At 46.3% G+C, this 554,618-nt stretch overlaps 10 protein-coding genes across 15 annotated transcripts; 5 read left to right on the top strand and 5 right to left on the bottom strand.

The window, feature by feature from the left end:
* Positions 1–5,641: 5,641 nt before the first annotated feature.
* RUVBL1 (RuvB like AAA ATPase 1) lies at positions 5,642–22,179 on the top strand. The gene is made up of 11 exons (XM_033071908.1): positions 5,642–5,884; positions 6,588–6,674; positions 7,298–7,430; positions 11,273–11,424; positions 12,678–12,767; positions 13,596–13,745; positions 14,965–15,028; positions 16,146–16,344; positions 18,136–18,238; positions 21,217–21,308; positions 21,591–22,179. The coding sequence occupies exons 1-11, from the start codon at positions 5,744–5,746 to the stop codon at positions 21,748–21,750; spliced, it is 1,371 nt and encodes a 456-aa protein (XP_032927799.1). The 5' UTR covers positions 5,642–5,743; the 3' UTR covers positions 21,751–22,179.
* Positions 22,180–41,094: 18,915 nt separating this feature from the next.
* SEC61A1 (SEC61 translocon subunit alpha 1) lies at positions 41,095–53,140 on the bottom strand. Its single transcript, XM_033071878.2, has 12 exons — positions 53,011–53,140; positions 51,744–51,811; positions 51,023–51,088; positions 50,856–50,934; positions 49,938–50,069; positions 48,537–48,646; positions 48,185–48,338; positions 47,213–47,373; positions 46,362–46,559; positions 45,871–46,062; positions 44,211–44,287; positions 41,095–43,424 (listed from the first exon to the last, which is right to left on the bottom strand). The coding sequence occupies exons 1-12, from the start codon at positions 53,138–53,140 to the stop codon at positions 43,238–43,240; spliced, it is 1,554 nt and encodes a 517-aa protein (XP_032927769.2). The 3' UTR covers positions 41,095–43,237.
* A 19,050-nt stretch (positions 53,141–72,190) lies between these two features.
* KBTBD12 (kelch repeat and BTB domain containing 12) lies at positions 72,191–101,642 on the bottom strand. The gene is made up of 5 exons (XM_033071414.1): positions 100,514–101,642; positions 99,322–99,592; positions 96,044–96,194; positions 84,597–84,794; positions 72,191–72,508 (listed from the first exon to the last, which is right to left on the bottom strand). Exons 1-5 carry the CDS (start codon positions 101,581–101,583, stop codon positions 72,339–72,341), a joined length of 1,860 nt encoding a protein of 619 aa, XP_032927305.1. The 5' UTR covers positions 101,584–101,642; the 3' UTR covers positions 72,191–72,338.
* A 22,180-nt stretch (positions 101,643–123,822) lies between these two features.
* Positions 123,823–185,762, top strand: MGLL (monoglyceride lipase). 2 transcript variants are annotated; one of them, XM_033071416.2, is made up of 8 exons: positions 123,823–124,074; positions 125,151–125,289; positions 144,463–144,569; positions 169,376–169,512; positions 171,017–171,127; positions 175,101–175,190; positions 180,872–181,087; positions 182,053–185,762. In XM_033071416.2, the coding sequence occupies exons 2-8, from the start codon at positions 125,165–125,167 to the stop codon at positions 182,176–182,178; spliced, it is 912 nt and encodes a 303-aa protein (XP_032927307.1). In that variant the 5' UTR covers positions 123,823–124,074; positions 125,151–125,164; the 3' UTR covers positions 182,179–185,762. The 2 variants fall into 2 exon arrangements, with proteins under 2 accessions (XP_032927307.1, XP_032927306.1); XM_033071415.1 differs by having other exon boundaries at positions 123,981–124,562.
* Positions 185,763–191,290: 5,528 nt separating this feature from the next.
* Positions 191,291–218,255, bottom strand: ABTB1 (ankyrin repeat and BTB domain containing 1). Its single transcript, XM_033071625.2, has 12 exons — positions 218,100–218,255; positions 216,702–216,764; positions 215,576–215,631; positions 214,417–214,561; positions 212,326–212,485; positions 211,415–211,460; positions 210,298–210,414; positions 205,547–205,662; positions 200,299–200,397; positions 199,572–199,739; positions 196,516–196,716; positions 191,291–194,769 (listed from the first exon to the last, which is right to left on the bottom strand). Exons 1-12 carry the CDS (start codon positions 218,153–218,155, stop codon positions 194,563–194,565), a joined length of 1,434 nt encoding a protein of 477 aa, XP_032927516.1. The 5' UTR covers positions 218,156–218,255; the 3' UTR covers positions 191,291–194,562.
* A 1,416-nt stretch (positions 218,256–219,671) lies between these two features.
* PODXL2 (podocalyxin like 2) lies at positions 219,672–251,485 on the bottom strand. The gene is made up of 8 exons (XM_033071563.1): positions 251,380–251,485; positions 241,168–241,461; positions 231,258–232,144; positions 230,199–230,273; positions 227,120–227,276; positions 226,183–226,244; positions 224,347–224,526; positions 219,672–224,010 (listed from the first exon to the last, which is right to left on the bottom strand). The coding sequence occupies exons 1-8, from the start codon at positions 251,429–251,431 to the stop codon at positions 223,801–223,803; spliced, it is 1,917 nt and encodes a 638-aa protein (XP_032927454.1). The 5' UTR covers positions 251,432–251,485; the 3' UTR covers positions 219,672–223,800.
* Positions 251,486–260,773: 9,288 nt separating this feature from the next.
* On the bottom strand, positions 260,774–272,499 carry MCM2 (minichromosome maintenance complex component 2). The gene is made up of 16 exons (XM_033071989.2): positions 272,463–272,499; positions 271,856–272,043; positions 271,161–271,336; positions 270,302–270,565; positions 269,086–269,305; positions 268,635–268,842; positions 267,828–267,962; positions 267,488–267,679; positions 266,769–266,862; positions 266,016–266,266; positions 265,661–265,787; positions 265,339–265,451; positions 264,973–265,215; positions 264,034–264,216; positions 262,693–262,848; positions 260,774–261,809 (listed from the first exon to the last, which is right to left on the bottom strand). The coding sequence occupies exons 1-16, from the start codon at positions 272,466–272,468 to the stop codon at positions 261,699–261,701; spliced, it is 2,667 nt and encodes an 888-aa protein (XP_032927880.1). The 5' UTR covers positions 272,469–272,499; the 3' UTR covers positions 260,774–261,698.
* A 4,121-nt stretch (positions 272,500–276,620) lies between these two features.
* Positions 276,621–293,903, top strand: TPRA1 (transmembrane protein adipocyte associated 1). Of its 3 annotated transcripts, none has more exons than XM_033071751.2 (11): positions 276,621–276,751; positions 280,315–280,517; positions 280,667–280,799; positions 283,681–283,767; positions 285,340–285,412; positions 286,375–286,454; positions 287,545–287,655; positions 288,077–288,137; positions 289,166–289,268; positions 289,876–289,956; positions 291,022–293,903. In XM_033071751.2, the coding sequence occupies exons 2-11, from the start codon at positions 280,327–280,329 to the stop codon at positions 291,254–291,256; spliced, it is 1,155 nt and encodes a 384-aa protein (XP_032927642.1). In that variant the 5' UTR covers positions 276,621–276,751; positions 280,315–280,326; the 3' UTR covers positions 291,257–293,903. The 3 variants fall into 3 exon arrangements, with proteins under 3 accessions (XP_032927642.1, XP_032927645.1, XP_032927644.1); XM_033071754.2 differs by having other exon boundaries at positions 276,621–276,767; XM_033071753.2 differs by having other exon boundaries at positions 276,621–276,787.
* A 1,460-nt stretch (positions 293,904–295,363) lies between these two features.
* On the top strand, positions 295,364–404,417 carry CHCHD6 (coiled-coil-helix-coiled-coil-helix domain containing 6). Of its 2 annotated transcripts, XM_033071906.2 has the most exons (9): positions 295,366–295,543; positions 297,598–297,727; positions 298,625–298,679; positions 299,916–300,042; positions 327,194–327,214; positions 332,561–332,644; positions 352,641–352,711; positions 367,921–368,056; positions 403,891–404,417. In XM_033071906.2, exons 1-9 carry the CDS (start codon positions 295,454–295,456, stop codon positions 403,912–403,914), a joined length of 738 nt encoding a protein of 245 aa, XP_032927797.1. In that variant the 5' UTR covers positions 295,366–295,453; the 3' UTR covers positions 403,915–404,417. The 2 variants fall into 2 exon arrangements, with proteins under 2 accessions (XP_032927798.1, XP_032927797.1); XM_033071907.2 differs by lacking the exon at positions 327,194–327,214 and having other exon boundaries at positions 295,364–295,543.
* Positions 404,418–428,006: 23,589 nt separating this feature from the next.
* Positions 428,007–542,731, top strand: PLXNA1 (plexin A1). 2 transcript variants are annotated; one of them, XM_033071262.2, is made up of 32 exons: positions 428,007–428,131; positions 441,800–443,146; positions 449,170–449,352; positions 477,101–477,241; positions 479,301–479,401; positions 479,843–479,966; positions 482,062–482,215; positions 482,888–482,987; positions 491,944–492,058; positions 496,607–496,807; positions 504,921–505,017; positions 505,260–505,450; positions 508,970–509,121; positions 509,433–509,550; positions 509,895–510,031; positions 510,574–510,741; positions 511,617–511,710; positions 512,189–512,428; positions 512,585–512,728; positions 513,424–513,658; positions 515,002–515,144; positions 517,562–517,818; positions 521,633–521,699; positions 526,239–526,385; positions 527,230–527,389; positions 527,941–528,044; positions 528,475–528,571; positions 529,227–529,417; positions 530,073–530,242; positions 531,887–532,099; positions 535,054–535,204; positions 538,483–542,731. In XM_033071262.2, the coding sequence occupies exons 2-32, from the start codon at positions 441,944–441,946 to the stop codon at positions 538,576–538,578; spliced, it is 5,694 nt and encodes a 1,897-aa protein (XP_032927153.1). In that variant the 5' UTR covers positions 428,007–428,131; positions 441,800–441,943; the 3' UTR covers positions 538,579–542,731. The 2 variants fall into 2 exon arrangements, with proteins under 2 accessions (XP_032927153.1, XP_032927154.1); XM_033071263.2 differs by lacking the exon at positions 428,007–428,131 and adding an exon at positions 429,902–430,255.
* Positions 542,732–554,618: the final 11,887 nt, after the last annotated feature.

Here is a 554,618-nt window from a genome sequence, read left to right as displayed (position 1 = left end):
ATGCTGCTTTAAAAGTCATATCCTCAATGAATTAAGAATCCGAGATTATTAAGAGTGATGAACAGATCTGGTAACGACTGCTACCACCACCAAAACAAACAAGAAGAGGTAGATGAATGCTGGAGATGCCTGATGGCGTTTCAGAAGCTAAGGGCATGATTCCTTCAGTGATTTAGGTCACTTCACTTTACTGATAACCCAGGGAGCTAAATGCTCTACAGGATAAAGCTTAACACGTGTGCTCAGCATTTCAATGGTGACTAAGGAGCCCAAAGTACCTCTTGAAATGATTACAGCTCTTTACAAGCCAAGAAACCAAGTCTGTGTCATGGACTTCCCGCAGGTGTCAAAGTAGACTAGACTTGTTCTATATTCTGGTTTTTCTCTTTGAGAGCAGTACTGTTGCTTTTCTGCTTACTCTGTGCAGTAATACATATTGCTCATCTGAATAACTAATGAATGAGCCTGAAGTATAAAATGACTTGCCTAAGGCTACTATCAACATCATGGATTTGGTTTTTAGGCTTTGGCTCCAGGCTTTTTCTTACAAAGAAATCTGCTTTATATACCAACACTTTCAATATAAAAGAGTTTGGTTTAAAGCTGGATGCAAATCACTCCTCCTTCCCAAACACATGGAAGTCAAGATGACAGAATCAATGACTCAAATGAAAAAGGGGGGGGAAATGCATTTCTTCCTAGCACTCAGTGCTATTTGAGACAACTGTCTCCCTAAAGGAAAGATGTGAACTCACAAGGAATACTGAGCTAGCCTAGCTAATGAGCTTCTTGAGCAGAATAGTTCAGCCTGATGGAATCTCTGTCATGGGAGCCAAATTAAGCATAATGTCACTTTTCAGAGCAAGTTCCCAGGCTTTCAATAGTTTCCTGTTAAATTATAAGGCTCACATACACTTAGTTGTACTCAATCTGTTACACCAATATGCACTTGCAAAGGCAAGGGAAAGTTTACATCAATTCCCGTAAGGCCCAAAAAAGTTAGAATCCACACAGATATTTCTGTATCATATAACCTACCCTTTACTTCTTCTCTTTTAGCATTATTAGGTGAGTTCAGAAGGAAGAGGAGGGAAAAGCTCTGATTCTCAACCAGAAGAGGTAGTATCCAGAAGTCCTCCCAAAACATCTAAAATAACAGAGCTATTTTGCAACAAGCCTTGACAATGTAGAAAGGTCTACAACTTTCTACAACTCTTAAGAAAACTGGCAGTGAGGTCAAGGAGGTCCCATTTCTATACTTACAGTGTTAAGAGGGCACAGCAGGGCTCACGTGAGATCAGTTTTGATCTGCCAGCTTAACAATGACATGCATTTTGCTCTGCCAGAATTTAGAGGGATACTGGATAGAACTTATGGGATGAAAAAAATATAATTCTTTCTGTTGGGGATAGCTAAGGAAGGAAGATTAAAAGCCACAGGAAAGTGGATTTCATTGCACTCCTCACATAACAATAGTGGCCCCTCTTTTACTCCTGAGTGACCTGCAAGAAGGAGGAGTATCAGGTAAAAATGGAGATTTGGTTTTCTCCCTTTAGACACAGAAGAGATTTGCAGCTTTCTAGATAGGGTAGCAGTTGTTCTTCTGTAGAGGGAAGGAAAAAAACTCAATGCCTACAGCTTTGTTGTTACCACTGAGATCATACCTCTGTCTCCAGAGTTTAAAAGCCTGTGGATCTGATTTTGCCACATATCACTTGAGGAAACATTAGAGTGCACATAGTACTTGTGAAATGAATAACTTCAATCACCAATATCAAAGAAGAGATCTGATAAAGACAGACATGAGCACTTTGATTCGGCATTTAGAAAGGCCCATTCTGTTAGCTTACAAAGTTTTAGAATTAATTACAAATTTGGAAATTAAGGTGTGGCATTCAGTAGGACACATCACTCCTATGGCTTTGAAGAGTAGAAAAATAATCAGCTTCTTCTGCAGGGAACAAAACAAGACATGACCACTATCCCCCCACTCCCTACTCCTACATGAAGGTAAGAGGGAGAGGGAAACCTGGCAAAATGAGAGAATCCCAACTTCCCCAGACTTTTCTATATCCCTCATAAAATTTGTAGCCTTTAGCTGTTTTCCTTGTTTTCCCCTAAATAAACCGTTCTCCATCCCAGTTGTTCTCTACTTACAGAATTTCTTCCTTAAAACATGTTCACTTTAATGCTAAAGTTTATGGACTCATGGGAGAAAGGGCAGGAAGTCAGACTTTTGGGATAGGGTAAAAATGTAAAGGTCATTCACACACTCACACACACATACTCTCTCTCACTCCAAAAATAATACACTATTTGACAGTTTCAGGATTCAGCATGTCCCACTGAAATTTGAAAGCTTATGTGAAACTAGGCTACGTCCTGTAACCTCAAACATTTAGTCTAGGAAAACAGCTCTCAAGTCTCCAGCTCCCACATCGGGTATCGCATGACGTCTGTGCCAAATAGAAGACCTCAAACCAGGGGGCAAAAGAAACGTTGGTAAAATGAGTTGATTAAACCTGGGGAATAACAGTTCAGACTCTTAGTGACAGGTATTATTTTTTCTGGTTAGCTGGCTAGTGAAATATTAAATTATACTCAAAGCATCCATAGAATGAGCTGGGCAGAATGGTTGCACAAGCTACTTACGTTCCATCTGGTGGCCTGGACAAAGGAGGAAGAAGATTCATGCTTTGCAATTGAATTATTTTATCCTCCCTCTCTACTACAATAAGTAACTAAAAAAAAAAATCACAGAAAATAATGTAAAAGTTGAGATTTTCTATTTCCTCACACTGATGCATCACAAGACACCAGCTATAAAAGATGATATACAATATAGAAGTTTAGTTCTAAACTTTGCAGTAGTTCCCACTTGTACTCTGCTCTTCCAGGGGAATAAACAATTAATCCTGTGTGGTCTAAAGGATTATTGTTTATTTTCCCTCATCTGAATATCCTCTTTTGCCCCTCTTTAACTGCAACCTCAGGACAACACTCAAAGAACATATGGAATGAATAAAACAATACAATGAAAAATGCCAAACCTGGCACAGCTAACGAGTACCTGTGAGCAAATAAGTGGGAGAAGCCAGGCTTACATTTATGCAGCAAACTATTTTTCACTTTTATTTCTATTGAGATATCCTCTTCTACTATAAACACAAACCCAAATAATTTTAATCACATTTTTTGCAGGTCAGTATTAAAATTGTACCTTCATTATGGCAGCAGATTTTATTTACTGAACAGCAATAGTCACTAGCAGACAGAAGTTTTAGGCTCTAAATTCTGAGACATCTTATTGCTGTTGACAAACAATTAACACACTGTTTTTAACCCACTTTAAGCAAGAAAAATCCCTAATCAGTATTTCCAAAGATAAAGAACCTTATGTACCACCTAATTTTTATAGACATAGAATACTTCTATCCTTCCTCCAAGTTAGAGTGAAGATTAACAACAATTTTCTATTCCTACCATCTACATTCCTTTATATTGAATTTCACCAAAAATAAATAAGCAAATATTATTAAATAGACTTTGAAATGCCATAATCTCAAAAACAGGTCTTGTTGCAACATCAAACAAGATAACATGGACCATATGGACAGGTTTCAGTCTAAGTTAACAAATTATTATGTATTTCACCCTTTTAAAAAGAAGGGTCATACCTAGCCTGAACCTCTTGATAGCAACATCACTGCCTCCAGAGCTCTAACCAGACTTGCTAATTATTCTTCCAGAACTGGCAGAAACTTGAACTCTGACCAGACTTACCCACAGCACTTGCGGCAGTTTAATGCACTGGAGAAATCAAAGTTGTATATTTGCTCTTTTACAAAGGAAAAAGTCTGCAGCTCAGTACTTATTAGGTGTTTGTATTCTGCGACTAATATGACCCTGAGAGGATGTAGAGTCTAATGGCATACACACTTTTCTAATTATTTAAAGAATAGCTCATATTTGTTAGTCAAAAATTCTTAGCTGAGCAGTTGTATAGCAGGATACCCTTACAAAGGTGTGGAACCACACATGTGTGCAATTATATTGTAATTATAATTTTAAACTAGAGTATGTAAATATAAACTGACAGAACAATTAACAGAAAAAGAAAGCAACAATAAGCAAAGTCTTCTCTTTGCCAAATTACATTTATAACAAAACTAATAGAAGCTCTTGAACAAAGAAGGAATGAATAGCATGTATACGGTTCATTGGGCTTTTGCAAATTGTACCATAACTCCCATCCTCCCTAAAACTGCTCTCTGAGTTTGTGCTGGCACGGGACTGCTTTTGCAATTCCCCTGGCAGCACACAGGACAGCCAAGATAGCACCAGACATCAGTCCTGCCTCATACCACAATAATCCACTGGCTTTAAACATTGCAGACACAGCCTTGGCTTTATAATCACAGAAAATTACATATCCATGGGAAGAGTTCCCTGTCTTTTTGTGGGACAGATCACAATATCTACAAACAAAGAGAACTCACAGGAACAGCAGATTCCCAGATCCCATCTAAATTTCACTGTGAGTGCTCTCCATATTAAGCTTTTAAACCTCTCACAGAAAGTGCAGCAGAGTTACCCCAAAGCACTTTTAGGAGCTGTAAGAGCCAAGAAGCTGTAGCAGCACAGACTTGATGAAACACGGATCTTTCTGCGAGGCCGTGGAACGACCTGCTGAGAAGCTGGAGTGTTTTTTACCCATTTCAATTGCTCAAAGCTCATAAGGAATACATGCTGTAGGTGCAGCACATGCCACAGCCTCAAATTCTTAGAGGAAGGCTTTCAAGATGCGGAATAGAATTACTCTGTAGTTTCACTGAACACAAAACTAGCGAGCAACACCGAGCAGGTCAGAGATCACCCCAGCTTTCCTTGGCAGGGGAGTTGGACTAGGTGGCTTCCAGTGATCCCTTCCAACCTCAACGATTCTGTGAATCTTTGACAAAGTTTAAGGAAACACCCTTGGAAAGTCTCAGCTGATTTTTGTGAGCTAAAGTTTTTGATAAGGCTCGGAGTTGCTGGCGGACTGTCAGCGGCTGTGGGCGGGCAAGCGCCCAGACACAGGGCCGGGGACAGCCAGGACTCCCCAGCCCCGGCAGCGGGACAAACGCTGGCTCCAGCGCCAAATAGGATTGTAGAAAGGGACAGGAACGGGACAGGAACGGGACAGGAAAGGGACAGGAAGAAAGCGCGCGCTTATGGTGCTCCAGGGCCAAAAAACCTGCGAGCAATAACGAGCTGCTTCCCCCTCCATGAGGGCTCCGCTCGCTTCTCCTCAAATCGCCCTTGCCGATTCACAGAATCGCGGAACCACTTAAGTTGGAAAAGACCTCCGAGATCACAGAGTCCAGCCCATGACGGGTCACCACCTTCTCAACCAGACGCTGGCAGCGGTTGCCACGTCCAGTGTTTCCCTGGGAACTGCAGGGACCGTGACTGCGCCCCCTCCCTCCTCCCCGGCCCTACTCCTCCGCAGCGCCCGCGCCCGCCCGGACCGGCCGCGCGCGCCGCACGCGGAAACGGGCGGGCGGACCCTAAAAGCCTGCGCCCCTGCGGCTGACGGGCAGGCGCGGCGGCCAATCAGCGTTCAGAGCGCCGCGGCGGGGACCAATGGCGGGGCGGGGGCGGGGCGCGCCGGCGCGCGCTGGGAGCCCCGGTAACGCGCGGGCCGCGTGCGAGGAGCGCGGGGCGGCCGGGCCGGAGCTGCCCTGTCCCGTCCCGTCCCGCCATGAAGATCGAGGAGGTGAAGAGCACCTCCAAGACCCAGCGCATCGCCGCCCACAGCCATGTCAAGGGGCTGGGGCTGGACGAGAGCGGCGCCGCCAAGCCGGCGGGGGCCGGGCTGGTGGGGCAGGAGAATGCGCGGGAGGTGAGCGCGGGGCCGGGCCGGGCCGTGTGGCGAGTCCCCGGCAGCAGTGGGAGCCGTGCCTGGGCTGCTCCGTGTCGCTGCTGCCGTGCGAGACGCGATGGGAGCGGGCGGGGCTGGACTGGCCCTGCTCCTGCTTCGCACGAGGGTGGTGTCGGGCTCCCGGGTGTCACGGGCAGTGGAACCCACCAAAAGCCGGCACATTTGGTGCACGTAGGGATTGGAGCATCCCTTTCAGTGCGGTGGCCGGATAAAAGATTCATAGAACCACAGATTGGTTTGGTTTGGAAGGAGCCTTCGGATCATCTCTGGTTCCAAGCCCGCTGCCGGGGGCAGGGACGCGTTCCCTGGGGCAGCTGCTCAGTCCCGTCCAGCCTGGCGGTGACACAAGGTGTGCAGAGATTGCGGCTCTGGCAGCCAACATTAATGTCCTGCTTTGCTTTCAGACCTCTGTACATGCGGCTGGGAGAGCGAAAAGGAGTCAGAGCTCACGGATTGACTTTTGTTCTCTGTGGTTTCCATTGTCTGTGTCAGATAAAATGATTGCAGAAAGTACCTTTTTCTGATTTTGTCTTTATTTTTGTGTGCATGAAATTGAAATTTTTACTTTTTGTAAAACCTATTATTTCTAAACACTTTTATGTTGGAACAAAATATACTGTAGCAATACTTCTGTTAACACTATAAATACTTATTTGATTTCTAGGCATGTGGGGTAATAGTGGAGCTAATCAAAAGCAAAAAAATGGCTGGCAGAGCAGTGCTGTTGGCAGGACCTCCTGGAACCGGCAAGGTATTATTTTTCTATTTTACGAAATATAAAGTATTTCCAAATCTATTTTAATTTGTTGTCAAAATAGTTTTAGGGTAGTGATTACAAAATTTTTTCATATACCAGATTTTTTTTTCAGTCAATGTATTGATGTAGTTTTTTACTTTATTTTTTTACTTTTGCTATGTAATCAGTACTGGCAGTACCCAGTGGTGTGTTCAGAATCTTTAATGTGAAACCAGCTCTTGTAGGTTACTAAACAAATCAGTAACAAAGGGTGTGAAAAAGTTCTAGAAGTTACTTTTATATTAAAAGCCAGAATAGTTTCTACTTGGTTTAATTTTTTTCCCCCCTTGCTATGTAAGACTTTTTGCATCTATATCAGCTGTCAAATTCAAATGCCCAGTATTGTGTTTTCAGGGTTTTTTTAAAAGTCTTTGGCTAAGGTCACCTGTGTTGGAGGAGGGTTGTTATGTGTGAGAAATGTATGTCAGATGGAATAGTCTTACCATTAAATTAATAATTGTATAGAAAGTAATACAATGAGGAAAGTTAACTTTGTTCAGAAAGAATTGTTTCTTAATTCTCTTCAAAATTAATGTCTGGGTTTTGTATTTGATTTTGTTGTTTTTTTTCGTTTAAAGACTGCTTTGGCTTTAGCCATTGCTCAGGAACTGGGAAGCAAAGTTCCCTTTTGTCCTATGGTTGGAAGTGAGGTTTATTCCACTGAGATCAAGAAGACAGAAGTTCTAATGGAAAACTTCCGACGTGCAATTGGTAAGTTTCAGAAAAAGGAGAATTCAGTATTTGCATGATACTTACTTTTATTTTTCCCAGTCATCTAAAAAGGAAAAACTTTTCTGTGGTCAAGATGTTTTCAGATTTTTGTATGCTTATTTTCTTCAGTGCTGATCCTAATTTAGTGACTCTCTTTCACACTTAGTGGAGTCAGATTTTCTGTTTACAAACTGTACTTTAATTATTGTATTTTTGTTTATACGTCACCAAATTCTTCTGTCATCTTCCACCTTCACTTCTCTGTTTTACCTGTGACTGAATAAAGCTGAAAGAAAAAATATTTTTTAGTTTCTTACATTACCAGAAATTCTTGTAGACAGAAAAATGTTTTTTGTTTTAGTGATTTCACCCTACTAAACAAACAGTCTTAATCAGGGGCTCCCAAACTGGCAGCTTTAGCCTGACTTACTGTTCCAGTGAGCACAGGGAAAGATGCCAACTAAATAAACACTTTAACTTAATGTCTTCCTCAATTCTACAGTGCATTTACAAGTTTGATGTAAATTGGCTTAATTTGCAGCGCAGCCTCAGTGACTATCTAAAATCTCTTACACAACTGCTGCTGACAGCTGATAAATGCAGGTAGAAGTGGCCCTTGTTTGTGTGAGCATTGGCTAAAGAGAGCCCAGTTGATTTTAGTCCTGAACACATGAACAGTAGTTTTCCTATTTCAGCACCATGTTTCCTCTTGGACTTCATCTGGCAGCAGCAGTCTGTCAATTCTTCAGTGAAACAAAAGTATTCCATTGACTTTTCTAAGAAAGCAACTTTCAGTAGTTTCTGGTATTCTGGTTACCATGAAACTGGCAGGGCCTGGGGGAGGGAAGCCTCAGTAGTCTGCAAAATTTCCTTGATGTGATGAAGTTCCCTGTCAGAGATTTGGAAACCTGAACCAAGAGGTGAAACTTGTGCCATCCATGTTGTCAGTTGTAGAGACAGCAGATGTTTAACAGCCAGTTACATTGTTAGTTCCCTGCATTCCCTGAATGTCAACAGAGAGACACTTCTAAACAAATATTAGTGTTAATGAAAGATGGAACTTCTTTTATTCCTTTCTGTTGAATTCCTTGTCACATTTTTGTAACACAGCCTTTATTGAGTATTTTAATGGATGTAAAAAAGTATTCTCTGAATTATTTTAGAGGACTAGTAAACCACCATTTCTTGTAACATAACACTTTCCAGTTGGGTTTTAATCTCAGGTAGTTTTTAACTTCTCTGCTTGGTAAAGAAATACTATACAAGGGTGCCTTTTTTTAAAAAAGATTGTATGCAGTGTAGTTGGGTCTGGGTGCAAGGAAAGCTTCAGCTCACATGTCCATTGGCACTTAAATTATTCATTCAGCTTTTATTGAGTTTTGTTTGTGTGTCTCCTTGGTAGCAGATTCTGTGTACATCATATTTGTTATATCAGGTACTTTGCTTTCAAGGAGTTTAGCCACGTGAATTTTTAAAAATTATCAGATATATTAACATTACATTTTTTACTTAATGGTTGGGGTTTTTTCTTTGGAAGTCTAGACGGAGTCTAACTGGTTTGGACCCATCACTTTGTAAGAAAGAAGGAGTTACTCTGAGTTTACAGAACTTTAATTGTTGGGAGTCTTTTAGTAACAGACTTGACATAGTCTCATGGCCAGGTAGGGATGAGGTAGAACAGTAGAGAGGTTATAATATTTAGGAAACATAGAAGGACAGAGTGGAAAATGAGGACATCAAATTGTTGTATGGGTTAAAAGAAATTTAACCTGAGAGAGATTAATCCAGTATAGAGCTCATTAGCAGCTGGTGAGGATGATGATAGCAGCTAATTTTAAGAGCTCAGTTGCAGTAAAAAATATCTGCTGCATTTGCCACTTCCTTGTGTTGCCAAATTGTACCTGCCAATGAGTCAAGCAAGCAGTTTAGCTCCATGGAGTGCTGTTGAACCAAAACATGAAATAGCCCACAATTGCTTCCTTGGATTTATGTCTGATTTGGAAGTAGATCTCTCCAAGGCTCTTCTGAGAATGAAGTTCATAGTTGATACATACACATTCCTTTGAAATCAAGGGATAATCAGCAGCAATTACCTTTGTTGAGGTCATGTTCATCTGTAAATATTTTCTACAGACACATCTCTAAAAGCACATTAGTCTGGATTAGAGGAAGGCTTCTGAAGCAAATCCCTGGGTCTGCCCTCACTGACTTGGCTTTGCCTTGTGTTGTAAAACAGAATGAGCACATGAACTGGATTCTTTCCAGGTGAAACAGAACTGGAAGATTCATTGCATGCTTCAGCAGCATACAAATCATACCCCAAACACAAACAGGTTGCTATGTTTTCAGAGCAGACTAGAGCTTTTGCTGGAAGTTTAAAAGCAAAACAAAGAGAGCAAACAAACCTGGTCGTGTTTGTGGCCAGAGCAGTTTCAGTGTGCGCATTCCCACATTGCTTCACACTCGTTGCCTATGAGCCAGTGTGATGCAGCCTTGTCTAAGTCAGTTTTATAACTCAGGGATTCATTAATTTCTGTCTGGTGTTTTAGCATACCTGAAAAAACATTTTAAAAATTACTGAAATTAAATTTGTACATAACTTTTTATGTCATCTTAAGTAAGAGAAAGCAAACATTTCTTACCAAGGATTTGTCACGTTATTCACAGTTATGCTGTTTCTCGTATTTCAGATCCTGAGTTTGGGCCCAGTAGAGGGAGACACACTCGTATTTGTCAGTTCTTTATAGCCCCTATCAGCAGCTCAAAATTACTGGTGAAGTGTCTGATCTATTTCAAAGCAAAATGAAAAGTTATGGAACAAGGAAAGGTTTATAAAGTCACAATCCCCTCAGACTGGGCAGGATGACTTCCTTGTATCTTGTTACAGCCCATTCATTATTTTTGGTATGGCATGTGTGTCTCATAAAATACTTTATGGAGTTTCTTCAGATGTGGATTCTTTGAACTTCTGTGTAGTTAGAACATACATAATTGTAGTGGTGGTGGTGATGATAGTGGGTTTGCTTTGAAACTGCCTGTAAATCTGCCTGTAAATCTCTTCAGCTCTATATTATTTATCAATTTAAAATAACCCAGAATAGAAGCTAGCCAGATATTCTGATGATTATTTGGCTGTCTGAAAAGTAACAAAATGAGGACATAATTTTGAGCTGTTTTGAAATAGTCTTAAATTTGCATTGTAGCAGTTTCTGTGAAATTTTATCTAGCTCACCTTTTGCTATTAACTTGAAACATATTTGAAATTATACACTAGCCCTTTAGTAAGTTGATGTTCTAGCACAATACCTGTTTATCCATTTATGTTACATTTTTACTCTAAAAAAATAAAGTTGCTAAAATGTAGAGTTTTTTACAAAGTTAGGGTTTTTTCTTCTATCTTTTTGTTAACTTCTCAGGGCTTTTTTGATGGTTCAAAAATTGTGTAAAATTCATTGTTATATTAATGTCCCTAGTTTCAGAAGCTGGTCTGTGTTTCTGGCTTTAGCATAGGGAACAAATCAAGCAAATTCCCTCTTTGTGGAAGGGAAAAGAAACAGCATCCTAACACTTGCTTCAAGAATGAATTATAATGAATAGAAGAAAATAATTTCTAAAAGTTTAATAAACTTCTTAACAGATCAGCACTTGGGCTGAGCTTTCATTCTGATGCACAGGATGATTATTCTCACTTAATATTGAAGAAGAGAACAATAATTCACCTTTCTGCCCTTAAAACATTACAATGGAATATAATGCACCCTAATAATATGTTACATTTTTTTGGCAGTAAAGCAGCAGACTCCTGAGTGTATACTGAAACTATTTTAAACAATCCCTTGCAGGGTTGAGGATTAAAGAGACCAAGGAAGTTTATGAAGGAGAAGTCACAGAACTAACACCCTGTGAAACTGAGAATCCTATGGGGGGATATGGCAAAACCATCAGCCATGTAATTATAGGACTCAAAACTGCAAAAGGAACCAAACAGTTGAAGGTATGTGTCAGAGTCTCAGGAATTTCTGTAAGCATTTTGGGTTTGTAGCTTCTATTTTTAGCACTTCTTACTTCTATTTCAAGCTCTTGATCCCCACCTCTGTCAGGTGAGGCTGCCAGGAGCCTGCTTTCTTTGGGTAGACAACTTTATCCTCACTCTTAATCTGCCTGATGAAGAATATTTAGATACTGGTCTTGTGTCCTACTAATTGAAATAGGAGATAAACCCATCATTACTTGGTTAGCAGCTGCTGTTATTTCTCTGTTTGGCAGCACACACCTGAATGTCTTCAGAGAGTTCAAAATGAGTTTTAGTAGGAAGGGATCCTGATGCAGTTTTGTAGATCACAAACACCGCAAAAAATGGGTTGAGTTGGCAATCTGAACTTTGTTCTGTCTCAGTCTGTGATACACTCTGACCCTGGCTATAAATGTTCATGGTAATAAACATATGAGAAAGGCCTTGTTTGGTTTTGCTTTCCTGATAGTCAGGAACCAAATTTTTGAGGATGGCTTGGGAAATATTGCCTGTTTAAATATAAATTATTCTTTCTGTCACATCTTTTCTTTCTACATGGGATGTCATGCTTTAGTGAGTATTTGATAGAGAACTGGAAATTGAGCTGGTGTGTTGCCAGCTCAGGCCCACTTTTCTTTTGTTTTCTTGTCTCCATTCAATTTCCCTGTCAGACTTGGAGAGAACTAAAAGCTGTCTCTGTTGTTCAGTATCATCTTTCATTTGTTCACTCTGAAAACAAGGAAATGAAGAGCAAAAGTGAATAAACATGTACCAAGAGAAACAAAGGCATCTAATATATTCCATACCCACTCTCCCTCACAGAGCTCCACAGAGGATAAGGACTCAAGAAATCAAGGAACATAATTCAATGCTATAGCCAGATTTTTTATAAAAGTTTTCCCAGAAAGCTAGAGAACTTCTGTTTCTTAGGTGTAAATACATTGTCACATTACTCAGAGGTATGTTTTGTAGCTGGTACCATTATGTTTCTGGCACTGTCATTTCTTTTGGATAGCAGATTTTTTTGTAAGACAGTAAATTCTGTGCCTCTTGCAGATTTATTCACTATCCCTACTCCAAATGTTACAGCTTTATAAAATCCTAGAGGCATTGTCAGGGTGAGTTGCAGTTTAATTTTGTCTGATGGGAGTGAGCTTCAAACTGAATTTCTTTACCTTGATTACCATAAGAATGTGGAGCTGCTTTGATCAGCTGTGCTGTTTGCTTGTCTCCAGCTGGACCCGAGCATTTTTGAAAGCTTGCAGAAGGAGCGAGTGGAAACTGGTGACGTTATTTATATTGAAGCAAACAGTGGAGCTGTCAAGGTAAGAGAAAAGTTCTCTACTTTTATGCAGGTGAATGTTTTTTGCAGACCTTTCTCTGCCTTTGTCAGAAGGCTCTCTGATTTATTAACCTTAACTGACATCATATGGTTACATGGAAATTTTAAAAAAAGCCCAGTGCTTTCCTTATCTGGAGAGAAAAGTCTCTTTTGCACCCAAAGTATGTGGTAATCTGGTTCACAATTAAGGTCATCTGGCAAGGAAGCTATCACTGATTCTGTCTGGATGAGTTTTCTTTTCTGTAAGATCAAGGCATCTCTAAGGGAAGAGGGGAAGAACCAAACAACTTTAGTCATTTTCAGGCTGACATGTGCAGCATATTTAATCTTTCTTTTATCGCTCTAATATTTTCTCCATAAGATATATACATGTAGAGGGAATGCTGCATTAGTTAGCATTCTTTTCATATCTGATTTAGAAAGTAGTGTATAGTGATCCTTGCTGTTTAATGGATGAGCATAATATTTTCTATCATATAATAAATCACCCACCTACAAAGGAGGTTCTCCCAATCTCTGGTTAATCTGCTGGATTTGTCCTTTAGCAAGAATTGCTTAGGGTAAAAGAAGGGGAGAGAGGAATGGAATATTCTTGCCACTGAAAATATCAGGTGCTTTTTAACAGAGTTTTTGAGCTTTGATCAGTAGATAGGATATGCCTGTTGCTAAGCAGGGAGTGGGATGTCTGAATTGTCAGCTGAAGCTTGTCAGAACTGGAATTGTGAACTAACCCTGTTATCGAATTCATGTCACTCAAGGTTTTGGCACTGAAATTAATTCTATACCTGGGTTTCTCTCTGCTGTTCCTCAGAGGCAGGGCAGGTGTGATATCTATGCTACGGAATTTGACCTTGAAGCTGAAGAGTATGTTCCCTTGCCAAAGGGTGATGTGCACAAGAAAAAGGAAATTATTCAGGATGTCACCCTGCATGACTTGGATGTGGCAAATGCTCGACCTCAGGTATCTGACTTCACAGATGAAGTCTTTACAGAAAAATTATTTGACATAGATGTGATGTTACCAGAATAATTGAGATGTAGGAAGCTGAGCTAACTCACTCACCCTCAAAGATCCCACTGTAGGAAAAGCAGTAGGTGTTACACCTTGAAGGCCAGTCTAGCTCTGGCTAGAGTCAGCATAACATTCCTAGCACTACAGTGAACAGTCTGGGAGTTGTAGAACAGCTTCCACCCAGGTATTTGGGATCCACCACCTTCACAGTTAATGCATAATCTACACCCTCCTCTTTCCCTCCACCACTGTGCCCCATCACTTGCACAAGAGCATTGTGCCTCTGACCAGAAAAAGAGATTATTGCTTTCTGTGTAGAAGGAAAGCTGCTGCAGGTGTGAGGTAGCAGCAGCCAGACCTGCATTGTTTCATTTACTGGAGATTCTGAATGCAGATTAATATATTCTGCTCTGTGTTTATGGTTTCACAACCATAAAATGGAAACTGCAAGAGCTGTTATAAAAGGTGTCTTGTTGACTGCTGTGGGTTCTGTTGATGTTCTTGCTTATTTCAGAAATGTTTCACAGCCACTTGTAAAACTTCTTTGGGAATTTCAGTAGAGCTCTGCATGTATTGCAGCAAAAAAGCCCAGGAAATAGAAGAATTACTCCTTGCCATGTCTTAACATAAATCCACTCTTGAGGGAGTTCTATCTGTGTCAAGAACAGAAGTCAGTGGCATGTTTAAAGGCTGGAATCCCTACAGTGAAACAATACAGCTCTTGTAACTTACTCAGTTTCAAAATAAACCTCCTTATATACAAAAAAAATAATTTCTTTGATAAAAATCATGGTATTAAAAAGTCATAAAATTTAGAATAATTCTTCCTGTATTGACAGGCTGAACATCTACTGTGCATGCAGGCAATCCAAGTTTCTGTGTTCACTGACAATTTCATTCCTAAGAGTTCCTCTGTGGCAGTTTTTTCAAGAGAGGATATCTCATTTTGATTGTTTATGCTCTCCAGATGAGCAAGGATGAAGGGGTAGCTAGGTGATTATGTTTAAAATACTCCTGTGGTAAGGTGACCTAAACTTTGACAGATTATCAAAGACTGCTGATATAAATACCTAGTTAACTGTAAGAAACAACTTTAACCAATTTCTGATCTAAAGTTGCCAAACTTTCTACATGACCTCAAAGCTGATGTGTCACTTTCTTTTCCTAGGGAGGACAAGACATCCTTTCTATGATGGGACAGTTGATGAAACCTAAGAAAACTGAAATTACTGGTACGAAACCTGTATGGTATTTTGAGATTTTATAATCTGTGTGTTTTCCAGTTAAAAATGATTAAAAATAGAGTTATTATATTTAAATGAATGCCTTCATAGTGCATATTCATAAGTACTCAGATTTCAAAAATCAGTGATACAGTTGCTAGAATTGCAATGGCTGGAGACAGTACAAGTTACTGGTTCATGCATGTAGTGGTAAAATGTATACAGTGCTCTGCACCCATCTTCCTGGGGAGAGCTCAGAATGCCAGCACCCATCCCACAACATTCCTGCCACAGTGTGAGGTCAGGCTTTCAACAAAGACCCAAACTGAACAGCAGTAATACACAAATTCTGAAAAATGATGTAGCAATCCTACTGAATTTTGGTGGAGCAGAAGAATGGCACCTCTGTAACAGCTGTGTAAGGACCTGATGCTCCATAAGCACTGCTGCTCTTCCTGCCTACAGGTCTTTGGAGAAAACAGCATCCACAGACAGATCTGCTCTCCTTTTTGCTTTGAAAGAAATAGTGCTTCACTAAGTTCCTATCTAAATTTAAACCAAAATCTGTTTCAATACCTAACTGAATGGTTGTCTTTTGAAGTATTTTGTCTGTCCCAGAAGTTTCTTTGCTTATTCTAATACCAGATATATTGATGTAACACCTGGCATAGCTTTGAGAGCAGTAGGTTCACAGAAATTTATTTACATAACTTATAAAGTATAGCCTTTTTAAAAAGTTTTTTGTTAAACACAACTTCTTTGCTGAAATAGAGCAGCAAGATTTCATTCTTTCTGTGGTGTGCTTTTCAGCCATGCTTGGAAACTTGAGTAAGTTTTGTGTTTTAAAGAGAGGTTTGACTTGGCTTCTCCACCCCTTACCAAACTTCACAGACCTACAACAATCAATTTTTCACGTGTGTATTTCAGTTAGTAATACTCTGTTGAACACATACCTCCCAACATAGTATGAAATGTCTCAAAATTTTAGTGTCACAGATAGTTTTCCTTGTGGCAGTAAGATACCAAACTATGGAAAAGTTCAAGGAGAATTTTCCTTGCTTCAAGCCTCACCCTCTGACCTATAGTTCACTAGCAGAAAAACCAACCAGTTTCTTTTTGTTCTCAGACAAACTTCGAGGAGAGATAAATAAGGTGGTGAACAAATACATAGATCAAGGCATTGCAGAGCTGGTGCCAGGTGTGCTCTTTGTGGATGAGGTTCACATGCTGGATATTGAGTGTTTCACATACCTGCACCGAGCACTGGAATCTTCTATTTCCCCCATTGTCATCTTTGCTTCCAACCGAGGAAACTGCATTATCAGGTATGATGTCTAAACTTGAATTTTCCAGTTTGCATTGGTCCATAGACCTTGGGATTAGCTGTGTCAGTAGAGGTACAAGCTTTTGTCTCTGATACTGATAGCTGTGATAATCCTCTGCATGAGTTGCAGGCTGCATTGGTGCTCAAGAACTGCTCATGAGCTTCATGATGGGACAAGCATTTAACACCAGGCTGACTGGAATTCCTCCTTTCCCCTAACACATCCCTCCACCTCTAACAGTTTCTGAATTTTTTGCTTCCTGGGTGATCTGTGACAGTTACCATTCTCATTGTATACCTCAATACATCTGTTGCCTGCACATTAGGGACATCAAAAGCACCAGGGCTACAAACCTCTAATACCATTGTTTCCTGCTGCTGGATTATTTTCCTGCTTGCTGTCCTAATTCCATCAGACTTCAACTTCTTGTTCTTACTGGTAAAGTGTGTCACAGTTCAGCCTCTCCCTTTTCCTGCTGTTTGTCAGGCTTTTTGTGATTCTTCAGTCTTGCTAACCAACTTGTTTTTCATCTCCATTTCACTTTGTGCATTCACTTTGATATTTTGCACCCACAAAATGCATTCTTTGCATGCTCAGTAAAAGTGCTCTCCTCTTTCAGAGTCTTCTGTAAGTTCTACTACTAGTTTGTGGTCTAGGTCTAATTATGTCTAAACAAGCTGTCATTAGTAATGATTGCTACTCTTTGAATTGTTTTAATTCAGCTGTATAACCAGCTTTTCCTTTCCCTTATAGTGGCTCATCTGGTATTAATTTTTCTCTGTTTGCATTGCTTAGAAGTGAGAATAAGCCCTTCAAAAATGTTTAAGATGGGCATCACCACACTCTCTTTGCAAAGATATAAAAAGGCTGTCTTGTAAAGGAAGTAGAGATCTGTCAGCATGGGTTCACTGCAGATCCTGTTATGAAAAAGCTGTGATTTAAGAAAGGAAATTTTCCATATAATAGTGGCATCTAATATTGAAGAACCATGGCCAGAGCTGCAGTACCTGAATACTAGCCCTGAACTTAAAAGTGTAATTCTTTACCAGCACTTCACTGGTTTTACTGCAATCTGTGTAATTCTCATAAATTAAATCTGGGTATCTTTCGACTTCACAGCAAATTACAGTGGTCTTGGGAAACCAAGAGTACATGTGTCTGCAGGCTTTGCTGTTGGGTGTTGTATGTCAAGCAAAATGGTTGGGGATCCACATCCTGCCCTGTCCTGCATACAGAGACATAAACTTCTCACTTTGCTGGATTGCAAGCATGGAATGTAAACCACTGAAGTATTCACTGGAGGGATGGGGGAAAGAATAGCTTGCTCAGCAACAGGGGATGTTCTCCAAATGGTGATAGTATATATAATTTCTGCTGATACTGCTAAACAGCTTAGAATGATTTGTTCCTTGCTGGAAGATACCTTGGAGCATTAGATATGGCTGTATTGTGAGATACAATGCAAGAAAGCACCTCTCACTATGTCTGAGAGGTATTTGAGAGCTCCAGCAATAGTGTTTGTTTCCTGGGGCTGTCTAGAATGAACCTTAGACCAGAATGTTTCCTGTCTCTGACCCAGGGGGTGTGTGTCTCTGTGGACACACCATTGTAAACTAGTGTAGTCACTTTTTACTGATTTTAACCAAAATGTTTCCTGTCTCTGACCCAGAGGTAGTGTGTCTCTGTGGACACACCATTGTAAACTAGTGTAGTCACTTTTTACTGATTTTAACCAAACCAATGTACTGAACTCCCAGTAGTGTCTGATTTTCTGTTTGGTTTCTCCTCTAGAGGCACAGAGGATATTGTGTCCCCTCATGGAATTCCACTGGACCTGCTGGATCGAGTAATGATTATCCGAACCATGCTCTACACACCCCAGGAAATGAAGCAGGTATGCACAGGATTTGAAAGAACTTTTAACAAGTCCCCAAAGCTGTGCACAGCTCTGCCTCTTCTGTTACTGTAGAGATATTTGACTCTGTGGCCACCAGGGCTTCTGCCAGAAAGCTCCCTGCTTGTTAAAAGCCTGCTTCTCTAGGAGTCAATACAGTGAGCTGGTTAAAGCTGTGCATGCAGCTTCTCTGACTCCCAGCTACTGAGGAATTGCTAAGCACATGTGGAGCTGAAAATGGCACCTCACTTTCAGGAAGGCATGAATTGTTAGCTGAAGCAATCTCTTGCACAGATGTACTTTCCACCGTTTGCAGATTTCGGCAGGTAGTGCTTTTTTGGTTGGTATAAGATGAAGTGTCACATCATGGGATCTTTAGTCCCAGACCTCAGGCTTTTCCCTCACATGAGACATCAGGGGGATTGAGGAATACAACCTCATGTGCTGCATTTTTGCCTTTATGCCCTGTACTGTGGCTTTAACCTACAGGGGCTGTCTCCTGAAACGGGGAGAATTTTTGTGCTCTTAGTCAAGTTTGGAAATGTAAGCACAGAAAATGTTTCAGATATCCTTCCAAGTGCCTGGGAGTTTTCCTGTGGGGCCATCACAATATTTTGTATTGATTATAATGCTTGGTGCCATTATGATGCATTGGGTCAAAGATCCCCCCTCATTAGCCTCTCAATGCTGGGAAGTGGCACAATGCAGAAGGCATTAGGGTTTACCATGTCAATTCTTTGTATTATTTAAGAGATAGTGTCAGTGGAGGAGAGGTTGTCACCAGATAATGGTCTCCTGCTGCTGGATAAGTGCCAAGGTGGACACATTTATCGAATTTAAACATAGAGGCAAAGCTTCGTTTCACTTGGTTTGAGGAGCTTTTCATTGATGCTGCCCTGAGCTGTTCTCAGGATGATTTTTTTTTTTGCACCTAAAGGACACTTTGAAGCATTGTGGTGTAGATTGCAGTAAAAGCAGCCCAGTGATTTAACAATACAATTAGGTTTACTCTCTATATAAAACAAATTTTTATGTTACTCAGCCTGGGGGAATTAAAGACAGTCTGGATTTCCCTGTAGTGTAAGTGAATTCTGTGTAGTTAGTGCTGTATCACCGTGCAGGTAAGACACTTTCTGAATGCTGGTGTTCTGAAGAGCTGGGTAAGTGCTGTGATTTCCACCCTCTCCAGGGCTGAAGGAAAGGAAGTGTTCACAGTAGCATTTCCTAAAGCTAAAAACAGAGTCCAGACATTTGGCCCCATAAATCATGTTCCCACAGTTCCCTTAAGTTAAGGCTTTTGAATGGCAACTTCTCATGGGAGAAGAGGAGGAGCTATTACACTTAATTTTGGCTTCTAAGTACACTTGGGGTATAAAACAAACCATATGTAAGTTAGTTCTCTATTTTTGCTCTCATTTGTCTTTTATGTTAGGAAGAAGTTTCTGCTGATGATGTTTCTGTGTGAGACTCTTTGCCTTCACAATTGATTCCTTTATCAGCACAGAATCTGGTCATGTATCTACTGAAAGTTTGTTCATAACCTGTTAAAAATATTTTTTTTCTGTGTGTTGATAAAGTAGAAATCCCATTGTGAAGTACTGCTGTGACAAGACACACAGTAACCTTAGTGCAACCAGAATAGGAAAAAATTCACTTTTTATACTTATTCTAGTCAGGTGGTGTTGTAATCAAACTTCTTTGTATATGTGCCTGCTGTTGGATATTAGAGGTTATAACTGAGGTGTTTGTTCCTAATGTATTTCCCCTGATAAACACTTGTTTTCCTATTCCATAGTAAATGCATATGTAAACAAGTGGTGGATTAATGACTTGGGCCCTAGGCCTTCAGTAATGTTCTACCAGGTTGCTAGATAAAAACTTACTTTAGAAAACATTGTTAAAGATGTGGCATTCAATAGTTGTTTGTAGCAGAGGAAGATCAAAGTAGCAGTGTTTGAATGAAGGCAAGGGGATGTCTAGATGATGCACAGGTAAAAAAATCTTCAACCTGAAATTGCAGTTGGTAGCAGCACTGCCAATATTCAGTGCACATACCTTAGCACCAACTTTCTGCCATTTCAAGCCCCTCTCTTACTCTGCTCCCAGCCCTGGCTCCCCGAGCGCATTTTTATGGCTTTAATTTAAGCGAGTGCTTCTTGATATCTTGTTTACAAAGCTGCCAAAGTGAAAAATACCTGTATTATATGAGGCTTGCAGTTCCAGAGTTATCTCTGCACTACAACACAACATCATTATCCAGTCTGCCCCTTATCACTCAGCTGGTAATACAGACTACCGAGAGACTTGTGCCACTTTTGTTACAGCTTTATATGCTCAGGCTTATTGGTGATATCTTCCTCTCCAACTTTGTGAAGATCTTCAAACTGGTACAAGCCTGAGACTGTTCTGGAAAGATTAGATTCTTCTTAGTGATTTTTTTTTTCTTCTTGAAGGAATGGGTGAATCATAGAAAGTAACTTTTTGATTTATTTTACCATCTTGTCAGTTGAATAAAAAGTATGTTGTGAGCTGCTAAGGAAAGGGTGTAGCTTTCTGTAGGGCTTTTTGGAGGGCTCTGTTGTACAGCATCAGTGCAGAATTCAGTAACTGGTGTGGCTATCCACAAGCCTCCAGCTGCCATTAACTTCTAACATACTCTTGTATAAGTTCACTTATTCTGCTCCTTATTAGTAGGTAGGCTTTGCTAACCATGCAGAGTTACCATGAAGGGTTAGCAGTCCAGATGTGTTACTTTGCCTTCCTTTTGTGATAATAGTTTTTTTAACATTATATTTGCCTGTTCAAGGAACTAGAATTCTAAAAATTCTGGTTTAGTGATGAGTTACACCAGGGTAACTCTCCACACCATCTTGTTTTGTAGCATGTGTCATCTCTAAACTGACAGTTTACAGATACTGAGTTAAGTAATTTAGCATGTTAATTGTTTGGGCACATGTCTCTCCCACTATTCCCAACAGATCACAAAACTCCGTGCTCAGACAGAAGGGATTAATATCAGTGAAGAAGCTCTAAACCACTTAGGGGAAATTGGTACCAAGACAACCCTAAGGTAAGTTGGGCACAGTTTTCCATTCAGCATGACTGGGTCTAAACCCACTCACTGTAGGAAGTGAGAAAAACCTCTCCTTTACATGGTCTGTTAACAATCATTAATAAGAGAGTGGTTATGCTCCTCTTTTCTTCTTTAAAGAATGTGTGTGCTGGAGTGCTTGCTGACTTCTTCATACTGCTGGTAGAGCTGTGTTTCCTAGCAAATATCCCACTTCTCTGTATCATCAGTTCCCTGGATGCACTGAATTGTAATTACTCATCTGCCTCTGTTTGATCACAGGTATGCTGTGCAGTTGCTGACCCCAGCTAACCTGCTTGCCAAGATTAATGGGAAAGACAGCATTGAGAAAGAGCATATTGAAGAAATAAATGAACTTTTCTATGATGCTAAATCCTCAGCAAAAATCTTGGCTGATCAACAGGAGAAGTACATGAAATGAAAAGCTTATCATGGTAGATGCTTTGAAGTAGCTTTAACCCTTAGCCAGGGCTGGCTTAGTTATTGAATGAGAAATGTTAATGGTTTGTCTCTTTTGGGACTGAAGAATATTTAAATGTTGGACTGCTTTGTCAGGCCAGAATTAACTATTGAGTGTTCCTATTTCATTATCAAGAGTAAGATGCTCCATGGTTTGTGTGTAACATCTTAGTCTCCCTTTTATCAGTATATGTGAAATTAGTAGCTCTTGACCCATCAGTTTTGTCTTTAGATTTCGTTACAGAAGAGCTCCAGCTGAAGTTGATGCTTAAGAACAGTCTATTTTCTTTATGAACCTTGTTTTAAAATAGTTTCCTTTTACAGATGAGAACTTCTTGGTTTTGAATTGAAGTTTGTCTGAAGTGCTTTATAATAAAACATGTCAAGAATATTGCAAGTCTGTGTGTGTTCACTGTGGGTGCTGACCTAAGAAACAGTCAAAATAAATTTGAAGCAACACATCCAAATATGAGTGAAATGGATCTGCAACACCAAAGTAGATTCCAGCAAAGAGAAAGATAGATTAGGACCTTTTAAAAGTGTTTACTTTTTTGTAGGGTTTGGGTTTTATTTTCTGAAGACTTCCTTAGAGAATGCAGAAATACCTAACAGTTATCTTAGCCCTATTTAAAGCCTTCCCCTCAACGTAACTTGAATTTTTCGTGGGTTTTCCTAAAGCAGATTAAATAAAAATTGGTTTCCATCATTATTAGCTATTTTTTGCACTATCTCCAGTTTCTTGATCACTCAGAATCAGGAAAAATTTTCAACCTAGAACTGAAATCCTGTTCTGCACAGACTTCAGATGAACTTCAGCTTAGTCTCATGTTCACAGTGTGCTTCCTTGTTTTGTGAAGCATGGATACCTGAGTGCTTCACAGCAATTCGAGGTTAAATGATTAACAATTTAAATCCTTCTAACACTGAAATACAAATCGCTGTAACCATGCAAATTGATGTATTGGAGAAAAAAATGTAGAAGCCTTATTAAGTGACTAACATCACATTCCTTATTAGAATTTTAGGGATTTAAAGCTCTCTATGTATACTACTTAAATAAGCATTTATTGGGGTAGGGTGGGAAAAAATAGTAATTTAACACAGGAAGCTGATTTAAATGTCCTTTTTAGCATCTGCAAAGTGAAGAGGATGAGTTTTCAATTAGTACTTTTTAACTCATCAAAAATTTTAGTCTGTATTCCTGAATGAGAGTGTCTCACAAATACCAAACATACTCAGCCTTCCATGAATCTTTCACAGTAAATCTGTGGTTCCTCTTGTGGGGAGAATCTCAGTAATGGCAAATTAGGCACACAGGAAATTGCCTTTGGTGGGGAGGGGGGGGTTGTTGTGTTGTTTTGTTCTTAAAGGTGAAATCTACCTCTGTTACTCATTTTGCTTTCCTAAGAGGTTTTCTTCTGGACTTTGTGGTAGTTAAAGAAGCTAAAATTATCACAAAGCATGATACACACATTTGTATAAAATAATTTACATGGGTTAATGGATACATATCAAATACAACAAAGCTCCCTTGTTAAGTCAGGGAATTCTGCCTTCTAAAACATGCAGGAGCTCAGTCATCATCTCCTTGGGGAAGGAGTCCTACTGCTAAAAATCTGTCCTCACCCCTTTATGCTCTAGAGGCTTGTCTCTTCCTTGTGCTGAAGTGCTGTTAGTGGGAATTGCTAATGATTTTTCAGCTCCAGTAACTGTGGAGTGGACAGCAGAGACTGCTGGGGAGAAAAAAACAGAGCTGGAAGGAAGCTGGGTGGTTTGGATTAAATAATGTTTTGATCACATTCTACCATCTCAGTCATGTAAAAACCTGTCCTGTTCTTCAAAGTAAAATTCAGTACTGTTGTCAGCCAGCCCTAATTAGCTTTTGTACTTTAAATAATCTATCTACTCATTTCTCTACATCTGCAAATAAACAATAGTGACAGATAGATTTAATGAATGATTTTTGGTTTATCTGTGAATATTTTTGGCCAAGGAGCATTCCTGCTTTCAAACCTAAAAATCCACTCTCTTACTACCTCCAAAAATAAAGATTGCAATTACACCATAATTTTCACAGTGCTTCTAAAATGTCTTTTTACTGTGGCTGGATGGCACGTTCTGTTTTATGGCAGCATAGAAAGAGACACAGTGAATTAAGCTGCTGCATGATCAAAACTGAACCTTTTTTTTCTGTTGCAGTTTGAAAGTCCTTTTTGGCAATGATGAATGTAGTTATTTAAGAATATAAGTACCATTTTTCTTAGAGTTTTCTGAAATATCTAACTGATCAATTTAGAAAGAAGTTTGAATAAGCCCTAAATAGTTCTGAATGCCAGAGCAGTTCAAAGGCCCAATCAACATTTGATGGCATTGGCTTTTTAGTGATAAATTTGTCTCTGTTCACTCGGCAGTAAAAGACCTGGGGCAGTGAAGGGTGGGACCTCCTGGAATACTGAAATCTTAAGGCCACTGTTGCCACTTAGCACCAGCAGGAAGGGGAAGAAATTCTTGTTTCTACTTTAGCAAGCCAGTCATTTCTTTGCTTACAAAATGTTCTTTATAAAAATTCTAGCTCTGTAAAGCTGGGGAGACATACCTGTTCTCACAAGAGTAAAACCAGTGATTCTCTGTAAAACTCCAGCTGGGTAGCCTGGCAGACCTCAGATACAAGCAAAGACCTGGGAAGAAGTGAACTGTGTGCCACACACTGCAAATAAACAGCTCCATCCGACCCTGGTTTCACAGCAGGCTTCATGACTGATGGTGCCTGTCACTGGAGACTGACTGCAGGTACAAGTGTGCTTTAGGAACAAAACAAGATCTCAAAATACACACAGGGGGAAAGCAGCAGCAATCAAACTAAATCAGTTTTTCCAAACCTTGAGCAATTTAAAAAAAAAAAAAAAAAATCATTACATCATCATGTAAGACCATCCTTACATCTGCCAAGTCTGTGGCAGAGCAGTGGCTGGTCCCAAAGAATCCCCAGGAAGGAGCAAAGACCTTTCCAATGCACAGAACTTGGTGCAGTGTGCTCAGGAGGGGCTGCTGTTACCTACAGGTTTTGCTCCTACAAGGGCTCCATTTCCCCTTCTGCACCTTTGTGTTTTCACAGCAAACAAGCCCCAGCCCTGCAGGACCTGTCCCCACGGTGCCACCACTCTGATGGCCATTAAGTGCCTAGGGAAGATGAAGAGCTGTGCTACAAAAGGAAAATCCTTCCACTCTAAATGGTGAGCCAATGTTTATCTAGCCTATTAAGTGACGTCCAGCTGACTTACTGGTGTCAAAGCTTTGCCCATGAAAAAAAGTCTTTCATATTACTGATAAAAATAGTTCTGTTGAAAGAATCACTGCACTATATACAATAGGTGCTGCTGAAAGATCTTCAGAAAATGTGGAAATACTTCTGACACACAGCTGCCCCTTGAAGGAGGAAGGCACAGGCAGCAAGGAACATTCCCACCAAATAAGTTTGGTTATTAATATTAAACGTGAAAGAACAAACTATTATTTTAATTCTTTTCTTCCTATTTTCCACAAAGGTTGCACTTGATGCATTAATCTTCTCAGCGAAGTTTTTACGACCGATTGCCTACACACTATGAGAAGTTTCTCCATCCATTACTTGCAGGGAAACGGGTCCTGCTGTATAGGAAAATATTTGTTACATCTTATCAGGGTGACACATAATCTAACAACAATTACAGCAAGCCCATATTTTGTACTATTTCGTTTTCAACGTGAAAAATAGTTCTAATATTAAACCTGGGGTGGGTGGGGGTTATAGTAACCAGTTGAATATTATAAGCTGTGATTTCCTTTTGGTGTGGAGCAATGCTCTGAGACAGTGGATGCACATAAATCCAGTGTACCTTCCTGCTATGCAGATGCCATTTCAGGTCTGGTAGCACCTGAAAGTTGATTCCTCCTGTTTATACACACTGAGGGCAGAAATTGCCATGTCTTTAGTTTTCATGTGGCCAAAAGCTTCCAAAACACAATTAACCTTTATGACAAAAACAGGAGATAGTCTGAAAGCTGACCCAGCCAGGAAACTACCGCTGTCAAGAAAACTTAAGACTATACCTGAAAACTTCCCATCTCAAAAATTGGTCCAGATGCCCTCAGTGGAAAAAAAAGTTGATTTCCTTCTTGCATTGGCTTTTACCATTTGAAATTGGGGCACCCACAAACAGCGCCAGGCTGAATGCAGCAGCTGAAAGCATGGTAAGAGTTTTGCTGTGGGTCAGCAGGCACAAGACACAGGTACAGCCTTACCTCAGGCTGCAGGATGGGCAGAGGATGGGCTGGTGTTACACCAGTGACCTGTCCTGCACCCTACAGGGCCAGCAGAACATTAATTTGGGAAACCCTTCCTCTGTACCCACGCCTGCTCACACAGCTGGGGTGTGAGATACATCAGTGTTCCTCAGGGTGGGAAACACTTTACAGAGGTGAAGACGATGATGCTTTTTATTTCTTTTGGCAGAAGATACCCTGGTATTCAAGAGTCATTACCAGCAAGAGTTTATTTTAAACTCCACTGTTCTCATCCAGCCTCACAATGCCCTGAAGCAAACAGGAGCTTTTCCTGCCTAACGTTTTGGTATCTTTAGAATGAATGAACCAGTGCCATGCTCTGCTCCAGCTCTGGGAGCTGGGTATGAACACACTTTGGGCTTTCAGTTCACAATTTGTATCTCTTCTGCCAATTAATGGCTTGGAGCCTGTGCATCCACACACATTTTTAATTGTGCATGTCCAAGTGAGTCATTGACACCAGCAAAGCAGCAGTGCTGGCATCCTGGGAGTTACAGCCATAAAATCTATTTAGTGGCAACATTTTGATAAAGTGAGCAGGCCAGGGAAAGAACAGACTTTTTTTCCTTTTAAACAAAAAAATTAAAAATGAATTTATTTTTATTACAAAACATTGTAAACAACCTTCACTTGGGATTTTATTTTGGGTGGCAATTAAGGATTTCCAAGCAGAGGAGGACATAACACTCACTCGACCTTGTAACTGAGCAGCCTGCACGGCAGTGCTGGGCTCCCAGCCCTGCTCTCCAAACCTGGCACCAGCCTCCCCCAGCTCTGCCACTGCCCATCCCCACTGGAGCACAGCCCTGTGACTCTGCCAGGGGAGCTTGTGGTGCTTTTCTGGTGTAAAATCAGGCAAACAAGGGTAAGAGGAGAGATTTAACACGTTTCAGATTGGAAACCAGGCATAGAAAGAGGAGCAGGGACAGCAAAGAACACGCTCACATCTGCAGCTGATACTTGCTTTCTTTGCCAAATAGAGTTCAAATTCCTGAGTCTGCAATGAAAAGTGGGAAAATGGCACAACTTGTGGTTTTACTGCCAGCTCGACATGGCCTCTGATCCCACAGCCTCGTGCAGATCCTGGCTCCTGTGGGAAGGTGGAATCCACAGGGGTTGTTGGAGGCAGCTGCCATGAAAACAACATCCAGGCTGAGTTCAAGCAGCACAGGAGGGAGTCAGTAAGGACTCCTGGGCTTTGGGAGCACAGTGGTGCCAAGGCCATCAGGTCTGCCCTCATCCAGCCTTGGGCAGAGCCCCTGGCAGAGGCTGCTGCCATGCAAGCTCCCCACAGCAAAAGTCATTTGCCCATTCAGGACATTTGTTAAGCAAGTGTCAGCAAGGAGGAAAGCAGCATTCCCAGCACACACCTGATCCCCTAGAAATGGAACACTGTCCCTGCAATTGTCACCCCACAGTGCACTGAACTCCCCTGGCCACAGCAAGCTCTGCCTTACAGGGTGCTCAGCACACTTGGTGAGTTCTGGGTCAAAAATTCATCCCCTTGGTGCCTGCTTTGCTGTTTTCTGCCATGAGGTAGCATTCCCCCTCAAAAACAATGGTGGTAACCTTCAGGGATGAAGCACTTGTGCAAGGGACAAAACAGATTTTGCTTTCAGACAGTGAGCCCATCTGAAGCCACTGCTGCAGTGCAGAACAGCAAGACCAGCACTGCCAGATCACACAGACCACAAACCACTCTGGATTCACTTGTGCAAGTGGAGACATTGCCCAAGGACTGCAGCAACTGCCCACAAAACCCCAGCACTCAACCACAGAGCCCCCACATGCACCCACTGTGCCCCTGCAGAGGCTGCTCCACCTGTCAGAGCTGCCAGCCCCCAGAGCTGCAGGGTCCTGTGGCACACATCTCACCCCAGGTGTGCTCAGGTAACTGAACTGAGCTCCAGAGCATTGCAACAAAGATGAAGTTAAGCAGAAAGTTTTAAAAAACTGTCCAGTAACCTTGTATATGTCCTGAAAGGGACATCGATTGTTCAGTTTTCAAAATCATCTTAGTTAGAGGTCCCTGCTCTTACAGCTCCAGGCCATGGGCTGCAGAAAAAGTTCCCAGACAAAAGCATTATTTACTCATTTTAGCATCAGCACTGGAGAGTATATATGAAGAGTTCATCCTTTTAAGCATCCTCTGAAAGCTCCTGGATGAACACAGCAAACCCAGTGTGCAGGACCCGTTTCCCCTCCTGGGAGTCCTTGATGAGATCTGCATGGAGCCCAGAGTTCTGCTTCCCTGCATGAGCTGTGCTTATCCATTCTGGGTCCAACACTTCTGTGTGCATGAGGGAAACATTCCCCAAGGACTGCTTTCACCACCATCGTTACAGCATTTACCCCAGCCATACGGTTCACACACCCACCAAGCACTGCCTGCAGAAGTTATCTGCTTCCATGGACAAGGCAGGAAGTAAACTCCACTGAAGTTTTGGAGACCATATAGAACAAACTATATCTTTTGGAGATGCTGCCTAACCCTCCCTGCTTTCCTGCTGATCCTGTGGGATTTGAGACTGTGGACCACAGAGACCAGCACTCCTGATTTTACAGACAACCTGTTTGATACAGATCTTCATATAATCCCCACTATTATTAGGATAGAAACAAAACCAGATGCAGATTAGCAAATCATTTGTAGGGACAAGAGAGCACAGAATGAGAGAACCGACTGCCAAATGCTAATGCTAAAGAATTCAAGCCCGGGGGCTTCATACCAGGGAGGGACTGACAACTGCAGAGCAGAGCTGGGCAGCCTGAAGAGCTGCTAAAAACCACAGGAGATAACTGTGTTTGAGGACATTGCTGCTTATCCCTTGGATTAAAATGGACCTGTTCCCTAAACACAACAACATGAGCTCCCTCAGTGCCTCTCGCAGATTGGGCACCTGCTGCTCTCCCAGCCCCCAGAACAGGGCAGACAGTGTCTGTTTTACATCTGGGATGGAATATACTCCCACACAGCCCCCCAGCTGCCTCCCCCAACACGATTGCTCGGAGGGGCTGATGGGTGTGCAGTGCTGGGCACCTGCACTGGGATCCAGGGCACAGAACAGGGGCAGTGGCTGCAGGCAGCACAACACTGCAGCCTGGTCTGTAATCAGGGCTTCAGGAGCCTTTGGGCTATTGCACCAGCAACCCCAAGGGCATGTGAGCCAGGGGCAGCCACACTGCAGCCTGGGGACAAGGGCATCCTGCCCTGGAAGGCAGAACTGCTCTGGGGAAATGAGGCACTTTCTGCACAGTGCTGCTGCTGACGGCACTGGGGGTTGAGTCTGGCTGAAGCCAAAGCATGGACCAGAGTGAGATCAGAATAGGGCCCAGCTGCAGGGAAAGTCACAGCAGCCTCACATTTCTTCCTGCAGGCTGCAGAGGTGAGGAGAGATCCCTGCCCAGCATAAATTCACACACACTGGAGTCATTCCAGTTTATCCCAAGGACTCCCAGCACCTGGGGCTACTTGCCAGCCCTCGCCCCATGACCAGCTCTGCCATGCAGGAGGATGGTGGCTTTCCAAATTGCTCCTGTTCAAGGCTGGGCCAGGGATCCCTCTCCCTTCAGAGGGGGCTCTGAAGCACTGAAGGCCAGGGAACACAACAGCAGCTTCTAAAGCACTGCTGGCTCCCCGCTGGAGCACAGGCACCTCAAGCAGCCAGCATCACCTCCAACTTCACTTTTAGATTAATGTTCCTCCAAACTTTCCTTGGCTCCCCGCGCTCCCACTTTCTGTCACCCTTCTCATTACAGATGTATCTTTGCATCGAGGAAAGCGGGAGGAAAAATTGTTCTTTCAGGGTGACAGCTGAGCGAGGGCTATATTATTAAAGGTACCAATCACAGGTGCCGAGCTATCATCGCACGATGAATGCACTTGTCAGGAGCCCAGGCGGCCGGGGAGGGAGGAGAGAGGTGCTGGGACAGAGGCTCTCGCTTCCCTGCTCCTCTCCTCTCCCCCCTCTCCCTCTCCTTTAATGTTGGCCACCTCCGCTCGCCTGAACTTGGACCTTCAGCAGCGACAATTTCTCTGGCCTCGACAGCAGGATTAATTTCTCCTGCCCTCGGCGGGGCCTCCGAGTGCGGTGGAAGTCCAGCTGGCCTGCTGCTGATAAGATGTACCTTTTGATTTGTTTTGTCTTTGATTGCCTTTTCTGTCACCTACAATGGCTGGCCGCCTGGAGACCTCCACATCGCCTGACTGACGGATCTATTTATCTATAGGCTGCTCCCCGGCTTCTCCTCCCCCTCGCTCCCCTCCTCCCCAAACCACCACCTTGTACCACTGAAGTCCCAGTCTAATAGAAGCCGTGAAGGCTCATCCACCATAAAATACATCTGCCATCCTCCTTCTCTCCAAGATAAAAGCCTGTCAGTGTTACTTTCCAATTCCAGGCAGCTTGATTAATGGTGAAAAGCCACTGCAAGATCGACTTCTGGTTTTTACAAGTGCTGTCAGCCAGCCCAGGGTTATGCGAAACACACTCATAGAAAACAAAACAAAATGAGAAAAGGTTGGGTGAGGAGGGAGAAGAGGGATGGGAAGGAGGGGGCGAGGGTAACCAAATCATATTAGGCTCAAGACTAAATAAAATAGGAACCTGGAGCCATCAAATACCTGTCAGTCGGGTGCAGAAATACACTCTGCAGCTCATTGTACCAAGGCAAATTATGGCAATAATAAATCATTGTTGAAGGAAGATTGTTGATAATTTTTTTTTGGATGGTGGCATTCAATAGGGGCTCTGGGACACCTGCCACTGGGCTTGGAGCGAGAGCCAGAGCAGGTTATTAGCCTGTCACTCAGCCCTCCTCCTCACACCCCGCAGGAATCACAGGCAGTGGGACTGGAATAAAAAGTCTGGAAAGAGAGATATTAAAAAAAAAATTAATTACATAGCTGAAATACTCCTACAGGAAAAAATAAAAAAAGGGAGGGGGTCAAAAGAATTACAGCCCTCTTTGCAAGGCTCATTTTTGATAAAGAATATTTTACAGTGGCCCAGCCTTGTAGTGCTTCAATCACTCCACTTCATCTGCTATCAAGAGACAACCATCTCTAGGGTGAGATATGACTGATGGAGCAAGGTAATGCCACACTGAAAAAGTCTGGGAAAATATACAGCCCAGAAAAGAAAGTATGGAATATTCCTGAACCACTGAGGCTGGGCTTGAATGGTCAGGAGTGGGCATTCTTCAGCTCAATCCCATGACAAGCAACACCATGAAGGGTGGGGGTGGGAGTGCTGTGAGGGTGGATCTCAGCTGACCCTCAGGACCTCTCACAGCACAGAACTCTCTCTGCTATGTGGGATTATCATCCACATCCAACAGGAACCAACACCATCCTCAGATAAATCATTCACTACAACCTCTCTGCATCTGAGGTGAGTTTCCCATATGAGTTGATTAATTCCAATATTTCTTGAGTGATGAGGTTTGACTGGATCATGGGACACATTGCTTAGCAAAATAATCCCATGTCCCTGCTTTCACCAAGCCTGGGCAGGGCTCAACATCACTTTTTCCAGCCTGGAAGGTCAGGCTGATCAGCAGACACCGCCTATCCTCTACCAGTGAGAGGGAGAGCTGGGGAGCTGGCAGGGTAAATGTAATTTCAAGTGACCTCACACAGACAAACTCCTCTGTTCATTTGTAGGATCCTATCTGCCCATCACACTGGACAGAACCTCTGGCCTGGCCATGGGACCTCAGGTTATTGCCTGTTGGGACACCCAGCAGAAGACAGAACAGACTGAAGGAAAGGGTTGATAAACAAGGAGCAGACACTGCAAGAGAGGATGGCACCTGAGAGATACAAAGAAGAAGAGAACGGAAAATAAAATTCCCTGAAACAGAAGAAAGTGTGAGGAAGAAGAAAGAAAATCTATAGAATGAGGACATAAAAAGAGAAAGGCAGAAATATTCTAAGAAAGGCAAGATAAAGCACAGCCAGAGGGGAGGAATAAACCCTCTGTATAGCAGATGCAATCCCAGAGAAAGCAAGAGGAGAAGCACAAGTGAGATGGGATGTTTGAAAGAAGGTTGTGCATCACAAAAGAAGGGAAAAAGAGAGGGAGAGTAGAAAGGTGAAATGGAGAAAGCAAGAGAAAGAGGAACCCCCTGGAAATGCATCTGCGGCACCAGCCCCGCGTCACCTGGCTCTGAGCTGCCAGGTGTGGGGACACGGGGCTGTCTCTGTGCAGGACGGGCTGGCTGCCCCAGCAGGGCACAGAGCCCGGGTGCAATGTCCCCACTGTCCTTTGGGACAGCCTGGCTGTGCTGATGGGAGCCACAGCCAGCGAGGGGTGGCAGGAGGGACCAGGGGCACAGAGGGGACAGGGGAGCAGCCGGGGCTCAGTGAGTGGCAGTGGCCGGGTCAGAACCCCAAGCCCTCCCCAGGCTGCCTTTGGAGGGCAGCACAGGGAAATTTCTGCATCGGGTGAAGCTAATAAGATGAAGTCCAATAAGATGAAGTTCAGCAAGTCCAAGTGCAGCGTCCTGCATTTTGGCCACAGTAACCCCCTGCAGCATTACAGGCTGGGATGGTGTGGCTGGACAGTGCCCAGACAGAAAGGGACCTGGGGGTGCTGGTCAGCAGCTGACTGAACATGAGCCAGCAGTGAGCCCTGGTGGCCAAGGAGGCCAATGGGCCCTGGCCTGGATCAGGAATGGTGTGGCCAGCAGGAGCAGGGAGGTCATTCTTCCCTGTACTGGGCACTGGTGAGGCCACACCTCGAGTGCTGTGTCCAGTTCTGTCCCCTCAGTTCAGGGAGGATGTTGAGACACTTGAGCACGTCCAGAGGAGACAACGAGGCTGGGGAGGGGCTGAGGGAGCTGGGGCTGTTTGTCCTGGAGAAAAGGAGACTCAGGGGTGACCTTATCACTCTACAGCTCCCTGAAAGGTGGCTGTGCTCAGGTGGGGTTGGGCTCTGTCTCCAGGCAGCACTGACAGAACACAGACTCAAGCTGTGTCAAGGGAAACTCAGGGTCGGATGTTAGGGAAAAGTTTTTCATGGAAAGAGTGATAAAGTGCTGGAATGGTCTGCCAGGGAGGTGGTGGAGTCACCATCCCTGGATGTGGCACTCAGTGCCATGGCTTAGTTGAGGTGTTAGGGCATGGACTGGATTCTATGATCTTGGAGCTCTCTTCCAACCCAGTCATTCTGTGAATTCTGTAATGACTTCCTACTTCAGCTTTTCTCACCAGCCAGTTCAGCAAAGGACACACCTGGAGATCCCAGGGACACAGAGGCTCCTGTGCCCTTCTGGACACCAGTCCCCAGGGCTGGCTCTGCTTCGGCGTCGCCCATCTCTCCAGTTCCTGCCTGCCCGTGCTCTGCTTCCAAAATTCCATCCTGGCTTCCAAAATCTGCCCCACCCAGCAGAGCCAGAACTTCTGCACTGTGCTGAGCCCCTGGATCCGGCAGGTGAGACCTACCCCCACGTCCCACAACAGCAGGGTCAGGAACAGGAGGTGTCAGAAATAGGGAAGGCCTAACTGAGCAAAACAGAAAGAATTAGGAACACATGGTAACGTGTAAAAATATATTAATTTTTGGAGTGATAATGTTACTTCTATACTCCACTGCTTGAAAAGAAAGCCTTCTATAAAATGAATAAATACTTCAGTGTGAATTATTACATGTTAAAACAGGTAACTACAACTCCCATTTATTGTTGGTCAACTTTAGTGTCAGTCCTTAATATTGTACTGTCTTAACTACATTAAAAAGAATCTATATTGAAATCTCACATTGTTTTTTCCCCCAGCTAGTTCTTCAAAACCGAAGTTTTTATGTATCTGCATTATTATGTCTGGATGCAAGTCCACTTCAGAGCCATGAGGTAAAACCTTCATTTCCGTATACACATTAGCAATATTGATGACTTTTATTTACAATATCTTATTTGTTCCTACTTTAGGAATAAAAGTATTTAGTTTTTCTGCCAGTGTAAGAATCTTTGCATGAGATGCAATTTCATTTCTAACATGGTCTGTATTTTGACCATGACACAGTAGAATAAATAACAAGTATTCCAGAAATACAGCTATTTTCTGTGTGTTATCTAATTGCACCACACACCATTTTTCATCATTAGACAAGCAAAGTTTAGCTCAAAAATAACTATAGGAAATATTTCATTTTTCCTAAGAAAGCCATGGGTTTTCCTCCCATCAAAATATTTTCTCCACTCAAGAGTTGACTTCATTTAAAAAAAAAAAAGTATAAAATTCAGAACTTTTTTCTGTGATAATCTCTCTGCTCTGTGAGGCTTGAATGTCGTGAGCATTCAGACCTGGCAGAGTGTTCCTTACCAAACCAGACCATGGGAGCAGGATCTTCCTTCCTGAGCTTTGAACCTGGCTCAGAGCCCATCACATCACTGTATTCACACAGTGATTCTCATGTGCATGTGGGGAGAAAGGCAGAGGGATCTGTGGTGCCATCACACCTTCTCCCTCCCAGGGAGCTCAGCTCTGTGCCAGCCTGGTGCAGAGCAGTGGCTCAGCAGCATCACTGCCACCACAGCCCGGCTGTCTTGGGAGGCAGACAGAGATGGATGGCCAGGACTGCCTGATCAATAGACCTTTTGTCCAAGCCTTTATCACAAACAATAGGAGCTGCAACAATCCAAAATATATTTAGGTAAATACTGGGAACTAGCAATCCAAATGCTACCACAGAGGCCAAAAACAATTCCCCAGCACCACCTTTGCTGGGTCCCAAGTGGGGACTGTCAGGATCCTCAGCCCTGCTTCAGCCTGTCCATTCTTTTATTGCCCCCAATGCTCTCCAGGTCTGAGAGCTGCAGTGACCGCAGGAGTGATGTCCTCAAACTCAGTATTAATGTAAGGAACTATTGCAGCAGCTTTATTGAATGGCTCCAGCCCCTCTGGACATCTGTATTGTACAACTTGGATACAGGTGATAGGCACCTAAGATTACAGAGACTGATAACTGTATAATCCTGAAGGGTCCTAGCCCTCTGGATAGATTTTTTCAGAGGATGAATTTCCTTTGTCCAATCCAGAAGGCAGGATCTTGCCAGGACTATCCACACATATCATCACTTGTCTTCAGAAAAACCAGCCACCTTCCCTCACACAGAGCAGGCAACCCCACCCAACCCCTGCTAGGCAGCAGGAAAGTACTCATCAAATGGCATTTAAAGACCAATGGAATGCACACGTAGGAACAAGTGAGAAAATAAAAAAATTACATTTAGGAATTGCTAAGCCTTGAAGGTGGAAATACAGCAGAATAGTTTTAAATGGTAAAGTGCTCTTGCTATTGTTGTAAGACAAAAACAAATTGTGTGAAGCTCATCTCACACCCTTTGAAAGGTCACATTGGACAAGATCACAAAGCTCCTGTGCCTCATCTGATTTGGCAGCCAACAGGACAAGGCTCTGGTGCCTTCCAGCAGACAGATGTGTGTGCAGGAAGCTCTGATGCACAGGGAGGAAAGGGAAGAAAGGCACCTCTGACCTCTGCTGCTCACCTCTCTGGGCTTTCATCCTGCTCCTCAAACCCCTTGGCTCTTCCTACCCCTGGCACACGTCATTGGCAAGAGCCACATCATTCTCCTGCCAGAGATTTACAAGAGGAAGGCAAAGCTGCACTTTATTGCTGCAGTAATGGCTCTGCAGGGTAATGGAACAAATAGCATCTATTCAGATGACAGAGGCAGCTGCTGAGGGGGCTCCAGGCAGGGGAACAGAGTGCTGCCCCACGTGTTTACATTTGCAGCAGCACATTATTATGGGAAATGTGAGGTTTGGATGCCCAAGGATCACTTCCACAGAAGGACTGAAGCTCTGACATGAGAAATACCTGTTCTGTGCAAGAACCTCCCAGCACAGATCCACCTGTGGAACATAGGGGAATAAAACTGAGGATTTTACTCATGTCTTTGAAGCTGCGGGCTGGAGCCTGGGCCAAATAAAGATGTTTTTTCCTGATGTTTAGAGGGTGAAGCTTCATTATGCTCACAAAGCTGAAGCAATGTCACAGCCTGCAGGAAACTTCATTATGTCTCCAATAACACCTTCTAGAACCCAAATAGCATCAGTCACCTCTGCTTAGGTAAAAGATCTAATGGAGTTGATTTTACAGCTATTACGTTTAACAACCAAAACCATAGAGAAATGGTTTTGTCTTCTCTTATAGTAAAGTGTTAAACTTGATGAATTGCAGGCACTCAAAGCTCTGATCATCATTTAATGGATTATGCATAAAGGAAACACTCTCAGGAGAAGTAGAAATATTCTGCAAGGGTGAAATAACATCAAGACCATGATGTATCAGCAATTCTGCACGAACAAAGGAAAACATGACCATGATAGCACATGGACCACTCAATTCCCTGACCCCCATTCTCCTACAGGTATGAGCTCACTGCTCACACACTGATTTTGGATTTAGGACAGAATTAAGGGTATTATTTCATTAATTAACTGATTATAGCTATGTTTTAAAGACAACTACTTTATATACATACTTATATGAAGTTCAGTCTGCATTTGTCACTACAGAGTTAACACTTCTTCTGGTGCTTTAAGAGGCGGCAAGTAAAGAGGTGGCAGACATTGTTTGAGCCAGGACTCTTGTAATGATCAGCTGTAGGACTGGGGGCAGGTCCTGTCCTGCTCTGCAGCTTTTTTTTTTAAGTGGGAACGTTTTTTTCAGAGTGTACAATTTTTGGAACCAAAAATCTCCATTACATTGTAATTACAGCCAGTACCCGCAAAAATGAGAGCTCGCATGCAGAAGAAACAACATAAACAACAGATGGGAACCTACTTCATAAAAATGGAAACACTTTTAACTTCCTCTGCAACTACAACCCTTCTCTTTTCACATGTGATATCCCTGTCACCTTTCCAGTTTAATGGATCCTGTGAGCTTCCAGCTATCCTCTACAAAACTTAAGCAAAAATTACTCTGATGTACCTCTGTTGCAGAAAGTAGTGTCAGACTCCCTGGCTTGTGCTACTGTGTTCCATCACTAAATTAGATAAATCTTATCCCAAATGTTGGCTTGTTTCTGCCAGCCCGCACTGTTTAAGAAATGGGAAGCGCTGAGATAAGAGGCAGCTCTTTTCTACCTACTTGAGGAAATGAACACGTCCCCCCCAATAAATCTCTCCTCCTTTCAAGAGTCACTCAAAGAAAGGGGGATAGGTTAAAAAATGCTCTTCTAATAACTTTAAAATCAACAGTTTAAGTTTTATCCTCAAACATCCAAAACAAATGTGCTTAGAAAAGGAATTATTTTAACAAACACACTATACTATCTTACAAGTTTCTACATCTGCAGAACACAAAGAAAACTTTGGACAGTGCAAAGGAGACATGAGGTCAGTCTGGGATACCAAGGTTAAACAAATCATTGATTTCTATAGCACACAGGTATTCTGGGCTTGTCTGGCAGGGGAGATCCAGGCAGCTGCCTCTCTGCATTTTAATCACCATCACAACCACACAAGGCACTCACCATTTGTTGTCAGCAGTCTTCAGGATCCTGGAGCTCAAGAGCACTTCCAGATATACTGATTTTAGGTATAAGCACATCAAACCACCCCATCCCAGCTTCACGAGGGTTCATCCCCTCCCTGCTTTGGCTCCTGCAGTGCTTCTTCCCACAGTTCCTTCATGGCCTCTCACCACACCCACCAGTTACTTCCTGCAGCTGAACTCTATAATCCCAAATCCTTGTGTAAGTGGCCACAGCTGTGGTCACAGGGAGCCCTTGCTCTGCCTGCATTAGGCACAGGGAATCCCTGCAGCCCCAGGGAACCCAGCAGCAACAACAATTTCATGTTCTTGCACTGCCAAAAGATAAAGCTTTTTAAACAAAAATAAAAATCACACTCATATAGCAAAGTTAATCAGGCAGAATGTTCTGCTCACTGTTCCCTGTTCCTGTGTGTCTGGAGCTGCATTTTTCTTTCATAAATCTTCACACCACAGGCATAAAGAAGAGACACGTTAGAGCTGTAAGAACATCAGAGAGCTTCAGAAATGCTGAAGATTAAAGTGGATAATACTCGTCTGAGATTTCAGATAGCTAATATTCCCCAGCAGTGCTCACTCCACTTTTGGAACCATCCACTTTAGCCTTAATATCTAAGAAGGGGAATCTGGGATTTTTTACAGATGCCATGTATCCTGATTTTCTTCAAAGCAATATAAAAATGTGTGAAACAGCTTCTTAAAAATATGCATCCTGGCTGTTCTATTTTCCCCTCTGTTTTAAGCTCCCAGGTATTACTGTTTCTGAGAAATTGGCCCAGTCCTCTTGCTCTTCAGCAAGAAATATCTCAGAGGCAGCATCCCATCTCTGACCTTGAGAGCCCCTCTGTGATGACAGAGTGTATCATGTCTGGGCTCATTCAGTCTCCAGTCCCTGAGATACAGCTGCCAAAGGCGGTGCCAACTGTCAGGGTATTTCCTTTCTGCCAAACGCTGCCAGCTTGGCTGGAACCGTGCTGGCAATGGCCAGAGGATTGCTAGAACCTGGCCCACAGAAGAGTTTCAATTTTAGCAGATCCATCCAGGAGCATATTATAAACCAGCAGCTTAAAGTCTAGCTGACTAATTAGGTCCCCAGCTTAGGATATTGATTTTGGTTTTAAATGCTTCTTTTCTTGTCTTCTTTCCAATCCCATAGACTGTCTCAGTCTAGGCTTAAGTGGCAGAAGACAACTGCCCCTTGACACCCAGCATGCTTGACATATATTAGAAAATATTATAAATATTATAAACGATTATTTTCAGCCTTTCATTTTAAAACAATCTCAGCCCCGGCTACGGCTCCAGGAAGCACAAATGGTAAACTTTGCTCTGAACTTTTACACTGTACGGCTGTAAAAAGCATAGCAGCGAAGGTGGAGAAAGGCCAGGCACTGGGAGCAGATTTGATCCGCCTTTCCCCGGTCCCTGCCTGACTCGCAGGGTAACATTGCCCCCCGGCGGGCACAGCCTCGGAGCTGCGGGAGCCGCGAGGAGCCGCAGCCCCGGAGCTCGGCGCTGTCCCAGCCCGGCCAGGAACAGCAGGGCTGGGGCTCAGGGCTGGAACCCGGAGGGGAGCGGCGGGGAAAGGGAGGGGAATGATGGGCAAGGCACGGCAGAGGTGTCTGCAGCGTCCCTCCCTGCTCGGAGCCCTTCACCGGCGGGCACAGCCGGGCTGAGGGAAGGGAAGGGCTGGAGCACACAGGCCTGGAGCACACAGGGCTGAGGGAAGGGAAGGGCTGGAGCACACAGGCCTGGAGCACACAGGGATGGAGCACACAGGGCTGAGGGAAGGGAAGGGCCGGAGCACACAGGGCTGGAGCACACAGGGATGGAGCACACAGGGCTGAGGGAAGGGAAGGGCCGGAGCACACAGGGCTGGAGCACACAGGGATGGAGCACACAGGGCTGAGGGAAGGAAGGGCTGGAGCACACAGGGCTGCGGGAAGGAAGGGCTGCAGCACACAGGGCTGAGGAAAGGGAAGGGCTGGAGCACACAGGGCTGGAGCACGCAGGGCTGCGGGAAGGGAAGGGCTGAAGCACACAGGGATAGAGCTCGCAGGGCTGGAGCACACAGGGCTGAGGGAAGGGAAGGGCTGGAGCACACAGGGATAGAGCTCGCAGGGCTGGAGCACACAGGGCTGAGGGAAGGGACGATCGCGCAGGGCAGCAGCTCGGGGATGGCAGCGGGGCTCCTGCGGACACGGCCCCGGCCCAGCCTCAGCGAACAGTGCACACAGTCCCGGAGCATCCCGCAGCACTGCGCAAGCTGAGGGCCACCCGGAGCCTGGAACTCCTTGCAAGAGAGCACAGTCAGGAAAAGCCTTCCTGTGCCACCCTGCACCAAAAGCTGGCTGAGAAGCCTGCTCCACAAATCAGCTGTTTACACTGTGGGACTATCCCAGACTGTTATGGGTTATCGCCAGAAAAAAATCAAGGCAGCACGGTCATGAAATATTTAGAATAAAGCAACAACCTTTATACTTGCAGCCAAAAGGAATTAATTTATTTTTAAATATAAAAACCCAACAACAAGATGTCTGAGAAATTAAGAAAAAAGTCCATTGTTTGCCATCTCAAAATTACATGGAAATAGGAATAAGTGAACTAGAATAAACCAGATGATTTTTAAGGCTTCATGAATAATGACAAAAGGGACAAAAGTCAAATGCCTAGCACTTAAATGCTAAATAAGCTTTCTCATGAAACCTGCAGTGCAGAAAAGGACGTCAGGAATTTTGCACAAAACGACCCCAGCAGAAAGATGTCAGATGTTGCCCTGGTGCTGGTTGTCATCCATCTCTCTTGCATATAACTCATCACATCTACAGTGACCTCAATTATTTCTGTGATCATATGTGTGATGACAAAACATTCCCATGGCAACCAGTCATCAATGCAAGTTTCCTGATGAAAAACAAAACAGCAAGGGAGAAATCAAGCTGCTGTTTGGAGTGACTTCAAACACGACCAAAATTGTTGCTGAATCTCCTGCATCCAGTAACAGCACTTTAAGTAAATTTGCTTTCAACTACTAGGATATTTCTATTCAGGAGGAAGGCCAAATTTCCCCTAAGTTTGAAAATTCACAGGCCAAAACAATATTGGGAATATCATCAGTTTTGAGTTTTGTTGTCTCAATTATCACAAAAACTGGCACTGTATCTCTAGTGGAAAGTTTTTGTTACCTTCATGCATCATTACCCCACTCACTCTCTACTTACTTGTCTGCACCTTTAGAATTGCAATTCATAAAAGAAAAGCCCAAAGGAATGATCAAGGTTCAGTTACTTTGGCAATCCACTACTGAGGAATCTTGGAGCAAACACAAATTGTCTTTATTTCACACTGACACGCTGATCAGCTGGTGTTTTGAGGGCACCACTTTCTCAGTCTCATAAGTGGGTAACCTTATTCTACAAGTGTTACAATTGTGACAGTATGCAAGCACCAAAAGCCAAGCTCCAAAGATGTATTTTATTTCATTATAAAGCAGATTTTTTAGGCATTATTTCTTTTTGTGAACATCCACTGTATGGTCAGCAGATCCTGCTTTGAGGAAACAGCTGTTTGATAACAAAGATTTACCACTAGACCACAAAAATACAGATGCACAGAACAGGTGCTGCTTGGACAACGAAGAGCAAATGCTCTGAACTGCAACCAGTTCAAACAGATACGACCAAAAATACAAATACAGCTCCAGCCCAGCCAGAGCAGCATGCACAGAAGTGGAGTCTTTTATATCAAAACCAAGTTTGTATTGGGCTTCCTGGAAAAACAACAACAAAAAAAACATCCCCAAAGCAGAATTATATCAGAACCCTTTCCCTCTCCTTTTAATGCCACTTTTTAACTGTCCTCATTTCTCATCACAGTTGTGCTGTGGTGCACAAGTACTTTATAAAAAAAACAGAAAAATGATTGAATGTAGTGTGACATCATGGTTGACAGTGATCATTTCATGCATACTTCATCCCAATTCTTTTATTCCTTTTCCAGTCATGATCCTCATCCTGGGCATTTGACCTTCATTGATAGGTGCATCTCATTCCACATTTGCAGATTTCCCACGTGTTTGGTACCTGAGCTCAGGGTATTAACAAGAGTTTCTGGATGCCATCTGTGCTCCTTGGGCGTGTAACAGAGTCCCAGCACTCCAGCAGGAACAGTGACTCACATACTGTCTGCCCAACATGCAAAAATGCACAGAAGCATGTTGATGCAGGGTAAAAAAAAGTTCCAGCATTACAACTCCTCCTTCTGGTTTCCATGTTGTCCAATACTGATTGAGGAAAAGTGTATTTACAAGACTCATACACAGATATTTGCATTTGGTCCTAGGCACCTGATTAGTACTGACAACCTAAATTACAATGGAAAATTAAGTTTTATTCTGGTCCATTACAGCCTTAACTGTAAACTCTCCAGTGTCAAGGTGTGATCTTCAAAATAGGAATCCCAATACCTTCTGAAAGAATGTTTTCCTGTGTACCACTTAAATCCATGAGATTATAGGATAGAAAAGCCTTCTACATAAGCCCCTTAGTGGAGTTATCTGACAAGGGTCTTGTATCTAGATCTACAAAAACAGACAAGTAACATCCATTCTTTCCACTCTTTTGTGGTAATGAGACTCAAAATTCACTAGATATGAGTAATCAGATAACATCCTGATTGCTACGAGACCAGAATTCATTATCAAGGAGAGAAACTTCACTCTAGCAAAGAGCACAAGCAGGTTTATATCTAAGCAGCCATAACACTCATTCCTTTCAGCCAGCATCACAACTAGAAGTACACCCACTAAAGGCAATAAAGACTAATTAGAAGGCTTTACAAAGTCGGTTTAACCAAGTTTCAAAGTAGCAACTCTTAGGCACAGGTTCTGGCAGAATCTAGATTTACCTGAGTTTTCTGCTTGTGGAGGAGAGGTGGTGGGAAAGGACACATTCCTTTCTTACATAAAACTTGAAAACAGTCTCAAGCCAATACTCAACAGCTGATAAGGTCTAGTGTAGTAATTACAAGACAAAACATTTGGAATTAGAGATACCATTCAGTAAAAAGAAACAACTGCCTTTCAAATCTGCCATACTGAAACAAAACCCCAAACACATGAAACACCTTTTGTGCTTACAACCGTAATTATGGAACTTGAGTATCAGATGGAGAGGTTTTTTTCACCATTACTGCAAAGGAGCTGCAAAAACAAGTTAAATGGAAAAAAAATCCCTTCCAAGTATTCATTTAACAAACATTAATTAAAACCTTTAAAGGCTTCAGGTTATGAAATGTGAAAGGGGCTCAAAAATTTTTCAGGAGTCATTGAACTAAATCCAAGTCAGAAGCTGACTCTCCTAACACATAATTAAAAAAAATTTTCTTAAAAAAATTTTTTGCACATCTTCCTCATCAATTTATAAAATGCAAACAGTATGCTAGAAAAGTTTGAACGTAAGGGAATGTGCTTTGGAAACATTATTAAAATATGTGTTTCTATAGAATGACACTATCAAGTTTATGATACTTCTTTTCTCCTGACTGGCTACACTTTGAGAATGTCCCTCCTCTCTTTCTTGGGTCCATGAGAAGCTAGGTTTAGAAAAGAAGAGCTCCCATACTGCCAACTTCACTCTGTTCCTTTACAAAAATTTCAAAGTACTGATAAATGATGGTGACAGCGAGCAGAATTCCAGTTCCAGAGCCAATTGCCCCAAGGAAGTCTGCCAGCACAGAGAGGGCACCGATACAGAGCCCACCAAAGGCAGCAGCTGTGGGGATGTACCTGGAAAACACGAAATGACAATAGAAAGGGCCATTAGAGTTTGCTCAGACAGTACCAAAAAAGTCAGTAGCAGAACACTCTCTTCTCTTGCAGGTCTGCAATCAAAGGTAAGGAATATGCAATAATGCCAGTACACTGGGTAGGAAATTAAATGCTCAACCTGACTGGAGAAGAAAAAAATGCTACACTAAGAGGGGAAGTTATTACAGTCCACCATGCAATTATGCACAAATATTAAACTTATGGCTACTGGCTCTTCAAATCCTCTGTACACAACTGAAATCCAAAGTTACAATAACATTAACACAAAGGGTACATAGGTCCTACCCTGAAATCTGAAAACCTAAAGACATCAACCCTGCCCACCTCTGCACCTACGAGATTTAAGCAACTACTTGTTTCAGAAGCAAGGTCTGCATGAAACAGTACTCAAAACTAATAACACATGAAAAATTACAGTAAGAAAATACTTCTGGGTCAGTTGGAAGTAGTAAAGTACACTCAAATGCTCATTATTAGCTACTGTGAGAGGAGTAGATAAATGAAAAAATAGAACAGGAAAATAAAAGGTTCAGAATTTAAGTAAAATTCTTTAAATGCAAGGCAAAAATGAGCTGTACCATACAAGTCTTCCATTTATGAAATAATGTTCTATGTCTCATACATGTAACATCAAAACTGAAATAAAATCTGTGTTCTAGGATCTAGAAAATGGAAGTCAAAGCAAAGTTGCCATGTGTTTGCCCACAACACTTTGCCAGAACAGCCAGTGAATATGTAGCTCACCTGTTGAGTTCATGTACCATTGAAGTTTCTCTGTGGCCTCGCATTACCATTTGCTGTTCTTTCAATTGCTTGGCAACCTGTACAGAATCAAGGAATGGAACAAGTAAGTTTAGTGTCATTTACCAAGGCCATGGAATGCAGTACTGTGGGAAAACAGAAGCAAGATATTGCAGTAAATGGTGGTGGGGTTGGGCATTTTTTATACTGTTTTGGGTTTTGGATTGTGTTTTACATTATTCATCCAAGTTAAAAATAACCAGTATTTTAACTTCAGATAAATTACAGTCACAGACACTTTTCTACCTGTCAATTATACAAAGCTTTTCTGGATAATTCTAGTCCCACTGAGAAGACGAAAATTTGGATACTGGTAGGCTCATACACATAATTCAATTCATGTTTTGCCATCTACCCTTCTCCTGATGAGGGTTTTGTAGATGTTGTAAAACCATTCCCTGAAGAGTTCATTCCATTTCAGTTTCCTGCATTCAGTTGAGTCAACTATTTATTTATGGAGCCACACGAGAAACTAGACTTAGAATCCCTTCTTGGAACATTAATCTTAAACTGGATTTCTGCAGTTGCAGGGTTAGAGCAGAGCCCTGCAAACACCACTGGCAACTGTGGTAACAAACTCTAGCAGGGGAACATGAAGGTGCTCATCACTGACTCCATGCACTGAGAAAACACATTTTCAGATGAGTAAGCCTCCAGTTTTCCAGTACACCGTGAACATTTCAGTAATGATTTATCATTTTATTTCTGACCTTTTTTGCACAAACTTAAAATAATTTTACTTAGTATCAGGAAAAAGTATTAAAGCATTAAAAATTATCTGTTGGTTACTCTGAAATAAAAACCTGACTGTACATGGCAGCGCCTTCCTGCATGCCTGACAAGCAGCAAGATGCAAGTCCAAAACGAGAGAGTGCTCACACTGTTACAGTAACTGTGCAACTACTTATTTGTTTAAGAATGGATTAAACCATTCCATATGGCTGCCAAACTTCACCTCTTATCCAAAACCACACATTACAAACACATCACAATGACAGCTATTTTCCATCTTGTTTTCCAACTCCAATTTCAGGATGGTATAGTTCCTGAATGTTAAATATCCTGTAGCAAATGGAATTTTTGAGAAGCTAGCCTCAGGTACACAAATGCACTGCACTTTATTCTCCATTGTCAGTGCTCTCAAGTTAAAAATAACAACCTCTAGTTAATTTTCCCACAAAGGAAGCTCTCTGTGTCAGGAATGGCTGTCTGAACTTTACCTGCAAGTTTTTAAGTGGCAACTGCCTTGCACAAACTGCACCTGTGATGTGGCACTGAAATAGTTTCTACCTCTCCTGTTACCTTCCCTGCTCTCACACTGATCTCATGTTCCTATGTTCTAAATTTCCTAATTCCAATGAAAGCAATTTAAGTTTTGATGTTGTTTTGAAAAAGCAGTAAAGAAAACAGGAAAAAAATATCCCCATTCTGTCTTAATCTTTCCCAGCTATAAAAAGACATAGTCCCTGTTTACACAAACAATGAATATTACCAACAAGATTACCAGCAGAACAGCTTTTTCAGAAGAAAGTCAATCTTATTCTTACAACAACCCATCTGTTTTCAGCATGTAAGCTTGCATAATTTGTCATTTTAAACTTACATCTTTGGCAGAGGAGCCAGAGACTTCAATCCATGTCTTAGAGAAGAAAGCACAGGAGCCCAACATAAATACAATATAAACAACTGCATGTACAGGGTCTTCCAATACTGAAGAAAAGGACTCTGGAGGTGACAGGTAATAACAGAGTCCACCAACGGGATAAGCACGAGCAGGGCCTCCAGATGATGTGTCCTGGAAGAAGAAAGCAAGCAGTCACCAATCTTCTCACTATTTCTTAGCCATTAAGCCAAGTCTTAGAAAAGTTTGTATCACCTTTGTGTCCCTTTGCATCATTACTACTGCAGCAGCACACCCATTTACATTCACCACAGCAAGCCTCAGTGGCATTAATTCAAATAAATTAATTTAGGAGTTTCAGTGTGCATGACCACCTTTCAAAATGTGTCTTAATAGTCAGAGACCATCTCTTCCACTCCACATTTCAATGCTGCCCTCCTGAAGATGTATGCAAGATGAGAAGGAATACTCACAGACCAGGTGCCCAGCAGGCTGACCAGCAAGTTGCCACTGAAGCGGGCAGAAAGCATCTGGGAGATGACATACAAGTTTGACACCAGGGCAGACTGGAGGATAATGGGAATGTTGGAAGTGTAGAACAGCTTGATAGGGTAGGTGTTGTACTGGCCCCGGTAGCGAGCAGATTTGATGGGAAGATCCACTCTGAAGCCCTGAAAAGTTTTCAAAAGGAAGTCTCCCATTACATCTGGACGTGAACCATACCAGAAATCATAAATTGCAAGTGCAAGGCCTTGACAGCAAGAGGAGAAACCTGCAATCATTTTGCGCAAGTACAAATACTCTGCCCAGAGGGCTCTCCTCTCCATGGGAACCCTTCTGCAAAGGGTCTACAAGCCTGCATGGTTGTCTAAATGCACACCCACACACAAGAAGGTATGAAAGATTTAGACATCAGAAGAAATCTGAAGTTTTAAGAAGACTGAACAAAGCATCCAGGAAAGGAAACATTAAAACTTCCTATATTCTTCAGCAACAAACAGTAAGAGGGACACAGGCCTAAAAACATCAAAGTGTTTCCCAGTAAAAAGCAATAGCTTTTGGGTTAGACAATATCACATGCACACATGTATCTATCTGGGGTATTTTTATTTGGTTTTCTGTTTCTTTTTTCAGAGACCAAAGTAAGTCTCAAGTCCTCTGTGTGACTAGGGTAAGTGTGGAAACTGATTAAGAGAAGGCAGTGGATAATGAACATCTGGATGCTGCAGCTACAAAATAGTGTGAATATATAATTTCTTGTAGAAGGAAGTGAATTTCAGACCTGCTTCCATATAGTTTTACAATCCTCATTATTCCAACTGACCTGGAAGTAAATGACAATTGCAAAGACAAAGATGGTGGCGATCAGATTCATGAGGTTGGGAAGGTTCTGACGGTAAAAGGCCTCACGAAGAGCTCGGACTTTGTCGGTGCGAGTGGCCAGAAGATGGAACAGAGCAATGATGGCTCCCTCAAATTCCATGCCTTGGAAAGGAAAAGAAAACGTTAGGTGAGCTGTGATTATCTCCAAGCTTCAGTGTTTTGGCCCATTAAGCATACTTCTGAACCACACGATTCACAATGAGATTTCTCTGAGTCGTTTGCATCTCAAGCATGTTTTCAGGTTTTCTATACTGTCATCCTTCATATCAGCTATGTTATTTCCAAGATTTATTTTTTTTAATCCCCTCATAGTGCCAAGAAATTGAATCATAACCCAGCATGGGGTAATTTTATTGGTCTCTAGAAACATTGTCAAGCACCAAGTTCTTTCTATCCTTCTCCTGATTAAAAAAAAAAAAAAAAGTAAACTTAGAGGGAAGCATCTAGGCTTTCTAGTTGCAGTTGTGGTGAGACACAAGTTATTGCTTGGATTACAGCAAATGCCAGAACCTCACTTCTGTTTTCTACTACACAGTAGCAAACAGAATCATCTCCAGTGGAGTTTGGAGAATAAAGTCTTTAGGGCCAAGTGTAAAAAAGGCAAGGAGCAGAAAGAAACAGCTAATGTTTGGTCAGTAAGTTGGACAGCAATCATAACACAATGGTAGTCTACAACTGCTAACTTTTAATGAAGTTACTGTAAGAATTTCAAGTTCAGTAAATATCTTGTGAGATACTACAAATTGAGAAAAAAGTCTTTGTGCTTGCACTTTGCACAGCAGCATCTGCTGCATTAGCAAGATTCACCACACAGCCAAGATGACAGTGACAGCATTTGGCATTAACAGTGAAAAAAAAAGTGCTGCCTTTTTGTACAAACTATTGGTAAAGAAAACAGACTGTGCCATATTACCTCGCCCAGTGTTCACTGTGGTGGGGCTGAATGCTTTCCACACAATGGTCTCACAGATATTGGTAGCAATGAAGAGAGAGATGCCAGAACCAAGACCATATCCTTTCTGGAGCAGTTCATCCAAGAGCAGAACTATCAAACCAGCAACAAAAAGCTACAGTAAAAAAAAAAAGCATTAGTTTCATGTATTTTTCATTTTATTAAGAAAAAAAAAAATTATTAAAAGATTAGACTATATGTAAAGAAGCAGGTACACTTGGGACTTTTTACTGTGCAAGTGGGACAGCCTGTCCATAAGGCTGACCTTTTGACCCTTTCAGGAGAAGAGTAAGTAGAGAAGACTAGAATTTACCTGGATTGTGATAAGCAAGCAGATACCAGCACCCATCTCAGATGGGTCTCCGTACATTCCAGTCATTACGTACACAATAGACTGTCCAATGGTAATGATCATTCCAAACACTACAGAATAAAAAGAAAAAGTATGTATTTGTCCTGGATATTTATGGCACTAGGCAATTAGAGAAACAGAAATCACTTCTTTGCAGAGAATCTTGGTTTCAGCTGACATAGTTAATTTTCTCTGTAGTAGCTGTAGAGTGCTGTGGTTTGGATTTTCCATGAGAACAATGCTGATAATAGGCTGATGTGCTCAGCAGTGCTTACCCCAAGTCAAGGACTTCTCAGTGTCCTCTGCTCTGCCAGCCAGCAGGTGCACAAGAAGTTGGGAGGGAGCAGGACCAGGACAGCTGACCCTAAGTGGCCACAGGGATATTCCACACCACGGAATGCCAGGCTCAGCACACCAGCTGGGGGAACTGGCCAGGAGGGGCTGATCACTGCTCACGAACTGGCTGGGCATCCTCAGCAAGTGGTGAGCATTGTATTGTGCATCACTTGTGAGGTTTTATTTCTTTCTCTCCTTTTTGTTATTGTTATTATTATATTGTATCAGTTATTGAACAGTTTTTATTTCAACCCAAAAGTTTTATTACTTTTCATTCTGATTCTCCTCTCCTCCCCACAGGAGAGAGCCAGCAAGTGTCCCAGGGGATACTTAGTTGCCAGATGGGGTTAAACCACAACATTTTGGAAGGAATACATAAACCGTAAGTTGTTTAAATTCAAGAGCAAGTTAACTTTGCGGTCTGAAATCTGGCACTGAATATAGAAATACACACAGATAGTTCAGAAACAAATGCACTTAGAAGTAAGTGGGTTTGGTTACCAAAGGCTGCTTTAGATACTGAAAACTCTGAGGGTGTTTAGATATTACTGTAGCAATTTATGGTTTTTCCAGTACACATTTGAGTAAATAGTGCATAGCATCAAATAGTTACAAAACACCAATTTTTTTCTGGAAGTCATTATCAACTGACCACAGAGACCCCATCTTGATGAGAAAGACCCCTGCTTGGAGCTGCAAGGTACAGACAGCTACAACCAACACCTTAACCACTACTACTCAGATTAACACTGACCATCACAGTTCAAAAGCTGAGTCTCTACATTGCTTCACCTATCTGGGAAGATTACAGCAGCAATGCCAATTGCACCAACACTTTTCCCTTTCACACCTTTCTGAAGCTTAACAGCCAACAAGGCAGAGAGCTGTCAGTAAAAGACCAGTGAAATACAGGTATCTGCAGCACACATGACAGAAACCCACAGGTCCAACTGCACCATTCACCCCGTGGTAAATTCACACTGTTGGGGTGAGATACCCTAAACCACCACATGAGCTGTTACTCACATTTCTGGGCTCCATTGAAGAGAGCTCTGTCCTTTGGGGTGTCACCAACCTCAATTATCTTAGCACCTGCCAAGAGCTGCATGATGAGCCCTGAAGTGACAATGGGTGAAATGCCCAGCTCCATCAATGTTCCTGTAGACACAGGAAGAACAGAGAAGTTCAAAGTTAGTTTTTATTAACCTTTACATTACAATGAAGAAAATCTAAAACTCCAAATCTCCATAAATGTAAAAATTCTCAAGTATAAGAAAAGTTTGTTAGAAGTCAGTTTAATACATAGTACTCCTCAGTACCTCAAAAATATTGTGTTCACTAAAAAATACTTTAGCTGTCAAGAATAAATTTACTCTGCAGAAAACTAAGTATGATATAAACTGATAGTTCAAATTATATAGAATGATAAAGTGAACTCAGAAAACAGTCACCATTCTTAATTCATAGCTGCATTAGAAACAGAAATTTATGTAAATTATCATTAATTTTAACCTTCATACTTGCATTAGAAAGCCACTACAAGAAACTGAAATTTACATAAACTACTGTGCATTTCAATCTAAACAATTAACCCAGGAAACCACAGCACTCAAGGAATATGATTTTGAAACATGTATCTTGAAGGTTGCAACAGCAGCAATGCAGGTAACTAGGAAATGTCTCTTCCCTAACCATTTCCCTCAAAAAAAAAAAGCTCAATTTTTGTGCAAATAATAGATTGCACACAGTCAACCATAAACTCATTTTGTCCAGAAAGTTGTGCCTTTCCCAATGTCACACTGGTTTATGACTTTAAATAATATGGAAAATTATTTTTCACTCCCCACTTCAGTTTTTATATTCATTACAATGGAGCAGAATGCAAGCCCAAGACCATTTTGATTCAAGCTAAAAAAACCCACCCTCCTGAAGGTCTGGCCATACCTCTATTTGATGCCAAAATCACTCTCATCCAGTAGAAGGGATCTGCAGAGTCTGATGACATAATTCCAAACAAGGGAATCTGCATTTCCAACCAAGAGATTAAATTAGAGATTTGACAGCATGCTTTAAACATTTCAGCTCTTCCATAAAAAGGGAAGGAAACATACCTGGCAGCATACTAAGAAGATGAAGAGTGTGATAGCTGTCCATAGTACCTTTTCCTTAAACTGAATCTAAAGGGAAAAAACACAAAACCAAAAACCAACAACAGATGATAAAACTGTCAAAATAACAAGACCTAGTCCATCAAGCAAACTTTCACAGTAGCACATTTGATTTTTTTGTGGAGGGACAAAGTACAGAACATCCTAAAGAAAATAATGTTCTGTTCATCCCTTTCATCCCACATAAGACCAAGGAAAGCTACAAAGCTTTATTCAAAATTTAATCCAAACAAACAAGCTTATGTCAATGCAAGGTAATTCCAGTACTTCCACAGAAATGAGTCTTACATTTTCATGAGTAGGAGCTTATGATGAGAAAAAAAACAGTAATAGGGAGCAGCTTATCTCAGCAAATAATCTTAGAGCTTATGAAGCAAAGATTTTCAGGCTGCTGCTTTAATTTATTCTAGTTTACACTTCAATCTGAACTTCCTTCAACATCTCACCATGCACTGCTGTGACATAAATAAATCTGCTCAACTGCATTTATTCTTGTACAACCACATCCACATGAGAATGCACCACACATGCACTCCACTGAAAACAACTGTACCTAAAAGTGCCACTCTCCCATCAGGAAGAAACCCCAAATCCCACAAATGCAAACTCCAAACATTTTATATCTCACAAATAGAAACCTAGGAAGAAAATTTTATTAACCTACCTTCCGTTCTGGCTTTTGAATTTCAGGCAAGATAACACAGAATGGCTTGATCACTTCAAGAAATTTTACTGTGCAGAAATAAGTTAAAAGACAAAGTGAACACACAGATACAATGAACACTGGAAAAAGCCCAAGCTGAAGTGAATTTGGACATGTACTCTATATAATAAAATTTCTGGGGAAATTTTAGTTGGTTAGTTTGGGGTGGGGGTGTGTTTTGCATTATTAAATTCTTATTTGTTCTCATCACACAGAGATTCAGCTAATACGTTTTAAGTACAATATGGACTGGGAGCAGAATTAAAGAAAGTCAAGTGTTTCCCCATTTCACTGAGTAGGTTGACAGCACCAAAAACCTTTTGTCATTGATTTACATGAGTTTATCAACACCCTTGAACATTTACTCCATGGTAGTTTCTCCCCAGCTGGATATTAGAGAAAAAAGTGCCTTGGGTATTGTATATATATTACTTTGGAGCCATACAGCTCAAGAATTCCTACACATTTTGAGCCATACAGCTTAACAGCTCCTACCCACACAATTCAGAAGCATCAATTCAAGTTAGTCTACAGAACATCCCATGCCATGATCCCCGCCTAGCCAGAGACACATCATCATATCAGATGTCTGTCTTAAAAAAGCATATAATGAAAAAGGAACTTGCAAAGTCACAATCTGTCCCATAAGCAGAGAGGTCTGAATTTGAAGAATAGTTAATTCTAAATCAGCTTAGACAAATCTAAGGCCGCACCCGTATTTTGGACTGATTTGAAATAAGGAGAGCACAGCAGTGCAGAACTGAGATTTCTCGTGCCTTTCCACTGTTCATGGAAGGCTGCAACTTCAGCGGCAGCTCAGTAACCTGTAATACCAGCCCACAAAAGATATTTTCTTAATTTCAAACGATTATGTCTGAAAAGTTACACTGGACTACGATATTCAATTTAATGCAAATCAAGGGTCTCTAAAATCTACTAAGACGCTTTCCAAGGGATCCTGCAGATTCACAGTGTTGGGATGGCTCCGGGACGCAGCCACAGCCTGTAACTCTCCCTCACAGTGTCCCTGGAAGGGTCCTGCCCGAGCTGGCATCCCGCGGCCCCCACCCCGACACCCTCAGCCTGGCCGGGCCGCCCCGCACGGGGCACACGGCGCCGGCTCCTTCCCCGGGATGAGCTGCCACCCCGGGAACGGCGCTTTCCCGGCCAGAGGGGAGAAGCAAGAGCCCAGCGGGAGCCGCTAAAGCGGGGGGTCCCCGGTACTCACTGCCCATGGCGGCGCCGGCCGAGCAGCAGCGAGCGGCGGCGGCGGAGCAGGGACACGTCAGGCTCCGAGCGCGGCCGCCCCCTTCCGCTTCCTGCCACGCGCCGCGTCCGCCGCCGCCGCCGCCGCGCATGCGCCGGGCCCCAGCCACGCTGCCCTCCGCCTACAACTCCCATCGTGCTCTGCGGTCAGAGTGAATGATGACTTCCATGGCGGCTCGTGGCTTGCTGGGAGTTGTAGTTTTGCACGTCCCGCCATCTTGTTTTGCTATGGGACTGGCTACTGTGTCAGGTTGTGTCGAGGAACGCGTGTTTTAGCTACCAGAAAGCGTGGCGCTGGTTTAAGAGATCTCAACAGATAAATACATAAATAAGCACTTAAAATTCTTTTTCTGCTGGTGTATTTTTGAAGTGGGACGCCATAGGCCTTGCTCTGCAGTGAGAACCTCCTTACACCTGCCTCACAACACGCATCAGCCTCTAGAAAGAGCGGCTTTGGCTAAAAGCCTCAGCTGCCTGTGGCCATTCAGTAGTGGCGTGGTTCTCTGGACTCTGGTCGATGTAGATACAAGTACAGAAATACCCTGCTTACCTTACATCTCTGGAGAAATTACTCTGCTTATCTTAAGTTTTCAGATGAGACAAATCATCCTCCAGAGTGTTTATTTATTATAGCGAGAACTAAGGTGACGACTTTGGCCTAGACACCTGTATTTTGGGTGTCTGATGTCAGACAGCTCCAGGTGTCAGTGCCCCACAGTCCCTGCCTGCACTCGGCCCCGTGGAGCACACCCAGATCTAGCTGGGCTTTAATAAAATACAAAACATTGGTGAAAATGTATGAAAAACGTGAAAAATGAAAGCTTTGGGCTGCATGCCAAGGAAGTCACGGGACAGCCACACGTCACTGTGTCACCCGGCAGCGCCAGCCAGGGAAACGTGCTCACAGTGGCTGAATGTTTGAGGTGTTCTTTCCTCTCCGTGTTCTGTGTGTTTTCCAGGCCTCTGCAGGGGGAGTTATCAGCAGTCTGAAAGGGAAGGTAAACAGAAGTCAAGGGAAAGATTAAAGCAAACAGAGGTGCTAATACAGAGCAAATAAAGTCAGTGTATACACTCTATAAAATGCATGACGGCTTCACAAAATCTCCCTGGTAATTTCTGAGCACTTAGGTACACTTTGATTATTTCATCCCCACTTTTCTGAGATTAATTTAAAAGACTGGCCCTAATTCCCATGTATTTTTTTAAAATTTTTTTTATTGTTGGACTGTACTTTTGCCATTCTCCAGGCTTCTGAAACCATACATCTCATCTATGAGTTATTGAAGACATCTGCCAATGGGTGTGAGGATGTTTTAGTTCTTCTCCAGGGTTGCTCATTTCGAAACATCCAGTTTATTGAAACTGATTTTAATCCACACATTTCTAATTAGAGGAAAAGCAACTGCTTTTCAACTGACATGCTGTCTTGCAGAATTGATTTAATAGTGTTTTGACTTGGTAGTGTGGACATGGAGCTGCTTTATCAGAGCTGATTAGTGGAAAAGGGAGAGCCAGCAGTGGTTCTGTGGAGGTCTGGATAGGGAAGATCCCATTGGAGTGATCAGGGGATTGATGGTAGAAACATGCACTGAGGTGCCAGAATTTGCACAGTCACACATGCTTTTTGTGCTACTAAACTTTTGTGCCATAAGAGTAGAGAAAAATATTTAAAAGGCTGTGACTTACATGGTTCACCTGTCAGACTTCTTGTGTTCCTGTTTTTTTTGGGTTTTTAAAAAATAATTTTAGACAACAATATCATTTGGTTCTCTACTGTAAAAAAATGTATAATTACACAGAATTGTCTGCTTAGGGAGGATGAAAACTCATTGTGTCTACCTCTGTGTCTACCTCTCTATTTTGTCCATTCTGGGCCTGAACAACTTCACATTTTGGGTGAAGAAGGTACAGTCTTACAGGTGAAATGTGCCACTGAAGTTCAGTTCTAAGTAGAAAAAAATATTGATGAAAGCAAGTTTTCCTTGGATCTTACAGTGAAAAAAAGAAACTCAGGGAGGAGACAAGTTCAGCTCCTTTGTATGATCAAGTGTCACACTGCAGAAGTGAAGAGCAAAAGAAACTGAAGATACAGTTATTGGGGCATTATTTCAGTAAAGCCACGTGAGACACTGAGTCAAATTTTGGCCTGGTATGACTCCCTGACTTTGACAGTTTATCCTGGGGAGCTATTTTGGCTGCCAATTGCAGACAGTGTGACAAAAATGGAATTTTATGCACTAGGGCTGATTTTTACACTGTTTTGGAAGCACCTACTACTGCAGGAGGACTCAGTATGGAGTGGTGCCAGCTCGTACAACTGGATTGATGATGATGATGATGAAGAAGAAGAGGATAGCATGTAATTAATAAACTGCTCTTTAGAGAGCAGCAACATCTGAGAAGCAGACCTAGACTTAAAACATCTTGTTCTTTTCATGTTTTGATATTCTTCTTCAAACCAAATCAGTCTCTCTTATATAACCAAGCTAATCCTGCTTCAGAAATAAGGTAATTTAGGACCATTAAAAACATTAGTATTCATTTACTGGCACTGAAGTTTGTTAGCCAGTGTGTTCCACTGTTTCACACAGTGCAAATCTTCAGCCTTTACTGCAAAATTATATATCTCAATATACCTCTATTGCATTAGTGCAAAGCTGACATTTAATTACTGCTTTTCAAATCAAGCTTTGCTCTGTGGCAAATGACTACAGATGCTAGACTTAATTGTGCTGAATTGTACACTGATGCAAACAGCAAAGACTACATGATTGCTTCCATAGCCAGAGGTAAAAAGCAGAAAATGGGGGCAGAGAGTAAAAATGGGGAGACAAGCATAGATGAATTTGTGTCTGCCTTTAAATGGTTCCTTTTTGTTCTAGTCATTGCTTGCAGAAACCAGCTACAACCTTTCATTGAAGAAATCACATTTCTCACATCTGTAACTTGCTCACACCCTGTTCCCACACCAGTACATTCGATCAGTGTGTCAGGGAGTGCCTGTTGCACTGAGTAAAGGCCCTTCCTTCGCAGGGAGGATGAAGGAGTCCTTCCAGCTGGTGGGATCCAGAGCACCTGTAGGCTGGGATGGCCAGAGGGCATACAGAGCTATTGTTTGTACACACGTGTGAGTGCACACACACACACAGGGATGTTCACCTTGCCAAACAAGGCTAGCTCTTATTTGTAGCATCAGCCTACAAGAGGGGTCCTGGACAGCACCAGCCCTGCATGGGCTGGCTCTGTTCAGCTGCAGTGTTCGTATTCAGTTCTCTGCCAGTAGTTGTCTGTGTAACCACAAGGTGGAAGAACTGCTTTATTTATGGTGCCTTCTCAGCTTGCATGAAATGCACACAACTGTGCAGGCAAGTTTTATTACTGTCATTATTTAATTGTTATAGTACATCAATGCCCAAGGGCCACTTTCAGGACCAGAAGTCCTTGTGTTAAGTGTAATTTGATGCAGTCCACAGTCCTGCACGGAGGTTCCTGCAGACAGATCCCTGGGCCCCACATGGTGCTTCAGGAGATCACTGTGACCTCTCTGCAGAGTACAGCTATACTGGGTGTTCCCCTAAAAGATCATCCTGTGGGTAGGTAGCTCCATGAGATCCTGCTCAGATGGAGCAGCTGCATCTCCAGTGCTGTGGCAGAGTGTTCCAGGGACCAAGCACAGCTGTGACATACTTGATGTCCCCTTTGCCTGCCACCCCCACACTGTCTCTCAGACTGTTTGACAGGTGCTTGTTAGACGTCCCTAAAGATTTATTTATGCAGGTAGATGGGCTCTAGAGGTGGTAGCACGTGTGAAACAAGGTCACTAAGTGGAAGTTCATGATCTGAATGACAACTGAGCACAGACATAAGGATGACCTTCAGGAAACCCTGAGTAGACAACATTCCTAAAGTAAATTGTTTGCTACTAACCTAAAATAGACTTAGCTGCTAGCTGCTTTAAGCCAATAGCCAGGATACATTGATTTCCACAGAGCTAAAATTTCCCTTGCAGTCTGTAATCAGGAAACAATCTCCCAGCTTGCCTGAGGAGCCCAAAGCAGCTGCCAGTTACAAGTGGTGTTCCCCAGGGCTCCACACTGGGGCCAGTTCTGCTAAATACCTTCATCAAAGCTATCATCTGGTCAAGGGGGTGGAGGGCACCTTCAGGAAGTTGCAGATGACACAGAGTTTGGTGGGAATATTGATTACCAGAGAAGATACACTACAGAGGAGGCAGGCTGGACTAATGGGCCAAGGCCAGTTGCATGAGGTTCAACAATTGTGAAGTGCTGAGCCCTGCACTTGGTTGTTTCATACCTGTGCCCACTAGGAAAAAAATTCCAATTTCAATATCTAAAATGAGATATCCAAACCACTGATTAAATAGAATACATCAAAAGAAGTAAGCTTAACTTCTCCACCAGACATAAGTCCAAAATTGCAATGCACTGAAGCATTTCCAGAATCATTATCAGGACGTGAGAGGTTAACTGAATATCTTCCTAAAAATGTTTTGAGTCCTGAACTCCTGTTATGACCCACACCCCCATTTGTCAAATTTGCTCACCCAGGTGCTCCTAGAACATCATTTTATTCCGTGTATTTATGGCAGTGCTTAATAAAGTATCTAAAATACTGTACAACACTGTACCTTTAACGAGCCGTGCTCCCAGCTGGCAGCATTACAGCAGTGCTTTCTCAATAACGAGGATCCTGATTTCTGGCTCTGATAAAAAAGACCTTCTATGTAGCACACACTTTGTGTAGCACAAAGAGTCAGTGGCTAAACCCTGATCTTGTCAAAGAACAACAACAAAATGCAATAGGAGTACTGTTTCATCCTGTATCTTCACATGAAACCTCAATATTTCAAGTAGAAGCAAAAGATAATGTGTAGTTTTGCAATGAGAACAGCTCTATTGATTCAGAAAAAGCTCTGTAATAAAACTACCTTCTGTTTGCTAAACCATGCCATGAAGGGGACAAATTATGACAAATTATGGCAAAATTATACAGATCAGCCAACAAGGTCAGACAACACCACCACCAGTCCATGCAATATGGGCAGTTGAAATATGTGCAAGAAGAATGAAGTGGTTTGACACCCTTCCTTGAGGGATGCAGTGTTGGTGACTGCTGGCCACAGCAATCCAGATTGGAGTGTTAATGGCTGGTTCTCAGCTGGCAGCCTGAAAATTGTCCCTGCTCATGGTGAGCCAATGGGAGAGTATCTCAGCAAGACTAAAAGGCCTACAGCTAATAGAAGGTTAAATTCTCTCTACCATCTGAGTGCTTCCCACATATTCTCTTCCAGCTTCTTTAAGGTTTCAGAAGTCTTCAGCATGTTTTTTTTATGTTAAACCCCTCCTCCTCCCCATAGATTGGTTGTTTTTCATGCCCTACTTGTTTTTCTGTGGCTTATCTAATTAGATTCTGTAAAAAAATTATAATAGAGCTAACTAAACCGAATGTTTTCATATTTCTAGGGATTAAGAGATAACTTTTACTTATATGATCTGGTTTTTAGTCATCAAACTATTGACCTGGAACCATTGTTTAAAAAAACCCAAAACACCCAACAACAACCCTTAATGTTTGGAACATTAAGGAAAAAAAGGTGCTTGTCTTGCAGATACTGATGCCAATTTCCCTTAAGGGCCTATAGACTAGTAACCAGATACATATAGCTCTGATAATGGACTAATTTACATAAAAATCAGTGCCAGCTTGATTGTAGCATTCCCCATGTGGAAATTGGCCAAGGCTGGAAATCACCGCTATTAACCTGAGAGCCTTTACACCTTTGCAGAGACAGCTTTTGGCACAGAACCTTAATTTCATTTAGAATTTTTTTTTTAATGCTTCATATTTTTATGAAGCATTAGCAAAACTACTTTTCTTGAATGGGAATGTACCAACAGAGGAGGCTGTTTGGTTTTCAAGTCAGCAAATCTTACCTGACACTGGGCCCCTCTAGTCCAGCTGGAAAGTTCTGACAACGTGAGCTCTGGACTTCTGGATCAGCAGTTGTTTTCCAAATCGATGTTTGGATATTGAATTTGAATAACCTTATGCACACAGGGCTGTGGAGTTACGTTCCCCTCTTGCACACAAAGCTGTACTGGTGGGGTGCACACAGAGTGAGCTGAGCTCTGCCTGCATAGCTTTTTCATGCAAATCGAACCTGTAATACACTGACATTTCTACATGCAGTGATTATCATGTGCATGCTTGAAAAGAAAATGCTTTACATGTAAAATTCTGCTTTTGATCCTGGAATAGAACTGATTTCTGTTTACTTTATGGATATTTGAAACTCTTGCTGAATAATTCTGTGATTCTTTCAGTTTTGATCTCATGACAGCATCAGCTTTTAAATCCAAACTCTTTGTAAACTACCTTTTGAGCGACTGCCTCTTTCTTCCTTCTGGAATTCTGAGCAGAGGCAGAAATTCATCAAGTAAATTATCTTCCTGGCTTTAAAACCAAAGCTGAAACCCGAGCTGTTCTGTTTGGTACGTAGTGAATGGGCTTTGATTTGATTTTTATTGTATTTCATTCAAACTTTATTATAAAACATCTCCCAGGGACACTTGCATGAGAAACACTTTGCAAGTAAAACAGCATTGTATTTCCAGTCTCCCATTTTTAAAGGTTATTGTAACATTTTTGTCATGCTTGCTTACCTCCATAATAATCTACTGTATGGCAGACAGCTGCAGCAGTTAGGTCATAGAGCTAGATGTCTCTGTAGGTTTTTCTAATGGATTTTTTTTCCCCCTACTACAAAAGGGTTTCAATGTGTCATTAACCCAGTGACCAGCACTTCTGCAGTCAGACTGTGGGCTGTCCCCAGGCAGCTATATTTCCAGTGTTCTCTGACTCCAGTTTTGTCTCAGCTGATTTACTGATGTGGAATTTAGTGTAGATTTGAGATCCGTCAAAAAACTATTATGGTTTAAATTGAGCAGATGATCTTTATGGATGGTTCAACAGTGGGTTTTATGCTGATCCTAATATGTTGGTTCCTTTAGAATTTATCCACACATATTTTTCAGTAGAATGACTTTGAGCAGATGAATAATTTCAGGTTTGGATTCAGGTTGGGCATACAAAATGTTTCCTTGAGATCTCTTTCTTTGCAAAAATTGCAGTTTAAATCCAAACTAGATATAAATTACAATATATTGCTTCATTTTGTTGACTTTTGATTACTATTTATCTCTCAGTCTCAGAGAAGGCTTTTTAAAATGCTAACAGGCTTGGTTTGATCCTGCTTCTATTTCCATCATTGGCCAAAAAATCCTGCTGGGTCACATCCTCTGAGCAGACATCCCTGTGGATCTCCTAATGTACTTTATAAAATGCATCCAGTAAATCCAATAACAACAGAAATATGATTAAATACACAGTGAACACATGGCTCCAAAAAGAGCAAGTTATAGCTTCACTTTGAATTTTCACTTACAAAGATTTGCTTTCCTTGTGAAAGTAGGCTATATAAATCTTTATCAATATTTACTCAGCTCAGCTAGGGAAATAAACCAGTAACTACACCCTGATCTGTGGAATATCAGAGTAGAACAAACACATTAAAGTCCTCCTTAAATGCAAGTGGGCAGGACGCTGGCCAACTAGGAAGAGCAAGAGAATTGCTAACACGTCTGAGTTTTACAGACATGCCAAGAGGCTTAGCAGCCTTTAGTGAACATTGCTGTTACAGCAGCTTGCCTGAAATAAGAAACAAAGAAATCAGATTAAAGACTGAGCTGCTTAGGGCAGCAGCATTAGTATGGCAAATTTCCTGGGAAGAGAGCTGTGATTTTGGGCATCAGATGGCTGCTTTATGCTGCAGTGCTGGTGAATTCCTCATCCCTCCTAAAAAACACAGAACAATAACTGTCAGGAAGTTTTTATCATCTGTGAATACTGGAAAGAGGGTAGATTTCCTGTCCTGTGGTTTTGTTCATCTGCTATTTGGCATCTTTGTGTAGGAGCCCAAGAAGCCATCAGGCAGTAAGCCATTAATGCTCTGGCTATGACAAGGCTTTGGAGCATTTTCTGTCTTTGTATAGCCTTTGCCTGCGTCCCCTCTGAGCACTCCAAAGAGCTGGCTTTACAGTGGGCTGGCTCCCGAGCTGAGGTGAATGCTGGTGCATCAGGGCATGCTTTGATGAGTGAATTTTCGAGTGGCAGTGCTGGCACAAGCAGCTGCTGTGCCACACACCCCTTAGTGAGCACTTGTTCTCAGTGCCTCTGTGCTGTGCTGGTATAAGCAATTTGTAGCTTCATGGCAACATGGACTACAAAATGATCTGGCTGCAAAATGCTTTTTCAAATCTTGCAGATGAACTACAGATTGTCTTTTTTATACTCATTTAGGAGTTCTGACTGCAGCATGAGTGAATACCTTAGTTAGCTTCAGCTGAGCCTGATAATTAATGAGAGCAGTGAGCAAGTAACAGCTTGGGCTTCAGCATGGACTGTCCAAGCCAGCTAGAGATCACAGTGAATTGCTCCAACAGCTGGCACCTGCACTATTGAGTCTTCACTGCTAATCATTACATCTGCCTTGGTACATCTATTCAGCTTAAAATCACATCTCACAGCAGCAAGATGGCCATAGCTTTGCCTAAATGGAGGGGTGTTCCTGCTGACAGAAGAAGGGAGGTGGAATCAGACACCTTTAAAAGTCATTTTTCTTCTTACCCTTTTATCTTCTTGCCTTTCCCTATACACTTTACAGTGTACCTGTGGAGTATTCAAGTAGTTAATTGGGTAACACAACCTTAAAGCAAGTCATTACTGGAGGATGCTCAAGGAATAAGCAGATTAAGAACCCCTTAAGTTTTACTTAGTTTTCTTTAGTTTTCTTTAATTCAGTAGCTGAGCAAGTAGATACCACATTGATTCATCAATATTGTAAGACCCTTTTATGCATATTCTGTAGGTGACTCCTTGGTGCAGCAGGGCCTTTTAGTGGCTAGTTAAATCAGTCACAGATTTGTTACAGAGCTCCCCAGAGAGCTGAAGCTTTCCTATAAAACATGTGGTAGATCATCTAAATTCAGGTCTCAGTTACCCAGTAAATCTACTACAGTGCTGCAAACCACCTTCTCCTTTTTTTTGCTTCATTGCAACTGTGTCTAAGTGGCATATTTTATTAAATCAGATCTTCTTTGAGAAAAATGCAGTTCATTCATCCTTCTAATTACTACAGTTCAAATTTAGCCTCAATTAGTGACCTCTTGATTTGCTGAGATTAGTTCTGCCTGTGTACAAGTGAGAGTGGCTATGAGGGTATGTGTAATAAGCCCTACATTCCTTTTTCTACTTAACATATCAACAATTAGATATGTGGTGTTGCTTTCTATGAAGGAATAAACAAAATGCCCTTGATGGCTGCAAACACCCAATCTCTCCCTTCCCAAAAAGGTTCAGTTTCTGAATGCTACGGACAAACATGCAACCAAAAATCAAGGAGGTGAGAGCAGTGCAACAGTGTTATTGTTCTACCACTGTATAACATTTTCTGATATGTGGATCTCCATATAACATTACAGAGATGTGAGCCACACCAAGGCAGACCCACAAAATGAGTAGGGATGTGTTATTAGAACTGTTTCACATGGGTGAACCTGGGTGGAGAGACCAGATACCCAAAAGTAGTAAATGGAGTAATTGAACTGAAAACACACCCCAGAGGTTCAAACTTCCGAGCAGTGCTCTAGATACAAGACATGTCCCTGTGATCCTCCTCCTCATACTGGGAAGCCTGCAAAAGCCTATTGAATGGGTATTATAGCTTTTTATGTTTGGATTTAGCAGTTGTTTCAGCCACATTTGAAAGGAATGAGTCAGGAATTTGTGTATGTGGGAAGTGGTTTCCTCTCACATTACTGCATGTATGGATGAAATACATTTCCTCTACTATGAAGCTGCTGAATGGGAAAATAAAGTAGTGCAGCTGACTGGCACTTTAGTGGCTGTACTTGGACTCTGATAATGAAAAGCCAGCGGCCTTGGGAGGCTGGTTTGGATAATGCATTCCATAGAAAAGCTGGTGAAATCACTTGTATTATTATAAAGTATGACTAGAAAAGGGCAAAGTGGAAAAAAAATACCAATATTAAAACCTGATAAATTAGAGACCCAGTTCTTTAGTGAAAACTGGCCTGGCTGAAAATGCAGGAGGAAATCTGGCTTTAAGACATGAGCTCTAATGCAATAATGAAGGCGCCTCCCTCTGTGCTTCAGGCAGTTTTTGTAGCAAGCAGTGTTCAGGAATCAGAGATAATGATAATGGCTTGTGCCTGCAGTCATTGCAGCCATGGCACGCACAGTATGGGAGGCATTTAACGTCAGGCTCAGCAGCACCATGCAGCGAGGTGACAGCAGGGCTGGGAGGAATGCAGGTCACCTCCCAACCCCAGCCATAGGCACAGCATCTGCGGCGCTGCAGAGCAGGCAGGTTTCACCTGGTATGGGACTGAACAGCAGAATCTGGGCTGGGGCTAGAATCTGCCCAGAAATGAGTGTCCACAAATCCAGGGAGCTGCTGTGGTCTTGTTTTGTCCTTCAGAGCTGGTTTGATGCTGGAGTGATGGGCTTCTCTAAGGTCTGGAGCTGGCTGTTTCCAACATCTGGGAAACTGAAGGAGAAACAAGGGAGTTTAAGGACTGGTCAGATAAGTGTGCTGAGGAAGAAATGGGATGAGGGGAAGAGAAAAAGAAGAGACTTGCATAAAGCTTTTGAGAAAACTCTGAGGAGAAAACTTCTAAGGAGAGCACTACAGCCAGCAAAAAATTGGAGAAGGAAGAAGACATTGAGAACTACTAAAAGGAGTTCAGTCCCCATTTGTTCCTTAGCTCAGCAAGGAATTTAAGGATGAAAAACAATTTTTTGACTTGAAGCCCAGAATAGTTCCAATTATTTAAAGACTGCACCATTTTGACTAAAATTTTGGTCCGAACCCAAAGTGCGGCTTATAATCAGGTGCGGCTTATATATGGACAAAGAAGGAAAAGTTGCTGTTTTAGTTTGGAGGACAGGTGTCTGCTGAGAAAGGCAGGAACTTCTCTTTGAAATGGAGAATGTAAACCCCCTCCCTCCAAATTATTATAATTAACTCCTCTTACCCTTTTGCTTCACACACATCTCCTCCCTGTGGAGACTGAGAAACATCACCCCAGCAGGGCAGGGGAAGCATGAAGTCACTCCCACATCTCTCTTCTCTTTCTTTCACAGGACCTACAAGACACTGTGAAGCTTGAAAATGAATGTCAACCACACAAAAATCCCTGGCTTAAAATTTTGCAGGCATTTCAATTTTGCAGTACTAAAATTTTGCAGGGAATATTATCTGATGAAGGTTGGCAATAGAGGAGGGGACCAAACTGGAGCCAGGTACCATCAGAATCTTCCTGGTGGCTAGAAGTTTTGGCCCTGCCTGTCATTTCAGGTGCTATTTCCCTTTCTCCTTGCTTTATGCTGTCCATCAGCATTGTCTGACAGCATGATGTGGTTCATTAAAAAAGGGAGGGATCAGGTGCAAGATGAATTTTCCAAAAGATCTTCCAAACGACCGTGTGTAGAGGCACAGAACAGCTTTCTGAAACAGAGTTAATAATTCCAGTTGTTAATAATGCTCCATTCACAGCTGATGCTGTTCCCAGCACCCACAGCCAAGCTGTGCAGATCCCACTTGTTTGCAGGCAGGTTGGGAAGGAGAGAGAAGTGATTCTGAATAATATTTCATGTGACATTTGGCATTTAAGAATATTATGGCATTGTTTTAAAACACTTCATGATTTCTAAGCATTCCTGCCAGAGATTGCATGTATGAAAATGTGCTTATTTGTTTCTATAGGTTGACTTTGCACATGTGATCTCCTCAGCTTTCCAGAGCACTTTTTTTGAGCATTGGGACACACCACAGACTTCCCCAAATTAATTGTGCAAAGTGCACAATGCTTTGAAAACCAGTTCCTAAATAGATACTCGGTATCGAGCAAGAAAGGTAAGCGATTGGGAAAGCACAGGAGTTACTATTTACAGCAGCTGGATTTCAAAAAGTTTTAGCAAGTTACAAGCCCTCTTGAAAACAAGCAGGAAATATTCCACAATATTCCTTCAATTCAATTGTCATTATTAAGTTGGGGTTTTTTAATGACACGGCTTTTAGCAGCTCAGACCACCTGAAGTGGACATACCCTGGCCAGCAGGGCTGCAGAAACATGGCATGAAGGATGATCAGGGCTCAGGGAGCTTCAGGGATGTGCTTCAAAGGGCTTTTTTATTACTCTGCTCATCATCTTCAGAGCTCTGGGCACTGTGTCAGGCTCTCAGCAAGTGTGGAACGGTGGGAAAAAAAAAAAAACAAAGGACAAGGAAGAGGGAAGATTGTGTCTGTAATTGCTCACCTGTAATTACCTGCCATTGTGCGTTCTGTTCCTGCTTCTCATTAGCATAGAACCAGGAGAGTATTTAATTGCAACATGGCTCTGTCCATGGCATTATCTGCAAGCAGAGCAGATCAGCTCAGCCTTGTGGGGCTGAGGGAGAGATGAACTGCTCTGATGGAGATCAGGAGGGGCAGCAGGGCACAGCTGCTGGATCAAGAGGCAGAATACAAATCACAAGGCACCAGTCTGGGATTAAACAAGTGCTGTTCTCTCTTTTTTCCACTGATCACTTGGTGGTGGCAGAGTCCCACATCCCAGCTAGCATCCCAACATGTTCTGCACTGTGAGGCTGATTTTCCAAAGCATCCACAGCTGGCTGGGGGGACAGGGAGCTGCAGGAACCTGGATTTGGGATTGGATTTCCTGGCTGTGCCTTGCATGTCCTGTGCATGGGCATTGCAGGCATTGCACAGTGGCACTGCACAATGGCAGCAGCTGCGTGGAGAGGAGAGGAACAGAGCTGTGCTCTTGGGAGTTGTGTGAGGAGGAGTGAGGCTGAAGAATGCACTGAAATCAAGTCATGACTTGCAGCAAAAGAGGCTCTGTAGCAGTGAGATGTACCTGGCCACAACTCTGTGGATGCACATGATGGGGGATGATGTGAATTTGAGCTGCTCAAATTCAGAAGAGGAGGGAAAATTATCCAGACTTGACCTGCAGTGTGAGCTGAGCACAGGGAGAGATGCTGAAGCTGTCCCCTCCTCAGTCCCTGCTCCTGTCCCCTGGCTGGAGCCCAGCTCAGGCCCATTCCCAGGTGCAGGCTGCCCCTGGCACAGGCTGTGGGTGAGTGCAGTGTGAGCCTGCAGATCTGGCTCTGTGCTGTGGGCACTCACCTGGGTACCAAGGAATTTCAGAGCTCTCTGGCAGCACTTTTGTGCCACAAAGTGAGGAGTGGGGTTTCAAACCAATGCTCTCTGCTCTCAGCTGTCCTCTTCCCTGCAGGAAAAGGAGTTTTTATACAGCCTGGCTGGATCTGTGCTCACGAGCTGATCTGACCAGTGAGGAGGATAAAATCAACACTCTTTGGTGTGTTAGCCAGAACATCCAAGTCACCACACAGCTCTGCAGCCACCTCATCTCCTGCTCCCACTCCCACAGCCTCTGTGCTGGTGCCCTGAAACACTGCCACCAGCATTAGACATAACAGCAGGCTTAATGAGAGCGTGGCAGCCTGCCAGCATCCAAGGGGCAGAGCTGAGCTGGCTGCACTGCTTTCAAAGGGGTATTAAAAACCCAAAAACGATACACTGGGAAATAGCAGGGCAAGCTTTGTAGCCCTGATGTTGCTGTGGGTCAAGCACCTGTTTTGCCTCAGGTTCATCCCCTGGGAAGAAGAGTTGAGCAGGGGCTCTGTGGGCCCTGACCCCACTCCCAGGATGCTCCCAGGGGTGCACAGTGTGGTGTTGAGTCACATCTCCACCCTGCCCTGCTGGAGAGGGAGATGGAAAAGTGGGGTTCCCCCGCCACCATCCCTGCAGGCTGGGGTGGAGCTCAGGAATTTATTCCCTTCTGTGACAAAATGAGATGACACAATGTATTTCCATGGTTATCACAGCAGCCCATCAAGGCTCCTGGGGCAATGAATTGCCAGACAGCCGGGGGGTTTCAGTGATTTCTTTTTTTTTAGTGATGCTGTTTTAACTCAGAGAGTGTGAGCCTCCCAATGAATCACATCACAGTCAATTAGAAGTTTCCTGTCAGTCGTGACTTCTTGGATATTATTCCCAGCAGTGCAAATGCCATGCTTGGAGCCAAAATTGAGCTCAGCCAGGGAGAAACCCTCACTTGTGTAAATGAGGAGAGCCCCCCCCAGACCCCTCTGAACCTCCTCAGGACCCCTCAGGGCCCCCCAAAATCCTTCTGAACCCCCTCAGGACCCCCAGACCCCCCCTGAACCCCCTCAGGACACCTCCAGACCCCCTCAGGGGCGTACTTTGATGAGCTAGGCAGAAGATAGAGCTGCCAGGTATGTTTTATGAAAATAATCTTACTGCTGTCAGTAAAGAACTTCTAAAAAGAATGTTTTACATATGTAGATAAAATACGTAGCACATTGTGGAACACCTAAAGATGAGGTTTGAAGGTAATTCCTTAGGCAGGGTAGGGCAGCCTGTCAGGAGCCACAGCTGCACACCGTGCTGGGTTCCTCTGCTCCAGCACTGCAAACACGCAGCTCCAGCCTGGCCTGTGCCTGGCTGCAGCCAGGGGTGATGAGTGAATCACTCCATCAAACACCAGGCAGGGCACTACATGAGGCATTCACCAAGAGAGAAGGAGAGTGTATTTCTGCCTGCTTTCCATGTACATTTTTGCCATTTCCAAATATTTCCTTTGCTTTCAACCTCTATATGTCAAATGATAGTAAATTGCAAATGTGCTAGTTTCAGCTGAGCACAACTGGGGGTAAAATAGCTTTTCTTTGAAGCTGGAGCTGGAGTCCAGTTGAAAAGCTGTAGGGAGAGCTCCAGATATTTGCAAGTGAGAACTGAATTCCTGACCAGGTGATTCAAAGCATTGTGATTCATGAAACTTATTTTCAGAGAAGCTACATAATCTATTAAGAGAGCAGCCAGTGAAAGAGGCCACCCCTGTAGCTGACAGCAATTACTAGGTAAACAGTATATTAAAAGAATGTCATTATCTTCCAAATCAGCAGAAAAGCAACATAGATCTTTATGAATATACCTTAACATTAAAAAAAACATTCTAGCTTTTAAAATTTTTTTACTGATTGACACATGATCATGGAGATCAGTACACATCTCAAGTAGAGTGAAAAAAAAAGAAAACACCAAAAAACCAAAAAAACGCAAAAAGCCAGGATCAGCATCCAGGGCCAAATCCTTTTACTTCTGAACAGCCCCTAGGAAGGACCATTCATCCCACCTTGGCTCCACCACATGTTGCAACACTCTGGAGCACTTCCCATCTCTGTTGTCAGCCTCTTGTATTGATGCTCCCTCAGCCTGGAGCACATTTGGGAGTGCTGGTAGAAAAGCTGACGGCTCTGTGTGCACCAAGGCAATTTTTTGGCAAATCAAAGCTTTCTGAGTGGCAATGTGTGTCTGCTGGAACACAATACAGACACTGCCCCATAAATTTCAGTATTGCACACATGCAAAATGCGTGTGTGTTTGCATGTTGTGGGCAGGGACTGAGACACAGGCAACCAACCCCAGCAGTGCTGTGTGAGGATAAATAGTCAGATGCCTGATGGTTTCCAGTTTGACCACATGTATTAAAACAGACATGAGAGATCTGCAGGGATCTTGATGAAATCAGTTCCCTATGGACAATTTCAAAATAAAACATTAGCTGGGATTAAAAATTGAGAGTTTCAATTAACTTTTTTGTAGTATTTCATTTTTTTGCTTTATTCCTTGTGTGCAACAGGACCAGACACCATTCCAACATTTTTTTTCATGGAGGGGAACGAATGAAGTACTTCAGCACTTCAAGTGAAACTGTGGTACATGTTTTTTCATCAAAAACCCCCTACTCATTTAAAGAGGTAGCTTCCAGCACTGCTTGCATTTTAGAATTATGGATGGTGTAAATTCAGCCTTGATGAAACTCTAAGCTAACTGCTGCTCTGATAGAAAGAGGCTGCAGTAAAATATGATTTCAGTGAAACCCACACTCGGTGAAAGTTGGAGAATGCATACTGTGTAATTATTTATTTTTTTTTTTGCATCAGGTGTTGTCATAGAAGAAATTAAGACTCTTAAGGACTTTCACAGCAGTGTGAGATTACCTGTGGACATAGCAGACCTGCAGATTGTTATGCTCTCAGAGGGATGTTGGCTCAGATCTATACCTCTCAATAACTATGCTTTCTGCTTCTGCCTTCCTCAGACAAGCTACACTTTCAAATACTGCTTTGGAAATTGTAGTCATCCCAAGGGCAAGCCACGAACTGCATGGGGCCCACATAAAATTAAGAAGTTAGTGTCCCCATTCTAGCTATTTAATCCAGAATAAAAACATTCCCCTGCTTGATAAATAGTGCTAGACATTCTGACTTGGGCAGAAACAGAGGCAGACACATGAGGGTCCCCACTGGCAGCAGGAAAGGTGATGCTCAGTGCATGTGAAGGAAGGACATTTGTCCCTGCTGCATGGAAAAAAGCCTTTTAACTTCCCAGAGCAGCTCAAGCTCGCTGATTGCAAGGCCAGTATTTAAAATATATGTCATTACTCTCCTCAGTTACCAAGACAGACCTTCTCAGAGTATACACTTTCCTTCCATCCAGCTCATTAAATATCAGTCTTAAAAGCAAAACATATGAAGTGAGAAAGAAACAGCCAGCTCACTACTGAAATAAAAGTTTAATTGAAGAGTGCCAGCTGAGTTTCACATACATGGTCAAATATTACCAATGGAAGGTTGCAAATACCTCCCTTCTTCCCTTGACATACTCCAAAAAGACTCTCTTTTGGAGAGTGAAATCCAGTAACTAGCCCAGGCTTTAAACCACAAGAACTGTAAGGAATAGACCAGAGATCAGAGACCAAAGGTCAAAAAATCCCTTTAAAACAATCTTCCACAAAGGAAAAAAAAAAGATCCAAAAAACAAACAAACAAAAAAAATAAAAATAAAAGATTAAAAAAAGTAAAATCAGTAGGTACAGTAGGTACAGTTGCAGAATTTGGAGTTTGACAATGAAACTCTTAATGGATGCTCAAGAGTATTCCTTCCAGCTGCCTTAAGAGCCTTGTAGAGAAATCAAAACAAAATTACCTTTATTTCACAGTAACAACAAAGTAAAAGAGTTTCCAATATTGGGTGGTTATTGATTGGAAGAACTTTCTACTGATTTTGTTTAAAACTTATGAAAGCAGAGTTTGCCTCCTTGATCTCACACCTACAACTGCACTTGATGACCAGAGAGGTTGGGATTTTAGGAACTGGTCACTGATTTGTATTGAAGTTCATGGTTGTCACAACTCTGTTCTAGGCAGATGATAACCTACATATGAGCAATGGAAAGAAAAAGGATGGCTGAGTAATACAGAAATTATGCTAACACAAAAGTACATGATTAGGCTGGGACACACATTCTGCTTGGGAAATGTAAAGGGAGACAAGCCATTAACCGTAAGGCTCATGGATTTACTCCTTTTCTGTGTGTTTTCCTTAATTTCTTCCCCCCAAATCCCTTCTTGTCTGAGCATTCCTCAGTGTCCTACTACAATTATCAGGAAAACTTAGTGATCTTCCTTCTAACAGTTTTTACATGACATCTTAATATTCCTGCTGGATATTTATAAAATAACTAATGAAAAACAAAAGTTAGAATTGGGAAAGAGCTTTTGGATCATCCTCTCCATCTCTCTCTGCAATAAACACTGCAGTCAAAAAAGCAACAATAAAGCTGGCATTTTTGCAGCCTAAAACATGATTGAAAGAGAAAATTGAGATGCTCTAAAATACAAATCCTGGAAGTAACTATGGATAAACTGCCAGATGGACTCCCTCATTTCTTTGCCTTTTTTTTTGTTCCACTTTTGTTGCTGCTTTTGTAGTTATCAAAAGCCACTTCTTGCTGACAATGACTATTCTCATACAATATCATAGTTTAGTCTTATGTTTGCCTCTGACATTCACCATTGCAGCACGCTGTCATTTACAACTGTGGCCCAAGAGCACAATGAGATTTCCAGTTCTCTAGTGCCCAGGCAGTGACAGATACAATACAAGGTAGGCACCAGAGAACTGATGAATAGTTATTGATAATTCAAATGGGATAACAATTTTCACTTCAGCCTACTGTCTTCAAGGCCTACAAAGGCTAACACTGCATTCAGAAGCACTGTTCAAATTGTTCCTCTTCCCTGTGATTATAGCCAATTCTGCTGGTAGAGAATTAGCCTTATGTTGCTCCATTAAAGCTATTCCTATTATATAAATATTTGTTGTTTAGTACATCTCTCCTTTCCCTATAGCTGCAGTGCTGATATGCAGATAATACTGGTCTGATTTATTACTTTTCAGTTTGCATCCCCTTATTCATCTCCCAAGGGAAGCTTCCTAACTGAGCTCTAAGATCCTGGTCATACCAGGACTTTGTAATAAATGGGATTTATGTGAAAATTTAAGATTCTTCTTGTCTTTGATAGAAACTGCCTACCAACCCTACTGACTCATTTGTAACTTGCTGCCAAAGGATTCGTTTCTTGCTAGCACAGGTTCAGGACTATTAGCAAAGACTGGATGTCTTGACTGTTATGTCTGTGCTTTAGATAATGTTTGCAGGAGCTGGTGTTCTTGGCTAATGGGCCTTGGCTAATGGGATTTTGTTTCAAACAAAGGCTTTTCTACATTTTACCTTTGCATCAGTCCGTTACAGCCTGGCACTTGTTTTCCATCAGCTGACTTAATCTATTTCTTAGCTTCCTGGGTAGCTTAGTAGATCCAAGTGGGATGAACAGCAAAGGAGGGATTTCCCTGGCTATATATTTATATATGAAGTACTATGAGTTTCTGTCACATGTCTGCTGTGAGCTGAGCCCTGGGCTGCCACTGTGCCTGTGAGGCAGAGTCCCAGCAGCACAGGCTTCACCCAGCCCTGGAGCTTGCATAGCCGGATTGAAGAGCCACACACAAAGGCTGGACAGCCTTGGATTTCAACCACAGAAGTCCAGAGCACCAGTACTATCAAATTAAGCATCATCAGAGGAGCACAGCTCAAAGGCTGTTATGCCCTTAAGCGCATGTTGCCCTTTCCTCTCTGTGGGACTCTGCTGTGATCCAGAGCCAATGCGCATTTGTCTCCTCAAATTCTTCAGTCTCTGCAGAATCAGGAAGCTCTGAGAGTCACTGAACTTCTATTGGTCCACTAAATCTGGAGGAGGAGGGATAAGATCCCGTGGGTTGAGCCGAGCAACAAGGCAAACATCGTAGCTGTCGTGCATGAGCACATCGGTGGCCACCACATTCCACTGGTTCTCCCACGTGTCCAGCTCCAGGATCTCTTTGCTGATAACTTCATGACGAGCTGGAAAACAAAGGCAACAGCATCAGGGGGCAAGTCAAACAGGATCAAAAAGGTTTGGGCAGTTGTCATTATGAACCTTCTGAAAGGGGAAATAAAAAGTGATTTCTTTGGTACTATCTGTGCAAAGAGTATGTGAGTTGTCAATATACAGCAAATTAAATAGTGCAGATGGAAATCTCCACAGAGCTTTCAGTCCTCACACTCTGGGTGCCAGGTGCAGCTGCAGAGACAAAAGCATCAAGTGCTCCATCTTTGGACAAGTATGCAGGTGGCATTTTATCCTGCACTCAATTGTCAGATGCTCATCTTTTAGACACAGAGTATTGCCTCTTGTTCACAAGTATTCCTGCATGCAGTGTGTTCATTTCTTTTCCCTGACCAAGATGCAATTCTCAGGCTGCAGGAAGCACTCCAATACTGTGATTTTTCTTGGGTGCACAGTTTGGACATCCTGTGATTTAGGGAGAAATAAAGACAGAAAGAAACCCCCAAGGTTCTAAATGTACTTTAGATGTTCTGAAATGCTGAGGAATTTGTCATGGACAGGCAGGTTAGAAGAATGCCATTAAATCACAGCCAATCTCCAGACAAGAAGCTTTTTACAAAGACAAACAAAAAATGAAAGAATCACCATGAAGCAGAGAACCAGCAGTGCTATATTAAAAGTCTTACAAGACCACAAACCCTTTCTTTGCTAACGACAGTCCTGAGCTCTGCAACAATTGTTGCTCAAAGCCTAACTTGCCTAAAAATCAAACCATCTTTCATTTCTGCTCACTTTTTCTTTTAATCTTAAAGTTGCTTTCTCACAGCAAGTAACCTTAGCCTAAACTTTCCTTACTTTGAGCTGAGGACATGCATGTACTTTGCTGTCAGATGAGCCTCGGGAGAGATTTATTAAAAGCCAGGTCTCAGACTTCCAAGAACAGACACTTCACAGGTACTGGGATAAGAACCATCATAGCAAGAAACATTGAAGCTGTTTTATTGAGTCCCAAGAGACTGGTGACAGAATAAAATTTTCAGGTTCCAGAGTGAGATGCCCTTCAGCTATCCCTTATGGGAAGTATTTTTATATAAAAAAAACCCCAGCAGCAGCCCTATCTTACCTCTATCAATTGCCTCAAAAACCTCATGGTTTGGGTCCTTATGCCTAAGTGGCACTAAAGGATTGAAGATGGGAAAAAGAATGAAAGCAGAAGAGCACCCAGAGACACAAATTGTTTCTCATGTTCAAAACAGACCACGTATTTCTCCAGGGCACAGCATCTCTGGGGGTTTAGTACCCCCAAGACATGGTTTAGGTTCCATGCAAAATTGGTATTGATGTTAAAATGATGTAGTGTGGTGGGATTTAAAATACCCCTAAGGCTCCCCTAAAAGGAGGAGCTTTGGAATGTGGGGAGGTCAGATAGAAACAAGACTTCTCCTCCCAGGACCTGGCTTCCTTGCTGAGTGGATACAGGACAGTTCTGTTTTCTGCAGATCTCCACAGGCTTGCTGTCCAGGAGCTTTGAGTAAGATTTCAGGATATAGTCTCATCTGAATAGTCTTTGTTCCATTCCTTTCTGTGAAACAAGTTATGATGGTTTGCTTATTGAACCTGGGTTTATAGGAGGATAATGATACATTGGAACACTGCAGCCATTCAAGACAGAAAACAGCAAACTGCTAAAAAAGCCTTTTACATGACGGAAAAAGAGCACATAACACGTGCCAGTACCAGCAAACTCCTGTATGACCCTGCAAGAGTGAAGAGGTTTTTCCTGAGGCAAATTCAGAAACAGATCAGAGCTGTGACATAGGAGGCTCCTGTCTCTGTGTTTTTTTTATTAGATCGACTCTTTTATGCAATAAATTTTTATGCCTGGATTTTCTTTGGCATGGATGATGACAAAAATGAGACAAACAGAGGAAAAATAATCAAATGCTGGAACCAAGAGATTCTGTGAGTGATTGCAACACTTCAGAAAAAATATTCATCATTAAAACATCAAAGGCAGAGTCAGCAGCCCTTCCTTACAAGCCTTGCTGTGTTTTTTTCCTGACCCGGGTGACTCTCAACCTTTATGTCCCTTGTTTCCCTTTTCTATGGGATATTCTAACTGGTTTTGTTCCACTCTAGAAATTCTGCTTTCCAGCACATGGAGTGTTAGTTATCTCTTAACCCTTGGGAGATAAAAAGAGTGGGGTTTTTTTTAAACAAGGGAAGCAATAATTTCTCTAGTCTTATCTTGTTTAAAGGAAATTAAACAGCACCCTTCAGATGAGAAAGTTCATGTGAGGCAAAGCACTGCTCAAAATAGTCATACTTCAGAAAAAAAAATAGCTTTTTCTGTTTAAAAGAGAAATTAGTTGAAAAACTTCAGTTCTCAAACCTCACTTTTAAATTTATTTTTTCTCTTCTTTTTTCTTGGTAAGAAAACAGAAAAGGTGGTGCTTTTCAAAGAGAATAGCACCTTTGATTCCAGGCTGTATTGCTGGATTTGGGCTTTAATTCCAATGAACAGCTTGAAGGTGCAAATAATTCCTGATTCTTCTTCAGTGATTTGCCTTATTTAATTGCAATTTTTAAAAGGCAAAATCTTAGTAGCTAATTTTGCTCACAGGAGAATCATGACAAAAGAAATTGGCTGTATTACAGAGATTACTTTCTTAAAAAGCCACCCCACACAACTCTGTCCTCATGGCATTGTTCTGCCTCACCAGACAACCACCTTAGCTAGTGGAAGGATTTCACTCATTTTATTTCTACAAAACGAGGCAATGTTTTTCTGCACATTCTTGTTTAACCATGAGAAATTTTAAGAAACTTTCTCGCACTGTGTTTTCCTGCACAGGATTTAAACCACTTTATATTAGAATTATTCCAATTGTACAAACCTAACCCCAATGCAGATCCTTTTCTAGCAGTAAAACAGTGATTTATTCTTACCCAGGAAAGAGTAATGAATAAACCAGCAAAGGGATCATTAATCCCAGTGTAACTTAATCCCCACCAGAAACTCTGGTATGTTAAAAAGAGTCAGAACTCTTTTGGTACAGTTTTGCCTTCGTGATGTACAAGTGCAGACTGAAGGTTAACAATGAGCCTACAAACCCATCTCTTCTCAATGACAAGACTTAAATTACACCTGAAAATGTTTAATTTATAGATGTTAAAATGTATTTTATATATGCAAATACAGTAGTCAAAGCACAATGAGTCTGATCTTTAACTTTTATATTCTGGTCTGCAAACAAAATACTTTCCCACAATTTTCATATTATTTTTTAATTGGAATGTGCAGAAAGAAAAAGAACAAAAATATTAATTTTCAGTAAGTGATTGCCTGCAGTCCATATACACAATGATGTTTTTTCTTGGAAAGGTTTGTGATTCACTCTCAAAATATGGCCAGACTTCATTTTATGCCATAAGTTTTCTCATGCCATTTGAATCAGGATTGAACATAAATCAGGATGAACGATTCTTGGAAAGTCGCATAGTATGACTGCAGGCAACATAAATATTTGATCTGCTTTTTTATCAGGGTTTTTTTTATTATTATTTTTTATTTTTAAACCACATTCCAAATCTGATTTGTAGGCTGGGAAGGAAGGAAGAAACCGCTTTCCATATGACAATAGCATTTATAATCATTTTTGGTCTTTTTTTTGACCTTTCTTTCTCTTTCTCATTTGTAACTGAAAATTCAGGTGCAATTATTAGGTTTTGAGTTGAGAGGGTTAAAGGGAGGCAGATGTAGAAGAATTAAGCAATATGCTTAGCAGGTAGAAAATCCATACTTCATCCAGGACTACTAACCATGCAGCTATTATGTTTGTAAGCCAAGATAAATAAATTTACTCTGCTATAGCCTGCACATTGTCCAGAGGATTGAATAAATTTAAAAAAAAAAATTCTGAATTTCCATTCACTGGAGTTAATTCTGTAGCAGGTTACATTGTAGGATAATAGTTTTCAGGAATAATGCAGAAGGCAATATTTCCCAGTGAATTCCAGCTCTACTGATTACTGAGGAGTAGAAAGAGTAGAAACAGCCTTGCCTGCCCAGTGAGGATGGGGGTTATAAAAGGGTGGGCTAGCTGGCCACTGGTGGCAGTTCCAATTACAGTTAGTTACAGTTTGGGATGGAGTGTGCTGGCTGTGCTGTCAGGAGGAAGGGACATGGGGCTGTGCAAGGGACACACAAGGTAGGAAGGTGCTGTGTGAGGGGCAGACAGGGTTAGGTGGCCGGGTAAGGGACAGGCTGGGGTTAGCCAGTCATGCAGGAGGAAGAAGGGAACTTGCAGAGGGGAGAGGAGTCAGTGCTGTGTGGAGCTGCCTGTGAGGAAAGGAGGCAGAGTTGCCTGAAAGAAGTCCACAGAGAGAAGGCATGGAAAGTTTTTAATAAAGGACTGGCGATGGTGCCAGTCTAGTCCATCTTGACATAATCACTACAGGACATCTTCACACACTTCACACAGACAAGGCCACTTGTGTGAGCTCCTCCTGATTCTGGTTCTCAGGCTGATACAATATTTTTTCCTTTCCACGTTGGAGGTTCCTAATATGCTCTGTCTTTTGCCATAAATCAATTTACATAGACGGAAAAAAAAAAAGTCACCAGTTGAACTGCTGTCTGCTCTGCTCTTGTCATGGAAGAAAGCACCTGGATATCACAAAGTGCTTGCCAATTCAATGGTCCTTGAAATATTTACTCAGGTGTTTCTTTCACTTGTTTGCCCAGTTCTTGACACCAAACAGCCACCCAGAGCTGCCTTGAAGCAGTTCAGCCTCCACTGCTGGTTTGTACCTGTTTTTTCATGCCATTATCTGTACCAGAGAATGATTTCAAACATATGAGACTAGCCTCTGCTACTTATCTTCCTCACCACTAATAGCTGCTTTCATAATTACATGAGGCAGAGTTAGGTGACCTGGGAATTCATATTTGTGTTGCAATGGGATAGAAGTGCATTTAGATCATTACTACCAGATGTCCTGGCTCCTCATTTGTAGTAGGAAAAATAATAAGTTTATCAGGTCTGTGGCCTTCAAACCCATTTGTGTGTGTGAGCTGCTCCCTAACTCCACCAGCCTGGCTAGGGAGACACAGGCAGCACCCTGGTGAGGTCAAGGACATCCATCATCTGTGCCTGTGGGCAGAAGCAGGCAGAGAATACTCAGGAGAGGGGACTTGGCTGTTTAACATGCTGGCTGGCCTTCCTGATGTGAAGTACCAAGGCAGTGTATCCCACCAGACACACCCAAAGCTGGGAGGAAGGTTGGGGCTTGAATTTACCACTGTGGGAGCTTGCTGTTTTCCCAGCACCTGCATGGAGTAAGGTAAGATTCATTCTCATAGACAGGTCCTCTCTCCTCCTGATCTGCTGTGCAATTCTTCAGGACCATGGTTTCATGATCCGCCCATTCATTCACAAATTAATGGATACTAAAATAAAAACTAAATAAATTTTAAAAAAATAATATCTATATAAAGAATGGGCTGGTCTACAGAAGGGAACTTCTAATTCAGTTGCCTCAACTGTTATCTTGGGATTGACCCAGCTGCTTAAGCTCTTAAAATCTTTCCAGATTTTGCCTGCTCTTCATGGCCAAGGCCTCCTTCAGGCACAGCCTTACAAGCAGGTGATAGCAGGATCAGGGTTAAGAGGCAGTGAGTCAATGCAGTATGAACTCATATGGGTAAAAACTGCAAATCAGAGTAAGAACTATTTGGATCAGCCCATCCTGAAATACTGTTTCTAAATGCCTTACAATAGGTTCATATATAATTTATAGAAGATATAAAACATGTTTAGACTGTGTGTGCAAGCAATTTTGAACACAATAGAAGATGTCATACATGGCTACAAGCCGTGTTTCTAAACAACCTATTGACCTCTTCAGCAATTAATTAAAATGCATTAAAATATCTATTAATCATTCATTAACCCTTTATAAACAAGAAATGAGCTTCAGTAAGAAGCAGGACTGAATAGCTAATACCATGCTTCCAGAGAGTGAGAAGGTCAAATTTAGATGAGAAATGAGCAGGTGCTGCTGCCCAGCAATTCCCCTGACCTGGTTTGGCCTCATTTATGGCAGCACATTTCCAGCTAATGAGCAGGGTAGATGAGCAGCCCTCCCTGGGCAGGCAGCATTTGCAGAGGTCTCTCCCAGTGCCAGCAGCCCGTGCTGGTGCTGGGGGAGAATTTGGTGAAAGGTCAAGCTGCATTTTTTGGGGTGGACGTGGCTTGTGAGCTGCAGAGCCATGGCAGTGCCTGCAGCCCTGAGCAAAATACCAGGGCCCTGAATCAACTGTGGGCAGGAGAACTTTAATTATTCATCTGTGCACACTAAATTTTAACAGAGGGAAACAAACAGTGCTGCAGATAAGCAGCCCGGGGTTTGAACCTCTGCTTTATTTAGCTGGGAACATGGGAAGGTGCTGGAGAACCAGGTTTTGTTCCAATCTCTCAACCCCCAAGCTTCACAAGTGCAGTATTCACTGTGCCAGACTCCTTAATATGTCTATATTTAATTCCAGTAATGTTCCATAACCACTATAATAAAAAACAAGCACTAGAATGATTCTCCATCTAAATCACATAATGGAGGAGACTAAGGGGAACAACTTTTATGGGAGATTAGTCAAAATAAATAACTATTAAGCTAGTCCACTGCTAGGCGTGGGCAGTGTGGAGATAAAAACTCATTAGCTCAGCTGGAATATAGTAATTATTACACAGTTCTGCACTGCTGCAAGCAGAGCTGCTTCTATTCCAATGCATGGATTGCAGATTATGTAAATGAGGAAGAATAAATCCATGGAAAATTAATCCATGGTAAATTTTTGTTTTGGTTAGTGTTTTTTTAATAATCAAAATTAACACAGGTAATAGGACTCTGTATCACTGTCACCTATCCTGGGTAAGAGCTGCAAGCACAGAATAATTTAGATTCTTGCATGTCCATTTCATAGATATTCCTTCTCTTTTCCCTTCCTTTGGCTGTAACACTATTCAAGTGAAAAATTAATTTCTACTTGATATCAGTAAGTAAATAATGAAACTGGATTAAGCAGCTCTGGTCCCACATAAGACTAAACACTCTACAGAAATTTTCAACATGCATGGTAGGGAAGCAGGACATTTACCTCCTCTGCTCTAAGCTACATAGGAGGGGGATGGCAAAACTGCCAGAGACAGACGGTTCCACAACAAGCCCCATTACCTGATGGGATTATAAAACCTTTTAGGGGATATGTGCTGCTAGGAGCAGATCTATTAAACATTTTATAATTTGCATTGAGGTGGTTGTACACATACTTTGCACATCATCTTAAGTCACCTGGGTGACAGTATTACAGTAAAGGTGGCATTTTAATTAATGCCACGGAATCATTTCGGTTGGAAGATCCCTCTAAGATCACCAAGTCCAACCATTAACCCAGCGCTGCCAAGCTACCCCTAACTCATGTCCCTCAGTGCCACAACTGCACGGGTTTTAAACACCTCCAGGGATGGTGATTCCACCACTGACCTGGGCAGCTCATTCCAGTGCTTGACAGTGCCTTTAGTGAAGAAATTTTCCTTAATATCCAATTTAAACCTCCCTGGCATAACTTGGGGCTTCAGCCCCTCCAGCTCTGTTCCCCTTCTCTGGACACACTGCAGCCCCTCAGTGTCTTTTGTGCAGTGAGGGGCCCAAAACTGAACCCAGGATTTGAGCTGTGGCCTCAGCAGTGCCCAGGACACAGGGACAATCACTGCCCTGGTCCTGCTGGCCACACTGCTGCTGATACAGCCAGGATGCTTTGCATTTAAAAAAAAAAAAATCAACTCAGTTGATTTCAGTTTCTTTCTTTCAAATCTATGAAACAGCCAGCTGAATCAACATTTACAGCCTGAAACTAAAGCTACAATCCCCAGCCACCAAATACAGGCTACAAGTGACAGTGACAGCAGATGACATGGTCCCAACAAGCAGGCACACGCCCTTTCTTTCATTCCTCTCACCAGAAAAACACTTATAATGCTCAGAAGCAGTCAAAAAGAAAGGGAACCTGATCTGGCAGGTATTTTATAAGGGTTAATCCTGCATACCTGAAGAGCTGTTCCCCCTCCATCAGGGAGCCACACTAATGAGGCTGCTTCTGCTTGGGCACAGGCTGGTGTCAGTAGCTGTCAGCCTGTGCAGGTTGACAGGTTTTTGTTCGATGGAAAGAAAATAAAACATGTCAACAAGAATACTGTACAGTCAGGCTGCAAAGGCTGGTTTAAAAATCTACAGTTACAGCAGGAAATGTGGTAGGATTTTAGCAGAAATCTGGCTGGCTGTTGCACACTGAACCCTACTGAGTATTCGTACTAGGGGTAACATTTTCACTCTGAACTGAACTATAAACTAATGGGAAAAAAAATAAACATGTCTGATTATCTTGATGAATGCTAGAACAGTGCTAGAAAATGACAACATTCATGATGCAAGGCTTCCTGAGTTGGAGCAGGTTAATGGCACCTGTTTACCACAGTAGTTTTAGTAGAAATCGAGCTAATTTGTATAAACAACTGGCCAACAGATGAAGTTTTGCAAGTCTTGCTAAGGAGGAAATAGAGTCAAAACAAGAAGTGGGTTTTTTGGGTACTTATGACTGTAAAAACATCCAACATTCATCAGCTAGTGATAACAATGCAAAGGTCTCTCAGGTGTTTGCACCACCAAACTGCAGACACCAAGTTCCTGTGTTTGCCCCAGGTAAGCCAAGTCAGAGTCCCTCACATCCTGATTTAAACATGAGGCTTTAAGGGAAGGAGAGCTCCTCAGGGTTCTGAATTTCTTTCTGCTACTTCAGAGCAGATATAAAGCACCAAGGATCTGAATCTCCCTCTGAAGTGTCTGTGGTTCTCCATCTGCTGCAGGGAGCCTGGGGTTACCAAGGTCTCAGTGTAGGCACTGCACAGAAGTGTCTGAGCTTCAGCTGAATTAATCCCCTTTCCTCTTCCATGGCCAGCTTTGAACAAGCTTCTAACTTGAGCAAGCCTCAGCAGGACAAGCCTTACAAGCTTTACTAACATATCTCAACATTGAAAAATATTCTTTGCAGTTCAGAGGAAGCTTGAACATATTTTGTAGTTCACTCATCTTTTAGAAGGACTCCTATTGCTGCTGTCAGCTGGCCAAGCTGACTTCCCTCTCCAGTAGCTGCAGTTTTTATTCCTTTTCTCCCAGGGATGGTGTTAGGGCTGCACTATTTGTCCTCCCTTCAGGCAGACACGAACTTGTGACAGGCAATATATATGGAATGGGAATCCTGCCATTACAAAACTTCAATTGTCACATGGGACTCAGAAAAGATGGTAGCTGAGCAGTACTCATCCTTTCTTCCAAATTTAGGGCCCTTGAAGCAGTTAACAGCTGCTTTTAAGCTTTGGCTACAGCTTCTCTGGTCTCCAGCCATCCACTTAGGTCTACAGGCATTCAAGAAGGCACACGGAGCGTGACACATACCAGTAAAAAATTAACATGCAGCAATGGCTTTACTAGGTCAGCTTCCTGCTGGGTCAAGAGTGGGTATAAGCAAATGCAAAGGCAAGTGAAGGCTGAAGAGACTGGGAGAGATCTATATTATACAAGGGGTTAGTTTCAGCCCCACAGGCTAAGATTTTCATTGCAGCAGTGATTTTTCTTGTTTTCTTTTTTTTCCCCCTCTGCTGTGCTTATTCGTGAATGATCACAGCAGTCCTTTGGCATTAGCAGGCAGAAAACCCAAAGACTACAGCTGTGCTTCCAGCTTGTTCCAAGAACTCCAATTGGATGAAAATAAATTACAATGTTTTGTAAAATTGGAATATCCTCTTTCAGTCACATCCCTCACAAAAACCAAAGTGACATGCCAAGAAGCCCAAAGACCAAAATCAAATAGACACATTCTAAAATAACTATCTTATACTAAAGCAGCAGCAGCACATGCTGTTCTGTACCTTGAAGCTGCTGAGCAGCTGTAATTGTGAAAGTGATGTCCAGTCACCCTCTCCAAGCTGCCATGTGACAGTGCTAACCCTCTCTCACTCCAAAGACTACATCAGGCAGGAGCCCTTTCAACATGCAGAGAACTGTGGCCAGGGAGAGAGGCCAGGTGACATCTTCATGTTCAGCTTGTGGCCTCTGTCCATCCTTGCCTTCATGCTGGTCACTAGAAGCTGTCATTTTTGTGGCACTTTAAAAAGCCCTTTTCCTGTAGTAACTTCAGACTTACACTAAGAAGCCTGTCTTTAAGGCAGAGGTTGCCCTAAACTCCTAAACTATGTGGTTACACTTGATTTGACAGTGAGACTCTTATTTTGGCTGCCTTGTTAATAGACACCATAGCAGTATCTAACAGCACAACCACACACTATTTCTTTACTGGTGTACAGAATGCACATGTAGGGGGTGAGAATTCAGGTTGCACAGGTAACTGCAAAACTGGCATTTTCTAACTTTGACTTCTTGTTTTCCAATCTAAATAACACTATTAGAGCAGAGGAGTTCTATACATAATGATATAGATTGCAATAGTAGAGGGAGGAATCAGGACCCCATTGAGCTGGTATTATAGAAATACACAAAAGATGGCCTTTTTGAAATCCACAGGAGGACTTTCAACTTCTCCCAGAACAACCACTCTTTATACATGACTCAGTGACAGAATGTGGTGGTATTGTACAGAAAATGTTTTTATGGCTCTGAAGTTACCCTAGTCAGAAAATCTCATATTAATCTGTTAGTCATCTGGAACAAAATTGCTTCATTTTTCAGTGCTAATGATTACAGAGTCATCAAATTGTTTAGGGTGGAAAATACTTCTAAGATCATCCGGTTCAACCATTAACCCAGCACTGCTAAGCCCACCACTAAACCATGTACCTGAGTTCCTCATCTACACATCTTTTATATCCCTCCAGGGATGGTGACTCAACCACTTCCCATGATTAGCCTTTTGAAATTGTTACCCACTAACTTTAGGCTCTTTCATAATGTTGCTGAGAAAAAGACAGCTAGAATGGCACAAGGTTTGCTATGGAAACATAGTGATTTGTCATAAGCATAATTTCTCTGACATCACAGAACTTCCATCAGAGATGACATGAGAACATGCCTGCTAGGGAGCTGTCAAACAATTGTTTTCAGGAGGCAGCTTCCTCAAACAGTACCAAATGAAAGCACAAGGCAAGTTGAGAACTAGCTGATGAGAATCATCATTCTAAAATAACAGCAGCTTTAAGTTTAGAGGTTGTTATACAAGTAGAAGTGTAATGAGGAGGACATATCTCTGTGATACCATCTGACTATTCCTGGTCAACAGTGAGGCTGACATGAGATTTATTAGCAGTGGACACCTGCTATTGCTATCTGTGCTATTGCTTTCTCCTGGAAAGGAATTTGGGATGGCAACTGTGTGTAGCAGAATAATTTAAATGTGCTTGTTTTGCTATCATTTGCATTTATAATGAAAAAAATAGGTTCTGTGCACTGGAGATATAGATAAAGCTAAGCAAACTTGGAAGGAAGAAGTCTTAAAAGAAGAAAGGTGTCCATGGGGCTAGGATTATTTAAAATCACCAGATCTGGAACTTTAGTCTGTTTGTATCTCATTTCCCTACCCTGGGTACTCATTAAATACACAAGCTTTTTCAACATTGATTACAAAAGCATGTAAGTAAATAGGCAGAGTGAGATAACATGGCTAAGGACTGATGGACAGAGCCTTAATCTTCAACAAATATGCCCAAGTTCTCTAATGTCCATAAAACACTACACTCCTCATATCTGTGACTCTAAATGTAAATCCTGAATAATCTGAGGTTTTAGATTTGGACAGGTTTAGTGTGGATCAGAAACATCCTTAAATTTTTGTGTTTTGTTAAGGGAAAAAGCAAAAGTCAAACAGAACCCAATTCATATTGACATTAGGAGCTGGCAGTCCAAAGGGCAGAATCAGGTTTGTAGCTCCAGGGCATGCAGTGCCACCTGATAGGGCTGATCACTCATCAGGTCAGTCCATGTCCAGTGAAGCTGATTTTAACCACACAGAGGATGTTGGATTCATTTTAGTACCTGCTCCATGAAATCCTCCACAGAGGTACAGCTTCCCTTCCACACAGCCCGCGCTGGTAGAGTTTGTCCGTAAGGACAGGAGGGGAGAAGGCATAGGGGGTCCATCCCTCCAAAAGTCTCCATCAGGGTTATAAATCTCCACTGCATCAAGGCATTTCCGTGTCTGTCCTCTGTCATAACCAAGGCACCCAATTCCTCCTGCAAAACATACACAGGTAAAATGTAGCAGTCCCACATTCTGCTATAAAACACATTGCTGGCTCCATTTTCTGTTTACATCTTCTCATCTCCCACTCTTTCCTCTTTGCAGCTTCAGAAGTTTGTGAGAACCCAAAGCAGAAGCTACAGCACATCGTCCATAGACACCAAAGCAAGATCCTTTCTGAAGTCTCATATCAAAGGAAGGACAAGCAGAATGTCTTCAAAACACAAAGGTATTTTGTTTTGTTTTCTTCCCATATGGTAGAAATTGTCATAATTATTTGTTCTATTTGCAATGGATCAAAATCTATTTTTTTTCAAGTACTGTTGGTGAATTTGACCCTCACATGTTACCAATAATTATTTGCATTTGTTGGTTAATTTTCCTCAATAAAAGAAAAATATTATACCTATCTCTTACAGCAAATTATACCCATTTTTAAAGGCAAATCAGATTCCAGGAACAAACCCATCCAACACACAGGAGTGCCAGCTGAGTTGTTAGCAACAGCCCTACTGTTGAGCAATTAATTAGGGTGCTTGAAGTGAGTATACAGGATTGAAAGAGATCCCATTTTCCTTACTGGACAGGCTGCAGAGATACCTGAGATCCCTGTGCACACTGGAAACACTGTACCCTGACAGTACTTGGCAAACTCTGCCTTTCCAAATCCCTTCCAGTGAGCAAATCCACATTTTGAATTTACAGCCTCTGGTTCTCTGAATTAATGCGCAGGTTTTCCATCTGTGCCAATGGACACAATACTCTGTAATGAGCACTGATGGCGTTCTTTTGTGCATGTGTGTGTTTGTGACTACTTTTAAACATAAAATGAATGCAATAGGCAAGCCATTTCCACATGGAGGCTGGCATTCCACATACACGTGTAGGGCTGCTCAATTGTGCAAATCCAAAATGCATTGTAAGCATGTAATTATGCCCTTGCATATGCAAAGGGAAAGGACTGCAAGTGCAACCTGTGCTGGTTCAGCTGCTTTTAAAATATGTTGTCCCTAGTGCTGTTAAGCTGGGCTGTCAGAGAAATGAGCCCCTAGTACTCCAAGTTTTACTTGCATGTGATTTTCTATCTAGCTCTTAAAATGGGCTGTTTCTTAAATCTTTTGTTCATTCTCCAAAAGTGTTTGCAGGAGGAAGCTCCCTATAAATGGGGACTGCAATGCTCCAAATCTGCTAGCACTGTATTCCTGATCTGTATTTTAGAGTCGGGCAAAAATAAAATCAGTTAAACCTGCATCAGAGCAGCAAAATTAGAATAAAATTCAGTGTCCATTATCACCAGCAGGAAGTTTTCCTCTGGCTGAAATTAACAGTGTTTTATAATATTTTAAATTGAAAAACCTTCACCGAGTTTGGTTTTCATCTCCTTTTCCGGCACAGCGAATCTTTACTTGCCTCAGTACCCACCAGCAAGGTCTTTGCAGTTTGTACTAGATACCCCTTCGTGTGTGCTTACACGAGGCTGCAATCTGAAGGTGTTCACGATTAACACCCTCAATTAAAGCAGCATTTGCTCTGATGGGCTCCTCCTCTGATCCTCGATTCACATAAGAGAGCTGAGGTAGAGATTAACTGTGGTCATGGAATTTTGCTAATCATTTCCATGTCAAAAAGGGAAGCGTCACCCTGCTGAGTCTTTCTTATGATGGAGTCTCACTGATCTATTCCTTGGGGTATTTCAGAATTCAGACATTTATTTATTATATTGTTCTTTATGCCAGAAGCATTATCTTCTCCTGTGCAGTCTTTTCCACTACTCATTAAAGAGGTGCCACTCTTAGGACAGGACAATATTGCACTACATTTATCAAGAAAAATTATAAGAGCTAATCAAGTTTTTTAACTGATAGGGCTATTTAATTGATTGCTTATCTCATGGGGTTTCTGATTGTACAGCTTCCACTGGCAGATTCATGGACCAGTTTATGCACACCAGTTTGTGTACAGTCCAGACTGCAGTGTAACACAGACAGAGACTCTCAAGCCAGTTTTAACTGGGAACTAATAATATTAGAACTCCCCACAGACTAAACTGGCCCTTTCAAAATACAGCTTTGTGGTGCCAAAGATATTTGGCTGCTGGTTGTCAAGCTAAGTATTTTTAAATTAGCCCAGTTGTTACTGTACCCCGCTGAAGAATATGCACTCACCCAAAAGAAAAGTCTTCATGTGAAAAATGAAAGAGGTTCTTGTTCAATCAGAGAAATAAATGGTGCCAGTTAGGGAATGCATGCAGCATGTCAGAAACCAATAACTTTGCTGATTGCCTTATTATTTCAAGCAAGGAGGGGGAGGTGAACAAAATGCCCTGAACTTTTCTAGATGCATAATAGCTTTTTATTTCTTACTGTGTTTTTATTGTCATTTTCTAAATAGAGTAACTGTGGGGCAAGGTAACTTCAGAAAGAACACAAATAATCAGGTACAAAACTGACAGAGCATTCAGTGACTTTCTGCAAAAACACCTCCCAACCACTACCTGTTAATGAAGACATTCAGCTGCCAGTCCAGGGGATCCACTTCCAAACATTTTTCCTGTATAGTTATTAGAAAAGTAGTTTCCAGGATCTATTGGTACATCTTTTAAAAAATTTCAGAACTACTACATATTTTCCAGCATTTATGAAACCTTAATGGAATGGTTTAAGCAACTTATATTTAACCTCTTTTAATTCTGTCTTTATCAGACACAGTCCTGATGGTACGAAATATCTATATTTTATTTAAACCCTGCACAGCTATTTCAGCTAAATCTAATTTCATATTCAATTTACAATGGGAAAACTAAGTTCTCAGCAAATAGAAAGGAAGAAGGAAATATCAGAGGGGAATAAAATTTAATTTTCAAGCTCAGAAGAAGAGCATTCTGGAAAACAAGAAATGAACTTCAACCTCCTCTCTTAAAGCAATATTAACACTGAAAGCTTGCTAACAAAGGATCTGAGGATATCAGACTCCCTGAGCACTTTCTTTCTGTGTTCCCAGATGCAGTAGTTGAGAATTACTCCTGTGAGAAAGTATATTTTTTTCCTCTATGAAAATGGATGTCTCAGGACTCTTTCCAAATAACTGAATACAAAAATCAATAACAACAAAAAAAGTTTCACTCAAATTTAAATCAATTCACATCTACAAACAACTGGAGGAATCTCACATTAACCAGGGTATTCATCATCTGCAATATATATACCATGAGTGATTTCAAATTGGCAGAAAAAACCCCTTGCTGTGTCAGACAACTCTGGCCACTTTCTGCTCCATCACTCGAGAATCCAGACCATCCTGTCTCACTGGCTTCTTCATTCATTTTTATGAAACCATCAGGAATGCAAGTGGAGACATAGGGAACTACAGTTTAGACCACAAAGATTGTCTGTCCAAGGTTGTTTGGATAGAGCAGCTGAAAATCTGAGCTCATGCTCTGCTCCTACAGGAGCCTCTCCATAAAATGGGGGTGACATTTAGGGAGTGAAGGCAGAAGAGGGCTTAGGGGTTTGGGTCATTTGAGGGACACTCTAGTGCCAAGTGATCCATCAGCAGTGCATGGTGTACCCGAGACTGTGCCTTAAACCACCCCAAACTCTATCTGGGTCGGTAAAACACACCTGGTCACAGCCTCCTGGGAGTCCCTGCAGGTGTGCCAAGGCAGCAATGCCTATTTCCATGCCCATGGTGTGGGGAGGGTCCTTTGTTAAGCCACGCTTATGAAGAGAGCAGGTGAATTTAACCCCACCTGGTTCAGTTCTCTGCCCAAAGCTCAGTTATCTGTCCTTTGTGCAGGGAAGATGGATTTCTCATTGGGAGTTTTAAACATTTCTGTCACTACTGCATTGATCATACAAGAAGATGAAATCCCAGAACTCAGTCTTCCTTACAAATACACCCTTTCAACCCTTTAGGCTTTTTACAATTGCAGTTTTCCTAGGAGATATTTCAGATACCACTGAAGGACTAAAAAAACCCAGTGAAGCCACCTTTGTGTTCCCAACCCATTAATGCTTGAGAGCTTTCCAGATCACACTTGGATTAGCCTGCAATTAAACATACTTTCAAGGGCACTCTATAAGCAGTGGTACTAATGGACTTTAAATCTAATATGAAGCTCTCTCAGTAAAATAAATATAAAAATAAAACCCATGATCTTTATTAAGAAGTCAGGATAAAGAAGAGGAGCCTTTGATGCAAGCAGGCAAGGCAGGGCAGGTGATGTGATTAGCACATCCTCAGCATTTCAATGAGGCACAGTTCTGTGCCAGCTCTACACACTGATTGCAGCTGGCTGAAGGCAAAGCACCCAGCCTGGGCTGGGGTCACTGCCTGTCCCTTACCCCATGCTCACTGGAGAGGAGCAAATTCAATTCAGAGCCACATCAGCCTTAATAACAGCACAGCCTTCCAGCACTTGGGGGGAAGGTCTGTAAATGGTGGTGCGGTGGTAAAGAGTCACTGTCAATAATTCAGCACGTGCAAGGGCAGCAACTGCTTTAAATACCTCTGATTGTTTCTATAGGAATGAGCCTGACGTGCAGGTGAGTGACATTCCTGTTCTTCACCCATGTCACTTATACAAAGTGGGCACTGGCACAGAGGAATTGCACTCCTAAGTCTCATCCACACCGAGCTCTTATGGAATTAAATTGCCAGGCAGGCAAGTCCAACAGTGACAATTTCTTTTCCTCCAGGAAAACCACACAGACATCAGTCTAGGTTGCTCCTTGCATAGACAGGATGGTTGAACATAATAACACCTACAAGGTGGCTGGGGTGCACACAGGACAGTGCTCCATTGAGACTGACTGACCACCAGATTCACACCACGTAATTTGGTTCCCCCACCAACAGACATCTGAAATTAGACGTGCACTGTCTCTCAGACAGGGTATCAGGGAACAGCAAGAGCAGAGCTGCTTCCAAAGGAAGTTGAGCCAGGTGGTGCACCATGAGGGCACAGCTCCAGAGAACCAGGGATGGGCTATTCTGAAGGAGGCAAAAAATTGCAAACAATTGCAGGAGGCCCTACAAGCAGGTGTCAGGCAAAGGCACAGAAGGAATTGAGCCCTCAGGCCTGTGTTTAACTGATGCTCCCAGACCTTTGGGCAAAAGGGGTGGGTGGAGGCCCCAAGTGATGCTGCTCAGGATGATCAAGACTTGTTAGTGCCCTCAGGGTACTGACAGTGCTACTCTTTGTCCTACAACTGAGTCCTCAGATCACAATACCAAGCAACATGTGCTCTTAGTAGTGCCTCTTTGAATTTTTATCAAAGGAATCTGGGAAATAAGGAGAAAAAAAAGAAAAGAGAGTAACTCTTCAACAAGCAAAAGAAATCCAAGATGTGTCTCCTGTAAAGTAATTCATTAGTAAATTGGTCTCTGGAATGCACAATGGATTTAATAGTGCTAATCTCTTATATAACATTTCCCTTCATCACCAGCACTCAAGCTGGGTCTCAGCAGTTACATTTCTCTCATTCTCTGCTAAGCGTAGCTGGTGTCTCAGAGAAATGATGGAGCCATAAACCAGCCCTGGCAGGCACTTCCAAAGATGAAACCAAGGAGCACTGTCATCCTTTGCTAACCCAGAGCACAGCAGATGAGGTAATGCAGCTTGTAGAAGATATGAGGGCATAAGATTGATTAGAAGCAGGGCTGAAAAACAGATTCTTGTCTTCCTAAGCATGGTCAATGTCTCAGATTCAGATCCTTCTTTCCTCATGTCTTTTCTCACTTCCTTTGAAAATACTGAAGTGTGAACAAAGCAGTTTCAATCTCATCTATCAGACCAATTTATCTGCCTATTTTTGTTCCTCCCTGCACATGGGCACTTTGGAGGCTGTTGCACAGGTATAAAAGCTCAGAATCAAACCCATAAGCTGTTACTTGTCAGAAATCCAAAGCATATTTATAAATAGACATGTTTATTTTAAAAGGAAATGTTATTCAAATGCACAGTTAATACTCAAGCATGAAAGCTAAAATGTCTCCTTCCAGCTCCTCCTACACACACTTTCTTTTCCAGAGAGACCCCAAAGTACATATTCAAATAAGTATTCTGTGATCAAGACATTCAGCATTTAATTGAACCTCATTTAACTGTTTAAAACTTTTAAAAGAAGCTTTCAGCAAGAACCCAGGGGGGGAAAAACACCAACTTGTAAGAGGTAGGATGGCAGTCTGAGGAGGATAAACAAAAAATCTTTTGTTCCTAAATCTTCCCTAATAGGATTTCTCATTTAAGTCCTTCAATACATTATTATTTATAAAGCAGGAATTATACAGCATAAAAGCAACACATGGTTAAAGCTGTCATAATGATATAACTTCTTTTTTTTTACCAGTGACCTGTATTTCAGAGACACTGGCTCTACTGAGTGTGTTTTAACATAAATAATGAATATGGCATTCAAATGGATTCATTTGGATGAATTTTCCTAATGTGTATGTTGGCTGTGATAAGTTTTCAGAGAAGTAGCTGGAAAGGATATTTTTTTAAAGTGAGAGATTAAAATGCATGACCTTAAATAGAGCCCTCCCATCTGGTTTTCTTCCAAACGTGTCTCAATTGCCTCTGTCATTAAGAACACAATACTGCTCTTTCTTGGGCTTTCCAACGAATATAGTTATGTTCCTGGGAAAATATGGAGAGAAAGAGCTGAGACCAGTGGAGAGAGATGAATAGGAGAAAGGATTTTGAGCCTTAGGAATTGCTGTTCATTTACTTATGAGGATTATGTATGGTGTATAAATAGCTTGAGATTCTCTAGGAACATTGCACAACAAACAGATAATTATGTTGCAGGATTGCTGATTAAGACACACAGTACAGGTTCTTGAACAATGCTACTACTCAGACCAAAAACTCTGATCTATTTCTCATTTTCCTTCCATCAGTGTGACTCTAGAATAATTCCATTTAAGTCATTAGGGTTTTACATGCTGGAGCTGGCAATTAGTCTGGGGAGGGTTTTTGGACAGTGATTACATGCTCTGTGCTGTGCCAATAGGACTTTTCAGAAATTAACACTTCAAAGGCTAAGCATCAGATTCTGATCTGGGTGAGAATAAAATGATCTTGACACAACACAACTGCCATCAGCAGACTACTTACTACAGATTTACACCAACATGGATGAGAACAAAAATTAGACTTGTCTATCAAAGAGTCTGCTACTTCACCTTATTCAAAGCTAGTATTTTATAAATTCTTTCTGCTGCATATTTATGATAGAAATTGAATTTTTACATCATACACATTAAAGAGGATCAACTTTCTCTGCAATGATTTTTCATCTATGCTCAAGAGTCCCTCAATGTGCTGACACCCGTGTGAGAGATCCTGCTGGAAAGAGCTGACTACCTTACTTCATTTAAAGACTTTGTTTTCAAGACTTGTTGAAAGAAATCCCATCTCTTTGCATGACTATGTGCCCAGCCAGAACTGTCTCTTTATTTCACGTTTTTATTCCTGGGAAGCAGGGTGTGGTCCTCCAGGCATACAGAAGATGCCTTGCATTTAGCTGTTAACACGTTGCCTCCCATCCTTTCCCTCATCTGCCTCCAGCAGCCCCCAGTGGATCTCCTTAGCTGGCTGGAGACTGCAGGATGCCCGTGGAGATGATGCACCCCAAAAGGAACATGAACACTAGGAGAAGTGGGGGATACCTGTGGGAATCCAAGCAGTGCTGTTCCGTGCTTCTGAATGGCCCCTTCACTGGGTATCCCCTGACTGGGGCTGCACAGGAGCCTGTTGGATGTCTGAGTTCTGTGCACACACACTTCAGCAAGAGAAATTCCCATTAGGATTGGGGAGGGTATCAATAGCAGTAGCAGAGACTCAGCAAAAGAGTCTCTCTCATCTATAGCACAAAAGCTTAGTCACTATGGCTGAGCTATCTCTGAAACCACTATATGAGAACAACCCATGAGCTCTGATCCTCTTCAGAATGTGTCTTTTTGCACAAATCACCCTTGACAGTTTCTTTCCAGACTCTCAGAGTGCCTGACACTCCTTATGAAGCAGGTGATGTCCAAGGGATCCACAGCTTTGGGGAGCCTGCAGTGGTTTTACTACCCTCATGACAGATGCTATCCTTTGCTCTGTCACTATCAACCTCTATTCTTTCCATTCCCATTCTCCCCTGAACTTCATGATCAAGGAGCACATCAGCCAGATTAGGAACTTTTACTGCTTTCCTCTCAATGCCATGAATTGCCCATTCCCCTGGCTGGGCTTACCATCACAGTTGTGTCCAAAGGGGAACTGGACACACCTCACAGCTCAGCAGCCTGAGAACTCACAAGGTAACAAGAAGCTGGCATCCCAGAGGAGCTGTGGAATGTGGCTTTTCTGTGTGAGGTTCAATTACAGGTTATGAGTGTGAGTTTACAGCTAGGGATGAGGCTTTGTGTGCTGCCTGCAGAATAAGATGCTTCCAGCCAGAGTTCATTTGGAATTTGCTTCATCACTTTTAGAGGTCTTGCAAAATGCTTTAATCTCCCCACAGAGTTTTCAGACTGTGATGGTGGACATTTAACAACCATGTTGTCTTCTTAATGTTAACAGATAAATCTCCATTTCCACCCATACTCTTGCAGGTGCATTGAAACCAGCATACTCAAAGGCAGAATTTGTTATCAATCAATTTCGGCTCAGACTTGTCTTTCAATTAAAAAATTAGTTGTAATATTATTCAACTTCCCAAGAAAACAAGATCTATGCAGTTCTTCTGACTATATGCATGCTCTCTATCTGCATTTATATTATTTTCTCTACTTTACAAAGTTTTTGTGCCTGTTGGCAAGTTTCAACTACATTTTTGCAGATTTATGGATGCTAAAGTTCTTACAAGGTTTGTGAAAACTGGCAATGAGGAGTTTGTGAAAGCAGCCCAGACCTAGGTCAAAATGTCTTCCCTGCAGCTGATATTCCTGCTACCTGATGGTAACTCATCCATGTCTGCACTTGCTGCAGCTACACCTTGAGTGGGCAGAGCATCAGAAGGGAGGCAGGCTCAGAAATGTAATGGTAAAAATACTCAATCTTTCTCAGGAATCTGCTGCTTGGAGCAGCATGTGATCTAGTTACCCTTGCTATAATTCACAAGCAAGTTTGTTCATTACAGTGCAATTCCCCCAGATTTACACTGTTAAAACTGAGGACAAACACTGCCTTTATGAATGTTTACTTGGACTTAGTGGCAAGAGTGAAGTGTCCAATGCAGCAAACTGTTAACCCAAGCATTAAGTGCATTGGTTCCGGTTCCCTTAGGAATAGGCTCAAATCAAGACTGCCATGGGAAGGTGTGTGTAAACCAGCAAAATGATGGAGTCAGAGCAAAACCCTGTTACCACACATGTGCAGATCAGATTGTAGCAAAGATTTTCTCTCCCACATACACAGAATTATTGGTATTGGCCAGCAGGTAAGAGAGAATTCAAGTTAGTGTTCAGCTCCCTGAACACTGCAGCTACACATGCAAACCCAAGGATTTTTATTTTTTTAATTAGCAAAATTCTTCTGAAGGTCCATGAGACCATGAACTTTCCTCAATGCCATTTAAACAGGCATTTTCCAGATTTAATGCTGTGTTTTGTGTTCAATCTGTACATTTTATTACTGTAATCGCTCATATATTCTTCTTGCTCTGCGAGATTTTTGAGGAAAGAAAATGGATGCAGTTTTCCCCATTAGCCACTCCTTTTCCTTGTGCCGGTGTCAGCCTTGCTGTGAAGAAGACTGACAATTTGTTTTATCACATGCATCCCAAGGAGGCTGCTTTTTTCTGCTCCCTGACTCCCTGTGTCATCACAGCCTTCGAGGTCTTGATCTCGGAGCGCTTCTCACTGAAACACATGAATGCTGCTCTTCTCTTCCCAGCTATTCCAGCTGCTTCTGCTGCCCCATTAGAGCATCAGTGACAGTATAAATAATTATATGTATTTAACCTTTTACAGAGCACCAAGTCTCCATGTTTTCAAAGCACCTTTGAACCTGAGCAGCCAACACTCTCATTATTTAACAGTACACTGACATTTTCTATCACTAAGCTTTGAAAATAATGACACAACTTTCTGTTTGCAAAACTCACTTTTATATGTGGGCTTCTGTCACCCTTCCTCCTGGTTGTGCCTATGGGCCTCCTTCAAACCACTTATGATAAAGAAGTTTCTCTAAAAGAAGACAAACTCAGCATTAAAGCCACTTTTCTCTTCTGCTTCAAAGACACCTTTCCTGCATATCTCCCTGCAAAGTAGCTTCTGTGTTATGAGCCAGGAACAAACTCTGCTTTATCCCTGGTACATAACAACCCAGACAAAGGCAGAACACCCTGAGACAGGAGGGTGATAAGACTGTATTTTTGTGTTCACTTTGATAAGCTTGTAAGCAGGAATAATTTGAAGCAGAAGGGATTGAAATATCCTGAGGTCCTGATAGAATTGCTGCTTTCCTCATGCCTAAAGCTGCCCATGAGACACAGGTGAGTCCAAGGACATGAATCACTCACAGCCCACCTGTAGATTGACTGGATGGACTTGTTTCCCCACTTCTCCAAGAACTTTTCAGTCATATATCTACCTACAATAAGATTTTGGGGCAAAAGATTTTAGGGTAGGTAGGAGATTACTGAACTCATTTGCACAAATTGTAAAACTTTTGGTCAAAGTACTGTTTTGAAACAAAAAAAACTGAAAGAATTCAATCAAAAATTGACAAAAGGAAATACTTATATATTTTTTAAATGTACTGTGCTGAGGTAGGTGGAAGAGAAGAATTCGCTGGGTTTTACCAGGAGACATGATGTTTGGTTTGGAAAATCAAAATTTTCTTTATCCTTATGCCTTTCCTTCACGATGCTGCATATATTCCTTAGCATTTCACTGCTCACCTGTGAAATGGGGCTTCAAGGCTTCTCTACTCACCTTTTAAAATTCATTATTATTTACAGCACACACTGATACCCCAAAGAAAAGTATCTTAAAAAGTGAAGTTGCACGAATTTGTTGCACGAATCCAGAGCACCACGCATTCACATAATTTAATCTACATAAATTACAGAAGGAAGAAATAATGTGGGGAACAAACAACTTTAGAAAAATACTCTCCATTTAGTACGAGGTACTTTGTCCTACAGTACGTAACAAAGGGTGAGATATTTCACTTCACAAAGGCAAATTGGTGGAAAGAAGAAAAAGTCATGGTGCTATCTGTTAAAAATCTCTTTCCTCTTACCCAAGACATAAATCTCCCCGTTGACCACGGCTGTGCTGAAGCGGTACTTGGAGAACTTCATTGGAGCTCTCTCTGTCCATTTGTCTTGGCCTGGGTCGTACCGAAACGTTCTGTTACTTAATCGATCCGGCTCCTCGTCAGGCAGATCCATCTGCATGAAATATGACAGCCAGATAATAATACAACATTTGGAGCCCTCCACACATGTCTGCAGGCAATTAATCACAGCAGACAGCTCGGCAGATAAATAGCATAAACACATCAATTACAGCTGCAGGGGATTGTACTCCCCAGGGTTTAACAGCACCCATGGCTGCTGGCTGGGAGTCTGCTGTAGAAGGCAAAGGAATAAGAGGGTGTCTATGTCCTGCAGCAATAGAGCCAAGGATTTGGGTACTAACGATACATTCAGGGTCAGGGTTAGGGTTAAGGTTCCCAGCTCTGGAAGAACATACCCCCTTCCACAAGGCTGCTGTACGGTGCTAGTAATAACGAGGGAAAACCAGTCTGTCTTTTTTTTTCCTGCTAAATGTTGAAATCTCTTTCCACTATTACTCACACTGTACCATGAGTCTCAGTCAGGTACTTTGCTGACCTTTATATACACACATTTGTATGTATGTGTGTGTATACATATGTCTTATCCTAATAATCATTTGCATATTTATGTAGTCAGCCTAACCACAGTAATGTTGTTGTTCAACAGCTGTAACTACAATAGTTTTCATAATAAGCTCCTAACCCCCTCGCTGTATCTTTGCTGCCATAACACTTTTTATTCTCACTCCTACTCCTCTTGTTCTCTCTAATCTTCTTCCCCCTTCTCTGCCTGTCTTATACAATGCAGGGAATTCAGATGCTGTTTTCTGGGTACAACACCCTTGAATGTTAGCAGTGGGATGTGGAGGGAGGATTCTGAAATATTTTGGGATGAAAGTTTTCACATAGAGAGAGTGAGAAGGAGAGAAATACTTTGCTTGCTTGTGATGGTGTAACTTGTGTCCTTTTTTTTTGTTATTTTTCTTTCCTAAAAGACCTTTCCCACACTAATGTCATGGACAAGTTAGTAGGAGGCAAACTAGAGAGTAAATATAAAGCCCCTTGGTTATTCCCTGTAAGTGCCCGGGGCATGTTCTTTCTCCGTGGTAAGTGTGAAGCACTAATTTATTCACTGAAAGAGGGATATTTGAAAGCTGTGTATTTTCAGCACAGACTAAACATGTACTTAGGAGAAGACACCACTTGACATGCTGTAAATTCACATCCAACCTCATTTTTGTGGTAATGCTCTCCTTGGAGTGCACCCTGTTCTCTCTGTGTACAGAAAGCATAACTTCCAGCAGCCCTTCTCAGTGTCTCAGGGGTCTGAAACCTTCCTCTCAGCCTCACCAAATACTTTCTTGTGTTTTAGCAGCTGCAGTTACCAAGCCTGGAGTCACTTTGGTCACTTTGGGTTTTAACTGCGCTGGCATCAGGGGCCAGATCAATGCTGACCAGAGCAGCGCTGCTGTGAGCGAGTCCTTGCCCTCCTAAGCTGTCATTTTATGTCCTGGCTTGACTTTGTCTCGTCTTATTTCAATTACAAAGCTGGGTGGGAAGGGTATTTATCTCTGTCCTGTAATGGACACATGCATTTAGGGCACTCTGTCAATGCTGTTGTTAGTGTTTGTTCAGGATTGACAGAACATTCAGTGCTGCTCCAGCACAGGGACAGCCCCTGGCGTGGCCAGCTCATTTGCTTTCCCAGTGCAGCTGTGGTAACCCCACATATACAATCGCTGACAGGGGGAAGATAGATGGTACCAGAAGAATTCAGCACTCTGTAGTGCTGGTCTTAAAGCACTTTTTTGAGTACTTTAGCTAATTTATTCCGCTGCAGGTACGCCATAATCTTACAAAGCTGTGGGTTTTGATCAATTGCTGTTAATCTGCTCATCTCAAACCTCTTTCTATATAAACTCAGACACCCATGCATTGTTACTGATAGTACTTGTAGGCAGATATCCACTTCAGGTGGGTTTTAAAAAAATTATTGTTGGCTCAATATTCCTGACTTGCTCTTCTAAGCCACTTTTCCCTCTCACAATCTGTTCTGGAAAAAAAAGCATAACAAAGCTGGCTGTCTGACTTCAACATCTATCTTTGTTATATGACATATCTTTCAGTTCAAGTTTTTTTTACAGACAGATGGTTTCTACATCAAGTGTTTTCATATTTTTGTTCTTTACATATGAGATAGCCTTGCACAGTTGTTTCTGTATCAGAAATACTCCCTGATCTTTCTGCTGCCTCCTTGGGGACTCGCACACTCAAAATATTCAAAGAGGTGGAGGTCTTGTTAGCTGAATGCCTCTCACTTTTAAATACTCTAAACAGTAATTTATTTCAAGAGGACAGAAACCATTGAGTTGTGATGACAGTCTGAACACATTGCTATGAGGATTACAGATGCTCCACTTCATTGTCAAGTGAATGTGGGGCTTTTTCCTGAGCACTCAAATCTGAAATTCACCAAGCAATAAATAAAAGTAGGCTAGACTCTTAAAAGATATTTTGCACTGAGAGCAACTGAAGAGAGTGAGCACTGCCCTTGACATCCATGTTCCCTGTAGCTCTGTATAATTTCTGTACTGCTGAACGTGTATCTGTGGCCCTGCAGAAAATCCCTGTTAAAACTTTACATGGCTAAGCAATGCAACAGAAATAAATAAATTGATTGGGTAAAGGACTCTGTTTCCCAGATAATGCTTTGACTTTTCATTTAAAATGTAATGCAATGAAAATCAAATAAATTAACTTTAGTTAACCAAGAAAGCTTCCTGAGAAATCCAGGTGAACTTTAAATGTCATATATAAATTTGTCCCTGAAATGTACCTGTGTACATGCTTTTTGAAGACAGGGCACAGTTAAGTGTCCCTGTATGATTAAATGTCATTATTTATTATATCCAGAAAAATTAAGAGGATGGTAAATAAGGAATAGAAAGGCTGGAATCTATAATGACAAAGGAAATGTATTTTAAACTCTTGCCCACTGTCCATATCTCTGTGAATAAAGACTGCTCTTCCTGCAGCTGGTATTTACAGTGAGGATGGCATAGATGGATATTATTCTTCACCCTCTTTGGTTTTCCTACAGAACATGTTTAATCAGAGGAAGGTGAGCAACTTATTCTGTTATCACTGCTGTATTTTCCCAAGCAAGAAGCACTGTAAAACCACACAGCAGTTCTTGTTAGTGCACACAGCAAAGGAAGTAAATGGGCACAATTCTCAACCTGTGGTGTCCATCCACCCAGCACGTACAGCTGGTCCTTCACTGTCACCACCACGTGGCAGGCCAATGGCACTGGCAGAGGTGCTGTGCTTCTCCAGGTGCCTTGCTCCATGGAATACTTCTCCACACAGTTTGTGACCAGATATTGATTTTTCACTTTCATTTGCCCTCCTATCACGTAGAGGTCGTTGTGGGCAGTGCCCAGTGCGTAGAGCTCACGGAGCTGAGTGGAGCACAGGCTGTGCCAAAAGTGGTTTCCTCGCTGGTGGTATCTGTAGGAAAATCCAGAGTTGTAAATGCCCTGGTTCACACAGGTCCCATCAGCCTTTAATTGTCAGTGTTTACTCAGTACAATGACAAGAGGAGCTCTCTCCTCCACAGAGAAGTTATGAAATTGAGCCAAATGTTTGCAAGATCAAGCATTTTTAGTATGAGGAATCTTAGGTGTCCTTTTAAAAGTATTTGACCCTAATTAAGGTAAGAAGTCACTTGTTTCTGCATGTGCTGCCTAATCACAGTTTCTGCTGAAATTAGCAGGAGCAGTGAGAACTCAACACTGCTGAAAAAGCCACTTCACCTGCCTCACTATGAATTTATTTCCTCAAATTTAGGCATTTGCGTTTGAAAATGCTGTCACCATTTTAAAATGTTATCTTTAATCCAGGAAATGTCTGGTTTTCTTTAAAATGTGTGCATCTTAAAAAGATAACAGTAAAAACAGAATGAGGTTTTTGAGCTATCAATCACCATCTTTAATCTATGAAGCACTATCATCAACATTAACAGAGAAGCATGTTTTCTCTGTGTTACTGGGCTCATTGGATCATTCACTTGGCTCATTTTCCCCTGCTAATGACCTAGAAAAGAAGTATCCAAGGAAAATACTGAGATTTGGGTAAGAAGACTATAACATCTACATGCATTGATCTAATTCAGTTCATTTACTCAGAGATAACACAAAAGTAACTCCTCATTCTTTCGGAAGAGGCAACAAGATTTGGTTGCATGTATATAACTCAGAGCTACGAAAATGAGTTGAGACAAATTGATTAAAGTAGCCAAAATCTCTAAAAAGCACAAAATAAAGTAAAAAATGCTTTGTGTAATGGTCTTTTTACCTTTTTTTTGTCCCCAGGGACATTACTTTGATTTAAAATTTTTAAATACTTAGGGGATTTCTGACAGGTACACACCTATAAATTTCAATGTTCCTGGTCCTTTGTCTAGACATTTTGACGGCGCTTGCCTCGCCTGCCACAATGATGTCATTTTTCTCAGTGACAACACCAGTGCAAACACATCCTAAGCCCTCTCCATACTTGGGGGAGGAAATGAAGTAAGTCTTTCGTGTTGCAGGAGCGTAACAAAAGCTGGCATCTGCGTAGCTGCCATGCCTGGACCTGATGCCAAGGGAGTTGTTGCCGATGCAGAGCAGAAGATCTGTAGTCTCCATGCCATACCTCAGGCTGAGGGAAGGGGGGCTGGACAGCTGGATGGTCTTCAGGGCTTCCTCGAACATGTCATTGCATTCTGAATTGCACAGAATCATTGTGTTCCTTTTCCTGGCTTCCACAAGAAAAGAGGGGCTGATGAGTACCAGTCTCACTTGCTTGAGGAGCTCAACGAGGTGTTCTGAGCGTGACTGTCTGCTGTGCTTGACCCATCTAATGACGAGGTCCAGAATGCTCTCCTCCCTGGAGATATTCAGATCATCTGATTTGATGAGAGTCATCAGCTGCTGGAATTCAACCTCTAGAATTTCTTCCTGCAAGCTCACCTCAGCAAAATGCTGATACGTGTATTTCCTCGCTTGGTCACATAAATCTTCTGCCCCAATGTGGTTTGCAAAGTAGTAGATGCCCACACAGTTGGAAGCATCCATGTGGTCCATCATATACTTCTGACACATGCTGCAAACCTCTTCCATCTGCATGAAGTAGGCAGTGAGGGCCACAGCCTGCACGTTGTGGCTGGAGAGGCACAGGTCTGCGCTGTACATGTAGTGCAGGAGCACGGCCACGCTCTGGGCAGAGATGTCATGCAGCACCACCTCCCTCTGAGCACACTCTGCCAAGCCGCACGTGAACATGGCTCTGAAATAGGCACTGAAGGCAGCCAGCACCACCTTATGGCAGGGGAATTTCTCACCTTCTGCAACCAGCACCACGTCGATTATCTCTGTTGATTCTTTCATTCTCTTTACTTGCTCCAGTAAAGTCAAGCTGTGGCGCTGCTTCCTCCTCTCCTCAGCCTTGTGATCCATGGTTGATCTCCAAACTTCCTCTCTTTAAATATCCTCGGAACTCAAGGTCTTCATCAGGAATGTTTCTAGAGATAGAAACATAATATTGTCCAATAAGAACGAAATATTGGGTAAATGAATATTGCTGCAATTATCTAAAGTTAATCATCTGTATGGTGTGATACGAATCAGTAATGTATAAAAATTATGGGGAGGTCTCAGGTTCAAGACAAAATATAAGAAAAATCAACACTTCAAATGACCTTCAGTATTCAATACCTACCCCCAAGTTCTGTGATTATTTAAAGACAATTACAGACTTCCCTTTAAAGTATCTTTTTCTGTCTTCTCCCTCTTCTCCCTGATCCAGAGCTTATGAAAATTGAGCTGAGAGTGCCAATACAGTGCTGTGGGTAGAGGCAGCTTTTACCCCCAAAGACTGGTAGTGAACTGGCAGGAAGCAACTTGGTCCAACAGGCCAGATTCTTTTCTCTCTCACACCACAGCATGGATCACTGGTTTCTGCAGAAGTGCCACCAGTTTCCAAAGGAATAAGTAAAGGATTAATAAATAGAGGCCAGCCTTCAAGCTGTCCTTCTTCTCAGCAGGATGTTTATGTGCTGCAGAGTCACAGTTTAGGTTCCACTCACTGTAAGCTCAAGGGACATTTTAAATTAAATTGTAATTATTAACATACTCCCTCCAGTTTTATTTATTGGGGGGGGCGGGGGGGGGGGGAAGGAGATCAGAGGTCTCATTTCTGTTTGATTTTTGGCTTGGGGTTTTTTTTGAAGGCAGATCCTTTGATGAATTTCTGTCTTTCTGCAGAAAGTGAGGTACAGGTGTAGAATTTCAGTGGGAGAATGACATTTACCACTACTTGAGGGATACCAGTCCTTATCACAGTTTTTGGCTGTAATATGGTAATGAGACAGTTCTGTTTTAGAAATGCATTAAGCACTCATGTCATGAATCACCAGTACACGAACAAGTCCTAAAGCTGTGGTATAACCATGGTTGAAACACACTGCAAACATGCTACAAAGTGCTTAATGAGATTGTTGAAATGAGTAACATTCCTCAGCAGCTTAAATATTTGCAAAATCAAGAGTTTATATCACAGATTGAATTGGTTTCTCAAATCCTGGCAGTACAAAGAGAAGTCTTAGTTTCATTAAAGAAACCTGTATCAACATAAAAAATGAGTATATGAAATTCTTTGAAATTCCTCTAAAGATATTTTTACAAACAGTCCAGATTTTTCTACAGATTTAGATAGATAGATCTTTAAAAATATTACAGTTATTTCCCAGGTGGAAAGGAAATCTACAGCTGTATCACCAAACTCAAACCTACTCTTTTAGCTGTTCAGTTGGTTTTGGAACTACTCATCATTCTACAGGTTAGGTAGATTCCTCACTTTCAGTGCTAATTTAAATGCCAAGCAAGCTTAAAGATTGGCATTTCCTTGATTTGATCAATTCTTTCCATATTCCAAATATGGGACCAGAAGCAACAAATCTAAGAAATGAAACTAGGTTATTACCAGATTTTAAAAGTGGATTTGGAAGACTAAACATTGACATCTGGATGTGGGCCAAGCTCTGAGCTCTTCTTATGATACTTTTAAAATTCAATCAAAACAGTAAGTTTAGTACAAAAAAACCAGAGATGATATTTCAAAATTTAGATATTTTTTCTCCCTCCTTTGAAAGGTAATACTGCATATGAGAAAACGTGGGTCTTAATCCTGTATCAACTGCCTCTGGAGCAGTCTTTACAGACAGTAGAACCTTTCATGAGACAGGAAATGTTCTTTTTTTTATCCTACATGATAATTAGTTTATTGTTTTCCCCTTGTGCTATTTAATCACTTTGTAATATTTGATTTTCACTACATTTAGATAAGGGAACCTCCCTATATCTCAGAAACTGTGCTTACCATCTCAAAGACCACATTGTCTCTACCTGGCTAGCTTAAAGGAGGCCTAGATTGAGCAATGTTATCTAGTTACAATTAAGCAATATACCTTAGTTACATGGATATTATTGGTGCACTATTTTTAGTAACAATAGAAAAAGTATATAAACTTTGCTTTTTGGATCAATAAATGGCTCCTTGCAAGCAAATCATGAAGACCCTGTCCCTTCTTTTCCACCGCCGTCAGTCACCTTTTGGTTTTCTTTCCCTGTTAATTTAGCTTTCTTAAGAGCAACACTTTGTCAGTGATTACACTGCTCATTAGATTTGTGAATTTTAAAGTGCTCATACCAGTGATCAGCACATCTGGCACCACACTCTGGCAGCCTTCTCCTCTGCTCTTTCATCAGCGAGGCCTCAGCAATAGCAGTGTTGAGGCCAAACATTGCTCACGCCATTTATGTGCCACTTGAGGTGTCACCAGTGTGATGGACAAGTCCCACACCCACTGCCCAGGCAATGAAGGGCAGTGCCCATCTGCACCCAGGGCAGGAGAGCTCCTCTGCCACCTCACAGCTGCTCTGGGTGCCCTCCCCAGGAGCAGCAGCAGGATTTCCCAGCCTGGGAGCAGATAGGGTGGCCCTCTCCTCCTGGACCTGTCCATGCCCAACCATCAGCTCATGCTGTGCAGGATCATCCACCCTGGCTTCACCCACCCCCTGAAGCTGTGCAGAGCAATGCTGCTTCCCCAGGCAGAGCTGTAGGAGGAGTGTGGTTACCTCACACCTGCAAGGAGACAATATTCACTTTTCCTTGTCAGAACACACCTTCTTTGTCTCTGTGCTTTGACAGCACAGCTCCTGACTGAATTGTAATCAACAAAATCGTGCTGTTGACTTGTGTATGAGTCTGCTTTCTCCATCCTACAGCTGAGGAAACTGAAGCGAAAAGGTTAAAAAGAAAACAGGATTAAAACCCAGGGGTGAAATGCTTTCATTAACTTCAGAAATTCATCCCTTGTGCTTTAGCTGCAAACTTGTCACTTCCCTCCTGGCTTTTAGCAGCCTTTAGGTGAGGTCATTGGAAGGATATTAATATTCTCCTTTATATCACTGGAAAGACTATTAAAGGGTAATAATGAAACAGTGCTGCTTTGCTTTCCCTCTGGGTTACAGAGGGAGAAGGATGGTGCATTGATAGGAAAAGAAAAGATAAGTGTGATACAAATATAATTTGCAGCGAGACACTGCTCTGAGATTGTGTCAGAGGTTGGGTTGTCATTATAAAACTTCCAGTGCAAGGTTCAAATCCTTTATAATGTCACCAGGAGCTGAAATCAGAGTTAATGCCTCACTCAGAATTTTGGGATACTTTTTTCTTCTACTGTGAGAAATGGATTCAGGTGCAAACCTCCATTTGATGTTATTTTATTTGAGTGCTGGGCTATTAATTTTTCTCCAGTTCTTTCTGCTACTTTAATTTTTATATCAACCATTTAGTTAGTCTAATTTCACCTTTTCTTTTTTCCTTTGTGTCTTGAGCCTTCTGAATTGCCATATATACTGGTATGCATATATACTGGTTTGCAAAGCAGTAGCATGCATGAGCAGTTTAAAACATAAATAAGCACACTGCTGTGAGCTCAGCTCTCCAGCTTTTATGAGCTATCAAACTATAAATAAATGCTGTCCTCAATTCTCAGTTACACTGCAGGCTCTTTGAACCACCCTAACGCAAAGGGACTGTAAACCAGATGGAAGTAGCTCATCAGGAATTTCCACCAACCTCTGGGGGAAAAAAAAAAAGCTACCCTGTAATAAGAGACATTATTTTGTCTGTATATTTTGTCTGGGACATAGATTTTTTTTGTCTTTTCCTGAGGACTCTCCTGTTTCCATGTCATGGTGGGAGGGTGGGAGCTGCAGGACCTGGCCCAGCAGAGGTCACAGCACCCAGCGTGGGGGGAACCTCCTGCATCCTCCTCTTCCCCCTCTGCTTCTTTTATTTTTTTTCTTTTTCTTTGCCTTAATGAGGCTGCCCTGCCTTCAGCCAGCCTCCCTTCAGGTGCTGAAAGGATCAGAGTTCAATCACATCAAAGAACCAGTGCCTCTGCCTATGAATTATTTGTGCTTCCTTTGTTATCAGTAAGCTGAGAAGCAAATCTGTTAATTGTATGCATTATGACATTTGGCTGACAGCCACAGTGAGGCAGAAATCAGCACCCAGATGATAACAATGTTATAATCTCAGAGTTCAATTATGAAGGCTGTGCTGGCATTTAGGATCAAGATTTAAAACCATGCAAAAGATCCCACAGTGCTCAAAAAGGGCAAATAATAATGCTAATCTTAATGCAAGGAAAAGGTATAATAAGATATATAAAGAAAGCTTCCAATGAATTATAGATGTTCCTATAGCTATAGGATAATAGGAACCATTCTCTTAATTCTGACACCTGGAAAGATGCCAGAAGAAATTATTATGTGATTGAATTATAAGGATTTAGAGGGTAACAAGGTGATAAAAGCAGTTATGGCACCTATTTATCTAGAACAAATTGTGTCAATCCAATCTAATTTTCTTCATTCCTTTCAGGGATAATAGGGGATAAATTAGATACTTTGTCTTAAGACTACTGATATGGTCATATGTGACAAATTGTGATGAAATCCACAGACTAAATCAACATCAGTTAGGTGCCCAGATGGTTGAAAAAGCAGATTCAAATGATAGTTATTGGTGGTAAGACTGGGAAGCATCTCTAATCTGTGGCTGGAGATCTGTGCTGAAAAGGTCACTCAGAATTTCAGAGAATACTTACTTTCTTGCTTTGACTCAGATACGATTTCTTGAATTCATTTCATCTATTCTGTCCAGATAAAATATACAGACATGTGGCAGAACAATAAGTGGGAGAACAACCAATTCCTTTTTAGGAAATTTATGTTCATATGGGCATACAGGTGAGTGTCACCAAAAGATGGTTCTCTGTAACAATTATGCATTTACTGAATGGATGTGTTTCAAGTATCACTGTAGCTACCAGCAGCCAGGGTGCCTTTCTGCAAATTTTCCATATTCAGTCAGTTGCCAGTTACTTAGACAATTAGGATTTTCAGGCTTTCAAAGGCATCTAATTAAGTTAAAAGCCCAGCTCTGGCTTCAGCTTACTGGGCAATGTAGGAACTGAAGTGTCTGCATCACTTTTAAAGGTAAAATATCAGCCTTAAATAGCTTAGAGAATTCTAGAAGATTTGCCAGACGATGAGATCACCTCCTTGCTCAGCCCTCTTGTTCTCCCAGGATCAGCCTCATAGCAGGTACAGTTCAGGTGATCTGAACTGATTTATTCCTGGCAGGAAGGGAGGAATTTCAGGTCTTGAAACTACTGACACTACAAATCAAATGATGCCATTGGCCCATATAAGATAAAGTCTAATAATCCTTCTGAGAGAAATTTTAACTCTCTTTCTCCCTCCACCCCTGTGGCACCTTGTTTCTTTCTGAGAAGCCTGAGTCAAGGCACCCTGAGGTCTCACTGTATCCAAGCACAGGCCAGTTCTTGCTTGGATGTGCTGCTAGGCAGCTCCTGGGAGCTTTCTTAGCTTGTTGCAGCCTGCAGGTTGTGCAAAAGGAGGCTCTCAGTGCAGGAGACAGGCTGCTGACCTACAAGCTGCCTCTGTAGCTGTAGGCAGCTGTGGCAGTGTTGTGCTCCCCTGTGTGCATCCCTGCTGCTTCAAGCATCCCACTCCAGCACAGCCCACAGTCATCTCCACTCAGACTGCAACACACAGCCTGGCCTTTCTGCAGAAACTTCATCTTCCTTCTCATTGCATTGCTCTTAATTTAAAATAAAAATATAATGGGAATCAACAAGGTTCTCCGAGCTAGGAGAAACTTGGTACCTACCAGGGAGATTTTTTAAGCAGTCTGCAAAGCTTCAAAAACTGTGTTTGGGAACATGATTGACCATTGGAGACCTGAAGATGCTTTGATCAGTTTTCAAAGCCTTTGGGTAGTTTATGATTCTGGGAAGATTTGACAGTTTGAGCTCCATTTACTGCCAACTCAGAGGCCTAGATGTGGGATTGGATTAATATTGATCCTATCTCAGCAAATACCAGGCATATTTTTTTCTTTAAACTGTTATAGATTCATGAAAAAAATCAAAGCAGCTGGAAATGAAAGACCCTATGGGCCATCCTTTTGAATGTGCCTTCACCTCACTAATCTGGTTCAAAGCCCAGTGAAGTCAGTGAAAAGAATCCCACAATTTAAGCAGAAAATTGATGTGGCTCTGTTAACAAACAAATGCCTATGAACAAACCCCAGTCTGAGCCAATTATGTGTATTAATTGTATGAAAAGAATAGAAGCTAAAGATATGCATACCAAGCCCATTTCTTTTATAGTTCACATATGCAGATAATTTTTCTTGCATATAAAAACTAACTGAAATGGCAAAGTGCTCATTCACAGAAGGAGGATGCACAAGTTTTTTACAATGACAGATGCCAGCGGAAGGAAAATGTATTTCTAAAATGCATTTCAGTAGCTCTTTGAGCAGCCTGACAAGGGCCTTAGGGGTTTCTCTTTCTGCATTTCTCTAAATACACTGGCTAGTGTAGGAAAGGCTCACTTTCAGGAACAGTTACAACATATACATCATATAAACGGGACCGTATCACAATAAAAAGAAACATAATTTAATAACTGTGCAAACTAGGTTCTCTTTGCATTTTTACAAAAGATTGTGAACTCTAATTGCTAATATTTACATAACTCTGAAGCATGCATCCCTCTGGTGAGCAAATGCTAATATGGAAAAACTTTAATAACCCATCATTCACCAGTGAGATTACAATAAAGTGCAAATTGTAAACCCTTGTAACTCAGCTTCAGGATTCCATTAGTTACTATTTGAATCCAAACTAACCACTGAGTTTCTCCAGTTCCAATTTCAATCACTACTAAGCAGATAAGTGGGTATGGCCATATTCACAGAAAGGAAAATTCAGAACAACCCATGGCAGCAACACACCACCACCTCCAAAACAGCCCCTGCACTGACACACACATTCAATATCTCCTGAATCTGCAATCCTCACTGAACCCTCATTATTGAAAATGTTCATCCCTTTGGCAGAGATCAGTCCCAGGCACATGCAGATACCCTGATGGAAGAGGCAAGAGTTTCTCCAAGCTTCCTATCTGTAAGCAGGTCCAGATATTTGTACGTTTGTGGAATATTCAAATTTCCCCACTGAACACAGACCTCAGGCACCGAAATTTCTGCATCTGCTGGCTGATCCTGTTCCCACCCTGCTGACAAACCCCATATAGCTGCAAACAGACCTCAAGTCTGATGTTGATCAATGGTTCCTGTCCCAATTTTGTAATAAATCTCTTAAAATTCCTTTATGAACTGGACAGCAGGCACAGTAAGGAACCGAGAGGGCTCAGTTTTGGCACCAGCAGTGGTCATACAGCCTCCTCCCCTTGTTGCTGCCTTGCAGCTGGCCCTGTGTTTATGCCCCTCTGTAGCACCTTTAAGGGCTCCCCAAGACAAACATTCAGGTATCCTTGCCCACAAGTTCCCCATGCACCCAGAAACCCAAAGCAAGCTCAGCCCTGGTGATTCCACAGTGCCCATCTGTCCCAAGAGCAGCCACCCTTCCCTTTCCTGTCCCAATGGGATTGGAGTGTACCTTGTGGAGGCTGGGGGCGGCAGGGCCCGTGAGCAGAGCTTCCCACGGCAGCACAGAGCTCCTGCGACAGCCAGGGCTATAAATAGCCTTTTACTGGGCTCCCAGCTGGGATGGGGAGCTGCTCTAATGTCAGGCACAGGGCACACTGGGACACAGGCAGCAGCAGCAGTGCTGCTCTCCTTGCCCTGCCCGTGTGCTGCCGCCTGCTCCTGACAGGCACTGCGCTGGGGAGCAGCGCTCTCCTCTCTGGGGTGCTGTAGGTGACACTTCAGGAATCATGTACCCCACAGACCTTGCACAGAACAGGCATACCTCTGGGTGGCAGCTGTTCCTGGGGGCTGGAGTGGTTCCCAGCACAGGAACAGCCCCCTGCCTCTGAGGAATGGGTACCCAACCACAGCAGATGCTTTCCTTGCTTACCCTACCAAGTCATTCCCAAAACCAAGGCCACTGCCTCCATAACTGTCAGAAATTTTCCCAAACTGATCCTCCTGCCTTTCTGTGAGATTGCCAAGAGCTGGAGCTGCACATGAAAGGAGGATTGCTGACCAAATTGAAGTGTTATCTGTGTATTTTATGGCTATCATCTTGTTTGTGCTGGTGTAGATCAGAAACAGATCCACTAAATTGGTCCAGAATAGTGGGGCTGCACTGATGCACATCTTGTACTCTGAAAATTAAAGAGGACCAGAGAGGGCCATAATACACTATTTTTATTTCCACATGTTTAAGCAAATATGGAAAAAAAGTTAAAGTAGAATTTAGGGTTACAAAATTGACTAAAGTTGAGCCAATACTTTTAGTTGAGAAAGACATTAAGGGGTTTTCATAATGTTCTTTTTTAAACGGCATTAATTTATTTATTCACCATGCTAATTGGTTGATTGATGCTAATAGCTTCTGAGAAATTGAAAATGAAATGTATTTCCTTATCTAGATTTTTAGTCAGATGATTTTATTACACAGTTTTTCTAAAAGCCATAGAGGAAATGTGCAGAAATGTTCAACTGCTAACAGCAGTTTGTTGGGTTTAGAGGAAAAATTCAAGTACATTATTTTAAAAGCATATTTCATAGCATTTGTGAACAAATCTAGGAAAAAAATCTCAGTGATTAAAGTTTATTTTTGTCAGAGAATTCAATAGACCAGATTACTAAGATATATATTGTCTAAACTACCAGATTGTTCTTATTAAAAGTTCAGATTTATCTTAGAAATAAAAATACCCGATCTGATACCACAGCTCTCACAGAAGCCAAGATAGAACTGTGTGCTGATGAAATGCCACAGCTGTGATAAAAATGAGCCATATCCTGTAAATTGCCCTGTTATCCTCTAACTTGGAACAATTTATAGCATGGTGCTGGTTAACAATGGAGGATTTAGATAGTTAATTTTATTTATATTAAACCAGTCCACTACCATAATAATAATCAGGTTTCCTTTATGGGTGCATTTCTTCTGATAATTTCTATAATGAGCCTGTTTCACAGAAACAGTAACACTTTTAAGGCAAATTTCTCTTTATTGGTCATGAAATTATGAGTATTTCTCTTGCATTTCACTGAATTAACTGGGACACCCCATCATGCAGTGGGACAACGCCTGGGCAGCTCTCAGTATGTCACAAATGGAGTGTGTGCTCCCCATATTTTTGCTGGAATTAAAAGCTTTTCCTGCTATAAGCCAAGCCTGTTTTCACCTTCTTCATGTAATTAAGTCATAATCCTTTCATTCTGATATCATTATCTGTTGTCATGGTGATTTTTATTATAAAAATGAATGGCTGAGATGTGGGCGAGGACAAGTTTTTCCTGAACTTTGTTAAGCTAATACCAAAGGGAAGAGTATCTGTGATAACTCAACAAATGTGTGATCTTTTAGCACTGTGTATTTTAAAACAACGAGAAGAACTAGGCATCAGAGACAGAAAAGGCACGTTCAATGCTAATATATCAGTGTTAAGGAAATATGTGTTGAATTTATTTAGAACAGTCTGCATAACACCAGTCATACAGTACATGCTGGTGCTGCATGAGCAAAGACTAAATCTCAGCTCTTAGTGATTCACTTATTGGAAAAATAGCCCTTTCTTTAGGAGAAAGTCTCCTCAGTTTCTAAGTGAGTGTTAATCACAGTCCAGACTTTGAGAACAGCTACACAGCATTCACACTTCACCCAAAAGCAGGACACCTGTTCTGGTGGGTGGGTGCACACAAAGTGTCCACGGATGAAGCTTTGCTCTGGTTTGCCATGAGCAGGACCATGAGTAGCAGTCAGTTCTAGCTGAACTTCAGAGGAGAGCTACATCAGCTCAGTTGAGCTTTGGCAGGCATGAGGACATGGCTTTTCTTTTCTGCTACTGAAACATCCCAACCAAAGTTCTGAGCTGAACTCATCTCCTCTGTCACTCTTGCCATGGTTCAGAGTAGAACCTCCTTCTCTGCTGCAAAGCACACATTTGTGTCATTAAATGGTGACACATCATCATGGCTTGGGAGAGGAGACCCTCATGCTTGGTGACTCCATGCCCATGGGTGACTGCCCAGCATGGCCACTGCTGTTCTCAGCTCCCACCTCAGCAGCTTCTTGGGGCTTTCCTGCAGAGTGAGGCAGCCTCTGGTTTGGCAGCTGGTACCTCACATTTCTGTACTTCCCACAAGAGTATTTCTGGCGTGTCCATTCACCCATGAGCATCAGCTGAGTGTGGAGGTGCCCCCAGGCTGAGCCAATTCACCAGGCATGGCACCAGCACTGTTCATGGCCCAGCTGCTCCCTGCTCCCAGCACATCCTGCTTTGGCATCTCCTGCCTGGGCACAGAGCCCGGGTGCCTTCAGCCCTCAGGGTGGGTCTGGACCACATTACAGTGGTCACTCTACAAACCAGTTGTTGTCAGAGCCAGTAATGATGTTTTGGTTATCATGTCTGTATAAACAGCGCCAATTTGGGTACAGAGGGACAAAAACACCAGAAATACAGAGATTTCAAGTTTAATTGCATTATCTATTCTCTCATGATGGTCCAGATACAATTGATTTGGTTGGTTTTTTTCCTTGGGGTTAGTGTTGATCTTTAGAGCAAGGGCAATCTGGAGCTTGTCTGTGACCACAGGTCTGGGAGGCAGCACCCTGCAGCCCCTCTGAATTGAAATCTCTTTCTGGCTCTGTCAACTGATTCCCAGGTTGCCTGACAGATAATGTGGCATGCCAGCAACCCGCTGCTTTTCCATTTAAGTAAATGATAAAGTTGTGGTTAAATTAACACTCCAGCAGAGGTAATAAGGACCAACTCAGCAGCTGCCATGATGTATGCAAATTGCAGTTTCACACATTAGGAGCTAGATGTTGCTTAATTTGTAGGTCTTTCTGTCTTTTAAATGAAAGAACCTCCATCAAGTTGAGGCAATCTTAAAACAAAAGGCAAAAGAAACTCCCCAAATTCAACCACTCACCAGTGTTTCTAACTGAACCTACAGATCTTCTGGGGTTTCCCTCCTGAGCCCCAATAAACAGTTATTACTGAGTTACACTGCACTGCTGGGTGCTTTTAGGCAAAGTATCTGCTCATTTCCAAAGAACAGACAGCCTGATTAAGGAGGTACTGCCAGCCCTTTGGTATAAACAGAAACCTCATTTAATTTGCAGTGGTGCCACAATCCAGAGGCTCAATATCCATCAGGGCTTTTTCCTCTGGAAATGAAACTGTAACAGAGCAAAAAAGAACTGTGGCTGTGATAGCTGCCAGTTAATCAGACAGCAGGAACAGGCTGATAAGGGAGTTCCTTTTTCTCCTTTTAGATCAGTAGAGATGGGAATGGAGATGCAAAAAAGCATGTAACTGGATGGGGTTTTTTGGAAGGATTGGTCTGTACGTTAGTTTTAATGCTCCTTAATCTCTCTAAGAAAATTATGGATGTAACTGTGTTAGAGTCAAAAGATTTCCAAATGGACACCCAAACTGAGACTCAGTAAGGGAAGTGCAGAACAGGAGAACTTGGGGTTATTATGGCCACAGAAAATAGGAGTAACTAAAGTCCATCAAGGTGTGCTCTGTGAGAAGAAGAAAAATATTAAAACATTCTGAATCAAATTTTATCTGCTCAGGAATGTGCAGTCTCTGTATGGATGGCTAAAAATATACTTGAAGCTTACACAATTTTTCCAGGTTTTATTCAGGAAGGCAGAGATTTCATTGTAAAACAAATCCCATCCACATGATTTAGGGATTTGCCTATCTTTCTTGCTCTTCTGACTTACGTAGTCAGTTCTCAAAAACTATTGCTACACGTCTTTGAACGCCTTTGAGGAGATTATCCTTCCTCTGCTCTTGTCACCAACCCCTCCATGCTCTTTTCCTGATCCTGCATGTCCCCTTCTCAGCCTTCACCTCACCTAGAGATCTTTAATGACCCCTGGCATCCCATTAGCAAAGAAATAACAGGAACTTGCCCTGCCTAGCCATTATTTGGCTGGAAGTGTTGAAACAAACTCTCACAGGAAAATGCAAGATAAAAAGCTGCAATGAATTTGTGGACAATAAACACTCAGACTATAACCAAAACAAGGTGACTGAGAGTGATTCCCAGTTCCCAGAAGTGAATGCATAGTCAGGCTGGTTTCCAGCTCCCAGCAGCAGTCAGAGCCGACAGGTACCTCCTCTCCATTGCTCTTCCTTCTCAAAGGAAGCAAATCTGAGCAGTCAGCTGGGATGAGAGCTGCAGCCTGCCCTGAGCTGGGCTACTGGAGACAGGGATTGAGGGAAAAGCCCTCTTCAGATGCAGTCTTGCCAAACTTGGGTGGTTTACTGCTCAGAACACCAAAGATTTTGTCTGCTCTGACTGTCACTCAGTGCAAGCTCCTGCCACTCTCTTTGGTCTTTGTCTCTCCTTGCTGAACCTGGATAATGATGATTTCCTAGCAATCAAAGAGATTAATTAGCATTTACTAAGCTGCAGGGCCCACTTGCCAATTGTGCAAATACATGTTTGTGTATTCCAATAAATCCTGCATTTGCTGCAACCTGGGACACAATGGAATCACAAAAAAAAATTAAAAATTAGAGAAAAAAAGCATTGTTCTTCTGACAAGCAGAGGCAATAACTCTGAGAGACACAACGTACTCCCATCATGGGCATGAGGCATTTGTCCCTATAGTGGTGTGAGATGATGGTTCACACATGTCCAGTCCTGAGCTGGAGGAGGTTCCTCTCTCCCATTCCCATGCTGTCTCAAAGGTGACTGGGATTTGTGATGTAGTGCTGAAGCTTCAAGCCACATGATGAAACTCTGTACCAGAGACACACAGAGAGCCTGGACACTCTGCCCAGCCCTGGGTGTCAAGGTGACTGGGAGACAGATGGTCACAGCAGGAGCATGAAGGCAGGACCAGCAGGGCTCTACCCTCACAGCCCTCAGTCAATGGTGACATCCTGACAGGCTGGGCACCAGATATCCTCCTTCACCCCGTGATCTGAGTCACCAGGCTGCAGCTGAGTTCACCTCTGAGGCTTCTCATGAATTAGCAGGTAAAAACTTGCAAAGATCTGCAGTATCACCACCCTTTTAATTGCCCACCTACAGTTGCCATAAACATGCAGCTGATTTTGCTCAAACCTTGCAGCTGACCCATGGTGGTTTATCCTGTTAGAAAATAAACAGGAACTAGGATCCTTCAAAAAAAGTAAAATTTCTTCTATTTCTGTTCAGGAAATAAAAAAAAGGAAAAAAAAAAAGAAAAAAAAAAGAAAAAGAAAAAAAAAAAAAGATGAAGAAATGAAGCATCTTCCAAGCTACATCCCATGTGGCAATCCTCCAAACCTCTTTCCATATGTTCCTAAGTGTTGAAAGCCCAAATGTTCCCTATCTTGCTGCCAAATTCTCTGCATCAATCCAAATGGCTCTTACAATACAGTTGAATATTGTCTAGTGAAATAAATCCCCATAGATAGATTGATGATTAAAAATATATTTGATCATCAGATAGATATGAATGGCCAAAGGGTGCTGTGCTGAATGAATCATTCATGCTCACATATTTCAAAGCAGAAGGATATCTTTCTGATCTTAATGGAATTGCCCTAGAAATCCTTAATTGTTACAGAACATATTGCTGAAGAGATTTGAAACTGGGCACAGAGGAGGAGGCAGATGAGCCCCAGCAGAGCTCTGCACTGCCGGGTGCAGTGAGGGAACGTGTCAGGCTGGCTGCAGAGGGAGGCTTTGGGCTCCTACAGGCATCAGTGCATTGGTCTCAACCCTGTCTCGTTTCAGACTGAGCCCCACTAAACCAAGGCTGGGAATTTACCCTTGTTTCAAACCAAAGCATAGCTGCTGCTGTAATCCCACCCTGCAGGTGTACTAGGCAGAGGTTGGGATGGCATTGAGGCTGCATGTGTTGGTCAGTGCTTCAGTGCTCCTTGTACACATCTCGAAGCAGGGGAAGGGAAGAGAGACTCTCCAGCTTAGGAGCTGAATGTTGCAGCCTCCCATCTGCTCTCCTCTTCCTCAAAAAAAGGTCTAGGAATGATGGAGCTTCATGTAGATATCTCCATCCAGAAGTTTTCCTTCCTCTTGTGTCTGAAAGTGTGGCATCTCCAAACCTTAGTCTCCATTTTAAAACTTATTGTAACTCCAGAGAAGGCTGAGTAACGTACCCAAAAACATCAGCAAGTGAAAATAAACACGTGCTGATGTCAGAGATGGTACTGTGGGCTGTAAGCTTCCCATCTGCAGTTCAGGAATCCCCTCCAGAGGGTCTGCAGCAGGAATATGAACTGATGTCATGAGTCCACAGCAGCTGAGATGCCCCTGACTCCACAGCACAAACAAAACCACAGATACCTCTGCTACATGAGAGCCAGGACTGTAGCCAAGAAACAATGGATAACTTGTGTTGGGGAAAACAGGATGAGGTTTGGGGGGTGATCTCTCAGACACTGTGACTTTTGATGTTATTAACAGTACATGCTACTTATTTACAATAAAATGAGATGATGGCCTTGGGGATTGAGGACACACCTCTAAAGCATGTGAGGCTCTGGTAACCATCCCTTCATGTCCTGAGCTTGTCCAAGAAGCATTGCCATCTTATATAGGAGATACTTTGGGATGCTTTGTCCCATTTTTCACTGCAATGCTTCTCATCTGATCTCCTTTCCATGTACCCCTGGGTCAAATATCACATGCATTAATTCAACCTAGGAGAAAAACCAGTGAGTGCATTTTCCTGCACTAGAAGGTATAAAGTAATTGTAGCAGACACTGTAAAAATTAAATAACTGAGAAGGAACAATTATGAACCAGATGCAAACAGTAATGAGTCTGGTGCTTAGTACAGAATAGGTCACATGTGATTTCAGGGCATTAGGGCACAGCACTGAGCACAACTGGGCCTTAGTTCTGTTGGTCACTGGTGCTGCCACAGCAAAGAGCCCTCCCAGGAGCTTGCAGCGGATTTGGGATAAGGTTTCTGCAAGACATCAAGATCCTGCCTCACACCTATACCAGCATGGCAGAGTATCTGTTACAGTTCTTTTGTTGATCCATAGCATGCTTTATTTTTTTCTGCAATGTGTATTTCACACTAGTGATATTTTTTATGTTCTCTGGTACTATTCCTGCTTTGCACCAGTGTGAGCAAGAGCAGGATCAGGCCTCCAGTTAAATAACTAATGCAGCTGTTTTGCTGAACCAGCTTCCTGGCTGGGAAATGAATCCAGTCAGCTGTGGATCACAAACCCTAGTAACAGAGATTTCAAAGATTTCATACATTAATTTTTTTTCCTTAACATTTGAAGAGTGACTTTTCTTACAAAATCTGTTAGGCAGATGTTAGGAAGTAATTACTGTACATGAATCAGAATGTGCATCTTACATTGAACATGAGTGGACTGAGTAAAGAAATTGATGATAGATGAAAAGAAGCTAAAATACATCTGAGTGAAACACGTCAGAATTTGCCTCAGGATTATAAGGAGGAAGGAGCACAAGGCAAGCTCCTCTCATGAGCCACGTGTTCATTGTCTCTCCAAAGCAAGCAGCCCACTGCTTTTTTTACCAACAGCAGAACCATTGAGAGAAATTGGCCCTGGCTGGGCAGGGAGAGTCCTCATCAACACCTAACATCTAATTGCTTTCCAGGCAATTGCATCATGTCCAGTGTGGTGGACAGAACTCAAAATCACTAAACTAAATTACTCTCAAGTATCCCAAAGAATCCTGGAGCACATAGATACAGCTGATAGGACTGATCATATCAGTGAAACTCTTGCCTCCATGTATAGATTTATTGTAATTTTTATGTAAAATACAAACAATCTTCCAATTACAGTGCCAGGAGTAATAATACCAGAACAATAGGGCAGAAAGCAAAACCGTAGGGAAAATGTTGCCCTGAAGAATGCAATTGTTCAGCCTGTGGTTTTGTCCAGGCCACAATATCCCATATATTTACAAACCTGAGCAATCTTCAGTGGCTGAAAAATCTGCTGCTTCCACTGTACACAGTGCTCTGCTGGATAGATGCTGAGATGAGGTGGGAGTTAGTATTGGTATAAGTGGGTAAACAAAATCAGAGTCCATTAAGAATGGATTCTGCCCTCAGCTTGCCTCCAGCACTGAGCCCTAGTTTTCTCTGCCCTGTTTTTTCCTATGTAAAATACAAAAATCATTCTTCCTTTCTCAACTACTTTAAATTCTCAGGTTCAAAGTACTACATTAGAGCTAAATAAAATGCATCCACAACTGATAATAAAAATACTGTGTATCTTTTTCCATCACTAGCAGCTAATGCCCTTCAGAGATGGGGTTTCTGTAATTACCTTTATGTTGCAGTGTGGCTGGAACAACTGAGGCTGTAATCAAGGAAATGATTCACCTGTACAGTGAAAGCTGTCTTAAGATGCTTTTTAGGGACATAAAAAGACCTCCAGATTGTGCTCATTGTCACATGTAATTTCATTCAAAACACAAATTTCACATCAGTAACTACAGCCTTCTAAATTCCATCCCAAAGTCTATAACCTATAAACACCATAAACAGAAATGTTACAAAGGAAGCCTTTAAAATTACAAACCAGGCAGAATGTTTAATATTTGAAGTCTAATTTACAATATAAAACCTAATTTTGAGCAATGCTATGAAAGCATCAGGGTTGGGTGCATTTTAGAACAGCATTTGTCACAAAAAAAGAGCTTGAACATTTGGGTTGCCAAGGCAGAAACAAGCACCACAGACTCATTTTACCCTTATGGGGATTCATCAAGGTTGTGCAGTGCAGCTGTTGTCTCAGTAAAAGAAAGTATCGGCCCCTGGCTGAAGGAAACAGAAACATAATTATGTTATGATGAGCTGAAAAACGTGCAAAGAAAAATTGGAATGCAAAGCGTGATAAATGATGCTTTGTCAATAGCAAAGCAGCAAGAAAAGCATGTGGCACAATAAGAACCCTTCTCCAGTCAATGCTTCCAGTTCAGCTACCAAAATAAAGCCCCACTCTAACCATGGCAGGGTAGTGCTGGCTTTTGGCTGGAGCATTTAGCCCTGGTGCAATAATGCTGGTTTGTAGAGTGGGTTATGCAGTCAACCTCAGGAATAAAAATGAGAAAATAAATGGTCAGGTACTCCTCAAAACTGAGACAATAATTCCTGCTACAGAAAATTCATAGTGTCATCTTAATCTGATTTTTATGCATATTAAATTTCAAAGGTTTGGACCTTTTCCTTCAGGTTCCATTTGATTGTGTTTTCTGCCCCCAAAACCCTTTTTCTGCCAAGGTGATCAACATTTTGTGATCATTACTATGGCCATATGCAAGGAAATGCCATTCTGTAAAAAAATCCTTTAAGCTGTCTGTGCTCACATTGACAAGGGCAGGATTTCCCTTCAGGTAAACCACTGAAGTTCATTCCAGTGATGTGAATAATTCCAGAGGGAAAATTGGACTAATTATAGACCAGCACAGGAAACTTTTATTTAGAAACTGCAAAGATAAAAAGGGACAAATGCCTGAAGAAACCTCTAGATAAAGGGTGGAATGAATAAAACCAACCCAAACCAAGGCAGCTGAGGGTTTTTTGGGAGCAGCCCTTGTCCAGCAGAGCTGAGGCTGTGCCCTCTAGTGCTGGCCACCCACAGAACTGAGACACCACTGCTGAGTGCACTGCTGAGTCTGTGCACTTGCAGACCTCTGTAAAAACCTATTCATTGCCAAGGCAGAGCTAGTCTCACGCAAAAAGGCTGCTAGAATAACTCCATCAACCTCCCTCCTACGGAAAAAAGCTCTAGGGCAGAATTTCCACTCTCATTTTGAATTTCCTGCCTTTGGAAGATGCCTGCCTTTTCATACTAAGAATGTCTCAGAATCTGGTATTAATAACTTCACGGGGTTTTTAAGAAAAAAAATAATTTAAAAAACCAAACAGAAAACCAAATGAACCACCCAACAAAATATGTATTGTTTCTGTAATTAAAAACAACCAGTTCTCAAATTAGCATCTGTGTAGGATAGGTAATCTTCTATTTACCAGCTTAAAATTTTGAAATGTGTATTTTTTGTCCTGTTGAATAAAGAGCACAGGCAAGATACTAATCACTCCACTCATACAGCTTCTGTTTGCAAGTCACAGATTTGTGACTTTTCATGACATGATTAGCAAGATTTTATTACCTACAAAAAATTAGGACTATTTTTACCACTAATTATTTTTATTTACATGGTAAAATTACTTTATTATTTGACTGTAGTTTACATCTAAGGGTATTAAATCACTTGTAGCTTAATCTAATAATTTTATTCCTACTGATTGGGGAAGGTGAGGTTACTGAGGGACAACAAATCAGTGGAAGCCTGCAAACAATTTCTGAGATACTCATGTATTCCCTGTGCTTACCTTTCAATCTTTCTCCATTTCACACTAATTTGTGAGGAGGTCCATGGGGCTGTAGAATTTTGCAGAACAATCTTGAGCTACTTGTAATTCCTCCTGACATTGTTAAGATTAACCTAATCAATACAGTATTTTCCTCTAGTATTTTCTTCCTCAATCTGGTTTGCCTGACATCAAGCATCTTTTTTGGCTGCAAGACATTAAAATAGATACTTTACAGGAAAATGAGAACAGTTCAACCCAGCCCCCATTCCTGCCTCATCCCCATGCATGTCTTATTCAGGAATACCAACAGAAAAGCAAAGGCAAATTACAGAAATAGGTAAAGGTGAATGACTGGACTCTGTCTAGGGATAAATAATTAAAAAAAAAAAAAAAGAAAAAAAGAAAGAAGAAGAAGAAGAAAACAAAGAGAAGGGCAAATCCAAATTAATTACTCTAAACTGACAGCTTTAGCAACATTGGCTTCTTTGCTTTTCACTTGATTTCAATTCTTCCTCTTCATGCTTCATTTCCCATCATTTCCCACATGTTCTCCTGCTAGTGCTGTCTGTTGCTCTCTCCAGCTGCTCCCTGACTACTATAACTTCCAGTATTTTTTTGGTTTTGCAGCAGATTCTTCCATAACCACATACTCCTAATATATTTTATTATTCTGTCCTCCTCCTCTGACATTTTTTTCCTCCTTCTTGTCAGCAAAAGTTCACTTTGTGGTCCTGGTGAGCAGAATCCCAAATGGTTTAGCACACACAGCCTTTTGAAACTACTTCTCAAACAAAACCACTGCTTTAAAATTTAGGAACATGGTGTCGTCAACAAGAGCAGAAGCCTCTCATTCACTCTGTTTACCTTTGCATGCCAACAGGATGGAATCCATTAAAAATTCATTTTGGGAACAAAAGCCTAACTGCAAAGAAAGTCCTTGTTCCCTTAACCTACTATCAGAGCTACACACCAGCCTGCTGCGCTCATTCTTCTTCTCTTCTCTTCTCTTCTCTTCTCTTCTCTTCTCTTCTCTTCTCTTCTCTTCTCTTCTCTTCTCTTCTCTTCTCTTCTCTTCTCTTCTCTTCTCTTCTCTTCTCTTCTCTTCTCTTCTCTTCTCTTCTCTTCTCTTCTCTTCTCTTCTCTTCTCTTCTCTTCTCTTCTCTTCTCTTCTCTTCTCTTCTCTTCTCTTCTCTTCTCTCCTCTCCTCTCCTCTCCTCTTCCTCTTCCTCTTCCTCTTCCTCTTCTTTCTTCTTTCTCTCCACTTGCTGTGATATCAAGTTTCATCACATTCATTTACTCTGTCATTCCAGTAATTGATCCTTTTTCTAAAATTTACCTCATCTCTATATTCCTGTGCATACCTTGAGGGTCAATGGAGACACTTAAATTAAGCAGGGTTCAGCCTTTAGTAAACCAAACATCCTTTCCTACAAGGATTGAGCAATTGCTGAGTTAGTGTAAAGATTCACCAAGTGTGAATCTATTTTTTATTAGAAGTTGATTTAGCTTAAACTCTATTTCTGAAACGTATTTCACTCTACCAAGACAAGAGAAGATGTTACAGCCTCATAAATACTGCATGCTCAGGCATCCCTTTGATTTCTCACAGGGAGCCACTATGCAGTAATCGCTCTGCTGAAGCCTGGTGTATAGTCTGGGTATCAGGTACATGAATTCCCCAGACCCAATCCAGTTTTCTCTGGTGTCTTTTCATTCACAGCTTAAAATCTGCAAAATAATAAGGTAACAAGTCAACAGTTGCTCCTCATTCATTTTTATGTTGCTAACGTTGAGATGGGGTGGTGTGTATAACCCATGGGAAGAAATGCCCTCAAATTCCTGGGATCTTAGGGAAGCTGGTGAGAAGGGAAGGAGCTGTTGGTTGATTCTTCATTCCAGTGCTGTGGTGAGGATCTGGGCCTGCAGAGAGGGCAGGCTGCACCACAGTTATGCTGTCTCCAATTTTAGCTCCACTGAGGTTAACAGGGTATCAAGGGAATCATATATCTGCACTGACCAGGGCAGGCTCTCAAAGCCAGGATCTCGCCCTTGTATCCCAACAAAGGTCGTTTTCCTTGAGATGCTATTTTTATCCAGAAGTTTAAAAAGAGCTTTTTTCCTAAACTCCCTCCACCCCTCTGTGGCCCTGGGAACTCTGATATTCCCAGCACCACAGCAGGAGAGGAGCATGTTCCTGGCATCAGATTTCATGGATGGCTGTAGGGAAACAGTGAATTGTTCCTGGCAGATAAACCCTGAGTGAGGGAAGAGGCTTCTTTCCTTCTCTCTTTTCTTCTTAATCCAGTTATTATCTGATCTGTATCATTTAAATAATTCTATATGTCCTTGCTTCTACCAGCTCTGGAGCTGGGTTGTGATAGCTCTTTAATTCCACCCATTCATACTTAGATAGTAACTGGCCTAGCAAATGGTACAGCTCCAGGTACAGCTCCCAGGGCTCTGCTTAACAGCCATCTGACCTAAATCTCACTAATTATAAACAACCATAAATGTTGGTTTTATTTATTTTTTCCCAAACAACAGCAGTTACAGGAACATGTAATTTTGCTTTTGCCATTTATAACTAACACCCTCCCCAGGCATTTAACATAAATGACACTGAAAGAGTAATAAAATAAAATCTGATTTTGATTTCATTTTTATTTTTATATGGCTCATCTCTGAGGTTTTGCATTTATTGTTATTAGTGTTAGTACATATTTCTTTCCTCAGCCTTTGTTCACAGATTTGCACTTGATGAGCATGCTGCCTCACTTTAAAAATAAGGTTAATAGCTGCCTCTTCTTAGGAAGGCTTGAGACCTCTAAGCATGCCTACATTTCTAGGCATTTGTAGGCATGTAGAAATGAAAGGAGCTGATGAAATGTAAAAGGCATGAATCTGTGCTCAATAAATCCTAAGCACTTAGCAGTATTAAATGACAAAATTCTGCATTGGGTTGCCTTAAAGCTGGGGAGCTATTTTGGCTTCAGAGAACCTTGCTGTGACAATTTTTACAAGCAAGTGTCATATACCACCAAATAGATCTCACATTACAGAGTAGCAGCACATGTATTGCATATAATCTATAGTGATACAATGATTTATGTGAGTATAAATCATGTGCTGTGTTTATAAATGGCCTTTACCCTGAATGAGGGTGCAAAGCTTGGCCACTTCTCTGAAGTAGTATCTGAGCCGGTATGGCTTCAAAGCCTGAAGAGATGCACATGAGACGCGAACGCCAAGTTTGGTGCTGGTATCCCACGGAGCTGTCCGGACCGGGATGCCCAGGAGGCAGCACGGCTCCACGGTGTCCTGTCTCTGAAATTCTCTCTGAAATTCTGAGCGAGCCCCGCCCCGGGGGCCCGAGGGCTGCGGGAGCTCTCCCAGCACGGTGGCCCCTCCATCCCAGCGGGGCAGGGCTGGCCGTGCCTGCCCTCCCCTCGGCCATGCAGCCCGGGGCCACCGCGGGGCTCCCCCGCTGCCGCCCGGCCCAGCCCAGCCGAGGGTGCGGCAGCACCGCCCGCCCCTCCATCCATCTTTGCGTGCGTGCATCCTCCATCCATCCATCCATCCATCCATCCATCCATCCATCCATCCATCCATCCATCCATCCATCCATCCATCCATCCATCCATCCATCCATCCATCCATCCATCCATCCTTCCCTCCATCCAGCCGCCCCCCCGCCCGCCGCCGCCTCCCCGCTCTCCCGGAGCAGCCCGTGCGCACCGTGCGGTGGAGCCACCGCGCTTCGGCTCCGCGCCCGCCCGCGGCCCGAGGATGCGAGTGCGGGGCTGGCGACCTGGCATCGCGTCCGTGCTTGGATCCTCCCTCCTCCTTCTCCTCCTCCTTCTCCTCCTCCTCCTCCCCTCTCTCCCGCTCCCCGCCTGGCAGCGCGGGGCTGGGGAAGTTGCGCTCACACGAGAGATGGCTTCGCAGCGGGGATCGCTCTGAGAAAAGGTCTCCCCCTCCCTCGCCTCCCCCCGTCGCCGCGGCCTCCGAACTGTAAGTGGCAGGAAGGAAGTAAAGTTGCAAACAACCTGCCGCGGCAGGAACTTTGTGAGCTGCTCCAGCTGCATGTGTTCAAGGTGCCTTTGATGTACGTGCAGCAGCTTCTGGAAAGTGGACTGCAGCTTTCCCACCCGCCAGCCCTCCCTCTCCCCAACCCTTCCCAGCCTCCCCTCCCACCACCGCCACTTCAGCCCGCACACGCAATTTGTTTGAGAAGGAAAAAAAAAACCAAACAAGTGATGAACGAGAAGTGGTGAATTAGCCAAGCGACTTTCCTCCGAGAGCGAGCGAGCCGGGGAGAGGAGCCGGGGAGAGGAGCGGGGCGAACCCGCGCAGCGCCGGGAGGGACGCGCCGGGAGCCGGGGGCTGCCGGGCTCTGAACGCGGCTCCGCAGCGAGATGCGAAAAGCCTCATCTGCTTGCGCTTGACTTGCGATGCCGGCTCCTCACTAGAATGCAAACCCTTGCACAGGATGAAAACAGGTTTGTGGCACAATTCTCCTGGAAATGTTTCGCTCCCCGCCGCCGCCACCTTCCCGTGTGAGATGTCAGAGAAGATCTTAATGATGACACAGTGGCAGATACCTCTGCTGTGTACCCTCCACTGTTCTTTGGAGATGTTCCGCCAGAGATAAATCTTTTATGCAGCTGTCTTTTCATATCTGTAGCGATTGCTGCATAATTTGCTCTTGATTGCAGTTAAAATATTCTCTTTAGGATCCGTTTCACATAATGATGCAAAATAAACTCAGATGGGAGAAGTGTGGAATAGGAAGCTGTAAATGAAGTACTGACGGTGGATTGATCTTTCCCTCTTCTTGCTTCCCCCTTCTCCCCCCAGTGCTCTACCTCTAAATGTGAGTCTTTTCTAAACAACAAAAATTGCTACATTTCTCTTTTAAAGCAGTGATTTTAGGGGCTCTTTGGCTGGGGTTTTTGAAGCAGCCTCCCATCAGTGGTGCTTGCCTTACTGATTGACTTTCTAGAGTGTCTGTGGCTTCCAAGCCTATCAGCTTTTATCTTGTCTTCACTCATTTTAAAGTATGTCTTGTTTCTTCTAACACCTTGCAGGTCATTCTTCCAGAATGCCGGAGGAAAGTTCGCCAAAGCGGAGTCCTCAAAACATCCCATACAAGGATCTGCCCCATATCATCAATGCTGATGGGCAGTATCTCTTCTGCAGGTATTGGAAGCCAGCAGCATCTCCCAGGTGAGCACTTCCAAGCAAATATCCTTTCTACTATCACTAAATACGACTCTGTTAATGTAATTATTATTTACAGCTTGCCTGGCATTACAGGGCTGTGTACATGGAGCTTTACAGAGCCCCTAAGAGAGCTCTCTCTCAACTGAGAAAGTCCCTGCTGTAAAGATTGCATTCTCCAAACCTTAACTTGCTCGAGTCAGCCTTGCAGATACAAAACGTGGAGTTACTGTCATTCCATGCACAGCTGGCTTGGTTGGCTGTTCAATGTTTTCCAAGGCTCTGGCAGGTGGCTGATGCCTATCAGCAGTAAACAACTATCCCCAAACTGATAGCACAGGCAGTCAGGAGGACAGAGATACAGGCTTTGGGATGGGCACTCTCTCTGATCTTCTCAGTGTCAACAAACTTCACATCAGCAACTGAGTCCAGTTTCAATAGTAATAGTAGGACAACAGGCAGAATGTTTGACTGCATTGCTTTTTGACTGGTTTTAAATTATTTATACTTAGTAAATGATTCAGAGAGCTCTCTCACTGGCTGGCAAACTGCAATTTCAAAACTGACCTGTGTAATAAACACAGACAAAAATTCACAGAGATTTTTTTTTCTAATGTTTTTGTCATAATTTAAATAATCTCTTTAATAGCTTTCTGTGCTAGTTATGATCTGATGTGGCTCCCATAGTTATGATCTTTCTTCTTCCAGTATCTGCTGGCTTGGCATGTATTTGTGTTGCCACTAGTTATGTAGGTATCCACTTCATAAAAATCTGGATATTGTTTAATTGTTTTCCTTTTCTGCAAGCCAACAGGAAGAGCTGTGCTGATTTTATATAGCTAGAAAACAGTCACAGGAAAAAGTTGTTTGATCTGTTGAAGGGAGTTAAACTTTTTCCTGACGCCCCAACAGGTTGGACACCATCCTCTGCCCAAACCTGCAACTGCTCTGAGAGAGGGACACGGCTCCAACTTTGCTGGCCTGGGGGTTTATGCCTACAAAACTGAGGGACAATGGGAATAACATGGGGCTGGGTTAGCCCTCAGGTACTAGAGAGAGTGGGCAAGCACCAAATACACTGTCCCCAGAGGGGAGGACAGTGCAGCCACTCCACCACAGCTCCACTGCACAGGTCAGGCTGGGACAGGGGTCTGGTTCAAGATCTCCTGGTCTACAGAGCATTTTAGAGTTGCTTCTACTTGCTGCTGTTCAGAAACAAGGAAAAACAATGCTATGAAATCAAGGTTCTACAGTGAGATCAGGCTGTTTTGTATTATAATGGTAATTAAACATTAACTACCCATAACATTCATCATCCAGTTGTGCAACAGCTTTTTTTACCACATTTAATTTCTTACTAAATTAACAGTGAGGGGATGAGTCTTTGTTCCAGAAATGATAAGGAGCTGAGAGTGAAAACTTGGTGTCTAAGTCCTCTGGACAGTTAATTTTTTTTAGTGGTCTGTGCCCCAAGCAGTTAATTAAGAGTGAACTTGTCCTAGTTTTGTGACAAGAAAAGTGGATGGCATCAGTGTTGCTCATTTACAAGGAGCTCCTGAGTGTGTGTTTGCCTGTTTGTGTGTAAGGAGGGGGCGTACTGTTTATTATTAGCTCTTCATGAATTGTTATATATGAGAGGGATGGTAAGTGACTGAATAACAAGTCAGTGCCTGGATCCTGTGATCAAGAATGCTCTTGCAGTGCTTTGATAGGCAAAGAAAAAATACATTCTTTTGCCCCCTTTCACTTTACATAAGAAGCTCTGCTTTTCCTTCTTCCTATATAGAAGCTCAGCAACTTTCATCTAATTTTAAACGTTCAGCAAAACTGATCTCTATATCTGTATAGGAAGAGAAAGAGAGACACCTCAGGCGACTTTTACAGGCCTGTTACAATTTATTTCAAATACTGAAAGCAATTCTTTCAATCTTCTAACTCAATTGTTGATTCAGGTTCAAATCTTAACGCTAATGAATGATGCTATAACCGTCAAAAGGTGAGATCTTTCATTGATCCATTATGTGGCTAATCCCAGCTAGAGCTGTAGAAATACCTCTTCACTGCTGATGCCCAAAGATTATCATTGACTTGTCTTCTATTAGAATAGAACTTATCGCCCTTGATCCCTCCCCCAGGGAGGGGGGAAACCCAGGATGTCTGCCAAAGGAAATATTAAAAAGTAGCTTTAGCCTGGGCTTGAAGAGCAGACAATGGCCAGGCAGTCTCTAAAAGTGGTGATGACTGACAGACATCACCCCTTGGAGCTGGTGCTTCTTTTTTATCTCCTTAAACAGACTCATAAATGTGGATAGAAGTCTGTGGCAGATTAATATGCTATTACATATTTTAAAAATAAAACCACCAAAACCTATTTTGTCAGGAAGATGGAGAAATTTTGTGAGGCTTTATTGCTTCATGCTCACAAATACCCCGGCTCTGATCCTGTGTGGTGTTGATCTGACTGATCAGCCCATACTGGTGCACATATGGAAGCTTTGTTATAAGTGCCACTGAGGCCAAGGTTGTCCTGCCAGTGAAAGGCACCTATTGTGAGTTCCTCAGCAGGGTCTGCTTTGTTTCAGAAGGGGATTTAGGTGATTACTTCGCAGGAAGCTGACACACAAAGGCACTCAGATGTCATAATGATTAGATGGGGTAGATGGAGTAAGGAGTAATGGGACTAAGGAAGAAGAAAGACAGTGTTTTCCACTTGTCTTTCGCGTGGGAAGTCACTCCCAACGGCAGAGCTGGGGCCTGGGTGTCGTCTTCTCTTGCTGCCTGCTGGCAGCAGTGCAGGTGCAGCTTCCTGGCCAGCAGCCCTGCAAGCTGCCCAACTTGTTGAGCCAGTTCCATCTTCAAGTGTAATTAAGTGGTCTTGCTGAATGCAGCAGGGAAGAAAAAGCAGTGTATTCTGGTGTAGTTTTCATGGCTTGTGCCAGCAGCAGAATTTGTGGACCACGAAAACGGTGACTCTGTGGCACCAAGTGCTCACTGCTGAATGCAACACTTAAGATCTGAGCAAGGCATGGCATTTTCAGGACTATGTAATGTTGTTTGGAGGAATTAAATAATTTGAACCAAACAGGACTGATCTCATGCCTATAGCATGTCCCAGTAGCCAAAGAAACCCTACTTAATGAGAAAGCAGTCATTGTATAAACATAAACAACAGCTCCATGCAAGGCTTAAACCTCTGCCACCACCCTGAGCACTCCCAGACAAAATATGAGGTAACAGGAGGTGAGGAATTGAGAAACCATGTTCTGTTCCCAGCTGTCAGACAAAGCTGCTAAGAATAGAGGCTGATGAGGAAGGGGAAGGAAAGTTGGGAGGAGAAGTCGAGACATTTCCTTTGAGGCCCCTTAAAGGGCCTGGGCAACTTCAGAGGTGACCTTCTTCCTCTGTGGTCTGTATCTCTGTAGCCTTTTCTGGATGCTCCTCCATTCTTGTCACTGCCTAGATAAGCACAAGTAGATTTTTCTGGGGCACTTTTAGCCTCTCTTCTTGACCTCAAGTAAACCCTGTGAGATTTATTGATTCAGAGTAATTTTTTCAAAGGGGCTCATAGCAGCAGCTGCCACTGACTTCAGACAGAGTGATGTCCCAGTCACTTCAGGCTGGACACTCGAGACACTTGAAGCTAGAGGATGCACTTGAAAATGTCATTTCCAGACATCCATGAATCTGAGCTTCCTCAATCACCAAAGAGCAACCATCACCTGGCTAGTGAGCAAGGTGCTTGAGTGTCTCTCAGAGTGGTCTCTAGGTGGGCTTAGAGGGTTGCCAGAATCCACTGTGGTTCCCTGGCTGTGGGTCACAGAGGCATTCCTGGGCCATTGTTAATGTACACTGGAATGGGTTGGCTCGGCTTTAGACATTGTGGCCACAGTTTAGGTAAACAGAGTTGCAATTGTCTGAGTAAACAGAGCCTTTGTAAGAGTTCATTCAGTTCTACACCTGAGATGTGTTTAAAAATACAAAATTAAACAAACAAAAAGCACCCACTTCTCTATTTACTTTTTTCATTTCTTTTACTCTTTGAAGAACACCTGCCATTCTTTCTGACTTGTTAGTAATGAAAGGCCAAGCCAATAAGAAAAAACCAGATTTCTCTGTTCCCCAAAGACTTTGCAGATGTGCCTGTGGTGCAGAAATACAAACTGCTTTTATATTTGAACTGGCCCTTACATTGTAAATATTGCTTGATGGTTTTGGCATCTCATTACCAGCACTTCCATGCCATTTCCAGAAAAACAGTGCAGATCCAAGCATGAGCAAATGACAAAATTGAATTTGACTTTCAGACCTTTCCAAAGTGAATGAATAAATAAATAAATAAACCAAGGTGAAGTCAAAGCTAAAGAAATCAAGTAACTGATTATAATGGCTTTAATTATAGTGTATTGTGCTAGTCTCTAGAAATACTTAAAGCAGTTTCTAATTTAGTGTCATTCTTGAAGAACACTTTGTTTGTACTAATGAGGTCAACTTGAAATTAAAGCCAAATCTGTAGGATGCAAAGTGACTTATGTCAGCACAGTTTGCCATAGGATGAATTCAGCTCCCTCTGTTTTTCTGATCCCACTGCACACACTGCAAAGAGAAATAACAATGATCTTTGTCAAATCAACATTCCAGGCTTTGCTTGCTGTATTGCTATTGCCTGAGTTTCTAAAGCATCCCTTCTTTTCATCAGCTGTGTATGTGTTCCTTTAATGCCTCTGTTATCTTTGCTCCATGTGACTGTATTATTCACTGTGAATGGGGGCATCCTTTTATCATTCCTTATGTGGTTCCAGAGGATGGGCAAATTAGCAAACCAGCTTCGTGTAAGAGGGACTCTGACAGGCAGGGGAGCAGCTTTGGTTCTCACTGCAGATACTTCCAACAGGCTTCTTCAGTAGCATATTTTCTTTTCCATAGAACCCAAGGAAAAAGGTGAATAGCAAATGAAATAACTATTGTAATTAAACTGTCCCTTTTGCTCATTGCCTTGCTAGGATCTGTTTCTGAGCACAGGTGTACAACTTTGTGACATCAGTGTCTGGAAAAAAGGTGACTTTTGGAGTTCCCTGTTGTGAGTCTCAAAGCATTAATATTGCATCCTGATCCTGAGAGCAGCAAAAAAAGCAAAATCAGTGTTGGTTTTGTGTGCCACCTGATGAATTGGAAACAAAGCTGTCCAGTACGGTGAATATAAGAAGCAGAGATAGAAATAGGAGAAAAGTGGTCTAGAGATAGTGTTATAAAGATCATTTCTCTGCTTATTATTCTGCCCGAGACTGATGGATAAGCAAACCTGGCATCTGTAAAACAAACATTTCATTTGCCTTTAATCGGAACACAAGTGTGATGAGCAGTACTGGCTTTGTGCCATCACTCTGATGGATGCCCAAGTTGGTCACTCAGCATTTAGAGATCTACTGGTCCCTCTGAGTGTCTTTGTCCCAGGCAGACCCTCCACTGACCTCTTCTTCAGCTCATCAAACTGGGAATGCTCTGAACCAGCTATTTGTAATAGCTGAAACAGACAGCTCAGTGATCATATCAGGGTTCCAGATGCAAGAGCACTTTACTTCACTGCTATGAGGAACATATGGGTTTAGTGATAGTAATAAAAGAGCTGCACACAGTTCCTTGCTTCAGTTTCTCTAGGACTCTTAGACCATCCCTTGGGAACTCACAACAGCTCTTTTAGATCTTGTGAGTACATCTACAGGAGCTGGCTGGTACAGCTGTTCTGGCTGGAAGAGGGTATTTTTTCTAGATGTCTGTAGCAGAGGAGTTGGCCTTGCAAGTTCCCTTCAGACTGCTGTGACTTTGTCCTTTCATGAGCCAGGGTGAACATCTGATCTCTTTGTTCTTCTAGGGAAATTGCATTGTTCTAAGAGCTGTCCCTGCAGACATATTTGGCTGAGCTGCCTTCCCTAGGTCCAGGCGTGTCATTGTCCTAATGTGTTCCCACTTGAATGGAAGCCATCAGTGTCTGAAACCTCCTATTGTCCCTCATCCACGGGATGTGACACAGCCCTGATGGCTAATGGCTGATTGTTCCAGGTATCCAAGTGTTGCATCTTGCCCATGACATTCCCCAAGATATGCTTAGGCAGGTCCCTTCCCTCATCCCTCCCCAGTTATGTCCCTAACTGCACCCAGCCATCCCTGTCCTGTCCAACACAGCACAGACATTCTGACTCTGTGTCACTATGGCTCATTATCCACGACAGGAAGGAAGGAAATCAGCAAACATCAGGGTCAGTAAAGTTTTCTTTTCTTTTTTCCAAAGAGACATCATTAAAATTATATCTCCTCTAGGGTTTCCTCTTGGAGACCAATACAATTTCACTTAAGTTAACTGAAGAGAAATATTGGAACAGCAATCCCAAATTGTGACCTTGGGCTAGTTCCAACCATAAACATCTTCTAAAGCAACCAGGCCTGGGGGAGTCACTGGGTGGTGGTGGCAGGAAGGCATCCCCAAGCTGACCAGACTCACTGCCCAGACAGTGGCACCAAGGTGAGCCCTTGGAGCCAGGAAGGGAACAGCTGGTGGAAGCTGTCCTGGTGGCCACAGGCAGATTTACCTGCCTCCAGGCATGCTCCTATGGGATATCCCCATCAGCAGGGGAGGGGATGGATCTTGATCTTGGTCTTCCTCTGCTTGGGAATGTGTTTGTTCCTCTTAGGCAGATGTAGTGTGTTTGTGTCTGAAGGGATTCTCTCGTTCTGTAGCAGTTTTCAATGTCCCAGTAACACCAAACTTCATGAGTACTTCCACTGGCATGAAAGAGTCCCCCCTCCTGTGTCAGACACTGGCTCTCCAGCCAGGAACTATCTTTATTTCTGTTTGGCAGGCACTCACTTGATGATGGAAGCCTCTGAATCCTCCCATACGAGCGATGGCAAAGGCAACCAGCTAGAACTAGAGAATTTAGTGTCAGAAAACAGAAAAAAGAAGTCAATGAGGAGCAGAGAACAGGCAAAACATGGTCAAGACAGTCATTAGGCATAATGACCAGCAATTTACAGAATCAGACTTACATTTAATCCTTAGTTTTGTTTCCTCATCTACCGTTGTGTGTAGGCGTCCAGTAAAGTGATACAAACTGGAGCTGGAGTCTCTAGATGAAAGTTGGCCAGAGAAAGAAAGTTATTCCTTGAGCAGCTGGTGGTTGAACAAGGCTTGATGTTTGAAGAGAGAGCTTAAATAAAATCTACTAAGCAACAAATTAGTTGTTCTATGCTGTTCTGCTACAAGTAAATTGTCTCAGCAGCAACCATTGAAAAGAAAAAACAGGGAAAAAGGGTAACAAAATATTGACAACTGGGCTAAAGCCAAACATGCAGCAGTAACAGGGTGGTAATCATTTGCTCTGGTGTCGTGTACAGATAGGTAAGGAGAAAATGTACAAACCACTATAGATTTGGTATGCAAGAAAGATTGCTGATCTTTTTCAGACATCTGTCTGACCTGTGATAAATGTCTTGCTCTGTATGTTTTCTTTCTTCTTTACTCAACCTTGAAGCTTGCAGAGTGAGGGAATAAGACCTAAATCATTTCTTTAGAACAGAACAGAACAGAACAGAATTTGGTTTAATTTGCTGTAGATGTCAGCAGGTTAGCTGGTTCGCCAACAGACAAGATGAGCTTATTTTTATAATTTTTCAATATACTTTTAACTTTTCTGTTCAAAACTATCTCAGTGGGCCTACAAATTCGACTGTCAATTCCAGAAATCTGCAATGGTTTAATTTGCTGGGTGAAAGGAGTGACAAGGAAGCAGTAAGTAATTAAATTTCTGTAAGATAACATCTAGCTAACTTAATGGATAAGCTTTTTCTTCATTTTTTCAATTTTATGTGGGAGCTAGTCTACAATATTAGGAGCATTAAAATCTGTGTTCTGAGCAGCATTCACAACCTCATGCCATTAAAAAGACATTCAAGCAATCAGCATTCAGTAATCCTCTGTCCCTCCCCAAAAAAAGGGTGTGGAGCATATCAACCCAGGATGTCCTGAAAATGCACAGAGCATCTCTCTGACATTATTAGATGCCCACAAATTGATTAGGACAGAGAGATTTTTTAAAATTGGCTTTGTTCTTTCCAGGCTCACTGTGGCCCCACGCACATAGCACAGGGAACCCATGGTGATATCCTGGCTCTGCTGTTAAGCTCCTGCTGGATGCTTTAGAGCCAGGATTTTACTCGTGCTGTGTGCCCATCCTCGCCTCTGGCTTGCTGTGTTGCCACAGGAAAGGCTTTTTACCTCTGTGCTTCAGTTTATGTGGCATTGGGAAGAAGGGCTGATCCTTGCTTGGGATGGGGAAATGGATCAGAGTCCTGAGGCACCACTCATCTCTGCCTCGTGTGACCTCTGCAAGCAGCCTGCTTGCACCATTTGTAAAGCATGTTGGGCTTCCTGTATGATGAGTGTTGCACAAAAGCCAGCTGTTGTTATAATTTATCCTATTTATTTACTGGTCACATTTCTCAGAGCTGGGGAATGGAAAAAAACAAGCAATCAGCAGATTCACTGTGTTTACATTGCATTTCACTTTCGGTGTTTGGGGAATGCTGATTTGTTAAACACCATTCCTTCCTTTGAAGCCTGTAATTTTGCATAGTGGAAACATTGCCTTATTCTTACAAACAGGTGTATGTTTCTCCTTTGAAGCATTATTTGAGGGCTCTGCCCACCAGAAGCTTACTCCCTGCATTCTCCTCCACCAGCTCTCACTCTTTCTTTGCCAGGAGTCAAAGGAGTCCAAGCTGGCCTGGCTGCTGGGGTTAAATACTGTGGAATTGAAAGTATTTGCTCTGGATAATGTTGAGGCTTTTTTAAAATGGTCAGAAATATGTGGTACAGTGTCTGGTGAAGTGTTCCACATGAAGCACAGCATTCCTGCAGCAGAATAACAGCTTGTGGTTTAAATAAATGTTGTTATTTCTGCTCAGCTGTAGGTGTACATGTATGTTTTGGTTCAGTGACTGCCAGATACTGTAAATGAGTATTGATTTCCTTTTCTATTTTAAGCTTTTCTGCAGAAAAGACATCCCACATGCCTTTGGCTTTCTTTGCCTGTACCTAAAATGATTGCAGCCAAGGACTCATCTAACTAAATACTCTTTTTTTTTTGTTACCACCCATCTTTATCCTAGTAGTTGCACCTCAAGTAGGACAGGTCCCCATTCACATTTTGGAGCTTAAAGCTATTACATCTGGCCCTTTTTGAGGGCAAATCAACAAGGCAGTGATTAAAACTCATGGCAGGTAGATTCCTTATTTGTGTAGCACAGCAGCCCTCCCTGTGAGAGGTGAAGCTGCCTTGGTGTTAGAAATGAAATAACATTTTAGGAACCAAGCCTGCAGTAGCTAAAGCCTTTGGACACCCAGATTAGCTCAGTGCAGCCAAGAAATAACACATATTGATTTGGCAGCCATAGGCTGAAGTCTGGATCCAACTCTCAAGTCATCTGTAGATGACTTAATGGTTTAAACCTTTGCACCTCACCTGTGACTAAAATTAATTTTGGTTCAAAACATGAATAAACAAACATTTCAGCCTTTAAAGTTCCTGTTGAAGTGATCATTGTCTTAGCAGCATTCCATGTCTCATGTTTAACTGCTTACATTCAACTTTCCTTCCTACCTCAGGTCTACAGCAAACATGGAATAGTAAATTAATTGGAACATGCTGAAAGCCTTGGCAAACGCTTTGCCTGTGACATTCCTAATTTCCCAGAGGAGTAGCTGCTGATATTGATTTTGACAGAGCCTGTAAAGCCTCTTGCTGCAAAGATTCCCCTCATAGCTGGGCAAGGCTGAAGTGCAGCACTGGGACGTGCCAAGATTTCATTGGAAATTAATGTGTTTAATCTCAAAATATGTTAAAATATACATAAGCCCTTTATGATTAAGAAATAAATCCTTGAGTTTCTGTCTCTAAGTTTATGGAATAATTTCCATTTTGGAAAATCTTGCAGAAAAACTTGGCAATTTAGAGACCCACGCTACCTCTGACATCTGAACTTTTAACGAGTTCGTCAGTTAGTTAAGAATAACCAATTAAGATCTCTGCCAACAGAGAGGACTGCTGACAAAATTGGATCAGGAAGATAAAAGTGAGGACGGGCAATTGACTCTGCAGGAAGTAATCAGGAGTTGCACATTAGGAACAAAATTGCTTGGCCACAAACAGTATTATTTGGTCTAAGTATTTCAGGGAATTAAGTCTTTCTCAACCATCACCATACAACAGGAATTGCACAGTCACTGCTTTATTAAAGAGTTACAATAAAAGTATCTTGACTTCACAGAACATGTAAAGTGTCATCTCCTTTCTTGCTCCTTCTTTATTCACAACTCTCTTCCTGGAAAGTGTCCCCTGACCATGAGTGAGGGGGTGGAAATAGGTGATCTTTGAGGTCCTTTTCAACCCAAACCATTCTATGATTCCAAGCTAGTGAAGATTTGCCCACATAAGCCCCAAATACTTGGTCAAAGTACTTCAGTCATGCAGGAACAGCTCAGGAACATTCTGACCCTCTTGTGCCAGGTGTGTGCTTTTCTGCCCTGCACAGGTGCCGGGGAGCTGAGCTGAATTCTTCCTCTAACAACTCTTTAGTGCTGGTCATGAGTTGTCTGTACCATCCACTCCCTGAAATAGCAGCTTGGGACTGGGGGTGATCAGAGTCTGAGCATGGCTAGGGTCTGAACCATGGAAAAGCCCAGTTTTAACAAACATTGCTTTGGGGGGGAGATTGATTATTAAGAACCTCTGGTGCACCTGGGTTCAGACTAGAAGTGATGTCCTGCATTAAAAATACCTTGTGAAAGAATTGAGGTCAGAAGAAGTCTGCAGACTTGTCTTAGGGGACTTCAGCAAACGCCACTTAACATTTAAGATGTGGTGTTCTCTGGAGCACTCAATTATTTGTCTCAAATCACAAGCCCTCCTCAACAAATATCTGAAAATAACCAAGCAAGCAGCATGTTCCTAAGGACTTAAACATTACCATGTACTTGTGTGGATCTAACCAGGGGGAGGCTTTTATTAAATAAAATAATTTCCATCATTTGGAAGCTACAGAGGCGTATCTAAAACTCCTCACCTCAATTCATGAATACTGCTGTCTATTTCCATCTTCTGTGCTATGCCAAAAAGGGAGATTAAATTGTCAAAATGTGGCTGGGATGCCACGTAACGAGCATTCTTGCATGGCTTGAGCTCATCACTTAATGAAGCACACCTTGTTTCTTTCTAGGAAGATTCCCTTCTTTCAGGGCTGAGTTGGATTTGTCAGGCTATGAACTTACAGCAGCAATAATGACTTGTCTGACTTGTCACTGGAACAGGTTCCAATGCTCTGCATATGCCAAGACTTCAAGGGAGTTCAGTAAAAAAGAACTGGTTTTTGCACAGCTACTTTGAAACAGAGACAGACTTTTATGTAAAAAAAACCCTTTTTTGTTCAGAGAGCAGATGTAGTACTGAACTAGTGAGTAATGCTGAGTTTAAGCGATAGTGATGGTGCAGAAGAAGCTTCTTGCCTTCAACTGCAGCTTTCTCATGCTTGGAAAGGACAGTCCATCTCATTACACATTTCTATTTCCAAGGCTTTGGCTCACTAGGCAGTAGCTGCATTTTGATTTCAAGAAGAAACTGCTACACGACTGGCTAAACAGTCATTTTTGTCCCTTTGGAAATCATTAAACATTCAGTGCCAGTGAAGGGGAGGGAGAGTCTGTGAAAAGCGTTCTTGCTCTTACTCCCTGTCTCTTGGTGCTCCATTGAGAGTGGTGGCCCTGCAGCCATCACTCATCTGCAGTGGCTTTGCTTCCAAGTCAAAATGAACTTTTAATAAAACTAACCAGAAGTAGTTTATTTTTCCTGATTTCCAAGGGGATCTGTGCCAGAAACTCTCATTTCTTGGCATATCCTCCCTCCACACCCTAAAGCTAATCTAAAAAATTTGAGGGTGATTTCAGGTTGACTTGAATTTTGCAGCTGATGTCTTCTCTTTAAGCAATATTTGCACAGTTATTTTAGAGAGACACTGGCTACTTTGTGCATCTATCCCTGTAGCTCCCCTTGGGAGATATGACCTCCATTTTATCTCCCTTGTACCCCTTGTACTGAGCAAGGGCCGAAGCAGAGCAAAGCACAGGACTGGGATGTCCAGTTCCAGCATTCCTCCCAGTCAGGTCCTTGGGCAGTTCTGTCCCCCCACATCACCCCTTCCTTGGTCCTGTGTGTGTGGCAATGCCTATCCCTTGTCTTGTTGGAAACAGAAGTCATAATCCTCCTTTCAAGGCTTCTTGTGTTCTATAGAAGAGCAGCAGCCACAGGAAAGCTCAGATCCAACCCTGGGCTGCCCAGGTCTCCAGGGATCTTGTCTGTCTTGCAGGGTCAGAGCTGCAGGTCTGGCAGTCAGTTGTGCCAAGGCAAATCCCATCTCTGATATCAAAGTGGAGGAGTGTCTCCCTGGGGCAGTGCACATAACCCTAGAATCCCTCTTCCTCAGTTCTACCCAAGAAAGGGGTGGGAAGATCCAACCCATGAATTTTAAGCTACACACCAGGCATTTCACCTCTGATCTCAGCTTCATGTCCCCTAAAATATTACTTCAAAGCCTCCTTGAAACTAAATACAGCTGATCTTAAATGTTAACTTTGCAGAGACTTACCCAGAGCTATGCAGTTGCAAGGATCCAATAATTCTTTTTCTCCCACCCCCACCTGAAATTTCCTTCCGCTCTTCTCCCTGTATTAGACCACTCATGAGTTATTCTCAGCGAGGGCTTGCTTTCTGGAAAAACTGCAATAAATCAGCTTAAACTATTTCTCCACATTGTTTTGTGCTGGCTCTAGCTGGATCCTGTTGAACCTTTTGTTATGAAATATATTTGTACTAACCCGTTCTGTCTCTGCTCTGCTGATTTATGATGTCTCCACTTTCTGAGGTGGCTGAAAAACTTAGGCACGTTACTTCTTCTGGACATCATGGCAGCTCTGAAATGTCCTCCTAACTCTGTTCTTGTGAGGAATTGTGACCAGGCTTGCAGAGACATTCAAGAGGGTTGCTTACAGGAGCAGGCACAGATTTTAAGACTGACCCCTAAATCTCTATGGTGTAAGACTGCAAGATGCTGCTTAAATTAACAGCAGCCCCTTTGGAGGGGCTTGCATGGGAACCAAGCCTGAGGAAATGAGAAAGAAAGCAGGAAGCAGAGCTTGCTGAAGAGGCTTATTTTTAAATTGCCAATTTAAGATCTGGACAGGAATAAAGCTACTGATTGTACTAGTCTAGATCAAACCACATCAAACACAAATGTACAGAACCCTCAACCCCCACAAGCTCTGTATAGTCAGGCAGAAATTATGTATTGTGAGTATAGTGCAGGTTCCTTTGACATGTTCTTTCATGCATAAAGGTTTTGCAAAGTTAAACCCCAGAGATAAACTCCTCCACATTCAGATCTCTGAGGTATCCATGCTAATGCTGTGTGGTCTGTGATTTTGAGAGAAGGTTGAGAGGGACTCAGCTCCGGGCTATTGAAATTGTGATTTGCTTTTCCCCTGAACTGGGAAAAACAGTGATAGAGCTGCTAGAAAGAGGTGGCTCCCCAGAGCCTGGGCATACATGGCAAAGCTGTGGGGCAGTAGGGCAGAGGCTAAGAATGCAAAAACCTGAGCAAGAGAGCCAGAAAAGCTCCTGGGTGTAATGCCTGCTTGAACCATGGATTGGAATTGGGAGAAAAGTCATTCCCTCTTGCAGCCTCAGGGGGACATAACTCAGATGTTTCCCAGAGGCAGAAGGATGGCATGAAGGGACACACCTGACTCCATAAATATTCCTAGCTGGAGTCACTGGGCTGAACTCGTGGCTCTGTAGGTCACAAGCATGCATAGCATGAGCCAAATTGCTGTAACTTTTTGAACACATGGCCCAAGGTGTTTCAGGGTTGTCTTGGGGCACAAATCACCTCCAGAAAAAAGAATGCAAAAACTGACTCAAAAAGCAGATACAGAGACAACTCCCTTCTCAACTACAGGTGTTATTCCCAAAGCAAGGAGCTGAACAACCCTCCAGAGAAAAGATCAAATATAGTGAACAAAAAATTTATTCTTCACTACGTGTTCTTGTAAATTATTAGCTGGATTTTTTTTTTTTTTGTAATCTTTAGGCAAATACCAAGGGTAGAAAATGAGATTGACACTTAAACCTCAACAAATCTTATTATTGACAGATAGCTAATTCTCACAGTGAGGCCCATTCACCCAGCTGACACAAGAATGAACACCTTTCCATTATAATATACTTTGGAAACAAAATACACACAAAACATTTTTAACACATTAAAGATCTGGGAGCAATTATCCAGTTGCTTGTCCAAAACCATCACCAGTTTTTGGTAAATACAAGTCAACTGCTCAGCTACAAAGGAACTGATAAACCAGCTCAAACAACACAACAAAACATAATACTTAAGCCAGTCATTTTTCTGGCAGCTTAGCTGGCTCAGAGCTTTCCTGTCAGTCAGTTTTTAAAAATTACTTTAGGAATTTATTGTCTGGAATTCAAAACTGTGCAAGTCAGATGTTCTTTGTTAAAGTTGATCTGGTTCTGGTAACAACATCCATAAGACCAAATGAAAAGCACAGTTGCCTAACATAGAATAACATGGTATTATCTTAAGTTGTGAGGGCTTGATTCAGGAAATCACTTCTGGGTGTGATTAAATCAGTCCTTATTCCGGACAGCATTTATAAATCCTTCTTTAACTTCCATCCTGTACTTTGAGAGTCCTGTTGACTTTGATGTGTTGAAGAAAGTTTCCTGAGGTTAAGGCAAGTACTTATATATATTCTGAAGAGGGATGCTTTTGAATGGGGTGGAAAAGATTGCATTTTTCGTAAATGCAGTCATAGGAAGCTTGTTTTCCGTTCTTTAGTTCAGTCCTAAGGTTTTGGGTTATTTTCTGGCAATGAAAGAACATGCCTGGGGTCCCAGAGAAGTGGCTCTGCCCTCAGAGGACACAAGATGTTGAAGTCACACCATCCTGCTTGCAAACCTCTTTGTCTAGATCAGTTTCAACATGAATTTTGTTGAAAGCAAAGCAAGAACATGGGTTTTACACCCAGCAGGACCCAAGCCCTGAGTGGTGTTTCAGGCCTGCAAAATGTCACAGCACAGCAGCTTTCCGGGTGTGCTTCCAGTGTATTTTTCTTCTAAAAGCCTTGGTTTAAGAGGGCTCTTGCTCTAAGCCCAGTGCTGCAGTTTATTTTCCCTAGAATTGTTCTTCTCCAGTTGACTGTGGAATTGCATCTCTGAACAACTGTCTTGGCCCTTGACAAAAAGAAACCAGAAAAGACAGCAATAAAGAAAGTGAGAACCTTTATACCTGGTACTGCCTTTTTACCTAGAACTGCAGCCCAAAGCATGACCCTGCCCTGCAAAGCTGCTGCCCACACCAGAAATGAATTAGTGGATGTGAAGCTACAGTGAGAAATAGAGAAGGGTTGGACACAGCTAAAATAACTCTCTGACTGTGCTCAGCCTGACCTCCACAGCTCCCACGCTCCCTAAATAAAGAACAGGGCGTTTGCAAGTGCTTTGTATTACTGTGGGTGTGGCATTGTTGTGGTTTACAAGGTTTAACAGGCTGTAGCTGCAATACAGGAGGGACTGATAGCAGTCAGGGGTCACCAGCACCGTGGGATGTGAGAGCAGGGACAGGCCACAGGTGCTGTCACCTCCTCACAGAAGACAGAACTAAACACAGCCAGTAGTTGATTTCAGCAGTAAAGACAAATATTATTCTGCCTTCTTGTTGTAATAATCAACTGCATTTGTTTGCCAAGCTGTGCAGTACCAGGAGGCAGAAACCTGCAGTGGGGAGGGGGCAGGAGGAGGAGGTGATAAAGGTTATGGGAAGGGCAGGAATCTGCAAAAACCATCTGTTGCTTTTGCAAACAGCAGTCAATAAAGTGGTTTCCTTTAATAGCCGTGATTGTTGTTGCAGAGTTGGGTGAGAGCAGGAGCGTGGGCTCTGGCTCTGCCCAGCCCACACCTTGGCGTTGTGAGCTCACAGCTCTGAGCAGGAGCCCTGCCTGCCTGCCAGGAGCTGATCCTGCCAAGGCACAGCTATTGCACACCTTCAGCAGCCACTGTTCCACCTGCCAAAACCAGCCCGAGCACCCAGAATACACGAGCTTTCCCTGCCTGTGGTCGGAGGCACTGGAATTAGCAGGGATTTAGGTACAGGTCACTTTGCAGAGAGCTGTGCAGCCTGTGCACAAGGTTTTCTGATACGTGCGAACTTCCACGGATTTCTGCAAAAGCTGGAGGTGAAGAAATTTCTCCCCATTACCAGTTTGATACATGGCCAAGACACAAACATTTTATGAGCAAAATTCTCACTGAGACTGCACAGAAAGGCAGTCTGGTCCTGCAAAATCTCAAGCACTGCAGGATCCATATTAATTTTAAATTATTCTGTTGAAAGCCATCTCTGATATTCTGTTATTCCACCCATCGTGGTGAGGAAGGAGAAGACTGTGACTTAAGGGATATCTGCAGAAATGTTTACATACAGGAAAGAACTGCTGTCAGTCAATCTAATAGTTTGTTGTATTTTCCTGGCAGATTGCTGGTGAATATAAGTTATATCATGTATTTGTTACACTGACTTCAGGTATTATTTGCCGAATCTAAACTTATTTTGTAAGGGAAAATTGGAGATTAAGTGAAAGAGCCAAATCTTTGTTCAGATGATACTCATACTAATTTCAATTTTTGAAGGTTCTGTTCAATTTATGGCCCTTGTGCTTAGACCTGAAAGCTGGAGCTAAAGAGCTGTGTAGATGTGACCTAGTTTTCAGTAAATAAAACCACTCTCACTTTTTATTGAACAACAGGACAGGCGGATTTTGTTTCAGCATAACAAATTGTAAATTTTATGCTTTGTTTATAATTATTGATAGGACAAAACTTTCAAAAGTATCTAAGTCTTTCCAGCAGCTCCTGTCATCAGGCACAAACAGGAACAGGGGTCTTGTTCAGTATTTTGCAGACAAATAATAACCCAGGTCTGTTCCCTTGGTGTGCAAAGGCTGAGTTCTGTGACACCTGGCTGTTGTGTTCCAGGTGGAAGGAAAAGTCACAGGAACACCTTGCCTCTCTGAAGCTTTGGGGTTTTATATTTTCTTATTTGGTTTCACATAAAATGAGGGCTCTTACATCTGGAAGGATGCTAACAGGCAAAGCCATGGAGCTGCAACAGTGTGAATAAAAACAAAACAAGGACTTTGCTGTCGCAGGGATGAAGACCCAAGAATTTCTTGGAAGAGATCTCTTTGCCAGCTTCCCATTAGGTTTCATTCACTTAGTGCCATTTAGTGCATAAATTCAAGTAATATTTCTCTGAGGAATGAAGGGCTATGTTCAGTCAGCCAAGTTGTTCCTTAATCTCCTTGCCTAGTCAGCAGAAACAAATATAGGTCCCCTAAAGAGCTTAAATAAGACAATGAGCAAGGAAGCTGTCAAGCTTGAAGGCAGTGGGAGGAAGGGGCAGAGAGACTTAGCCTGGCGGAGTCTGTTGTGTATCAGGGTGATGGGCCCACAGGAATAAAGTTAATATTCTCCACTGAATGAGCAATGTCACAATTTCTTCAGTATTTGGAGGTGTAATAATAGATCCTGCACTCCTAAAATCAGTGTGTCTGCCAGGTGCATTGATAACTTGATGAATCAATTGATCAGGGACAATGACAAAGGAAGGAATGACTGCTCCACATGGATTGTTTTGCAACCTTCAGTGACACTAAAGAGGATTTGTAAGGCACAGCAAGTTAAATATGGTTACATGACCTAACATCACCCTTGCTAATTGGTGTTAGACAGATACCAGAGCATCTTTGCCTTGTTGCTTTTGTGTTTGCAGTGGACTCTGCACAATCCTTCTGGTCTGGATGGATGCTCGTTGAAATTATCCAGCTGAGCAAACACTTTGAAGCAGGTGCTAATTAAAGACCTAGGACAGGTGTTTCTTCATCATCCAACATGTTTTTAAAGTTTAAATATATTAAGATTTAAGCAGCTTATTGCTGTGAATACACTGTCTAAAAAAAAGTATTCAAAACCTCAATCAAGATAAAGTTGAGGAATTCCCTAGCTGTCATTGTTTTATGTTGTCAGTTCTTGTCATATTTCGCTGTTCATGTACTGAAAATGTCAAACTTGTAGCCTTCAAATGCTTTTGTGGTTGCTGATGTTGCAGTGACAAATGGTCCTTTTAAACAAACAAGTTATGTTTATGTTGCTAAAGCTGGATTTTAAAGAGTCACCTGTCAAATGCTGCAGAACTTCTGTAATCTCATTGCTACTTCTGCTATAGTTCTAGCCCAAGTCTTTGCAAAATTTGTCTAGCAGAAACTCTGGGGAGGTTCAAGTTCAGTCACTTTTCTTTGACAATATTCCAGTAAAAGTAAAGTACTATTTTAAAAAATTGAATATTGAAAGATAATTATTTGCAAAAAATAAGTGTCTATTAGACTAATTTTTTATTATCTCTGTCTCTGGCTTTCTAAGAGTCACTTTAATCATAGAAGTGATGCATCCGTTTTGGGACAGAAACTGGAATGGTAAAAATACCATAATTGGGTCAAAAGATAAAATTCCAAACTCCAGGCAAAGTGCTGGGGACCCATTCTTTGGTTGAAATTCCACCTTTGAGCGTTCTGGAGCATCAGACAATGTTTCAAGTTATAAAGTTAAGGACACTGTTGGTATTTGAATCACAGAGAGGTACCAGTCCCAAAAGAAGCAGATGGCATCACTCACGCTGGAAGAGCCTCGAGCTCCCATGCAGTTATCCAGCTCAGGGAATGATGCTGATGCCCACCTGAACTTGCAGCTGGCCTTGGTGGCTCTGTCCCATGAGCAGTTGCCTTCCCTTAATCCATCCCACAACAACCTGCTGAAGGCCAGGTCGATGGCAGGTCAGGGGGACAATGGTTTCCCCTGTATTCAAAATGCAAATTCTGCACCTGCCTGGTGTTTGTGATGCCTGCACTGCTGTTGCTGAATTGAATGCTCTGGTTTGCCTTGCAGCACTGAAGCTGTTGTGGGTTGTTTGCCAGGCTAATGGTTTATCCATTGCTGCTCCATTCAGGGCCCTGGTGTTCATTGCCCATGGTGCTGGGGAGCACTGCGGCCGCTACGATGACTTGGCACAGAAGCTGACAGGACTCAACTTGTTTGTGTTTGCCCATGACCATGGTGAGTAGTCTAAAACTGAACCTGATTTACAAGCCTGTACTGTAGTAAATGCCATTACAGCTACTCAGCAGTGAGAGAAGAGCCAATAAAATATTTATAACTAGACATAAATGAGAAAGGGATTATGTGTTGCTTTGTCAAGATCTGCATATTGAATCTGTAAAAGCTATCCCTGTTTGCTCTGAGTTTTCCTAAACCTTGCCCTTAACATTACTGATGGTGGTATTTTGACCTCACTCTAAGGGATTATTTCTCTTTCACCTGTCTCTTGGGGTTGAAGTGGTATTGTCCACTGTGGAATAGTGCCATTTCTGGAGCCATTTCTGCTGGATTCACAGTCAGTGTCCTAAGTGATCCCAGATGGGAGGCTGAAATGTCAGCATAGCTTTTACATACTGATACAATAAGACAGCAGCATCCTTGAAACTGGAGACACAAGAAGGCATCACAGGCACCTCTGAGCACATCTCCACAGTCCAGCAGAGACTGGAGCTGGCTGTGCACGCCTAGCTCTGAGGAGAAACCAGCCTGAGTGGCTGCAAGGCTGTGACAACACAGCAGCACCCCTCTGGCCCTCAGCCAGCAGGGTGGGCAGTGCTGGGCCAGGTACTCTTACCTGTCCCTGCCTCTTCCTGCTTGAAGAGCTCTGCTCTGTCCCCATGCTGCGATGGAGATGTGCTGGGCGTCACCAGGTCTCCTGCAGTGCATGGTTCAGGACATCCCAGTGACATATTTGAGCTGTCCTGGTTCTCTGGAAGCCTCCTGTCACACATCACACTTGCAACTTCATGACTTCCTTGTGCTTGGAGATCTCTGCTTTGATTTTATCATTGCAGACTACTGCTCCCTGTGACAGCCACTCTGTCAGTATCAGTAGCAGCAAAATGTATCAATGGGATTGATGGTGGCAGCAGACAAAATGCAAGGCCAAATTCTGAGCTGACAGGTTGGAGTGGGATGAGTCTTGGTGTAAATCTTTGGGCAGATTATCCACTGTAGGGAAGTGTACTGCCATTTACTTGGCTGAAGCCAAGACCCAAACCTGCCCCCAGGTTTCCTCAAAGACAGAAGTGTTTAATTTGAGTTTGAAGATCCTGAATGTATGTGAGTCATTGCACCGTTTTTCTGTGAGAGGAAAGGCAAAACCTTATTTAATCTGGGTACCAAGGCTTTCCCTTGCTCTTGCTCTTGTGACTCACTTTTGGTCACAGCGCTGCACTTGATGTGCAGAAATGACCCTATATTTTCTCAGAAAAAGATAATATCTCATCCTCAATATAGCTTGTGAGAAAAAAATAAAACTCATGTGACGTTTTTTTTAAACAATTGATCACATGCCATGTTTGAGGCTGGCTTTGCAAGGAGACCTGACCTGTGCAGAAGTATCTTACTCACCACCTAAATCTCTTTCTCCCTGTGTAGGCAGAGTGTTTCTAAGTGTTGATTCATTCATTTTGATACACTTCCTTCTGAGCTGGAGGTAGGCTAGCAGGAGTCTGCAGGAATCCCAGTAGGAAGTGTCTCCATGTCCCTCTGTTTATCTACATGGAATAAAGCTCATGGGAAGGGGAATGGACCCCGTGCTGCTCGCCCTGTGGCTGCTGTTAGCAGACCACAGCCAGCCCATACAAAAAGTTACTGAGCTCCAGGACACAGAAGCAACTTGTTCAGTCTCCATGAGCCTGTGAGGGACTGCAGTTGCTCTCTGTGCGTGCTTAACACCATGCCTCAGCTCCTCATTCCCATAAAGCTTGATAACAGTTTTGAGACATAGAGTTAGAAATAACAATAATTGAAGCAACAAATCTAGAAGAAATTATAAAACATTTTATTTATCACATGGATTTCATACAGAGAATCTTCCTCTGTTGATGGAGAAGAGTCTTTGAGGTGCATGTTCCTGTCAAGCATGTTTCGTGCTGTGTGACTATTTGCTCTCTGTTTCCTTGCATATCTTTTTCACTAGAGAAACGTAAATATTTCTTGGTGTTTTGGGTGTTGTTTTTTCTAGTAGGCTAATATTGCTGGATTAAACAGTGCAATTAGTACAAATCTGGTTTCTCAGGTCAGTTAACAATGTTGTTCTCCCTGTCAGACCTACAGTTTTGTTTGTAAATTCCGTTTTCCTGATCAGAAAAGAGGAGAGGGTGAAAAGGCACCTGAAAGCAGAACAATGGAAACAGAGTTGTGTTACACAAAGAGATGATGTAACTGAGCCTTGATTCACTGTAAGGTGGAAAGACAATTAACATCTTTTATGCTCTGTATAATAATCTTTGCACTTAAAGAGGCAACCACCAAGGATAAACTTCGATGAAATACAAATTACAGCCTGAGCTAAATGCCAGTGGGAGCTGAAGGACAGAAATGCCTCCTTTGCTAAAACTGCTCTGGTCAGACTGGGAGGTTTAATGTTTTCCTCCACTATTTTGTCTATTCCAAATCACTTCAGCAGTGTGTTCCCCTTTGTGTCCTTTCCTTTGGATATCCTTGGGTAATATCAATTATTCAATTGTATTAGCACTACAATAGCTGTCTGTTCCCTACCTCATACCGTGGCTCTTAGTCCTATGAGGTCAGTGTAGACTTCCTGACCTGGATATTTGTTCTGGTTCTGGTATTCTCATATCTCATTCTCTGGATAAAATTCCCAATACAGGTGCATTATCCATGAGATCATTAGTGCAGTTCCACAGCATGGCAGGCGTGATTTCCCAAATGACTGGGGAAGTTACCAGGGCTGTAGTATGCGTGACTTGACTGATTTATGTTGTGTCTATCCTTCAGTCAAAAGAAGGAAAAATAATTTCCATTTTTATTGCTGACTCTGTAGGAGCTCACACATGGGCTCTAAATCTTGCCAAAGGCTGCTCTGCATCAGTGTTTCCTCTTATGCAAGGCTTCACCAAAAAGGTGCTTCACAGAGTAAAAAACACTGTGCACTCCAATTTGTGCCTTAGTATTGCCCTGTGTAGGATATCTCTGGCTCACTCCTCTCAGTATATGTTCAAAATTTGAACATTTACTCTTTGGGATATTTCATTGTAATCACAAGACTGCTGGACCTCATAGATATGTATTAGAAATTTTCTGTGGTGATGGTGGAAATTGAATTCCACAAGACCTCTTAACCTTACCTTACATCTAATATTATTAAATGACTTTGGTTTACATCAACCCTGTGAAAGAAGAAAATGGAATTTCTGTGTAATACAGCATTTTTTTCCTGTGGTCTCTTATAAGGTGTTTTTAACAGGCAACTAAGTGTTTCCCATGATTTCTGGGTTTGCTTGGCATGCAGCTTCATGAAGGCAGAATTAAGGCTGCTGGGATGACCTTGCTATTTCTGCAAGTTTAGGTATTTTGAAACAATGCTGCAACTTTTCAACTTCATTTTTGTATTACTATTATTTTATTATGGCAAGATTCTGATGACAGAAGAACGAGACAAACATAATAGGTTATTGGCAACCAATTTGGGAAAGCTCTCTTAGAAAGAATACCTGCAGGGTCATCATCAAAGTGGAGCGATTTTGCAATTCTTCAGTCAGCTGCAGATTACAGCTTCTTTAGTTTTAACACAGTAATTTTAGGAATCTGTGAAGCTGAGAGCCAAGGAAAACAAGAATAAAGGCTAGAGAATGTGGCTTTGTTTCTTCATACCAAGCATTTTGAGTTGGTAAAGCACATGGTGTTCCAGCCATCCTTGTCTCTCTGCCTGTAACATCTCATTTGCTGAGATCTAATGCACTGTGGTTGCATTACGTGGCCAGAGCCCAGAAAAACCACAATATTACCTTCAAAAGTACGTGTCAACTAATAGTCAGAAACACATTTCCAAGATACAGGGACCACAAAAATATGCTCATTTTTTTCTTACACTTTTTTATCGTAGTTGAAATTAGTCCTCTTTCTCACTTGGACTTGCTCATGCTACTTATTGGTTTTATGTCTGTCTTACATGAAGATAAGGAGGATGAAATACTCAGCCCTAACCTGGTGGCAGTTCCTAGCCACCAGATTCACTTCCATCCTTCTTTCTTCAGGAGGGATAAACCTTCTGCCTGTCCTAGTACATGAGGACCTTCGACTGTTTTACCCTTTTTGAAGCTGTTGAATTTCCCACTCTTGAGTTATGTTTAATGTCAGATCAAAGCAGAGGGAAAGGTTGCAGCTCTAACAGCTTATTCACATTCCTTAGATGTTTCTAACTGAAGTTCAGCTTGCTTTGGTAGCCTGCTGTTGCTGCTGCTTTGTGAGTGGTGAGCATTTCTGATGGGTTAGCAAGTCCCTCTCAGACACCCACTGGTGCTTCTTCTCTCTGTTAATTTTCTCACTGCTTTCTCTGTTTAATGAAGGATTTATTTCTAAAATGTAGAAAATAGCTGGAGCAGATATTTTTAAATGCATCAAATATTAGCTGCTTTTGTTTTGCTTTTTTTTTCCAAGTGATTGCTATGTTGTTCTTGCAACTGTTAAAAGACCATTTTGTTGATGAGAACAGAAGGCTTTTATTTATTCATAGCACTGGGAAGGATTGGTCTACACAGAAAGATTAAAAAGAACTAAACATGGTCAAACTGGGAGGGGAAAATTACCAAGAAAGATGTCAGAATTAATGAGAACTAGAGTTATGGTAGCACTGCAAGTGTGAAGTAACAGCTCATGTACATGCAGGAATGTTCTGGACAGCAGCGTTCCCTGACATTGTGATTGGGCAGGCTTCAGGGCAGTGTCCAGAAATGGAGTCAGGAAAGCCTTGGCAAATGTTATTTGGAGCTGGTTTGCCCATGGAGCAGCACCACTGCTCCTTGGTGCTGGCTGTGGGCCCGTTAACCCCTGCAGTCTGCTCTCTGCTTCCTCTGGATGAGCCCATGGCATCGGAGCAGGGAAGGTTTGAAGGGCTTTTCTGCAGAGCTCTGGGAAAGAATGGCACTCACTGTTTGCTTTCCTCTGACAGGAGGCTTACAATGGGTTGTGGGCATTTTTCACTTTTTTCCAGCAGAGAGCTATAGATTCCTCTCAGCAGGGGACCCCAGAGGAGATGGCCCTTTGCCCTAGCACTGCCAGTGCTGTTTTATCCCTTCCCTACTCAGTACAATCCCAAACCTCTCCTTGCCTTTCCTTCTCCAGATGTGAATGTAGCAGTCAGGCTCATCTGCCTTCCAGGCAGTGGTGAGGAATGCTACCCCTGTGTGTGGCACACAGGAGCTGAAGCCACAGCATGTGATTGCAGGGTGAGGGTTCAGATACTGCAGTACACCATGGAATTCCTTAGGCAGTGAGAACACGGTGAGAACCTGGAGAAAAGTCATCCTATAAAACAAATAGCTAGTGAGAAAACTACTTGGTCTGGCTTACTTCTCTAACTCTGCTTTGGCTGTGGGGATTCTCATGAAAAGAGATGAGAAAGAGATGAGCTGGGAGACCACCCTGCAGCCACCAATGAGCTCCAGGCAAAGTGAGCCAGTTGTTTCTGACCTCCAGCTCTTCTGGAATCACTGGTCTTGTAACTCTGGATCTCAGAGTAGCAGTGACAGCTTGCTGAGGAAATCACATCATACAGTTTTAGCCTCTTTGAAATTATAGGCAAAATTATTGCTACAGCTAAGATGCAACTTTTCCCATGCACTGAACAAGCTATCTTTCAACTGGACAGTTTATTTCCCCTTGCTTTCTCCAGGTTGCTGCATGAACCTGGGCTCTTTTGGTGGTTGTGAGATGGTTCCTCCCAGAGGGACCATAGCTCATGCAGGAAAAAGTCCTCTGGATACACCTCCTATAACATAATGATGCTGAAATGTGCCCATAATTGTATTATAACAGTGTAGCCCAAGGGGAGTATCCTGTGGCACAACAGGCAGTTGTAAGCACTTTGAGATGGGCTTTATTAAATGGAGGTTTCCACATTATTCTTGTTATTTTTGAGGAGGTCATTACAGACTTCTGCAGCCTTGCCTTGCCCTGGTGAAGTGATCTCTGCAGTGACTCTGCTATTTCATTCACACTGGGATCACACTGTCCCAAATCTCTGCATGCACCACATGGCATCTTTCAGGGCAGTCAGGGTTGTTTCCATTTGAGAGGAGCAGCTACACAACAGCAAGAGCACTCTGGGTGAGACATGGAAGCACATACCTGCAATGTGCCTTGCTCCAGAGGAGGCCACAAGCCAGGACTTGGAAAGGCAAATGCAGCCTTTGTTTGGTTTGTCATGTGAAGGCAGATGAAACAGCACTGCCAGGCCAGGAAGCAGCCAGACCACAGCAAACTAAAAATAAAGAAACAGTAAGGCTCCACACAGCTGATGTGTCTGATGGAGCACACAATGCAGTAGTGTAGTATTTTACTTCAAATGTTTGGGTTAGGAAAAGTGGAGGGGATACTCAGGGGTGTTTCCTCTCTACTCCACTCAGGGGGATGAGGTTTTATTTATTTCATGGACTTCCCTGCTGATATAAAAGTGGGGAAAACATAGTCTTGCACCTGTCTTTTAGGCAAGGGAGTTTGGAAATTGTGAGGACTGTATATACCTTTAGCACAGATGCATAGAAGAAAGGGCACCTGAAATCAGACATGTACTGTCATCTACTGTGAGCTGTGAAAACTTGCCAACCACACCCAGGCTGCTCAAAGCAATCTATTTGTTTATCTGATCCTGACCAATTATTATTTTTAAGACAATTTTAATTGTGGTACAGTCAGTGATGTAAGACAGACAGGTAAGCTCCGTGCTATAACCCAGAGCTGGATGCAGGCACTGTTGGGATAGGGGAAAAGACAATGCAGATGTTTCTTCATCACTGCCCCTACATGTGATCACTGGATTATAACTAGATTATAACTAATACTAGATTAGGCTGCAGCAAAGATTGCAAAAGAATGGTTGTGGTTTCCTCAGTTACTCTGGTCCTCCCAAGTGCTCAACCATTTCCTCACTGCTTTGTATCCACCCTAGAACAAAAGGTTATTGAATAAACAACATGTCATCCAGTTGAGCGGGATCTTTGGCTCAGGCCCTGGCTGAGCTGAGCTCACTTGTCATCCAGCAGAGCTGGGTGTGAGCTCTGAGGGACGCAGAGCTGGGACACATTTCACACCAGTTGTGCCCCATCCACCTTCTGGCATGAGCCATTCTCTTTCCTCACTCCATCAGGTGCTGAGGAGAAGGTGCTGGAGCCCCAGCTCCCCTGGCTTTGTTGTAAGCCCACTTTATGAGGGAATCCCCTTTGGGGCACACTGGGATCTGAGGGCCTGGCTTTTTACTGCGAACAAAATGGGCCAGGCAACCCACCCCAGTTCTAATTATTCCCTGCTTACTAACGAGCAGGGGGAGAAATGTCAGTGGGTCATTCCATGAGACAGGACATCTTCTCAGCAGCTGCCTGTGGAGCAAAGCCTTGCTGCTGGCATTTGCGTGGGGCTGGAGCAGCAGGAGGAACAGAGAGCTCCCTTTGGAGCACAGTGCTGAGCCTGGGGCTGACAGCTCTGCCACTGCCCTGCGCTCCTCAGCCCAGCACTGCTGCCTCCTGACTGCTGACAGACAGACAGACAGCAGGACAGAAGGAGGATAGGTCATTCCTTCGGGAAACTTAAAAGGCTTTTTCTTCCCATGAGGGTTGAGTCCTTCTGTTTTGCCTTCCACAGTTCTGCCTCTCAGATGAGAGACACGCTCCATGATAAAGAGGAGTGGACCTTTGAATGTGGGTGTGGTGCTGATAATGTTGGGCCCAAGTGATAGGCATTTTGAATGAGTAGTCCCCGTAATCAGGAATAAAACATCCTCTTTTTGGACAAAGATTTCACTTTGGTGAATTTGAGAAACTAAAGGGGAAATAGCTCTGACTGAACTCAGCTCATTTCATCTTACAATCAGTTGTTTCACTCTTGTTATTTCAAGATTCTGTGCAGTTGTCATCTGTCATCTGTCTTTACCTATAAATTAATCCCTAAATCAAGGCTCAAATTCTGCTTTCACAACTGCTCATAGAAATCCAGGATAACTCTGTCACTATGTCAGAAAGGAAGTTCAAGCTGCAACTTGTAATTGCATTTCGCATTAGTGCAGAGGGTTGGCAACCTCATGTAATGTTTTCAACAGCTTGCTTGCTCTCCCATAACCAGCTCTGCGGGCTGTAGGCGTATGTCTGCATGCAAGATGCTGGAGGGTGGAAGGACAAGGACCAGATGGTTATTAGAGCTAAGACTGAGGGAACAGATCCTTTCATGTTGCCAGTTATGTCTGTTATCTGGGGCTACTGAACAGACACCAAACTCGCTTCAAACTTGCTCCTTTACTGACTTCTGTGACAGGACATTAGTTCATATCATCAGGGACTTTGACCTCAAGAAGCATCAGAGGAATCTGGATTATTTAAGGGAAAGAATAATAAATCGATGTTGTATATAATATCTGTGGACCTTTTTTGTTTAACAGTGTGGATGATGGGATGGGGAGCACTTTCAGCCAGGTTTCAGGGTGGAAATTGAGCATATGCTGGAAGGCTGCTATTCACAGGGACCTTGACATGTGGAAGAAAGGGACTGGCAGGGACCTCGTGAAGTTTCAACAAAGGCACTTGGGGAGTTCTGCATCTGTGGTGGAGTAACCCCATTCAGCATTAAAGGCTGGGCACTGAATGAATGGAAAGCAGCTCTGCAGAAAAGGACCTGGGGATCCTCGCAGACAAGCTGAACATAGGTCAACAGAGTGACCTTGTGGTGGAGAAGGCCACCCCATACTGAGCTGTATTGAAAGATTATAGCCAGCAAGCAGAGAGAAGTGATTATTCTCTTCCATTCAGCATTTTTGAGACCACATCTGAAACACTGGTTCCAATTTGCTCCCCAGAAAAATGAAAACATTGACATACTGGACCAAGGCCAGAGGAGGGCTGTCAAAACAATTAGGGTACTGCAGAACAAGATGTGCAGGGAGAGGCTGATAAAACTGGGATTATTTAGCCTTAGAAGAGAAGGAAGCTTTAAGAAGCCTTGTTTATGCTTAGAAGAGGGGATCTTGTTGCTGTCTACAAGTCCCCAGTGGGAGCATGTGGTGACAGCAGAGCCAGACTCTTGGAGGTGCCCAGTGATGGAATGAGAGGGAAGTGACACAAGTTACAGCACAAGAAATCCCAGTTATGTGCAAGGAAAAATGTTTTCACCATGAGGGCAGTCAAATGTTGGAGCAGGACCCAGGGAGGTGGGGGAATCTCTAACCTTGAAGATATTTAAAACCCAACTCAACAAGGCCCTGAAAAACCTGGCTGAATGGGAAACACTTTGTGTAGGGGCTTGAACTAGATCATCACCAGTGTCCCAGCATCAGTTATTTTTTATGAACTAAAGAGAATCCTAGCTGCTAGTATTTGGGATATTGCTTCCAAAAATAAGACATGGAGGGTTTTGAAATGGGTGGAAAAAATTACTTTCTTAAAAGCAGATTTAAATAGTACCTACAGTTAAAAACAGCTTCATCTTCAAGGAGGTGCTTTTTGACGTTTTTGCACTATGAGAAAAAGAAAGTGTGTTTATTTCCACCTTTACAGGGACAATTTTTCCATAGCAACAGCATTTCATTAATGTGCCTAGCTTTCCTATTGTTTGTCAGATGTCTAATTTGGATGAAGTTGTTTCAGAAGCTAATTACTGATGATTCCTCACCTACAAATATATCTTCATACAAGTGTGGACTTTGTCATCCTATTGAGTTATGAATGACTGTTCCAAGTTACTGAGCACCCTTTGAAAAGGGAAGGGAAAAAATATATATTTTTTATATAACTCCATTTGGATTAAAACATTATTTGGGTTCCTTCAGTACCTTTTTAGATAGATAACAGGAGTCAAAGGAGCACAGTCCAGCTCAAATTATTCCCTATTTCAGCAGTAACCTGGAGAAGAGCCTTATTAAGGGGTGTGATGTGCAAAGACAGCTCTTATTTGTACGAGCAAAGGCAAAGGACAGGCAGATTTACAAAGAGAACTAAAACATATATCCAGTCAATAAATGGCCTGAACCTGCCATTTTGTCTTCATTTTTCATGCTCTTTGTGCCCTGCCTGCATTGGAAACTGAAAATAAAATTGTTCTTGCTGAACTGAAAAGTCACAGTATCAGCGGAAATGATTCAGTAAAGCAGCAAAACTTCCAAAACTTCTGATAAGAGAATGGTTTTTCCTTATAACCTCCTTCTGAAGTCATGGCAAGGCTCGCTTAAGCTGCATGCATTTGTGTGTTTTGATCCAAACTGTGGCCCTCAGCCTATTTTTCACCAAAACTTGCCATTAACAGACTCCCTGGGCCAGGCAAACCTACCCCACTGTGTGTGTTGGCACAGTGGGAAATGCCAGGAGCTGTGCAGGGTCTGAGCATCAGCCTCCCACAGCTGCCTGTTCCTTCATGGCCAAGCTCTTCAGTTCCAGAGCTCCACTTGACAAAACCAAGATGCAGAAGCAGCCCATATACTGCTTTTCATAATTTGTAGTTCTAGTGCTCGTTGTTTATTTGCTCATTCATAAAATGTGGTATGTTGTTCCAGAGCTGGAATGTCTGATTCCAGATGGAGGATTTTCTCCCTGCTGATTTTCCTGGGAATAGCTCTATTTGTTACAGACCATGAGCAGACCTTTTAAGGAACTCTCAGAAGTCCTAAAACTAATAGACTTTTTTAAATAACAAAAGATGTAGAGACATTTTTAAAAAACAGAATGTTCTCTATCAGTGCCTTCAAACAAGTGCATATTGCAGCAACAAGCCCCAGAAGGAAAATAATCAGTGCACAATAGGAAAATTAAACCTTTGTTGATTCACATATTCAGGTTTTTTCCCTCTTCAATAAGTCCAAGTGTTGCAGAGAAACAGGTTTGGTTATTCAGTGTCTGGTGGATTTAATTTAATAGTGTTTCTCCTATTGCACTTTCATTTTGAATGTAAAAGAAGTAATTTATTTGATTAAGACATACTCCCACTAGCAGCAGGAAGACACTCCCTGTGTTATGTAGGCATTTCTTCCTGCAAACAGCATCCTTCTGTCTTCTTCACAAGTGGCCAGAGATCAGTTTTTAACCCAGTTTTGTCACCAGCAAACACTGTTGCTGCTGAGCAGGCTGTTCCAGGCTCTTGCTCCTCTGACTCTTTTAAGGTTCTCACTTTTTGTCCCAGTGTATTCCTGCCCACATTAAGGCTGTGTGCCAATGTTTTTCTCTTCTCCATCTATTAGTTGCCCACAACATGTTAGTTCAGAGCATTTCTCTTTTGGTTGTCTGTGAAGCCTGGCAGAGCATTAACATAAATTGCTGTCATTAATTGATGTGTTTCACTTCTGCACCACACATCCCATGGGCCTTTCCTGGTTCTGCTTCTCCTTTCCTCTTTGAGAATCAGCTGATCCCTGCTGAGGGATCAGGTGCCATCAGCTTTGCCTCCCTCTCCTTCGGGGTAGTGCCATCCATGAATGCCCAGCTCAGCGCTGCAGCCTCTCGTTTCTTTCACAATGCCTCTAACATAAAGCCATGTTTATAATGTGATTCTGATGTAGTTTGGGGATTTATTTCTTAATTGCTTGAGCCTTAATTGCTTCTGTGCTGCTACACACACAATGCATGCTTGCATCCTCTGAAGGCAGAAGCTAAATGCCACTAACTTCAGTAGGGCTAGGATTTGACTCAGAGGTTTTAAGGTAGTTTTTCCTATTTTAGCAAAAAATTAGCATATCTTGGACTCTTATGTTACAGAATAAAATATCAGTGTATAGGGAACTATAAAATCATAGTTGGTGCTTTGGGAAAAGGATTTGAGAATTTTAGGAAATTAACCTTGGTAATTGAAAGCCTCTGGCAATGTGATCCCCTTCACTTCTGAGGCCATTGGTAAAGTAAAGCAAAATGTCTGGTTAACCTCTGGTTCATTCTCCAACCCAGATGAGATTCTCCAGCATCCCAGTGACACTCCTCTTAGCCTTGAGCCTTCTTTAGAGTGACAAACTGAAGATTGCAAAAGGTCTCACAAAACCTAAGGCCATTTGGAAGAATTCTTACCTGAAGATCTGTGTGGACCTCACTTTGAAGTCTTCTGTGCATTCTGGCACAGAGGGAGCCATGGGGGGATTTTAGTTTCATAACGTACTAAGACATCAAATAAGAACTCATCATCCCATTTGTGTGAGTGACAGCCTGTCCTCCGACGGGAGCATGTCCTGGTCTGTGTCAGCTGTGGCCAAATTTTAGTGAAAAGGTCTGTTGCTTATATTTCTGGCTTTCATCTCACTTTAATCTGGCCTGTGTTCTGTTATATTCCAGCAGTGTTGCAGTTTTAGCTGTGGCTATCTCCTGCAGGTCGTCCTTCCCATTAGTCCTAAGATCAGTCCTGTGTGACTCAGATCAGCATGTGGCTCATTCTGTGTCACAGCAGCAGACTATGCAGGAAGGTGTTGGGAAACTGCCTCTTGGCACTGCCACAGGTTTGTCTTGGCTCTCAGGGATAACACTTCACCTCAGTAAATCTCAGGTTATTCATGAAAACATCTGAATGTGATGTTGACCCACTTCCAGAGTGCTGGCAGCTCAAAAGCCCTGAGCTCCAAGAATTCAAAACCATTACTGTGAATGGTTCTTCACAGGCTGAGAGGAAGAGTCAGCCAGTGAATAGAGCAGCTTATAATGAAACATCTCACCCACATTGAAAGGGATGAGGCAGAAAAATAAGCAAGGTTATATTGCACCTATATAGCTTTTTCTTATATCCAAATTCTAAGCACTTGCTTTCAGAACTGCTGAGGAATGGGCTGTGGATGGAAAACAAACAATCAGATGTCAGGTAATTACAAGCTGCTTGACTGGTTTGGTAGTTACACATCCTTTGGTTGAATTTATCTTCAGGATTGCACCTGGAAACTTGACCACTGCACCAACAATGCAGAAAAGTTACTGTGTCAGCCATTCTAAGTTACTCTAAGCCTGTGCTTTTCTCCACCCTTCATCAGTATTGCTCCATGAATAGAACAAACCTGTTCTAACCACAAGGTGAGATTTCCCAGAGCATTGAAACTGATGCTACAGAGCCTGTTCTGTGGCACTCAAGGGTTAATTTCTCTGAAGATACTGTCTGCAGATTCAGTTCATGGGGAGAGCTGTTATACCCACAGCATCTCTAATGCTGGGATTTATTCAGGGCTTGGCAGTACTCTCTAATCTGAGAATTCTTGTTTAGCTACAAAAATAAAATCTAAAAAAAAAAGTGCTGAATTGTAGATGGTACAAAGACTAATGCTCTCAACCCAGATCTCTTAAAATTGACGTTCTCCCTGCTACATTTATTTTCTGGTTCTGAATTTATCCAAGACAAAGCCTGCTGACAGATCCTGGCAGTTTTTCTAATGCTACAGAGTGGGCAGCCTGACCCATCACGGTGCCAAGTTCATGCTCAGCTCAGCAGAGGGCTGGGGGAAGGGAGAGGAGGCAGAGGGCACTTCTGAACTGAGCCTGCCCTGATACCATCTGCACTTTTGACTACACTCCTGTGCCCTTTCATGAACCCTGCACCTCTCCTGCCCAGATTTTGTAGACAGCTCTCCCTGAGCTGCAAATACACCCTTGCTGGCTGATTGTGAAGCAGCTCTCATAGCCCAAAACCAGCATACAGGTCATACCTTCAATAGCTCAACACTTGTATCTGTGCATTGTTTACTGAACTGTAGACCTGCCAGCCAGGATTCATTGTCTGCTGTCACCCAGCCATGGTTTGAAATGAGTAATAGAGCACAGAAAGCAATAACCTGCCTGTTTGATCCTGGCTTTTTAGTAAATATATATGTAGTGAGGAGAATTTCAGAGTTGCAGTGGGGAAAGTTACAGAGAAAAGGGTATGAAGTGGTAAAAAGCAACCAAAACAATAACTCTGAAATCCACCCCTCCCAAGAAAGGACAAGAGCTTTGCTGCAAGACGAATTTAGGAGAGCTATTTTCTGCCCTGCCACCTCCCCGTGACTTCCCCCGTGCACCATCTAAATGCCACTCAGCCATGAGCCAACTGGCAGCATTTATGCTCTGGCACACTGGGCAGGATTGACCCACCCAGGAATGCTCCCTGCCAGACCTGCTTCATCAGGAGGGTTTTTCCTTAATTGCCTTGCTCCCGGTCGGATCTGTTAGGGTTTGAGAGAGCTACAGCTCTGTGCGGATGTACCCTGCTAAAAAAAAAAATAATAAAGCAAATTAAAAAAGCCTGCCCTTATTTCAAATAATCCACCTGCTGTTCTCCCATTGAGCTTGTGCAAAGTGGGTATAAAAAGCTATCAGCTCTGGGAGAGTGGTATTTCCTTCGTGCCTTGTCAGGAACAGGGACAAATCCCATCTAATGAGGGTGGCACTGCCAGGTGGCAGCACGAAGGAGTGAAGCAAAAAGGGAAAATCTTTTTAAGTCTGTGGGAAAGCTCCCTTTGGACAGGCTGATTGAGAACTGGGAGTGCAACCCTTGGAGAGAGCTGACCCTGAATGAAGGGCCTTGAGATCTCAGGTTTGTTAATAACCTTTTGGCAGATTAACACCTTACTGGTATCCTAGAACACGAGTCACTCTTTTTAGAAACATTATTATTCATTTGCCAGTTGCTTAAAAATTATATAACCAACAATTCTGTGCCAAGATTGCTTTGGAATAGAGAAATGCTGTATTCTGGTGCCAAGAATCTCACAGACTAAACAGAACCCACTGGGAGCCCTTGCTCTAGATGGGAACTCGTGTTTATTTTAACATGTAAATAAATCAGATGAAAAATGGGTCTCTTAAATTCTTTTTGTTGTTGTTGTTATTGATGTGGGTCCCCAATGGGTGGTCTGCATGGAGAGGAACCTTTTGAAGAGAGCTTGAAAGGAAGTTGTGTCCATCTCCCAGGACATTTCATCAGCAGCATGGAGGGAGTTCTTACATGATCCAGCTTTCATCTTCTTTTCTTTGAGAGGCCTGAACTACTGTAGGCAGGGAAGAATTCAGTCTGTCTTTCTTAACAATGAAGATTAATTGATTTGATTGTTTACTCAAGCCCAGAACTACCCGAGGCACACATCTGGATTTGGCAGTGGAAGTAGCTGGTTGATGCTGGGGGGAAGGCTCCTGTCAGCCACCAGGGCAGGGTCATTCCCTTGGAGCACTCTTGGTGGCTGTGCACACTCAGGCAGGGCGAGCAGAACCATCTCTAAGCAAACAGAAGAGCAAGAAATGAATGGCCTTTGTTAAGGAAAGAAATGGAAATGTTTTCTAGTTAAACAAGCTGTCATTTAGGACTTAATAGCATGTGGTGTTGGAGAGCCAGCCCACATGCCAGGCACACTTTGGAATAAATGGGCAGGGAAGGGGAAGGAGAAGGTGCAGTTCCACTCCAGCACTGGCTTTTTCATTGAAAATCCTGACATTTTGAATTGGTGCCCCAGCTGTTTTCATACAGCTTGGATCAGAAAGTTAATGCAAGTGGATTTTCGTGCTTGTTTTCAGCTAGGGAAAGTTTGCACCCTTGTTTTTTTTTAAATTCATGGGATTAAAACAAAGAAGTCAATTATATATGTTTTAAAAGGTAAAATAAAATACCAAGGGAGATATCCCTTGGCTGCTTCCACTGAAGGTGAAACTCTAGCTGCCATTAGTGATATCTCAGGTCATACATGGAGAGCAGAAAGAAAGCTCTTCTCTGCTCCTAGATCAGCAGCATATAGGTCACATGAACTTCTGAGACCCTGGATTAACTCCAGAAAAGTCCATGCATTTTTTTCTGCATTATCTGGGCATTGATACAGGTTCTATGTCATGCCAAAATAAGTCTTTGAAGACCAACTCCATTACTAAATAAAGTCACCTCACCAATAGTTCAGGAAATTATGTGCTCCTGATGAAAGAGAGCAAAATCTCCATGCAGAACTGCAAGAATGACTGTTAAAAATTATAGTGTCTTATAAAAATTATTATAGGCCCTAAATTGAATCCCTTGGTGCTTGATTAGTTAGAGTCTGACTCCTCAGAGCCACTCTAAGTTGTGCTTCACTGATTATACATCTTACATTGTGTTGTGATCTTCATCCCATAGGAGAAGAGATTAGACAGGAATCATTTCTTTCATCAAAAGAAACTCTTTTGTAGAGGAACTGAACAGCTACTCAGCCATCCACACTGCCTTTGTGCAACATTTTCAAGCCATTCATCCCAGCAGCCTGGTAGAAAAGGATTTTTCTGCCAGCTGTCTTCTGCTTTTATGTTCTTAAGGGCTGGCTCAGGAGGTGGCACTGCAGAAGGGCCTGAGGAAGAAAGTGGAATACTGTTGTAAATGTGCTTTGTGGAGGAGGAAGTGGGCTCCATATTCCTCTTTCATGTGCCTTAGTTTCACCTGCCACACCAGGGCAGCTTCCTGATTTTGTGACAGGGATGACAAAGCTGCCCCATCCCAGGCAGTGTGGGAAGTGACTGTGGCACGTGCAGATTTTCATCCTGTCGTGGCCCCTTCATCTCACAGCACCCCAGGAGACACATCCCAGGTTTCTAGCCTGGCCACAGCGACTGCTGTTTGTAAATGCAGCTCCTTATTTTGCTACACAAACACTCTGATGGGTTTTTCAGCATGTTTGCATGAGAAACATAATGTTCCAGGAAGACTTTTAAGGAACTGCAGTTCAGAGCCAAGTTCAGCAACTGCATTAGAAATGGGCAAGTCTTCTAAAGCCAAAAGAACCATGTTTGTATCCATTAGAGAAGAATTGGCTCTTAACATTGACACAAACAGTTTGCCTTGTTGGCCAGAATTAACAACTGCTCTGATATGTACCAGGTCATTTTGTTTGTCATCTCTAGAGTACAGAAAAGATTTCAAATAGCTTTAGCAAGATGACTGGTCCTCTGCTCCTTAGCAATAAGGCACAAATAATTTTAGTATAGAAATTTGACTGTTGCTTTTTTTTTCCCCTAAGCAAGACAACAAACAATATATCTCTATGTACACTATTCTAAAAATATCTCATCTCTGCAAATGTGTCTCTGATGTGGGAGGAGAATGCTTTCAGTTTTCTGCACTCTTTGTGTGAGAGAAGTGAATAAAAACTACCCAGCAAATGCTGAAAGAAAAATTATTTTCCTAACCTTGGAAGGGAAGAAGGAAGCTGATGGACTTGTGCCTTCAGGACAAGGCTCTCTTTTGGTCAGAGAGGCAGAATCCACCTGTAACTCTTAGTTACATGCTTCATACATAAAACACCCAGGGTAAGAGGTAATTCTGGTGGGTACCATATCCAGTAGCTGTATAATGTGCCTGTGTGGGAAAACCCAGTGTGTTCCCTGCATCTCTACTGGTGCTGCTAAAGAAGGGATGCCCAGGACTACCCTGAAGTAAGGATTAGCACATGCTGAGCTGTATTTCAGGTTCTCAAAGAACATGAAAGTGGAAGCAGTGGTGAGAGAGGATCTTCTCCTTTTGGTTTCTAGTGGTTCCTATCTCATGTGAAAATAATCTTCCTGGAGAAGACCATAGGCTTGTGTCAAGCTGGTTTTTCTTCCAGTGGGAACCAGAGCAGTGGGGGAGGCTGAGAGTGCATAGCTGAGGCTCAGTCAGTGGACACTGAGACACCTCCAAGGTTTAGCTACCAAATAAGCACAGCAGCTGACCTAGATGGCAGCTTGATCAGAGTCAGGGGACATGACCTCTGTCCTGAATCCTAGGACAGCTTACCCTGCTTTCTCCTGGCTCATGTGTCTCTGTCCTGGTGCCAATGCTCCCCACAAGCAGCAAAATGAAGAGCAGGTACAGACAGAGGGCAGAAATTTCCTTGTGCCCTCTGTGCATCAGACTTGATTTGGTTGAAGAATGGAAAGAAATTGGGGAAATCAAACCAGAAAAAGGTCCTTTAGTATGATAGGTCTGTTCTGAGGGTAAGAAGGATGCTTTGTTGAGCAGGAATCTGCAGGATGATCTCTGAGATGCTTCCTCTGTGTATTTATTCTGCCAGTGGAACATTTGCTTTACATGTTAGTGACAATACTGCACAGTCTGTTGACTTTTCCAGATGTTGATTGTCCTGCTTTGAAGCTTCTTCCTGTTGTTTTAGTTGTTTATGTGTCTGAATGGTGGGTTAGATGTTCTGCTTGTTAAACAAATAATTAAACACTGAGAGCTTTGAAATCCAGTATGTTTAATTAATGAGCTCTGCTCACTTGATGAAAAAGATGTGTACTTAAATCATTACAAAACAAGTATAGTTTTTTCAGTAGTGAACTCTTATGACAATTTGAAGTGTTTACTAGTTCATTAGTAATTTTTTCATTAAACCTTAAAAAGTCACTGAGCAGAAAATCGAGGCTTCACGGAACATTTGCTGTGTTGCCTTGTGTATTGTCTCCCCCAAATTCTCCATCTATGTGCTTTCTCCAAACTCCTCCTCTCCAAATCCATGCTGCCTTATAGCCTGGGATTAGAGTTCATTATTATTTTTAAATGCTGTACCTTGAACCAAGATCTGTGGTGGTGCCCTGTGGTGCTGGTGCTGTACAAGTGCCAAAAAAAAAAGAAGCAGTCCTTGCTCAGAGGAGTTTCAGTAGAGCTCATAAATACAGGCATCAGCTGCAATGCCTTGTGACACACTTCATTAACTGCTGCACTGGCTGCTAGAGCTGAAACACTCTGGAAAACTGCTGCATCTTGTGCTTTAAGTTTTATCCCCAAATCTGAGTGCATTTTGTAAAGGGCAGAGGGGAAAGCAGAGGCAGGCAAGGGCTGCTGTCTCCCAGTCTGTGGGGTTTGGATATTCAAAGGAGCTGCTGAAGGGGTCCTTGCCCATCACACTGGCACCTCAGGAGAGGTTGGGGGTCACTGTAGAGAGGTGCCCACCTGAGCAAGCTCAGGAAGATCATGGGAGAGGGTTTTGGCTGGCACTTTACACCTTGTGCACCAGAAGAACCATCCCCACATCTGTCACTGGCATCTCCCTCCTGTGGGCTCCAGATTCAGCATCATTCCTCTGTGTGGGCCACCTGCAGAGGGAAAACATCTGTGAGAATTTTTAATTTTGTGGGTTTTTTCCCCTAAAACAGACAGCTGAACAGCAAGCAGGACACAGCTATTCTCATGTCTCTTAGCAGCAGCATGACCTGAGGTGGAGCGAGAGCAAAAAAAAGGGTGAGGTAGGCTCACCTTCCCACACATCACAGTCTCCAACACCAGTGAGAAGTCCATTCATCTCCAATTTTGGGCAGAAAATAGAGGCAGAGAACTTCAGGAATAAAACAAATCTTTCCAAAAGCTAATAAACACATAACTTCTTTTCCAGCAGCCTTTTGGGCATTTGCTTCAAATGGACCTGTCAGATTCCAACAAGCTTATTGATGAACAAGGCAAATAAGGAAGGTCTTCAACCTGAGCTTGGTTGTGGGCTCTAAAAATCCTTCCTCTGCACACCATTGTCTGTGCTGTAATGAGCTGCTGCCCACTGCTGCAGTGCCAGTGCTAAAGCAGCAAAATCACCTTTTCTGCCTACAACAGCTCTTTGGCAATTGAATCACATCATGCTCCAGCTTATTAAATCAAACACTCCAGCACCAAGCCTTGCCAATGGCCCCTCTGCCATCACTGGGACATTTCTTTCCAGTGTGGGACTCTGTGGGAGCTGCTCCTCAGTGCCTGGGAATCATTAACTTCACAGCAGTGCACTTCTCACCTTTAACCACTGAAAACTCCTGACACTCCACTGTTAGCACCATTGCAATTCAAAATCTGTCTGTGCTGAGGGAGTGGTAACCTGAATTCCTGACCTAACCACTGGCTCTGCCTGTTCCTGATTCACCTGCTTTAAAATCTTGGAGTTACACCTCTAGAGAGGAAAACAGATAGTGCTGATGAATCCTGAGGCAGGAGTCAAGCCCTGCATTCCTCCTGGCTGTTTCTACCATCAGTTGGCAAGGGAGAACATCTCATCCTGTGAGATGATCCACCAGCAGTGGTGGTGTTCTCACTGCAATAAAAATGGATCCAAACCATCCCCTTTCCCCACAAAACATCAAAATAGGTGAAAAGCCAAGATACAAATTCTTCCTGAAAAATTACTGTTCCCTAGGCAGATTTCTCCTGTCCTCTCTGTTTTATGGCTTTTCCATAATAAATAGGGGGCAAAGGCTGAAAAAACAACTTGGTGCATAATTTCTGCTTTCCCATGACTGTAAGATTTAAAGAACAGCACTGAAATTGGTGAATTTACAGCACCATAGCTGAACTCAACATTTGACCTGCATTCCCATCACGTCATTTTCCACAGCAAAATGTTCCTGCTGAAGGTCAGAGGGCAAATTCAGTCCTCACCTGAGCATTCAGGGTCAGGCTCCAGTTTTATCAGGAGGGTTGGAAAGAGAAAGAAATATGTACAGTGTGTGGCTTTTGTAAAAGTTAGTGTTTAGAACAAACCCAGTGCAGGTATCTGAGGGTGGACAGGGTGTGCTGCCCCACTCACCCAGCCCTGCAGTGCCTCCAGGGCACCCCACAGTGTGCAGGGACAGGCACAGCCACACTCTCCTCTCTGCAGAATATTCTGCTCACCTCCTTTACTGCATTTAAGGAGAGATTTCTCCAGCTCTGATGTGGCCCCACAGCCCCAAAGCACTGTGCTGGTGGAGATCCAGCCCAGGTACCCCCATCAGATTGAGTCTGCCCAACCAGCCCAGAGCTGGGCTGTTTATTTCTTCAGGCAGTTCCCATTTGGATTTCAATGAAGGGAAAGGAGTGTCGAGTTGGACTGTGCTTTTTATTTACATGATTTTCTGCATATCTCCAATCTGATCAGGATGTAACCTTCTTTGAGGCATGTGAGCTAATGTCAGCTGAAGATCCTGGCTGCTTTGGAGTGGTTTTCAAAAGCAAGCCCCAAAGCACGAGAGAATATGGGATTTGAGGAGTGGAGGCACTTGTAGAAGTGTGCATTTCCAGGGTCAGAGGATCTGTTATGCAGGCAGAGCCATACCTACATGGTTATAACAGACTGCCCAGAGACCTCACACCCTCAAATACTCCATCCCTGAACTCTCAGCTTTGCCTTCCTGTGCAGCCAGTCATTATAATTTTATCCAGAGAGATGTGTAGCTGTGGAGGATCTATAATCACAGGTGGAATCATGTCTGAAGTCATGCTTTGTGACAGACTGAGTGAGTTGTTGTTCTTGACTCCAGTGGCAGAGCTGCAGTCTGAGCATGCTCATGCTGAAAATAGAGGGAAGAATTTAATAACTGTGACATATTGGGCCAGATCATCACAGCCTTCATTCAGATTTTGTATGAGCAGAGTATGTTTTTTGCAGTGGTGTGTTTGGTTGCAAATGGATGCTTAAACCTTCTGATTCTAGATTTGCACCTTGAAAAGACATGGTTTGGATTCTTACTTTTAGAGACTCATGGAAAGGGTGCCTGCAATTCAGTCAGTACAAGAACCTGATGTGATCACTGAGCCACTGCACAAAGTGCCAGCAATGAACCACACAAGCTGGGTGTGAAACCAGTGAGATGGGAAACTGTTCAAAAGCTTTTGGATGCTGAGTGTGCTGTGGGGCTCTGTGCACTGCACCTCACACTGCCCTGCTGAAACCAGGGGCCCCTCTGGGATGCTGTGATGAGGAGCTCATGGAGCTGTGATTCTTGGGACACTTCTCTGCTGTCACCCCTGGTGTTGTGTCACTTGGTGTGGAGCAGTCTGTGGCTAGTTCCAGTTGCCAGGGGAAGGTGGCTCCCCTCCTCTTGCACCCACTGTTTTGCCACTGTGGAACCACTACAGCAGATTAATTCTCAGAAAACCCTTAGCTAATAGCTTTACATCAAGGATGAACCTGATCTTCCATTCTTGATAGCTCTAAAGGCAAAAGATCAGAGAAAAACACATCAATATTCCTGACTGTATTGATGTTTGGTTGTGCAAATATCTTTTATCTAATAGAAGGGGTCTTAGTTCCTCACCCTGAAGCTTTGTCAGCTGGGGAATTCAAACTTGCTATATACTCATTCACTAGGGGAACAGGTTTGGTTTCTTGGAGGGGAAGAATGGAAAATATTAAAATGAAAGATCATGACCTAGCAATGCCCCCTGGCTAACACTGTGCAAGGGGCAGAGAGAGTATCAAAGCAAAGACAGCAAAGCAAAGGCTTTCCTGTCCCACATGTGCAGACAAACTGCTGCTCAGGCTTTGCTCTGCCATCTGAGTGGAGAACAGGAGTTTAGTACTTAAAACCAAGGTTTAAAGGGGGGTTCATTAAGTTACTAATAAAAAAACCCAAACCCTGTAAAAATTCAGAGGAACTTGTCGCAGCATTGCCCAGGTATTTCTGGGATTCCACAATCATTACCTTGACTGTTACAAGCAGTGTCACTGTTATGTGGTGGGAGCAGGGGAAATTCTCCACACTGAGAGCCAAGGAGGTTTTCCAGACCTGCCTCTGTCTCATCCAAAAATAGACCAAAAACTCACAGTTCCAGAGCAAGGAGTCATGGCCCATTTACAGACCTGGGTTTCTGTCTCTGCTTGCTCAGCTGTCTGAGCCCTGGAGAGAAGGAGAGACTAGAAGCAAGTGAAGCAGCACTGGAGAAAAAAAACCTCAAGTGCAGAGCTCTGTTAGGGGAAACGTTCCTCTCTCTGGACTGTTCAACTCATACCAACCTGCTACATTTGGAGTTGAATAATAGGCAGATAACACATTTGAGGACCATAAAGTGAGTGGACTGGATGTGTATAAAAGTTGTAAAAAGCTCACTTTGCAACTGTAACAAAAAACAGTTTAAAGTTAATAGTTCCTCTAGTCACACACATGGTTTCACTTCTGGAGATTATCATGACTTGTATTTTAATTTGCTCTTCAATTTGTTTCTGGTCACTGATCCATGGAGGATGCTTGCTGCACCATATTTTGGCAGGAATTGGAGTGTGTGCATGGAAAGCAGAACTGGTAAAACATTATTTAAAATTGATCAGCATAACATGTATGGGTTTTTTTGGCAGCCAGCGTGGCTGATTGCAGCCTTCACTGACAAAAGACCCAGCCACAGAGACCACCTGACAGGACAAAAAAAACCAAGTGTGGGGTTCAGTTTTTCCTAGAAGAAGTTAATTTAGTCCAGCTTTTTATTAGAAGTTCTGCCTAATTTGCAAGGTGATTTTTTTGGGTGGCTTACAAGGAAGTTGAGACCTATTGATTTTCCACTGGTATGACCACTGTCAGCAGATATAAAAACCTTTGTGGCTGGGTCAGCAGTGCTTTTCTTTGCTGATCACTGGAAGGGGAACCATCCAGCATGCCAACAATTACCAGCTTCACCTTCATGCCCTAAGTTTTAGTTTTCACATTTTTCAGGTTCTGTGCTGCCTAGGTGTGTAGCTCTGAGCTTCATATTCAGTGTTAGTGAGTTCTCTTTGCAGGGTAGTTAGACAAAACAATGCTTGACACCAAGGACAAGCTTCAGGCCCAAAAAGTGTAAAAAATGAGGAACTGAAGACAGCAAACAAAGAGCATGGGACTTCATGGCCTGAAGCTGTAATTGGACAATTAACCCCAATATGTAAATGGGCCAAAATTTATAAAAGTGTGAAAACTTGTGACTGGGATCCAACTTGGTTCCATCCTGGGCATAGCCCTGGCTGGGCTCTTGTACTGCCCAAGGTGTATCCTTCTGAGGCCTTTTAATAAATACCTACTTTATTATTTTAGCTCTGTCTGGTCTCTGTGCATGTCAGCCTCCCTTAACAAGTCATTGTCCCTTTGTGTCTGTGAATGTGCCAGTGCCCACTGCAGAAGGCCTGAGGAGGCACCAGCAGGAGGGAGATGTTTAAGACCCCCTATACCCTAACCCATATGGGGGGCGAAGCGTTTCCCCTTCACAATTTTCCGTAACAACCTGCATGGAGCAAGCAAAGGGGCTGTTTCTAAATCCTGTTTGTGATAGACAGTAACATGCATGTGTGGTCAGGGGAGCATGCAAACTGCTTCCCAAAGGTGGGATTAATTTCAAGCCTTTGCAAGCTCAGAATTGCCTGGGGCTGTGTTGGTGGTGATGCTGGCTCCACCTCTGCCAGGGATGCCACTGTTCCCATGGCAACTCACCATCTCCCATTTCAATCCTCCCCTTCCCTTCCATTAGGCAAGATAATTCCCAGACACAGAGTAGGAAACAGTGTCCAGGTGTGGTGCAGTTTGCATTAACACTTGTTTAGGAGGAGGATGCCACTGGACACTTGCCCACTGCAGGTTTCCAGCCCACCCAGAGCTGCAGAGCATCATGAGAAAAAGCAAGACTGTGAAGCTTATGCACATTCAGGCCCTGGAAAAAGCATTGTCCATGCTCCATTAAGTTTATAGCAGCTGTATCTAGTCTTCAGAATCTTTCTGTTTCTTGCCAAGATGCTACACAGCGGTTACAGCTGTACAATGAGCCACCAGACCAAAAGCAAATGATCCCTGAGGCAAATCCACATTTCCCAGAATGCAGTGACCCAGGGCAAGACAGCCCTTCCTCATCCTGATATTGGAGGCTGCAAGAAGTAAATTAGTACCCTTAGTTTTTAAGAACAGACAGAAACATGAATAGAAATCCAAATTTAGAGGCCCCTTGCAAGCCCTGAACACAGGTCATGGGCAGTATGGCACTTGACAGCCCTGTGCAGTTTCCTTTGCACTTTTTCTGCTGAGAGATGACTTCAGGAGAAGGTCAAGCTAGCACAGAAATAGTCCAACAGGCTTATTTCTGCCAGGTCCTTTGTTGATTGTAACCAGTGCTTCCAGTGTCTGAGCTGTGTGCTCTCCTTTTCCCTGCAGTTGGCCATGGGCAGAGCGAGGGGGATCGCATGGTTGTCTCGGATTTCCACGTCTTCATCAGGGACAGCTTGCAGCACATTGATCTCATGAAGAAAGAGCACCCAGAGCTGCCCATTCTCATCCTGGGGCACTCCATGGTAAGCACCATCCCCTACCCCTGCCAGCAGCACCCAGGACATGTGTCATAGTCTGCTGCTGCTCATGTGGATGGCAGGAAATAACTCATTCCACAGCAGGAAAACAAAACTACAAGGGCTCTTCCCTTCCACTTCATTCACTGACTAATTTGCCAGCATGTTATAACCCCGAGATCTGCCTTGAGTAAAGACAGTCCTTAACTTTTCTACCCCCACCATGGCCCTAATTAGTGTCATTTGCAACAAGAAGCCTGCTTTTTAACACGACCATTCATTCCCTGGCTCTGTGTGAGTCTCACCAGCTCCCTGCAGCATTGGGCTTCCCCTTTCATTCTAACCAGTAACCAGGAGGTGAAGCCCTCCAAGGCTTTGTGAGCAGCATGGGGATGAAGCATGAAAATACCCTGTAGCCTCATTCTGTTAAACAACCTAACAGGAAAATGTACCAGGGATTAAGGCTGCAAAAACAAAGGCACTGATTTGGTGAACAGATCTGAAGCCTGATTCTGACAGCACGGGCCAAATCCCTTTATTCAAGCTAACAGTATTCCCACTGATGTCATTGATCTGCTCTCCCTGCCTTCCCGGAGGAGAGGAAAATGAATAAGTACTTTGGGATTCAGTCCATGCTCAGATAAATTAGTGTTCTTGCATAAGAAGGCATGGCATGCTCTGAAGGGCTCCCGTGCTCCAAAGCCACTGCAACAAGGAGCAATTTCCCAGTGAGCTCTTTGAGATGCTTCTCGCTGCTGCTCCATTTAACAAGCCCCTGGTTCTTCAGGAGGGTGGAAGTTCACCAAATATTTCCCCTGGCAACTAATCCTCTGCAAACTTTCCCAAGCAAGCCCACCGGATCCCTTCCATCTGCACCCTCACCATCAGTCCCTGTCCTCATGCCTGGCTGTCATTCAGCTCTGGGCCTTGGGCTGGGTGTTTGCTGCCAGGTGCTTGGCACAGCTCTGTGGGGCTGGAGGGGCTGGGGACACTGAGGGGGAGACTATTTAATTCCCATTAATTAGTGAAGATTTTCACGTGCCAGTGGCAGCATTGCTGTTGCCCAGGTTACCAGTGGCACAGCACGGAGCAAGCCCGGCTTCACAGCATCTTCCTGATGCAGCACAGTCTGCCAAGCTGGTAAACTCAACTGATTTTTCAAGTCCCACCTGAACTACCACTTCAGATATTTTCTTGTTACTTCTTAGTCCTGTTAAGTGAGGAGGACGCAAATCATCTCAGGGAGCTGATGGACATTGCATGGAGAGTTGAGGTCAGTGTGATGTGAGGGTTTATAGCATGAGAACAGAAACCAGATCTCTTCTCCCCGACAAAAAACAGACACTTCCAGTGCTTCTACTTGTCCAGCCTTCCTTGCTGACCACGCTGCACTCTCAGTGGGGCAGAAGTAATTGCTTGCTTGGACTAAAACTCTTCCAGTAACAGGATTACTATACAAACAAGATGTTGGCACCTGTATTAAGCTGTGGGCTGTTGTTTTGCATTGCAGGGGGGAGCCATCTCCATTCTGACAGCTAGTGAGCGACCCAGTGAGTTTTCAGGCATGCTGTTAATCTCTCCTTTAGTGGTAGCCAACCCAGAAGTCGCTACTCCCATCAAGGTAAGAGCAAACCCGCGTTGCACATGGTCACCTTGCTCTTCTGCAGCAGGAAAAGTGTTCAGACCTCTGCCTTGAAATGCAAAACCCTGCTGGGATCTGTGCCACCCAGATGCCACTCAATACTTTTCTTCTAACTGCCTCCCCCACAGTTCCACCTACTTTTCAGAGGGGAAGTGAATCCTGAACCTGTCCAGGAAAACCTGTTTAAGTAAGAGTTGGGTATTGGTGGTAGCAGACTGTGCTTTCTTCACCTCAGCCCATGGCAGCCCACACAGTGCTGTCCTTTCCCTTCCTCTCCTACAGCTTTCTTCCTGACTCATGCAGAGTCTGGTATAGTTGCAACACAGGCTGCTGGCTAAGTCAGGCCAGGGTTATTTTTGGCATTTGGGGGATGACCAATTTCTAGAACTCCTGAGTCCCAGAAATCCTTTATGAGCCTCAAAAGAGGCTTCCAGCTAAAGCATCACTGCCCTCCCTGCCCCCCATTTGGCTTGGCACCACAGCTGGTTCTTGTCCAGACCATCTCTTTTGGTTTGCATTTAGGCTTTATCCCCCTACCATTCACGCCTGCCCTCCAGAGCTGTTTCTGATCCACAATTGCATTGCCCAGTTTGCCCTTCCCCAGGGAAGTTCTGCACAGCAAGTGAGCCTCAGCTCTCTCCTTTTTGCATTTTTAAAAGAATAAACAAAATCCTAAAAGAAGCTAGAAGCAAAGGGAAGGAGCAGCTAAACCAGCAGGAAGGACAGAGCCTCTCATTCCCACAGGACTCTTTCCTTTATCCTTTCTCCTTAGAAACTTCTCCTAGGGCTAGCTTCTTGTTTTAATTTACTTCTAAGCTATTTTTCCTTTTTTTTCCTTCTGTGAGGAAGAAGACAGACTGCCTCAGCTTTCAGAATAATCCTGTCCCACTTTCTGCTGTAGCCAAAGGCATCTATGGAACTCACAAATCATTACAAGCACCAAAGAGTGCTTTCTAATCACCTCTTTTCCACTGAAAAAAATGCATTAAGACCTCTAGCCTTAAGATGCAGGACCCTGCTGAGATCTGAACCACCTGGATGCCAGTCAATATTTTCCTTCTAAGTGCTTTCCCATAGTCCTACCTAATTTTAAGAGGAGAAGTGAATCCTGAAGTCATCCAATGCAAGTAAACTTATTTAAATAGGAGTCAGAGTACCAAAGTCTGGTTTTAGGAGGCTGGATACTGATTCTTCATGGGTGAGGCTATATCTAGCATAAGTGTCCCATGAGCATCAGTGCCCCTGCTTTTTTTTACTTGGGAAAGCAAAAAAGAATAACTATCAAGTTGTTAATGACTATTAACTATTAAGAAAAAAATAATAAACAGTTTGAGAGAGACTCTTAGCCTTTTCTTTCTAATCAAGGAGAATGGAGAAAGATTGCTACAGATTTACCTTTGCTAGATGCTAAACCCTTTCTGAAACAAGGACTCACCAGTTCTGTGGGAACTAGCATTGCTGTAGTCTGGTTTGTTGCAGATCTGTACCACATGTTGCTTTATTTCCATGTAAGAAATAAATGCCATCATTTAGGTTGGAAATCCTGTTCTCTAACTGAAGTATTTTGGAGGTGTTTATACAGTCTCTTTCCTAGAAAGTTTCTCACATGCAGTATTACAAAAGCACAGTCAGTTTCTTTCTCTTTCAAATCTATTTCTACATCTCAAAACGGATAAAAAATTAATTATTCCTGAAATAGCTCTGCTCTGTCACACTCAGTTGAAATCATTTCAGGAGTTGAAGAGGTATTTGCAAGGGGAAGGACTGAAAACAAGCAGAGCATTCCTGCACAAGCCACATTCTCCCATAAAGCTGTGTGATTTTTTTTCCTCTGAGAGTCACAAAACATTTCATGGTGATTGTGCTTCTGAGGAACAAAGCCTCAGTTTTCCCTTGGAACTGGTAGGATTTCTCAGCCCTGGGCCATTTCCCAAGGACCACTGCATTCATCCCTTTGCTGGGGAGGTTTCCAGCTGAGTAAGAATTTACCTTGGCCTGAACAAACCAGGGCTCAAGACAACAATAACAGCGAGCCAGATGACACACTGGGCCCTTCAGACCCTCTTAGAAATACCTTCCCTGGCTGCTGAGCCAGCCCTGGCAGCAGCAGAAGCACAGAATATTTGCAGGCTCTGTGCAGGAAGATCAAATGCTGCTCTTTGCAGAAACAAATTTCACCAGTGCCCTATAAATCCTGTGTCCTTTGCTTCTGGTGGAAGCATCCAGTTGCAAATCCAGTAGAGTGAGAGGGATCTTGCTGCCTTCCCCCTTTTCTTCTCAACTGAGCTGGACAAAATTCAGCTCTGAATCTTTGCAGTTTCAAAGGCTGCAGAGACAGGAGTCACATAGGTGGCAAAGGGCAGAGCAGGGGTGAAAGAGCATCTCACACTACATTTCTGCTATTGAATGCTTTGCAATCAGGTGGGCAGGACAACCCCTTAGGAAATATTCCCTGGTGTTTAATCCTGTACTGACCCTCAGCCTATTGTTTAAGGACTCACTACACGACATTCTCTCTTTACCTTTTGTGTTTTCCATTTCACCTCTTGCTGATCTATTGCTTTCCAGCCTGACTGCACATCGTGTTGCTCACTGTCTTTCAGCCTGAATCTGCACCCAGTAACACTGAAAAGGACTTTTCCTAAGGTGTAATCAATCTGGAAGAAAGTACTATATTTAAACTTTTTTGTTTCTTTATTCCTTTATCCTGTCCAGTTTAGCAGAGTTGTTAGTCATCAGGTTCAGAGTCCATAATCCTGTCTAGGACATATGAAGATGCACAGCTCAAATCATCACTGCCTGGACTTAATATGAAATGAGAAAAACCCCATTCCTTCTTGGATCATCATAAGCTCATACCTGCATTGTTGTGTAGTAAAAATTAATTTTGCTGACACAATGTCATGGCCAGTGAGGGCTCAGTGTACTGGCAGTGACACTGGTTCCTACTCATACCTACCCCAAGGTACACACGTGTTCCCAAACCTGCTGTGACTCTGCACTGCTTTTCACTCCTGTATGACTTTGACTTCAACCTTGTGTTATTCCTCTAATATCATAATTAATCTATCATGTGTCATCTGTGATCTGAAGTGCCAGAGTGTGCTTCAGAAGTGATTAGGTGTCTGCAGAACAGAGGGCACAGGGGACAGCCTGCTCCCAGTGTTAGCTGTGAACACCACAGGGCCATAAACCAGGCCAATGAACACTAACTGTGAATTTTCTCACTTAAGGAGTGATCACTTAATTAAAGGCAGCTATCAAAGCTATCAAAAGATCAGAGCAGAACTCTGGTATCAACGTGCTTGTAGTGCTATTGAAATGAAAGATGTTACCCTTTCTTCCAGCAGCAGTTTCCAGCCTGGGCTGCTCAATGCTTTTGTGTGTTGTTCCCAGGAGACGTGTGAGCAATGGATTCCCTTAGCCAATGCATGCACACTTAGCTGTTGTTTATTTACAGGTTCCCTGGAGAATACACTTATCAAAACGAGTGCAGCCTAGGCAACTCTGCAAATGGCACCCAGTATCACTTGTGCACTGCAGCCTGAAATCAGAGCTGTGGCAGCAAGGAAAGGGCAATAAAACACCAAAACCCAGCCCTCTAAGAGTTGGAAATGACCTTTTCCTATGAAAGCACTGAACTGAGGCCTTTCAGAAATTAACTTAAGAATGAGGAAAAGGCACAGCACAATGAAGTTGTGCTGCTGCATGTGGACGGACAGCTGACGGCATTTCAGTCTAGCACACCCACTCCCTGCTCCCAGGAGCAGTTAAAACACTTTCCTCGTTAAGATAAATGTTTTATATATAGGACAGATCTTCCTCCAGAGTTAGCTGAGAATTCTCAACTATTTAACTCCTGTGCTGATTTCCATCAGCTCAGCATTTGGGCCTCTGTGGTCCCTCTCTTCCTCTAACTGGCTCTTTGACTTCTTCCTTTCCTCTCCCACAGGTTTTTGCAGCGAAAGTGCTCAACTTTGTGCTCCCAAACCTATCACTGGGATCAATAGATCCAAATGCAATTTCCAGGAACAAGAAAGAGGTGAGAACCTTAATGCCACTTTAAGTCACTGCACAGCTGGTATCTTGTCCTAGTCCTGCCATTTTTATTAAAAAAAAACAACTCACAAGTGTTTTGCTAAATCGGGAGGGCAGAACCTGTGCTGGTGCAGAAAGGTGACATATCTCTGAGGCCAGTGGAACTGACTGCTCACAGAAGGCTGAGGGAACCCAGCTGCTCTTCCTTGGGTACCAGAGTTGGCAGAGAGCTGCAGGTGCAGTGGGAAGCACGTGGGAGCCACGTCTTTGTCTCTGCTGCACCACCACCACTCGTTACAGCAGCAAAACCCAACTCGGGTACCGAGCACACTGCTAAAGTCAACTTTTCCACCTCTGCTCTTTGTGGTGAAAGCATGCAAAACTCTACATTCCTGGAGATTTGTTTTCCTGCTTCCAAACCAGGATCACATTGTGCCAGATGCATTCAAGCAGAGGAAAAGAGCATGCTTGAGCCAAAGTTCTCCTGGATCACACTCTGACTCTGCTACAGCCTTTCCAAACAAATGATAAATGCATGCTACACCCAAAAATAATGCTTCAAGCAGCTGTTGTAACACAGCTCCAGCCTCACCACCATTAATGTGTGTGGAACTGTCCAGGGTTGAGTTTTTCTAGTGCCACAATAGCCTGGGACTCGTCTTCCATTCACACTCACTCCTGTAATAACTGTGTCAGCCTATTCATGCCATCACTGCAGAAACAGGTGTAATTGCAACTGCTGCAACACCACCTAGGGAGGGTTTTTCCTTCTCACTGTTGTGGGAGGAGTGAAAGGAGAGTCACAAACTGTAAGGTGCTTAGGCTAGACCCAGAACTTGGTGCATTTCAGAAAGCACTTTTTTTTCTTCTTGAATTATAGAAAATAGCACTCAAGGGTGTCTCAAGCTTTGCTGGTGCAAAGTGGCCCCTTGTTCCTGTGCTCCCATGCCAGCTCACATCTCACTGACAGATGCTGTCATTTTCCCTGCATTTTCATGCACTGGTTCAGACCTTAACTAGGAATTAATAAATTGCCTTTCTCAGGGGAGGCAGCTCGACCAGCATTAGAATTGAAGCTGAAAAGATCAGAGACAAAGACAGTGCCAACATCTGTGTGAGTGCAGTGCATTAGGCCTTGGTATGTCCCACACCTTTGGCTCACCTATTCAGAAAACTGGACAGCAAAGAGTTTCCAGAACAGCCTCAAGGCCCAGGGTTGTTTCTTGGCACTACCAGAAGGGGTTTGGTTCCAATGACTTTTAGCTCACTTATCCTTGAACATAAGAACACAGAGCATAAGATTTCACTGTGTTGGAGGTGGATATAGATGCAAGGAGCTGAGGAAAAGAAGACAGGACTGGAGTGAGATCATGTACATCCGCTGATGCACCGTGTGACATATGCTCGAAAGTACCATATGAGGCTGCACAGAATAAATGCTTGGGAAGAGGGCTGACTCCAATCTAGCTGTAGAAACCTGTTCTTAATTACATTCAGCTGCCATAACTTGTTGCATGTAATTCAGAGAAAGAGTTTAAATTAGACAATTAATTCACTAAAATGACACAGAGGAAAGTTTTCACATCTACATTTGTATGTAGAGGATAAAAGCAATCAGGGCTCTGCAGGAGGAGAGGAATTGGAGAGCTGTATTCCCTACCTGAAGAGTGACCCTGCAATGAATGGGTCTTTGCCTGCTCCTGATTTGTTATGTGACACCTGAACTCTGCTGCAGCTGCCTTTAAAGGGGGTTTTAAATTTAAAACATTTAAGGATGTTTTAAATACACCTCCAAGAGCTGGATCCTCTGCTGGAAGATGCTACTGCTGCACTCAATAGCTTTGTAGGAGAAAAGTGATGATGTAGGGACATCCTGAATAATAATACATTTAGGGAAGTGTCAGAGAGCTCCTGAAATTGGCACACAGTATTGACTGAGCACTTCCGTGTTGTGGTGTGGAATCACCACAGCAACCACTGGACATACTTTATAATAATTGCTGTTGTGTTGTCTTTCTAACCACGTATTTGCTGCTGCTTTGTCTGTTCTGTGGTGCTTCAAGTCTCTAAAGCTTCCATGGAGCTCTGCTTCCTTGGAGCTCTGCTCTTTCCCTTTTCATGGAGCAAGGGAGAGCCTTTTGGAGGGATAAAGGTGTAGCTCTGCTTCATTAGAGCCTGCCTGTAATGGAGATGTCTCCAAATGAGATGCCCTGTGTGCTCTGCTGCCTTCTCTCCTATACCTGAGCACACAGCTGACATAGTAGCTGTGGGCAGTGATGTAAAGCACTTTCCTGACCCCCTTCAAACACCAGGTTTTGAGGCTCCAGGCACTTACTGAAGACAAGACAGCATTTTGGTCCTCTGGTGCCTCTAAGCACACTCCACCCTCCTTTTGGATTCAAGACGCTCATATTTAAAGCACACTATGTGCTGGAAACATCCATTATTTATATGTTACACATACACTCCTGCCAGACCAGCTTTCTATTCACTAGAAATATTTTTGGGACAACATCCAAGATTTCCTAATGAGTTTGTGTTCCCAGAAAGCTGTCTTCAGGGCGTGGGGACCGAAATACAGAATGATAGAGAGATATTTGTTTGATGTTTGCTGTATCAAACACAAGAGAGAAAAAAGAGAGCAAGAAGCAACCTTGAAAACCAGTCCTGTTATTCCAAGGAGGAATGACATCACAGTGGCAGGAATCTCTTTACCCCACTAGTCTTTGTTTGCTGCTGTTGACTTAGTGGAATGGCCCCCCTGACTTAAGCCTTGTTCTGCCAAGTCCACATGGGCTGAGGCTGCAAGAGGACGTGCAGACCTCTAAACAGGTTGATGCCATGCAGCAGCCTGATGGTTGCTTCTGTCTCAGAATTACATAAAGATAAAAAGAGCTGTTGTGAGAGACCCTGGAGAGCCTTTGCCTGACAGTGTCTGGAAGCATTCCCTGGCTCTCCTGGGATCACCTTCTGTTCTTGCCCCCTGTCTCTCAGCTTGGTGCAGCAACAACAGTGTTGGGCTTGCAGGGTTTGCAGATTGAAGCCTGAAAAATAAAAAGCCCATTCCCTGTCTTTCCTCCTTCCCCAGAGAACTGCTCCTTGGCACTCACCCCATGCACTGAGCATTAACTCTGACAAGGATTCCTGTTCATTGATTAGGAACAGGATACTGCCCCTGCAATGCTGATCATTTTGGGGTGGGACTGGGTTTGGTTTTTTTTTTTCTCCTGCCATCATCTACACAAAAATATCTGTTGGCTGCTCAATAGCTAAAAAATCTCCATTCTTTCAGACGAGAAAGAAAGAAACCCTTCAGGTCATTCTTCTAGAATTTATGGGGCTGGGGCTCTTTTACTCCCTGGGAAGGGACCTTCTGTCAATCCATCCACTCATCCCTCCTGAATTCCCCCTGCAAAATCTCTTATTTATTACATTCAATTAAAAAAACAAACAAACAAACCCACCAACTGGAACAATAAAACAATAGTAAACTCACCCATCTCAAAACTGTGTTGCATTAGCACAGTACTGTGAGATAGGTCCAGATTAGGCTGAAGTCAATTGCTAAGCAGCCAATGCAACACAGTGGTTTTGCTCAAAAAGCTGATGAAAAGTCAGCATGTTTGGCTGAGCACATCAGGGTAGAGCCAGCTGCCAACAGGAGAGTGAGCTGCACCACACCAGGTGCTTGGTGTTCTGAAAGCCAAAGCTGAACGGTTTCCACAAGCACATCCACAAGGGAACAATTTCTTCTAAACACAGAACTTCTTGCCCTGTAGGAAGGACTTTGGAGAGCAGGGAAGGTACAGCTGAAGAGTGTAGGGATGAAAGATGCAGATGGAGGTTTCTGCACCAACAAGCTGGTTGGGCTCAGGGATGGTCCATGCAGGGCCAAAAGGACTGTGAGCTGTTCAGTCTGCTTCCCAAGGCCATGAGCAGAAGCAGAGGATGTTTACCATGCCCCAATGTCTTAACCACAGTCTCATCTTTGCAGTTGCCTCTTACAAGCAGTTTTCCAGACCCTCAGCAAGGACATAGTTCTTTGAAAAGGAGATACCATGTGTAACATCCTAATATGATGAACTGTGATGATTATCTTGGTCTCCCTGCCAAAAATTACCCCTCACTTCAGAGCAGACATAATCTTGCACAGAGCCCAAAATACAGCAATGGCCTTAATCAAATCCTAGAAACACCCACCACTTCCAAGGATCCCTAAGTGAGTTCTATGACAACTTGAATTTTTCAGTCCAACTCCAACACAGAGTGGAGTGGCTGTACAGCTGTCCCTCCCTGGACCATCCTCAGTGCTATGGGTGGGACTGAATGGTGTCAGCCATTAACAGTCCCAAATTTCCCCTCACATCTTTCTCTAGCTGCATGTAGGGATAGGAACCATGGATTCCAGCAGTGGGAGATGGTGGGGACTGGAAGAAAGAAAGTGATAGGGAAAGATTTGTGAGCACCAGAGTGCCTCACTGCCACCTCCCTTTCCAGTGCTTTGTGCTCTAGCACATTGGAGATGACAACAGGGGAAACTGGCTTCAAACCCTCTGGCAAGTGAATGCATCCAGATGGGAAAGCCCCACCATGTGCTGTTCTGCCACCCTGAGAATCTCATCTCACAGGGAATTGAAGACAGAATCCACCCCTAAACCTTTCTGTCTGTACTGTCCTCCAGTGCCTGCCATGGCTGCATGTCCTTGGTGGCCTGCTGGGTCACCTCCTACCCATGGCCCCCCCAGGGCAGGCACAGGCAGAAGCAAAAGGACCACCAGTAAATGCCTTCAAGGTAGAATTTGAACAGACCTCACTGCCTGTGAGGAGAGGAGGAGACTGTTTTCAGCTAACCTATAAATAACCATCATTTCTAAAAACATCTGCCAGGGTTGGGAGAAATGGGAGGCTGTGCCAGAGACCAGCCCATAATCAAAGCATTCTGGCAAATATTGCCATAGTGGGGTCTGTGTGGGCCGTCTCCACATACAGTATACAAATATTTACTGTAGATTTGCCTGCTGCAGTATCTAGTCCTTCCTAGCAACTTTCTGCACCAGCTCTTGAGCATTTTTATTCCCTCACAATCTGGCTGAGCAAGTTATTGACTGCTTTTTTTTGCCTACCTCCTAACACCATCTTGTCTGTCACACTTTGCAGCCAGAGATGATCCCTTGGCTTTGCAGTCACAGTCACTTGTCCGTGGGTGTAGGTCATGGTCACCACCCCGAGACAGGGAAAGAGAACATTTGAGCCCTCAGCAGAGAGAATAATGGTCTGGAGAACATCAGCTTTCAAATAACCCAGTCTGAAGAACCCTCTGTAGAAGAGATATCACATTGGAATGACAGAAGGGCACAGCAGAGGAGAAAAATGCAGGCAGGTGCCCCGTGGGAATGCTCTTTGTCCAACACTGGCTGTTTCCCTGCAGGAGCTCCTTTCAAAGAGCTCTAGCTTGAATATTTTCTAGTGGTGTAAGAGAGAAACATGCAGCAAAGAGCATGCCAGGTTGTGTGAGCAGTGCTAGTAAGCCACAGGAGCTCACCTTGACTCGGATGGCTGGATGTCCTGAGAGAGCAGGGAATGGCTGTGCAAGCCAAGGGAACACTCTTCACTGCCAGGCTGATCTGCTTTTGCTCATATGCATGAAATATTGCTAATCTTAACTTACCTCTTTCTCCCTGCCAGATGGAGTCTTACACCTCTGATCCCCTGGTCTACCACGGAGGCATGAAGGTCTCCTTTGTCATCCAGCTGATGAATGCCATTGCCAGAATCGAGCGAGCCCTGCCCAAGCTGACTTTGCCCATCCTGGTGCTCCACGGCTCTTCTGACAAGCTCTGTGATATCAGGGGCTCCTATTTACTGATGGACACGGTGCAGAGTCAGGACAAAACACTCAAGGTCATCTTGCTTTCTTGGTTGTTAGGAGATGATGCTGTCAGTGCTGGCCTGAGCATGAGTGACTGAGAGGGGCAGGAGCCTGCTGACCTGCAGAGAGAGCTGATGGCTGGGGAGGCTGGGCAGGTGAAACCCCTCTCACCAGGAGTAACCCAGCCCAGCCCTCCCTGGGCTCAGCCCTCCCTGGGCTCAGCATGGGGCCTTTCACCAGCCAGGCTGGGGCAGGGCACGGTGGGCAATGCCCCTTTGCTGGCTCTGTGCCTGGAGGGTGGCTTGGGCATGAAGCAGCTTGGTGTGGAAGTAGAGCAAGGCTCAGAAGCAGGTAAAGTGTTGACCCAAAAAGCTGCTCTGAACAATGCCAGCTGCGTGAGCACCAGCCTTACCTCATGTCCCAGCGTGTAAAGGTGCAGGAAGGTCTTTCCAAAATGCTGGACAACAAAAGCCACTTCACATCTGCTCATTTCAAGAGAACCACAGCTGATTAACCAATTGTTAGCACATGAATAAACCTGAAAGAGAAACTGGGAGACCAAGGGAAAGCTTTTGTCATCAGAAAAATAACTGGATAGTCTGAGCATAAAAGGAGTAAAATTGCACAAGGCATGATGGGAACATCCCCCATTGTCCTTTACATTCCAAGGGCATGATAAGTATTTCCTCCTCCTTAGTGGGATAAGAAGCAATAAATGTATGGGGCTGGGTCATGCATTATGTTCCTGAAGGGCAGCAGGGTGCTCTGGTACCCACAGATGTCAGGCAGCAATGCCAACACCTTCCTGCTTGGGTGAGGGCCAGCACCACCAGTGGCATCTCCTCGATTTCATAACCTGGTACATCTCAGAAAAAAACTGACAAGTTGTGGGCAGGACGTGTTGGACCTGTGGGTGTTGACGAGAGGGGACTGAAGGCTGTTCTGTTCATGCAGTTTTATTTTTTCTGTGCTAATCTCTACTTCTCCCTGGTTGCAGGTGTATGAGGAAGCCTATCATGCCCTCCACAAAGAGCTGCCTGAGGTCTCTACCTCTGTCTTCACAGAAATACTGACATGGATTGGCCAGAAGGTCTCAGCAGCTGGGGAAACCAGCCATACTTAAGAGCAATTGCATTTGCAGCCCTTACTGGGTTTTTCTGGGAATAGATGTTTTTCTTACTAGAAATCTCTTGGGAAAAGATCTGACATGGAGGGATTATTGGGATATTTTACCACACACAGCATAAGGGAGGGTGGGGGGAGAGGCACAGGGTGGGGCATTATTTGCTGATATAAATGACCACTGCCCTAATCTGAAGAAGAATGGATAGTCCTGGGATGCCCCCCACCCACCAAACTTTCTCCACAGCTTCCCCTTCTCTGCTTTCACTGTGGTGGCTGGGGTGTGTTTATACTGCAATAACTATTGGTATGTACAAGAAATCAGTATCTTCCACTTCATGGTCTTGATGCCAGGTGCATCTCCTGTCCCCACCACCCAGTACCTTAAAAACCCTGGTCCTTGAGAGGAGAGCACTAACAAAGGTGCTGGGTGATGAGGAGAGGCTAGAGATGGAGTTGACAGCTCCCTGGAGGTGAAAGGCTGATTTTCAGGATCAGGCCCCTTTGGATACTACCTTTTTTAGCAGACCAGGCCAGGGGAGAGCACAGAGATGCCTCCCCCACCACCCTGCACGTCCTCTGCAAGTTTGCACTCGGGGAAAGCATGTTGAACAGTGCTTTGATTTTCATCACCTGAGCAGGATCCCAGAGGGGAGAGAAGGAAGGTGGAATCAAACCCACTTAGCACATTCAATTCCCATGCTTTTCCCCATGTCAAACCCTATCTCCTCTGCAAGATTAACTATTCTGTAAATATTCCTAGGGACAAGGGTTTTTCCTTCCTTCTTTCCTTTTTTTTTAAATCTCCTTATTTTTTCTTTTGGAATTAATCACTTGTGCTACTGAAACTGAAAAAGCAAAGTTATAAGAGAATATAGTAATATAATATATTATATATATATAGAGGTGGCTGGAAGCTGGGAAAGAATTGGGAGAAGAGTAAAGGAGTTAATCATTCCTTCTCTTGGCAAGGAACAATGTTGTCCTACCAGGATCTGGTCCTCTCACCATAACTTTACAGTCATAATCTGTTGTTTTCCTTCATCAGTTGGAAAATGTCCTGAAAACAATGCTAGAGAGAAGTGCAGAGCATCTGGTGGGTGGGGAGTAGCAGTGGGTGTCCTCATGGTCCACTGGTTTAGCAGGAGAGCCCCAGTGTGAGCAGAGATCCTGTCCAAGCTCATCCCAGTCTCCTCCTCACCAGCACTGGGGTAGGTCACTGAGGGGCTGAGCTCAGCCCTTTAGGACATGTGGGAGCTGAAGGCAGAGTGTGACCATCCACCCAAGCTCTCCCTTGCTCTGCTGGGGCATCCCCAGACCCTGCTGTACAGGTGCTGTGGAGCAGCCTGTGGTGCAGGTAAACCAGATCCTAGAGCTGCCTGAGTCTCTGCTAGCAGGAGGGTGAGAGGAAAGAGTTTAGACCCTGGATGAGAGCAGAGACATTATACTGACACAGTAAAAGCTGCGTAAGTGATGACATAGAGTGGCCAATTTACCCAGTGTGATGGCCCTCATCATGAATACACTTCTTGGCACTCTCCAAAGGGAAGGGGTTTAACCTGCACCTCTCCCTCTGGGTTTTGCAAGAAGAGAATGCAAATGTTGCACTATGAGAGAGTGGGGCATCTCCCCCAGTGACAAACCAGCCCTCACTGCCTTCCCTGGCAGCAGCAAGAAGCACTGCTGTGGTTGAGCTGCTGCCCCAGGGCTGGGTCCCTTCTCTGACAAGCAGGGGTGTCACCCACCTCTCCTCCCTTTGGAAGCAGTTCTAGCAAGGTTCAGGAAAGGGACCTCTGTGCAATAACAGAACCAGGGCTCAGCCCCATTCAGTCCCAGCAGCATGCATGAATGAAAGATGTGTGGATGCAGATTGTGTCCTTGTAGTTGCCCTAAGGGGCCCAAGTCAGGGAAGCTCTTTTATACAGGTTGATTCAGGCACTTTGGCATTTGTATTTTCTTGTCTCTAAAGAGAGGAATGAGCTGTAGCTCTCCCAGAAACGCCAGCTTTTTATTGAAATATAATTCCAGTGCAATTGGCTGTTCTCAGCAGCCCCTGCTGAACCTCTGGTGACACTTACTCTGGGAAGGAGCAATGCTTCCCATCTTCCAGCAGCCTGTCTGCAGGCAACTTCTGTTGCCTGAGCAAGCTCCCTCCTGGCCAGATGCTGCTAGAGAAAGACAGCAAGAAGAGAAACATTAGAGCAGTGATAAATCTCACCTGCTTCTCCAGCTGGAAGGGGAAGCAAGTGGGTGTGATCCAGAGGTGACAGACGTTGCGGGGGTAGTAGCAAGATGATGACTTAAGGATAGGATTTTTGAAAGCACTTTTCTTGAGGAAGTCAGGAGGAGTAAATCAATGCCCACATTCTTTACATCCTTTCCAAAGTGACAAGCACTTTGCAGGAGGGGAGAGGGAAGTGACCCTTCAGCAGAAAGGTCGGAGTCCGTTCTCTCCCTCCAACCTGGCTTCAGGCAGAGGAAAGTCCATTGTCAGTGCCTTTGCTAAAATGTGTCCTTTCACCCAAGAAACATCTGCAGTTGAACAGAACTAAAGGGAAACTAATTACATTGATCTGGGAAAGACTTGTCCTTCTGTCTATAGCTAAGCTCAGCAGTGGCACATGGCCTGGGGAGGCCGTGTTTGAAAAAAAATAATTCACAAAACCTACAAAGAACAACAACAACAAAAAAGCCAAATGACCCCAAAGCCATGGCACAGCAGCAGGTATTGCCACCCTCAGCCAGTTTTCTGAAGAGCTACCTTCTGAGGCAATGAACACAGGGAAACCTATCCAAAAGAATATCCAAAAGAAGCTGGGCACTGCCTGCTGACCCCACGGACCCCTGGGCTGGCTGCTGAGCAGAGAGGGGCCACAGCTCCTTGGCAGGTGGGGAAATGAGTGCAGAGGGAAGGAGCCAGGAACAAAGCAGCCTGGGCCAGGTGAGACACTGCTCTGCACATTTCAGCTCTCTGTGCTGCTGCTGATCCCTCTCCCTGCCTGTGAGCTCCTTTCTACTGACCCAGTTAGGTTTCACAAGCCCCGGAGGAATTCTTCTTTGGCTGACCAGATTAGCAATGAGCAGAGCAGCTGCTGAGGGAAATGTAATTACACTCTATTTCCAACTGGCAGGTACCACTTGCAGGGAGCACAGCCAGCCTTACGAATGTTGCTGTGCAGAGCCACACGAGAGTCTGCTCTGCCTTGGAGAACAGGTGGCACTCGTGACTGAGCAATAGCAACGTGTAACTAGTGTATATATCACCACCTGTAGCACTGAGAGGCCATTTCCCACTGCCTAACCCATCATGTTTTCTATTTAGCCTGTCCTTTTTATACCACTCACCTTAGCACACTGCCAGCACAAACCCCTTGGGATTACATTTCCTTTCACAAGTTATTCCTGAGGTTGTCTCTCTTGTTCTGTTGTGTTCCAGTTCAATAAAATACATTATATATATATATACATATATAAAAACATATATACATACACATGTATTTTCAGTGGAAAAATCATATACAAGTTTAGGATTCTTAAAGGAATACAATGTATATTGCAACTAATAATAAAGTTATGTTTTCTGAACAGAGTGTGTCTGAGGGCATCATTGGTGACCATTCCAAAGTGCTTCCCACACCCCAGATTAAACAGCAGTGTGGAGCTGGTGGAGGACAATCAGTAACAGGCAAACTGCTTCAACATCTAGTTCCCATGCTTTTAGAATCCCATTAAAATATGATGTTAGTCCTGAATCAAACCCAATTCCAACAGAAATTACACCTTGGCCAGGAGAAACTGCTGATTAAATCCTGCATTTTGTCCCCAGCTGTGAGTGCAGATCAGGCTGGGGAGTGGCTTTGATGCTCTCAGGCAGTGCCCAGATGCTCTAAGAGCTCCCAGTCCATCCAGAGCTGGGGATGGTGCTGTCAGAGTGCCCCACAATGCAGAAATGTCCTCCCTGCCCAGAGAGCAGGGCTGGGACAAAGAGCAGCCACGAGGTGCTCTCCTGCTCTCCTCTCCATGCACATTTCAGGACATGTCACTGGCTTGTGAGGGCTCCCCAGACACTCACACTCCAAACCACATGATGAGTGCTGCAGCAGGGGACAGACAGGACCCTGCTCTCGTGCCAGGCCTCTGGCCAGAGTCATTGGCAGCACCAGACCCAACCTGCAACCTTCATCAACTCATTTCCTCTTCCCTATGCCTCAACTAAACCAAGAGAATAGCATTTTCCTTCAGCAGCCCTGTGCAGGCTCTGTCTGATCACACCCCAGCTCACCCAAGCTCTGGCCAAGGGCTCTGATGTCCTGATAACAGAGCTGGGGCTTTTCACCAAGCCAGCAGGCACACCATGCTCATAAGGAACATCATTAGTAACAACATTTGCTTTAATTCTGGCAAGTCCACAGCTCTTTATTCTGATATTTTGGTGGTTTGTTAAGCTCATCACAGTTTTGAGGGCCACTGGAGGGCACACACCATGGTGCTGGGGACTGAGCACAGGAGGGAGGGGACAGTCCTTCACAAGGCTGGGAGCAGAGCACAAAGGAGCTTTTTTGGAAGTGCACTTCTCCCAGTGTCACCACCTGATGGCTGGCGAGCTGTCACAGCCATAGGTGGCCTTCCTGTTTTTAGCCTGTGCTCCTATTCTGATCCTGAGAGTCTGCAGGAACCCTGAAGCTTTTGCCTTTTTCCCTTCCCTCAGCCTGTGCCCAGCCTTGTGTTATCCAAGGCTGGCTCTGGGGGTAGCTACAAGGTGAGGATCAGCCAATGAATGGTAAAGCAGGAGCCAGAGCAGGACCAGGGTGAGGGGGAGAGCTCTTTTGGAGGTTTTTGCAGTCAGCCTGGCAAGGACAGCCAGCCTGCATCACCACTGGGACATAAGACAAGAGGTGTCACAGTCACAGTGCAGCAGGGACAATGCCTCTGTCAGAGTTCTGGCACCACACAGCCCAGCACCCAGGCCAGGCTCAGGCTCTGGGAGCAGGCAAAGGCTGCAGCTCCAGTGAGTGGGGAAGAATTTAAATTCAGAGCTGCTCAGCATGTAATCCCCAGTGTTTCACTCCCATTTGCTGCTGGTTAAGCAGCAGAGGAGGGAGAAGTGAGGCTGCAACCCACTGCAGAGCTGCTGCTGGGGGTGAGCAGGGACTCACACCTCTCTATCTACCGCTGTCCCTGCCCAGCTTTGGGCAGAATTTCATCACAGGAAAAGGAAGATGGAACTGAAGGGTTGTGAATGTGCCACCACACCACCAGAGACCAGCGGTGCCACTCATGCTGCAGCCTGACCACTTGCAAAAACCACTCCTGCTCACCCGGCCTCTCAGGAGTGGCGGGGAAGGCTGATCAGTCATTTACCCTTCTCTCCATATGAGCACTTCTCCTTTGCACACAGAAACAGGGCCATGCTCTCCCAGCTTATCCATCTGGGATGCTCTCTTTCTCCCTCTGATGGGGAAGCTGCTGATGTGGAGCTGCCACTGCCTTCCTGCTGCTCTCCAAACAGCTGCCTTATTAAGCAAAACTGCCACGATTGTGAGCAAACACTGCAGAACCCACACCTCCCAACAGGCACAAGCCAAACAACCAGCCTTCCCATGGCCACCACTCCTCAGGAGGGAGTGACACAGGATTAATTTCCCTTCTCTCTGGAGGAAACTCTTCAGTGTATGGAAACATTCCAGGAATTTAGATGAAAAACAATTCCTAAGAGATCAATTAAGACTTTGGATATAATTCATGATATGTGCTATCCAAAGGAAACTTGGCAAAGAAAGCTACTTGGCCTGGGGGGGAGCTGATGGGAGGGCAAGATGTCAAGCATGGAAAACACTTGTCTTCTAAGAAAACACACAGAGACAAGAATGGCAGAGGGGAAGCAATGGCAGTTCAGGGACAAAGGACAAGTGGTACCTTAGGAAGGTTCATGACCAAAGGCAGGCAAACCTCTGCCAGAGCACAGTAAACCCTGGCATGAGACAGAGCCCCAGGAAGAGCTCGGCTTTCCAGACCTCCCAAAGTCAGCAGCCTTTGTGTCAGCATCTTGTCTTCATTTACATAAAAAAACATGCAGTGACAACACCAGCAAAGCTCTCTGCAGGCTGACACAGTGAACCCTGGAGCAGATTTTTTTAGCAAATAAACAACCCAGGCTCCCCATACAGAGTGAAATTTAAAAATCAGTTTTTCCCTCTGGCTGGACTGCAGGGTCAGCCTCATGCTGAAATGACAGCAGTGAGCCATTCTCCTGCACAGGGCAGCCCTTGTCTTTGTCACATCAAAAGCTTCCAGGGTTCACCCTGTGCACTTTTAACACCAAATCCTCTCCTCCCATGCTGAGCTTATGTACCTCCCATGCTGAGGCTAGTCTGTGCCAAAACCCAGCCCTGGGGCACTCGTGTGACTGCTGAGTCCTGCATCCCCAGTAAAGGCCAGACTCTGCACAGGAGCTCCCTCACTGCAGTACCACGAGCATTGTGGTCAGCAGAGCAAGAACTGGCCCCTTGTGTGCTTCCAGACTGGAAAAGGTCACAAATTCAGGAAACAAGAAACACCATCCCCCTGCCCCCAGCAAGAGAGGGAGCAGTCACCCCAGGAGCAGCATGGCTACAGCCAGCACCTTGAACAGCTTGGAAGATGCTGTGCCCCACTGGCACTCAGAGAAGCAGCACAGCAGAAAACAACTCATCTGAAGCATTCAGAAGAGCCTTTGGAAAGGGAAGGAGATTGAATTTGCCACCAGCAAACTTCTTTTGAAAACTCCTGGATAATTTTTAGTTTTAGATCCATGGAGAAAAGGCATGGAAGGAACTCTAGAGAACAGATTGCTGGCTCCTGTTACAGAAGCAAGCTTAATAAAATTAACAGAAATATTGGTAGTTCTGCTATACTGTGCCAAGAATGTGTTAGAATAAAACCTGAGCAGACAGAAGAGATACATCAGCTTAGCCTTGATATGAAAGATCAGCCTTCATCTCCTAAAGCACATCCAGGGAGCAGCAACTAACACACCAGCTTGCCTTCCCCCAAGAGCAGCTCTCTGCACAGCCTGCCTCACACAGTTCATCCCTGTCACAGTCTTGTACAAATAGTACTGGGACGGCCCTGGCTCACAAGGAAGTTATAAAATAAAGAGGGAGGCATTTTTCCTTACTGAAGTTTTAATGACACCACAGTGCCACACAGACCAGCTTGGTTTCATCCACAGGAAAGCTACATCAAGTTCTTTTGGACCAAATCTACCCTTCCCTGAGCTCATGAACAGAAGCATCTGACCACACCACAGCACTCCCTTCACCTCCTTTTCCTAATCCAACATGCCAAAGCAACAGCCTTGCCTTCTGCCATGCCAGCAAACAGAGCAGCCAGGCTGCTGCTGTCATGAGCGAGCAAATCTCACTTTCTAATCCTGCTCTTTCCCCTTGAGCTTGCTCTGCTGGTAACAGGAGGAGGAAGAAGAAAGCTCTCACACTCATTTTCAGAACTTATTTTGGGAACTGGCAGCCAGACCCTTGGGACTGGAGCTAGTTGTTTGCATGGTACTGATTCTCTTCCAAGGTTTTCTTTAATCTGCTGAAATGCCCTTCAAAGCTTGCCCTGCACTTTTATGTTTATAAAGTGAACCACAACCAGGAAAAGCAAAGGGCATGTGCATGCTTGTCCCCTTTTCCCCAGATGCTGATCACATGTAATCTTCAAGTTCACAGCTTGACTTTGGCTTCAGGATCCACATGTCCATAGCTGCACCCAATGGGGCTGCTCCTCCCTAATTAAGTGCCCCTCTGCAGCCCTTGCCTTGATTATTGCCAATAACCCACCCCCAACTTCAAACCTAAACCTTGAAACCATTTGCAGCCTAAAAAAAGGGTTCTCTGTCCTTCTCCCTCAGCACTTCCTCAAGGCAGGCAGCAACCCCAGCAGAGCCAATACCTTATTCAAAACAGGCCCTGACTATAATACATGGTTTTGCTGGTGTGGCCTCTCAATAACTTTGTTTAGTCAAAATCTATTTTAGCTTAGAAGATAAAACAAAAAACTTCTCCTCAGCACATCCACCCCCTGTGAGCAGAGAACCAAGCCAAGCCAAGGTTTCCTGTCACCAGCTGTAGCCAGGATCACTCATCCCTGGGAGCTGAGCACAGCCACATTCCAGCTCTCAAACCCATGATGGGCTTTGCCAGGCTGCCACAGCAAGAGGAAAACAATGTCACCCTGAGCAGACGAGTCTGTCAGTGCACACTGACTGTGAACTGCTGTGTGGGAAGTGCCATCTCCAGTTTGACCATGACTGTATAACATGAACAGGTCAAACCTCTTGCAGAGGCTCATCCTTTACTCTCACAGCACAATGCTGCTCCTTGTGTGCACTGTTTTGTTGAGGCCCAAAAAGCTGATTAAGCCTTGAACTTTTCCTAGCACTCCCTTCAACAGCATTAGTCATTCAGATGTCATTAGTGTCTCCTGTCTGAAAACTGCATGTTCCTCCACAGAGCAACAGGGACAAGATGGATGCTTGTTCCCTGAATGTCAGTCATGCTCTGAAGCCAACAGACAGCTCAGCTTTACCCACAAAATTGTAGTCACCCAGGCATACAAGAAAGCAGACAAGAAAACAGGTGCCTGTGTCCTCAGAGAGGAAGGACTGCCCAGGCACTCCAGCAGAGTCCCACAGGCTTCCTACTGGAGTGCACTGAACAAGTCAGAGTAGTACAAAGGCTGAAAAATCTCCATCCTTGGATATAATGGACAGTCATCAATGACAGGGGCACAAGATGACAAGAAGAAAGGGAAAGACAACTTACCTGTTAGCCACAGCCCACAGCAATTTTCTGAGACAAACATCCCCTCCCTGACAAGCAACCATGGCAGTGAGCAACCTGTGCCATGGTGCTGCTAAAGAAAGGGAATAATCTTTGAGAAAGGAGACAGTAAAATCGAGTTAGTGCTTTACTCACCTGCTCATCAGGACTGTACACACTGCTTGGAAGCCACACAGTGCAGAGCCAGTCCTTGGCATGGGTAAGGTAAAATGAAGGAGCCCACAGAGCCCTTTCAAAACTAAAGCCATGCTGATGTTGTCAGTCAGAAACAGAGACCACGGCCAGAGCAGATCTAGTGAAATAGAACTATTTTATTGCTGCACACATGCTTACACATTTCTTCTTAAATATAATGTCCATCTAGTAAATTTTACAATCTTCTTGATTCAGCAAGTGGGTAGTAGTAAATAAAAAGGACTGAGGCAACAAAACACAGAAAAGACACTGGCAACAGAAGAAAAATCAGAAGGTTTTTATTTTGTGACAAAATTATTTGCAGCAAGAATAAAGTGAATTCAAATCTAAGTTTTGTCCTGGGTTCATCTTAATTAGAGAGCTTGCCTGCATGCTGACCATCTGCTTCTGCATGCTTTTGGATAGCCCTATTTTGCCAAAAGGGATGGGGGGAGTTAAAGGATCCCAAGTAATTGGACAATCTGACAGGCCTCACAGATGTGACCACTAAGTGCACACAGACAGATGAGGCTTTTGCTTGGAAGCCCACGTGGACTTGCACTGCTGAGGAGGCAAATCAAAAGGCCACACTGACCTTTTCTCCCACATGTACAACTGCAGCCTCACTTGCTCCACACTTAAGGGCACAGGAATGGAATTATTCAAGAGCAGCCATATGGAAAATGCCTCCCTGCACTGCTGCTCCTCCTCTGCCTTCCTCCTGCTTTGCTCACTGCTAGTGTCCATTTGCTTTAGCAGCTGAGGCATCTGCAGAGAAAAGCATTAGCACATTCCTTGATAATCCAGCTTCTGCATCTTGCTCAGTACAAACAGAAGGCAAAGGCCACGTCCTGTTCTCTGGTGGCTCCATGCAAGCCTCAAGGGCTGTCACAACCACTGCTGTGGAAAGTCAACTGCTAAGATGTCACAAGCAGAGGAGGAGAAGAGATGTGATAAACTAAACATCCTGCTAATGTTCAGTGTTATCTTCAGACATATACAGAGGACAAATATAGGGGAACTGAGCCAGCTGAGTTAAGCTGGTGGTTTCTGTAGCAGATTTTCATGAGCCTGACACTCTACTCAGCAAGAAAACAAGCAGTTCTCCTTCCACCCTTCTTTCTCCAAAATACATGGGACTTGGTATTAAAGCTTCCTCGATAGCCTTCACCTCCCCAAGTTCATGGAGATACCTTCATCAGCTGTGCTGGGCTCTTTGGTGGTCCCATCAAAGACACACTAAGCTTTGAGATGGACACAAATCACACAAGAAATGCACAGCTCCTCTCCATGTCACTGTCCCAAACAGAAACACACTCCTGCTGCTTCCTGCTTCAATGCAGCAACACACTCCTGTGGAGAGACAAATCCTCCACCCTCACCCTTAATATGCTGCAGAAAAAAACCCACAACCCTTGCACTTCTTCACAAGGGTTTTCAACAGAATTGAAACACAGGCTGCTTGAATAGCCCTGCCACCACCATCCCCTGCCTGAGAGACTTTTAATCTGCAAGACACCAGTTAAACCCAGATGACAAAGTGCACAAGCATCTAGGGTTCAATAATATCAATGAACCTCATCCCTGCTCCCCCCCACCCCAGTTTCTGTTAACTGCAACTCAGTCCTGACACATGATTTTGCCAAAGTCAGCACAGTGGCCAGTCCAGAGTCCCCTCCTCAGAACAGAGTGCAGCCTGCTTAGTGCAGGTGGTGCCCAGAGCCTGCCCATGACCTGCCAACAGCTTCAGGGCAGCAGAGGACAGGCAGTGAGGCTGCAACTCTCACTTGCTCTGGGGTATCAGTCCCTCACCTGGTGAGATTAGCAAAGAAAAACCCATCCTCCCAATACATCCACATCTGAAGCAAGCCCCTGCCAAATCCCCCATCTCCAAACCCCTTAGCCACAAGGGGCATCACCATTATTACAGAAAACAACATCCTGAAGCTGCAGGGGATCCCTGCCCAGTTCTCACATCACATAATAAAAGCACACCTGGTACAGTATATTTCAATCTCTTGCCTCAGGAAGTGACCAAAATGATTGTGTGAGGTGGTCATGGCAGCTCAGTGCCTGTGCAGGATCACCATGTGCTTCACTCAATGTCTCTTCTCCCTCCCAATGCACAGCATGGGAAAGCACACCCAGCCTGCAGCCTGGGGACACGAGCCTCTCCCAAAACACCATTCCAGAGATGGACAGCTCCAAGGGCAGCCTATCTGGCAAGGCAAGCTTTATGCAGGGTTATCACCTGCTGATTAGTGCCAAGGAGAAGCAACACCATTACCCTCATTAAGAATCCAGACAAACAACATGAGATAACCTGACCTACTGCAGAATACAGATTCAAAAACATTCATTAGTACAAACAGTGAATTTCCTGGAGAACAATGAAGCTAAAAGACTCAAGGCTGAGCAAAGCCAGAAGGTCATAGAGTGGGACAGCAGCCCTGTGAGGGACCCAAAAGGCCCCTTTCCTTTAAAAAAAAAGATTTCCAGTAACCCATCTTCCCAGACCCACCAGCAAATCAGCCTTGCCCTACCACAATGGACAAAAATAAAGGGAAAAGTGCTATTTCCAAAAAGATGTTTCTGTCCCTTCTTAAAAAGGGCTGCTCTCACTTCTCTTGTGCATTGAAAGCTACTGCTTTCTAAGAATGGAAGGCTTCTGGTCTCTACTGTATTCCCAAAGATGCTTGTTCAGAAAGCAAAGCTTTTAAATTCTGAGCACTTCAAAGCAATGAAAAGCTAGGGAAGACCTGGAAATCACTTTGTTGTTGTTGGGTTTTTTTCCCATCTAAGTATTAAAACAGCAGGTGAACACAGTGCCTTCCACATAGCCAAGTACCTTTCTGTCCCTGTTAAAGAAGCACTGCCCAGTTCTGCCAGTCTTAAAATGCTGACAGTGACAGTGCTGACCTCCTTTCCCATATACTTATTAAGACTTTAATCCAGTTTCCTTCCTCTGCTGCCGGTAATTCAACAAATATTCTGGCACGAGCCAGTTTCAGAAGTGTGTGATTGAACCACAGAATAGGATGGGTTCTAACCCCAGGCAGCAGGAAGTCCCCAGAACAGCCCCCCACCATTCCCAACAGCTCATAGTCTCCTCTCCACAGTGTATAGTACAAAGGAGCAGCTACTGACTTAGGCTGAGCTTTGGGAGATACTTCTGAAAGGAGAAACAGAAAAAACAAAGTAAAACCAAACACAAACCAGAAATGCAAATGTCCAGACACAAATAAATTAAAAAGAAACCATGCCTGAAGGTGGATGGGAAGGAGGACAAAGAATGGGAAGTGGGACGTTCAGACTCAGATGCTCTTGCAGCCTGAGCCAATGCAGTGAGGGCTGTGCAGGCTGCACAGGACAGGCAGGGTTTGCACACATCAGCACTCGAGCCCTATACTGGCCAGGAGGTTTTCTAGAGCTTCAAGTTTCTGGTTGGCTTCCTCAATGGCACTGTAAGTCTGCACATTGCTGGTGATGTGGAAGCGGATGTCATCGACCAGAGGGATGGAGTCAGTCTCCTGCCGCTCCTCCACAGCCTCTGCATTCTCCTTCACAGCAGCTGCAAACTCCTCCAGCTCCACCAGCTGCACCAGAAGGACAAGAGAACCATTAGGAAGACAACAAGAGAGGTAAAAAGATGCAAAGACCATTAGGATAATGGTCCCAGACACTGTTAAAGGATCCCACAGAAAAGAAAGGAAAGCTAGGGTACATGGAGACCCAAATCCTCCTACAGACCCCACTTGGAGATGCATCCTGCCATCCATCCAAAGGAGACAGCAATACTCCAACAATACACAGTGTCAACTGAAGGCAATCTGCACCTCCAACACTGCCCTGTAACAGCCTCTAACTAAGCATCCCTGGTTCTGGGGGCATATACACAATATTCCCCCCAAAACGCTACCCAGTAGGAACCAGGAGATGTTGACAGACATTTTTGGGCAATGCCTTCTTGCAGAGAAGCCAATGGGTGCCTGTGCCCATTTCAGACCTGGGAGCCACAAATTACTATCCTGACTTGACTCAGCCTCACCACCAGCAGCAAGGCACTTGCTCTGCTCTGCAGTCAACCTGACAGAATTGGGTCACCCATGAATGATTCTGCATCAGGTTCCCCAGGAACGTGTGGTGAGCTGAGGGGTGAGAGGCAGCTTCCATCTGTCTACACTACTGAACTGTGCCTGGGCACAGCAGGTTGCTGAGCCCTGCTCTGCTACCACACTGCCAAAATCTCTCCCTGCTGCCATCAGTGCATCTCCACAGGATGCTGGCAACCACTGATGTCTGAACATCAGCTGGGGTGGCTCTGTCTGTACCAACACCCTTAAGAAGACATACTGCCAATGCTGGGTTCAAGGACTCCCACTCAAGCTAGAGAATGAGGAATATGCAAGCAAAGCCATATCCTGATCATTACTTGGGATATTCACCATCTTTTAAATGCTTTTTCAGAAGCCAGAATCTGGGTGCATGCTGATGTGTCTGTCATTCCCACGCTATACACTGAACAAAGTAACAGCCCCAGAACCATTTCCTTAGTTGTTTTCTCAAGCCAAAAATAATTTCACACCTTTCAAGCTGCAGGTGAAAATGTTACATTCCCATGTGAACTGCACAAGCCATTTATAAAGATCTGTCTCAGCATAAAAACCCTTCATAGGCTCTAGTTTATCCTTCCATATGGCAACTTTCTCCGAGAGTCCTGAGACTAAGCTATAATCACTCAGGATACCACTTAAATCGAGCCCCATAAGGAAAACTTCAGTGTTAAATTCATTACTTCTTGCTGTTCGGCAGCAAATTATCCACTGAGCAAGTCCCTGCTATTTGATTTGTCATCCTGGAGGAAATTAGAGGTCACATTGATTTCTCCTGTCTAGAGCACTCTGCCAGGAAGAATTTCCCCCAGCAAACACCGAAAAACATTTCCTGCACAGAGCTCCCCTACACTCCCCTTTGGCTTCTTCAGGCTGCAGCCGGTGTATTCAGGCAACACCATGGCTACTCAGGCACAGGGGCTGAAAGTTCACTGAAAATCACCTGCCCCTGGTACTTGCAAGGCTTTTTGGGCAGCTTTCTCCCCCCACATTCAACAGGGATGTGCTAGCCAGGGACCAAAATCTGGCTTAGTGTGGTTAACATCAGGTATTGCCACACTCCTCCTCCTCTGTCCTAATTCACCATGTGCTTTGCTCATTTTCCAGAAGCACATCAATCCAGAGAGGATGACCATTAACCACAGACCAAAGTGCAGCCATTCAATCTGTTGTCTCTAGGGCCCAGATACACGGGCACACGTGGTCACTGCCATGGGAGAGTTTCAGTACCTTCTCAATGATCTTGGCCATGTACTCCGTGCACTGGTCCTCCAGTCGGGTCAGCTGGAACAGCTTGGCAATCCTCCAGATGCTGATGATGTTGTCTTCATCAAGGATCTGTGCCAGGGTCCTGCCACAGAGGCGCTTGAGCCCGGGCAGCAGGTACATGTCTGCCACACACAGCACGTCATAGGCGTTCTCTGGAGACAGCTGCCAGGGCAGAGGGGAGTTACTGCCCAGTCCTAAGCACACTGCTTCTCCCTGGCACACTAATGTGCTGTTTGGCCCACTACTGGACAAGTGCTGACCATGGAGAGATAGGAGCTCTGTCTTTCAGGCTGCATCTCCCACTCAGTTACCACAGAGGAATTTAAAGTGCAGCAGGGAGTTACTCAAGCTGCAGGTAACCCGTCCAGCTAAGCACAGGGCAGTGCTGAAACACCCAAGTGCACCTGGCTGCTAAAAAAATGCTCAGTGTGATATTGGCAGGTCACTTTTACCAGACATACACCCAAGAGACAAACAAAGAGGCCAGCAGGACAGAGAACTTCATCCCCACATTTTCCCTCCCATTTTATACTACTGGACTCACATTTTGTGAAAAATATGCAAAATTCTGTTAAGAGCCAGCACAACCTCCCTGGCACAGGGTGTATACTCAAGGATAGAAAACTCAACACAAAATAAACTGTAGGTGAGGCCCAACTGGGTAAGAACATTTTTTTGTACATCAAATACAAATGGAGTTCTAACATGCATTCAGAAAGGATTAAATTAATGGACCAGATGCTCAAATGTAAACTGTTGTGAATGGCCTTTAACATTTTAAGGCTCTTGGGCAAGAGAACCACCTTCTCATTTCCCTCTTGGGTACTTCCAAGTGATCTGAGGATTAAAAAAACCCCTGCAGATAAAGTTGGAGACACCACTTCCGGCTTCACTCAGCCTCTTCCCCCTGGCCAGGTAAATAATATTTTTGTCAGCCATCTGCACCTCTAACCTGGAACCAGAGTCTCTCTTTGTGCCTGCTAATGTAAATTGCGAAGAGCTCAGTTACCCACATCCATTGTAACAGTAGATCTGCAGGACACTGCATGCCCTGGCTGTGGAGGAGGGAAGGGCTCTTGAATTTAAAGACAAAGCCACACTGGTCTGGATGGAGGAATGAGAACTGGCGCAGCCTGGCCCACTCTCCTGAAAACCAGCGAGCAGCAAACACCCTGCTGTGCACGTCTATACGTGTCGTTGTTGACTCTGACAACTGCTAAGAGCTGATTTTTTCCTTCCCCCACAGCTGTCTGCACCTGTGCTTGGAGAGACAGCTACCAGCAAGTGACCCAGCTGTGTAACACCCTGTAGCAGCTGGGCAGAAGAATGCATGGTGTAGGAGAGCCATACCACAAGGGCTATGTATGCATACGGGATAACAAAGCCTTGGGATTATTAATCAAGTGCTGCTTTGTCCCTTCATAAGCTGCAGAAACCTCAGGAGCTGGAGGTGTTTGAGCCAGTAGTATTGATGGCTGCAGCTCCCAACTGCTTCATCAAGGACAAACCTGGCAAATGTTCCTCCAAGAACTGCCCTCGAGCCTACACAAGTATTCTGATCAGCAACTTGTCTTTGTGCCTGGAACCCTTTATGTCCTCTGCACACACTCTTCCCCAGTGTGACAGTGCAAACACTGTCACTACTGCATAGCAGAGAGACACCGTAAGTCCTTTGCAAGGAAAAACATGGAATTGAAAGTGCTGATACTTGGCTGGAGAAACACAGGCCAGGGAGAACACCCCACGTGTAAATGTGGAACTTGAGCTATATTCCTGTCTTCCTGACCATTTTTTCTGGTCGTGTCTTGTGACAAGTAAACTCTTTGCAGAAGCTCACATTTTGGTTGCTCAGTTTGAAACCCAAACTATACACCATTCTGCACATGAAACATATGACTAAGATCCTTTTAACTCCTACACATTGTTATGTCTGTCCTCCTGACCTAAGCCCAGACAGAGCAGCTGAGGCACCCCTTGGAAAGAAATAGCTCTTTGGGAAACATCTTTCCTGTGAGTCATCACGAGGAGGGCAGGCAGACTGGAGAAGTGCAAAGGAACAGGGTCAGGAGGACCTTCAAGTAGCTTCTTTCCCCTCTGCCTGCCCTTTCAGCAAGTGGCTGAGGGAAGAGTGCAGGCAAGTGAAGGATCAGCTCTCTGGCATACCAGTGGCAATCCTGCCCTTGCTGCCTGCCAAACACATCTCTCCTCACTGCTGCCCAGAGGTGAACAGATCAGCAGAAACAAGGTCACAGCTGTGTGCACTCTCTGTGGCACCTAATCCAGAGCACAAACACTGCTTGGGGGAAGTGACACTGGCAGGTGCAGCAGCATCTCATTCACTGCCCTGATGCCAGAATGTGTTCTGGGATCTTGCAGCAAGACCTGCTGAAAGCATTTACCAAAAAACCAAAGCAGGAAGTGAATTAAACACTGGGATTTGCTGCATCTTCCACTAGCCTGTAAAACTAAGGGGGTTAGGGCTATTTTGTCACTGCCTGTGATACTGAGCACAGCAAGGCACTGGTCTCCCAGTGGAATCTTTTGCCCATCCCAGTAATAAGTAACTGTGGAAATAACTTGCTACAAATGGAAAAGTAGGATATGATGCCAAGGGTAAATAAGCAGAATCTCTCAACCTATCCAAATCTCCAAATGTGTTCAATCTGCCATCTACTGGCAGATGCTTCCCTTATCTTTCCACAGAGCCCAGGAGGGAAAGCTGCAAAGCCCTGTATTTATCATGTCAATAAACAGCATGCAACCTAATTTCCAGATTCTTATTGTGGGATAAAAGACTAGTGATTTGCGTCCTGAACATCATGCACGTGAACTACAGCCCTGCCTGGCTAACAGCACATCCCAATATGTGGATTCCTGACACAAAAGTCAAGCAGCAGAACAGGTCAGTGAAATTTAAGAATATACACACACACACCCTGCTCCAGATTTAGAAAAATACTGCTGAAAACATCTCAGAGCTCACAAGCACTGAAGGAAGGACCAGTGGCTGGCCTCACCTCTGTATCATCACTGTAGATGTAGTAGAGGACTCGGATGAAGATGTCTTCTGAGATGTTGTGCAGAGTCACCACAGGGATGCTGGGCTGTGTCTGTAGCTCCTCACTCTCACTGAAATGATCTTCAAGGAGGGCTTTGAAATAATCACTGCGACCACAGAAAAATGCCTGGCGAGGGATGAAAAACCAAAACACTGACAAATTGCTCACTGCACCAAACCAAAGAGCACTACCAACCAGCTGCCAGAGCAGTTCCAAGATATTTCAGAAGTTCAGACCTTGTACCTTTAATTTTTCCCTACATTTTGAAGCTGTATTTCCAGTATTTTTCTAGACCTTATTCCATCCATGCCTATCCTCAGAACCACAAACACAAATGGTAAACTCAAGACATTTGAAATTAGCAAGGCAGGACCTTGAGTTGAGGTTGGATCTCAAAATTCATTCTTACTGCTGATTAAACATTCCTCTCTCCACACACTGAACTCATAAGCCAGCAGCAGCAGATTTTGCAGCTGTGAATGCTGTAGCTGAATTTATAAATTTATCTCCACACCTCTGCAAGAAAGGCAGGTTTTGCTGCTTTGTTAAATGCTTCAAAGGCAGTTTTCCAGCTGAATCAATGCTGCTTCTGCAGAGTGTATCCAGCATAGGAGGAGTGGGGGACATGAGTAGAGTAGACTCATGGCAAAGAGGGAGGAGAAGGAAGTACAGCACAAGCACATACCTTATGGCACAAGAAGTTGTAATCTTCCACCCGGAAACACACGTCAGGACAGCTGTTGAAGTTGTCGGTGCTGTCAAACGGCAACTCCCCAAATCCAACCTAGGAAAAGACACCAGAAAACCCTTCCTTTAACATTCCTGCTTTAAACATGCTCAGGATCCCAAGTTCAGATTCCTGTTTTCCCAGAAAACGCCATCCCTCTATTCCCACAGTGCAGAGCACCAGAGAGGCTCTGAACACAGATTCCAACACCAGGAAATTAAGAACTGCATTGCTTGTAAGAGATATTCCTGGTAGAAGTTACAGCTGCCTCCTTTATCTGTGGTAATTTCCTGACTCTCCATACACCTTTGGAAAGTGTTTCTCTGCCATCTAACAAGGCAGATAATCAGGTGGAGGTGAAGTTTATTTCAGTTTAGGATCAGCCTTTTACTGGGTACGTATAATAACATTACATTCATGTATACACCAGTCTGAAAAGGTTTGGCTACAATTATTGCCTCACTTGAATAATCTAACATTGCTAGAGAACATTTTAGATTTTTGATTTGATTTGCAGCCAAAGCTAGTGTTGTTGCAGTATTAATACTCAAGTGAATTATTTTAACAACACACCTCCACCCAATCCCACATGCCAACAATGACAGCACACACCAAAAAAAAAACAAACTCTGCTTGCCTTATGTTATTTTAAAGTGACACTTCCAAATATTTTCCCTTTCACCTTATTCTATACACAGTGTAATTCAATTGCAAAAAAAAAAGTTTATATTCACAGTCATGCAGCCAAGATAATCTTTGGAAACAAAAGTTTCCCCTGGTTCTTGCTTTCCATAAACATGTTCCTGAGGTCTAGGATAAGTTTATTCCTGCTGTCTTTCATCCAGGAAAATGACATCCCAAATTTGCACCCAGGAAAACCCTGGGCAGACAACAAAGATCAGACTCACAAGAGCAGACTGTCCATTTCCATCCCACCTGCCTCCAACCAGGCTTCCAGCTTTACTGAGGAGCCAGATGACTCCTCCCTGCTGAGCTAAACAAAGACACAGACTGGAACGCACTGGGTGGGAGCTCTCAGCCACTGAGGTTTCTCACAAAACATGTTCTCAGATGTGGCAAGGCACCAATCTGGCAAAAGCTCACACCACCACTGACCATGGCAATCTGGACCTAACTACCATGCTCTTTGTCCACAGCAACATTTGGCAGCTTCTGATTCCTAATCATAGGTGAAGGCCAGAGATGCAAATCATGCACAGGGCTGTTGCAGTAATGCTGGCTCTCCATAGCCCCTCTCTCCTTCAGACCTGCTCCACTGGGCAACTCCTGTTCCAGAAGAGATGCAGTAATTCAAGGAATGTTGCCCACCTAATCTATCACCTGCTTTTCATATAGCTGCAACACAAAGGGCAACAGCTGCAACACAAAGGGCACTACTTTATCACGATGAGATGAAATTGTCCCATTTGTAGGTTCCCCAGGCTGCTATTTTACTGGTAACCATGTCTCATATATCAAGGCTTTGGTGCTTGGTCCATGGTCTGCAGATCTACAGCCTCACTCTGTGGCAATGTGTTACAAACACCAGTATCATGATGCAACTGCCTGTTCTGTTTGCCTTGCTGTCCTCCCCCCTCTATGCCCACAGCTCCCATGTCCTCTCCTACAAATTCTGGCATCAATCTGAAGGCTACAGATTTGCACATCACAGGTAAAACAAACCTGGAAACAAACTGACAAGAGACCACTCTGTAGCACAGGAATTTTAACTGAGATAAACACCACATCTCCTATGTGCATCTCTTCTTTGTTCTCCTTTTATTCTCTAAAGGTAAATCTGTAAAATGAATCCATCCCTCTGGAATAGATATGGGAGTTTTATTTGTCTCAAAGTTTGTCTCCTGAATTATAAATTCCTCTGGGCTCAATATCCTGCTTCTAGCCTTGCCTGGTCCCCACTCTGCTGTGCAGGTTTACAAGGTTATTTGCAATTCCACTACAAAAGCAGGTTCATATCTTTGTTTCTCCTATTCAGCATGAAGCGGCTTTGCAGAATTTTCCCTTTTACTCCCCTTTCAAGTCTCTACTACTTCTACTCTCCTCCCTTGTCATGCTTGAGGAATCTAATCTCCTTTCCAGGATATTTCTGCAGAAAATTGGCTTATTCCTCCCAGCACCCCTATTCATACAACCTCCTTCACGGGCCTCTGTCCAGGCAAAGCACAGCTGCCAAAGTCAAGTATTCTGCCCAGGAAGCACAACTCAGTCCAGCCTACAAGGTGCAAACACATTCACAATAACTCAATCACCATATAGAAATACTCTGAATACTTTCCTTCTCCACCATCACATGTGGAACACCAAGTCTTTGCTGCTACAAATTTTCTATTAGAGCTTAAATAGAAATGTTGCTGGAGGCAAAAACATACAAAACAAATCAGTGGCAGCAATTTGTACCTTGGCCAGATTATCTCAGCAAGAAAATTGTAAATAAATTACAACACAAAATACAGGGGTTGGTGATCCAAGAGAAGATTAGCAGCTTGCAACCAGATGCAAGTGGATTGGATTTTAAAAAACCCTAAACTGGAAACATGTTGCAAATATTTCAGTTAATCTGCCTCTGCCAAAGGGACAAAGCAAAGCACAGGAGTCAGCCATGGACAAGCACAGTATGCAGGTGCAGACAGACAAGGTGGAACCCATCTACTTGTTTCAAACTGTTCTTCCTCTGCATTACAAGATCTAGTTTTACCCCCAAAATGGCAAATGGTCTTTTTTTTTTTGCAGCCACACCACATGTCAATATGGATGGAAAGAACAGTATTTATTTCATGGCAAACTCTGACTTCATCTTCCTTGGAAGGTAAGATCTCAGTTAAAAAGTAAATGAAAAACACTTAGAAGGAAACCATGTGCTACAGTGTCATACACTGGAAGCCCTGGAGTGCATAACTCAGAGGTCATCCAGCAGACATGAAATGAAGAACCAGGCAGACAGTGGGAAGCCACATGGTTTTTGCAGTTGCCTTGCTTTTCATGGTATTTTACTTAAATCTGTCACTGTTAAAGTTTATTGCAACAAACGAGGAAGCAGCTGTTGTGGGCAGAAAAATCCTGGCCATTAGTACTTTAAAATAAAACAGAGACAACAACCCCACTTGTAAAAGAAAACATTGGGAGGGGGGGAAAGGTTTTCAAGCATAAATAGGAAAGAGAAACAAGGTATCAGAATTATAAATGTGTTTGAGATTTCAAAGAATAGATAGTTCTTAGTCTAGAAAATAATAATGAGCTGTAACTGGATATCAAACATTCATTATTGTTCCAGTCATGTAAGACACCACTAACCATGACATTGGAATGCACAAAGTTTCATACATCATTCAAATATCAAAGACATTACATGCAAATTATTTGTTTATACTGAAACAGAAAGCTGAACACACCCCCATTTCATATAATATGGCATTACATGACATGCACCAGCTCAAAATGTTTTTAGCCAAATTCCGGAAATGCTGGCTTTTATCCAGAAGCCAAATACCTATTTTGTTCTGTATAGGCTAGAAAAAAAATAATGTATGTTTCTCTTCAGAACACAGATGTCTGTGTGTGACTACTCAGTTGTTCCTGACATTTTACATAGCTTGTATCCCATTCCTTTATGGCAGCAAACCCTGCAATAATGAGGATGTGCAGTGCCTCTGTCCCAGAACAAAGATGCCCAATTCACAGACTTTAACAATTTGAAAACATTAGAATAAGAGACTAATGCCAAAAAAACCCAAAAACAAACAAACAAAAAGTACCTAGAGAGAGAAAAATGGGAATATTTTAGAATTTATCAGGCTTAAACAAAGCACCCACACTTGTGCATGGCACAAATTCCCTAGTGGGCAGGAGTATGTGTCCATGCCCTCTTCACTTGTAGAGCTGTAATAACTCTAATGCTGCCTTCATTCTAATCTATGAACACAGCAAGAACACCACAGCTCACAATTCACAGCACTGTCAGATGATTACACTATTCCAAGTTTCCTTTCCTTCCAGCTCCTATTCTATATGAAAGAATTAAGAAGGAAAGTGTTTCTAACTCTAGAACAACTTAACAGGAGTATGCCATCAAGGTCTGGAAACAAGCAAATGGGAAATACTATTTTTATTTGTGAAGTGACTTAAAATATATGTAAATCTCACTATTTTGGGGTCCATGATCCTTTTTTTAATTCCTGGGAAGGTAATCTGAAGCTTACTTATAGTATCACCTCCCTTTAAAGCCTGCAAACATACAGAAAAGCATACTGAAAGCCACAGAAAAATGTACAGTTATTTGGAGGAGGCAGGTTACACAGGAAAGATTTCTGAACTAGTAGCTGTAAACTCGATGGAGGAAAAAAACCTCCCCCTATAGTGAAATATATTCGAAAAAAGCCAGCACAAAACATGTTGGCTTATTAAGGTTAGAAACCTTATCCATGTACACATACATACACTCTGCACCAGGCAGGTCTATGTGGCAGGGGACAGAAAGAGAAAAGGCAATAAAACTTTGCTGTATCACTCAGTCATACAACCTCTGGGCACAGCAGCCACCTGAGTCCATATTATTAAATACAGTGGTTGGTATAAGAAAGAGGTCAAAATAAGGACATGTATAAGACCAAAATGAATCTGCTGATATTACAGAAAACACCAGATGCAGAAACAATGAAGACAACTAATAGTTATCCTGTTCTGCAAATGGGACAGAAGATCTGAGGGACAAGACATCGTGGGGAAAAGCAGCTTTACTGCCAGTCAAGTTAAATTCTCTTCAGAGGGACTCACATTTCTGCTGGGAATATTTTCAGGGTTTGGAAGCATCAGTGTGCCAGTTCCTAGCCCACCTAGATACCCCTTTGGGTACCAATGCAGCTACAACATTTCTAATTCTCAAGAAAGATGGCAAGAAAAGAGCTGGTGGCCTTGTGCCATTGTATTCAATGGGGAAATCCCCACCAACCACATGGAAAAGGTTCTATTTACCAAGATCCCTGCTGGGAGGAATATCCAAGGGGAAAGATCAGCACTGACAGCTTCATTACACAATTTTATAGTATTTCCAAGCAACAAAAGCCTTTCAGCATTTGGAGCACCAGGAAACAAGCAAGCACTGAAGTCTATACAGCAATGATGTGAGTGGACACAGGTGAGCAGACATCCCAGCCCCACAGAGCCCAGGAGGAGGAGAAGTGCTCCCTACCCGCAGTTCAGCCGGCAGGGCGCAGTCTGCAAGGAGAGCCAGATCTTCCTGCAGCCGGCAGTTACCTGTGGGCTCAATCGTCAGCACTTTCACACAGGTCCCTGGCTTGGAAGAGACTGGAAGAAGCAAAAAAACAAAAGAGCAGAGATGCCTGAATTCCTCTGCAAATATTCTCTCCCATTTAGATAAAAGACACGCCAGGAAAACCAGTATCATTGCTGTTCAGCTCTCACTGCAAAACTCACACGGCTATTCTATGCACACATACATTCAGCACTCCTCAAACCTCCACCTAATTCCTTATGCTGGAATATCAACTGAGGGAAACAAACTTGTCACAAGCATATTTCAAGCCCAACTTGCTCTTTGGAACAATTACAGTTAGGGACCATGGATCAGGCTAGGCTGCCCTGATCCCTGCAGAAGCCACTCACACACTGCCTTCCCCAGCCACCCCTAGAGCTGACAGTGTCACCTAAGGTAAAGCCCATGCTAGGGAGTTTTTTTAATTAATCTGCTTCTATGCCTCTCTGCTCTGTCACATGCTTTCACTGGCTCCCATTTCAGCTGTGCCATCCTGATTTCACTGCAGGGAACAAAGGGATTTATTCTTGTTTAGCCAGTAAGCTCAGCAGGTATGAGTCTGTCCTCTACTCTCCATCTAAAGCACAAAGACCCCAAAGTACCCAGACTCCTGAATTAAGCATCATTACCATCAGAGCTCAGACCATTCAGAGACAGCAATTTCATTTGCCTTTTTCAGACCTAATGTCTTATCAGACTACACAATGAAACAGCCCGTTAAAGGGAAAGCAAAACACATGATCATACCTTAGTGGTCTTGCTATGACCAAAGCTGTTGTGGACCTCATAGAAGCCAACCCTAAATTCAAACAAGTGGCAGACCCACTATGATATGATGCCATTGCCAGCACAGCCTTTCTTATTTCTGTTACCTAGTTCCACCACCTCAGCTCACCACCTGAGGTTTGTTTGTGAGCATGGTTTGGGGGAAGAACTGGAGCTTGTAAGACATTCAAGAGTCCCTGGCATACAAGGAAGCATGTGAAAAAGAGATAGAGCACCACCGGAAAACGCAAAGTTGTGGTGAGGAAGCCTTCAGATACTGTTGGGAGCCAGAAAGACACAGAGTTAACTCTGAAGCATTTAGAATAATTTCTGACAGGTATGATTCACCACATTAAAACCCCTCACAGGTGAATCACGCCACCTTGAGACCTCATTTCTCCTGACATTTTGCACAGCATTACATGAGCTCCATCAGATGACTCCACTGGGTCGTGGGCGAAACAAGACCACGATGTGCCACAAAACAAGATCTCCATCCCCTCCTCCACATCACTGCTGCACCCTTCAAACATGCCACCACTGCACCTCTCCATAGGGCACATACTTCAGAAAGATTTCTGGAAAGGGAAGGATAATCTACCAGTACAAAATAGTCAGGTATCATGATTGCTACACTCAAAGCTCACCAGCAAGGAGACAGGCTGCCCTGTTAGCACAAAATGCTACCCTCAGATAGATAGATGACTTGCAGGGTAAATAAGCTAAGAGGAGACCTGGCACCAACACAAACCAGACTGAGTGCATTTTCTCAGAAAGCCCTGACCACTTACACATCAGCATGAGAGAAGGAAATTTCTTACTTTGCCATTAGAAATTCTTCATGGCAGAGAGAAATATCAGTATTTCTATAGTACTTATTGTAACAGTCACTCTGTAGTGGTCAGGCTCTGTAAGTGCTAATGGACTCAGCAAGTTTTAAGTAGTAGTCAAGGCAAAGAGTTCTTCTCTTGGGATCCACAGAGCATCTTTCCCAGTGACACAAAAGAGCAGTGATTTTTCTGAGAAACTAATCTATTCAGACACTGCATCTCCCAAATCCAAGGGCACAGCATTTGGTATCACTCAAAAATCTTTCCTAACAGAGACAACAAAAACTAAAGTTGTGAAATAGGAATAAACTGTTGGCTGCCAGCAAGCAGCACAGATCATGAAAGAGGAATGCAAGATGAATGGAGGGGTTTCTGAAAAAAGCAACATAAACAATGCAAGGAGCTGAAGGGACTAACCAATTCAGATTCCCTTCAATTCCCTTGTGATTGAGGTTGAGACTGGGTTCCTTCCCAGTCTAGCACAGCTGTATAGCAATGAACATCACCTACCCATGTGTCAACTGCCTTGGTTTTCCTGCTCAATACTGCTTTGCAGTCTTCTGATTAAGTTGAGCCAATGTACCACAAAACATAAGAGCCACAAATAAACCACACTAAACTCCCAAAACCTTCAAAATGATGCCACACTCAGATACGTCCTCCTCCCAATGGCATAATTAGCTATAACCACAGATCCTGTATATCCAGTGTCTTTGCCACAAAGGTAAGTATCTCAAACCTTGCCCTCAGACCCTTTTTTCCCTAAAACTTGCTGAAGTAAAAGAACATTTATTTTCTAATACATGCACTTCCAAAGAAAGGATTATGGTTTAATCTGGACAAATTGCTTGAGCTCTTCCAAACACTGTAATAATTTTTTCTTGTTATAGCCACAATATACACACAGGAGGAAATAGGCAAACATCCACACCCAAATATATCTCAGGTGCAACAGAAGGCACTGGGTCATCCTCTTCCTGTACTACTGTCTGTGCATGCCAAGATACTAAGTGCTTTTGAAATACTGATTAACTCTAGATAATGAGATTGCAGACACTGCAATTATCCAGTGGAGCTGCAGAGACTCGAGTTCATCTTGTTTTCTTCTTTCAACTTCGTAATACAGATGCAATACATGACCCTGCTCTGCAGACTTTAATCAGATGCCTGTTCCACAGCATGCACTTGAAACAGGCAGAGGTTCCTAAAACACTCAAAGAAACAGACATGCTTTATCAAGTACCAGACACGTTATGATCCAAGATCTTTCCAATGTTTAACTTCTATAACTCTTACATATATGCTTTTCTGCAGAATCACATTTTCCTGGCTTCCACGTGAGATTTAAGAAACACACTTTTAACAGTTGTTCTATTTGTTTAAATCCAACCTGTCATAAATAAAAATCAAGACCAGTACTTCCATCAGTGCTTTAAAACACCCATTGATAGTCTTCTGTCAGGCCTCAAAATTAAAGAGCTATTCCCTCCCCAAAGAACACAGAAGTTAAATCATTTGTCCAGAGCCATTACATTTACAAGTGGTGCTTTCATCTAAAGTCTCCAACTAACCTAAAACTTGATTTCATTATTTTCCATTGGAAAACCCACCAAGAAGTCAGCTTTTTTAGCAGCTCCCAAATTTAAGCACCTTCTTTTCCTTCCACAACATAATATGAGATTTTAACTGAATTAAGGTGGAACATCTCATATAGACCCTGGGAGAAAAAGACAAAAAGGAAAAAATGGATCTCTGGCATCTCACTGAATTACTCTGATATCAAAAGATGACAGTAAATAATTTTGTTACCAGATTTCTGAGTAGCTTTTATTTTATATTCATTCACCACTCCCTTTTTCAGCCACTTATTTAATACAAACTGATACCTTACAGTTTTTGTAGACACCAAGAAATGCATTTCTAATCTCTTCAGGTCCATGTTACATTTGTGTTTACATAGCACAAGTAAGATCTGTGACACAGCTTCCATTAGGACTTGCACCCTGGTCTACATGGGAACAGCTGTAGCATGGAAATCTTGCACCACACCACCACCAAACAACTGCACACGTGCAAAGGGAGACCTGCACGTGGTAATAGCTTCCATGTGATTTGCAGATGAGGAATTTCTTGAGCCAGAAGTATCCTATCAATTATGCCCTGCAACTTCAGGGGTCTGAATAAATAACAACTTGTATTCAAAAGGAAAAGGTGGAACAGCTATACCCCTGCCTCTTAGATCAGGGAAAAGATGCTATTGACTTTAAATCATAGACTGGAGTCTCTTCTCAAATCAAAATTAACTTGATTAAAGTAAAGGAGTTAGCTCAGAGCACAGAATGAGAATCAGAAGCTTTCAGCCTGAAGGTTTTGTTATCTGGTAATTTTTTCTGCTTCGTGACTAACACCACTTGTGCTGTTCTGATTGTTCTTCACGTGTCCCTTAGCTTGAGCTAAGGAGATGAATTATAAACTCCAACTGAATGATAAACTCCAATGCAATAAGCTTTGGATAACAAAAAGTCCTTAAATAGAGGATTGTTTCATTTAAGGTTTGGCACACCCATGTATTAATAATATACACATGCTTTCAGAAATACTTCTCTGCTTTTAAAAAAAGTGCTGTATCTCTCTCTGTACCCATTTTAGGCCAATTATCAAACATTTTACTTTGGTTAGTGGTCAGATGAATGCAGAAAATTACTTCTAACTGTCTATATTTTATCTTTCAGGGGATTTAAACAAACTCCCTGCTGGAAGGCACTTCCCAATATATACTTCACCATGCTCAATTGAGTATCTGGCAACCACAGCAAAGTCCTGCTGCCATGGCTGCTCTACTATAAAGAAAGCATCTAATACAAATTATAAATATGTATGTGCCAGGAACTATTACAGCTGCCCTATAGAAAAGCCATGACTGGAAACTATCACGCAAACATGGAAATTCTACAATAGAATCATTTTCTGGAAGCCCCAATGACACCAGGAAACATCCACTATCACACTTTCCTGTTTCTCCCTGAAAGGGTACACAGGCACAGCAGAGACAACAGCAAGTCAAATGCTTACCAAATTCATAAACTTTTTTACATTTGGTCTCCAAATCATCAATGAGGTCCTGCAGCCGACACTGCTTGGCCAACCTCTTGCAATCACTGACATATTCTACATCAATATCCAGACGACCTGTCAAGAAGAAATGCAGTTAGATCTCTTAGCACACAGAATTTAGGCATAAAAATGGCAAAAAATAAGGTCTGAGGATTTGATAGCACAAAAATGTAGTAATTAGACACACTGCCTCACTTTTCAGCATCCACTTACAGCTGAGTCCCAGAAGCTAAGACTTGGTATTCCACCACCACCCACCACTGAAATCAGTAACAGTTTGGCACTTAATTCACATTTTCACTTCCCAGGGTTTATCCTAATAGCTTCATCCAAGAGTCCAAAGACCAAACAGGCTATGTAAAACATGTCTAATTCCCTCAGAAAATAAAAAACCAGCAGCACAACAGCAGCAGGCATGACTGCCACCATTGACTATCTGGCTTGGGTAAGAATAGACCTTAGGTTCGCAAATTTTCTTCCCAGGATCTTTTACAATCACTGAAAACGTGGCAAGGGACATTTCTGTACACACTGTATTGGAACAGAAGAGCCTTGAAAACAATGTTAATTTCTGGCACCACCTCCTGGCCTGAGATAGTTCAGCATTTAGCATGCCTACAATACATTTGGGCATTTTCATAGAAGGTTTAGGATCAACTTCTGTTCAGAAAAAATACTAGAAAGTAGTCAAAGTATTCAGCACACACTGCTCAGGTCTGCCAAACTGGAAATGTCCTACATGGGAAACTGGCTTTTCACCACCTTAGGAGGCTTTTACACCAAATGACAGATTTTCCTTCCTTAGATTAAAAATACAGTCTCCAAATCCATCCAACCAATCAACCTAAGCTGATTTTGGTTTTAATTGTATAACTACTGGCAGGACAACTTGCAAAAGGTACAAACATCTTGGAAGAACTGGTGATTGTTCACATTCTCCCTTTCTGCCAGCAGAGAGGATTTGTTGGTGACCCAAGCACCCAAACACTGCTGAGTGCAAGCCTGTGCCACTCAGTGCAGAGGTACAGCTGCCCACCAGCCATGCAAGCAAACACCACAGGGTAAGGTCATTTACCTGTGTATAGATACTGCAGAAGAGCACCAAAGGCTGCTGGGTTAATCTAAAATAAAACAAGAGAAAGTTACACCTGGAATCACCATAATTTTAACAATGTTTGAAACATGATCCTGAACAGTAAGAAAAAGAACCCTTAAGTAAGAACTCACACACTGCACATGATTTCCTTATTCCTCACATAACTAATGCTGCCACTCCACCTGGCTTACACAGCTCCTTACTGTTTCAACTGATACTAATCCCTCAAGTACCTCAGGGGATTAGTCAGGGGATGGGACCTGACTAATGGAGGAACTCAAGAGACATGGTTGTAATACAGACTGCAAAATTCAGGTTTTTACTGATCATAAACATTTCCACATCTTCCTAACTACAGAGGAAAGACATTCTTGTACAAAGAGAGAGGAGGAGAGTGTTGTGAGAAATCAGAATTATGTTTGTCACAAGAGAATTTGCACTGCCAGAGTCAAGTTACAGAAATGTGTGCCAGAGTATTGGTGGTTAATGGATGGAATGCAAAGGCAACAAAAGGGACTCAATTAGTACCAATTATGGAGAATGTCTTCACCACAGACCACCTGTCCACCAGGAATTAGACAGACTCAACTCATCCCAGAGAGGGGTCCTGACACAGCCAGCAGATGGTAACAGCTACATGCTACTGCAATTAATTATGTTTGAGTCCATGACAGAGGGAACAAAGGGAAGGTATGCAATCTGCAGCCTTTTGTTATCTGAGAAAGACACAATTTTACTGCATAAAGTGCTTCCACAAGCCCTTCTCCTCAGCTAGGGTCATTCCGAGCCCCAGGAGCTATTCACTGCACAAGTTAACCCTCAAACTCACTTTCCTCACCCAGCTGGAACAGCAAAAGAAAGGAAAGAACTGCAAGCACAGCCTTGCTCACCAGTGGGTGTTTCAACACTATCATGTTTTTCCCCTTCCATTTGGTCTCAAACATCTCTGCAAAGTAGGCGCTGCGAGCGCTGAGGATGCAGCGGTGAGCACAGAAGGATTTGCCATGAACGATGAAAACAATGTCACTCTGGTACCCCTGCTCCAGCAACCTGTGAGGAACAGAGAGCAAGGAAACTCACTGCAGGATGAAAAAGGAAAGAATGGAGTAATGCTAGTGGGCAACGTGGTACAATTAGGTCTAAATGAACAAACAGCCCCAGGCATTGCAGTATCTCCCCACCCAGCAGGAAGGCCAGCATGGGGGCTGGTACTTCACATACTGCAGAGGGATGTCTGACTCCCTTTGTAACTCAAAGAAGTTTTGTTAGTGCAACAGGGAGGCTGGAGAATGAACTCTTCCTGCCTTAGGTGAACACCTGAACACCAGGAACAGATTTTAAAGTGGAACTAGTTGCCCTCAAGCACATCTTCAAAAGCAAATATTGCTTTTAAATTGTCAGATGTCAAAAAAAAAAAAAAAAAAACCACAAAAAACCCCCAAAAACAACACAAACCTGCAAAATTACACACTTTCAAAAAGAACTACCCTATTACAAAGTAAGATGCGACTTTGCTGCTCTTTGGGCACAGTCAGTGTGCACACTTTAACCATGCAGCAAATAAGAAAGGATTTGATGTCACCCACCCTCAGAAGAAGGAAGGATGTGACAAGCATGAAATGCAGGCAATTGCCACATCAGAGGTGAAGCCTCGTTGATGCCTGCATGCCCACATCTTCATTCTTCAAAAGGAAAAAAACCAAAACTGCTACTTCTAGAGTTTACACTATCACCAGTGTCTTCTAATGCCCATCACTCCCTGCATATAAATCCTCACAAACATCCTCAAGAGGTCAAAGCAGGTGGACATCAAGCATCCTTCTAGAGAGCAGGACCAGTGCATACAGAGGTGTGGAGTCACACACGGAGATGTTGTCAGTCTTGAATGCTAATCTCAATCTCCTGCCACTAGCATGCCCTTCCTTCCAAGTGTTTTGCCCCAAACCAAACTGAAGCATTAGATTTTTACTTTTTGCTCCTCTACTGCTGCCCTTTGTTTCAATTTTAACACAAGGTGTGCTTGAATGAGAAGCAGACACCAGCACATTTTAGCTTCCATGTATGCTCAGCCCTGCACCATCTAAGCCAGTCACCAGGGCAGTAATAAATCACCCTGCAAAATTCTACTTTCCTGGAATACAGAGTCTGTTTTTTCTCAGATAAATGAGTTTCCTTCCGCTCGTCTTTTCCTACAGCTTCAAAATTAGGACACTGTAGTACTGGGAAAATTGACAGATTTTTCTGGGACTTATTAACACTCCAGTTTCAAAGATTAAAAAAAAAAAACACAAGGTTTTAACATTTGTAATTCAGTCCAACGGAAAGTAAAAAGAAAAAAAAGGCAACCAGAGCATGTCTGTAATAACATCAGAGTTACCAAGGTAGAGACAGCAACAAGAAAAGCTTGAAACTATTCCTCTACTCCTGAGCAAGTTAGGCTGCCACTCAAGCTCTAGTACAATGTGGGACAAGCAACTTTCAGAAGTATCTTAAACTTTAATAATGAAAAAGAAAGAATTGGGCAATGTCACTTTGAGTGACATTGTGAGTCCATCTGAGGCTTCTTAAAGTGCTCTATTTCACAAATGAGAAACATTTTATTAGTGTTGAAAATTTCAGCTTGAAAATTTCAAGCTATAGTTCCTTCAGGCCTAAAACTTAATTTCAGTTGACATACTATCCCACATTGTTAATGTGGTTTTAATGATCTAATTTTGATTTGACAGTCCAGTATGACAGCTTAGTGCTTCTGCATTATAAAAACCAGCTTTCTCAAGGGTCTGTACCCAATTCACTGGAGGTTATACACACACACACACCTGGAGACCATCCCTCAGGGCACAGAGGAACATCCCTTAGGAAGCTCTACATGCCCAGGAAGGAGAGAGGGTACTCATCAGCTGCCTTTCAAAGCTGCCCTGCACAGAGAGCTGGAATATGCAGGAGAGCTCAGGAAGGATGCTGGGATGCTCTGCACATACCGCTGCAGGAAGACATCGTAGTAGTCCCTCTTCATGCACTTGGCTGTGATCTGCTTGTACTCCTTCAGCAGCCGGCGGATGGCATCGCTCAGAGCTCCGTACAAACAACGCTCTCCATCAAAAGTGTTTGCCTCACACTTTGCTCCTGTGAAACAAGCACAGGCCAGTAGGCAGAGTTAGATCCTTCTCCAGTGTCCCCAGATAGTCACTAAACAAATATGACTTCTGTCTGCTGACATGTTCCACTGTGGTCCCTCTGCTGATGAGCATGTTGACAAAAACTGAGCTTCCCTCAAATGTGTACAATCTAAAACTGCTCTCCCACAGACAAATCCCTTTCTGAGGAAGTCATGGCTTGTTTAAACTGACTCATGTAAAAAGCCTCTCAGCATGGCTCCAGCAGTGTTCTGGGAAGACAAATCTCACTGTACAAAGAGTGCAATCATTTCTTGGCCTGTTAAGAGCTCCTCCTAAAAAGTATTTCTGCTTTATATAAGACAGGAGAAATTTGGAGGGCATTTGCATTTTCCAATCTAGAATTACACAAGGGGTTGATTAAGATGCTGGGAATGCAGCAGAAAACCAAACCTTTTGAGATGTGACTCTGCACTCTGGTTCCTTTGGCAAAATACTACCAGTATCTAGGGGAGTTAGGGTGCTGAGAACCAAATGGGCAGGCACATGGCCTGAAGAATTGGTCTTGCTTTGTTTGAGATTAGCAAAATCCCTTGCATTTCACCTTGAAGTCCTGCTTAAAAAGCCAGGTTATCAGTAGAGCACAAGAGAGTTTTACACAGACAATTCTTCCTATGAAGTACAACTCTTAGATCAGCACATTCCCAACACCACTGCACCCTCACAAAACATCAGCTGTGACTTCAGTATGTCATGCTGCCTTGAGCCATCACAGACTGCTTCTCTTTCTGTGCATTTTCAAGATTTCAAGCAAATCGAGAAATTTTAAGCAATTTCAAGAAGCAAATTCAAGCAGCAAATGGCCTGCAAAAGAGACCATGAAAGTGTGTTCAGGGCTCCCTCTGTAGCCTGAGATCACTGATCAGATGGTTGGTTGTAACAGAAGAAGTTTCCACAAGGGACAGCTAGAAGGACATACAATCCCAACACACCAGAGAAAGACACTGCACCCACTTTTGCTCACCATTGGCTAGAAGATAACGTACAAGCTCCTCATGTCCACACAGACAGGCGTAATACCTGACAATAACAAGAAAAAGAAAATTAGAAACGCAGTAGGAAGCAAATTCCAGTGTTTTGGCACATCACCACACACAGATCACAGCACTGAGCATCCCTGAGAAGCTTAGGAGACAACTCCTCATAGGAGTGAGGAATCACAACCAAATAGCACAGAAGCCTGATCCCAGCAAGACTAAGCAGGATCTGCTCCCAGCAATCCTAGGCACTGCAAGGAGATCTCAAGGTCCCAGTCTGGGTTCAGCATCTTCTGTTGCACCACCAGCTGCCAAATCCATCCTCATTTTAATGGAGATCATTTAATGGGCACTCAGCAGTCCATTGAATTCTCAAAAAAACTCCTTGCTGTCAGTCTGACTGCCACACACTATGCCAAGGAGGGAACAGCACCCACACTGGACGTACAGCAAATCCATGCCCCAAAGTCCTACTTCAGTGACTTTTGTTCCCTCATTCACAGTCTAAGCCTTTCATGATTCTCTTTCACAAGGACCTCAAATCGTCCTACAAACTAGGAGAATCCTGTAATGTGTATTGCAGAGGCCAAATGTTAGTCTACCTTTACTTTGGGAAGTTATTCTGTACTCTAAATATATTGCAGTCGTCTAAATGTACTTTGGAACTGTGGGGAGGTAACAAGCTCACAGCACATCCCTCAGCACCTCCAGGGGGATTCTTCATTACCTACTGCCAGACAGACTGTGATCCCACAGTACCCTGGCATTTTACCAGGCCAAGCTTTCACCTGAAAAGACATGCTAGAATGCCATAAACTTTGGTGAGGGAAAAGTCTAATTTAGCCAAGAGCAGAGTGCTTAATTCAGGTAATTTGGTCAACAAACCCCCGCGTCTCAGCATCACTACAGCAAGCCCCAGCGAAACGGGGAAACAAAGACACACTTAGCACAGTACCCACAAGGAAGAGAAGCAGAACTATGTAGCCAAAGCTCAAAAAAAGCAGAACCTGAGACATTTTGTAACAGTGCTCACGGCTGCTGATGCAGAGAGAGTAAAGGAGCTCTGCAGGCCCTACCCCCCGCCCAGCCAGTGCTCCAGGCTGCAGCACTCACAGGGGTGTACTGTCCCACTTATCACGGACATTAATTTCCACATCTCGCTGTTCAAGAAGGTATCTGGAAGAAAAGGGAGAGAGCAAAGTTATAACTTCATGCAGCTGCTCACTCAGTCACATTCTCCTCTTTCAGAAGATGTAACTTCAAGCTCATAGAGTAACTTCCAAAGGTATGACAGGATCTTGCACTGGACTTGGGGAACAGTCAGTTGTGGCTGAAAGGGCATCAGCCAAATCCTCAACCCAAAGAATGGCGTTCTATAGCATGGCCTGGCAGCTTCCTTCAGTTTTAAGTGGTGCACATGGGGAAAGAGGGTAATCAAAAGCCCTCTAACAGGGCAGCAATCTCAAAAGAAGCCTGAATACTTCTGACACGAGCTGTCTCAAACTTCAGGTTCCTCTGACCACATTCAACACACCAAGGAACTCAGCTCCTTTCTACTCAGTCCCATGTGGTCAGTTCATCCCCCCTGACAGCGCTCTCAAGCTCTCGTTTCTCCACCATTACCTCCCTGAGGCCATCTCTCAAACCCCTCCTTCTACAGAAAACCTGCAATTTACTGCTTGCAAGGATTTAATCTAATACAATCACAAGAGATAACAATGTTCCCCAGACCTTACCTAGCTGCACACTCACCCTTCACTAGCAAGCACCTTGAAACAGGTTGCTTTGATTATCTGGCATATCACACACTAAGAGATGGAAGAAACAAGCAGGATAAAAGGGTGAAGAACAGCTTTAGACTCAAACCATGAGATGCAGGAAAAAAGCCTGCTGTAAACCCTGGATCTTGCATTCACCCGGCAGACAACAAGCCCGTCTGCCTCCCGATCCGAAATTACTGCAGTTAAGCTGCGCTGCTTTGAGACGAGCAAGGAAACTTGACCTGAAATTTCAGTATCCCCGTATTTCTCAGAGACACTCCCACAGTCTACAGCACAAGGCGTCTATAAACATTTCCATGACGATGGCGTCCCAGGGATCAAGCTTCCTACCAACGCGAATACCACTTCCGACGGCAAGAAAGAGCAGCTGGAGAGGAGCCTTGTCCAAGGCCCTTTGCCACAGGCAGCATCCACACCCAGGAGCACGCAGTGACCGCCTGACACCCAGACACACCTGCGGGAGCCGGGCACACCTCACCCGAGCCTGGGCACCCCGGCACAGCCCGGCGCACACCCAGCTCCTCGGGGCGCACACCAGCTGCGCTTATGGACGACAAACAAACTGCTGCGGAAGCACCCCGGGAGCCGGGGCCCTGGGGAGACCGGGACGAGCTCCAGGTGAACACGTCCCGGCGAGGCCAGGCAGGCCCGGCCCCGCTCGCCCCGGTGAGCAGGGCGTTAAAGGCAGCGGCGAGTGCGAGGGACCCGCTCCCGGCCCGGTTCAGCTCACCGCACGCGGCTCACGTCGCCCTTCTTGCAGCTGGTGAACAGGTCGCTGGTGTCCATGGCCGGGCCAGGCCGCGGGGCGGCGGCGCCGCATTGACGCGGAGAGCGGAGGAACGGAGCGGACCGGACCGGGCCAGGGGCAGCGGCGGCGGGGCGGGAGCGGCGGGCGCTGTAAACACGGCGGAGGCACCGCCCGCCCGGCCCGGCCCCGCCGCGCAGCGCCCCCTGCGGCCCGGAGGAACAACTGCAGGGGCGCTGTGTGGGGACAGGCGGGGCCGGGCTCGGGAAAGGGGAGGGCTGTGGGACACACCGGGAATGGTCTGGGACCGGGAATGCTGTGGGACACACTGGGAATGGTCTGGAACCGGGAGTGCTGTGGGACACACCGGGAATGGTCTGGAACCGGGAGTGCTGTAGGACACACCGGGAATGGAATGGTCTGGAACCGGGAGTGCTGTGGGACACACTGGGAATGGTCTGGAACCGGGAGTGCTGTGGGACACACCGGGAATGGTCTGGAACCGGGAGTGCTGTGGGACAAACCGGGGATGGTCTGGAACCGGGAGTGCTGTGGGACACACCGGGAATGGTCTGGAACCGGGAGTGCTGTGGGACACACCGGGAATGGTCTGGAACCGGGAGTGCTGTGGGACACACCGGGAATGGTCTGGAACCGGGAGTGCTGTGGGACACACCGGGGATGGTCTGGAACCGGGAGTGCTGTGGGACACACCGGGAATGGTCTGGAACCGGGGGTGCTGTGGGACACACCGGGAATGGTCTGGAATGATCTCCTCCCGGGAGGGGAGCTGGCCAGAACGTGGTTGGGATGGGGTTTGGAACCGTGGCACGGCTCTCTCTGGTGCAGTTGCAGTGAGAGGGGATCTCACTAATCTATTCAAAGGCAGGTACCAAGAGGATGGTGCCAGACTCTTTTTGGTGGTACCCAGCAACAGAAGGAGGAGCAAAGGCCGTAAACCAAAACACAAGAAGTTCCACCTCAACATGAGGACGGATTTCTTTACCTTGAGGGTGGCAGAGCCCTGGAACAGCTGCCCAGGGAGGGTGTGGAGACATTCAAATCCCACCTGGATGTGTTCCTGTGCCACCTGCTCTGGGTGATCCCGCCTTGGCAGGGCGCTGGGCTGGATGGTCTCCAGAGGTCCCTTCCCACCCGTATAATTCTGTGATTCTGTATGGGTTCCAGGTCTGCAGCAGGTGTGGGATGGTGGCGAGCTGTGTGGGACACACGGCACAGAGCACACAGGGACTCTGTGGAACAGAGGCTTGTGCTAAGCCTCTGTAGCAGGAAAGTGTCCTGAGCTGGTCCTGTGGGTCCTCTATCCTGGGAGGGATAGAGTACTCCATGGGGAAGCCTGTTTCCACAGCCTGGACACCTGGCATGACTCAGGGCTTCCACAGAAACCTGTGATGGGAGAATTAAGGAGTGCACTGTGGGGAAGGGGGGGCAGGCTGATGACCCCAATCCTGGCACAGAAACCCTGGCCACCACTGCATTATGAGATGCAGCAGCTATGAATTCAGGCAGATCTAACCAAGCAAAGCACTGCACAGGTCAGTGTTCAGACACCCAGGAGGTGTGTTTTATTGCAAAGAAAACAAAACCACAACCCTGTTATTTCCAGGGCCAGACACAAGTGTTTCTAAGTGTTCTCCGGCAGCAATCCCGAGCAGGGGCCAGGGCTTGCAGTTTGTGTCCAGCAGGAATGAAGGTGTTGAGAACGGCTCAAAGCCTGGCTGTCAGCATAGATGAGCACATGGGGCTCTCATGAGCCAGCACAGATGAAGATGCTTGTTGTGTCTGACTGTTGGAGCTGTCCCAAACCTGCTGTGAAGGACAGATGTGCTCCTGCATGGCTGCAAAGGCAGACGGGAACAGATGAGTTGCTGATGGCAGTGGCTGCAGTGGGACCCTGCTGCAATGCTCTAAGGTCATGCTGCAATAGTTCTTAGGATAATGTACCTTCCTTTCACACCACATGCTCTGCCAGAGGGATCCTTAAAGTGTCTCTTGATGTATTCTCAAGCTGCATTCCATCATTCACAGCCCAATTACTGGGTCACTCCTCATTGCTTCTTTCCACCCTACATACCCCAAGGTGGTGCGAGGTGCAGAGTCCTAGGGCGTGTTAGATTCCATGTTACAGGCACAGTTCCAAACATCTGGGTGACACCTCAGAGTAACCTGCAGCGTGGCCATCCCAGATCACATCTGGATCTCACAGAGATGGAGAGCCACTCTGATCTTGGCCGTGCATCCAGACGATGCTATCGCCGGTGTTCCCCGAGGCGCTGCGCTCCTCACAACAGCACCTGGTGCTCTCTCTGAAGAACCACCTCCATTTCAAGGCAGAGTCCCTGCATTCCAGCTGTGGTCCCAAGGAGCAGAGGGAGCAAGTGGCAGACAAAGCAGGAAGATGGAGCTGAGACCATGTTGCTACCCAGATGACTCCAGGGAATGTCCCATCTCACCACTTTGCAGACAAGGACATCCTCACACAAACCATCCTTGACATGCCTGGTACAAGCCCCTCTGCTCACAGTCGAGTCCTGCAGCCCCTCGGGCATAAAGCAGATTATCCTAGGCAAGTCGCAGGAAACAAATACCCAAAGGCAGGAGAAAAGTTCTCTTCTTTTTTTTTCTTTTTTTTTTTTCTTTTTTTTAATTTTTCGTTTCCAACTCCCAACTGCCACCAGGTGTCAGTGCGACCAAACATTTGGCAGATGGAATTATGGTGATGTCCGAGTAGGTGGCAAAGTTTTCCAGGAATTACTTTGTCTCCTGTATCTGCTCTGTTGCCTGGCACACTGCTCTGAGAAGTCCAGCTTTCACAGTTTTTATTAAAAAGAAGTTTAACTACATTAGGGTGATAGAAAAGCTTCCTGTTACAAATGCTAAGACAAAGGTTTTCTTCCTCTTTACATCCTCCCTGTGCAGAGCTGGAAATGCAAGCACTGGACAGAGTAAAGACTCTCTGCAGTGCTTCCCAGCCCGCAGGTCCCCGGAGATGTCCCCGCAGGGCTGGCAGGAGAGGGACAACAGTGCAATTGACTTGACAAGATCAGCCTAGTGCAAAAAAATGATACAGAGAAAAAACGAGCTGTAAAAGGATAAAAAGTATCACCAGACTAAAGTGAAATTCTATCAACCAGTAGATTTCTGAAGCTAAACTGGGATCATACAGCCAGGTGCACCCTGTCAGAGACAGCAGAAAAGCGTCCTCAGCCTCACAACAGCCACCCTTAAAGCGTCTCTCAGATCACCTGGATGCTCCAGACAGAAAAAAAAATCTCTGGAAAATCCTCCAGGCCACGAGAGGCCAGAAGAGCAAATTAGAATTTGCTTGCCAGCAACTTGCTAGCTGATTATTGAGCCCACACAGCCCCCTTGGTTCCTTTAAAGTTTGAAGACTTTACACGAGATTGGGGGGTGCTAACCTCAGCCAGAAGCATTGCTTTATCAGTGCCTTGTTTCTCTGAATTAGGATAGTGGAAAGAAAACAGGGCAGCAAAGCAGCTCTTAGCAGGGATATGCACCAAGGAAGCGATTTGTGGGTAAAATGACTCACATCTGATTGGTGGCATTATCTTTTTAACAGCCACTGGGCATTAAAAACATATTTGATGAGGATTATTGGACTTGGAAAGATTTACACGGTGCAGCTGCCTAAAGGCCATGGGCATGCTAGGTCCATTATGCTAAGTGCTATAAAAACTCAAATTTTAACTCCATGCTTTAATTTACTCACCATAACAACAATTTGCATTTAATCCTGTGAGCCCCAAAGTGCCTTCAACCAGCCAATGGGCTTGTGCAGTTTTACTGCACAGGCCCAGCAAACTCAGGAGGAGCCATCAGTGAGGGGTGGTCAGACAGGGCTGCCCACACACACGGACTGTCCCCCGCTGCCAGCTGCTGGGGCAGGAGAAGGAACTCTGAGCATCTCTGCAACCCTACCAAGGTACAAAAGGAGCTGATGATCACTGTCCTCTACATAACACCAGGAAAGATATGGAGGCAGGCTAAAACCACTGAAAATTGGAATCTGAATAGGAAACCAAAGGTTATCACCTTTTTTGAATCCCTAATAAACTGGTATCAAAGTGGCCCTCCATCGAGTTGATCTGTGATTCAGTTTGTATGCAAAGCGCTACACAAACTGCAACAACAGGTTCTTACACCTTGACTTTAGGCACACACACCAGGGAGGAACATGCTAGAGGTCTCTATACATACAGTGATAGATTTACAGGCTCAGCATCAGGCTGCACATCTGGGGCCTCTGTATACAAAGGTCCCCTTCAAGACCAAGTGTGAAGCTGCATCTCGCAGAAGCAAGCATGCAGATCACCAGCAGGGAGAGAAGTACTGGTGCCTCTGACCGAAGCAAGTCCCTCAATCCCTCAATGACAGAAGAAAAAAATGTTCTGGGATTTCAGGCTTGACAGTAGTTTAGGCAGGGCTCAGAGAACAATTACACATATTCACGTGTCTTTAGCACACATCTTCAGGGAGCTGGAGCCTCAAAGTCGCCTTAGGCATGCCTGAGAAACATTCATTGGGGAGGTCTTACATCCGATTCTCATCTCATCGGAACTGGCTCTTACATTGTTTAAATGCAGTGATTGCAAAGATGTTACCCTGATTTATACCTGTGGGATATTAAACACTTCCACCCTTCCCTCAGGGCAGGATGCTGAAATTGAAACAAAAGGATGAGAACATTACTTGTTTCCCTATTTAAAAAGTTTCACATAGTCTTTATATTTACTGCAAGATGACCAACTGAAATCAAACTATCCTGAAAAATAGAACTGGAGTAGAAAAGGCCAGCCAGTTTAAAACTTACACTCAGATAAGGGATATTTTCCTGCTGATTTCCCAGGCTATTGTGAAAGAGGCATGTAAACATCATTTTTGAGCAACGCTCCAACCTAAAGCACATTTCCATCTAAAATGCTGCACCATGGCACTGAATTCTCTGCAATCAGTCAAGCAAGGGTAAAGTGCTCAAACTTTGCAAGCTCAGCTTGGAGTTGTGGAGCTGAAAAAAGGAGTGGGGCTACTTGTGGTACCAGGGGTGAAATGAAATGACAGCAGGGAGTGGGTGGGAGGGGTGTTTTCCCCAAATGTAAACATCAGTTCTCATACAATTAGTAGCTGAATGCTAGAGCTCTAGAAAACCTGTTTTCACATGGGGAATGCAAACTCTGCCCAGGACATCGATAGAATCTTGTCTCCCCTCCATCCAGTATGCACAGGTTTTATTGCACCTGCATGGACTGAATGTGATCTCAAGGTCAGGAATTTACTCCCCAAATCTGGACTCTTGGTTGCAGGCAGTCCCACCATTTTGTTTCTCCAATCCAGACAGTCTCAGCCACTACCACAGCCACTACCACTATACAGTAAGTGCATTTAAAGGTGATGAAAGCATTGGTGCTACTGATAGGAACACACACACGGAGATCTATAAACCCACCCCTCCCATTTCCCTCTGTTCCGTGATCCTCCTGGCTCCAAGCCTCAGCTGCAGGCTCAGGACTTCCATAGGGAAAACTTGCCCAAAGACCTGTTCAAAGGTTTTAAGAAGTTCCTGAGAAGCCACCTGATCCCATGGTCCATCAGTCAAGATAGGAGAGAAACAAGTGTGTTTAAGAGGGTGGTTCCCTCCCTCCTTTCTCTAAAGATGCGTGTCTTCCTCAAACACATCCACATCCTCGCTCGCCTGCTTGTTGATCAGGACATCCCAGCTCTCAGGCCCATTGATGGTGTTTCCACCGTTGACGCTCGGCTTCTTCTCCTGCATTTCCGACTGGCTGTCACTGGCCACGTCCAAGGTGGGGTTGTCATGGCAGCCGTTCTCAACAAAGCGCAGCTCCTCGCCGTGTGACTGCCAGGGACAGGAGGACACAAACAGAGACAAAGGGGGACAGGTCTTAATGCTGCTGAGAAGCACAATCACACCAGGCTGAGGGTCACTGAGAACTTTGCAGAGTCAGTGGGAAGAGGCAGATTTACTCCCAGCCCAACCTCACACTGGAAATGAGCTGTCCTAAGCACATTTGCATCTCTCTTACACCGGAATGAACTCCACTGCTGCTCCAGCAGTGTATCCAACTATGTCCCATAATTGGGCAGGGGAAAACAATTGCCCTCTTAACTCTTCAATCTCCTCCATCCCAAGGGCTAAGAGTCTGGCTACCTTCTCCACCCACCCAGTGCTCACCATGTTCTTCATCTTGGGCAGGCGTCTCTGCCAGCAGTTGTAGATGAGCCCCAGCACGATGATGATGGCACAGATGGAGCCGATGATCACCAGCACCACGAAGAGCTTCCCATAATCACTGCGTGTCTGGTTAGGGTGCGACTGGCAGCTTGTGGTGGTCGAGTAGTTCTGGATACCAATCTGGAAGGAAGGAAGCAGTACACTAAAAGTCCTGACCTGCAGGCAGATAGAATCCTGTTCAGACTTTCCAGGGTGCAAGTACAGGACCAGGATTGTGGGCAGAGGAGCTAAAAGCCAGGGTTGGAGACTCAGGTTGTACACTGTCTTACGTTACTAGAAAGCTCATAACTATACATAACACCATTTTCCATGAAAGCTGAGACATCAGCAAATGACAGTAGGCACAATTTTATTTTGCTCACCTGCACAAGGATATCACACCTTTGTGTATGACAAGGAGGCTTTCATGGGGGAAACTGTCCAAGACTGAGAGCTCCCAAGAAAAACGACAGACCACTGACAGACAGGTGCTGAGGCTTTGGTAATTGGTTGCCAGAGAATGTAACCCTAATAAAAAGGTTTCTATTAAACCTCAGGTCCTAAGAGGGCATAGTGGTCTTTACAAGGTCTTTAAAGTGGACAGCTGCCTGCTGAGCCTAAAAGCTTAGGAATAGTTGCCCTAGAAACTGGCCCCCTGTGGCTGTCAGCAACCAGCCCAGCCTTGGTCCCAGTGACTTGGCAGATCTGAAACAGGTTGTGTATGAATTCAATAGTAAGTGTGACAGGTCTAAGAGAATATTCTCCCTCCTCTTTACAATCCCATGCTTGTGCGAGGACAGCACTGTGAGCAGAGTTTCATTACTGACACAGCCAGAGAGTCAGAAGCATGGGGCAAGGAGGCTGTGGTAGGACTCATGTTAACATGGAACCACAGTTGCAAAGTCAAACCTTGCATCCACACAAATCCTTCTTTCTGGACAGTTCTAGGTGCTGATACTTCAGTCACACAATTTCTACAGGGTTGGCTTTTTGCACTTTCTCTGGTGTAAGCCAATCAATACACCACTGAGCACTTAATTTGCTTTGTCTAACTGCACCAGTTTGTTAGGTCAGGGAAAAACCTGACAGCAAGGCAGTGGCTCAACCCTGCCGCTAAAATCAGCAAAATTACTCCAGTGGTTGGTGCAAAAACCCAAGCAGAATCAGGTCCTAGTGCCTACATATCCTGTAGGACAAAGGGGCAAAGCCAGAGTTCATGGGACTGATTTGTCCTCATCTCTGTCCTCCTCCTCTTCCAAGCTGCCCAGGGTTAGAAGGGAGTACGTGAGGTGTGGACGCAGCTGGGAGAGGAGTCTGGCATCCATTGACCCAGGTCCTCTGCCTGCCCTTGTGGAGGCAGTTGTTTAAGGAGTAAAATGCAGACCCTGGAATTGTACAAGGTGTGTGAATGTGTCAAGATAAGCCAATGTATGTAATACAGCCACAGGGTGAGCAGAGCCAAATGTGGGGGTCTCCAGCACCCATACCACTTTTGACAATAGTATGGAAGGGTGACACTGAGAATCCCAACAAAATGAATGTGTGAAAAGCAGTCTCACAACCAAGCCAGACATGCAGGGAGGGAATAACCCACAGTTACTCTCTTAAAGGAGCAGACATTTGATGGCTTGGCTACTACCAGTGAGGGGAGAAGGGAGTTTGCCAAGCATCCGACTCATCTGTTTGCCTGCTGTGGGTTCAGCACTTGGTTAGACAGACATGCTCCCAGTTTTCAAGTTGCTTATTTTAATTGTATAACCAGTCTTAACAAATGGATGCAGGCAGACAGGTTCTTACCTCAGCTAAGCTCCTCTTAACATCCCCCAGTGCCATGAGAACATCTTTTGTAGGGATAACGCCTGTAAAGTAGAGGAAGAGATCAGTGCTGCTCTCAGCTCAGGTTACTCAGTCAGATGTATTCATCAGTCTAGAATCCCCAACAGGATGGAGGCAGGGAAACATACATTTTTGTTCATTGGTGTTTTATGTCAGGAGGCTGAAAGAACACAGGATCACAGACAAGGGTAACTCCAAATACTCTTTAAAGGAGTAAAAAAACCCAAGGATGAACTGATATCATAGCAACCTAGGTACACTCCCCACCAACACAGAAGCTCTCAGGATCTGTGTCTGCTCTGGAAGCAAGCAGTAGCACTCAGAAAGTCATGGAGACAGGTTCAAAAAGGTCACAAAGACCATAATGTCAACATTAGAAACCTCTGTCACTAAGCGGGCAGCAGAAGCAGTACAGGAAAAATGGGAATAAATAGGGTAAAATGTTCCAGTCCAGCCCATGTTCACTGTCAGCTTTTGTTTCTCAGGGGATGAGGGAAGGCACTATGAACCATCCTAGTTAGGACAGGACTTAAGAACTGCTGGGTTAGGAAGTGAACCAAGAGCAGACTGCCATGTCCTACCATGGAGGAGAGTACACAAGCATCAGGAGAAAGCTGACACATGCTCAGGGAAAGGCAATCCAGGGAGGCAGCAAAGCTGAAGGCAAAGTGCAGAAGATGGAGCTTTGTGCACGCAATGAGGGACAACCCAGAAGGCAGATGTGAAGAAAGATGTCCTCAGTCCCTTTCCATCCCTCAAGTCCAGTGAGCACTGAGAACTGGTGGGATTGAAATGGATTGGGAAGCAAAAGCTCCTTCCCATATGGCTGTGAACCTCCATTTGGGAGCCCCTTAAACACACTCCCCATCACAGGAAGGCTCCTTCTGCCAGCACTTACCCTGTTCCCCTGCCAGCGTCATTAGCAAGTGCTTGTCATTCTCATTGGGCTTGCTCAGAGAGATGAGCCAGCGGTCCTGCAGCCCCTCTGCCTGCCTGGAGAAGGCATCCTCCACCAGGGCCAACAGCTGGGGACCCCTCTCCAACCGAAATTCCTCCTGCCACAGGAAAGGAACCTTGGTGAGTGCATGGTGGGGACAGGGCAGCTGTAGCCCTGCAGGGCTGGTACAGCTGAGACCTCACAAGAGCCAGCAGTGTTAAACCTGGCACAACACTCTGCTGCATGGTGCCCCAGGCTGGACCCACAAACATCTCCTGATGCATCAGCCTTCCTCCTCAGCTCCTGTGGCTGCCATATGCCCCACACCAAACCCAGCTCTCCTGGCATTCAGGGATTTACTCAGGAAGCAACATTATGGTGTAAGGTGAGAAGGAAGCAGCCAGGTTCTTCCCCACAGCCAGCGCTGGGTCAGCAGGTGCTGCTCAGCCTGACATGCTCCAGCCAGCCCCCAGCAGGCTCCTTTGCTGCTTTCTCACTCCTGTGTTTCTATTCTCATCTCCAGTTGCCATGCCAACCTGAAGGCCACACAGATGATTAATAAAATGGAGAGTTCTTGTTGCCATGGCAATTTGAAGCACTCAGGGCAGGCACAGGCCTGTGCCAAAAATGGCCTAATTGGAGAAGACATCGATGACTGGAGCCTGAATCACAAGAGCCTGGCAGTGCCTCCTCTCATCAAATTATGGGTTTTGGTGTGGGGAGGCAGGAGGAGCTGAGTGAGGAAGCAGCACTGTGGTACAGCACCAGGATGCTCAGCTCCAGCTCCAGCTCATGGTCTCACTGCCAGCCTGAGGCTCTCTTTTGGGGAGAGGAAAGGGGAGCAGCTGAGCCTGGAGCAGGAGGACAAAAGCAAGATGTTTCTGGTGATGGGGAAACCAGAGGTTGCAGAGCACTGTTCAATTCTCCATGGTGGAGAGGAGGGAGCTGTGAAGGAGCCTGAATGCACCTGTGCCAAGGTGGAGGTCACCTGCCCATGCATGGCCAGGTCCTGCTGGGTCAGAGCCTGCAGTCCCCACCTGGGCAAACTTTCCAGGTATGTTGAGTGGGAGATTTGCCCAGAGAGAAACTGAAGTGATTCCCTTGCTTGGAGCCCACTGGGAAGACAAATGGGCTCCCAGCTTAACCCAGAAATACAGACATGGTCCCTGCAGCCTGGTGCCATGAAGTGTATTCAAGGCCAAAGTGCAACCCTCTGGAAGGAGCTAAGCACCCTCCTTGTCACTCAGCTTTTCAGTGGGATTCAATACACACCAGATCATGGCACCAAAACATTGAAATATGTGAGGAATACCCATTCACACTAATTTAAAGTACAACACAGGTTCTCTCTCAAAGCTCCAGAAACCCAAACACCACAGAGTTCAGATACAGAAACCAAAAAACAAAAGGGACAGGCAGACAGTAGGTGAGGTGCCCAAACTGAGAAAATTACCAAAGGTAGGAAACAAACTGCATCAACATCAGCAGAAAGAAGAAGAGCTTGATTCCAGCTTCACTCATGCAAAGTGGTAATGGGAAGCAGGGAGTGATGAGATGCTCATGTTAAATATGTATGATGACAAATGTCCCTTTGAATAAGGGGTAGTACAGCACAAATCATTCACTGGGAAATATGTTTTGAAACATGAAATCAAGTAGAAAAACAGTTCAGCCCTGCCTATCCCAGGGCACCATCTTCCTCCAGCAAGGCAGAACTGAGGATTTCACAGCAAAGACATAATTTGATCAAGAGACATCTGCACATCTGCTTTTCAATTCTTCCCCTTACAGAGGTTTAAACAACACAAGTGACCACAGACAGGAAGTTACTACATATTACAAAATTAACCAGTATTTAAAGTCCACAGAGATGGGAGAGAGAGTGATGGGGACATGAAGGAAACAGGGCAGAAGGACTCTGGTTCTCAAGGACTGCTTTTCTGCATTACAATTGTGAACTGCAGCAGAGATACATAAAACCCTCCTCACTGGTTTGCCTAAATTAGGAGGAAAAAGACTGACTTTTCATCTATTCTTAGAGCAGTCTGCATGCTTTACTGTGTATAGGAATTTCCCCATTTTCCCTGTCCCGTAAAAGGTCACTTTTTAAAAAAAGGAAAAACAACAACAACCAAGAACTCACCAGCAGTGGCAAGAGGTCAGTGCCACAGAGCAACCCTGCAGTAACAGACCCAGCTGGCTCTGCCCACAGCAGGAGCCCCACAAAGCAGGAGTGCAGATGCACGAGGCCAGAACACAATTCCTCAGTGAAACATTTTGGTCTCAGGTTGTCAGCCTCATAACAATTTCTTAGAATTATGAAAGGCACCTTAAGCCCAGGCCTTTCACAACTGGTTTTTAAGTGCCTGATAAAAAGCCCATAGAAGTGAACAAGCCCTTTTATCAGGGATCCACAAAGGACTCTGGGCTCATGAATTAAATGCAGCTTTATGAGGATGGATGGACAGGCATTGGATTAGCAGAGCATGGCTGGTTAACAGACACAGATAACACACAAGATAATAGGGTGGGGAGAAGAGACCCTTAAGGAAGATTTAGTGATAGCTGCTTGATACTTATCCATGCACAGTGCGAACGAGAGTTCCTATTCCTCTGAGCCACCAGAGGATTGTTACTATATCCTGGAAGGAATGGAAGGAAAAGGAAGAGAAGGAAGGAAGAGAAGGAAGGAGAACTGCATGCACTCCTGTTAGAGGTGCAATGTTAAAAGCTCTCATGTCTCATGACAATCCAGGTACTGACTGGCACAGACTAGCAGCCAGAAGTTAGTAAAAAATCCAATATGGAACTGACATGTGCTAGACTTGGAGCAAAATCATCTCTCTCCACCCACTCTTTTTCCCTTTTGGAGAACAGGAATATTTCTGTCCTCCTTCCCTTCTCTTCACAACCTCTATAGGTTGAGATTTAGTGATTTTAAAATGTTTTGTGATGAAAGCAGACAGCAAGAACTGTGCCTGCCTTCACTTTTCTAAACACCATTGCCCCCGTGCCATCAAATCTGTTTGGACTGACTTACACAGTCAATGTTATCTGACATATTCAGGATGATATAGTTCTTTCCTGCAAGGTTGCTCCAGTCTTTGCAGATCACCTGGAGAGACAAGACAAAGACAGCTGGGTTCAGGTGTGAATGTGACTCTGCTGCTGAAAGCAGAGGGTACACAAGGGACAGGAGCAAGGTGATGTACCACACTCCCAGAAGCACTTCTCAAAGGATGTAACTGTCCTTTAACTCTCTGTTCTAAGGAGGAATCACCATTTCAGTGCTAACACAGAACAGGGAGAAAGTTACTCTGCCAGCTTGCCACAGCTCAGCTTGACCTTCCACCTCTATGTAGACTCAAAGAGGACAAAGATTCTCAGTGGAAAGCTCTCTAGCCTGCAGCCTTATCAGCACTGAACACAAAATCTAACCAGGAGCCTCTGTGGTCCTTAAACAAACTGGTGAGACAGGACGGCACTTTGCAGGCAAGCTAGGATGCACAGCATCACTTGTTCAGGCTCCCAAGTACCACAGGCAGAAAGCAAAATTAAAAGCTTTGCTTGGTACTTTCTCACCAGTCAGCTCCTGCTACATATCTTCTCTCAACCAGCTGTCAGTTTGCTGGATTCAGGAACTGCAGTTCACCCCTCCTCTCCCACAGGCTCTCCTAGACCAACATCCTCACACATAATTCTGCTCCACCTGCTCTGCATCTGGTCCCTGCAGGCAGCAGCAGCAAAAACAGCACCTTCTTCTCACTCCCCTTCCAGAAATCCTTGGGGCCATGTTTGTCCTGACACTTCCAATAGTGCAGGCTGAGGAAACAAGGAGCTGTTATCTCCGCTGTGCACGCCTCAGAGTAAAGGTGTTCAGCTTCTGTTTATCAGAAGCAGGATTTTGTGCATCTAGGAAGATGTGAAGGGCCAGGGATTTCACAGGATGATGGATATCCTAAAGAACTGCTGTGAATAACTCCCTGAAAAAACTACTTCCAGCAGTCAGACTTAGGGATGGGGTTAAACACTCCCCAGGAGTGAAGCACCCAAATATCCCCACTGCAACCTCCCAGCCCAGCCCCTGCTGCAGTGCAACCTGTGCAGAGTCCCAGGGCAGCTCAGTTGGCAGCACGGCCATGCGGGCATCCCCAGCCTGTGGTGACGAGCTCCTCTCTGCTGCCCCAGCCTCTGTGGCTGACTCTGTGTCATTCCAAGCAGGATCCAATGCAGGCTCATCAGCTCTGTCCCATGGAGACATGGAAGGGGGATGCTGTTCACTACCAGGAGGAGTCTGGGTGCCTGGGGAGCTGCTTGCAGGAGAGGGTGTCCCCACAGGCGTTTCCACTGTCTGCTCCGTTTCAGTCAGCACCGTGGGCTCCAGCATCTCCCACCCCACCGTGGGCTCTGAGACCTCCTCTCTGGCTGAATGCTCTTCCCCATCAGCCTCCACTGTGGTCTCTGCAAGCTCTGCTCCTGTTGTAGCCACAGTCAGCTCCAAATCTGCTCCCCCAACAGCCCAAGTGTCTCCAGTTGTCACCTCAAAGAGTTCTTCTGAATCACTGGGAGATCTTGCAGCAACAGTAGTAGAAAAAGTAGAGGGCACAGGTAGAAGACCTGGCCCCATGCTGCTCCCAAGGTCTAAGCCTGGAGAAATAGAATCCTCTTCTTGCCCTCCTATGGCTGCCTCAGTCACAACACCTGGCCTGGCGGAAGCTGTGGAAAACAGCAGGGAGAAGGAGTCCTCTTGGTCCACTGGTTCAGAAGATGTAACCTCTGGTCCAGAGGTCTGGAGGCTCTCCATTCCTCCTCTTGAGTGGTCTATAGGGAGCAGCCCCTCCTCTTCCTCTAGTGTGGAGAAAGGTGTGTGTAAGTCAGGCTCCACAAACTCCGCCGCGGGCTGGGCAGTGGCCATTTCCCAGTTGTCTGCTTGTGTCCCATTTCGTTTCAGCAATGCCTTCTGAGATGAAGCAGGAAAGGTATAATCTAAAAAGAGATCCAAAAGACTTCATGTTACATCTGAACTAAGAACTCTGAGAGGCAGAGAACATCCCACTATGTGTCCAGCCACAGGTGGGGGTCAAATGGCAGAGACCCTCCAAGGGCAGCAAGACCCATCCCATCCAGTATGTGCACTTCTCCATCCACCATCCCACCCCAGTGAGCACATATCCCCAAGGAATAATTTCCATGTTTGTTCTCTCCACATCTTTTCTGTCTATAGGCACTTTCCTAAACAATAATAAATAACAGTTTTGATACCTGGCATCTTTGAGGTTATGAGTGCTAGGAATCAGCTAGAACCCAGAGATTCATTTCAGATGGGACTGAAAAAGATATGAGGCAGTAGCAGCAGTCAGACACAAGCTAAATGGGAAATACTACAGAAGAGAAGCTAAAGCACAGAAAACCAAATCCTCCTTCCTGGAGCACCCAAGTGATACCACCAAACCCTGAATCAACCTGGGCATATTTGAAAAGCAGAATTTTAGTTTGCACAGCACTTCAGAGCAGAAAATTCATCCCACAAACATCTGCATTAGTTTAGCTTTGCTGCAGCAGCTGAATCTAACTCCCCTCCCTCCAACTACAGCCCCTGTTGCTCTGTGACTCTGACCACGAATGGAAATGTTGCTAGACAAACATAAATGCTGAAGGAGATGCAGCTCACAAATGTAAGGTCAGAGCAGGCTGGGGTTTCTTCTGGAAGCTAACAAGGAGCTGGGGACCCAGGAAAAGGAAAATATCTGTAAGATCAGATATGTTTAGCTCAGGGTGGCAGGCACAAATCCAGCATGCATAAATCAACCTTCATCTTTCTTGAGAAACTGCTCATACCCACGGAGTTCTGTTTCAGGAGTCTGCATCCCAATTAACTCCCTTTCCCCCCAAGCCAAGCACAGCACATTCTCAGTGAGAAGGGAAGGAAGACGATCCCTTCACAGCCAGAAATCAGCCCCCTGCTCTGTCTATGGTTATTAAGTAAATGACTGTCTGAAATTCCCAAGGCTCCCGTCTCCTCTCCTGCCTGCCAAAGCAGATGCTCCACTGAGCACAGTGGGCAGCAGCTGTCTGGATGCCTTACAGAGATCTGCACAAAAAAACTCCACACATCCCTGACTCCAGTTCATCACTCACGGCTGCCACAGTGGGTGCAAGCTCCCAGGCAGGGAGAGCCATGGCAGCAAACACACTCATTGCCTGGGGTATTCCCTGGCAATCAGGACTGCCCATGCTACTCCTGCCCAACCCTCCTGAGTGGAAAAGACACTGTTCCATCCACCTCAAGCAGGAGGTGTAATGATCCTCCAGTTCAGCTGACAAGTGGCTTTCCTATCCCACACCTTTCTGGTGTCAGCAGCTCCTCCCACACGTTGCCCACAGGTGAGTGTTACCCAGCTGCTGACCTTCAGAGCCCTGGTGTGGAGACTGGCTCCCAGCTCTGTCTGCAAAGAGGCCACTGGGATCCACTGCCCAGGACAAACAGAAGTCATGTTGCTTTGCTGCTGTGCCTCACTAGAGAGCACCCTCCAGCTGACACCCCACCCAAAGACCCTGAGGATTAAAAGACTTTTGGTTCCCAACAGCCAGCTGGTGATGCTTCCTCACAGACCAAGGAGGCTGCAAAGAGCAATCAGCAGCAGCACAGACAAAAAAAGCCATCTCTCCTGCACTGCCTGGCACTGGTCTTCCCACAGGCCCATACCAACAGGTAACATCCCAGTGTCTGCAGACATGGTCACTGCCTTGCTACATAGACGGCAGGAGCAGCCAGAGGCTGTGGGATTGAATGCCCGTACATGGGACTGTCTTCAGACAGACAGCAAAGCTTTGTGCATCTCCCAGAGTGTTCCAGTAGCATCTTTGCTACTCCTCCTGCTGCACGGAAATCTCAGGGTTGGCACCAAGAACCCCTCTGCCCTGACATGCTGTGGGTGAAAAGTGAGGGTTTCGCCCTTTAAAACAAGGCCCTGTCAGATGAGATGTTATTTCAAGGATCAGTGATCCAATCTGCCATCTCCTTTGCCTAACAACATTCTATGATATTCTCAACTCCTTTCCACCTTCCTCTCCTCTGTGCTCTTCTTTCCACCTGGAGCAGAGCACGAACTGGCAGGCAGATGGGCACAGCACAAAAACAAACCACGAAAAAGTAGCGTGAGGTTTGTCCCATGGGACCAGAAATGCTCCCAGCCTGTCAGCTCTCCTTTGAAGTCACACACTCAACCTTTCCTTAAAGTGCTCTCTCACAGATTGGCTGGCTCCCATGGGGAAAAGCCCCTCGTGGTGCAGCTGTGCCGCCTTTCCACCACCAAGATCTAAAGATCTGGGAGGAACTGCCGCCTCTGCCATCTCTTCTGGGCAAAGAAAGTTTGGGACCATCCCACTCTCTCCCAGCAGACTTCTATCTTACAAGGCAGCCAAAGATTGAAACCTGAGCTGCTTCTCTAGGCAAGCAAATCAACAGGGTAGAAGCAGACACAGGAATCCTCACACTTGCTACTAACTGGGTTAACATTCTCACTTGTCATCAATTTCCCCACTAGCCTGAATGTTAAGCTGGGAACATCCTTCCATCTGGTTCATAAGATCCCACTGATTAGAAACTCAGCTCCTCTCAAATCCTGAGAGGGTTATTACTCAGATTCAAGTAGGGAACAGTGAAACTTGAGGCACAGGGGTGCTGGATTGTGCTCCTTAAAACAAAGATCTCTCCACATAACCCAGTTACCAAAGGGGTTCAATCCCTTCCCAGGTTCAGGAAGGACCACAGAATGACTGGGGTTGGAAGAGACCTTCAAGATCTAGTCCAACCATCAATCCAGCAGCACTACAATCATCCCTAAACCATATCCCCAAGCGCCACATCCAGATGCCAACTATGATGAGTCAATCCTTCCTTCCAGACTCTTCAGCTAGACAGTTCCCATCTGGAATCAGCTCTTCCTGTCTCACTAACAAGGGCATCTGCCAGCTTCTCAAGATCAGGTGTCTTTAAGGCACTCCGATTTTCTTTTAGTTTACACCCTTCTTCTATGATTTGAAGGAATTTTTGCACTCCTGGGTATGATCTCAGCCCCTAAGCTGGTCCCAGCATATTCTTCCCAAGCCCCAGACAAGCTGGCTTGTCACTCATCTGTGCAATGCAGAGCTAGCAGCTTGCCCATTTGAAGACTCTTCTCAGCATTTCCCTTGATTCCTCTTCCCTCTAACCCTAAGAGAACTCAAAGGGATCTCCCATTTTTAGCACCTCTCCCAGCATTCAGGTAGCAGTTCCCCTTGGCCCACCTGGCTGTCCCCTGCCTTCAGCAGACCCAATACACCTGGTTCCCATGCTCTGGGCTTATGGCAGTGCACCCACAGACCTGCCCACCTCCCAGTGCCATCCACGTCCCTTCTCACCACTTCTGTGGGGAGAAACAGCAACCACGGAACAGAGAGACACAGCAGCCTGTGCTCCTACTACAGAAATGGGACACAGCTTCTGCTAAAGGAGACAGGTATGGAGCTGGCTGCAATGCCAGAGTTGCCTGGCTCATTTATCAGGGAGGAGGCAGTAACTGCACACACCATCAGCTCCTTCCCTGACAGGGTCTGCTGTCTCCCACCAAGATCAGCAATAGGCTGGAGCACAAGAGGAGCTAATGGCCACACACAGACATGGCACATGCCCCTTTCCCACCACAGACAAGAACAGCCAAGCCACAGTGGAGCCAGGCTGATCACAGGGGGCACAGCTCAGGAGAATCAAGCACCTCTGGCATACAGTCTAGCAGGGACGGACCAGAGGCAGACACAGCTCCATGTCATGTACCCTCCCCGAGCTTCTCAGCCACACCATCCCCTTGGGAGTCTGGTTCACTGATATGAAATTACACACCTCTATCTCACCTCTTTGCCACCACACCCTTAGCTTCACCCCTTAATGCTTTCCATCAGTGGTGATATTATGCATATTGCAGCATCCAACTGCCTTCCACAATTCCCCAGCTTTTCCCTTTCTAGCTCTCTTACAAAAACCCCTCAGGCAGTATTTTTTAAAAGAAATCATCTTTCACAGCCTTTCCAAGTGTTGCCCTTTGCATCTCCCAGCAGACCTAGGTCTGGGTCACACAGATCCATTTTCTTTGCCTGGGGAGATGATTTTCCCTGGGAGAGGTGAACATGAGCTTCAAACATCTGCAAAAGCCACCATTCAGACAATGTCCTGCTTCCTCCAAAATCAATACCAAAACTTCCCTGACACCAGATGGGCCAAGACATGGCACTGTGCCAAAGCACAACTCCCCAGCCAGACATTTAATTCATTACATTTCTGCTTCTCCATCATTCAGAAGAGCTGGTCTCAGTTACTGCCCTGCAAGGTTTTCTACCCTGTACTTGCTATTTACTGTTTAAACCAACTGTGACAACTCAGAAAGAGGGTGATCCTCATTGTTTTTAGTACACATAACCTGACCATAAGGTGTTTATTGGATTAAACTGGAGGATCATGTTAACCAGTGATTGAATTACTGATGACTAGAATGTACTGTAATAAAGATAAGACCATTCCTGGGCTCTAATCACTACAATAGCATCATTCACACTAAAACATCTGCCAATTTTGGGAATCACAAGGTGCACTCTACTGAAAATGCAGCCAGGTCTGAAACTGTATCTGCTGTCTTTTTTGCAGAACAGTAAGGCTTACTGCAAAAAATGTCATACTCCAGCTGATTGAAACCACAGGGGGATTTGAAAGAGGCAAAATACAATTACTGGTGCTGGAATTGAGCCAGTTGGGGCTAATATACTAATCTTCCAGAAGAGCTAGGAGAGGTTATTATCTGTGACTCCAAGACAAGTCCACACACATACACAAAAGAGATCACAGTCAAAAGAGAGACCCAAAGTAGCAAAGCGTGATTAGGCCTCATTATGGTTGAATTTGCTTGAGGTACAGACCTGGCACCAAGGACTACAGCTGTTCCCAAACAGCCCCATACCTTATTCCAGCTCAGCACAGAGACTGCAATGAAGGCAGAATAAGCCATCCTCACCCAAACAGTCAGTCAGGGATAACTGCAGCAGAGTGACACCTTGCCCAGAGAAACCCTCTGTCACAGGTCAGCCTTTGGCAGCAGTGTCTTGTCCCAAGATAGATCACCCATGTCCCTGCACACTAAACCAGGGCACAAACAAGAGCTATCCCAGGAGCTGAGCTAGGGCAGGCGGCTGCTCAGCACTAAGCTGCTTATGGAGACAGTCTTTACCAGGTGCTTCATTGCATTAATGCCTGGCTTGAAGATGGTATTAAGAACTGCAGATCTGCTGTCAGTCTGGATGAAGAGGCAGTAGATTCCAGTAAGGCTGAGAGATACCAGGATCTCTCTGGCCAGAGGCAAGTAATTCATCACGGAAGGAAGTGAATCTCACTACCAGAGGAGATGGAAGGTATTTTTATGCCATTAGCTGGTCAGAAAACCTATTTTTTCTTGAATATAGTCTTTCTAACTTGTCTGTCCCACTACCCTTCATCCTAACTCTCCTGGGAATCCCCTCTGCTAATTACAAAGAATAATTAAAAGATTACAATTTCCTCCCCCATCCCACAAAGCACCACATGCTGTCCTAGGAAATAACCAATCTATAAGACTAGATTTGATAGCTCCCAGTACAGTCATCCCTTGGTCTTCAACCACCTTGAGCTAAAAGAGCAGTCCCTGGCTGTAATGAAGTGAGCTTCATGCCAGCCCACTGTAACACTGGAAAATGGGAGGGTGCCCTCCAATCCTTGAGCACTCAGCTGTTGGGCAGAGGAGGAGAGGGACTGAGTGCCCCCATGCACTAGTCATTCACAAGTCTTGTGTCCATTTTCAGCAGCCCACACTTCCCAGCAATTAATGATTAGGCTGTCCCAGACTTGAGCCTTCACTGGAGGAGAGGAACATGGGGCAGTGCATCCTGACCAAGCCAAAGGAGAACACGGACTCCTGCCAAAGGGAGCACCCCAGCGTGGATACACCACCATGGAACTCTCACCAAAAACAAGGGGTTCAAAGAGACCTACAATCCTAATGACTCCCATCTTCTAGCCCTAAAGCTGGATGAGATGTTCTACCTGTTGCCAAGGGCATCTGTGTAACAGCAGGAAACAGGGGACTGGAAACCTCCAGGCAAAACAAGATGGAGAAATGGGAAGAAAGGAAAGGAGGACAGGAAGGGCCACATGCAAGACCCTGCAGGTCCACTCTCTCTTCAGAGTTCATCTGTGGCTCACGCCAATTTGCTACCAAAGGTGAAGCAAAGCAGCCAAACCCAAACTACAACCAGAAGCTTCTGGGTTTCCTGGAAGCCTGAAGGGATGCAGAAGTAACAGGCCCACAGCTCCACTGACTTGTCTTTTGGCTGCAGTACAAATCACACCTGCTTCTTTCCATAAGGATATAGCATCCAAATTCCCACCAGACCTAATTCATCTCCTCCACATGTGGCTCCACTGGGTAGCAGCTGAGCATGGGGTGACACACATGCAAGTGCACACTTCTGTGCACCCTCAGACAGAATGAGACAAATGTCAGGGCCCCTCCAAAGGCTGGTGCTCACTGATGTCAATATAGAATCACTGTTCCATAGCATAAATCAGCAAAAGGGCACTATTCAGGAGAACCAGAGCCCCAGGCTGAGCTGTGCTGTGCCACTGGGAGTTTGTTCTCACTTTCTAATGGACTAACAGGTGGCCCTAGAAATGTTTTCTAGAAATATTTTTAAAGGATGTTTTTTGTGTGCTTAAAAAAAAAAAAACAACAAAAAAACCCACACCACAGCAGCTGCAGATTGTTATTGCTTTTTAGATCTTGCAGCCTTGAAGTCACACAAAGGCAGGGCAGCCTACCCAAACAGAGTTCAGACAGACATAAAAAAAGGAGAGATGGAGATAACTAATACAGCTTTTGAATAGCAGGAGACCTGGCCTATCTGCAAGCCTCCCACCAGTTCAGGCCCAATATACAAAGACAAAAAGAAGCACAGGTCTCCTTTCACAGCAAGTAATTTTCTCTCTCTAGGAGTACAACAATCCTGTTCTGTGCCTTGATTGATGCAGTGTTTCCAGTGTGTGCCTGGGACAGAGTTACCAGCTATGCTGGGCTACACTTCACTGAATGAAATCTCACATAAGGAAAACTTACACCATAAACTTTTCTTCCTTAAACAGCAGCTGTTTAAAACTGTTTAATGGGTTTATACATTGAAAATAGCCCAACAGATGTCATCACACAGTTCCACAACGTATCACATGGCATCTGTCACACATGCAGCATGTAAGTTCCATTGGTTGGGTGCATGTCTCATACAGACAGGCTGCCCAATTTAGGGATGCTATTGCAATATCCTTTATTGTAAAATGACACACGGCAGGTTTCTAATTAAATTTTAAGTAGAAATGTGCTCCCAGCTCTTGAATAATTCAAACTGTTCTATTAACCAAGGTTCTGAAATGCCATTGAGACACGAGCTCTGGACACAGCAACTGTCAGGGGAAGAAACAGCACTTGGAAGGGGAGCAGTGGTTAGCTGGGCAGCGGATAGGGCCGGGTATGCATAAAGGACAGCTGAAAGAGCACATCTGCTCCTGCAGGAAAGAACTGCAGGCGAGAACGGAAGGGGAGAGCAGCGTGTTCTGCATGCAAATGGGGCAAGGCACGTGCAGGAGGCAAGGCTGGGTTCAGTACCCAGCATCTCACTCTCAATGCACAAGCACATGCTGTTCTCCAAGTCACGTCCAGAGCTGTGAGGACATGCAGGTGCCTGCTGGCACACCAAGAAAAGCGGCGCTGAGCTCTGCCAGCGCGTGAGAGCGCCTGAGCCGGAGCGTGTCCCAGGGATGGGGCAGGAACAGCCCCATCCCATCCGCCCCCAGCATCTCTGCACGGCACAGCTGCCCCACAGCCAGGCCTGCCAGAGCCCCAGGGCAGCCAGAGCACAGCCACACAGCTTTAGCAGCACTGCCAGTGAGCAAAGGGCTCGGAGACCCAAGCTGGGATGGCCCTTGCCCCACACAGCGTGCACTGTGCCCCAGTGGACTCCCCAAGCCACAGCTCTGCGGCAGCTCTCAGCCCTGTGTGAGCACAGGTGCTTTTTAAGGTCACAGAAATAGGAGTGGAGATAAAACAAGACTTGTGCTTTCTAACTGCAGACTCAGATCTGCTGAGAGCGATACTGCATAAGGAAGGAGGGATAAGGCTGAAGCCTGGCCCTTGGGTAACACTTAATACATGCCCCACATGACACTTAAGGAGCATGTGAAATAATCTCCTAAGCTACTGGAAACCCTCCACTGCACCTCCTCCTTCCATCCCTCTCCCTGAGAGCACCTCAAAGCCAATGAGGGGCTTGGGGAAGGACTACTGAGGGGACTCAGTGGTCTCAGAAAAGCAGTCCTCAGAGGAAAGTGAACTCAAATGCCAATGAAACCCATTTTGGTCACGACCTCTCAGGAAGTCGTAGGACAGGGTAGGCAGCAGGACAGCTGCCCAAGGGACAAAACCTGCTGTTTTCTTTTGGACCAAGTCCCCACTGAAGTCACAGAGTAAGGCATCTAGAATTTGATCCAGGGAACTCAGCTCTGACTCAAATGGTAAGATGGCCTTGATCTCAGTTGGGCTCTTGAGACCTTAAAGTTGTGCTTAATAGACAGCAACAGAAAAAAGCAAGAGAGAAGAGAGCATAAAGGGGAGAAAGTGAAAGGAGGGCGTGAGGCAATGGGAAACTAGATGGAGGCAATGCTTTTCCCAGCTCATAGCAGCTCAGGAATAAAAGCTCAGCTGTAACTTGGTTTCTAAAGCCTATGCTTGCTCAGGGTTCACTGGGGACACATCAGGCACTGAGGTGAGAAAATAGAGCCGACATTTAATCTCAGGCCCTCTTAGCAAGAGTTGTGTCAAAGCAGGAAGATAGATCCCTGCATCCTTCCACTTCCCCAGTCCCTGCAGAGTGGGAGGAGGAATGGGGTAAAAATAACTCACCTGTTGCTGGTCCCAAGTCCAGGCTGGAGTCATTGAGCTCTCCCCCATCTTCCCAGAAGTACTGCGGGGGCTGCAAGATCTTGGACTCCTCATTCTCCTCGCTGGCAAAGCCTGACCCTGGAGCAGCATGCAGAGAGCCAGGGGCAAGATCCGGCTCTGCAGCCTCTGGGCTGGGCTGCTCATGGGAATTCATGGCCTCCAGGTGGGACATCATAGCAAATTCCAGCAGGGAAGTTGATGTGAGGCCATCGGCAGTTGGGTCCTCCGAGGAGGCAAGGCAGAGGCACAAGGTCCCTGTATAATGACAGTAAACACACATCAGAGAGAGGGATGACACCCACTGGGCTTGTCTTCCCCTTGAAGCCTGTTCCTGCCAAACCAACCTGCCCTGCTCTCAGCTGATGAGAAAATTAGAGTATTTTGGGAAACATCCACAAGCATGCAGAGCTGCATTTACATCCAGGAGGAGTCAGTGCCAAGCAATCATCCAGCCTGGGGCACCTCTTTCTGGGGTGATGATTCACCCTCTCAGAGGTGTTTTTGCCTCTGTTAAAGGATGAGGAGCCCTGTTAATCACCCATCCTGGAGCAGACATGGAATGTCTTGTACTCCAGCCACGAAAGAGAACAATGACAGTTTCTATCAGACTGTCCTGATCTACAGCTATATTACATGCAGGGAGACTGATTCGAACCAGTATTATTTACAACCAGCATTAATCATGGTTTAAATCTGTAGGGTGAAAAGCTATTTTTTGGTTTGAACTTCAATGCACTCACATTGTTGGTTTTCATAAGGAAGGGCTGACCATTACAGTAACAATTATATTGTGACAACAGCAAACATCTACCTAACACTAAGCAGGGAAGCAAGCTGCATTTTGCACTTTTCTTTCAACATTATACTCTAATTATTTCCATTTTAACTATTAGAAGGATTGACTGACGCTTCTTGATTCCTAGATGAGACTTTAATTGTGATTTGTGTCAAGGTACATTCACATGCATATTGAACTTCAATCAAAATGCAAGAAAACAGCACCTGGGACTTGGCTTTATTCAGCTGCTAAACGGCATTATAAATATGGAGGCATAAGGAAAAAATAAAATTACCAAAAGCTGTTTTACATTTAAAACAGTTTTGTTAAGCAAGCAAAGTAACTAATTTGGGTGAACTGTACCATTTGCTTTGCAGCCCTCTATTATTCAGCACATCAAAACTAGAAGATCTCATCCTCTCACAGCTGATTTTTATTCATAGATTAGAAGAAAAAAAGGACAAGTTTTCTTGCTTTCTCAGCTCAGACTCAGTTTGTCAATTGCTAATGAACTAGTCACTGAACTGAACTAATTGAATAAGCTGAAATGAAGACTAATTTGGTATTTTTCTTTGATAACTGATTTTTTAGACAGCAGAAATGCAGCAGCTCTAATCCATCTGGACTTCAGTCAAATATCTGATACAGTGCCTCATGCAGAATTACAAGAGACACAAGAAAAGACACCTATTAGCAGGAAAACTATAATGTATTGGCTATACAGAAGAAAGACAGAGGCTTGTGCTAGAGGGAGGCTACTAGTGGAATACCTCAAGGTTTGTCCTTGGATCTGCTGTTCCATCACAATTTCCTAAGTGACCTTGGAACAAAATGTAGGAACGTGATAATGAAATTATCCAGGGACACAAAGCGAGGAGACAGCCTCGCTGCACAGAAAAAACAGGTACAGCTAGGTGATCTGGAGAATGGGAATAACAGAAATATTATGAAAAGAAATAGCATCAACTGATAAGCTAGCCTCTTGAGAACTAGCATAAAACATTTCTGATACAAGACGGGAAAACATCCATTAGAAATGTATTAAGAGAAGAAATTCCTGTATTAGGAACAGCTCTGAGATGTCACTGGAATGCAGATGTGAAAATCCTTGCAGAGTTGTGAAGTATTAGAAACAGAGATTTTACAAAGCACTAAAGCACTGCTGAGACATCACCTGGGTGCTGCACACAGATCTGGAAACCCGTGGCCTGAAATGATTTAAGCAGAGCTGAACGGCCTTCAGGCAAGGGCACAGACCAGGCAACCTCCTGACTGCAACTCACCACTGTGCCCTGCAACTCCACATCCCAGAAGCACAAATCCAAATCAGGGCAAGTGCTAAGATGAGCTATGGGGCACTGGCAGATGGGTTGGTCCTGGTGTGCTCATTGAAAACATTGGCAAGTTGGCACAGAAGTTTGGCAGTTGTTCCTCACCTGGTTACTAAACCTGTCCTGGGAATACTGGAAGCCAGAAATGCATTTCTCAGGTCTTCTGCCTGCTCTGACCCTCTCCACCTTTCTCCACTATTCTCTGAACTCAGCAAAATCCAATATTAGTTACCCTTTCCCATACAGCACTTCTCAATCTTGTTTATTTTGCCCTATTGATCCAAGGCAAGATCAGCTGAGGCCTGAGCAGCAACAAAAAGGGAATGGCAAAAGAGGCAGTGTATCAAAGGGGAAGGGAACTACTGCAGCAGAGCCGACCAACACACCTCAGGGCATCTCTAGGGATGTGCCAGCTCCTGAGCCATGCATGAGCAGTCAAGTCCACAGCTGGAACCAAGAGCTCACACATCCCTTTGCCTGAGCATGGACCCAGGAAGATCTGGCCAGGACAGCCCCGTGCTGGTTCGGGGTGCCCAGCAGGCTCCAATGTGAGCTTCCCCAGCTGACAGATGACATCTGCATCGCTGGAGGAGCAGCCCACCAGAGAGAACACCTGTCTTGAGGAGCTTACAGCTAAAGCAAACACGATAGAGAGCAGCACAAAGGAGAAAAGAAATATTATTCTCAAAGCCATCCAACAAAGGAGAGCAGAATGATAAAAGACACTATGGCAGATCCAAGGCCACATGGAACATTTGATTTATATGTGACTGCAACTGACTGCCTGGATCCTGAGCAAGCTCTTTATCCATCCCAATGCCTCAGTTTCCCCCAACTCCCATTAGCAGAGACATGGCTGATGTGCCACCTCAGATTTCCAACACTACAAAGCACATACTGAGTCTCCCCAGCAGCAAGGCAAAGCCTCAAAATGTACCTCTGTGCATTACAGTGCCCCAAACCTCTTTTGCATCAGCTACACTCAATTTGGGCTGCCTACAGAGCTCAGCCAGAGCCCATCCCACCCCGTGTACAACACACATCCCATGGCAGGTGAACCTGGTAATCCAGAGACCTATTTCCATCCATGTGGGAAGCTCAGATGCTGGGAGTTCGTTTACCCTCCTCTAACTCTGAAGTGTTTACCCAGTTAAAACCCCCTAAGCTGCATTATCTGGTTTACTGGGATGCTGCTTTCCTCAGCCCAAGATAAAATGACACCACCTCATCTCTAAGGATGAGTCATGCACAGCCTGAGCAAGGCAGGTGTCTCCTGGGGTGGATGTAACCCCTTGGGGTCTGACCTACAGGCACAGCATGCAGAGACTGGTCTGGGGGAACCCTCTGTGCCAGCACCAGCCTGAGGGCTTAAAGAACCACCACACCAAATCAGTACCTCCCCACACACCATCCTGACACCACTTCATTCATGCCTTCTGCGCCAGCAGCAGCAAAAACCTGAAGGCTTGGGTTGCCAAAAAGCAGCCCGAAGATTTGCCATCTTCCCCCTCTCTTTCAAACCTCTCATAAAGGAGCTCCACGCAGCTGTCAACTCCAAGGCAAAGAAAGAATCAAAGCATGAGCTGAGCTGGGAGGCAGGGGAGCACAGCTGAGAGAGGAAATCTAATGCCCAAGACCTCAGTTGCAGGCCATTTTCCTCCTAGGACGGGTAACAGGGATTAGACAACTTCTACCAGCCATCAGTCTCCCAATTTTGTATTCTAAAACGCAGATCAAGTGATAGGAATAAAGAAACAAATGAATAAAGACCTGCAACTGTAGATGGGAGGGAGCAGGGAATGGAGCCAGGGCTCACCAGCTGCTTCAATGGGGCGTTTGTCTCTCATTTCTATTTTTGCGGCACCTCTGCGTAACCTGGAGGAGATGAGGCTCTGCATGCTAAAAAGGGAAGCCAGCCTTCAGGGAAACAGCAGGGCTTCGAGCACGGGAGGAAAAACCCTCCCAGAGCAGACAGAGGAGGGGCAAGAAAGGAGAGAAAGTGGGAGAGGTAGATTGAGAGGGGAGAGGGAACAAAGGCGGAGAGCACCAAACGCAGGGTGGGAGCTCCAGCGCTGGCTGCGCGCCGTCCTGCTGCCAGCATCCACAGAGGAGACGTGTGGGGGCAATGCAAAAGATGTTTCACCTCTATAAAGAACAGAATGGGGCGATTCCAACAGCAGGGAATAACGCTGCAGCATTACCTTTCTGAGCCACGGATAAAAAGCCAGCCAGGAGGATACAGATGAAATGAGTTTGCTAGTGCTGGCCTCACTGACCCCTCAGAAAACAGTTCTGAGTCAAAGTGGCAAAGCTTGCTCTGTTCAGCTCAGCAGAGGATTCAACATAACAGCCCCAGAAAAGGAGATGAGGGAATTTTACTCAACAATAGCAAAAAAAATTGAAGAAAGACTATCTGCCATCTTTCTCACAGCACCGTGAATAAGAGCAGTTTCACAATTTTAAATAATTCTGAAAGAACCCCAAAGTGTTTTCTACACTGGTTGACCAAGAATCACTTCATCCCTTTGCCACAAAACAAATCACCTCTCCATGGGACAGGGCAGCTATTTAAAAGCTCCCAACTGGCCTATTGAACAGGACTAGAAATGAAAGTGGAAATAAGTCATTTTTGTGTCCAGCTGAAATGAGAAAAGGGATTTGGGGAGATGAAACGGAATCTGGCTGTGACTGTGTCAAACAGCCTTTAAATTTTTTTTTTGCTTTTTAATTAGTAACAAGCAAACCTCAATTTCTCTCCAAGGAAACACACAATCATCCCCTAAGATGTCATCACATCGGCTTGATCTGTAGAGGGGCTGGAGTGCTCTTCACTTTACCCAACAGAAGGCTGGTTTTACCTCTCCTTCCTGAGTGTTGTGGCTACACCACAGTGCCATGGAGGCAGGATCAGCCTGCTGAAGAGAGGAACATTTGCCTGGGGCACACTCTGACTTACCTGTCTGTCTCCACCAGCCAGCAGAGCGTGCACACCCCACCCAAGCACATTTGCACAATGGGTACCAGGGAGGGAGGTCTCAGCATGGTGGTATTGCCAACGAAGCAGCCACAAGAATGTCCATCTGGCCCTGGTACCGTTGACCTTCCTTTCAAGCCCACCCCACACCCAGGAGCTACCCAACAATTATTTCCTAGGAGAGCTGGGTCAGGAATGGGTCATTTACTGATAATCAGTTAGGACAGAAACACAATGACCAGATGAGGGAAGCATCTGCCAGGGATATTCCCTCCCCCAGACCACTGTGCCTGGAAAGGCAGGGGAGCAAGGCCCAAGGGCAGAGAGGAGAGAGGCCCCAGGGCAGAACAGTCAATGGCACAAGCCACTTCCAGGACATAACAAAATGAAGGGTAATTTAAATAACAAAAAAGGATCCCAACCATGGCCAGTGGAGGAAGAGACTGAAATGTTGCTTGGCTGAGAGATGTCCAAGCTGATTCCCACAGTCACCTGGAGCCTCTGCACTCCAAACCCTCAACAGCTTGCACAGGTAAGCATATGGGATGACTGTGTATCAAACCAAGTTGTTCTGGTGCTCATTCAGAGTTACAGACCATACCCATTCTGGGACACACCACCTAAGAGAACTCTCCCACTCCAGCAACCAGACAGCCTTATTGCTGCTCTCCCACACTGCACCAGACACTAACACATCCAGCCATGGCCCTAATCTAGAGATCATTTCCAGTTAGGGCTTCAGAAAACAAGATCAGACTGCCATCCTCCTCTGGTACTGCCAGCAGCCAGGTCCCTTACTGAGTGTCCCTCAAAAACCATCCACCTTCCTGTGTCTCCAGCATATTTTAGAAAGCAATAGGAAAAGCACTTGGTCTGCAGGGAGCACATACTCACCAACCTACATCAAAAAGAGTGACAAGGCACAATGGAAAAAGCCCTTGCAATGGGACAGCTCTTTAGAGGGATGTTGTGCCAGCATCTTTAAGCTTTTACAGCTCCTTTCAGCAAGGATAATGAGAGCTCCAAACCCAGCTGCAGGGAGAGCATGTCTGCACATACTGGGTGGGCACTGCCTCACAAAGAGCTGCCAACATCTGCTCCCCTGGCATTTCAGCAGAGAACATCCCCAGCACGCAGGCCCAGGTATATCCACGGGAACCAGCGAGGCACTGCCAGGGGATGCACCTGCTGTTGCAGATTAGTGCAGATGTGCCCTTTGCAGCACTGGGGCCTGGTGTGAGGGGTGCTGGGTATCCTCATCCCAGCACCAAGACGTGTCAGGTGTCCTGTCCTCAGGGTCTGTGACATCTGGACTGCCCCAAACACCTCCACCCATTTGCACACAGGAGACTGCATGCAAGCAGGTCACAGACACTGTGACATGCCTGCCTGTCCTCCCCCCTCTGCTCAACCATTCATGCCTGGAGTCACAATCTCACTTGGTTTCAGTCTCCCAGACTGTTTGCCTTCACTCCCTCCCCAGATTGTCTCGTAGCCTTCACACCTCCCTCCTCTGCTGCCGCAACGTCTGCTCTCCTCCACGATTCCCGCTATTGACAATGGCAGCTCCCAGCTCGGGGCCAGGAGAGAGGCAGCCCCTGGGAAAACAGCATCGGGTAGGCAGTTCTACACAGTAGAAATGAATTTTCTTTCCTCAGTTATCTTTCACAGGCCTCTTCAAACAGCCCACAGTCCCCAGGGGTTAACAGACCATGGGATGAAAGCCACTGATCTAAGAGAAAAACCACAGCCCACAGACTTCTTTGCCCTCTCACAGGCTCAAAGCATTTCATCTGTCTCTCCAGACCTGTGCTTCCTCTTCTCACTCTGTCCCAGCCTGCACCCCACAGTGCTCACTCTGATTTCCAGCACACCAAATAAAGGCTCACACCTGCTTCCTCTGCAAAGCCTCCCTGCCCAGGCAAAGCAAGCAGTACCTCAGGTGCCTGAGGTACTTCCCTTGAGAATGATCACCTGTCAAATGGAACTGAAACCTTTTACACTCCAAAATGTTTTTAAATCCCCCAGCACAACAATGAGCATAAAGTGATTATGCTCCACTCCAGCCCCAGTAGCAGAGTAATGACAATCACCCTGCCACACACTGCACCCCCAAGAGGATCCACTCTCCAAATAACCTCGTGTATCCTAGGCAAAAAAAAAAGCTCATGCAAAGGTTTGGTGGCCCCAGGGCACACGTAGGGGTTCTGACTACCTTTACAACACCAGGCAGGACAAGAAGAGCCATGGTTGCAGTTGGTATATAGAGGGAGGGCTGCAAAGCTGGTTTCCCAGCACCAACAAAGTGACCCCAACCAAGAATGTACATCCAAAGCCTGGTAACCACAACAGGGCTTCACCAGGGACAGTCAGGGACTTATCTGAGCCCCAGCAGGGTGTGCCTTCCTTGCCAGCATCCCTGGCCCTCTGAACAAACCAACACACGTGTTTTCTTGGCCTCGGGGCAGGCTGTGCTCCTGGGGCTGATAAACAGGCTCTCTCCATTCTTTTGGGATTATGTGTTTCAGTAGTGCCCTGCTTTCAACAAACAGCAGCAAGAACGAGGAGCCAGCTCACCCAAGCACCAGCTGTGAGCCCTGATGCACCTTCCTCCAGCCCCTCGGCAGGGCTGTCAGTGCTGCTGTTCACCCAGGTACCCACAAAATGCCACAGCTTCTTCCCATGCAGAGCAAGTGGGAAAACTTCTGTACACTCCGATCTGCGGCTCGTCGCTGGCAGCTTCCCCTTGAGGGCTTAATGTGGTTATTTCTACCCCTGATGCCTGTAATTAAATGAACATTTCCTTATGGCAGTGAGGCAGCCAAGGAAAAACTGACTAAAGGGAATTTTCATTCATCCTGATCTATATTCCCTCATCTCTGGCTTGTTCACACAATGCTAACAAGACATATTCTAAGCAGGCAGAAAGAAAAAAAAAAACCTTAAACAGCCCACATGCAGACAACCACCTAGGGAGACAAAAAGAGGAAGGAGACCAATTCCCTCCTTCTCCCTCTGCATCATTTTTCTACTTGCAAAATCAAAGGAGCCAGTTACCCCTCAGATACCCTAGAGCCTGGAGAGTTGTTTCCACACTCTGCCAATAGACTTGCGCTGCCCAGCAGTCTGATGGGACCCTGAGAAGTCCCATTTCAGCACATCCTGCAGGTCTGTGGAGGATCCCAGCCCAGGGAAACGTGGGGAACCGCACACAGTCAATCCAGCTCTCCCTCAGGTATTAACTGTTCCTGTCCTGTGAGACTGGAGAAGTGAAGCCACAATGCACCGAATTATTTCAGACTGGAACTGATCCTGAACCACTGAGTAAAGCTATCCAGAACAGAGCTTGATGTGCAAATTCCCAGCAGTCTGCATCTCCAGTTCTGACCTCCCATCTAGATAGGAGCCCAGTTGTCTGGGGACACCTGGCCAACCGAGTCCAGCCCCACAGTGCTGCCACAGCCCACCAGGATTACAAATCTTCACTAGATTAGGAACTGAGCTGTCCCTCACCTCCCACCCCTACGCCTCTCCCTGCTAGGACAGCAGAGAGGATCACAGGGAAAGCCAAGAACCCAAATCATCCATATCACCACCAGCTGGACAACAGTATAAGAAAGTTTCTAGCAGCCTCAGCAGAATAGGAAGCACATCCTCCTCTCAGCACAGCAGTACCACTGGTGGTCCTTTTGGCTGCCACATTTTGAAACCACCTTGAGGTCCATCTCCTTCCTGTGCAGAGCAAACACAGCTTTCAAGCTATGGGGATGGGGTCAACCCTTGCTGGCAGATTGGCAGGGCAGGATTGTGGCAGCTCCCCCCCTCACATTTTACACTCTTCTCTGGAGGAGGCAGAGGTCTGGCTGAATTTGGGGACAGGGGTTTCCTGCTGAGACACTGCTGAAAGAACCTCTGCCAGCTGTGCCCAAGGTTTTCCCTTAGTGTGGACAACCTGCCTGGAGGAAGCCACAGAATTGGCTCCCTCCTCAGCTCTGAAAAGACTTATTGCTTCTGTGCCACAGAGTATTGGCACAAAACCCCAACAGGTTTTCAGATCCATTTTAAGCTCACTATTGTCTGCAAACCTAAAAGGCTTTATCTCTTCTCTTTACGGAGCCCCAGACAAGAGAGACTCACAGCCCATGGACAGAGCGGCTCTAGAGATGACACATTCCCCCATGAACATTTTCAGGAGATTGGGGTAATAAGAGAGATGTGCCAGGGGACTGGATGTCACTGTATCACAGCTTGGTCGTGCTGGAAGACAGTGACTGGTTGGTAAATCAGCCCTTCCCTCCCTGTCAGAATGACTCAAGACAAAGACTCCCCCACACTTCAAATGTCCCCGTTCACAACTCCAGTTCCACACTAGCCAGATTTCTGTACAAAGGGATGGATTAGGGAGGAAGAGGACAATCTCAGCCTCGTGGGTCTTTGGGGCATCCCTTTGTTGGGAAATTTCCCCAGACTATTTAAAAATAGAAGCAGAGCCTTCATAACTATTCCGAGTATAATTATTCCTGCATTTAATTGCCTTTCCCTGGCACCCTACCTCTCCTCCAAATTTCAAGAGAAGGCTCTTGGGGAATCGTGGAGCGGTTTGTGGTGGCCCGTTCTTTGTATCAGTTTCGCGGTAGTTCGCAACATCACCAGGACGCCAGCCGAAGGCATCGCTAGCCCAGCGGGCGGTGCGGGGCCGGGCCGGTCCCCACGGAGCGGGGTCCCCGCGGGTCCCGAGCCGCTGCCCCATCCCGGGCCAGGAGAGCCGGGACAGCGACCCACGTGCATCCAGCCCACCATGCCGGGCCCGACAAACCCCGGGGGTCCCGGGCACACACCGGCTGCCCCACGGAGAGCTCTGGGGTGGGACACGCAACTCCCGGTACCCGGGGTCAGTGCTGCCTGCGGGGAGCAGCGGGGTGATGCAGACCTGCCTGCTGCAGAGGTCCCGGGGCACTGGAGCCGTGGTGCCCCGCTGTTCCCCGGGATGGGGGATCAGCAGACCCGCCTGCCCGCGGAGGGGATCGACACCCGCCCGCCGCCCAGCCCGCAGGGATGGCAGCGGCTCCCGCCGCGCCAGCCTCACTCACCGGCGGCCAGAAGCAGCAGCAGCAACGGCGGGGCCCGGTGCAGGGGCTGCATGGCGGCGGCCGCTGCCCTGCCGCACCGCCTCTTCACGGGGAGCGGGGCCGCCCCGCCGCCCGCCGGGCTCTGCCCCTCGCCGCCGCGCCCGCCCGCCGCCCGGCCCCGCACCGCATCCCGCCGCCCGGCGCCGCCTCCTCCCGCCGCCGCCGCCGCTCCGGGGGCGGGGAACCGGCAGGGGGGTCCGCACCGCCGCCGGACCGAGCGGCGGGGCAGGGGCGGAGCGCAGCCCTTGCTCGGCTCCGAATTTCGGGTTGCCCTCCCCGCCCCGGCCGGCGCCCCCCGGCCGCAGGTCCCCGCACGCCGCCCCCGGAGCCCGCAACGAGCGCCGGCGGCGCGGCTGCTTGCGCCGGGCGCGGGTGATCAGCCGCGGGCAGCGGGGACGCGCCGGGCCCGCCGGCGGCAGCGCCTCCGGAGAGCGGCTCCTGTCAGCCGGCAGCGACGGCCCCAAACAGACCCTCCGCATCCGCATGCTGACCTTTCTTTAGCTGTTCACTGCTAACGGAGCCACTGCTTCTCCCTCACCCCTCAGATCCCACTCATCACCTGGAAAAACTTCTCGCGATGGGCAAATTCATTTTCCCACCGGAGGCCATCTGCTGAGGTGGGTCACCTACGGAGAGTTTCCTAGGACCATGACCAGATGGCTTTTGAGTATCCCCAAGGATGGAGACCTCACACCTTCCCTGGGCAACCTGCGCCACTGCTCGTCCTCACAATAAAAAATGTGTTTCCTGATGTTCAGAAGGAACCTCCAGTGTTTTGGTTTGTGCCCATTGCCTCCCTGGGCACCACTGGCAGGAAGTGTGGCCCTGGATACGATCAGTACCTTTGTGGTAAAGGCACATCACTGGATCACATTTTATTTGGTGTTGCCACGACCTCCAGATCCTTTCCTGCCAAGCTGTTTCCCAGCTGGGTGGCCTCAGCAAATGCTGGTGCATGAGATTGTTCCTCCCCAGGTGCAGCCCCTTTGAAAGCCTTGCTGAACTGCTGGAGGTTCCTGTCAGCCCCCTTCTCCAGCCTGTCGAGGTCCCTCTGGATGGAAGCTAGAATCTCTGGCTTACCAGCCAGATAAAGATATGCAGATATGCAGCTCTTCCCAGTTTTGTGTTGGGATCCTGAACTTCGCCATCTTATGGTCACTGCAGCCAAGGCTGCCTCTGACCTTCACAGCCCCAACGAGCCTCTCATTGCTGCTTAGCATGAGATCCAGCAGAGCATCTCTTCTCGTTGGTTCCTTCATCACTCACTGCATCCTGAGGCTTGGGGTGTTGTATCTGTTTTCTGAAGCTGGGTCTGTGTTGGAGCCTCTGCCCTAGCAGGGACAGCTGCTCCAACACCTGCTGGGGAAACCATTCCATGGTGTGTCACCACCATATCCCAGACTGTCACATTGATACTAATTCAGCTGATGTCCCCTTTCTCATGCCCTTCTGTGCAAACTGCTGTGTCTATTAAAAAAAAATAAAATCTGTATTGCAGCAGTTTTTGGGTTTGTAGCTCTGGGAGCAGGTGGATAGCAAAGCACAGCAAAGGAACATGCTGAATATCCCACTGAAAACCATCATTACAGCAACCAGACCAACTGCTCCAATTACACTAAATTTCAAATTAAACACATCTTTAGTGGCCTCAGGGCACAACATTACAGTAAATGACACAAGCAATGGCTTTGTCAGACAGGTGCCCAAGAAATAAGGCTCAAGAGGTCCTGTAACACCACAGCAGTTGTGAGGGAACACGTGCCAGCTCCCTGCACTTCAACCCCTCTTGCCAGCTGGAGGGGCTACAGCTGCCCACTCCCCTCCTGCAAACCTACAGCCTGTGGCCCCTCAGAAAAGCCTCACAGCTCTTGGTTCAAGGCTGCAAATATGATATGACTCCAAACCAAAGGACCTGAAAGCATATTGGTCCCTTCTCACCAGGCACTCAGCTCATGTTTTTAAGTTTTCCTCAGCAGTGCCAGGAACCTTTCTCTTTGGTTTCAAAACAACTTTCTCATCACACCTTCTAAGAGGGCAGGGGATGCTAAAATCCAACATTGCAAGTTCTGACTGAGGTAACAGCTGTACTGTCACAGCCTCACCAAATGTCTTTGTGCTTGCAGTGCTTGTACTGTGTGCCCAGCACTCTGCCTCTCCCACACAGCATGTCACTGAGACAGCAGGACATAGGTCTGAAGGTGATCAGGATTTTAAATTCAAGCATTCTTATTCCTCAAGTAAGTGTTCATTAAAAACACTCCAGTCTTTATTTCTCTGTAATAAATTGATTGTGTTGTTGTTGTTGTTGTTTGAAGAGTGAGTCTCCTGAAGGAAAATTGATTGTATTTTTTTTTCTGGCACGAATTTGCTGTTTTTCAACAACTAGAGGAAGGTGTCAATGTGCCATAACCTGCTGAACTCTGTAATGAATCAAACAGCCAGCTGAGGGTACTCAGTATTATTGATACTGACCTTTACAGCTCCTACCAGGCTGGCACTGGCACGTATCCCCCGTTAGTGCAATTGCCAGCCTCTTTTTGCCAGCTCTTTCTTTCCATCATCTGCTCCAGTGCTGCAACTTCCCCCAGCATGACCAGGGCAGGAACAGACTGGCTGCACCCCTTCCCCAGCATGGCGAGGCAAAGCTGACAGGCTTGGACCAAAGTACTTGCTTTTGGCTTCTTTTAGACCACATCCACCCAGGGCTCTGAAAGTCCTTTTTATCCCAGAATCAATGCAGCCCCCAGCCCCCACCAAGCAGGAAATGCAGCAGGAACTACTGAGCTGTCGCTTACCCATTAGAAGAGATAAAAACACTTTAGTACACTCAGATTCTAGCCCAGGCATGGCATTTAATGAATGCTCTTGTCATTTTTCACTTTGTTGCTGGTAATTTGGCTGTCTTCGCATGCAGGTGGCTTACTACAAGTGGGTAACTAAAAGCCTTTCAGATCTCCTGACCCTGCCACATCCAGCTCCCCACTCTCAGAAGCTCATGGCGCTCCCTGGATTTATTTTGACATTATACATCAATCTCAGACTGAGCAACAAAGGGGGAGTATGAAAGGAGAAGATACATCCTAGGCAAGAAAATTAAATAAAATTAGTGGCAACATCGATCAGCCAGGTCAGCGCTGCCAGTGGAGCAGAAAACAGCCAGCAGAGATGGGCAGCACCAGCTCTCTTTCAAAAGCAGCACCAACTTCCACCCAGCACAGCCCCTGCATCTCCATTTCAGACTCCCTGGAATAGGTGCAGCTGGCTTGGCTCTCTTCTGAGGCATTGACAGCTCTAAAGTCAAAGGCTTGTTATTTCTCTTGGATCTCCCTCCAGCCTCCCTACCTGGTGCACATTCTCACGCAGTGTTCAGAGCACTGGTAAAAGAGGCTTTACAATTGCACTAAACGCTTTTTTTATAGCTGCTTCAAAGCTGTTCAGAAATTTTTCTTGGTATTACCATTATCTGTGCTTTTCTGTTCTTCCCCAAAATTGTTCAATTTCACAGTTACGTCTGTTAGGCAGAATCAGAAAGCAAGTGTGTATTTTAGGCTGGCAAAACTGAAAATCCTTCTGCTGTCTCCCCCTGTGAGTTACTGTAACAGCTTTTGCCTTCAGGAAATTCAGCCAGCTTTCCCATTTCATTGTAAGGGTCACATTTTGTTCCAAGATGCCTGCAAACAAATACTACTGAGGTAGAGGAATGAGGTGATAGCTAAGGGAAAAAATTTGGTGCCTAAGACTTGTCAATTAAAAAGAGACTAACCACAAAGTCTAATCTCAAGAGAAATTTAACTTATTTTGAAACTCCATTAAAAAAAAAAAAAGCAGCACCTCATTAACTTGAAATATGCTGGTAAGATGTTTTGTTTTCCTAAGTAAAGCAAAACTGAGTTCACCTACAGAGGTGAAAGTGATCTATTGCCTGTGCTCAGCAGAGCAAGAAAGTAAACAATAAGCAAAACAAATAAACAGTCAGATGTTAAGTTCTGGCAGTGTTAGAAAATGCAAGATGTCACTAGTACCAGGGAAAGGGTTTAACCCTTCCTTCTTTGCCTACTAACACTTGTCAGGGCAACAAAAGGTGATCTGTGCCCATCTTAGATCAGAAGGGAGAAATGGGCTGTTCCATCACCTTGACTGCCTGCTCCTTGGAACAGAGGCTGGGTGACACAGCAGGCTTGTGGCACACCATGCAATTTCACACAATCTTCTATCAAGCTATACAGCCTTTTGGCATCTCATCCCTCCAGAAGAGGAAAATTCCCTGCCCTGTCCAGCCCCTCCTTCCTTAGGCACAAGGAAAGATTTAACCTCTCCCTTTTTCCAAATACGTGAATTTACTTCAGAGCCTCCGACAAGCTTTATATAAGCTCATTTGCTGACTTAGCCTTTTTAATTCTGGGACACCATGAAACATTTTGACTGTACCAAGCAGGGGCGGGTACCCAACTCTGTTCCTGCACAGGCCAGGCATGCAGCCATTCTCTGGGCAAATCACACAGTTCCTGCTCTCATCCAAAATCCTGCTGGGGAAGCTCTATAATAAACACTTCAAGAGGAGTGACCTGGAGCAACTAATGCCTTCCAGGGTAGGCTGTAATTAGAAGGGAAGAGATTCTGCTCTGTTTAGAGCCCCAGCAAGATTTTCAGTATCAGCCTGTTCCCCTTAAGGGACAGCACACTGCCCACCTGGGATACAGTGCTGCTACCAGCCCTGCTTCCTTCCCATCTCCTGGGAATGAACAAGCACAAGTTTTGCTTTACTTTACCCATTTCCACGTGCCCCTGCTGCCTCCCATCCCTAAAGGTTTGTGTTTCTCTCCTCACCAAAGCAGAGCTGATTGCTGCAGTAACAGCCACTCTGACAGCAAAGCTCAGCGGATTCCTAGAGGGCAGAGCAAAAGAGAGCTATATTGAATTTGATTAAGGGACCAGAATAACCTTTAACAGAGTCACCTGGGGCAAGGAGGCAGACAGCTCTCCAGCTGAAATCTCACACAGGTTTCCTCACAGCCCAGGGGACAAGGGCTCCTCCCTTGCGGGGAATGGCAACCAGGTCACATTGCTCTGTCACAGCTGGCGTGCAGAGGGATGGTCACAGCCCTCCATCTACACAAGTGGTGACTTTTGAGCCTCCAGCCAGGAAGGAGAAGGGAGTGAATCTATTTGGGGCCATTCACATCATTTAATCTGGGCCTCTGTACAGCTTAGAGAACCCCTTCATCTCTGTGTTGAGCTTATCAACTCAGACAGTAAGCAAATTACTTTCTGGAAGGGATGAAAAATCTGCAGAAGTGAAGATGTCATGAGGGCACCAAGCCTCAGATCTTCTAAAGCTTTTGACTGGGGCAGAAGGACTAGCAAGATAAAGCCCAGTAAAGCCAAGGAGTTGATGACATGGCACAGGAGGTTTAGTCTTAGCTCTGCCTGTTTTAGAGATGTGATCTGAGCCTGAAGAAGTTGCTGTCAAACCCTCGTTGTAGCAGGTCTGAGGAGCACACATCAGGGAGCTGAGCACAGAAGGCAGCAGGACAGGCCCCCCAGCACCCAAGACAGAGGAGCAGCTCAGAGATGACACCCAGATTCTACCAGAAGTCCAGATCCTCAGAGAAGCTCACAGACCAAAACCAAACCAGTCAGTCCCTAGGTCAGAATCAAGGTCTGCTTATGGCAGCCATCATCCAGGAATCACTTGGCAGTTCCATAATTGTAGAAGGTGAGGGGGAGTTCCTATCTTTTAATGGGCAAAGTATTTTCACTGGTAGAACCCAGTGGTGGCTTTTAGCTTTTCTTACTAAACTGAAAAGGTTAATGTCATCTTCAGAAAAACTCCTGCTATTTTAATAGGTGACTAAGCCAGAATGTGGGTATGTATTTTCAGAGTGGAGGGATCAGCCTGTACCTGAAGAGGGCTGGTAACTCTTGACACTGAGGAGAGCCAGTCACTGACTCATAGGCTCTATTGGTACTCCTACATATGTGTTTCCATGGGATTTGGTGGGACTGGAGCTCTTCAGGATCTTTTAGACAGGACAGTTACTGTCAGATCTCCCTGAGCACTAGATCACCCAGAGAATAAACCTGGCACTTCCTCTGGGTTCCCCCAACAGCCTGACCTCTCCTTTAGAGAGAAGTGACTTGCAAAATGAGCAGAAAGCCCTTCCAAGGTGCTTTTGCTGTAAAAATGCAGAGCTCAGCAGCCCCTCAAGGCTGCTCACAAATGTTTAGTAGAGGCCGAGGGGGATGCTGGATGGCTGGAATCCTTGGCAGACCAATGCTCCATGATAATGGAGACATTAAATCAGTGATGGCAGCAAGACTGCATAATAGATGCAAAATACAGCTGAAGCCTGATCCAATTTTGGCTCTGCTTTGTTAAGTAGAAAAGTATTTTAGGAGATGGAAAAATACTAGGAAGTTCAGAGTGCACCCTCACTGCAGCACAGTAGGAGATGTAGCTGTTTGCAGTGACTCACCTGTATCCGTGGATACACATCTGCTGTAAACATATTCCCATACTGTCTTCCCATGCTGGAATTCAGGTGAGTTGAGATTAACAAGGGCAGATCTGTAAGCACCTGGAACAGCCCTCCTGGCTGAACTGCAGCTGGCTGGACTGCACTAGGATGGGAAGATGCCACTATCCAAAACAACTGAGCAGTGTTACGCTGGGGAAGTTCTTGTCAACCAGTTTCCAGACAGCTCTTTAGTAAACACAGTGGAGATGGACAGAGAAGGTTCCAGCCAAGGTCTGGCATGGGAGAAAGTGAAACACTGCAGGTCCAGAAATGATGAATGTGCTAACTTTTCCAAGAGGCTTTGGCATTAATTTGAGGAAAAACACACATTACTGACTTCACCTGTTCAAGAGGCATCTGCCATTAGACAAGCAAACTCAGAAACAACTGCTGGTACAGTGGATAAGCCCATGACTTGCAGATGTCTTGGTTTATGATCACAGTAAAGGCATAAGCTAGACTCTGCTAGTACAAACGAAAAGCCCTTTCCTATAAGCTCTAACTCTCTCCATTTCCCAGCTCACACATGCTGATCGATTAGCTGGTATCTGCAGGCACTTGCTCATACCCCCAAGCAGCTGGACTGTTTGTGTGTACTGTGTGTGTTTTCATTCCATGCTGAGCTAAAGTCAAACAGCTTATTAGGAGATGCAGAGAGCCCTGCTGCTCTCTCAGGAGTTTGCACGCAGCATGTTCAGATTAAACTGGATCAGCATCTGGCCTATCATGCCCTTTTCAAATCCAGAAGATCTTTGAAGCCAGACTGACCCAGCCTTTGCCAACAACCATAGTCCCATGGGCAAGATGACCACAAGAAGGGACACCACTTGTCTCCATACAGCCCTGTCTCCTTTCCAAGGAGCACCTTTATTATCTTCCATGTGAGCTCAGGCATAGCCTGCTGTGAACAGAACTCACCTCCCTCTCGCCTTTGCCCCTGGCTGCCAGGGGCACTGTGCTGTTTGAATCACAGCAGCAAGAAGCCAAGTGCACAAGCTTGGCTAAACTCAAGGTTGTCAGGGGAGCAACTCCTCATTCCATGAGGGGGGCTTGGCTTGCTGAGCTCCAGAGCCCTGGAGCAAAATCCTCTCTCTGTTCAGCAGGAACATGGCTCCTGGCAAGGCAGTCCCTGCTCAGAGCAGCATGTTTTCACCCAGCTGCACCCCTGTCCAGACCAGACACCTGATGCTGTCAACAGCCAAAGCTTGCTGCAGGGAACCTGGAAAGCTCAGTGGCCGTGAGAGGAGGAACATGCCTTCAGACTGGCATTAACACTCCAGTGAGCGCTGATGCCAGCAGTAGTGAGGGCGCAGCTGCAAGAATTCATTGCACTGCTGGATGCTGGCAGCACAATGGTGGGAGGGCACAACTGCCTTTGTGTTCAAGATTTGGGAGGCAGAGTGAGCAAAATTACTCCAACAATGGCATCTCTCTGTTGCCACTGCTCACTGCATGTGCCAATGAGGTGGGACCAGAGCACAAGAGGCAGGAGAAAGCTGTAGGACAGAACTGAATGGTGCCTATCAACAGCCCTGACCGGCAGCAGGGCAAGGAGTTGGGAAAAATCAGGAGTCCCACCCCATTCCTGTGTATCTCTCATGGTTTGCAGTGATATATTTGGCCACCTATTTAACTGTAGGTCACTACAGGCATAGCACAGGCTTTGCAAGGGTTTAGGAAGCATTTTCTATTGCACCAGTATGACACAAACCCTTTTCCTCCTCCTGCACCAAACATTCACTGACACAAACACACCAGTTTGCTTGACAAGCTTGTTTCATGCCTTGTTATTCCTGGTTTTGCTCTCTCAGGGCCAGGACCTTCCCCAGCAAGGTATGTGGGTTCCCACAGAGCTGGGCACAGTTGCAGTGGCTGTCCCCAGGGACAGTCTCTGTGGCCTCTGGCATTAGGAGGTAAGGTGCTAACAGCTGTGTCCCTGAGGAACCCCACTGGGCCTCACCAGGCAGTTGCAGGCACACAGCAGCGCAGCCATCCCCAACACAGACCTGATCCAGGCCCAGGTTCAGGGGCAAAGGCTCGCTCAGGCAGGGAAGGAAAGTCCTGGTAGACAGAGACCCAGTAGGAAGGGAAAAAAACAGCCAAAACAGTTAAACAAATACACAGGAGGGAGCTGGCAGACAGAGGCAACACGCAGAGCCAGCTTCAGGCTGAGAGTCATGCGCTCAGCCCCCAGCAGGGCTGGAGCACTGCTGGCTCCAGGCTGGGAGGACACACACACACACCACTGTGACAAACCCCACGGTGTCAGTGTCCACAGCCAGGGACACCTCTGCTTGGCCAGCACACAACTGCAGCAGCCAGCTCACAAATTCTCCTGAGCTCAGGCAGGAGGCTGAGATGCTCTAAGGGCCCGCAGCTCCAGCCAGGAAAAAGCACATTCACTGCAGAGCTCAGCTGTGTCCTGCAGAGGGGTTACTGCTTCTCCCAGCCTGCAATCCAAGTGGCAGCCAAGGCATGAGAGCAAGACTGTCTAACCCAAGCGTGTGTAAGGAAGGGAGGTGGGAGATACTGCCATGGGACAGACACAATGGGACACAAACATAAACAGGCAAGACAGGGAAGGAACCACTGCAGGTAGGTTCTTGGGGGACAAGGCAGCATTCAGGGCAGCTGTGTCCTGCTACCAGTCCACAGATGTCTCAGCTAGAGCTGAGAGCCAGCACTGGCCATTCCTACTAACCCAAAGAGCAAATATGAGATGTGATTTTACCCAAACCTAACCCCAACTGCTAACCAAACTGCTGAGCAGCATCCAGCTCACTTCAGCTCTTACTTCCACTCTTGGTAGCAGGAGTTACCAAAGAAGAAAACAAAAGTATTGAAAAACAAATGTATTTAAAACACACATACTAGGAAAATTGCATGTGAACGTTGAGCCCATCTAGTCCTCCCTGAACATATCCTCTTCCACTGCCATGCCCAAAACCAGCACCATGGGAACTTCACCCTCAGCAAATGGGTGTGAGACAGGGTGTTCAGATGTCAAAGGTAGCAGTTGGATTCAGCTGTGAATTCACACAGAGATAACACCCACCAAGGCAAGCAAAGCCTCTCCACTCCAGCTTCTGGAGATGCCCCAGCACGTACTGAAGGAGTTTTCAGTGCCCATACAGATCATCATTAAGAGCAGAAAGAGCTAGGTTTTGTTTCAGTTCTTATCTTCCTCTGCCTCCCCCCTTCTCCCCTGCAGAAACCAAGGACAAGGTCAACCCATGTGGGCACCTGGGGAAATGTCAAGTGTCAGGCACAAGGCCTGCAGCAGAGAGGCTGGCTGGTTCATGGAGAGTTGAAAGCAGTTTCAATTATCACCCATCAGGCTGTACAGTCACCAGAGATGGAACAGAGAATCCCTGAGGGTGCTTGCAATCCAAGGGGGATGGATAATGCTTTCCAAATGCTCCCACTTGGTCCCTCCTGCAGAGGAGCCCCTAACAACTAGTGACAAACAAACAGAAAACATGCCATGTATATGGCCAGCAATTCTCTCCCTGCTGTGCTTAGCTACAAGGCAAAACAGTGAACAAAGTTGCTAAACAGACTTGACAGGGCATTTAACTACTTAATTCTGTTCTATTTACAAGGTCTTCAGCAGCTCAGCACTCCCTTAATCCATAAGGCACAAAGCAAGCAGGAGGATGTGCAGCCTAGTCCCTCCAGCTCAGGATCTCTGTAGCATTCCTGGAGGGCTGGAAGATGAAGGTCTCATCTCACAGAAGCATGTGGCAGACTCTGCTGCCAGCCTCAGAACTGCTGGACAATCAGCTTTCGCTTCACATCCCGGCTGAACCTGTTCATCTTGAACACTTCACTGTCATAGAAGGCTGAGAGGTTGTGGATGTTGATCTGCCGAGCCTGCAAGGAGGAAGAGGGGAGAGGTAAATGTTTATTTAATCAAAGTAAGAACCATGTGGTTTTCCACAGCAGAGGCTGCATAAAATTTGACAGTCAGCAATCTCTGCTCTGCTCAGCAGGAACCAGAACTGCAGTAGCAGGGGAGATTTTTGGGTCAGGAGGAAGGAGCATTGGCAGTGCTGAGCTGAGCCAAGAGAGGATGCTGGCTCAGCATCTGCCTGCTCTCAGCTGTCCTTTTACTTCCACCAGAGCTAGAATGTAATTCCTATCCAAAACCTCCAAAACCTCATCCAGTGGGAGAGTTTTGCAAGGGAGACATCTGACTGGGGGTGCCCACCCTGGCAACACCAAGCTGTGGCTTTGGAATAGTTACTCTGCACATCTGATGTAAAGGGCAGAAAAGCACTAATCCAGCAATCAAGCATTGCTTTAGTGCCAAGCAAGGTCAGTATTTTGCACAGAAAGGCCAAGTCAGAAGTGCAACCAGGACTGGGATGAAGATGCATTAAGGAGGAGGCAAGTGAGCCTCAGGAGGGATTGGAAAAGTTCATCCACATAGATTTTTCTGCTTTTTGCTTCTTCAAATGCAGATGCCAGAGAACTTGAGTTCTCACTCACCTGCATAAGCACCATACTGCAGAATTTACCATTCCAACCCCAAAGCTTTATGGGGGTGTATGAGAACAGAGAGGGAAGAATACGGTACTTCCAAAAAAGAAGAGCAGGAGCAGAGGAGACAATCCTGATGCTGGGTTATACTAACACCAGTCTTTTTTATGGTATCATAAGGCAGGAAGGGAAGTCAGGATCTCAGAATGCCTCTGGTTCTGAGGCTGCAGAGAGCATGAACCAGTCCCAGAGGCAGCTGGTTATAAGCCCATACCTTGTCCACCAGGTCCTTCTCTGGGACTTCTATGGTGTCTTGCTGGGCTCCGTAGCGGTTTCTCTGGTACATCACCTGCTCTGCCACCAGCTGCTTCAGGATGAACAGCAGCAGCTCATTGTTGTCTCGCTTGAACGAAAGGTAGCGGGAGAACGTCTGGGAGGGAGGATGAGATGAGCCATGAGGATCAGAAGAGTGACACACTGCAGTGCCCAGCATCAACCAACCCTTCCTCCCGCAGAGCACACAGGGAACTGAATGACTCTGCTGCCACCTGTGCCCTCAGTGTACCTCAAGTGACTATTGCCTTGCCAAGGTGGCAGCTGCACATGCAGTGGCAGCCCTCTGACAGCCACAACTCCCCTGCTGACTGCTTTCATTCCCATCTGGAATCTCCATAGGGGTGCTGGTGCCTCTTGGGGCCAGCAGCACACTGCTGGGGGGTTGTGCTGCCCACAGGGACACAGCCAGGGGAGGGCTGGCCCTGGGCAAAGCACAGAGCAGTTTGCCTTAACCCAGACTGCCCTGTGCCTCCCCAGCAGACGCTCCTACTTGGCTGGCTGTTTGAGGCCAAAGAGAGAGGCCACGAGTCGTCCAGACAGAGGGCAGACACTCAACAGTGGATAAATGCCAATGTGTGGCCAGCCAAGAGCTATTTGGAGCCAGCCCCTGCTACTCAGAGAACAGGGCAGACTGCACACTAACCCACAGTGAGTGCTACCCTGTGGTTAACTGTACCCTGAGAGCCCAATAAAAACGTGAAGAAATAAACTGCCTGCTTGGCTTGATCACCTGGCAGCAGCAGCAGGTACCCTGTGCCAAAATAGTAGGGAAAGTGTCAAGAAAGAATAGACATGGCAGTGCTTTTGACTCCAAGGCTCAAGATACACTTCCTTCTCAGACCCAACAAAGACACTGCCTCACCACAGACTAACAAGGGGCAGTCACAGAACAGTGCCTTGTTTGGGGTCCCTCCTCAAAGGCACCCAGCTTGAGCTGTTGTTATTGCACAATAATTAAATTATTTCAAGTATCCAGATGTTTGAGACCTGCTATGGGAAAACCTGGGGTCAAGCTGGTAAGGAAACCTTGTCTGAGTGTGAGTGTGGTGTGTGTAGCTGTGAAGTGGCCTTGGTCCCCGCTCAGTGTGACTGCCAGAGTGGCTCCTGCCTGGTCACACACAGAACTTCCTTGACACTTCAGCCCCAGAGTAGTGCACTTCCACAGGCTCAGCAGGACAGAGCCCAGCAGAGCATGAAGTCTCTTCGCACAGCAAGGAGGCTGCAGCTGAACCCACAGGGCCTGGGGTGCAACCACAGCCCCCAGCTCAGCCGTGCCCACCTTGCGCATGCTCCGCATGACGCTGAACTTCTGGGTGTCGATGAAGCTCTCCAGCATCACCCTGATGGCCATGTTGACGTCGTCCTCCACCACGTAGTCGCGCAGGTGCATGCGGGCGTGCGCCTCGGCCATGCGGATCATGGACTCGATGTGCCGCACCGTGATGGGGATGCTGCCCGTCGCCTGCGGGAGGAGGCAGCACGTTACTCAAGGACACAACACAGGCGCCTTCCAGCCCAGGATCCAGCTCCTGTCACACCTCACAGAGCTCTCTGCACCTCTGAGGATGATCACGATAAGGCTCTGCCACCTGCTGGCACGGCCACACAGCCTGGCACAGCCTCCCTGTTCATCTGAGCTCAGCACAGTGCAAGGGGATGTTGTGGGGTCACTCTGTGACACTTTAGGGGCCTTCCAAGATTAGCAATCCAGTTTCCTCCAGCAAATTTTATGAGTTAAAGAAATAAAAAGCCAATCAAAACAGGTGCAGTTTTCCCAAGCTCCAAAAATCTCCCTTGCACCTCAACAAATTCCTCTTTCACTTGAAGAGCATGAAATGAGCCTGAGACAGCCCACTGACAACAGAGAATACAGATAATGGCTCCCTGTAATGTACCAGGAGCATGTGGATCTGAGTGAATGCAAACACCTCCTGTGGGCCTGCCAGACTGGGTGATAACAAAAGGACTTTGCCATGGCAGGCACTGTACATGTGTCCAGTCCATCAGTCCACACATCACCAACAGGCGAGACTCTGCACTTAGATGAAGAATCATCTGTTCAGCAGACACTGCAGGATCTGCCTGTCTCTCACAAAACAGTGGCACAGACTTTTGTGATGGGAATGGTAAGAATGTGTCAACAAATGCTGGAGCAGTCTCAGGCTGATCTGCAGCCTAGATACATACAGTTCTTCCCTGCCTTCCTCAGTATTCTCACCATAGACTCCTTCCTGAGGTCACTGTACATCCTGGCCACCTTGTCCTGGTCCATCTGGTTGAGTTTGGGGTGGACCTTCTCTTTGGCGTAGATGATGTATTTCCTCAGGATCTCTTGAGGAATGGGTTCAACCCCGTAGGTGTTGGGAAGGATGACCTCATTAGTGTCCCCATTCACTGCCTCCTTGCTGCCTGGGTGGTGCTTGACATGGCTGCCAACAACGAACCGGGCAAGCATTTCATCCTACAAGAGAGCAGTGCACCAACAGACACTGAGCACACTCACTGGACAAAAAAAACCCAGGGGGCAGCTGAGCTGAGCATCCCAAGATCAGCACAGAAGCCCAGCACACGCTCAGATCCCTACCTGCACTGAGTCCACCGTGTCTCTCACCACGCACAGGATATCGAATCGAGAGATGATGGGCTCCGTCAGGTCCACATTCTCTGAGAAGGTCAGCGACGGGTCATACCGCCCACCTGGGTCACAGACACAACCCAGGTCAAACAGGCTCCAGGGCTGGAGCTCTGGAGGAAGGACACACCTCCAGTATGCTACTGAAGACTTCTCTGCTCGCTTGATCTCTGCTCCAGACTCGAAGGAACCAGGCAGAGGGAGGGGAAGCTGTGCCACAGCTCCCATGACATGCTGAGAGCCTGAGATGGTCCTGTAATCTCTCAGCACTTACCTATGGGATTGGCAGCAGCAACGATGGTGCAGCGAGCTTGCAAGGATGTGACAATGCCTGCTTTGGAGATGGAAATGCTTTGCTGTTCCATGGCTTCGTGGATGCTGGTCCTGTCTTGATCATTCATCTACAGGAAAGCAGGAATGATTTAGAGTGACACTATGTCTATATCCCACTGCCAAACACACCAAGGGGAATCAGCTCCAGATGCTCTGAAAAGGCAGCAAACTGCACTAAGGACCAGCAGGTCACCTGGGAGATGTCACCATGAGCTACAGTATGTCCTCAGAGGACAGAGGTTTACAGCTGGTTGCTTCACAGCTAATCCTTCCCAGAGAAATGAAGCTGGGCTCACCTTGTCAAATTCATCAATCAGGCAGACACCTCTGTCAGCCAGCACGAGGGCTCCTGCCTCCAAAGTCCATTCCTTGCTGACTGGGTGCCTCTGCACATAGGCTGTGAGACCCACAGCAGAAGCACCCTGGCCAGTGGTGAAAATTGCTCTGCTCGACACCTTCTCTATGTATTTAAGAAACTGTGATTTTGCAGTGCCAGGATCTCCACACAGAAGCACATTGATGTCACCACGAACTTTGTGTTTGCCACCTACAAAATAATGGGAAAACCACGTGGCAGTTGGGTCCATGGCTCGGCAGCAACGCTGCCCTGAGAACCACAAAGCTGAAGAGAGGGCAACCAGCAGGCATGGCAACCAGTTTACAGGAAAGTTGAGGGGGAAAGAAAGGTAGTTTTGGACACAGTCATCTTTGTAAAACAGACTTTCTAACCTTGCTTACACATCCTCCTAAGGAGATGGTAGCAAATCAGGGTGCCAGAAGGTCAAACCTTTGAAGGAGCATTAAATGTGACCTCCTTGAGGAAGGATAAAAACTTGCCCAGGTTTGCAGCAGGAGTTGTTTTCAGTTGTAGCATTTCTACTGTCACACTAGAGTTTTCAGTGTGATAAAACAGCCTCAGTCTGCTAAACCTTGTCAGTTACCAAGCACACAGACAACTCTAACTGCTCTTGTTGCAAAGGCAGAGACAAACCCCAGGCCCTTTGCCCTCCCCTGAGTGAGGCACTCCAAAGGACACAAGTGAGACTCACCTGGGTTTTTGGGCTCTCCGCCAAAGAGAGCTAAAGCCAAGCCCCTCTTGATATCTTCATGTCCGTAAATAGATGGAGCAATGCTGGCAAAAATCTGAAAGGGAAACCAGAGGAGTTGTCCAGGGAATACCAGCTCCCATGCTGAACAGAATCTTGCATGAACATCAGCCATACCTAAAGCTACTCTAAAGATACTGCTGTCTCCAAAGAGTATTTTATTATCCAGGGTGTGAGGGTTTTTTCAAAGGTAATGACCCACCCACTGCTGCCTAAAGGAGCTTCACAAAAATGGTGTTGTTGGGGCATGGCATATTATTTAGTCTGGTGCTGGAAGCTGCTGCCACTGCCTCCACAACCCTCTTGTACACAAAGCACATCACAGTGCCTGTTATCAGCTCCTGTGAAGTTGGGGACCTTGATCAGAGGCTTACTCACTGCACGTGACAGCACCTGAATGGGCTATGCTGCACAGGAATTGTCATCATAGTCAAATATTATGAACAACTGGGTTATTTTCTCAAGGGTTCCTTATTTACTTCCCTCCCATAACCAAGTCTCATCAACAGCTTTCTGAGAGCTACAGGCCAGAGAGAACTGGGGTGTCTGGGTTCCTTTAACCACTGTTTGGCCAGCTGACCCATTTCATCACTTTCTGATTCAGCTGCCAGGTGACAGCAAGCTGTCAACAGGAAAAGAAGGGATATCTGAGGCTGACTCACCTTCTCCCCAATTTGCTCATCTTTGGACAGACCCACAATCACTTTCACATCTTCATCAGTCAGCTCCCCAACAGCCAGCTTGTTGTCCTTCTTGGCAATATGGTTGGCCAGGATCACAGTTGCAAACACTGGGAACCCATTGGCTGTGTTCAAGGAGCCATCATAGTTGTTGTGGTAGATCCCTGTCAGCTCCTGGGAAGCAGGAAATGCTGTGTCAGTGCCTGCACAGTACAAAACAGCCCCCTCTCCATTCTAAGGTAAGGCTCAAATGCCTCTGAGGATAACCACCCCCCACATCCCCACAGATGGTCCTGTGATGTCACTGTCACAATGTACTCACAATCTCATCTCCTGGCTTGCAGCTGTCCACCAGATCAGCGAGCAGAATGGCATCCTTGGAGCGGGGCAGCCTGCCTGCAGCCACCTTCCCAGGGCTCTCCTGGATCTTGATGCGCTGATAGTTCTGATAGACTGTCTGCAGCAACAAAACCAAAGTCACCCAGCAGGCACCAGCATGGCTTTTCACAGGCACCTCAGAGAGAAGGGCCATTCCAAGGCTTAGAAGACTATGGACATGGGAGGATGGAGGTTGTGAGGAGCAGTTCCAGGGTGTGATAGAAAATAGTGGGGAAAGGAAAGCACTTTGCTGCATCTCACAACTGTGCTTCAGCCCCACAGTGTTTGTCCACCCAAATATCAGATCAGTTCCTGGGAGAAGAATGTTCCACTTGTGATGGTTAGAGGTATCAAAGCAAAGAACGAAAGTCAGAAACTCCATGTCAATGATTTTGCTCTCTAGTTTCCTTAGCTGACAGATCAGGACAGACTGACCTAACCTGGGAACAAGATCTGGACAGCACGTCTGTGTTTCTAAAACAGGAATAAATAACCGTGCCACAAAGATGATTGTGGCAAAAGATTCAATCCAAACACCTACAATGCGGCAATAAATTACTTTTGGTTGATAAACTGAGCCATTCAGGTCAAGAGCTCACACAGGCCTATCTTCACAGCCCCCTGATACAGCAGAAGACCCCTCTCCCCACAGAAGCTGTTCAGAGGGTGGGAATCAAAGCAGGGTTGTGAGGAACAGGCAGTGGAGTAGGAAGGGCAGCCACTCCCATTCAGGCAAGCAACAATCTCTCACCTCTTCCATGTTGATCTCAAACGGGCCAAGAGACTGACACTCTGGACAGGAACCGGGCTTCACCTCCTGGTTCTGCGACTGGAAAAAGGGTCCCAGGATGAAGTTACACTTGCTGCAGTTGTATTTGACCATGCTGAGCTGAGGCAGGACCCCTGTGCAACTTGTCACCACTCCACTGGTCCGGATCAACTGATTCAAGTGCAGTTGCCTGAAGAAAGACAGAGAGATGTTGGATGCCTGCAGGGCACAGAAGGCAAAACACTCTCCAGAAATACTCTTGCTGCAAGGCACAAGTTTACCTCAGGGATGCTGAAAGTTCATCCTTAGTATGATTTTTTGCTAAGCTCAGCTATCCTGTTAGGCTTACCCAGAGGTTTATCTCACAGGTGAGTGCTGAGCACCCCAAAGCCTAATGCAAGCCCACAGCCACTGCTGGTAGTTCTGCTCTTACCTGAGTGACCGCAGCTCTTCCACCAGAGGGAGGTGGGAGATACGGACATGGATCTCCTGAGCAATACGGTCATACTTGGGGTACATGGCCAGCACCACTTCCTTGGCTGCTTCATCAAAGATCTTCAGCATCTCTGCTGGGGCCTCAGGCAGAAAGTAGGCAAGGACATGCTCCTGGGCTGCCAGATCCTCATAGTTCACCACCAGACTCTCTCTGTTCTCTTAAGAAAAAGATGGGGTGAATTGTAATTTCAGCCTGTTCACTCCCCAACGAGTTTGCAAAGGACAAGCAGAACAGACAAGCCTGTATCCTGCAGGCTGCAGTTAGTAGACCTCTGCACCTTTCCTGAAATTTAGAGGTTAACAATTTGAAAATGGGTGGAAAACCCTTTTATTTCTTTAACAAACTCTTCATCAGTACCAAGCTTGTGATTGCTCCTCTCCAGTTCTGCACAGATACTTCCCAGGCTCAGTGTTCCTGAAATTCAAAAGCCTCAGCCCAACACACAACACTCTCAGAGACCTCCAGGAAACAGAAGTTAATAGGAGACACATTATGTGTGCTGAATGGCTGGCAAAAACCTCCTGTGTCTTATGTTCATGGAAATGGATGAGACAAATGCCTTTTATTTCCTAGCTTTATAAAACTGATCCTGTTCCACTGCTCAAGCTTCTGCTCAATATAAAGAAGAAATACAACAAGAGCTGTTCCTAGATGTGACAATTTCTGCTTTTAAAACTCATCAATGACAGCCTTAATGACCATTTCTCTGGCAGTGCCTAGTCAGAATACAAGGCTGCAACACTGACACAGTTTCCAAAGTCACAAGGTCTATTTGTGTCCCCTTGCTGGATAATCCAGTTTCCAGTGTGAGAAAGTAACTGGTGCAGACAGCAAGCAATTGTTGTCTCTTTCAGATCACAAACTTGCAGACCACTGTCTGCTGCCCCACATATTCTTCTGCTAGCATTTATACGAAATGAATATTAATGAGGAGCAGACGCCAGGGGCCTTCTAATTAGTCAGCCAGAATCAAAGAAGACAGTAGACATGTTTCCATTATTCATTTATCTCCATCAGCATCAGGCTTTCTTAAAGTGCTGATTCAACGTCTGGAACAAAGAGGGCAGGCACAAAATGTCCACCTCTGTACTGGATCACCACAAACTACTGTGACCCACATAAAGAAAGAGAGCCTCCAACGAGCCAGCCCTACCTTTGCACATGTCACTGATCCTCTCCTTGAAGACATTGTGCCCGTGGTCATCCACATGGGTCTTCAGGAAGTTCTTGAAGCGGTGATAGATCTCAAGCCGGGGAGCTGCCATGGACACCCACTCCCTCACTGAGTGCCCCTTCATGTCTTCCAGATTCTCAATGCTCTCAATCATGTCTTCATCCTCCTCTTCCATGCCTTCAGCAGCCCGCTCTGCCAGCCGCCTCTTCCGTGCAGGGCGGTCCTCGTCTTCATCGTCACTGTCTAAGGGGTGGGAGGAAAAACTGCTCAGGATCTGGGACTCCCATTCCCACTCTATAGATTAATCACAGTGGGACTGCTTAGGCTGTGGAAGTAAAGAGGTCACAGTCTGGGATACAAACCAAGGGACATCCCAGGCCCAGCCTAAATCCATTTCTAGATTTGCTCCTACATTTTCCACAACATACCTAAGACTTTAAGGTTGTGAATTTGAAGATTTGTATGCAGCAGCACACATTCAAGCCCATGGATGCACTGACCAAGGAACTAGCTTAAAGCGCATCAAAGGCCCACAGAAGTCTGTACAGAAGCACCAACACCAACAACAGCATATACTTGGTAGAAACCCAACCCTTTGATACAGGACTAGCATGCTAACTTTGTTACACCAGTAACCAGAAGGACACCAAAGAACAGGGATCCTGCTCTGAGGAATCCATCCAAGCCCACAGCCAGTGATTTCACTAAGAGCCCAGACACACTGGGGCTCTAGAGACCTCCCTACTAACCTGAGAGCAAAGAGCCCAGCTCTCCCTGAAGGGCTAGGCTATTTCCAAGCACACAGGGTGGCACAGCTGGTACAGCTCATTGCACTTACCGTAGAGCAGCCCCCTCCTCATGCGGCCCATGCCCTGCTCCAGCTCGCGGTCCCGCTGCCTCATCACCCGCTCGGCGGCTTCCCGCTGGCTGGCAGTCAGCTCCTCCACATCTTCATCATCCAGGGCCAGGCCCTCTGCTTCATACACATCCAGCTCTGGGATGGGCCGGTAGTCCCTAGCACACACGCACAGAGCAGGCAGTCAGGCCAGGAAAGCAACTCTGCAGCAACTCCTGCTGGGCAGGTGTCAGGACAGCAGTTCTGCAGCAGGACAGAACGGTGTTGAGCAGAAGACACTTCCCAGTGGAAGATGCCCTGCAGTAAAGGGCTCCAGAACCATGGTTAAGAATGCCAGCATTCAAGCCTTTGTGTTGTAAGGTTCACCTTGCCGGCAGGCCTTGCTGAGTAAAACAGCATCAAAATTCATGCCCGCAGAAGTAAAGGGCTGGGCTGAATGCACATCACACATCCAGGCACATCCTGGTTTACCCACCCTGGACCATGACGGCACTTTGTTCAGTTCTCCCAGGACTCAAATGACACCATACTCTGACCTTTCTCCATCACCCAGCAGCTCTTCAGCCCCCAGCACAACAGAGGGATCCCACAAGCCCTGAGAGCTCCCTGCAGGTCGCTGGCTGCACTGACAACCCAGCCCCCACCACCGGACACAACCCCCCGAACAATTTCCTTACCTTTCCATCCCTTCCCCAATGAGCTCTTCCCCTTCCTCCTCCTCTTCGGGGAGCCCCTCGGTCCCCAGGAGCCCTTCGGACTCATCCTCGAAGGGGGGCAGGTCCCGCCCGGGGCTGGAGGTGAAGGTATCCCCGCGGCGGGAGCTGCGCACGGGGCTGGTCACCGCCGCCTGCGACTCGGAGGAGTCCTGCCGGGACAGGAGCGAGGGTCAGGGCGGGGAGAGAGGGGGCCCGTGCCTCCAGGGGCCTCTGGATGCGGTCAGAATGGGGGTGTATAATTAGCCCTCCTCGCAAATGACAGTGGAAACATGGAGGGGGAGATGGGGGTAAATCCACTCTCCGAGCGCAGCGCAGCCGGAGCGGAGGGAGAGGGTCCGATCCTGCCAAGCCCGGCTCTCTCCTCTGCGGCGCCGGGCACGCGGGAAGACTCCCCCGGTGTTTCGGGAGCACCCCCAATGTCCCCCGCACCCCGAAATCCTCTCTGCACCCCGCACGGCCGCAGCGCCAAGTGTCCCGCAGCAGGGAGAACCCGGGGACCGCACCCGCGGGGGCAGCACCCCAAATGAACGGCTCCGCCAGCCCGGCTCGGCCCGGCTCGGCCACTCACCGCCATCACCGCCGCTTCCTGCCCCGCCGGATTCCGCGCGAAAACTACCCACGTGGGCAGAAAAGCGCGCGAAAGCTCATGAATAATTTATAGTGGATGGGTCCGCCCCTTTGTGAATATGCATGAGGGGGCGGGGACCTGGAACGGGCGGGAGCGAGGGTCACCCAGTGTCACTCCTGGCCAAGAGGGCTGGTGGGCGGCGCTGGCGAACTTTGGCAAACGTTTGCCTCTGGGTTCCTCCTGCCGGGAATCCGAGTCACGGGAGAGATCGCGCTGTGAGTTCCCCTGGTCTCGGCTGCCTCTTTGGCAGCCAAAATCAAGCCTGGCTTGACCGGGTTTGCCACTGATCCAGTTCAATCATCTTTGTTCTGATTCTCGCTGAAACGACAAGAGTCTGGCATTTTGTGGTTGTTGTGGGGGGGATTTTGTGGGGGTTTTTTTTGTTGTTTTTGTTTGGTTTTTTTTTTATTTTTTGTTTTGGTTTGTTGTTTTTTGTTTTTGGGTCTTTTTTTTTTAATCTTTAATGATTTTAAAAATATTTTAATCTTCAGTGTATGTACTGAAAGTAACAGGGGGCTGATCATACCCATTCTAGAGAACAGGCATATCTGTATCTCCAGCTGTTCAGAGCAGTGAGCAAATGCCATTTGTGAGAGGAGTGAAGAAGAGCACCTGTCCCGTAGAGCCTGAAAGAGGAATTTAGACAGACAAACAATCAATGGGCTGATTTTTGGCAAGGAAGTGGAATGTTTCCTTCCAGGCCACAGGGTCCTGCATAACTGCAGTGGTTTGGATTTTGGAGATCTGCATTCTCTGAAGGGTTTCTCACCACTGTTTAGTATCAGGCTATTTCTGCTCTTGGCTGGACTTGGGTGTGAGACAATGACCCTGAAACAAGAGACACCAGAAGCAAAAGTGACTGAAGAGGCAGCTGACAATCTGAAATGGATCTTCCAGGAGCCCAGCTGGATGATTCAGGCTGGTACTAATATAGCAAAGCAGGAGCATCATTATATAAATAGGAGAGTGGCTCAGCCTCTTCTCTGTGACACATGACAGGGAGCTGGCTGGTGCTCAGAGTGAAACAGAGACAGGGACACCCCCAAGACGTCTCCACTTGTAGGTTTCTAGAGACCACCATGGGCTTGATGATATTAGAGGTCACAGAATCACAGAACCAGGAAGGTTGGAAAACATCCTCCAGGTCATGCAGTTCAACCTTTAATCCAGTTCTGCCAAGTCCACCACTAAAAAACATCTCTAAGCACCACATCTCCTTGGTTTTGGAACACTTCCAGGGATGGTGAATCCACCACCTCCTTGGGAAGCCTGCTCAATGCTTGAGCACCTTTCCAATGAAGAATTCTTTTCTAATGTCCAGTCTTTTCCAATGCAAATAATTCTATGGCTTAAGGGAAGGCAACCCAGGACTGTGCTGTCTGACAAGGCCCAGGTGACACACTGTGATGAGCCAGTGTCACCACAGGGTGCCACTGTCTCTCCAGGCACTGGACAGCTGGATGAACAGACAGATTTCCTGCTTGTCCTTCCTGGAAGGCCACACACCACATCCATTTTTCCACTGCTAACTTAGGGTTCAAACTACAAGTGGCTATGCTCGAGCTAGAGTGCTCTGTCTCTTTGACAAGAGCTAAGCTTGAGCAGCTAAAATCATCCCTAAAATCAGGCTGCTGCCATGCTTGGAACAGGGCTCCTTCTACTACACTAGAGACATGGACTGGGAATGTGAGAGGGCTGAGATGCAGACAGAGCCCAGGCTGCTTGCTGGGGTGACTTCACCTGGGCACCAGACTCCTGAATATCCATACCACCAGGTATGGTAGGATTTTGTAGACTTGTGGCTTCTTGCAGCTCAGGAAGAGCCCTAGGGACTGAATATCCCTTGAAAAATAGGGCAGAGACACAGAAGTGTAGTCCAGGTGGTATCCTGTGGTGCAAATTTATACCCAAAACTAGAAATTAGTAGGTTGGTAGAAGAGCTCTGAAACAAGACAGGCACATCTGTTCCTGCAGTTGCTCAGTACCTGAACAGCAAAGCAGTTTCAGATGAGAAGTAATATCCTGTTCAGTAGACCAATCTAAAAAAACTGAAAGATTATTTGGAAGAGATAAAATGTCCCAGAAGAGTGGGATTTGGTGATGATATGAAGACACCATGTCTGCATCTTTCACCTCTGACACCTGCAAGGCAGGTGAGATTGGCACAGCACAGCAGGCTGCAGCAGGTACAGCAACAAGTGCTAGCTTTTCCTTGGGGCCCTCAGGGTTGTACCAAGGCTGCTGAACACCACCTCTTGTCTTGCTTCAGCCCAGCAACACCAAGTGACACAGCAAGGACAAAGGGAGTGAGCCCTGCTATCTTTAAACACTGGCTGGAGGAGATGACACACAGAGCAGCAGTGCTCAGCTGAAGGATGCGTGCAGTTAAGAACATGGAGAAGTCCTTGGAGGTGGAAAGAGGAGATTTATGTTTGTGCCCACCATGTGGGGGCTGACAGGCAAGGCTGGTTAATTCAGGTGGATGCCCCACCTCCTGTTTCACACAAGCAGCGAGGAAGGCAGGAGCTAAAATGTCACTATCGTTGCAGTGGCACGCAGCAGTCTCCTGACCATGAAACAGCTTTTGGATCTGGTGTCCCAAATACTGGGCTCTAGCCTCAAACTGAATCACATGGCAAGAGCAGGTGCATTGGAAAGCAAAATCTCTCCTTCTGACACAGTTATGTGGGAGGTAACACATTCAACTAGTTAGTGCCTGAGGCTACAAGTGGGAAGATGTGGATTTTACTTGTCTGTTACCAAAGCACTCCACCTCTCTTTAAACAGAAGTGTCCCTTCTGTAACTCAGAGATCTTGGTGTCAGCCAAGCCTTTGAGCTTGGATCCATAAATGGAACATGTCAAGATATTGCAACATATCATTAACCTGAGCGACAGGGTGAATGAGACAAGCTGAGGACTGGCTCCTCCAGATGTCATTCCAAAGGCATGACACCAGCATGAAAACCTGTTTCAACCCAGTGGAAAATCAGAGGAATAGGGCTGAGGCAGGCAATTCTCCAGGTACAACCCTTCATGAGGCTTGCTGAGGTGTAGCTGGAAAATTTGAGCTGAGAAGAGGATCAAGCAGATTTAAGCTGAGGAAGATCTATCTATCTATGTGTGAGGAGGGCCTGGAACCCTCCCTGCATGGTGTTTGCTAGAGCAGAACGTGCAAACTTCACCAATGCAGGGATCTTCTAAAGAGGTGCAGGCTCTGTACAGCAAACTTCAGCTTAGCCAAAGCCTTGCATTCCTACAGAAGCAAACCCTGCAGCCACAGGGGAACCACAGGCAGCAAAGCGTGCCAGAATGTGTCCTCCAGTCCCTGCAATGACTCAGATAACAAACATTCTCCTCGAAACTTCCGTCAGTCTGCTCTTACTGCTGAGAATAACGTGCTGGTTATTTCCTTTAATCTCCTAAATAAATCTTGGCTCATTTGTCACAGTTACTTCCTTGTTTACTATACTCAGCGTCTCTTTCACCTGTCTGGCATTTGCACCTCCGAATCCTGCTAATTATTGATCGCGTTTCCTTCAGCAGCTGTTGTGCAAGCTACAGTCGAGTTTCTTCAGTCAGCTTTAAACTCTCCTTAAAGCCAAACACACAGGTTGTTAATCATTATCCCCCGCAGGAACTTATTATGGGATCTCCCTCAATTATTAACTGCCGTGCCTTGCACCCACAGGCCGTACAGAATTCCTGGGCGGTGTATCCTGCCAGCCCCGGAGGTGTGTGGCGGTGGGTGCAGGACAGCAGAGCGCTCACTGCCGGCTGGGATCGGGCTGTAGAGGACAGAGCCTGCCCTGCACGGGCAGGGCCAAGACTGCCAGAGCCGGCCAGCCCCACAGGCACCTCCACACTCACCACTCCCCGCCACCCCACAGGTGGGTGCGGATCAGGCACCTTTAAAGCGCGGCGGACCCGCCCCCTTAGTCCCGCCTCCATCCCCTTTCTATTGGCTCGCTCCGCTACTTCTTTCGGGCCCTTTGACAGGACCCGCTCTCTGATTGGCCCAGCGCGGACCTCTCAGGGACCGTCTCTCATTAGCGCCCCTGGGGTCGGCCGACAAGTCCCAGCTGTGGCGGCTGCCTCTCTATTTAGTTGCGCGGCGCTACGCTCGAGCCTCTCTTCAGCGACGCTCCCCGGCTGAGAGCAGCGGCAAGGCCGCGGCCGGGATGGCGGGGCCGGGAGGCCGGGACTGAGCGGCGGCGGGAGCGGGGCCGGGTACGAGCAGGGCCGGGTACGAGCAGGGCCCGGCGGGTACGAGCGGAGCGGGGCCGGCGGGAGGGGGCAGTGGGGAGGGGGGCACTCGGGAGGGGGGCACTCTGCGGCGCCTCAGAGCGGGGCGGCGGGGCCGTGCTGCGCGGGGGCCGCGGGCCTCCCAGGGCCTCCGAGTGCAGCCCGGGCCCATGGCCTGAGCCCCCGGGGCACCTCTGGCCAGCTGCAGGGTGGGAGGAGCTGCGGCGGGCTCCAGCTGTGCTGCTTCGGCACGGTGAAACAGGCTGTGCGCCCTCCTAGCCTGGAAACAAGTGACCACGCACTGTTATTGCTACTCTTCTTGCGTGTTGTGAACCCGCCTTCCCCAGGAATCAAAACTAAAACAGGGATGTGCATTTCTGAGATCCACCTCTGCGCTCTGGTTCTCTGTCTCTGAGGGTTTGGGCTTATTGTTGGTACTTCTGCTTTCGGTATTTTTCATAGTTTGTTTTTTTTTCTTTTTCCCTCGCTGCAGTTCCGTTCTTTTTAAGCTTAGTTCAGCATGAGATGTGGGGGTGAAACTGGAAGGGAGCACCTTAATCACTGAGGGAAAATCCCTGTCTTAAGTTCTAAGAGTGAATTGAAAAATTCAACTGTTGTGACCAAAAGAGAGGGTTGAAGAGACTTCTTTAAAAGGAAAAGAGAAAAAAAAAATAGGCTTTTATTTTTCCTTTTTTTTTTTTGTGTTGGAAGGGAATTTTCTGTTTGTTTTTTTTACTTTTAGTGTACTGAGTTATTTTTAGGCTACTGAAGTAACAGCTATATTTGAGCAGGGATCTGGTCAGTACAGTTTTAATTGCACAAATAGAGTACTGTAAGAAGCAGTCTTAATCCTATCATGATCTGTACTTAAGAGACTTTCTGATGCTGTTTGGAGGAAGACAGAAAAGTTTTGATTTTATTACAGCTGCAGCTTGTAATGCACCTTTCTGTAGACGGGCTTTGAAAGAGCAGAGAATTGCCAGTGATGTGAGCTCTGAATTCCACTGAGCTCTGACACTGTGGCAGTGTCATGATTCAAGGACCAGTATGCATTGGTGAGATAGCATTTCCCTGAAGTGTAGCAGGGCCTTTCCCAGTGCTGTCACTGCAGCCCAGGAGTCATGCCCATGTTCTTAGTCCAAATGCACCTTGTCCAGGGCCTGGACTGGGGAATTGGCTTTGACCTGGAGTGTAGAAAAACGTGTTATTTTGTTTTCTGGTGTACAGAGCTGCCTGCTGGATGGAAAGGGCAGGACAGCAGCACTGGTTTCTTTTCGTGTGGCTCCGGGGTGATTTTACCCCCCCATGGGCTGGGCTGGCTGAAATGAGCAGTCCCATGGAGGCAGGGTGTGGTGAGTGAGCTCTTGGATCAGCTCAGGACTAGACTGGGCAAGGACAGTGCTGAAAGGAGCAGTGGGATGACAACCTCTAGTTGGATCCTTTCCATCAATTCCTGGTCCTGCTGTGGGATTTGTGCTGTTGATTTGGACAGGAGTGGGCCAGTTCTCCACTGTATCCTTGCTGTAGGCCTTAGCTATTAGAAAAGTATGACCTCAGTGCTGTCTGTCTGATGGCCTTGGCTGCCCTCTCTTATCACCCTCATGTTGGATGTTCTGTTGCTTTGTGTACACTTTATCTGGGGAGGAAGAATGCAACAACCAGGCTGTAGCCTGGCTGAGAGGTGAGCTTGATTCTGCTTTGCCCTTTGAAACCTTGTGACTGGAGTTCTGTTACGTGTAGCCAACTCCTCTCCTTATCAGCAGCTGCTGTTGTGTGATAGTGGTGTTTTCTGGGGAAAAGAATGGAGCCTGTTTGCTCTTTTCATAAGAACTTGTTTTTCTAATGTAAATCTCTCACAGCTTTATACTTGAGCTCTTTTCAGTGTGACAGGCAGATGGAATTCTTTGTCCCAGAAGAGCTCCTAGGAGGTTGTGATGGTTCACAGTTGATAATGTTATTCTGCCCATGGTCTGTGAGGTTCTTCTCTACTTTTCCCCAGCTTTTAAAAAAATCATGTAGAAGTTTTTCTGTGTTGGCAAATGTGACCGCTCTTGGCCTCACCTCTACTGATGTAGTGTTGTTACAAAGAGAGAGAATGGAGCAAAATTGTTCAAAGTAAATCTTGCCCTTAGCAATTCAGAGAAGTGAGTAGCTGGAGGGAAGAAAGGACAGTTCCAGAGGTCAGTTTGGAATGTGAAGGTTGTTTGCTGGAACCTCTACTCAGAAGTAGAATTTTTTGGCCCAGGCTTTGCCATCTTGGCACGAAGCTGTTGTTTCCAGGTCTGTGTGTTTATTTACTGTGATGCCTCTGCTGCAGCACAGCACACAGCAGTCATGAGAGAAAATCCCAGCTCAGGGAGTATCTGTCAGCAAGGATGAATCAAAGGGAGGCTTTGTTGGCTGAGGGTGGGATCATTCCCTTGCCCCTTAGAGAACCTGGGAAGAGTCTCGGCCTCTGAAGAGAAAGAAGAGCATGTGATGGCAGTCTCAAGCAATTTGTGAAGAAGGTGCTACTGAACTCTAAAAGCTCAGCAGATGACACAGGGCTATGCTGATGCTTTCCAGCTTGTGACTCACCCAGAAGCTCTGAGGGAAAATACCTTCTGAGCCCTGTCATGGGGGCTGTCAGTTTTCACTGTGCAAGTCAGGCCTGGCATCAAACAGGGAGAATTTTTTTTTGAGATAAATCCTGGATTAGCTGTAACACACAGAGTGCTCGAGTGCTGTCTCTGGTAATGTGCATCTTTAAGGTGTTGGCCATCAGAGATTTATCATTTTTACATCTGTGACTTGTCTATGATCTCTCTTTTGGGGATTGTCAGGAGGGGTGATTGGACCCTGTGTTTGTATTCAGCTTGTAGCTGCTGCAGTACCTTAACAGTCAGGGCTCTACTTTAGGGTGGGAAGAGAGTTGCTCAAAAATAGAATTGTTCTGGTGTCTTGCAGAGGGTTAGAAAAAGAATGCTGAATCTTACTTTTTGCCAGTGTTGGGTTTGAAAGGTGAAGACTACAGTCCCTTTAGGTGAGTGTATGTGAGACACTCCCTGCTCTCAGACTTCAGAATTGCTAACAGCAAGGGGTTTTTGGGAGAGACCATCATGTTTTCTTTGCAGTTGTTGAAATCAAATTATTGACTGTCTCTTCTTGATCTTGGGACCAAGAATGAGTGTCCTGGTAAAGTAGGCTTTTTGTCTCTATCTGATGATGCCATGTATTGCTGTTGAGTCTTGATATCTTCTAGGAATCTGCCAATGCTCAAAGAATCACAAAATTTAATTCCACATAGCACCATTTGAAGGTGCTTGTTACTCTGATATCAGAGTGTGGTTTTGTACTGACCACCCTAATGGCTGTGTGCAGACCTAGGGCAGGTGGCATTTCATTGTGTAATACAGTCTTTGACATGTTGATAATTGGCTGTACCAAGCAGGAAGCAATTGTGCAGGGGCTTAATGTCAAGGATGTGCTTTTTTAGCTGTGACTCACAACTGATTTAATATTGCTTTTTTCTCTGCTGTGGTTGTCTTGCTCTGTTTGACCTGCACCAGAAGGAAGACAGGATGTTCCAGTCCATGATGTCTGCAATGACATTGTCAGTGTCTGACAACATCACACATTCGACTGCCCTGGTGACAGCGCTGGATAATGTGACAACTCTGTCCCCAATGACAACGCACGTGATCAACGACACCAACATCACCGTGCCGCACAAGTGCCTGCTGCTGCTCTATGAAGACATTGGCAAGTCCCGGTGAGTTGGAGGAAATGGGACCACAGTCTGACCCTGGACCAAGGGAAAGAGCTTTGTTTGTTTCTCAGCTTGGTTGAGAGGAACTGGGGCTGGTGCCTTCCTTTCTAGAGGCTGAAGATCAGGGATAAAAAGTGTTTTATTTTTTGCAGAGTCCGCTACTGGGATCTTCTGCTCCTGGTTCCCAATGTGCTTTTCTTTATGTTTCTTCTCTGGAAACTGCCCTCTGCCAGGGCCAAAATCCGGGTCACTTCCAGCCCAATCTTCACTACATTCTACATACTAGTGAGTACCACTCTGTGCCTTTGAACTGATGTGTCATTTTTATTAACACTCATGGACAATATAACTGAACTAGTGGAGAGCCTAGACCAGCTCTTGCAGGGATAAAATCTGCTATCTGTTGAAGATGTACTTCAAGAAATAGACTTCTTCACTGTTTGAATCCAGCTTTTAATGGGTTCTGGGTTCTAGATCTGCTGGATCTTGTTCTCCTGTGGTGATACCATTTTTTCCCTTTTCCTTTTTTGTTCTTTTGTTGCTTTGATGTCTTGGAATCTAGTATCTTATGCTTTCTTTACTCCTTGCAGTAAGTAGCATGGGACACAAACCCAGTGTTTCATTGAGGTAGTGAAAGGAGAATAATTTGTGTGAAGCTGTTGAAAAGCTTGGTCATCTGCTGAAGAAAATGATGTGACAGGGTTCTGGTTGGTCTGGGAATGTAGAAACCCAACCCTGTTAGTTTCTTTCACATCATGTCAAAGTAACCCTGACTTGATGTTCTTGATAGTTCTTAAGGTGGAAACAGAACTATCAGTACAGTTACAGTTCACAAACATCGAAGATCTTGCTGTTCTCCTCTCACCAATCCTGAGATGTCACAGACTATCATAAATGCAGCTAAGGACCTACCTGAATTTGTTTAAAAATACTATTCAGAAGCTTTTTGATATCTTGACTTGCCCCAGTATGTGACATAATGTGGTTGCTCTTCCTCAGTGGGATTAGTACAGGTTGTGGAAGTGAATGTTTGTTTGAATTGGGTTAGATGGACACCTCTTTCCCTGGTCTGTGTGCAGGTGCTGGCATGACAAAACTCAAGAAGCTCAAAACCAAATCTGACCTACTAGCCTCACCTGAATCTTTGTTGGGAAGTCTTGTTAGCTCTTTCAGGCCAGGAATTGGGGTTCTGGGCTTCTGCACAGTTTAAGATAACCAGGTATACACAAAAGTCTTTCAACCTTTTAAAAATACTACTGTCCCTTTCCAGTCTGGGTTTAAAGCTTCCTACTTGTTTCTAGTAATGTACATGGTCAGTAGAGGTTTGTGCCAAAGGCTTTGGAAAAAACCCCAAAAACCCTCTTGATAAACCAAAGGGAGAAAACTGAACTGCCTTTATGTTCTGGAGATGGCAACTCAGCCCCACAGAGCTGCTCTCTCACTCCCCCTCACTGGAGCAGGGGAGAGAATCAGAAGAATAGAAGTGAGAAAACTGGTGGGTTGAGATAAAGACAGTTTAATAAACCAAAGCAAAAGCTGTGCATGCAGAGAAAGTAAAGCAAGGCATTCATTTACCACTCTCCATGGGCAGGCAGGTTCAGCTGTTTCCAGGAAAGCAGGGCTCCATCACATGTGATGGTTACTGGGGAAGACAAACACCATTAACCTGAAAGTCTTTTCCTTCCTCCTTCTTCCTGTCTTTATGTGCTGAGCATGATGCCATATGGGATATTCCTTGGGCCAGCTGGGGTCAACTATCCCAGCTGTCCCCTCTTAACTTGTGCACCTCCAGCCAGCTCATTACTGGAGTGGGATGAGGGGCAATAAATGCCTTCCATTCTGTGTAAGTGCAGTGCAGCAGTGCACTTACAAATGGAAACATTTGTTATCAACACAGTCTTCAGCACGAAAATCCTAAACTCAGCCTGATACCAGCTACTGCAAAGGAAATTTCTTCTATCCCAGCCAAATCCAGCACACAGTCTTGGAGGAAAATGCGTTAACTCAGTTTCATACTAATTACTTGAGTATGTTTTTGAGTGTGTTCTGTGGGGGCTTCCTTTAAATTGGCTGTTTGTCATGTCCTAAAGGAATGCTTTCCTGTGGAGTTGGTGATTAATGTGGAGTTAAGAGATTGGGAAGTCTCTACCTGCTTAGAGAAGAAACAAAAAGATGTGTGTTCCTCTCCAGTGAGTTGTTGCAGCTCTAGAATACCATTATATTCAGGGACCCTTCTTTTCTTCACTGTTTTGTCATGAAGTTTTCCACCCCAGGAGGGATTGTTGTATTCTTCTTTGTTGCCATTGCTGTCCCATTTTCCTCTAAGAAAAAGATACTCATCTGTGGGCCACTTATTGGTCATTTCCATTCTGCAGCCACCTTAGAATCAGCTTGGACTGTTGGTTCTCTGATAGGTTTAGCTGTCTCCTACCTTCATCATTAGGCTCAGCCTGGCATTTAGAGAATTTTATCTGGAAAAATCCACTTTCTTAGAGTGTGAGTCTGCACATGGAGTGTAGATACATCCAACTGAGCTCTTAATTGCATGGTATGGCTGTGACAGCACACTGAGCCTTGCTGAGCTGTCACGCCTTCAGTGGTACATGAAGTGACTTGGGGATCTCTGTGTTGTGCTGTGCAGCAGGGTAAGATATTTCAAAGCTGGTGGCTGCAGGTGGCTTTTCCTCTGCATTCCTGAGCATTGTCAGTATGGAGTGAGAGAACTGCAGGTTTGATTTTGTCACAGTTGTGTAGTGTGGCAGTTGTTATTGAGTGGTTTCTGTTATCTGATGTAATTGGTTTATTAGATATATGAACCGTTTTGTAATTCAGAGCTATATGTTTTCTGTCTGTTTCTTCTCCCCTGCCCCAGAAGAATGAGAAGTGGGAAGACTAAGGATACTGTTGTAAAGATTGGGTGAAGAACTCTTCAAAGCTTAATCTGACAGTTGAGGCAGTTGTTCCTTCCTAAATTCTAAGGCACTGCTCTATCTAATGGGTCTGAGGAATCTTTTTCAGGAAATTAACTTTAGTCTTGCTGCAGGAAATTCTTAGTACATATTATCAGGCTTGAAAGCTGACCTGAAAATGGTATTCCAAAAGGGTTTCTGATCACTACTGCATATGTGCCTTTTGACATGAGCTAACTTTTGCTTTATTTTGGCAGGTATTTGTGGTGGCTTTAGTTGGCATTGCTCGAGCTGTTGTCTCCATGACTGTGAGCGCCTCTGACGCTGCCATGGTTGCTGACAAGGTAGGTGCAACACTGACATTAGAGGCTGTGCTTTGTGTACTTCTGATCACAGCAATCTGCTCTGGCTTCCCTCTTACGTATGTTCCAGAAAAATGTGGGTTTTTTTGCAGTACTCTTAGCTATGTGTACTATGGAATCCTGTTTTGATAACTGGATCTAAATCATCACAACATCCAGGATGGTAAAACAATGGATTTCCTAATACAGACACAAAAATCGTGGCAGTTTCCAGTTTCCTGTTACAGGGGTGAAATGGTTCTCTTTTGCAAGAGATAAACATTCAGATACCTTTAGTGGATAGGCAAGACCTGGCCTTTGTTAGTCTTTCAGTATTCCAGTGGCTCTTTGAAAATGCTGAAATTTTTGTATTGAATGCAAATAAAACTAATTTCCCTTTTGAGACTGACACCTGGATGTCCTTGCAACCACTCTGAGCACAGGGTGAACCTTTAGCAAACAGGAAATATCTTTGAATGTGCCATTCCTTTGTAGTAATTTGACTTGTAGCAAAATATTACTTAAAACAAAAAGCACTGCAGTTCTTGAACTGCTAGAGTAAGAGGAGGCACCTCAGAGTACAGGTCTTTGGGCTTTATTCTCTGGGATCAGTGTGGTTTCCTTGCTTTTCCCTTTAATGTTACCATCAAAGAATTGTGATGAGCTGCTGTTGTGAGTGGCTGGATGTTTGTAGCATTTTTCATTCTCCTCTGTCCAGCAGATGTAGGTCCAGGACTTGAACAGTAAAGAAGAGGTGGAAGGGTGTTTTTCTTCAGTTCAGCTCTGGTGTTACTGCTAAGTGCAGCAGATGATACTCTGACATTTTTTTCTGTAAACATGTCTTATCTTGTCTATTATGTTTCTTTTTGTGTTCTCTTATATACATGCACACACACTGTCTATTTGCTTTGATTAGAAATGTCTTATCCAATGCCTCTTAAAATATTACATATCTTCAAGAGAGTACCATTCAGTGTTCAGAGGTAAAGGGTTAACAAGCCAGAATCTGGGTGCTTGTTCTAGCTTTGGCACTGATTTATTGCATGACTCCCTGAAAAATTGCCTCACCTGCTTTTTACTGGTCTTGTTTCACCAAATGAAACATGAGATTGCAAATGACAGGTTGGAGCAGGGGGTGCTTTTTACTTGGATGTGCTCTAGATTTACAGAACAATAGCTTTGGAAGAGGGCAGAACACCGAGTTCGTTCAGGCATATCTATTGCTTTAAGAACAGGCCTTGTTGTTCTGCTTTTGAGGTCATCATGGGCTTGTGCTCTTTGGGAGCACAGCAGCAAGAGCACATCTGAAGCAAGTGACAGATCCTCAAATGAGGAAAACCATGGCCACTTCCTCTGTACAGCTACTATTTGCTTGTTCCCACACAACTGTTCTGTTCCACAGGCATGAGCAGGGCTTGGAACAAGCATGTGGTCAGTATTCCTATAAAGCATGAGAGAGGTTTGTGGAGATGAACAGCTGTTAAGAGGCTGCCATCCCCTGGAGTTCTGCTTTATTAACTTCAAACTGGTTCCTGGCTCCATCTAATGTTTGTCTGGTCTCTGTTATCCCCTCAGATCCTGTGGGAGATCACAAGGTTCTTCCTTCTGGCGATTGAACTGAGTGTGGTGATTCTAGGCCTTGCCTTTGGTATGTGTCAGGAGGTTTTTGAGTGCTTTGAATGTTTCCTGTTGCTTTTCCTTCCACAGAGGTTGCATTTATAAGTTTATGGTGATGCTGGTTCTATGAAGTGAAGAGGCTATAGAATAAATGCAAAGGGCAAATTGTGGAGATTCAGTTAGAAGTGGCTGAAGGATTAATTTTTCTTACACATCTATGGTTTATGTGATTTAAGGGTTTATATGTGCTTGGTTTGTCCTGCACTCTTATGATGGAGAGTACAGCTTAGGTAAGATTTTTATGCCAAGATCAACAGTCTGATCTTTGCTTGAAGACAATTTTGTTTAAGATGGTCCCTTTGAGGGCCCTTCTATCCTCTTCATCCAATCTTTTAATTGGTTTGATCCATCCTGGCTGCATTCAAATGTTTTATCTGTTCCTGCAATTGTAATTCTACTTTTTTCAGTTATCCAAGTGAAAATGCCTCTTCCTGTGGGTCAGAAGCAGAGGAGAGGGTGGGTGTCACTGCTGCATGTGTCAGTGGGACATATGAGCAGTATGTTTTTCATCTTTAAGGCTCATAGGATAACTTAGATTGGAAGGAACCTCTAGAAATTGCCTACTTCATATATTCCAGTACAGATTTCTCTACCCCAGCCTCCCATCAACTCTTTTCCCTTAGAAGCAGCTTTATAAGATCTCAGTGTACTTCATGCTGGAGTAATTCCTTTTTTTTTTCTTTTCTGCAACCCCAGCAGTTAGTTGTTTTCTTGTATTGTGGACAGGAGATAGGCAAGTTAAAATCTGTTGTTTTGTAAGTAGGATTTTTGCCTGTGAAAGCCTCAACTCTCCAAACAGGGTTTAGTGAGCTTTAACCTTCCCTTGAAAGCCTCTGGAAATACAAGTGCTTTCCTTTATTGGTTCTGAAAAGAACTGTTTTTAACCAGTGCTGGGATTACATCCTGAGTCACTTCCATGCCCCATAATTACAGGTCACCTGGAGAGCAAGTCGAGCGTGAAACGTGTGCTGGCAATCACCACTGTGCTGTCTCTGGCATATTCTGTCACCCAGGTGAGTACATTGAAGCAGAAGAATTTGCAGAAGAAGGAGCTTTCCTTGAAGTTAAGCAGTTAAGTGTGTGACTCCTATCTGAAAGTGGCAGCTTTGCTCTTTAGATGAGGTGTTGGAGGAAGACAGAATGCTTGTGACAGCGTATAAGCAGATAGTATCTGCTTGTCTTCTTTACTGCATAAATAGCTCAGATAAGGTGAAGAAATGAGGTTTGGATGGATTGCCTTGTTTAGTGAATCTGGGAACAGCAGAGAGGTTTTCCACACCTGAGCCACAAGTTCTGGATCTGGCCTCAAGGGCTATGAAAACCATGTGCTTGCCAAGTAAGGGTACTGCAGTGCCCTTTTCTGCTGAGTCTTTGAGAGCTGAGAGCTCTTGCTTCTCTTCAGACTAGCAACTGGCTTGCTGGCTCAGTTTATTAGGCATGTCTTCATGTCCCTAAACAATGCAATCTGTGTCTGGGTTTATTCTCCTCCTCAGCATGTCAGTGGTCAGCTCATGTCTCTATACTCAGGGCAGCGCCAGAATTACACTCAGAGCTTTGTTCTGGGACCAGGCTCTTGGCTGCAGAGGCAGTGAGCTGATCATTACCACATGATAAAGCTGGAGGAGCCTCATAAAATATCAAGTGTTGGAGCTATATCTGGGTTCAGTAGTGCTTACAAGCACTTTTCTCTCCATGTCTGTGTGAGTAGCTCCTAAACAAGACAGTGTCCTTTCCCAAACTGACTATATTCTGGATATTTCAGCAGAAAGGTCTACTTTAAAGATGGAAGTGGAGCTCTTGGCCTATTTTAGGCTGATAAGTGCTTGCATCCCCTGTCCACCTCAGTCCTCTTCTGTAATTTTGCTGATACCAGTTTCCTTCAGATGCAGACTCCTGCCACTCTTTTTCTCCTCACTTCTTGGCTTCAGTTTCTTCCTCTTCTGTTTAACTGTAACTTGATCTAAGCAGGACAAGGCTTGGTTGGGGCAGGGGACAGGCCAGCTGGTTTCTGAACTTCTTTAAGCATAGTGTCGCTTCTCCAGATACACATTTCAGTGAGGATACTGCTTGTAACAGAATCGTTTGGTGCCACTTCTCTCCTAGGGCACCCTGGAAATCCTGTACCCTGATGCCCACCTCTCAGCAGAAGACTTCAATATCTATGGCCATGGAGGGAGACACTTTTGGCTTGCCAGCTCCTGTTTCTTCTTCCTGGTAAGTACTGGAATATGTTCTGCACTCTGATAGCTTTTTTTTTTAATTTTCTAAATGGAGCAAGGAGGATGATTTGGATACAATAATGCCCTTATCTCCTTCCTGCCTCCTACAGCATGGCATTGATGCTTCTCACGTGGTGGGGAAGCTGAAGCAATAAAGGTGCAGTGGGAGTGGTTAAACTGGGGCAGCTGTATTCCAGCTGAGCTCAGATGTTCTTCCCTCCCATGTTTCTCAGCTGTTTACTGCTGATGGGGGTGAGTTGTGGGGCCTCCACATCTGTACTTGTGTTTAATGTTAAGGGTTTGTGCCTCTGCCCTGAGACATGCAGGGAGTGCATAGTACCACACACCATCCCTGCAAAGGTTGTTGAGTTCAGTTGCCAAGCAGCCATGGAACTGTTAGTTCTTTGTCTCAACAGGTCTATTCCTTGGTGGTGATTCTTCCAAAAACTCCTCTGAAAGACCGGATTTCTTTGCCCTGTAGGTAACTGTAGTGTTTTCCATAGTATAGGTGGGTACAGCATCAGGATAAAGCATAGGTTGGAATAAAAGGTTCCTGTATGTGCTTGTGCTGCAGATGCATTCCACATTAGAGTTTAGATAACATGGTAAAGGACTGGTAACTTATCTCTAGTATGTTGTGTCTTTTGGAAAGCAGAGTAAGAGCAGTTACACTACTACTTTAGTAGCTAAACAATTAAGAAAACAAGACCTACTGCTCTGTTAATGATGCAGGTATAATGTAAATATATAATCTTCTGAGAGCCTTAAGGAATGGCTTCTTAATAACAGCTTCCTTTGAAATGCACACATGATGTCAAAGTGTGCATGCTAGTCATCCCCTGGGAAAGGAAGGCTAAATGGGAGCTGTTCAACAATTTTTATCTGGGCTTTTACTTTATCAAGATACTTCTGTTTGGTTGGTTTTTGTTGTTGTTGCAGAATATCTCCAGCTCTTGAATAGAGAGAAGCTGTTATTAAAGTGTTTGTACTGAGCTCTCCTCTCTCTAACTAGTGTTGACATCCCTTTGTGGGTATCCTGAGGGAGGGGAAATGTATGTCACAGGTCCTGGGCCTGATCTGCCTGGTGTCCAGCATACCCTGCTGCTCTTGTCAGGGTCTCCTGAGCAGTTTTATTAGTGCAGAACATTGGAAGGGCACAGCTTCTGGTTTAACTGGGTGGTTTTTGTTTGTTTTTCTTGCATTCAGTTATGTGACTGGTACTGTTTCCAGATGCTTGCAAATTAAATCTTTGCATGTGTTGCTATAACCTTGCTTTCAAAACCCATCTGGTGTGTGCACACACACACAGGAGGGTATGGTTTAGTCCATCACACCACCATCAATCCTGCCAGCATGGGACAGGAAAATGGAGTCTTAATTTTTCAGTAGTTCTTAGAGACAAGGTGGTGAGAAGCTTCTGTTGGATTTGGCATCTCCATCAAACAGATTTCCATGGGCCTGGTGTTCAGGGTTGAGCTTCATGTGTGTCCATGTCTTTCCCACAGCCAGGAAGAGTTTTTATATTTATGCTGGCATTCTGGCACTGCTGAACCTGGTGCAGGGCCTGGGCAGTGCCCTCCTCTGTGTGGATATCATAGAAGGACTGTGGTATGTACACTGGGGGAGGTGTGCAGCCCTGGGTCTTGTGTTGTATTGGAGTGTCCTTCAGCACTGCCTCTCCCACTAAAACAAACCTATGCTGTGTTCCTAAGAAGGAATAAACCTGTTGGTTCTGTTTTGTGCCAAAAGACCTCTAAGTAAGCAGAAAACTCCCCAATGGAGAGGTTGTGGAGCTGCATGTGCTGCAGTTGTCTTGGGGTGATGAGTGAGTAATAGTGTGGATCCACTGATATCTGGTCATTAGTAGGTAATAAGGGAGGAAATAGTTTGCTGGAAATAGAGACACCCTTATACCTGGAGTCTTGTTCTGCAGGGACCAGTGTCACATCTGTGAGTCAAAATTGGGAGCACTGAGTCTGCTCTTGGTCAGACCTTGGGTTGTGGCATGGTTCCCCCAAGTGTCTAGTAGCAGTGACACATGTTGATGACAATGGCCATTACTTTGCATCAGATTAAATTTGTTTAGCATGATTTTTTTCTTGATCTCTGGACACTTTGGAGGGAAATTGGATCATTTGGGAGGATGTGAGTGGTGTTATGCAGCTGTATTGTGCTTGAGTCTAAATACCTTCATGTTCCCTTTTGCTGTTGACAGCTGTGTTGATGCTACCACGTTCCTTTACTTCAGCTTCTTTGCGCCTCTCATCTATGTGGCATTCCTGAAAGGTTTCTTTGGGTGAGTAGCCAGGAACAGGAGTTTAAATGGGTGTATATTGTCAGTTAAGTGTTTTGCACTCAGGTTCTCTCAATCTGTACAATAAAGACAGCAACTAGAATGTGAGTTAATTTCTGCCCTTGAAGAATTTCTGTGAACTGGGGCTGCTCACTTCTATGCAGGACTCCTTTGTAAGCAGAGCAGAGCTGATGGCTGCATTCCTCACACTTTTCAGAGGATCACTTCTTCAGCATCAGCATCCTGTGTAGTACAAAGTTTTTCTGCTGAAGTTGATAGCTAAATGCATAGTGAAGGAATTGAGTCCTGGGAGCTTAAACGGTCTTCTTGGTGGTTTGGGGGTAAATTTGTAGAAAGGATGTTGGGGTTTAGTAACTCTTCTGCCGAGGTCTCTACCATGGACCCAAAAATCACCAGTGAAAAGCCCGGGGAAGGTCGATTCTCAGGCTGGGATTGCCGCCGTGTGGCCATTCTCAGGAAATGCACTTTGGTGGAAAAACGAGTGGTTTAGTGTAGGCTTTAGTATTTGTTGGTCATTAGTGAGAAACAGCAGGCTTTAAAATTGCTAAGGCGATAAAGTGCTTTTAAAATATAAAAATGCAGCTCTGCATCCCTTTGAAATTAGAAGGGAACACTGTATGGAGTTAAAGATGAAAACTGCTGATCCACAAGTGTTTGTATTTTGGTTTTTATGATGTGCACAGTAGAACTTAAAGTGTACTCCTGTTCTGACTCATTCTGGTGTCAGTAGCCACGCTGCTGTGGAGTTCAGTAGTGTTTGGGTGCTGTTGCCCTTAGTAATTCAAAGCTTCTGAGATAAGAAGTCCTTTCTGACAGTGGAGTCAGAATCTGCCATTTGTATTTCTCTTAAGTGACTTAATCCAAAACTTAATTTAGCACTGCTTTATGGCAGTTACTCTGCCACAGATTTCTAGACCAAAAAGTTAATTTAAAGAGTGTTTGAGGTCTGAATGCACAATTTCTTACTGCTGATGAGTTTCAATTAAAGATAGATGGCTGTGATACCACATTGGTTAAACAGGCATTTTAAATCTTTCATCACTCCAGGTCAGAACCAAAGATCCTCTTCTCCTACAAATGTCAGGTGGATGAACCTGAGGATGTGGATGTGCACCTACCCCACCCTTATGCTGTTGCCAAGAAGGAAGGAATGGATTCTGGATTCTACTCAAGCACTCAGATTGACACCACAGCCTACCTGGATGATGTGGCCTCTATGCCATACCACGTGGGCAGCATCAACAGCATAGACAGTGACCGCTGGAAATCCATCAATGCCTGAGGCAGGCACCTCAATCACATGATGCCTCATTCCTGTCCTTCCAAACTCCCTGATACTACAGCTGTTCGGATGTCCACTGGAAATCTGTCCTTGACTACCTGCCATGGCTTTCCTCTTGTCCATAGGATTTCCAAAACCTGTCGTGGAACTAAGTTGGCAGCCCAAACCCTTTTGGAAAGAACACTTTCTGTTTCTACCTGAGAACAATGTAGAGCAGTTTTGTTCATAAACCTTTAAACACTGAACTTTCCTGATCATCCACGTTCCAGATGTGAATATGACCCAGAAGATTGCCCTGTCTGGCACATCTTCCTTTTCAGTGACTGAAAGCACTTGTCTCTCACTTGAAGGAATGGTGTTTAGGGATGAGATTGCTGATTTCACTGCTGTATTGTACATATATAGAAAGATTTTGGTGGTTGAAACCAAAGATGGTCTTCCTGGGTTTTTTCAAGCAGCCTGGCTGCCGGCATCTTGCCGTAAAGCAACAGCACAAGTGGTGATAGTGTCTGACAAGGGAAGCTGGTCACTGGGGCTCACCCCTGGTTTCAGCTAACATTAATGAAAATTGCGATTTGGAGTTGCTAGTAGTTAAAAGAAATGTTCTCAGTGCATGGGGAAAAATAGGTATGAAGAGGAATGAACTGTTCTGTGTGCCCAGGGAACATTTGGGGAAGGCTGTTAGCTCACAGCATGGATGTGAAGTGACTGAGCAGTAGGGAGACAGAAGGACAGACAGTGCTGGTGTCTAGCTGAGCTGAAGGAGCTGTGAACCAGTGTGGAGGCTGTAGTGCTGTGCATTTGAGCTTACAGGAAAATCTAAGTAACAACACTGAATCAGGGCTGAGTTTCAAGAGTAAAACCTGTGAGGTAGGTGTGTTTTCCATCTGCACCCTGCTTCATGGCTTTGGCAGGGGCTCGGAGAGTGCTGTGAAGGAGAAGTGACTCTGCAGATGAAGGCTCCAGAGATTCAGGTGCTTGAGGCAGAGCAGAACCCTATGATGAGTCTGAGCTGTCAGAATTTAGTGACTGAAAACTCAAACACCTTTAGGTGTGCTAGAATCAAGCTGGCTAGTGTGCTGCAGTGGGAGAAGGGTGGGAGGTGGATGTGTATCTCTGGCAGTGTCCTTCCCTTTCATTGCAGTTCAGATCCCCAGACTGCTGCTGGTCTAAGTTTTATGGCTCGATATGTTGAAAATACTTATGTGCATGTGGGGAGCGGTCCTTTTAAAGACTTTCTGGAACTTCTTATTAACATCTTCCATGCTGGAAGGGGGAACTCCTGTTGTCTGAGCTGTCTGGCATGCAGTTTCAAGACATGGTGTTCCAATCCAGCGACTGTTCATATAAAGGCTGCATCAGTCTGGTTTCTGGGATATCCTGTGCTTTCCAAGGATGAAGATGTGCATTCCTCTAGATTTTGGGGTGCTTTCCTACCTGAGTCCTCCAGGTAGGTGGAGATCTGCTACAAGCAACTTTCCACTAGGGATGGTAGAAAGAGGAAATGTGCAGTGTTTGGAGGCTGTGTGAATCGCTTGCCCCAACAAACTGCTGTTCCTGAAAAATACTGAGGTAGGAGTTAGCAAGGTGCAGTGTGGAGATGTTGGTGTGAATCATCAGCAGGTATAGAGGATGGTGTTGGCTACCAGGTGTTCCCACCACAGGGAAGGAAAACATGGGTAAGAACATGAAGTTCATATTGGTTGCCAAAACTATGCAGGCCTTTGCTTATCTTTTTTTTTGTTAATGAGCAATGCAGCCTCTCTGTCTGCCTGGGTACTTTGCCCTGCAGGCCTCTAAGTAGCACTGGCACCTTGAAAACAAACACCACCCCTCCCCCCCACTTTTTTTTTTTGTTTATTTTTATTCTATTTACTTTTTGGGGGAAAAGGCTTCCATCTGTCTGTGTGCTAGAGCTGAGTAGTTTCTTGTGGGTCACAGCCTTTCACATTTCCATTTCATGCAATGACTGCAAGGCCTGGACAAGGAGCTGGCCAAGTCAGTCCTTGCCAGGTTAGAAAGTGTTCCATGCTCCTCTGTCACTGCTGTCAGTCAGCCTGAGCCACGCTGGGCTGCTTGCTGTAAAAGGGATGGATGATGTGATGCCTGAATTGCTCTGCTGCTGCTCCTAATGCTGCTTGCAACACTGATCCAGAGCTGCTGGAACCTGCAAAACTTTCCTGGGTCTTGGACAGAGCCAAGAGAGATGTCAAAGCAGTTGAGAACTAAAGGAGCAAATGGATTTCCATCCCAAGGAGTATTTGTGACTTTCAACACCCTGACTGAAAGGACTTACCTGCCCTCCTTGGTGATGTGAAGAGCCTGTTATGAATTTGCCTTTGTTGTCACCTGAGTTCAGTGCTGAAGGATCACCTGTGCAGGTTGTCAACACATCCATCCTGTCCTTTGCTGGCAGGACTCCAGTATTTCTGGAATGTCCCATGTTCTGCTGCTGAAGAGCTTCTGCACTAGGTCATGGACTGACCTTCATCCTGTTGTGTATTTATGTATATATAATGCTTTGGGCCATCTTTAAAGTGGTTCTTGAGCAAAGTGTGTTATGTGGGGGGTGTGGTAAAAAGAGAGAAAATATAGAATAAATGTATATTTTTGTTTGTAAAATAAATAAAATTAAGTTTGGCATAAATGTTCATGCTTTATCTCTCAAATGAAACATTGGAGAGGAAGAGTAATTTGAAGATTTCAAACAAAAAAAGATGGCAGGAAGGCGTGGGCACGAGTGATGTGGTTTTGTTTACCTTTGCCAGCTCTCTTTCCTGGATCTTTGCAGGTGATGTCTGCCACCTGGCTGGGAGTGTTGACCTGGAAAAGGCCTAGGGAAGGATGACAGGAATAATCACAGTTATGGAAAGACTTCTGGAGGAGTAATTGCATGGTTGAGAACTCACCAGCCTGGAAGAGCAATGGTGCAGGCCTGTGAAACCCTCAGAGAGGACAGAAGAGGTGAATAAGGAGTTCATGGACTTTCAGTACAAAAATTGATTGCTGTGAAATGAAGTGAGCAGATGGCAGATACAAAACGAGCAAGAGGCAGGTGAGTGTGTTCTGGGAGGGAGCACAGACAGCCCTGTGCTCTTGCCTGGCTGGGTGTGGTGTTTCTGAGGTGCAGACAGCTCATGGTGCACAGTTCAGTGCCATTGTCTGGAGAGTTCAAGCAATGGGCCAACTCCAGCATACAAGGTTAAAAATATTCCCTGCTTCCAGGAACGTGCTGTAGAAGATGCCTGGATATCAGGGGGGGTTTGGGGGGTGCAGAGTCCCAGATACTCCCTTAATGCTGGCCCAAGTCTCTGAGGCAAAGCTCTGGTTGCCACATGAATTGCAGTGAGGAACAGCATTAAACAGTTAAAAACTGCTGAGGAGCAGTGTGCCGAGGAGATAAGTAGCACATTGATACCAACTGGCCTGTATTTCTGGGAATGCAGAAAGCTTGTTGGAAAAAGATTCTCCAAAGCTGTTATTTCTTGGTCCAGCTGCCTCTGTGTTGCATTATCTCATTCCTTTGGTTGAAGCTGTGGATCAGCCATGCCGGGCATTGGGAGTGTATCAGCCGTGGCCAGCCCTATGCAGGACTGGTCTGTGTGTGTCAGGGCAGGTGCGGCACGGTCTGGCTGGAAGGAGCACAGGTGATACAGGACCCTCCCGTGTGTGTCAGGGCAGGTGCGGCACGGTCTGGCTGGAAGGAGCACAGGTGATACAGGACTCACCCCTGTGTATCAGGGCAGGTGCGGCACGGTCTGGCTGGAGCAGCGTGGCTGGAAGGAGCACAGGTGAGTTCTGCCCCCGGGGCAGCTGCTCTATCTGATGGGAGGTCATCCTTCCTCAGCTTGGGAAAACCCGTGAGTTGGATGAGTAGCAGTGGAAGTTGCACGGGCACTTTTGATGCCGCGTTCATTGACGGGGCGGTGTGGAGGGCGGGCTCACCGGGACAGGAGCGGGACTGTCCGCTGTCCCCGCGGCGCTTCCCCGGCGCCGAGCGGGGCCGCCCGCCCCCGGCACAGACTACAGCCCCCAGCATGCACCGCGCCGGGCCGCTAGCACCGCGCCGCGCTATTGGCCGGCCCGCGGCCGCCGCCAATGGGGAGCGGGTACATTGGCAGGTGCTGCGGGGGCAGAGGCGCTGCCGGCAGCCGGTACGGGAGAGGGGCGCGGCGAGAATAAGCGACCCCGGGCGGCATGGGCAGCAGCGCCAGCAGCCACGGCGGCAGGAGGGTGTCCTTCGGGCTGGACGAGCGGGAGCAAGTCCGGGTGCTGCAGGGCATCAGGGTGAGGCGGCCCGCGGCTGTCGTGGGGCCGGGCGTTGGAGGCGGGGAGGCTGCGAGGGCCGGGGGCGGAGGGAGCTGCGCTGGGGAAGGGTCTGGCTGGGATGCCAGGGGAAGGAGAGGCAGGGCTGGAAGGGACCGAGTGGGAGAAGCAAGGAGGGGAGGGAAACCTGAAAAGCTGATGGAATAGGGGGTTGGAGAAGTGATGGGAAAGGGGACCGGGGGCCTGGGCATGGCTCTTATGGAGCGGGGGCACAGCTGCTCTTTATTTTCACTTCCAGACTCTGCTCTGAACCCTCTTCCCCTCCTGGCTGCTTAATGAGCTCGGTTTGCCCCTGCCTTGTGCTTTGCGAGCAGTTCGATGCTAAGGGTGCTGCGTGGCTCTGAGGGCATCCCGGAGGACACGGCTGTGCCCTCGATCCCGGTGCCGGAGGACACGGCTGTGCCCTCGATCCCGGTGCCGGAGGACACGGCTGTGCCCTCGATCCCGGTGCCGGAGGACACGGCTGTGCCCTCGCTCCCGGTGCCGAGAGCCCGGGCAGAGCAGTGCGAGCGGGCGGGGCGATAACGGCGTGTGGGAACAGCCGGGGTTCCCGTAGGGACACTGCGAAACCGCTCCTTGACCTTCGGTCGGAAACTCACAACAGCGCCTTGTGGAAACAGACCCTGAGAGCGGTGGTGCTAACATAGAAGAATATTTTTGCCCCTTATTTTTAAATATTTTTCTTTGTTTTTTTTGCATGTTAGTTTTGGGGATTTTTGTTACTACCGTAATCTTTGTTGCTCTTGCTTCTTGATGCTTTTATGTGATTTCCCCCTGGAAATCTACCAGAAATTGACTTACAATGTGTGTTTCCACAGAATGAACTTACAATGTGTGTTTCCACAGAATGAACTTACAATGTGTGTTTCCACAGAATTCACAGAGTGACTGGGTTGGAAGAGACCTTCAAGATCAAGTCCAGCCCATGCCCTAACATCTAATTTAGACCATGGCACTGAGTGCCACATCCAGTCTTTTTTTAAACACATCCAGGAATGGTGACTCCACCACCTCCCTGGGCAGACCATTCCAGTACTTTATCACTCTTTTCATGAAAAACTTTTTCCCAATATCCAGCCTGTATCTCCCCTGGTGTTTTGCTGTGGTGACTTATTTTTCATCCCATTTTGGCTAATTATTTGACAAAAGTTAGCTAAAATTGTGCCTATCTCCTTGTTAATTTGATGGAGGTAAAATTGTCTTTGCCTAATTTCTCTTTAGAGAAATAAATCTCTTGTCTATCTTACAGGATATAGACAAGGATTTGTATCTTTAAAATCAGGAATTGGGCATGATAACAATGTAAAATGAAGGTGTTAAAATGCTGTGAAGTTGGGTAGTAGTGGTATAGCTGAAAATGTCTTCTACTGTGGCAAGTCTAGGTGAGGGAACAACCTCATTTTGTTTTGTTCTGCAGCCAGACCCTCTGACCTTGGCAGGAAGGAGAGGTCAATTTTAACAATGAAGAAGCCTTTTGGACTGAATTGCCAGAAAACTTCAAGTTAACTTTTCTTTCTTTTTCATGGGTTTGAACCCAAGTCGGAGAGTGAAAATGAGGTTGAGATTCCAGAAATGTTTGCAGCCTTATGTGAGTGGGAGGTCTGTGGCTGTTCTGTCATATGGCTTGTAACATGTCTGCCATGCTGAACTGGGTTAGCTAGCATGGAGCAATAAAAGGAAAAGATGGACTTAAAACCTGCTTAATTCCTTTCCTTAAATTTCCGTAAATTTGTCCCTATACAAACGGTTGACTTGTTTGGGGCTGCTCTCCACCTTTGTTTGTGAAGATTGTCTAGTGAAGTTTTTAGGATCAGGCAGTAGATTGGAGTTTTGTCACTTACTAATAGGGTATGGGTTTTAAAATGTCAAGTTAGCATACAAGTGCTGGGCACCTGCATTGAAGTGAGGTAGCTGACAATACTTCTGTGTCATTATGGGAAGTAACAAACAGGGAAGTTCCCAGTGCAATACACACCAAACTGACTTGGCTCATGTCTTCCCTGGCTCTCTTTCAGCTCACTGAAGATGTGGTGAACCGAATGAGAAGGCCCTCTCTAAGTAGAAAGGACACCCAGAGATCTCCCCGTGCATCTGATGGCACAGCTCCATCTTTACTGGCTGTGGGAGTGGTACCCAAAGCTACAGGTACTGTTGGGGTGGTGCTGCCACTGCATGTTACAGAGGATGCTGGTATTTTTCAGGGCTACCTCGTTGTGAGAGGAGCTCTTTGGTTAGCCTTTATCTCTCTGTGAACATTTCTAGCATTTCAGATATGCAATAAACAAGCAGAAATATTTTGGTTTTGTTTCTGGCAAGCTGCCTTGTTGTCTGCTTTACATATGCAGGGTCTATATTGTGCATGGGTGAGGGAAGTACTGCTTTTTACTCTTTGGAAAGAAGCTCATAGGGAAGGATAACCTGTCTAAGCACAGCTGGCTTAGTGGATGATAAAAATTTGGTTTCTCAACTTGTCTTTCTTCTCAGGTCAGAAAACTGTTTGCTTTCTATTGGTTTTCAAATAGGCTTTGCTGATGTATATCAGCAGTGTGGATTTGTTTAAGACATCCGGACTGAAATGAAGTTGGGGAGCTAGGCCTTTGCTTTTAGGGATTTGTTTGCTATCAGCCTATGTTATTCCTGAATGTAGATTTAGCTTTATGGATGGCCTGAACTCCATCAAATAATTTCATCTCACTTGTGAAATCCCTTGTAATTACAAGGAGAGAAGGAAGTCAAGAGGAAGGAAATGGAAAGTAGGTCTACAACTGTGCTCATGTTTCAGTATATATAAGGGTTTGAGAAGTTAATAGCCTCATGTAGAAGTTTTCTGTAGTGTGGTTTGATCAGTCTGTGTGGTTGAAAATTATGCTGTTGGTGTCTCTGTTTCATAAATTCAAATTCTCTCCATCAAACTTAAATTTTCTTGACTTTTTTTTTTTCTTTTGATGAATAATATGGAATTCTCCTAAAATAAATTATGTTGTGATGGAGGACTACATTCGTAGTACTGTTAGTTGTCATGGTTTCTTTTCTCTTTCCTAGGAATTCAGCCACCAAAGGCAAATGACTCTGCTGCAGAGCATGAACTCTACAGGAGGTGAGGTGAAGCTCTTGAAAAAGACAATAGTTTAGCTCATTTGGGAATATATCTATGTATGCATATGTCTGAGTTTTACTTCAGTCTGAGCATATTGAGTGTGTATTTGATAACAGCTGAACATGAGCCCAGGTGGCCAAGAAGGCCAGTGGCATCCTGGCTGTATCAGCAGCAGTGTGGCCAGCAGGACCAGGGCAGTGATTGTCCCTGTGTCCTGGGCACTGCTGAGGCCACAGCTCAAATCCTGGGTTCAGTTTTGGGCCCCTCACTGCACAAAAGACACTGAGGGGCTGCAGTGTGTCCAGAGAAGGGAACAGAGCTGGGGAAGGGCTGGAGCACAGGGCTCCTTGGGAGTGGCTGGGGTGTTCAGCCTGGAGAAAAGGAGACTCAGGGGGGTCCTCATGGCTCCACAACACCTGAAAGGAGATTGTAACCATACAGGGATTAGTCTCTTCTGCCAGGTGTAACAAGTGACAGGACAAGAAGGAATAGCCTCAAGTTGTGTCAGGGGAGGTTTTGGCTGGGTATGAGGGAAAACTTCTTCACTGAAAAGGTGGTCAGGCGTTGGAACAGGCTGGCCAGGGAAGTGGTGGAATCATCATTCCTAGAAGTATTCAAAAGGCTTGTGGATGTGGTACCTGGGGACATGGTTTAGTGGTGAACTTGGAGGTGTTGGGTTAATGGTTGGATTTGATCTTTTCCAACCTTAGCAATTCTGTGATTCTATTCTATGATTATGTTTTAATGCCTGAGAATCCCCTTTGAAGCCTTTTTCAGTTCAGGGCTGCTTCTCTTAGTGCTGTTGCTGCATGCATTTTGTGTGATTTTTCTTTCCTGTGTAAGAGCCAAAGAGCAGCATTGTCAGCCAGGCTGACTCCTGTTATTGTTGTATGTCCCTTGATCTTTTCCAAAGCAGTGTCTATTTGTCTGGCTAACTGCTTCCTATTTTCAGGTGATAATTAAGTACTTAATGGAGCGAAATATAACTGAAATATACATTTATGTGGTGCTATGTCTGCTGTTGTTGCCAGAGTTGTACCTCACTGAAATTGCAGGTCATATTTCAAGTTTGTTGGGCTTTTGAATTCCTGCTGATAATGGGATTGTGAGCAGATTTTGTGTCAAATAGTTTCTGGATTTGTGTTTTGGCTCTAAGCAGGGGTACTCCATGGCAAGCCATGACCTGTTGCCAGAAGTCTGCTGATGACCTTCTCTCTGCTTTTGATGCTCCTACAGGTATGTGGAAGAGCAGGCACTGGTCCAAGAGGAGTTGCTCTGGCTAGCCAAAAGAGAAAGGGAAGCAGCCAGTGAGGCCAAGGAAAGAAGCAGCATTCTTGAGGAGAGGCAGAAAACAGCCCAGCTGGTGAGTAACAAACCCCCTGCTATGTTTCCAACCTGGACAGGCTAAAATGGCTCTGCTTGAGGGGATTCATTTAATGTCACTTGTATGATGAACTTAAAACTTTGGGTTTAGGCTGAAACACTCCTCACCTCACTCATCACTTGACATTTGGCTCACAGTGCAGCTGCAAGCTCCACTTGCAGAATGTCACTCTGTGCTGCCAAGGCATGACCAATGTCTGTGCTGGGGACAGCTTTGCCATGGCAGGGAGTATGGTATGTGTATATGTGGCCCTTGTCTAGCTACAGAGGGCTCTTTTGAACTGTCAAGAATATGAAATAAATGTTTCAATATGTACAGGATCACATTCTGCTGGCCTGATGTATCCTGAGACTTCGCTCTGTTTTTTTCTAGGGTATAATTGTGCATGTACAAAATTAATAAAAAGTAATAATATCTTCATTTGTTTGAGTCTTTTATAAATTTGGTAACAGAAGAACTGTTATAAAACTGTCAAGTACTGTAACCTTTTGAAGAAGGTCTAGGATTGATTTTTAGGGACCAGGAAGCATAAACCCTTTTTTGGACATACCGCTGACTCCCAAACCAACTTGTTCTTGCCCAGTAGGCAGATTTACTTTTGGGGACTTCTTGCTGCAGCTTTTACTATTAGTCAGGCACCTTGGTGTTGTTGAGATGACCCATTGGGTTGCTGTCATACCAGTGCTGAGAAGAGCAGTGCTGGAGGCTGAAGTACAGTGAGATGAGGCTGAGTAGAGCCAAAGGCCTCTATCAATCACTGCAGAGCACTGGGATTGTCATTGGTGGTTAATATTCACATGATACTGTTTTGTATTGTTTTGTTTTACATGCTGCCATTCCTATGGCAATGGTGTACTGTCTGTAATCAGTGCAGGGTTACTGGAGCTGCCCCTTTTTCCTAACCTACAGTGGTGTCAGGGTGTGACAGTGAGATGGGGCCGTGCTTGCCACAGTGAATCAAACTGCCCATATTTAGACTGTGCTGTTAAAACTTTATTGAGAGAACTAGACCCGAGAATTCTCCTTCCCTGGTGCATACTGAAAGGATGGTTTAGGGAAAGGACAAACTGAAATATGGATGGTCTTTATTGTGGTTCTTTCAACCTACTGATCTGTAGCTTAACCAATGTGCGCTTGATTTAAGTGAATAATCCTATGAGGTTTGGGGGTTTTTTCTATATGTTGTATGCTAACAGGCCTAGCTTACCCAGGCAGAATGTGAAGCATTTAGAGGTTATACTAGAAAGATATTTTTGGGGACTGAATAAATACAATTTATATAAGAATGATGATAGTGGTTCAAAGAAGAGGTCTTTGTAGCTGTAGTCCGTCTCTGACAGTGATCCCTAGCAGCTGCTAATGGAGAGCATGAGAACAGAACAGATAGATAACAGTATTTCCCACCTATACCCTTGCAATTCTGATGTTCTAGGACTTGGAGGCTTTGATAGCAAGAGGTTGTATTTTCACTTTGGTGGTCAAAATTCTTAAGGAAATTCTCTTCTGTGAATTGACCTGTTTGTGGTTTTGGACTCTACTTTGTCTCCATGATAAAATTTGTATCTGATTGGATTGGTAGGTGTCTGAGATTGCTCTCCTAGATAAATATAGCTTGTGAATGTCTGCTGTGTCGCAGGAAATTTCCTCTTGCAGATTGTATCCTGGGGTGCTGGATCATTGCTGAGCTTCAGAGCAGTGATGTCTGAGGCAGGTGACTGTTGGCTCCTCAGTAAAGGACATCTGGGTCAGCAGGTGCAGTATTAACTCTTCACTAGAAAGAGAATATTCTCTTTATGAATGAAATTAACTGGTTTCTGTAAAAGCAAGGGGAAGAAGTTGGATTTCTTGTCCAATCTGAAGATATGGCTTTGCTCAAAGTAGAGCCCTGCCTTCCTGCAATGAGGTGGAGTGTAATCCTGAAGAAATGTCACTAGCAGAATTATGCACTATTTGTCAAATGCAAAGAGGACACCTCTAAAATGAGTTGGGACCTGACTGCTCACATACAAAAGCTGTTCTATTATCTGAATTAGCTTTTAATCCTGTAGTGTTGCGTACCCAGATATTATGTACTTGATGCTCTGTAAAAGTCTGATTAGGGCCTCCTTGTGATAAATAGTAACCATGGTGTGTTAACCCAGAATGTGGAGCAAGAATGAGAAACTCTTAACTTTCATTGCTCTTTAATTATACCTTGATCAGTCATAAATTTAAGATCCTTAAAAATGGGATAGACTAGTCTGTCCTTGCAAAGATAAGGGCAGAGCTATTGTTTGTCAGCTTCTAGATATCATCCTAAACAGGAACTTAAATTATTGGGATCCCTATCAGACTTGCTTTCTCAGCTACAGTTTCCTTTTGGGCATGGTTACTGTATTGGCTCACTCCTACTCAAACCATGTCTGTCCTTTTTCTTCTAGTATTATCCTCCTTTATTATGAATTGGGCTTGAGTGTTTCTTGCTCTTGTTTTTAGCCCCAGCAAATGGGGAAAATACTGGATATGAGCTGCTTGTCCATGTCTTGTGTCAATCTTCTCTTTCAGGTAGAAGATAGTAATGGAACTCAGGGTATCTGGTGGTAATCCAGGTGCAGATAGCAATGGAAATTATCTGCTTACATTTATAAGGGAGAAACTTCCAGGCTTGTTTTTGTTGCTGTAGTGACCTATTAAGGAAGCAAGATTATAAATGGGGCAACTCCCATGAAAGAAATAACCAATGCATAATTTGCTTCTTAAGCAGCACTTGATTTAGTAAAAATTGAAAACCATGCCACATATAATTAGAAAGTTTTATTAATTTTTTTTAGTATTTACATTAAGATCTTGAACTTCCCTGTGCCCTTAACATATCAATAGTTCAGTGATTAATAGCCATTTCTTGTACTGTTGTCTGCAGCAGTGCTGGAACATTCTCCTGTAACCATACCACTTGTATAAATCCAAGTACCATAGCTGTATTTTTGAAGTGATTTCATTGTGATTGTGCTGAACGTTGCTTTCATTTAATCTGTTCTTTATGGCTTTCACTCACTGACTTTTATTATTGGAAATATTGCTATAAGCACTTCAGTGTTATTATATAGTGCACGCAAAGAGAGGATGGACTGGAATTAACCTTTGATATGGAACTTGCTGTCAGCTTCTGGGGCCAGTTACTTGATTGTTTATGGGGCAGGGTGCAGATTAAAATTTGTCATTATTTTATAGTGGTTTGTGTGTTTTGTTTTGCTAATTTTTTTCTCCTTGAAGTGTACTGGTTTCAAGAGGGATTTAGAGTTAAATACCTGAGTCTTGTTCTACATTTTTGTCTTGATCTTTCTTTTTCTTTTAATGACTTTGAAGAAGGTACTTAGCATCTAGACACCTTAGGTTTTGAGTAAAACTCCTTACAGCTTTAGTTTAAGAAGCAAAACAGCTCTGTAAGTAATTGTGCAGCATTCACTTTCCTCTTTGAGTGGATATGGCTTCTTGATTAACCTTGGGGACTGGCTCAAATGGAAGTAGTCTGCTAAGCTGCTGTAGAAGAACTCTGCCCAATTTGTATTAGAGATAAAATGTTTTGTTTGTTTGTGAAGCACTGCAGGATCATGGTGCTGAGTGGACTCTTTGAATAATTTAATGCTGTGTGGGTACTTACAACACAACAAGGATTATACATACAGTATTTCAGAGCAAGGCCTAGGGTGTTTAACTAATGCTGGTGCCATGCCTTAAGTCTCATGTGAAATACCCAAGAATTAACACAACTATCTTTAAATCCTTTTCTATTTCTAGCATAAGGAACTTGCCAAGTTGTCAGTCAAGTTATTTAATTGCTTGACTATGCTGAGAATAGTCTCACTATTCCCCTATGTGAGAAATCTTTCCTTTTTCATTTCCAATTAATCAAAACGTCTTCTCTTAACTTCTCAGTTCTTTTGGATTTCTTTTTTTCCCCTCCTTCCTGCCAATAAAGGAAACTTTGCAAACAAAGCTGCTCTTTTTCCTCCCTTTTGCTTTTTTAATCTCTGAAGGTTGAGCAGCATATGCATCAGGAGCCCCTTGGAGCCAGTGACTCTCTGCCTGATGGTTTCCACTGAAACCCTTAAGACAAATCAATGTGGAATGGGAATGGATAAAAGCAGAAACTGGGGGGGAATAAACGCGATTAAGCGAAGACATCTCATTACCACTCTAGAAAGGGAGGATTATAACTTATAAAATAGGAGGATCTCATTTAGAGGCCATGTGCACTTGTGTTATCAGAAACACAGGGAGAGCAAATAGAATAAATGAAATTAATACTTTGAAAAGAAGCATTACCCGGATTTGAGCATTGAACTAATATGATTTGTGCAAAGCCCTGAAGTTCTTATCTCCCCATTTAATACCCCAAGGAAAATGGCTTTGTCAGAGTTATTGACCAAAAATTGTCGTCTTCCTTCTCACTTTGAAAGAATGAGTTCAGAAATGGGGTGATGGTAGGCCAGACTTTGCACTATGATCAGCTGTTTCAGGCAAGACTGACGGGCACTGGTTGCTGCATGAAAACAGACTGGGCAGAGAATTTGCAATTGCTGGAAAGTTTATCCAGCTGTCCATGATGGATGACTTGCTATTGCCAGTGTTTCTGATCATGCCTGCTCACTGCCTTGCTGGATGGCATCCTTTGCTTTCTTGTGGTTCCAGCATTGGACTGTTGTGACTGGCATGGCTCAAATGTGTGTGAAAGGAAATACAATGATGTGGATTTGTTTCAGGGTGCTCCAGTACCTGATTAAAAGTGCCCATAGGCTGTTGAATTCTTTCAGATGATTTCTTGCACAGGTATAATCTCTTTGTTTTTCAGAACCTCTCCTCTTCTTGGTTCAGGAAAGGTGGTATGAAGGAAGAATACATGACTGGGAATGCCTTTGATCAAGCAGTGGGTTTTGATAACAATGTCACCTTGTGAATGTGGCATTCTGGACTCGTGGGCTTTGCTATGGTGTACTTTGCACACTTCCACCCTTGATTTAGTGTATATTGGGCTGTTGACATTTGAACTGGTGTGTTTTCTTCTCCATTTCAAAGAATGTGGAGCTAAAACTGCTTAAAATTGCTGAAAACAGCATAAACAGCCAGTTCATAGATTGGTGCAATGGAGGAGAATTTTGGTGTTAGGGAGTGATCAGATACTTTCTTTTTCACTTTGTAGGGATGGAGGAATGATCCAATCAACCTATTTGTGGAAAGTTTCCTCTGTATTTCTGGCAATTGATGAAGCTTTAAGTGAAGCTTGTGGTATTTTTTTGCTGTGAATTCCCCACTGTTTTTGATCAGTGTCAGCTGTAGATGCAGCTGAGCTGGCACTGAAGATTGTTTGAGAAACTGTGCTGAACATGATTTAGTTTGTTAAGGCTTTCATTTACTTTGTGATAAGCTGGGGATCAGCTTCATCCTGGCTGATTAGCCATAGGTAAGCATTCCTAGATTAACTGGGGTTTTGCTGTGTGTAATCTCCTACCATTGTGACAAGCTGTAGTGACCGGATGAGGCCCAGCAGTTTGCTGTAACTGTGACAGTGTGGAGCCATCAGTGAAGTGACACTGCTGGTTTCGAGGTCAGGTCTCTATTGTCAAAACTTGTCCTTTTTTTCCTCCCTGTTTGAGTTGATGTAATGAAAGGTATTGTCTCCCTGAGCTTTGCATTATGGTTTGGAAACTGCTCACCTCAGGGACAGTTTATTTGGTCCTGCTGGCTCTACAGCTGAAACACAGCACACTGAGCTGAACCCTTCCCCTTCTAAAGTTGTAAACCTGTGTATAGAAAATAGGTTGTTTCTGGGAGGCAACGTGGCTAACACACAAGGTTTGGTGCTTCCTGGCTTTTTATTTTCTGTAAATACTTCTTGATTGAAGTTTTTTTATGGTGAGGCAGAAAACATGGATTGAAATCTGAAAATATGAAGGCTTTAAATAATAGTGGAAAACAAGGAAAAAGCCCATTCATTGTGATTTTTCATTCATGTTGCAGTTGTTAGCAGCAGGTATCTATATGTGTTTATGAAAGATACCTTTTTTTTAGATTATTTTTTGTGTTTTCTTTAGAAAATAAGTGGTGCATTCAATTACTAGAATCTTCATTCCTACCCACAGTGTGGGTGACACCAGTTGTAGAGGCAGCACCTCCTTGTGAACATGGTTTGCTGTGGTTTGGCTCTTTGCAGAGCATTCACAGGCTGTATGTCAAACACCAGACTTACTTTCAGTGTCTGCAGAACCAGGTAGGGTCCTAACTAGGTTAGCAAGAGTGGCAGTGTCTTGGGCTGGAAGCTGCAATGCAGTTGTTTTTGATTGCTCTCACTAATTGACAACTAATTCTTTCACTAATTGAATAAAGCTGCCTTTTAAATATGTTGATACAAATGGAAAGATGTATTTTTAGGTTTGAGACTTAATGATTTATTACCAAATGTTGCAAACTATTGACAGGGGGATTTAAATAGCTTCAGTCCTTATGCCTTGTATCCCACTCATTCTTGCTGTGTGACTTGAGACACTCTTCCAGACTTTCTCTTGAAAAAAATATATTAGTATATGGAGACTTTAAATTTAGTGGTCTGTTATTCTATAGTCTCAGGCCAGAACATCCCTCCTTTTCCCTACAATTGGGCTCCTCTTTGTCTGCTACCCTTTACTATAAAAGTAGGTGTATTTCTCCAGTGAAAGAATTATTTAGTGAAACCATTAAAATATTAAATATTTAAGGGATCCCTATAGAAAGTAATATTGAAGTGTTAAATGATGGACTTTGGAAAGGTTTGCTTTAAATTTAAGCTTGGCATGGTGAGGATCTATCTACATGTCTTCTACCTCCAGCAAGCTAATAACTTCTGTTCTCTGGAGCATCAGTGAGGTCTAAATTTAACTAAAGCAATTTTGGAGAACGTGCACTACAATAAAGGCAGAAAGTAAAAACACAGCCAGTGCAAAAGAGAACCTCCTCTTCTTTGGAGGAAAGGAGGTGTTACCTGGCTAAGGGTAAGATTCTGCCTATGTACTGCTCATTTTCCTGCTACTGCTGCTCTGATTTTTCAGACATTTATAGCATTTTTTAACAACTTCCAATTTCTGCAGCTAGTCTTTTATCTCCTGACTGAAGGTTAATTTGTGTTTGGAGAGTTTTTGCAAATTTTGGCAGCTGATGTTCGTTTGAGCTTCTCATTTTTGTAGTCTCTTGAGCTAAGAGACCTTATCACAAGGTTGGTCTTTTTTAAAATCCAACAGCTGCAACAATTTGAAGTTGTCTGTAGTGCTGCTTATTTCCCCTGTCTTGCCTTCAATTTTCCATGCTCCTATTTCACACCTTTTTTTTTTGTCTACCAAGTTTGCATACTCCACAGAAACTTCTTCAAGATTCATTTTTTCTGACTTGGGGTTACTGTAAAGCCATTTTGGGTTACTGTAAAGCCATTTCATCATTTAAGAAGTAAAAGATAAGATTAGCCTTCATTTTCCACTATGTAGAACTACAAAATATCCAATAAATAAATAGGAGAATAATATCTTGATATTTTTCTGTGCAAAACTAGTACTGAGTCTTCTTATTGGACTATCAGACTACTGTGGAGTAGTAGAATTCTGCTCTAATTTACAGCTCATTGAAGCAGCACAAGACAGGCCCAAAGACCATTCTATATCTTAATTGTGCATCACCACCTCCTCCATGCACTGTGGTGTCCCAGTTGCAATCACTGCATTCCACCCCTTCATCCAGACACAGTTTACCTTTCTCAAGCATAGGTAAGTTACAGATTAAATTAACAAACTGTTCAGCTAATAGGAAGATTCCTGATAAGTTGGAATGTATCTGTGTGGTGGCACCTGTCAGTGCACAGCACAAATGGCATGGATACTCCAGTGGGTTTCCCTACACCAGCTGCTCATGGTGACACGTGGGTTTCTCAAGCTGCAGGAGCCAGGCCCTGCAGAGCAGGTGTGTCCTGGTCTAAGATCATGTTTCCTCAAATACAGTGTGTTCCACAAGTCCCACTACAAATGCCTTTGTTGGATGATACTAGTAGATCAAACTGAGTCTAAATGGTATGGTCTGAGTAATCAAAATAAACACTGATGTAACTTTTTATTTCTCACCTTAAAGAACGGTCAAAGTGAGCTGATACAAAGACTAAGTTTCACTGGGGCTTTTTTCTGGTTTGTTTATTCCTTTTGCAACAGTTGGGCATCCTCTAACCTGCCCCAATTTGCTGATGTTTATTTTAATTCTTGCTTGCTTCCTTCTTTCTCTCTCCATCTTTTTACTTTGCCAGAGCTGCAGGACAGTTTGCTCCTGCTGCCTCTCCTCGTTGTTGGTGTTATCAGGCACGTGTGCAGCGGGTGAGATTGCAAACGCCGCTGTTCTCCGGGATTCTAAGCATCAGACAATGTTTTACACGGCGTCCCATTCTCTAGCTGGCTGGTTGGACATGATGTTGGTACCTTATCTTCACGCTGACACACACTGGACATTAATAGAAATACATTGCTGAGGCACATGTGTGGAATTTCAAGCAGCCTTTCTAGCTGTGCTTTAGATAGTCTATTGTGTGCTTAACCTCTTGGAAGAGGTTTTGATGAGAAATGCCTGATGTTAACTCTTGGGTGGCTGGGTGGACTCTCTCCCAGTTCCTTACTATAGTCAACATAATATCCTCCTAATTGAGCACTGTTTATCTGTTTTGGAGTTTCAGCAGGTTTAAATTTATCTTTCTATAACCAGTATTCCTCCTTCCTAATGCAGATTTTTGGGAAGAAATAACTGTGTTTTGCACATGAGGATGAGGTAGGAAATGTGTTGCTGCAGAGGGAACTGAGTTCCCAGCACCCTTGTATAGCTTTGTCTAAAGTCTGTCCTTGTATTATTTTTGGCTCTCTGATTGCTGTACATCAACTTAAAAAATGACCTGGATGCAGCTGCTTCTATTTGCCAGGAATTCTTTCTGCTTTTGGAGCATGTCAGAATTTTTATTGTTTCCTTTGTACTGTATCTGTATACTTTCTCTGCTTGTTTGCTATGACCATCTGCAATTATCTATATTATTTATGAGTGCTGAGTAAAACATGACGGAAAGTAGCTTCTTAAAAGGGACTATACTAAGGGAAAGGAAATGAGCTGATGACTTTGATTTTTAGACAATGAAAATAGAACACCTGCAAGCTTGTGAGAAAGGGAAGGAATTAGAGTTAGCTGTATTTCTTTTTTCTGTCTGTGCATTACATAGGGGGTTTAGAGCCCTTTCAGCCTTGAAGACTTTGTGATAATGGGCAAACTTGAAGGATGATACAGTAGGAATCGAGTAAAAATTGATCAAACAGACTGAACAGGGCTATGTATAATTACTGTCTAAAAGAAAAAAGCTTAAAAAAGTTTAATATTTACTTGACTAGAACATTGGTCTAAGGATACATTTGTTAAATAATCATTACTCTTCCAATTAGGACTGAGAGCTTGCCATTTACATTCACTGCATCTTCAGCCTAATGCTTTTGCTGTGGGAAAAGGGTTCACTGTCTGGTAGATTATTTCAATCCCCTTTATTTTTTCAAAGATACAGGTTCATGTCTCTTCTTTTTTCTCCATCCTCTAAGCAGAATGGATTTGTTCCTTGGTTCATCTTGCTGTAGCTGTAATTGGCACTGTCAAGCTGAGGCTCCGGCTGCACCCCCTGGCTTCCGAACTTCCAGTACATAAAAGGTTCCTTACAAAAGCGGTTCCCTTACCAGCTGAAGACCTGAGTAGTCACTCATTTTTGTGTTTTCATATTATAGTCTCTCCTAGTTTAACAGCTAAATGTGGAAAAAGGGAGATTGGATATAAAGATTTGTTAAAAAATGCCATATGAAAACAACCAAACCCTCAAAAACAACAAACCACACAAAGCAGCACCCTGAAAAAAATCCCAAATCAGAAAAACTCCCCCAAAGCAGCAGCAATAACAACAATCACTATATCAGCTGAAAATAAGCTTGTGTGTTTCTTAAAACCTTTTTCCTAATTTTTTAGTGTAAAAGAATTCTATTTCAAGTACAAAACTCGAAAAAACATGAGAGCTTTAAACTGCAATTTTAAAGATAATGAACATCAGTCCAGCCTGTAGTTTTCTATCATTTAAAAAGTTGTCTTCCCAGCTGCTGTGCTGTTTCCTGTTCAAGACTCAGCATTTTGCTGTGTAATTTTTCAAAGCTTTGTGTTACTTGGAGGTTATCATAGAGTTCTGTTAAAAAACTGCTTGCCTGTGATTTCCTGTTTAAACGGTGATCTGTAAAAAGAGGTGGTTCTATGGTCAAGTAAGATTTTGATACTGTTCCTTTCCTGGGAACAGAAGTGGGATTCATCAACACCCTTTCCCATCTGATGGCTGTTCAGAAGCCACCTCTCAGGTCACTGCCCTTGTTCCAAATCATGCTGAATATCTAAATGCAGCCTTGAAGCTGTTGCCAACCACTTGCGTTTTCTTTTTTTTTAGTCTAGTTTAGAAGTAGTCCATCAAATTTCATGCATCTAATGTAAAAATAAGAGTTTTCATTGTAATTAATCTTGGTGGAGTGTCAGTTTGTGCCCAGATTAAGTGGGGGCCATTACCTGTACTTATACTCCGATGTCATCCTACCATAGCAGGCTTTTTTTTCTGAGCTTAATAAGGAATATAGTAAGGTACCTGGAGGGAGAGAAGCACTAATGGTCTGAGCTGCCATTCTCCTCTGTGTGGATAGCACTAATGTGGTTGATAAATACTTCCCTGCCTCAGGCCTTGCAAGTGCAGGCTGCTCCCTTAGGAAAGAAAGTAGCTCTAGGCGTACCAGGGGCGTTTTCAGGTGTAATTGAACCAGCTAGACAGAAGAGATTTTCTCCAGTTTAGAGGAATTTTAATCCCGCTTAATTTCTGTGTTTTACTGTGAAGTATCTTGGTGAGCAGATAATGATAGATGATAGTTTTTTTCTGACCACATGTACACTCAAGCTTAGGAAAAATTTTACATTGTTTTTTTGTATATCTATTTAGAAGTTACATCTGCTTTTTGTACCAGAAATGTATCTTACTGGGCATTTTAAAACTGTAGCACAAATTAACACGTTTATGAGAAGGAGTAACCAACTTTCCTGTAATCAGACTCCTTTCCTCGAGTTGCTCGCTGCCCAGCAGATGTTGCTGTTGAGCTTGGTTAGGTCTCTGTGCGGGTCATCGAGTCATCTGCTTATTCTAAGTGCTATGATGCAGGGTGATTGGGAGCTAAGTTTCCTTCTTGAAAATTCATGTCATCTACTGCTAAGTCAATACACTGTCCAGAAGCTTAAGGTACATCTTGAGCAGGTGTGTGTATAAATAAATGAATAATATTAGAATGTTTTTTGACCCATACATTGTTTTCACTTCATTACTGACTCTGAATTCTTATGAAACTTTCTGCTTTTGTTACCAAAGCAGTTTTGATAGCTTGTTTTTTTATAATTATTTTTGAGGGAGAGTGTCTTTTGGCTTTTCAAGTGAACCTCTCTAAGGTGTGGTGGTGCAAAGGGAGTCTGATAAACAATCCATAAACAGTGTGTCCTCATCAATATCCCTTTGAATGTAGGATCTGGGAAAATCTATCACCTGCCTCATGCAGAATCTGGGAGATGAATTAAGTTTCTTATTTGGGGTCAAACCCACTGCTCAGTGCAGCAACTGCTCTGTGTATTGATCTTGCAACAACAAGCACATCTGTGGTCTGCTTCACAGTTCTTTGGGATGTGATTCTCGATGTAATACCCTTATTTTGGAACTGAAGTGTTTTAATGTGTATCTCAGCTGCCTGCCAGTGATGATGCCTTCGCTGAGTTCATACAATTTTCCAGCAGTGTCGAGAGCACTTGGAAAGCAGCAGTGAGTATTTCCTGAAGGTGGCACTGAAGGGACACCCATGAAGTCTTCTTTCCAGGGGTGAAGCTGGAACTGCTGAGCCCTCAAATTGCTTGCATACCAGATGAAATGTCTCAAAGTTTTTGTTTATTTGTTTTCATTCTGACTCTAGGTTCTCCAAGAGTTACGATAATATTTTTCAGGATGGGTTTACACTAAGTTTTTGAAGTTCATTGCTTCCTACAGAAATTGTAGAATCACAGAATGGTTTTGGCTGGAAAGGACCCTAAGGGTTATCTAATTCCAACTGTCCTACCATGGATGGGGATTCTCTAGATCAGATTGCTCAGGGCCTCATCCAACCTGGCTTTGAATGCTGCCAAAGATGGGCATCCACAGCTTCTCTGGACAACCTGTTACAGTGCTTCATCATCCTTCGAGTAATGAATTTCTCCCTAATATGTACTCTAAACTTGCTCTCTTTCAATTTAAGAATATTGCTCCTTGTCTGTCATCACTTGGAGTTTTGAGGCCACTGTGTACTGACATAATTTACAAACTGCTTCTGTCTTTTATTTTCTGATCATGTTGTCTGGAGTTCTCTTTCCTGCTTAATACACAGATCTGGAATTTGTGACATTACATGTTCAGGCTACAGAGGGGAGGACAAAGTTGTGAAGACAGTGCAGGTTTTCACACAAATGGTATGGTATGTTCTGAGCCACCTCTGATTTCTCTTTATTCTTCATCTCTCCAGTTGGCTTCTAGTAGTGTTTCTTGGAGGGGTAGATAACAGCTGTTGAGAGCAAGTTTTGGAATTGGTGGAAGAGAGTGGCAGGTGCTGTCCTAATGGCATCTCATGTTTGCTATCAAAATGGGGATTGTTGCCTTCATTCCTCAGATCCTATTCACGATTCCATGGTTTGACCTATGCACTGGCCTTCTAATGAGATACTCTCCAAAGCCTGCTCTGTAAAAATTTCCAATTTCATCTCTGTCTCTTTGGCTCTATCTGCAACCAGATTCTGTAGACTGAGAAGGCCAATAGTGAAGAAAAATGGAGTTTCTCTCAGCAGAAGTTTGAAATGTATCTGCAGTGCTTTTTGTAAAGGTAGTATTTCAGGTCAGTCTTCACTGACATGATAAGTTTCTGACTGATTTGAGTAATTTGGAGCTTAAAAACATAACGATGATCTAGCTGGCCTTGGGTGAAATGAATTATTACTTTTAGCACAGAATCTTCTTTTGAGAGAGAAGCTGGTGGTTGACTGGAATTCCTGCAGATTCTTAGGCAGAAGATTTGTATCTTTTCATCTGTTTTCAAGAAGTAGAAACAAGTTATAAAAACCACTTAAAGGTTCAGTTAAGATTTATTCTGCCTGCATAACTGCCTCCCATAATAACTTTAATATGCATCATCCTGAAACTCCTAATTGGCCCTGGTGTTGGCAGGGCTTTCAGACCCAGCAGAATCTCCAGCGTTCAGCATCTTTTAGGAAGGAATGTAGCCAGAGAAGCACAAAAGATGAAATGGCTGCCTTATAAATTCTGACTGACTTTGAGAGTCCTTGTTCTAACAAGCAGGAGATGCTGTTGAAGGCATCTAGATGAGACCAGTGGTGGGAGTTGTGTAGGTGAGCAATTGGTGAGGCAAGAGGAGAGGATGGGGAAAGGCCTTGTGGATTTGGTGGGAGGAGATGGTTTCATTGTGGGCCATGTACCTACTTATCCTGTTGTTTCTGTTATTGGTTGAGTCTTATCTGTACTGACACTGATTAATATTTTTTCTTATGGGTGCTTGTGAGGCTGGGCTGTGGTTTGAACCACATTTTGTCAGAGCTGGTTTATTTTTTCAGATTACCCCAGTCAGTTGTTCCTCTCTGCTTAGTGACTGCCTGGTCCCTGTGTGGGTGCTCATCAGACAGATCAGAGCCTGACTGACTGAGAAGGTTGAAATTTTCCTGAGCTTTTCCTCTGTTCTCTTTTTACCTGGGTGGAGGTGGAAGCCTGCCAGGCTGTGCTGGGTTGTGTGGTTTCTGTGAATGATGGAAGACTGTCGTTCTTGCACTCCTGGGCTGTCAGTTGGACACCTTTTGCAGACCCTAAATTCTCTTTAAAACAAAGCATTTGGCTTAGATTATTTAATTCCATTAAGTAATTTCACTGCTAATGCATAATTATCTACAGCAGTGACACTCGTCTATGCTTTAATTATCACAAGGCTGCACAACTCCCCCTCCCCCCTGCCTGGAAGTTGTCACTTGTGCAGGGTGGTTTTGCAGAGATAAGTGTGTAATACATGGCAGTGCTTTGGGTCTCACAATACTCAGACAGTTGCTGATTGCTAAATGTAGGCAATAGAAGAGGCAAGGATTTTGGTCTCAGTCTTCTATTAGTGGTTTTTATCCGTGTGGAGTGAGAGACGTTGGGAAGGAAAAAGCTTATCAAAACTTCATAATACTGGCTTGAAGATAAAGATGTGAACAAGTGCTGATTGGAGGCATTAAGCTTACAGGAATTGGGAAAATTTGGAAACGTAAGTGTTTGTTTTTCTTTCGAAGAAATGCAAGAAATGAAGCATCAGTGATCCTGGGCAGCAGCCCATGAACCCTATTTGTGTTTAAAAAAGATTCTTTGTATTTATCTTTTTTTTTTTCTCCGTCTTCCTGCTTTGTTACTGTCTCTTTTCGGTAAACACCCTCTCAGAGAGCAGAAGAGCCCAGTAAAAATTATTGATTTAGCCAGTCATTGTGAGGAAACAGAGATTCAGGGTATTTACTCCTGAATTGAGAGAAGATGCATACTTGAGTGAAATACTTGCTGTTTCTTAACACCATACAGTTGTTTTCTAAGGAGTGATTTTGTTAAAGGAGAGGACAAGGTCAGCCTGATCTGAGTAGAGGTTATGTGGCCAATATGATACTGGTGTCATTGAAAGGTAAAGGTCTGTTTGGGAATAAAGTCATCTGTAAAGGATTTCTAAACCCTTGCAATATGAAGGCAGGAAAATCCAGAGGGGTCTCATAATTGTATTTCCCTAGTTTCACGAAGCTGAGAGGACTGGGTTGGAGGCACCTCATTTAACTTGCAATGATGCGCTGAGGTTTGTGGATGAAGAGCACCTGGAGCCTGTGTCAAAAAGAGAGCAAATCTTGAGAGGGACCTGATAGAAATGAAGATGGTATGAAGAAGCAAAACCTATGTATTGTCTTATAATAGATGGAAATGAGGCCATTTGTTGGAGTTATCTGCTGGCAGAGATGTTCTGCCAACTACCTTTGTTTGGAACTCTGGCCAAGAAGTGCAGTATGTAATTGTGCTCCTGCTTCTATCCTGACTGAATTCTTAGGATTGAAATTACATTTTTTCACATACAAAAGCACTGAATTTTTTTCCTTTGTATTGTTATGATGAAGGCAATTTCTGATTGCTGACTGTCAGAATGAGGAAGGGAGGACTGTACAGCTTGTGTTACAACATACATTCTCTGTCTCTACTGCACCTGGCTGGCAGCAGTGGCACTTGTTTGAGCAAGATTCCTTTGGCCTAGAAGTATGTTATATATTTTCTTTGGCCCAAGGACATAGTGTTAAGTATGTTACTTGAAGATCTCGCAGCTTGCTAAGCTCTAAATCTTACCATCAATCTCATACTTGTTTTCTGTAGTACTTACCACTGTAGTGGTTTATGTACTTCCCAGATAAGTAGACTGGCATAATATGGTGGTCAGTTTGCCTTTCTTCCTCTCAGGAGGAACTGTAATTCCTAAAGAGGTTATATACTTACCCTATAGTAGTAGTGTTGGACCTTTCTTTCTGGGAACCTGAACATGGCTGACAAATTCCCAAATCTCTCTTCTCTAAATGCTGTTGGTTGAAACACCTTTCATACCAGGCAATGGATGCTCCCATAGAAAGAATTTAAAGTGACAGAACTGATACCCAGAACAGTTGCTGGGTTTTTGGTTTTGTTTACAACTTGCCTGAAAACCTTCCCATAGGAGCACAGAAGTAAGCACTGACTCAGTGGCTTTTCTGACTCATCTAATAAAATCTACTTGCCAGGTTTGATGTTTCCATCATCTGCCTATGTTATCTGATTCTCTGGAGCTGTGCTCTCACCTTCATAATTCACTTTTCAAATAAGATTGGGATTGAGATGTCACTCTTTAAAAAAAAAAAGATACAGAGGAAAACAGGGAGATGAGAACTTCAGGGTGGAGGTGATGGAGTTCCATTGCCTCACTCTTGGCTGACATGAGTGAGGTGCAATGTGGAAAAAGCTTTCCTTGTCCACATAAGGATAGATTGGTTAGACATTGTAAAGGGATTGCTGCAGAAATGAGTGGGTGACTTATCCCAGTGGGGCAGGCATGGGAGAAAAAAAATAGTAACAAACCCCATAAGCCTGGGGTTGGGGTAAGAGGGAGAGCGGCACATCCTGGCTTTGTGCTCATGCGATGCCTTTGCCTCCTGTGAGTTTGTTGGCAGGTGTGGAGAGGAAAGATCCCAGCCTGGCAAGTCAGCCACCAGTGTGGCTGATGATTAATTGCCCTTTTTAAATTGCAATTATGTCAGTCACAGAACCCGTGAATATTAATTCTGGATTTACTGCTTGAAAAAATGAGCGCTGATGAGACAGGTCCATTTTACTGATGTTTCCAAAGTGGGATAAGTGCTACAGCCAGTAGTTATTACTGAAAAGAAAGGCTGCTGTGACTCTTAGCTTTGCTTTGTGTCTGTCTTGTATCTTCTTTTCCGGTGTTTCTGTTCCCTTCTTCAGAATCCTCCCAGTACTTACACTGGATTTTCCATGCTGGCAGTAGAAGGTGGCAGGCTGACACCCAGAGTGAGTTAATCACTGCAAGCAATATGAGTTACCTGGATTTGGTGGATGGCTCTCCACCCTTCCTGCTGCTTCCTGAATCTCTTAGAGATTTCAGAATGAAATAGGGATTGCTTTTTTCCTGCTCCAGCTCTTTCCCTTCATCTCAAATGAGTGTAACCATTCATTCCATTATACCTGGATCTTTTGAGATAATTTTCTGATAGTGCCCTGTTGGAAGGATATTAACATGCAAGCATCAGTACACCATGACTGTTTTCCTTTCAGTAATCTGCTTGAATATTGGATGGTGAAAATCTTGGTTGCTTCTGTGGTTTGGGTCTCTCTTATCAGTCCTGATCCTGTCTGGTATTTTCTGCATGAATCAGGACAAATGGTTGTATCTTGCTTGTGCTTTAGTTTTCTTGGAGTAGTAGTTATCTCAGAAAGTCTTGTCATGTGTTGATTTTTCACTGAGATCTTTGAAGGTGAATAGCATGGTATACTTGTAGTAGACAAAAACAAAGCCCCTCAGAACCCTCTGGTGTTTTATATGCTTTTTGTTTTTAAAGATTTGTCTTTCATTTAAAGCTTTTCCAGGTTTTCAGTTATAAGTAACTTTAAATACCTAGTTATCTCAGCTTGTGGGGCTGGTATATGCTGAGTTATCAGAATGACTAATGACTTGTAAGAAACAGAATTAGATGGTAGAAGTTGCACAAGTTATCTCCTATTTGGTCTTTTAGTTCTACATTCTGTGTGGTTTGTATACATTGATTGTTTTCTGAAAATTTTTCAGAATGGAGGCATTAAAGATCTGAAAGTGTTGGGCACCAGAATGTCATCTAATTACTTTAGTTGATGACTGTAGTTACTGTTCTACTGAATTAAAGGGACTATGTGATAACCCCTTCAAATGCAAGGGATGTGACTTGCAGGCAACAGGAGGGCTCTTGTAGTTCTGTGTCAGTCTGCCAGTGAAAGGCTAGAGGAGAACTAGATGCAGCAGAGAACAGAAAAAAAATATTTTCAGTTTTTGCTTGGTGTGGTCCTTTCCTGGAAGGTGTCTAGCAGGCAGTTCAGTATATTTTGGTAAAGACTTTTTACCAGCCTGGGTCACCATCGAGAACTGACCTAGGACAGCAGGTTCAGTGCATCGTTCTGGCTTTTCTGTTTTTCCCATTTTTCAGCTTTTATAATTGAATGCTAAATTGCTTGTTTTCCTGTGACCCTTTAATTTTGGAAGACTCCAAGCAGTCTTGTATGGCTATTGTTGCCCTTTGAGGTGTAAATGAAGCATTTTGCTTTATGAAACAAGGATGTCTAATAGTGCTTTAACAACCAAGTTAGCGTTTGGTCACTAGTTCTTGTGGGTGTTATTTTTATCCTCCTTCTCCTTGCTGTTTCCTTGGTGCACTTTGTCTTTATCCTGGTGTAGCAAGTGCTTTGTCCAGTGCTTAGTTGATGGCATGTAAGCATGGTTGTCACATGAGGAAGTGGTCATTTTCATGACCTCTGGCTTTTCAAACTGCCATTTATTGGTATGGAGTCTGCACTTAGAAACCTGTTGGCAAAATGCAGAGTTTTCAGCAATGTCTGAATGCTACAGAAGTTTCCATTGCACTGTAGGACTAGAGATATCAAAAACTTCAGCTTCCATTTCTGTTTGGGTAGTGTCTGTTTTCCCCAAAATGCTTTGAAAGCTTTGTGCTGTTATCAGAAACTGAGCTTTAATTGTGTGTTGCTTGTCCTTAGGATAATATTCCCTAGCTAAATGGGGACTCTGAACACTGATTTTAATTAATTGAAGTAGTTTTGAAATATGCGGTTTTTGTTCTTAAATTGTTTCAGTAGGATTTGTTTCTGCAGGACTGTAGCAGCACACATTGCAAACCCTCCCTACAAGACAGTGCCAAGACACTCCCTGTTTTAGGTAGCACCTGACAGACAAGTCCATAGCCTGCTGCTCAATGGTGTGAGGTGTGTGCACTCCTTCTGTTGACACAAGGTGCAAATATCAACTCCTCATTATGAAATGCCAAATAAAAGTCATGTTTAAAGACTATGAAGTATTAGAGGTGATTTCTGTCTTTAACAACATGTCTAATTATCCCTCACAGGGGAATGGTATGATACTCCAGTGATTTATCTTGAAAAAGAGTGTAAGGGTGTCAGGTCAACAGCTAGAGATTTGCATTCAGAAAGCTGAGGTGTTTTGGAACAGAGTATGCTGATCATCACCATGTCAGTAGTTTTGGTTTTTGGGGACTGAAAATGGAAACTAAAACTTGCAATGACTCTTTGTCTTGTAAGAAATTGGCTGTAACTTGTGAAGTGACTTGAGAACAACCAGTGTTGTGGAAAGCTTGGAAGGAGAAGGGAGTCTGCTTTTGTGTGTTGGTTCCCTATTTGGTGTGTGCAGTTTTCTTCCCCAACATCATGTTAGTAAATCTTGTCGTTTTTACATGGCAATTCCAAAGCTTGTGAGTTCAAGATGGGCTTTTTTTCCTTGGGGGCATGGTCTGAAAAGAATCCTGCATTCACAGCTTGAGCTCTGTGACCAGCATGAGGAGGAAGGTGGGTCTGGAGGAAGGTCAGTTCATCTGCTGCTTGTCTCCTTTCTGTCAATGTAAAGAGCTTTATAGAGACAAGTAATATTTTGCAATTGAGTTTCTCTTTTAAAGACACTCTGATGCTAATGTTGATTTAATAAGGTTCTCTCGTTCTCTCTCCTTGCTTAATTTGAAATGTCTAATTTTGTGCTTCACAGTTCTGAACACAGAATTAGTGAGGGAAGAGGAGCCGGAGGCAGGAGGAGCAGAGTGCCACACCAGAAGTTGCCAGGGGAGATTGATTCAATAGAGTGAAAAGGTGCAAAAGGTTATATGTCCACAGTTCAGAGCAACGTGATGGTGGTACTAATGAGAGGGAGAGCTTGATCCTTTAAAATGTTTTAAGATCTCTGTGGGTGTATAACAAACATTAAATGAAAAAGGGGAGCATTAGAGTGTTGGTTTCTTTGAGTGGATTTTTCTTTTGATTTTATATGGATGTAATATATAATATATGACAGGCAGGAAGGATAATATTCTGAGATAAATAGACATTTTAAGGTTTTTATTTTAAAGGTTGTTTTGTTGAGTGGCATTTATTTTCAGAAATGTTGAGAGGTTATGAGAGATTGTGAATTTGATCTGGCTAATTTATTTTGGCTGAACTTGAATGTGTGTTTTTCCTGCTAGAATTTTATTCTTGTGGAAGAACCTATTGACATCCATGGACATTTAATTCCTGGGGATAAAAGTAAACTCCCCAAAACCACAGTGCCAAAGGATTATCTAAAATATGGTGCAAATAACGGTGGTAGTGAAAGCTTTTTTTCTTTGCCTCCTGCTTTGTTAGTGTGCCTTTTCCTCATAGGAAACCACTCCTATGCAATGGAGTTAAAACCTAATTTGCCTCTTGCTTGAGTTGGATGACAGTTCTTCACACAACTGAGCGGACAGGGTAAAAGGAGTACAAGATGTGTTCAGCTTAGTTTTATGATAAGCTGCCAACATGTTTCTTTGAAAACCTCATTAAATCGCAATTAAATCCACAAGAAAAAAAATAGACCATCTCAGTGAATACTTGATAGATGAGTTTGTGGTTTTCAGTGCTGGCCAGGGGCATGATCTGCTTCTTGCAGTTGGAACTCAGTGAAAGCTTTGGTGAAGCCTGACCACAAAATCACCAAAAAACAGCTGCCAACACTGGAAGCTGTGAAAGATGATCCTCTGCCTGGGTTCCTTTCATGCCCTTGGTCTGAGAGAAGTATTTGCTTCCTGATTAAAACTATGTATAAGACCCTCATCCCCCCCTTTCTTCTCACATTGTTTCTGGTAATAGGACCTGCACTTTTACCAATTGCTTCTCCTGAATTTGATAGCTAACGTTGGATTCTGCAGAGTTATCTCAAACATTTGGCTGGGGAGTGCACTTGACCAAGCAGGCCTGCATAAGGAATGAAGCTGTAGTCCAACTGTTAATATAGATTCTAAAAGAAACCTGAACCTGCCTTCAAGAGTTTCTTTTCTGCTGACCTTCAGTGCCTATAGTGACTAGTTTCCAGGAATATTTATCAGATCACTTGCCTGTCTGGTTATTTCCAGCCTATTGCACTGGCCAACTTATTTGATCAATAAATCAATCAATCAACAGGTTCTTAAAATTACTTTCATTGACTTTGGAGGTGTAACATACAAAAGGAGTCTACAGAAAATAAATGATTATATGTGTCCCAACTATAATTACAGAGCAAACAGAGTGGAGATATGTTTGTAACTAGTATCTACTACAATAAATATAGCAATCTGTCTTCAGGGTTCTGTGATGCTATGTTGTATTGACTCTTTAAATTTGCAAACTCATGGAGCATGAATCTTGACTCTCTCAGGTTGTCTGACTGCTGTATTTACAACATACCCTACTTTAAAGCTAGATTTCAAGCTTCTTGCTTTTGATTAAAAGGTCCAGAAATAAATACTTAGCATGTGACAATTTTTGAGCTTCAGGAGCTTCACTGAGTGTTTTCTTTTCCTAAGGAAAGTTTCTCAAACTGCTTAAATCTGCACCTGGTCTATACCACCTTCTTTATAATAGCAAGACTTGCTTCAAGATCCTTGTTGATAGACTTCCAGGTACTGCTCCTTCACAGAAGGAGAAAATGCTCTCTTCCTACCCTGAATTTTCCAAGCCAACTGCCTTAAGCAAGAGTGTGTTGCATTGCCCAGAAAAGGGTCATTGAATCAGCTCTGAATTATGGTAGTTTTTAGAAGCATTAAGCATTTGCACAATGGGCAAACTGCTCTTTGCAAATTGTCCCATCAAATGGAAATCAAAATTCTGCTGGCAGTGACATAGTTTTGTGAGTTGCTTTTGATACAGTCATGCCCTGGAGATTGCAATGTAAAAATAAAGAATGTGATTTTGCAATAACCTGAAATCCTTGTTGTTGCTGAATCTACACTCTTCTTTTTGCAGATGATTTTATTATGATACACTTGGACTTCATTAAAAGATGCAACCTTGCAGCGTTTTCTCTTATCGCAGCCTTGAGAGGAGTTGAGAGTGCGTGTATTTGAGAGCCACTATATTCTCTTCCTAAAACACAAAGTGGGTTGCAAGTGCTTTGGAAGCAAGAATCAGAGTCTCTAGTGGACGTTTTGTCTGTAGCTCAAAACCACAACTTAATTCACAACCTTTTCATAAACACTGACTGTGGCCTAGGATGTAGGGAGTGCTGCAGGTGAATGAACATGGAGGTGCCTTTTCGGAATTGCTTGTAGGGAGATTTACTGCTGACTGCCTGTGTGTCTTAAGTGATCAGAGAAATAAGGGAGATTGAGATCAAGTTCCTCATTTCTATGCTTTTAATTTCCTGGGTAGTCTCTCATTATCCATGTGTTTTTATTTCATAGGTAACACCTTACTACAAATGTGATTATGTATGTGGACCTACCCCAGACCATTTATTTTGAGTCCCCTATGCTTTATGTGGCCCTTCCAGTAAGGCTTTGGAATCCACCTGATTTATACTAAATGTTAGTTACTCTATGTCTTTACCACATGCACCTTGGCAAGTTGGTAGCTTGGAATCTGCCCCCAGAATGATACTGACTCTGTAAGACTGTGTTAAAGTGTGCTTTGTGTATGTCTAGGATGAAAGAACAGGGCAAAGAAGAAAATTTACAAGGCTGTCAGAGGGGTAAAAACAAGCTGTGTTGTTTGAAAGTGCACCTGATTCTCCACCTGCAGAAGAATCCATAGACAGAGGATGCACGAACATGGCTGAAGGCTTTCAAATTTTTTTTACTAAAGTATGTAATTACAACAGGTTCTCTGTATTAAAAAGCGGCTCCAAAGTCAGCTGCATTTCTTTTAAACTGTATAGTATTTGAGATAGCAATTTTTAAATTTAAAAAAATAGGTTTCTAATCTGGTGGCAGGAAATTCATATTCATTTTACTGTGCTAGCCTGTATCCATTGGCTGGTGCCTATAAATGCCTGTTTTGTTCAGTGGCAGGTAAAAATGTGTGTAGTGAATGAGAGCAAATGTGGAATGGGAATTCCTTCTGAATGCACAGGGTTCATAATTTTTTCTGCTTGAAGGCACCTTGGTTGATTATGAATGCCATCTTGATTTTTTTCGAAACAAAATTGGTGGTTGTCCATGAGGTATTATGTTTGACTCAAAAGCTAATATATTTGGTATTTAGGAATCTGGCAAGAGAGAGCTCTGTCCCCATATGCAGGCACAGCAATGAGATGGGGATGTAGGCATGCATAACTGTTATTTCCCCCGTCTGTCCTATCCCTAGAAAGCCATATGCCACCCTTAGGCTAGTGTAATGGGAGTCTGCGTTAATGATTATGAACTAGAAATAATCCAAGAAGAGTTGAGTGGCCTTCATTTCTAGAGAAATACCTCATTGACTCAGTCTGAAATATATTCTGGGATAGAAAGTCACAATTAATACAGAATTTCATTATGACCTTTCTTGAAGTTTTGGTTGTTGGTTTGTTTTTCTTGTACTAAATTGGTCAGGGACTTGGAGATTCTTAAGTCTAATAGGCAGAGTAGGAATTTAAGCAAGAAGGTAAAAATTTAGAGCAAGTTGTTGACTCACTATCAGAAATAAGCATCTTGAGCAGACATCTCTAGAGAACCTATGTTCTGCAAGATTTCTAAAACCATGGAATGCCTTGTCTGTTGGCAGCCTACAAAATGAAAACTGTATGTATGCATGTGTAGAAATGGTGATGAGAAAGGGAGAATGTGGAAATATGCTGGAATATTAAAGCAAGCAATGAAAGCAGATGGTTTACTTTGGAATTTATAAAATAGGTTTCTCTTAATTTTGTTTTAAATGAAAACCATGAACGGTCACCATTGCAAACCTATTTGTAGCTGTGCCATAAGTATTAGGATGCAGTTGTCCCTGAATCGCAAAAGGGCCAAGGTTTTTTTGGCTGCTTCCCATCTTCATGTTTATAGAATTGTGCATGGTCTGTGTGCACTGGAGTTAAACAATTTTGTCACAGCCTTTCCTCAAAATTGATTGCTGTTCAGTGACTCTTCCTTCTCTCTCTCTATTGTCAGTTAGTTACATCTCAGACTCTCATTACATTTAATATTGATACGACTTCAATTTTTCACTAAACTGGAAGAGTTGAAGAGTCTGGGGTGGCTACTGAATGTCTAGATATATTCTTAAAGTACTTGAATTCCTGTCATTGTAGACCATGATAAATTTAGAGCTGGGTTATTGCTTTAAGAAGAAATGACTGTTTGCTCATTCAGTGATGAAGTCTGGCCATCAAGATGTTGGAATATGTGCTGCAGAGTTCTTCAGATACTGACATGAGTGCAAAAGTTGTTGCCAACAGCTGTCTTGGGTTTTGGGCACCTGCTGCCTCTCATTTCTCGCATCTCCCACTCTATCTTCCGCTCCCAAAGCTGGCAGTGCCCCTAAAAATACTTTGTGTTGAGTTCTTAAGTAGGAGATCTCTCCCAAGCTGGTAGTCTGGATTCCTGAGTCATTGGTCACACTGCAGTGAAATCTGTTCTGTGACAGAGTTATTGACTATGGCAAGGAAATGGGCTTTAGGGGGAGGCTGGTTCCAGTCAGGTAACAAAGGCATTGTCCTTCCAAGGCTGCTGCCCTGTGCTGATCCTTCCTCCCTCTGTGCCAATCACAGAACTGTGTTTTGATTGCTCATTGCCATTTTTACATTTCCCAGAGTGTGACAGACTTGAGTGGTGTGCATGATGTGTAAGGGTGATGTAGTGTATTGAGTCTGGGAAAAGTAGCTGGGAATTGCCCTTATGAGTGAAATATGATTTTGGCACTGTTTTCTTGATTCCATTGAAAGTTGATATGTATGTGGGAAGGCATCCCCTGCCTGAATAATCAATGCTCAAATGTGAAACTTTCAGAAGCACAGATGTATTACTTGCATAGTTTGCATATCCAGCCAGAGTCTTCCCCAAGTGTCCGTATGAATCCCTAGGACAGAGGCTGCTGGTTTGGCCTGGGGTCCTGTTTCAGTACCCTTTTGCTTGTGATACAATTAGGACAAATATCTTTACTGGGTTTTGACCTCAAACAATTAAGTCCAGTATTTATTCTGATTCCTGCTGTCCTGTGGGTTACCTGGAAAAGAAAAAAAAAAACCTTTTCAGCAGAAGAGTTCAGAAGTATTGACCAAGGGTGTTGAAAGATGACTTGTATCCTAGGGCTGAAATTATAAAACCCTTAAGCTGCCATCTGGGAGCTGAAAGTGAAGCTCACTTACGCTGCAATGAAACCAGATATTGCTCATTTCGTAAATGGATTGCTTAAACTTCAGAAATATTGATGGAATAGCTGTGTGTCTTGTTATCAAAACTGGTAAATGCAGGTCTGCAAAGAGATGTTGGCACAGGCTAAGAAGTTAGCAAAACTTTCAACCAGTAGTCCTCTTGAATTTTCATTTTTGTATTATTTTATTAGTGTATTTTATTTAATCAGGGTTTTTTTTTGCTAGTGCAGCAATATGTACTACTACACATTCTGATTTTCCTGTTTCCATTCAATGGAGTGTATCTATTCCTATTCTTGGAGTAATCACTTTTCCTTTTCCTGAAGGTTAACAGAATTAGAGGCTTTGGCAGTACCTGCAGGAGAGATACTCTGTGATTAGTAACAGTGTTATATTCCCTAAAACCCTAATTCTGCTGCTGTGCATTGTGTCTTATGGGGCACATATGTCATAGGGGTGTTTCCTTGTCCTTGCTCTCCTTCTCAACCCCTGTCCAGTACCACTGAGTTAGTACCTTTTGTTTCTTTTGTCATAAGAGTGTTTGTCCACCAGGAATGTGTCAGTTCATGGCTCAGGCACCCAGGGATGACAGATGTACATCCAGTGAAGAGTTAGTGTTGTGCATGACCTACCTGCTGAAAAAATAGCAGGCACCACATAGAGTGTTGTGTTCCTCCTGTCCATCTGCTGAGGATGGACAAACTTGCAATTGCCAAAATGTAAAAACAAAATTAAGCACATCTATTCTGACTGTAAAAATCATCAGGAAGAAAAATGTTACTCAAATCAGGCTTCTGTCAAAATTGGTCAGTGATTACCAGTAAACACCTGTTGTGTATTGGTTTGTTTGGCTAAGGAGTTGATGCTGCTATATCAAACATGTCTGCAGAAAGGGGGGGATTGGCTTCCCTCAATTGAAATGTAGATGTTCAGTTCCAACCCTCTGAGCTGGTACAAAGGATGAGGATGGATGACACACATATCTGGTAACACATCATCCCTCAGTTACCTGAAGTAGTCACTCTGTGCCATTAAAATGATGACACATCCCATAAAAATATTACCCTCCACCGTCTGCTCCTTCTGGCAGTGAACTATGACCAAGAGGAAAGTTCTTTGTGCCCTGTCAACTCCCCTCAAATAAATAATCATAATGAAAAAAGGCCAGCCATTCTGAAGTTCCTGCTTAGCCAATGTGCTGCTGATTGAAGGTAGCCCTGAGAGGCAGGGAAAGCTTGCAGCCCTTTACAGCAAATGAGAGCTGTGCCTGCCTCATAAATGCCTTGGCTTCAAAAGGAGGTGGTTATGGGCATGAAATGTTTATCATCTTGTACTTGCTTTGCTGCTGCTGTGTTACTGTGTAAGTAAAAAGTAGTAACAAGCAAAGAAGAGGCAATACTGCAACCTGCTTTATCTGCTTGTCTGCACACTTAAATAGGCTTAAATAGAAGGAGCAGGTGGAGGCAGCTTGGTTTTGACAGAGGTTTGGACTCTGCACTCAAGAGGTTTTCAGTTGCCTGTGGAGGGGAATCTGGTTGGGAACCTGATCAGTAAACTGGCTTTCTGTCAGGAATGTCTCTTTGAAATTGTGCATGGAAGAAGGTGACTTGCTGTGTAGGTCAGCTTGTGCATTCAAAAATGCCCTTTAAAAGATTACTTGCTCTTTGCACATGATTGGAAGTGGCAGAGTTGTTGACCACCTCCTTTTGAGTGTGCCCAGCACTGCCACATTCTCTGGTGCATGTTGTGTATCAGCATCTCTAACACTGTGCAGCGCCTTGCATGGCTCCCTGGAACTGGCTGTTTCCCAGCTGCCTTTGCTTAGCTCCCACCCTAAATGGGGTCCTGCAGCAGGCTCTGGGGACTTTGCTCTGGCTTTGGGTTAGGGGGTGCATGTGCTTTTGTTTTGCTTTAACAGCATAGTTCCCTACAGGGGACAGCACTGCATTGCTTAAAATGCTTGTCATTTTAAAGGAACTTTGCTAAACTTGTCATCCTAAAAACTATATTGCACAGCAGCAGGCAACCTCCAAAAATCACTGATTTCCCTTTTTCTTCTCTTTCTCTTCCTTTCTATCTTGTGCTCTCTGTATTCCAAGCCTGTGGATTTGGACGCCTGGGTAAGCTCTATTTTTTTTTCTGGGTCTTGCTTATTCCAAGTGTCATATTGTTACTGTGCGTGTACAGATTGTTATTGCTGAGCACAGATGCAGGATTTTATTTTCTGTCATTACATTTTAAAAGGTGTTCAGCTAGAAAATTGCATATTATTTCCTCCATAAAGATTTTCCCTGGTTCCTTTTGTGTAGCTTACAGCTGCTGAAACTAAACTTGATCTGGTGATGTGTGTTGTTGGCTAAGAGAGCAGCAGAAACAGGAGGAAATGAAGGTGATACCAGTATTGCTTTTTAAGGCCATGAGTTGTGTCTGGTTTCTAAAACAGAACCTGGTCACCTGCCTTCAACAGAATGAAAGGTAGGACAAGAAGCCAGTGATTTTGTAGGCCTCCTGTCTGCAATAGCGATTGCAGACAGCTTCATGGTAATGGTGATATTTCTGCTGATGCCAGTGGAGGTTGAGTCAAGGCTCCCCTGTGGCTACTTGCTTGGTACAAACCTTCCTGTAAAATTCTGCTGTTCAGTCTTGGGCATGAAGTACACAAATTGCCTCTTACTATTTCAGTGTTGCCCTTTCAGCTCTGCCATTCCCTTTAGATTTGGCCAGGAACATGCCAACTAGCTAATTTTGGAGTTAGCTCTGTTCTTTAGTGAATTGCTGTCAATTCCTTCTTCTCATCTTGGAATCCTTAATAGCATTTGTTTTCTCCCCTGCCACCTGGACTGCTACCAGGACTGGAAGAGACTTGGGAAAGCATGAGGTATTAGAATTTGCAGATGTGAAGTGTGGCAAGCTGAGGTGCCCAGCCAAAACATCTCTGCTGTGCTGCTGCAGAGATGTAACTGTGTACCTTTGAGGGAATCTGATAACTCCTCTCAACAAAGACAGGATGATGTAGAAACTAGGCATTTGATAGACTTGAGATCCTTTCCTTTATCCTTGTAGCTTATTTCCCTGCATTGCTTCTGACTGATTATCTAGGCATCGTCTTGCTAGTTTGTCTGTGAGTGGTGGAAGTGCTTTGCCAAGAAGATAAATATTTTTGCAGTAATCTTGCCAAGTGCTGTGGCTTGCCTTTTAGGAAGTACTTTATAGGCTGAGGTTTGGACCTTTCCTTCTAGCTTGAGTTGCCCTTTGCAGAGAGAGAGTTTCTGGGTTTTTGTTCTCCAGTAGGGTCTTTTCCATATCGTCCTCCCAAATCCCACAACCCAAACAGTGCTGGGGAGAGATGGTAGCTGTCAGCTGTGGGCTGTGCTAACACTGCACTTTATTCCTTTTTATCATCTGACCCTGCCAATAAGCCCCTTTTTTTTTTTTTCCTTTTCCCCCAAGCAGATTTCTGCCCTAGTTTTCATGTTTAACAAGGTGATGAGGTGGGATTGTGATTAAAAGTAATAAAAATCTGGTGATATTTTGGAGTGCAGCAAAGCCAAACCTAATCTGGGAATGGTTATAGCTAGAGTGAAGCCCAGCTCTGGATCACTTGCACAGTCTGATGTGTGGCATGTTGGTGTCAGCTCAGGACAAGGCTAGAAGTGTCTGGTTTTGTTCATAGAGAATGAACCAATAATATTTCATTACCTCAATTAGGAGCTTGTAAAATATTTCTTTTGGCCTGTCTTTCAACTAGCAGGCCAGTGCTCAAATTCTTTAGTTGAGCCAGTATATAATGTATAGCTTTAGAAATGTGCTTGCACTGTTTGTTTCTAAATGGGTTACTTGATAAAGGGAGAGAAGGAGGCAGAGAATCACATAACTCTGCCCTGGCTCTTTGTCACTGTTCAAGGCAGCACTGAGATAACCTGAAAAACCTTGGGCTGCAGAAAAAATGTGAAGATAAAGCAAAGGACAAATTTGAAAGAGCAACCAACCAGTCCACAGATCCATGCCCATGGAAGCTGTAGCAGCACGTTAGTAATATGCTTTTGTTGTAAGAATGTAGCATGCCTTTTGTAAGAATACAATCATTGTAAATTCTGGCACCATCATAGGGGATTCTTGAGTATTTCTTGAATACATCTTGTACCTAGCTTTTGTACAAAGGGCAGTGGCCAATTGCATGCATGTTCTTTTATAAATACATTCCCTTTTCTAAGTTTTGGGTGCATTCTGTGTTCTATAGCTGAGTGTGCTCTTTCTTCCCTGTCTGTTTTGTTTCTGTGTTCATACTTCTTGGACATCACACTGCCTGGATTCTGCACATCTTAGGTGTCATCTCTGGGCTTTGGTCACCTCTTGCACAATATGTTCAAATTCCAGTGTAGCTGTGCAGCTTGGAAGTGAAATGCAGCTTTCTGATATGATTTCCAAATCAGTATGTTATCATGTGCATGTTTTCCCTTCTCCCTTTTTAGTTCTAAAGGCCTTTTTTCAAAAAGTGTATTGATGCTTTGTTTGGCACTTGGAATCTCAATCCCCTGTGAAATCTTAATCATCTCCATAGCAGCCAATTCTGTCTGGGACATCACAGGCTTCTGACTTCAGGTAGGGAATAAGCAGCAGGACGAGAGGAACTCTTAATAAATATCCTATATTCGTTCAAAATGTCCCTAGTTGCCTAACCCAGTTTGGAACAGTGGATATTTCACATGACACATGCTCTGCTATACCGTTTGTACTTCAAACATCATCATAAAGTGTACTAAAGTTTTCAGTAATAACAGCTGGGGATAGAGGGAAACAGAAAGCAACTTTGAAGCAGATCTGTCACAAATAGAGTGTTTCTCTGCATACTTTAATGCACTGAAACAGCAGCAGCTCTTGAAAACAAGCAAGGCATTGAAAATATGTTTATGTTGCAAGTACAAGGTTTCTCTGTAACCTCCAGCTCATCATACATTATGGGTGATAAGTGGGACAAAGGGGGATAATATGGGAGACATTTCTTAGGGGGAAGAATAGGGGAGTACTTTGAGGTTATAGTCTGCAGTTGGGAGATCTGGTTTTGGCTCTTTGAGCTCAGTTTTGCAAGACCCTGGGGAAGTGACTCACAGAATGTCAGTCTGCTGCAGGCAGGGTGCAGGTGGATGGGTGTCGAGGCATTATTCACTGCCAGCTCCAGTGAGGTCAGCTTGGCAGTCCAGAGGTCGTCATTGTGCAGAGCAGCACACCCCTAACGTGTCTGCATCTCAGCACCCTCCTTGAGAGATTAGGGATTTGGTTTGTGTTTCCTTCCAGAGGGGTTGTAAGGATCAGTGTGCTGGATTTCTTGGTGGATGATGTCACGCAAACTCACAGATTGGAAAGTTGAGTGAGTGTGTGGGTTTGTGATCCATGTCTTGCCAGAAACAGAATAAAGCCTCTTGCACACTGGTATTGTTACATGTATTGATTTTGTACTTCCAGAATGTCCACTCTCCCAGGAGACTAGCACTGATATGTAGTTATTTAGATCCAACAGAAATTTTGAGTTTATAAGAATTTATTGACTATTTTTTTCCTTTTTTTTCTTCCATCATATGATGCACCTTCCGTCTGAATCATACAGAGGGATCAGTACTGTCTTACTCTTCTTTCTTTTCTTTACTTGTTTTTCCCCCTTAAGGAAATGCAAGTCACAGGTGGAGTATTCTGATTTTATGGGTATTATGCAGAAAACCTGCAGGAGAATTGGGGTCCTTTGGTCATCCACCAGACCATCCCACCTTCTTACATCTGTTTAATTTTATTTGATATTTCCTTTACTGTGTAGAAGATTGGTTCAGAGGAACAGCTATGGCTCTCTTACCAGAAAATGGTTATAGTTCTGGCACTTACAAAGTGTCCTTCAGTGCTCTTATTGTTGCTGTGATACCTCTTTTGTCAGGCTGCATGTATGGGTAGCTCATTCTCATCCCTCTCCCTGTCCTGTTCCAGCTGGTTTGCAGGTGGGAAGTGGTATGAGAGCTATAGGTTAAAACAAATCCAGAGATTTTTGCTTTTAATCAAGTGCCTTTGAGAGAGAGAGGATTTAGATACGAGTCTCTACTGCTTGTGCCTTATCCTGGTCCTGTTTTCTGGGATAGCAAACATGGAAACAGAAATATTTCTTTTTCTTTAAAAACAAAGAAACCCAGATCACTACCACACCCCTACAATCTTCCTATTTCATATAATCCTTTTCTTGCTTATCAACCACCCTCACTGCCTAGATTGAAATCTCTTCTAAGCCCTATTATACCACTGTATTTCCATCAGCAGGGGAGCAGAAAGAAGGACATGCACAGCAACTTGCTTTCAGATGTAATTTTTCTCGTTAGCAATGGCTTTTGGCCGCAAAATGACAGGTCTGAGCCCATGGGGATATTTCTGTCCCAGCTGCTTAATCATGTTGGACCAGCATTTTCTGTAGTCATAGCGTCATTAGAAGTTAAGAGAATGTTGCTGGGATGCTCTGGACTGGCAGGGCTTGTGTCCATGTTAAGCAGGCTAATCATTCTGGTTTTGAAAGGTCTTCTGCCTGCTGTAAACTTGTGTGGCCCCAGAGATTTTGAGGTGGGATGGGGGATGAACAACAGCTGTCATCTTTCCTTGCTATTGTTTCTTGTTATTCTTAAACTTCAGAAGTTTGATTCAGTTCCATCAATGTCATGTTTTCTTAATGCTGGTTCAGTTTAGGGGTGGGAATATAATGAAGTGGTGCTGGCTGTAAGGAGCTAGAAGGCTACAGCTGTTGCTGTGCCCACAGACTTTTTAATTGAGCACTGTTTAGCTGATGAATACCAGATATGATGTTTTGAAAGTGCTGTGCTTATGATTTGAAAGATAGAAGAGAAATTCTCTGACAGCCCTCTGAGTCTGCAGCACCAGCCAGAGGAGCTCTGAGGGTGCTGATAGGGAATGCATAGAGAGCATGTGGAGAGAGCACTTAATTATCTGCATAGTCCTGTGTGTGTCTGTAGTAGAGGAGTATTTAATCCTTAGAAGCTTTTGGACACTCCAAGGGGCAAGGGTTTATAAAGAGGAGGATTTGAGGGGATTTGGTAGATTTTTTTTTTAAGGTAAGGTGAAGAACATTTGAGTAATGACTTTCATGATTCATGGAAAAGCAGACATGGATAAGTAGAGTTCTGAAAAAGGGAATGGGAAACCTTCCTAGGATTATATGTTTTCATTTAATAAGAAGTGTAAAGCCAAGGGTTTGAGTTTGAGTATGATGCTAATAAGAGCATTTCAAATGTCAGGGGATAACCCAAAATGAGCTGCAATTTTAAGGTTTGTAGTTCCACTGAGGGGGATCCCATACAGGAGTCCTGAGCAGTGATTTTTTTTTTAATTCCTTCCAGTCTGCATCACATGTGCTTTCCTTGCACTACATTTTTTATTTTTAATTTCTTCTTCTATTGATACTGTTTTGTTGTCCTCTCCAGGCTATGCAGCTGCAAGACAGAGAGGCAGAGTTGAAGCTACAAGAGAACTTCTATAAAGAGCAGTTGGCCCGCATTGAGAAGAAGGTAAGGCAGAGTTGTCTTTATTTCTGGGGCAGGGGTAGGACACAGATCTGTGGGGATCCAAAAGATGGAGAACCAAGGTGTGTTGTGCTGCAACCTGGAACTGTCAGCTGACAGTATCTTTTCTGGCCCCTACCCCTTACATAAATGATGAAAGATCTTTTGAGCAATTTGCCTTTGAAAGATAAAGGGTTTTTTAACTGGATTATTTTTTTAAAATGATTTCTGGTAGTTCAAACTATTATCTTTTTCACCATGGGTTTTAGGTGAAAGCTAAATTGAAAAAAACAAACAAGTGCCGTGGTTTTTATTCCTTTTGTTAAAAATCCTTAATAAAAAAAATAATCAACCACCACATCATAAATTTTGCTATAAATATGAATTAAAGTTGTATTATTAATTTTTCTCTGGGGAGCCAAACAGTTCAAAGAGTGGTGCTGCAGTACACTGCCTGCTTCTTGCTGGATAAGCCTTTGAAATGAACATGATTTAAAGAGGCACTGTCAAGCATCTTTTAAGCCTGAAATGACCTTTGAAAATCCATTTAGGGATTTGAATCTCTCCCCTAAACGTGGGATTTGCTTCTCTGTTTAATTGTTTACCATGATGAGTTTTTAAAAATTGATGCCATAAAAATAGGAGCAGCCATGCTGTTCCTTATGAACTAATGTGTTCTTCACTTCCTGGCAAAATGAAATAATGTTATAAGTAGTCTTTATTTTTTAATAAATGTGGAGAATAATCTTCTCCAATTTGAAGCAATTAGACCTCCTGACAGGGAGTTGCATACATTCGACTTGTAGTTGTGTTATGTGACTAAAAAGAAGCGCAAACAATGAAAAGGGTGGGTTGTAAAGAGACAGAGAAATCAATCAGTTTTACTACCAACATGTAGCAGGATGGTGAGGATGGAACATGGGAAAATTGTGGATCATAGAAATGGTAGGAAGCTGTTGGCATATCTATTCCTCTTTTCATTCCCTCCTACTGTATGACTGTCCATGCTGCATTTTTTTGAGCCAGCAGTGGTAAAACATGCCTGTGAGCAAATTCACATGATACAATTTTGCAACGGTTTAATCCGTACAATTCATTAAAAATAAACTATTAAAGCTACCACTCAGTGTTGCATTCGTATTTTAAATTCTATTTCTAGATAATGGGGATTGTTCAGTGAAATTGCAAACAATCTAGCAGCTATCACTCTAATTATCACAGTTGTCCATATGTTCATACGCAAAGGGAATTTTTGCAATTTCTTGGTCCCATGCTGTTTGCTTCTATTATGTTCTTCTCTCTGGATCTGGTTTCATGAAGCAGAAATTGCAGGGAAAAACCTGTGTGTCTGTCCTTTATGGACAGTGGAGCGGGGAGAAGTTTGTGTCCAGGCTTCATTGTCCTCTTTCTGAAATCTTTTGTTGTCATTTGTGTTTTCAAGTCCACGTGCCTTGCTGCAGGGACACCTTTATAAACAATGTGATGGATATTTTAGTGCAGGGTCTTTTTGGGGGAGTAAGGTGGGTTACCTGTAGTCCTATTCAAGCTGCAGAGCTACAGAGAAACTGTCTGCTAGTTGTTATGTGTACAAAAGCAAATAGATAAAAAGAACAGGTTTTCTTTCCTCTCTTGAAACACTGCATAGTTTCTGACCCTTAAAGACTAGCATTTTGCTGGTAATAAAATAGAAGAATGCCTCCAACCATTAGTCTGGATTGGAGTGGGAGGTGGTGGGGGCTAGAAGGGAAAGGAGAGAAATGTACTTGAAACAGTGTAATAAAGCTTAATTGTATTAGTTTTGAAAAAGGTTTTTGATCTTCTCTGAGGATAATTTTATTCTTATAATGGTTGGAAAGATGGAAAATGCAGCACAGAACAATCTTTTTTATTAGCTGTTGCTTTTATATAATTCTGCTTTTATTTGTTGAATACACACAGACCTTGACATTTATTTATTTATTTTTCCTTCCACTGTGCTAAAGCTTTCCAAGGCTTAGATATATTTTTATATATCTGTGTATGTGTGTGTCAATATTTGAAAAAAACTCTCAGTAAGGGGGTTGTGGAGGAGAGCTCTGAGATATAATTTTGCTTTCTCTTCTGTTTTAAGAGGAGATGGTCACTTGAAGTGTGGTCACTGGTAGTTCAGAGGTGTTTGGCTGTGAGTGAATGAATATGGCTCAGTGTGGAGTTTGCAAACTGAAATTTCTCCTTCTAAGGATCAGGCTATCAGGAATTCCCCTCTCTCCTCCCCTGCTGTGCCCAGGTTGGTTTTGTCCCCACTTCTGCATGATAACAGAATTCAACAGTAGGAGACTTAGAGATTTGTTTTTGAAGGATGTTTTGAACTATTGATGTTAAAAATCCAGTACCTTCCCAGTAGGATGCTAAGAGTAATTGTGTTACATGCTCCTTACAACATAAGAGCTGCTTGGTGAATCAAACACAGACTATCTTGTTTCCTCTGACAGTGGTCAGTTTGCAAAGGCTTTGAAGGAAGAAGAAAAAAAACATCACCAAAACAAAGCCACAAAGAAAACTTTTGGAGAGCAGATTTGAGAAGAGTCTTCCTAAATGTTGTCAGTTGGAGGCAGACACATGCACTGCTGCACAAGAGTTTATTTTCATTCAGTATTTTTATTCACTGAAATTTGGATTGGTGCCATTGTTCTTCTGTGCATCTCAGGCGTTTTTCCTGTAGCCCTGTTTAGCTCTGTGCCTCCAACATGATGTGGCAGTGTGTGCCACAGGTTAACTTATGTACTCTATAAATTCTCTGTTATCAGTTTCAAATATTTTTTTTTTGCATTTAATATCCTTTATGTGAAAGAGATAAAAGAAATTCTCCTCATTATTCATTATCTGTAGACTTCTATTCCCTCTTTTACCTTCCCATTAAACTGAGCAGTCCATGCCTTTTCAGCCTCTGCTTGTGTGAATGATTTTTTTTTTTCAGGTTTCTCATTCTACTTGTTTGTCTTTTGGCACTTTCCCCCTAGCAGCTCTGTCTTTGAGATGTATTGACCAGAATTGAACTCAGTAGTTCCCCTGAATGTAGCAGATTGTGTGAATACATTATCCTTTTATTTTGTAATCTTTGAAAGAGTACTGTAATCTACTGGACAGAGCACAGAATTGGAAGGAAAAACCTGCTCATTTTCTAATAGCCATTTCTCTTTTGGGAGTTTGAAACAATTATTTAGTCCATCTATCTCAGTTATTCCATCTATATGATGGAATAGCTTATAATGGGAGGGCAAAGTGTTGTGAAACAGTAAAGCTATAAAAATGCTAAAAAGGCTTTGCCTTTAGTTTTGCATGAGGTGAGCTATGGGTGTACCTTATTTCAAGCAGAACTTGAGAAACTCAGTTTCTCCAGACAGTCTTATAGCTATTTTCACAGGAAAAGGCATATATGAAAAAATAATTGCAGTATTTCAGCTTTTGGGGTTTTCCCTGCATCTTCTACTAAAGCACTGGAAGAAATGACACAATGAGTGCAGCAGTTGTGTGTCACAGTGAGGATCCATCTAGTTCAGTATGCTGGTCCTGCCTGTGACTGAAAGTGAATGTCCAGGGATAACTGTAAGACCTGAACTGATGGGAAGAGAGGTTGTGGTGTCTCCTTCACTGGAGACAGTCAAGGAGCACTGGACACAATCCTGTGCCATGTGCTCTGGGATGACCCTGCTTGAACAGAGAGGTGGGACCAGATGACCCACCGGGGTCCCTTCCAACCTGATCAAAGCAAGGTTATGGGGTACTTCCCCAAGTGCTTTGACCATCATGACTAGTCATTTTTGGATATTTATTTAATCCTCAGGGGCTGTGAACCAGGACTGAGTACACAGTGCTTGGGATGCAGGGGGACTGTGAACATGTGTGGCAGCTGTGTCAGAATCACTGTTTGAGTCTCCGTTTCTTTGTAGTGCCTGACACTTGATTTGCACTTCTGACTTGTGTTGAGCAAATGCCACACACTGCTGCTACTGGCAGCATTCTGCTGTTTTGAGTGCAGGCTTGAATATATACAGTGGGTGTACTGGGATTAAACCAATGCTGGGATTAGTTGCTGGGAATATTCTTCCCACTGCACCCTTCATTGTCAGTTTGTCAGGGGTTGTGTGTGTGGGAAGGGATGGTGGGCTTTGTTCTGCCTGCAGTGTGGTGCTTGCTTCTTAGAGATTTTTTAAAAATCAAATTTTATTGAGTAAATTCCTTGCAGAGGATCATTACACTGGTAAAACCCTTAATCTTCCTCACTTTAACTCTGACAGTTTGTTGTAGTTGTGTGTTTCTGTCTCTTGGGTCACTTGTATGTTTTTGTTTTGGAGTGTTTAAAATATTTTGGTAATCAGGAAAATTAGAGGGGAAGGCTCCTTTGAACTGACTGTTTCTTGTATGACTGGTTGCAGGGCTGGAGCTGGTGTTAGACATTCCATTCTACACCTGTGTTTTCAATATGACTGTCTAATCTCCAATAAGTAATCCAGTAATGAGACCTGGCTAACTTATTATAAGTGGTTAAACTTGTAACTCTGACTTGTTTCAGTAATTTTATATCTCATCCATGTAATTTGAATTATTTTGTAAAATGTGTATCTTCTCTCAACTGTTTTGAATGAAGTTTTGTACTGTAGTGTTCCTCTGGGTAGAAAGAGTGAGAGTTAGACTAATAACCTGTAGGGAGAATCTTAGACACACTCAACTTGAGAAACTCAAGATGATATTTTTGCATGCATTTATTTGTTACTGAGAAGCAGGGAGGGAGATGGAGGAGCTTGTTGTTAATAGTTAACATATATGCTGCTCAGAACTGGGATTTTTATTAGGGATTCTGTGTATGCTTTGTCCTGCTTTCTCCAAGTAGTAGAAACATCCTTTAAAAAGTATAATAAGAAAGAAGTACAGTCTCTCCTGGAGCCTTTAAGATGCCAGGAGATTTCACTTAGCATATTAGTTGTATACTTTCTCCCAAGTAAATATTTATTTAACTCCTTTTGCTATTTGGTCTCTTGCTGAGTTTAACCTGACAAAAGCTAAGGGCAGTGCTACACTCCAACAAAAACACAGGCAGTGCTTTGGAGTGGTGTGAAACAGCAGAGAAAGGCTGAAGGTAATCTTGGAAGATGAAGTGAAACTCCTTGCTGTAGATGATGCCTCTTCTTTGTTTGGATTTTCCTAAGCTCTGGCTCCCACATTATCTCTTGTTAGGCGGCTGTGGACTACTGTGAGCAGTGGGTGCATTAATATGCAACGTTTTTCTGCTTGTACTTTTTCAGAGCAGTAAGTAGCACAAGAGGTATTCATAAGCTGTAGAGTATTTGTGCAAGTGGGAAAGGAATGCATTGAATACATACCTTTTTTATTAATAAGGTTGACTGCACCTTTTTCTCTGCTTGACTTCACAAATCTTATAATTTCGTGTGTGGCATTCATTTTGTTTCGTTTGTTTAAGTTAATCTATTTTTGCCCTTGTACTTCCTGTTTAATGCATGTTTGTAAAGCATTTAAGATGTATAAAGAATGGGAGAATGTTTGTTATTCTTATTGGCCTTGATCCTTCTTCTTGGAGCTGTCTCCCACTTTGCTGCACCAAGGTCACCCCTACATGCAAGTCCAGTGTCATTTCTGGTTTATGGCCGGTAACTTGTCTCAATAAAAAATTCTGCAGAAAAAAAAGTGATAGAAGCCTGAAAAAAAAGCCTTTCAGAACAATATGTTCATGTTGGATCTTCATCATCGATTTAAAGCAGATTCTGTGGAGCTGCACAAACTGATGTCACTTGGTGAAGGTGGGAAGGGATTTCTGTTGAAGGGGATGAGAAATCTGTTCCTTGAGTTGGGATGCCAAGCTTGTCTGTGTCCATGAGACCTAGGGATCACTTGCCCACCTTTGAAAAAACAAGCTGTGTTCAGGTGTTACCTCCAACCAAACCCTCTGCCCTCTCAGTGGGAGTTTAAGATTCAGTGCCCTTTGATAAATGAGTTGATGTGTCCTGGCAGGTGTGACTGACACCATTTGCTTTCTCCTGTAATGTCTTGGGGCTGTGTGTGAGCTATTGCCATGTGGGTAAGGGCTGCTTTGTTTGCCTGCAGTCACAGTCTTGCCAGCCACCAGCTTACTGCTCTAGCCAGTGCTGTGGGTACCTGGAGGAAGGACAGATAGTGTGAAATGAAATTCTGGTCTCAAAAAATGTGCTTTCCTTTCAGAAGAATTTCTTGTCCCCATCTCCGTTATTGAACCTTATAACATTCTTCACAATTTCATTTTCATTTCTTATCTAATTTGTTCAGTTCTTTATTCATCCCCAGCCCTTCCTGCAAACCCATCCCCTCACAAACCCACCAATGCTTTCTTTGAACTTAAATACCTATGATCAAAAAAAGCAGTTTGCCTTGCAGGCCAATAGAGTACAGCTAAGCACCCCGTTCATTAAAGTGGTGATTTAATCTGCGAAACACAAGAATAATCCCCAGTGTAGTTTTTTTTATAGGTTGACAAGATCCACCCTAATAATTCAGATCCCTTCCAGTTGCTCAGGTTTCCTGTCTGGATGCTGCTCTCAGGTGGCAGTGGCTCTATCAGTCTCCCAGGGCACAGCCTTTGACATTTAGAGAAGGGAAGATCTTATCCTGTGCTTGAATTAAATTTCTGAATGGGAACAAACTGAAAAGGGAACGAACCTGAAATCATCATCTGAACTGGTTCCAACCTTCTATCCTCTTCTTTTCAGCTTTTCTTAGGCATTAAATGTCATGCTGGGGTAAGAGCATGACAGGGAGGGCAGCATCCCTGATTTCTGCTTTCTGTGGGCATCCACAGAAAGGGCTGAACAGCATCTTTAGAGGAGACTAATGCTCCTGGTAGCCTCCCTGTCTTCAGGGAGAGGTTCTTTGCTTATTGCTGGTGGCCAACACACAAACTGACATCCAGTACCTTGTGCTCAATTCACCCACTTAATGGCTTTTTTTTGTGGCAAGCTTGTGAAGTTTAGTAGTTAATATACCTCAGTACACAGCTTTTAGAGATCAGATAAATTGATTGGTAATTTGATGAACTCAAAGAACATCTATAATAGGGTAACTAAAACGTGTTAGATGTCAGCACAGTCTCTGCCTTCTCTGCAGTGTGTATGTTCTCTCTTCAATATGTGTTGACTGCTGTTCAGTACATTACATCAAATTACAAGCAGCCTCTATGCAAACAGCAGCTAAGTGTTTGCTTCCTCTTCAGCCTGCACGATTAGTGCAGGGATGCGTTTGCAGTCTGTGTGCTGAAGGGTGAACTGTCAGAGCCTTACGGTGATTTTGTTTCCCTGGCATTTAGAGTATCTTTGCAGAGGGAGAGAATGATGCTTATGGGCTGCTTCATCTTGGAGGAATCCATCCTCAGGCTCGACTTGTGAAATAAATGTGGCAACGTGTGGTTTGAACTTAGTGTCTTAACACTGAATTTAGCAGCTGAATTTAGATAACAATCTGGTATCTGGTCTCATCAGTGTATCACTATGAAGACTTGTTAAAGGCAGAACAAAAAGACCTAGAATGTGATCTTGTCTCTTTGTTGGAACTCAACACTGGAGCATTTGTCAAGTCTAGTCCAAAAAGAGCAAAACAAGAGGTCCTTTTGTCTCACTTCTGAGAGCTTTCCCCATTATCTAATATTTCTGATACCCTTCCTTGGCATTTTTTATTCAACCCAATTTTCCCTTAATTTCATTCATTTTCTCATTGCCTAATAATTTAAATTTCTGATTGCTCCCTCTGTGTCATTTACATGCTTGTTTGTAAGCAGGATTGATATTTATAAACGTGTCTGTATATATTTATATAGATAACACTGTTACCAGTAAAACCAGTGCCACTTTTCTAATAGAAAGCAGCACTGCACCCCCCCCATCCCCAGGTGTGAACACACACACAGTCTGTCTCTCACCTGTTTTTACTGAGGTGCAGTTGTACCTCAACAGCAACTACATCACCCTGCTGCAATAAATACTAGTGCTGCCTGTTATTCTCTGTAATTCACCAACCAGTGTACAATTAATTTCTGGCCCTGTTATTGCACTATTGGCTATTTTATGAAGCTGTAGAGAGTTAGCACAGTGAATTGATTAAATATGTTCCAGACCTTAGGCTGGATTCTGTGTGTCTGCTGGGATTTTGATGATTGAAGCTTGTGCTTCTCTTGGGATATTCCAGATTTAGACTTAGTCTTGGAAATTGGTTCAGGTAGACAAAACTTCCCTATGTGTGGAATTCACTTGCATAAGAGCCTGACTTTGGGGAATCTGAGATTTCTATTTCAGCTCACAGTTGTCCTTCCACATATGGCATGAAAAAAGGCATTACTATTAGGACTTAAAAATAAAGCCAACACCAGGATTCGTTTTGAAAAGGTCTTAAAATTATGGCTCTCCCCTTACAGAGTGTGCTGTCATCATGTTAATGGAAAATATGGCTAATAATTACTCTATGAATTGACTCCCGAGAACATCTCAAATTTGTGCTGAATTAAGTAGTCCAAAGATCAGACTTTAAAAAGGAACTACTCCATATTTACAGTGGCTGTACCTTCTGAAGTGTTTAGTAGTTTACTGTGGGTGTGTTAAATACATGTTTCATGACAGCCTGGGGCCACTTCTCTGAAGGTTTTTTCCCCATCTGCCAGTCATTTTAAAGAAACATAAATAAAAGAGCTACTCCAATTTCTTGAACATATAATGCACATTCCCCAGAGACCAGGGTGACTCAGAAGTAGCTTGTAAATAACATGTTCAATGTTTTTAAATAGATGTGTACCATCAGGCTTGCAGTGAGGTCTTCAGCCACTGCAGACTTGCTTTGCCTGTCACAAAATATCCTGATTCCATGATGATGTGTGGATTTCTGTTTGGTTGGTTGGTTTTGGGGTTAATTGGTGGTTTGCCCATACATTCTGTGTTTTGGGGTTAATTGGTGGTTTGCCCATACATACAAGGATGCCACAGTTTGCCTTTAAACACCTTGGCTCAAATGAAGATTTCCTGGCTCACCCATTTGCATTTTAGCCCCAGTGTAAGTAAATAAGAAATAATGGCTTTTGTTCTATTTTAGTTAAAAATAGTAAATATATGTCTCATGTGCAGTAGAACCATCTGGGAGTGAGCACTGACAAGTGTGGAGAGGAGTTGCCCTGCTAGCTGTTCAGCAGTGGAGTGGCCAGCAGGTAAAAGCTGTTGCCCTGCACAGGGGACAGCAACAGTGAGGAATGGCCACAGAGCCAGGACATGCTGAGAGGCTGCTGAATCTGTGCCCATCTCCAAGAGGCCACAGAGCAGCAAGAGATGGGAGAAGAAAATGTGGGAACTGAGATAAAGCTCTAAGCCTCTGGTTTGAGAAGACTTGTAATTAATAGGTTATTTTATGAGAAGAGCTAGCTTTTATTTTCCTTCCCAATTACTGCATTTCAGGTCTTTTAATAAGAAAACCAGCTTAATTCCTTCTCCTTTCTACTCCCTCCCCATTCTTCTGAACAGAAGCCAAATTTTTTTCTTTCATAATTTCAAGCTGCAAGGTTGCTTTGAGCTTGCATGCCTGGGTCAATTGGGGAGTGCCTGGGTTGTGGATTTTTTTTCCCCCTAGAGATGTCTCATGATGTACTGGATGGTACACAGAAATGATCTAATTTGCCCTGACATGCAGCAGGCTTTGAACTGGCTGGACTGTGGTTCCTGGTCAGAGGAGTCGACTCATATGGGTGTGTTGTGTTGTGCTGCTTGTCTGAGCATGTATATGCATTTTTTAACCTCATTTTTCATAGTAGTTATATATACCACAGAATTTCCTTTGGCTGTTTAGGGAATTAAATGTAGTGTATGAGACCTTTCACCTTTAGGTCATTTGTTGAGATGCAGCTTCCGTTCGCAGCAGCAAAAAGCCATTACTGCCTGATGGCCAATCCCTCATTTGTGTGGCACTGAGATAACTCTTCCTTCAGTTAGAGACAAGGGTTTGTTGCAGGAAGAACAAAAAAATCCCCCATAATAGTGTCCTAACTGTTGATTTCTGTGATAGGCACAGGGCATCCCAGGGAGGAACACAGCATTAGTCCTTGCTGGCTGAAAACAGAACAGTGCTGGGTTTTAAGTTTGTGTGTTCATTTGTTCTGTGGAGAGAGGATTTACCTTCAGGTCTGAAGTGTTTGTGGTGTTTGCTGTTATTCCCTCCTGTTGTTCCCCAGCAAAAGCATAGTTCTGTCCCTTCTTTGTATTCCTGTTGTCTGAGCTCATGCTGTCTTCAGTTGAAGAGCTTGAAGTTTTTGCTTGGTCTTGTCCAGATATAGGTGAAATACTGATACTTTCCTTTTTCATGAGCCTGAAAATAATATCCATTTATAAAAATCACAGTTTCCCAAGCCTCTTTTTCTTACAAAGTTTATCAGCTGCAGCAACAAACCCCTGATAATTAGAATGCTTATACCAAAATGTTTCTTCTGCAGCTTTAAGCCTACCTATATTTCCTTTTCATTTAATGCCAAGTTCATGGTCTGTTGTTGCTGGTATGCAATAATCCTTACTGTCAGACTGTGTTTAGAGATTAAATTCTGAGTAGATTTAGCTTGCTTCTATGGGTGTGTGGTACATTGTGCATGTGACATTCTTCTGTTTATGTTCCTGAGAAGCCTTGGCAGCAAGACATGGTGAGATTTTTCAGGCTTAATGGTAATAAGTAATTATTCCTATTATTGTTTATTGGGCTAAAAGTGAGACCTGCCTTGTTGCCTTTCCTCTACCTGGCTTCTGTAATGAAAGTACCATAACTAAGCTGGGGGTGCCTGAAAGGTGTGTAAGGCCATGGGTGACATCCTGCCCCTGGGGTGTGTCCAGAGTGTTCCCTGTGGAGTACAGGAATGAAGGAGTTGTGTGGCTGCTCCTGCTCTCTGTAGGTGTTTGATTTTCATGTTAATGTTTACAGCTTAATAGCCCTGCTGTGAAAATGCCTCTCTCCATTGATTGGGGGTCTGTGGTCCTTCTGGGCTTCTCTGTGGAGCCTTCCCTCTTTGCCAGCTGCAGAGGTGTCTCTTCAATGCCCTTATAGAGGAGGCAAAACAGCTGCATTAAAAAACAGGTGAAAGAGAAGATTACTAAAAGCAGAGAGAATGAGACTGTCAAATGATGGAAAGGAAATTGCTTACAAATATTTTCTATTTCTTTCTTATCCCTTCTGCCATCCCTTCTCCTTTGTCCTCCTTGTGGTTTATTTTATCTTAGGATAAACATCGTATTTATTATCTGTTTGCTGTGTGGTGAATTTCAATCTTTGAACACAAGATGCATATAAAATACAAAAATATAATACATATAAATACATACAAAAAGATACTAATATTCCTTTCTCTGGAATAGCTGATGCCTTGCAGGGTGAACTAGAGGTTATGTGACAGTGGTATTGTAAAGGCAGGCCAAAGGATTCTGTGTTAATCCATTTTCTTTTTCTTGTTATCAGTGTTCTGTTTTATATTTAATTTTCCTTTCTAAATAGTAATCAATATTTCTCTGTAGAAATAGCTTAGTAACTTTTTTTGCCACCTGTGAAATACATTGTTGCTTTATCATGTTTGTCCAACTATTGCTAATAAGGGAGAATGACAAAGTTATCCTTTGTAATACTATTTTTGAACTGTGGAGCTGAGAACTTTTTCCAGGTATTCATTAACTGAGATTTCTAGCTCGCTGGAAGATAAGTGAACATTGTCCCCATTTTAGAAGTGAGACCTTAATGCTTAAGGTTAGTATTTTCTATAATAGCTTTTGTCTCTTCACTTTTTGGTTATCCGGGTATGCTGTATTTCTTCAGATGTGCTGATTACCCATAAGTTGAGCTTGAAGTTTTGAATAATGAGCTCCTGAGCATCTCCAGACAGGGCCACGAGCCAGCAGGCACTTCTGAAAGTGTGGATTTGTCTGTGCCATTAACCGTGTACAGTGACCTGTGAAGTCCTAGCGGTCTTTTGGGCTGTAATCATTAAACCAGTCTCTCCTACTGGATAAAATGGGAAGAGAGCCTGCAAGCACAGTGAGAGAGCCTTGACTGAAAATACAAATATCTTCTGAAAATGCTCTGGGAGTAATAGTAATAAAGAAAAAGTACAGTGGAAAATAAATTGCTGCTGATACAATTTTTCTTCCTATCTCAAGTTTGCCGCTAGTATGGCAGTTTTTCTCCCTTCAATAAATAAATGCAAAGATGGGAATTGCTGCCAAAAACTGTCACATTTCTGGAACTTTCAGCCCCTGATTATTCACATTAAGCCTCTCCCCCCCCAGCAGTACAGTATTCTGAATATGTACACCCACCATTCTGTCAGATCTGTGCAGTCTGTGTCTGGTTCATCTTCTGTGTCTTTGATGTGCTCCGTAACGTAGGCAAAGAGAGGTCTGATAGTCTCTCTAAAAACCTGACAGTTTGTGTGACAATCTGTCCACGAATCCACAGGCTCCTTGTCAACCAAATGAGCCTTTGAATATCAGAGGTTTCAGAACAGCGCTTGCAGCATTGCATATGCACCAAGGGGAGAGTACAACAGGCTTCCTTGTAACCTGAGAGATGTCTGCGTTTTCCTTAATCATTCCAGGGACATCTCATCATTGCTTGTTGGCTGGTTCTCAGCCCTGCACATGTCGGGGTTATTTAGCAAAGCTTGATTTACTGGAAGCTGCACATGGAGAATAATTTGTAGTTGGGGGTGGAGGAAAAACCCTGGGAGGGGGTGGAACTTCCAGGCTTTGGCTTACTTCTGTTTTTCAGTGGTTTTTTTGTTTGTTTCTTACAGTGACGCCCTCCCCTGCAGTTCCTTTATGCATGCATGTATGTATGTGTATGGATGTGATGCATTTTCTTCAGTATTCTCCAGTTCTCTTGCACATCCTGCTGCCTTGGGTTCCTCTATTCTGCCTTGCTCTGGGAACCCAGTATATTACATTCCTTAGCTACCTGTTGTGTTAAAGGAATGAATTTAACTTAGCTTTTTTTTTTTTTTCAATTGGGACAGGAACTGTTAACTGGGCCAGCTGCTGTAGTTTATAAATGGGACTTAGGGATATTCTCAGCAGAGAAGGATGGAAGTTTTAGCTGCAGCATGACTGTCCGAGGTGGTGGGAGTTTTGTTGGAGGCTCTGTCAAATACCAACTTTGGCATGACAGCATTAAACCTTAGTTAAAATGTTCCTTCCTTCCTTCCCAAAATAAGCTCCTGTGACAGGCCTGACAAGGAAATGTGCTTCGTATCCTTTTTATTGTATGACAAGTATTTGATGGCTGCCAATTTTGTTTGATGGGTTTTTTTCCCTCTTTATTCCCCCTTGAAAGTGTTGGTCAGCCTTTGAGTGAAACTTCCACTTGCATTTCTTAGTGCTCTTGATATTCTGGCAATTTCCTTCTTTCTTCTCCATTTCCCTTAGCATTGATTTTCTGTATTCCTGTCACTCTCTCATGGACAGTGCCCAGATGTTTGAGGCAGCATCCTGTGATCTCAGAGTTCATCCTCATTGTGTGGTGGGTCTGCTGGTAGGACCCAAGTAGCCCTGCAGGATGAGTTTGCAGCTGCCCAGCACAGGTGCTGGGATTTGGCAGGCAGTGCTGTGCCCTTGATGCCATGGGCACCACGTTATCTGCGCAGGTCAGGCACGTGCAGGACTTCTCTGAAGCAGGATGCTGGAAACTCTTGATGTTTAATCAATGCCTGGGAAGCCAGTTTACTTGCACTTGTCAGATGTAATTGATTCGGGCATTTACTGTGAATTCCTCACCTTAGCTAAAATTCCAGCTGGGAGGAGAGCACGGAGATACTGCCCTACAGCAGTACTGGAATTAATCTGGACCTTTCACAGCGCTGTTGCTGTCCTTTTCAGAAAGCCTGAGTTACCTGCTGGAATTTTATGGCCTTTCTCTTTGAAGCTGCTCTTACTTTCCAGAGTTTGTTTAAAGAATTGGTAATGCTTTGTTTGTAGTCTTTCAGAAGGGTGTGCTTTAAAGCAACCTCATTTAAACACAGTGTTTCTTTCTCTTCTCTCTTTTTTTTCCCCTTTTAATTGCTTCTGTAGTAATAATTTCTTTTTTGCTGTTTGCCTTTCTGACTTGAAGATAACATGAGGCTTTTCTGCATGTTTCCAGTGAGGCACTTGAAGCTTTTGGAAGTTCCTAATACCATTTTGCTTTGGGGTACCTGTTTTTAATTAGACTCTTCCCAGGGTACCTTCATAGACAGTCTGACTCCATGTGCTTTAGGGACTGTAGCTTAACCTTTTTGTACCTAGTTTGTTATCCACAGGATAAACTCAGCCATGTTCCTTCTCCCCAGCTCTGCCTCCCTCAAGCTCTGTGGAGATAGGGGTTCTGTGGGATTTTATCTTTGAGAAGCTTTCTAGATATGCTACAGCATTCATATTTTGCTTTCAACTCAGGGTAATATTGCAGACATGAGAAGATCTGTTCAAAGAAGAATGTACTTCTCCTGACTAGTTTAACTTGCCTGTGTTCTTACTGTGGACACTACTCTCTTTATGCTTTCTCTGAATCTTAATCCAAAATTTATGATCTCACAGCTTATTGCCGAAGGAAAGAATAGAATGGAACAAATTCAATGCTCTCATTTCATTATTGGTCTCAGCGGGAGGAGTGGATGAACCCACACATGAACAGCAAACAACAGAGCTGTGTTTAGAAGTTGGCTTTGGCTGAAAAAAAATCTTTTTTTTTCCATATCAGCAAGCTGTTTGTAGTTCCTTGCATCTTTTCTCTGTTACCTTTTAAGAAAAAAAGCTTATAAATTTTCAAAAAAGCAGTTTAACCCTTAACTTCTGTGCTCTAGTGATATGCTCTATAGGCATGTTTCTCTTCCTTGTTAATTGGCTTTTATTTTTATGTACATTTGATGGGAAGGAGGAAATGTGAATGAGCTAACTGCTTGCTGATACCAGCAAATGGACTGAGCAGAAACACCAGAGGGGTGAGCTCAGGAGGAGAAGAGATTGTTTCTTGCAGCATATTCTGAAATTCCCAAACTCCCTGTTTTGGACCAAAGCTGAAAGCAGTGATTGATTGTGTGGGTTGATTTTAACACATCCATAGGGTCATCCAGTGAACAGATTGGTTTGGCTCATCTGCCTCTGTACCTGTGGGAGGGATGCAGGTACATGGGGTAATTTTTCAAATCTGTTAGGAGCTGTTTGCGTGAGACTTCTGAGTGGTGAGAATGAACAGACTGATGTACTGTGCATGTGAACCACTGACCTGTTTGAGGTGTGGGGAGCCTGGGTGTACCTTTGCTTCCCTGAGGCACTGCTGGGAGCAAAGGGGGCTCCCAAAGCTGGCACTGACTGATGTTTCTCTGCAGCTTCCCGGAGCTCCTCATGGCAGCAGCTGCATCCAGGGCATGTGTGTGCTCCCTGTCCCCAGGAGTGTGCAGGCAGGCCACAGTTGTGCTGCTTCTCAGGATCTGGGGATGTCAGCTGGAAGCAGGAATTTGAATGTCTTCCAGCTGACATTTGATATGGAAGGAGTAATCTTTGCTTTCCTTACCTGTTTCTCTTATAAATTTGCGGTGCCCTTGTGGGGCACATTGTGTATTGCCCCGCTCACAGCACTGCCTCTTGTGCTCTTTTGGGTTTGAGAGGGGCTTGCAAAGGGCATTTTCTGCATTTTCTGGTGAGCGTGGATGTCAGGAGCAGGGATGGAAGCAACACGTCTGTCAGGTGCGAGGCAGATTGCACCATCTAATCTCCCGGCTGTCGTCTGCAGCATTTGTCAAGGCCTCCACTGCCCTGCTCCCTTTCATCAGAGCTATCACTGGCATTCATCTAGGCTGGCAGCATTTCAACAGCTGTTAATCCTCTTTGTATCTCTAAACGCTGTGACCACTGACAAGCTTCTATACTCTGAGGTGTCAAAATATCTCAAGATATCTGTGGTGGTGGTGGTTGGGTTTGTTGGTTTTAAATCAAGACACCTTCCAATCTATTGACCCGAACTGAACCTGATGGAGAAATCCTTGTCTCAGTGTCAGGTTTTTAATGCTGCTGCTTGATGTTCACAAATAATTTCACCTGCAACCTGATTGATTTTGATTTCCTCATGCTTGTTTTGCTCAGTTTTCTGTTTTACATGTTACTGCAAGTAACACGTGTTACACTGAAGTTGTAAGGAATGTGGTTTAATGTCAGTGTGAGAATGAGCTGGCAGGGTTTTCTCTTTGTGTTTCAATTACTTTTCCTCCTGAAATAACCCTGAGAATTCAGTCTTCTGCTATTATGTTTTCTTACTTTCTTTGCTATATGTTCTGGAAAGGGCCTGGGCAGTATAGTGAGGTGTAGTAGTGAGTGTCAGAGTTTCTCTGCATGGTTGCAGCCAAGGAGGAATGCTGAATTAAAATTACTCCAAATTTAGCTCTAAGTTTTAAAATTGATTCCCTTTGGAATGGAATTTTTAGCACAAGGGTGTTTTGGAAGAGTGGCGAGCAAGGGTATAGCAGCAAATCTGTTGTAGAAAAACAGCAGGGTAAAGGAAAGTGGTTCTGTTGCACTTTAGGCTCTGGTTATGTATTTTTACAACTTCTTGGTGTTTTTATTATTTGCTACGAACCATCATTTAATAGCAGAGAAAAACCTTTCAAACTAACATTTCTTTGCTTAGTTTGTTTGTCCTCTCTGGAGAGCTCTCTCCCCATATGACAAAGCTCTAATGTTCTGAAGTTGACTCCCCTAAGGCTCAGCTTTATTGAGAGAAGTGAAACATTTTAGGTGGTTCATTCATTCTTTCTGTGTCTTTTGTTATTTGAGCCCTTATGGTGTCCTTTGGTCATGTTTTTAAACTTATTTCTGCAACTAAGACTGCCAGGAGCTTTATTTAATAATAGTTGAGGTCTCATGCTCAACTTTTTCTTTGTGAGCTACCATTTTATCTCAAGCATCAAATATTGTGAAAGTAAATTAAAAGCAGTGTTCATGTCTTGTAATTTCGTGTGGAATGTTCTCTCTTTTACTGTACCACTGAATATCGTTTTATGAAGATAAAGGACTTCACTAAGACTACAGACAGCTCAGACTTTGTTTCAAGTGCAAATACCACACCTTGATCCTGCTGAATAGCCCTTGTGTGGAGGCGACCCTGCTGAAGTTGGGGGAAGTGCTCAGGTGGTTCCTGCCTTAGCTCCTCGTTTACAGCTAGATCATAAAGTCCTCGGAAGTTCTAGGCCCCTGGAATGTTCTCTCCTGCCATAGCAGGTGATAAACTGCTGGAAATGAAGCATGTCTTGTGTCTGAAGTAGTATAGATGAGAATACTTGGGAAATTATTCTGTTATTGGAAGCCCCAGATCACAGGACTGTGTCTGTGCCCATGTTGAAAGGTCCTTCTCTTGCCCATTTAGCCCATTTGTTGCTCATTTAATGTTTAGGACAAAAGGGAATGTGACTTTCCCAAGGTTAGAAAGGATCTAAAGGCCAAGGGAAATGTATTTTAATAATCTGCTTGTTGAACAAACTCAGATTTAAATGGTGGGCCCCCCTGTTTTTATTACTTGGGGAAGGATTTGAAGGTACTGATTCATAGCATTACAAATATTGTTTTATTGGGGTTTAGAGTTTTTGAAGGGGAGAGATCTGAACCAACAGCAAGAGACTCAATTGGATCACAGGGAAAGATGTTTCCTTTTTATTTTTAAAACTCAACAGCTTTGTTGCAGGTTGAAGGTGTTCTGTGCCCCTCCTCAATCTTTGCATGATGCCTGGTGGTTGCTTTGAGACCAAGTCCTTCCTGCTTCCCCTCACTGAGATCCTTACCTCTGTTCAGGCTCTCACTTGCCTGCTTTTAGCAGCTGCAGAATTCAGAAACAAAACCTGGGTTCATTTCCCAGCTCTTTTTGTCCGTGCTGTAGCTGATGTTGTTGAAGATGAGCCTGACCGAAGTGCTGGGCAGTTGAACCCTCTGTAATAAACCAGGTGAGGTTGTGCCACAACCACTTCAATCGACAGTGCATCCAGCAAATGATTCTGTTGGCTATCGTTACTTTCTTTAGGTGAGTTAAACGTGACCTCATGCTGGGTCTCACGTACAACAGATTTGTTCCTGTTTTCCTCTCCTGCTGCTGTTTCACTGCAGAGTGCTGCAGGCTAATAGTATCTGACGGGACTACTTCCTATTGCCTGAAAAATGCTTAAATTTGCTACCTTGCTTTCTCTTTTTCCCAGTTTCTCTCATTCTGATCTCTCAGATCCAATCCCTTTGAGAAATCAGACAGTATGAAATATGGAAATTGCTTGGGTAGTAATTGGAGAAACGGTGAGACCTTTGAAGCCCAATGGAGATAACGCTTACATCTACTTATTCACATTATTTAATTTTTAATGGCAAATTTAATTAATGAAGCACAGGTCTTGTGGTTTCATGTGTGAGTAAGTAACAGCAGGGAGCTGTAAGTCATGAGGTCTGTTTACAGGCCAGAGAAAAAGATACCATTAAAAGCTGAACTTTTCAATATAGGAAGGAGAAAAATGGATTTAAATAGCATTGAAGTTTGGCCACTCTGTAACGAGTAAGTAAACAAAAACATTAACGATAATTTCCCGGTAAAATGCATTTTGAAGTGGTTAGTCCTCAGTGATTGCTCAGTTTAAGTCTGTCTCCTAGGTCAAAGTTTGAAAAAGCAAAATCTGTTCTGTGTTTCTTTTGGTATGTAACATAAATTCAGGCATCAGAGATAAAATACTTCAATACAGTACCTTGAAGCCCAGGTTCTGAAAACCTTTATAAACCTTCCAATTAGCTGGGCTTCACACAACTTCAGAGGTACAGGCAACTGTTATCCCTCACTTGCAGATGGAAAATGGTGACTTGCCCAAGATTGCACAAGTGGCAGAACCACTAATAGAACTTGAGTTATATCTGTCCTTTCCTTTTTCCAACCACTGAACAGTATGTGTCGGCTCATCATGCGCAGGACCACAGCTGCATTTATGGGAAAATAAATGAAGGAGGGCAAGAATAGTATTCTATATAAAATGACCAAATTTGGGGAGAGACGAGATAGCAGCTCGAACTGGCCCTAAATGAATAGCTGTCCTCGCTTTCAATACCATTTTGTCACTTTTTTTTTGATTGATTATTGCATATTTTCTGCTTGTGCCTTTTCAGAGTAAGAGCCTTGCAGATGAGCTTCGAGCGAGGCAGCTGCCGGTGGAGTCCGGCGGCTTTGCCTAGGGCAGCTCTATCAGCGGTTTGGTGACACGAGACCTTGCAGTGCAGTCACTGGGGGAGTGCAGCCATTCCCCCCTGCTCATTGTGCCTGGGAGGCTCCTCAGTGCAGCCCACAGGAGGAATTCATCCTCCATCTTTAGCGTCTGAGCACTTGTGAGCTAAAATTCTTTCTGTGCAAGTTCTGGAGAATTTAATGCAAACCTCTTAAGCCCTGCAGCAAGACACTCAAGACTCTGTTTGGCAGCGCCTTAACTGAGACCTGATACGCCTCCTATGTTGTTAGAAGGGAAACAGGCTGCATAATTTTCTTTTAAAGAGTAAGTAACATAAGTAGAAGCACTGAAATGTAAAATGGATTTTCCAGTGCTAGCAGCCAATTTTGATACTTGCATGTCAGTAACTTACAAGATCCTTCACAGCAATTAATGAAAGAAGAGAACAAAACATGACCGAACTCAAAATAACTCTGTGCTGGGAACACCTTGTTTTTGTGGTTACATGGAATAACCAGAGCTTGTGGTTGGTTGGTAGTGACCTTTTCCCCCTCTTTCCCTTCCTTGGAATTTCCTTGCAGTGAAGGATGTGTTGAGGCCTTGATGCATTTTGCTGAAAATAAAATCGACTCTTAAGTATTTCTGGTATTCCTTGAACTGAATATTCTGTTTGTTGTTGGAAATTGTTATTAATTATAGAAGATGACTTTGTGACAAGATAAGATCTGAGACGCCTTTAATTTTTAGAGCTGAACATTCTATTCTTTGTTTCAGAATGAAGAGATCTACAAGATGACAACTGAGCAGTATCAGGAGGCAGCCACCAAGGCAGAGGAACGGATAAAGTGAGGAACCATTTTTGTTCTTTTCAGCAGTTCCAGTTGCATTCCATAACATTTTGTGTGTAGCTTCTGGATGTTCCTGTAAACAGAGTGTGAAGTTACCTTCTGTCAGGTACTGAGGGGCTGAGGAGGTGCAAGCTGGCATCCTCTCTGTGTCAAGCTTGACAGAGTTTAGTATAAAGTTGATAGATCTTACAAAGAAGGATGAGGGAGAAGAGAGGGACTTTAAAAATGAGTATTAAATAGGAATATTTACTAGGGTTTTCAAAATAGCAATGGAACACGTTTAATCTGTTCCGACTTTGACCCTTTGTATTTAACCTACACACTGCAGTATTGGGCTGGTGCATGGGGGTAGGAAGAATAGCACCACTGCTAAAGTTTTCATTGTCCAAGGAAAAAACCAGGCAAACAGTCTAAATCTCATCCCTGTTTGTTTCAAATCAGAGTTGTAGCTTTCATGAATGCTTGCTTAGAATGATTACAGTGATTTTTCTGGTCTTTTTTATTGCCCTTAGCACAGTAAGTGGACCTTTAATGTCACCTTTTTAACATGAACATATATAGAGTGTTTAAATTGTATTTGTATTTGCCAGTAGAGTTATATAACTTATTGTTCCACATGCACTAACAGCTGCCGAAGAAAAAATATTTTCTATAATTCTTTAATATTAATGAAGCTAAGGCAATTACGCTGTCAAGAGCAGCACTCGGATCTCAGTTGGGTAAACAGTTGGCCAACATGCAATAAACTGGAGTAGCAGCATATGTAGTCCAGTTGGGTCCAATCCAGACTCTACAATACTTAATTGCATAAATAGATAATATAGTAATGATGAATATGTTAGTGGGGTGTGCAGTATATTGTGTTGTCTTTATTTAAAATTGTTTGACTGCCAAAGCATCACATAACCTGTTGTAATTTCACATTTTTGTTTGGACAGTCAGGCAATAAATTGCTAAAGAAGCCAAAACAAGACAACTAACACACTGCTTACATTTCCATACCATTTTCCATAGCAGAATTTTAAATTCTCTTTTAAAATAAAATTTAAAAAAATTATAGGACGTAACATTCTCATAGTCGTAGATCAATGAAATCTTTTCTTGGATTTGCTTCTGCAAATGTGTGATCAATTGTCATGAATTTGTGTAGTGGTGATTTATCCTTGTGACTTGGTAAAGGAAGCAACTGGGACCTGGGATTATGTTCTTCACTTACTGTTACAGACTGTAACTACCTTATTTTTTATAGGTAGTCTGAAGGTTGGTTCCTGATGTTTCTGTTTCCTTTGGTCTGTTTTGTTTCTTGTGGAAACGAAGACTGGTAATGTAGGAAACTCAGGAATGCAACCATTTCTTGCAAAGGTTAGTGGCAGAGACCAGCACAAATGCCGATGAATTCTTTCTTTCAAAGCTCAGAGTATGCTTGTGGTCTTTTAAGGGTTTCTTCCCCTTTTCTTTGAGCCTTTATCATCTAACAGTCTTCTGGCTTCTGACCTGATTTGTACAGTGCTCTTCTATTTGATGGCAATATGAACTTGAGCCATTATAACAAGACAGATTCCTTGGGCTGTCTTCTTTGCAGCAAAAAGAGACGCGTACCCTAATGTGAATTTTGTGTGAAAAAATAACATGACTGGTGGTGTCTAGGAAAGAGACAAGATGAGTGGCAAGAGTGAAACTGAGTGTGAAGTTGAATATCATGCATTCTAGATGGAATTGCCAGCAGTAGTCAGGATTCCACCGAGCTGAGTGTTAGAGTTGGTGATCTGGGACTGATAATGCCCTTTGATAATTGTACATGCAGAAAGAATCATTGCTTTCCCCCATCAGCCTGCAGTGTGTCATTTCCATCAGCATGCAGTGACCTTTTTCAGATTGCTGCTTTGTGTACAGCACACTGTAAAAACACTCCTAAAGTGTTCTTGTGCCTCACACCTGGGTCATGGGACAGGGTCGGGTTCCTTCCTACACTGGCATCCATGCTCAATTGGTAGGACTTGAAGTCTGTGTGTTGTGAAGTTCTCTTGTTAGGTATCCTGCATTCAAGTCTTTCTGCAGCTTGTTTATGGTAATAGCCTACAAGATCCTGTAATTTCAGTGGAAAGAATAGTCAGTTCATCCTGATTTGCACTTTCACATTGAACATATATAAGCACAGTAGGTGCTAAGATAGGTTAGACTGATTTATGCAGAGCTAAATTATGTGAAATGGAATATTAGCCAAAGTATGAATGAAGTACAGGTCTGCCTGTTTCTGGTGCTGGATTATGGTATCTCCTTAAGGGAAGGAAACCAGGAGTGGCATTTTCTCCACCTGCAGAGAGTCCATATCCTTCACCATAGTGTCTCTTCCCGAGCTTAGGTTGTCCCTGCGAGACTGTGAAGATCCACCCCTGGCACTTGAGCCTTGTGAGACCAATCTACTCTGCATTTGTTCTCCTCTGCCACTGGGTATCAGCAGAGCTGATGGAGGAAAAGGGAAATAGGGCTGGGGCTCTGTTTTTCAGAGTCTGTGTTGAAGCAAAGAGAAGAAATGTCTGAAACAAAACCCCAGTGTTTTCTTGGCATTTAATGACTTTTGTAATTCTTTTATCAACACTTACAGCTCTGCACAAGTGGTCAAGCATTCCACGGACTGTTTCCACTCCTTAGTGATTTTCAAGCATTGCAGGATTTAGGAATATTGTACACCTTTCCACCAGTGACCCTTCACAGCATGCCTGCGAGGAAGGCAAGCAGACCTTCCTATCTCCCTTTGTCTATAAACAGAGGTGAAGTTCTTAGTGCTGAGCTTCAATTTAAATCACTGACACAGTCATTAGCTCTTGCTTTCCACTTCAAGGTTTAATGCCTGCATGGCCTGACTTGTGCAATGGACTTTGTTCCTCATCTCTTCACCTGAAGCCAACCTACTCTCATCTGCACATACCTCCTCTCAGAGTGTCTCCTTTTCCTTTGTTCTGGGCTCTGTCCAACCTGTTTTATTTCTTCCCAAAAATTCTTAGCAACAAGACACCACTGTGCACAGCTTTCAGCACCTTAAGCAACTTGCCCTTGTTGCTTGCATGCTGTGATGAATTGGACAGTTGCCACGGACATATTGTCTCAACTATGTTGTTATAATTGGTGCATTATTATTTTTCTCATTTGTTAACCAACAGAATTAAAGTCAGGGGATCTAGAACTTCCCCCTGCCTTCTTTCCCTGTTTAGCAAACTGCGCACATCAGTAGCCACCCACAAAGGAAGCGGCGTGTAAATAAAAAGCCAGTACTCCCCACCCTTCCCTTCGTTCCACATCCTTTTCTCAGTGTTCATAGAGCCATGACTCAGACTGGGTTTAGAGAAGACAACTTGCTAATCCCCTCCCTGCTACAGAGAATAAAATGGCATTTCATTCCAAGCTCTATTAATGCACTCGCTCCAGGGATAAAGCAGCACTCCCAAAAGGCAGTGGCCAAATTTTCTTTCTGTTGCGTTGTCTTTGTCTTCTTTTGAGTGTTACATTTAGATTAGCTTCTGAGGATTAAATGTTATTACAGTCCCTGAATCTGTTAAGGGGAAATAAAAAAACATCAGTAAAGAGGTTATGGCTTAGTGCAGCACTCTAGATTTATCCTCAAAAATGCTGGGTTGGGGTTTTTTTTGTTGTTGTTGTTGGTTGGTTTTTTTGTGATTTATTTTCTTTTGTGAAGGTCGACTTATTTTAAAAAAATATATAATTTTTGTAGTTGTTACTTTTGGATGCAAGAATTGGCTTGGGTGGGGGTGTGACTCCAAAAGGTAAAGCTGCAGGAGTTGGGTGAGGGGATTAGGAAGCTGTTAAAAGATAAAATTGTTCTGAAGCTGAGTTTCCCTCTGAGATCTCCCTATAGTTTTCAGAACTGTTTCTGAAGCTGCTTACTGAGGACTGTTGCTTTGCATGTTGTGCTGAGAGGACTGCATGTACTTTGTGCTGTTATCAAGGAATGCATAAAGGATGGCAGTATTTTATCCTGGTGGAGATCAGCCGTGAGTCCAAGGCAGCTTTCCACAGGAGAAACTGCCAAAGAGATTTACTTCATTTAGAATTTACTATGTAAGAGTATCATTTAATGGTCCTCAGATCTTTAAGCTTTATGGACATGAGTATTTAAGGTGGTTATGTTAGAAAAACCAGCAAGTAGTAAGTCTCCTCCTGGCTGAATGTGGAGCAGGAAACAACTGACTCAGTTGAGGGTAAGGGAAGAAAGTTCAGAGATGGATTGTCTGCTGGCAACAGGGAATGAATGGTTTGCTTTTGGTACTCATGGCAATGAAACTTTTATTGAATTGCACAAGATTTTGTGGGGCAGATGGCCCCTCAGAATAGCAAGTTTAACTGGAACCTAGGGAAACCACCTTTTTTGTTTCTTTCTATAGATCCGGAAAGTTTATAAAATAGTTACGTGGTGATACTTGGGTTTGTTAATCCTGAAGTCTACTATGAGGCTTTGGCCTGGACTCTACCCAGGAACCAAGGTCTGAAACAGTTATTATATGGACAGCTGTGAAGCCAAAGGACAAGGGTAAAGACATCATAGTTTTCAAACAAATTGCTGTGGGATTTCTCCTATCATTAGATTAGATAAATGATTAATTTAGTGTTGAAATTAAGAGTCTCTCCAACAGGGATTTAAGAGTTTTCAGGAATAAGAGATTGATTATTGCTGAAAGCTCATCCATAGCCTTACCTCAACATAGTGCTTTTGTGCCCTGCAATGATGATACCTTCACCAAAATTATTTGATTTCGTCCCAGTCCTGTTCTTCCCTTGGTGCTTGGTTTGTGCTACTTGTTCCCTCTTCTGTCTGCACTGAGTCTGTTTCATAATCTTTAAATAAAGAGATAGGTTATTAGTCAAAGCTTTTCTGTTTCTCACTTTTATAAAGTTGCTCTTAGTAGGAAATTAAAATATTCTTTAAGAGATTATAAAGCTTGAGTTTCCTCAAAGTTATTTCAGACGAGGGTAAAAGTATGTGGGTGAATTTTGACTTTGTCTCATTTTACATGGTGTGCATTTTACTGAAAGAAAAAGTTTCTGATCATTTTCAGTTCTGCTTCACGAAGTTATTCACTCATTACCTTAGCATGTAAACATTTTCCTTATGAATTCTGGAAGGGCTATTGTTAAGCACTGCTTGTACCAGTGCATTGATTTCCTAGCAACATATATTCCCCTATGCTTTAGGAATATGGTATGTGGAAACAGAAGTTGAATATTTGCAGTGAATTTGCATAAATTTTCCAATTGGCCCAGATTACTCTTTTTCTGAACCAAATTTTAAATCTTGAAAATTTATTATATTGTGTGCTTTGAATCTTCTTTCTGAAGTTCACTTCTTGGGGCTTATTAAGATGCTGCTTCTAAATAAGATTTTTGTTTTGGCCGGTTAGTAAAATGAGTAACATTCAATCTAATGTTCACAGTATTGTGTTTCCTCTCATGCGTGATGAGAGATGAGTCCAATGAACTGAGATTGCAGTTCTGTTAGTGCTGAAAAACTGGTGTCTCTTCACAACTGCAGGAACATTTCTTCACTGCTACGTTGGTAGAACTTGGACATTTATAAAATAAGATCTGAATAGCAAGGACTCGACTGGCAAAGGAAGAGGTGCCAAAAACTCTGTGTAGTCTGTTAGGGATGTTTCTGTTGCTATCGATTTTTACACGAAAAGCACTTGTTTTCTGTAGTAATGTTGCCTTTATAAAGCCCTTAGATCAGGGTTTGTTGGCAGGCCAAATCCAGATTGTTTTCAAAAGCATGGATATTTGTGCAGCTGTTAAAACAAACCTCAGTCATACTTTGTGCATCAGAAGATGTGAAATATTTCAGTTCACAGCTCTTTATTTTGGAGAATACAGTGAAAATAAAAGCAGATCTCTGCCCTCACATTGGGAATTGCATATTCCAACGTGTACCATGGTAAAAGCAAGGTTTCTCCAGGTTTCATAGTATCTTATTGTGTATTTACAAATAACAGCAGATCCACTCCAAAATCCAGAACTTTTTGTGCCTTTGGCCTTCCCCTCCCCTTGGCTTGAATTGGTGTCATGAATCTAAATTAATGGCCCAGCTTAGCCTATTCCTGCTGTGTTTTTCTGCCTCTGTCTTCAGTGTGTGTGTGGTGTAGTGTGCTGGTGGTAATGGCATGGGACTGGTCTGTAAAGGACTGAGGTTAAAGTTGTCTGGGGAAACTTTCCAGAAAGAGTGGTGAATTAAAGATGTCAGAAGCAATAGTGCCTGAGAAACCACTTGTTACCAGTGAATTAATGACTTGTTTGGTAATTAGCAGCCTGAGGCAAAGTTGAGGTAACACTCTAACAATCTGGTCATTAATTCAGTTGCAACTGATTTCAAGGGCAGTGTTGCTATTTTGAACAGTAATTGTATTCCTGATTCTGGATTACACACGCTGTGTCCTTACTGTTGAATCAGTCTCTCCCTGAAGTCTTGGAGGGATGCTAAAAGACACCAAAGGCAAGTACCACTGGGGGAAATTTGAGGGAATAGTTTGTTATGAGCTCCTATATTTTTATCTTCTGAGGAAATAAGGACTGTGGCAGGACTGCTGTGGACACCCTGCATCATGGTGATGTATCTGCACAGAAGAAGTTGGTGGTGTTTATGCAGGACTGATGAGTGTTTGAAGTCCTTTTCTCCCTCACAGAAGAGAAAAACCATCTCTGCCATCAAACCAAAAATTGTAATTTAGTATTTATTTGTTTGTGTGATTTTGATCATTCATGAAGTTACTCTGTTAAAATGGGTTTCTAGGCTATGGGATACTCAGAGAACTGAGTGAAACCTGCTGGGTTTGGTTCTTTCTGTACTTGTACTTGTTAGTCCTGGCAGTGGCTCTTGCTTGCGTGTCTGGGACATATACATACCATACCAACTACAATTCAAACTAATTTGACCCAAAAAACTGATATTTGGAAGGCAGGAGCACTTGTTCAGGGATGAATATTATTTCCTTGCAGAGAGCTGGTGAGTGTTGTGCTGACTGCAAGGGCCACCAGCAGCACACCTGGAGCAGCATCAGGAGGCACAGGCTCACATCACCTGAGAGGCTTCATGTGCTCTTCTCCAGACTTAGTACCATGTTATCTAAATCGTTTTCTATAAAGTTTTTTTTCTGCAGACTTCTTGAGTTTACACCCAACCTCTCCCCAAAAATGGACTTTCAAGACTTTTAGTGTGTGCTTGCTTTGAAAGCACCATTATTGATGTTCTCTGAGGGATAAGTAGCTGCTTAATGGGGATCTTTGCTGAGTCAGTATTCAGAATTGCACAGCTGGGTAAAAGGAGACACTGTGGTTTTAAGGGTTAGAGAATGTGGGCAGAAGCAAGGGGATTTTTTTAAAAGAGTGTATGTTTAGCTTCAGACCCCACCTGAACATTAACCCCAGCTGCTTCGATCTCCTCTCTAAGTTTGTTTTGGCATCTTTATCAGGATATGCCACTCTGTCAGTGCAGAATATACCAATGGACTCATACTTTTGTCCATCCCTTTATGTAGTATGAAGTAAACTATAGGAACTTAGTGCAGTGCTCAGTGGCATTTTGGAAAAGTAACTGCTGTTCAGATGGATATTCAGAGTTTTCTTTTAGAAAAAAGAACATTTCATTTGCAGTGTGACATTATTATAAGATCATCTCACATAGGGGTAATTTACTGAACCTGCTGTCCCTCATTTAGAAAACTTTCTGGGAAGGTATTTAATAGACCAACAGTTCCCCAACTAATTCCCAGACATTATAGCACAGTCACAACCCATATATTCTTAGGGCTTGTGCTGTGTATCTTCTACAGACTGCATGCCTTCCCTTTCTGACCTGAGATCTTAACCAGTTTTTAGATGATGTTTTTATCTGGAGAAAGAAAATCCCTATTCGGGTCACTTGTTGGGCTGTGTGTTGTTTTCAGATTCAGTTATTGCTTGCTATATTGCTTTTCTGCCTTGTGGGAGCTGAGCCAGCTTCCTTTCTGATTCAGAGAACTCCTTCCAGCAACAAGATTCTGACTCATTCCTGCTTGGCTTCCAGAGACTGTTTTGCTGCTAACTTTAGGCTCTTCATCTTTGCTAGTCAACTTTTAGTAGCTTGGCATCTTTGGGAAAAAATGGTGCATGGCTTTGTGGGCAGGAGATCCAGTTCTGTTAACTTCTGTATCTCTTGGCAAGTGAAGGAAGAGGCAGTAGTTTTCCTTTTATCTTCCAAGCTGACAGTTTCTCATAGCTCAGTATTCTACCATCATAATCAGTAAAGAATTTACATCCAAATGTATGTTGGAATTATCCACTTGTGGGAAAAAGTCTCTTATTATTCTAAGCCACTTGCCATCTGCCATGCAAAATGCTAATAGGGGTGATTAGTTATTGCATTGCAGGTTCAGTAGGATAAGGAAAATTTTATTTTATATGGTTTGGTACAGTTTTTGCTTATTGCTACCCTTCTGCTCCCCCAGAGACCCACAGCCTGCCACCATAACCCCATTGCTCACAGCTTATGTGGTCTAAGGAAACCAGTTAAATCTGGTTGAAGCTGCACTTGGCAAAACACAATGAAGTATAAGTCAGAGTCTTTCAGGATGAGCCATGATCAACTGGGAAATGATCACTTGTGTGTGAGGATAAACCATGTAGGAGGACAGGGAAGTTTGTGGTACACTGGAGTAAGTCAGATGGAGAGCTGGAACCTGCATTGCATGGGTCACACAATCTCTTTGCATCAATTTCATGAAAATGAAATGAAGAAATTGTTGATTTCCAAAAGTAAGGGTTGTTACTGAAAACTGCCAGATTTTAGTCACTTTTGACATCAATCTGTATGTTTTAGAATTTGGGGTTTTTGGTTTTTTTTTCATTTGATGAATGAAATGTGGTTGGGGCAGGCTGTTTCTCCCAAATGCAGTACAGTGACAAAACAAGTGGCTGACACTTGAGACTTGGACTTTTGTGGTAAGTTTTGCTCTCAGTGATAGAATCTGATTACTTACACAGAAGATGATTTCAGAACAGTTTCTGTGTATCTGTGATGGGAAGGAAAGGAGGTATCTGTCCTGGGAACAACAAGGGTGCAGTGAGTGCATGAACTCCAGTGGGGAATTTGGTGGCAGTTTCAAACAAGCTGTCAAAACAGAAATTGAGATTGGGAAGTACTTGAGTGACAAATTTTGTAGGATCACAGAGTCACCCAGAAACTCACAGTACTTTAAAATATTCATTCATTTGACACTCCATGAACAATGTATGGAAAAATAGAGTCAGGTGACCTGTTATTGAAATGCAGCTGTCAAGGGGGAGAAAGAGAGGAGAAATACAGCAGGTGTGCAGGAGTGTGCTGCTGACAGTGTGACAAGGCATGTGAGAAGGATTTATACAGGAATACAGCAGCTTCAGCTGAAATTTGGAGGTAGCATCCCTGTTCTTCTGAAAATTGTCATGAGGTTTCACCTTTTCTTTTAGTCTGCCCCATCTTGCTCTAAACAGTATGTTGCTTCTGCAAGCTTTCTATTTCACCTGGATCAGTGGCAAAGCCTGATGAGCAGTGTTTTGAATACTTGAGGCTGATCAGAAATACTTCCTTCCTGATCATATTCTTTTAGCCTCCTGAGACATACAGTTTGTTTACAGTGTGCTAGGTTATGCAGCTTAAACATTACTGATTTTTTTAGTAGACATTTGGATAATCTATTAAGGTTCTTCCATCTCTCATTTCCCTTGCCATGCAGATGCAATACAGCTCTTAGCTCTTCCTTTCAAACCACATTATCAAGCTGATGTGCAGAATCAGGGAATCCCATGGCTTGTAGTGAGGGCACAGTGTTTGCTTTGTGATAGTGCAGAGTTCTGCAGCCTATGCTGAAAGTTAGCTTACCTGGCTGTTTGTTCTGTGCTGATGAGTTTGTTATATGTAAATGAAATGCTTCAATTGTGTTTAATTTTCTGCTGTAAAAGTCAAGGATGCAATAATGAGGTAGAATGAAACCTTTCTATGTGCTGTGTATTGCATCTGTCCAGAGTCTTTTTTTCTGACATGTTAGAGAAACCATCAGAGCCAATTGCTACCCAAGGGAGGATGCAGTTTTACAGGTCAGTTAACCACCTATTGGGTTTTATATATGTACAGTGCAGCTTGGCAGCACACCACATTTATGTGATCAAAGCATCACTGAGCTTAGTCTGAAACGTGTGTAATGGACCCTGGGTATAGGAACATGCTAAGCAGCTATACCATGTGTCTGATTCCTTCCCAACATGCACAAACTGCTGCTGTGTGCCCTGGGATTTACTGGCAATGCTGCCCGTGCATCTCATTGCTGGTGTCTGTGCTGTAGTGACAGTGGTGACTAATGTGGTTTGCTCAAGCTGGTTCAGACACTGGTCTTAGTCAAATAATGCAGCAGAAAGCAGCTAACCCAGTCGTTGGATTTTGTAGCCCACAAGAAATTCCAGGTTGCTGACCAATTTAGGTTGCTACTTGCAGCTGTGTGCTGGAGCCAGCTACTTTTAAGTTGGCTTATGTGAGGGACCCTGCATGTCTTTGTTTATCAGTCTCTGAGCAGAGGTATTGAAGTGTCTGAGTTTAGAAACCATCAGCCTCTGTCTTGAGTTTTTTGTTCAACTTGAATGGTTTCCCAGAGTCAAATGAAAAAAGAAGATCTTGCTCTTAACTCCATCTGGAATTGCTGTTCTTCCCAGTAAAGCCAAGTGATGGTGTGTTACTCACTGTGGAGTTACTGATTTTGCACTGGGCTAAAGAGCTGCCAGTTCCTAACGAATATAAGTTGTATCTCTGCTTGGGCAGTCTGATCTTCAGCTGGGTGGAAGGACCAGCAAATGCATAGACCTCTTCAGCTTTCCCTTGCTTTCCAATACTGAGTCTGTAATTCTTTCAAAAAGGGAACCTGTCAGCAGTATCTAAGTAGTAGCCATAGTGCTGTGTTTGAAACCTTCTGTCTCTGGGTCTGTATCCTGATGATACAGCCTTAATTGCTTTTTGCAGTGAGTTTGGGTGTTTGTCTTCGGAAATTGTGTTGCTTCTTGATTAACTGATGGTCATTTAGACCAGCACTTTTCTTACTAGTGCAGTGCTTATGACAGAAATTCTCAAAGAACCTTGCTTTAACCTCCCAGACACTTCATACTTCTTCATGGGGTTTATATCCATGTAGGAATGAATTTGCCAAGATAAATGAATGCAGTTATTGACTGAAGCAGCTGTTACCTGCTGCTATTGAACAGTTAGGAGAGGGTTAAGAAGAAAACCTCTTCTGAGCCACTAGATTGGCCCTGACTAAGATGAATGTCTAATTCACTCCCAGCGTCCTTACTGCTGCCAGTAATAAAAAGCTTGCTTCACATATTCACCCCACTGCAGACGTTTCTCTTAAATTAAATATCAAGAGGACATATAATAGCACGATTCCACGCCAAGCCAATATTATCAGATTGATGTCAGCAGTGATAATAGAAGAAGGATAAGTTGATGAGATTTCATTTATTAAATAAAGTAAAGGGAATATGCAGTGATAGAAAAGGTTTGGTAACTCTTGGTGTCAAAATGCAGCAAGATTGTGCTCATTCTGTCTTACCTCAAGGGATAGTAGAGAGAAGGATGCCCTTTTGTTTCATTTTAAGAAAACCTCTCCCTTCTTTTCCAAAGACCTGCTTTAAATCTCTCTGTGGGAGGGGAGAGGAAGTTCTGAAATCATGGATTTCATGTGTATGTAGCCTTCCTGCCCATTGCACAGAGACAAGGCAAAGGTTTCTTTCCTCTCTGTGATAGGGGAGGCACTGCTAATGAATTTTATTTCTAAATCCATATTTTCCTTTTTCCAACCTGTCATCCTTTCTCCTTTCCTCCTCCTTTAAACAGATGAGTGTGTGTTACTGATTTAATCTTTCATAATTCTGTATGTCCTGCATGTATTTTTTTCCAGGGTATTGTCAGAGCTTGTCTTCTGTACTTCCATCTGCAGATACTGTACTATCACTTCCCAGCTGAGCCTTTCTCTCCTGCCTTTTTCCAGCTGCTGTAAATGAGCCTCTTACACCTGTTTTGATAATAGTTGTAGCAGTTGCAACATTATTTTAGACAGAGGCTGACTGTCTACCTCATTTGGTGTTGACATATGCTTATAACTTTGACCCACTTTAGGAGAAAGGTCAAAGCATACAAGTCTTCTGCTAGCTGTATATGCAAACCTCATCGCTTTTCCATCATTTCCTTCTCTCTCACATGAGAAATAATAGTAAAAACCCTCACTGACACCTCAGGAGCAGTGTGGTTGTGTGTCCAGAAGATGAGTTTTTCTGAAGATTGATCTAGGCTAAGGGTGAAGGGAGATAGCTGATGAAAATCCACCTCCTTTGGAACTCAACCCACAATGTCATTGCATTCTCCAGACGTGTTTGTAGTTGGATGCTGCTGGTTTAGTTCCTTTTTGTCTCAGATATGTGTGAGGAAAGCCAGACACCTGTTGTGTGTGTATAGGGCTGCAGTTCCCCCAGTGTGGAAATGTTGCAACCTGAAGCTGAGATTTAGTGTGAGCAGGAGAGTGGCCTCCCTTGATTCAGACTGGGCTGGCATTGTGATTGCTGAGCAGGGAGGAAGGCATCTCAGGCAGCTTGGTTCACCAGAGCACTTAAGGTACCTCTTTCCAGTCCAGATGGGTACCAGAACTGATCTGCTGGATGTAGATAACTTGTGTACTCCCAGATTCTGCAGTAACTTGTATACATAATTGCCTAAACCAACTTGGCAATTTGTTGATTAGCGTCTCTAAATCTGTTTTGAGAAACTGGTGCAATTGATGCATAACCACAGCTTGTGGTTTTATTTTGAAGAAATAAAGGAGAATAATGTTGTTATGATTTTGGGTACACAGTACCAAATAAATTCTCCCTGTGTTGTGGGAAGTGGTGTGTAGGAATGCTGGTTTAAATGCTTGCTGGGCAATGCATACTGCTCTGTGCTGATTGATCCCCTGCCTCTGGTAGGCTTTAGGCAACAATGCTCTTTTTTTGTGGCTTCTTGCTCACCACTGTGTGGCTTTTAAACAGCCCTGTGGGCTGAGCACCAAGGGGTCTGTTAAGGAAGAGGACCACAGACTTTGCAGCACTCTCTGAGCCCACGGATGGGTCCTAACTTCATTTTTATTCCAGGCAGTGAAGACTGATGCCATAGGAAGGACAGTGGTCTAAAGCAAAACACAATTCCTGTAGCTCTCCCTGCTGACAATGACAACCTCTAACTATTTGTGAGATGTTTGTACCATGTTGTTCAGTTCAGAGGAGCACAAACTGGTTTGTGGTATGCTGTACCTTTTAGCTCTTCCAGGTTTCTATATGAAAATTACAAAATGCCCTTCAGTTTAACATCACTGAGTTTAAAAAAACTAATTTTAAAAGTCTTAACTTTTTCAATGAATTGAGGGATTTGGTGGTATTTCCTGACCTGGTATTGTTTGGTATCATTTCCACAGTCTCACTGATTTGATTAGAGTGATATTAAAGTTAGTGACAAAGCAAAATGCCAACATTATGAGTTTCTGAAGCTCTCTCTGGGTTCTTTTCTATCCCAAAATTTGAAGATTTTTTTTTAGAATATGGATTTTCGAGGCTTTAAAGGTGATTTGCTATATAACATAGAAATTAGAAATGAACACTAACCCTTAGGGACTGTGCATGGAATAGGTTTCTTCTAAAAGCTGTAAGATTAGTGAAGAGGTAGAAAAAGAAGTCTGTGTAGTATCTTTGGTTTCTGATCCAAATCTTGGTGTTGTAGAGTGTGGCTGTCCTACTGATAAATTCCTACTCTGTCCATGCATGTTGGCACTAAGACTGAGGACTGTGGAAGTATCAATTAGAGTGTATCTCAATCAAATTACTGTGAGAGTGCACCCAGGTTGCTGATAGAGAAGAGACAAAATTGTTCTTCTTTTGGTCCTTCCACTTTCCTGAGCACCTTACACAGATGTGCATGATTTGGAAACTCGTATCTGAACTCTCCAAAAGCTTTTAGAAGATCTTGGTTTAAGGTTTCCTGTTTCTTAGAAATCTGCTCCACCTGAGGGACTGTGACATGCCCAGGGACAGGTCGTATTTTCCTTCTCTCTGCCTTGCTCTGAAGCCCTTTTGCTGAATGAATGCTTGTTGTTACTGTGGAAATGAATACATCATAGGATGGCAGTAATATCTGCCTTTAGCATCCAGAGCTTTGGAAGGAAGAGGTGTGTTTGATATTTGAGCACAGATCTCTAAGCATATTGGGACAGGAAATGCAAGGAATTAAATGGATTTATGATTTAGGAGATGACATCTGAGGATTGCTTCACCTAAACATATGTTCTCTTATTCTCTGGTAAAACATCCCACAGCCATGGTGCTGTGGATGCCTGCAATTTGTGTCTGCCTGTCTGTGCAGCTGATGTCACTGTTGTTACTGTGTTTGTGCCATTGTTGCTGGGATTGTTTTACAACGACCTTCCCCTTTATTGGTACTGTTGCTGATGATGTGCCATATGTACACATGCACATTAGAGTAAAAGAACATCATCCTTAATTGTTCTTGGGTAGCTGTCAATGCCATTTACAGAGTATGAGTACTAATTTATGCAGAAATACAAAGAAACAGATATCTGGTCTTGCTATTATTCTGGCTTTTTTTCTAGTCACTAGGAGAATTGCAGTGCTTCCAACCATGCTGGATTTCTTGTAGTGTTTAAATAGATGAGAATTCAATAGATGGAGGTGGCTTATTCAACAAGTCTGTTCAGTTCCTTGTCAAACTGTTACAGATCTAGTGCAGGCCCAGCCAGGATTCTTGAGTTCTGCCAAAGATTCCCAGTGTGAGTTGAGAAAATTGTTGAAACTCTTGGACTTGGGGATTTTTTTCCTCCTGACTGCAGAGGAGAGATGATGTTTTATATAAGGGTGAAACAGCCTTCTATGCCAACTGAGAAAGATCATGTTTCTTCTTTCTGCTGAGTACCCTGGATTTTTCAGCTGAAAGACACTATTGGTCATTTCACCCCTTTTGGTGATTGCTACTCCCACCAGTTCCTCTATTAGGACTACATGACTCCAGCATAAAATTAATATGTGTATTGCTAGCCAAGTGGTAGTAAGTGGTTGAAAACTCCTCTTTACACACCATTCTGTGCTTGTTTTCCCTGCAGGAAGAGAAATGCTGATCCTGTCTGTGTAAACCTGCAGTCTGAAATTCTGAAGTGCTTCCGAGAAAACAAAAGTGCAGTGCTCAATTGCTCGGAGCTGGCGAAGGAATATCAGCGCTGTGTTAGTGCAGCTCAGAAGGTAACAAAAACTTCTCTGTTGTGCTGGCTGGCTTTGCTGTCTTGTTTTGCATGGTGCTTTCTTCTGAGAAGTGTTTTTGAGGGCTGTGGTATCTGTTAGTCAAATTGCAATCGTCATAGGAGACAAATCTTCCTTGGAATCTATTTTCCCACATTGATTGCACACTGCCCAGTCACACTGTGGTATGTCCCAACTGCCCAGTCACACTGTGGTATGTCCCAACTGCCCAGTCACACTGTGGTATGTCCCAGCTTCATTCCTGTCAGTGGGTCCTGTCGTACTGAGCTGCCACCACAACATTAGAACCAATGCTCCCAGGTTTCAAAGTCAGTCAGTGATTTTCCCTAGTTTTACCACCTTGGATGTTGTAAACTGCAAGCAGTAAGTAAAACCATTTTGGCAATGTTTGCAACATTTTTGACAAGCTCTGGACATCTCCTGTTATGGGACTTTGCAGTTGGAGGTCTTGCTTCTTTTCATTGCTGCATGGTGAAAGGTTCTGTGCTGGGCAAAACTGCTGTCTGTTAAGAAAATTCCACGCTCCTAAAAACTCTTCCTCTTGTGTGGGAGGCCAGGAAGTCTTATGGTTCTTCCTTCTGAACTGCAGAGTCCCAGTAGGCTCTGTTGATGCCTAAGGACAGTGGCTGCTCAGTACCTTGGAAGAATTTCTGGCTATTGAAACAAGTGAAGGGGAAAAGAAAATGAAGTATTTGGACATTACAGCTAGGGTATGGTCCTGGGCCATGTGAGAATTCGGTGGGTCAGGTGTCCCTCAAGGGCAGACTTCTCTGTTTTGTTTTTTGGGGTTTTTCAACAGTAGCAAATTCTCCAAAAGGAGATGAGAACATAGTAGAGAGGATGTAGGGAAAAGGATGGTAATAGAAAATTGAGACTTCTCTCATGGGATTGCTAAAGCAAAGGGTGGGGGAGAGGTGGCTATTTCATGGAAGCAGGCTTTCTCTGCATTAGCATTGTGAGGGGAAGCTGTGTGCCTGATTTAAGTATAACATGAAACAAGCTGCCAGCCGGCTCCCAGAAGAAGCCCAACAGAAGGAGATGGGAAAATTGTCAGGATATATTAGACCAAATGTTGTTGCTAGTCCTAGTGGAATTTTTTTCCTTCCTGTTTACAAAGAAGGTCTTTGTATGTCTGCAAATCAGCAAGGTTAAAGCTGCCAGGGAAAGGGCTTTTCTCTGATATCTCTAAAGTCCCCAGTTCCCAAAACATGTGGTTTCTTTTTCTTCCCCAGCTTTAAAGTGGTGCCTGTGCTGCTGCTGCACAATCCTTGCCCCTGGTTGCTGTGTGCAGTGCACTGGTGCATCTCTTGCCAGCCTCTGTTATCCTCCTTGCCTCCTCTAAATCAGGCTTGTAGCCTTTTCAGTGGAGTATATCTTTAGCAAATGCATTTACCAATACATCTTTATTGCATGCAGTGCGGGTGGAATGTGATTACCAAGGAAGACAGATTGCATTAAACTTCAGCATATTTGCAAGCTGCGGCTCCAACCCGCCTGAGAAAGGGGCTGGGATGCTGCCAGCCCCAAGCCCCAGCCCAACATTATTAAAGAGTAAATTGGAAGCTAAATGACTGGTAACAGCAGAGGGCAGTGAAAGATCCTAGTAACTTGGATCTTTTTTGGATTTGGTGGAGGTTTTTGTAGGTTTTCTTTATATACTAAAAACTGAGGGTTGTCTGGTTGTCTTCGTTCCCAGAGTCTTCAATGAACTCTAGGATTTTTTCCCCACTATTATTAGAAACTACCTGCAAGGGGAAGGGCATAGGACATGAATTTGTTGTGGATGATGACAATGTGGCAGAAAATCTTGCTATGTTTTAATAAGGGACTTGAGAGACTAAGGAATAGGTAACTAACACCTTGCAGCTAGAGACAGACAGACAGTAGAGGTACTTTGTACTTCTGCAAGTGTAAATTCAAATACAACTTTTGTAAGGCAATATGTCTTCTGCAGTTTCCTTTTGTCCCAGGAGAGCTCAAGCCCTGACAATTTGCCTCACTGCTCTTACTGACTCTTCTGACTCCTGAGATACATGTAGCAATCACAAGCTGTTGTTTTATCTTGTAGGATTAAAACTCCCTCCTCCCTTCCCTTTTTTAAGCTGTTATTTTTCTCTAAGTTTAAATTAGCATTATACCAAATGGCTTTGTCTCACGCATTCCTCTTTCAGGAAATTCAGGTTGGAGGAATGTGGGAAAGAAAGGCCAGACTATCTTAATTTCTTGAGTGTATTTTACTTTTTTTAAAAAAACACAATTTGTTTTCCAATGCAGGAGAAAATGTAATCAAAGCTGGATGTGTGACTTCAGCTCACTTGCATGGTGGTGATTTGTTCTTCTGCTTTTTACTAAAGATTTTATAAGGCTTGCTGAATATTCTTTAATGAAGCATCTGGTTCTCTGCAAGTTCCTTTTGATGGCTGGTAAAAATGTCTTCAGGGCATGGTATACATTAGATTCAGAGAAAGCAAGCTCTAGATTTCTAGACTGAAAATTACAGCTTGCAGTGGATGAGAATAATTCTTTGTCTCTTCCCCCTTACTGTGTTTGTTTAAGACCTGTTCCTTTGGACACCCATTTCACTTTGCCTGTTGTGCACATTTCTGAACCAGGAGCTGAGATACACCCTCAGTTATTTCTGCCCATGAACAAATATATCAGGTAATCATTCAATGAGTTTTAAAATTTTATTTTCTACTGCTATCCTGTACAGCCCCTCTTCCTGGAACAGGTTACTTTGTTGTGGTGCATGGTGGAGATATAGCTGTTGTTACCTGTTTTGTGTGTTTTCTGGCTTTTGGGCCATCTCTTGTAGTCAACAGAGAGAAATAGGCGTATGTAGAGTATGATGCATTTGATTCTAAAAATTCATCTGAAACAGGCCAACTGAATTGCCAGCCACAGATGAGTATTTCCCTCTGCCTCTTGGGAGGTACATCCAGAGCATAGACTGCAGAGTTGGTGCCTGTTCTGGGATGCTCATGGTTATGGGAGCAGGATCCTGCTCTGGTTGTCTGCCTTTGTAGCCAGTATGCTTTCAAGTTGCCCTGCCTAACCTGCTTGTGAGCTTTTCCATTGATACCATCCTGAATATTGAGTTTTGGGCACATCACCATTGACTCTGTGCAGCAGCATCAACCCCTTTAGGCACCTTGCTGCTTGCTGCATCCCATGGTTTGCTTATGTGGAAGTTCTCTGACTTTAGAGGGTGTTACTGTGATAGCTCCTGTTTAATTTAGGAGTGTTTTATCTTTTCTGGTGGTCTGTTTCCACAGCTCTGCAGAACTTGAGCTACAGCATAAAAATCGCTGGCTTTAAATCTAATAAAAACTGGGATAATGGGACATCTGTAGGAGGGGCAGTTCCCATTGTGTCTTTCAAAATTGCCTGTAGTTTATTGACTGCAAGTTTCACCAAGAACTACTGCTGCTGTTAGATAATGAGAATTGAAAATTGCTGCTGCTGTTTCCCCAAGGTTTTATCTTGTGCCAATGAGAAGGGGGTGTGGAAGGAAAAAGAGAGTGGGCAGTGTAAATCTGTGTAATTTCTTAGTTTGGGTCCAGATGGAAGGGGAAAACAAATGATTTTGTTTTAAAAAGTCTGAGTCCTATTAGTGAATTGCTTCCCTCCCCTGTGCAAATATGCACTCACATGCAAGCTTTTCAGAGTATTTGTGACCCATTCTGCTGCCCTTGCATTCTGTTCACACCAACAGGCAAATCTGAATTGAAGGCAAATTTTAGTTGGTTACTTTGTTATGTAATTGATGGTTAACCAGGGAATCTCCAACCAGCTGCCACTTGGAAAATGAGGTCTCAGGTGACCATATATTAATGTGATTTGAGATTTCAAACAGAACCTGCTTCCTGCAACTGTGTGCAGAAAAATGTCTGTTAGTCAAGAGCATGTATTCCTTCTTTTCTGGGGTTTTCTTACTGTCTCTAGGTGCCTGTCTTTGACAGAAAGACCAAGGTGCAGTTTTTGTGCACTAGCTCCTGGCCAAACCAGGCTATCAGGAGCCATGTACTCAGACATGTGTCTTCCCTTGTCATAGGTGCTGTATACATTGAGCTAGGAGCCTGTCATAATCCCACACTCTTCCTCCCTCTTCTGTGTCCAGCTCCTCACAAATCTGCTATCCATAGCAGGCAAAGGTAAACCTACCACTGTCAAGGCTTTAGGGCTTGTCTGCATAAGGAAATCACGATGCAATAAACTGGTGAGTTTCTCTATGTGAACATTCAGGGTTTGTAATGAAAGTGCAGGGAAAATTCACACACATTTACTGTGAGTCACTCTGCTGTGTGCAAACAAGCCCTTGCTAAATACTGATTGACTGAATTCCAGTGAAGGGAGACTTTTAACATAACCTTGAGTCGTCTATATTCTGCTTTGCCCTTGACTGTAATAAAAAGGAATGTGGTCAATTTATTGCGTTTACATTTCCAAGTGATCTCTGTGAAAGCCCAGTTCCCTTTTGGCACACAAAGCAAAGCATTACAACTCTGCTGGAAGTTTGTCTCTAATCTGTGGGCAGGGATTTAGCTTGCTGAGAGGATGCTGCAGGTATTTCTGCAGTGTCCTGTCCTGATGGAGCAGTTTTGCTCAAGCACTCTTGATCCTGCTGAAGCATGACCTGCTGGGAGCTTTCATTTCTGTAACTTGGATCTCTCTCTGCTTAAGAGAAACAGAGCTGGATGCCATGGGCTGCACTGCAGGTATCTGATCATTCTGGATTATCAGGCTTTTGATGAAGTGATGTTTCCATTCTGGTGGACTTCAGAGCACTTTATAGATAGGTTGTGTACTTACTGGTATAGAGAGGAGCAGTCAGTGTGTGTGGCTGGAGGAAGGAAGGTTGGACCAGGTACAGAAAGGTCTGTATCTGTACTCTAGAAATGGCAGGATTTCTCTTCCCCCTGGGATTCTGCAGAGGTAGATCTTGGCTGTTGCAGCCTCATTGAGGCGATCTATCACATGGTGTGCTGCTTGAAATACAATATATCTAACTTGAAAGGTTTTAGGGTTGTTTGAGCTTTCTGGAATTCAGGTTTGTAGTTTCAGATAAATCTGTGTGTTTCCTGTCTGGAGGATGCTGTGCTCAGCCAGGTGTATGGCTGTCCTGCCTCCCTTTGTCAGTCAGTCCTTGCTCAAAGAGAACATATCTGGAAAGGGTTTGTCTTGCCTTCTCTGTAAAGGAAATAATTTTAAAAAAACGTCTTTCTCTCTTTCAACCTTTATTTGTGCAAATACTGTGGTGAAAACACTATCAGAGGAGTTTATGACTCAATAGATGGCCCCCACAAGGGATTGGGGGAGAGCTGCAAGCTGCAGCAGCTGCTGTTTGTTTAGTTGTAAACACAGAGGAGCAGTGGATTAACTGTACCCAGGCATACCCTGACCTGGTATTTGCAAAGGTGAAGAGGATCCATATTTTGCTTCTAATTATGAAGGATGGAAGCAGTTATTGTTTTGATTTTCAAGGCAGCAGTTGTAGATTCTGGTGAGTCTTGGGTCTCTGCATAACACTTCATATCCTCAGGAGTTCACTGGTGGATAAACTAAAAATATAGAGCTGCCTGAAAGGACATAAACCACCATCTTAATATATGAGGCATGTTCCAGAGTAAATGCTGGCCCACTTAAAATGGAAATGTCTGCTGCCTGTACCTGGTATTTATGAAACTGGAGGCATAAGTTCTTTATTTACTCTGTGTCTCAGCACTTCATGAAGCTCTGGTGTTCCCCACAGCCTGGTGTGTTGTGAGCATTTGTTAACCCACATGAGCAAATTCTTTCTCTGCTCTTTGTAGTCCCTATAAAGTCCAAACCTCCTCAAGTTTATAATTTTTGAAGAAAATGAACAGAAATAAATTTAAAACCCTCTTGGCAGTGCTTCAAGGCTCTTCTTTCAGTGATACTAAGTCCATATGCTACTTCATCTTTACCTCTGAAGTTCTTGCATCCATTGCCTGATCTGGAAGGAGGACTACTGACTGCATTTCTCTTCTCATACATAGTGTCTTTTCTAACAGTTCAACACCCAGCCCCTGTGCATTTATTTTTTTTTTCTGGTTTTTTTTGGGGGGTTTCGACATTGTTACAGTGACACATAATTGCTTGTGAGTCTAATTTCTTGCTTGATGGTTCTGGTTTCAGATGTATTTACAGGTAAAGTCAATGTAAATATGTATATTTTATAGATGATTTTTAAAGCAACTTGAAGTCAGTATGACATTGCAATTTCTGAAGTTGAATTATTTGGCATTTTGTTACTTCTAAAATGTTCTTGTTTTAAAACCTAGTTTGCCTGAAAGTGTTTAAAAACAATCTGAAATTTTTTTACAATAAAATGATATAAGAGTTAGCTGGTCAGGAATGAGACATCTTAGCTGACCTGATGCTCTGAGATCTTTGAGTGGGTGTATCAGAAAAGTCTCATTAGACTTTGGTAACAAAATTTCATTCTTTGTATTCTCTTTCTTTCTTTTCAAAAATTATTCTTCTTTAGGCTTAAATTAGTGGAATATTTCCTTAGTTCTGTGGTCTCTGTATGGTGTGTTAGGCAGCATTTTCCTGAGAACTGTGGCCTGTATTCAGTCAGGCTTATCTAGTATGGAAAATAGTTGCTTGGGGTGAGAGACTGTGGTGATACATATGGCTGTTTTAATGCCAGATTCTTTCACAAAAGATTTGTAGCACTGTTGGCAAGTGGGAAGTGGAAATTCTTACTCAGATTAATTCCAGGAGACTGATGACCAAGCAGTCTTGGGCAGAAAGAAGTTTATTTCCAATTTTTAAACTATGTGTTTTGCTGCTGAAGTTAGATTGAAACAGATCCACAAAAATTGCTGTCGATAGCAACTGCTGGTTGGAAGCACAAGGTCAGTGGTCAAGTGCTTTCAGACTCCCAGGAAGTTCCAAAGTAGTCCTGACTTCCATAACTTCTGTACTAATGTTAGATCCATCCTCTGACAACTTGGCTATAACTTGGGAAATTTTATCAGTGGTGCCAAAGCCTTCATGACAAACTGGGGAAACCAAAGATTTGTTACGCTCTTTGTTGATCATAGCAGGACAGGATGGTTTCCTGCTGTGTGCAGTTTGCAGCCTCCACACACCATCCATCAGGTATTTTTGTTGTAGGTTTTGGGGCTGAATACTTTGAGGACTAGTGGGATTTAAAGCTTTCACCACTCAGCTGAATGTGTCTGTGTGGGCAGGGTGCAGGGGTTATTGTGGTGGCAGTGGTCCCATTCAACTGGAAGAGTTGTTCCTGAGCAAGCTCTAAGCATCCCTGCTTTGAAAGTTAGGGTGTGACAGGTGAGCCCTCCTATTAGTGGGAAGCCAATCTTTTCAGAACTGTGGCATGCTGGAGGAGGAAGATTTGCAGAAGTTGCCCTGATGCTGCTTGCTGGTGTTTGTTCTTTCCACAGAGCCCCCTCATCCAAGGCTGTGGAGCATTCATCTGTTACAAAATCCAAACTTGGAGGGAAAGTTTCTTTCTGCATTCTGCCTGCAGTAATTGCTTGTGTTTTTCACCCCTCTGTGACACTGTCTGTCTGCCCAACAGGCCTCCTTGTCTGGAGATATTTCCTGACATATTTGTGATGCTTCCAAAACAATTTAAAGCTCTCAATCCTGGCTAAACCTTTGCAAGCCAATTGAAAAAACCTTTCTGGATACCAGTGCTTCAAATACAGGAGCAAGGCACGTTGAAGATAGTGTTTTAGTCATCTGAATACAGTGTCACAGTTAGCTCTGCTGCTGATACTTCCATCTCTGGCAAGAAGCATTCTTCTGGTTGTAAAATCTTTTTTGGTTAGAGACCTTTCCTGGGGGTCTGTAAGTGTTGATGAAAGGCCCTTAAAGACCTCTGCAGTCACAGAAGCTGTCCAAAAAGACAACACGTGTTATAATTAAAATTTGTTACCTTTATAATGCAAGGGGAGCAGGAAAAGAAGCCTTGAGTTAGGATGGTGCTGCAATGTCTGGTGTTCCTTGTTTCTGCAGCTGGAAAAGTGCTGCTCTGTTGTGTTGAGCCCGAGTGTGCATGCAGAAATGCACACAAAATTATTTTGACAATGTGTTCGCTCCTTGTCCCTGCTGAATGCCTGTTTGTCCTGTATAAATGGATTTCAGGATCAGCCAACCTCCAGCTCTGAATTAGTCTAATAAGGCATGGTATGTGGGGTTTAAAGGTCGTTTTGCAAGCAGCTGGCTTCCTGCATATATTAGGCAGAATGATTTTTTTAAATAATGGTATTGGAAAGCTGTTGATTTAACTTTTAAAATACCTGTATGCTATGAAATTTCAGCTCTTCTGCCTCTGTCCTTCAAGCACTCTGCTTGCCCTCTCCCTGCTCATCTTTCTGTCATTTCTGATTACCTCTGCCCATCTGCCTCTGCATTCTCTCCCCTTAGGTTTATCAGTCCATGTTTGCTGCCCACAAGGACTTGGCTTATATTTCTGAGGAACTCATCTCTTGGATTTCTTCTCTGAGCTGTGGAACAGAAAGCTCAGGGTTCCTTGGTTTGGGCTGTTAATAGAGCACTATTACACTGTTATTTTACTGGGGGGGACGGGGAGCTCTCAACCATCACCACTACACTGGCAGCATTTCTGTGTCCTAGCAGGTACCTAGTTCCCTCCTCAGGGTGAATTTAACGTTGGTGGAAGAGGATTATAATCATGTATTTATTTGAAAACTCCTGAACTGATTGAATCATGCACATTGATTATTCCAGTTTCCTCTCTGTGGAGTGTGTACTTCAGCCCCAACCCGATCCAAGTGTTTCACATGAAAATGGAGGATGTTTTTATTCATTTGCTTGTTCCCTGGATTCCTCTTTGAGTTTGTTGAGGAGGGTGATTTGAAGTGTTCCAATGGCTTATAAGATATGGACACTGCCTTAAAAACTGAAGGGAACACCCACATGTCCAGATGAAGCAAGCCTTTGGCAGGTGACAGTGTCCTTCTGCCAGGTGTGAGATGGTGCCTTCCCATTGCAGTTACTTGTAATGTACAGACTCCTGGATCTTCAAATGTTCTTTCTACTTGCTTGAAGTTTTGTTCACAATGTAGATCCTCAGGAAGTCAGATAATTGGACAAAAAGCAAGCTTAAAATTTAGGGAGATGATAGCAGCTGCAACATTTTTTTTTCTTGCATTCAGAGGAAACTGCTGTGAAACTTTTACATTTGTCTTATTTTCTGAAAGATGTTTCCTACTCATGACTTGTAGTTGTTCTGAGTTTATTTTCTTTTTAGTACCATGGGGTACCCTGCAGCTACTGAAGCAGCTCTGTTTTTGTCTAGGACACACCTTTCTTCTTTAGATGTTGTATTGAAAGCACCTCCTTTCTGTTCTTGAAGTCTTTACTCTGTAGCACTTTCCTGGCTATTGTGGAAATAGGAAGGTGATACAAAACTGAATTGATCTGTGCATTCTCTCTGGCTGCCTGTAAGGGCTCAGACAAGCAATGCTCAGGTATCTGATGGGTCCCTGCTCAGCTACTGCTTGAAAAATACTCGTATGTTAGAGTCTTTTTGCTGATAGAACTGTAAACCTTGCAATTTAGAATAGTATAGTCATATAAGATTTAAAAAAAATCCCTAAGTTCCTAAAAATAAAAAAAAATAGGATTTTATCTTCTCTGTGAGGCAGTGGGGCAAGTATTGTGTTTGTTGCCTACTTCATAGCTTGAGTTTCTGGTTATAGATACAATATAGAGACTTGTTGATCTCTCCAAAGGATTTGAAAAGGAGACTGAATTACTATTTTTTCTGAATTACTATTTGTTTGTTTGTCCCATCTCAATGCCATCTTAATTCCACGTTTGAGAACTTCTGCTGGTTCCTTTTCATGGGTCAAAGAAGGGAGGAAATGTATCTTTCTTTTGAGGCACTGCCTGCTGCTAAACATAGTGTGCTGGGAAGTTATAGGGATACTTCTAATGATCCTCTGGGCTCTCTGACACTGTCTCTTCATGGATTCAGGTGTACACCAGTTGGTGACTTTGGACACAAGAGTTTCAGTCAGGCCATATCAGCAGGAGTTGTTGAACACTTTTGTCTTTAGTAGTGCTAAATGCAGCCTACTTGGGCATACCATAATTTAACAAGCTCTGGGTAGTATTTCTGGGCCCCTGGGCTGTTGTCAGTACTGTTTAACTTCCTGTGGCACATGAAGGTTGTATTTTATCTTTTGGTACCAAGCCTAAGTGCATTTAGGAGTATTCTGAGGTTCAGGAAATCTCCTCAAATCTTGTAAAAGTAGACAGCCACTGAAAAATGCATTGGATGCTGTGATCCAGGTAGGAGTGTTCCTAGCTGTATGCACCCTGAGTTGACAGGATGAAGGCACTGTGATAGGATTGGAGTGCACTAGAGAAATTTTTGTGGAGAGCTTGTATGGCGCCAGTGATCACTGTATTGTTCTGCAAAAGCCAGCCTTAAAGCTCTAAAGCTTGTATAGACTGCAGATTGACCTCTGGAGCAGAAGCAGGTTCATTGCTGAAGGTAGACTGGGTGTAATGTTCTAATGCATTTCCCTCTTTCCAGTCTTTATCAAATGTCTTGAGGCACACGGGCTGCCACTTGGTTCCAAAACAACAAGCATTTTAATTTCACAATTAAAAGTGGAAGTCATACTTTGTTCTTGCAGTGGCTTGTGTGCACACAAAGCTATGTTGTGAACTTGAGAAAACAGAATGCTTTCAAGGTCCTTTTTAATCCACTATCAGATGAGTGCTGGTTGGGAAAGAGCTCAGGCTGTGTGAGACACTTCTTAGTGCCTTCTTGTTTTGCCTTGACATTTGTTACAATAAAACCCCAGAAAATGCAGGAAAGTCTCTCTCCAATGAGGTGAGTGTATTAGCAGTCTTCTTGCACTGATGGATTAGAGCCAGGCTGTTTTCAGTAAATGTGGCTAAATAATAAAAGGTGAGATTGTGTGCTGTGATCCCAGGTCTCCTTTCTCCAGCTGCTGCCTCCTGTCTGTTTGCTGGGAACCTTTGCACAGGCAAACAGCTTTGCTTGAGAGAACAAGCTATGCACTATTTTCTGACACAGCCAAAGGTGGCTGACACAAAGCCAAAGGAGAGCTTTTCTCTGAGGGACTGAAATGTCAACAGAGATGTTGTACTGCCTTGCAGAGCCCTGACTTGCTTTGTGTAAAAACTGAACAGATGTTGGTAGGTCAGGAGCTTTGCCATATGCAGAGCAGACCCTGGAGGGCAGGGCAGAGCCTGCTCAGGTGACACGAGTGACACTGTCCTGGCTTCAGTGTGCCAGCACTCCCCTGACTCTGGGGCTCCCCCCAAGCCTTGGAGCTTTGCTCCAGAAGTCTTTGCTGGTGTGAAGCTTTGCTCCAAAATCTGGAGCTTTGCCCTTCTTAAGGAACTGAGACTCACGTAACCACGTTGTGCATCCATGAGCCTGGTTTATGTCCCACTCTCTGCTTACTTTAAACCTGCTGCTGAGTTGCAGTGGAGTTCCTCAGAAGCACAAAGGCTCTGAAGTAATAAGTTCCTGTGTACCTTGTGAAAACAGGCAATTAGGTGGAGGCAAGGGACCCCAGTGGTGCTTGTGCAGGGGGGAAGGATATTGACTCACTCTTTATTAGACGTGAGTTTGGTCACAGAGAAACTTAACTTTGAGACACAAATCTGGAGGAATCCAAATGGCTGCTCTTGAGCACCCTATTTCCACTTGCCTGAATATTTGAGGGACTGACTTCTGCTTACCATTGTGATCACCTTCATTGGAGAGACTCAACAAGGGTGGCACTGCAGCAACTAAGAAGATTGTCCTTTGGAATATGCCTTCTCTGTCCAAGTATTGATTTCCTTCTTTGCTTTTGAGAAATGGAAACAAACTCCTAGCTGCAAGAAAGGGCTACAGAAAGCTTTCAAAAGTTTATAGCTTGATCCTCTAAGGCCTGTTCTTTTAAATTAGGATGTGATAAAAGATAGAGTATTAGGTGTGAGCAGCCTGGAAAAAGAAAAGGGCTTTTGGATTTAAGGTAGCCTGCGGCCTTACTTCCTGTACCTCTGCTTGTGTTGTTCAGGGAAATGTTTCATGCTTGGAAAATTTGAGCTCTGGAGATCAGAGCAACTGATCCTTGCTGGCCTCAGCACTTTCTGCTGCTGATGAGCAGTCAGCTCCTCAGTAGCTTGTTTTTGCTGCTGTGTGTTTGAGGCAGGACAGGGAAGAGGAAACTTCGCAGTGTTGTGCTTCTGTGGACTCGTGTGACAGACAACTGTGTGTGAATGAAGCAGGCTAAGGTCTGCCAGCTCACTGATGGGTGCTCAGTGGGGTTGTTGTTTGTGGTGGGGCTGTGCTGTCACAGCTTGCTCAGAGGTTGGTCACAGGGTCAGTGACTTTTCACTGAGTTTTTTTCAGTCCCCACTGGTCATCCTTGTCCATCTATTATTAAGCCCACTTAGGCATGGCTGGCAGGAGCTTATTGCAAAGCCTGATGGAAGTGAGGGGTAGTTGTTGTGGAGCGTGGCCATTGAGGAATTGGTTGTTTCAGCAGGTCTGCAGGTGGGCTTTGGACAGGATAGCAGGGGTTCGTGTTTATAAAGTTTTCATAGGCCCCTAGAGTACAGTGATGGGCTTTGAAGTGTGGTTTCCTCTGAGCTCTGCTTCCCCACAAAATCTTCAAGCGTGATCCATCAAGGAGTGTGAAATATATTCAAAATCCCACTGCTGCCTTTTTCTCAGTCAGCAGGGTTGTGCTTTCTTCTCCGGTCTGGAGTTGTTTGCTGTTGAGAATAAGCAGTCTCTTTTCTTCTGATTCCTTACCTCTCTTTGGGACATGATGCCATCAAGAAAACCAGCTCTTCCAATCTGAGAACTGCCTCTGCCTTCATGCTCTCTTGTCGATTGTGTTGAATCAATGAAGTGCTGCAATACTGTAGAGAAAAGGGGGGTGTGAAGAAACAAAGAGGGAGATCACACAGAAGGAATATACAGAACAGGATTCATATCCTGTCACATGGTTCACAGTGGCTGTGTTTGGAACTGGATCTGCTGTAATAACAGAAATTCCCTCATGGAAACTGGAATCCCAGGTCCAAATCTTTGCCTCACTAAGCTGTGGGATCTGGGAGTTCCCACATGGGGAAGAGAGCGGGCTAATCTCAGCATCTGGGGAGACCTGACAAGTCCTGACTGTTCCTGCTGAGAAGGTGGTGGCTTTGATAAGTGTTATGGGAAAAAATATTTAAAGGAAAGAAGTAAGGGAGATAATTTCTGGATGCCAACTGTAGAAGAAGGATAAGGTTCAAAATATTCCTCTTGAAAATCCTGCAAACTGCAATTCTGACTCCCTTCAACTCTTGAACCCCTGTCTCAAACCTTTGTCAATACAGACTTTTTCCTGTGAAGCTCAGCTTCAATGGCATCCCTGTTCAACCAAGAAAACTGCCAGGTTGTGCTTTGACTTTGGTTCCAGCTGTTCAGTGCAAAAAGCTTTCATTGCTGCTATGAAAAGCTTTTCTTAGGGGACAATATTATAAAGCAGCAATGTTGTGGTGCTTGAAGGCTGAAGTAGGTATCTTCCCTTGAGAATAGTCTTCTAAAGCACAGATGTCTGGTACACTGTCATGTGGATAAAAGGTTATAAGGATTATGTGTTAATCTGTAGCTGTTAATCTTCCCAGCAGGTTTGGATCCAACTGATATTTGGACCCACCAGCCAGGTATGCAAGAGAATTTCTTCAGTGGCTCTGAACTGCTCCACAAGCCTCTAGGCTGTAACTGCTCATCTGGGTCCTGCCTGCTTTTCCTTGTGATCCTTGGTTTTTACTTTGCTCTCTGTTGGTGCTTTCCTTGGCTTCATCAATTTTGATTAGTACATACCATGGTACCTGGTCCATCCTGACAGCAGGATGGTAAGTTCACACTATACTGTGTGTTTTACCTCAGGCAAGCTTGTGTTCTTCCAGATAATTGCTTCAGAATCAACAGTTGGAAGTGTTTCTTGATGTTGGCATGCATTTCTCAAGTACCACTGGAGTTCCAATGAGTTTCTGGAAGTGCACCTTGTAGAGCTGTAAGAACTTGCCCTCCTGATTCCTGACTTGGAATTTCTTATTTGCAAATTTACATCTAGGTGTGCACTTGATTATCTGTTTGTTTTTTTCTTTCTTTTTGTGGTTTTTAAACCTGTTTCCCTGAGGTTGCTTCTCTTGAGAATCCTTCTCTTAAGTTTAAAAATACTGGCAATTGCCAATCCTCTTGGGCAGGATGTGGAAGATTCTGGGAATCTCCATTTTGTCTCACTGGCACTAAAATCAAGTGCTGCATAGCACTACCAAGTTATTTTCTCCATTGTATTTTTGGTTTGGTTGATTTTTTTTGTGGTGTACTGAATCACAGATATTTGCAGTGTCACACTAGCACTGGGACTGGTTTCCATGATGTCAAGAGAGTGCATAGCAAATGTTTGAGCTAGAAGCAAGATTAGTTGTTCTAAAACTCCTCTGTGATGTTCTGTGATTAAAACTCAGACTGTGGGTATTTTACATGTATTTTATATGTGTCTCACTGATCTCCTCCTCACCACTTAGCACAAACAGTTCTGGCCATGTGTAGGTTTTTTCTTGTAGTCTGAACAAGCGAGCTGGAGATACGCTATTGCCTGAGTTTGCTGCCTCCTCTTCCTCCTCCTCCCTCCATCTCTTTTACTCACCTATTTCTAGTCTGGGCTCAGATTTTTTCTTCCCCTCCCGTCTTCATTTTTTCACCTGCTTTCTTCCAGTGTCTCTGCACTGTCTTCCTCCCTCCTCTCCTCTCTTCTGTCCCCTTCGTTTGCATTCCTTTCATTTCAAAACCTATATTGGAGCTGACACCAGGCTGCCTATTCCCTGCAGCACTGAACCGGCGGTTTGGAAAGAGGAGGCTGCAATTCCCTCAAGGGGCAAGACAGAGTTCAGTGTCTGTCTTGTTTTTAAATATGCATCTGAACATGGCTGATCAGAGGAGCAAAAGAAATCTTTGGGTTCTGAGTGCTGGAAGCTCATAAGAACACAGTGTAATCCTCTGCATCTCCCTGCTCCTCCTGCACTCCTCATTGAACATGAAAGCTGCTTGGCACAGGGGACTTTGACTGCAGGAAGGATGGGTAAGAATCAGAGACCCCATGGAAGGAGGGTAGAAAGGGGTGGGTGCTTTGAAAGCCTCACACCTTTTTCTGTTTGAAGTTCTTTTCATTCTGTCAGGTTTATGCCCTCTTTTGAACCCTGAAGGACCCCAGAGTACATTACCCAGCTATCCACCAGCTTTGCAGGATGCTGTTTAACCTTGGGCGAGTAAAAGACTGATGACTGGTCATTATGCTGGTAGAGTGAGGGGACAAGCTGAGATATTCCAGTGCTATGTTCTTACCACAACCAGCGCCATGGCAAAGAACCAGAGATGGATGTGCAGGTTTCCCAGTAGGAGTAGGAGCTCTGCTAAGGCAGGTTTTGCACCCAGCTGGTGAATTTCCTGAATGATTTTGCTGTGCAGCTCTAGCTGCTGGCATCTGTTCAGGCAGCACAGTGACGAAGTCACCTAAAGGGCAAAAAAAATGCAGGTGCTTACTGGTTCAACAGCTCCTGCCAGCAGATTAGGATCAGAAGTGAAGGAGAGCATGTTGAATTAAAGCTGTAATTGTAATTTCAGTTTAGACAAAATGGATGTAGCTTGGCAGAATACCAGGGCCCTGACTCTTGTAAAAGTGTGTCACAGGGTCCTTGGGGACCTTAGGAAGATCAGGACCTTTACTGAAGACTTTCTGTCAACTGTGTTACTTTCTGTGGCACAGGCTACTTTGGTTTGGCATAGACACAACTATTCCTTTCTGCAACATGTTGGACACTTCCGATCCTGGAAGTGGTCAAACCTGGTGTAAGTAGCTAAGGGTTCAAGTTGTATGGAGGAGGCTGCAGGCTCATCCTCTTCATGTTTTCTTTTAGTATCCTTGCCTAGTGAGCAGCCTAACGCATCAGAGGAGATACCTGACAGCATCAGATAATTGTCAACTGAAGTATGTTGGCAGTGTTCAGAGTAGAGTGAAGTAGGCTCCACTCTGAAGAAAGAAGGCTGAGGAGGCTATATCTTAGTTCTTCAGAAATGCCCAAATCATCCTGGAGAAACAAATTCTGTTTGATTGGAGAAAGAGTCTTACAGGAGGATCTTGGTGCTTATGCTGTCTAATTTCTTTCTTTAGAAAGAAAAGATAGAAAAAAGTAAGAGTTGAGACTTTCCAGTTGCAGACTGGTGAGATGATATGTGTGAATGGTAGAAGAGTTGACTGCTGGGGTGCATGGATTTGGCCTTCTATTCTGATTCTGCCTTTTTTTGCCAAAGGATCCATGCTTTTGGACTCTGCTGAGGTGTGTTCAGTTGCTGTCCTTTTAACAGTTTGCACAGTGTTTGTGTGGAAGAGGTTGTGCATTTGCAGTGGGTGAGGAATGGAATGAGAGCTGGCACTGTACAGCTGATTTCTTCTCCACAGTGCTGTATATTCAGTTGTCATTTTTTCTCTACTTGCTGAAGATTTTTTGGTTTCTTGTTTTAAAATAGCTAGTAGAGAGAGAGGATCTATTGCCTACAGGGATAGCTGGAGCCAAGTGGCAGATAAACCTTCCCTGGCTGTGTTCTTTCAGCTCTTCCCTGCCCTGGGGATGGCTCTGCTGGAGTTGTGGGTCCCCTGGATGTGTCTCTGTGTGTACCCAGTCCTGATGAGCAGCATTGTGTACACCGTGGCTTACACACTGCAGTCCCAGCTGGCATTATTCTTCCAGTTAGAGCTTTCTTGAATAGCAAAGCCACTTGTTACAGACTGTCTTTTTCCCTGAAAAATCACATATTATGGCATTCTTGCCAGAGCAAGGCTATGTGTATGGAGGAGCCCTAGATAACAGCAATTGGCTGCTCTGATTGCACCATTTGCTGGAATCATTGGGGCTGGAAGAATTTCTTGGGAAAGGAAACAAACTGGTACGATAACTCCAACGTGTTCCTGTGACCTTGCTTTTGCTACAGTGGGGAACAGTTTCCAAAAAAATAGTAGAAAGAATATGCCCAAAGTCACTTTTATGTGTAACTTAAAGTATTCAGGATTTTACCCTTGGTCCCTCAAGGTAAAAGGCTGCTGTGTTAACCCCAGCTCTTCATCTCTTGCCAAGTCTGGAAATCCGGGTTCTTAAGAGGAGCTGTTACTTGTGTGACCTTCATGCGTGAAACAGTTTCTCTTTTAAAATGTGTTTTTCCCTTTATCAGTTATTCATTGAAGAGTCTCTTTGCATCTGTAGAATTTTGAAGGGTAGCTATTATTTTACCATTTTAATTTTCCCAGCTGTTCAAATAATTGTTTTAACCTCTCAGTGCCTGGAAGTGCTTTTCACATTCTGATAGCTTTGCATTGTATTTCTTTGGTTTCATGGTTTAAATTACCAACAGTTTTCTCCCTATTCCAAATGATTACTCAGTGACTTTCTTCTCTATAGCTTTCAAGTCTGCACTGTTCTGAGCACCACTGACAGCAAGGCACTTATGAAATTCCACGCTGGGATACCAGGCTCTCACATCCTGTATTGGGGTTTGGGCTTTTTTTGTTGTTGTTCTCCACATACACACACTGCAAAAAAAGAACTTCAGTACTTAAAAATCCCATTAAAACCAGAACAAACTGGTTATTCTGAAAGGTCTTACCAGTGGCCTCTCTGGAGCTGCATTTCTCTGTATACAGGGAAGGGGCTCTGACAGAGACAACGAAGCCAGCACAGAATACATTATCTTTGTGCAGTTTTACAGTGAGTAAAGTCAAAGTATTTAATTTGACAGTGGTTTCTCTAGCCCTTACACAAGGCTGTGACAGCTGAGGACAAGGCAAAGCTTCCTGCTGGTCTGGCAAAGGACATGGCTGATTGAGCTGAGCACTCAGTTCCCAGGGTGATGCTCAGAGGAGGAAGGATGCATCTTCTGCCCAACCTGGGGCAAAACACTTCCATGTGGGAGTACCTGCAGACCAGCAGTGTCTCATTTCATAACTTCTCTTTTCTTATTGATACTTATTTTGAATGAGCATTGTGACTCTTGAGTATGTCTTTACTGGCCTTGCCATAGGGACAGAGGTAAAATTTGAAAATAAGTAATTACATTGTGATATTCTGGACATATTGTTGTAGTCTCTCTTATGTGTTCTTCTCACATGTTCTGAATGTTGCAAAAGGTGATTTATAATTCATCAAACTAAGCATAAAACATCTGACTGCAAAGCCTATCAATCTGATCCCATCTCTTTCCAGCCCTTTAATTAGGGAAGCCTTGCTGAAAAATGTACCCATCAGCTACTGAGAAATAGTGCATTCCTGGACCCTCAGTATAGATCTTGAGTTATCCAGGTGCCAAAATGCTGTCAGAACTGACAGATCTTAGAAAATACACCCACAGGCAGAACATTATCCATTATACCAGCACTGAGCAGTGGGCAGTAAGGAAAAATCAGCAGAGAATGTGTCTTTATCAACTTTAATTGGCTTTTCCCGTTGCTAAAAATCAGTGTATCCGGCAAGGAAGAGAACCTATCTAGCAGTTTGATTTTTCCATCCCAGAGCTGAAGGGTGCAGTCCATCTTCACTGACATGTGATGTGGACTTGTCTCAGCACAGCTCCTGGCAGTGCAGTGGAATCCACAGCCCGCAGAGAAGCCTGCCAGTCTGTCCTCGGTGAGTGACCGTGCTTAAACAAGTGTGAAGAATGAATTACTCTGGATAAGTTGGATTTCATCTGTGCTCCAGTTGCTCAAAATTTGCTTCAGACAGAGCCAAACTTAGTTAAAGTTTTCTTTGGGTGCTGGCTGCTAACTGCTGCTGGAATACAACTAGCTGGGATGCGGAATCAAGGATCTGGGCAATGGATATGCTGATCAGAAAGGAGAAAACAGCCAAAGGAAGCAGGAACTTTGCCAGAGCTACAGGAAATGTAGAGATCTGGGGGACAGAACAAGCTTTTTTGAGTTGTTTGGCACTGCAAGTTTACATGTAGCTTTACATCAAAGGAAACAGTAACTGTGGATTTCTCCTGGGAAAGCTGTTTGACACCTTGTTGCAGCAGCTTACATTTACTGAACTATGTAAAACGTTTCGGTTCTTCTTTGGTGGTTGTGTCTGTTGCCATTAGATTTCACGGTTTTATTAATTAATCTATTCAAGATCATTGCAAATCTATTATTATGCTTTTTTTTCCTAATTGATTAATGAAAACTTTATTTGTGATGTATCGCTTCTATTGCTAAATTCCTCTGAATTTCTGAGAGCAGCTTTATTTTAACTTTCTATTCAATTAAGTCAAGCTCCTCTATCTCATTTCTATAGATACTAGAAAAGAGAAGTATGTTCACTCACAAATGGCAATTTAGTAAATGAACTTCATTAGAAAAGTTTCTTTTTCACAGTCCTTGGTGGTCTTAAGAACCAACTGTAAGACCATCACAGGTTTGCAATCATATAAATGTCAGTTTAACCCTTGTGTTCAATACCCAAATTGTAAAGGTTTGTTGTTATGACAAATGAAGGAGCAGTCCTTTATCCGAACCCGTTCTGTAGGGAACCATTCTGCTGTTGGCACAGATCACTGTGATCATTTGGAACGGATCTGCTGAGCTGAAGCAGACCAAATCAGTGTTCTGGAAATCTTGTCAGCTCATTGAGTGGGCAGTGTTGAGAAGTGAGGGTGCAGCAGCAGGGCAGGGAGCACCCAGGCTCTTTGCTCCAGCGCTGCTCCGTGTGCGCTCCGGCTGCAGCGTGAGCCTCCCAGTCACGAGCAGCCTCTGCCCTTGCTGGGACTGGTGCTGGGACTGGTGCTGGGCCTGGCACAGTAAGTTCCCTGTCAGCATAAACTCAGGAGCCTGCCCTGTACAAGCTGTAAGAATATGATGGACCTTATGGAAAAATAAGTGTTGATTGTGTGTTTTTTCATTTTTTATTTCTGCTTATCATATGGCTGTGAGAGACACAGCAACTTCTTGTGTGGGGAAGGTTTCTTTAGAAATTAGAAGCAAGTGGGAGGAAGGGATAACAAAGTCTATTCTGTTCCTCTAATTCAATCTCCCTATTTACAAGCCCAACTCATCAAGTATGTTGTCACTGTTCTTTGCAGCCAGAGGAAGACTGAAGCCTTAGAACACTTCTGGGGAATATCTACAAATCCATGTGAATAGCCTAAAACATTATAATCCGTGTGGTTTCCATGGCTGCCGACCATGCTGCAGTTAGGACAGTTGTGGTGTGTTGCTCCAAATGCCACAACAGTTTTATCAGGATGCAGGATTCTTGCCTGATTGCCCTAGACTCTGGTGGTATTGCTGCCTGCTGTTAAAGCTGTCTTGTGCCTGTGTGAAAGAAGGGAGTCCTGCATATGCAGCTTGAGGAGGTGGTAAAGAGTTGTAAGTTTTATTATGTACTATAAAATAATAATTGCTGATGAAATGCAACTGCATGAAAAGATCAGGATTTTGACATCTTGTTTTGAGATGGTAAAATGCTTCCTTGGTGGCCTAGAGTTACTAAAGGTGTTGCTATCCTAGATTCTCAGTCTGCCAGAGCACAGTGTAAATGTGGATGTGTCATTCCCTAAATGCCTGTTGGCACCTGAGTGACCAGCTCCTCCTGTTTAAAAAGCAAGGCTGCATGATTCTTCTATTTTTCTAAACCATTTGCTCTCTTTAATTGAGTACTGGGAGCCATTGTGTGTGTGGTGCTGCAGAATCCTTGTTGTGTAAGGGCATTGATAAATATGTATTGTGTTGTCAAGTGTTTGTAGCTACTCTGCAGGTAGTGCTGGAGGAGTGAGCTGCATACAGTTAGGAGTCCTTGTGTCTCCGGGGTCAATAAAAACAAGATGGCACAGGGAATTGTGGGAAATGCAGCCAGGATAGCTGCCTTCAGCATCACCTGCTAATAAACCAGCTATTTATAGATCAGCTGAGGCTTTGTCAACTAGATTGTTAAATTAGTATTTACATACTGGCCTCATTGTCTTTCACAGAAAATGTCATTTGCGTTAGTGCTTGGACTTTAGTGCAGCTTCCTGTGCTCCAGATACACGAGTGTGTTTTGTCACAGTCTGTGGCTTGCAGTGGGTGTGTGAAACCATTCCTGATATATTCCTGCCTTGCAAATAAATCCTCTTCTCCCTGTAGCATCATTTTCCCATCTTTCTGTGCCTCTCATTTCTTGCAGAAAAGCTCACCTTTGTTCCCAAATGTCCGCAACTCATCATGAGGCTGATCTCAATAGAGAGAGAGATGAGCAGCATTTCTGCATAGCAATTCCTAGTTAATCTCTGCCTCTCAGAGAGAGACTTGAATTGTTGATGGCTTCTGGGTAATTTAATAACTAGCAAACAAATAAGATGTGTAGATTGTAGCAACTTAGCCCAGATGCAAAATCCCCACACCTATTTGCATCTGTTTGAAAGAATTCAGTTATAAAGGTTTTCTTTTTTGCATTTTAGCACCGGTGAAACAGCATTGAGAAGAGTTGCTGCTCAGTGAAGCTGTGTTGATCACAGCAGGCTCCACACCTGGCTAAGCAGTTTCAATCCCCTGTGCGTGCGTGTATGTCTGTGTGCCTTTCAAAAGGGAAGAGTAATCTACTTGCTAGACGTGTCTCTCTCGTAGTCCTTGAACGACCTTGAGCAGTCATTTAACTTGTGTTTATTTGCCCATCTCTACCTGGGCAGATATTACTTCTGTGGTTTGGAGTGTGGAGGTTGAATGGATGTCTCGGATTCGTTATGGATGAAAAGTGTTACTGAAATGTAAGGTATTCGTACTGTCTCTTCAGACAGCTGATCAGAGTTCAGATTCACCTTCCTGTCTCGCTGCTTCTTGCTTCAAAGCCGTTTGGACACTTGGATTGTGCGGGAAGTCGGAAGGCAGTAATAGCAGGGCTCTGATGCAGACAGGTGTCACAGCCTTCGCTCAGATTCACTTCTTAGCGCTCGCAGGGCTGTTGATAAGGTGCTGTTATGCTGGTATTGTGTTATTCTTAATCTGTCTTTGGCCTGCAAAGGGTCCATCAGCATCAGTTTCTCTGACACCTCGGCAGGCTCTCTGGGCACCTCATTACTCTTTTCAAGAAGAGAGCATTGCAATCCTGTTACTGCGTCCGCAGAGAGCAGAGCTCACCTGCCTGTGCCAGCCCAGTTACTGCAAGGTGAGAGCTCAGAGTGAGGGTTGCAGTTTCTCACCAGGTACACAAAGCATGTAATACCACAACAGTAATACAGTATTTCCTGAAATTATTCACCTTTTATTTATTCTGGTTAAAACAGCAAAGCCTTGGTTTCCTCCCTTCAAGTTTTCTCTTCTCTTGGCCCACAGAGAGGGAGTGGGATAGACCAGGTGTGGCCATGGGTTTGGGAAAACTGGAAGTTGCTTCCTTGGTGCATCAATTCCAGTGATTTTGCTGTGCTCATTTCACTGCTACCTCTTCCATTTTAACTTTAATCCTTGCTGAAGGCAGCACCTGATTCTTACATTTTCAGATCTACCAGTTTTTTTCTGCCTTCTGCTGCTATTCAAGGGAGATGGGGGTTGGGATGTGGTATTCTGTAAAATGTCAAGGTCTCTTCCTGGAGAGCTGACAGCATAGGTGTTTTATATGTACACGGGCTATCAGGATGAGACATTCCTACTCAAAAACATTGGCTGAGACAGACAGACATTCCTCCTGCCACAGAGAGACAGGCAGGCTCACTGTTGCCAAGCCTTGAAATATTTGGCATGTTTTCTGTTGCCCTATTTTTGTGGAGTTGTACCTGAAGTTTTATAAGTACATGAGAATTTTAGTTCTGTGTTTTCACTGATAAAAAGAAAAAGGAAGGAATAAATAAAATACAATAAATTAACCTTCCTGCCTAGATAGAAGTGGTGTGAGAATGTGACTCAATTGCTTAAAACCAGAAGACAAATGAAATAACCCTAGTGTGTTTCTAAACAGCTTCACAAGTAAACCTTGTGGTTTTGTGGGAGTTTCTGACTTCTCTCTTAGGTTTTCAACATGTGAGGAGTCTGCAGCAGGGCTTGTTTTCTTGAGTGAAGGGATATTTGCAGCTCTCTCAGAGTTCACACATCTGCAGTGTCCCCTGCAAGCAATAATGAGCTGACCAAAACAATCAGTCTCCCTGAATTAGAAGAGCCCTGCATTTTTCAAATTTTCTTTGCATTCTAATTTGTGCTTTTTCAGTTGTTCCAGCTTTCAAGCCTTTCTTGCAAGCAGCAGGATCTTTAATTTCAAGTGGAAGCCAAGATTTCTTGTAAGAACGTGGTTCAGGGTAGCGGTGTTTTGACATTTTCACAGTTATGTCATATATCATCACACCTCCCCATGAGCTGGCAACACCGTTTACACGGAGATGAACGTAATTATTCACAGAGGGGCCTTGTTAGAGCTTCGGACTCCCTGGCTGAGCTAGAGGAGACCGAGTAGCTCTGCAGGTCTGTGTCTGTCTCTCATGGGCTCACAGCAGCATGCAGCTGCCTGTGCACTTTCACACTGGTTCCACAGGCCAACCAAGGCACGTGCTCCTGAAATCACCGATGAATTCAGAGGCACCCACTCGCACCTCTGTGTCGCCTGAGCAGAGGGACACATGCAGCCAGGCTCCCACAACAAAAAGGTTTCCAATAAAACTGAAACACAGCGTTATTGTTTGTCCAACCACTGGCAAATGCACAGAGCCATTGTGTGGGTCCTGAAAGCCTGGGCGCTTTATTCTCTGCAGACTGAATGGCAGCCGCGGGTAATAATAACACAAGATTAAAAAAGCCAACATTATAGGGGCATTTACAACCCGCTGAGAGAATGAAATCTCAGCAAGGCTGAGCTGTGTCTCTAGTGATCCTACGTTTTTACTGCTTGCTAAGGAAATGATGGGCAGCTCTGGAGAAATGGCCACCACAGAGCAGATGAACAGGGAGCAGGCTGGCTGTTTGAACGCTGCAGTAAGTAATGGAAAAACTGTCTGCAAATTCAGTGAGCAGTCTGTCCTTCCCTGTGCTGGCTGAGCTGGGGGTGTGTGTATGTGCAAGCACACTGTTCCTTCCCAAGCAGGCATCAGTAGGACCAGGATTGGTTTGTGTAGTTCATAGCCTTGTGCTTGGAGGTCTTTGGTCAGCATCATCCAGGCTGGTGCTTTGGTAGCTGTTAGCAGGTCCACTCAGGAGAATTTACATGTGAGAATGAGACTGTGGAAAAGAGATGGTGGAATTAGCTTTCTGCCTGCGGGTGCAGACACTCTTTCTGTCAACTTAAATTTAGGGAGACAATAAATATTGAGCTTCCTGAATGCAAGTTCCAGTTCTAAGTCACAGTAATGACAACTACCTTACACAATTCGAGCTCATCTGACACCATCTTACATGTGGAATTTTATTATTTTCAAAACAAATCCTACTCCACCAAAAAAAAAAAAATTAGGGACCAGCTTCTTCTCTTAAAAATCAAGTGTTTAACTGAGTGCTGGTTTTAAAAACTCTTTAACACAAGTGTCTTGTAAAGTTCTTTGTGTACATGGAACTACCTAAACAGCTTTGTAAGACACACTTTCCATGTGCACACATGGAAACTGTACTTGGTAAGTCGGAGTACCAGCCTATAGCAAGATCCTCTCAGGATATGCCCAGGCTGCAGAATAATGATGGCAGATCAACCCAGCCCTAACCTTGCTAACCTTGAGTATTACCAGCAGGCTAACCCTGACAGTGCTGAGCCACAGGAATTTGTACCCACCTGTTCAGACAGGTTGTGTAGCTCTCTGCTACTCAGCAGGTTTCTGAGGCAGCATCTTACAGATGTGACCTTGGTCTTTGGCATTAATGATGCATTGAGTGACATGATGGGAGGTATTTTAAAGTAACAAAGCATGGAGTTTGCTACATGGCTAGAGCAGGTGTAGTTTAATAACTTTACTTTTCCTTTCTAAAAACATTCTCATCTGTTCAAGTGTCTTGCTTTTCTTGTGCCAGGCAACATGGCATGGAAATTGCTGGGCCCTGGGTGCTGTTTCTAGTGTGGGATATTATGGGGATTCAGAAATTCAGACTGCTTCATGGGTTCATTTACTTGGATTAATGAATCTGTCTCTGCCTCTGTTTCCCCAAGAGTAATGTGAAGTTACTTACGTCAAAGGGATTTATGAGCTTTTTGCTATGTTGGCCATTTTGCAGAGAGTGAAATTTAGCTCACAGGGCTCTGCAGAAGGACAAAGTATTTGAGTTTATTCTCTTATAATCCTGGTTAGAGAAAATTGGCAAGTTCCTGTTTGAAGTCTCTTTAAACACAAAGTATAAGTACTCTGATTTTTTGTCCTCTTTCTTTCTTTTTTTCCTCTCTCCTTCCTTTATGTGTTTTTTTTTTTTTTTTTTAAATACTCCCTTAAACTGCAAACTATTCAGGTTGTGACCTGAAGGCTCCTCTGCACTGGCACAGATTTGCAGAAGGCAGCTAAGAGCTTGCTTTGTTTTCACAGGTTGCAAATGTGAAATTAAATGTATGTTAGTGGTAAGGTCTTTGTGGGAAGAGTGTGTAAAGAGGTGTTGAGTGACAGTAGAAAAGAATGGTCTAGGAGGGGGGAAGAGAGGATGTAGCTAAAACTAAATATGATGGTTGCTTTTTTCCAGAACCTTTACAAGAGAAGCATGAATGTGTTCCTAGTCCACAGCTCCCTTGTCTCTTCCTCCCCTGCCCCCAACCCTTTTTTTTTCCCACTCTTACCCTCCGGGGCTACTGCTTTAGGATGAGTTGGTTCCAAATACACAATACTTTCCAAGCAGATAAACGAACACCTAAGCAGCAGCACTGGTATCTATCATGAACAGACATGCTGCACAGTGAGGAAAATTACAAGATGGGACTGGCATCATTTGTCATATTTTAAAAAAATACAAAACTCCCCGTCCACTTGAGCAGCATCCACAAGACAATTGAACAGCACACTTAAAAACTGCCACTTTCTTTTCCAGTCTCTGAATACGTTTTCAAATGCTAATGTTAAACATTCCACCTTCAGGTCCTGTGTAAAGAATGTGTTTTAGACAGATGGAAGCAGGTCTCTGTCTTGACACAGATGCAGGACTATAAATTTGCAGAGGAGGCGATAGGAGATAATTATTTAGAAGGCTTTTGTGGCTTATTCCAGCATCTGGTGTTCTATCGAGGTGTCCTCTGAAGAGGGATAGGGACAGGACAGAGCTAGAGAAATACTAGGCTTGTTTTTCACTTGGTAAAGGTTTTTAGTCTTGAAAGAAAGATTTGGAATTTACACAGGAGGAGACACTGAGAAATCAAGATGCATCTCCCAGTGTTCACCGTTTTTCCTTTGTTTGCTCAGATCCGTAGTTCAGGTTGTAGAGCATTTTATCTGCTGCTCTCTTAATTGCAGTGGTTGAGCTGGATGCCAGTGGAGAGCAGATCCCACTGCCTGTGACAGTGACATGCTCAGGGCAGCTGAGCTTGCAGCTTCCCACAGGTGCTGCCTGGGCGTGCCTGTGGTCGGGCATCTCCATCTAATCTCATAACCGAACGTCTCCGTGGCCTCCCAATCTCTGAGAGCCTCTCCCTTCCCATCCCTGCGTCATGCCCGGCAGGAACACCCAGTGCTCTCCAAGGGCTGCACATCCCCAGTGCTTCCCTGCTCCTTGATCCTGGCAAAGGGGAGTGGCACAGTGAAATGTTTAGTGTTTCTTGACTTCTGAAACCTCTGCCCGAGAGGTGTGGCTCAGTCATTTGACTGTCTCGGCTCAAGTCATTAGCATTTCAAAAAGGGCTGTTAATTCTCTGTCTGGTTGCCTGAACTTGGTAGAAGATTGTCTAATTGGGGCTTGGTGAGGGCCAGCCAACCAGACTTTTCTTCCTTGAGATCTGATCGGATCTTGCAGCTCCCGGGACCAGATATTTCAAGATACTTGAAGATTGGCAAGAGTTAGACATATAATTAATTATTTACAATCTGATACTCAAATACTGTAAATACTCAGTCAGCAATAAGCTTCTGGTGCAGGAGAGTTCAGTGCTGAGTCAAACGGGCTGATTCTGCTGAAATAATTTCAGTTTCTGGTTTGAACCTGGGTAGGGGAGGATAGTCTTCCAAAATAATTTTTTTCCTCTTTTTAATTTTACCTGTAGGTGCCCCTAGTCTTTGGGAGGCTTTTTACAAAAACAGGTAGAAGTCTTATCTCACATCTATCTGTAAACAGACCTGAGGATTCCCAGTTTTCTCTTGACTCTGTCATTGCTGATTTTTGCCTTTTCAGCCAGAAGAAAAGGAGAGCGACATCTACACCCATGTGGGTGAGATGAATACAGCTATCACACAAATAAAATTACTGGCTGCCGAGTAGCAACAGCTTAATGAAAATGTGAAGTGTTAAACAAATAAAGCCAGTCAAGCTCATACTACTTCTCTGTGAAATTTCACTGTATCGCTGAACAAAAATAGAATTAGGCATAGAAAAAGGATATCTGGAGAAGTCTCTGCCCACCTCTGTTCTTGGTGTATGAAGCTGGACTAGACAGGATTGAGCCATACTTTAAATGTGGACACGATAACCTGACCCCAAGAGGAATTCTCTTAATCCAAAGCAGGAGCCTGCTATAGCAAGACAGAAAAGAACAAGATAAAGCACCAGATTTCCTTTGAAACCTAAGTGCAAATTGTACTGAGGAATGGATCCCTTGAGAACTGAATTTTTGCATTTCTTTAGCATCTTCTCTTGGTGAATAATTATCATATCTCTGTGTGGTTGGTAAGTGGCATTACTCTTAGGTACAGAAAGGGAAACTGAGATGGGGATTTATTTCAGCTGCTGGAATAAGTTGGGAGGTGACTGACAGTAGAGCCTAGGACTGGCTTGTGTGCTCCAGGCAGTGCTCACCCTCCTGGAGTGCAGGGGGAAATTGCAGGGTTTGGTTACACTGGCAAGCACCTGGGGAAATCCCCAGTATGAGAATTTAACGACCACTGTTGAGGTGCCATCTCAGAGGCACAGTGCTGTACCTGAGGTGTTTTCAGCTGCTCTTTGCACTCTACCCAAGGACTGGACTTTCCTGTGCTTCCATCTTCATGAAAATTTCTGGAGTCAAAGACATGTTCATTAGATTGCAGTTTAGTAATCCATCCTGAGATGAGTTCTGGAAAGGCTGAATGCAGTGTATAAATCTGGGATCAGCTTGTGAAAAAGCCCTGCAGCCAAGGAACTGCTGTATTTGCCTCCAAATGAAATCACATCCTCTTTTCCTGGCTTCTCCCATCTGTCTGTGTGGGGCTGTGAACAGTCAGTGGATGGGATGATTCCTAGGATTTGGGAGAACAACTGGGGTTTTTCCTTCTATCTCCTGTCTCTCTCTTCCTCCACTCTCTCCCTGATGGCATCTCTTCACAAATAAAGCATGGCTCAGCTAGGCTTGGTCTTAGATTGTGTGGAGTCACAGTGGATTGAAGGTTTAGTGACTGGGTCACATGGAGCTTTAATGTACTGGGGAATTAGAAATGTTCTAGGAGTTTAAATTCTAAGTGCCTTTATTTTTCTGGGTGACCTTGTGAAATTTCTTTGCACCAGACCTGTATCTTGCCGTCCTGCTGCCTTTATCTAATTTGTTTTCTTGTGTATGTTGCTGACATCCAGTGAAGTGTAATTTGTTTGAGAAGTGGCACTTATAACAAGGATCCTGCTAGTAATCCCTGCATTGAATCCCTATATACACAATGTTCCAGGAATAATTAAAGTCACAAACTTCAATCTTGAGGGATGCACAGGGGAAACCTATCCTGAAATGAGGCTTGCTATATCTGACTTTTCTACTTCCAGTGCTTTTTAGCACTGTAGGATTTGCTATTTTTGTTCCAGGACTGAAGTAAATTTAAGAGGAAGTCTGACATCCTGAATTTACACCTCCTAACAGCAACGTTCATCAGTCAGTATCCTTACTGTGTCCTGTCTCTACCCCTTCTCTCTATTAATTTTCCTCAATAGTCTGCAGGGATCATTTGCCAGCCTGATTCAAATTCCTGCACTTCCCTGGCATCTTGTTTTATAACATCTTGCATCATGTACTTTCCATTTCTGTAATCCATTTAATCCAAGATACTGAGATGGCTTTGCAGGTATTTATTGCATTTCTTTCTTCCTTGTGTAAGGAGGTAACAGGTCATTTATACAACTTAATCCAAAATCTCTTGCTTTCTGGTTTATTTTTTCCTTTTATTTTCCCACTGATTATTCTGGAGGATGGTAGCAAGAGCAGGAAAGACAGTAGGGAGAAGTTGCCAATATTTGTGTCTATTGTTTCATTACCTTGTGCCCAGAGCATGGCTTGGCAGTTCAGCAGTTAAACCGTTGCAACCAATGTCCCCCAGCAAATAATGTTACTGTTGCCTCTCCTTAATTTTTGGAAGTGCTGGGCTTAGGGTTTGAAATAATGAAATAGTGTTGCATCAGTAAGTGGTTTTCCATTCCTTTTGGCTCTGGAAGCGGATATTCACAGTTGGGTGAAGTTCATTTTAATCCTCACAAAACCAGAGCTGGATTTGTACAAGTTGTCACTGTTCTGCTTTAGAAACACTCTGTGCCTTCTGGATCCCTTTATCCCTAATCCACAAGTTTGCAAAACACTCGGGGTGACTCTGGTTGCAGGATGGAGGGGTGTCCAGTGTTATCTCCTTTCCCTCCTGCCCTGCCTTCTACCACTCAGTCTAGAAAGGCACAGTAGTGCTTGGAGCATGCAGTTTCTGATGTGTACAGATAGTGGGATGTAATTACCTTCCTCTGAGATACAGTCATTACACTGGCTGTAAAGAGAGAGGGTCACAGTCCTAATGGGAAATGATTTTAAAGCAATCTTGACCAAATCTAGTGGAGCCATTTCAGAGCACTTAAAACTCAGCCAGTCCTTCATGGCACTTGTGATATGTCCACTTCATGCAGTGAGAGGCATTGGGATTAACACTTGTTGAGGGATAAAGAAAATCCATGATAAACTGCAGCATTGGCTTTGGGCAAGCATTGTGTGCTGCCACAGGGGAAAGGCGCTGACAGAGCCTGGGCTTGATTATTATTGTTCTTGATACTGATTTGGAAAAACACAAGGCTCTCACAGAAGCAATAAGCCAGTAGTCATGAAATCTGCCACCTTGGGCTTCCTGTGCTTCAAGAACTGCTCCTCTGTCCCCAGGCTTCATTCCTGCAGAGGCAAGAGGATTTTTCCCATTTCCCAAGCAGGTAGCTGGGCGGATGAAGACACAGTCCCCAGATCAGAGGCAGATCACTGTTGGTTTGCCTGCGAAGTTCAGGTTTCAAAAATGTTCTGTCTTACAAGGCAAATTTGGTCAGAGGTTGTTTAATAGCAAATACCAGTTTGTGTTATGTTAGAGAAGGACAGCTTCAGCATGCTTTGGTGCACGCTGGGGTTGTGCTCCGTAGCAAGGTGAGGAGAAAGATTTCAGCAGAGCTGATGGAAGGTGGCAGTCAGCAGTTGCAGGTCATGTTGAGGGGCTCTGGCAGGTCTGTTGGGATCAGCCCAGGACTAAAAAGCAAACACCACTTCACATAAGTGATTTTCTGTATTTCAGGCCTTTACAGAAGCACAATAGCTCAAGCTGTGCAGGTTAGCAAAGCTCTAAGCTGGTACCCAGGAGAGGAAGAATAACTAGTAGTGAAATGCTCTATGTCTGATTTTCATCCTTTGAGCTCCTCTGTAATGTTATTGGAAAACAAAAATTGTTTAAATAATGGAACAGACTGGATGAAATTGTGCAGTGATGCAGAAGGGGTTGAGGAAGGGTTATTCTTTTCTTTCCATTACTTTTCTCCTCCTGCCTTGCCTCCCAAACGTGGGTGGAATCTGCATGTCAGGCGCTAGCGACATCAGCCTGGCCCGGTGGCTTTTCTTAATGGCAAGGATGAGATTAAATGCAATTAACATCGATTGAGCAAAAACTGCCCTCGGTTTGTATGTGGATTAATTAACAGTCATCCTTTCAGCAGCAGCCCTTTGCAGAGCCCTGTTTGTTCCTCCTGGCCCTGCTTTTTTCTAGCACATGTCCAAAATCAAAAGCACTGAGCTTGTTTCCTACTGCGACGTCTGGGGTTACCAGCTCAGCAGGGAGATGCAGCCCCCCAGCTGGGATGATTTTTTGTGCAGTCTGCTGACTGCAGAGCTGCTCAGTCAGTGGCAAAATATTTCCTGTTAAGCAAGGCTAATGACGGGAGCTCTCTGCGAGTTAGAACAATGATCAGAACAATTGTCTGGAGGAAATCAATGTTATAATGCATGAACAAACAGGTGAGTCTCAAAACAGCTGGAGATTAGTTGTGCTGGTAAATAACTTTGTATTCGGGTGATGCAGAGCAATGGGGAGGTGTCAAGGCAGAGCAAAGCAAGCAGTGTGTAGGCTCTTGTGAGCTGAAGGAGAGGGAGGAGGAAACCATAAAGACTGTTTCTGTTCCTAGCACTCTGTTGGTGGGGTATGTAGACCAGGAGACTTCCACGTGAAAGCACTTTCCGGGGTGTTCTGACAATGCATCTGGTGAGTTTTTTGAAAAGCGCCTTTTCTGCTGTCAAGCCAACTTTGAAGACACCATCTGGGGAAGTAGCCAAGAAGTCATTGGGTGAACTTCCCTGCTTTGCAAAACTATTAACACCAGTACAGAGAAGAGGGAAAACAAAACTCTCTTCATAGCTTTTTGAATTAATGTTTTTTGTTGCTGCCAGGCATGCTCCTGGCCCTCCTTATTCCAGTCCCAAGGACAGCAACTGTTGGAGTCCTGAAGGATGAGAGAGACAGAGAGGCTTTTCTGTGCAATAACTATATGGCACAGAAGTGCTGTGATCCATTAGTCAGCACAGCTGCTCCACAAAATAGCCAATACTCTGAGTGTAACAGAACAAATTGCACATAACCAAAAAATACCTACAGCATACATCAAGCCAAAGTGACTCAAATGTCCCCTGCATCGCTTTGGGGTGCTAATAGCCCTGCAGCAAATGCCTCATCCAGTGTAAAGGCCTTGAACACCCATCTTAGGGCAGGTCAGGATTTTTGTATTTTGTTTGTGCCTCCTTCCACACTAACTGAGATGAGAAAGTTGTGCGGTCACGTTGCTGAGGTCTGCTGTGTGCCAACAGGTACTCTGATGTTTAGAGCTGCCTGCGCACGGCAGGGAACTCGGAACTATGGAGATTAATTTCTACTTTGTCACTGACACTCCAAATGCACCAAGTCATTTATCATGGGGATCTGCTTTCTGATTTCTTCATAGCTACACAGTGCCCATATGTGTGAGCGCTGTGGTGCGACTGCTTAAAGGGATGTTAAAACAAAGGCGAGGCACGTGGTGGAGGAAACTTGCAGGGTTTACCCTGTGAGACTAACGGCTGGTTAAATAAATATGTCTTAACACAGCTGAGGCTTGGCAAACAGCATCTCTGGCAAACACGGAGGGAGGAAGTTCTTCAGGGTCTGGCTTTTCAAGGAGGAGATTCCTCTGCTGGCTGAGAGCCTCCAGCAAGGCCGAGAGCCGAGGCACGGAGCTGGCCAGCAACTGGGGGAGGTGGAGAGGATGCTGCAGATTCACCAGGCAGCCCTGAGTGGACTGAGAAAGAAAGAACAGGACAGAGGAATAGGTACATTAGAAAATCCTGCTGAAACTTACCCTGGTGCTAGGTACCAAGGCCTCAGCTCTGTTAGAGGACAAGGACTGTGCTGGGCATTGACTGGACTCCCTTCTCAGCAGGGATGAGATTTGTGGAGCAGATCTGCTTGCAGAGCTCAGCCCTTTCTCCTCACTCAGCTGGAACCAGAACTGGAAAGTTGCTGGCTTTCCCACAGGGGCTGCAAAGTGGCAGGGCGTGTCAGCTGAGCAGCCCATTTGACTGCGGTTGGCTCCTGAGCAGGGTCCCACAGTGGTGGAAGAACATGAGCTAGTGGCTCAAAGGTCCCATTTGCTGTGAGAGGCATGGAAGAAAAAAAGTGCTGTATGCCCTCCAGCTGGACTTGCTGTCAGGACTGAACAGACTGCCATTCCTGTTGGTGCTGATGGGGAATTTGCCTATGTATGGACACTATTTTCATATGCAGAGGCACTGAGCTGGAGCTCATCAAGACTGGAACCTGGTCTCTACTTGGATTGCATTGGCAGTGGCATTAAAAATAACATGCCCTCCATATGTGAGAAGGGCACTGTTCCCTCCCATCTTACTGTGGATGTGGTGCACTCTCCAAGGCTGCTCATCTCCTGACTTCTTGTTCTTCTAAGACTGCAGCAGAGACCAGCTAATGCCAACTGTGGAACAGTCACTTTATGAGGAGGCACCAAAACTTTTCAGTCTGAGCCCTAACTCCATTAATTGGGAGTATCCTGTCATGTGAGAGCAGCGACTGCCAACTGCCTGGACTTGTTGCATATTCACCTTGTCTGGTTCATATGCAATGATAAGGGCATGGAGAAGAGGTAAAGCTTCTCCTTCCCTTTACTGGCTCCTTCTGTTCAAGGTGAGTGCTGTAGCAACCTTGCAGGGAGGGTTCCAGGTTGGAGGAAAATGAAGGGGTGCCAAGTCTGCACTGGTATGGCTGCAGTGCTAGGTGGAATTAAAATGTGGGCATAGAATGGGTTTAGTCTCAGAGATATGGTGTCCCTCAGCCCATCAGTTCTGGGTCCAGGCTCACTGTGCAAAAGATTTTGAGGAGGCTAATTCATCCAGAGTGAGATGGAGCCTTGCACAAGGAATGTTAGTGAGCCTCCAGCTCAGTGCATACCTGGTATGTGGGTAGGTTAGGCTGGAAGGAATTCATTGAGGTTAAGAGCTGTTTTCATTTTCTCCTGAAATAAGTAGAAATGTCATAGAATCATATAATTGTTTGGTCTGGAAGGGACCTTAAAGATCATCTAGTTCCAGCTCCCCTGCCATAGGTAGAGGCACCTGCAACTAGAGGAGGTTGAAATATGTAGTTATCATTTTGAACATGAAATTGTGTAACTGTGAAACTCTTCAAAAGTGTTTTTAAAACAGAGATTTTACTGTCTTCAGAAGGGTTAACTGCAGAGTAGCCACAGAAGTGATTTTGTTGGGTTTTTTTTCACAAAATGTAGCATTCCTGGACACTTTACTGAAGTGTTACAATGTGAATACAGCAAATTACTTCATTGCAAAATTGATCATGAGTTGTTACTGCTTCATTCATTGCAATTTCGGTGAGTGCTATTGGAGTTTTTGAAATATATTGCTCTGTGCATAACTTTTAAGTCACTAATGATGAGAAAAATTACCTGGGAAATTAGAGTCAGTGGAGTATTATTGATGGTTCATTTGTCAGATTTCTGCATCACCTTTGTCTAAATAATTTGGTGAACAATTTTCTCTTTATTCTTGAGTCTTTTGAAACTTTGCCATTTCTTTGTTGTCAGAGATGGGGCTGTCCTTGGAGATTCAAGGCCAGCATATTCAGTCTGCATTGGCCATGTATCAGCCAATATCAGCCTGCTGTGCAGAAGCAGCCTAAATGACATCTTCACCTTCTGACAAACAGTGCCAAGTGTGCTAGCATCATTATTTTGTGATGTTTTCCATTCTGATTCACACTGAAGGAAGCACAGTTCCTCTCCTCAGAAAGGCAAATATCTGGAGAGTAGAACTGAGCTCAAATACAGCCCTAATAAAAATGGGCAATGAGACTGTGTGCAGTGAAGTGTTCAGTTGTCTTTCTCTAGTTGGCTTTAGCTCTTGAATGAGTACTGTCTGCTGAGCAAAAGGGACCTGCAGGTATCCAGAGCATGAGAAAAAGTAGCCTGTTGATGGGCTTACCCTCTGTGATTCTGCTGTTCTGTAGCACTGACACAAGGGTGCCTTTGCTGCTGCAGGAGAGCTGATTGCCCACGTTGTGAAGTGGGATCCAACACTGATTTCTAAGATCCTCAGAGGGAGGGGTGTTACAGCTGGTGTTGTGTGTGTTCTCATCCACTGCTGATGGCACCGTTGGTTTGATTTCTTTGACTTTATAGATGTGATAAGATAAAAATAGGAAGAGACCACAGCAGACTTTGCAATCTCCATCCTAAAAACGTCAGAAGGTGTCTGTCTTATAATAACCCTCAGGAGTTCACAGCCCATATGCAGATACCTGCAGGGTCTGAGGAGGTACCACTTAGTAGTTTTCTGTGGGGACAAAGCAGACATGATTTTGCTTTGAATTTTAGGAGAGCTTGGATCTTAGCAGGACAAGGGCTGTCAGATATGTCAGGAGTCAGGGTTATCTCTGGGTCCCCATCTTTCTTCTTCTCACTTCTCTGGTGCTCTTGTATTGATCCTGTTCCAGGATGAGAGAGTGAGGGGAGTGTGTGTGTGTGTGTGTGTGTGTGTTTGATGGCAGCTAATCAAAGTGCTCCTGTGTCCTGCTGAGGCAGGACTTAGTGTGGGGCTGCACTTACTCTTGTGACCTCACTGCTCCAAGGCTTACCTGGAGCTCCCTGTTCTCTCCCACTGTCAGCTGATGGATTTACAGTCCTGATCATTGCAACTGACTGTATGCTCTTGATCACAGAATCAGCCTTACCTTTGGTATCATGAGCTGCTTTCTTACTTCCACAGTCCTCTTGCCTTGAATATCTTGTGTTTTACAGTAGGTGAAACCTGATGATTTTTCCGTGGGATTTTTCACCCTACCAATGCTACTCTTTCATTTCTGATGGCAACATTCCCATGTTAACAGCTGCATAACTACCTTGCTGCCTTTTTCTTTTGTCTCCTTTTTTCTCCAGGAGCTGTTAGTTAATTCTGGATAAACATCATCCGCCAAAGAGCAGAGGACAGGGACCACAGACGCCCTTGGAAGCCCCAGCATCCTTCTGGACAGACACTGACCAAAACCAGTGCCTTCTGCTCTCCACGACCTAGACAATACAGCATGATTCCTCTTCTAACTGCCTGCAGGCATCAGCCTCGGTGAATGTTCCTGGAGTTGGGAGAAAGGTCCCAGGAGCAGGGGATGCTGTAGTTTATTTTCATTGTTTTGCAATGTGAAGAACTGTGTTGACCCCAAGTGCTTCCAGCACAGCTTGTAGCTTGGGGTTTTGCCCCAACATAAGCTGGGTTCACCCAGTTCTAACTTTGGTTTCACCAAAGCTGTTGCCTTTGTTTGTTTGCTCTGGAGAAAGAAGTATTTGGAAGTAACCCTGAGCAGCTTGTTAGAATTAGCTGTTCCTAGCATGCTGCCATTGGTTGCACCAGCAGGCACATTCCTTCCCTTCCAAGGTTCCCTCCTAAACAATAAAGTGTTTAACGGTGACTGTGTGCTGTGAGATACTTTCAGTCCCATGAGTTTGTAAACTGCTGTTTTCTGCCTATTGCCGATGCCAACAAAAACTCCAAATGAGTGTGAGGAAAGCAGTATTTCAAGTCACAGTTTATAAATCACAAAAGTGGTTCATTTTGGTCCCAGGATGACTGGCTTATTTGAAAGTACTTGGTTGCAAAGTCCTGGCTGAAGGGAACTGGTGGTGGGGAATCATACTGGAAAAACCTTTACCTGCTGGCTGCAGAGCCCAAGTTATTTTTCTTTTCACGAGCTCTAGCGTGCAGTTCCTGCTGTGTCTGCCATAAACCACCATCTCTTTCATCCTTGTGCTCTATGTTGAGCCCTCTCCTTATTGTGTGAGGAATGGAGTAAGCTGGGTGCATCTGGAATCTAATTCTTCCAGAGGTAGGTGTGGCAGAATTGTAAAAAGTCTGTCAGAAAACCAGGGAAGCAGGTCCAGTTTGGTAACTCAATTCCTTTTCTCTGGGTAGAGCTGCTCTGTCTGGCAGTATTAGTTTCCTCTGTCCTCTCTGACTGTATCTGACAGTTTTTGAAGAATGTGAACATGGATTTTTGGAGGTCGTGTCAGAGTTTAATGCAGTGTTTATGAAAATGGATGAGGGGGGCTGAGAATTGTTTCTGTGTTATATTCTGCTTTGTCTCTTTTTTCTTTAGACAGCAACTTAGTGCTTTACATCTTCATTAAAGCAACAAAATGCCTTTCCTTCTTATTGAGAGCTGATGCCACAACACTTTTCATCCTCAGAAGTGATGTTTGCTTACGCATGGCTTATCTCTGTTAGTCTCAGATCTTGCAAAAATTCCAGCTCTGCATCTTTCTATAGGTCAAACTTGCTGTCCCCAAAGGAGGAAGAGCAAGTTTTCCAAAACAATGTAGGACACTTAGTGCCCCCAGATCTGTTGGAGCAGGACTGAGTGGGCTTTTGCTGCTGCTGCCATGCCAGCTTTTGTATCTGCTTGGGATAACCACAGACCTTCTGACTCTGCAGGCAGAGATTTAGAGCACCAAGGTCTGTCCCTGACTAGGTTTGAAATTATTGTTGGTCTGAAGAGAAAAATATGTATTTTGTCTCTTCCTCATTTTCCTCTTGCCCCTATCCAGCATTACCTTGGCATGAGTAATTTGCATGTTATTATTTCAGCTGCCCTAAACTGAGGGGGGGACTATGATGCCAGGGCTGATTATTTGGCGGCGCTGGGCAATTTTCTCTGTTAGGCAACTGTAATACATTTTCATGTTCTTTTATAATGAGCTTTATTTACCAAATTGGCAATTCCTCTGTTGAGAAATAACTGATTACAGCATTCAGGGAGTTGCTGTCATCTCAAGATACGCAGGTGTCTGTGGAACATAAACAGATGTGATCATTCAGACAGTGAACTCGATAGAGGGTAGGGGGGGAAAATCAACCATAAAATCGTAAATGTAACAGCCACAGCTAATGCTGGCCAGGTGCATTGCGGCTGTTTGCAGCCCAACAAGGACAAAGTGGCACTCAAAGGCCATCCAGTACCTCCAGATGAGGGACTGCTTTATTGTTAGCTGAAAATACACCTCTTACCTGTCACTGCACTTCAATACTGACTTGCCTGACTCTGTCTCTGAAAGTTTCTGAGGACAGATATTCATTTGTGGCACAGCCTTGAAGTGTGAAACTCCTCTGTCCTGCTGGTTTGATTTTAGCTTACTCTGTGCTGAGTGTCTACAAACTTCTTGGTGATAATGTCCATGGGGACTGTGGTCCCATCTGCCTTTCAGGCAGTCCCTTTCCTTTGGTGTTTCCTAGTGCCCAGGAGCAGTTTTGTTGCTGCTGTTGCTCTAATCACCAGCTCAGACGCCTGAGCCTGCGGGAAAATACGATCACCAGGGATGTCAATAGGAAACTGCTGAAGATGAAGTTCAGTTGCAGAGTCTCACCTGCTATCCAAGTGAAAAATGTGCAGGTAACACAGCTTCTTGAGTGAATGTTTTCTCTTCCCCCTCATCTTTGCTGCTCCTGTAGCACCAAGGCCCTTTTAAAGAGGGAAGAAGCCCTACACTTTCTCCTAGGCTCCCTCTCCTTATGTTTCTCCTTGACTGCTTGTTGGATATTTAGAGCAATTTTTTTCTGTGCAAGATTGCAGCAGCAGGTGTCAGTTATGCTCCAGAGTGGCAGAGATCATTATTCTTGGAGCCTGGTGTCCAGTGTTGAATAGATGTCCTTTCCACACCGCTACCACCACAGCTGGCATTAATGGACAACTAGGACAGCAGGATAAACAAGGTCTGGATCTATTGTGGAAGCTGAATCGGAGGCAGTTTCCTCCAAAAGCAACTTCGAGGTGGGGTAGAGGCAGCCTGCCATGCTGCTGTCTGTGCTGCATGAGCTGGATAAAAAGCAGCTCTTTTGTGACCAGAAATATCTGTGACCTGTTTCACCAACTAAAACCAAGCCTGCCCATGGCCAGGTGCAGCTTGGGCACAGTGCTCCTTTCAGCTGAGCAGTGCATGTCCATTTTGCTTGCCTAGTTATTGCAGTTTTCTACAAACTGGGTAATTTTGTGTACAAATGCATCCGGTGATTCGGATGCAATGCGCACAATTGTGGTAATTTCATGTGAAAATACAGCTTGCAGAGTGCCTGCTTTAAGAGTATGAATTGTTTTAAAACTTGCCAGATGAATGGAAAGAACAACCTTTTTATTTGTGCATAATTTCTTAGCATTGCAGGAAGGGAAAAGAACAAAACCAGAGAAGTTAGAGAAGATACAGGAAATAACAGAACTGATAAAAATTTTCCAGTAGGCCTCAATAGCTTTGTAAATGAAACATTCAACAAGCAGCACTTTGAGATTCCAGTGTGTGAGAACATCACCGGCGCTCGAAGCACCAAATTTGTGATCTTGCATAAAAACTCAACCCGTTGCCTCCTGTTGTTAATATTTCACACTTGACTTTGCAAGATGCTTTATCTAATATCCTCTCTGCATTTAGGCAGCTACCTTCTCTGCCTTGTCCATAACAGCAGAGGCTGGAGGAGGAAGGCAATTGCCAAGTGTGTCTGTAATCTATGTAGGAGGGTTTTGTGTAGCTGTAGGGGGAGAAGAGTAAGTCTCATTTCCTATTTTATAGTCTGCTGAGTCCTGTGATCTCATGCTGTGTGCTCCTTTTCCAAGCAGAATTTTTCAATTTGTCTTTCAAGTTGTTGTTATTTTTTATTTCCAAACTGGTTAAAAGTGTTTGTCTGTGACTTGTTGATAAATTGTTTGTCTGACTCCCTCAGGTGCTTCACTGCCAGTGCCATATGTGTCTCCAAACCACCTTTTTCTTCTCTTGTCTTGTGCCCCACCAGTGGGCTGTTGCATCCAGCACTGTAATCAGTCCTTTCTTGGAACCTGTGGGAGCCTGAAGGGCTGTTCAGTGTCCTGTGACATGTAACCCCACACCTGCTCCCATGCATGGGGCTTTTATCCTTGTCCAAAGTTGGATGTGATATTCCTGAACTGACTCACCTGCCTTGTCAGCCCTATCACTCTGCTCTCGGGCTGTGTTGGATTCTCCTCAGTTTCCCTGTTCTGGATTCCTTGGGGGAGTGGAGGTTGATGTGGGCTGAAGTGATTGGGCTGTATCACCTGAGCTGAGGCTCTTCAGGCTGGTAATGCTGCCCCTCCATCTCCCACTCTGTTGTGTAATTGTGCTGGCAGAGTGGTAGTTTTGCAGCCTGGGGCAAAGCCAGAGGAAGCAAATGGAGCAGCCACTGGTCTCAGGAGAGCTTCTTGTCAAAAGTGTGTCTTGGATTTAATGACACGTGTGCTCTTCCAGACTTTTTATAGAGGTCACAGCATGGCAGGAAACTTTCCTCTGTCATCTTCCTAGGGAGAGCAGCACACAAACTTTTCTTTCCAAGTTGAAATCAATTGTTCCCTCAGGGCTATGTAACAAACTCTTCCTGTAGCTGATTTCCCCTTGTGAATGGCCTAAATTAGATGCTCTCCCTGGTTGCCCTCATTGGAATGGCTTGTGCTTTATCCAGCCATTTCATTTGTGCCATTTGCTACGAGATGTTGATAGCACTTGTCTGGTTCCTGCTGCCCTGTGTTGTTCTGTATGGGAGCTATTGCATGGCAGACCTGCTGTCCCAGGGAGTTTAGGAGAAGAGGCAGCAGGGACCTGGAATCTCATTTTGATTCCTATTTTTCACCCTCTTTTGTTTTCAGAAAGTGTGTTTAAAAATAATTTCTGGTATCTTTTGAGCAGGTTTGCTAATTGACATGAGTTGAAACAAAGCCCTTTGGCTCACTTGGATCTTTTTGAGCGGTTAGAATCTGTTCACCTCCTTATGGATCCCTGAAAACTTAGTTTCAAAATCCTTTTTGAATACTGAGTTGCTGTTGGGGTGACAGCTGCAGGGTAAATTGTCTTCATTCCCCTCTAGTGCTAACATTTTTGGCAAACTGGTGTGTGCAGTTCAGTCCTATCCACTTCCTACTGCCTGCTCTACAGAATTTTTAAAAAGTTTCCTTCAGTATTTAAGACCAGAAAACAGTTTGGAGTCACCCAGAGACTCCTGCAGAGCTGCTCATGTATAATACACATGCAGAAGGCACAGCTGGAATGGGCATCTCCTCCTTTCCAGTGGGGCAGAGCTTTTGTGTTATTTAGTCCTTGAACTGTCTGAGTTAATCTCTCTAATGGCCAACAGTGGAGGACATGAGTGACACTCCCTCAGGAGGAATGAAAAGGATGTTATTTTTTCCCTCCTGTGACCTCTTGAACATCCCACTGTACCCATTTTCTTGGTGGTGGAGTCCATCATCATAGTGAGTTTGATTTTTATTTTCTGTGAATGGGGAGTGCCACTGTAAGTCAGGATTAGCTAAACATAACATTAAAAATAAAGCACGGCTATTAATTTAATGGGTTCCTCGTTACAACCATCATAAAACAAGTAAACAGGAACTCTGCCAGTGCTGCCTGCAGTCCTCCTCCAAGTGGCTGAACCAAGGGAGAGATTTGAACTCTTGCCATTTGATAAAGCCATGTGCGAACATGGCTTTTTAAAAATTAATTCTTTACTTTTCCTTTAGTAGCCTTTCAACTGCTGAAGAAGTCTGGCCAGTGACTGCAATGGAGCTTTGCAGCTCTTAATGAGACAGAGGGGAAATGCCAGTTCAGGACTTAGCTTAAATCATATCAGCCAAAATAAAAGATTACAAAAGGCAGAGAAATTGTTCTTTGTGAACTGCCTTGCTGAAACAGCCTTTGTAGTCCCTTTAATCCTTACCTACTTATTTTTCTTTTGCAAAGGAAAATAAGTAAATTTTGTGTTGGAACCTTTTCCCCTCCACTCTTTAACTTCCAGAGTGTTCTTGCCAGCTATTGGCAACGTCCTTGGATTGGAATTTACTGGATTAAAAGGATCACACTGTGGGTCTGTGGTGGCCACATAGACTGGGTTCCTGCTCCCAAGTACTGTTCTGTCACTGCATCTCAGGGGAAAGTGTGCAGTGGGAAGGCACACAGAGGTGCCCAAACAGTGTAAGCTGAAAGGTGTAGAATTATCTGTGTGCTGGGATTCTTCCAGACTTAAATCAGGAGCTTGTGCAGTGCTGTGGGGTCTTTAAGATAAAGAGGCTACAAAAAGAGAAAATACCCATCCATTTGTTTGAAGACTCTATTCTAGTTATTTTTATATAGTGCCTTCTGGTATCCTGAAGTTTACATTCCCGAAGTGGAGGGTGGTTTACAGAATGGAATATCTATGTTAATATATTTAATACCCAGCTGTGAAGCCTCAGTGCCAGCTGCTGGTTCCACCCAGCTGCTGGTTGGCCGCGTTCACCCGTGCTAGGAATTTCTCTGTCTCAAGGTAAGGGTTGCCATTTAGTCTGTGGCCAAACAGATAAAGGGGGTTCATGCTTCAGAGCCCAAGTTGACTATCTCTGTGAAAGTACCCTGAGCCAGCAGGGTCTGACTCCTCAGCTCCTCAGAAAGCAAAGCAGATGCCCTCTTCTGAGGCTGCAGGTGGTCCTGTATTGCTCACTGCTGATCTGAAGCTCTAGGGGTTTTATTTGAGGCTACCTTGAGACAATGAATGTGATTAGATGCTCTAGGTTGTAGGAATCCAATGCTGCGGTGACAGTATCCCAGTGTAGCACCAGGAGAGAGAGATACATTTGCTTCTTTGTGGCTGATGTTTCAAAGTGTTGTTCTTCTATTGGGTAAAAAAAAAAGCTTCATTCAACACTGCAAGGGATTGTGAGACCCACTTGCACACCGTAAATTTAAGGTAATTAATATAATTCTTCTGTGAACTTGGTTACTGCCAACCAGTGCTTACCTTGTGGGATTGGAGGCCCAAACTCAGCTCTCTGGAAAAGCCAAGCACACCCATTACAGGGAGGTTTTATTAAGTTGTACTCAAGAGAATTGTGCTCCAGATCCCTTTGCAGTCACCCCGAGACTGGGAGCTGTAACACTGCTGCAGACCTTGCAGCACTCCAGAGCATGCAGATGACAACACAGACACAGCTGTTCTCAGGAGGGCAGAATTCTGCCATTCTCAGCTTGAAAGAAAATTGGATTTTAATGAGGACTACAAGGTGAAAACTTCTGAAACTTGGAAGCCTTTCACTATCCTTTGAGAATGTGGACCATGGAGCAAAAAGCGTGAAAGGTGGCTCAGCCCTGCTCCTGCCCACAGGACTGCCCTGTGAACAAGGCTCCCTGGGGAGAGCTCCTGCCTCTTTGTGCTCTCCTTGCTCCATCTGGTCCACAAGAATTAGATCCCTCTTCCATGCAGCCTTAGATTTTAGGGTTAAGTAATTTATAAACCAGCCTGCAACATTTCTTCTTGTTGCTGTATATCCCTACATATTCTCCCAAAAGTCTTTTCCAGTTTTTTAAAATTATGTCAAATCTCTACCTGCTGACTGCAGGTGAGGCACCTTCCCTCCCATGGTGTCTGTGTGTCCAAAGAGGCTGTGCCTGGCACAGGGTTTTCCCTCCTGTGGACTCAGTTTTTTATGGGAGTGAAGAGGAAGTGCTCAGGGAAAAGGAGTGGTTGAAAATGTACCTTTGACTCTTAACCTAGGAACTGAACTAATGGCCTTGGTTCAGGTTTTCTAAGAATTCTCCAAGTCCTGAAAATTTGCATTACTAAGTATGGCAGGTGAATCTCAGAGCTGTACAATAAATTAATGGATATTTCCATGGACCTGAGCTCAGTGTATTAAGTAGTGTAATGGTGCTCTTAGTCCAAACTTCTTAATGCAAAATCATCTGTGGTTTTGCAGCCCCTTACTGTTAACAGAGATACTCCCTAGCCCAGGAGCAAGACAGGGACTTCTGGAGAAGCCTTAGGTACTTTCTGCCTTCCCTAAAGCACTTTGCAGGGCACTGACTGTGGGCACATCTGTGCAAACTGAAAAGCAAACTGATCCTGCTGACACTGCCTCATTTTACTTCCCCTGACACGTAATTGAGTGGTTGCACTTTATTAATGCTAATGACTTTCTAGTTTGAGCTGTTAGTGTACAGTTTGATATTTATATTTATTTATTTGTAACATCCAGACTTTGTACTGTCTGGAGCAATCCTCAAGCTAATCTGATGCTGAGCCATTATTGTGACAATTGAGTCACAATACAATTTGACATTCATGCTGTACCTGGTGTAGCTAATTTATGTAACTCAATTTATAAATTACATAAATAGGTTACATAATTTACCACATACCTTGTACACTTCACAGTAATATTCCCAGCTTGCAATTTAAACAATCTTTATACTGAGAATAATTTACACTGAAGACTCTTGAATAATTTGGCAATCTATTCCTGGACAGATAAGGAGTTGTGTTTGTTAAATAAACACTTGCAAGTGTTGATTTTAACTTACTAATCACCCTATCCTGCTTCCCACATAATCTGTAGCCTGTCCTGGGTGGTGCTCTGCTCTGCAGAGGTTCATCTCTTCAACTTCTGCCTTTCAGGAGCTGCTTGCCTGGAAATGATGAATTTTTTTCTCTGTCATCCATCTAAAACTTCAGTGCAGCTGGTCCTTGCTGGAAAACCAGCTCTGCTGCTTCAGCCTCATCCAGGAGTGCAGAACTCAGCTTTTCCATTGCCCACCCAAGCACGTGGGTGATGGATGGGTGGTGGTGTGGCCCTGGTGAGGTGGGGCTGGAGGTGAGGAGGAGGCTTTGCACTGATCTGGAAGAGCCTGTGATGCAGAGGTAGAGGACACCTCCAAAGATGTTATATGTGACAAGTGTTTGGGAAGTTTCTGCCTCACCCATCTGGTGTTAGAGTGAAACAGATCCTACTCCAGACCTTGTGGCACCAAGGTGTCAAAAGGAAGCAGTGCAAAGCATCGTGCAACCTGTTCATGAAAGTGCCTCCAGGCATCTTGCAGGAAGCACCTTGGCCCCAAAGCTCTGTGCTTTCCTCCAGGAGCAGCTGCTGGCAAGCAGCCCCAGCACTGGGACCCAGAGAAGGAGGATGGTGCTGTCCATCAGCCCTTGTTTGTGAGGCCTGTGGGCCCATTTCCATCATTCCCGGTCCCTGGGGTTATGTGAGTGGCCGTGAATGTCATTGTGTGACTGGCAGGTGTAAGCCTGGGTGTCTGGCAGTGCCCAGAGGCAAATGCTGCTCCTTACAGCTGGGCTGTTGACCTACTGGTAGTGTTTCCAGAGGCCTTGCTCTCCAAATCTGCCACTTCCCATGTTTTGGAGTCCAGGCTATGGCCAAACAGCTCCCACATGCCAGCAGTAGAGAAGAGAGGCACTGGATCAAGGACCTGGAGGTAGGTGCTCATATGAATATCAGCATCACCTTTCAGTTCCTGTCCTGTCACTTTTCATCCTGCTGCCACTGCCTGGATCCTCCACTTTCCCCAGGAGGGGCCAGTGGTGACAAAGACCATTAATTTTGCAACAGCTGCTTCAAAATCCCATCAGACCCCCAAGCTGTCACCCTATGACTGAGCACCACAGATACCAAACCTGCAAACAAAATCATCTTTAGGGGTGTGGGAATGGAGGCTGTCCCACAGTCCTGGCAGCCACCATGGCCACCAGCTCAACACTCTCCCCTTCCCCCTGCCCTGCTGGGAGGAGACATCCCCTCCTTGAGCTCCCTGGCATCTGGGGACCACTGCTCTCCCCAGCTCTGCCTTGGCTCCTCCCAATCTATGTCCCAGTCAGAGCCAACAAATGGACTGTTATGAGCTGCTGTGTGCACACAATCCCAGGACATGCACGAGCCAGATCCACGCACCCCAAACCCGTGTGGGCAGACCCTGACCTGGCCGGCTCCTATAATTATCTCCTGCAAGGCAAAACAATTAGGAGGTTCTGCTCTCCTCTCTCTCCCTTCCTCCTTCCTCTTTATTGTTCTTGGCAAAAAAAGGTTAATTAAACTCAGAAAATATCCCTTTTCTCCCCCTTCCTAAGCATGAGACTTAATTTTCTCTTTATATTTGTATTTAATTAATTCCTGCAAAGGCTCTGACTATATTTTTTTGGTATAATTTCTTTCTTTGTCTCTCTCATTGTTAATCCTTGCATATTCAGTTTTTCTCCTCCCTTTTCCCCTAGATTTGAAATTCTATTACCATTTCAGAAGGCAGGCGTTTGAAGAGAAAATTGAATACCCGTCCAGTCTTGATAAGAAGGGACATTTGGTACTAACGGTAATTTGTGAAGCAGATTTCCTCCCACCCCGTGGTTGGTCCCCACCTTTCTCTCCATGTTTGCGGTGGATGATGTGCGTGTGCCATAGGGGCGTGGGGATGTCACAGCATTTTGCAGCCTTTATATCCTTGGGTTACTGCGTCAGGGCCGTAATGCCCTGTGGGGATGGGGTGACATGGTGACATTCTGTATCTGACACCTCTCTTCAGGAGCTGACTCTGCACCTCCACTTTGCTCTTTTTGCTCAGGGGTGCTGCCCTATGGTATTGTCCCCATGGTTTTAGGAGAAGCTGTGTTATTTTCAGGAGAGCTCCTGTTCCCAGCTCCAGGAATATCCTCGGTGGCAGCGGGAGTGGGAGCAGCTGCCCTCAGCCTCCCTGTGCGGGGCACCAAGGGTCATTCTGGGGCTGTGGCTGCTGCAATGCGCTGGCCCGGGTAACGCATCCCCACCGGGATGTCGGGGCTGTGGAGCCGGGGTCCTGCAGCCCCTCCGTCCCAGACACGGCTCTGGGCACAGCCGCGCCCCCTGTGCCCTTCCCCACCTTGTCCTGGTGTGGGGTGCGTGGGGCTGAGGTTCGGGCATCTGCTGGCGCTGGGAAAACAGGTCTGGGGATTTATGGTGGCTTTCCCTTCGCTCCGGGCTCGCTGTCACCTCCTGTCGCCTCCCCAGCTCGGGGCATCCCGCTCCGGTCCCCAGCCCCCTGCGCTGCCGAGGGCTGCGGAGCGCCCCGAGCGTCCCTCGGTCCGTCCGTCCCTCTGTCCGTCCGTCCCGCTGTCCGTCCCTCGGTCCCGGCAGCAGCAGCAGCAGGTGGCACTGTCGGCCCGCGCTGCTGCCGCTCCATCAGGCCGGGCCGGGCCGGGCGGGTCCCCCCGGCTGCCCTGGGCGCGGGGCTGCGCTGCCCGAAGCGCACCTCGGTGAGGGTCCCGGCCCTGCTGCAGGACTAGCAGCGGCCCCCAGTGTGCCGAGGGGAGGGAGAGGTCTCCCGACATCGTTGGGTGATGCTCATGACGGCTTGGACTGAGCTGGAATGAAATATTCCCTGTTTCCTTCCCCGAGAGAGAGACTCCCTGGGCATCCTATTCCAATGCTTGACAGCCCTTTCAGTGAAAAAAATTTCCCTCGTATCCAATCTAAACCTCCCCTGGCACAACTTGGTTCTGTTTCTTCTTGTTCTGTCACTTGTTACCTGGGAGAGGAGGCTGATCCCCACCTGGCTACAAGCTCCTTTCAGGTAGGTGTAGAGAGAGAAAAGGTCCTGGTGCTGCTGCCCCAGAGCTGAGCTGGACAGCCCCCACTGCGGCCACTGGCGTGTCTGTGGCTCCAGAGAGCCCCTACACAGGGCTGGGTGTTGGGTCCTGTTTGGTGTCATGCTGGGGCTTGAGGGTCCTGGGTCCCAGCAGGGCAGGACCGTGATGTCCATGGACCTGGAAGTTCCAACAGGAGCCCAGGGGGAATTCCCCGTCCTGGCGTAGCCCTGACCCTGAAGTGGAATAGGTGTGACATGATGGGGAGCTGAGGCGGGATGGGAGTTTTTTCTGGAGAAACCTTTTAAGTGCAGGGGCAGCAGCTGGGGGGTGGAGAGCACGGGGGTGACTGCTGAAGCTGCAGAGCCCTCAGGGAGCAGCACTCTCCCCACCTCCCTCGCTGCTGGGTAAATCATGACGGCTTGGACTGAGCTGAAGTGAAATATTCTCTGTTTCCTTGCCCAAATCTGTAGTTTCCTTCTGGCTCTGAGGCTCTTGGCCATATTGCACATTTGAATTTAAAAGCAGACTTGTGCTTGGGCTTGTTATTTATTTATTTATTCTAGAATAGTTATTTTCTTTAAAATCAGGGTCCTTTTTTGCTGCAGCTTTGTGGTTCCTCTTAGAGCAATGACTGATGGATCTGGGTGCAGAGGGCTGGGGACACGAGTCAGAAGTTGGTCCCTGGTTGTGCGGGGTGTCCTCGGGGATGTCTGGAGCTGGCAGGAGGAGAGTGGTGGAGGGGAGAGCCTGGGAGCCTGGTGCTGGCTCCCAGCCCTGAAAAGGGAGATGCAGAGTTAAGGCGATAGCTGGGGGTGCTAATGGGCACCCCTCTTCCCCTCCCTGCTGTAGGATTTGCCATCTGCTGTGTGAGAAGCGGCATTTGCTTGCTTCAGGGATGTCACACTGGGGATGACATGTCCCTTCTCGGCATTGCTGGGCTGGGCTCTGCCAATGCCCGGCGAGAGGTTTGTCACAGTTTTATCTCACTCCCTGGAAAGCCAGGAGGTCGGTCCCTGGATGGCACCGAGTCCCAGTGACCATTTCAGGGGCTCTTGGGCATCTGCTGGGAGCCGAGCGTGGCAGGCAGGGACCCGGCTCACCCCGGCCCTGGGGATGGGAGCAGCGCCACGGAGCAACTTCGGAGCGCAGTGCTGGCAGGGGGAAAGGGTGGAGAGGGACAGGAGGAAACAAGGATAACTGGGAAAAGCTGGAGAGGGGAGGAGGTGGGACAGGCGGAGGAGGAGTTGCGCAGAGAGGGGCGCTGGGGAAGGAGGGGTACAAAGAGCCTGGTACAGGGAGAGCCCTGCTGCAGGAGCAGGCAGCCCGTGCCGCACGCCCAGCGAGCCCATCTCCCTGTCACGCTGCTAACGAGGATTAATCGCCTGTTCCCGGCTCCTGTGCGGGGCTGCAGCGGCTGCCGCCTGCCCTCCGCTGCGGGTCCCCAATGGCTCCGTGGGTAATTTATGGCCACATCGGTGCAGGCAGCTGTTCGCAGGTTGGCAGCAGCACCGATGGGAGCCTGTGCCTGGTTTGAGCCTCTAAATAACCCCATCGGCTCTGCAAACCATCCTGGCCAGGATACCCAGCCAAGCTGCAGGGAGGAGAGGTGGGAGTCACAAATCACTGATCCATCCCCCACAGGCATCGGGGTCCCCAGGCCGGGGGAGCAGATGGTTGCAGCCAGCTCATGGCAGCCTGTCACAATGGGGTCCCTTAAATACCGATACCACAATTAATTGGGATTCAGTGATCACTGCTGAATCTTGCTGCCTCGCTGCACAGGGGGCAGCCGGTGCCTTGCCCAGCAGAGGCTGGAAGCGCTGCTGGCATCTCTCTCCGTGCCCTGGGATATGTGTGGAGACATATGCTTCCCCAATCTGCTCCAGCCTTGGTGTGCTTTGACCATTCCTTGCAAATGGCCTCAGAGGGCTTTAGCTGGGGAAGGAGGTGCCAGGGACACTGAGGCAGTGAGATGGTGAGTGCCCCACAGGCCCTGTCATGTCCTGATGGAAAAGGCTGGAAGGGGCAGGAATAATTTTGGGGTGCAAGAAAAGCCCCAACCCCGGGCCGCGTTCTGGGTATCTTTGGGGATGTTGGCTCTTGTTCAGCTGGATCTCTGCCCTTGGGTGATCCAAGTCACTCTGAGCCTAGGCCAGCACAGCCAGAGGTATAACCCAATCTGTAATCCTTTCCCTTCAAGGATCAGTGTTTCTTAGGCTTCTTAGTTCCTTGTCCTGCCTCAAAACGACTGGATAAGAAAAACAGAGCTTACAACCAGCTCCTCAGAGTCCCCTGGCTGCTGTGAGCAGTTCCAACATCATCTCACTGGTTTGCAAGTCAGGAGGCTGTGACCTGACCTGGTGCCTGCATCACTTCCCCAGCTGAGGTGGCCACTAGAGCACAGGGGAGCACAAGGGTTTCCCCAGCTACACCCAGGGCAAGCCAGGGGGCCACGCTGGCTGCTGGCTTGGCCATTGGCATGTTGGGGTTCCTGGGGGAGCACCTCACTTGCAGCCTGCCCTGGGACTGGCTGACATGGCTCTGTGCTCCTGCACTTTTTACTGAGCACAGAGGTGATGTGCTTCTGGTGTGCTGCTTCCCACAAGCAGTGATTTTGCTTTGCAAGGAGTTGCCTCCGTGCTCCTGATTCTGCTTCTCTGTTTGCCACATGTGACAACACATGCTCTTCCCTGCTCTCTTCCTCAGGCACTTCTGCCATCAGACAAATCCCAGTCCCATGGGGAGAGCAGGGGCCCAAAGGGTGGGGAAGAGGAACTGGGGGTCCTACCAGGGTTGAGGGAGGAGGGAGAGCTCCCGGGGGTGCAGGGATGTTGGGAAGTGACACCAAAGCCCCTGCCAAAGGCCAGGGAGGTGCACAGGCTCTGGAGGTGGTTCATGTCTGCAGGATGGAGCTTTCCTTTTGAATGGAGAGGGAGCCTGGAGCCCCGTGGGATTGCAGCAGGCACAGTGTCATGCTGGGGTTTATTAGGAGCCGGTTAATAACTCTGTACTGGATGGTTCGTTAAAGGAGTTAATTTACCCTGGGCTGTTCTCTAATGTGGGCTACAAGGTTCAGCTGTGGCTGTGTCAGGCTGAGCCTCTGCTGCCTCACTGCCCCAAGATACTGCCCTTCAGCCTCACTCCCAGCAGAGGGTGAGGAGCTGCTGGTGAGGATGGGCTGGGTCCCCACAGGGTTCCTGCTGGCATCCCCTTCTTTGTGACCCCCAAGCCCTGGCTGGGACCTGCAGCACCCCCTCCCCACTCCTGCAGTGAGGCACCACCAAAGCCCTGTGGCTTGGCTCAGGGCCTGCCCTCCCTGGCCACCCCAGGTGGTTGAGCTTCTTCATGGCACCACGTTGGGAAGTGGCTTTAGGAATACATATTGACATTAAAAAAGGCCCCTTTGTACCTATTAATTGAAGTCATTAAATTTAATGGGATGGTTATTGCATGTTAAATAAATACTGGCTAATTATGAAAAACATATTTGCCAAGGCTTAACTATAGAAAAGATGCCTCAATTACATGGTTATTAAACCTAAAAAATATACACTTTTAATAATGAAGTGACATTCAAATAACATACATTAACTGTCTTATTAAATGTTGATTCTTTTCATATTTGAGGACTTTAATTTAGAATGTTTTCCCTGGCACTAACTATACGATGCATCATTAGCTGTCTTTCACTCGTCATTTTGTAAACTTTTTTAATAAACAGGCTGAAGTGTTTGTATATGCTTTTGTTTTCCTAGCTTCCATCTCTCTCTTCAGGCAGCAGGGATGTGCCAGGGGAGCGTGCAGGCAGAGCAGGAACTTCCAGGCAGCTTCTTCAAATCACTAAACCCTTCCTAAAGATGGTAAACCCCTTCCTAAATCTGTCATCTTAAAATAGGCAGGCAGCCAAGCACTTCAGGATTTTTGACACATCCTTATGGAAAGGACCACTCTGCCTCACTCCTGGTTTTCCAGATTGAATTGATTTGTAAGAAGTACCCAGGAGATGGAGAGCAGGGTAAAAGCAGGAGCTCAAGGCTGCAGTGGAAGCACCATCCTGGTAAAGCATTCTGTGTCTGCTGCCAAACCATGGCTCTAATCCTTGGAAAAGTCAGTATTTGGGGATGGCTGCATCCTTCCCAGGTGTGAGAGAACCTGCTTGGAGAGGGATGCTCTGTGGGGCACATTCCCAGGTGCTGCAGCACCCAGCCCTGCTGCTCACAGGGACTCCTCTGGGGCTGCAGGGGCAGGGAGCAGGGTCTGGGCTGTGGGAATGGCGTGGAGCAGCACAACCCAGGCCATGCAGGCTCCTTCCTTAATGCATTTATCGATTGCAGTGTACACGTCAGGATGTAATTTAGAAATCACTCTCCCAGAATCAATTAAAGACCTTACTGGCAACACAGGCATCTCTCCTAGTTAAAGCCTTCACCCTTCCCTCAAATGCACACCTCACCATTCATACTCAGCTTTTGGGGAGCTCTTGTCTCCCTCCCAGCCATCTGGAAATGTGGGTGCTGGGGTCCCCCTCTGGCAGACCTGCTGCTTTTCTGAGAGCTGGTGTTGCCTCAGCTGCCTCCCCAAGCAGCCATCAGTTAGGGGCTGTCAGGGAGCCAAGACCTCTCATCTTCCGGACACATTCTTCATGTTCCCTGCGTTCGCAGCGAGGTGAGTAATCTGTGCTCGGGAGGCCCAGTGGGCAGCACAGAGGCACTTAAATTAATTATGGAGGAGTTAAGTCCCAGGAGGGGCTCACAGGGGAGCGGGGCTCAGGCTGGGCTCGGAGGCAGTGGGCCGTGCTGACTGCTTTGGGCAGGGCTGGAAGGTCCCTCGCCTGCCCTGTGGCTTCTCCATCACTGTGAGAGCTGCCCCAGCGTTAGACCACAGCTGGGGCTCCTTAAAGGCAGCAAGTGGGGATGGTGCTGTGGGCAAGAGGATGTGGCACATGCCCTGGCTTTCAGGCCAAATGAGTATAACCACTGTGGGACAGTGATGTGCCACTGGTCCATGCTGGCTCTGCAGGGCTAGATGTGATGCCTGTACTCCATCCATGATGGCTTTTTTTGGGGCACAGCCAGGGCTGCCTGGTACATGGGCATGGTGTTGAAGGTAAATGGTCTCCCAAGCCCATCAGCTCATCCATTTCCCTACCCTCCTCTTTAGTGTTGGCAGGGAAAGTGGGGCACAGCTCCCAGGCAAGTGGTTCTTTGACCAGCTGATGGTGACCCCAGATCTCCTAACACAAGAGAGGCATCAAGGTGGGGATGGCTGAACCCACGTGAGTCCAGCTGGTGGTGCAGGTCCTGCAGGCTTACAACAGTGTGGGCTCAGCAAAGCAGAGTCTGGACTTGTTTGTTTGGGTGGAGAACCTGAGATTCTAAAATGCATCTTGGAGTGGGGTGATACAATTGTTACTCAGGATTCCTGTGCTGCAAGATAGGGGGCAGTGAGAGTGGGCTGCCATGGTGAGCATCAGGCTTTGTATTCTGATCTTGACTTGGTTAATGTTGTGGGGTTTGTTCACAAAAGGGAACTGAAAAATCCTTTTACAATGGTAATATTTCTCCCAAGACCTTTGACCATATCTAAAAGAATTTCTCTTTTTTCCTTCCCCCCCCATCTCTTTTCTTACTGTGGTGATGAACTTTCATCAAAACAATTGCAGGTTGGGTTTCAATTCTGTAAGAACCACTTCAGTCAATAATAATTTTTCCATGGGAGACTGGGATTTGGGTTCTCTCCTACCAACTGTTACAGGTGCTCAGACTGAAGTCAGAGCCAGAGTGAAACATCCCTGCTTCATCCCAGCACCATTGTGCTCATAGAGGTGATGCCAGGACTCCTGTGGCAGTGATGTGAGGAACAAACCCAGCTCAGCTCTTCCTCTGCCTGCCTTGGGGCTCTGCAGTTCCTCCCACCCCAGAAACAGAAGGAACACACTGAATTACAGACCCACCTCAGGACCAGTCATAGCCAGGAAGCCCAGGCCAGGAGACCACAGGTGCCCTCTGGCTGCAGTGTCCTGCTGCCCTGGGGTGAGCCTTGTAGCACTTGGTATTTCACAGGCCTGAATATTTCTTCCTCACCAAGGTTCATGCTCCTCCTCGAGGGATCTCTGTGCTGCAGTATAACATGCCTGTATAGAGAAATTGTCTTAAGTAATGGTTTCTGCAGATTTTTTTAAGGTATATTTATCCTATCTTTTATTGGAATAGAATTAAAGCAAAATTAGAAACTAAAATAACTTTAATTACGAATTTCATGATTCGGTATGTTGTAAATCTTTCAGCATAATATTGTGCCATAAAAATGCTATTTTGTGATAATTATTATTATTATAATTAATGTTCCTTAATTGCTGATGTCGCAGGCACATGTTCTCTCCCAGGTTTCCCTGCAGTGTCTCTGGAGGAGCTCTTCCATGGCAGGGAGATGCAGAGGATCCAGCGCTGGCTGTGTGCACAGGGGTGGGTGTCTGAGCGATGCTGCCAGCTCAGCCCACCCTGTGCACTGCTCTCAGTGCTTCCCAGCCAAGGAGGGTGCTACAAGCTGTGAACAATGCCTCTGCCCCAGGCTTTGCTGTGGTCCTACACACACTCGTGGCTGCCCACAGGGAGATGGGCTGAGTGGGTTTGATGGCTCTGCCTTTGGTTCTGTGAGAGCACCCCAGGGTGCCCGACTGTCCTTGCAGGGGTGGGTGCAGATACTTGTGAGGAGGAGATGCAGGATAGGAGCAAAGGGAATATGTGATGGAGAACTAAGAGTGAAGGGGAATACATGATGGAGAACTAAGACTGGCCAGGGGGAGGTGAGGAGAAGGCAGTGGGATGGATGCAGTGGCCAGAGCAGGCTTGGAAGTTCTCATTAGCATCCTTTATCACCCTGAGGATGCTGCTGGGGTCTGGGAGGCAGCAGCAGAGAGTGGCTCTTCGGGCCCAGGTGCGAGGGAGGAGCAGGAGCACGGGGATGGAAAATGCCTGATGCCAAGTGTGTGAATTTTTCATGTGACCCAAAGGCCTCACTTCTAACAGCAAGGGGCTGCCCAGGCCCAGCTGAGAGAGGGAAAGCATGAAAATAGCCACTGAACCACCTGCTTCACAGTGGTGAGTGTATATGGGGTGAAGCTGAAACCAGGATGCATTTTTAATGACTCAGGCAGGGCTGGGTTTCTTTAAATAAGACTAGACAATGAATATGTTCTCCCAAAGCTGTGTAGTGCACCACAAATGCATTATTTACAGCAGCTTCTTCCTTGTCCATTTTAATTTTACATGGGTACTCGAGAAAGGGAAGGGACTCCTTGGTGTTTAATGGCCACTCACTTGCTCCATGTGACAGAAGTGAATTTTTGAGCCACCAAAGGATTTGGTGTTGATTTTTCCACTGACTTGATTCATGGGGAAAACAGTCATCCTAGAAATGGAGCCTGGCACCTAGGGGTGGAGGGAGCTATGGCCTGAAGTTTTGTCTGACTGATGCATCATCCAGTCCTGATAGTTCCATTTTCTGCCTTCTCCCCATGGATGAAATGCAGGGAGATGTTCTTAGGCCGCTGCAGCCTTCCCTTGTGCCAGCACATGCTCAGCACAGAATCTCTGCTCCCTGCACTGCTGGAAGACCAGAAAGACTCTGGGAAGTGGACAGTGACACATGATCCTAAGAATCAGGGAGGAGGTGAGTCTGCTCCATGGAAATGGTCCTCAGCTGAGCCTGGCACAGGAGGGTGTGGAGCAGGTGGGAATAAACAGCAGGACAGTGGGCTGTGCAGAGCAGGGCACCAGGAGTGCTCCCAAGGACTCTTCTAGAGGCTGTTTCCCTGGCTCCGGATGGGATGGGTGCCCCTGCCCCGTGTGGCAGTGACGCCACGCCCATGGTAGTGCATCTTGGAGACTTTGTGGACCTGGGGAATGGGGCAGTGACTTTTTCCCTGTCTTCAACATTGCCCTGACTCAAAGTCTGTGCTTGGTGCACCTTGTGTGGGGATGTCAGGCTGGCAGGGCAGGCACAAAGGGCTTCCAGCACTCCTGAGGCTGCTGAGGTGGGATCAAAGTCTAGGAGCTGATGGACATGAGGCTGCTTTCCCCAGCACTGCCAGGCCTGGGAGGGTTGAGATGGCAGCTTGACGGCTTGGAAAATAGGCTGAGATGAAGGAATATCAATACAAGAGCGAGCTGCTCCTGCCGAACAGCCCCGGGGCAGCTAACGTGAAATGCTGGTTGTCTCGGAGGAGTTGACAGGTGTCTGCATCAGGCATCCTGCTAATTAAGCACCGTCATGAGTCACAGGGCTGAGGGATGAAGGAGCTGGGAAGGAGCTCAGCCGCAGGTATGGCCAGAGGGGATCTCTGCAGGACCTCCCTGCCCCCCGGGGATGGGCTGGTGCATGCATGATTTGTCGGCTGGTGGATACACAGCCACCAGGGCGGGCCGGTCTTTGGGGAGCTGGGGATCAGCTTTGAGAGGAGCAGAGCGAGCCGTCCCACTGAGTGTCTGTCTTCCCCCATTGTGGCTGTGTGTCCTTCCCTGGCTCCCAAGTGCTGGCAGTGATGTCCACACCAATCTCCTGTCCCAGACCTGGCAGGGACCCCAGAGCCTCTCCCACACCCACAGCCCCCAGCACCCATCCCATCAAACCTCTTCCCAAACCAAGGTGTGCATCACTGCCGGGGTGACAGGCTGGGAAAATGAGGATATTCCCAGACTCTCCTGATCCCCTTCAAGAAGTTCCTCTTCTTACTGAAATGAGCAGTGGTGCTGCCAGCCCAGCGAGGCCTCTGCTGGAAAATTCCCGGGAACAGGAGCATGGTGGGGTGGATGAAGGGGCTGCTTGTCTCTTTGTGGACACCAGTGATCCAGAGGGGTCCTGTAGCAGCAGGCAGAGGATGAAAGCCAGTCTGGCAGACAGCAAAGTGCCTTCCTTTCTGGGCAGAAGCAGGAGTGGAGGAATCCTGCCACCCTGGTGACAGCCCCTGTGCCACTCTGTGTCCCTTCCCCCTAGCACCTCTTGCCCTTCATACCTCTGCAGCTGAGATCCCCTGAAAAATGGCTCTATTCATTACCCATTTTAATTCCACCCTGGATCCCCAGAGCTCTGCAGACACAGTTTGTTATCCTGGCTGTCAAGAAGCTTAAAGAGCTGCTGATGCCTCCTGGAAAACTTTGACAAACCCTCTGGTCAGACCCAGTGCTGGTCCCCAGCCTGGCTGCTCAGCCTTTCTGCTCCTGAGGCTGGAATAGCAAAGAGGTCTGTGAGGGTGGGAGGGGGGAAAAAAACCCCATTGCTGCCATCTGGGCAGAGTGGATCCCTCCTGGTGCCCGTGCCCATCAGGGGGATAGCCTGGCACCATCTGGGCAGAGCTGAGCTGCAGAGTTTGGCTGTGAAGGTCCCCAAAGGCCACATTTGGATTTCAGGCCGTTCTCTGGGCCAGTCAGATTTCACAGCCTAAAAGCTTTTGGGCTGAGGCCACTGGGTTTTCTCATCCCTGTGTGTTCAGTGCAGGGGGTTTAAACTGGGACTGCAGGTTCTTGGGGTTCATTTCCTGAAAATTTTTCCTCTTGTGGGTGATAAGTCATGTAGTCTTAACTCCTGCACTGTGCAGAACTTTGCCTTTTTGCAGAATTTTTTAGCAATCAAAAATTGCAAACAGTAGAAAAATCGTGAATTTTTCTGATTATTTTTGCTCCCTCACCACTCAGACTGGGAGAGCAGAGTAGAAAAGCCTCCCCATCTCTTTTGGGCTCCCTCCAGTGAGCTAACCCTCTCCCAGTTTCTGGTTTTGACAAAGTTGTTGTCAGGCTGCTTTTAGAGAACAAGATGCCCCTCATTCTCTCTGGTAATATAGGCAAAGTGTCCCAGACACCCCAAGAACAGTTTGTGTCTCGCTGTAATTTTGGTCGAAGTTGGGAAAGAAGCGCCGAGTCAGCATTTAGCGAGATGAGAAGGAGCCGGGTGAGCCACTCAGCCCTCACTGCTGGGATTTGGGTCCAGCTGCCTCCGGAGCATCCTCAGCATCATCCATCCCTCCCTCCCTCCCTCCCAGCACCCTGCGGAGCTCGGGGCCTTTGAGGTGCCACTCAAGCGGCTGTCCTGGGGGCACAGCCGGGCTGTCAGCCCGCGGGGGCTGCGGAGCGGGCTGAGGGGGTTGGGGATGAACAGAGCAGCCCCCTGGGAGGCAGGATGAAAGGCCAAGCTTCCTGAGATAACGAGAGTCTCTCCGCGGGGGTGAGGTGCCCAGACGTGGGGAAGCCGTGTGAGTGACAGGCGTGTCCCAGTGCCCGCTAGCCGTGGTGGCGAATGAGCCACCAGACCAGGCATGGCAGCTCTGCGGGTCCCTGTGAGCCTGAGGCTGTTCCCCACCCAAAACAAACCCGGGATCTCCTCTGCCAGCTCCCTCCTGAGCCTTGCTGGGCACGGGTGGCTCTTGGATTTTCTTCCTGTATTTTATTCCCTTCTCTCAGGGCTGGGCTCTCCTTGCTGAAGCAGGAAGGGGCTGGGGGTGCACTCTCAGTTCTTTTCTCAGCTCCACAACCTCGGTTCCCCTTGTCACTGCATGTGTGTGGACAAACAGATCTTCCAGCAAAAATAAATCGCTCCAGTTTCCCATGCCAGGGGCACACGGGAATGGTAGCACTGGCCCAGGGGCCAGCACTGCTGCGTCACTCAGCCCTGCTCTGGGGAGGCAAAATTCATCCCTCTCTTTTTGCCTCTGTGGCAGGAGATTGCAGCCACGGGACCGAGGTGCCCCGGCACCAGCCCTGGGAGAAAGTGGATTTAAAAGCAGTAGTGGGAGATTGCCTGAATATCTGTCCCTTCTTTTTTATTCGTTTAAGAGGTTTTGCTGTCTCGGTAACTCCCCTGAGAGACAGGAGCAGCAGCCTCTTTGGATGTGAATACCTGACAAGTTTTTAATGTGAAAGGAATTCACTAAATTTAGTCTCTTGGAGGAAGGGGGGGGTGGAAAAAAGGAGAAGTGTTTCTTTCAGTCTGGAGGAAGTGATCCAAATCCCAGCCACTTCCCTGCCGGCAGAGCTTGCTGATGTCTTCTCTGTCTCAAAAGCTTTTAAGTCTGGGCCCCATGTGTGTCCCTGCACAAACAAGAGGTGGGAGAATGGCAGCCACTGATGCTGTGCCCTGGGGGAACAGGCCTGTTCTCAGCTCCCCTGGCCTCCAGGAAATGCATGCTGGAGAGGGCTGGATGGGGAGACAAATGAGAAGAAAACCTTGTTGTTCAAGTTGCAGGGACATCATGTGTGCTCTCAAGTGGGCTCTGAGTGAGGTGTGAGCATTGAGGGGAGTGCAGCTCTGCTGTTGAACTTAACCAAATCATCCTTTTCCTCCTCCATTTCCCTCCCTACTCTCACTAGAGCCTCTGAATGTCCATTTTCTTCTCTGTTCTGGTACTTGAGACTCACCTGTGCCTTGTGCTCTCCTTTCATGTCCTCTCCCGAAGTGCCCTGTGCTGCTCTCCACAGCTTTGGAATTCAGTTCCTCCTGTCCGAGAGGGCAAGGAGCTCCTATGGGTTTGTACACACACCCACACCTGTCAGGATCTTGCAGAGGAGGTGTGCATGTGTGCCTCCACAAGGTGAGCACACACCTTCCCTCACAGATGGGGCAGCTCCCAGACTCCCACGGCATGTTAAGGACAAAGTGTCTAAGGGACAAAGTGTCCCCGTGTTGAGAGCTGCTGGGGCTAAAGGTCTGGCTGGCTGAACAAGCCACCTTGCACCGACTGCAAGTTCCCAGTGAACCAGAACCATTTACAACTCCATCTCCTAATGGGGAGGTCTGGAGAGATCCACTCCCTGTTTCCATCCCAAAGATTTCTTCTGAAATCTATGGGGGTCACGATGGCAAACACTTTATTTATTCCTGCTGATTTTTACCAAGGTCCCTCTGTGATGGAGAGATGATGGAGCATTTCATTAGGGCCCAACCAAACCCAGGACAGGGGACAGGCAGGGTGGCACTGCTGTCTCTGGACAGGGACGCTGGCTGGCACGGTGAGAAGGAAGAGTAGGGGAAGGTTACAAGAGTAGATAACTCTGAGAGTGCTTAAGAAAGACAAACAACCACTTCACATTACTGTAATGGTAATCTTTTAATGTTTTTTATTATTCGTCTCCCATTTTGTAATTTTAATTTTAGGCGGAGTGGATGCGATGCCAGCGGGCAGATGCTGAATGGACAATCGAGGGGCACGAAGTGCTGCCGTGGGGTGCAGGGGCGCGGCGGGCGAGCACGCCCAGGTGGGTGCGGACCCCTCCTCGCCCCGCAGCCGCTCGCGGTCGCCTCCGCCCGGTGGCCGCTTTCACCGAGGCCCCACCCCTGTCCCCCCCGGCATCGCCCCTTTAAGGCGGGCGGGGGGCGTGGCGGCCCCGCCCACTTCTCCCCGCCCCCTTTTCCACCTTGGCGCCCCCTGGAGGCCGAGGCGCGCGCGGGCGCGCCCCCGCCTCCCCGCTCTTCCCTCGCGCCGCCGGTGCGGGGCGTGCGCGCGTGCGCGCGGCGGGGGCGCGCGCGGCGGGCGGCGTTCCGTCGGGGCCCCGCGCCCCGTCCCATTCATGCGGGGCAGCGGCGGCGGCGAGAGCGAGGCGGGCGCGGAACCCCGGGCGGCGGCGGCGGCGGCGGGGGGAGGCGGGCGCGGAGGAGGAGGGGACGGAGGAGAAGGAGGCAGTGGCGGCGGAGAAGGCGGCGGCGGCCCGGCGGGCGGCTTGGTGTGGAATGCAATTATGGCTGGCACGGCGGAGGCGAGCGGGGACCGGAGCCGTGAGTAACCCGGCTGCAACTTTCGGGCGCGGCGCGATGTGCCCGATCGGTCGGTTCGTTAAAAATAACGCGGATTTGGATTTATCGCTCCCCTAAAAAATTTGGCTTTATTGCCACCGCGGCGACGACGCGGGGCCGGCCCGGGCAGGGCACGGCGGCCCCGTCGGGGGGCGCGGAGGGGCCGCGGCGGCCGGGCAGGGCTGGGCCGGGCAGGGCTGGGCCGGGCAGGGCCGGCGCCGCGCTGCTGCTGCCGCCGGGACCAGCCCGCATTGCGCCCCGCGGCTCCGGGAGCCGCCTCCCGCGGGGGGACAAAACCGCGCCGGGACCGAGCCTCTTTCTTTATCCGCCGCACGCCCCGTGTGGGTCTCGTAGCGGCGTGTGCCGGGGACCGGGCAGGTGCGGGCTGGACGGGCTGGGGGCCGCCTCCCCGCTCGGAGCTGCTCGGGCCGGGGCGCTCCCGCGGGGAGCCGGTGCCAGCGGTGCCTCCCTGCCCGGTGTAGCGGAGGGGCTTGGCCGCCTCCCTCCTCCCCTCCCCTCCCTCCCCGCTGCTCCCTCCCGCCCCGGCTCTCGGCGGCGTTCGCTGCCCCAGCCCCGCCGCCCCGCTGCCCGCCCGGGTCCGGCACCTGGGAGCGTGAACCGGGCTCAGCCTTTCCCGTGCTCGCCGCCTTGGATCACGCATCTGCCCTGCCCTGCATCCCCGCTGCCATCCCCGCATCGTGCTGCCCCACATCCTCGCTGTCATCCCTGTGTCCGCACTGCCCCGTATCCCCGCATTGTGCTATCCCATATCCATTCACGCATTCTCGCTGCTTTACATCCCCGCATCCCGCCGGGGCGCGGCGAGTGGCATCCGGGCTGGGCTCGTCCTGGAGCCCGCAGCGCCGCCGTTCCCTCCGCGCTCCCCGTTCCGCCGGCGGGGAGGTGCCGTGGGCGCCCTGCGGGATGGGATGGACCGGGATAGGATGGGATGGGATGGGATAGGGTGAGATGGCTGCCGTCGCCCTCGTTATGATCGTTACTATTGTGATCGCGCTGTAGTTCGGCAGCGCAGCGCTGGGCACCTCCGAGCGAGGCGTGGGAGGCTGCGGTACCTGTGTGCGGGGCTGCGCCGGTGCGCGCCTCCCGCCGCCGGGGCGAACGTGGAAGGCGGCGAATGAAGCCGGCTGCGCGCTCCCTTAGCCCCTTCCCATCCCTGCCCAGCCAACACACGCGACTGCTCCGGCGTGCGATCGGGGAGGGATTTGCAAAATCTCTGTGGCATGCTGAAATAAATACCGGAATCCCGCAATCGCCTTCTCCTCCCTTGTCTTCCTTGCGGGAAAATTCTTCCTTCTGCCTCTGGCCGAGCGCCGGGGTAGGGGGAGCCAGGGGAGGGGGGCTGGTGTGTAAACAGGGCTTAACATGAAGGTCACTGGTTAAAGAGGAGACGGATGGGAGAGAAAAGACAGGCATTAACCTCACTTGTTAGCTCCCCCCTGGCTCCTGCTTGGGGAGGACAAAACAAAAGCAGAACCTGCTAACGGGGGCGATGAATATTCATGATCCTTCTCGTATGCTCCGGGACACGGAGGGGAGAAAAGTTGGGCAGATGAGCCGCCTCCCGAAGCTGCTTTTCCTCCGGCTTGGGAGAAAATCCTTTTTTGCTGAGCGAGGGCTGTGTCGGGGGCAATTACCAGCTTTTTGCCGGATTTATTTTTTAAATTTTTTATTTTTCATTTTCTTTTGTGTGCGGCTGCAAGAATTGAAAAAAAGGGAAAAAAAAAGAGGAGCTGAGGCTATTGACTACATCAAAGGTTATCCATTTGAAAACACCATTTTCCTCTGAACAGCGGCTAATTGCTTCCTGAACAATCCCAGGGTCTTTTGTATATACTCAGTGGGTAAAATGAGTGACTCGATGTCTTCTCTCAAGACACTGGTGACCGAACAGGGCGGAAAGGTGGAGAAGCCAAGGAAAAGCAGTGGGGCAGATGCCTCTGGGAGGATGCATGGATAATTTCTTAAGTGGCTGCAAGGAGGGAAGGTTTTTTTTCCTTCTTCCCGCTCGCCGCCGAGTGATCTGCTGGTGCCAGTGGATGCCGGTGCCGGCAGCGGCGTGGCGACACGGGGCTATAAGGAAGGCTGGTAAGGAAGTTTGGATTCAAAATACCCGATCATGCGTATGATCTGGTGCTCCCCATCCGCCTGTGGCTTTGGCTGCCGGTGCCGCTCCTCCGAGAGAGGCAAGCCTGGATGCGCTCGCTGCTCTCCAGGGGCTGCGGGGAGGCAGCGCCGGGGGCTGCCGGGCTGCCTGGCTCCTGCTCCGTTGGGTGGCTGGGCTTTCTGCAGCTGCTACCCTGAAGATTAAAGTTTTGGCGACGTTGCTTTTGTTAGCATGGTGATAGCGGCGGCGGGGAGAGTTTTTCCCTCTTGGCTTTTTTTTTTTTTTTTTAATAGAAGCATGGATTTGGAGCAGAGCACAGGCATCTGCCTTGGTGCACGCTCGGGCTGTGCACGGAGCTGCGGAGCAGAGCCCTTGTGCTCCGTCACACAAAGCCCTTTCCCCGTGCCCTGCGAGAGATAAACAAACTCCTCTGAACTCCGCTGGAGACGGGGCCGAGGGCCGTGTCGGCGGCTCCGGGGAGCGCGTTTCAGCGGGGCTTTGCGCAGCCGAGATGGAAAAGGGCAATAAAGCGGCGCTGCTGCGTGCTGCCAGGGCTGCCTCCCCTCCTCCATGGCGGCGGCAGCCGGGGCTGGCCCCTGCCCTGCTCCCTGCCTGCCAGTGTCACGCCAGGCCGCTGATTTCCGTGGGTTCGCTGCCTTTGACTTCTGCTGAACAAAGCGAAGGATCTGGCCCTGGGATCGGGCTTACTGAAGGGAGCTCGGATGTGTTTGTTCTCTAGGCTGAGTGTGGGTCAGGGCCTTTGTTGCTGGCTGCCTTGCTGCTGGCTGCAGCGCTCGGTGCCGCCGGGAGCCGGCCCCGGCCCTGAGCTGGCGATTTCCGAGCGGCAGAGACGGTGCTGCCGTGCTGGTGACACTGCTCCCTGCAAACCCGGGGGAGCATTGCCTGTATTGGCTTCTGCTGAGTCCCCCTGGGCTTTGTTGTAATTGCCTTTCTGTGTAGGGTGTTCTGGTTCCTTGGTCGTTTGTGTCTTCAGTGAGGAGTCGGGCATGGTTTTTGGCACCTCTGGCTCAATGGAAGGGGAACCTTGATAGAGCCAGAGCAGAGGTGGTGCCATGTACCTGTGCAGTGACAGGAGGGTGGCCAGGGGTCACCCCAATGCTCATAATGCCATCCTCACTGCCTGCAAGCTTGGGTTTTTATTGATCTGAACTGGTGGAATGCGTGTATTGAGAACTTGGGGTGGTGGTGTCTCTGATTCATGAATGTCTCCTTCAGGTTTGTGTGCTATGTGCAAGAAACTAGTGAGTAGAGGGCCAGGGTTTGACCAGGGAATGGCTTGGTGATGTACCATGTGTGTAGAGGAAGGCACAAAGGCTGGGAATTACGAGTGGTATGGAGCTTGGTTCAGCATGGACCATTCCTCTTTACCTTTCCTGAGTTTGGATTGGGGCCCCTTTTCCCAGCAAGGTGCTGAGTGCCATGGCTTCATGCAAAATGAGGAGGAGCAAGTGTTTGCCACCGTCCACTGGTGAGGTGGCTGGTTTGGCTTTAGTCTGGAGACAGCCAGCTTCTTCTCTGGCTGTAACCTGGGAGGTGTTCCATGCAGTGCTGTGGGGAACATCCCACTGCAGATATGTGTTACTTGGTGAGAACATGTGTGCCCTGACACCGTCCCTGGCCCACAGCCTCATCCGTGCCCCTCTTAGTCTTCCCCAGGGTGCAGCATGGAAGCTGTGTAGACACCCCAACATGGTCTGTCTGCTAGACTTGGAAGTCACATTTGAGCAAACTTCTTGTGCATCATGGAGGAGAAAAGCTGCAGACAATAAATAATTTGGATGGTTTCAATGCCAGGCATGGGCAGTCCTGGCTCTTCTGCCCTGCACTCAGCATGTGGTGTAGCCAAACCCAGACCTTCCCATGGGTTTGTCAGAGCGTGGCCAGACACAGGAAGGTGTCCTTGTTTGCCTTGCTTCCCTGAGCACTCTGTGACTGCCTCCAGCCCTTGTTCCAGGTGGAAGCCACCATTTAAAAACCTGAATGAAAAACATTTCAAAGTTTATTTTCCCTTTAGCCAAGGCTTGGCACTCCTCCTGTTTGTTGCTGGTGTGCCGAGATGTTTGAGTCTGGAAGAAAACTCCACATCCAGATAATCAGGCTCACACTCCACAAACACTTTTGCTTCTTTTTTCTCTGAAGGTACCTTGCATGGTGCTCAATGGACTATTTTGGGTGATTGCTCTTCCCCATGGTACCTCCGTGTAATGAGGGCCAAATCCACCCTGCCTCGTGGGCTGCTGGTCTGTGCCTGGGGACAAAGACCCTCGTGAGCTGCCTGAAGCACAGAGGAGATTTTTTCTTGCTGGGGTCAACTCAGGGCCTGGTGCGAGCCAGGGTGCGATATCCTCTTTGCTCCTTGAGCTGAGATTGTGAGGGATTTTGCTAGAGAAAGTGCCCAAGATGAGAACATGCCAGGGGTGCCAGAGACAGGCTCATGGCTCTGGGGGAGATGCTGTGCAGGGACCATGTCTTCCTCATCTCTTCTCCTGCTCCTCACCGGCAGCCTGCAGATCAGCCCTGGGGCTCTCTGCCCACCTCCCCAGCCTGAGCATCCCGCAATCTGCCAGCCAAATTGGCACAGAGACCTGGGAGTGCTGGTAATCCAATTTGGGCAGTTTAGCTGCTCTTTGCTCTCCGTGCTGCTGGCCGGAGCTCGGCAGCTTTAATCCGGCTAATGACCCCAGCTTGAGTAACCACAACCATTTGCTTGATTCAGTTTTCCTTTCTGTCAGTGATGGTGAACGGGCTGAGGCTGTTTCTGAGTCCTGTCCATGGTATCAAGGATGGTTTCCAGGTGTAGGTATGTGTAGGGACTGGAGGGTGAGGGCAGCGTGGAGGGACACTGCAATCCCTGCTTTCTCCTTGGGAGATTTCTCCTTTCCTCTTCCCGTTTTTCAGCTTCTTTCCGTCTTTTTCTGGTAAAGATAAGCCCTTCTTCCGGAGTTATTTTGCAACATAGTATTATTTTCAGAAAGGCAAAACCAAGAAAAAGAAAAGCCTCTCTCTTCCTTGGGTTGCCTACTGTTTAATGTACAAAATACAGGAGTGGTAATTGCATTAAAACATATATAATTATACTGGAGGGAGGAAAAAAAAATCCTGCTAATTGCACATGTGTTTTGAACTGATAAATGTTGAGTGATTCTTCATGTTTTCTTGGGAGTTTGGAGGAGCAGAAATGCAGTCTGGCATGTGAGGGGCTGGGAGCGGGGATGGTTTCCCAAAATTATTGGGAAGCTTGGATGCTCTGAGCACCTCTGGGGTGGTGTCAGATCCTTTGCAGATCCACATCTGATGCTGACCCCATCCAGGCAAGGCTTGGTGTCATTGTAGGAGCCCTGCAAAGGAGTCCCTTTGCTTTATGTGTTTAGTTAAACAACTGTTTGTGTGTCAAAATATTCAGGTTCTCTCGCAGAAGTAAATTCCTGGCAAGAGAAGAGGCAGATTGCTGTATCAGGGGGAGAAATTTCCTGTGTATGTAGCCCCACATCCAAGGGCTGCTCCTTCACTTCACCGTGGTGCTGTCATGAGTGGGTGCTGCTGGGGGCAGGGGGGAAGGAAGGATGGTCACACTCTTTTTAAGTGGCACAATGTGCAAACCACATTTCCTTCTGCGAATGCCGACCCCGTCAGCGCTGCCGATAACATCGCAGGTAATTGTAATGGCAATAAGTTGTTTGCTTTGTGCATGCGGCCGGGCTTTGTGTACGGGCGGTTGCTTTGCTCTTCCTGTGCAGACTGTTAGTTTCAACAGGGGAAGAGGAAAACCCAAAAATATTTTAGGAGTTTAAAAATAATCTCGGAGCTTGGCTGGTGGGCAGGATGTTTCGCAGGATCGTGTTCCCTGCTGGTCCGTGTCCAGCTTTGTGGCCCTCGGAAGGCTTTGCTGCATGGTGTTGAGTCCTGCATTGTCATTTTGGCCAGCCTGAGGGCTTGCTCTGGGAGCTGGAGTGAGATGGGAGTCTGCCCTGGGATTTGACTTTTGCCCTGGGTAGATCTGGCTGCACTGTAGCAGAGCAGTGTCGGAGCTGGGGCATGAGCCCCAGCTTACAGCTGCCATGCCTCTGTAAAACATTTATATCTGTTCCCCAGTGTTGCATTCCCTCCACCCCCGTCTGCTTCTCCATGGGTTTTATTCCTACAAGCGTTGGCATGCTGGCAGGGTCCGTGCCTGCCCACTGCTGCTTATCTCCGTGTCCGGCTCCGGGATGACTGCTTCCTTTCTGGAGTCGGGGGGGGCTCTCCCCTCTCTGGCGGGACCAGAATCGGCTCGATGAGCCCTGCTGAAGTCAAGAACCTGTTTTTCAGGCTGATGTCATCGGGAAGAAATGGGGGAGGAGGAAGGCAGGAAGGCAGCGCCGTTTCCGAAGGAGAGCCGCTGCCGAGCCCCATGCCGAGCCCCATGACGCTGACAGTAGCCCTGGCTTCCACGGCTCCCACTGCTATTCCTTATCAGCACAGCCGAGGTGCCCCTGGGCTGCTGGCACATGTGGGAGAGGTCCTGCTCTGCATGGCCTCGTGCCTGCGTGGGAGAGAGCTGGGAGGCAGGGATGCAGTGTGCCAGGGGAGCATGTCAGCTCCCAACGCAGCAGCATCTCTCAACCCACTGCCTGTGCCTTGTACGGCTCCCTGGCCTTCTCTGGGGGTGATGGCTCTTGCTGGAGCTGCCATCCCACCACCTTCATTAGAAGGAAGTGGGTTGTTGGCAGAGGTGCTTGGACAGCCCTCCTAGCATGGGTGAGCCGTTGCCTCTTCCTGGTTTTGCACGGGAGGAGCTGATCCGTGATGCTGTTGGAATCTCAGCTCCATGCATGGTGGCAGGCCATAGTAACAAGGTGATGCCTGTTTCTAGCATGGCTTGGGGCTGCAGCTGGGATCTGCAGGGAGGAGGAGAAGCCTTGCTCTGCCCTTCCTCCCAGCTAGCAGCTCTTGGGCTGCAGCCATGCTTTGAAGTGTGCTCTGCCCAGGTCCGATGGGTGAGACCCCCTTGCTGTGGGAAGTTGGGGTGCGGTCTACTGTGTTGGTACTGCCCATAGGAAAGAGTGTGAGCACAGCCAGTGCCATGGCACCTCCCTGTAAATGTTGATCAGATGCTCTTTGCCTGTGGCACTGTGAATGAAGCCTCTTTTGGACTCTCAGAACAGCTTCTCCTGTGGTAGTGTTGCTGTGGGGGAAATTTTGGGCTTTTCCTGTCTCTGCCCTTCCCATTGCCAGGTGCCATCTGCTAACTCTCTGGATGTCTCACTTCTCCTGGATTAGCTTCACCTTGGACAAATAAACCAAGGGGCTATGCTGAGCTGGAAACTCAGCAGGGGAAGCAGAGCCAGGACTGAGCCATTTCCAGCTGTGATTCTTGGGGCAGCGTAACTGAAACAGCAGAGGGGGAAGAACGGAGGTTGGTAGGGGAAGAAAAAGCACACGTGGCTTGGAAAAGCTCTTTTGGAGAAGTTCTGTGGTTGTTTTAATCAGAACTAATGTGATGGCAGTCGTGCTTGGCTCGCCACAGGACAGCACAAGTTCTGGTGTCAGCAAGGGGCCAGGCGGAAACATGGGAATTCCAGCTTAGCTGGGATTAAACCAACCCCAGAATGACCTCTCTGCTGGAGTAGAGGGGATCCAGCAACCAGGATCCTGTGGCCATGCCCCATTGCAAAGGGCAAGCTCTCCAGATTCCCTCTGGGATTTGGGGGAAGCGCTTGTGACAGGTGAAAATGCAGCTTGGAGAGCTGGGCTGGAAGAGGGACATTGGTCTGGGAGGGTAAGATCATGGCTTGTGTTTGTGGCTGCCCTGGCCCAGTGAGGGATGTGGAGCAGCAGGCTGGTGAGTGAGGAGTGATGTGTTGTACCCCAGGGAATGAGATCAGACAAGGGAAGGATACTGAAGGATCTCTCCTGGGATTTCTCTGCTGTTGAGAGGCCTTGCTTGTGGGTCTCTGGGTCTCTGCAGGTCCAGCTGGACCAAGGTGACCTCTGCCAGCAGGACGGTTTTTTGGGACATTTATATAGGGCAGTGGACTGATGGATTGTGAGAATCAGAGTCTGGGAATGTGTGTACCAAAGCTAAAGGGGGAAGTGACCTTCAGGGAATTTGGTCTGTACTTCTTTGCTCTTAAGATGGGACAAGATGTTATTAATTGGTCCTGATTGAGGTGACAAAATTCACATCAGTCTGGTGTTTGAAGCCTTGTGTTGACCTGGGTGTTGATAGTGGGAATCCACAGTCCCATGACTGTGTCCTGGTGCCTTGGGTTGGGGTCTGTGGACGGTGAGGCACAGAGGGGTTGGAGGTATTGTGCTCTGTGTATGCTGATGGACAAACTTCCTGAAGTAGGATGGGAAGCAGCAGGCTGTGTCCTGTGTGGATGATTACCCACAGGCTGGGGTGCACTGTCTCCATTCCAGGCATCAGTCAGTCCAGATCTATGTACTCCTCTCTTGGCTGCAGGGAGCACAAGGGAAGCTGGGGCTCACTTTCCTTCTGGGAAGTCCAGATCCAGCATGTGGCTGCAAACAGAAAGCCCCTTGGCAGCCCCTGTAGGGTCCCTGTGTGGGCTGTGATACCCAGGTGAATTGTGGGAATAAGGCAAAGGACAGCCACTGACTCTCACTTCTGGTATGGCCAGATGGAGCTGGGAAACATGTGTAAGGTCTCAGTCCATGCCCAGTTTCCTGGCAGGACCTGCTGAGGCTGTCCTTGTGTGCCTCCTTGTTTTGGGACGTTGTGGTTGCGGGGAGCCTGGGTTTCCACATCGGAAATGTTTGGGAACCCTTTCTGGAAGGGCTCTCTGCAGAGCAGCCTGCAGTCTCTTGCTGGTGAGTGCACATAGTGGCTCCAGAGCTGTTCTGGAGTTCAAGCTGTTCTTGGCGTGACATGGCTTCTTGCAGAGGACCAGAGAAGGGGAATTGAGCACTTGAGAAATGCTATTTAATTTCCTCACTGCTTGTTCTTTTATGCTCCTTTTTGCTGAGGGTCAAGCTTCATGAGCCCATGGGCAGTAGATGGCTACTTCTCCTTGTCACATTTTTCAGGACAAAAGAAGCTGAATTCTTTGCCTGGAAGATCCTTGTAGGGCAGGAATGGAAGTTGGGGTGGATGGCAGGATGGGGTTCTCAGTCCCTGCCTGGGAGGGGTGACAGGAGCCTGGGAGGAAACTGAAGATGCTGAAGATATTCTTGATTGGGTGATAGCAATGGAGATTGGGGCACTGGGGCAGCTTCAGAGCCTGCCATTGATTTAATCAGGGTGTGGTTTGAGCCAGGGATAAGGTTTTTAATGATTTAACTCACTGGCTAGGGAGGGACCCCAGACAAATAGTTTTCAATGACTGTATGCACTGAAGGAAGGAGTTAAAGTTCAGCCCTGTTGCAGCAATTGCATATTTAGTGCAGCTTGAATTTGTACCACCACCAGGCTTTCCTCATTGTTGCAAGGCTTTTCTCAGGAAGATGAACCTAAAAATACACTAGCTGTACAGTGAGGCTGCCTCTCCTGTGGCCTGAAGGCTTTTCTCTCCCCTGGATAATCTCCCCTCTCTCCCCTTTGCTAATTACTGGCAGCTTGTAGCTGGTCTCTTCTTGACTTTCTTATTGCTGAGAGCAGCAAGTGACTTGGAGGGATTACAGGTAAAGGCCCTTTAGATGCCATTTCCCCTTTTGTGGGTCAACCTTTTGGGGGTTTTCAATCCCATACCTTCTCTCCTCCAGCCTCCCTTGCAAAAGTGCAAGGCTATAAAGCTCTTGGGGTGTTTTGATAGGAGTGAACCTGCTGGGGTGCTGTTGATGGAGGAGCAGGGATTGCAGGCAGGTCTGTGAGTGCCAGATATGCACCTCTGTGCCTCTCTACATGTTTTAAACCCTGTCTGTGGGTGTTTTCATGAGGGTTGCTGCTTTGTAGGCCAGTGCTGACTCTTGGACTTACTGCCCAAGTGAGTGGAGAGCTGGTCCTTAACACTCTGTCCAGTCTTTGCCTTTTAAGGTTAGTTTTTCCATCTCAGTACTCCTGCTTTGTGCTATCAAAAGTGATGATTATTTTCCCAAAGTGTGATCTCTCATCCCAAACACAGGTTTTTGGCATATTGCAGGATCAGGGAGCTCTCAGCCTCGGGGGATGAGTGCTGCTGCCCCTTGCCACCTCTCCAGTAGCCAGGAAGTGGGGCCCTGGCATCTCTGGGGCAGGTCCATGGCTTGCTGCTGAAAGGCTCATTGGAAGCTGGAATGTGTGAGTGTTGGCTGTCTGAGGTGGGTAACCCCCATCCAAGTCTTGCTGTGGGTGCAACCAGCTCAGTGTGGCCACTTGGAGGTGACACTGTGAGCAAATGTCCTTTCCAGTGGGGGACTGGGGCAGATTTGGCTCTTGTGCTGGCTTTGCTTCTGATGGCAGATTTCCTTCCATAAATATATGTGTGTGTGTATATATACATGTGTGTGTGTTTGTGTGTGATGGAAATCAAAACACAAGCCTGTGGTGCCGTCTGGCTGGCGGTGTGGCCCCGCTGTGGGGTGAGCCCTGGGGATGCTCAGTGCTGCAGATGCTCTGTGCTGCATCTCTCGCTGCCCAGCAGCACAGCTGGCTGTATTTGTGGTCCTACTCTCCCAACTGGCATGCAACTGGGCTGGGGTGAATTATTTTATTGCTGCCTGTTTCAGGGCAGGGCTCGGCTCCAGGGTATCTGCCCAGGGTTTTCCATGCTAGATGTGGTGCAGGTCTTGCTCCCTGGTGGTGGCAGTTGTATGGTGGGCCTGGACTGGGTCCCCTCAGAGTGAGATGCTACTTGAATGCAGCCCCAGGGGGTTTGGGTGCCCTGTGGTTTAGAGTGTGCCAGTGGAGGAGCTGCCCTGCCTTAGCTGCACTGTGACCTCTCCCTGGGACTTGGAGGCTGTGTGACAGCAGGGAAATGCCCTTTGGCTGCTGCTCCCACGGGCAGGGACGAGGTGCTGTGCTGGCACCCATGCTCCAGTGCAGGGCTGCCTGCACTGGGGTGGGCTTGAGCCCTGCTTTAGTTTAATCCAGAATTCAGGAACCCATATCACTGAACCCCGAAGAAAAGCAGACAAACTAAGCATTTGTGCTGTTTTAGTTTTATTAATCATTGCTGATGATTTCAAGCAGGACTGGACAAAACCACCACTGGTGTCAGGTCACTAGGACGAGATGTTGCTGCTGTAGTATATTTAGGAGCAGAAATCTCAGAGGAGCTCTGCAGAGTGTCATCTCTCAGCTCGCCCCAGCTCTGCCTCACTTTGCTCTCATTCCAACTTCTGATTTGCAGTTCCCTACGTTAATTTGGGAATCTCCTGTTGGGCTTTCTAGCCCTGGTTTATGGCAGCAGCTCGACCTCTGGTTCTCTCACCCACTTCCTGAAATAGAAGCAATGAATCATAGAAATGCACCAAGAAAGCAACTTCCCTATCATGCTCTCTCATCCTGGCAGGAAATGCTCTGGTTGGCTCCCCACACTGCACCAGTCTCCCACTGTCACCTTCCCATTCCTTCTCTCTGACACGTCACTGGCACAGGAGTTTGGTCACTGACACAGGAGTTTGGTGACGGAGCTGCCAGGCAGCTCCTGGGGGGCTCAGCGTCGTGGGACAGTGGCTTGGTGACAGCTGTGCCAGTTTCTTGGGGTGGGAAACCACTTTCTAACTTCCTTCAGGAAACCCCAATGCCTGCAGCTACTGGGCTGTGGCTTTCTGGGCTAACCAGTGGTTTTGTGCTGACAGTGCCACTTGGTCCCACATCAATGTGGTTTGGGGCTAATAAGCTCTGATCTGGGGTGCTTGTCGTCATTCTCTTACCAACAAACTCAGAAAAATGACGATTCTGGGCAGCGTGAGTGTTTTCTGGGAGTACCCTTGCCCTGACAGTGTTGTGACTACCTACTCTTTGCTGGGAGGCTCCCAGTATTGGAAAAGGTGGTAGCAATGGGTGATTAGGACCATGGGGATGGTTTCCAGGGTGATGCTTTGGTTGTCTCCACACCCACTGGGCTTTGTGGCACCTGGATTTGGTCTCAGTGCTGCTCATGTGCCATTGTCCAAATGTCCTTTGAGACTGTTGCCTTGGAGGTAGATGTGTTGGGAAGTTGAACACAGCAGGATGAGAAGCATTGTGGGCAGAGGCAGATCTGCAGAGACGGTTTGGAAGTGCTGCAGAAGCTTTGCCCAACATATCTGGGGCTCAGGGGAGCTGGCAGGGCTGCAGGGGTGGCCAGGGCTGGGCTTGCCCTGAAAAGGGAGAGAGGGGTCTTGTGTGTGTTGAGAGTTGAAGAAGGGGAAAAAAAGTTTCTCCCTCTCCCAGTCTGGCTCTGTGGCTTGGGAGGGGAGCAGCAGAAGTGAAGGATGCTGTATGGAATGTTGGGGTAACTGTTTGGCTCATTGCTGGCTCAGTGATGCAGCCCCACAAGGTTTGTGTGTGTGGCCTAGCTGGTGGGTCCCACAGCCCTGCCACGAGCAGGATGCTGGGGCAGTGTTCATCCCCACACAGCCCTGCTGATATGGCAGCTGGCTGCCCTCTGACACTGCCTTGCCAGGGCTGGGATCTGGCAGAGCTGCCAGTCACCGCGGGCCATATTTCCTACCCCTGCCACTCCCTACTGGGATCCTCTTGGAGGTTATCCTGGGCTGAGTCAGAGATGGATGATAAGGAGAGAGAGAGGGAGGCTCTCCTCCTCCTCCACTCCCTTTTGGAACTGCTTATCTGCAGGGGCTGGGAAACTGAGCCGGTGCCCCAACCACGGACCTTGGTCTCACCTGGGGTGGATGGGCTGTGATGGTAGGGTGGGCTGTGTGCAGGCGGGGGGTTACACAAACCCCAGGTTATTCTAGGGGTGCTTGTGCCTGTGTGGGGAGGGTGAATGGAGAAGGCAGGGATGGGGTGTGTCAGAGGGGCTGCTGAACTGACACAGAGAGCAGAGCTGTGCATTGGTTTCCTTGGCCATCTCCTCCCCACTGCCAGGATGCAAAGGTCACCCTGGTGTGGGGTATTTGGCTGGCTCCCCACTGCTTTGCCACTCCATGTTGGTGAGCACATGTGGCACAGGAGCAGGCAGAGCATTCTATCCTCCTTGTGTGTGTCCCCCTTGTTCCTCTGGAGCCTGTCAAACAGCTGCCTCATGTGTGGCCCTGTGTTTTCTAATGCACAGAAATGCCAGAAGGACAGGCTTGTCCTTGCCTTGCCTGTGTGCTCCCTCCAACACTCCTGCCCATGACCCTGCTGGTGGGCAGGTGGCAGGATGGTGGGCAACATGCCAGGGCTCTTGGCTCTCTCAACTCCTTTAAAGGTGCTTTTGAGATCCTCCTCTGTGCAGGGGCTTGGGCTGTGCTTGCTGCTAACTGGGATTTTGCATCCATTCCCAGCACTGCCATGGAGTGGGATTGGGGCAGCAGGTCAGGGTCTCTTCTGCCTGCTAGAAAAATGTGAAGCAGCAGAGTCTTCTGGGTGGGGTGGAACACTTGAGGCTGCAGGAAAGCCTCTAACCCAAATTTTTTTGTCTTTCTCCCTCTAGGGTTGACTGAACTGGCCGTGCCCACGATGCCCTGAATGCTGAGCGCAGCGGAAGCAGAGGAGAGTGTTTCCCATTAGCTCCTCCTCCCTCCCCCATCCCTTTAGTTTGGGTTTGTTTCTATTTATTTTGTGGCTGGGTTTGGGCATGGCCTTGACTGGATGTGAGGCTGCTGCAATGTGGCTCCTTTGGCTCAAGCACCACTTGTCCATCCACATTTGGACCTTGCTGCTCTTGGGGAGCACCTGGCTACCGCTGGCGGAAGGCAGCCCCAAATCTCCCTTAAGGACTTTCCCGGTTACAGACTGGAGCTTGACACACTTGGTGGTTCATAACAAAACCGGGGAGGTCTATGTGGGGGCTGTCAATCGGATCTACAAGCTCTCCAATAACCTCACGCTCCTGCGGACCCACGTGACGGGGCCCGTGGAGGACAATGAGAAGTGTTACCCTCCGCCCAGTGTCCAGTCCTGCCCGCACGGGCTGGTCACCACCAACAACGTGAACAAACTGCTGCTGGTGGACTACTCGGGGAATCGGCTGATTGCCTGCGGCAGTGCCTCCCAGGGGATTTGCCAGTTCCTGCGGCTGGACGACCTCTTCAAGTTGGGTGAGCCCCACCACCGCAAGGAGCACTACCTCTCCAGTGTCAACGAGTCGGGCACCATGTCTGGTGTCATCATCGAGGTGCTGAACGGGCAGAACAAGCTCTTCATTGGGACGCCCATCGATGGGAAGTCTGAGTACTTCCCCACTCTCTCCAGCCGCAAGCTGATGGCCAACGAGGAGAACGCGGAGATGTTTGGCTTTGTCTACCAGGATGAGTTTGTCTCCTCACAGCTCAAAATCCCCTCAGATACACTCTCCAAGTTCCCCACCTTTGACATCTATTACATCTACAGCTTCAGCAGCGAGCAGTTTGTTTACTACCTGACCCTGCAGCTGGACACCCAGCTGACCTCTCCCGACTCCACGGGGGAGCAGTTCTTCACCTCCAAGATCGTCCGCCTCTGTGTGGATGACCCCAAGTTCTACTCCTATGTGGAATTCCCCATTGGCTGCGTGCAGGACGGCATCGAGTACCGCCTGATCCAGGACGCCTACCTGACCAAACCTGGCAAGGCTTTGGCCAAGTACCTGGGCATCTCAGAGCAGGAGGATATCCTCTTCACCATCTTCTCCCAGGGCCAGAAAAATAGGGTTAAGCCTCCCAAGGAGTCTGTGCTCTGCCTCTTCACGTTGAAGAAGATCAAGGATAAGATCAAGGAGCGTATCCAGTCATGCTACAGAGGGGAAGGGAAACTCTCACTGCCCTGGCTCTTGAATAAGGAGCTGGGCTGCATCAACTCGGTAAGTTCCCACCTGTCTTTACTCGAGCCAGACTGTTTCTGGTCTCTGGTGGTGTTCTCTAGCTGGACCTTTCCTGGTGACTTGGCCTGAGCTGTGTTTTCCCTGTGGATTTGGGCAGTGTCAGTGTGTTGGGCTGGGAGGGCAGTGTGCCCAGGTCTCTGGGTGTCTGCTGCAGCTCTGCTGTGGAGTCCCTTGCAGATGGCATGTGTAGGATTGTGGGTGTTGTGTCACCTGGGGCTTGGCAGTGGCCAAGTAGAAGGTCTTGGAAGCAGCAGGGATATGCAGGACAGGGAGCACAGACCTGCTGGAGGGAGGTGGGGAGGCTGGTGGGCCCAGCAGAAGCTGGTCAGATGTTCAGCATGGAAGGACCACATCCTCCCACATCCATGGGGTCCTGGGAGGGCACAAGGCACTGTCAGCACTTTTGGGAGCGACCAGTGCAAGCTGTCATCCAGAGGTGCAGGAGGTGAGTGCTGCTGTCCTGGAACAGTGATTCCCAACTGGGAGAGCACTCCCCTCTGTCCCCAGAGAGGTGTTTTCCTGCCTGTTTCTCGCCTGGGTGTCTCTGCTCCCTGCCGGTGTCTCAGCTGAGCGGTGGTGGGCTGGGACCTCCCAGCTTGGCTCTTGGGATTTGGTTACTCATTGAACTGTTACTGTTACTGCATTCTTCTCTGGGCAGTGTTATAAACTAGCAGTAGTTACTGCTGGAGGCTACATCTCCAGGTGATGGAGAGGTCATAGGCTGGGTAGTCCCCAAGTAGGGTCAGATACCGGGCTGAGGCGGGCTTGGGCTGCTGGTGTGTGTATTGGGGAGGGTCTGGTGGAGGTCCAGACCCCTGCTATCACCCACCTCCCCCAAGTCCAGCTTGTTCAGCCCCCAGCCCTGCTCAGGCAGGGGTTTGGGTGCAGGCAGGTGGGCAGGGGGTCCCTGTGGAGCAGCCCTGCCCTCTCTCCCACCGTCCTCCCTGCCGCTCTGAAGGAGACAGCTAACAGCTGCCTGACAAAGTAAAGGGTTTGCTGTCAAGAGCGCTGGGCTCGCAAATCAGATTTTGGCTTTGAACTAATTCAATTTTGCTGGAAAATGATGAAATCGTTACACGGCTGCCTGTTGGGTCGTGCAGCTGCTGGCTCTGGTGCTGGAGCTGCTCAGTGCTGCCTCCCACACTCCTGGCTCCCCTCTCCAGTGCCCCACTAACGCCTGTCCCCTGGGTTTGGGGAGGGTGCTCTGCCTCCCTGCACTCCAGGGATGCTTTTAAACTCGGATGGTCCTAGGATTGCTACCTGGTGGCCAGCCTCTGGGAGTGAGTGGATCTCAAGGTACCCTCTGGGTCCTGCAGAGTCCTCTGGGCTCTTGTGGGGTGGAAGGATGTGCACTGTGATGGGGAGGCTCCTGCTTTTGTATGGGATGGGCTGGGGGGTGACATTCTCCCCCAGGTGGTGTTTTCTGTCCCAGTCCTCCTGCTGCCAGGCAGAGTGGGGCAGGACATGACTGGATCATAAGTCAAGCCCTCAGCTCCTTGCTGTTTTGAGCACAGGCCAAACCAGACCACTAGAAGGATGTAGCCTCTTTCTGGGAGGAATTTCTGTGCCCCTAATAAAATAAAGCCACCTCTGGGGTGGTCACGGCAGTGATGGATCTCCCAATGGCGAGGACAGGCCAGAAAATCAAGGACATGATTTTTTTTTTTTTATTTTTAAGGAAGCAAAATATAATTGTTCAAGTCAGATTCACACCCCATCCATATGGAAATGTGCAAGGAGCTCTCTTGCTCTGCTCCTTCATGGCAGTAAGGGGCTGAGGCTGGTCCATGCTGGAGGAGGTTTTGTCAACACTGCACTCCCAGACCTCAAGCAGTGCAGGGCCAATGGATACTCATTCCCAGTGCTGCAGGTTAGCTCTGATTCTCCAGAGCTGGTGCTGGAGCTGGGAGGAGAGGCTACCAGGCTTGGCAGATAGCTCAGGAGATGTTAGTGATTCCTCTCCAGTGCTGGTGAGTGTAGAGAAATCTCACTTCCCATTTATCTTTTCTTTTGGGATCCAGTGATCTGGAAGTGGGAAGGGAGCTGGCTCCGTGGGGACTCCTCACACAGGTGCAGTCAGACCTGAGCATGGACTTCCAAACACAGCAGAGGCACCTTGTGGAAACACCCAGGCATTTCCCTGTGCCAGTCCCACTGCCTAAACCACCCCTGAACCTCTCCAGAGGCTGTGCTGCTCCCAGTGTTTCACTGAGAGGGGTTTGGTGTTGTGTAGCCAGGCTCTTTTCTTCCCCTGTGCAGTGCAAGGCTGGGAGGTCTTTGTGCCTGTGTACAGTGCCCCTGTCCCCAAACTGGGGGGAACAAGGACAGTGTAGCAGGGCTGGGAAAGGGCAGTGTGATGGAGCTGGAGTGCAGATGTTGCAGCAGGGAATTATTTAGAGGTCCTGGAGCCCTTGACTCCTGGGTTGGCAGTATGGGCAGAGCCAGTGCCTGAAGCCAGCAGGATGTGAACATCAGCTTTCCCTGGGCTACCCCAGGGAGAAAATGAGTTTTGACTCCTCAGTAAGGCTTGCTGCCCAGCTTGCTGGCACAGGACAATGGCTGGTGACAAACTGGCTGAAAGTGGGCCAGGATAAGCCAAATCCTTTCCGGGGCAGCCAGAGAAATGCAGGTGGTAACAAACTGTACCACACTCGGATTATTCCTGAGCAGCAATTAATGCACAAAAAGCCTGGCACCCCAGCCTGGCACTGAGTACCAACCTCCTGTAACCTCCCTGGCTCTTTGCATCCCTCCACATCCTCCATCACAGGCCCTGGAGGTGCACAGGGGGATGGGGTGAGGCTATAATGGTGTTAACTGGCGAATTACTAGCTAATTAATAATGCTGAGTGATGTGAGCCTTGTCGTTCTGTCTGCTCCCTCATTGCTTTCGTAAGTGGGCTTGAAGGGAGGCAATGAGACAAGGCATATCAGGAGACACCCGCTCCTGCTCACTTGGTGCTGTGGGCCAGCTTTCCCCCTCCTTCAGGTCCCTTTCCCCATGAAATCCGAATTTCCTGACCCTGTTTCAGGGAGGAAAAAGTGTGTTGGGAGAGAGAAGATGCTGTGCAGACAGCAGCCCTGGGATGTCTGAGCCAGGGGCAACTGAGAGGGGTGCTGAAGAAAAACAGGGGAATAAAAACAGAAGATGAAAATAATTAAAAAACCCCCAACCCCTCAAAAGAAAGAGTGCACCCCCCTTGCAATAGGCTGAAGACTGTGGTCCCTGCAAAAACTGAGAGTTTTGCGGGAGTGGGCAGATCCTGGCACCTCCTGCAGACCCCGGTGTCTCTTGCAGATCGCAGCATCCACAGGCTGAAGTGCTGCAAGGTCAGTGGCCCTGACGTGCCTTGGTGTGTGTCGGTCCCTGCCAGCACTGGCTGGGGGACAGCTGTCCCCTCTGTCCGTCCTTCCCTCTGTCCCTCTGCCTTCCTCTCCCCGCAGCCCCCATCTGCCAGAGATGTCGGTGGGTTCCATAACCCCGGCACTGCTGCCCTTGGCCCGACCTCTGTGCCGCCTGCGCTTCCCTAACGAGGCAGTTTGCTGTTAATGAGCTAATTGTCGGCGTAATTATTTATCGAGGTGGTGTCGGCATGGCGGCGGCGGGAGTTCCTCAGTCCCAGAGCGCAGCTGTATTTGTCATTTCCCAGAGAGTATGTTGAGACAAAGCAGAGAGCAGTAAACACCATAAACATCTCTCCTCTTGCATATTCAGCAGCCGTGGGGTTGGGGAAGCTGCAGATTGAGCTCAGAGAGAGCAGAACCTGCACCCAGGGGTGCCAGGGCTGGAATAGCTTTGTGGCATTGCCCTGAACCCTTCTGCTACTGCAGCTGGCTGGGTGGAAGGTGCTGGGGTTTATTTGGCTGTGGGGGACAGAACCTTTTCCCCAGCAAAGCACCTGAGAAATCCCAGGTATTTGGATGGGAGCTGTGTATTGGCTGGAGCATCACTCACATCTCTGTGATTAGGAAGACAGTTTTCTAGGATTTGCTGTTTTAAAATTCCTAGTCTCATAATGCAGAGGAGGATGCTTAGTATGTGTGTTGGCCAATGGGTAGAAGAGGGCAAGGCTAGCGTTCAGAGGGTGAGTGGAGAGGTTGTGATTTCCCTTCCCTCTTTTTCTTGTGGTTGCAGAGACATGCAGTGCCCCATGTTCCTGTTCTGGGGATCCCCGTGTCTTTCATGACCGGCTGTAAGAGTTCCCCTAGTTCAGGGAAGGATGAGCCACAGTCAGGCAGGGAAGGGAACTGATCTTTGTACTTTAACTCAACACGCAAAAACAGAAGTTAGAGTAACTGAGGGAGCAGCCAGCATCCCCAGAGTGCCTTGTGGGCTGAGTATGATTGGTTTTTCCCTTTTGGAAGGCTGGGACAGCACTGAGTTCCTGCTGCAGCAGGGAGTGGGACCACTGGCCCTGGAGCTGGAATGGTAGCACGGTGAGGAGGGCGAGCAGCCTTGCCATGGCTGTGGGAGGCTGGTGCCATTGTAGCTGCAAGTGCATTGTGCTGGGGCAGAGAGAAGAGCTGTGTTTTCTCCCCTCCACATGGGTGACTGTTGGTGGGAGCCAGTCTGGGCTGATCCTTGCTTCCCAGGCAGTGCTGAGTGGGAATTGCAGAGCTCAGTACTGCCCTTGCGTACGTGGAGCTTGGGAGCTCGGCATTTTCCCATATGCTCTGTACACATGCGGTATGGATTTAAAACCCCTTGGGGACTGGCATGCATTTGGAGCCTGCTGCTTGCCAAAAAACCTCTCTCCTCCTTAAATTCAAAATTATATAAGGAACGTTGTGAAGCGGAAGAATCCTGTGACCGGAGCAGACTGTCTCCCTGTCAGCCGTGCCTGCCTTGCCACTTCACCCTCCTGCACCCAGGCTCGCTGCCACCCCTGGGGATTTGGCAAAGCCCTTCACTGCCTGGGACAGAACGGGGATTTTGCTGGTGCTGTGTGACCACGTGAGGCTGTTTCCTCATGTGGGAGCACTGGGAGGCCCGTGTGCCCCCAGGCCAGACGGGTCTGTTGTTCTGCTCAGAGGTGAGGGTACTCAAGGTAGGGGTGAATGCTGTGGATCTGGTCCAGGTCCCACTCCCCTGCCTGCATCTCTGCTTTCACAGGGAGCATCCCTTTGCCTTTGCCTTGCCCATTTTCAGATTGTCCTTGATGGAGGTCCCTGTGGTCATGAGAGTGGACAGAGGCCAGTGCAGCCCTGCTTCTGCCTTTCCCCAGGCAGAGAGAAAGCTTGCAAAAGCTTCTCCCAGGTCTGTGGGCTCATTCTGAACTGAGGAGGCAGCTGGCTGAGCCAGGCGCCTTGTCTGGGGCAAGGCAGCATGGAAAAAATGTGGGGATTTCCCAAGGACGTTCCTGCGGGAGGAGGAGCAGGGCTGGCAGGTGGGTAGTGTGTTTGCTGGAGGCTTTGCTATGTGAAGTGAGGCTCTTCCAGGAGCCCTGACTTGTTTGCCTTGGCATGGCCTTGTCTGGGAACTGTTTTGTCTTTGGGGGAAGGCTGGGGTGCAGGATTCAGCACCTCCTGCCTCGCTGCCAAGCTGTTTTTTTTTTTTTTTTTGCAGCTAGTGCTGAGATGAGGAGGAGAGGGATGTGTGTGTGCTGGGGAGCTTACACTGGCATCCCACGTGTCTGGGATGGCATTGGCAGCGATGGAGGGGGGAGCAGGGATGCTCCTCTGCCTCCTGCTGTGTTTGTAAGTGCTGCTCTGTAGGATGCCAAGGACAGAGAGCCTTGGTCGTGGTCTGCAAAGCCTGTTCAGGTGTAGAGAGGGTGTGCAGTGCATCTGTCCCATGTGCCTTACATCTGTGTGTAGGGAATGTTGGGGAATGACAGCTCATGCCTTCCCTTGGCTGGTGAGGTGGGATGGCTGTGGGAGGAGGCTGCCAAAGGTGCTGTAGCTGTGGGGTGAACGTGGGAGATGGCTGATTGCCATCTGTGAGGTCCAACATGTTGAGGCATTGGCAAAAAGCTCATCTCTGCTCTGCGTTCTTCCAACAGCCGCTGCAGATCGACGACAATTTCTGTGGCCAGGATTTTAACCAGCCTCTGGGCGGGACTGTCACCATCGAGGGGACCCCGCTGTTTGTGGATAAGGAGGACGGGATGACCTCGGTGGCTGCCTACGACTACAGAGGACAAACTGTCGTCTTTGCAGGCACGCGCAGCGGGAAGATCAAAAAGGTAGGAAAGCCCTCAGTGATGCTGATGGGGAAAGGTGACCACTTGCCTCACTGGCCCTTTGTGGGGTACTGGTTGGGCTCAGCCTCCATAACAGAGTGACTTGATGTATTTGGGATAATGTGCAAAGTGAGGGATAATTTCCCTTTGCTTCTTTCTGCCAACCGAATTTAAAAAACCCTGCCTTTTGGAAGGGCTATGACATAAGGAAGTTGAGTCCTTGCTGATGGTTGTTCAGAGGCCATTTTGTCATGTCTTGGGGACAGGTGGGCTTGTCCTGCAGCTGCCACAAGGCAGGATCTGGATCCTCTGTCCATCTGGCCTTGTCATTGACCTGGGCAGGGCGGGCAGAGGTGATGCTGGTGGTTCCAGCCCAGAGAGGGGGAGACTTCACTTCCTGTACCCCACCAGGGCACAAAAGGCTGCTTGTTGGTGGCAATTAGCAAATAGCTCCATGCGTGCCTTTCTCTGCCTGCATCTCCACAGGGCACGGATTTCCTGTTATCATAACATCATGCCTATAATTACAGCTGTACATGCCCTGTATAAACATAGCTTCCATTAACACATCCTCAGCCAGGGAGAGGCCACATGAAGGTCCTGGTAGGGTCCTGCTATGGACCAGAGCTTGGCTGTGGGGCTTGGCCTATCTCTCTGTGACTTTACAGGAGGTACTTCAGTACTGTAATCTGTTTTGGGCACAGCATTCTGCATTTTTCCTAGATCTCCTGATCTTGCTGGCCAGGGTGCCCTGCAGGAGGCAGGGTGGTTTCCCTGGCAGGAATCTGGAGCAGGATGCCGTTGTGTAGTCCCCATATGTCCCACTCACTCTGCCCCTGTTCCCCCATGATCCCTGACAGACCTGTCAGCAGTGTTTTTGGGGCATGGGCAGCACATGTTTTGGGGGGCAGGACACCTTCTGCTTGCCTTTCTGCAGTCCTTGGAGGGGTGCACAGTGTCAGCAGGGCTGTGGGGATGGAGGCAGCTCTTCCTCCCTTCCGGATCGATGAGGAACCCAGAGGGACTGGTGTCATGTTGCTGCCGACTTCTCCTGCTGCTGGGCTCCAGATGGGAGCTTTTAGGTGGTGATGGGAAAGGAGGAGCATATAGGAGGAGGGTTCAAAAAGCCACAGCAACAGTGTTGTACCTCTAGTTCCTCGGTTACCTGGAGGGGCTGGTGGTTGGTTTGTAGATGGCAAATTGGATTTTTCTTCTAACTGCTTTTATCAGTTTTTCCTTGGTCTTTGCACCTGCAGAGCCATTTGGAAGGGGTCAACTATTGTGGGTTCCTGGTTGGGGTGTGGGCTGCATGCTGCTGCCGTGACTCAGCCAGAACTTGATGCCCAGGTGTGGTTTGAGCGTCCTCCTTCCCTGCACGGCTTTCTCAAGCTCTGTTTTTCCTGGTTTTGAACTTGGTGGCCCAAAGAGCTGGTGGGGCTCTCTGGCCCTGCAGGGCATGAGGACATGAAGCTGATGACTCAAGAGATGGGTCTCAGTCCTGTCTCAGTGCTGGAATGCTGTGTAGGTTTTATAGGCTTATCCTGCCTGGAGCCCCCAGATCCGCTGGTGATGCAGGGCTCTCTAATGGCAGTGTGGGAGCACTCTGCAGGCTCCAAGTCCTGCACCACGAAGTGCTCTCCTTGTCCCTGCAGTGACCTTGAGGTGGGCAGCCCAGCCCTCCTGCGGCAGGGGCTGCCTGGCTGCCCGGCAAAGCGCTGCCTCAGCAGCTACCTGATCCTGCTGCCTGGCTGCCAGGGCCGGAGGCAGGGGAGGGCGAGGAGGGGCTGCTGACCTGGCTTTGAGTGGAACCAAGGTGTCCCCAGCCAGGGGATGCGATACCTGGCAGGGATTCAGCAGAGTGTAGCCAAGGTGGCTCCTGCAGGCTGAGAGGATGTGTGTGGGGATGTAACCTTCAGAGATGGTGTGAATCCGTCTGCTTTTAAACTGTTGGTGTTTCCCACTGTCCCCTAGGCAAACACCCACACTAGGCTTGGTGCAGCCTGCTGTCCCCCCCGCCCTTTCCAGAAACCCTGGCATCTCCTCTGGGAGAGGAAGGGCTGCACTGACAGCTGGGTGCCCCCTCCCCACCCCCAGGAGCCCTGTAATGGATGCTGCTCTGCTGAGGGGCACCGATCTCGCCATCTGGGCCGGGGTAAGGTCAGGCCAGAGTCACTGCCGCGTCTGGCTTTTCCTTGGATGGCAGCTCCCATGCCCAGCATTTGTCCAGACTGTTGCGTGCAGACAGAGCCTCCCTTTGTCCCCCCAAAAAGCCACGCGAGCCTGTGGCTGCCCTGCAGCCTCTCCCCAGCCCTGCCACCGACAGTTGCTGTCAGGAGGGCAGGGTGCTGGGCAGCACCTGCTGCCACCACAGCTGCAGGGAGACCCCAGCTTTGTGGGGGGGAGGAAGGATCTTGTGGGCAATGTTAGATTTGTAAAACTGTCTGCGGGACAGAGGCTGTGGGCTGGGATGTGGAGGCACCAGGGGGATGGAGATCACAACCCCTGCGATGCTGAGTGGGTTGCAGCAGCAGAACCCATGGCAGCCCAGTGTCTGCTTGTCCTGCAGCATTACCAGGCAGGCAGTTTTCTTTGGCTGATCCCGAGTTATGTGGAGAGGCCAGGCTTGGAAAGCCCTTGGTCCCGCGTGCTCGCTGTGCTCCGTGCCAGCAGTCATGGGACCGGGGCACTCGGGGAATTCCAGCCATGCCCAGGTGAACAATGCAGGGATGGGTTCCAGCACTGCTGGAGCTGGCACTGAACCACTTCCTATGTACTCCTGAGCTGGCATGACGGGGACCTGGCCTTGCACCCTAGAGTCTGAGAGTCTGGATAGGGAAGTGACATGGGGACGTGAGCCATGAGCATGCTGCAGCAGGAATAACGGGATGTTTTTGAAAGGGAAATGAAGCTTGCATCCTAAAGCTTGGGTTTTTCCTGGAAACCACCTGTCCTCAATTGGCAACGTTTTTATTGGGCAGTTATAATTTTCCCAGGTTGTCTTTTCTATTGTTCGGGTGGATAGGAAGCCGTGTGTATGATTGCGATGGGAGTGCTCAGTCATGTGCTGGAAAAGCACGTTTGACACTGCACCCATGTCAGCTCTTGAGCTGAGTATGCCAAGAACTTGATTTTGGGTATGCTTGAAGTGTTGTGTGGAGAAAGGGAAGAAGGGTGATACTGAAGGGGATGTGCTGATGGTGCAACCCCCTCCCAGTAAGTGCGCCGTGCTGGGCTGGCGGCTGGAAGCCGCAGCAGTGGGACGTTCTGGGAGGTGCAGCACAGACCCGGCTGTGCTCCTTCACTACCATCTGCTCCTTGTTATGCAAATACAGCACTGCCTTGGGGCTCTGCTGAGCTCAGTGTAGCCCTTGTGGGTTGACCCAGTTTTGGGTGCTGTCTGGTTATTTTTGGGGGGATGAGCCGAGTTCCTCTCTCAAAACAGCCAGTGGTTCCTTGCCCGCAGCTGTCCCTGGCTGCTGCAGAACAGGGAGGCTGTGAGCTGTCCCTCCTGCCACAGCCCTGCAGGACATACCAGCACCAATAATCCAGGCACTGGAGATCCCTAAGGCAGGCATGGTTACAGGAGAGTGCAGCCAGTGCATCCCAGCCAGGATAGCATTGGACTACACATCCCTCGCAGCCAGCTGAGCTCTCATTTTTTGAGGATTATCTGTCTCCCCTGTCACCACTGCAATCCCTGTAGCTCCCTGTTCTGTCCTGGAACTGGCTGGCCTTGGGCATGAACACATCATGTCTCCGTTGGGAATCTGCTCCCCCCTGGGGCTTGTGCTTGCCACGGCTTGTTTATTCTCTCCCACAGAAAGCACAGCTGAACTGGGCCTGTGTCTGGCTGCTTTGATTTCACTTCTTTGATAATAATAGTACTAATAATACTACTAATAAGGAATTCTTCACACTAAGTGGGTTATCCCCATCCCTAGCAGTAGGACGTGGTGCTCCTCTCCTGGCCTGGAGAGGGTTGAGGGGCTGCCCTGCAGAGGATGGTGCTTTGGGGGAGCAGATTTGGCAGCCTATGGAGGCATCCCCCTTGAATTCTCTAAAAGCTTTGGATTAAGCATGCTTCAGCATTCACAATCCTTGGTGTGTCTGGACAGAAAATAGGTGCTGTGGGGAGAGGGAGTTGCTGACCAGAGCATTTTTGGGATTTCTCTGTTGCCTGCTGGCTCCCTTCTATCACAAAAGCCCCCATGTGTTAGCCTCCTGGCTATGATGCAAGACCTGATCATGGTCCACATGAGCTGGGAGAAGCCATCAGGCTCCTTGCCCACCCTGGAGGTCCATGTCCCCACGGATCCCTTCACATCACCCTCTTAGTGCTCAGGGTAAGCAGCTCTGGCTGAAAAGGGGCCCTTTGTGTCTCGGCGGTGAAATCCGGCTCCCAGAGTGCGCGGGAAGGCTTGGCCCGCCTCGTGACCCTGCTGCTGGCTACCCTACTTACTGCCCGTGCCTTGGCTGGCTTCTCTTTTGGGGTATGTGTGTGGGGGGACACAGGACAGATTTGGGGCATGAACCCTGCCCTGGCCCTGGCGGTGTCAGCCGGTGACCCTTGAGGACTCCCGCGGAGGCACGCACCCCTGCGCAGCCCCTGGAAATGCTCTCCTGCCCGTGCTGCTGCCTCTTCCCAGCTGGCTGCCCGGCACAAGGGCCTTTTGTTCCTCCTGCCTCTTCCCTGTGCCCTCTCCTGCTCCGTGCCCATCCCATCCTCTGGAGACCCCCAGCCCCTCCCCACGCTGCCGGCCCCCTGGGTGCTGTGCTCGGCCCTGAGAGGGAGATGCGCTCCCCGAGCATGCGCCCGCGCCTCTCCCCAATCAATGGCAATAATTTTATTGGCATGACAAGGTAGCCGACGGTTGCCAAAGTGAATCCATCAAATACCTCTTGGCGGCTCCCCGCCCCCTCGAGAGCTCTCGCTGGAGTCGTTAAGCTGTTTTAATCAAGGTGGAGGCTGGAGAGCAGGCGTGTTAAGTGGATGGGGTGGTGGGGAGGGGGCGGCAGAGCCTTTCGTCCCCTCGCTCGTGGCAGGGAGCGCTCGGCATCGCCCCGTTGCTGCTCAGCAGGAAGGGGCCCCGCTCGCCGGCGTTGGGCTTTGTTGCGCCGCCCGGCTCTGAACAGGATGTCTCATTGTTGGAGGAAACAATTAGAAATTCATCGTGAACCGCTGGCCTCTGGGATCTGCCGGGGCGGCGAGGCCGTGGCTCCAGGCAGCTGCCAGCTTCGTCCTGGGGTGACTCCTGGAGGGGAATGCCACTGGCGATCCTGCTGCTGCCTTGTGCAGGATGGATGGGGACGAACATTTCCAGGCTCCTGGCACTCCAAAGGATTCTCCAGCATGCTCATATAGCCTTGGGGAAGGAGAGGAGGTGTCAGGGGACTCAGTGCCCTCAAAGTTCGCTCCCTCCACCCTCCGTGCCCCCAGGCTTTTTGACTCACAAGCTCAAATCTCTTCCTTCTTTCCCCATCTGCTCCGCTCCACACAAAGCCGGCAGGTGAGGGAGGCTGGGGAGCCTGGCACCCGGCCAGCCGGGAGGCAGCAGCAGCCAGCCCTGCTCCAACCTTCGCTGCCGAAAGTGCTGACGGTGCAGGTCTGGCCTCTCCCTGGCGCCGGGTGCCCGCAGACAGCCGTGAGCCTCGCCCCCATGCAGCCAGCTCCGGCTACCGGAGCCGCCCCGCACGGCACCGCGGCCGCCGGACCTCACCGGAGCCAGGCAAGGTGACTTCTGGGCAGCAGTGCCTTGTGAAAGACAGAGGAGGAGCAGGGATGGATCCCAAAGACCCTGTGTCTTCAAAAGGGCTGCCATGTACAAACCTGGCTTCTGTGATCGCTCTGCGAAGGGGTTTGAGGGCAAAACGCCCCTTGGCAGCCCCTCGGGACAGGTCTGTGCTGCCCTGCAGGGAATGCTCAGGAGCTGGTGGGTCTGTGCCAGCATCACCTTCACTGCTGGTCCCTGCAGAGTGTCCTGTGCCCTGGCAGGGGCTGCCACCCTGGAAATATTGTGGAAATAAGGCTGGGAAAGGAAAAAAGTGAGAGCCTGTGGGAGTTTGTGACTGTGCCTCGTTGGTCCTGCCCCTGTTGTTGCAGGGCTGTGTAAGGCATTGGTGGCCATGCCTTTGCAGTGCTGGGAGAACAAGGCAGATGAGTGATCTTGGGGGTCATTGATGGGGATGCTGAGCCCCCATAAATGTGTGGGTCACACTCACTGGGGGCTGTTGTTAGGAAAAGGGGTGTATGGACTGGCTGGGGGCATGCAGTGCCAGCAGTGAGCAGTGGGATTTCCCTCCTAGCTGGTGGGGTTTGTTTGGTTGCTGAAGCATGAAGCTACTTGAGCATTTTCTTCTGCATCTCACTGCATCTCTGCTGCTGAATGCAGGGCTGTGGCCCCTGTCTGTGACCTCTATTCTGCTGGGAAAATCGGGAGCACGACTCTTGCTTTGGACTGTGCCTCCTGCTGGGGACCTCTGTGGTGGCCCCAAGGGGATGGGGCAGGGGGAAAAGCCACCCCATTAAAATGGAAATGAGCTGGGAGGGCCCAGCTCTGTGGGATCCCTCCTGTTGGAGCCATTGTGCCTATTCACTGGCTAACTTTCACAAACACTGACTAATTTTGGCTTTTCAGGTGGGAGAATGGCCTCTACCTCCCACCCAAGGCAGCCAGGGATGATGGCTTGGCTCGTCAGGAAGGCAGTGGGTTGGGAGGCAGGGACTGTCGGTATCCTGGTGTGAAGGGGTAGTGCTGGTGTCCTGCTTCACCTTTGTGCAGGCCCATTAACCCAGATTTAATGGTGCCCGAGGAATTTGCCCTCAGCCCCTGGCCTGCTGGAGGAGGGAAGATGTGTGCTTAGTAGGAGCTCAGGCAGCTCCAGTGTTGTCTGGGTCTCTGCATCCTCCAGCCCTGCCTCAGGTAGAGAGAGACATGACCGTGGGCAAGGTCAGATCCCCATGAGCTGACCTCCCTGCTTTTCCCTTCTGAGCTGGGAGGAAAATCCATCACAGAACATGAGCAAGGTGGAGTGGTGGTATGACACTTGGGGATGCAGGATGTGGACTCCAGCTGCCCCTTAGTGGCTGCTGGATCCTGCAATCCATCTCTGAGACTTTGATACATGGGTGGTCATTTGTCTCCAAGTCCAGGTGGGGATGGTGTCAGTCCCAGGCTGCTTGGAAAACCTGCTGTTTGGCCTCTTGTTGTCCTCTGTCCTTGTTAATTACAGGCTTTTCTGAAGTGGAACAGGAGAAAGGATGCTAATGGCAGGCTGGTACTGATGGGGAAGGCAGCAGAAGGCCCCATGGGGTTGGCATTGTGGGGTGAAATAGGAATAGAGGAACTGGAGTGGGTGCTGGATAGCGGTGAGGGTGCAGACCCCTGGGACAACGTCCCTGTTTCTCTCTGGTGCTTTCCCTGGATGACCTGTGCTACCAGAGCTGATCCTGGCACCTCCCTGCTCTTTGTGTATCCATGGACCAGCTGTCAGCACGAAACCTCCCTGTGGCAGTGAGAGCAATTGTCTACATGGGAAGCAAGTGGGAAAGTTTTATTTAATGGATGCTTAGTTCTTTTAATGCCATTTAGCAGCTGGAGAGGAGGAAGAGAGCCAGTGCTGTGTGACAAGCCGGCTGTCTGCAGACAGAGAATGGGCTGAAGTAGTGGGGAGCATCCCTACAGTCTGGTAGAGAAAGGCAGGATAATGTGATAGTGCTTTAATTTGCCCACGCTTTGTGCTCTTAAGGACAGCATCATAGCTTTGTGCTGGGACTGATCTGGCATGACCAGGGTGCTCAGGCCTGGGATGCAAGGAGGGGCTCTGCTGGTAGAACAGGTGCTGGGGAAGCAGCTCCCTCCCACCATAATCCCTGTATGGGCAAAGGAAACAACGCTGGGCTGAAAAAAGCCAGCGTGGTTTTTATTAGCTACAACCCTAATGATGTATTTTGGATTGCTCTCCTGCGTGGATAAAAATTACCAGTCCTTGAATGAAGGGGAAATAAAAAAGTCTCTCTGACCTTGAAGCTGTTCGTTCACTTGTCTTCATTTCATTCCCCTTGGCTGGGGATGCAGGTCAGTTTTGGGTGCTATTTATAGTCCAATTCGTTTGGTGGTTTTCTTTACAAAGCGAAAGGTTGTCACCTTTGTTTCTGATACTGCAGAGAGGAGCTGCTCTAGGGAAAAGGAAGAATAAATGAGAAATTTCTCAGAGTGTTCGTGTATGCGGCAAAGCTTTGTAATCTGGAAAGATCAAAAAGCCCTGGACTGCCAACCTGAGCCCCTGGTGTGGAGGTAACCAGGGTCCATGGTGCCTTGAGAGATATGGGGTGATGCTTTTCTGTGCTGGCCAGTGGCTGCTGGGGCTGAGCAGAGCCTTTATTTGCACCATAACAGAAATAGTTTCCCTTTCCAGGCAGTTTGGCTCATATCTCCACTTCTGGCACGACTTGCTTTTGTTAAAACAACATGTGGGCTTGATTCTTCCCTTCTCCCCACCCCATGAAGGAAGCTGTGGCTGTATTGTCCACCTTCACTGAAGCTACATGTCCACAGGAGTTTAATACCCTGCCTGTGCCTGCATCTCCTCCTCCAGCCCTGTCCCTGACAGACAGACTCGTTGAAACAACAAATGTTGCCATAATTTAATTTTCAGGCAAACAATAGTCCGGGGACAATGTTAAATTCATGAAACTGGCTTAATGCGATGACATTTAATGAAGCAATTTGTGCGCCAGCGTGGCTGTGCGTGGCTCTGGAGTCGTGGGGATGCTGCTCCACCTTGCTGGGCAGTCCCTCTTTGGGAACAGGCTGGGAAAGGCTGGTGCTCCGGGGTAAAAGAGGGGGGTTGTCCTGCTGCCCTCCAGGCTGTGTGTGCTCTGGTGCTGCAGCTTTCCCATGCTGCTCCCTGATGCTGCTGCAGCGTGGGCTGGGAGCTGGTGGGTCTAAGCTCCGTGGTTTGGCCTGAAGGGAAGGTTGATGAGAATGTTTTTGTGCAGGAGGGGACTTGTCCTCTGCAACCTCTGCTTTCTTTCGACTTTTCCTCCCTGTGTCTCAGGCCTGGAAAGGTTCTTTGCCTCCCCCCACCTCCTTAGTGGGCCAGACTGAAATCTCAAACCCTGTACCCCATCTCCCCTGCACACAGTGCTGGCTCTTCCCTCCAGGGCCACCCTGGGTGCAGTATCCCATGGACTGTTAAGAGGCTGTTCCCTTTGGAGCAAGAATTAGGAGTCATGCTGCACTGGGAGAGCACAGGCTTGGCTTTGGGGGATTTACAGTTCATAAAAGCAGGTGAGAAGAGGCAGTTTGGAGGGTGGAGAGACTGGCTGCTTCCTCCAGGGGTGGATTGGATTTGTGCCATCCCACCAGCATCCCTTGGGCATCCTGGCACCAGCAGTGCGTGGGCTTCTGCTGTGTCCCAGGAGAGGGTTCCCTGCCGTTTCTTTCTCCCCTTGATTGACAGAGCCCTGAAAATCTTAATTATGTGCCGGCATCCACAGAGCAAACCTGGCGCTGCTGTAGCTGGAGGCTTTTACAATGCTGGTACTGCTGCTCCCTGGGCAGGCAGTTCCCAAGGTGAGGGGTTTCCTTGCCTTTCTAGGGACAACCTGTAGTCCTTGCTGGATATGGTGGACCTCTGGAGCTGTGGGAGTGGGAGCTGGACTAGTGACCGGTGAAGGTGATTTTGGTGTGGCTGTTCTTCAGTGGAGCTCAGGGAGTAGGGAGCTGGAGACACACCCGTGTCACTTCTTTGGAGAAGCTCGCATGTTTCCCACCTTGAAAGACACAGTATCCATGTGTATCCAGCACGTTTCCCACCTGAAAGACACAGTATCCATGTGTATCCAGCACGTTTCCCACCTGAAAGACACAATATCCATGTGTATCCAGGACGTTTCCCACTTTGAAAGGCACAGTATCCATGTGTATCCAGCAGAGCTTTTCTCACCTGCAATTCTCCCTGTCCCTCTTGCATCCTCTCAGTCCTCCAGCAGCAATCCAAATCAAAACCTGAGCTCCACCAAGCTCATGTCACTGCTGATGCTCCTCCCAAGCAGGACTTAAAATTGGATTTTTAAGGAAAGACAGCCAAATCCTTCTGAGTTTGCATTTTGGGCTCAGCAGAGGTGCTTGTGGGCAAACTTGAGGTCTGTAGAGCAGTGTGCAGTCCTGCTGATCTTGGAGGCTGAGTCAGCGCCTGGCTGTTCTCTGGTTCCCCTGACTTTTTGCTTTTTGTTAACAGTGGTCAAAAATTAATTGCTAGTTGTTGGGTAGAATGCAACTGAAAAAAATAATGGAGGAAAATATGATGTGGTTTGATGTGGTGCACGCATGTGTGTCTCTTTCTACATATGTATTTATTTTTCTTTGAAAGTTTCCAGAAATAGGTCTGTGTCTTGGCCAGGGTGACTGCATCTGTAATTAGTTAAGGAAACTGGGTGTCTTGGTGACAGCCACACAGAAATGCTCAGCATCCCTGGTGAGGCTGTCGGCATGGGGGACCTTGGAGGCATCGAGTACTGGCAGCTTCCTTGGCAGAGGGAGGGGAGCAGCCTCTGCCCCTGGATGGGAACACTGGATCAGGTTGGGCTTACTGCCACCACTCCTGGTTTCCTGGGGGAGGGTGATGCTTGTGATGGTTTATTTGAGAACTAAGAAAGACTCAAACCCATGAAAACTGCAGCTTGCATGCATGGCACGTGCTGGCTGATGCCCACCCTGAGTGAGGGATGGGAACTTTCCAAACTGAATTCTCCCTTTATTTCTCCAGGATTGCTCTGTGTTACTCTCTGTGTTTCTGGTATGTTTATGAGCCTCAAGGGATCTTGTTTTTACACTCAACGTTTAAAATTAAAGATGTGTTTCCAGTAGGTGAGATAAACACTCCCTACCTCAGCTGGGGGTTTCCTTCCTGCCTCTCCTTCCCTCCTTGAATCTGCCAGTGGGAAAGTGTGAGCCTGTGGCTGGAGCACATAACCTGGGAATGAGATTCCTGGGCTCTCCCAGGGGGATGAGTCAGCTTCGATGCAGGATGTGTGAGCTTTGGCTTCTTCCTCCAGTGGCTTCTTATTTTAAAAGAGGGCAAAAAATTGCTGCCTTTGGGGATGGAGGAGCAGGAAATGGGGAGGGATAACTGTGCTTGCTTGAGCTTCAAGGTGTGGTTCACCTTGGTGGCTGAGGGCACACCATGTGGCAATGTGATGCTACTGCCCATCTGCAGGTGTGCCCTTCAGATTGTAGTAACTTAGTTGTATGGCAGCATCAGCATTTCTGGCTGGAGGCTGTGGCAGGGCTGGCACAGCCTGGGCTGGCACCCACCACCTGTGGTTCCTGCTGGAAGTGCTGCTTGGCATGCTCTTTAGCCATTTGTCCCAGAAATGGAGCACGTCTGTGTCCCACCCTTCATGGAGTCCAGCATCACGACTTGCCTCCCCTTCTGCAGCCTCATCTTTCCAGACCTCATGCAGCTGAGGTTGTCCTTGGCCATTGCCTGCTCACCTGGGATACTGAAATGAGACTGGGCTTTATTTTGGAAATGGAAGTGATAAAGAGCATCCAAACAGCTCTGACACTCCCTGAGACCTTATCTACCCTTCCTCCTGGGATGGAAGAATCTCCACTCACCTCTGCTTGGCTTTGGTTCCCCCTTTCATGTGCTGTCACACTTGTGTGAGCACCCTCACCACTGTGCTGTGAAAGCCTTGGCTACAAACCCAGCCCAAATCTCCAAGTATGTGGTTTTTCAAGGGGTGAGACTTGGCCCACTGTGCATTTCTGAGTTGGAGCCAGAGGTGGCATCTCACACCTGAGGACCAAAGGTACTTTTGCAGTATCTACTGAGCTCCAAGTTTTGCCCTCAGTGTCCCTGCCATGGGTGGCAGCTCACGCTGGTCAACACTGTTGAGTCAAAAGTGTTGTTTTTGACCCCTCTAACCTCCCTAATTCTGTTTATGCTGGAGACCAGGGAGAAACAGAGAGAGAGCAAACGTTTTTTAAATAGCTTGCGAGTTTCTGGTGTTGTTTTTCATCAGGAAAATGATAGTTGTATAGAGGCAATTAATTGGAGGAAAAGTTTCTGGTTATAAATGTCAAGAATGTTTCAAGGATGGCTTGGATAAAATATACTTTTATTTAAAGCCTCCTAGCAAAACAAAAGCCTTATCCTATTTTGAACCTTGCCAAAGAGAAACAACTACAAAACTTCAATTTTCTTTTTCTCTCTCTCTCTTTTTTCGGTGTGTGAGTGTGTAACATTTAAGTGCTTTTTCCCCTACTCAGCCTGTGCTCCTTAAACAAAAGCATGTGTTTTCCTGGCGTGGCTCCCTCGAGGCAGCTCTGTTGGAGTGGAGGGCAGGGGCTGTGGAGGTGATGGCTGCACAAGTCCAGGCAAGTCCTGTTTTTTTGGCAGGAGCTGGAGTTCTCCCATTTTTGGGGCGGGGGAAGGGAGGTGGTGGTGGATTGTGGTCAGTTCCCTTCTCCTGCTTACACTGCCCAGTTCTTCTTTGTGCCAGCTGTGGGTGGTGACGCCTGCAGCCAAAAGGAGGAGTGATCCTGAGACGTGTGGAGTGCTTTGATATCCCGGGGCAGAAGGTGATAAAGGAAAGAATTAAAGCTTCAGAGTGATGTTAGAGCCTTGGCTGCCTCTCCCGGAGCAGCGATTGCCTGCGGCTTGTGGGCTGTCGGTAACCCTGCTGTGCCTCTTGCTCCCTAGAGCTTGGGGAGCTTGGCATGGAAAAACTGACAGTTTATGGGGGAGGTGATTTCCTAGTGGGGATGTCTGTTTCTGTGCATGGCCTGAGACATCCCTGGGGTGCTGTGGCTGTGTGAACCTGCCAGGGAGCTCTGCTCACCCCGGAGCGGCCGAGCCCTGCTGCGTGCTGCCTTCCAGCCACAGCCATACCTTTGGTCCCAGCTGTGGGGTTCAGAGCTGGTGTGTTTTTCATAAAGGCTCTTAATCACATACAGGATGTTTCTGTTTGTTCAAGCAATGAAATCACACAAACAACCCACCCCCAGTTTGGCTTTCGCAGAGCATCAGCTGCTCGACCCAAGTCCTCGGCAGAGCCGGAGCAATGCTCCCCTCTCCTCCTCCAGCTCTCGACCCAGCAGTGCAGCGAGAGTTCGCCTTTCATGTTGTGGACATGGCCTGGAAAGCACTGGGGATGGGATTACATTAGGGCTGGGAGCTGGGGCTGACTCATCACTGGGGTGCTTGGCCAAGGCAGCAGCAGCAGCATCTCCAGGGAGCTGCAGAAAGGCTGGGAGAGCTCGAGCTGGGGCCAGCCCTGGATTCTGAGGGCTCAGTTGCAGGCAGGCTGCACATGAGGCATGGTGGCCCCTCAGACCCTCTCCTCAGAGGAGAATGGTGGTTTTTTGGGTGGGTGGGAGGTGGATTGCAGGCATCTTCTGGTTCCTGGGCACTGGGGTTGTGTATTTTTGCATTACCCCAAATACTCAGTCCTGGATGGGGATATCACAAACCTGCCACTGCATCATCATCTTTTGCTTTGGGTTTTGCCCTTTGGGGTATTAAGCAGAAGGAGAACGGGAATGCATCAGGGTGGATTGAAATAAAAAAAACCACCCTGACTTTTCTCACTCCTGTTGCTGCATTGGTCCCATGGCTGCCGTTTCCATGGTAAAGCAGCGGGCCCGTAACCCAGCCCGCCCCGTGCTCCTCAGCGTTTGGAGGAGCAAAAATCCTCGGAGATGACAAGAATAATTTAACGAGCCATTAACGAGAGTGAGGGAAAACACCGGAGGAGCTGGAGCAGGGTCGGGGTGGGGGCGAGGGGAGGCAGGGCTGGCTTTTGGCAGGGAGAGGGTCACGTTGGCAGCCTGCTCACCTCGCCTTCGATGTGTTATGAAGTTTTGGAGGTTGCTTGAAAAGTGTCTGGGGAGCAGTGGCGAGCCAAGCGGGCCGCGGGCCAGCTCACAGCTAAACATGTTGTTGTGTAAAATTGCAGTCAATTAATTTAAGACCTGCCAATTTCAACTGCAAAGCGCTAGGAGGTTCTGTCAAGTTTTCAATGGGATAAAAAGGGGGAAGGGGGGATTAGTTTTCAGCACTTGGATGGGCAAATAGTGATCCTCTGCCCAAGCCTGCAAAGCGCCTCCTCCTCTCTCTGCTTCTTTTGCTTGCAGTAAACTCAGCCTCCACTGATATTAAAAGTCCTTCTGGTGTGTGCTATCAGGGCTGAAATGGCTCAAGGATGTCAGGCAGAGCCTGGTGATCTTCTGATGAGCATTTCAGGGCTGCAGGGGCATGACCCACTTCTCTTTTACTTTGCAATATTCCTCCTCCAGTCTTGTGGGGAGTATCCCCTCTCTGGCATTCCCAACGTGCTCTTCCCCAAACTTACAGATTCCTGCAAACCTGCAGGTCCTTGGCATGCTGGGCAGTGTGCTGGCTGGAAAATGCTCAGGGCAGGCCCAAGAGGAGCCCTACATCCCCTGTGTGCAGCCCTGGAGGTCAGTCCTCACTCACGATGAGGTGCATAGGCTGGTACTCACCATGCAAGAAGGCAGCCTGCCCCAGAGAGCTGAGTGCCAGGTGGGCACAGTGTCTGAGCCCCAAAAAGGCTTATTCCCCCCATTTCATGGTGGCAGTGGGGTGGTGCTGCTCTGCACAGAGCCTGTCTTTCTGGCTGTGCCCTTCGAACTACTCCTTGTGCCTGTTACCTTCTTGTTCTGCAGGAGTGCAGCACTCCCAGTAATGGGACCTGGGCTGAAAACTTTGCTGAGGTTTTGCTCTCTTTACAGCAACTTTAATTTGAGAAGTGTTTCCTGGGTTCTGGGGGGTGTGTGTGTTTGTATGTGTATCTGCAAGCTGGCTTTTTTTTTTTCCTTCCTTGTTATTTTTTTCTTGTTTTACAGCTTAATGAAACTTCTGAAAAAGTGCAGCTCTGCTGTGAGTAAGAGTCATGAGACTGGTGGGGAGAGCTGGCTTTGGCTTGCTGAGGACTGAGCTCCTTCTTGGGGCTGCTTGAGCCTGACACTTGTGCCTCAGCTCTTCCCTGTCCTTATCCCAGCTTGCTTTTCCATCCACAAAAACACTGTACCTTTGATTTACTCACATACCTTCATGCATCTTTCATTCCTGGGCTTTTGCTGTCTCCTCTGCCATCATGGCTCTATGTCCCCAGGACACCATCTCCAACCACTACTGCTTTCTGTTTTGTAATCAAGGGGTGTAAATCCCCTTCTCCCAGACTCCTGGGGCTCAGAACCAGCTGTGTACCCCACCATGTCCATGGGTTTGTGCTTTCCTGAGCAAGGGCTTTGTGCTTTTCTGTGTAAGGCTTTGCTCAGTGCCTGTGTGTGCAGTGGAGCTGCTGCATGTCCCTGCAGGGCTGCAGACTGCTACTCCTTGTTGCTGCAGGAGGGGATTTGCAGGCAGGTCCCTCAGAGCCAGGCTCTCTGCCTAGGCACTGCTGTCTGCGGACTTCCCCAGAATATATTAAGCGTAATTTCCTCCTGCTTCCCCGGAAGCTTGTTAATATTTCACTGGGGCACGGGGGCAGACTGCAAAGCCCACACTTCAAAGGAGGGCAGCTTTCAGCAGCTCTGGGGTTAGCTTTTGGTTTTCCCAGCTCTTGCTATAACTCGTTCTGTGGTTTTGAAATTAGGTAAAAACCCCCAACAATCCAGCTGAGGAGAAAGCCCAGGCAAAGCCCACCATGCCTGCATGTCCCTGCCTTGCTGAGCCAGGCTGTGGCTCTGCTGTGTGCTCAGCTCCACTCTTCCTGCACTGACATTTGGGGAAAAAAATTGTAAATTCATGTCTGGATGCTTTTTGAACCTACTTGGGTTTGAAATGGCTGGGAGGAGCCCAGTGCAGCCTGGATGTGCCCAACTGCTGCCAGCATGGCTTGCAGGTGGGCTGAGGTGGGTTCCCCTTCCCTGAGAGGAGATCTTTGGAAATGACTTTTAGGGAATTACTTTTGCCTGATCCTGGACTCCACAAATCGGAGCAGGATTGGCCCTCCAGGAACAATAACAGAAGAATTACTGCATTGCATGGGCGTCTTTATGTGTTTTTTAAACTGTGCCTCCTAATTATAAATAATGGCTGTGATATGAGATATGATTATGATGGATGGTGATTCTGTATTCCGTGTGCATTAGCGGCTTTAACCTTGCCGGGGTAATTATGTCTCATTTCAAATTCTGATACTATTTATTTGAGGTAGGGGACTGGGAATTTAATTTCTATTGCTTTGTCTTTTAGTATTATTATTATTTGAAAAGGATACCTTTGCAAAATTGTTTTTTAATCATTCCCTCCAGTTGGCAGCACCAGTTTATTAATATTTTCAGTGCCCATGTGGGGCTGTTTTGGAAATGTTTGTAAAGGTAGATGTTTTGGGGGAATGTGAAGCTGAGGGCTGATCTGTAGGAGAGGAGCTATTCCTGCAGCACACCAGTGTGCATCCCACAGCTTCAATCTTCCCAGAGCAGCTGCCTTTGGCACTGGCTGCTGCTGACCCGTGTGTTTATGCCAGCCTCACATGAGGTCCCTGGAGGTCCAGGAAGGGCTGAGCTGTTGTCCTGCCCACCCCTCCCCATCTTCGATGGCACGTTTAATTAAAAACCGCATCAACCCCTAGATTGTGCACGTGGTCCTTAATCAGTTTGAAGTCTCTGTGAGAATAAAGTAATTATACTACTCGTTTGGTTACAGTAATTAAAACTTTAATTAACATCATTTCCCACCCCTTGGCCTCTCTTTACAGATATTCAGGCATGTGATGGGTGTCTGCCAGGGTTGCATCTTGGGATAAAGCTATTTATCTGGGTGCTGTCTGCCCATCCCCATCTCCATTCCCTCCAGCACCAGGCTGGTAAGGTCCAGCCATTCTTGACCCCGGCCCAGCTCTCTCCAGGCTGCCAAGTGTCAGCTGCATTTCTGTGTAGGAATGCTCCATGGCCAAGGTGCTGGCAAGTCCTGGTGGGTGGCAGCTCCACCTGAGATCCCCTGTAAGTGCTGGGAATGATGGAGAGGGTGGTAGGTGTTCCTTAAAGATCTTCTGAGAACTTAGTTTTGAATGTGGCATGTGGTCTGGTTTTAGCAAGAGCCAGGTTTTCAGAGAGCAGCCCTGCATTCCCAGGAGGAATGTGTTAAGGAGACAGGCAGGCTCTTCATTTCCCAGTGCATGGACCTGCCAGAGCTGAGGCCACAATGAGGCTGAGTGCTATCACACCTGGAAAGCTCAGGGTGAGCTCCAGCCCCTCTGTGCCCCATTTACCCACCCTGTGGTCTGGGATAGGCTCTGTGTTGGCCAACAGGATCCTGTGCTCCCTGAAATCCTACAGAAGGGACTGCTGCCTGCAGAAGCAGAGCAGGGAGTTCTGCATCTGTTCCAAAGGAAATCCACGCTGTGTAAAACTTGAGCTCTTAAATATCTTGAGCAGCATCCTTAGGGAAAGAAATACCTATATTTAAATCTTCTCAATCTCTCCTTCGAAATTGCTCTGATGCACAGACTGAAGGGCCTAATTTCCATCCTGGTTTTGAACAGGGAGCCCACTGCAGACAAGTGGTTTTCTTTGCTCCAAGTTCTGCATGGTGGAGGGCCATGGCCCCATAGCTTTCCCCTGGATTTTTGGAAATGTATAGAAGGGTTTAGTGTAGCCAGGGATGTGGCTCTCTGCATTCAAAATGGTGTAGGAGGGCCAGAAGATTAGAGTATGGGAATGAAATTTTAAAATTTGAACAAAAAGGAAGATCAGGGAATTTAGCATCAGGAACTCAAACTGGAGTGAGTGAGAGGGCGTAAGTGTACTGCAAGCAAAATATTTGCAGGCACTCTGGTGTGCTCAGTGTGAAGCCAGGCTTAGCTGGCTGTTATCACCAGGATCACTGGCCATGGAATGTTGGAGGATTTCTTCTCTAATCTTTGTGTTTGGAGCAGGGAGTGTTTTATGAGGAAAGGCAGGACCTGGAGTTTTGATCATGGTATGTTGATAGTGGAGCTGTTGATCAGAGAAGGTTAAAAGAAAAAGGGTGGCTGTAACTTTCTGTCTTCTCCTGATGACATGGGTTGCATTCTCATGGAGTCCATCATGTAATGTATGATTTTGTAATTGAATCTCTAAGAGATTCTGCCCAGTCCTGCTTCCTGTGCTGGCTCTCAATATTTAATGTCACTGTGCCCTACAATATTTAGACCCTGATTGTTTATTGCTTATCAGCTTCTCCCGGGCAGTCTGGTGTGATTTGTCCATGGAGATAAAACACCAGGACAGCCCACAGCTGCAGTAAAAACAGGACTGATGGGTAGGAAGGGATCAAAGCTGGTGTTAAATGGGTGAAGCTGAACCCCTCATGCCATTGGTGTTGTCCTTCTCCCTGTGTGGAGGTGAATGTGCAGTGGATTTTGTTCCTTTTATAGTTGCTTGCTGCAGGAAATGGCTTTTGGCTCTCATGCTGTGGAAATAGTGGCTGGTGCACTTAAGTGGTTGGAGCTGGATGAGTGGGGGGATGAAATAGGGGTGCAGAAGGTGTTGGAGTGTGATGGATGGGCAAATCCAGACACGAGCCAATGTGCCTGCACAATGAAACAGGGGTTGACTGCTGCTGAGTCTGTGTGTGGGGCTGCTGGGGTGGGCACTGGGGTGGGAGGGGAGCTGACCAGGGGGAGTACACTGAAACAGATCCCCCCTTGGGGTGTGTCCCTCTACAGCCTCCACTCTGTGGGCTTTTGCTACCACTGGCTCCTCTGTTTGCAAGGCCAATAGCCCCTGCCTGTTCCTCAGGCAGCTCCTCTCTCTGCTGTGTTGTTTGGGGACCAGGAAGGAAACAGCTATTTTCCTGGAGAGGGAGGGGAGGAGGGATCCAGCTGATCTCCAGCTGTGCTGCAGCCCTGAGAGCTCATACTTCCTCCCTGACATGTCCCTAGTGAAGGCCTGTTACCCCCTCCCTGCCATTTTCCCTGGAAATGGGGCAGTGCCCATTCCTGTTCTCAGGCAGCAAGGCTTTAAGCCCCTGGCCACAGGCAGAGACTTTGCCTGATCATTGCTCCATGTTCCAAGTGGGCAGGATGGTGGGAGTGGTGGGACAAGCCTTTGGCATTCCTTTTGGGGTTGTCTTGGTCTGGTTGCATATTGGGCAGAAGCTGAGGGAAGCTCAGGAAAGAAGGTTTATGCTGCCCTGTTGAGCTGAGCAAAAGCTCATTAAGAGGTAAATAATTTAGATTTTCAGAATAAATAGCAAATTCTAAGCTATGGAGAGGCTGGGGATGGTGGCTCTGGGTCTGCTCTGCTTGCTGTGGTGGGCTGTATGTTTTGGGGACCAGCACCAAGAGTTTGGGCTGGTCCCTATGTGATCTCTGGAGGAACCAGTACCTTGGCAGTGGAAGAGATGACTTTTGTTTTGAAAACTCAGTGTTGAGTCCTTCAGGTGAGAACTTTCTCCCCAGGGCCTTCTCTGGAAGGTTTAGGTATTAACTCGCCCCAGGCTGGTCACATGCAGTGTGAGTCCTGTGGGAGCTGGGAGGGTGACACATTGCCATGGCTTCATTCATGCCTTTCATGCCTGGAGCCTGCTGGAACCCTTGGGATGCCTACAGTAATTAATGAACAGGAGAAAAAATAATCCAGTATTTCTGTGATGTGCTCTGCCCTTCACTGCTGTCACCCAGGGCTTTATTTTTACAAGGAGAAGAACAGTGGGATGCAGAGAGGAGATCCCTGTCACATTTTGCTTTGTGCTCTTCCTGCCCTTACCTTCCATTTTGCGAGGCTAAAATTCCTTCTCCATTTGTTACTGGGCTTTCCTACCTCCTTTCTTCCCAAGGCTTGAGAAAAAAGCAGGATTGTCTTACCTGCCTGTGCGTCTCTCCCTTGCAAGAGACATTTCTTTGTTGGGATGTGGTGCTGGGGTTTCACTGGATATTTTTGCTGGAATGGACACGGGCACTGTGTTGCTGGAAGCATAGTTTTGAGCTATTCTGTCGCTCTCTCCCCAGGGAACTGATGCCCTGGCAGCTGCTGTGCTGCCCCCAGGGACACCCTGGAATGCCTGTCAGTTCTCTTTAGCCTGGGAGGCAGAGCCCTTGTGCAGCATGCAGACCCTGCAGGGTTGGTGGCTGCACGCGCGCTCTGTGCAGAGGTTAAGTTGCATCACTGTTGCTTGGCCGAGTGTCAGCAGAGACTGCCACCTTGCCAGGTCATAGCATCGCATGGAGGGGTCCCTGGGGTCCCCCAGCCCCTTTCCCTTGTGCCACTCTCCAGCTACCAGTGCCTCCTGCCTGGTCCCTGGCAGCCCCAGGGCAGTGCCTGCTATTGATTTGCTTGTTGGGGGCCCCCTCTGACTGCCTCAGCCCTGAGCAATGCTGATTGGGAAATAATTGCAATAATAATAGAGATATTTTGCTCCTGAGTGACTAGACGATATGAACTGGGCTCTGAGCCAAGAGGGTTTTGAAGGGCAAAGCTGAGAAATCAATGGCTCAAGACTGCTGGAGCTGCTGTGGGGTGTGGGGCTGGGGGCTGGCAGGGATGGGGATGGGATTTAGGGCTTTATTTGGGATGAAAGTGAGGCAACTGCCTTATAACCCATCACACATTGTGTGGCTCCCACTGGGAGCCTGTGATTCCTCTTACCACTCCATAGTGACTTTACCATCCCTCAGTCCCTCCTGCACCTGGGTTTGACTCTGCCAGAGGTGCTTCTCCTGCACATTATCCTGGCACCTGCTGCCTCTTTCCAGCAGTTCAGTTTTGGTACAGAAAGGTGGGGAGGATTTTTCTGACAGTGTCTTAATTCTGTCCAAGTTGCTGGAGCAGTGTGTTGGGCTGTACTTTCCATCCTGCTGATGGAGCAGTGCTGGCAGAGCTGGTCAGGAGAGATTTTGGGAAGATTTGCAGAGCACGGAGCTGGTCAGTCCTATACTGTACCATGTGGGTTGATGCTGGTGTAACTGGCTCTGCTGAGCCCACTTAGCATGGTGGAGCACCATTTGTGTGGGTGGCTGAACAAGAGGAAAAGATGGAAATGAGTTTAAATGAAAGGAAAGGCGGTTGAGAAGTTTTGGGAAAGGTGTTGCTGCATTTTGGGGGCCTGCTGAGCAGGGTTGCTGCCCTGCCTCCTCTCTTCTCTTTCTTATGGCAAAACCCAGTGCTTCACCCAGTTCCCACTATACCTCCCAGAGTGAGTGTGTGTCCTCAGCCCACATGGCTGAGCTCAGGATCCTGCCTGGGGATGACACACTGGCAATACATATGCTTCAAAACCAGCTGGGTCAACCTGTCACATCTGCCAGTTGGTGAGGTGCTGGATTTGTTGCTGAGCATTTGAGCACTAATTTAGACTAAGAATCTCCTTTTTTTTTTTTTTTTATTGTATCAATATGATTAAAGTCCCAATATTCTCCAACTCAGGGTGATGTTGGGCCCAGGACAAAAGCCTGGCCTGTACTCATCTTTATCAAGTGAATGGATTTCAGTGAATGGAATTAGAATCAGAAGCAGCTTACCTTGCTCCTCGGCAGGTTAGTGATGAGGCAGGAGCATCCCAGCCCTGTGTGAGCCATCAGTGAAACCTTTTCTTGCAGAGGAGGTGGAGAGGACAGAACCCAGCCCTGCCAGATCCAAGCAGTCTGCAGCTGCCTGGGTCTGGCAGGAGGTGTGTGTGTGATCCTGGTGCATTCCTGCAGACAGCTGATGGGAAGGCAGGGAAGGGAAGGTGACTGGCCAGACAGCTGGGGGGCAGTGGGGGCTGGGGTGTCAGCTGCCAGCCTGCCCCGCATATCTGGGATGTTTCTGTGGGGCCCATCCTGTCATCAGGCCTGGGACAAGCCCCTGCAAGATGCATCCCCACAGCCCTGCCTGTGGTCCTGCTGCTGGCTGGCCCTAGCCTTCCACTGGGGGTCCAGCTCCTGCCTTGTGGCACAGAGCACCCGTAGGGTTAGCCCTGGTAAAGCCTGGCTGAGGCACTCCTGATGGCAATTTCCTGGTTATCTGAGCAAAGCCAGAGGCAAATCCTCTGGCAAACCACCCTGGACACCGAATTTTGGTAACAAAATACAGTGGGAGAGATCAGGAGCCATTGCCTTGACCTCCCTGCTCTTGACCCCCAGCATGCCAGTGCCCCCCTCTCCAGCAGTACCCAGCTCCCAAGGCTGTGTCCATGGGACAGATGATGCCCTGCAGCTGCTCCTGTCTCTGCCTTTTGCTGCACCTTTCTGGGTGAAGGGAAGAAGAGAGTCTGTCTCCTTGGAGCAGCTGATCCAGAAATTTGATTTAAACTCTTTCCCTTCCTTTGGAAACTGGAGAGGGGCATGTGCGTGGCAGCTGCTTGTCCTGGGGAAAGGCATGTGGAGGGGCAGCTGGTGTCCCTGTCCCCACTGTCTTACTGCCTTGGGGTGATCCCAGGCCATGTGCAAAGAGAGGCTGTGCAGGCTGACCCCCCCAAGGCCATCCCTTTCCCTGTGAGCCCCCCGGACATGGGATGTGCCTTTTCCAGCTGTAGGCTTGTCAGCATGGTGTTGTGTGACACTATGCAGCAGCTGTCCCTTTGCCCTGTGTGGCCAGGCTGCACAGGCCCTCTGTTGCCTCTGGGAGGTGGCCCCATGGCTGGCAGGGGCAGCTCTGCCAGGACCCACTCCTCTTCTGGTTATGTTTGATCTATCTTATGCCTTTTGAGTGGATGCTGCCAAAATCAAAGCAGAATACTGGGGATGTTCACACGGCCCTGCTCTCAGGGAGGGGACATGTGCTGCTGATTTGGGTGTAGGATCCTGGGGCTTCCATGGTGCCTGAGCTGTGAGCACCAATTGCCTTGGGAGGGGAAGGTTCCACTCCTGGGACTGCACTCTGCCCTCCACCCATGACAAAGCATCTTCCTCCTCCCAACTCAGTGACGTGCTACAGAGCTGCTCACTGGTGATGACAGGGCAGGAGGGGACCAGGACATGGGCACAGGAAGGGCAGGGTCCTCTTTCCAGCATCCTCTCCTCACAGCCGTGCCTCATCCCTGCCTGTTTAATCCCTGTCCCCAATGGGGATCCTTGGGGCTGGGGAACTCTCTGCCTCCCTCAGCGTGTGTTGAGAGGGAAGAGGGGAGGCTTTGAAATGCACTCCCATAAATAAGCCTTTCTTTCTCGTTGCCTGTCAGTACCGTGCGAGCCCCGTGGAACTGGAAAGGGTCCCCGTGAAAAGGCTGCGGAGTGTGTTTCAGGCAGATAAGTCCCTGCCTTTGAAGTGTGGCAGGCGGGCAAAAGCGCCCTCCTCTTGTAGCTGCTGCCAGCCGCTGCGAATTAATCACAGCCCTGCACAGATAAGAGTACAAAGCCTGGCTGAGCACTTCTCCTGCCCGGAGGAGGGGTCTGCGGGGGACCGCTTGGGACCCGGGATGGAGGCTGGAGAGCTGGAGTGGGGACATGTAGGGCTGGGGCGGGGGTTCCCGTGGGAAGACTGGCTGTGGGGCAGTGAAGAGCCCCCTATTCCTGGTGCTGGGCTTAGGGGTGTCCCCTGTCAGATCAGGTCTCTTGGGGACCTTCTCCCTGGGCCCCCCAAAATGTGGTTTTGATCCTGTGAGGAGGCAGTGGCCCACCCAAGCACCTCCCAGACCCAGCACAGACCTCTGCTGGCATGTGTTAAATCCAAAAGCAGCCTTGGCATGTCTGCAGCTGCCTTCCCTCTCTGGCTGTGCTTCCTCCCTCTCCACCTGGTGTCTCTGGCCCAGACTGAGCTGTAAAGCCCTGTCCTCCAGTGCCATCCTCCTCTGGACCCTCTGCCAGCTCTGGGTGGGTGCCAGGTCATGGCTCCTGCCCCAAGTTCCTCTCATTGCCTGTCTTTCCAAAAGTCGGCTCTGGGGAGATACTCCTCTCTGCCTTGTGCCTTTTGCTGTTGCCATAAGGATGTTGGGAGATTTTTCACCTAGTGGTTGGTTGTTCAGCAGTGGTTATGGCAGTGTGGAAGTGCCTCCTCACCTGGGCAAGCCTGAAGGGCACCTTGCCCAGGGGTGCAGAGCGCTGCCATGGAAGGAATTGTTTCTCAGCATGGTGATGTGCTTGCCTCCCCCAAAGCCTTGTATGGGATGGCAGCTCCTTTCTCCAGCCAAGGCAAAGCCATCCCCAGGAATCCTCTCTGGGTCTCTTGGGAGAGGGCTTTGCAGATGCCCAGCTGGGGTGTGCAGTGTGCAGTCACTCATTACACCGGGGTTGCCAGAGCTTGGAACATGGCACCCCATCCTTTCCTCCTTCCTTGGACAGGGTTCTCAGCTTCTGGGGGTGCAGGTCTTAAACCCCTCTTGGAGTGAAGTTATTTCTGAGTGCTGGCTCTGTGGGGGTGGGCTCGGTGTTGGAGTGGAGAGGATGTGCACATGGGCTTCTTGCAGAGCAGCCCCTGGGCTTGCTTTGAGATGATTCACCCAAGCAGGGAGTTTATAATTTAATGCCTCTGGTCTTCCCTATGTACTTAACAAGGCAGCAGCCCTTCTAGCTGACCCTCACTCCTGCTCCTGTGCCTCAGAACAGCCCTGGGAGCTGGCTGTCTCTTGGGGTTCCTGCAGCTCCTGGGAGGAGGCAGCACTGCTGAGTTGCTGCCTGAAGTCAGCCTGAGGCAGACAGGAGCGAGGGCAGGAATCCTGAGCAAGAAATTAGTGTGAGTAATTATTAGTATTGGGTAATTATATCAGCGTCAGGATGAGGAGAAAGGTTAATATGTTTATTTATTTATTTATTTATGGTAAATGTCTTTTCCCCTGGGTGGGAAGGCAGCCAGGGTGGGCAGGAAGGAGTGTGTTTCTGAGGGGGTCTGTTCTGATTAAACTGCATCCTCTCCCCCTTTCCCTGTTCCCAGCTACCCTGTGGGTGCAGGGAGGGGGAGGAAAGTGGCCCCTTCCAGTGTCTGTAAGAGATGGGAGGCTCCTTGTGCATTCCTTGTGCATCCTTTGTGCTGCTCCACCATGCTGTAGTACAAACAGCCCATCCTTATTGTGCTGGGCAGGATGGGTAGGTTCATGTTGGGCTAATCCTGCTGGAAAGGCCCTGTTGGGTGCCCACCTCTGTCTGCACAGCAGTGGGTGCTCAGGACAGCTGGGTCCTGCTTGGCATGGGGGCAGTCTGGGGTCTGTCTTGCTCATGGAAGTTGTGGATGCCCCATCTCCAGGAGTGTTCAAGCCAGGCTGGATGGGACTTTGAGCAGCCTGGTACAATGGAACCAGGGAGTTGGAACAGAGGTGTTAGAACTAGATGATCTATAACCTTCCTTCTACCCAAACCTTTCTATGGTTCTATCATCTCCTCATGCTGGAGAGGAGTGTTAGGATGCATTTTCCTACCATGAGCTAACTCACAATCTCCTCCAGTGCCCTGCACTTTGGCCAACCAGAGAACATCTTGATTACCAAGTATTCCTGATTCCCAAACACACCTACAGATTATCCTTAACAGGGGGAGTGGTGCTAGGGAGAAGGGTTCTTGTGTGTGCATGGCCCCACCAGAACCTGACGTGTGTCAGGCTGGGTTCCAGCCCCGTTTGACTACTAAGAGTATTTTTAGGTTCTTCCTGGAGCCTCAAATTAACTGGAAGTGCTTCATGTCTGTTGTTTTTTTAATACATCTCTTTCTCTTTCCCAGCACTGCGCAGTGCAATAATGTAATGGGGAAATTACCCCGCTAGTTAAAAATTACTGCCAGCGCGACATCCAGCCATAGATCTATTTTAGAACCAGGGTAAAACTGTATCGATTATTCTGTGCTGCAACTGTGGCCCATAAAGGGGCTGGAAAGGTGTGTTTGTCACTTTGCCATGCTGAGGTGGGGAGATGGTGCCTTGCTGGGGGTGCTCCCTGTTGCTCTCCTCCTGAGAGCTGCCTTGGGAAGGACTTCGTAGGGGAGAAACTGAGAGCTGGGAGATGTGGGGAGGCAGGGCTGTGCTCTAGGGGTGATGCTGGGTACCACTGAGCAAGGGACACTGCTGGCCCTGTACTACACAGGTGTCTGGGGCTTGACCTCCTCTGATCTGCTTGGAGTGGGAACAAACACTGTCCTGGGCCTGGGCAGAAAGATACCCCTGCAAGAAAGGCAGGCAGAGGGTTAACACCTCTGGGTTCCCCAGCATGCAGTGGTACTCAGTACTAATGGGGGCAGAGTCTGTGTAGGGGTCTAGCAAAGTATGCTGAGGAGGTGGGTGAATACCAGGACCATTTTGGGTTATGGTGATGGCTCTTCAGTCCTGTGGAAGGAGGTCAGGGGGTTTTTGGCTGTGCCATGAGCTCCCGAGAGTTATCCTGGCCCTCCAAGCCCAGTTGTCACATCCCTGGGGAGAGGGCGGCCCCTTTGCTGACTGCTATGCAGGACTCATCTCTCTCTGGTTGCTCAGGGGTCTCTTTCTTAATTAAATACATTTGTTTTGTAAAACTGCCTAAAAATAATCCAGGGCTGGTGCATGCAGGAGGCTGGCAGTGAATCAAAGGCGCCGCTCTAATTAAACGGGCCCCGGTTTGTTTGTGAGCCGCATACATTTCCATGCTAATCAGCTGCACACCGGGATCCTGCTTCCCCGGCCCGTATCCTCCTGATTGGGAACTGTGCAAATGCTGGCAGCAGTTTACTGCAGGAGGGATGAGGTGGCTGGGATGCTGAGGTGGCTGCTGTGGGGGCACAAGGGGTGGTGGTGGCTGTGCTGGGCTGTGGGAGTGGGTGTGATAATTGGGACAGGGTTGTGGGATACATTTGGGGGAGGGTGCTTCCAATTTGCCCCTTTCCTCTGGGGGGATCCTGAGTCCTGCAGATGGGGATGGTGGATCAGGTCTCTGAGTGTGCCATCACCAGTGTGGAGATGATCACAGGTAGAGTTTGCTCTATCTTGCTGGGCATGATGCTTCAGTGCCTACAGCTGGGATTTTTGCAGAATGTATGGCTGGTGTGGCTCCCATCCCCATCCCATTCCCATTTCTCTGGCACTGTCCCCCTTGAGGCTGTCCCATGCCAGGGTCAGCCTGAATCTGGGGGTGTCACAAGTAATGGCAGGAGCACAAGGTACTTCTGGCTCGTGGAGGTGGCAGTCAGGGTCTGCCAAGTGGCATTGCTGAGTTTAGCCCCGTGTGGTGTGTGCCTGCAGCCTCCTGCTGTGCTGATCACCAGGACAGCCAGGAGCCCGTGTGCTTAGGAAGAGCTTTAACGTAATTGTGAGCAATAAGGAGATTAAAGCCTTCACCATGTTCCTGCTCGGGGAACAAAAGTGCTTTCTGAACCTCTGTTGACCTCCAACTTCCTTGAGACCCTCTTGACTTCCCCGGTCACGAGTCCAAGTGTTTCCTCTGATGGATGGGCTGGTGGGAGCCGAGGCTGCAGCGTCCTGCCTGGCAGGGCTCAGAGCAGTGAGATGTGTGAGCTGCTCTCGGCACTGCTGGGGCAAGGTGGGGTTTGATGCTTTGCTGCAAACTGGGGACTCATCTGCTCCCTGTTACAGCTTGGAGGGGCTTTGGAGCTGAGCAGCAGCACATAGTGGTGTGCAATGTGAGAACCAGGGATGTGTCTTCCCTCCCTGGAGAGAGATGAATGCCATCAGTATGGATGTGGTGCAAATGCACCAGACAAATGTAGTAAAGCACAGGAGGCATTGCAGTTTGGTCTTCTGGAAAGGATTGGGATGCCTGCCGAGCAGCTGATACTGCAGCTGTGCTGCAGGGGCTGTGGAGTCACCACACTGCTGTGGGATGGAGGAGCACGTTCTGTATCCCAGGGGTGGGGCTGAGGTGTGTGAGGGATCATGCTCATCCCCTCTTGCTCTCCCCACAGATCCTTGTGGATTTGCCAGCTGAGAGGAAGCACCAAGCTCTGCAGTATGAGAATGTTGTGGCCCACGAAGGCAGCTCCATCCTGCGAGACCTGGTCCTGAGCCCTGACCGTCAGCACATCTATGCCATGACTGAGAAACAGGTAAGGGGAGGGGTCAGTGGTCCTCTGCTCTCCTGACTTGGCAGCCCACGCTGCAGCCCTAGCATACACTCCTGTGTGCTGGGCAGCCTTCTGGGCAATTCTCTAGGCGGGTCTGCCCTTTGCTTCTTGGGATTGGAGCTGCCTAGGGATCCTGGGGCAGGCCCTCCCTGCTCCTCTCTGCAGAAACACTGTCCTGAGGCTTTAATTGTTAGCAGCAGCTGCTTGAAATTCCCATGGTCCCTGGGGACCAAGGACTTCCTGACCCTTCCTTGCTGTGAGTGGCTGGCCAGAAACCTCCTCCCTGTTTTGGCTGTCCCCTCCTGAGCCAGGGTTTTGCAGATCAGCAGGAGCTCCTTCCTCTAAACAACTTTTTGTCCTCTGCAGCAGTTCCTTTTGCATGACAGGGCAGAGGGGACACAGGGCTGGTGCACCCCCAGGCTCCTGATGTGCACCCCTTGGTCCCTGCCTCTGCTTGTGCTGAGCTAACTGGAGTGCAGATCCAATCTGCATCTGGTGCTGTCATCCTGGCAGCGTGGTCTGGGCACATGATAGGAAGTTTTGATTTGTCTTAGTGAGCATTTGCTTGATCCATGACCTGTGGGAGGGTTGCTGGTGTGAGTTCATCCGTCCATGGGCTGAACTGGAGGGAGTGAAGCGGGTTCCTGTCATGGTGGTGACACTTTCTGGATCTGATGCCAGCGTGCCATGCCTGCTAGGTGACACAGGGTGGCTGTGCTGGGGTGTGCTGTGCCTGTGTCTCCCAGCACCTCTGCCCCTCTGCCTTGCCAGAGGTGTGTGTGTGAGCAGGGCTGCAAGCAGAGCTGGGAGCCTCACAGTCTCCTGGCCACCAGCCCGAGGGCTTGGGAGGGGAAAGGATGCTGGAGCAGGAATGTAGGTTTGTCTAGACAGTCCTGAGGGGACAGCAGAGCTCTTTTCTCCCTCCTCCCAGTGGCTGTTTCTGGTTTCTGCTCTGTTGCAGGAAACAAGCAGCTTTCCAGGGGCAGAACCTGAATTTGGGCTCCTCCATGCAGCTGTCCTGGGCTGTGTTTCCATCCTTGGCTGTTTCTGTCCCAGAGCTTGCTCAACTAAACTCCCCGCTCTGTGTTGGGGAAATGGATGCCAAGGGGACAGTTGCATTGGCCTGGACTGGGGATCTCCTCCAGGGACCACCACAGTTGCTGGAACCTGACACTTGTCTGTGCAGGATGTGCCTGGGGGTTCTCTCTGCCATCACCTGCCTAAAGCAATGTCAGGGACAAACAAATGGGAACGTTACAGGTGTCCTCACCACCCTGGAGGGGCTGGTTGGCCAGTGTGTCCCAACCCTGTAGACATCATGCTGAGCCTGTGCTCTGCTGTGTGATTTCAAGGGAGAATACCCCAGGTTTAGCCTTCAGTAGAGAAGTTTGCAAATTTTAATTAATGAGTGAGTGCTGCCCCATGAGAGCAGTGGGGAAACTGAGGCACAAGCACAGCAGCCATGGGCAGCTGCTTGGTGCTGCAGATTTCTTGTGGCTGGCAAGCAGGAACCCCCTCCCTGTCCCCCCTCTTCTCCTCCCCTCTCCTTAATAAAGCCCACTCTCTTCCCTAGTACGCTCGGTGTTATAAGAGTGCTGGTGGAAAGTAATTAAATGAACAGTTGTAACAGAGCTCGAAGGGCTTGGAGAATGAGGGGATTTTAATCAAATCTGGAGGAGCAATTAATAAAGGACTGGTAACCCTTTCAGAGCAGGGCTGTGGCAGCCATGGGGTGCCTGGCGGCACTGGGAGCTGATTTGGAGCTGAGTTGGCCCAGCCCACTCTCAAATACTGCAGAGGTGCAACAATGGAAGGAGTTTGTGTGGATTTAAAATCTCTCTGGGGTGGAAGTGTTGCCTGCAAATGCACTGCCTGGGCCTGGGAGAGGAGCGGGCGATGGGGAGGGGCTCAGCCTGCTCCCTCTCCTGCCTGCCCACTGACAGGCCAGGGTGGGTCTGTGCTGGGTCTGTCTCTGCCACGTCAGGGTATGTTGGGTGGGCACAGCAGCCTGACCCCGTTCACCCCGTGCCTGTTCCCACAGGTGACGCGCGTGCCGGTGGAGAGCTGTGAGCAGTACGAGAGCTGTGAGCTGTGCCTGGGCTCCCGGGACCCCCACTGTGGCTGGTGTGTCCTCCACAACATGTGAGTACAGCAGCATTGTCCCTGGAGCTGTGCCAGTGACCTGCAGCTGACAAAATGTGTCCATCCCCACTGCTGGTCTCCTTGAGGGCGTCTCTTCTGGACTTTGGTCCCAAAATGCTGAGATGGAATGGTCTGAGGGGTCAGTCATCCCCTTCTGGGTTGCCCAGGCTGTGGTTAGGAGCATCCATGCATGGTGAGCTGCTGCCAGGGCCTGCTCATCCCACCCATGGGCTCCTGGGTTTAGGATTCTTGTGCCAATAAGAAAAGCTGAATATAAAACACTCCTGGAGTCTCAGGGGAGAGCAGAACTCTGGTATGGGCCTTGGTCATCCAAGGTCCCTACCTGGGCATGATTTCTGTGCCAAATGTCTGTTTGCCAGCCCAAAGCCCTGCAGGAGCCCAGGGGATTCTCCTGCTCACCATGGTGCTTTCCCCCTGCAGCTGCTCCCGCAAGGACCGGTGCGAGCGCGCGGACGAGCCCCAGCGCTTCGCCTCCGACCTGCAGCAGTGCGTGCAGCTCACCGTGCAGCCCAAGAACATCTCGGTCACCATGTCCGAGGTCCCGGTAAGGCACCCCTGTCTGCTCCCTCACACTGCTCCCCAGACACCTCCTGACCCTCTGCAGGGAACAACCGGGGATAAGGCAATGAAAAATAACTGATGGATAGGGGAAAGGGGAAGAGAGGTCTGAGACTAAACAGAGCAAAGTGCAGGGCATTGATGAGGGCGGGCCATTAGCTCCACATTGATGGAGATAGTAAGCCAGTTGATGATTAGTCAGAAATGACATAACTGAGCAATAAATATTTCTCCATAATGTCAGCACGATCATCAGAAATGGTGTTCATAGGCCAACGATCTAGCTCAGTTCAATAGCCTGTCTCTGACTCCAGCCTGCAGTAGGTATTTTGGGATGAGACTTTGATGTTCTACTCGCTGCTCTCTCTCTGTGCAAGCAGAAAGGATGAGGTACTACTTCCCTGAAGTATTTTTCAGGCCATTAGCACCATGAAGAGAATAAGAAACAGCATATACTAGCAATAAACTTCCAGTTCTAGATAGCTGGCACTCAGGAATCCTAAAAAAGTTGGCCAAGAGGTTCTGTGGCCTGGGGATGTATGTAATAATATGACTTTGTAATAAATATCTGAATGCTGAGAAAAGCCCCAGAAATGGAAAAAGGTGCTCATTTTTTTTTTCTCACATGCATGAAGGACCAAATAGCCAGAGACTGCTTAGTTTTACTTCAGGTTTAGAAGAAGAAGAAAAATAATAAGAAAAAGAATACACCTGATAATGATTTAAGGATGGGAATATAATTTATGCCAGTCAATGTGGGTTTGTGTCTGACAAACCCCATTTTGCTCTTTGGTGAATTTATGACTTGAATTAGAAGAGGGACTGTGAGGATGTGATGTCTTTAGGCTCGTACAAGGCTTTTGACTTGGTACAACACAACGTTCTGATTAAAAATTAGCATTATACAATATTGATAAAGCACGTGTTAAGTGGATTAAGAACTGACTTCGTGACAGATCTCAGAAAGTTCTCATCAGAGGGGAATTGTCACTGGATGGAAACAGTTTGGAACTTCTGCAGGAGTTGATATTCTTTGGTAACATGGAGATAAATGTGATATGCTGCAGATGGGACCTGCTGGGATGCTGGGAATGGAGGGTGGTGTGAGTGAAGCTCCTTCAGAGCAGTTGGGTTTGAGTGGGGCTGTTTAGCAGAGAAACTGGGGTTTGCTATTGCCAAGTCTAAAGTTAAACATGGATGGAAGTTCACCTGGTGTCCTGGAAAGTGGTGCTGGGGCTGAGCCCTTGCTGTGGGCTCTTGATGCTCCTGGGATGAAGCCAGGAGCTGGGCAGTGTTTTCACTCCTGGAGTAATTATCTCCATACTGATGGCAGGATGCTGCACAGAGGTCTGGGCTGGATGACACGGGGATGCACTGCTTGGGCTGGAGTGCAGCTTTCAAAGGGAGGGACTGAAAAACTCCCGTAAACATCATGTAAATGAGTTGAAGGCTGGAGAAAATGCCTTGCAGTGAGAGACTTCCAGAGCTCAATCTGCTTAGCTTATCAAAAAGAAGATTAAGAGGTGACTTGATTACAGAGTATAAGTGCCTTTACAAGGAGCAAATATCAGGGACTAAAGGGCTTTTTAATCTATCAAGGAAAAGCATAACAAGAACTAATGGCTGGAAGCTGTGAAAAATTCAAATTAGAAATAAGGCAAGCGTTTTGCAAAGTGAGAACTGCTGACCCCGGGGATGACTTTGTGAAGGAAGAGGTTTGCCTGTGCTGGAGTGGGTGCCTTCCTGCCTTTCTGTGCAACGTACTTCAGCCCTGATGCTGTTCTTGTTCTCTGTGGAGAGCTGAGGCATAATGGCTTGTGGTGTGTCAAGGGCAGAGGACAAAGGCTGTGAGTCATTACAGCTCTTAAACCCATTTAAACCTGTGCTCCTTGCTTGAGCAGGGATGTGCATGGATGGGGCTCCCTTGCAAAAGCCCAGAGCAGGTCTTCCTGCCCTGTGTGGGTGGCAGAAGAGGGATTGCACCCCCTGGTCTTTTCTGTTGGCTAGACTTACACACAGCAGCCACAGAGGAGCCTATTTTCCAGGTTCTCTGTGTTGATGCTCTTGCCTCTCCTCCCTAGCTGGTCCTGCAGGCCTGGAATGTCCCAGACCTCTCGGCAGGAGTCAACTGCTCCTTTGAAGACTTCACCGAGTCAGAGAGCCGCATTGAGGATGGGAAGATCTACTGCAGCTCTCCCTCTGCCAAGGATGTCATCCCCATCACCAGGGGCCGCGGTGAGCTTGTGCCCCAGAGTGGCAAAAAAGCCTGAGACAAGTGTTGTCCCGCGTATTACCCCACAGGCAGATGTGGAGGAGGACAGTCCTCCTGTGTCATGATCCCAGTCTCGGGATCTGAACCCCACTTGGGTTCTTGGGATATAGGAGAAGGAATTGCTGCTCATGGGAGGCTGGTTCTTTAGTCCCCTCCAAACCATGGACACAGCTGCTAGCACACAGCCTATGGCAGTGGGCTTGGAACTAGATACTAGATAATCCTTAAGGTCACTTCCTACCCAAACCACTTTGTGATTTTACTTGCTGACCACCCTGGCCCTATTTCCATCTGTGAACCATTCCTGGGCAGATGTAACCATGGGGTCAGGACATTCTCCTGACGCCAAAACTGTTAAACCCTCCTTCAGTGTGCCCAATACAACCTGAGGCACCAGTCTCCTTCCAGCAGGCTGTGTTTAGCTGTAGGGGCTCAGAGCTGTGCTTGGGCTCTGAGGTGTCTGAATGGGGGTCAATGAACACTCTCTTTTCATTCCCACACTTAGGGGATTTTGTTAATTAACTAGACTGAATGGTGATGCCCAGCTCCCTCCAGCCCATCACAAGCCTTGGCCTGAATGCTGGGCCACGCACTCTGTCCTTTCTGATGCCTTTTTTTGCCTGGGTCTCTTGCAGGGGACAAGCGAGTGGTGAAGCTGTACCTGAAATCCAAGGAGACGGGGAAGAAATTTGCCTCAGTGGATTTTGTTTTTTACAACTGCAGTGTCCATCAGTCGTAAGTGGCCTGGACTTTGTGGGAGGGCTCCAGGAACAGATTGGAGGGATGGTGTGAGACTGGGAGAGAGAGTTCTCAGCTTTGTGGGTGCTGATGTTGCAAGAAGAAAGGGCAGTTGAGTACAGTGGTGTTTACAGTGAGAAACCTCCTCCTTTTGCCCATGTGAACTGGGACAGTGACCAGAGCACCCACAGTTGGTTTGGGGGTGTGGGAACATGTAGAGTCAGGGCAGAACCTCACATAAAAACAGAGCTTTGGGTTTGGCAAAACTTTGGATGAAAAAGCGAGTTTACTGCACTGCAGACTGTGGAAATCAATCCATGTGACTGAAAACGCTGAGTGTCTTGTTATTCCTGGAAACAGTTAATAGGAGTGACTTGGCAGTGCAGAAGGAGAAGCCTGTACTTTCCTGCCACGGTACCTGCTTCCCAGGCTTGCTGGAGAGGGAGCTGGAAAGTTACAGCAACATGGGATGGAACATGCCACATGTCCTGGGGCGTTTACCCAAGAATTTCCTAAGTGGAAGTAATTGTGAATTTGCTTTCTTGTCAGGCTGCTGTGAAATCTACTCCTGTAAGGGTTTTTAGACAGCTTGAGATATGCGTTTGATGAAATAGAGGAGGTATGGATTATTGATGTGCTGTCTAAGCAAGGTGTCTAAAGTCTCAAACCACAACTCCTGATGAGGAGCTGCAGACAGAGTTCTTGAGCAGTGGGGGATGGCTGTGCTGTAGGACCATCAGAGCTGATGCTGGGGTGTGTTTGGGCAAAGAATTTGGAGCTCAAGAATGTAAGAGATTTAATTACCCTGCCAGAAACCTCCCATGGATGGTGGTGCTCTGGCTGATCACTAATTATAGACAAGCAAATGCCAAGTGATCTCTTTTGGATGTCTTTTTGCAAAGTGTTGAGCCTGGCTTGGGGGCTCTGCTGGAGCTCACTCCTCCAAAGCCTGTTCAGAGTTTCCACTTTGATCAGGGAAGAGCAGGTGAGATGCAGGTGCCCTGGCTGGGAACTCACCTGCAGTGAGCTCCAGGAGGGATGTGTCAGCACAGAGCCCCTGCAAAGTTTCTGCTTCACAGGGATTCCTTCCCTCCTGCTCTTTGCACAGGGAGCAGGGCTCCTCCTGGGAGCGCTGTGCCGGTGAGGGAGGAGAGGCTTTGCAAACTTGACTTTCTCCCTCACCTTGACTCTGAGATGAGCTTTGTCTCTCTTCACGTCCTGTGGTTTCAATAGCATTAGCTCAGCTTTGGCTCGGGCTGACTGCATGTCAGTGTTTTGCAAATCAAAAAGCAGATATGACTTTTATTTTTCTAAATGAAAGAAAGATGACTTTTAAGTACAAATGGCATCAGATTTGGTCCAATCAGCAGTCCAGTGGGAAGAGGTGGTGAGGGAATTGGCATTTTATTTTATGTGCCTGACACAGGAGGGAAAAAAAAACCCTACCCCCCCGAAACAAACCTACAACAAAGAACCTGACTGATTTATTACTGCGTTGATGTTTAATTTTGGATGCATTATTTAAAAAGGCTAATTATGGATGCATTAATATTTATGGGCTCCAGTTGAAGCTGATAGAAAAGTCCATGTTCTAAGCTGGTGAACGTTATTATTTTTTTACATCTAGAGTTTTAGGGCTTGGAGGTAGTTTTAACTATGTGGCCTGCAGTCGAATCATAGCCAAAGAGTATGACAATACCTCCTGGGATGATGCAATACTTTTAAATACCATTTGTAGACAGGCGTCTTTAATGGATCTCTCTGGAGTTAATAGCCTTTCAGATCCAGGTTTCATATTTTGTGGAGGAAAATCTATACGTCAGCCTGATAAATTCTGTATTAGGAACAATATGCTTTTCCACAAGGCTAATGTTTTTCCTGTGGAGATCTCTGATCACTGTGCTTTATGTTTTCTTTTTATATTTGGATGGCTTTGCTTAGGTTGGAAGGCAGAGTTCTGCATGTCAAATAATTTCTCAGCTGAGGACAAAGTGTTTGAGTGAGATTTTTCAGATGGTTGTGGAGAGATGGGAGGCTAGTGAGGCAGCTCTTTGCTGATGTCAGCTGGGGTAGCTCCAAGGGAAGCCAATACAGCTCCACCATGTGCACCAGGGAGAGTCTGACCCTTCTTATTTTCAGCAGATGTCTGGAAAGACATCAGCAAAATGTGAGCTGTGGGGCTGGTCCTGGTGCTGCATGAGCATCCTGGCTGTTATTTCCCACCACCCTGGCAGATCTTCTTCTCATGCATTTTCAAGGGGTGATGGAAACTGTCTGGTCAAGGGAGGGGTTGCAGAAGGGAAGATGTATCTGATCACTTTTACAGGAGAGGAGGGTACAGAGGGAGTTGTGCTGCCTGTATGTTTGCTGTGATGTTCTGAGCAGAGGGGATACCTTTCAGGGAGGGTTCTAAAGCTGTTCCATCTGTTAATGCAGGGCTTTATGCCTGTGTGATGGAACTGTCCCCATCACAGACCAGCATCAGTGGCTCCTGGGCTACTTTGTGCAGGGTCCCTGAGAGCTCTGGTCTGGAATTTGCGTTATCTCTGGGGCTTCATTCCTTTGCAGGAGTCACCTGGGAAGCTTCTGAAGGTCTCAGCTTTGTGTACTCAGGGCTCCTCAGGGGCTCAGGCATGTGTTTTCAGGCCGTGGCATCTTTTGGGCATCCTGCTCCTAAAGGCTTGGGCATTAGGCAGGGGATGCCTCTGGCTGAGGTGTGGGAGATGCTTTGAAAATGGAAGTGGAAACTAAAAGTTCGATGCAAGGAAATGGGATCATTGCAAAGGGGGATGTGGGTGGCAGGGGAGCAGAACTGCCCACAGGCTTGTCTGCAGCTCCTGGGGACAGGCACTGGTTCCTGGAGTGGAGAGTGAGATGAAAACCCCCATGGCAGGGCCTGGGTGGATTCCCTTGGGGTTTCCCATGGGACACGGATCAAGTGCAGGCATTTAAAGGCTGCTCAGCACCTTTGATCGTGTAATGAATCAGCCCGAGTCCAGCGCGTGCACAGGCAGATGTTGAGGTTGTCTTTGTCAGAGTTAAACGCCTTCTTCAAAGCATTTGTGGGGAAATGAGTCCCCTTTTAAGATAAAGATGTAACACCAGGCTCCCTGCCTGCCTCTGGCAGAGCTTGCTGGTGAGGTGGGGGAGCAGGGAATCCTCACAGAAAGCTAGCGAGCAATTCCAGGGAATAGTAAGATGTATTTATTTCTTCCTGCTGTTTCCATGTTTCTTTGCTGGATTTCTCCTCTGGAAACTCTGTTTCATAAATCCTGTTGTGGTTTGGCTTTTTGGAGTGTGTGGCTGTGGGAAGGGAGCTGGCAAGTGGAGTGGGATGGGGAAGAAGATGAGAGCCTTTGGTGCTTCCTTCGATTCTGTGGGCAGGTTTTGCAGAGCTGCTGGTTTTTCAAGCACCAGCATGCTCAGTGTGTCACCAGCATGTCCTTCCGCTGTAATGTGGAAGCAAAAATCCAGGTGGTGGCTCAGGGAAAGGGTAGAAATCATATCAGCAAGTCTGATTCCAAGAGGGAATCTGAGCATCCTGGAAAACTGTCTCCAGTCCATCCATCCATGATGCTATCAGCCTTGTGGTTGTGCCTCAGTGTAGTGACAGCTGTGACCCCCATGTCCCATCAGCTGCAGGATGCTGAATTTCTCTGATGCTAGAGCAAGGGCAGACATGCCAAATGGCTCTAACTCCTGCAGGCTGGAGAGATGTGACTGTGCTGTGTCTCTATCCCACAGGTCAGGCTTTCCCTGTAAGCCTCCATTAAGTAAATGGGATTTTAATGCATGTCCCAAGGGCGGGGAGCAGCAGGGCTGTGCCGGTAAGGCAAGGCTGGGCTGTTCTGGTGGCCGAGGCACCCGTGGGACAATGCCAGCCCTTGTGTCACTGGGCTCCCCTCTGCAGCCTCTCTTTCTGCCTGCACATGGCGTGGCTGCTTCTCTGTTGGTCCACTGCTGCTCTTTTCCAGATGCTTTCTTTTCAAAGGCATGGACAGATGGCTGCAAGCAGTTCAGTGAGTGTATCTGAGTTTTCATGGCTGAGCTCTGTGATGGTAACAGATCCCTGTGTGCTCCTGGGCTGGGGCAGGTGGAAAATCCTGTAGAATGGCCCCACAGGCAGCTCAGGATAACCTGGTTTATGTCATGTATGTTGTGAATGGGAAGGGCTGGTACAGCCTGGTCTAACACTTCAGTAGGGGCAGGCAGCTGAGTGTCTTTCAAGAGAATTATCTTAAAACTCAGGGCATGATTCTGCATCCTCCAGTGTGATGGTGGATGCTCTGGACCACCCTGTGAGTAAGGACCTTGGCAAAACCCAGCAGGGATGGAAATGAATTGGGTTGGTGTGAAAGGAAGGGCAGAAATGGATTGAGATGGGCAGGGGTGGAGGGAGGAAAGAGCTGGCTCCCACCCCAGGCCTTTCCTGGGCTCCAGTGAGGAAGCTGCCTGTAGGTCTGTGTAGGGGCTGGGGGGACACTGACTGACTGGTTCCACTGCTCTTCAGGATTTCCCCTTCTCCCCAGGGTAGAGAGATGGATGTAAAGCCCAAGGCACTGCAGTTCAACCCCTCAGCCCTGACAGCTGCTGCTCCAGATGCAGGCTGTGCTGGAGCTGAGTATTCACTGAGGATGCATCCTGCTGCCAAGAGGAGATCTGAGGAGCAGTCGGGGGCTCGCAGGCGGCTGTGCTGTGCCTGTACAGATGCTGTTTTCATCAACACTGTGTTTATCATTTTCCTTCTTAATGGACCTCCCCTGCTCTGCTCTTGGTGCCATTCAACTTCCCCCTGTTCCTGCTCCCTGCCCTTCACTCCATGTCCTTCCTTCCTTCCTTCAGGGACATGCTGTGCCACAGAAATAGCCTCAGTGTCTGTGTGTGCAGTGCTCACACCTCCTGTCCCCCTCGTGTTTGCTGCTCAGGCTTATCTCACGCCTGTGGATGCTGTTTTTGTTTTCTGCCCCTGCTGTTCAGTGTGATGAAGAACTTTGGGCTCCTTTGGGCACGTGGCATGCCTGGGGCTGGCAATGCAGGAAGGAGAATGAGTGAGGAGTCTGGGTCCAGGCCTGCTGGCCCTGCACAGTTTCCATCAGCCACAGCTTTGATTTGGGTCATGTGTGGAGACAGCTGGAACCTCTCCATGGTCCCTGGAGGTGCCTGCACACTCAGGGAGGAGTCAGTCCCTGAAGCTACCCCTGGGTCTGAGCTCATCCTGCAGTGATGCTTTGGCTCTGTACCCACCCTGGAGAGCCATCTTTGCTGTCTTTCTGTCCTGTCTGCAGCTCTGCTTCTCTGCAGCCCCTCCAGGTGTTTCCCTACATGGCAGTACCAAGTTTGGGATCATCTATGCAAGTGGAGGGGAGCAGTGCTGGGACTTTTTGGCCCAGCTGTGGGGTGAGATGTGGGCAAGCATGTTGACTGTGGGCTTTGACCCTGGGGCACTCAAAGTTGGGCAGAGCTGCTTTGTTGCCTGCAAGAATGCCTGCCCTGGCTGGGGAGAGGTTTCAGGCTAGCAGTGAGCCTGGACTTGTTTAGAGATGGGGCACTTGGCACAGAGTGACCCTGGAGCTCTGCTCTGAGGCTGATGCCACATCTCTCTCATGAGTCCATCAGGAGGCAAGGAGGGCACTGCCAGTGGGTCTGGCCCCCTTTCCCTGCCCCGCCTGGGCTTCACCTCCACCAGCACCTGGCAGGGCTGGGGAGGAGGCAGATGGGGAACAAGCTGTGGGTCCATGTCCGTGCTGCACCCCCACCATCAGTTTTCTGCCTCACTGGGCTTCTTGCTCTCCTGGCACGCTTTGGGGAGGCGGAACACTTCAACACATGAAGGAGAGCCTCCCTCTAATTACCAGGAGTGATGAAAGCCTCTTAGGCAAGAAGTGATGAGGGAAGAGTGCCTGACCGTGGGAAGGAGAGAGACGGCACAGATGGCATCATGCTGCCAAGCAACCTGCTCCTGTGCCAGGAGCAGACAGCAGTGGCACATGGACAGCAGTGGCACACGGACACATTGGGGTGTGGACACACAGGGACACAGCCCCAGCCGTGCTGCCCAACAGCCAGGGATCCCTGCCTCAGCTCCTGCCCTGGCCTTTGGGAGCCTTGCAGGGTGCTGTGGTGGTCAGGCAGCTGTGCTGAGGCCAGCAGGACCTGGGCAGGCTGTGAACAGCATTTCACCATGTTACTGGCACCCAGGTGCTGACTTACCACTTTGGACTGGACTGACTCTAAATGCAGCAGAAACCCTGCAGAGCAAGGTGTGTGTGGTGAGCACTCTCACAGTGGCATTTGATGTCCATATGGCAGAAGGAAGAGTGTGGAAATTATCACCCAGGATGGGGCTTTAGGAATGGCTCAGTTAAGTTAGAAGCAGCTGGGAGGGCTAAAGTATGAAGGGGAAACCATGTACCTCAGTGTGTGAGCGGAGGATAACTTGAGATCCTTTGACAAGTGGAGACCAGCTGGGACCTGCAATAATTAAATGGCAAAGGAGACCCTCAAGTGAGGAGGATCTTGAAATAGCCAAGATTTGGTTTTGACCCTGAAGAATTGCAAAGTGGAGCTGCAGCTGTTGGGGCTGGGATGCCCAGGGCAGGGCTGCATCAGGAGCTTCAGCTGCTTTGACATGCCTTGTGAGCTGGTGGAAAGGGCACTGGGGAGTATTTTTGCACACCCTGAAGGACCTGGTGACTGGAAAAGTCTCTTCTTTGGAGGATAGTGGGGGTGATTCATGGGAGGTTTTGGTAGCTGGGCCCCAGCATGTGGCTTGTGGCTGCTTGTGCATCTCTTATGTGACTTCTCCGGGGCTGGGTTACTCCCATGAGGATTAATCTGTATGTTCCCTGTCCCACCCATCCATATCCTGGATTTATCTGTCCACTGGTCCTGCCTGGGCCCTTAGCAGGAGGGCAGGAGCTGTCCTTTGCCTTTGTTTGTGTTCCCTATTCCCCCCACCCTCTGCACCTCCCTCCATCAAAGCAACCAGAGATAGGAGGCTGGGGCTCTGCTTTTAAGTTGAATCTCTGCAGCTGAAATAAAATTGCATATATTTGCATAAGGAGCATCTCAATTAGCATATTTGTGGGTAAAGCTAAAAGGGCTGTTCATTTGGAAGTGAAAATGTGAGCGAAACATGGAAATGACTTCCAGCCCCCTTTGCAAGCAGCTTAATTAAATATTTCCTTAGTGTGTGAGCATGGATTTGGGAAGCTCTTGCTGTATATGTAATGGTGTGTGAAACCCCAGGGCAGGCCGGGAGACCTGGTCCTGCAAAGCCTTGGGTGTGTCACTGCACCCTGGGCTGCCCTCACCCTGTGGCTCCCTCAGGTCCCCACACCTCCAAAGTGACAGTTCTGCTGGAGGGCAAGGGTTTTGGCACACCAGGCTGTGCCACCAAGGATATCTTCTCCAGGAGGATTGTATTTCTGCTGCCTCACAGGGTGATGCTGTGTTTTCCTGTCGTTTCCCAGGGGTAGAGGCAGAGAGGTAGCTGTGATTAGGAGGAGGATTGGGCTGGGCAGGGCTGCCTGCCTCCTGCCAGAGCTGTGTTCAGGGAAAGAGCCTGTCTTTGTTTAAATATAATTGCTTTGGGCCTGATCCTTTTGATGCTTGGATCAGTGAGGAGCAGGTATGAGCCTTCTAGGGTGAAAACCAGTGCTGCTGCTTTTTTCTTTTCTTCTTTTTTTCTTTTTTTTTAAAGGCAGGTTGATTTTTTTTTTTACTGCCTTTTAGTTTATGCCTCAGCAGCTCTCCCATCTTCTCCTTGGGAGAACAGCTTGGGCTGCACAGACATGCCTGGTGCAGACCTGCCCTGTGAAGCTAAATGTGGGAGCTGTCTGCCATGCCCCCCCAGACAGCATGGCAGGGAGGGCTCAGCCTCTTTCCACAGGGGTGAAACCCCCAAAAGCCTCCCTGCAGCTGTGGGATGCCTGGGAGGGGTTAGCCAGGGAAGATAACCAGGTTGTCAAGGTGCCACTCCTGTGAGAATGGCAGTGGGACTCTCTGTGTCCCCTCCTGCTCTGGGGAGAGTCACCAGGTCCCTGGGGCTGGTTTCATTCCGTGAGAAAGGCTGTGGGACTCTCTGTGTCCCCTCCTGCTTTGGGGAGAGTCACCAGGTCCCTGGAGCTGGTTTCATTCTGTGAGAAAGGCTGTGGGACTCTCTGTGTCCCCTCCTGCTCTGGGGAGAGTCACCAGGTCCCTGGGGCTGGTTTCATTGCTGAGAGGAATGGAAAGCAGAGCATGGTGCTTCTGGCCTGAACACAGCCCCAGAAAAGATGGGGAGAGGGGAGGAGGAGTGATCCCTGTGCACAAAGAGCCCTGAGAAGAGGCTGGGGGGAGATGGGAGCGTCTGTGGCTGGGGAGGGGTGGGAGGCACAGACACAACGCACGCGCGCTGTGCAGGGCTGGGGCTGAGGGGGCTGAGGGAGGGACAGAGGGGGTCACACACAACCTATTGTGAGCAGCTGAAAGGCCCTACAGTCCCGAAATGTTAATCTGACCCAACCTTTCGCCAGTTATAATTTTCCTCTCAATGAGCATGCATTAATCTGGCCCTTTCTCCCCTGTTCCCCCGTGGTGCAGAGCCCTTGTTCTGATGCCTTTTGCTAAAATCGCCTTTCAGTGAACCCAAATAAAGCTCCCAAAGTCTGGAGCTCGGCCCCTGCTGGAGTGGGGCAGTCAGGGTCAGCCTGCCAAGAGGAGGAGGGAACGTGGCCTCTTCAGCTGGGACACAAATCCTGCTCTGAAGGCTGTGTCCCCCCACCCTGCCATGGGCAAAGCCTGGGGGTTCTGGTTGTGCAGGCATCTCCCTCCCAATGCATGGCTCATGCCCTATGGATAAAGGATCCTTTCCACCAGAAGAGCATCACCTAAGGATGCTGTCCTGCTGAAGCATCCCAAGAAATGCCCCTGTGGAATCTGCCCTAAAACTGCCCCTTCTTTCCCTGTGCAGCTGCCTGTCCTGTGTGAACGGCTCCTTCCCCTGCCACTGGTGCAAGTACCGCCACATCTGCACCCACAACGCTGCTGACTGCTCTTTCCTGGAGGGAAGGGTCAAGCTCTCTGAGGTAAGACAGTGAAACTGCTCCCCTCGTCTTTTCTGGTCCTGTCATAGCCCCCTGCCCTCTGGGGAAGGGTTTAGAAGAAGCTCCTTCAGATACCATTCCCACTGTCTCTCCTGGGGTGCTGGGACTGCCTGAGGAGCAGGGAGGGAGGAAAGGGAAATGCTGATGGAACTATCTGCTGGTGGGGAGAAGCTGTGTGGCTGTGGAGAGGCAGCTTGGGAAGTCGGCTGAAGCCCGGAGCACTTTAGGTTGAATGAAAGGAAAAACAAAGGCAGAGACACTAAAGCATTTTCCTTTGATGTTTGTGAGGGGAGCAAGCTTGAACTGTCATTGCAGAACAACTTGTTTTTGGAGAGGAGAAGGTTGAAATCTGTAAAACAAACTGTTTTGCTGCACCTCATGCCTTCTTCATCTCAACTGCTTTGCTAAGAAACATGTTTTTTTGTGGGGGTTCATCCTGTGCAGCATCCGTGCCACCCACTGGGAAAACCTGCCATCAGCAGGGTGTTTGTGGGACATCCTGCTGTCCCCAGCCTGTGGTGGCATTGCTGGCTGCTTGGCCTGGGTATGGAGGTCTGGCCAGCCACTGCTGGCTCTGCAGTAAATGCTGATTTGGATCCTGAAGGGAGAGTTATGGGAAGGAAACTCTGTCCCTGCTCTGGAAGGGGGCTCCAGTTGACTTGTCTGGGTTTCCCATTGACTGTACTCGGCCCCACTGAGAGGGTCCTGCTGCCTCCAGGGGAGGTTAGTAACCTGAGAAAGCTGGAAAAAGCTGTTTTGTCCCGTGCTGTGAAGAAATCCAGTGAGCAATCTGCCTATCTCAGGCATTCCAGAAGCCTGCTCCTGAGGTCACACTTCCAGCCAGCCCTGGCATTTCTTCTGTAAATGTGACACATGGTGTCCAGACCCCTGGAACCCAGCAGTTCTGGTCTCCCCATTCCCCTCTCTGAGGCCATGGGATCTGCCCCCCTCCCTGCCAGGTGAACCCCAAAGCATCTGGCTGTACCCCACAGAGGTGGTGCCCTTGGGGCATGTGCAGCTCTCCCACGGACTGGCTGCTCAGGAGCTTGTGTCACTCCCCAGTGTGGGCAGGGTGTCCCCCAGCAGACCTTTTGGCCACACTGGGAAATGGAGCAGTGCCTGGTTTGAGGTTTGGAATGCCTGGCTCAGCCTGTTTGCACATTGGTGTGGCTTCAGCAGTTCCCAGCAGGGATGGTGAGGCACCCTCAGACCAGCTGCAGCTGTGGGCTCTGTGACCAGGCTGGGATGAGACATCCTGTCCCCATCCCTGGCCGTGCTGGTCCCCAGCAGGGTGGTGTGGTGGGTGGTGGGGCTCAGTGCCAGTCCCATGGCACCACCAGACAAATTAATAGTCGACATCCAGCCCCATCCTCTCTGCAGGAAGGTTATTTTAAGCAGGATTTGGTCTGTCTGTGTTGGCTGGAGTGTGGTGGGCACTGGTCAGGAAATGCAGGGGTAGAGGGTAATTCTGTCTCTGCTCCTTCCCATGGGTAGTTCACCGCAATTTCCTGGGTGGGAAAGTGGTTGTTTTGTAGGAAAACAGAGTGACCCATGGCACTCTGTCCTGGGCATGCCAGGAATGTTTGTCTGGATTTCTGGGGGTTGGCAGGCTGGAATGGGGCATGAGTAGGAGCCACCACTCGCATAAATGTGCCTGGAAACAGAGACAGCAGTCAGGATGTCCCTGTCCACTGGCTGTGGTAGCTTTAAATCCTGGGATCTGGAGATTGCCCTCCTCTGTGGCTTTGCTGGGGGGATGCAGGGCTGGGGAAGAGGTGATGAAGCAGCACAGGCTGCTGTTCATTTTTTTCCACTCATGGTGTGCAGTGGTGGCCAAAGGGTGGTCAGGGGTGGGCATTGGAGCATCCCATCCCAGAAGGCTGCTCTTCTGAGACAGCCCCTGCTGGTACAGAGCTACTGTGGAGGGTGAAAAGGCTCCTGGACTGTGGGGAAACAAGTGTTGGTTCAGATTAGGTAGGTTCAGCTTGTGTTTGTTCTTCATTCCCCATCAGTGGGAATGGCTGAGTTCTTTGTGAAGGAACCTCAAAGCTGGGTTCAGGCCCAGTCCTAGGCTGCCTTCATCCTGCCTCTGCTCATGCACAGCCTTGCAGCTGGAGCTGGGACCTGCCAGAAGAGCCCAAATGGCAGCATTTGCGATGTCATTCTAAAGCTCCTACCTCTCCAGACAAACCTGGACACCCATGTCATGTTCTCATCCAACTAGAAAAGTGGTTTTAATGGAGAAAATCTGAGTTGTGTGATGTTTGGGAATTTGAGTGATTTGGGGCCTTGCTTTCCTGCTTATCCCATGCCTTCCTAGCTGCCTCCTCCTGGGCCCTGGGGCTGTGCTGGGAGGGGCTGTATTTGGCAGGACACAGAGCTCTGTGGGCTGTGCAGAGTGCTCCCAAGGGATGGAAGCGCTGGGCAGTGCCAGACAAGTTGTGTCAGCAGTTGGAATTGCTCGCAGGGGAAATGAGTTGTCCTTGTACCCCCACCCCTGCGGGCACCCTGGGCGCCCACCAGCACCAGGTGTTTCCTGTTTGGGCACAGGCTGACATTTTTGCTGGATGAGACAAACACTTCTGCTGGCAGATGTGGAGCGTGTGACATCATGGGGGGATTGGGCTCAAGCTGTGAATCGGCAGAATGAGCCCACCTGCCTGTGTGGGGAGAGGGGCACACGTGCCTGCTGTGCTCCCTGGGCACATGCAAACATGGTGAGCCCAGCCTGGGGGGCATGGACTGCCCACCACCCAGCTGGGCTGTGGCAATAATTACTGAGAAGAGGAGATGGAAGTGTTGGAGAGTGAGCCAGGAGTTAACACTTGCCAAATGTGCATGTGCCCCCTGGGGAAGGCTTGTGCCACCCACAGGGTCCCTCTGCAATGTGGAGGAGATCAAGCAGGTGGGGGCTGCTTCCTCTGACAGCATTTCCAAGCTGGGAACTGGTGGGGAACAACCACCATGCAGTCATGGGGACACTCCATGGAAATGGCAACTGGCATGAGGTGTCTCCCCACTGAGAGCTGAACTGATTCTGGAAGTGGGGGGAAAGTGAAGCCCAACTTTGCACAGTGGCAGCCATGATATAGAGCAGGGAGGTGGCTGGGCACTGTTCCTCTCAGCTCTTCAGTGTGCTCACACTTCTGTTCCTCTCAGCTTTTATTGTGTTTAGTGTGTTTTGGAGATAAATACTTTCTTCCCTTGAAAATTTTGCTTTTGAGGAATACAGACTTGGGAAGAACAGAAAAACCAAAGAGTAAAAGTAGTTGGGTTTTTCTGTCGAGATTTGCTAAGTGAAACAATTTTGTTTGCTTTTCTCTGCATTGTTTGAAAGTTAATTAATCATACCAGCTGAGATAAAGCCTGGCACTTTGCAAGGTTCAGCCTGGCTTGCTGCAGGATGGCAGGAGGCAGCTGGGCAGCCTTGGTCACACAGGGCTACTGGTGGCCTTGGGGCCTGAGCTGCCCCTGCAGCTGCACTGTGGCCATCAAAAGCTTTGTGAGAGCAGTGGAGTGGCTGCATTCAATGCATTTCTGTTTTTCAAGCAGCTCACATGTTATTCCCTCTTGATGTTATTTCAAGCCAACACTCCCAGGAGTAGCTGCCATAGGTGTGAGAACCTCTGCCAGGCCAGGCAAAGCCAGGGTGGGATTGCATCAGGCTGTTGTTGCCAAAGTGTTATGCTCTGGGGCTGCAGAGCTGTTTTGCTGCCTGAGCTCATTTATTTTTGCTCCCCTGTGCTTTGCACACAAGAGTCACCAGCTCCCCTGGAGCAGCTGGGAGCCCATGGCTATTAAAAGTGGAGTGCTTTGGCCTCCTAATGTCTCCTTCCCCAGGGGCTGTCAGAGAGGTGCTTTCCTCTCCAGCTCACTCAGCAGCATCCCCTGGCTGGAGTCACTCACTGTGGGCAGCCTGCAGCTGGGCTGGGTGGGGTGACACTGCTTCAAACTGGTGCAGATAGAAGCAGCAGCAGCAGCAAAATTTGCTGCAGCAGGTTCTCTGCCACACTGCAGGAGCACATTGTTGTATCAAAAAGGGAAAAGGCCTTTCTGTCTGCTCATGAAGGAAAGGGGATGGAGGCTGTAAGAGAGCAGGAGGGCTGAGCAGGTAGCTTGAGAATGCACAGTCCAGTGGGCATTGACTCTGAAACCTGTTGGCTGCAATGATGGCACTGAAGTCCATATTGTTACCAGTCAGCCCAAACACGTGTTGCTGCTGCAGTGGCAGGTTACAGATTCCTGAGATGGATCCTCTCCCCACCTAAATCAACCTGAGCTCTAGAAAACACTGTACTGCCCTGCCACCAGATTCCTTTGTGCTCTTCTTTCCTGTCTTCAGGGTTCTGGGCAGAGCAGCATAGGATGCTGGTTTGGGGTTGCTGCACATGAGGATTTTCTCAAGCATATGCTCAGGGTGCTGTTTTTGGAGTGCACTGCCAAGCCTGCCAGTGGGGAGGGGTCATGGGGGTGCTGGGGGATGCTGTACAATGTTCCTGTCTCATCATCTGCTTCTTGTTCCCCTTGCAGGACTGCCCCCAGATCCTGCCTTCCACCCAGATCTACATCCCCGTGGGTGTGGTGAAACCCATCACCCTGACAGCCAAGAACCTGCCCCAGCCGCAGTCAGGCCAGCGCAACTACGAGTGCATCTTCCACATCCCCGGCAGCACCACGCGCGTCACGGCCCTGCGCTTCAACAGCACCAGCATCCAGTGCCAGAACACCTCGGTGAGTGTGGGCCCTGCCCAGGGCTGCTCCTCCCTGCCCGCCCAGGACCAGCCCAGCGGTTTTGCTCTCTCATGGCAGGTAGAGGGGTTTCTGCTGCCTGTGGGGTGCGAGGTGGGCTCCCTGCCGCTGCCCCCCATGTGCATTGGGAGGCTGCTTGGGGCTGTTCCAGATAGGATCAGTGCTGAAATCATCAGGCTTTAGGAGCACTTCCAAGGAAATTGGGTTTACAAAGCTGAAGAAAGTTGTCTGGACAGGAGCCAGCTGGGCCCAGATGTGCTGGAGCCCCCCTGACACCAAGCTATCCCATTTTACAGGCGGGAAGGAGGTAACACCTCTGTGTCCCTTTGTGCACATGGAGCCCTCCACATGCAGCTGTGCCTACCAGCCCTGGAAGTGCTTCCCTTCCTCCCCTGCAGCCTCTCCATCCCTACCTCCATCCCTATCTGACCAGCAGCTGCCTCCTTCCCCTGCCTGACTGCCCTCCGTCCCATGCTCCCTGCATCGCTTCCTGCCTCTGTGTCCTTGCCAGGGCCCTGCAGCCCTGTCACTTCAGCTCTCTCCTGCAGGAATCTCTGCCTCCTCTGCCCTCTCCAGGCACCTTGTCCCCTAAGCGGGAGGGGGTTTAGTCCTGGGAGAGCTGTGTGTGTGCTGTGCACTGTGCTCATGAACAAAGCCACTCTGGGTGCTAATAGCTCCGCTGGGAGCTGCCCTGTCTCAGCTCCTCAGCTGCCTGTTGTGCTCTACACCGACCTGCCTCCCCCGGTGGAGCCAGCCCCTCCCTTTGCTCTCCCATTTAATCCTTTTAAAATTTGTTTTTCATCTCTCATACTGTGAAAGCTCATTTGCAGCCTAACACCAGTGCTGATCCCTGCTCCCTTTGGTGGCACAAGTGACATTTAGAAGCCATTGAAGATGAGCACTGGCTCCCTCCCTCCTCCAGTGATCCCAGGGCTGCAGAGCCTTTGGACAGGAGGAGCATCCTGAGCCATTGCCTCCTGCCCTGGGCAGCAGTCCTGGGGGGATGCTGGGCAGCCAATCCAGCCTCCTGCCAGGTCTCCTCTGCCTGGAGCTGGCAGCTGTCTCCTGCCCAGCTCTGTAGTGTGGGGTTTGGCTGAGTTTATTCCAAAGCAGTTTGGGACATGTATGCTGCAGGATGCTCCCTGTGGGGAAGTGCTGTGGCTGCACAGTGCTGGCAGCACCAGCCTGATGGCTCCTGTAGGGTGCTGGGGAGAGCTGCCTGTGCCAGAGGGGAGTCTTTACTTATGTAAAGAGGTGAAGCATGCAGAGAGGTTCTGAATGATGTGGACTCATTTCTCCCCACTATGTTTCAACTTGTCAAGCAGGAGAGAGAGTAAAGCACAATGCATTTCCTGGGTTTCCCAAGGGATGCTGTGGCTGTCAGGATTGGTGCCATGAGCTGCATGGCCTTTGCAGCTCTTCTCCAAAGGGGTAGGACAGCTGTAACCAGCACCTTATCCTGGGCTGACAGTGGTAGATGTTTGACCTGGAAATTGTCAGGAATGCTGTGAAAACAAATTGTCAGAAGGGCATGTGTGTGGTGTTGTGAGGTGCATGAGGAATGGGAAGCAGCAGCTCCATGGGGCTGCAGTGTGGGGCAGGAGATGTGGCTTTTGAGTGCAGGGTGGCTTCACAAAGAGAAAAAGCGAGTTTTGACTTGAAAGAAGCTGCTTTGCTTTCAGGGTCTGCTAGCCTGCTTTAATGTTTGAGGGCATTGAGCCAGGCTGCATTATGGTGTGGGGGATTCAGATTCACACTTGTGTGAAGTTTGTCTCCTTCGTGCCTTTTGCAGTCCATCTGGCTGCTTGATGGTGCTTCAGGCTCTCCCAGCCATGGCCCAACAGCTTCTTCCATTGCACTTCATCCGTTGGGTTAGGATTTTGGTGTGGAGAACACTGGCAAGTGGAGGAATAGGGAAAGGATGACATCTACCCAGCCAACAAGTGAAGGATGGATGCCAAAAGGCGTTTAAGCACGCAGTGTTTCCAGGAGTTCAGTGGGGTCTAAACAAGAGGTTAAATACTCTGTGGAATTACAGATGCTTTCCTGAATCACTGGTGAATGAAAGGCATAATAAGTCAAGCCCCTTAAAACTCTTTGTCTTTTGTTTTAGTGCTTGTCAAACTCCAATGACTTGTTAGCACTTTGAAGAAAAGACATCTTGGTTAAATATTCAGCAGCCCATTCATTAAGGTCTGAGTGTTGACTATAAACATAGTTTGAAACACCCAATAGATCTTTGGCAAACTCAAGGGAGACCAGCTCTGGTATTCCCCAGCATCCCAGGCCATAAACCAAGCCAAAAGAACTTTTTCTGCCTCGCCACTTTGGTCTCTTTCTGCTCTTCAAGACGAAAGCAACCGTAATGGTTTTCCACATGTAATGTAAAGATGCAAAAAGGAAAGACAAACCTAACTAAGGAAATGAAGATCTTTGCCAATAAACTAATTTTTGTGAATTGACTGCTTTTAATCTTCTGGAGGCAGAGTTTTCCAGGCTTGCTTTTTGCAGCAGAGGGTGGAGAAATGGTCACCTGTCTTAACGCCTAAGGTTGATGCCACTGAGATTCATTTTCCAAATATCCTTGCCTTTGCCTGTTCTTTCCCATCTGACATCCCTCAACAGAGTTCATCCTCCTGATTGCTGCAAAAATGAAACAGTTTTGCAGTTGAAAAGTGCCACAGTCCGAAATCTGCACTAATGCTTGTAACATTGGACTTGATCTGATTTAGTCCTGGCCTTTGCAAAATGGCTACAGGTGTCTCTTGCTGTCAAGGGTTTGGCTTTTTCTCTCTAAAATGTTCCTCTTAAGGCTGAAATTGCCCCAGAGCTGCTGTTTCCCTTTACATGTATAAATAGGAAGAACTCCCGATCTCCTTTTCATGAGCCTGTTGTCTCAGCACTTTAAATTAAGCGTAATGCCTCAGTTATTTCCCTTTCTGAAGCCCCACGTGGTGAGGAGCAGCTGTGTCACCTCCCTGGCTCCCTTTTGGTCCTTTCTCACCAGTGCCCCTGGCATGGAGAGCCCACCTTGCCCACTCTTTCTGCTGTGGCTGTGGAGATTCCTGCCCTCTGGCTGGGCTTGGGTTGGGATGTCCATCCCAGAGTGAGCATTATTGCTGGGACAAAGTGATGTGGGTGCAGAGCAAGCTGGGCTGGCAGGGTGGGCACATGTGGGTTACTCCAGCATGGATGCTGAAGCCCAGCCCCAAGTGTGGATGCTGGGCAGTGAAGTAAGTCCTCTCAGATTTATGTTTTCTGGATAATTTTTGTTGCTGTAGAACCTGGGTGTTGCTCTGGCATATTCCCAGGGTCTCAGGTTCTCATACCATGCTGGATTTGAGGTAAGAGGAATCCAGGTGAAGAAGGTTGTGTGTGATGGGGGAGGAAAGGAGGAGATCCATGTGAAAAGAGAAAAAGGGGATGCAGAATCAGAGGCTGAGCGTTATTGTCAAGTTGTGCTGTTGTGCGGATGACGGTATTTTACTCGGCCCAGGGTATATTTATAGAGGAACATAAATCATACACACATGCCCTGTTCTGAGCACTGCACACCTCCAGTATATGTATCTCTAATTAACCAACCATGGAGAGGGAAGCAGGATTGGAGCCCACAGCCCCAGCTCCGTTCGCCAACAAAGCCGCGCTCTCCGTCCTAGCGGTGCCTACATTTATCTTTCCTGCAGCAGTGTTTAAAGTGAAAAGGGAGTATCAGGAGAGTTTGATAGGATCCAATTAAATTCCAGCAGATAAAATAATGATGAATTGCAGTTGAGCCCTGGCGAGACGCGATGTACATTACTGCCGTCCCCGTAGTGCGGGGAAGGAGTTGAGGTCATCAACTACAGAAAAATAGGACACAGCTGCAGCCCAAGCTTTCCTCCAGAAATGCAGCCCAGGGGGATGGTGCATGTGGGAGTGAGGGGGGTTGCACAGGAAATTTGGATGTGTGGGTTTGCTTGCAGAGGAGCAGCCCCTCTGCTGCCTTCTCCAGGGATGGGCTGTGCAGGCTGTGGCTGAAGGGGGTGGATGCCCTGTGGAAAGGGGTGTGGTGGCTGTGGGGCTGCCCTGTCTCCTCTGGGATGGGAAAGGTTAGTGCCTTGTCCAGTTAGCATGGCATTTGCAGGAGTATCCCCAAGGGCATCTCAGTGTGATCTGCCCACAGATTTGGGGTGTTTCCTGCTAGCTGCAGCTGTGTCCCCCGTGTGTTCCCTGGAGGCACCTCTCAGAGTGCTGAATCTCTCATCCCAAGGGAAGCTGGGTAGCTCTCAGTGTCTGTTGCTGCTAGCTGGTGGGTGCGTGAGCAGTGGGCTTCTTAGAATCAAAAGTGGGGCTTTCAGGGCAGGTGACAGCCACAGCCCTTGTTGTGTGCAGGGCTGGTGGCATTCCCTGCATGGGGGCAGGGTGGATGTGAGAATCAGAGTCATGAGGTTGGTGGTTGTTACTTGGGGAGATGCCTGAGATAAGTTTTGGGTAAAGAGCCTTGAGAAAGGCTTAGCAAGGAGTTCTCTTGCCTTAACTGCACCTCTGCAGAAGACCTTGCTGGGAAGATCAGTATCCAGGTGGGTGGGGCTGAAACACCCCCTGTCTTCTCTTCCAGGTTTGCCTTGTAAGCTCTTCAGGGAGGGACAGGGAGGCTGGCTGGGTTAGGTGAGGAGCCAGGCAGTTCTCATTGCAGTTGCTGACTCACTTGGTGGCATCTTTTCTCTCATCCCCTCCTGTGGGCTGTGCTGCATCAGAACACATCACTTTTGGGCACCGCTGGTTTGCTCCCAGGCTGTGCCTGGTGTTTTTTGCTCCCAGAGCAAACATCCCTTTCCCATAGTTTGTCCTCACAGCAGTTACCAAACCAAATCATCCTTTGGCACAGCTGGGTGTCCTGGGCACCTCTGTAGAGTAAAAGATTGTCTGGCAGCAGGACTGCCTGGGTAGGTGCATCCCTCCACTCACACCCATCCTAGCCTACCCTCCTGCTGCTCATCCCAGTCTGCTGCCAGCCACTGGGATTGATTAACTGGGAGGTTAATAACTGTTAAGTGTTTAATGGATGTTTAACACCCTGTTAGCTCCGAACTGGGAGGAGCCAGTGTGATGGAACCTGTAGGCTGTCTGTGAGCTCTCTTTTGGATCCCATAGGATGGACAGATTGGTAAGCACCCCCTGCCTGATCCCCATCAGCTATGGGGCCTTCAGGGCTGGAAGGTGGCTGCTGCTTTACCTTCTGCTGCCTCCCTGGCTTTGGATGTGCCTGTGGGTGGAGAGGCCACTTTTGTGCTTACTCTATGGCAAGGGCTGTTGTGAGGAACCTTTTGGAAACACCTTTCAAAAGATGAGATGCTTTGGAAGTTAGAGAGGGATCTGATGGATCTCCAAGTCCCAGGAGGCCCAGCCCAGAGCCCCTGCAGCTGCAGCTCCTGCCTGTGCGCCAAGTCCTGACTCCAGCTCCAGCATTCTGCAGGGACCAGTATCCAAGTATCCAAGTACAGTATCCAAGCCACAGACCCACTGCTGTCTCTGCAGGGCAGGTTAGAGGCTGCTGACAGACAGGCAGATGCAGAGAACACATTTTTCATTGATATCCATGTTCCCTTGGTGATTCCACGCTTTGAACACCAGCTGAGGCAACGACTCCTGCTCTACCGCTTCCCTCCACACAGTCCTGTGCTCCCGCTGCTGCCTGCTGTCTGCTCCAGCTCCACAGCAAAGTCAGCATCCTCAGTACTGTGTCCTTTCCCAGAGGGAGACACTCTCTCATGCAATTGTCCTCTTGCTGTCTCGGGACCAGTGCATGAAGAGTTAATGTTCTCCCTCCCTTTTCCCCTATTCTTCTTCCTCCAACCCACCTCCCAGAAGAACTAATTTCCAAAAGCAGCCGGGGCAGAGAGATGCAAATAAGTGTTTTGGACAGCTGCAGGCTGGATGCCTTCCCAAGATGCCAGGGCCCCAAATGAGACATGTCAGAGTACAAATTGAAAATGCCAATTTCACTTATGCTGCCACGTGGCTCGTCACAGCTAAATTCTGCTCCAGCGCTGCCACCACCCTCCCCAGCATGTGCTCCCTCCTGCTGCCAGGGAATGGTCTCTGCTCAGTTTTGGGTCTGGCCAGCTCCTTGGTGTGGTTCTGCTGAGGATATCCTTGGGTGGGAGTAGGACAGGGCAAGGTGAACAGATCTGGATTCCTAGCTAAATTCTGGCTTCATCTTCCCAAGCCTGGTAACAGGAATGTTGCTGAGAGACTCTGGTGGTAGGTGGTGCAGGGTGAGATGTGGTGAAGGTTGTCTGAGCAAACACAACAAGAGGTGCCATGTCTGAGGGGCTGTGTTGGGGGGTCATGGGGCTCTGCCTATAGAGAGGGGATGGTGGTGGAGCTGTTGGATTTGCAGCTGGGTGTGTTATGTCTGACAACTGCTGTGTAGGGCTGACCAGCAGCAGCCTTTCTCCCTGGGAAGGGCTGCATTTTGGGGTCCTCCACCCTGCATTTGAGGGTGGTGGCTCACGGGCAAAGGATCACCAACAAAAAGCTGTAATGGAGGAGCAGGCTTGGCTCTTACTGGCACCCTGTAGCACTGAGAGAGGGGTGTGTTGCCTTAGCCAGGTCTCTTGTGCCCCATTTTGGTGGTGTGTCGGTGCTGGACTGGTGATACTGCTGTGGGAGAGACTCAGCACAGAAGGGACCAGCTTTGATGGTCAGGTGAGAAGACTGAAGTGTTGTTCTCAGGACACACTGGCCTCCTTCATGGGCCACATACCTGGGCCTTGTGGAGGGGTGGAGATGAACAGACCCACTGCAGAGGGTGCTGCTGGAGGCAGTGCTGCAGGAGATGCTGAGGCCACCTCTCCTTGGCTGTACCAAGGGGCTGTGAAAGGTGATGCTGGGACTGGCTGGAGGTGGTGGCAGGGCTGTGGCCAGCTGTGGCCGGGTGAAGCACTGCTGGTGCATCTGCTGCTCTCTAACAAACTCCAGCAACCCATGAATCATTCATTTAATCTCTCCTGACACGCCTGTCATTTTCTCAGGCGAGGAGCGGGGAATCTCTTGCCGAAGGAGGTCATTAGCTGTCAGGGATGGTTCCAAATGCCTTCCTGCCTCTGTATCGATTAAACCTCTCTGTCTGCATGCAGGGGCTTTGCAGGGAATACTGATAGTGCTGCTGGGGCTGGGACTCAGATGTTGAGGCAGGGGAGAGGGCTCTGGGTGGGGAGAAGGCACTGACAAGGCTGGAAGGAGAAATGGAGGTGGTTATGTCTGGACAGCAACAAGTCCAAGGGCCTGAATTTTGGGTCCCCTAAAGCTGACGGGTAGGATTCCCTGGTGTCACCTTCCTACATGGAAACTCAGGGTGGGGGTTCCAGTGCTGAAATGGAGTGCAGTCAATATCCAGGCACAGTGTGGAGCTGGGAGTGGAGCATCTGGGGGTGTGTGGTGTGGAGGGGAGGAGTGCTCTCTCCTGAGATCTTTCTGAGTGCTGGTGTCACACTGGAGTGCTCCTTGGCTCTGTCCCACACACAGCCGTGTGGCCACAGCTTTATGTCATTTTGTTATGGATGATGGGGCTGGAGGGGACTGTGAGGGACATCCTCCCACTGGCTATTGGGGATGACCCTACTGAATCCACCCCTGTGATGTGCCCAGCCTGTCCTCCCCAAGCTTCTCTAGTGATGACCATAACCCCAGATATCCAACTGAGCATCCCTGGAGTGCACAGGTCATGGGGAATGGCTCAGGAGCCTTGTGGGAAGAAGTACATCTGTGCTGCAGAGGCACCATCTGTTTCTTCCTGTTCCAGCAGCAGCAGCTTCAGACCTTTGAGTTGATGGGCTTTGGGTCTATTTACAAACCCTGAGTTTTGCTGCTTTATCTTTTTTTGTCAGTCCACCCCACTGGTTTCATGTGCTGTGACTGACACTTTGACGAGTGGCTGTCAGACCTGTTTGTTCCTAGCCAGCAAGTCCCAGCCAGGACCCCATCCCTCTCCTCTGGGCTGATGGGAGACATCCATGTAATGAGGGTGTATGTCTCTCTATGCACTCACCATGGGGACATTTTGCCTCAATAATTAACAGGCTCTGCCTCCTTCTGTTTCCTCCTGCAGTATTTCTACGAAGGGAATGACATCAGTGACCTGCCCGTCAACTTGTCTGTGGTGTGGAATGGGAACTTTGTCATTGACAACCCCCAGAACATCCAAGGTGAGTGAGGGATGGGACAGGACCTGGCCCAGTGCCCCCTCAGCCTCCAGCCCACCCTGGCTGACACAGTTTGCACCAGTGCTTTGATGGGTTTCTGAACAAGAGGCTTTTTCCGAGAAGCCTGTGTGGGTTTGTCCCACTGGGAGCTGGTGGGAAGGGCCAAGATCAGGTTCCTTTTCCCCCCAGAGCTTTGCCCATGGTGGTGGGGCCCATGCTGACCCCACCCTCCCCTGCCATTGCAGCCCACCTGTACAAGTGCTCTGCGCTGCGGGAGAGCTGCGGGCTGTGCCTCAAGGCCGACCCGCGCTTCGAGTGCGGCTGGTGCGTGATGGAGCGGCGCTGCTCGCTGCGCCAGCACTGCCTGGCCTACGACAGCAGCTGGATGCACGCCAGCAGCGGCAACAGCCGCTGCACCGACCCCAAGATCACCAAGGTATGTGGGGACGGGTGTGTGGTGATGCCCTGTGGTGGGGGGTGTGGATGGGGCTCTCCAGTGGCAGCTCACAGCAGCCAGGTCTGCTCAGTGTTTAGTACTTGAGTGTTTTTTGTCACCACTTTCATTTCCAAGACTAAAATCCTCTCTCCACCACACTCATGCGCTGGGCTTTCTGGCTCGTTTCCAAAATTCCAACCCCTCCTGCACATGACTGAGGGATCCAGAAAAGCTCTAGATTGCTTCTTGTCTTGCCATGTGCACTGGGGCCAGTAGTTCATCATCATCATCCCATTTCCCTGACAGCTTTTATGACCTTTGCTTATAAGATTGTGTATATTAATAGTCACATGCCTGTTGGGCTGGGATCCAGGTTCACAAGGAGAGGCTGGTGGGTATTTCAGCTGGATACCTTCTGCTAACCCATGGCTTGATGGTGTTAATTACTGGAGTCTTAGCACAGGATCTGATCTGTTTGGGTTTCAGTGCCTTATCTGATGGAGGCTGGAAATAAGAGTCCTGGCTTTTCCCAGTGTGTGCTGCTGCCTCTCACACGGATGGGCCCTGCAGTGTGCTGGGTGGCAGCCATGTGGAGAGGGGGAGAACAGCTTTGCTGGGCACATCCTGCCTGCAAGAAGTACTGCCTGCAGAGTTGCCTGGGGCTTGTGGAGTGCTGGCAGAAGGGATTCATTCCTGAGGAAGTGGGATTGAGCCTCAGATCCTTCATCCCTAAATGGAGGTCTGCTGTTGTGTGCAGAGCTGCAGGGCTCCCTGTCAGCTTCCCTCCATGCTCAGGCTGAACTTCCCAAATCTGGACCCCTAGGGATGATGGGAGTGGGCAATACTGTGGGGCAGTTCATGGCCAGGGTGGCCTCGCTGTAGGCTGTGCCCTTGTCCTCTTGTGTTCAGGTGACCAGGGCTGCAGGCATTTACACACAGCAGCTTCCCAGCAGCTGATGGTGCCCAGCATTGGTAACAGCAGTTGGTCCAGAGCTGATGGTAACAGCTCTCCCACCCTGAATCATTATGAAATTTACAGTAATTGCAGGTGCAGCAGGAGCAGATCTGTTAGCAGGTGGGCTTGACCTTGGCGCTGCTCTGTTAGTGCCCTGGGAAGTGGCAGTCAGTGTGGATGTGCAGTTGCTGTCAATGTGATGCTGCTCCTGTAGCCTGCCTGTTGCCTGCTGCCTCCCACTACCCAGTCCCACATCTGGGCTGTGGGCGTGCTTGCAGAGGGTCCAGAGAAAAGCCTAGTGCAGAGAGGGCAGCATAGGCTGATGGGGGAGAAGAGTCTCCTGCACTGGTTCTGTGAGGAGGTGGAGGCTCGTTCCTGCCCAGCTTGCTGGAGTGCAGGTGTCTTCATGGGTGGTGGGGCTGGCCTGGGAGATGACCGTGATTCTTCAACCTTGGGGTGAAGAATCATTGTTCAGTGGTGGGGACAAGCCTCTTCCAAGCCTCTGTGGTGTCCTGCCTAGTGCTCACTGTGACCCTCAGAGTGACATCCTTTCCCTTGGGGTAGCTTTTGGCCTCTGCACCTCCTGGCCATGCTGTGGCCGCCGGAGCTGACAGCAAGCCAAGTGTCTGTACCCGCTGGAACTGTTTGCTTGTTGATGTAAAAGGACCCTATGAAACCAATTAGGAGAAAAGCAGCATTGTTTGTTGGGGCCAGGGGTCCGGAGGTGGAGGGGGAAAGGGGGGGTTGAGCAGCTATTGCTCTCCTTGGCAGTTCCCCCCTCCCACACACCTTGTTTAGCTGTGACCTGCCTGTGCTGGGTGGCCAACGATGTCATTTCATTCCCGGGCTCCTTCGTCCCCGAGCGCGTGGCCCTTGTCAGCTTTGCTGCGGAGGAGGGATCGAACATGCCGGAGCAGCTTTTAACACTCATTTAGAAACACCAAACAAACAGTGCTCCTTGCCAGCTGCCCCACCAGAGATTTCCTTAAGGGGAAGACCCAACCTGATGCTGGCTGCAGCTGCTAGAACGAGCTCCAGTCCCAGACTTGGGCAAGGGCTGAGCAAGGTTTGGGCAAACAGTGGTTCCCCACAGCCCCAGAGGGTTTTGTTGCTGTGTAAATAGTGAGCTGTGACTGCCCAGCATGACCCAGGGCTCAGGCACCAGTCCTGCAGGATGTCTGTGTGGAAGGGGACTGGGTGCTCCTGTCTGAGTTCGTGTGTGCTGAATGTCACCAGCCCAGTGTGAATCCAGAGGGTGGAAGTTAATCCCAGTGGCAATTGCTGTAGGGGGACTGTGCAGAAACAGCCCCTGGCTCCATGCAGTCCATCAGGGTTGCTGATGTGGACAGTGTCCACTGCTGCATATTTCCCACCCTAAGCTCCCACCCACTTTTCCTTGCTGTGGAGATGATGTTCAGAGATGAGCCCTTCACAGGGAAGAGGAGGAGGATCCATCTGGCTCAGGCCCCAGGGCTGCAGCTGCTCAGATTTGCCAAGAATGGAAAGAGCTTACACGTGCTTGGTCATGGCTTGAACCTGTCCAGGAGCTGGCTTAGTGCAGGCAGAGGTTCCTGCCAGTGCCAGAGGGGATCTCAGCCAGGAGAGCAGAGGAGACCATCACCTGCAACAGAACCATCCCTTCCCCTGGGGCAGGGTGTGATTTCCTCCTGGGCTGACCCAGCCTGCATTCCCCTCTCCCTCACCTGCTGCCTGCAACTGCCTTCTCCTCTGCTGTATCTTCATGGCCCTGGGGACCCAGCTGTGTCCCAGGGCCCACTCAGGGCGTGCAGCTCTGCCATTCATCCTAGTTAGTGCTGCAGGTGGGCGCTTGACCTCAGGGCCAGCAATCACTGATGTAAAACTGCCTGAAATTGCCTGGTTGGAGGCAGCGTCCCCACATACCTTGGAACAGGGCCCACACCTCTGATCATCCCTCATTCTGCCACTGTCTGTCAGGCCACACCTGTCTGCTTTATTGGGCATCATCCTGGTAAATGAGGTGTGATGCTGTGGTGAGGTGCCCTCCCTTCCCAACTGGCCTCAGCAAAGGGTTTGCTGGTGAAGAGAAACACATTTCCCCCCGCCTGCCATTTCACCTCTGCAGGAGGTGCATCTGTTGGAGATGCTTTCTCCTTTGAGGACATCTTGGACATGGGAATCTCATCCCTGGGCACCTGGGACCTGGCCAAAAGCCAGGCACATCCAGGGGCTTCCTTGTTGGTTCAGCTGGAACCATGGCTGATCCTGCCCTGTCTCCTTCAACTCTTGTGTCCTTGTCAGCTAGGAGATGGCTGTGCCTGCAGCAGGGTGTCCACATTCCAGCCCTCTGCTTGGACACATCTCATATCTCCTGGCTTGTCCCTGGAGGGATTTTGTGGATACAGCTGTCACTGGGGAGGTTTTTCCTGCTGTGTGGGCAATGCCAAGATGTGCTGGCATTTCTCATCACCTGTCTGCTCCTTGCTGCTTGTAACACACATCCTGCAGCTGCCTGGGCTGCAGCCTGCCTGAGTGAGGTGTCCCTGTGGCTCTGCATCCTTGTGACAGACCATGCTCTCTCCTAGTTGTTCCCTGAGACTGGCCCCAGACAAGGAGGGACCCGTCTGACCATCACTGGCGAGAACCTGGGCCTGAAGTTTGAAGATGTTCGCTGGGGTGTCAAAGTGGGCAAAGTGGCGTGCATCCCCATCGAGAGCGAGTACATCAGTGCTGAGCAGTAAGTGCCTGGGGAGGGGTGGGTGTGCTCCAAACTGCCTCAGGAGGGTTAGGGACAGCACTGATGCTGTTCAAATGCTGCCTGTGGCTGCAAAAGGCAGAGCTGACTGAGCTGAATTGGGAGGGAAGTACCTGCTGGTTATGATTGCTTTGGGAAGAGCTCAAAGGCTTTGGGAAACTTCTTTGAGGGCTGGCAGTGCCAGCTGCCACCACCTTGGTTTCTCATGAATCTGCTGTCACCGGAGACCTTTGCTTCACACAGGGAATGTCTTGGTGTCAGGACACTGAGAGTTTTTTACTCTCATCTCTTAGGATTGTGTGTGAAATCGGAGATGCCAGCCTGAGCAAGCATGAGGCACGGGTAGAAGTGTGCATCCGTGACTGCACGCCCAACTACCGGGCCATATCCCCCAAGACCTTCACCTTTGTGGTAAGCCCCATGCTGGGGACAGGTCTGTCACCTGAAAAGGGAAGTGATGCTGAGTGCTTTTGGGTGGTTTTCTGGCTGAGATGGAAAATTTGCTATCATTTTCCTGAGAGGCAAGCAGGGATTCTCTGGTCAGGCATTGAATCATGATGATTGAATTTCTCCAAGGCTGCCACTGCTCTGCCTCCCCATTGTCCTACTGGCCCTGCCAGGCTTTAGTACTATGCCCTGCTGCTGTCTCACAGGTCCCTCTCCTCTGTGGCTGTGTCACCTGGTTGAAGCTGTTGGGGATGTGGGTTTCAGTTCCCAGCCTGTCTGACTCAGGGGATGCCCTTTTCCTTTGACAGACGCCCACTTTCTCCCGTGTTGTCCCAGCCCGGGGTCCTCTCTCTGGTGGCACCTGGATCGCCATCGAAGGCACCTACCTCAACGCTGGCAGCAACGTGTCCGTGACCATCGGGGGACGGCCCTGTGCCTTTTCATGGTGAGGGGCACAGAGGGTGGTGAAGGATGGGCAGCAGGCACCTTCAAAGGCAGTGGGACCCCCAGACAGAGCAGCAGCCAGAAGCCTGGGCTGGGAAGCCAGGAGGGACCATGGGAGCCAAACCCCCTGGCTGGCCAAAGGGATCTCCTCTTGAAACCTCTGTGTGTCAGAGGCTGCAGGAAGAGCCCTAAGAACAGAGATTTTTCTCTAAAAGCACAAAGCCCTGAGGCATGAAGTGGATAATTTTTAGATTAGGGATGATAATGGAGCGGCTCTTTAAATATTTTCCTGCGGTAATTACTGGTTATCAGCCCTAATCGCTGCTGTTTGCAGCCGCCGCACGATGGGAACGCTCAGGAGCTACTCAGGCTTTCCTGGCTGCCTTTTGTTTCATTTCTTGGGTTTTTGTTTTTTTTTTTCCCTTTTTTTCCCTCCCTTATCTCTTCATGCCCCAGCTGTTTCAGAAGGGGAGAGGGGCTGGGACAGGGCTGCCCTGGCCTCCCTCCTGCCCAGCACTGACAGGCTGTGTGTTTCTGCCCCAGGAGAAGCGCCCGTGAGATTCGGTGCAGGACTCCCCCAGGGCACACCCCCGGCGGCTCCCCCATCCTCATCAACATCAACCGGGCAGAGCTGAGCAACCCAGAGGTGAAGTACAACTACACAGAGGACCCCACCATCCAGAAGATTGATCCTGAATGGAGCATCAACAGGTGAATTGCAAGGAGCTTGTGGGATGCACGGGGGACTGTTTCCCATACGGATTTCCCGCTCCTGACGGGCATGTCTCAGTGCTGTGATAACTGCCAGGCTGCACTCCAGAGATGTGGCAAGAGGAGTGTGAGCAATGCCTTGGCACCAGGGCCCTGCTAACTCCTGGCCTACAGTGCTCAGCCTGGCAGGGGGCAAGAGCAGAGAGTGCTTTGGATTCTGCTTAATTTCAGCTTGACATTTGGCGGCGGCAAATAAAATTAAAATATTTCCCATCGGGGGATTTTTTGAAATGTTTACATATTTTTCTAAAAGGTTTGAATTGGCTGGAGAGAAGGCGAAGGAATCCATTAAGAGCTAGTGCCAGGGGAAACCTTCCCCAAGCTGTTGATGAGGAGCAAGCTCCCTAGAGGCATGGCCAAGGTCTCTGGGACCACGGGGCTTTTAACACCGAGTCATGGAGAAAAGCTGGCAGAGTTCAGCCTCTCCTGTCACCCACTGCCTCTGTGTGGAGAAAGGGTGGCAGAGAGAAGCTTGTACTTCTTGGGATGCTTTCCTGTTGTGAATGCTTAGTTGACTTTAGTTTGGAAGTCATCTTCAGACTCTAAACCTGCACATAGGGTGGGATATCAGTGTTAATTACCAGGTTTTATATCTCTAGTTGGCCCTTGGGTCAGCTGAAATGATTTTACATTGGTGCATGCCGGGTCCTGCCAGCCATGCAATATATAGGTGGGATAAGAAATCCTTGGGGCATGGTGGCTCACCCATGCTGGGGCAGATGGGCATCTGGCTGGAGATGATGGCTGCTTCCATCCTAGAACTGGGGATCCAATGCCAAGCTGCCTTTCCTAACCCACTGTCTCCATGTCTCTAGTGGTGGGACACTGCTGACTGTGACTGGCACCAACCTGGCCACCATCAAAGAGCCCAGGATCCGGGCCAAGTACTGCAGCTCTGAAAGGGAGAATGTAAGTGGTGCTGGCTGGGGCTGGGGGCAGAGCACAAAGAGCAGGGATGCTGTCTGTGTGCAATGCAGGGCAGACAGTGCACCCTTTGCCCTTCGGGTGTGATGGTCTGGAGTGGCTGATGTCTATGGGCTTGGCCCCAAAGAGAGGCACCAATCTCTTTGCAGAGCCTCCATCCTGGTGTTTCAGGAGAGGGTTGAGATCTCAGCATTCAGAACTGGTGTGAGGTTTGTGGGACATCTGTATTGACAGAAAGAGCCCATCTCCAGTGACATCTTGCCTGTCACCCCTAGCACATCCATTGCAAACAGGAACCTGTCTCTGCCCTGGGGTGGGATGTGATGCCTTTTGTTAGAACAGAACAGGAGATTCCAAATCTAAACCCTGTGTCCAGAGCCACTGCTTTCAGGAGATCCTTGTGGGGTCTGATCCTGACCACCTTGTTGGGAGTGGGTCTGACCTTGTTCTGTGCCTCCTGCAGAACTGCACTGTCTACAATGACACCACCATGGTGTGCTACGCTCCCTCCATCGACAACCCTGTGCGGAGCCCTCCGGAGCTTGGCGACCGCCCGGACGAGATTGGCTTTGTCATGGATAACGTGCAGGCGCTGCTGATCATCAACACCACCAATTTTGTCTACTACCCAGACCCTGTCTTTGAGCCACTCAGCCCCACAGGGATGCTGGAGCTGAAGCCCAGCTCCCCCCTCATCCTCAAGGTAAAGAGCCTGCACCTGGGGACAGAGGTAGGGACATGTCCCTCTGTGGAGGTGGCATTTTTTCTCTCCTGGAGCAAAGATTTTGCTGTGTGTTGGGTTTTTTAAGCATTTCCCATTGCACAAGAGCTGACAGTCTCATTCCTTGTTCCCTCAAAGGGCAGGAACCTGCTCCCGCCAGCTGCTGGTAACTCCCGCCTCAACTACACGGTGCTGATCGGAGACACTCCCTGCACCCTCACAGTCTCTGAGACACAGCTCCTCTGCGAGTCCCCCAACCTCACTGGCCAACACAAAGTCACAGTAAGTGCTGACACTGGTGCCTTTGCTCCTTGTGCCTCGTGTGTCTCAGAATTTCAGTCTTTATCCCAGCAGCAGCCCTGCTGTGTGCTTGTCCTTGAATGAGGATCACACAGTAGATGTACATGCAGGAGTGTCCTCAGGAGTCATCTTCCTGCTCCCTAAGCATCCCTCTTCCTAATTACATGTTTCGTAGGACCAAATACTTTGTCACCCTGCTGTACACTCAGCTTGGTGTTACTGTGCCCTGGCTGGTGCTGGGTGCAAGGCAGGGGGATTCCTACCTCCACCCCCCAGTGTTGGTACATGCTGCAGGGGAGGTTCCTTTGTTTGAGGGGTTGTAGTGCAGCAGTGCTCGCGCTCCAGGACTCTGCCATGTTAAAAGGGACCCAGCACAGTCCTCCCCAGGCTCCCCATCCGTGGGGAAACTCGCTTTACATCCCATCTGTTACTGTAATGTTGTCTGAATGAGACATCAAACTCTCTGCCTGCTCCACGTGCACTGGCAGCATGTGTGCTGCATGCCATTAAAGCTCCTTGCACTGCTCCAGACCAGCCCCTGCCATTCCTGCATTTGTCCACATCACTCATGCCGTGGGCTGGGAGTCACACCCCAGCATGGTGGGCACAGCAGGGAGGGCTCCCTGTGGCACACAGTCCCTGACAGCAGGTCTGTTTTTACCCCTGCTGTGGTGCAGATCAAGGCTGGAGGGTTCGAGTTCTCGCCGGGGACGCTGCAGATCTACTCAGACAGCCTGCTCACCCTGCCCGCCATCATCGGCATCGGCGGCGGCGGCGGCCTGCTCCTCCTCATCATCATCATCGTCCTCATCGCCTACAAGCGCAAGTCCCGGGATGCCGACCGCACCCTGAAGCGTCTCCAGCTGCAGATGGACAACCTGGAGTCCCGGGTGGCCCTGGAGTGCAAAGAGGGTGAGGGATCCCTTTGCTGTCAGCATGGGGCTCTTTGGGTGTTTCTTACTGCTCAAGGCTCCTTTCCTTACTGCCTTTCAGAGGGGGAATGAGAGTGGGCAAAGCTGCTTTGTCAGTGGAAGTGAACTCGTTTTAGGTGGGATTTGGGGATATTTCCAGTTAAGAAGTTCTTTTCCGTTTCTCCAAGTGGGAGAAAAGACAGCAAGCAGGGTAGCGAAAGCTTCCTGTGAGTGGGCAGTGGATCTCTCATTATGTGACAGACAGATGCTGTGAAATTGGACAGAATTCCTTGTATGATACTGCTGATAAAACCTAATTGCCCATTATCCCCCTGAGCTGGCTCCAGAGGCCCCGACCCTGCCAGCCAGAGCCACAACCAGCCCGGACGCTGCAAATGAAGCAGGCACCGAAAACAAGATAATAAAAAGGGGAAAGAAGAAAACCTTTGCTCCCCCAAGTCCCCATCCCTCCACATGCCTGTGGATGGCACTGGTGACAGGGAGAGGGGAGGGAGCTGGTGAAGGGGATGGTGTCTTGTCTTCCACAGCTGGCAGATAAAAGGATCTGCTTTTAATTAAAAGGCACAATCTCTTCCCTGCCTTTTCTCTTTTCTAGTCCCGCTAGTTACAGATAAGATAGCACGCCTTTCAAGCTGACGGTTTGTTTTTTCTCATCAGGCTGACGAGCCTGCAGTCCTCTGCCTGGCTTTCAGCTCCCTTTAAAGTGCTGTTAATTTGATTTTTCTGAGGGTTTTCTCTCCCCACCCCAACCCCCTTCCCCGGTGCATTTCCAGGACTCTTCTCCCATCAGCTTTTCCCTGTAGGTGCAATTAAAGGTTCAGGACCCCCCTGGATCACGTTCCCCTGGCAGTCACAGCTGCCTCTGCTGGGATCGGGAGGTTCCAGGGTGGGTGTGTTCAAGCTCTTCTCTCAAGTAGTATTTAGGTCAAAAAGAAATGAGGGCAATCTTGTGGTTTAGGCTAACATTTTCCTCAAGAAGCTCTGTTTTTGTTCAAACCCTGCTATTCCCCCCCGCCCCCAGCATCCCTGGGAGGCTGCAAGTGCTGGGCAGGGGGGATTTGGCCCCCCTGGGACCTGGCAGTTCTGTTCCCAAATCTGCCACTTCATTTATTCTGGGGATGTCATCCCCACACCCTGCAGCTCAATTTCTCCATCTGTGTGGGGACAGCAATCACAGCCTGCCAAGAAGAGGAATGCTGAGAATATTCATGCCTTGGGGAGGGTCCACCCGTGGGGTGCCGGGGGTGTGATGAGGGGCTGTGTGCCAATGCTGTGTGCTGAGACTCCAGAATGTGTTGTTTAATTCTGCTTTTCCCACCCTAGCCTTTGCTGAGCTGCAGACAGACATCAACGAGCTGACCAACGACCTGGATGGGGCTGGCATCCCCTTTCTGGATTACCGCACCTACGCCATGCGGGTTCTCTTCCCCGGCATAGAAGACCACCCTGTGCTGAAAGAGATGGAGGTGTGGGTCTGTCTGTCTGTCTCTGTAGTGCTTCACATTGGGGATGTGCCCCTGCACAGTCCCCTGCACGAGCCCCTGTGCCCCCGGGCTGGAGAGATGCTTTGGTTGGATGCTGGCCCGGCGTGGTGCATCTCTCCACGTGGCAGCCGGCGCGGATGTGGACTGGCTGCCAAATGGTTACTGCACTCTCTGACATTAATATCAATATTTATATTAATATCATTGCTGCTGTCATTTTCTACAGCACTTGCTTTATTCAATTGGGTTTGTTTGATGCCTGACCGGTCGCTTGCTTTTAGCAGGGTTGTCTGACATCGCCTGCTTGCTTGGCTCCATTTCCCCATGCAGAACCCATCCTTGGCATCCTTCCTCTGCTCCCCAAATCAGCTCCTTCTCTTCTCCTGGCCTCCCCACCTCTGTATAATTTAGTGCATGCAATTGCACAGCAATTGCTTCTCGTGTGCTGGGCTGCTGAGGCCACTCTTGATTAGAGGAAGGAGGGGGGTGACCTTCGCTTCCCCTCACTGCTGACCCAGTGCAGTAATTAATGTCGACGTGGGCTTCACAATGTATTTAGGAGAAGTAATTGGCTCTGGTGCAAGATGCACGGTCACTAATTACAACACAACAAGCTCTTACCAACTGCAAGTGCACGTGCTGGTGTTGTACGGTGTGGGTCCTGGCCTTCTGCCTGCTCTGTTTCCCCAGCCCCTAATCCCAGCTCTGGAGGGTGGTGGGGACCCTGTTTCCATGGATTTCCCCTTGCAGCTCAGGTTTCCGGATGCTCAGAGCCAAAGCAGGCGTGTAGATCTCCCTGGGGCACAGCCCTTCCTGTCTGTGTGGATGCCTGACTCACCTCTGCTCTTGCTCTTACAGATTTTTCCTAAAGAGGGAAAGTGGAAAGGGTGTCAAAAAGGGTATCAGAGGAGGAATTTTGCAGTTACTGTGGCAGGCTGGGTGGACTTTGTCCACTTCCAGCTCTTAATTCAAAACATCCTGCTTGAGAGAGCACACCAGCTCAGCCTGGCCTGGGAAGCCAAGGGTTAAATTTACAAAGGGGAAAAAAAATCCCCAAAAGAGATTAAATAAAGCAACTAGAGTTGTGTAAGCTTCATATAATTTAATCAGGTTTGCTTTTATTTGTCTCTTTACTCAGAGTGTAACATTAGCTATTGCAAGTGACGGAATGAAGCGGCGCTTGCTCACGCACATGCTAATCCACAGTGAGCACTGGTACCAGCTCCCTTCCTCTGCAGGGTTTAGGGAGAGGCTGGTTGCTTTGTGAGAATTTAAGCCTGATTAAATATTTAATTCAATATTGTTCATTTATTTCTGCTAATGATCAGCAAGTTGAACATGGGGACTTGGTGGGAAACAGCTTTTTGTCCAGCAGGAAGGAGTATTTTGAGAAAGGGAAGTTATAACTGCAAGGAATTTAGCTGAACTGAAGAGCACCAATTCAAAGTTTTGATTGAAATGAAATTATTCCATGTGTCAAAACTCTGTTCTTCATTTTGAGTTGGTGTTTTGAAATGAAAAGTGTTGTTTTGTCTCCAAATACCGACATGAAGCGAAATTTAATGCTCCTTCTCCCAGTCAGGAAGACAAGGGGGGGAATTAAAGAAAAAATTGATGTTTTACCACAGAAAGGCTTTTATTCAGAGGAAACCATCTTTTCTAATGGCAAAATTGAGTATTGTAAAAATATTCATTTCTGATAACAAATGTGGTCAGGGCTGGCCAGAGCTGGGCTGCTAATGGCAGTGCAGGTGTGAAAGTATCCGAGACCAATCCCTGCTGGGTCCTAATATGGCCAGAAATACAACTTCAAATGTCTCATGAGCAAAGGGTTTTAGGGTGTGCCTGCAGTGAGACAGAGCCCGATTTCTGCATTATTCCTCTATCTAAAATCCATCCCCCCAAAACCAGGCAGGTTTGCTGCTGGTGGAGCTCAGGGTTGTGGCTTTATTTGCTTTCTGTGTAATACCCAAAGCACATGTTGCAGTGACTTGGGTGGGAATCGAGCTGCTTGTTAGCTGAAATTGAAAATTATAATCTGTGTGTGTGCTTGGGAGAGAAAGAGTGTTTGTTTATGGGAGGGAAGTGTATTTATGTGTCTGCACACACGTGGGAGAGTCTTTGTATGGAAAGGTGTGTCTATACAGACATATATATACATTGATGCCCTGAGACTGATGCTGGGATTTTACAAATCAGACAGCTCTTCTGGGGGAACTAATACTGATCACCAAAAGGGAAGCTTGGTAGTAGTGAGAGACCTAGTCCAGCTGCTTTTGGACCCTTTTTCATAATTTCCTTTTGTGGGATTGAGGGTGAATTCAGGGTGTGGTTCAGTCCAGCCACCTTCTCGTCACCCTCCCCATTATGCCTGTCTCAGCTTTGCTCTATCCTTGCAGGTCCAGGCTAATGTGGAGAAGTCCTTGACCCTCTTTGGTCAGCTCCTGAACAAGAAGCACTTCTTGCTGACCTTCATCCGTACTCTGGAAGCCCAGCGGAGCTTCTCCATGCGGGACCGCGGCAACGTGGCCTCGCTCATCATGACAGCGCTGCAGGGCGAGATGGAGTATGCCACAGGGGTGCTGAAACAGCTCCTGTCCGACCTTATCGAGAAGAACTTGGAGAGCAAGAACCACCCCAAGCTGCTTTTGCGGAGGTGAGTGTCCCCTAGAGAGGCTGGAGCTGTGGGACAGTGCCCAGGCACTTCTGAGCACAGTGACATGGGCTGGTGTCCTTGGGGGATGCCACCAGTGATGGCTTTGGTGTTGGCTGTGGCAGTGAGGGCACTGAGTCTGGTCAAGCATTTTCTTGCTTGTCTGTGTGCAAGTATGAGAGGAATGTGGGACTAGCTCGTCCCAGCCATGGGATGTTCTCACTCCAGTTTGGCTGTGTGGGCTCATGCTGCCTGGGAAGGAGAGAACAAGGTGCTTGTCAGCTGTTCAGGCTGGTGCAGGTAGGGTACATGCTAGTGTCAGGCACTGTGGTGTGTTGCTGTAGGTCACTTGGAGAGGGGAAGGTGACCAGGTAGACCCCCACATCTCTTGGCATGTGGGACAGCTCTTGCCTTGCCTCGTGGCTGCGTGGGTGCCTCCGTGGGCTGGCAGCAGGCAGGAGTCCTCCTTTCCCTGCTGTCTCCTCAGGGCTTACCCGCCTTGCCAGTCACATGGGGGTTTCCCTGGGAAAGTCACTCAGATCTCTGCAAGCTGGGAGTCTCACTGGGCCGGGGGAAGTGCAAGCAGGAGGCAGCCTGCCAAGCCCTGCCGTGAGTCTGCCTGCCCCATCAATATTTAATGATAGCTCTGAGCTCTCCTTCATCACGGGCTGATGAATATTGAAAGATACACCAAGTCCTGAACAAAAACTATTAATAAGCTCCACTGGTTCAGCTCGAGGCCCTCCGTGCCACCTTCTCCCTTTGCACGCCATGTGGTGCCTCCCCATCCCCACATCCAGCAGTGTGGTGCCACCAGCCTTTGGCAGAGAGGCACAGGGCTGGCATGTCACCAGAAAGGCTCAAGAAACTCAGGGCAAAGATGTTCATGGCATGGCCAGACTGGACAGAGCCTGTCAGGTATTGTATGCTTGGCCCTGGGGAAACATCTGGAGAAGACCCAGATGTGAGCTGGTCCCAGTTACATCCGTGTTGCCCATCTTGTTGGGCACATTGCTTTCTTACTCTCTCTGCTTCATTTATCACATTGCAAGGGTTCCCTTAATGTCTCAAAGTATCTCATTAGCAGTGTGTCAGAGTGGGTGTGTTGTGAGGATGATGGCTGGCTGGGAGTGGGCTGGGTCCTGGAGATGCCAACTGCTGTTCCCCATTCCTTTCCCCTCACTGCATTCTTACTCTCTTCTTTTCCAATTGTTCCTCCATAACACCAGGTTTCACTGAAATATTTAGAATGCATTTCCAGCTCCTGAAGTAAATCAATAAAATATAAATAAAAGGCATCATGAGGAGGCTGGCAGCAGCAGTGACTGAGCCGTGGCAGCAGCACAGGGGCAGAATGCAACCTGCACCAGTGCCCAAAGACTGCCAGTCCCCGGCCACCGTGCTGGAGGGCCATTGCAGTTAGGACAGGGATAAGTCCCCTGGCCAGCACCTTACTTGGCCAGCACCTTGCTTATGCCTCCCTGAGTGGTATTTAACAAAGAGACCCTGTTCTTGAAGCCACGGTGCAGAGCGAGTGGTGTCGAGAGCTGTGCTTCTCTAGCTGTTTGATTAGCCTTGCTGTTGGGTGTGAGAGTGTGCTTACTGCCTAGGGCACCTGGATTAGCATTGATCTAACTGGGGAGAGCTGTTATTTATTTATTTGGTTGTTGGATAATCCCCCCATTGCTGTGGCATCTGGCTCTGTCATGGATAAAGACAAACATCCACCAGAGCCTGAGTGGTGGCACTTCAGATAAGCATTATGGGCTTGTCAGGCCCTTTCTAGGGCCAGGGAGGATGTCTGCTGAATAGCTGCAGTCCACTTCTCCCTTGGCTTTCTCTCCATGTCCCTGTTTTTGTTCCCTGTGGTGGACTGTTCTTTCCTGGTGGGGGCAAGAAGCCTTCCCTTCCCTGAAGGCTCAGGTAATGCTGTCCTCAAATGGTTTAAGGAGGGCTTTGCTATTCCAGGGAGGGCAAAATGCTAAGCCCCATTAGCACAAGAGAAAAGTCCTTGGTACCATGGAAGGGACCATATGACACCAAGTAAGCTTGAATAAACTCTGGGAAAGTGGATTTCCTGCCACAGCCATCTGGTCTTTGGGAGCTGCTTCTGACCCATCTGCTGGGCATGGCCTTGCAGTTGGGCAGTGCATGGAAATGGGCAGTGAGACTCCTGGTGGCTCTAACATTTTGGTTCCTTTTGGATTTTGTTTCTTGAGTCAACCATTTGTATTTGTTTCCCTGATGTAAGAGGAATGCAGCCATGTTTCTGAGGTTATTAGTATTGCCTGTGCTTTCAGGACCGTTTGCATTTGCAAGTGGCTGATCTGTTAATTAATGGGTGGATAAGCTGAAGATTTTAGGAGTGAAGGCCATGTTAAAAATGATGGACAGGTCAAGGGGAGTTTTAAACTTATGGCAGAGAGATAAGGCATGTTAAGCTGCACCTGTAGGGCTGCAGGGTTCACCAGGGTCTGGTGTCACCCTCAGCTCCCTCCATGTCCCCCTCTCTGCTGGTGTGGCACATCCTGGCTGCAGTACCAGCACCCCAAGGTCCCTCATTCTATTTGGACCCACCACGTTTCACACCTGTCCTCAGGGATCCTGCTCTCCATTTTGAGCATGGTCCCCAGCAGACACAGGCAACTCCCCAGACTTTCTCTGCTAAGCTGCTTTGGAGCACAATTTGGATTTAAACTGGGATGTAGGAAACTAGGGGTAATACATAGGTTTTCTCAAGGCATCTTTGGCTGTTTCCTTTAACTGAATATCCAAAAGCTGAGAGGCATGGCTCCATTTTTAAATTTCTTTTGGAGCAAGTGGAACAAGAGCTGCATTGTACACTTGCAAACTCCTACATCACCACCCCGCACCAAAGAGACACACAGCAACCCTAAACTTCACCATGCAGGCATGGAAGGGTTAAATTCCAAGCCTGGCACAGTGTCTGTGTTCCAAAAGTACATGGAAAACAGGTTAAGTTTCCAACCACTGCTCTTACTCCCTCCTTTAATCCCCTTGTTTCAGCTGAATTAGTAGTGAGGATAAGTTTACCAAAAACATATTTGGGTCAAAATTTCCAGACTTAAATCTGGTTGTGGCTTTAACCAAGGCCATGTACCAGTGGACTGGTGATTAATGTCCTCTTGTTTTACTATGGGCCCTGGACTTTGCTGCTTTAGAGATCAAGGGCTGCTGCGGGGAATGCAGGGGAGTCCCATGTCACCAGGAGAGTTGTCCTGCATCAGGACAATGGCAGTACTGAGTGCACTGCAGGACCAGGAGGCAACAGCAGCTCCCAGGTGGGAAAAGGGGCTTCCAGCTAGATCTGGCTTTGCCTTGCAATCTCAGCCCTTCTTTCAGGCTGTACTTTAACTGGGAAGCTTGAGGTAGGTTTGGGGACATTGTACTTGGCTTAGGTGCCTCATACAACCCTCCTGTGGGGAGAGCTGCCTGGTTCCAATGGGACATCACAGAAGAAACAAAGTTCATAGAAGCAGAAGGTACCAGGGAGAAGCAGAAAGCTTCTCATCCCCTGTTGAGACTCCCAGTGGGACAAGGTTGAGCTTGACTTGTTGCAGTTCTCCAAATACGCTGGAGACCAATTTGCATTTCTCTCCTGGGGGGCTGCTGATGAGCAGGCTTCCAGCAGAGCTTGTGTGCCTCCTTGTACCCCTTGCTTTGAGCCTCCTTTCCAGATGAAGCTTTTTAGAGCCAAAAATAATTTAACTACAGTCTAAGGGTGAGGTGGCAGTGGGTGAGATCAGAGACCTTTAATATTCTCTGCTGATGGCTTTGCTCTCTACCTTCCCTACAGAACGGAGTCAGTGGCGGAGAAGATGCTGACGAATTGGTTCACGTTTCTGCTGTACAAGTTTCTGAAGGTGAGTTTGGGAAGGGATGGCAACCCTGTGTGGACAGGGAGGTGGTTCCTGCATGTTACCCAAAGCCCAGGCTGACATGCTCCTGAGCATTGCTGCTCCCTCCCAGAGCAGAGATTGCTTCCCAGATCTCTGTTTCCATCCTGGTTTTCTGAGATGAGATTCTGGTCTCCTTTTTGGGAAATAGCTGAGATTGGGAAATGAAATCCAGATTGGGATTGCTTAATGCATAGAGGGTTTGAGATTTTAACAATGATACCCTGAGGAAAGATAAATCTGAAGCAACTCAGCTGAATCTTGGAGGGGTCCCCATTCCTCTCTTCTTGCATTTGTTTGTGTAACTCATGAGGAAAAAGCACTGAGAACTGCTCCTTCTGTAGGCATGGCTGTGACTGGGGCTGTTTCTGCCTCTTTGGGTTGTAGTTTGGCGAGTTGCACTCTCCATATAATGCTGCTGCTTTTCCTTCATCTTTCCAATGCTGAGGTTCTGTGGTAGGGGAATTATTTCCTTTAGGCATCTCCACTTCTGCTGCTGCTTCCCCTTCCAAAGATGCCCTGGTAGGGATGGATGCCTCGAGGGGCTTGTTGACAGCCAGGGACAGAGCTCTCCACTGCACCTGCATGAGGCTGCAGAGCCTTTTAGCTTGAATTCACCTTTTTCCACTTTCAGAGGGGTAGCAGAAGAGGATGCACAGTGTAAGCTCTGTTTTTACCACTGGTGCATCTACCCATATTAAGAACATTTATTCCATCAGCACCAGTGCTTCCACCTGTTAGAGCTGCACCAGTTTCCATGCAGATTACACAGCAGCAGCTCCAGCATGTGGGCCCCAGGCTCAGTCCTGCTGCAACTTTGGGATGACTGTGATGGGTGAATGACACCTGTGATCCTGCTGCTGGTTTGTCAGGCAGCGGGGCTGTTCCTGGGGATCCTGCCTGGTGTCAGTGCAGTGAGACTGGGTGGCACGCAGCTGTTTTTGTGGGATTTCATCCCTCATTAAGACAAAGAGGGTTTGAACTACTTCCAGCCAAGAGATGAGAGTGAGCAGGAGTCTCAGCAGAACTCAAGTGATCGTCAACGAGAGGTGATTTATAATATCACTTACATGCACTTGGCTTTTTGCCTCTGTCGAGGAATAGCTTGTATCTATAAAAATCCATCTAGCATGCTGGAGATTGCTTGCCAGGGGTGGGAGAGGAGAAAAGCTGTGCTGGTCATGGGGAGATGTCAAACCTCCCACCACCCCTTTGTACCAGGGCTTTGTCCAGCAGGGCCCTTTTGCATCAGCAGTGCCCAGTGGGATCAGGTGGAACACTGGCAGGAGGCTCTCTGGGCTCTGTGAACTTGGTGGGACAAGCAGGAGTAGCTCTCCCTGAGGGTAAACTCCTCCAAGGCTCCATGAAGTGACCAAGGTTATGCTTTGGCTGAGCAAAGTGCAGTGCACAGCCTACAAACACCCACAGCAGCATCTGGGGACACTGTATTTGTGTGTGTGAGCTGACATCCTTGATCTGTCCTGGCTGGACTGGGCCACGTTCAGAAGCTACTTTGGATTAGTTCATGCACCACCAGTGTCCTGCACCTGTCCTTGTCCCCCTTCAGAGTGGCTTCTGGGCACATTACCAGTTGTGGAGCAGGTCTGAGGATAAGGAGTAGCAGCTGAGAGGTGTGAGGATGGTGGAACCAGGGCAATGCCTCTTTATAAACATGTCCTTGGCTGCACCATGACTTAGGCATGGGAAAACACCTTCAGTCTTTGGGTGGTAGCAGCAGGAGAAAGGTCTGATCTAGGTGCACCTTTACAGAGGAATGTTCAGCCTGGATGAACTTGCTGGCTGTGAAATTTATTATGCTGAGATTCATTTCCTTGGGAAGTTGTTGAAATTGTACTGCTTGAGTCACTTGAGTTAAACTGGAAGAGACTTGAGGATGTGCTTATGGCCTCTTCTGGATTGGTGCCACCAGAGGAGACCCACGAGGCTGTTCTCACCTGTCTCTGGACAGGAGTGTCACAGGTGGCAGCAAAAGCAGGAGAAGGCGGTGAAGTAGATGGAGAGTATCACAGCAGAGAGCTTGGCAGCAGGGAATGTGCCCCAAACTGCAGTAATTGTGCATGTAAATGAGGCAGACAGCCTGGTGCACAGATTCTGGATCAGCTCTCAGCAAAGCTTCTCTGAGCAGGGCAAGATACAGTGGGGTGAGGGATGGGGACAGCACAGGACAGCCCCTCATGGCCAGGGCCAGCAGTGTGGGGAGCCAGGGAGGGCTGGTGCTTTCAGGGGGACCCTGTAGCAGCATTTATCAGACTCTTAATGAGACACCTCAGGGAAAGGGAGATGGATAAATCGAGACAAGTGCTGAAAAATGCACAATATTAGGTGCCTGATGAGCTAGATCTAGTAAGTAAGACAGTTTGGGAATTAACTGGCTTGTCTCAGCCTGCTCCCAACATATCAACACAGGCATGCACAGGGTGTCTGCAGCTGCCCTCCTCCACCTCAGCTCCCATGGAGAGCCCCCAAAGCTCCCCTCAGTCAGGTCCCCAGCAGTCAGCAAACTGCATAAGGCTGACAGGGTGGGCACAGTCGTGTCTGGGAGACAGGGTGCCCTTCATCAACCTGAGGGACCACCTGGCCACATCTCAGTGGTTTCCTTCTGTGTTTCACCTGATGGAGTTCATCTCAGGTCAACTACCCAGCACTGGTATCTTTGGTTCCTGTTCATTTTGTTGGTCTCTGTCAAACATGATCCCTAAACCATTCTCATCTGCATTGTCTCAGCAAGCTGTGACCCACTGCAGCACCTTTGCCATGGGCTTCAAGAGCAGTGGAGACACTGAGGCTGGGAGTGAGGTGTTGCATTTTAAGGGTAGGATCCACACTAGGAACAGACAGAGAAGGCAGTGTAGGAAAGACTGAGCCCACCCCTCTTGGTGTGAATCCCTAGAGGTGGGTGCAAAGCTGCAGATGTGGGGGCAGCCTCCATGCCCTACTGGAGAGGTGAAAGCTGTGGGCTGGGACTGTAGCAACCATGGCAGATGGAAGCAAGAGTCCTGCTCCAGGCTGTCCTCCATCCATACCATTTCCACAGACTTGGGATTTTCACAAGGAGTTTTTGCAAGCAACCAAAAAAGGCAACTTATGTCTTTCCACCAGAACCAGAGGGGTAGGCTTGGGGTGCCCTGGGCTCTCAGCACTCTGCAGCCAGCCTTGCCTTGCCAGGCAGCCGGTGATGTGCAGCCTAGCACCCACTTGGGTCTCTCACTTTTCCAAGCTGACTTAATGAAGCCAAGTTTGCAAATGAAACATAATTTCAAAGACAGGCATGTTGTCGAAGGTCTGGGGATGATGTATGCCTGTTCCTGCTCGTTAGCAGCTGTCTCTTTAATTACCGCAGATGCTAACGAGATGCTAACAGCATATGGTGACAGGGAGAGCAGCCACACTTTGCACCAAAGTACAATTTATTTGTGAGGCGGCCGGGAGGGAGGGATGAGGGCTAGTGGGGTAACATCTGCTGGGACTTCTCTCTATCCTCTCTGTTCCATTGTACTCTTTTTTCTCCCTTAGGGCTAATGCCTGTGTTTGGAAGGGTTCATTGGGATGCAGCTCAAGGGACGTGTTTGGGCCCTGGGTTATGAATGTGTGTCCACTCCCAGTCCTGCTATCCAAATCCTGGCTCCAGGCTGGTTGGTGCTTCCAACCTTGGCAAATCCTTTAGTGTTTCTGAATCCAGCATCCAGCATGTTTTACAGGGAGGTGTCTGGTCCAGTTTCTCTTTCCCTTCCTCACATAAGATAGATGCTGATGTGGTAGCTAAAGCTGGCTCTAACTACAAGGCTTTGGCAGTGGAGATGTGTAGGTGGCAAATGGTTTAACTGCAGGAAACCTCATTGCCTGGTCCCTTCCATCACCTGGAGACTCAGAGTAGGGTTGTCTGTGGGTTGCTCCCTTGCTTTTCCTTTCCAGTGGGTCTGGCTGGCTGTGCCCAGCTGTCATTTGGAGAAATCTCCTTTGACCTTCTCTCATGTGAGACTGGGCTCCTGGCAGATGTCAGAATTACATCGTGATGTCTGTGCAAGAACCCCCAGGCTGTCTCACTGCAGCGTGCCCTTTCCAGTCCTCAGGTGCTTCTCTTGTCTGGAGCAGCTCAAAAGACAGGATGTATCCCATACTCAAGGTCACCAGATTCAATCTGCTCTTCAGTAGGTCTGAATTTACCCTTTTTAGCTCATCTTTGGCTTGCAGAATTAGTAGAATTCACCCAGAAGTGTCTAAGCTAAGGGAATCTGAGCCTACAGGTTGACAGATGAACAACTTCCAGTGGGCTTGGAAGGAGAGAATTAATTTCTTCACAGGATGAATTTTACCATGGATCCCCTTCCTTGCAGTCTTGAGCAAGGGATGGAGACTCTTTTAATGCTGTGTGGGGATTCATGCTGCAGGAGACCTCTGACATGGTGGTGGTTCTTGAAAGGCAAAGCTGGTGCCTGGCACCTTCTAACTCCTCTCTCTCCTCCCCTCTATCCCCCTGTCCCACAGGAGTGTGCTGGGGAACCACTCTTCATGCTCTACTGTGCCATCAAGCAGCAGATGGAGAAGGGACCCATTGATGCCATCACAGGAGAGGCTCGCTACTCCCTCAGCGAGGACAAGCTCATCCGGCAGCAGATCGACTACAAAATGCTGGTTAGTGCAAGCAGAAGCCTCAGTGGTACTGGTGCTTGCCATGACTGCCAGGTCCAGCTATTCAACAAGATCTTGGAGGCACACAAAATATTTTTTAGAGAGAGAGTTTTGTCTGTTCTCTCCAGCATTCTTGGGGTGCCTCTTACCCTGTCTGATGGGGCCCATTTCAGACAAGGTCAGAAACAGGGCCTTTCCTTGGCAAGGTTTGCTACTGCCATGGGCCCAAGGAAGCCAGACATGAACTGAATCTGCTCTGTATCTTTCCAAGCAAACCCCTGGCAATGGCAGGTTTGGGTGAGAGATGCTGTTGAGCTTGTGCTAATATAGATAATAATCATAATAATGTAATATGAGCAGCCCATAGCTCATGTTTGGCAGGGATCAAAGTTAGAGCTTTGAGGTTACTGCAGGAGATGGAGAGAGATACTTGTCTTCCTTCTGAGCCATGTCCTCTGTCTAGCTAACTGATAAGCCAGACCCTTCCCCTGGCTGAGCCTGCAGTGGTTCTTCACCTGCAGCTCAGTCTCCACAGGGTTGGTTTGGGAGGGGAGTGCAGTGTGCCTGGGCATTGCTCATTCTCAACAGGCTTTGGTGCACTGGGCATGGTTTGCTGGCCAGGGATTCCTTCTCTGACACTGTGCTTCCTTTCTGGGACTTGGAGGTTTGAGAGTGGCAGGGAGAGGTGGGGAAAGGGGAGCAGGAATGTGCCAGGTGGCTACAACCCCACAGCAGCTCAGGAGGTGAGAAGACACAGCCTGTAGACAGCTGTAGCCTCGTGTCCTTGGACCTGCCTTTGCAGCCAGTGTGTCACAGCCTCTCACTTGACCTTTCTGTCCCTGTGCAGACCCTCAACTGTGTGAACCCTGAGAATGAGAATGCCCCAGAGATCCCTGTCAAGGTGCTGAACTGCGACACCATCACGCAGGTGAAGGAGAAGCTGCTGGATGCTGTCTACAAGGGTGTGCCCTATTCCCAGAGACCCAAAGCTGGAGACATGGACCTGGGTAAGAGAGAGGCCAAGCACTTCCCTCTGGGGAGCAGGCATGTTACTAAGAGGAGAAGTGCCAATAAATTTGTGCAGGGCAGGAAAATCGACATATCCTACAGAAGCACATTTGTGCTTGTTTGGTCCACTTTTGCTGTGCTGGTGGCACTGACTCTATGTGGGGAGCCCTGGCCACAGGAGTGTGGATCCTGCCAGTAAGGAGGATGGGGAGAAGAGCCCCCTTAGCTCTTGGGATTCTGAATTCCAGGCCCGAGGTGTCTTGAGATCCAAGGAGGCCAGCAATAGTTGAGGGCAGTGTTAATAGTCCTGTTCTTAGAGGGGGACAGGGAAATGGAGAGGAGCAAAGGTAACAGTCACCAGGGTCAAACTGATGCTGTCTTTCCCTGAGTACTTGGATTTGTCCAACACATGGATAGTCATCAGCCCTGGGGCTCAGAGAGGGGTGGGAGGCCTCTTAAGTAAATGCCTTGGGACTGTGCTCATACCCTTGCCTTAGCTTTGTGCTCCTGCTGTCTGCTAACCACGAGCCCTTCTCCCTCCCGGGGACAGAGTGGCGGCAGGGCAGGATGGCCCGCATCATACTGCAGGATGAGGATGTCACCACAAAGATTGACAATGACTGGAAGAGGCTGAACACCCTGGCCCACTACCAGGTAGGGCAGTCCATGATGGAGAACATGGAGCAGTCACCAGCTGCTTTGAGCTTGAACATGTTTTCTCCCTCCTCTTGGTCTCAGGGGCTGGCTTCAGCTCTGCAGGGCCATGGCCAGGAGGTCTGCAGTCACTTTCCTGCCTGCATCTCATATTTCTGGTCCTTTTAAATGGGTATTTCCAGGGTTCACAGAGGCTGTTTCCCACTCTGACCCTACTATGCCATTTTCATGCTGTGCTTTCTGGTGTGTTCCTGTTTTGCCCCTTTCCCCAGCTGTCACAGAGATATGTCAGGCTCCTTTGCTGGAGATGATGTTCCTGGGGTGGTGACAGTGTCACTGCATCCCTCTGGGGCTGGTTTCTCCCATGCTGGGGCTGTTCCCCCTGTGCCTCTCTGGTGTGGCAGCCTGCTCAGCCCATTTCTGCCTGCAGGTGACAGATGGCTCCTCAGTAGCCCTGGTGCCCAAGCAGAACTCAGCATACAACATCTCCAATTCCTCCACCTTCACCAAGTCCCTCAGCAGATATGGTGAGTGCACATGGGCGTTCTCCTCTGGGCTGGTAGGGGAGGTGGCACTGGGCTGGGCATGTGGACCAAGGCACAGGCAAGTGACTATAACTGTAACTCATGTGAACAAAGTCCTCCAAACTCCCAGCTCTCCTGCACAATGCTATTTATTCTAGTGCTGGAGAGGGAGCAGGTGCCCTCAGAGCCATCTTTCTTTGCAGTGTGTTGAACTCAGGGGAAAAAGGCAAATGTTAGATGGCTGGTGCTAAGGGATCCTTTCCCTTTCATTCCCCTGAAGTCTAATTAAAATAAGCACAGAGGCACTTAGCACTTAAAAGAGCAGAGTTGAAGACTCCCATGAATGCAGTGGCAGGTGTACTTCAGCCTTGGTTTGGAAGGGAATAGTGTGATCAGCTCAGACTGGCACAGGAAGCATCTGAGATCCTGGAACTTGCATGCTGGGAGCAGGACAGGCTCTGCAGAATTCCTTCCATGGTTGTCCTGGCCCCTGTACATTAGCCAGGCTTGCATGTGGCAGGCTGTGAGGATGGTCACAGCAGAGCTCCCAATTCACAGTGGCTGCAGAGGCTGAATCCCAAAGCTCCTGTGGAGGGAAGGGAACGATGGGGCTGGTGGTGAGGCAGAAGCAGAGTGGGAGCATCCCCTGTGCTTGCAGAGAGCATGCTGAGGACAGCCAGCAGCCCCGACAGCCTGCGCTCACGGACCCCCATGATCACCCCTGACCTGGAGAGCGGCACAAAGCTCTGGCACCTGGTGAAAAACCACGACCACATGGACCAGCGGGAGGGCGACCGGGGCAGCAAGATGGTCTCTGAGATCTACCTGACCCGTCTGCTAGCCACCAAGGTATGGCCAGGGAGCAAGAGCTGATGAAATCTGAGTGGGGAAGGGGAGAGATTTGGGTTGTCCAAAAGTGGTAAGCACTGCTTGTTTGTTAGCCTCCTGCTCTAGCACAGGAAGAGGTCCTCATTTGGTCTCTTTTCTGAGCTGGAGGTGAAGGGTATGTGTGTCGAAACCATTGGTGAATATCCCCTGAGTGGATTTTCCTGTTTGCTTTTTGCACCTTTTGATGTTTTTACTGTTCCCTGCATTCTTGAGCAGCTGCTGGTCTGCAAAGCGGAGATGCCCTGGGATAGGTGCCTCTTTGGTGTTTGGGATAAAACTGCAGAACTGGTGATGTGGGAAGGGTGATTACCCCAGGCATTTGGCACTGCAGCATGTTCCACTTTCCTCAGCACATACAACACTTTTTTTGCTTTATGTTTTTCTTTGTATATTTTTAGCATGCCAGATCATATAGTAGAGAAGATAACCTTATCCCTGCAGTGTCTGTTTCCCAGTATAAACCACTGAGAACCAGTAGGGTTACACAGACTGTTCTGCTCTTTCAGGTGTAGGAATAGAATTGAAATTGGCTTAGAGGTTGACCATTAGTTAAAGATTCACCTTTCTGCTGGCCCAGGGTGTTGCTGAGCAGCCCTTTTCTCTCTCTGCTCCCCAGGGTACCCTGCAGAAATTTGTGGATGACCTGTTTGAGACCATCTTTAGCACAGCTCACCGTGGGAGTGCACTGCCCCTCGCCATCAAATACATGTTTGATTTCCTGGATGAACAAGCTGATAAGCATCAGATCAATGATTATGATGTCAGGCACACCTGGAAGAGTAACTGGTAATGGAGAAGGACAGCGGGCTGGGGGGTGGGCTAACAACATCACAGCTTCCACGGCCTCCCACAGGGAGCAGAAATATGTACCTGGAAATGATCCAGGACAAGAGAGGCCCATATCTCTGTATTTCGGGTGTGGGTAAATCCCTTGCATGCCTTCCTTCGCAGAAAATATCCCAGGAATGCAGTGCTCCCTCAGCCCTTCCCCAGATCCCAAGCACCACGCTCCCCCTGATGGCTGCATGGCTCCCGAGGGTCACAGCAGCTCCGTTCCCATCTCACCTTGGCCTCTGCATCCCCCGGGCTGCTCCAGGGATGCCAGCCCCAATTCTCATCTCTGGTGTCCTGAAGGTGTTTCCACACTCCTTGCTGTCACTCAGCCGTGCCCTAGCACAGATCTGTGTGCACATCCTCCTGCCCTTGCAGAGCCAGCCCTGCTCTGCTAATCGCTGCTGAACACTGGGGTGGGGCAGCTCCTGGCACCTCCCGGGTGCTGTGCTGGGGCAGGTGTTGGCTCCCGAGCCCCCTTTGGCATTTTTCAATTCTGCTGCCTCACTGCTTTCATCCCTCTGATTTTGCTGTGACTGGAGACGGGTATGTATGTTCCCCATGTCTGGCATTTGTTAAATGGCAGCCAAATCGCTTTTGTGTAGTTCAGTAACTGTTTGCAATTAGCAGGGCAGGAAAAGAAACATTTTTAAATGGAGATGTGAGAGCGTGGAAGTGCTTGGAACTGATTTATAACTCAGCTTCCTATATTAAAAGAAGGAGTGAAAGGCAAGGGAGGAAAAAAGCCCCACTCTTCAGGGGCTGGGCACGCAGGCTCTTGCATACTAATGCCTGTGCTTATCTCTGGGCACTAATTCGACGTGTGGAGCTAATTTCTCCAGGCCATTCCCTTTACAAATGAAATATGTACATGCACCCAGTACCCTCATTAGGAAAGTCCTGGGGAACAAAGTGTGTTTTGTTTAAGATAAAAGCATTCCCTGAGTGTAGGTGCTGGGGGATGATGGAGGGAGGAGGATTTCTGACGGGGGAGGCTCTGAGGCGCTCCTGGGAGAGGAGAGGGGCAGCAGGATTGGGAAGTGGAGCCATGGAGGGTGGCACGTGTGTCAGTATGCAGCAAACAACCAGTCAATGGCTTGCCAGGAGACCTGCTGTCTCTACAGCTGAGAGCTTTATTTCCAGCATCTGAGACCACCTAAATTTTCCTCTGGTGTTAAATGCACTAATGAGTCCCTTGAGGAGTCCAGCTAACTCCCTCCTCTGACACAGGAGATGTGTGAAATGCCACACTTCAAAGGGATTATTAATGTAAGAGAAAGGGACCATGTCTGGTTTGACCCACGGGCTCAGCAATGTCTCTTCAGTGTGAATGGATCCTTGGAGAAACCACAGATCTGCACTGCCCTGGTTTGCCTTTGGAGGTGTTGGCAGTGCTGAGGAATTTCTTCACAGAGAACTGCTTTTTATGGTGGGCAGGGAGGAATGGCCATTTACCCAGGATGTTTGCATCCCTGGAATGCTGGCAAAAGCATTCTGGGCCATGGGAAGATCTTTCTCCACAACTGGAGGTGCATGTGTGTGCCAGCTGCCCTGCAGGGTGTGGTTCAGGTGCTGACTCCTATTTCCTTCATCCCTCAGTCTACCTCTACGTTTTTGGGTGAATGTGATTAAGAACCCCCAGTTTGTGTTCGACATTCACAAGAACAGTATTACTGATGCCTGCCTATCCGTGGTGGCTCAGACATTCATGGACTCCTGCTCAACTTCTGAGCACAAGCTAGGAAAGGACTCTCCCTCCAACAAACTACTGTATGCCAAGGACATCCCCAACTACAAGAGCTGGGTAGAAAGGTGAGTAGACTTGGCAATAGCTCCTTGCTTCTCCTGGGGGACTTGCACTGCATGCTCGTGGTTGTTGGGAGGGCTTCTCTTGGTAGCTGACTGAAGCAGGACTGTACTAATGCTCACAAAAGGTAATGCTCTTGTTTGGGGGATGATGGTTTCTCATGATTGTCTCCTGGAATGAGTTTGCAAAGACTGTTTTGAAGAGCAGTTTATGACTTGCTTAAGGGGTGCTAAAAGCAGCCTCCACTCTTAGGTTGTCTGATGTTTTCTGTTGTAAAAACTTGGTTTGTACTAGGGAATTGCTTCTTGATTGCTTTTGAAAAGTAGTGAGAACTCAGCCTTGGACTAGAGAAGTGCCTTTTTTGTACCACAACAATAGATGCAGGTTTTGCTGAAATGCTTGAAAATTATCATTTCCCAGTGCTCAGGCTGCTGTCTCTGTGCTGAAGAGCAGGGAGAGGAGCAGGTCCTCTGACACCTTTCAACACCCTCCACCTTCTCTGTTAGCTGAGGAGAGAGGTCCCTCTGTCCCACTGAATTAATGTAGTGTTAAAGGGTCAGGGTTTGAATGAGACTGATTGCAAATACATGCACTCAGGCATAATGCTGTGTTTAGCTTCATCCTTTTAGAAAGAAACCTCCAAATAGATCTACGATTAAAGTGTTGCCATCTTGAGAAGTGGAACTTCATAAAACTTTAAAAATGGCAGATTTCAGGTTGCTGATACAACTTTTTCTTTGTGCTATGTGCTGGGCTAAAGACAATGCTTTGTCTTAACTGCGGGCCCTTATTCAGCACCTTGAACAAATACAGACTGAACTGAATGAAGTATGTCCAGGCAAAAGTAAATGTCATATTCTCTAGTTTGTGAGGATGGAACTTTGTAGCCTAAGTCATCCTTGGGTACTGGCTTGTACACAGATATTTTTGTTGCACCACTGGCATCCCTGCTGTTTTGCAGGCGAGTGCAAAGATGAGTGTCTTCCCTGGAGGAAGGCAGGGCTTGGATCAGAAGGAAAGGTGCCCCTGAATTATGATGCCTGAGATGAGAGATGAGCTGCATTGTAATAGGAGGAAGTTCTTTGTGTGGGGCTGGATGGGGCTTTGGAGTGGGGTCCCGTAGGAACATCACAAGCTTCATAAGGTGAATTTCTCTGACCTTGCCATTTCTATGACAAAAATATTCAGCTCTGTGTATGTGCCTGGAAGAAAAAAGGTTTAAAACCATTTCAGAGTTAAGCATTGGTCTAGACATTTTGTGTCCCTGGGGAGGAGGTGGGAGATCTCAGTGGTGGCAGATGTTCCTGCCATTGCTTATCTCCAGTATGATCCTCCCAGAAGCAGATGAGCAGGGGCAGAGATGTCCTGTGCAGGGGATGACTGTGTCTACTACTGTTCCTCTACTGCAGGGATTTATGGCCTAATCAGCATTTCTGGCTTTTGGCACAGTTATAGTTGCAAAGCTTTGCAGGGGAGGGATGGGAGTGGTGCGGGGGTGGCTGAGTGGGACTGCCAGTCCCAACAGCAGGTCTGTTTGCTGCTGTGGCTCAGGCACCAGCTGAAAAATCTGAGGCAGGAATAGCAAATCTGAGGCAGGAATAGCACAGGGAAAGGCTTAGGAAGTGGGAAACCTGGGGAAACCCAAGGGGACTCCTGCTGGGGTAACACGTGTTCTTTGGAAATGGATGGTGTGACTGGAATCTTGGTCCATGTGAGCCACACTCACTTGTATTGAAGAATGATTGTTTCTTCCCATCCTATAAGTCATGATAACACCTGGAATGTGAAACTGCTACTTTAGGAAATGTCACTCTGGGGTGATCTCTCTAGGGGTGTAGGAGATGCCTGGTTTAGTCAGAGGTCCTCAACTCAGACCACTGCTCTCCTGGCAGCATCCAGAAATTCTCTTGCATCATTTTCTGGGTATGAATGAGCCTCTTTGTAAAAACTGCCCAGTTTTTAGTGATAAAGTAGTTTATCACTAGCTGAGTTCAGTGCAGTGGGATGGAGTGCATCCTCATATTCATCTTCTCAAGTGGTCTTGCTGCCATCTGCTCCTATCCAAGTGCTTCAGCAGTGTTCCATCTCAGCGTTCAGCTGGTGACACTAATGATGCTAATCACTGTACCAGAAACTTTACTGAGTGAGGAGTCATGAGGAGCAGAGCAAACCTGAGAGAGGCTGGCACTCTGTATTTCCAGGTGGAAATGCTGGCAGTACTGCTCCCTGGGAACAGCCAGAGCTTGTTTGCTGTGGTCAGGGCTTCTTTTGAAACGAGGCCTGTGGACACAACCCTGGTTTCCAAAAAGTCCTCAGCAGCCAGTCCACTGGTGTGTCTGCTTGGTGTAACTCTCCTGCTGTAATGGGATGCTGCAGCTTTGTCCTCTCAGGGATGTGATGGACATCCTGTTGGATACTCTGTTTTTCCACTACCACAGCACATGTATTGCTGCAGGGGCAGATTGTCACCTTGTCATGTGTTCACACCCCAAGTATTTTGTTGAATGCAAAGGGGCATTGTTGGCTTTAGGAACCTGGTGACCTTAGGAGAGTGGTAGCAAAACCTTGTGTGTTGCTGCAGGTGTGGAGGGTTCTGGTGTGTGTGGTTTGGTGGCCAAACATGCCAATGGAATGGGAAGGACAAAAAATGTATAGTTTAGGAGAGGGTGGAAAATCCTTTAGTGCATCATCGCTTGGCTTCCTGGCATGGTGAGCAGAATTGCACTGAGCTGGGTGCTGTCCCATCAGGACCACATTCCTAATGGTGCTGACTGCTCTGTGGAGTGCCCAGAGACCTCTTGGTGAGCACTGTTAGAATGGGTGGCTGTATGTCACTGCTTGGAGGACAGATGCTCTTCACTTGCCTTTCCAGTGGTTGTTCTCTGTGAGCATTGAGGCAGGGACCATTCCTTCCTGCCTGTCCCTATTTGTGACCCTCTCTTCTGTTCCTCCCTGGCAGATATTATGCAGATATAGCTAAAATGCCAGCGATCAGTGACCAGGACATGAGCGCATACCTGGCGGAGCAGTCGCGGTTACACCTCAGCCAGTTCAACAGCATGAGTGCCCTGCACGAGATCTACTCCTACATCACCAAGTACAAGGATGAGGTAAGATGTGGTGAGGCCTGAGCTGCCTCTTGTGTCCTTTTGTCCTTGTTTCTGCTGTCCCCTGCTTTTTCCTATAGAAAAATACACAATGAACTGTGGAATAGTAACATATTCCATGTCTGTGCTGGGGCTGGTGGAGAAGGAAAGGTTTGGGAGGCATGAAACCAGGAGCTGGAGTGGGCAGTGCTAATTCCTCATATTTTCTGCAGTGAGTAATGTGGGAAACACCTATTTTTCTACACATTTGGCACATGAGCTGCATGAGGCTGCAGAGTTCCAAGCATGCTTCTCAGCGTGCTTTCCCCTATCCACTGCCACCAGTCCTACACCGTGGTGGTACCAATGCTGTGGAATTGCACAGGTGGTGTTTGACTCCTCTCCCCAGGCATGTTAGAGGATGTGGTGGCCTCTCCAGTGCTTGTTTTGTGAATGTCTCTGTTATCATTTATACAAATTAATTTCTCAAAACTCTCCTCAAATCCACAGCCTACATCTTATTAAAGCAATAAAATATGTCACAACAGTAAAATATAAGTCTATACACATAGCGTGATAGTACAGGTTTTATTGTCCCAATAAAGGGATTTGATGACTATATTTGAATGGTGGCTAATTTAGGTGACAGAGTTCCAGAAGAGGAAATGGGGTGCCTGTTGTTCCATGCAGCAATCCCAAGAGGCTTCTCCCAGTGCCTCTTTGAGGTGTGAATTTAAGGGGCCCATGGGCAGGTTGTAGGACACCTGGCTCCTGAGTTTAAGGTCAGCACTGGGATTGTGGTGGCCAATATCCTATGGAACTTGGTGCTTTACAGGAGGGAAGAGGAGATCCTGGCTTTCCTGGTTCTTGGGAAGATGCTGTGTGCTGGTCACCCTGCAGCTGGTAGCCATATACTGATACCAGACCATGCTGGTGGGATCTCTGTGCCAGTCCTTAAACGATTTTGGATGGCACATCCCAGAGGCTCCGTTGCTCTGGGTAATGGGTTGGCCATGAAGGGGTTTTGGAGTTTTACAGTTTGTACACAGCTCTGTGTACCATGAGAGTGAACGTGGAGCAGTCTGGAAGATCTACATTTGCTGTGGTCCAGTTAGAAGTCCCACAAACCTAAAATAAATCCTCCAAGCCCTGGGTGAGAGTGTGGAGGGGGCTGTGTGAGAGGAACCCGTGGCATTAATGAGCTGCTCTTTAGGGCACAGGTCCTCTTCTTGCCTGCTAACAGCAGCCTGACATCTGTTGAGTGTCTTGCTGTTGCCTGCTCTCAGAGCATCACAAGTGTGTTCACAGCTCTCAGGAACTTCTTTTATTATTTGTAATGGGATTAATAAATCGCAGCTGTTCCCTTTGTTTGTTTTCATTCATTAAGCACAATTATATGCAGCCCGATTGCACCCTCTTTGATGCAAAATGGGAGAGAATAATTTTTCCTGTTGTTCAGTGCAATAATATGCTGTCATTGGCTATGAATGAAAATCATAATTAATTTTCATTTGGGTACTTGCATCTTGGTAATCAGTGGTCCTGGCTCCTTACAGCAGGTGACAAACGTGGGTGTCCCCACACTCAGCACAGGTTTCCTTTGCCTGCATGGTTTCTGTAAGGCTAAGAGATGAGTAAATGAAGGCATGGGCAATTTTGGAATCATTTGGTACCTCAGCATTCCAGGATATACAGCTGTGTGTTTGGGACAGGTAGAGGAGGCAGGTAGGGGGGATAAGCTTCCCTTCACGTATCTGACCAATCTCATTTGGTTCCAGCTCAGGCACCTTTCAGGCTTGTGGAATTTTGATTTCTGTGTGAGTATCACTACAGGTATTTTACTCTGTGTGTAGCATGAGGGCTGAGAGTATCTGTGGAGATGGATGTGGGGAGTAACCTCAGCAGTAGGTTTTTGGCAGAAACTAAGAATTCTTGCCAGTGCAGCTGCTGTCCTGGGTTGTTGCTGCCAGGGGAGGTAAATCAGATGTGTCCAGCTCTTGCTGGTGATTTTTCCCCTCCTTTAGAGCTGACACCAGTGTCCAGATGTAGCTTTCCCTTCTCTTTTGGAAGGAGAGTCCCCATCAGGCATCTCTTACTGCCCCAGGAGTCAGGGGCCAGCCTGGTCCTGCTCCATCAGAGGCTGGTTGTGGCAGTGTGGTGGATGCTCCTCAGCACGCTCTGCCTGCCTCTCAACAACTTGCCAGCACTGCAGCAGCTCTTAATCAAAGGGAGCTGATTCCCCATTAAGAAGTTACCTGTAGGGCTCCTGATGGACTTTGCCTGCCTCCTAGTAAGTCTATTAATTATACAACAGTTGGTTTCCAATTATGCAGCCAATGAAATGGTTAATCAAGTCCCCTTTGACAGATGCCCTGATATATAATTGCAAAAAATTTGCTCTCTCAACTAGCTCACCCGAGGAGATGAGATTTCTGTCAGGTTTGTTTTTTTAAATCAGCTTTTCTGCTCTGCTGGCATGATGTTAGTGAGACGAGACTCTGGCTGCTGGGAGGGCAATGGCCCCTTTGTTTTACACTTTGTTACTCCCTTTTCCCCACTCTGAGTCTTGTCCTCTACCTTCCTGCTGCTGCCAGTCCTTCCCCAGCCCTGGGGGCACGGTCACATCTAGCCCAGGGCAGGGGACTGTTCCTCCAGCCTGCAGTCTGTCATCCTTACCAGCAGCTGCTTTAGAGAAAGGATTTCAAAGGAGGAAAGTCATTCTCAGGTGTCTGTGGGTGCTCCCCTTGAACAGGACTGGGGCTCCCAGGCTTTGCTGGTGCATCTGATGTCCCCTTCCAACACCCCACTGCCCCCCAGTTGTGTAAAATGACACAGGTTTTAACACTGGTGGCAGCTGAAGCCTTGTGATTTGGTGTTTTCGTGCAAGTGGAACCAGTTCATGGTTTGATTGTGGTCTCTGAAACCCAACCCCTGCTTCCCTAAGGTGTTACAGGATTGTTGGAGTCACACACGGTGGGAAGATGTTGGCTTGGATTTGGGGTTCACCCTCTGTTTGACTGTGTTTTCTTCATTTCCCCATGTGCAAGCTGGCTCCTGGTTAGTGTCAGGAAGGTCCCTGGTGTTTCTGCAGACCCTCTGGGGGTCCCAGTAGCTCGGTTTGTGGATGGCACCACTCACACTGGTGTCCTTCACCTTGCACTTCCTTTGGCCCTGTTGGGGCACAATATCTCCCCTGGAGCCACATCCCCATGTCCTGATGCTGTCACAGAGCCAGCGGGCCACAAGGAGCCGCTTTGGGCAGCAGGGCACTCCTCACCCTTTCTCCTGCCCTCTCTCCGCAGATTTTAGCTGCGTTGGAGAAGGACGAGCAGGCGCGGAGGCAGCGGCTGCGGAGCAAGCTGGAGCAGGCGATCGACACAATGGCCTTAAGCAGCTGAGAAGGCGGCGGCGGCGCCAGCGTCCGGCAGGGGACGGACGGACGGACGGACGGACAGAGGGAGGGATGGATGATGGATAGATGGATGATGGATGGATGGAGGAAGGAGCGGCCAGCGGCAGCCGCGGGCACAAGACTTTGGGGCTGGGAGCGGCCGGGCCCGCGGGAGCCGCCGCAGCTCCCCACGGACACACACGGAAACCTCGCGCTTTAGCGAATAAAACACAAATCCCGGCGACAGCAGCAGCGCCGACAGAACTCCCTGACCCACAGACAAACCCCCCAGTCCCAGCGGGATGCAGCAGGGACCTTGCAGAGAGGCCGGGCAGAGGAGCAGGGGCCGCCCGCCCCATGGACCTGCTGGGCACTCCCGGAGCCCAGGGCAGGGTCGGGACCGCGGGGCTTTCTCGGAAGGCGTTTGGATGTTGTTGTTACTTCGGTGAAGGGAGGGGGGTGGGCTCCTATTTTTACTGTACTTGACTTGCTCTCCCTTCCTTCCCCCCAGCTGTCCACCCCCTCTCCTCCTCCTCCTCTCTCCTTTTCTGTCTCTCCCCCCTTCTCTCTCTCTTTCTCTCTCTCTCTCTCTGGCCTTCTGCCACTAGTGTTAACTGCTATATTTGCACAATTTACACGAGACAAACAAAATTTTTAATTTAAAGGAAAAAAAATTATAACAAAAAATGGGAGGGAAAAAAAAAATCCTGAATTTTTTGCAATGAACTAACAAAAACGATTTTAAGAGATAAGCTAAAGGACTGATGCTGGGGAGATATGGGGTTGGGGCTTTAGGGGTGGGCAGGAAAGGGAGAAATCCCTGAGCTTTGATATTTCTAAAATACGTCCTGTGCCATGTTTTATTTGAATGTTGTTTAGTGCGAAAAAAAAAAATTGAAGAAAAAAAAAGTTGGGAGTTTTGTTAGCTGGATAGATGCTGTTATTTTAATGCTGCTGAGTGGTTCTGGAGGTCAAAATCAGAGAGGAAGGGAGATCCCAAGGCTGGTTTTATTTTTCCTGGGTGATTGCTGAGGGATGGTCGGTGTTTTGTTGAGCTTGTCCTTGTTTTCCCGGTTTGGTGGCCGTGGGGTGGTCTGGGCAGTGCTGCTTGCTCCTGCTGGTCCTGGGATGATGTGGGGTGGAGGATGCTTGTGGGGCCTTATGGAGAGCCAACCTGGCTTTTTGTGGCAGGTTCTATGGCACTGGAGCTGCCTTAACAAAGCTCCTTTATGTTTATTTTTCCCCATCACCTTTTTGTGTGATGCAGGGGAAGAGACCAGATCCCCAGGGAAAGGGAAGGCAGCTCCTCTGCGCTCCTGACTGGGATCCTGGCTGCCAGGGGGTGTCACCTGCTCTTCCACCTGGGGAGCCCAAACGTGTGCAGGACCTTCCACCCAAGACTGACCTTTCTTTCTCTGTCTTTTCCTTCTTTCTCCCCCTTTCTCTCCTTGCTGTCACCCTGTCTCCCCTCCACTGCCTCTGCCCTGACAGGGCTTCACTGGAGACCTAAGGTCTCTCCCTCAGCTTCCCCCTTGGAAATGTCAGTTCCTTGTGGGTTTGTGCTTTCCAGAGATGAAAAGGTGCTGAATGCTGCTCTGAATGGCAGCAGGTGACCAAAAACTTCCAAAAAAAGAGAGCAAAACCCTTTCCTTTTCTGTACTCAGAGCTCCTGTCACTGCCCAGGCCATGGCACACGGGGCCACACTCTGCCAGGAGCGGATGGCTGTCGAAATCCAAGTGGAGAGAAGCCCAGCTGATTTCTGTCCATTCCCTTAAATTGCAAGTTAAGGGGGGGAGAGGGAGAAATAATGAAGTTTTTAATTAAAAAAAAATAATAAAAGTGTGTATATATATATATGTGGTTACAATCTAATTCTCGTGCCCCAGTGGGGTGCTGTATAGTTAACTGAAGGAGAATTGAACCGATATAAAAATGAGATGAATTTACGCAGCCAGTTAAAACAAAACAAACAACCACTGCAAAAAAAACAAATAAAAAGGATACCAAATGGTCTGGAAGGAACTTCCAAGCCTTGCTCACCATGCAGAACAATCGTTTGAAGCCTGCACATCTCTCATTATGTTGTAATTTTGTTTGGTTTTGTTTTGTTTTAATAAGGAGGGAAAGGAGAGAAGATGCTGATTAAAAAAAAAAAGGAAAAAAAGATGACAAAGAATCCAACCACAACAGCAAAACTATGTTTGAAAAAGAATTTATAATTGTTTCCCAAACCTACGAACCCTGAGCTGTCGCTGGATTTCTGAGAGCTGTGGGCTGTTGCATGACTGTGCTAGATTTTAGTCTGAGTTGATCTTTTTAAGAAACAGAAGAAAAAAACCCATAAAACAAAGAAACTGCGAGTATTGAATATTAGAGGTTTGTTTAGACCTGTTACCTATTTTTTTTAATTTGAAATTAATTTGCCACTTTCTCGTCCAAAAGAAAAAAAAAGAAAAAGAAACAGCAAAAAGAAAGACTTTAGAGGTTCACATCTCAAATGTGGTACTTGGAGAGCCTTAAAGGACAGCTGTGTGCCCTGTGCTGGGGCCACTGCTGGCTGCCAGCATCTCCCTGGGCGCTCTGGTGGGACAGAACCCTCCAAGGGTCCCTTTGTAGAATTCACTGCTGCTGTGATGGGCTGGAGGGGTGCCTGCAGCTCCCTTTGGTACAAAACTTCTTCCTTGTGGCATTGCTGGCTGCGTGGTGCTGGTGGAGGTCCTGGAAATCGCCTGGAGGATGGCAGCAATGCATCGGTGGTCACTGCAGTGTGATGGAAGGGGAGCGATGGCTTTGAGGTCTCTGTCCAGGACTGCTGTGGGTTCTGCCTCTTGCAGTGGTAAGAGTGTCTTGGGGAGCTCTGGTTGCTGTTGAGGGAGCCAAGCACATGGGTTTAGTGGTGGTTGAGAGGGGATGGAGATGTGTTTCTAAGAACATCTCCCTGAAAATTTCCCTTTTGACAAAGAGGGCTGGAAGCACCATTAATTGCTGAGGTCTATTAGGCTGTTGCTGTCCCAGCAGCAACGCTGTGGGTGCTCCCTCAGCCAGGCTGGAGGGACAGATGAGTTTTTTGGCCATGGTGGGTGTAAGATGGGTTTGGGCAGCAGAGAGGCTCCTGGGGAGGTCATGCTGAGCAGGCTGGCAGTGCCATGGTGTGGCTCTGCTTTCTGGGCTCGCCGTGTGCTGTGACCTGGCTCTTCCAGACCCCTGGTGATGCTGCCTGCCCACAGTGTGATCCTACAGATTGGCTTCCTCCTGCAGAGCTTTGGGGTGTCTGCAGTTTGCTCCTCCAAAGGATGCCCCAGCAGTTCCCCACTGCTCAGGCATCCCCTTGCTGCTTCTAGAGGGGAGGGTGGTGGTCGGTGAGGTGGGCACTGCAGTGCTGCCTGCAGCCTCTGGCGCTTCTTGGTGCTACCTTTGCCTTCGCACGATGCCCAGCGACCTTAATTGTGCCAGGCAGCTGCCCACCCCTCCTTGACCGGCCTGGTGGGCTCAGAACTGGCCCTGTCAGACCCTGCCTCAGAAGGGGGAAAGGTGTGGAGAAGCTGGGAAGCATCCACCAGACTCCTCTTACTGCTGGTGTAGCCCATGCCCCAGAATGGGATGAGGTGGAGGAGCATCCCTTGTTGTGAGCCTGCATTTCTGGGCACTCCTGCTCTGCCCCCCACCAGAGGCAGCTGGACTGTGCAGGTTGATCCCCCAGCACTGCAAACAAGGGGGTCCCTCCCTGCTCTCATTGCCTTTCGCTTCTGTTTGGGGTTAAAAAATGTGCAGTCCAGCCTGGAAGTGTCCCCTAGCAGGAGCCTGTGTCACAGCCTGGGGACAGGGAGCAGGGGGAGAGGTGTGGGGACCCCCAGGCTCACCCACTCCCGACCAAAGCGCACAACAAGCTGTCCTTTAAGGAGCAGGGGGAAACCTGAGGCGGACCCGGCGAGAGGCAGAGAACTCTAAAAGTTTTAGAAAATAGGGGGAAAAAAATGGCACTCCGGAGTCCTGATTCCCTTTCTGTGATTGTTTCAGACTTGAAGCAACAGGCCAGCACGGCTGGTCAAGCGCCCTTTGATCGTGTAAATATCCTGCTATTTCCTATTTTAATGTTCTTCAGATTTAGTACTTGTAAATAAACACATGCATCAAGGAGAGATTAAACATTTTTGCTAAAGCTGGTGTTTTGCCTGTGTTTTTGGAGGTGATGTGGGTGCATGGAGCAGGCAGCTTTGGGAGCAGTGGGCAAATCCGTGGCTATGCCAGGGGGATGTGATACAAATCAGCATCACCATCTGCCAGCCATAGAGTGCATGTGTGGGTGTGGGGGTCCTGAGCTGTGCTCGTTAACACCCACCAAAGGAGCTCCAGACGCTCACAGGGGGATTTAGGTGGCTTCCCCATCAGCCCCTCTCCTGGGTGGCTCATGTTAAATTGCTTTAAACCATTTGATTTTACTCATTGCCTTTCAAACTGCCCAGAGCTGCTGATCAGACGCAGAGGAGCTGACCCTGCCGTGCAAGCACAGAGAGGTACATACCTGCTGACTGGGATCCACAGGAGCCACCAGGGCTGGGACAGCTTCACTTCCACCTCTCAGACATCCTGGTCCTTCCTCCCACAGGGACATAACGGGGTGGCAGCACAAGTGCTCGGGAGGAAGTGCACAGTGGTGAGGTGATGCTGCACTCATGTCTCTGCAGGCTCTGCACACTGCAAGGACATATTTTTTTTCCCCAGCTTCTGATTTTTTCTATCTTCTGATCCTTGTGTTTAAAGCTGGGTCATCCTGTAGCTCTGGGTACTCTGAGCTGTGCTGCAGGCTCTGCAGGGTCCCAAAGTGAAGCACCAGGAGAGGAAGCTCAGGGTAGCAGTGGTCACCTCAGCACCCTCCTCTGAGCAGGGACCTTCCCCAGCAGTGCTGGGTGGCTTGGGAGGCTTGGGAGGCATTCCTAGAGAGGAGGGGGTGAATCCCTGGGCTTGGGGTCAGGGCCAGGACTGCTCAGCAGGAGCGTAGCACACAGACCCACATCACACAAATTAGGCTGCTTTTTGTTTTTTATTGTTTCCTTAGCCTCTTCCTGCCCTGGGGCCAGTCTTCTGGGGGAATGGGCTGGCAGGGCTGATTGTACTGTGGATGTTGGATGCATATTTTCTCTGCACTTAGTGTGTATATAAACTGGATGTTTTTCATGTTTTCTCTTGCAGTTTTCCTACTCTCCATCCAGAACACTATTGGCAGGTATTAAACATCCACTATTTTTGCCATAACATCAATAAAACAAAAATTGTTTTGATCTTGTTTTTCTATCTCAAAAAAATGCAGTTTTCTTTTACCAACCTTTCAAATGCTTAAGAAAATCACATTTGAACTGAATTTTGGTCAGGTTTCTGGGAGGATTTAATTGAGGGCAGCAGGAAAAAGACCCTCATCTTCCCCAATTTTGTGCTGCAAACGTCATCCTCATGGCCATGGGAGCAAGTGGCAGCTGAGCATCAAACAGGTGAGCAGTGTGGTGGGTACAGAAACTGCATTTAAATAAGTTGTCAGTCCAACCTATAGTGGGGCTTTCATTGTTTTTTTCAAGGCATGGAGATCAAGATCTCTTTCTGAAGAGACCTTGCTGCACCTCGGTGCTTTACTCTGAGCCCTTTGCAAGCAGAATTTTTATTTTAAAATTTGTTATATTATTTTACCAGGGAAAAAACTTTAAAGCCTCCTGGTTGACCAAATAAATAAATATCTAGTATTTCACCATCACCAGGATGTTCCTCAATACAAATTGCACCAGTTTTCCCTAGAAGTAAGAGCTTCTGGCAGGAAGCCAGGGCCTCCAACGACAGCTACAAATGTCTTTGTTTGCCTCCTCAGTCCTAGTGCAGAGCTAACCAGAAAAAGATTATCAAGGGCCTGCAAATGATTGTGTAATCCACAAATGCACTTTATTTGATTAAATGATAAAATGTGAACCTTCCAGCAATAACATACGCCGCTGCCGCCTGAGACGGCGCTAATCCAGCAAATCTGCAGCAGCTCCCTGTGCCTGGGGCTGCCCGGGGTCAGGAGGTGAGGGCTGCTCTCCCTGTGCTCTCCCTGGCTGACCTGGGGCTCCTGGAAGCCCCCTTGCCATCATCTCCTCCAAACCTGGGCTCCAGGTGAGTGGCACATCCCAGAGCACCTGTGTGGGGTCTGGAGGTCTCATCTGGGGCTCTTTGTAAAAAACCTTTATCCCCTCACCACCACCATGCTTTTGTACTTTCCCTGTGCACCTCCTGCTCCTCCTGCCCTGGGAGATGGTGCTGTCCTGCCTTTGGGTCTCTGTGTAATCCTTTGCTTGTCTCACACATGCAGTGAGGGCCAGGATATGCAGATGAGAACTGTGTGCTCAGTGCCGTGTGTCACCTGGGGCTGTAGTGGATGTGGGACATGGGGACCAAGGCCTGCAGCACAGGGACACTCTGATCTCCCTGGGCACAGTCATGGACAGCCTCATGTTGGTGGTGTGAGTGTCAGCCAGCAGCAAAGCTCCTCCTGTCTTTGATGAGCTTTGCTCCAGAAAGAAATGAGTGCTTGCCTTGGGGTTCAACACCTCTTTGACCTGCCACTGATGTCACCACTGGTGTGCCCATTAAAAATGACTTTAGATTCATCCTTTTCTTCAGGTTTAGCCTAAAGGTCAGCAGGAGCATCTCCCTTGTCCACCATTCCCAAATTCCAGCAATGGCCACCTGCACCTTCCCTTCCTCCTCTGCACCATCACCCTGGGCAGTCCTGGTCCTTGTGCTGAAATATGGGGAGTCCTCAAGCAGCCACTTTCCATGGGAGAGAAGCTTTATTTCTCACACATTTTACATATATATATATATATATATATATATATATATATAAAATCCATAGTCTCTAATCTATATATATATATAAAAAATTGATAACTATGTATATGAATAGAATAGAATAGAAATTAAAACCCATCTAGAACATTAACAAGCAAGTGCCAGGCCATGTGCTGCCTTCAGACACTGCACAGGAAAGGCCAGAGCAGCATCATGTGACCCTGCAAGCTGAAGGATACGACGGGGGGTTTCTTCCCCCTCAGAGGTGATGATTAAGTTTCTTCTGAGCTGCTAAGAAAAGGAAAAAAAAAAAAAAAAGAAAATCCATAAATTTTGAAGGCAGTAAGGGCTGAGCAGAGCAACAACCCCTTCCTCTCCCTGCCTGGACTAATGAAAATCACAGCCATGCTGGGAGGCAACTGGTTTATGTTTGTTCTTTGCTTTAAATGTAGTGGTAAAAAGCCCACAGTTTTGGGCACGGATCGGAGGTGGGATCATTAGGAGGTGGCAGGCGATGGCTGATGCACATTAATGTGCCATGAGCAGAGCTCTACTGTGTGGGTTTTTTTTAACTGAGGCAAATTATTGCTTCAGGAAAAAGACTGTCTCCCTGGTGGAATTAGAGCAGGGGGAAGGGGGAAAATTGATTTGTCTCGAGTTTTACTGCACCAGATTGACAGCTCAAGCTCAGCAAGCTGCCCCCCAGCTGAACTGTGGGGCAGAGGACAGGTGACAGCTCTGGGCACTACCAGCTGTCCCTTTCCAGAGGGTCCCCCTTTCCAGGGGGTGGCAGTGGGGTGCAGTGACCAGTCTGGAGACCATGACCACTAGGAATCTTGGCCATGACTGTCAGGAACAATTTTTCCATACAGTGAAGTCAGCTGAGGAACATCTCTGCTGGCATCTTGCCTGTTCCTCTGCTCCTCAATGGTTTGGTGGTTCAGCACCCTGTTTCTGACACAGGTGGCCAGTGAGATCACCCTGGGCTGGCAAACCTGGGCTCATGCTGTCTGTGTCTGGGTGCTTTTCAGCTGGTGACTGATGTGACACACGTGCTGTTTCTGGGTGCTCTTCCCAGCAGTAACCCTGCTGAGATGGGCTTCAATGGGCCTTTCCCTCCCTCTGCTGGAAAAAAGCAGATATATCCAGTGTCCATCCTTGGGACCTGGATGGCAGCCAGGGACATCTCTGTCCCCTTGCTGCAGGTGCTGTCCCTCAGCAGCTCTGGTGCCTCCAGCAAGGGTCTGCTGGTAAGGGATGGGGACAGGGTGGGTTATTTCAATGGTTGCCTCTCCCATATCACAAGGGATCACAGTGCACATTGTAAAATAAGCCAATAGCTCACACACCCCCCAGATGAGTCCCTGTGGTGGAAACTGAGGCATGAGGGCAGAGCTCTTGGCCCAAGGTCGTACAGAAAGTTGCAGTGGGGAAGGAACTGCTCACAACAACACTGAAATCCCCAGGAAATGTGCTTTGATTATGGTCCCAGATGCCTGGACCACTTTGGCTGTCACACTATCCTGAGCTGGAGTTTTATTTCTTCCTCAAACTGTTTTTTTTCCCCTTTTTTTATGAACGAAATTCTCCCTTCGCAGCTCCTATTCTCTCAGGGGCTCTTCCACTCAGCAGTAGCCCAATTTCCTTTTATAGCTCGTACAATGACTGTCCTAATTACAATTAAAACCGGGAACACTCTAATCAAATCTTTTACTATTCTAGACAAACTCAGAAAATGAGTAAAATTAGTGACACATGGTGCAAAAAAAAAAAAAAAAAAGGAGGAAAAAAATGTCCATGAGCCAGTGCTAATGCAGAGAGAGTTAAAGAGGGCAGCAGGATTTCGGCTCTCATCTGCAGTAATTGGTGGTGGGAGGAGGCACAGTCACCACTGTGGAGCAGGACTTGAGCATCCCTGGGGGTTCCTCCATCCTGCTGACCCTGTGCTAGCTGGACCCGTTGGTTTGAATAATCCCCCCCAGGAGTTGCCATGGAAACAAAGCCTTTTGATGGTGAAAACCTTCAGCATCAAGAGTTAACCAGACCCTAAACGAAAATGGGGTTAAAGGCAGAGCAGGGATGTGTGAACAGTGGAGCCACTGGGGCAGAAGAAAAGCAGTGAGTGGAGAGTAAATAATAAGCAAGGAAGAGGGGTCTGATGTCTGCTTGAGCTCCAGCCAATGGCCAGAGGGGTTTAACTGTGATGGAAAATCACAGGGGGAAATTAATAGGCTGGATAATTATTTTTAATTTTCCAAAGGGCTGGTTGTATGGTTTTACCACCCTGCACCATCTCCCAGATCTGGGTGCTGATTTAGCAGGGGAAAACCCCATGATGTGAAGTGGAAGGTTGGGCACGTGTCCCACCTGGGTGCAAAGGTGGCTCTCAGCTGGTGTCCTGTCAGGGGACAGGGCTTCAGGCCAGAATGGGGCTTGCTGCAGCGCAAGGACTGCACGTGCTGGGGCTGGCTCAACATGTGTTAGCAGTTTGGGTATCTGAGCGTGCTGCTCCAGAGTTACCAGCTAGAAATACATGATGTAGAGAGGTGGGGTCCCCTGTGTTTGTGTTAGGGAGGAGACGAGAGAGGATTTATGGATACATTTCTTGGATTAATGCTCTTGGATCACGTAAATGTTGGAGAGGTGGGATGGAGGCAGAGCCAGGAAGTTCAGTCCTTTCTGCAGTTTGCTGCTGCTTTGGGGTTACAGATCCTGTCTGGGTGATCACTGCAGGTTGTCTGCTTCCAGAGCTAGGGTAGATTGCAAGGGTTGATGAAGGGTAGGGGCTGAGCTGGGAAAGCAAAACTTGGAGCACTGTTCCCACCATTGTTCCTACCAAACAATGAAAATAGTACCAGCAGGGTAAGGGTGTTCTTTCTGCTAGAGGGAGGAGGTGTTTGCAGCTAATCCCAGTACTGTGTTGTTACAGTGGCCAAGACTTGTGAGGTCCCTTTGAATGAAAGGGAGAAGGACAGGACACCATTGTGGGGAGAAACCTATGTTCATTTTTAATATTAGGATATATGGGAAGACAACCCTGGTTGAGAGTTAGTGTCACAGTCAGGGATGGAGTTAAAAAGAAGGACCTTTGGTGTGGAGAGCTGGCAGGGAGAAGAAGAACTCCACAAGAGCCAGGGCTGTTGCTGTTGCTGTGTTTTGTGTTGCCTGGCATCCCAATTTTGATTTAGTATCATGAAAGACCTCATGGTGGACCTGCCCAATGCATCAGTGTTCTCATCCTGGGCTGTGATGTGATATTCCCCTAACTCCTTTTTCAGGAACAGCATCATGTTTGCACTCATCAATGGCAGTGTGCACCAGGTCTTCCTCCACTCAGTATGGTTTTCCTTCTGACCAGCCTAAATCTTACTTGTTGCTATATAATCCCCTTTCTACTGGTCCTGCTCAGCAGAGAGGTGAAGACCAGATTGCTCACAGATGCTGTTTTTGGAAGGACATCTAACTCCAAGGTCTCAGTTATCTCCAACTTCCCCCTGCACTCTTTAGTTTTTGGAGATGTCTGAAGTTTCAGAAGTGAGGGAAATAGTGTTGGACAAAATGGGTGACCAAGCATTTTATATCTTAGAGTTTATCAGTTTTCCATCCAGATTATGCATTCTCACAGCTGGATGTGCCCTGAAGCCTCCCATGACGGAGGGGATCTCCTCACTCCTTTCCCTCACTCTCCATCTTTATTACTTTGTCAAAGTACTTTCAAGTATAATACTTAAATTTTATAGGTCTGAAGCATGAGATTATTCAATTTTCTTTATAGGCCCAGTTTGATAAATCCACTTGGAAGCCCATGCTGTGGTAATTGAAATGCACTGCCTGGGGAGGAGGGAATTTCTGCACCGGCTTCAGCCTTTGCTTCTGACCACTGCTGGCTGGCTGCACGGGCAGGACCAGCAGAACCTGATGGGATTCCCAGGGCAGGAGCTGCCTGGGGGCCCAGCTGGGGCTGGATGAGATGGGAGCTGGGAAAGCTGCTGGGACAGAGCTCTCTGAAAATGTTAATTCCTTGGTCCTCCTCTTGTTCTGAGCTTTCTGACCCATCTAAGCCTCAAGGGCTGCTGAACTGTTGGGGCCCAAATTGAAATGACAAATTACACAGAAAGCAAGAGGATGGCCAGCAGCTCAGTGTGGCTGCCACTAGGATGTTTTACATCCCTTCAGGAGCAGCATTTGATAATTCATCCCTGCCCACGCTGAGCCAGCAGCAGATGAATTTCTCAGCTGCCTCCAAATCATCAGAGGCTGAATGAAGGTTCTGGGGGCATAAAAAAACTCTTTGAAGGGGTTTGACACCTTTCTACTAGAAGGGATGAGTGTGGGAGACTCTCACCTTTGCCACAGAAGTAGGAGAAGATTGTGAATTGAGGAAAGTTTTGGTGGGTCTGAGGCAGGAGGAGGGTTTGGACATGAATTTCTGGTTCCCAAAGCCCCTGGGAGCCCCTCACTTTATCTCTCGTGCCCCATTCCACCTTCATTTTTGGGAGATTTGCACCAAAGTTTTGAGCTTTATGTCTATTAAAGGATAATATATCACAGAGTCTGTGACAGCAGGGACTTGGTGCAGTGAGCCAGGAGCTGTTTCCAGCCTCATGTTACAGATGTCTTGATGTCCAGCTCTTCACTTGAAGTTTGCTAATTGGTCTTGGTTCCTGGCATTAGATGAAGCTAGCTGTGAGAGCCCAGGTTTCTTGCAGCATTAACTCTCAGAGGAGCAGCATCCCCCAAAGGCACGTGGTTTGAGAGCTGACTTCAGTTTTCCCATCCCAAGAAAGGCTCTCTCCTCAGGGATCAGCCCTGTGATGCAGCAGTGCTCGGGGCTCCAGGGAAAGCTGTGGAAACACCACAAGTGCAGGGACCTCTGGGTCATGTTCCTGAGTACTGTAGTGAGAGGTTGCTGTGCTGAGTGTTGGATTGAGGTCTTCAATCCAAATGTTGTTAGAAATTTCCTCTCACTGTTCAACAAAAAAAAAGTCAATGTTATACTGAAAGCAACATCGATCCTGTGTGACACCAAATATTTTGCAAAGTCTTGGAAAAAAATTGGGAATGTTGTTTTTTTATTGCTTGAACGGTTTGGTTTGGGCTAAAATGATGTTATTTTTTCTCAACTGAAAAGTTTGAAAAATGCCACAGCTGGGTCTAGTGAAGACCTCACTAGATGGAGCTGATCAGGTGTGAAGAGGCACCAGTTTCTTGATTTCTGCCTGCCCTTAGGGCACAAAGCTGAGATTAGGAGATGTTCCTGCCTGCTTGGTGCTTCCCAATCCTTTCTGCTTGTTCCCTGCTGGCTGCAGGGATGAGGTGAGGTGGTATTGGGAGGTGCACCCCAGAGTCTTGACTCTAAACTTTCTCGTTCCAGCCAGGCTTTGCATGGCACTGGGAGAAGGGATGGAACTGTCAGTTCACAGTTTCTGCTGCAGAAGTTGCTCTTCTTTTCTTGTTTTAGATTTCATCCCCAAGGGCTGTTAATACAGCATTTCCCAGAAGGGCTAAATTTAAAGCAAATTGAAGTATATTATATTTTTGGCTCCAGTAGGTAGAACTGTATAACACTCTGACTTCATTTTTTCTTTCTCTGCACAGAGTATATATCATAGACTGTCATTGTATTTAAATAATAGAGCAGAACCAGGATTATTTTGTACACTTTTTTCCTCCTCTCTGATCTCCCCATTGAAAAATGCATGGAAAGCAACAGATGTTTCGACTTTGTAGCTTGAACCTTCTCTACTGTTTGAAGATTTGATATGAAGTTCTTTGAACATCAGTTTCAGAGGAGACTCTCTTAGTAACAGTTGCCATGCAAAATTCATAATTAATGAAGATTTCAGGGTTATGGTGGGTTTTTAAAATGTTATTTCTTTATTTGTGTTATTATCTTGTACTCCTCTTAATCAGCTTGGAGGAGGGGCAGCATCCAACTGGAATAAACAGTCTCAACTGCACCCAAGTGTGTGGCACTGGCTCAGGGTGCCTTCTCCAGACTGTGTGGCTCAGGGGTAGCCAGAAGGCATCTCTGACTAGCCACGGAGGCACGGATGCTGATTGAGCAGGGCTGTTGAAAGGCACCTGGTAATTAGTGCTGGGGTTCAGGCACTTACCTGCTGCCCAGCTATCAAAGCAAGAGCTGATCTAACTTGGAGGACTGGATTACCCTCTAGTGGCTGCAGATTAAATAAAGGAGGGATGTGTGTGTTTCTTGCAGAGAAGCTCTGATTTACTGAATGCTCCTGTCCAGGGGTGCAGTGCAGAGGGCAAGCAGAGGTTGAGGGGAGCAGGCACCACTGCCATGGGGAGTGCTGGGGCCCAGAGCCCCCCAGGCACAGCAGCTGTTCAGTGTGATGCAGATCCCAGGGCAGCTCAGTACGATACTCCATCCCTGATTGCCAGCTCCAGGAGGGCTGGTTTTGGAAGTGCCTGTGGCTGGGAATGCTGTGGCCAGGCTGCCTGGCACAGCACTGTGCTGTTGTGGCTATCACACCAGAGTTGTCTTTGGGATGTCTGAGGCAGATGGCAGCATCACTGTGGGTAGGCAGGGAAAAACTGTGACTCACGGACGGGCTGTGGGTTTTCTCTTGGCTGTCCCACACTGCTACCCCACAGCTGCTCTGGGGATTTCTGTCATGGGGTGATCCTGTCCTCTGTCAGGTCAAGGGGTGTGGCAGGACCTTTGCAACAGCAGACATGCCCTTGTCTGTGCTACCCCAGATTTTGGACAATCCAGAAAATTTCTTTTTTACCATTGGGTTCATGCCCTGCTAATACTCCAGGGAGATTTGGGGTCATGGCAGAGTGACAGTCCCCTGTTTTTAAGGCAGGACATGAGTGACTTTATGGTTTAGTTGGCAATAAGCCAGCTGGTACACAGGGATGTGTCACACTGGTGAGACTGACTGTCCCTGGCATCCCTTGGGAGAGGCAGCAGCTCCGCAGTGTCAGCAGTGACCAGTGATACTTTGCTGCCACCAGCAAGCCACCACTGGCTGCCACAGCAGAGGCAGTCAAGTCATGCATTTAATTGGTGTCTATTGGATTTTTTTCCTGCAGCTACAGTTTGTGCTACTTACTGTGACATCCATGAGAAGCGGTGATTTGCGTTTGTTTGTGTGTCTGACTTGGAGGATTTCTCCACGCTGGCATCTGACTCCATCCCCCCATCCTGATGGCTGTTTTTCTGTGTCACTGGCATGAAATAAGGGGAAACTTTTGGGTTGTGGGCTAGGCAGGGTCGAGGGAGCAGAGGAAGGAAAGCACAGCCAGGCTGGCCATCAGGGCAGCTGCAGGAACGTGCCTGTCTCCTGGCTGCTGATGCCCCAGGACACAGCAGCCAGGCTGGCCTCCAGCACAAAGCTGCAGCCAGGCCCCTGTCATGTCACTGTTGTGTCACCACGCACCCCAGCTGCTGGCTGAGCCTCAGTGGCTGCAGGGACAGAGCAGACAGGCCAGGCAGTGCAGTCCCAGGGTGGCAATGCTGGGCTTCCTGCCTGCAGAGCTGTAACCCCAGAGCTTCTCCCCTTGGAGATGAGCAGATAACAGGTGGAGTGTGGATTGTCCTAACCCTTTTGGACTCATCACTTCTCAGCTGGGATTCCCCTTGGATTTTCACCTGGGGGCTATCAGCAATGTGTGTCTGATGGGCAGTGACTCCAAACTGGGTGATGGACAGAGCAAGTAAAAATGAAGGAGGAATGCTGAAAGACATCCTCTGTGAGATATGTGCATGTTAGCCACAGCTCGTGTGTTTGTGATATGTCCTTGTCACTGGATGGGACAAAATCTTGGAAGTTCTGGGCATGGATGAAACAACTAAGACTTAGCAGAGCTTCTGCTTCAGCACTGACACCTCTTTTGCTCACTGGGGAGAACTGGGCTGGAAATATCTGACTTGAGTACCTGAGGTTTTGAGACATTTCACAAGCTGAATCTACATTTCCCAGCTGACCCTGCTCTGCAGAGTAAGCAGAATGAACCCCACAGCCAGTAGCTCTGGGCTTGGTCAGGGGTCCAAGGTTGCTGTTCAGTCCCAGCACTGTGTTAATCAGCTGCTGTGGTGCAGAACATTGGTGCAGTACAGTGGGCTGCAACCTTCACCTTGTGGGAAATTTTATGTCCCCAGGGCATTAACCATGCTGGCACTGGATGTGATGGTCCCTCCTGTAGAGCTGGTTTTGGTTCAGTCAGAAATTTCTGTGATGGGTTGGGTGCTGCCAGCAGACCTGTCCTCTGAAGAGGGGGAAATCCTTCTGTTGCTGTTCCTAAGAGAGAGAGGAGAGAGGCTTGGTGTGGAGAGGAGTGTGCAGCTGGGGACAGTGCTTGGCTGTGCCAGGCTGTCTGGAAGTGCACCCACTGGGGCTCTGGGCACTGTGCTGGCCCTGCTGTCCTTCAGCAACACAATAGATGGTGACAGCACACAGAGCTGTCAGACTTGGCCTGTCATCCTCAACCAACACAGTGGAAGCCCCCAGGGCTTGCTGCCCTTCCCTCCTGACCAGTTTGCTGGGCTGTGTGCATGTGAGGATTGTTATAGTAGCTGTCACACTCCTGCTTCTTCCCAGACTGACCAGCCAGCTTCTTGTGCAAATGTCTCTGTCCTTTTTACCCATTTGGTGCTGGAAGGCACCTTCCTTCCTCCCTCTGGTCCATCCTGCACTCTGCTGCCTCTCTCCAGTCCTTCCTTTGGATACATCTTTGGTGTGGTGCTGGACTTCAGCCAGAACAGAAGGTGCTTGTGGCATGGGACAGGATGCAGTGAAGTTAAAGAGGATTCCTGTGGGAGTCTGTCTCCTGACCAGGCACTTTTTTGGGATGTCATGGGCAACAATGCCTCCCAGAGAGCAGTTTGAGTGAGGTCACTGATTTTGGGAACAGGTTGTAGAGTGCAGCTGTTTTGAGCCATGCTGAGTCACTTTGGGCCAAAGACCGTGCCCTGCTGCATTTTCTATACTTATCTTTATTTATTTTTATTTGTGAATAAAATGCTGCAAACCCAAAGGACCCCTACAGCTGGAGCTCATCCTATGCAACCATCTCCACTCCATTATAACAGGAAGTCCCCACTTTTCCTTCACCACTTAACCCTTTCTGCTTCACCTCCACCTCTTGGTGGGGTGGTGCCTGTGTCCCACAGCAGCCAGGAGCAGTGGCTGTGGCAGGTGCAGCCAGCACTGCCCCTTGTCACCTCTGTGTCCCCATGCCCTGTGATGGGCAGCCCTGGC

This window comes from Catharus ustulatus, chromosome 13 (genome assembly GCF_009819885.2).
Source record: "Catharus ustulatus isolate bCatUst1 chromosome 13, bCatUst1.pri.v2, whole genome shotgun sequence".
Taxonomy (NCBI): domain Eukaryota; kingdom Metazoa; phylum Chordata; class Aves; order Passeriformes; family Turdidae; genus Catharus; species Catharus ustulatus.
The sequence above is the reverse complement of the archived record's forward strand: the minus strand, read 5'-3'. Positions and strand labels throughout refer to the sequence as shown.

Excerpts from the sequence above, each read along its gene's own strand:
- RUVBL1 (XM_033071908.1), top strand. The coding sequence starts at position 5,744 with ATGAAGATCGAGGAGGTGAAGAGCACCTCCAAGACCCAGCGCATCGCC. Across the intron at positions 5,885-6,587 it reads GGCAGGAGAATGCGCGGGAG|GCATGTGGGGTAATAGTGGA; the intron begins GTGAGCGCGGGG and ends TTTGATTTCTAG. Across the intron at positions 11,425-12,677 it reads AAGGAACCAAACAGTTGAAG|CTGGACCCGAGCATTTTTGA; the intron begins GTATGTGTCAGA and ends GCTTGTCTCCAG.
- SEC61A1 (XM_033071878.2), bottom strand. The coding sequence starts at position 53,140 with ATGCGCGGCGGCGGCGGCGGCGGACGCGGCGCGTGGCAGGAAGCGGAA. Across the intron at positions 50,070-50,855 it reads GATTTTGGCATCAAATAGAG|GAACATTGATGGAGCTGGGC; the intron begins GTATGGCCAGAC and ends CTGTGTCTACAG. Across the intron at positions 48,647-49,937 it reads CTTCAATGGAGCCCAGAAAT|TGTTTGGAATGATCATTACC; the intron begins GTGAGTAACAGC and ends TTTATTCTGTAG.
- KBTBD12 (XM_033071414.1), bottom strand. The coding sequence starts at position 101,583 with ATGGATCACAAGGCTGAGGAGAGGAGGAAGCAGCGCCACAGCTTGACT. Across the intron at positions 96,195-99,321 it reads TGGGTGGATGGACACCACAG|ATGGATCTGCCTGACGAGGA; the intron begins GTTGAGAATTGT and ends TATTTCATGCAG. Across the intron at positions 84,795-96,043 it reads CGGGGAGATTTATGTCTTGG|GAGGAATTGGGTGCCTTGGT; the intron begins GTAAGAGGAAAG and ends TATGTTTTGCAG.
- MGLL (XM_033071415.1), top strand. Across the intron at positions 125,290-144,462 it reads AAGCCAGCAGCATCTCCCAG|GGCCCTGGTGTTCATTGCCC; the intron begins GTGAGCACTTCC and ends TGCTCCATTCAG. Across the intron at positions 181,088-182,052 it reads GTCAGGACAAAACACTCAAG|GTGTATGAGGAAGCCTATCA; the intron begins GTCATCTTGCTT and ends CCCTGGTTGCAG.
- ABTB1 (XM_033071625.2), bottom strand. The coding sequence starts at position 218,155 with ATGGACACCAGCGACCTGTTCACCAGCTGCAAGAAGGGCGACGTGAGC. Across the intron at positions 215,632-216,701 it reads AAGTGGGACAGTACACCCCT|GTATTACGCCTGTCTGTGTG; the intron begins GTGAGTGCTGCA and ends TGTTATTGTCAG. Across the intron at positions 214,562-215,575 it reads ACGTTATCTTCTAGCCAATG|GAGCAAAGTGTGAGGCAAAC; the intron begins GTGAGCAAAAGT and ends CTTGTTTCACAG.
- PODXL2 (XM_033071563.1), bottom strand. The coding sequence starts at position 251,431 with ATGCAGCCCCTGCACCGGGCCCCGCCGTTGCTGCTGCTGCTTCTGGCC. Across the intron at positions 232,145-241,167 it reads GGACTTGGGACCAGCAACAG|ATTATACCTTTCCTGCTTCA; the intron begins GTGAGTTATTTT and ends ATCTCTTTTTAG. Across the intron at positions 230,274-231,257 it reads TGCCCTGGGACTCTGCACAG|GTGATCTGCAAAGACTGGAG; the intron begins GTTGCACTGCAG and ends TTGTCTCTCCAG.
- MCM2 (XM_033071989.2), bottom strand. Across the intron at positions 265,452-265,660 it reads TGCTGCTGCCAATCCCATAG|GTGGGCGGTATGACCCGTCG; the intron begins GTAAGTGCTGAG and ends TCTGTGACCCAG. Across the intron at positions 265,216-265,338 it reads ACACGGTGGACTCAGTGCAG|GATGAAATGCTTGCCCGGTT; the intron begins GTAGGGATCTGA and ends GCTCTCTTGTAG.
- TPRA1 (XM_033071751.2), top strand. The coding sequence starts at position 280,327 with ATGTTCCAGTCCATGATGTCTGCAATGACATTGTCAGTGTCTGACAAC. Across the intron at positions 285,413-286,374 it reads GATTCTAGGCCTTGCCTTTG|GTCACCTGGAGAGCAAGTCG; the intron begins GTATGTGTCAGG and ends CCATAATTACAG. Across the intron at positions 289,957-291,021 it reads TTCCTGAAAGGTTTCTTTGG|GTCAGAACCAAAGATCCTCT; the intron begins GTGAGTAGCCAG and ends TCATCACTCCAG.
- CHCHD6 (XM_033071906.2), top strand. The coding sequence starts at position 295,454 with ATGGGCAGCAGCGCCAGCAGCCACGGCGGCAGGAGGGTGTCCTTCGGG. Across the intron at positions 300,043-327,193 it reads GGCAGAAAACAGCCCAGCTG|CCTGTGGATTTGGACGCCTG; the intron begins GTGAGTAACAAA and ends CTGTATTCCAAG. Across the intron at positions 332,645-352,640 it reads TGGCCCGCATTGAGAAGAAG|AATGAAGAGATCTACAAGAT; the intron begins GTAAGGCAGAGT and ends TCTTTGTTTCAG.
- PLXNA1 (XM_033071262.2), top strand. The coding sequence starts at position 441,944 with ATGGCCTTGACTGGATGTGAGGCTGCTGCAATGTGGCTCCTTTGGCTC. Across the intron at positions 482,216-482,887 it reads CCCCATCACCAGGGGCCGCG|GGGACAAGCGAGTGGTGAAG; the intron begins GTGAGCTTGTGC and ends GGTCTCTTGCAG. Across the intron at positions 528,045-528,474 it reads ACACCCTGGCCCACTACCAG|GTGACAGATGGCTCCTCAGT; the intron begins GTAGGGCAGTCC and ends TTCTGCCTGCAG.